This window comes from Phalacrocorax carbo, chromosome 15 (genome assembly GCF_963921805.1).
Source record: "Phalacrocorax carbo chromosome 15, bPhaCar2.1, whole genome shotgun sequence".
NCBI classification, from domain to species: Eukaryota; Metazoa; Chordata; class Aves; order Suliformes; family Phalacrocoracidae; genus Phalacrocorax; species Phalacrocorax carbo.
Window position 1 is genome coordinate 15,445,192 of NC_087527.1, and position 575,146 is coordinate 16,020,337.

At 43.9% G+C, this 575,146-nt stretch overlaps 9 protein-coding genes and 1 non-coding gene across 34 annotated transcripts; 4 read left to right on the forward strand and 6 right to left on the reverse strand.

Annotated features, from left to right (window-relative positions):
- Positions 1-2,613: 2,613 nt before the first annotated feature.
- Positions 2,614-12,506, reverse strand: RANBP1 (RAN binding protein 1). The gene is made up of 6 exons (XM_064466540.1): positions 12,374-12,506; positions 10,445-10,581; positions 8,466-8,623; positions 6,375-6,503; positions 4,370-4,435; positions 2,614-3,402 (listed from the first exon to the last, which is right to left on the reverse strand). The coding sequence occupies exons 1-6, from the start codon at positions 12,386-12,388 to the stop codon at positions 3,278-3,280; spliced, it is 630 nt and encodes a 209-aa protein (XP_064322610.1). The 5' UTR covers positions 12,389-12,506; the 3' UTR covers positions 2,614-3,277.
- LOC135315884 (small nucleolar RNA SNORA77) lies at positions 4,150-4,282 on the reverse strand. The gene has a single exon (XR_010375367.1). It is a non-coding gene; the product is annotated as a small nucleolar RNA SNORA77 (small nucleolar RNA).
- A 1-nt stretch (position 12,507) lies between the features above and the next one.
- On the forward strand, positions 12,508-20,561 carry TRMT2A (tRNA methyltransferase 2 homolog A). The gene is made up of 11 exons (XM_064466539.1): positions 12,508-13,586; positions 14,299-14,407; positions 14,903-15,084; positions 15,977-16,091; positions 16,347-16,462; positions 16,976-17,087; positions 18,156-18,278; positions 18,887-18,962; positions 19,472-19,588; positions 19,778-19,874; positions 20,213-20,561. The coding sequence occupies exons 1-11, from the start codon at positions 12,991-12,993 to the stop codon at positions 20,463-20,465; spliced, it is 1,896 nt and encodes a 631-aa protein (XP_064322609.1). The 5' UTR covers positions 12,508-12,990; the 3' UTR covers positions 20,466-20,561.
- Positions 20,562-22,315: 1,754 nt separating this feature from the next.
- DGCR8 (DGCR8 microprocessor complex subunit) lies at positions 22,316-45,693 on the reverse strand. The gene is made up of 14 exons (XM_064466538.1): positions 45,527-45,693; positions 38,978-39,977; positions 38,368-38,530; positions 36,782-36,924; positions 35,775-36,057; positions 33,924-34,121; positions 32,416-32,517; positions 30,404-30,502; positions 29,135-29,217; positions 27,842-27,942; positions 27,326-27,432; positions 26,984-27,111; positions 26,453-26,566; positions 22,316-26,147 (listed from the first exon to the last, which is right to left on the reverse strand). The coding sequence occupies exons 2-14, from the start codon at positions 39,698-39,700 to the stop codon at positions 26,064-26,066; spliced, it is 2,328 nt and encodes a 775-aa protein (XP_064322608.1). The 5' UTR covers positions 39,701-39,977; positions 45,527-45,693; the 3' UTR covers positions 22,316-26,063.
- Positions 45,694-55,831: 10,138 nt separating this feature from the next.
- On the reverse strand, positions 55,832-95,372 carry TANGO2 (transport and golgi organization 2 homolog). Of its 3 annotated transcripts, none has more exons than XM_064466558.1 (9): positions 95,250-95,372; positions 85,667-85,788; positions 77,731-77,819; positions 75,650-75,769; positions 74,656-74,770; positions 65,424-65,494; positions 63,137-63,290; positions 60,480-60,584; positions 55,832-58,637 (listed from the first exon to the last, which is right to left on the reverse strand). In XM_064466558.1, exons 2-9 carry the CDS (start codon positions 85,720-85,722, stop codon positions 58,517-58,519), a joined length of 831 nt encoding a protein of 276 aa, XP_064322628.1. In that variant the 5' UTR covers positions 85,723-85,788; positions 95,250-95,372; the 3' UTR covers positions 55,832-58,516. The 3 variants fall into 3 exon arrangements, with proteins under 3 accessions (XP_064322628.1, XP_064322627.1, XP_064322626.1); XM_064466557.1 differs by lacking the exon at positions 95,250-95,372 and adding an exon at positions 94,646-94,735; XM_064466556.1 differs by lacking the exon at positions 95,250-95,372 and adding an exon at positions 94,652-94,729.
- Positions 95,373-98,277: 2,905 nt separating this feature from the next.
- On the forward strand, positions 98,278-386,707 carry ARVCF (ARVCF delta catenin family member). Of its 14 annotated transcripts, none has more exons than XM_064466541.1 (23): positions 98,278-98,675; positions 99,043-99,101; positions 118,740-118,808; positions 200,421-200,486; positions 209,180-209,281; positions 211,163-211,339; positions 213,844-214,088; positions 287,049-287,207; positions 295,960-296,567; positions 305,525-306,024; positions 314,838-315,021; positions 329,229-329,346; positions 330,629-330,800; positions 337,387-337,458; positions 365,796-365,923; positions 366,866-367,016; positions 369,043-369,235; positions 370,409-370,520; positions 371,105-371,195; positions 372,387-372,440; positions 377,664-377,755; positions 379,863-379,976; positions 381,381-386,707. In XM_064466541.1, exons 7-22 carry the CDS (start codon positions 213,873-213,875, stop codon positions 379,962-379,964), a joined length of 2,952 nt encoding a protein of 983 aa, XP_064322611.1. In that variant the 5' UTR covers positions 98,278-98,675; positions 99,043-99,101; positions 118,740-118,808; positions 200,421-200,486; positions 209,180-209,281; positions 211,163-211,339; positions 213,844-213,872; the 3' UTR covers positions 379,965-379,976; positions 381,381-386,707. The 14 variants fall into 14 exon arrangements, with proteins under 14 accessions (XP_064322611.1, XP_064322613.1, XP_064322618.1 ...); XM_064466543.1 differs by having other exon boundaries at positions 99,047-99,101; XM_064466548.1 differs by lacking the exon at positions 379,863-379,976.
- Positions 386,708-391,538: 4,831 nt separating this feature from the next.
- On the reverse strand, positions 391,539-418,519 carry COMT (catechol-O-methyltransferase). Of its 7 annotated transcripts, none has more exons than XM_064466560.1 (5): positions 418,434-418,519; positions 398,489-398,771; positions 396,467-396,660; positions 394,375-394,506; positions 391,539-391,851 (listed from the first exon to the last, which is right to left on the reverse strand). In XM_064466560.1, the coding sequence occupies exons 2-5, from the start codon at positions 398,769-398,771 to the stop codon at positions 391,672-391,674; spliced, it is 789 nt and encodes a 262-aa protein (XP_064322630.1). In that variant the 5' UTR covers positions 418,434-418,519; the 3' UTR covers positions 391,539-391,671. The 7 variants fall into 7 exon arrangements, with proteins under 7 accessions (XP_064322630.1, XP_064322633.1, XP_064322631.1 ...); XM_064466563.1 differs by having other exon boundaries at positions 418,422-418,507; XM_064466561.1 differs by lacking the exon at positions 418,434-418,519 and adding an exon at positions 417,844-418,078.
- TXNRD2 (thioredoxin reductase 2) lies at positions 417,227-455,208 on the forward strand. Of its 2 annotated transcripts, XM_064466555.1 has the most exons (17): positions 417,234-417,371; positions 418,486-418,551; positions 419,258-419,314; positions 419,939-420,083; positions 420,391-420,465; positions 421,334-421,412; positions 422,434-422,496; positions 423,022-423,092; positions 428,570-428,589; positions 428,970-429,061; positions 431,683-431,857; positions 440,504-440,640; positions 445,984-446,079; positions 446,316-446,408; positions 447,698-447,769; positions 449,677-449,774; positions 452,034-455,208. In XM_064466555.1, the coding sequence occupies exons 1-17, from the start codon at positions 417,305-417,307 to the stop codon at positions 452,155-452,157; spliced, it is 1,530 nt and encodes a 509-aa protein (XP_064322625.1). In that variant the 5' UTR covers positions 417,234-417,304; the 3' UTR covers positions 452,158-455,208. The 2 variants fall into 2 exon arrangements, 1 of the variants encoding a protein (XP_064322625.1); XR_010375327.1 differs by lacking the exons at positions 446,316-446,408; positions 447,698-447,769; positions 449,677-449,774; positions 452,034-455,208 and having other exon boundaries at positions 417,227-417,371; positions 431,683-431,853; positions 445,984-446,074.
- A 21,603-nt stretch (positions 455,209-476,811) lies between these two features.
- Positions 476,812-520,379, forward strand: GNB1L (G protein subunit beta 1 like). Of its 2 annotated transcripts, XM_064466566.1 has the most exons (7): positions 476,812-476,911; positions 503,312-503,438; positions 503,683-503,808; positions 505,773-505,935; positions 509,687-509,785; positions 514,549-514,764; positions 519,656-520,379. In XM_064466566.1, exons 2-7 carry the CDS (start codon positions 503,323-503,325, stop codon positions 519,920-519,922), a joined length of 987 nt encoding a protein of 328 aa, XP_064322636.1. In that variant the 5' UTR covers positions 476,812-476,911; positions 503,312-503,322; the 3' UTR covers positions 519,923-520,379. The 2 variants fall into 2 exon arrangements, with proteins under 2 accessions (XP_064322636.1, XP_064322637.1); XM_064466567.1 differs by lacking the exon at positions 514,549-514,764.
- Positions 520,380-529,471: 9,092 nt separating this feature from the next.
- Positions 529,472-542,796, reverse strand: TBX1 (T-box transcription factor 1). Of its 2 annotated transcripts, none has more exons than XM_064466570.1 (8): positions 542,565-542,796; positions 541,003-541,411; positions 537,680-537,781; positions 536,301-536,472; positions 535,890-536,045; positions 534,496-534,563; positions 534,167-534,267; positions 529,472-533,420 (listed from the first exon to the last, which is right to left on the reverse strand). In XM_064466570.1, the coding sequence occupies exons 1-8, from the start codon at positions 542,755-542,757 to the stop codon at positions 532,984-532,986; spliced, it is 1,638 nt and encodes a 545-aa protein (XP_064322640.1). In that variant the 5' UTR covers positions 542,758-542,796; the 3' UTR covers positions 529,472-532,983. The 2 variants fall into 2 exon arrangements, with proteins under 2 accessions (XP_064322640.1, XP_064322639.1); XM_064466569.1 differs by having other exon boundaries at positions 541,003-541,462.
- Positions 542,797-575,146: the final 32,350 nt, after the last annotated feature.

Below are 575,146 nucleotides of genomic sequence, written 5' to 3' on the forward strand. Positions count from 1 at the left end.
GATGGTCATCAAAATTTAACTATTTCTAAGGGAAATTCATTATTCAGGTGTTCTCAGACACTCATCCATCCAGCTTTATGCGCACAAAACCATTAGTACCAATAAAGGCTGGGTTATTAAGCCTGGCAATATATAGCATCTTTCTCCACTTGAAGCAAACAGAATTTGCACAAATTGCAGACTTTAAGCACCTGACAGTGCTTTACTAATCCTATCGTAGTTTCCATTTTTACGAAAAATGGATTAAAACCTCTTAAGAATCTTCACTTGTACCTTCTGTAAAATTCAGCCATATTCTCAGTAATGCTGCTATTGAGGTTAGAAGTGCTCAGAGACTTTATTCTCTAGCCAGCTGCATTAACAAAACTATATTCCCCATTATTTTAGTCTACATTTAAACATGCTAGGAGTCACCTTGCCTCACAGGGAGTAAGAGGGAAAGCAGCCACTCTTCAAGTGCAGGTGTCAAAATAGCCTAGAATCCAATGCGTCACTAGAATCCCAGAGACAAATTAAGGCTCAACACACCCCTATAAAGTGCAGAAATTAAAGATTCGGTGAATTTCTGTACCGTGTCTGAACAATGACTTAGCAAAGTTTCTGCGTGATTCATTTTTACAACGACACAATACCCTCAAACAGGTTCAGACATCGAAATCACACTGAGGTTATTGCCATTTCAGAACCAAGCGTGAGGCAGCTGATGTATTTTAGTAGTTGCCTGCAAATTCAGGAACTGTTGCACTACAAGCCTACCTTTTTGTCAAAGGACTATTATAACTTTTGAGCCAAGTTATTATTTCAGGACTCCCTATTGCCTGACAAGACAGGTCACGTTCTGTCATCTCAATAATCCCGTTAACAGTGAAGACGGTGAAACTGGGCAGGGGGGACAAGACGACACTACATCGGCTAAAACTAACAGACTCAGTATACAGTGAGCTACAAAATCATTTCAAGGACATCTCTTGGTACATCTATGCTACGTATAGGAAAGTTTATTAGAATGACTTACACAAAAAAAGCGCCTTATTTCACGGAGATCAATTTTTAAAATACTTACTGCTTTTTCATTTGTAGAACAGCACACCTATGGCTTCTAAAGCGACTGGAACACTGACTAACCATGCTTTAGTTTAGAAGACTAAGACATTCTTCAGCCAATTACTATCCAGAGAAATTCTTCTACTTAGTGGTCCCTCATAACTTGGCTCTTTAAGATTGCAGACTTGCATTAAGGATGGTTGTAATCCATGAACTGTAAACATGGATCAGTTAACCTAAACAGGAATGGAAATGTCTTGAAATCATTTAAGCGTGCATGAATAAGGGGAGTAAGAGAGGGTAATAAAATTAAGCAGGAGTCGTCAATATCTAAGACCAAGACAAATTCAGTCATTCAAGTGTCTCCTCCCCTCTTCCGTACAACGTTTGACAGTGAAATCAAACTCACCCATTTAGCTGCCTTCATCACTTTGCCCCTGCAGGCTAAAAAGGCATTCCCAGTAAGAGTTCTTTCAATAAAAAGCAAATCCTTTAAATGAAAATTTAAATTTATTTTGAAATTTTTATACGTCATTTCTATCAATTTAGACACACTGTTTGACATTATCAGATCAGAGAATTTACAGTGACTTATGGTTAAAGATTTGGCTTTTACATTCAAATGTTAAGTACGTCAGAATAGCTTTGTCTCATTATTTCCAAACCAGAAACACTAAAGAGCATTTTATTTTGCCTTTCAACCATCTTTGTTAATTAACAGACTTTGATATTGGCTGTACTTGAAGAGGAACATGCACAACACCGAAGAAATTACTTTGAATGAAGTGAGTACCTTAATTACAGTTCCAGATTTAAGACTAGTTCATTGTAGCATCAAAAGGCAGTGCTAAGTAGAAAGACAAGATTTTTTTTTAAAAATATATTTTCCTCAGGTAGACTGCAGAGCCTGACCTACTTGGAAAGCCTCTTTACGAAGACAAAAAGGTCTTGCTATCCAGCGTTAGAATCACACAGTCTTAGAAGTTTAGCAAGTTTTGTCCAGTTTTCATAATTATTTTGGAAACAGTATTACAGGATTCCATTGCTATCCTAACACTGCCCTTTTATGAGTGGTTAACAATGAAATTCATCTATCAGACTTAAAAATTGTGTTGATTTTATTGCTTACTATAGCTTATTCTCCTACTCTCTAGCACTAACTTGAAACCAGATAAACAGAAGACTTGCAGGGAAGAGATCAGATCAGTTTGCCCATTCCGGTAAGGGGAGCACCCCTCAAGCACAAACATCATCATTTACTGTTCCGATGTGAATGTCAGACCGCCACTCTCCAAGGGGGACAGCCTCCCACCACGCATCTCAAAAGTTCAGAACCCCTCCAATTGGCAAGAACAATGCAAGCTCCAAAACCCTGGAAAAAAGCTTATGAATTTTAGAGTACAGCTTTTATGATATGCTGACAGGGGGAATCTCACAGTGAGGTACTCAAAGAGTTAAGATTCCTTTGCATACACCCTTAGTATAACAGGCTGCTGCTGCCTTCTGTCAGCAAGCAGTGCATCATGGAAGATCTGGGGCCACAGCACGACTTTGTGCTAGAGTCAAGCATTTGCAACATTAACAAATTTGGGGGGCGGGGGGGAGGTTTTTTAACAGCAAAATACTTCAAGTCTCACATAATGCATTTTCTCCCCCACCTTTATTTTCACTGGCTGATGGAACATCATTACCAGTGTGCCAGGAATGCTCTCTCCCCCGATTCCAGAAGTCTGCTGCATTTCAAGAGTCACAGGCACACTCCCTGCTCAGGAACACGCAGCAGAACAAGCATGAAAGGTCTGTTCTATCGGTTTTAGAAGCCATATAATAAATATGTATGTAATCTTAGCCTTCCCTGTTGGTAAAGTCTGTTACCCTAGTTAATCCACAGGTTTGATGATATGTATCTCAACACCCAATGAAACACATGTATTCATAAGCCTTTAAAGTATAGAGAAAACTCAGTTCTGTCCTCTGATGCTGTTTTCAAGTTTGCTTTATTCACTCTTTTGGATGACTATAAATAAGTGTTTCCACTATGGAAAAGAAAGTTAGCACAGTACATTTTCATGACTGGGGAATGAATTTTCTGAAGACATCTTCAAAAGGGCAAAAGCTTAGAAAAAACAACCTGAACGTTTAATTCAGTTCCTTATAAAGTCCCTTGTAAAAAAAGAAAAAAAAAGAAAAAGAAAGAAAAAAGTAAAGGAAAAACTGCAAGGCCCAGGATGATTTATTGCTTTTCTTCAGTTTTTTCCTTGGTCTCTTTCTTCTCAGATTCTTTGCTCTCTTCCTTTACAGAAAGCTCTTCTAGTTTTTCAGCAACTTTATCAGCACTATCATTTTTGTCTGTGCCTGCTAAGAGATTGATTGGGAAAAAAGTTACATACAGGCAGTAACAGATTTTCCTGTTACAGGGGAAAGAGCGGAGAAGTGGGGGGTGAGGGAGGTGGGGAGAGACAGCTGGTATATAGAACAACAAAAGTAAGGGAATTCTCCACTGAGTGCTGCAGTGATTCATTCCACTCCTTTTCCTTTGGTAATTACCCCAGATGTCAGAATTCAAGAAATACCCCTCGGGTGTTTTAATCACCAAACGAGGGCCTAGTCATAGTGACTGAAACACATGTAACATTTGGTCAGCTTCGCTACTACCAGTAACAGACTCCAGGCAGCATCCAGTCAAGTGCCTCAAGTCCCTAGCTTCTTGCCTACCTTAAAAAAAAAATCCACAAAAATCAAGTTCCCCAGTTTGAAACTGGAGAATAAGAAGTTTTGAAGACTGAAAAATTCTGATCTAAATATACTGAAGAGCACTGACTGCAGCCACTAGTAATCTATAATTTAGAAAGATAGAACTGTTTTACATGTCGAGATATCTTGTCACACAGGCAACTCCTCAAGGCTGTGCCTTAATCTACCGACTAGAAAGACCTGTGAAGAAACCTACAACTTCATACACATTAACAACCATAAAAATTAAGTATTCTACTGGCATGATTATATATTTGTGAAGCTTGGGAAGGGGAACTGGAAGGACGCAGTGCTCACAGTTTGTTTGTGTACTATAAACCAGAAATGCTTCCTTAGCAGCCTTTCTAAAAAAGCAATGTCCCAACAGCAGTTGTAACAGCCTTCTACAAGGAAGAAGGCAATTGTCATTCCTGGGAACTATTACTCTCGCAGACAGAAAAAGCACCTGAACTGAAGACTGCAGTTCAGTACAGAGTGAGTCTGCTAAAACACAGCCATACTCCAGGGGGCTATAACCGCTCAAACAGCTAGAAAAAGTGGCATGGTGCTACACTTAGACTTTTAACCTTACCTTTCTTTGCTCTCTTGTCTACTTCATTCCTGCATTCTTCAAATTTTGCCTTGAATTTCTGTGCATCTATTTCAGTAAAGACAGAATATTTTTTTCATTAGTTTTATCTCCTTGCAACACCGAATACTTCCAACCTTGAGGAAAGATACCTGAGAAGTTCTGTGTAAACAAAACCTGTAGGCACTCATGAAGTAATCCAATTTAAAATCATACAAGATGCTATTCAAAATTCTTGAATCACATTTTTGTGCAGAAGTAGTTTATTTTCTTTAGCAAGTCTATTAAAGCAGCTTATTTTGCAAAATACTTAAAACATAACGCCAGAGAAAACTGCTTGGTAGTTACTGCGACTCCCCGCTGTCCCTAGCCTACAGGAACATGTCAGAGACTGCTGATAGGACTATCTGTGTGCAAAAGACTCAAGATTAGCTTGAACTACTATCCTGTCAGCTACATTATACCCTAAAAGACTTCCATGTCCTTACCGTAACTTAGGGTTCTTAGCATCAAGAATGGAAGATAAAGCCTGTTGCATTAGTACAGCATTCAGGTTCAATAGCCAAAGGCCTGGACTCAAGCTATTCCTCACTCCAACAGCTAAGGAAGTGTAGCCTCCATTATGTTCTGGTCTAAGCCACCACTTGATTTAACAGTCATTCCAAGCAGGGGATCAAGTTGCAGTAATGTTTTGACACAAGTAAAACAAGCAACATGACACAAAAGCGGATCAGGCAAGGTACCTTCCAACACCACAACTATAGAGGAGGTAAGCTGGTATGCCAGCTTGCTCTGACCACAGGAGGTCACTGTTGCCCCACAGGAATTCAGAAGCCACTATGAAACTAGTCCAGGAAGTATTTGTATTGATTCCTTTTCAAGCATCTCAAAAAGAAAAGACACTTGAAGGGCATATTATGTCTGTTCACCTGTCATCTGCTTAGTCAGTACTGCAAAGGGGGAACAGGCAAAGAGGACTGCTCCCTCAAGACAAAACACTCCAGATGAACAACCTCCACCAGAAAGAGGGAAAGGCTTTTCAAAGATGAGCAAATAGTTACCAAAAGCCTTTAATTTCATATTTGATTAAGGAAGAAGCACTGAGCAGGTGGATCAGAAAGATCTATTTGGCTAAACAATATAATGTTGGAGACTTGAGGGAAAGGAAGCAAGCAAGATATACTAAGTTCTTCCCAGACTTAGGCATATCCATCTAGTTTTAAAATATGCAGCCACTTTATGAGCCATCCAGCACGTCAGGAGAAGAGGTGGCTAACAAGCTAAATTTGTATGGCAAACAGTAAAGCAGGAAATGCAACAATATTTTTCCTTTCGTTTTGCTGCTTTTTTCAAGGAAAAAACCCACTTCTTGGGTTCAGTCCTAAGCAGCTAGGAAAGCCATGCTGCCATCCAGCCCTACAAGCTGATCCATACGTAATTACAGACCTACCTTCTGCTCAGGTGGCCAAGGTAGTCACTCCAGAAAACCCACCACCTAGTATGATAGTTGGGTTTCACTAGCACTTTTCACTGAGCATTCCATTTAATCAAAACAAAGATACCAAAACAAGGCAACAACCAAATAAAACCAGATTTTCTGCAAATGCAGGTGGACCAGAAGTCGCAGGTCAGTATTTCCTTGCTTCTAATGCAGAAATGTGATCTTAACTACCATTGAGCACCTGAGATAAATGAAAACAAGCTGTGTGTATTAATCTCACCGCACAGCATTACTGCTTTTAGTTTTATTCTAAGTGGCATTACACTTGCATGAAACAGCTTAAGTTTAAAAAAGTGCCTCAGGGAGAAAGCTCTATAATTACACTGTTTGTCAACACATACAGTTAAATGATTAACTGACTTTCTCTCAGTTAAAGCAGTAATTAGCTGACACACCATGCAGTGGTAAGATATAGCATATCTACAACAGCGGTTTACAGTAGCCTTTAGCAACGTAGTGTAACATAACAGTATACAATCAACTTAAGTTCAGTGCCAGTCCACTCACTTTCTGCATTTAAAAATCGGATTGCCAGAAGTTCAGGCTTGGGGCTTTCATCTGCAAAGTCAGCATGTGTGTTCCAGACCCATGCCCTGTCGCTCCCAGCGTTAGGCTTCAGCTCCATTAAGGGTGTGACTGAAAAGAAAGCATTAAAAGATGTACACAGCACAATAGTAAATGTTTTCCACACCAGCCTCCACAAATCTTATTGACAACTGACTGCAATGGTTATGTAAAGCACTTTACACAGAATTACTTTTGGATAAATAGAAGACAATTGGTGCCCACATATATTTTTCCTTACATCCTCAAATAAGATGATGTAAGACCATTACTGTACACAAGAATGCTAAATTCCCTATTGTTACAGAACTGAGAGTTTAATTCAACTCTTGTTTAAAACGGATGACTGATACTAAGAGAGATGCAGTCACTAAGCACAGCTCGGAAGAACAGTCAGTTTAGGAGGAGAAGGCATCCAGACAAACAGCATCCATTCTTCTTTTGCAGATTGAAAATACAGCAAAAAGTTTTTATAAAAAAAGCTTTATTCCTACAATTAGTCATCAAACCAGGTTAATTTCCCTCCCATCAGTTTAAAGCTCTGCTACAAGATATTACAAATCCTGCAGTGCTGCAGGATGGGCACAGCATATTTTCAGTCCATTTGTTCTCTCCCAGTAAATTGAGCCCTTTCTCTCCAAGACCCTGTCATTACTTCACCTCACTGACTTAAGAAGTTGGAATGTTTTCTCACACTACTCAGACTTTTTACATTACACACACAAAGTTTAAGCAGGTTTTTTTTTCCTCCTGGACCCCTGGGTCCTTTGTTTAGTTTGGGAGAAGTCTGTAGAGTCTACTCAGTTTCTTGCATTTTTAAAATTTAGACATCAAATTACATTTTGCTTTGTTTAATGTTTTGCAAAAATGAAGCATCCTTTTGTCTGCCTGTGAGTCAGCATAAATTCAATGAAGAAATTAAACAGTTCTTCCAGAAAAAAACCTTTTGAGATGAACACTAGATTTATCAATTCTGTTTTGCATATGGACATTTATTTTCCTAGACAAAAGGTTTACTAGCTGGTGGCTACACTGGTTTCATATTTTCCATTCTAGTTACTAAACAGGAGCACCTGTGTCCTCTGAGTAGTCTGGCTTGCTGAAGAGATCTACCCAAAGAAAACAGACAGGATTGCTTCTGACTTCAGATTTGTATTAAGCTACTTCAAACAAGTTATTTCAAGTTACCTAAATGTAGTTCATCTCCACAAAATATTACATACTCTTCAAGTAAAAACCTGAGTACTACCCAAGCAAGCAACAAAGTACTACCAAATTAGTCTACTTGTTGCTAGTTACCTTGACTTTCATGTCTGTCTTGCCCTTTCATGTTTATTTTTATTCAAAGATCAAAGAAGCAAACCTCTCCTGCTCCATCAGCTCTCAATACACATTCTTTTTGAATGAGTGAGCTGAATATACCACGTTCATTTCAGTTTATTTCACAGGCAGAGAAAGGCAGCCAGAGATTAGTTTAGCGCCCCAGCGTCTGTTTTCTGATGGTTAAGCAATTGCTTCTACTGATTCCAACATTTAGCTCAAAGCAGTAAATTACTACATGATTGCTTATTTCTCATTCTTTTATGAAAACATGCCAGCATACATCGATTTCTTACACTAAACAGTACTAACGCCTATGTTTTCTATGCTCTATTAATCATTAAAAACACACACACACACACAGGGAGCCATTTCCATCCCAGCTAAATTGTGAAGTGTCTTTAAACACTATCAGTTTGAAGAAAAAAAGAAACCAATCAACTTTAAGGCTCAGCCTTGCAGGCAATCACCAAAACCAACCACGGCTTCTTTCCATCAATAAAAATACGGACTCATTGTTTTTGATGCCTGTAGCCTTGTGTGCAGAGCAAGAGACAGCTATATTTACAGTCTAATATCAATGTGATGCCTGTTTAAAGACATACAGCAATTCTCTACCTGCTACTAAAAAGCCACTGAGCTCTTAATCTACAATGTAGAATTCTACAAGCTTATTTTTTAAAAACAAAAGAAGTACAGCAATGTATAACATACTGTAATGGTTTGCACAGATTTTTAGGGTTTTATCCCTTCTCATGAGGAGGCGAATTGTTCCCTTCTCCTTGTGTTTCAGCAGTTTTACATCACCAGTTCCTCGCTCTTTCCATTCTGGAAGGTCATTCTCAGATGCAAATCGGAATAGCTTCGCTCGCCTTGAAGAAGAGAGAATTTAAGTAGTTAGCCTCGTGTAGAAACACTTACCGAAACAGCCCACTCGACTGAACAGTAGAGTTATTTTTTTAAAAAGCCATACACCAGAAAACAATTCCTGTTGTAGGGTTCTCTGTACTGCTTCAGCATACAAATTTAGAAACAATATAACAAATTCAAATTTAATAAACTACTAGGAATTATGTAATAGCTATACCAAAATTCAACAAGTTCCAGACACAATTTTGGGGGACGATAAACATTTGGTGTAGGCAACCCTCTAAACTATGGTTGCTAATTAACAGGTTTTGCTATAGCTGGAGTTTTTATATGTATTACAAATAAAACTGCTACATCTAACCAGCGGTATTTATTAATTCAATAAATTGAGCAGCTTGAGGCCAAGTAGAGACTCTTACACAATTCCAAGGCCAGTTTTCATCAACTGTTAACAAAGTGCCTCACCCTCTGGAGTCACTCATTTCCTTTTAACTCCAGAAACCCAGTTGTTGCTATTCTTAAATCAGGACTAAAGGAAGCTTAGCGCTGCACTGCAGTGCAACATACCTGCTTCAGAGCATCACTGTTTCACTTTCCAAGATGCCAGGAAACGGGAGTAGCTTGGGACATTAGTCAAAACTGACCCAAGAGACAGTCTGAGCTCTGCTAGTGCAGAGTTTAGGTCACTGCCATAGGAAAGGAAGCACTTGCTCACACTATAGGATATACATGAAAATCTACTTTTCTATAAAAGAGCAAGGGACAGGGACTTGTAGTAAGCCAGGTCCTTCAAGAGAAGGCATCAGATGTTGGAGCAAGCTATTCTTAACAGATGCCGATTCAGACAAACTACGTTCCACTGCAATTCCTTCCTTCCAAGTCCCAGCTGCCTTTCCATAGGTCATTCCCCTACGCTTAGCTATCGGAACAACCAGCATTCAGAAAAGGACTCCTTTCCTCCTTCACCCCTTTGCAGACATAAAAATGAGCCTACAGAGCACTGGAACGTAAGCTATTATTTCCCCCCTCCTTTTTAAATTAAAAGGAAACCCTTCTTTCCATCTGATTCTACACATCACAGCGCAGAGAGGCCCAACAGTCAGATCTCACCATGCTACTTGTCAGAAACCCCATCGCTTTAGTTTTTACCAGAATCGGTATTAGAATTCAACTCTCTCTTCCAGATGAACACCACCCTTCCACAATTAAGTAAATCCTATTTAAATCCTATTTAAAGCAAACACATCACAGATCAAATTCAAAACACTTCTCAAGCCTTTTGCCTACATGTTTTTCAGCCAGGTCACATATCTTAAGCAAGCTCTCCTGATCTGACAATAAGCCCAATCTAAGGATAAAACTATGTTTAAGACAACAGAAAGGTACTGCCACAAATGCCCCTATATTGTACTGTATCTATTGCTTTTATTGTTTCAGTCTATCCTATGTCACCCTTTACAACTGGGGATGCACAGCAGCAACAATATATTCATCTCATTTCCCCTCCGCCCAAGATACTTGTTTAATATGGTGATCACACAATTTCAAACCTCTAACTATTAGCCAAGTTAGTGGTTGGGTTTTTTTTTTTAGGCTAAACAATACTAAGCCAGATTTGTAATATCAGCTTCCTTCTGTTGTTCCAGACTTCAGAGTTTCTTGGGGCATTATTATCACCCATCCTCCAACTCACAATAAATACCAACCAACTTAGCTTACCACTTCATCCACAGGATTCCTAACAAGTTATCTAGCTTTTTATAAATATGTTCAAGTTTAAACCTAATAAACATTTAGATATCATACAGAAATATTCTACTTACATCTTAAACAGTTCTTCCTCATCCTCTTCCAGAGTTTTTATTTCTTGCTCAGGAAGGGAAACTATGGGCTCGAACTGAGGATCGTGGTTAGAATCATCTGCATTTTCAGTGGAAGTATCATGCTCCTCATGTGTTTCCTGGGGGGGGGGGGGGAAGTAAAACACACATAACTTGCTGTCTACTTAAAAATCTGAAGTACTCATATCTGTGTTTAGCATGAAAACATTGATGACTATTCTGCAATTAGATCTTAGCAACTGAAATACCCTGTGACAATAATTTTTTTTATAGGTGCAAACAAATAGCTTTAAAGTCAACGCACTGTTATACTAAGGAAAATAAAATTTTAAAAAAAGGTGCTTTTGCCATGTTTTAGTCCTACCACTCCTATTAATTGTGCAGAGGCTTGGCCTTGGAGCAAAAGCTCTTGGTTATGGAAAAAACACCTTCTTCAACTGTTTTTCCTATATGTTTTATGCTACTAAAGCCCTACTATTTTTTTAGTGGCTAATGACCCATCATTAATGGGGAAAAAAAAGAGGAAAACCACACCAAAGGCACCCCCCACCCCAGCCTAAGGGACACATTACATCGCAAAGTTCGCTCTTCTAGTCTTACATATGAGGATTGCCCACAAACAAAGGTAGTTTTGAAGCGCAGATGCAACACTCAGTAAATAATTTTAGGTTTTTTACTTTAAGACTCTTTGGAGGACTTTAGGTTATGGGCATAAGGCCAAAATATCACTTCCCGTTTCGTTTTTTAGGAATTTGCCATAGCATTCATTAAGCTTAAGAACTGTTTTTAGTATGTGACTAGTAAGTGGTAACTTCATACATATACACTGCTAACAAGTATTCAGTAGGGAAGCCTGGAAGGGAGATTCATCTGGAAGTTTCATGAGGCCACAAGCAGCTATCTCGGGTCAAGGGAAGCGATTTGGGTGTGGGTGGGTTGTTGTTTGGATAACAGAGAAAGGAAAAACCGCCTGTACACGGAAGACGCTTAAGTCTTATTTTTACTTTACAGGTGAAAAAGTCCGCTCCTGCAGGCTCTGTTTAGGATATCCTTTACCGAGCAGGTACGCACCACGTGGGCGTAAAGCAACGGGGATGGAGCAGTCTATTTTTACTAAATAGTAACAAAAAACCCAAGAAAAAAGGTCAAGGAGGAATTAGGCAAGAATGTTGCAAAATAAATTCTGGTTATGTTAACAACATCGCACCGGCTGTCGCTAGTTTTTACGTCCCCAGTGTTCCGGTACGTCAGAAAAAAAGAGGGAGAAAGCCGTTAAATCACATCTGTTTTCGAGAAACAGGAAAAAGAAACATCGGCCGAAGTTTTACCCCTCGGCTCCTCCGGCAGCGCGCCCCGCGCCGGGCCGCCCCGCCGGAGAGCGCGTCCCGCTATCACGACAAGGTCCCGCCCGGCCGCGACACGGAGCACGTGGGGCCGCTCCTCCCGCCGGCCGCGGCACGAGGCGCTCGGCCGGGCGGGGGGAAGGAGGAGGAAGGAAGGAAGGGAGCGGGCAGAGGGATCAACCGGGTCGCGGGCGAGACTGCGGTGCCCGCGGGGGACTCCGGCCGCCTCCGGCCCGGGCAGGGAGGGCGCAGGCCGGGGCGGAGCGCCTCGCCCCCCCCGCGCCCGGCTCCAAGGGACGGGCCGCGGGGCACACGCGTGCCCCAGTCGCCTCAAACTGCCGGGCGGCCCCGGCCCCAGCCCCGGCCGCCCCCGGCCCCACCGCACCGCGCGGGGAGGGGACGAGAGGAGAGGATGGAGGCGGCGCTGCCGCCTGCTGCCCTCCGGCCAGGCCCCGGGCCCGTCCCTCCCGGCCTCCGGCCTCGCTTGGCCCCGGCTCCCCGCCCGCCCGAGCCCCTCGGTCCCGCAGACCGCCCGCCGCCCCACTCCGTCCCGCCGCGCTCCCCGCACCTTGGTGTCCGCCATAGGGCCGGGCTTGCTCCGCTCCGCTCGCCGCCGCCCGCTTCCTGCCGCGCGCCCCCGCCCCGCCCGCCTTTACCTCATTCCCGCAGCCCGCGCCGCCGCAAGGCACGATGGGAAACGCCCCCCTTCCCTCAGCCCGGTGTTCCCGCCACCTCTGGCGAGGACCTGCCGCTGGGACAGCGCTGGCCGCCGCAACCCCGCACCCGGTCCCGGTCCCGGTCCCGGTCCCGATCGCCTCCCCGGGCGCGCGCTTCCCCCGTAGGAGCTTTTTTAAAATTATTATTATAATTTTTAATTCCCCCCTTTCCGCTGCGCTTCCCATCAGCCCCCGCGGCATGGCGGCCACCCTGCGTCCCGACCCAAGATGGCGGCCGCCTGCGTGAGGGGGGCGATCGTTAAGTCACTGTTTTTATTTTTAAGTGACGCGGCCGACCCCGCGCGCAAGGAGCGGTAACGGTGAGGGGCAGACGTTTTTAGAAAAAAAACCCCAAACATCGTGTTTCCTCACACATCTTTTCTCAACGGCCCGTGGGTGACGCCACAGCCCCGCCCAGCGGCCTGAGGAAGCGCGAGGTGTGCGGGGAGCGCGCGGGGCCGGCGGCAGCATGGAGGGGGGCGGCGATCGCTGCAGCCCCCAGCGCCCCGCGGCCGCAGCGGGGGGCGAAGCGGAGAGCGGGGCCGGCGGAGGCGGGGGCGACCCCGCGGGGAGCCCCGCAGCCAGCGCCGACGTGTACGGGTACACGAAGGGAGACCTCTTCACCTCCGAGATCTATAAAGTAGAAATACAAAACCTTCCCAAATACATCGGTTTTAACGATGTGAAAAAGTTCCTTGCCAAATACGGGCTCAGCCCTCATAAGATAAAACTTTTTGGGAAGCAGACGTTCGCATTCGTAACCTTCAAGAGCGAGGAGGAGAGGGACAAGGCCATGAGAGTCCTCCACGGGGTGCTGTGGAAGAGCCGGCACCTGAGCGTCAGGCTTGCCAAGCCGAAAGCTGACCCGATTGCAAAGAAAAGGAAAAAAGAAGAGGAGACGGAGCAGGGAGAGGTGAAGCGGCCGGCTCCCTCCAAAGCCAGCGGAGAGGAGCCTCTCAGCAAGCAAATAGCGGATGTCGTGACCCCACTGTGGAACGTGCCCTACGAAGAGCAGCTGGCCAAAAAGAAGCAGGAATGTGAACAAGTACTGCAGAAGCTGACAAAGTAATTCCTCTTTGTAAAGCTACTGTAATGTTTACAAGACTTGAACTCAGGTTGGGATGTAGCTAAATTTGCTCAAATCGCTCTCTCTAAAAGTAAGTTAGAGGTAGGTCAAAACCCAAATCCCCCGACAAAGTAAATAAAAGATAATCTGCGATGGTAGGACTTAAAAACTGTTCTGGCTGACAAAACTTGCCACGCTGTTCTCAGCCAGCCTTGCAAGACGGCTAAATGAAAGGGCATGGTTTTAAGGTGTGTCGTTCCATAGGCCTGAGCAGGATGTTTGTGCCCTGAAAGTTCAAAAAAGTTGACACGCTCCAACAGTGTCAGAGGTGTCAGCCTGGAGAGATGGTAAATTGCTATTAGGATTTTAGCTTTAAAAATCCCCTCAAATCTTATGCCTGCTCTTTGTAGATTAAAGTATCGCTTCTGTCTCTTGCCTTACTCTCTTATGTAGATAAAATTGGCATTCTTTCCATGCATGGGTATGTTGCTACATTGCGCACATACCTTTATAACTGTGTTTAGCTCTTGTTTTTTCAGGTTACAGCTCTTTAAACTTGGAGGGGGTTTGCCAGTTAAAAAATTCTTCTGGAACAAATATTCTTCATCTGATAATTTTTTATGCCCTGTTAAAAAAAAAAAGTCTTGTACAACTGTTAACCTAATTTTTCTTAAATGTGCACTTTACAATTTTTGTTTCTGATTTGGACAGGGAAATAGGAAATACCAACAGAGCTTTATTACCATGGTTGTTCCTGCAGAAGCAGAAGTACAATAAATTGTGTTGCCCAGTAGAGGGAGTGAAAGCATCACCGTTACAGGTAATGTACTCCTGGGTAACATATGGAATGGGGTTCAGGAGCTTGGGGTTAAATTAGTTATTTAGTCTTAAGAGACAGTGGGCAAGCTGAGCGTTTGACCTCTGCTTGTAATGAATGATGAGTTTTAGACATTGTTGCCTTTCATGTAAATACTGTGTGGAAATATTTACGGGAAGCGGAAGAATAGTTACAATTAACTGGATGCTCTAGCTTTAAAATGAATATGCTGCCCCTACACGCTTGCCTTGTAGGCTAAGACAAACGTTCTTCAACAGAGGCAATATTTTGCTCTTGAAATAATATGACTTACTAATTCTTTTTCATTATTGCCACTAGTTCTCATACATTAGAATTTATGAATATCTGCCGTATGGGCTAAGTGTCCCCTGTCCATTTGCAAGTACATTTAACCATGTGAGGGTTGTTTCAGGAGAAACTTGGCATGTGCAAATAAGTGCTATGTAAATATCTTACATAACTTTATTTTAAATCTAGACTGAATATCGCAACAAATGTGAGTTCTTGATTGGGATTGGTGTAAATCAAGAAGACAAAACTGTGGGTTGTCGTCTTGGCAAATATAAGGGTGGTACATGTGCTGTAGTGGAGCCATTTGATACTATTCACATTCCTGCTATTGCCAAAAAAGTAGTAAAAGCTTTCCAAGACTACATAAGGTGAGCATAAGTAAAATGAGTTATCCGTAAAGGTTTTGATGTCTTACTAAAAAACATTTATAAAATAAAATATTGTTAAAAGCTTAGTGTTTGTTCTGAGCTTTAAGACCTAAGGTATACCAGTCTCGTTCTTCGGCGGTTCTTTGACGTTGACATCCTGTGCCCGACCACTGGGTGTTTCCCCCTTGCTCTTGCTCAGCTGCTCTGAGCCGGAGGGCCAGATACCCGCCAAACACGGCTTTCCTGCGAGCAGTGACACGTGTAAGTGTTCAGGAAAGGGGTCTGTTATTGGAGAACTTCTTCCACTAACTGTAAAGAAATACCCAGAAAAAGGCTTTTTAGAAGAAGAATTTGAATACCAAAGGTCAATTGCTTCCTTGGACAAAGAGAAGAACCATCCTACCACACCAAGGAATGAAACAGAAGTTGTAGATTCAAGCAACAGTACTTTTTAGAATAAGGAACGGTTTCTTTAAAAAGGAATTAAATCCTCAAAAATGGAAACCTCAGAAGAATCATGAAGGTGGAAAGTTTGACCTTGATCTGAAACACAGAAGTCAGTGAAGGCATTATAAAAAGTTGTGTCATTCTGTGAACATGCTGAGAAGATGTCTGTATCCTGTCTATAATTTCACATGGGTTAAAATGAGTAAGAAGATTGCGAGGAGTAGGGACAGATTATTTTGCACCAGGAGATAGGATCTCTTCGTCAGCCTCTCTTTTTTCTTAATTAAGATGTGCAAGTCATCTTGACAAATCAATGTAGCTTCTGTTTGTACTTCACATTTTTCATCCCTTTGCATGATGAATTGCTTTTGTTTCAATAAACTATTGAATGTTGTGCAAAAAAACATAGTTCTTGTTTAAGTAACTGAGCTTCTAAAAATTGCAGGTCGACTCCTTACTCGGTTTACAGCCCAGAAACCTACGAAGGTCACTGGAAGCAGCTCACAGTCCGTACCAGCAGGAGTGGCCACATTATGGCAATCGTTTATTTTAACCCTCAGGTATTTAAATTGATACGTAACGTGCAGCTCAGACACACAGCTTTAAAACGACATCAATTTGATTTTACAACTAGTGCATGCAAAAGAGAACTAGAATAATTCCTTGATGCAGTTTACCTTGCATGGCTTCTTTTTAGACTAGTCCAATACTTGCAAATGAACAAGTAATGAATACACTTACAGAAGGCATACACTGAATCATATCTTGAAGTCACTAAGATGATTATTCTCCCTTCTATCAAATGAAACCTTTAGAAATTAAGTAAAGAAGAGCTAGCTGACCTGAAAGCCTCTCTGGCAGAACACTTCACAGAAGGGGCGGGAAGGAGCAGTGGCGTTACTTCGCTGTACTTCGTGGAGGAAGGACAAAGGTGAGGGAGCTGACTTCGCTCTTGAGCGCTTTGGTGGCGGCTGGGGTTTTGGTCTTTGCAAGAGAAAAGCAGGTAGCACATCCACACCGTTATTTTGTCTATTTCATAAAAGCAGCAGCAGTGCTACTGATTTACTGAACAGTTATTTACCTTTTTCATAAGGGACTGTAGTAGGTGGATATTTATTATTATCAACAAGTAACTTCTACCTCCTTTCTTCCCTATGTTATGTGATTTTTTTTAAATCTCCCCATCCTCTTGCACAGAGCATAAGGCTCACACTAACATAATCTAGAGACAGCGTAGGTCGTACTGGTTACGTCGGTGGGACGACTGTACACCGTAACAAAAAATGGCCAAGAAGATAGTCTCTGAAAGGAGGTGATGAATGTTGGCCCACTGTAAATTACTGCTGAGGTTTTCATGATGACAGCAGCTTTGGTAAAAATTGTAACCAACATATCTGTCTTCTTTTTTTCCCCCTCTGTTTTGTCTCCCCATGCCTTGCCCCAGGAAATCTCCCAGTCTAGAGGACTTGCCTTTGGAGCATGTGGCTGGCGATAAGTACATATACGAAGAACTTCTTGGCCTAAAATTTAGAATTTCTCCTCATGCGTTTTTTCAAGTAAGGATGATACCAAGTTGCAAATTTAACTGGATTTGCATTAATGTCCTTAAGCTTGGCTAAGGCTGTGTAACAAGATACTACATACCTAGAGACTGAATCTTTTATACATTTGGTGTGATTAAATACCTCAGAGTATTGTATTCGGCCATAAAAACAGTGAATGAGCGTAAACTTGATGGGGGTGTGTTGAAGACAAATTCTTTTTCTTTTCACTAGTTCAGTATCAGTCCCCTCCTCTTGAACGGCAGCTTTTGTGTACACACAACATACAGCACGTCCTTCAGGAGCCTTTGTAGTACTAATTTTTCTTTGTTTTTCTGGAATTTATTTCTTCCCTTCCAACGCTTTAAAGCCACAGCAGGTGGCCTGTGTCTGTGAAATGGAAAGTACTGAAATAGGAAGAAACATATTATCACTTGGCATCGTAAATATGTTGAAGCTAAATTTTCTATTATTTGCCATAGATTATAGGCTCATTTTTTTCCCCCCACATAGTCACATAGTGTGCTTTGCTTGCTCTTTTAGACAAAGTACGCACTTGCTCCAAAGCGCTGGTTTAGAAAGCTTGTTACACGCTACTTTCTTAACCGTAATGTGTAATGACAGCATTTACTTCAAAGCAGGATTGCAAGCAAGGTTAAAATAAAGCTTGCCGAGCGAATTGTCATGGCTATGTTCTCCTGATTGATAGTCTTTACTACTTCCACTTCAAGGAGGGGAAGTATTTGTGAAGGCCGGACTTTACTTTGTTGCTAGCGCTTTCTTATTTTGTTTGTCGTCTCCTCTGGCTTCCAAACTTACCTCCTAGGTACCGTAGGACAAGTCATGTTTTCACTAGGCCATGGGTAACAAAGCATTGCTTCTCAGAGAGAACCAAGTGGGGCTTCCGCAGTGGAACGGTGATCTCTAGTGCGTGCTGGCCTAGGTCAGCTCTACGTGATTCCAACTTGCATGTGAAGTTGACTCGTTTCTTGGAAACCAGAAGAAACCATGCCTTCCTGAGACTCATTAAAACACATGTACTGTTTATGGGGGAGGAGACTGACTTGGCTCGTCGTTTCACAGGTGAACACCCAAGCTGCAGAAGTGCTGTACACTGCCATCAGGGAGTGGGCGCAGCTGAGCCACGAGAGCACCGTGCTTGACATCTGCTGCGGCACGGGAACTATTGGGATTTCGCTGGCGAAGGTGAGTAATGTCTCTTCCTTGATATCATCTACTCTTAACGGATGCAGGCCTTTAGTAGTGCTTACAATGAATGAAAATACTTGATGTACTTGAAACGAAACGCATTATGTCTTCATTTTTTTCAATTAATTTCTAATTAAACTGGCTGCAGCTGTTTTATCAAATAATGAAACCTCACCCTTGCGTCGAGCAGCCTGAATTATTTTGAAACTAACTCAGTCAAAAGAGGCAGCGGTTCCGTAGGACAACCAAAATTCACTACAATCCATCCTCTTAACTAATGGATAACCAACGTTTCCTTGCATCATTTTTAGAGCTGAGTTTGCTAGACCACGTAAGGAAGTCTGGCCCCCAAAAAGAGACAGCTGCCAGCATAACTGGGGTCTGGCACGCACGGGTGGGACACAGGGTCTCCGCCCCACCGCTGCGGTCCACAGAGCCCCTCTTTATTTGCGCAGGTCCCTTCTCAGCCCTTTCTGTGGCTGTGAGGCGGTAACACCCTGCAGGTACCGCCAGGTTCCCACCTAGCCAGCAACTGCTGATGCTGCGGGTGACAGCTAAACTATGTTCACACAGCACAGACGGATCTTTTCCCCTTGATTCTATAGGAAGTAAAGAAAGTGATTGGGATTGAACTCTGCCAAGAAGCCGTGCAGGACGCCAAAGTGAACGCCCAGATTAACGGTCAGTTAAGCTGAAGCGCCAAGACCTTTGTGAGGCAGCGCAGTGGCTGCATAGCTTGTTTCTCTCTATGTTATCTAAAGCAGCTTGGAACTACATGGTGTTGGGAGCGATCTTGCCCATTTTAAACATTTAATCTGTCTTGAAAACAAATACTGCATTAATCTGTGAGATCAGCTTTCCTGTTGGCTAACAGCTAGCTGCTTTTTTTCCTCCAAAAAGAAAACATTTTAGTGTAAAAGTGAGATGAAGCTACAGCAACCTCATAAATAAAGCAGAGAGTAGTTATTTTTGGTGGGGTTTTGCTGTAGTTCAGATAATAGAAGATGCTCAAGTTACTGTCGTTTAAGTGATTTGAAGTACCAGCGATTGTTGAAATTACACTGATTCCAGGGTAGACTAAACAACTTGTAGTTTCTAAGGCATCAGAACTTCATAGCCAATTTGAGCGCACTGAAAGATGCTTTGGCAAGATAAGCGCTCTGCTGACATCTTTTCCTTTTTTTTAATAGAACTGAATAATGTTGAGTTTCATTGTGGGAAGGCCGAAGATGTTGTTCCCTCCCTAATTAACATATTAGCTCCTCAGAACCTGATTACTATCGTAGATCCGCCACGAGCAGGGCTGCGTAAGTTTACCTTTTCTTTTTAAGTGTTCTCCTAAGCTGGTGTTTTGTGGTGAGCCTAAGAGAACACGGGTGGAATGAATTAAGCGGGAGGCTTCAGGTATAGCTTGAAGCTGCTGGGTATTGCAGCAGTTCTGTTCGTGCCGGCACACACAGAACTGGCAAGCAGCTGTCTTGGTTTTGATTGTCTAGATTCCAAGGTAATTCTTGCCATTAGAAGAGCTGAACATCTGAAGAAGCTTATCTACGTGTCCTGCAATCCCAGAGCTGCAATGAATAACTTTGTGGAGTGAGTATTTCTTGCGTTAAGGTGACTAAGGCAATGCGGTACAGAGAAAAACACCTGTTTCTTGGGGGCGGGGAACACAGGCGTGGGATTTTTATTTTCAAGCCACGTGCGCTGAGGTTTGCCTGTCGCCAGAGAGAGCTGACGGCTGCGCAGCAGCCGGCTCGGACCTGTGTTACCCAACAGGCAAGAGATAATGGAAAGACTAGGGGTAGTGAATAACCCTATTGTGGAATTGAGGCGCGGAGACGAAAAACCTTTCTTAGAAGAGTAGTGGTGACGAATGGTACTGTGAAGAGTTAACGCGGCTCTCCCTCTCTTTCTTTCCATCTCCCGTTTAGCCTCTGCCGGGCACCTTCTAACAGAGTCAAAGGAGCTGCTTTCCGCCCTGTTAAAGCGATGGCTGTGGATCTCTTCCCTCAGACCAGGCACTGTGAGTTACTGATATTCTTTGAGAGGGTTGACTACGCAAACGGGAGTTCGGCTGAAGCGGCGCCTGATGCCGCTCGAGTCACCACGGCGGAACATGGGGATGGCGCTGCCCCATCGACCATCGATGGGAGCGAGGCAGCCGCACCCCAGGAATCACCTTAACGCCAGGAGATGCGCTCCAGAAATTACTGTCCTTGTTAACTGCTTCGGTAACGTTGTTTCTGTAACATCCAGGTAATAAATATCTGCACAAGAGGAGGTGCAAGGCTTCCCAGTTACTCTGTCACACTAATTTGAGTTAAATTTCATTATGTACCATTAGGCTTAAATCCTGCTTTCCTTCTCCTGCCCTCGGGAAATTTAGGTGAGCAAAGCAATACATGTGGCAGTCTCACTCTTCAAACAGTTCAAACATGGCTTTAAACAAAGCGTTCCACAACGATGTTCAGCTACAACTGTTGCCTCCTGGGCTGGTGTGTACGGCAGTGCCATCCCTCCCGCTGCGAGCACACCACGCCGCACCGGGTGGGTTTGAAAGCAGCTCATCCGGAGCGCGCAGCAAGGGGGGCCCTGCGGAGCGATGGAAGGCTGGATCCCATTCCCAACGCAGGTCATCTGTTGTGGAGCTGTCGCTGTCCGTGCTGACTTCTGTCAGCTCTGCCAGCCGGGCACAGCAGTGCCCCGTCGTTCAGGCGAGCTAGTAAAGATTTAGCAATCTTAAACCTTCAGCAAGTCTCTTGCTTGCTAAATCTTCACCAAACTGGGAGTTCATCACTTCCTAACAGAAATGCTACACTGTTGACAGCTGAAATCAGGTTTATTCCGAGGCTGTAGCATCACTGGCAATTCCACAAGGGCCCACTCGGATCATCTACATCGTACCAGTAAAGCCGAGATGCCGTCGCTCCAGCCAAACCCTCGCCAGAGGGAACTCACAGCCAGAAATGAACTATGCAGACACCAGTCGGGGCCATCCCTCTCAGCTGGAACAAGTAAGAAATCTTTCATTTTTGGTAACGAGGCTCATTTTCCCCTCAGACCGCTGGTGCGCCTGCTCCGTGGTCACCTTCAGCCAAGTACCGCCCATGCCACAGCGGTCTCTAGAAGTTCCGTAGCCCCAGCTGAGGCTTTTTGATCCCATAGCTGTTTTAGAAAGGCTAACGTCAGCCTCAGGGCAAATACATGTATGGATGGGCGACGTCCAGTTCAGCCGTGACTGAAGAATGGGGGAGGCAGCAGGAATGTTACCTTGGCTTACCCCGCATTCAAGGCTCTCTCTGAAGTACTTCTGGACAGCGTTTCTGCTGTGCCTCAGCCCTAGGCTCAAAGGGATGGTGCTGCGGGTCCCTTCCCAGCGGCTTTACTGGGAGCCCCTGTACTTCACGCAAACCCTTAACGCGGGGAGCATGTGCTGTGGGCACCCACGGCACGGTAACAAACACCCGAGGCCCAGCGCCTTCAGCCGTGCAAAGACAAACCCAGTCGAGACCCCAAGCCCTGCATGAGCCATGCCCCGGGCAGGATCCGTGCTCCCCTACAGGCGCTCAGCACCTCGCATGGATTTAAGCCTGTGATCCACGCTACGGAGCGGACAGCAGTGCTGACTGGTAGAAGGAACAACTGCTTAAAATCTCAAGTTCTCATGTACATTTACTCCGGGCGGAACAAACCACCTGCTACTAGAGCACAGGCGCTTGCTGCTGCCCCTGTCCCCTCGGGCGAGTGGGTGGGTGACGAGAGGCACCAAAGGCAGCAGCTTCGGGCTGCATCGTTTCCAGCAGTGGGGACATTTAAGTAAAAATACAAATTCCAATTCAAGAAAAAGTTTTAATTCCTTTTCATTCCAAACAAAGTAGGACCACGTAAACGTTCCTTACCAAAAAGCGATGAAAGAAGCACTTCCGTAACGAGTGAGCCTCGACTAATTATTTAAAAATACCGACAGGAAGCAGGGAATCAAAGTTCCCTTTTCCGAATGTGCTTAAGGCATCGTAACACCGACCACACTGGAGCATTTTATAATATCAAACTTTATTGCTCAAAACTAATCGTCTGAAAAATACACATGTAGTACTCAAAGACCAAACACATAGGATTATATGATTGTGCAGAAAAGAAGCAAGCAGAGGCTCAGTGAGAACGAGGCTTTATAGTTGTACCAATTTAGCACTGGCATCAAGCAGCTGCACCCAGCACGATCCATCCCGCAAGCACCACCTCCCCGCGGGCAGTACGAGTGAGCCCTGCTTCGCTTCTTTGCTTTCCTCACTCAGCTCCGCATCGGAATAGTGTAACCAACCGCTTTATTTGGTGAACGACAGCGTGGCTTCTCGCGCTTCGCAGCCCTTCCGCAGGAGGGGCGGGGCCTCTCGCTGCCTGAGTTTTACTCCAGAACCAAAGTACAGCCTACAGAATTAATAAGATGCTCACGATGCTTTTAAATACTTGGATGTTACAAATATTTCTGCATCAAGCCTAACAGCATCGCAGGAAAGTGGAAGTTTACGCACGACAGTTAAGTTTATGCATAATAGTCTTTCCAGACCCCGGGGTACCCAACCACTTCATCAGTTCCGTTTAATAAATACATAAGAAAAAGCTGGATGACTGGTGTGTAATAGGTAGCATCTGACTATTCACTGGAAGTCACAGTAAGTTTTCCGTCAGTACCATGAAGATTTGAACGCACACTAATTTAATCCTGAAAGCCAAGATACCACACTTTTGTCGAGAAGCACGTAATATGCAAAGCACAAACTGTCTAATTCCCAAAGGATGGAACAGCTCTTAAAAATACACCCCATCCCTGTAAAAATGCCCATCCTCCTCTGGATACGGAAGGGGTAAATAACACACACCAGTGACAAAAGCAGCAGTTGTTTCAGGCATTCGTACGACCAAGATCTAAACCTTTACAGCCGATTACCTAGAAAACACACACGAGTTACACGACAAGTTCAGGATACATCTCGAGTCACACTGTAAGTGTTCATGCAGAAGCCGAGGTTAATGCAATGATCTATCCTCTATCACAGCAGCTCGTGCTTATGTGCAAATGCAAGACTGTTACACTCCAAACAATAGTAAACATTAAAACACAAGAATACTTCACAATGACAGAAACAGCAGTTCAGTTGTTTGTTCCAGCAGTTATTGCGCTATTTCCTGGACATCTCTCCAGTTAAAGGCTGCAGCAAGGTCGAATACCATCTTTTTGTTTGTTTTTGTTTAGAATGCATAATATACGTTCTAGGCTTTGGTTCACAATGAAATCTCTGGGTGTTTCGGTTAAGGGCAATGGTCACCTTGGGATTCTGATCGTGGCAGACTGAGGTAATACAGCAATCCTCTCAAAAATAACGGGAACAAATTGGTAAGCGAGGCATCTGTGGATGTTCTGCAGGTGACCTGCAAATGCATCGACATTCTGATTCCAGAAAAATAAAGCCATCTACACGGGTGATTTGTCTCTTACGGTGCCATCCGAGTACAGATTTTTTCTGAAAACACAAAGCTGAAGTAAAACCTACCGAAGAGAGTCATACATTTAGGCATAGAAGGTAGAAGCCCTGTCGTTAGGAAAATGGAACAGAAAACCAATGAAGGAGAGAGACAAACAGTTACCACTGCTCGTCACTGCCGCACCAGTACTGGATACCCTTCAGAAGATGGAGATTTATTAAAGCTATACAAAAAAAAGCAGAGGCAGCGTTTCTTGTTTTTCTTTTTTAGATAGGCCACTTCTTTAAATAATAGTTTCTGTATAGTCTTCCAACTACCCGTATCCCATCATAACAGGATTACAACTCTGGAACTGAAAAGCTAAATATAATTATTTAAAAAAATGGGCGAATTCCTGTTTGCAGAGACCTCTGAGCATATCACCTGAACCCAGACACAGGTGAGACTCCGAGGCTGCTCCGGTTTAACCTCAAACATCAGATGCAACGTGTTAAGAGACCGCTAGTTTGAGCCATCAATTAAAATCTGCATATTTCCAAGATAACAGGTGCTATTCAAAGGAGGTCATACGATACCAATGCCAAGGTTGTTAAAATCCAGTAGGCACAAAACTCATCATCCTGCAGCACGCCCCGAGCGATGTGAAAAATAACCCAACCAAGAGCCCGGGGAAGAAAATGAAGCGAATGTCCCGAAGCCCCCGCGGGCTGGCCGGGCCCGCGCCGGGAGCCGCAGCGCCGACGCCCTCCCTCCTCCGGAGCAGGGCTGTAACGCCCAGCGGCGCGGTGCAGGGCGGCACGGCTGCCCACCCAAGCCCCGCCATGCCTTGGCTTGCACTCTCATCTTTGGGAACAAACCAGAGAAGCACCGGCTGCACGAGAGCACTCGCTGCCATCGGCTGGTGAGGACTAAAACCCACGAAGCAGTGCTTCCGCTCGCTACAGCCAGCGCTGCTTCCTCTGTGCTTAATTTAATAAAGCCTCAGATGACACAGCGAGTACTGCCTGTTTGCTACGCTTGTGTTCTAGAAGAGTTGCATATTGGTGATTTTCTCGTTTATCAGTATAACCTGTGACGGTCTCATTCTACTCATTATTTCATATTCGAAATCTACATTCTAGTTTTCATCGCAGAAGTTACACTTTTTCTTTAAAAACTAAAAATGTAATTAAAAAAGTAGAAACAAAAAACTTCCTACAAAACCCAAAACTGCTGCAGTTATTTCAGATTTCTCAGGGTTGTGTTGGTTTTTTTTTTTCCAATTCTTTGCTTTTATGGTGGAAGTTAATTAAGACTCAATTGATCAAGTCAGATGTATTCTGACTCCAAACCAGCGAGGAATTGTTTTATTGCTGGGAGAAGGGAGTGGAAGATCTTTAAACACCCCATTGGCAAAATATTTTCAGACTGTCGACCACCATCAGCTGCGTTTTGGGTCCGAGCTTTGAAAACAGCCTGTCAAATTACCGTCTTCATTTTAATCAAACAAATAGGGCCGTATTTTCCCCTTTCAACTGATCTGTAAACTAACATTGGCTCCTTTCAATTCAAATAAACCCCGATAATTCTGGATATCCGGCCTGTTGCTCTTAACACTACAGCTCTACTTGTTCTTTTCAAGTAATACGAAGGCCCGCATGCTGCGATCTCGGGTAACCAGGCCTGGCAGGAGACAAAAACCAAAGAGAACAGAAGGAGCAGCGTTACTGGCCTCATCCTATGGCGTTAGGAACATTGCTCATCACTGCCGTGTACGTGTCACCACAGTGGCTTCTCAGTGCATATTGTTATGTGCTGAAATGCAACAAAACTTTTCACAAAAATAGTTTGAGGCATGTTCATACAAGAGGACGTACATATATTTCTTTTACATATACATATATATGAGTGTGTGTATATATATATAATATCAGCTTCAACCTGTACATAGATATTCTGAATTTCATCCTTGAAACACATCCATTTCAAAGCACATGGATGGCTTTCCAGGAAAAAGTGCTTGACTGGGTTTATCCTGTGTGAACATGCCCGCCCTCTGTGCCTTTGCCCAGGCAGATCTTTATGATCAATCCTTTAAACGTACGTATCTCGGAGGTATTAAAAAAAAAAAAAAACATACCGAAAAAGAAAGTAGGAAAAAAGTAATATTGCCCTGATGATGCAAAAAGAACAATGCATAACTGAAGCAGCTTGGATTTTAAAAGTTATCTTGCATTCTGCAGCAAACAATTTTAAAATAGTTGTTGAAAATCTCGTTCCTCCGTTTGTGTTATTGCTCCCCGCTCGGACACGCTCTCGTTACACATCGACGGTACACAGAGGCTCGCTACCAGGTTGAGCCGATTCCACTATGGTCATCTTGGGCTTCTTTCGTGTTTCCTCCTAAAAGAGCATGAAACAACCCCCACACACACAGAGTCACAAAGAGAACAGGATGATAAAACACCGCTTTGAAGCTTTGAACCATTTCAGCTGAATTTATGTGTCAGTCTGCGTGAGAGACTTGTGTGTTCTCGTGGTAAAAATCCATTTACCAAAGTAGGTAAAATTAAGTTATACACCCGTTTACAAGAGAGGATGAAAACCCCTCCAGAAGTAGCACCACCCCCCACCCCCGAAAGTACCAGGTGTGCTGAAATGCTCACGGCGCCCTGCCTGCTCCTGAACGCACAAGCGCAGCTACTCACTCGCTCTTGGGCCAGTTTTTTCATTTCTTCCTGTAACTTGTTCAGGATGTGCAGATTTGGCTTGTTCTTTTTGGCATACTGCTGAAGCTCTATCACGCTCTTGTCGGAGGTTTCCTGTTCAACAGAACCACGTGCAACAACAGGTGAGCCTTTTTGATGGGGGGAAAAAATTTAAAATCCGTGGTGCGTAAGTTTAATCTGTGATAGTTGCACTTCCTTCAGCAGTAACGTGTATTTACATGAGTTGGTTAAATATTAAATAGCTTATACAATTTTTGGCCCAGAAGAGGGGAGATTAGCAGAATTATTATTGTCTTGCGTTCTGGCAACAGCAAGGTACGAGAATCAGTTCAGAAGAATCGCGAATTGCTCATCACATGCACGCTGCCTGTACCCCGACGGGGAACGCCACTGCCGTGCCGAAACAGGTGCCGTTAAAGCTTTGTTGGAACTGAATTAAAACCCCCAGAAAAAGGCAAAAGCAAAAAGACAATCACCAGGTTGGCCACAATCAAACAAAACCGTGTTCACCTGTTTAACCATCTTGCTGCTCTCTCTACCATACATTCGCAGGAGAGAGCCCCAATTTTTCACGTGCGGATGCAGTAGCTGCAGGATTTTCTGAGAAGCTAATTGTTTCCCCACTCTCTTATTTTTGCCTGTAAAAATAATCACGAACACGCGTCAGGACTGGCACAGTACGCAATGAGGCGAACACCAACATTTACTGGCGTTGTTCAAGATGGCGAGAGCAGAGGGGGCAGAACGAGCACGTAACGAGCCAGTCGGCTCAACGAGCACCTACGGAATGGACAGAACGAGACCAGGGGAAGGGAAGACATTCTCGGGGGTCACGCTAAGGACGGTACTTACACCAGCCGCGCACCGTGTGCTTGCCGCAGGTCATGACGTATTCGCTCTTCTGGTTTTTACCAGGAATCACTTCAAACTTTATGGATGTATCACCCATTCCGTGGTTTCTTAGGCACAAACAAAGCCAGTATCACATACCAAGTAAAACTACAAACAGCTGAAGCGGTTGCGGTTATCTTTGACAGTCATTACAACCGAATTAGACGCATTAATAATAAATTTTAAGACGTTAATTAAAGAAACCTTTTTCAGATCAGTAACTTGGCAGGCCTGTGTAAAGGAGAGTATTTATACGCCCCACAACTAAACCCCAATCTCAGGAGACAGGAGGCATGAACCGCAACCACGGATCACAGGAAGACACGGCATTAACCAGCTGAGCCCCCGGCCCGCCTCCCCCGCCACAGCAGCGCGGCGAGCTCAGCCAGCCCCCACACGCCCGCGGTTCTGACGGGCACCAGCAGCCGAGCGAACGGCCCGCCCTGGCCCGCACAGCTCCTTCTTCCGCAGCCTCACCTTTTAAGGCACTCATGGAGAATCTGATATGGAGACAAGAGTCCAGCTTTACTGGTGAGTTCATATACCCGTGAGTCCTCAATACTGATATGGTTAAAATACTACAAAGGAATTGAAAAGGATTATGGAGCTTTTGCACAAGTAAGACCTTAATACTCTTCCTAACCCTTGTTTCTGCTTTGCAAACGTCCACAAATTGTGTTACTCTGCACTTAATACTTTAAAAAGTAATTTTAAATCCATAATTGAGGCGTTTACCAACATCACTAAGGCTGCCACACCTCATCATTTATTTGCAGACAGAAATGTAAATAATTCCTTCAACTCCAATTTTACATTATATAAGAGGGACATAAAAATGATAAGTCTTATAAATTCTTTATCATCCTTTCTTATTAGGAAAAGGTTATTTTGTTTTAACTAATTATTAAATTCTACTTACCAAAATGCTGTGGTTTCATAAAAGAAAGCGTAACAGCTATTGGAACTTTTTGTGGTTTATTTTAAAACAATGGAAAAAATTCTCTGCATTTTCTTCACGACCATTTCGATAGCGTAGGGCGTACGATACAGTGGTAAGTTAAAGCGAGTGTACAAACAACTCGTTCTGTGTATTACACCTTTTCACATGAAAGCGTTCCCTTCCGGCTGATCACCAGCCTTCCCTTTACCCGCCGCTGATGGTCTGTCACATCCCGAATCGGAAGCGAACACACCACTGATGAACTGGCTGTTTATTTCCAATACCTGAAAATACGTGGAGAGTACCCGCTCTCCACTTAAAGCAAGTTTTCCTGTCATTTTTCTCACATGTCACTGCCTGAAGGCTGGAATTTTAGCTGCCTGCTGTGGCAGTAAGTAGCTTCAGTTGCCAAGTGAAAATGTCCCAGTAGCCTGGGCACTTCTAGTTCTTACTTGGTCTTCTAAGACGCTCACACAGAACCAGACAGCAGCTGGCTCTGAGCTTTCCAAGGCACCGACCAGAGGACTCTGGAGGCCCGGGCAGCCCAGGCAGCCCAGTGTCTTGGAGCATTTCAGGTCTTCAGTAAGTGACCTGATGTTTCAACAGGGGACTAGTGCCCTGCAACGCGGCACTTTCTGATCAGTTCCAACAGGAAAAAAAAGAAAAAGAGAGTATTTTCATTGCCATAGATCTTGCTCTAAATGAAGAACTTCACACTTCCCTCTGAGAAAACAGTGTTATGAATTTTCATTAATATTTCTGACATTGAAGGTGTAATGGTTTTAAAAATAGACTCCAATGATAAGAGCCAGCAAGCAAGAGTTCAGTACCTCAAGTTCTTCACTGTCTTTGGGCTTCTCCTCAGAGGTCTGTTTAACAAAGTCAGGAATAAGGATTTCCAGTGTAGCTCGAGCTGCGGAAAACAAACATCTTGATTACATTTATTTTAAACAACGGTTGTAAAGAAGAACAGCAGAATGAAGCACTCTTTAAGCAGGACTCACACCTCCCCTAGAAGGTGTTAGATGACTACTTTACAGGTAAGATATGCATCTTTTCTAAGTATATTCACTTGTACTTTTTAAGGGGGGGTGGGAAGGTCTACTTGTTCAACCTGATAATGAAAGTCTCACAACAACTAAGAAGAAACTGCTTTTTGCAAATGCCTACGAAAGGAAAAAAAAAATACAACCAAGTCTCATTTCAGAGGTGATGTAGAGCCCTTAGGACCTAAAATTAGAGAGTTGTTACCAGCCGTCAGCTGTTACAGGCGAACCCTAGCACTGTGTCACTGGGGCCCTCAGAACCCCAGCATTAGGCAAATTCTGAGTCTGCCTTTTGCAGAAATTTTCACAGCAAAATACCTTTTTTCCATACACAAACAATTCTGGGCTGGCTTTTGGTGATTTAGCTACGCTGACATATTTCACAAGGACAGAAAGTACTGTAGGCTCATTATAAATCTTTACATTTTGAGAAGCTATTTCTTCTTGATTCTTGTGCTAAAGACATTGAAATCTGGAGACCAGTAAGAAGTTCTAATACGTCAAATACGTTCTCATCTAGATCTTAATTACATCTTTATTACAGACTTACACAATTAGAACTATTTAACAAAGATGAGTACTTGGAGATCAATAATCACATAGTTCAGGGCAATTGTTTTGTTACCAGAAAGAGAACCAAAACAACCAAAAGCCTGAGGGTTGTTGTTTTTTTTTTTAAAGAAAGGCAAAGATTTACAGCTTGCTAAACCCAAACACCAGGTGATCCTACAGCATAAATATAAACCCCCCCACCACGTTCTTATTGGTCTGATCATGCGAAGCAGACGCCCTCACAGCTACTCAGTGTAGGTCAGTCCTTTACACATATGTTGTCATCTGAAGGTTCTTCACAGTCTTCTATCCCAGGATGTTGCTGAACATTGTCAGAAAAGTCTCTGCAACAGTATTCATCACTTTTACCAAAAAGACACAAGTGTGTCTTCTTTGACTATAACGTTTCCTATTTACTATTGCAAATATGTCACCTTCAAAGCAGAAAAGACGACAGATAAAACAATTCAGCACTTTTTATGAAAAAAGAGAAAATGTTACCAGCTTTATTCTTGGCAAGTTTTTTGCTGCTGGCAGTTCCTGCCCCGTAAGTCACTCCATCAATAATCACTGAGGCTCCAAAAGGTTCACTTGGGTTCTCTGGTAATTGAGGAGGAAAGACAAAGAAAGCTTTTCAGAACTCCTGATGTAAAATACTCATCACGAACATGAAATACCACCACGATGAAGATTTTTCTTCTTCGTTTCAGCTTCAAGAGGGAGGGAAATTGTTTACTCGTCAACAAGACTGAAGACTGCTTGCTCCAGCGTATGAAACACCACGGGAGTCTTCCATTAACAGAGACTCACCACCACGTCCTGCATTCTTCCAACTGAACAACTTCTACATTGTACGAGATCATCTGTAATCTGCCAGAATTCAGGTGTTAACTCCAAAGCTTCTGCATCACTAACACAGTGTAAAAAACAGAGCTACATGTTCTGATATTAAAAATTCAGTGACGTTATGTAATGCACACATAGGAATAACATAATTCTGAGTAATTACGGATTCTACACTAAACTAAGATGCCTGACTTGTAAATTCCTTGCACACCGACTGCAGGACTTAATGCTTTCAAGCTTGCTGCTGAAAACAGCGTAACTTCTTCCTTTTAGATAAGGTACCCCATAAAAACACCAGCAAAAGCAAAAATGCCAGGAACACACGCTACACCCTTTGTAAAGCAATCTCAAGCACAGCTAGATAGGGCAACCTGGCTGGAATTTATGGGGGGGAAAAAAAAAATCCAATGTTATTTTGATTCCAGGTATATTTGCCATACACGCAGCATTTTTAGATTCTTGGTCAAGCATCAAGTGCGTGCCCCCACAATACTGATCTCAAATAAAATTATCCCCCAGTTCTTGTTTGCTGAGCACCAGCGTCACTCATGCAGTCTCAGCACAGCCCAAGTCAGGAGCTACCAAACCACCTTTCTCACCACTGACACAGAATAGAATTAAAAGCCATTTAACAACACAAACAGGTATCCATCTGGCACGTCTCATAAATCGCACGCTAATCATGGAACAACAGGCTCTCAGTGACTAAGTTACTTCTAGTCCAGCAGAATGATGCTTCTATTTCTATTCTTCTAATACTATGAGCGAACCCAGCCAACATATACACCAAATCAATTCCTAGCAACCGCACATGAGCTTTTTGCAGTCTGCACCTAACTAGTAATTTCTCTGCTCCTATTAATTAAAATTTATCAGTGACTTTGGAGAATAGTCACACAAGACAAAGAGGCTACGCAGCCATCTCTGGTTCCATTTCAATTTTTAACGTCAATTGATACATACACAATTCTCTTCGGATGACCAGATTTAAATATGAACCTCCACGACATAAGAAAAACATACAATAACCTGAACAGTTAAATTATTTTAAAACTCTACATACCTAAAAAACCTACTGTATTTCTGATTAATTGGAAGAAAAGCAGAACAGACCAAACCCACAAAAATTTCTCAAATTATTGCAGCCTTAGAGCAGGTACATGTGTCTCTGCAGAAATATTTCAAAATCTTAACAGCTTTATAATTGAAGGTGTACGTATTTCTCTTCAGAAACTCTTTGGGTTTAGTATTTAACTCCCCCCTCTGCATTCTGATGATTCACTAAAACAACGCACGCCTTACAACTGGATTTTCTGGACATCAGTGACAAGAAAATTAAGCAAATATTAATTGTTCCATCAGCAAAACTGCAACTGCCCGTATTTCACTGATGTGTCCTTTTAGATGCGAGTTATTCAAATCCATTTTCACTTTAGGGTTAGTTTCCCATACTTTTATTTTAAATATAAAAACTGCTCTTACCCTCAAAAGCCATGTTTAATACACAATAAACGTTTCTTAGCTAGAATTTGGAATTTGACTCACAACAGACATTCAAGACATCCCCTAGGAAAACTGTCCATCGTTTGACTTTTTTTTAGATATCCAAGCATGAGATAAGCCCTTCAAAAAGCACGTGGTCGATAAAAAAGACTTAACAGACTTACCACATTCAAAGAAATTGTAAACAGGGCGAACCTTCAGGACTCGTTGCATATATTCATGCAGTATGCAAACTTCAGACTTCCCATTGGGATTAATGACAAATTCTACAAAAGAAGAGAGAGGGAGGGGAAGACAGCCAAGTAGTTCCAGGCTTTCAAAGACAATTTCTACTACAAATAAATAAATAAGTTAGAAGCTACAAGGGGAAAGTGCCTGCACAAATTAAATGCAATGCTGCTGAATCAGACATGGGTATTTGTGACCTCAAAGTCCATTTTCTCTGAAAAAGTATTGAGAAGTAAATCTGAGAAATTTCTATCAACAACTGGAAGTGCACTGAATAAAATAAGCTAAGTAAAATATTCTGTGTTCAATGTTTGCAGTCGCATGGTCTCCAGACCTCTACACACAGCATTTTTGGCAACTAATGTCAGTTAGAAATCCTAATTTCTTCCTAAACACGTAGTGAATCTCCCTTCTAACAACAGACACACAAATGTCAAATCCACACGCCAGAATCCCTCTGGCTTTTTTCCCCGTGAAATCCTGTTCAGCAAGCCACAGATGAGGTCACTGTCCCTTTGCCCTGAACATGCTCTTTTTATTGGAAAGTCCTTGTCTTTTATCCCCTGCAACAGTATTGTGAGGCAAGAGCACAACCCCTGCCTCAGCAGGCACTATGGCAGCGTGGGAGAGAAAGTTAAGATTTAGAGAGAGTGCAAGTCAAGTCCTTAATTTACATGGTTTCAATGTGGCTTTAAACCTAGAATTTAAGGTAAAGTGTATTAACTAAAAATTCAGCTGCACCTCGCAGGGAATGGTCCATATGCAACTCATAGCTTAGTAATTCTGCTAATATAATTATAATAAATAATCCTGCTAAAGAGAAGAAACCCAGAAACATGACAACGTATAAAACAAGAACAAAACCCAAACCACAGGTCTATGGATATCTTAAACGTCAGACTGCAGTTAAACCTACTGCTATGGCTGCACAGCCAAGACAGGCCCAGCTTCTCACCAGACACGCATTCCACTCCTCACACCACAGGCCACAGCTGCACACACTGTTCTTTCTTAACTTTTTCCATCAGACTGCTTTAAAATTACTAAAATTATATTTTTATTTGTAGGTTTGAATCCAGATCAATCTGGCATTTGTAACCAGTTGCTAGTTTGGGACCAATTAGAACTGAGAAGGCAGCAGCACTGAGTGACTAACTAGGCAGGAGGGTTTTCAGTTATCAAACAGAAACCAGTAGCCAAAGGCAGGAACCGGTTGCTGGGACTGCAAGCTTAAATGAAAATCCTTTCATTTAGGAATTATTCTTTTCAACAGGAAGTATATTTTAACAGTATTTTTCCTTTACTATGTAATGCGATGGATCCAAGAACACAGAATTCCAGAACAAGAAGAAAAAGGACTTATTACAGGACTTCTTTTTGGTCAAGCTTAGAACTGTAATCAGTCTTTGATACAGAATAGTTGAACCGCAGCAAACACACTAACCTTTCTTTGTAGGTGCATCTTGCACAGACAAGGTAATGAGCTTCTGATTGGCAGGCAAAATAGGCCGCTCGGATTCTGCCTGCTTCCGCTTCATTTCACGATTGAATTGCCGTCTCTCAGCCCAGGTTCTGAATTTTTTTACGGTAACTTGTTCAAAGTCAAAACGCTTTTCAAGATAGCGTCTAAAATCTTCCAGATCTAAGAAACACAAGCAAGTTACTCTCTCTACTTTACCACTAAGCAAGCATTAAGGGTCACTATTTCCAGTGTTTTAAACGTTATAATTATTTTTCAGACTAGGAGGAAAAGCAGTGGCTTTAGTTCACATGCTCAGGGTTAAGATGCTATTTTATACTAACAGAGCTAGTTACAAGTTCTCCTGTTACGGGGTAATATGCAAAGCATTTGCGCAAACTGGAAAACAAAGCAAAGAAAGAACATTTTATTCTGTCACTTGAAGATGATTTTTACTACGCCCTAACCAGCATAACACCCAACACGATTTCTAACAAAACACAAGTAATTGTTCTACTTAATCACCTATTCACCATCTCATTACCTGAAGCAAGGCAGACAGTCAGGAACAGTAGTTACACTGTTAGCCTCGGTTCCCTGAAGCCAAAATCGACTATTGCTGCCTGTTTATTAACCAGTGTACCATGAAACGCTATATAACGATGCTCTGTGAGCTCCACGGATATCTGTTGGCCTCTAAACAGAACGTAACGCACTCATGTTCACATACAGAGTACTAAAAGGCCGCCCCCCTTGAAGTACAGATGCTTCTCCTTTATAGGATATTTCTGCAGATATAATCAGCAAAAATAAAGAGTGGCATCCCAAGATGTAAACAAACAAAAGCAAGCTGCTGGCATTGTTTCCTTCCACAAGGAATTCCAAATGCAAGTCACGCTTATACTTGATCACTTAGTATTTTTTTCAGTAATACAGAACAGATCCTATTTAAAGAGAGAGACAGACAGGTGAACTTCACGTAGAAAATAAGTGCTTACTGGTTTTAGTTTTGCTGCTAAATACCGATTTTTTTTTCTTAATATCTTTTGGCATGGCTTTCAGACTGAACAGGACACGCGTAATGACAAGTTTTCTGTGTGAACACTACAAAGACACGTGGTAGCCTACAACCTGTATCAGTATTCTGAGCAGCAGTAATCTACATGGACCATACCCTCAGGTATGTAGCTGCAGTAAGCGGCACACAAGCTTTCCGAGTTCCTCTAAGTCTGGCAGCGATTTTGCCATGACCTCCTTCAGGCAGCTTTTTGTACAAGAGCTATCAGACTTGCATAAATACAGTGCATAGGCATGAGTGTAATTACATTTGCATAACTTATGCTGCTAGACTTGTGTGAATCAGCAAATCTAGTTTAACTGCACCATTTAGCTTAGGAGATCATACTGAAAATAGATATAATTCAGCCAATACAGAGACTGCATAGAAAAGCCTGTTCAAAGAAGTCACACAAATGCACGTGGCAACAGCAATTTGTATGTAGACATTGACTTAATTGACTCTTAAACTGAGAGAAAGTCTACAGGACCAAACTTACAAAATTTTGGCATATTTGTGTGTAAAACCTTTGCGTGTGGACTCTGAAGTCTTCAGCAAAAACCTCCACTGCGTGTTTCTCTTCCTGTTAAAATCAATTTCTAATACTAGATCTATTTCTCCAGATCTCTGCATACAAAGAACCATGCAGAAATATAACTGACCACCTCATTTCAGGCAAGAGGTTATTCAGTTGCCAAGCCTACACCAATAAAGCACGTGTGCCTCAAATGCCATTACCCCAACTCCAGCCGAGAAAAGACTCCGCTTTCCATACGTACCTACGGATTCATCTTTACATACTTCAACTTTGGCCTTAACTTGTCCTAAGGCTCCTTGTGCTGCATCTCCCCCTGAGGGGTCTTTATCATCTAAAGGCCCAGAATCAGCAGCAGTGGAATCTGGTTCTTCTGTTTGGCAGTCCAGTTCTGAAGATTTATCTAGGTGCTTTACAGGTGATACTTCCCCATTTGGGGTTATGTCATTGTTTTGTTCCCTTTCCTCATTTTCCTTCATTTTTTTGTAATGCAAGCAGGGAATGCTACTAAGGGGAGGATCATGTTTCTGCAAATATAAAATAATACAGAAGGTTTCAGTACCTTAAGGTCACCAAAAGCAAAACTCAAAAAAAAAAAAAGATGTAATGAAGATGGAAGTTACTTTTAGTTAGTCTAGGCTCAAGCATTTCTTTGGTCAGCAATCTTATTCTACGTGTGTACGTCCTCTGCTGTGGTACCTTGGCACTGTGTTAACACTGATACTAACCTTCAAAGCGTGTTTGCTGTTTTAGATCCCAATTATATTCTGTTCAATTACATGCAAATACTACGTGCTTCCACAAAAATCCATTGAGCTCTCCTGGGGTTTAAGCCCATGACATTAAATCCAATTTCTGCAGATCCTTGGGGTCATGAATGTCACACGCTGACTTCTGTAAATGTGGACCTTAAGCCACAGCTTAGGCTAGTTTATAGATACAAATAAATGATCTAAATATATTTCACAGTGGAATAAACCCAACATTTTGTAGCCATATGCTAGAACAAAAGAGGCACCGAACAAGAGCATCTCCTTCACTTTATCTGCCCAAACTCATTGCAAAAATGGAAAAACAAAACACCGTAAGAAAAATCATATCGAATTTTCAGAAACAGAGGAATTTGTTTTTCAAGTACCTTAATTCTAACACTGGAAATAAACCTGCTAAAGTAGAGAAATATTGAACTGTTTGCAGTAACATGCCTAATTTTAAATCTCAGCATGTATTTAAGTAATTGACAGCTCTCACCCTTATGCTTCCTGTTCCCAAGAAGTACGGCCTAGACCAGGTAACAACTCTAGATTCTCTGTGCAGATATACAGGAATGCCCGAGTTATGGAATGTCATGATCCATCCATCTGGCAGAGGTTCTGTAGGAGGGCGGCCACGACCTTTAAAGCAAAGAATCACTTTAAACTTGGACAGACTACTTAGAAGAACAGAAAAAGAATCAAGGTTTTTATTTTAATTGCTTTTTCTCTCTCAAAGGATAAAATGACATTGAAACAAGACTAAAAGAAGTTTTGTAGAAAGATTTGGTTTTGCTTTAGTAAAAAGGCTTCTAACCTGCATTAAATCCTGCAAAATCAGATACCATTATGTTTTCAACTGAAAAGCAATAGTAGCGCTAATTTTTATACAGACCGATTTGTTCATTTCACCAGTGAATCTTCTCTTTAGTCTTCTTTAAGTACTTACCACAAGCACCACTATATTTAATGGAAAAATCATACTTGCTTTTGAAACAATCGAGTTTTCTATTAAAATTTTCTATTAGAAGTTTTTGCACTTGACACTGAGGGATATATATGCATATTTGCATTGAGACACTCCTAGACCCACAGACCCAAAAAGCCAGCAGTGAGTTAGGCTGTAAACTAAGGCCTTCCTATTCTATTTTCAATACAAACCAGGATCAAGTATACAAGCCTTTATACTTAAATATCTTAGCCATCAAGAATACTACTTCTTCCAGAAAACAAGACTGAAATTCCAAGTACCATAAGCCAGTATGAGGAATGACACAGCAAAAGAAACAATATTGCAGTAAAATGTTTGTGCTCACACTCAAGTTAATATTACATGGCCTCACTCCCTTCCATTCCAGAAACCACATAACGGTCTCACTCCTCTCTGCATGAGAAGTCAAGAGACCAGACTCAGCAATCCTATGTTAGTATAAAATTTTGAATGGAAAAACTGTTTGATTTCTTATTTCAGAATACAGTGAAGCTGTAAAATACTCCTCTAGAGCAGGTTCAGGTTCAAATTTTAATTCAAATTTTGACTGTTTTCAGTGACATTCTTCTGGACTGGTTCACCTTCTCAGCTCTTCTTTATTAGTAGCTTGTAACATGATGAAACCTGGTAAATGTAAGCCACTGACTTCCCTAATGATTTTTTTTACCTAGTATTGCATGCATAACGACTTCACACAGAGCAACTTCAACAACAGAAGTTATGGAACTAAAGGAGGAAGAAGTTCTCAATGACCACGAACAGTCTTCAGGAGTTTCACAGTATTGGAGACAAAAGAACAGATCATCCTCATTCACCTCCCCACCACTGAGGTACCATTCTTTGTGATTTCTCACAAGTCCAGATGCTAAAACACATTCTCTTTACATACAACAGATTAAGAACAAAAGCACTCCCCAAAAAATCAACTTCACCGTTCAGGAACATGAAAAGTCATATCCTATAGGCTTCAAACAACACAATTCTGTAACATATTAACTATTTCAGAAGTGCTATCCTAAACTGTGCGTCCTAATATACTTTTGTTCTACAGACATAAGCCACACACAAAAGATATTTTATGAACATTAACTTACTTTTAAGTACAGTTTTTATTTTGGTCATCATTGGCTGCACACTTGTTTCTCCATCAGACTGGTGATCACTTTCACCACCATATTTCTCATTTTCTAGTCTCCTTGTTTTTGGTGCTCGAAGACCCTCTTCCAGCAGAGCATCCACATCATTATCAAAGTCATCCTGAAAGAGACTTCATCAGACACCATGCTTCTGGGCCCACTACCCTCCCTTTCCCCTCGCAAAGAAAAAGCATACATTTTCTCTATGTACTTCCATACAGAGAGAAACTAGAAATTTCCAGTGATCCCAGTAAAAAGACTGAAAAATAAGAGAGTAAGTTTTCATGAGTGAGAACTGGTATTTTTCATCATAAAATGGGCTGCAATTGTATAAGAAGCCTTTTAAATGTTATTCTTAAACTAGACTAGAGAAGCTGCCACACAGCTAAGGAGTTTGACCAATATAATTTCAAAAGTTTTCAGCCAAAGTTCTGTCCCTGAAAATTCTGCATTTTTGGCTCAAGTACTGCACATTTGTAGAAGATGCTGTTTCAGCGAGCGTCTTTCCATACTTTTTTCTAGCCACCTGGAAACCTCTTACCCACCAAAAGCCTGTGGATTTACTTACCTCATATGAGTAATTCAAGGTTTCTTCATCCACTTTATCTCTTTGAACGATTGCTTTAGATGTGAACCCTCCTCCTTCTTCATCTATTTCCATCAAATTGTCGGTAAAATCTTCCAGCTCATCCAGAACTGCATATTCCACTCTCTTTTCCTGATCAATATCATTTTCATCATCCTTCTTGTCATCATTTTCACCCCCTATTCCTACAGCTTTACCATTACTACCACCGAAAGGACAAACATGCAAATCCCCATTGACATTATTAATACCAAAATCTGTATCTGCCTTATAATCCTGCTCAACTCCAGTGTACAGAACTTTCCTATCTTTGCTTTTGCAGCTTTCTGTAAAGCTAACACTAATCTTTACATCTTTAAGTAACTTAAGATCTGGGGTGAACTTTCGAACTGAAGGTGCATGACGAGCAGTTCTTGGGCTTTGGTCACTATTGTTAGGGTCTATTATAAGACGACTTTTGTAGCAGGCAGATCCCTTTGTGAGAAGCTGTGTTCTGCAGATACTGTGCGTGTCCCCAGCAGGGGTATCTGACTGTCCATCACCACCAGAGCCAACGTCCATTACCTCTGCGTCACTGGACGTTTGCAGGGGAGGTGGTGGAGGCTGTTCGTTAGGCGGCAGAGGTGGGGGACAAGTATGATTCTCCACATTCATTTCTCTTGCAGGTTCTTTAGGGAGGGGTGGTACATTTTCATATCTCTCCATTTTTGAAACTACTGTTTTTAAAAAAACAATGCTTTAATAAATGTTTATATCTATATTCCTAACATGCATAAGTCCATCAAGATTGGTTTATCATGTTCTATTCAATATGCAACACTGATGATTCAGTTAAGCTGACTACATTGTTCTTTTCATTAATGTAGACAGCTTTCAGAATCACTGTCTCAATTATTGGAAATCACAATGCATTCAGCTTAAGTAGCTGAAGACTAAGACTGCATCTTCATTGGACAAGCAGGTCTCCCTTTCTTCTTTCAACCTACAAGAAGAAGAAAAAAAAAAACAAACAAAAAACTTTGTCACAGAAGAAAATACGGAAGGAGCATCCCAAGAAAAAATGGCACTCCTTCCAGCACAAATTTCAAGTAGAAAAGTGACATTTTTATGGTGACAAAAGCAGGGTCTCTTAATACCCTTTTGAATGAGACTGAAATGAGATTGTTTTTACTGCCTGATCTGTACACCAGCACAAGGATTTGCTAACATGTAGCTCCCCAGATAATTTCTCAACTATCTCTGCTTGGTTAGCAGGCAGGGCATTAAGCACAGCTTTTGTAGGGACCAGACTAAAAACTGGGCATTTGGGGGGGGGATTCTCCCATTATTGAAAGTATGCTGGTATTCAAGCCATACTTACCCACACCGCAGAAGGGATAATTAGCTTACAGTTAAAGACAATCTGCAAAACCATCGAAATTTGAACAACTACGGTCTTCAAAGACACGTAGCTTTTTGAAAGGTGAAGTTTTTGGATGTTTTTGAAATCTCACTGGAAGCTTTAACAGGATATCTTATAATGTACTGAAAACACACAAAACAACTCTTCAGATAATCAGATACTAGATATTTGATCTTATATTCTGTACTATTACAGGACTATATAGCTGTTACATATGAGGAGTCCAGGTCTAGATACACAGCTTTAAAGCTTAAAATAATTCTGGAAGGCATTTAGAAGCCAGTGTTTTAGGTAATTTAACCTGGCAAAAATATTCAATATTGCCCTATGACATTTTACAGCGGGCCAGAGGTGTGCATGTATTTCGGGTTGGTTGGTTTGTTTTTGCATTAAGTGGGTTCTTTCTGCCATGTCTGTGATGGCTCCTTCAATTATACTTTTGCCATCTGTGCAGGACTATAAGCACCTGGGGAAAGGAAGCATAATTTCTTACCTGCTATTTTGGTTTCTCCAAGTCCCTCCATGCCACCCCAAACTGGACTTAAATCTTCCTACCAGCTAGAAATAAAGCAGTGTTACTCTGCCTAAGACAGCCAGCTGGCTGAATCTTCTCTGTTCAAAGTATTACCAGGTAGGAGAGAAAGCCTACCCAAGTGTTCTAGACAGATAAGCTCCGAGTCCTTAGCACTGCTGTGTAACATTTGAAGGCAACAGGGCAGAACATCTGGGTTGTCATGAGGGACTTAGAGAAGCCAATGTAATTCTCTAATGTATCTCTACGTCAGCCCAGACAGAGCAAACCAACAGCAATATCCAAACGCCAACAGGGGCAAGGCAGGAAGCTGGGAATCTGGAGTTATAATGGGATAAATTAAAATTCAACAGCATACAGAAGCTACCTACCTGGAAGCTGGAAGAAAGCAAAATATACAACAGAGCAAACTCTTATTTTAGTGATTTGGCAATGAAGAAAGGTTTGCTGGGGCAGCAGAATAGTTCATACTTTGTGGTGGGGTTGTTTTGTTTTGGGTTTGTTTATTATACTCAAAACTGGCACATTCCATACACTGAGCTTGACATGCATTGTAGAACTACTAAGGAAAAATACTCCATTTTGATAAAACCTCTAAAATAATCCCATCTTCTCCAATACAAACCTTCCAGAATGAAAAACAGCCCATTCACTAGTAAGACAAGCAGTTCTATATATTTAAATCCACTCTATCCTACAAGATGATCATACAATCACCCGAGCAGTGACCAATTCTTTCTTCTTTCAACAGGTTCTAAATCACCTAATGTTATACATAACAACTCTAGAAATATATTTGTCTAATAACCTTTCCCCTTCCTCACCTTCAGATTAAAAGAAGGAAAAAGTGAATGACAAATTATTATGTTCTTCACAATAAATCATTAGTGTCTTTGTTGTTAATTCTGAACAAAAGAATCAAGAGTCACAATACAAGTTCAGTAACTCTTGGAAACTAAATGACTAAGGAATCTGATTTTTCCACCACAGAGCCTTTAGAAGCCTCTTTAAAAGAGCAAACAAGTAATTGACACAGAAGCGAATACTGAATTGGTATTCTAGAACTTGAAAGAGCTCTACCTTCCCATGTGATCAAGCAGCTACCTGGTCCAACTAGAAAGACTATTCCTGACAAGTCATAAGAAATGGATCGTCAATGTAGTTTCCACATCCCCGATACACGTCCGGCTCCTACGCTAAAGAGTGTTTTAACAACACCAATGTCAAAACACAAGAAATTAATCTTTACCTGCCTAGCTTTGGCAGTTCACCGATACCACACCTCTGCTCTCTATAGAAAAGATGTCTTGTTATTATATTCAAGCACTATTAACAATTAAATTCTTGTTAGCCTTGAAATAATGAATAGCGTACCAAATCACTGCCAGGGATTGTCAATAATCAGTACACATACTGTGGCCAGAAACAGTACTAGACTACAATGAGTTTAAACTAGCTTTTGCATTTCTAGCCATAAACCTGCCACATCCCTAGGGTGAGATAACAAAGCCTGGCAACTCTACAGTTACAGCGGGCTACAATACCTTACTGTCATTTACAAAAAGCCAGGCAGAAGTAGAGTAACACAGGTCAGGTCCAATTCCCATCTACTTTCTTGCCTACTGATGTTATAATATGCCCTTTCTATCAAGAGCTGAAAAAAACACCCCCCACCACAAAACCAGTAAGGATTTTCCCTTAGATATCAGGTATTTTAAAAGAAAGACACATGGGATGAACCTAAAAGGATAAGTTAGATGAACCTGTAGGTTAAAAATGGCCAAACAGCCCTTAGACCAAGGGAACCCAACAACCACATATAAAAACAGGCTTAGCGTACCACCTTATGATATGTTAGAATACAACAGCAGGTAGTCTGCCTGTTGTCATCCTTAATTAACTTGCCCTGAAAGAACAGATTTTATTCTCCAGGGATCCACCAAGTACCATCAACAGTTTCCATAAGGACTCCTTAATAAGACATGGAATACCACTGACAGCCACAACAGCCAGTACAAAACGCTGAAGGAACTCTGGATGAATGCTGGAAATACAAATGCACAGCTCATGTTCTGCAGGTCACCAGTGCATGGAAGTTTCACATTTTTATTTGCTTGCTCTTATTTTGAAAAAGTTTCGTGCCACAGAGTAAACTCAAAGAAACGGATACATGGTGGACATATACATATAATGTAGCAAACTGCCTGGGTCCCAACACAGGCGATGTCTCGGCTTCGTTGTCTTATACACATGTTCTTTAAGGGCAGGGAAAAAAAAAATCAAACTGTTTCTTTATTTAGTAAGTACCACTGCCTATTCCTGTAATCAGAACAGATAGATTGGAGGGGGGGAAGTACACAGAGAAAAGCAGAACTCTTTTCAAGGAAGGAGAAGAACAGAATCTTAAAATTTGTAACCAGCGCTTCCCAAACACAAAGATGAACTCCCTTCACTGTATTGCGTGTTGGCAGTCTCAAAAGTGAGTTCAATAAAGAACGGATTTTCTTCATGAATACCTGTAGCTGCAGTCAGTGACAAGGAACAGCATACTGCAGGTTGCCTCTTCCAAAATCACTTTTAAAAAGCAACTGGATTCCTTGCCAGAAACTGCTTACTTCACGTTCAGTGGACCCCAAAAGGACAAGCAGCTCAAACTCTCCTCATTTGCTATCCAAATACAAAACCTTCCTCATCCTCCCGCTCCAAATGGCAGCTCTGCAGAGCAGAATTTATGAGGCACTGATCATGCTTAAAGATCCACTCAGCTTTAATCCTTATCAAAGTAATTATTTGCTTAAAATCATTTACCTTCTTTTTATTATAACTATACTTGTTGTATCTTTTTGATACATACAGTCCTAAAAATACGTTAATATCAACTACTAAAACACTCCCCAAAACAAGGAGACTGCATTTATTTTGTTTAAACCAGAACCGGAAGTCTCAAAAGAAAAATACTCTGCAAGCAAACTACTAAGCAGAGGAACTCGTTTCTCTCCCCATTATCAGCTTTAGAACAAAAAGATTCCGAAGGAAACAACCACTTTGTACAAGTCACCAAGGCAGCCTACGAAAAGGCAGTCAGGGCCCAACCATAACATCATCAGCGGCAAATACAGACAAGGCCGAACAACTACTCTAGTTCATAGACTTCATCCCATTTCTAACAGGCAGAGCACATCGTTTTGGAAAGGCACCCTCAGAAATGGCAAAGTAATTGCTGCATTTAGAGCTTGTCCAGTTTTCTGGCAGGGTTTAGATGGTTTCAATTAATTGTGTAAAACAGAAAACCATTTTTTAAAAAAATCTGCAAATCAGAGCCTAGGAAGAAGAAAAAAAAATATTCTTACTTTTCTCACCACAAATAGCTTCTTACTTATAAAGAAAAAGAACAATCATAGGGAAAAAAAAAATCCCCCTCATTCTCTAAAAAAGCAGAATAATCCTGATAATCAAAAGGAGCTGTACAAAATAACTAGTGACCTAACACCTCATCCAGGACTAAAAATATGAACCATTAAGTTTATTTACCTCAAGAGAAGGAAGAAAAGGTACACTTAAAAAGGAAAAAGTAAAGCTCTAACCCCAATGTCTGCAACTCAACCCAGCCTGTGAGGGGGTGATGCCTGGGGGTCGGGGGCCCCCCCTCCCGGCGGGCAAACTGGCTTCATGGATAAACCTGAAGCCTAAGGAAAAGAGATGCCAGAGAGATTTTTATTTTTCCAGGCAAAAAAGGTGAAGAAAGTTCGGAGAAAAAAAGCCTTTTGGAGGCTGGACGAGACGTAACTGTATGTCACTATTAATAGAAGGAATGGGCGAAGAAGAACCCCGAGTTGGGGACAGACACACCACCTTCTCTTCGCCACCCCAGCGTAGCAGACCCCAAAAAACGCGGACGGGCGCCCGCACACGTGCTGGCGAAGGGCTGCCTTTCCCTCCAAGCTTCGCGGGGGAGGAGAGACGCGTTCTCCCCCCGGTACAAACGGGCGTGGCCGGCGGAGACCCTCCCGCCCACCCGCCGCTACCTGAAGGCACACAGCGGTACCGCCAGGCGCGGCGCAGGAGCTCGTCCCGGGGGTGATGCTGACCATCGCCCCACGGCCACGGAGGCGAGCGGGAGGGCAGGGAGGCACGGCCGTTTGCCATCTACCGCCCTAAATGCGACCCCACGGCGGGAGCGACTGGGGTGGTGGCGGGCAGAAAACACCCTTCTCACCCCCCACCCCACCCCCCAAAAAAAAACCCCAACCACGCTAAACAAGTCAAAACACCAGCTCTGAGGAGAGGGCGCTCCGGGGGCGGGGGAAGCGCCGCGCGGCAAGGCCCGCCGGGCACGGCAGCCCCATGCCCGCTCGAGCGACGCGAGGCCGGTGCGTTCGCCTCCGCCACTCGGGGAAAGGCTCCGGGGGGTTCGCCGCCCGCGAGGAGCCCGCCCGGGGCCGGCGGTGAGGAGGAGCCGGGCGCGGTGAGGAGGAGCGGGCCGGGCGGGCGCCGCGGCCTGTGGGGACTGAGGGGTTACTGCCCGCGCGGCGGCGATTGGGCCACAGAGGCCCACTCGCGCACGCCCTCCCCGTCGCCCCGCGGCGCCAGCACCCACCTGAGCCATCCCCGGTGTGCCTGCCGCACCTCCGCGAGTGGGTGTGGGGGCGGGCGTGGGGCGGGGGGGACAGGGCGAGCTCGGCCGCCTCACGGAAACCATCCCCCACTCCGTACCGCTGCCGCCATCTTTAAACGCCTGCTCCGAGCCGCTCCAGTCTCCGCAGGCGGGACTCCCCCCTCGCCAAGCCAATTGCCTTCCCAGCCTCCGCTGTCTCACATTTGAAATCGCGGTAACTATTGGTGGACTCCCTGACATGTTAACTCGTTCTGCCAATAGAGACGCGCCCTCACAGCACCAGGCCAATGAGAGGGAGGCGGGGGCGGGACCGAGGCGGCGGGAGGGCGCGGCTGGCCGTGACGGGGATCGCTCCGGTAGAGGGCGGGCAGGTCCTTTGTCTGGCGGGTGCGGGGGGCCGGACGGACCGACCGACCGACGCCGGGGCGCTCACAGCCTCGCTGCCCTCGTGCTGTCGTCCCAGGGCAGCCCAGCCGATGCAGGAATGCTTGGAAGTGAGTTGCGGTGCCGACGGGCGTCGTCAAGAGGCGGCAGCCAAGGGGAGAGGGGCGGGCGGCGCGGCTGAGGCGAGGTGCGGGGCGGCAGCGAGAACTCGCGCCTCCCTCAGTCCGGTGTAACGGCCCGAGAGCGGTTAATCTGCGGGTCCAGCTGAGGCTGAAGGCTTTTTGTCCTTGCCTTGCAGCTGCTCTTATTTTAAATTAGAGTAAATAAAGCTTAGAGGGAGTTAACGCCTTCTACCAGACCTGATAAGAAAAAGCACACAGCTTTCCCGCCCCGTACAACGAGCTAGCTGAAGAAAAGGTGCCACTTTTTCCTGCAAACACTATTTCTCTAAGCAGTACAACTACAGCATTACCCCTTCAAAACGGATTAACTTAAAAAGGATAAACCGAACTAGGTCCACATTTCATGCCGTGTGTACCAAGCAGTTCACAGAATAAGCCCCAAAGCTGAGTGGAGTGTTTAGGAACTGGGTCTAAATAATGATAGAAAACATCTTCCACAACTTAAGTAAAATTACTTCCAAAGGAGTTAATGAACATTTGTTAGTCTAATTTACCCTGATACTAAACAATTTGTTTTTCCTCAAGACACAACTACAGCACCTTTTACCGATACAGTTAAATTATAAGGTTTCCTCTTTTTGTCCTCCACTATCGTACAGGCTTGAAATCAACATCAGACACAAAATTTTATATGTTAGTGGTGTGATCACCAACAGTATAATAGCATTTAACTGATTTTTTTTTTGTCTGCTTCCATATGCAATTTCAGGACACGAGACTCTGGTATTTCACTCCTCTCATATCTTTCATAACAGTATTTGGGCACCTCAAAGACAACAGTCACATTTTATAATATTTTAAAATAACATTTTGAAGACCTCTGTTAGGTCTCTCATCTTTGTGTCTGGCTGGCTGGACGAACACATCTAATGATAGGGTGGTGATTTATATGGACATGATGTCATGGCACTGTATCAACACATAATCATAAGGTTACTGAAACTGGTTCCAATCTTGGCAAGCTGCCCTCAATACCTGAAAGCAGTTTCTAATTTTTAATTCCTCATAACAGCCTTCTGCACTCAAGCCATTACTTTAGAGTGGATTTAAAATTATGACTGCTTTTATTAATTTTAAAACAAACCACTTCAGAATGCATATTTAATATCCATGGTTTGCAAAACAGCCATTTATATCATGCTTCAACCTTCAAAGCTGAGGAAAAAAAACTTAAGTACAGAATTTGAGTTGATGTTGGCAGTTGCTGTAAAGTAGCTGTGTCACGTCACCTCACCTCATAAATTGCCGACATTGTGAGAGATTGTCCCTTTCAAAGGATGTATGAAAATGCAAGTATCATGACTCATTTGCATCCAATTTATGTGACTGTGTAACTGAAGTATTGCCCTGAGTACTGCACACTGCAGAAAATAGGGTTTTTTATATATATGTAAAAAACATTTCAGTTAGGATCAGAAGTGGGAGAAACACAGATTTTTGTGTAGAGCTGGAAGAATTAAAATGCCTGTAGTGCTTTGAACGTGAAAAAAATAACCAGGATGTCAGTTTTTCTGTTGTGCATCTGTTTTCAGAGAATCATAATACTGTGACTTGAAGCAACAGTACAACAGTTGGTTCTGAGACACTGACACTACGGGGACATACACTTCTAGTTTTTCGTAAGCAAAAGAAAAACAATCCAGGAGCAAAAAATGGTTTCATCAAAACAGTATTCAAATAACAGTTAAATTTGTAACCCAGAAGGAAAATTAAATGTGGTCTGCTATGTCTGACATGCTGCAAATTCACCTCAAAATGTTGATCACCCGGACGTCTGACAGAAGACTTGCCAAATGTGCATAAAGGCCTTATCTCCCATCCAGCACCCAAAGCAAAAGTGTGCAGGTCCACCTGCATAGTGCCTTTGGGATTTACAGTAGTATCATGAGACATCTTTATCATCAGCAAAAAATCAGTTCCTCGTGACAAGGAGACTCTCATCAACAAGGCAGAGGAAGGCTGGACAGAAGCAACTGCTGTCAACACAAAATACAGAAAGCAAGCCTGTAAGGAAAACAACTAGGAGCTTCTTAAGCAAGTTAGCAGGCTGCATTCATCAGGATGGAAATTAGGTGGAGCCAGTGTCTTTTTCATGTTCTTAGTTACAGTATCAGTAACTGCAGCAGCACATACCGTGCTGTTCCGACAGTGAAATCTACTGGAAGACAAATTTTGCTTAGCCCGCGATACTTTTATTTCAGGAAAATAAGTTGTTTTGCAAAGAAGGTATTTTACTTTCTGAAGATGTGAAATATATTAAAAAAAAAATCTTTCTAAAGACATTTTAAACACTAATCATCAAGGCATAAAATAGATTTCAGTATGGAAGATATTTGCGTGTACTTTACAATATGTATGATTGACCTGATGGAAATGATAATGACCAGATTAATGAAGCTGAGTCACTCTAGCTGCAGCCTACAGCATGCCGGTTTGCACTCAACGATCTGGAACTATGGCGGGGGGGGGGGAGGGAAGGGAAGACTTCCTTAGTAATGTTATTAAAACAGGCAAATTTTTAATCTAAATGCTATTCAGGGGATGGTTTGTACACCATGTTCACATTTCAGCCAGCTTGGACAGCGAGGGGGAGGCACGCTGGTTCCAGACTAGACAGATCCCTGCAGCTCTGCACAGCCCAACCTCTGAACTTCAGCAGGCAAATGCTTCTGTGCAGGCTGTTTGCCGGGTCCTGGATCATCCTGCACCACAGCAGATGCAACCAAGCCTTCCGCACTTCCCAGTAGCGCTCCAAAAAGAGCTCTGTAAATTGGGAGTCTGAGAAAACCTTCAACCATGGGAAAAATCAAGCAAAACTAAATTAAAATATAATAAAAAACCCAAATAAATTAATGGGAAAATTATTTTTGTAGGAGTAAGGAGCAGTGCAAATTGTTTAAGGTTTACTAAATGTAGCTGTATTAAGGACAATTCATATTACATCATTATCCCACAGGATTCTTTCCATTGAGTTCAGTGAGGTTTCTCTCATGCCCCAAAGATGAATCTGAGAACAATTTGTCATGTGGAGGCATCTAAACTAACAAAGATGACTTATCTCTAGTTTGGACCTGGTCTGAATACAGTCTGTACCGAATCAAGTGTCCAGCCCCCTAAGGAAACATAACGCAGACTTTACTAAAAACCCTCAGAAGGTTCATGACATCCAATTTCAGGCATCTAATTTAGCTTGCAATAAAATAAGAAGCAGATTCTTAAGCATTCAGAGAGGCAATTAAGCCTCCCCATCGATTACGTTAAGAGAATTCAGATTCCTCATGTAGATACCCACATTACACACTTAAAGAAGGTGGCATCAGTAGGGCTGGGATTTTCTCAAAAGCTGAGATACACGGTCTTATTTGCCAGAGAACAATAAATCCATTAAAGCTTTAAATGAAGACAGCAGGTGTCATATGGCAAAACGGGCACTGCCACTGCACATTGACTACGGCAGAATTAGGGGGGTGAGAAAGAAAAGCAAACGGGTATCTGCCTGCATTGTATATTTTTGTCTCACTTTTTGCTGAAAACTGCTGTCTTCAACCTACCCCCCGTCAGCCATCACCTGACAGCCATGGAACGATGTCAAAGGGACCCCAGGAGCGAGCTCAGATCAGTCCTCTACTGTCAAAAGAGGTTGCTGATTGCTACACAAGATAATCAAAGGAGACACGTTCTTTGATGCTAGGGAATTACTCGTCTTGCACCTTAGCATCCATGCAGGCGAACTACACTCCTGTCTACAGAAGCACCTCAAACTCCTGATTTTTCTGTTGGCGAAACTTCGGCCAATTGGTTACTCCTCTCAGGTTCCAGATTGCTGTTAGCATTTCGTCCGATGAAGCAGGCATTTTTCTAAAGCCAGTATTACTTAAAGTGGGATACGACAACTAAGAGGTCAAGTAACAGCTCCTCCCTGTTAAAGCCCACAAGTCATTTGCTGTTCCAGGTTTTCTTCCCACCTAAATTACTCTATCATTATATTCCAACATTTTATATACAGAATGTTCTTGTGGGAAACGCACCTGGGCACAACACTGGAGATCTGAATTCCTGCCTGCTACGTACTTTGCGTGATCGTGCCAAGTCACTCCAACAATCAAACCCACTACCACGGTGGAGGAAGATTTACAAGGTTACAGCTGCAGTTTAACTGTGGGACACGTGCAGTGGCAAGGCTCTTTTCCTGCTCATCTGTCCTGGAATATGCATACTGGTCTGTGAGTTCTAACCCGCAGCAGGACAGCACTTGCTCCGCATTCAATAATCTGCCTCTGACCAGTTTGGTTTAATTTTTTTTAAAAGATATTCCAAATTTGGATAAAAAAGATGCAGATTTTTAAGTAACTAAGTGACCTTCACATTAGAAACATGACTACACGTGTCACTCCTAAGTGACATGTTCTGCAGTTGCCAACTGCAGCTGCGTTGGTGCTGTCGTACAGTGACCGAGGCTGCCCTTGCTTCTTCTTGATACATAGAACACGCTTGTTCCTAGGGCTGAAAATCCTGCATTCTTAAATACACTCAATTTATCTATGGGAGCATTAGAGAAAAAATTAAATAGCACCCATGTCGCACAGAATACCAGTCTTCATGCTTTGCTTTCCAAAGGCCCTTCCATCCAGGTAGTTCACAGCACTCTTCCAGAAGAGATATTTATTTGCTATTTGTAAAGATAAACTTAAGAATAAAAGAAAACAAAACCCTGAGCCAGCCTTGCAGCCGCTTTCACATCACACCTCTCTACCGCATGCTACTGTTCTGTTGTTAAAAGAACCGTGCAAGTCAACCTTGGCTGCTTTGCAAGAGCCACAGCAGTACTCCAGTGACAACTGCTACTTCAGATGTGCGGGCTTCTCCTGAGCATCCCCAGCCAGCGACTTCTGCCAATTGACAGCTCTGCTTGTGAGTCATTGTACAGCACGACATTTTAAATTCAAACCCATGACAACACCACGTATTTCATCGTTCCACAGGACTGCTGTGAACTACAGCTAAGAAACTGTTGCCGCAATTCCTTAGCTTGGTCTACTGTGTATGTGTATCTATATACACACATACACACACACACACTGTTGGTGACAGACATGAATCAGGAGCATAATCTTTGGCTGCCAAAAATCCAGGTGTAGTTGCACTTAAATGAGCAAAACCATAAATGTCAGTACCCTTGTTTTCCCCAGAGGCAAAATAAGTTATGCTTCTGAAAGAACAATTGTGCTGGTACGGCTGTTCTTTATGTAACTGCCATTCTGGGTTTGCTTTGCCAGGCTAAACACACACATATCATACCAAGACAATACTCAGACCTGACTGGCACGATATACTGCTACAGGAAATAGGAAAATTTGCAACTGCCATATTGCAAGGCTACCGATACACCACACATCTATCACATGCTACATCTATAAGTAAAGCAGACCAAAGTAAGCAGATTTATGCAGCACAACAATTGGTGCCAAGTACTTAATCTCCATGCTATGTGCATTTCAGACAGCGTTGCTTCAGGCTAAACCTATAACCCGTTGGAGTCCACTGAGCGTGTTCCTGAAGCACATCTCACAGCTCTGTTCCATCTGAAAACAGTCTAGTCCCTGCCATCTGAGGTTGCCAAAGCAGGGACTGTCAGAAACATCAGGTAAGGGCACTACTCATCAAACTAAGGTACTAACGTAGACCCATTTAGAACTGAAAGGACAATTAATTCCTTTCTAAATGCCAGCCATTCGAGGGAGACATGACTAACATGAGATAAATGCATTTGACTGAGACCTTGGCTCTGTGGTTATTTCCAATAGCTATTCACAGCAGAGCTCCTACAGGGAGAGGAACAACAAAAAACCAGGTTTCTCATTCACCTTTTTCTTGGAAGAGCACATTCTTTTAGCGATAGGCAGAAGCCTCGATTACTGAATGCCAATTATAATGTTGTACCACAAGGAGACACTACTGTCTCCACATATTCTCCACATTATTATTTAATCTATCTTAATTAATGTCTGAAAAGTGATGTGGTTTCCTCCACCGAACAGAAGCAATCAATGTGTTTACACAACCTGGTGCGGCACCAGCCGAGGCTGGCTCTGCGCCTGGAGAGGCCAGCATGTCAGATGAGATAGCCATGGCAAACACTTGCCCCGTCACCAGAGGCAAGCCTGTAAAGCACCCTGCTGCACTGAAGACACCGTTGTTCCACAGAGGCAAGCTCATAAAATAAGGTTTCATAAAACCAGCTCAGTTCCAGAACATTTTACTGAGAATATTTAAGCATAGAATGGTTATCAAGAATGTTCCAAGTCACATTAATTCAGACCAGGTTAAATAAGGACTAAATATGCTTCTGAGTGCTCACGCAAGGGCCAGCTTATACATTTAAGTTCCTTCTGAAGTTATTATTACAGAATCATAATTGCAGGGACCAAGCATACACAGTAGAGTAGCATCATTACAGTCTGTATTAATTTTCATAGATAAAAATGTATTCTGCATAAATTATTTTCATAATAACTATTTCTATGCTATTCAAAATAATTTAGAGATGTTCAAATCCCACACCTGTGTAACAACCGTAGCTTCAGTGGAAGCTTTATAATCTGTGTGCAGGGTGGTTGTTCTAGTTGGGGGTTTGGTGGGGGGTTTTAGGTGGGTTTTTTTTGATCAATAGAACATCATCACTGAACGTTGTTTCCAGCTCAAACTCTTCAGGAGAGCAATCAGGGCTTCACGTGCATTTTTATGTTTTGGGGGGTGGGTGGGAAATCAAGGTTTTGTCTGTTGGACAAATGTTTAATAATGCAAATACTACAGTTTTAATAAGAAATGTGATCATTCAAGCTGATATTTAGTAGAGACACAGAGAAAGATAAACCACAGAATGAGATGGAAATGAAAGGCATGCTGAAAAAGGTGCCATTTTAGCAAAGATATTCAGAACATAGATATTTTGTTTCACTCACCTGTTAAACCTAGCGCCTCCACTGAAGTCACTGTCAAGTGTTCTCCAACTTTGCAGTCTTCCTTGCTGGTTATCTTACCTTTGCGTCATAACCACTTTTAAAGACATACACGCTCTAGCAATATGTTACAGAACCCTCTATGTAGGGTGACCTTTTTGGCATGGCTGAATTCAAGTTATATTAGAACAGATATCCCATTCTGATGATGAATCTGAATTCTCCACCAAATTACGTTTAAATATATTTTTAGATATGTAAATATATATTTTTATATACAATTTCTAAATCTTTAACTTATTTATAGCTCTATATAGAAAACAGTAGCTTAATCAGGCCACACAACTCCTTTATTCCAATGTTTGGAATATAGGTCTCAATGGAGCACTAGTAAAAATTCTTAACGTAGCCTGGACATCTTAAAGCTACACTGTCCATCTTTGTCTACCTGTGAAAGAGCCTCTCCTTTTCATTCAAGCTTTTGCAGATAATCTTCAGAACATCTTTCAATGTAACAGATTTTCTTCATTGTATTTATTCTCTGCTAAATTTAGTATGGCCTTCTCCTCCACTTCCCCAACTTCTGGTTGGTTTCTGGTTTGTATTTGTTTTTCTCTGTTTATCTTTCTAGTACAAAGACACAAAAATTTAATGTGAATCAGCAGAGAAATCGCTTTTCTCATTTGTGTTGCATATGACTTATAGATCGTAATTTGCCCACCCTGCTTAATATAAAAGTTTACATTATCATTTTTCTCCCTCATCTATGATCCTAAGTTCAGCCCTCATGTCTTCTGTTTCAAAAGATACGGTAAATTTGCGTACTTCAATCTGATACTGCTTTTTCATTCCATTTCTAAGTTCTCAATACAGAATGTTCCAGACAGTTACTTTATATATTCGTTTTATGTATTCAACATTTCCTTCACTCTGTTCACCTTAACTTACGTCTCACAGCATGAGTCATACTGATGGGTTATGCAATTCTCAGTTTGTTCTATTGCCTTTCCAGGTGATTACAATACAGGTTCTATTTTCACCAAGTCAAGACCATTTCCTAAATCCTCAGTAGCTCTCAACAAGACTTCTCTGCAGAAAATGAATCAGATGAAGAACATCAGCAATGCTCTATTACATGAATCTGAATGATATAGGACTAATTCCTAGTAGCTAATAGTCCACCTAAATAGGGATGCTTGCTAAGCTATAAATGTGCATTATTTAAGCTCTTCAAGCTGAATTTGAAATATAAGATGCTTTAATTAGTGCCTTATTACTGCTTAGTATTTCATCAATTCTTTTTTAAATTACTATTTCCTTATGACAATATGAAAACAGTATTCCAAGTCTTCTCAATATTCTGTTTTAATACTTAGTCCAGTGTATTTCATTAGTAACAATAAACATCAGTTAAGCATTGAGCCTACTGAGGAACTCCAAAGGCCTAATTTGTTCCCTGGTCTGGTAAGAGTGTGTTTAATTAAAGCTCCTGATAACAGGGAGATGAGACAATTGCATCTCCCCTGCAATGCCCAGGTATGGCAGAACATTAAGATAGTCTCGACCTAGTGTATCAAGACAGTCGCAGGTCTGCCCAAGATCCAGGGGTTTTCCACAGTGAACCTGGATTCTCGCCCTTCAGTAGCATTTTGCGAGGCTCCGGCTTTTCACTAAGGAAGCATTGGCTTTGCTCTTCACATCATCTGTGCTGCATCTCTGCTGTGATTATTTCCATTTTCTGGGGGAAACCTGAGCCCCTCAAAGTACTTTTCACATATTTATCAGCACGCGAATTTTCAACGTCCCTGGTAATTAGTAACTTCTCTTGCCACAAACATCTGATGCAGCCACCCAATTTCAAGACCAGTAATCCACATCAAATTTATCTTGTTGCACAGACAAGAATCGGCAGTGACAACTTCAGAGGCTTGGAATTAAAGCTTTTCTGTCTGCAGATTTTAGGAAATCCTGTAGGTTTAGTTTGCCACCTTAACAATGGCAATACCAGTTGCTTGTCTTCAGAAAAGTGACTGCTTGAAAAGGTCACCGCTTGTAAAGCAAAAGCTAGCTCTGAGATGGCTCCACCATTTCATAAGCAAGAATGTGCCAGTTGTTCTTTTAAGGCTTGCCTGGCACATTCTGGTATTAAGATTTGAAGGATCAACTCCAGTCAGCAAGGCAGAAAGCAGCTTCCAAGCACCCCGAGGTCATGGCAGGAAGGGAGATGCTCAAGACACTGTTTCAGACATTCAGTGTTTGAGAACCTTAGTGTTTTCTACCTGATCTTGCTGTGCTGGGAGTGGAATCCAGCCAGGCTAGTAACAAGAGGACATTTGCTTTTGGGATGGAGGTGGTGGGCATGTACTGGTTGTCACAAGTTGGTGGGTATTTCAGAGAATTGATTACTGTGACACTTGGTCTGGGAATATTCCAGTCAATACAGTCTGTTTACTACTGAAAAACAAAGCAAAATGCCCCAAATCTGGATTATGAGCTTTAAAGAAATATTTTCTGATTTCTTACCCGAATAAGACAAGTATAATCGTGTAACAGCACAGAATTTAAAAACCCTCCACACACAACAAAATCCACAGAAAAATGCAGCGCTTCGAAAGGAATTAAGTACCAGAAATTACTTAAAGCCCCTCCATTTCTAATACCTCATGAAAGATTTTACTTCATCTTGTCACACGAAGTTACAGACAAATTAACATAAAAATATGTGCAAAAATGCACAATCTATCAATGTTGACAAAGACGGGTCACCAGATTGACTTTATTCTGATTCTAGCTTTGAACACATGTAAACAACAATAATGAAACAATTTTAAGCAAAAAATATAATTAAGTTTTTACATATATTTTAAAATATCTTCCACTATCATTGTGATAGGAAAAGAGGCAGGAAACAAGTCTCTTGAAAATCTATGACTTGGAAAGGATGTTATATATAAGCAAACTTAGTAAAATGCCATACAATAGTTCGCTATATGTCCTTTTTTCCTTTACAACTGATATTTAAAACCCCCTTTCATGTCTAAAAGTACTTTTATAAAAAATAAAACTTAGCTAAATTTAACTACAGTTTACTTTTTCCAGTGGGCTCATTACAAATATAATTAGCACACAGTAAATTATGCACTTCATGAATACCTGATCACTGCTATGGAGATGCAGCACCATTTGCTGATATCTGCACTGCAGTCCTGATCCTGTTTCCACTGAAGGCTCCTTCAAAAGGAGCTAAAAAACCTCACTTTAATAACTATTCTGACATAATAAACAACCCCAACATTAGTGGTTTTGGTTCTTTACTGTTTAATTGTCGAAAAAGCAAACCCTAGATTTAGAATTTTGATTCAAGCAAAGCAAAATACATTATAATCTGTTTTTATATCTAAGCTCTGACTTGCTTTTCTTTTGCCTATACATAAAAAGTAAGTAAGTTTTCATTATTACAGAACTACTATAAGAACTATGGTTTATAAATGCTTTTAGCAAGAAATGGCATGCAAGCATTTTGCTTGCCTTTTAGGAAACGCCTTCAGAGATAATGTCTTGTTCAAATATACTCTGGCAATTTTATTCTTAAGGTACAAAAACATTCAATACACAAACTCTCAGGAAGAGCAAGCCATTGAAGCAGAGTTTTGTTTTTGAATACGCACATGTCAAATTCACATTTAAGACAGCTATGGCTATTTCTTTGCATCTAAAAATAACAATAACATTTGTGTCCAAATATACGGTTTAAACAGCCATCAAAAAATAAAAGAGGGCTATGCATCTCCTACAGCTCAGAAAGGCAGGCTCTGGGTTCGAAACCACATACAACCTGACACCCGCGTATCGATCGTCTCACCACCAAGGTGGTCAAAAAGCCACTCAGTACTGACCCAACAACCCATGACAGTCATGCAAGCAGCCCTGGTATCCAGCAGCTATTCAACTATGCAAATACACAAGAGACATCTGACTAAATGCTGCTTTAGCATGTCCTGGAATGGCCTTTCACAGCACTTGGCCTCAACCCTGAGTCCAATTTACCGCTTCATCCCTTAGGGGCAGACACAAACACACACACGCTAGCGAGAATGCTCCAACACCCAAGCTTGGGTACAGAAGAGCAGTTGCGCATCTTGAGTAGTATCAAAAAATCCTGCCATTTTATAATAATTATTAATCAGGCTTGTAAAAAATACATTGAGCACATATATAGAAAAGATAGCAGTGATCCATTTCTAACTTAATATTCAGCATTCAAAATAAGTCAAAACAACACCAGTAGCAGCAAAATAACTGAGGGTTTTACAATGTCTTGGTATTAGCTAGAATCTTCTAGCACCTACACTGGCACTGAATAATTGAAAGAAGCATGCATTTAAATAGCTTTTTAACTCACAGATGTTAGAGCGTACGAAGTGCATCTTAATACCCAACTTTTTCAGCAATATAAAGGCTGCAATAATGTAACCTTAAAACAAATAGCTATTTTTACTGAAAATCTATGAGCAGTCACTCCAGGTTTTGACATATTATCTCAGTAAAGAAGTGAAGCTGAAACTGCACGTGTATAAAACGACCGATACATGTAAGCTTCATATTCAGCTTCTGTTTGCAAACAGATACTTATTCCTCACCGCCTGCTGGGGAAGAAAGAAAACCAGTATTGCTAATTAGACTATCAGGAAACAAGTTGTCACAACACAACTTTATTCCGGTCAAAGATGAGCAAGTCTGCTCCCACGAGTTTTTTCAGTTTCTACTGAGTAAAGCTGAACATAGACCGAACTTAATTTCCTATCTACTTTCAAATCAAGTTTAGAAATAAGATATATTGCTGTACAATCTGTAGGAAAACAACTGTAGAGGATTGCCCCTGCTCTGCCCTCCCCAGGCAGAGCACTGCACCACGGCACTGCTGGAAAGCTGAAGTGTTACTAAAGCAGTTAATACGACATTCATTTAATGCATGTTGGCATCAGCTATACAATCTTAAAAGCATATGTTGAAGGGAAGGCAAAGTGTGGTAAAACCTTCACGCAGAACAGTAAAAGCAGCAAATGTTTCCCCTCCTCTGAACTGAAAACACGTTTAAGAGTCTACTTAAAACATCTTTTTCTTTCAAAAAAAAAACCAAACCACCCCAAAAAAACCCACACCCACAAAAGAGCAATGACTTTGTCTTGGGCAAAGATGGCCTTGCCCTGGAGACAGGGTGATATTTAAAAATTTATTTCTCATTATAAGTCGCTAATGTAAAAACAGTTTCTTCTTTTGGTTTTATCCAAAGGATTTGTGAGCCTGATAGGGTATGCTACCAGTTTATTTAAGCTTTTGCTTTCCTTGCTATTTTTAGCTTGTTGAGGCTGGCACAAAAGATTTACTGGAGCTTAATGGCTTGTTGTCTCATTGCTTTTATTACAAACCATTCAAATGGAAAGTTGTTAAGTGTGCAGTTGGAATTCATAGGTGCTTGTTTTCCACTGGTTGACATTTGCATTGATCATGTTGCGCTCTGTGAAAGTAACCCGTCCTTCTGAATCAATGAGGATGACCGTGTTAGTCCTGAAACAACATAAGGGTAGAATGTTAAGCCTTGTCTCTGTTATGCGAATCTGCGGGGTCCCATCCCTCATCCCCAAAGGTTCTAGCTCATTTTTCTTGAGCACATCATCACCACACTAGCAGGGCAGAAATTGTCCTGGGAAGTTCACAGGGGCATTTTCAGTCCCTTCTTCCGTCACTCTGCTGCTCCAATTCCCTGCCGCGCTCAGCGGCTGACAAAGCTGCTCACTTACAAGTGTATGGTAAAAGGTTAAACTGTTTTTAGTGCCAAGTGTTCCATTCAGAAATGGCATAAAACCAGGTTTTCTCTTCTTCACAGCCTACCCGCACCCTGATGGGTTATTTGTATCACTAGTACTTTCTCATTCTTTCCTTTCAAATCAATTGTCCATTAAGATTTAAACATCATTAATTATTATCATAGGACACTGATACATGATCACAGGAAAACTTTTCTCTCTCTAGGAACCTTCCAGAGAAGAAGTTTGTTTTCATGAAAAGCCGATTCCATTCATGCATCCATGCCAGTCTGTCACGTGCAAGCTGTCATCTTGCCATGGACACTGCAGTACCCTGCCAGAGGGAGATGACTGACAGAAGGAGGAGTTACCCACCATCCTGATGGGGAAGGCCACCACAAGTCATTTCACAGTCGTTCACCCATATAAAAATGTGCTTAATTTCCTCAGAAGAATATAGTGAGGCCTAATTAACAACCTATTCCCTAAGCCATGTGGCTAAGGGAAAGATGAGTGTGAGCATACAATTATAGTAGCAAGAAAGACTTGAAATATAGCGTTAATCCACACTGGTAAGAGGTCAGTATTTCTACTGAGTTATCCCTGTTTCCTTTGAAACAGCTGAACTACAGCCTATGAAGCCAAGGAAGATGCTTCTTCACCATTTTATTTCTTCATTATCCCATATCTAAAACATTATTTGAATACATTTTATAGAGATACTCGGTTTTTGCAGTGCTTGCTTTCTCAGAGTACCAACTTAAATTCCTCACAGAAGTGAGTGCTCCCTGCTTTACCAGTTTACATCTCTACAGTGGAAACGCTGTGGCTGCCTAGGCCAGAGGCCAATCTGACAAAAGAGTTGCAGTCTTTTAGAGTAGGAGTTCCCCACCAGCAGCAACCGGGTTCACCTAAAATTTTGTCCCATCGAGGATTAAACACAAGGTGCACTGCATTATTCTGTTCTTCTGGCATTTTTGGTAGAACAGGGTGAGCAGAAGTTGAGAGCGTCTCAGTAAAAACAGCAGCATCAGTTAGGGCAATGAGTGCATCAGTTAGGGGAGAAGTGGAAATACCTGTTCTTTTGAACAAGAGTAATAGGTGTTTAACGTACACAAATGGCAGCTACATATTACAACGACAGGCCTAAAGAAACCTTAGTCAGCTATGCAGATGAAACTATTCTTGCTTTTGGAAGAGAAATGTGTTCTGCAGTTCCTCACATATAGAAGATAATTGTGTTTTTCTGCTAAAAACATGATTTCAAAGCTTTTCATGTTTTGGCAAGATCAGAATTAGAGGTGGTCAGATGTGCTGCTTCAATGGGGAACCATGAGAACTGCATTAGCTCCGTTTTGTCCAAGACAAGATATGGCACACTCCCCACCAAAGACAAACTATAACGTGTGCTCAAAATGCTCATCAGTAGTGAATCTAAACCACCAGAAAACTGAGCAAGGAAATGCTTTACTGAATTATACTTGATTAATATCTGAACAAATTTAAAGCAGTCACTATAGAGTTAAAAATTACGGCAGCCCAGTTTTGATTTGAGATATGCTTTGATCCAGTACACGTCTACTTCTGACTAGGGATGTTTTACCTTGTTCCATAGCCTGGGCAGCGAACACATACAGCTGCATACTTGTTCAATATAGGGCGTATATAATCCTTCCCTTGGTCTTCAATCGCAGGGTCTGGTAATTGACTGAAAAAAAGTAGTAAAGTATAACAATATATTAATTCTCGAATATTAACACATTCATCCCTCCTGAACCATGCTGCATTGACTGAGTGGTTGATAAACAGCAATCACTTTTCAAAAAGTACAAAGAAGTGTTAATTTTGTTCAAAACTAAAGCATGAGGATAAAACAGCTTGTAAGCTCTTTCCCATAGAGATTTTTTCAAGGTCTTGAACTTCTGTCTCACTTTAAGAATTTTTTTCATATTTTGACACATCTTTTGCTTTGTCTTCTTTGTCTTTCTGGTTGTCAGTTTCAACTAAAACATTAATGATTGAGTAATTTGAGGCACATCACACAAACCAGCATTTCTCCAGTTGGACTCCAGGAGGTTTTGTGTCAAAGACAGACCTCTCTGCTTCCTTCGATCTTGTTTGGAATACCTGGACAAGATCTAGGACAATCCTTAAAATTTGTGAAGATGCAGCAGAGAACAAGGTAAGCTTGTGCTCAAATGTTTTGACATGTATTCCTATCAAAGACTGAAAGGTATCCAGAAACATAATTTTATTATAAAGCATGTCAAGCTTCATTTACTGTAACTAAACAAGTACCAGCATCACAAAGAAGGGATGCTAGGGTCACAAAGGTTACTACATCCCTGGCTTTCCATTCATGTACCAGAACATAGTTGCAAATGCTAGCCATCAAATACAGCTTCCTATTTCAGTAATTAAAGATTCCAATGTTATTTACTGAAGTCCAATTTAACTATTATTATAGCAGGTTTTTCTATTTCATTTTTAAGCTTCTTCCATCTTCAAGAAACAATCCCATTTCTGCCTCCTAGCACAGACCCAGTTGCACCTATAGAACAACAATAATTCAGCTGCCTATCAGCTGTACAGTGAATGCTGGGGAAGAGGGCAGAACAGACTGATCAATTCAACCCCATTTTCAGAGCTCATTTTGATCTGTAGAGGAGACAATGCAACTTGTTAGATGTACAGGTCATTTACAGCATAACTGGGATAATTTTCTTTGTTGTTGTGGCAGAGAAGAGGACCTGTGGATGTTTCAGGGAGAATAGAGCAACTAAGCTCTTCTCAATCCTGCAGTGGGCACACGGCTGGAGCGTGCCACGAGGTAACAGAGAAGGCACACAGCAGGCACTTCAGCCCGTCGGAGCTGTCAGCTTCTCTCTCATACTCCACCCCCAACCGTCGTACCCACTTACCTCCTGTAACACGCACACAGAGATCATAAAGTAATATGCAGTAAGATATTTTAAGGAGGTTCAAAGCTAGTGCATACCCATGTGTTCATATTCATTATAGAAAGATAGTTTCATCTTGAAGGGTGCTTTGGAAGGATTACAGTCTTGGTTTTAAATATTGCTTTTTGTAAGTAAATATTACCATTTTATAGTCAGAAGATTTCAGATGAGATCATACTGAGTTACTGAACATTAAGGGAAGATCATTTAGACTGCATTGTATCTTATACCTTTGTCTTTTTACTAGTAAAAGGTAAAGTATAACAATTTTTTGAGAAATCACTTGATGTCAGATAAAAAAAGTAATTAAGAGGGCTTAGCAGACTTCCCAATTACTACTCATTGCTCAGATGTCCGAGTTCTTATGTAAAGATTTATTTTGAACCATTGAAAAATGCCATAAACATGAACGTTGGCATTAAGAGTGCCTGGTAACATTAGGAAACTGGACCTATACACCAGAAATAGCTTTGCTTCAACGCAACATCACCCCCTAGACAGGTAGAAGTCAGGCTAAACATGAACGTTACTGGACAGTGAGCAATAATACAAATTTAGACCACAGCAGCTCCCTTATCCTTCTCTGTGTCTGGACATTTAAATGGTTTCAATTTCCTTTACTTCTAAACTTCTAGCCTACAGGCTCAGGTACACTGTGCAGCCAGCAGGGAGTGCCGGAACCTTACTTAGATACTCAAACTCATCTCTCGGGAACTTCCTTGGCCAGAGGCCTGCAGCTGAACTGCAAGTACTCCCTTATCTCCTTCCCCCATTTAGCCTAAAAGAATTAAATTACACTTTTGAGGAAGGCATCTGGCTCTACTGCAAAAATAGCTTTTCCACCCTCTGTATCTACGCTGGGTAGCAATACAGAATAGCTAGCAGCTACTGACACAAACCTGTGCGTGTAAATAAGTGCCTACTCTGCGTGCAGTAAGAAACCCAACCTTGCCCTACAGTGAGCCTCCACAAAGCTTACAGCAACTTCCATACCCCTTGTCTGGCACTCATCGCCCTTACTAAGAGAAGTGCCATCTTTAAAAGAAAAGGACACAGAGAAATCAGAGTACAGTCTATGAGCACTAAGACTGTGGTAATAATGTCTGTGCTTAAAAATGTCTGCTGCTTAAAAATCAGTATTGTTGAAGGTCAGTCTCTGGAGAGGAGGAACACTACTTTTGCCTTTTGTTACCCAGCTTTAGTTAATATAAGGCAAAAGTCTTTCTGTCAAAATTGTTTCTACATGCAATTTTAAATTGGTCATATCGCATTTTGAAGAAACCGGCTATCATGTTCTTACGGCTCTTCATTATTCATCACTGTAAGAAGCTCCTGCACCAAGTCTTCTTTGGTAAGGTCTTGACTTCTCTTGACCACTTCTGTGAAAAGCTGCTTCCCATATTGAAGTTTCTTCCATGGTGTATCCAACAAAGAATTACTCAATCCATATATTCCTGCACATAAAAAACCCCAAACAACTTATTAAGCTCTGGAGCAAAGAAAATGAATTTATGTACTATGCAAAAAATAACTTCATTATCATCTTATCCCACATGGTCTGAGGGACAGAAACAAATATATCAGCAAACTCATCACGAATCTCTTACGACAATTTGCTAATTCATCCTATTGCCAGCATCCATTTTGCTTCAAAAATCAGGGTGGTGAGTAAACTCTGAAAGATGTATATCATGTGATAAAGTAAGCACAACACCCCTTCAGACAGTAAGAGTCTCCTAGGTGTGTAACTGACAATAAAACCACCTCACCATTTCTCAACAACTCCTCTGGACCACTGCTTTTGCCTGATTTATTAGGGGGAAAAACACCCACAAAACCAACACACAACCACCTGCCCACCCCGCCCAAAACACCCACTTCAGAGCATCATAGCTTTAAGTTTACCAAAATTAGCTGAATTTGAGATTTTGAGCACTGTTATTAACACATTGTACACTGTGGTGTGAAATACCAAAACGTTTTTCTTTCTTCCAGAACACAACGGTAATAGAAACATTAGGGCATTACATAACCTAAGTATCAGGATTCCGAGTTATTTTGTGCTGAGTTTATTTCTGTAAAGCAACTTTAATCCTTCAAGCTTTACGTGTCATGAAATTAATGAGGTTATGTAGTATCTGTTATATTTAAAGGGCATATCAAGTCTTCACAGACCAGTCCCTGTGGCCCACTGCCAGTTGCAGAGTACCTACGTATTTTAAAATAAATGTTCAGGAAGGGGGGCAGGGGAAAAATTAAATTTAATTGGAAAGGATATTTAGTCATTTGCAGTTGTCATTACAAATTGTATTAAAATTTGTGAAATCTAAGTGATTCCTGAGCTAATCTTCACCAGTAGGTATGCTATAAAACACATTCCTAAACAGGCAGGCATCTTACACTAGGCTGTGCTTAAACACTCCTCTGTGCTAACGTACAGTACTTTGTTTCATGGTTTTACTCTAATCCATTTTTGCAGCAGTTTTAACCTCTGGTTTGCTGAATTATGAAAAAGGTACAAAAGAACTGTATCATTTTTGCAGTCCCGTCCTTTCCAGTTGAGTTGTATTAGTCATAACTTATTTGTGCCTCTGATTTTACTCTTGAAAACACAGCAAAGCAACATTTGATGACAAGTAGGAGTGTTCTCTTTAGAGGTACCAAATACTTCTCACCACAATCCAAAAGAATAAGCAAAAGATTACCAAAACTTGGCTCTCCCTAAAGGCAGCCACGTACATAGAAAAGGAATTTGTTGTTGAAACGTGGGGACCAGAACTACCTTTGCTACAGTCTGCAGATACCCAAAATTTGTGATTCAGTTTTTCATTACAAGCAGCCAAATTTTTAATAGAAATATTAAAAAAATTAAAACCGGTTTTGTGCTTGCAGCTGTAAAAAATCTAACAGCTGTTTCCAAGAATTTACACTGTAATTGCTGCAGTAACAATTTGCCTACTGGCAGCAACATTTTGACCATTAACCTAAGCGGGCAAAATAAGAGCCACTGTCATTAAGTGTTATCAACCAGCTACACTGCTCAGAGCCTGCTATGTGTCCTCTTCCCTTTAGACTGGCTTTTTGGTGACGAATTCTGGAGTAGTGCTCTTTGCAGCTGCCTATGTTTTAAATATTTTAAATCAATCCCCCTGATACAACAGATAAAAGCGGTGTTTTTTGGGGTTGCTTTTTTTTTTTAAAGCCAACTCCATCCCTAGGGGAGCACAGTCACACTGTGCCCTTGCCACTGCTGGGTAAGGAGATTTTGGGTCCAGTCCACAAACCTTTGAAAACCCCATTCCTCAAGACAGACTCCTCCCCTTCAGTCATAGTTATCTAAGGAGCATCCCACTAACTGCAGTGCAGGTGGGTACACTGACACAGATAGAAGCTTTTAACAAACTATTGATTCTTTACTGAAGTTTATTAGTGAATACTTGAATTTAAGGATGTTTTTTTAAAAGAATCCAATAAAAAAGTTAGCGAAGACAATGCTTAAACAGCTAAATTGCTGGAGAAATACAGCTGATTCTGACTCCTTTAAAATAACAAAGAGTAATATTTAGACCTTTCTGAAGAAAACCTACCAGGACTTAGGAAAACAGGTTCTGGCTCTCCTTTGTTTCCATAGTAGCAAATTACATCTCCTTTGGTGGTACTGAAAAATATAAATAAGAATTTCTCCTTGAAAAGCCATCAGCTTCTATATTTGATTACGCTCTAATTTCATGCAATCTTCAGGCACAGCAAGATGTTTCTCCCACTGTTACTACTCTGATACCACAGCCCAGAGATTAAGTGATGAGTTCTATTACTCTCCTTCTCTCAGAATACTCTCTCAGCTGTGCCACTGTCAAATAGCATCATTATAATTTTTCAATGTAACTGTAATAAAATTCAGTAAAACCCCAGAACTCCTGCATGGAAAGTAGCCAGGCTTAATGACAAAAATCTGTATGGTTTTGAATAAGTGCAGACTTAGTTACCTGGGTGAAGGGGGCACATTAAAACAAAAGGACAGTCCATCACAGCAAGTAACATTTTCCCGTCACCTCTTTTGAATCACTCTAAAGAGGCAGACTGCTGTGGGCCATTTCACCCGGCAGAAGTAAATTTTTAGGCCCCCTTAGGGCAATGTCATAGAGCATAGCCGGGTCCTTTAAGTGACAGATACGCATTTTCAGGCTGTTTTCAGATAATTGGAGTTACTGTTTGTAAGCTCTCTACCGGTAGGCACTGGCTTCAGCGCTCGCTCTCATGCGCGGTTTAGCAGGAGGGATCTCATAATGTTCAAAGGCATCTTCCAACATTTCAAGTAACTCTCACTTAGCAGATCAGCGTATCCAAACAGCATAGATTTTTAAGGAGTTGTACTAATCGTGACAACACAAACACCAAATCAACTGGTAAGAGAGAACCCAAACAAGTCATCAGTATGCCTTTGTGTCTCGTGGGGAACGGATCGCTATTAGATGCCTCACTCTCAACATCCCTCAATCCCATCAGCTGACACGAGACTGATTCCTCAGATTGCTACCAGTTGGTGGGGTTTGTCTGGGTTTTGGTTTTTGTTTGTTTTTTGATTTGCCAGAACACAGCCATGAGATCATGTAAGTCTGTATTTCACTCCAGTGATTCACCTGGTATTATTCCAGTTACCAACAAATACATTTCGACTAGTTCAGCTTTTAATTTGTCCCCCAAGCTCTAGCTCCTTAGACAGCAGGCAGACTTTTTGAATTGAAAAAAAACCTGAACAAACTAACAAACCTACTCAAAAACCAAACAAACACAAAGCCCAAACACACAGAAAACCTGCAGTGAAGACTGAATCTGGATTGAGGAGCATAAACCATAAATACAGTAGAGAAGCCATTTCCAGCTCCTCATTTTTTCTCAAGATAAAGAGACATATCTGTGCCTTGATGCAAATCAGAGTATACAAAACACAATCTCATTAATGATGTACGGAAAGTTAAATTGCTCTGCATAAGTTAGCATCCGCTACTCAAACCTTAATAACAAGCAAAACAGTCTTGATTTAGCTGTTTATATTATTCTTAAAAAGCCATTCTGAAAGACATTCTATAGCATCATTTCCAAGACAGCCAAATGAAGAGGGAAGTATTAACTTATTAATTATACAAGTCAGAAGAGGCAAGAGGAGGAATATAAAAAGAAACAAAGAGCTACATGAAGAAAAAATAAAACTGCCTTTCCTCCTCTGTGCACTTCTCTTCCTCCTCCCAAACCCATAAGACTTCTCTGATGACTTACAGAAAGATCTCCAAGTTTTTCAGCAAATTTAGGAGACAGCAATTATAATGGGTGGTTTTTGTGGATTGTTGATTTTATTGTTAAATCTTATACACAGCTCAGTTATTCAACGTACAATTTATCTACTGTTAAAGTGGCATTTTCTGAACTTTCCTCTAGTGGCTTAGACATTTTCCTTATCTTTGTTTTACTTTTCAACATGAAGATCCTTGTTCAAATTTACCTTATGCTGATCTCAAGACTCCTTAGGGACCTCCCCAACTCTCCACAGCCAAGTGCCCACATCAGAACCATGACAATGAGCACGGCTTTAGTTCCAGCAGGGCACTGGATGTCGATCACTCCTTTCTGGTTCCGGCCCTAATTCTAGTGCACCAAAGATTTTTGCTAGTCTCTGCTGGGCTTCTCATGTGAGTGAATTAGCTGTGACTCCATAAAAATATTCTTATCCATCAATTTTAAAAAAAGTATGTTAGCGAAAAGACCATTTCCTTCTTTACCCCATTTGAAGTATTTGCATCGGGAATACCTAGAATACAAAAGCAGCAGAAACAAAGTAGTGACACAAGATATGACTAGAATTTTCCTTCCTTAATTTCTTGAGTTGCAAATTTCTGTTCCACTAGCACAGATTAACTTGTATACTTGACCCATTTACGGAATCTCAAGAGTTGCATTTTCTCAGAGACAAAAGGGGTTTTTAAATTACTATTTTTTAACATGCTAAGGCAGAGGAAAAAATAGCTTTTACAATGAATATGAGAAAGGGCTGCTGAAAAGTACACATGGAAGAAAAAAAATTTATTAGCAACAACCCGAACTTCCCTTCTATTTTTTGAGACTCCATCAGGTACAAACAAGTTCCAAATTAAAAGTTACACATGGCAGGAGGGAGAAGTTTTTTCCTGAGCAGGTAAACACAGCAATCAAGACAAGAGCTGTTTTCAATGGACACGTTTTCTTTGTTGAATAAGCTTAAGTATTAGAAATAAATTATTGCTAGAGTGGGAAAAATCTCTAGTGAAATATTCACCTATTGTACTGGTTCAGCAATTTTTTTCCAGTATACATGTCTGCAGAATAGTTGTGAGGAAAAATGAGCAAAAGGTATATTTCCTGAAACTATGTTTACAGTCATGCCATATACAATGAGGAGAGTCTGACTCTTTTTCCTATTACTAGCTCCTTCATTTAAATTACCAAGATATTTGGCTTTTCAGCTAGATGGACACTATTACAAGTTTTCTAAAATTTCAAGTAGAAGACTCACATACGTTCTTCCCTTAATGGGATTCTGCCAGGTCTTCAGAGAGACAGGAAAAACTTGAGATAGCCAGAGAAGTTGAGCCATACTTTGTTTGGCTGCAAACACGACGCTATATATTCAAGACGCCTGGGACCTTACAGGAGTGAAGACTGAATGGCGTTCAAAGGCTCAACGGACCTCCTGTGAGGAGATCTGGGTGTACGAGTTCAGTTCTCACAAAACTGAAACCTCTGAAAACAGGATGATGTTAATCATCTTGCTCAAAGCATGTCATGGCCCTTTCAAAGCCTTACATAAACAAAGTCTAAACCCAGGCCAAAAACTGACTGGAAGTTATACTTAACTTTCTCAAGTCCTTGTTTATTAATGTTTGGGTAGGACCAGCTGGGCATTTTAGCAACATCAGGGCTTTCCTCTCCGCCCCAGCATTCTTTATGTTATCTTTATGGCCAGGTAATGGTTAGCATGAAGTGATGCTAACATGCATGATGCACGACTGTCCCAACTGGGTTAGGCACCTTCCTACCAGGCTGGTTCTGATCGGAACATTTAGAGTTGGCACACAGTCAGTACTAATACTAGAAAGAATCCCTTGGCAGCTAAAAAGGGAGAGCGTTGAGCTGAGCCATCATTAATAGACCAGTCTGACTTCTTGGTCCCAGTCACATGCTGGGGTACAAGAAGTCATACGCTCCTGAGAGTGCGCTGGCACACCGCATCTTCCATGAACAGGGGCACAGAAAAAGCCACGTGTGAGTAAAGTATTTGAGGTCACCTGAAGTTGCTGAATTAGTGTGTTTCATGGAGGGAACTATTTATACTCTATCTCAAAAGCAAGAAGTAGTACTTTTAAAAATATAATCAATAAATAAAATCCAGTTGGAATGAATACCATACAGACAGTGACTAAGCACAGGGAGAACAAACAAGCCAAAGTTAAAAAACAAGAAAAAAAGTTGGCTGCTAATGGCCTATTTTGACATTAACAGTTGGGTCATTAAAAAAGTAAAACGACACTAGCAATTATAAATATACAACATACATTTTATGTATTAAGCAAACACAGCAAAATCATTAAGGTCATTATAGGATTTTTTCAGTTAAGACACCAGTGATTACACAAACTATTTTATTGGTGCATTAAATACTCTTCAAATTGTCAAACCTGTATCTGCTGTAGGAGGTCTATGAAGAGAAAAGATCAGAGCAATTGTTATCACCTGAGGTCTCAAAAGACAGTTTTAGATGGAAAGGTAGACAAATGGCCCAAGCAAACCCTTGAACACAGCTGTAAGACAAGTCCTGTCACGAGACCACGCGCTGAGTAAGGAGGCACTACTGACTTCCTTCAGCAATGGCTTTTTATGTGAGAGAATATCATCATCTAGCATCTGTTCTGAGATTCTCGTGATTGAGAAGTTCAGTAACAAGACCCCCTGGAGTTTAACAAAAAGATGGGGAATACAAACAAACTGCAGGGTCACCAATCCAGGACATCTGTACCTTGTTTCTACATTCCACGTTCCCCCAGATGGGTGTTTTTATTACACTCACCTGCAGTGCAACACTGCTGCTGCTGCCTTCTGTCAAAAGACGACTGAAGCCTTCCAAGAGGCTTCTGAAATGGGGATACTTCCGAAGTCTAGTCCAGTGCGCCTGTCGGCTACTCTTTCTTTTATCATTGGCTCTGCCTATTCCCTTCCTACTGTTTACAGATACTCAGTACTGAACATAAAGGCAGAAGCCAAGAGGAAAAAAAAAAATCATTGTAAGCTTGATCACAGCAATAGCCTCAAAATCCTGGCCTGGACTCAGATTCTCTTCCTTCCCAGCTTTACAAGTATAGACACCAATTTCACTGGAGAAGTAATAAAGGCATAACTGAAGTGATAACAATAGGACCCAGTAGACTTTTTTTTTTAAATCCCAGCCATAGCTGGCAGCAGAAAGAGAAGTAAAACTACATAAAAATTATGCTCTTCGATACATCATTCTGTCAAACAATGTAAGCAATATATAATAAATAATCTAGGAAATAGTCTAGGCAGCATAAATCTCAGTAGTAATGGATGCTGCATAGCAACATGAAAGCTATGCAGAGTTTGCTAGAATTACTTCTTAATGCTCATGAAATATACTCAATGTCCTTCTGCACCTCTACCCTGCTTCAACTTCAAGGCGGCTCCAAGTCCTGTTCAACAAAAATATAAACAGAGTGAACAGGAAAAAAGGAATAAGGCTGTAACGCTCCACAAGCTGTGGTTGTCACCAAGCGATCGCTCCCCTGGGCACTGAGCTCTAATCTTCTAACAGGGTAAATATTTTACAAACAAGGACATTGGATTGTTTCATGAGTGATGTGTGCATGTATTTTCGCACAAGAAGAGATGAAACTGGCAGCTTGAAACACTGAAGAGTAGTTTCAGCTGACTACTATGGTTCACAGATTAACTTTTTTTTTCTTAAATGTTTATAAGCTAATCAGAAAACTCTGTTCTAAAGCCAAAAACAGCCCAGACAAACAAAAAACAAACTCAAAACCCCACCACACAACAAACTACCAACTATAAAGCCCAAACATTTTTGTACATATACCACCTACCACCAAATGAAGGGGTGAAAAGAACATTGCAGGATACTCACAGCATGCAAAGTCTGCTTTAAAGCCCTACTCTGGTTTTACTGTCAGTGTCTAAACATTTCTTTGGTGTTGCCCTCATTTTTTGAGCCAGGCAGAAGCTGACACCGGCCAGAAGAGAGAAAATCAAAAAGGTTTTTCAGGAGCTTTTTTTCCTTCTCTTGAGATTGGACTGTCCATCTCATTACACTTGCAAAGGACTGAGGATCTATGCAGAAATATTTCAAAGATGGTAGCACAAAACGTGCTAGAGAAGTACTGGGACACCTCATTTTCATGAGGAAGCCACAAGGAGCGAGACAGATGTAGTCTGCAGAAGGTGGGACTGACAGACAATGCACGAGAAGAAACGTAAGTGAGCTTACAGAGCAGTCATGACAACTCGCCATCTACATTCTTCCCACACCAGCAGTCTGACCCTGTCTCACTTTTCACTGGAAAGGCTCCCAGGGCTCATCTCGGAGAGCAATCAAATCCCTCTCACACAGCCTTGCCTTGATACCCATACCGACCGAGACAGCCCGGGTTTCTAAAACCTGGTCACGCCATTTAGGTGTTTTAATCTTACAAGGCCCTGCGCTACCAGCGGTTCAGTTAACTCTTCTCCCAAACAACCCTGCTTCAGTTTGTTTTTTTTTACCTCATCAATGATGTTGCTACATAGCTAACCAACTGTAGACTTCCATATTAAAAAATATATGAAAAAAAGAAAAAAATATATGCACTCATATTTTATATAACATATATAAAAACACTTTTAAACATATACTTAATATTTTGCATTTGTATATCTATATCAGCAGAAATGCTGTCCCAATATCAACAAAAGCAGCTCACTTCATATCACCACAAAGGGAGAAAGAAGGAAAACTGCTCTGAATCTTAGAGACCAGTCCAGCTTCCAATAACCTTGTTCCTCTCTAATCAGACCGACTGATAGTCAGAACTGGAGGAGTAACAACACTGCCTTCTTTGAAGCTAATTTTGCAGCAACACAACACTCCAGAGTCACACTGTTTGCCATATGCCATACATTCAACATAAAACCACATTTAGCATAATCGGTTAAGTATTCATGACACTCGTACTCAGCAGGTACAGAAAGATGATAAACTGAAGGGATCAGAGAAAAGTACTACTAAGTAGTTTTTCCAACACAATATTCTTACCAAAAAAATGAACAGAGTTTAAATTGACATCAGGAGATGCCACAGAGCAAACAGATTAAACTGAAAGTGTCAAAACCCATGCATGTTTAAAATAAGAGTCACACAAAGCTGTGGAAATAAACAATGATTTTACAACCCGTATGGTGGTTTCCAGCTCTCCTCCTCACATCATTGCACCTGTATCATCTAGCGTACTGTCATCATAATAATACAGAGAAGAGATAAAAATTTATTTTCCTGAAATGCGTACCTGAAGACTCAAGCATTGTACATCTCTAAATGTGCTGCTTACAGTCAGCAATACCCTGTGCTCAGATACACCCCTCCCCAACGGTGCTTCATTTGCACTTTCAATTGGAGTTTCCTCTCCGTCTCACACCACTTTAACAGAGCCAATCACTATTTGTTACAGAAGAACATGTGAAGAACCATCTTCAATCTTTTTTTTGAACAGTAACGTGGCCTAACAAAATAGCATCAGCTGCAGTAGCATTTTCTATCTACAAAGAAAAGTAGCTTCCATTTATATACTGCATTTCTCTTGGGAGTACTTCTAATTTCCTAAAATGACAAGTTTACATATCTTCTAGAAATTGCTCTGCATCATTAGCTTGCCAAGAATTTCATTTCATCAGAGCATCCACGGCTAAGGACACATCAAAATGGAGAAGTTAATAAACACATACAGCTTTCAGAGCAATACTCAGCAAGGAATTACGACCTGCGTCACCACAGGAAGACTTCAATTGCACGTACAATTCCCTGTCAGCCTAGCATGGAGGAATAAAGAAGCAGAACCAACATTAGAATGATTGCTTTAACAAATAAGGTCAGTCGAACCTACTTTAATACCATTATACTAACAGCCATTATGACTGTTCTAGTTACCTAAATTAGCAAAGAGAAACTCAAACATACTTACTGCTTGCCAGGTCACACCTTGAACATCATATTTGCTTGAAAACATAATAAGACTATTTCTTCTGTTACACTTTCAGTTACAGATAGCCTTCTACGTTGCGTAAGCTAGCCAGGCAGCAACACGCAGCAGAGAGCACAAGAAGCCACATCCTCTGACTATGGTAAAAATGAATTTAAGCAACAGAAAAATTTTGGGAAGTCTCTGGTGGGATAACAAACTTGGTAAAGTAGAGAGTAAAAATAACAGAAAAGCAGCAAACCCTGTAATTGCCTAACCTGCTTCTGGATTAAGCTTCTAGAGACATAACCTATATGCTTATTTCTAAGCAGGCACACCAAAGCAGAAATACATTCCTAGGATCTTCACAGGTAGCACGTGTCTGCCTTTTGTGTTCATCCTTTTAGACTTCAGTCACCTCTATTAGTTGAATTTCACTTTCCTACCATATCATAGCAAATTTAAAAATGAAAACTAATAGCCTGGCAGGATTTGCAATAAAGGCCTTTCTTAAAAGAAAAAAGACAAAACACTTGCAGGAAACTGGGAGAGCAGGGAAGAAATGACTGATATGGCTGAACCGCGAGCTGAAGGGGGTCTACTACAGAAAGTGAAAAACAAACAAGGCCGATTAGTGATAGGGTACTAGAAATTGTTTTCACTGAGAACAGTAAATGTACCTTCTGCTTTAGATATATATGGTTTCCCAGAAGCACGCAGAAAAGCTGAGCAGAAGATGACAACCTGATGGCGCAGGGCCTAGTAAGATTAATGCTTCTGCAGAAGGCGTGCCAAAGCAGTAGTGTGCTCTTGGCTGTTTACACCTGCTTATGGCCATGACGTACGCATCTGAGCGCTGACACGTAGCCTAGAGACGACCTAACCCTGGATTTCTGTTCTTCTGAATCAGGCGTAGCACACAGGCAGACCACCGTGTATACTTGTGTGCACACACGTGTGCGCAGTGGAAAGGGCTGCGCCAACCACATCGTCTATAATCAAGTACCCAAGGTCCTTCCCTCAGCTGCAGAAACTTGAAGCAGCTACAGTCTTTGTTACACGCTGATTTTTTTTTTCCCCACATTCAGCAAAGATTAATGATACATTCACTGTGACAGGCATAACAGTCTGAAAGCTTTCAGTTGTTCTAATTCTGCCACAGCATGCCACCTCTCAGAGGAAAAAAAAAAAAATCATTTCTGAGAAATTACGGAGCCAAGGTTTTGTTTTCTCCAAAACACGAGCCACGTAGCCTTCAGGGTAAAGACTGACTATGGCCTATTAGGGAAAGAGGCGCAAGAAGTTTTGTGGGAAGCAATGATTAGAACACAAGACAGCCCTCCAGTGTTTGAAAGATGAAAAAGTAACAAAGGAAATTATGACTAGAGTAACATTAGGACCTTACATGCCAATTAGCAAAAGAGAAGAGCTCTACCTTTAGCTTGTGACAGGCTTCTGTATAGTTACACTTCTGTGCTAAGAAGTACACGTACATCACTGCTGTCATCTTTCTCTTTGACATTTGAACTGTCATGTTTTGTAGACTTACTTCAAGTCAGCTGCTAATAAATTAAATCCATTGTAAAGATGTCCTTCTACTGAAACTTTCTTCAAGTAAGAGTAGCTGTCCAGATCTGCAGTCAGGAAGTTTGTTACAAGAGCACCTAAGAAAGAGAAGTACATAGAGCAGCTTGTATGTGTGAACTCACTATTCTGACAGGCTTGGTAAAACAAACATAAGACACAAGACTCCTCTTACGAACAGGGTATAACAGTGGAAAAAAAAAAAAAGAAAAAGCTCTTCATCAAAATTTCTACAGAACTCATATTTACTATTATATACTGGATGTGCCTTTCCTCTCCTCCCACCTTGCCAAACTCTTTGTCTTGCTTCACTTCCCTGACGTACGACCCTAAAATCAATTAGAAATCACACGGTTCATTTGCTTCTCTGTACAACATGTTTTGCCATTACAGTATGACATGAAGGTTACACACAGACCTATTTTCACTTTAAAACCCCCCAAACCCCACAGATACCCTTTTCTGAAAGAGTGTTTTTCCCCTATTATTTCTGCTCCTCTGATTTATCAGTGGGTGGGGAGAAGGGACTACAATAATCCTTTAGATTAACCTCCACCATAATCCAAGTTGCACTATTTCCCTAAGGTTTGAACAAGAACATACACATTTTAAAAAGTCCACTGTAATCTAAATCTAGCTCAGTGCTTGTCTAGTTGTTCTGGCTGTTAATTAGAATTACTGTCAAGAGAAGACAGTTGGTGCTGCATTTCTTATCCGAATGTAACTGCAGGCTCTAGGCACTACATCTTGTTCTACTTCTGCCTGCTTGATTAGAATATCGTTATCCAAGTCAAGTTCCCCACACAGATACTCTGTCAGTTCACAAATTCTGTTTATAGCACAAACCATTTTATTTGTCCATAAAGTGGTTATAAAAAAAATTAATAAAATAATCATCCCAGTAAAACAGTGATACCAGGGCTTGTTTGTCCACTTTTTCTACTTCTATTCCTTCATACCTCTTCCTTTTGCATTTTTATCAATCTTTGGCTGCATATAGTTTGTCAGGGCTGCCATCTTGCCTTTCTTACTGATTCCCAGCCATGTCCCACCTTCTTTTCCTTCCTCCATATCCAGACCTAATAGAATAAGTAAGAGTTAGGCAATTACATTAATTTTTACAAAATTGCAAGCTTAAATCAGAATTTCTTAATGCAAATGCTGATGCATTTATCCAACTGCTGGATAAAATGCAGTAGGTACAAGACTGTCTTTCTGGACAAGTGAGGTAAGCCACTTAAGTTACCCACCCTCCAATTCTGCACTATCAAATATCTTCCAAGCTACAGCAGTAACAGATGAGAGATGATGAGAAAATTCAATGTAAAAGCAAAATTATAAGCTTTGCCTGTATGCTAAAATACATAAAATGTCAAGTAGTCTCAGAATGCTTGTTAGCAAAAAGGCAAATCTATGAAGATTAACGTTATTTGCAAGTTTAGATTTACAAGTAACCAGAAAAATTCAGCGTAAGCTATGTAGCTGATAAAAATCTTGAACTCTGGTGACAGTAATTTACATTGAGGAGGGGGACCCACAAAAATGAAGCCCACAACCAAACCTCTTGAAAGAGAGTACAAGTTTAAAAAACCCAGCAAAAACGAACCAAACAAAAAAACCACGACCTATTTGTAATGAGCTCATATTAACCAGCAAGCATTTAATGGAAAAACAAAAAACAAGTTCAGTATAACAAGTATACTGTTAGAAACTTCTAATTCTGAATCGCGTCATAAGGTAACTTTCATTAGAAGATCAAAAGAACAGGTTTTGGATCCTTATTCAGAAACCCCTTTCTTCAGTATCCAAACCTTCAATATCAAGTTTAGCCGTACCCCATCTTTACACAATACTTCTGCTGCTGTTCTCTACCTTAGCTGAAAGGCACACAGAAGAAAAACATACAGCGGCGTTGACGTGTGCTCAGTGATTAATGTACAGCAATTCCCGTTTTCCAAAATGGCTGCAAGTGCGGAATATTTTTTCATTTTTAAGCCACACAAGAATAGATTTGATTTATTTTGGTTCAGTGTGCTGCTTTCATTTGGAACAACATTATTAAGTCAAAGGCATACGCTCACGGGGTGTCCACGCACACACCCCCCTGGATGAAGGATATACTGGTTTCTTATGCCAAGTACCAACAGAGCTGACAAGGGTATAAAGACAAAAATTCAGGGCCCTTCAGTTTTCAGGATAATTGTTTGTTTGTTTGTTTTAAACTGCTACATAGCAGAGGAAGCAGCATCCAGAATGTCTGGCACAAAACACCCGTCAGCCAGAACTTCAGAAGCAAGGGAGCTGCAGTGCAGTGGGAGTCATTTATCCTCACAGGCCTCCCTGCCAATGACAATAACACACGGCATCAACAAAGAGTATTTGTGAAGTCAAAATCTTGCATTTAAACAATGCTTTGTCTTCCAGAGCTTCATTTCTGTTTGAGAGAAGGCAGAGGTATTGATTTTACTTAAAAATGACTACAGATAGATTCCCTACAAAAGACAACCAGACAGCTGAGTGACTGTACAGGCAGTTTAGTAAAATGTAGACACGAAAGCTAATAAACCGATGGATCAATAACTAAAATTATTCTGTAGCCTATAAATTATTAGCTGGTAAGAAATGAGAAAGTTTTCACCTTCTTGAGGCTTGGTTTAATGATTTTAAGTCGCTTTTACAAACACTGAGTCTGTGGAATAACTAATTCCACCTATTTGAAGAAGTATTTCAGTGTATCTGACAAAGCTAAATTAATAGTTTGTGATGGACAAGTTAATCTGATATATTTCCATTGCACTGCTTGGTCTGAAATCAGTGTAAGAACATCAAACTGGGAAGAAAACTCCACAAGATATTAAACCACAAATAAAATAGCACAATTCATCTTTCAAGCTTACAACATGCTTCCCCCAGAAGCACAGAGAAGCAGCATATTTCTTATTAGAAATGCAACACCACCACCCCAATAACAAAAAAAATCCAGGCCACAATTCCCTTACACGCCGTATGAACACCACTCGAAACAGCAAGACATACATACCGCTAAGGATCTCATTGCTGCTGTCCCAGAAATCCGCCGATTTGGATGGCCTGTGGTAAAACTCATCTCTATTAGCTGCTAGAATAAGCCTGTAGAAGACAAGAGGGAAAAGATACTATTAATTTCCAACAGGAACTTCACGGTACAGGCAGGAATCCTTGCCACAGCATTAGCTCATTTTAAGCATGAAACTGTTTTCCCATCTCACCTTTATCACTCAGTATAATGGTCAAATGACACCTGACAGCAGCCTCTCTGTCTTGAGACATTCAGCAAGTCTACCTTGCTGTGTGAATGAGGCAGCTATTATTGTCAATGAATAGTACTTACAACACAACAGATTGAATTAAGATGGCTTAAGCAATCTTAAGATTCCTCAGCATGCGAGGTTACGGCTTAATTAAAGAAAATTTAAAGGTAACCCACAGATTTATAAGTAACATCCAAAAAATCTGAAGCATGAGACTATGTTCTTACTGGATCATTACTTAGGATCATGTAGTTACAGTACTTTTTTAAATCTAAATTTGACACCTAAACCTCTACTTATGTGGTTCAAAGATACAAGTCAGAAGCTTTTGTCTGTAACTGGAAGAGAGAGAAATCTGTGATAGCCTCAAAGGTCCAGCCCCACTGAAATTCCTTTGAAGAAACAACAGCATGCTCAAGGAAGCACAGAAGTAAAGGGAAAAGGCATGTGTTTTTGTAACAGTCAAGAGGTAAAGTGGTGGGGCTTTTGCTCTCTGTTTTTTGTTGTTTTGTGGGTTTTTTTGCACGTGTAGTTGCTTGCATAATCTGAGTTCTACCAGAACAGTAGGACAAAATAGTTGAATCCTTAATGAGAGTCAGCCCTTACAGCAGAGAAACTACAAGCAGCCCTGGAGGATACACAATCAGGAGGGAGGAAGAAGTTATGAAGAATAATATGCAATTGAAAACTGCTGCTGGATGAAACCCATTATTTATATTTAGAAATAAACACAGCACCCCACAAGACCAAGTGCTGTCCTGACAAAAAGCATACTGCAGCTCTTCACATGCCATCTAAAATGTGATGATTTTAGAAAACAAACAGATATTAAATAACACCATACATTATTTGGAAACAGCAGTGACAGAAAACTGCTAGCTCTGCCTGGTTCCCTCTGCTCTGTACTTCGATAGTTATCATAACGGCACTGAAGATGAAAGACCAAGTTCAACACAATATTTCAGAAGCAGCGGACATGCAAGATAAGACAGTTTTTCCTCAGAAGTTCCAGGCTTGGTCGCAGTGCAGACCAGTCAAATTCAACCATAACACCAGTTCAAGCCAGTCAGGCTGTGAACATAAAGTAGGTGAGGCTGAAAGAGTCAGTGCAGCCAGAGGCCTTCAGAGGAATTTAGAACAGTCTCAGTTTTTGGACTTTGAAAAGCAAAAACTGTTTCTCTGTCCATTGCATCCAGCAGAAGTTATTAAACAAAGCAACTTGTTTGCTGTACAACCTTACCGGGCACACGAATACCTCACGGAATGCATGCCGCAGTCGTCTGTCAGCAGGGCTGGCGCCAGAGCACGAGAAAGAGAAGTCTAGGCTAATCCCAGGTTGGAAGCGACCTCAGGGATCATCTAGTCCAACCTTTCTGGGAAGAGCCCAGCCTAGACAAGACAGCCCAGCACCCTGTCCAGCCAAATCTTGAAGGTGTCCAACGTGGCCGAGCCAACCCCTTCCCTGGGGAGATTATTCCAACAGTGACTGTCCTCACTGTGAAAAATTTCCCTCTGGTGTCCAATCGGAATCTCCCCAAGGGCAACTTGTGTCCATCCCCCTTGTCCTCTCCATGGGACTCCGTGTAAAAAGGGAGTCTTCATCTTCTTTGTAGCTGCCCCTTAAGTCCTGGTACATGGAGACGAGATCCCCTCTGAGCCTCCTTTTCTCAAGGCTGAACAAACCCAGCTCTCTGAGCCCATCCTCATTTGGCAGCTTCCCAGTCCTGTGACCATCTTGGTGGCCCTTCTCTGGATCCCTTCCAGCCTGACTGTGCACATCCACTTCTTGAAAGCGAGAAAGTTAACATTTTCTGTTATTCAAAAGCAATGGAAGACAGCATCTGAAACTAAATTTAATGACTTATTGCAACATCAAATAGATGCAGGGTATCTATAAATAAAAGCTAGAATTAGAAGTGTTACTGGGTTTCTATGCTGAGAATCAGCATTCAGACACTGCTATATTCAAACCTGGAGATGAGCTTTCATTTGATGCTGCTCTTCCACCAGTCTTATTTCAATCATTATGTTGGAATTTAAAGACAATGTTTTTCATGGGTAGAACACACCCACCTGAAGAGCGGGTAGTGGATTTGGCAGATCCAAGTAAAGAGCAGAAGACAACTGTAGCCCTCGGCAAGCGATATGCCGGAGGCTCAGGGCACCAGGTGCCCGCAGACACGCTTGCGCACAACTCCACCGCACCCTGCCGTGATCCAGTGGCCAGAGCTTCCAAAGTCCTGCTCATTATTGCCCGTAACATGACTTGCCTTTATTTCAGCTTCGAGACTGTGAGTCTTCCCCATTCTTTCCAACTCTGTTGGTTAATACTTAATTTTAATGAAATGCCATCTTTCAGAAACCTGCAGGTTTTCTTAACCAGTTTCCTATAACTTCAGTATCTCCCGCACCTCGAGTTCCTCCTACCAGCTGCATATCAATTACATTTACACAGCAGAAGCCACGTCTGCTACTGTAAACTGAAGCCAGACCATACAATTTTCATTCCAATTTTTAAGCCACAACACAATAATCAATTCCAATGAAATCTCATTATTTTTCTCAGCATTCAAATGTACTGACATTTTCTGCAGGTTTCTGAATCCTTTCTGGAAATTCGTCCCTTCATTAACACAATGTTAAATGTCTTACAAGATGATCACGAGGTGCCAGTTGTGCATTAGAAATGCTACAGATAAAGAATTATAATTAGCTATAGAGAAAATAAAAATGGCTAACACTTCAATGGCCTCCTTTCTGTAAGGAAGATGCTTAGTATTTTGCCCAACAAAGATAGCATCTGCTGGAAAGCACAGCGTATGTGCATTTTTAATCCTTCCAATGCCAAATAATCATAATATTGTTCCTTTCAGACTTGCATTATTTCTCTTCTTCCAGCTGATTCCAGTCTTTGATCTATAGGCTTTCAGCTGGTTTAACAGATTTCTGTCATCTTGCTTGAATATCCTCCATTTACAGCACGCATCCTCTTCTTACAGGTTTTTATTTAAATAAAAATCTCCACTGTTAAAAAATGGTTTGGCTGAAGTGCATTTCTCACTTCCTGAAGCTCCAATTATATTTTGCTTTCAGTAGTTCTTGACACAAAACCACTGTTTGTTTATAGGATCTAAATACTGAAAATAAGCAAAGACTTTCTGGTGTGATTGAATATTCCCCAACTCAAGTTTAATACCCAGACTCCTAAATTTAGCGCAAGGCTAGTACACAGGATCACTATAATCAAAACATCTTCATTTTGTCTTTTATGAAACATAATCATACCAAAGGGAGCAATATTAAGTGACCCTCATCTTCTAATAAATTGCAAAAAGCCTATTCAGCTATTTTTATGGCTGAAATAATTCAACTGTATTAGGATTTATGCATTAAGATTTATTTTAATGTTGAGACTGAGATGAAAACATGAGAAATCATTCCATTACAGCAATTTCCTGCGATGTAATTCAGTTCCATAAAAAAGGACTCTCTGATTACAGCTTTGAAGCTTGAAACATGTATTTATTTGTAAAGACACACACAGTATAGTTCAGAAAGATGTAAAGGCAGCACGTTACCTCTGACAATAAGAGCAGACTACAGGAAAGCGTTTCTTACCATGCACTAAACTCTGCTACAAATAGGCCTGTACAGAGAACACAGAGGAAAGAGGGTAGAAGAGCAAGTTGCAAGGGAACAGGAAGGCAGAGATTCATTAGTATATCAAAGGTGAATGTAAGCTTTTTGCTTCATTAGGTGCTCATGAGGAGAACTGGCCAACGTCCTCCTCTAGAAACCAAAGTCTACCTGGATGGAAAATTCTCTAAAGTGTTACGGGAGGGCATGTTTCAGTCTGAGAAAGTTTATTGGCCGCAAGAAAACAGCCAATGACCTGCAGTTTGTCTTTTCAACTTTTAATGCCTATTTTAGACCTTTCTTTTAGTTAGAGATGCAAAGTTGAGGATAGCAAGGAAAGTAATAGTAGGTGCCCGTTTTAATGTGGCCAGCCACATTAGTATGCCTGCAGGTACAGGAATCCCCTTTCGGTTGGGAAAATTGTTTCAAGACCTCACCATGAAACAAACAGAGCTATAGCAGAGCATAACACGTGAGTACTCAGGAAAAGTTACGCTTAGCATGAGACTAGTGGAGGTCTAACTTGGTCTAATGGCCATAACACTGTTCAGAGAATTAGGAGGGTACCATTCCCAACTGATACTCAGACCTATGTCCTTCAGAAAGCTGAGGCAAAGGTGAAAAGACCTTAGCAACAATTTAAGAAGAAAAAACTTCAACATTCTTCCAAATAAAGACAAGCAAAAAGATTTATTTATGGTGTGTTCAGGAAAAAAGGGGACTAAATTATGCATCTGATGTTAAAATCAGACACCAAGAACACTATGGCCTGGCACTTATCATCGAAACAGATGGCTCAGAGTAATTTATCTCAGAGGTATAGAGCAAGACATCACTTAAAAGGTACTGAGAAAGTTAAATATAATTAAATATTCCTGAGTTTAGGCCAAAAGATCCCAAAAGTGTTTCCCTGTTTTGACAGCAACAGCAAGTTGTTTTCTGCTATAAATCAGTAATTTCAATCTTGATGCAATTTTTTGTTGCAAGCAAACTGCTCTAAGTTTTACTTTTAAACATCCATCATGACAGAAAGTTCACTTGGCAAACAACTACAGTTTACATCCAAACTATTTTTCCAAGGGGCATCAAATTGATGAATCTGTCTTTTGCTAACTAGAAACACAAAGAAAGTCAGACCAAATAAATGGATATTGTGGTGGGTTGACCCTGGCTGGACACCAGGTGCCCACCAAAGCCACTCCATCACTCCCGTCCTCGGCTGGACAGGAGAGAGAAAAAAATACAACAAAAGGCTTGTGGGTTGAGGTAAAGACAGGGAGAGATCACTCACCAGTTACCATCATGGGCAAAACAGACTTGACTTGGGGAAATTAGTTTAATTTATTACCAGTCAAATCAGAGTAAGGTAATAAGAAAATAAAAACCAAGTCTTAAACACCTTCCCCCCACCCCTCCCTTCCTCCCAGGCTCAGCTTCACTCCCAATGTTCTCTCCCTCCTCCCCACCAGCAGCGCAGAGGGACGGGGAACGGGGGTTGGGGTCAGTCCATCGCACATTGTCTCTGCTGCTCCTTCCTCCTCGGGGGAGGACTCCTCACACCCTTCCCCTGCTCCAGCGTGGGGTCCCTCCCACAGGAGACAGTCCTCCATGAACTTCTCCAACATGGGTCCTTCCCACAGGCTGCAGTTCTTCACAAACTGCTCCAGCGTGGGTCCCTTCCCTGGGGTGCGGCCCCTCAGGAACAGGCTGCTCCAGCGTGGGTCCCTTCCCCGGGGTGCGGCCCCTCAGGAACAGGCTGCTCCAGCGTGGGTCCCTTCCCCGGGGTGCGGCCCCTCAGGAACAGGCTGCTCCAGCGTGGGTCCCTTCCCCAGGGTGCAGCCCCTCAGGAACAGGCTGCTCCAGCGTGGGTCCCCCGCAGGGTCACAAGTCCTGCCAGCAAACCTGCTCCAGCACGGGCCCCTCTCTCCACGGGTCCAGAGGTCCTGGCAGGAGCCTGCTCCGGCACAGGCTTCCCATGGGGTCACAGCCTCCTTTGGGCATCCACCTGCTCTGGTGTGGGGTCATCCCTGGGCTGCAGGTGGACATCTGCTCCACTGTTAACCTCCCCTCCAGGGGCTGCAGGGGGACAGCCTGCCTCACCAAGGGGTACAGGGGAATCTCTGCTCAAGCACCTGGATCACCTCCTCCTCCTTCTTCACCAACCTTGGTGTCGACAGGGCTGTTCCTCTCTCCTATTCTCGCTCCTCTCTCCAACTGCAGTTGCATGGGTTTTGTTCCCCTTCTTAAACATGCTATCCCAGAGGTTCTACCACCCATCATCGCTGATGGGCTCATCCTTGGCCAGTGGTGGGTCCATCTTGGAGCCAGCTGGCATTGGATCTATTGGACATAGGGGAAGCTTCCAGCAGCTTCTCACAGAAGCCACCCCTGTAGTGCCCCTGCTACCAAAACCTTGCCATGCAGACCCAGTATAGATATATTAATTCAACACTAGTCACATCATAAACAAACCCCCTCTTTAGGCAGATTCCAGATGCAGAAGGGAATGCACCCTCTAGACAAGTCAAGTTTCGGTTCCCATTTCCTATTTTTCTATAGAAACATATAGAGAGAATCTGCTTCTCAGTACAAAATGGCAGAAAAACAAGTCAATGCAAGGCACAGTGTTTTACAGAGCATGCTGACTGACAGTCTGTGGGTGAACACCAATACTTGTACCCCAAAGTAATATGGAATCTATACAGTATGTATAAATACAGAAAGCAATAGAACTCCACAGTCGTCTTTCTGGCCTGAAGTGCTCTTTCCATTACATACTGAGTGTACTCAAAGATACTGATGTCGGATATGAACTTTTAACACTAAGGGCGGTAAAGAGAAGAAGTTATTGTAGGAAGTTCAGTGTTTGGGAAGCTCACCGTAGGACATCAACACTTCCAGTAAAACTTACATAGAAGCATGGAGGCTTGTTTTGTCTTAAACTTTTGGCTGAAGATCTAATAGTCATGTGTATGAGTTTATTACCTAAAATGTTCATTTTAATTACATAAAATTTTAACATTATCATTGGTTAATAAACCAATGATAATGTTATTTTAATTGCAAGCAGATTTCGGAGAGGGGGAAGACTAGGACACATACTAGAAGCTCCTTATTCTCCAGTTCACAGCGCTACTTGCTTTACACTGATACAGGAGTATAATCAGCTTGAAAGCAGTGAGATTTGATTTCCAGCATTTTCTGAAACAGCAACTGAGGATCTTTTACGTACACTGTGTCCCAACAGCAAGCTGATAGGCATGAATAACCTTAACCTCATCTATCTGCATTTTAAGAAGCAACTGCGCCTATTCACAAGGTAGCCAGTTCCGTCAAACGCAGCGGAAGAGCGAGCGGCGGCAGCCATGCTGTAACAGGGAACGGAGCGGTGAACTACACGGTGAACAAGAAGGTACCCTCCTTGGGAGGAAACAGGACAAGGCAGCAAGGCAAAGTTAACCAGAAGCTGCCTACGCGGTTAAGTTTCAGTATTAGTGCCTTTGGGATTCATAGCATTTTACTCTCTTGGCTTACAGCACTGGACCAGCACACACTAACAGAGGAGAAATAAATACTCAGAGAGGTAAATAACCGCAATACTTCCGCTCTGCTGCCTGCCCATTACTTTCCAGGCCAAATTCAAATTGCTGGTTTCAAACAGTTCTACTACTCTGCTGGAAGAAACTACATATTTTCCTGACCCTCATTGCTACAAACATGATTCCCCTTAGCTTAAGTGGTAAAGTAGAAGGCAGGACCTTCAAACTCTGGATTATAATATTTAAAGGATTTATCCTACACCAGGTGATAGACCACCAGCAAAAAGTCCATGATTACAGAGCCCAAGTCTTCTGACATAGTCTAAAAACAAAAGGTTCTCAAAAGGTTACAGTAACTCCTCCAAAGGGGAAAGTCAAGAAGGTAAACATTACAAAAGCACAACTGAACACCTAATATGAACTCGAGTTTCTAATTCAAACATTGACTACAAAAAGAAATTGTACAAAAAACCTACAGAAACAAGTCTGTTTTAACTGGAACCATCTTTACCTGTATGCATTTTTTGAAACTGGTCGGGGGTCAAATTTGAATAGAAGGATGCACATCGAAGAATTGATGTTTAAATCTTGCTTCTTCCACAAAGGCTCAGTGCAAGGTCATCCTGTAAGAGCCTACAAAGTAAATAAAGATTATCTATTATACTGCAAATTATAAAGAGATAACCTTGCTTCTATGCTGAAGCTTACAGATTGCAATGTTCTCACTAACCACACTCAATAAACAAATAAAACAGGACTTCCAAAATAGATTTGTTTCCATGAATGCTTTACTACCAAAATTGCTATAGTGGCTGTTTCAAAGTTATGCTTGGTTAATTCATATTTTTAGGAAAGATACAAGCATCAGATAAATACTGACAAAGTCTAGAATGCTAGCGGTACACGAAAGAGACTATGAAGTCATTTTCTGCTCTTTACCAATAAAGTACCACTACTCCCCCCATATCTTAAGGCAAAATGCTTCTGTTAGAATAAAGGGGAAAATAAGACTCAAACTGTTGCAGAAGCTGGAAAAAGCCCAATCAAAGACTCTCTCAAACCTGTAGATAAAGCATACTTTACACCAAGCTATTAAAGTGCAGGGGAAAGTATTGTTTATCATTAGGAAAAACATAACGTACCAACAAAAATACGCTGGGCAAGAGCATACATTTTGCTGAAGTTTCCAGCACTTGTGCTATGTTTAAAATTCTGGTCGTGCCCAGATGGCATGACGAATGTGCTTTCATTTCACAGCCACGTAACAGCTTTCAAATATTTTGTGTTGCCCCAATTAAAATTTTTCTGATAATAAAACTGCAGCCTGATCCTTACTTCTTGTGGCTGCTAAAACCATTATCGCACACAACCAACCACACACAGCCATGTTTTACTGCCTCTGAGAGTTTCTTCCATGCGTAAGATTAAGGTAGGCGAAGAGGGGAAGGGGACAGGCAGGATTCAACACCACAACTCTAAGACCACCTGAGCAACCCAGTGACAGAAGTAGGATTTTTAACCATACTTCCAGTTACGTAAAAAGTGTCTCTCCTGCTCTTTAATTTCCACATCATTTACCTTAACAGATATCAGAAAATGGATACTCTTGACTACATTTCGTATTACCAGAAGTGGTGCTAGCAGTGCAGCATTTATACAGATTTCATCAATTAGCAGCTTGCCAGTAGCTGCTGGCTCCTCAAGTCACAGTTCAGCACCACAACTAGCTTGCTGTGCCATGACAGCGACAGCAAGTTCAGCCTTGCAATCTCGTATTTTGCAGAGACTCTTCTGCTGAGGGAAATGAAATAACTCAAAAAGAGGTGCAACGCTGCCAACACGCTTGCCAAGGGAAGATGAAAATTAGTACAAGAGTGTGTGTGTGTATATATACCTCTATCTCAAAGTATTCTAAATTCTGTTCTGTAACAAAAGGAATTTCCCTCCCAAGATGACTTCATACTCTACCAGCTAAGAGCAGCCATAGCTCAGCTCTCCAAACTATTGTCTGTTTAACAGGTTACACAGTAAGGCATCAGAGAAAACAGAAGTAAATCACATTGTAGGCTTTCTTTGCCTCTAACAAGTCAATGCCAAAGTAACTGCTTTAGATAGTAATCATAAATTGAAGATGCAGACTTGAATTTTGGATTACTGATTTACTAGCCAGCTACTAAAAAAGATCCCTATCCAGCTTTGTTTAGAAAATCTCATCAGTCTTAAGAAGGTGTTCTCACCCTTCTCGGACTCCTATTGCTGAATTTTAAGTGGACTGCAATTATCCTGGGCTTGAACAACCAAACTACCAGTTCTGGAAGACTTAGATCTTCTACATACAGATCTTGTTAGCTTTTCCTAAAACTCAGGATCTTGTATCCCAGCTGCTGTATGTTGCTAAGCATCAATAACACTGACATCTTCACACCTTCCACTCCAACTCTTAAAAAGAGATGGAAGCAAACCAAAATTACAGTCACGGTTCAAATCACAGAGCAGATTTCCTAGAGCAACACACAGCTTATGAACTAGAGCACAGTGCCATTTCCAGATAACATAATTAAAACATAACACAACTCTAGGTACTTCTGAAACCTTTTATACTTACTTTTTACTTTAAATTTGTGATGCTGTCCAGATAGCTAGGCAGTACCTACACACCATACCCTCCCTCAGTTTCTTTATTCAGGCTACCATTTCTTCTACCAGAAGGTATTTTAACTGCAGAGCTTCCAAATTCAAGTTATCTCCTCTGGAACATTTCATCATTCTTTATTCTGCACCAGCTACTTTTCTTTTAACACTGTCTTGTCTCGGTCCAGAATCTTCCTGCCTTGCTTTATGCCCTTCTCTTGCCTCCCAACATACTCTGCCTCTAGATACTCGCTTTCTCATTGGACATTTATTTTTCTGTCCCTAGGAGAAAATGGAAGACGCGTTTCCTCACAACTCGGGCTCTTCAGCATGTTTATTGTGCAGCCAGAACAAAGTCATGAAGATTATTCACTTCTACTCGTTCTACAGCCCCCCCCAAACAGGTCCCTACCATACCCTCAGCAACCCGACCAGCCTAGCAGGTGAACTACACATTGGCTAACTGCAGGAACTTGGGGTATCATCAAGTCTGGCACATTTTTCCCGTTAGAAGACTGGGATCCCTAATAATCCTCTCAAGGACGCACAACCCTATATAACATAAGCCTCCAGGAAGGTTGGGGTAAATAAGAGTTACCCCTCTTTCCCTAACAGTGCAAATCTCACAGTGGTTATTGTTTATGTAACTTCATGCACAGGCTACACAGAAACCAAACAGGAGTTGTTCCCCCTCCCCAAACTGAACCTTTTTGCTGAAGTCATTACCAATGAGACACTCAAATTAGGAGAAATGAGACCTTTCAACCCCGGCTCCCAGCATTACCGTTAGAACATTGCAATAAATGCCAAACTAAGAACGAAGGTTTATTTTAGCTGACTGATTGTCGCTCATCTGTTCCTCAAGCAATCTCCTCAGACAGCTCCACAAGCAAATGGAAACGGCACTCTGCCCTTGACAACAGCTTGACTGAACACAAAATTGGGAGCAGGAGGAATGTCAACGAACAACAACTGTGCTGCACCAGGCTCAACGCTGGGCAAGACGTTGTCCTTCCTGTTCCAAGTCCTGCAGACAACTGCTCCCCCACCTCCTCGAGTTGCAGGCCATGTTTATAAGCCACACTGTAAAGATGCAAATAAGTTGCTGCACCAAAAAGGAAAAGCAATGACCCTTCTGTTTGTCCTGGTGATAGCATTTTAAAGAGGCACTCTTTCATATTAATCACATTTTTACCATGTAAACTCTAACACACCTTATCGAATCTGCCTCTGCTAGTTGTATTTCTACCAAAAAAGCAAGTTCACCGCATGCCAGTGATTTCAATTATGCAGATGTCAATTTTACAGTTCAAATCTTTGTTTTATCTTATCTTTCCTTTTCTCCCCAATCTGCAGCCTACAGGGGAAGTAAACTTGTCTCTGAATGCGAAAGCCACCAGAGCCAACCATTACACAGCGACTCCTGTGACACATTGATGATGCCAAAAGAGTCTTAAATAGCAAAAGAAGCAGCAGCACAAGACTGATCCTAATCGTGGCTCTGAGAATTCATGTTGCAGTGTCCTCCTTAGAAGCCCACAAAATAAAAATTGGACAGATTATATTTGTTAAAATAAGAGACAATCTCAAAGAGCTTTCTTTAAGAAACATACCAAAAAGCTATATTAAAAAAACAAATCTAGTTGAAGTGATTTCTTGCCTGTTTGTTGAGCAACTTGCTATAAAAATAAGACAGTGACAGTTCAGCTAAACAAGCAGTTCCACTGTAATTACAATTTTGCATGCCCTTTGGCAGGTAAAGGGCTACAGCTTCTACTTCAAGGATACATATTACTGGCTGCTGATCAGAAATGAACCTGTGTCCATAAAAGGCATTAACAGAGTGGTTCATGGGCAAGCCATTCACTGGTCCCTACTTCACATAGGCAAATAGGATAGCTTCACTCTTTTCATCTTTCCTCAGTGTGGGCATCAAGGTTGACATTTATCAATATTAAGCCACAGCAGGCTACTTCAGAAACAACACTTCTAGGTCAGAAGAGATGTCCTTCCAACCTACAGTTGGGAGGCACCCATTTACAGCATTGGCACGAATATGGTAGGTAATCCTTAAAACTTGGGTTCGGTTTATGGTTGGTTTTTTTTTTTTTGTGACAAAGTGCAAAGAAGTGCACTTGGTGAAAGCAGGGACATAAAATACAATTTTAATGGGGAACTGCCATTGACTACTCTTGCTGACTATGGATATATGGATCCCAGTACCCATTAGGTGTCCTGCCAGATAATTAAATGGATTACTCAATAAAAAACTGTTGACAATTAATCACTCATAAGACTACTATTTTAATAAACAGGTTTCAGGCTCCATTAGCTGATTTATTGAATTCCCTTCAAATAATCAACGCAGTCCAACTGTTTGTGCAAATGTACTGGTTGACATAAAGCTTACGCAAAAAATGCCAGTCAGAAAACAGCAGCAGAATAAGTTTGGAACGCTTGCCACAGTTCTCTAGAGGGACTAATATTTTCAACACTTTGATGCCTTTCTAGAATCCCTTTTCACTATTATTTGGTACTACTGATTCGACAGCAGTATCATTTTGTCAGCCCATCAACTCTGCTTGATGTTATTACAGTTCCTTAAGTTACATTTGTGCTTTTTAGTAACTCCAAATATCAAAACAGTATTATTTATCTTGGGCTCCACCTGCCGGCCTTGAAACAAGCATAAGAGTTTATAGGTCCTACATAAACAGTCCAACTTTTTTTATTATTCAGGCAGAAGTGTGTAAGCCAGCTAAAACAGAGCCGCCCCTTAAAATAGCAGTGATACTTAACTGGCAAAGGAGGCAACCAATGTATTTTGGTACCTTCTTTGATCAAAGCTGGCATTGCATTCGCAACACCTGTTGTGCTTTATACCCTGGCTGGATTAGCCAGTGAGCCTTACAACATGTTTTTACTTAAGAATTTTAAGTCAGACTCAAATTTGGATATTCTGAAATTCAAGACAATTAACAAACTTTAAGAGGAAAAATACTGAAGAATGGCTGTCAGACATGGCAGGCACATAAGCATTTAATAAAAAAATTCATACAGGTGTCATTCTTTCAAGCTCATATTCACATAAGAGAGGGTGCTGCAGCTCTGGGGGTGAGACAAGCATATTGCGCAGAGCTGCCGTTACAAAGCCGATGTGCTCAACTCAGCCTTCTCGTCATTCAGCTACAGGCTCCCACAGATCAAGGGGAGGAGAAGATGAAAAAGATTAGGTCAGCACTGGCTTCCACACTTGCAACTTGATCTTACAGCAAGTCCAAAGCTTGATCAGAAACTGACTTTCTAGCTCCACTTCAGCAGAAAATATGTCTTCCGAACTATCCTTAGAGAGACAGGAGGTGGCTTCGTTAAAAACAAAGTTCAACTGAAAAAAGGCTAAGTTGTGTCACAACACACGCCTTCTGGCTCTCTTTTCTGAAGACAATACAAGCTGCAATATGCGTACTGTGCAACGTGCCAAGGCCTGCAGAATGGGGGGGAGGAAACCTTACTATAAGGTGGAGACAGTGAAGACGTTCTCTGGATAATGAGCTTTTATAAAATCTGGTCTGATTATTCCTAGTCAATAAAACAACAGTTATCAAGGATGAAATGATGGCAATGATCTCCTATTTCTATAATATGTTTCTAGTTTGCTGTCTAGCTTATGCCTAATACACACAAACCAGCTTGACAAGAATTACAAACATCCTGTAATTAAGCATTCTGCTCCAAATGGCACTGCTGATTTGGAAATGACATTAAAGTAACATTCTTATTCTGCACTACTGTACTCTGTTAGACAGTACAGAGTGTTGTTTTGCTCGTTTTAACGACCTGTTAAAAGCCTGAGTGGATACACGCCAGCATAAGGTAGCGTTTAGAGGGACTATCAAGAGACCAAAACATGATAGATTGTGTATGTTCTTTTCATAGGGTTCCACCATCATTTGGTTGATTAGAAGCAATCAGTTCACAATTTGGCAGAAAACCATTTTACCCTTAAGGACTCCCAGCAGCAGCCTTTGAAAAATGGAGCCATTTGTTATGTATTTTGTTTTTGCAAATGAAGCATCATAAATAACACCTGTCAGTTACCGCAGCGATCTCAATTGCTTCTCAACAGATCCAAAGCTGCTGTTTAGGTGCAGTTTAAGAGACAGCAAAAGACCATTAGTCACTCGATTCTGAGAGTTTTATGTACCACAACAATAACTCGTGGTCAGCAGAGTCTAGAACTATTTTACTGCTTCCCTTGAATTTGTCCAAAGGAAGCTGAGCACTACGCTCCTCAAATGGCCATAAAAGAATAAAATTGGATGCCTTTTCTTTCAGTAGTGGAATGAGATCTTTTTTATACTTTAGAACTTTAGAATCATGGAAAATAAGAGATGCTTGATTAGTTTTTAGAAGTAATCTGCTTTTCTTTTCCCCCCACAGAAAAGTGTCTCACAGCTGCATTTTTAAGAGCATTTTACTGATTTGCTTTTGCACTTCCCTTGTGCAGCACATGCTCCTGTGTAATGATATTAATCATTAAAGACGAAGATGAGAGGCAATACATGGATCCATAATCTGATGCCTTTCAGGTTGCTCTGTATAAAGACTATTTGTAGCTAACCGAGGGTTTGTAACCTTACCAAGGTGAAGGGTCAGCCTTCATTGCAAGAGACAGCAATGCAAAGTAGAACACTTAGGAAAACACAGGAAGTCACATGCGAGGTGCATGCCATTCCCTAGTTTTATAAGCTAACTTTATTTTCAGCTCCCAAGTTTCTCTGTCTGGCATCTTGCTAGATTAAGTCCACTGTACAGCTCCCAGGAGAAATAAACGCCAGTAAACATCAACTTTCAGCACACCATGTTTTAAAAACATTTGCAAGAGGTGGAATAAGACAGCCTTTCCCCGCGTTTCTTAAGAGTGCTAGCAATTGTCCTCCTCTGCCACAGTTTTACAGATCCAGAGTCTTGTGCTAGACTTCCTCCTTTTAGGCAGACTGTTGTTTTTAGCTTTCTCAATACTTTGGCTTTCTTCAGTGAGGAAGCAGCTAAGAAGCCTTTTTTGGGGGCAAGAAAATCCATTTTCCATCTCTCTTTCATAGACAGTCTACATTACAAGTAGTTGGAGAAAATGCTTGCTAGAAAAATCTTATATACATGCTCTGTTCTTATGTTCTTCCCTAGAGATGTTCCTCCAGACCCTCCCAGAGAAAGAATACCAGTCTATGTAGCCCTGCAACCTGACCCAGTATGTCTGGTTTATGCTCTTAAGCTTAACTTCCTGTGATGGAAGAGCTACAACCACCACTTTGTGTGTTTTCATTCCCACCCTTCCTACCTCACCTACAGTAACTCTGAGCTTACTGCCTAGCCTGAACAAAACTTAGGGAGGGTATGGGGTGACAGACACCCTATGGACTTGGGGGGAAGAAGGGACCAAGAAAAACCACAAACACACAGAAGTTAAGGAGATGAAAGAAGTCCTGCAAATATGCTTACTTAAATAAAAACCACATTCATTTCTTTCAAGACAGCAAATACAAAATGAACATTGCAACACAAGAACTTCAACCAAAGCTTATTGCTTTGAGTTCAAGTAATCCTTCCAGGAGGCATAAGGCAAGGACAACAGGATTTTGTTAGTTCTGCTGTTAACAAACTTATTTAACTGTAATTTTACCATGGTCTTTAAAAAAGCATGCCCATGTGAGGATTTAGCTGCTGACTGTCAGCAATCAGCAGGTTCACTCGGAATTGCTCTCGCAAGAGCAACACCAGTGTCTAGGCGTGCCCGCTTTCCTGCGGGTATGTTATACAGCTGGGTGTCTCCACTTTGAAGAATGTAGCTGCTGGGATGGTAGACATCTTATTACTGAGTCCGGAACAAGCTTAAGTAGTTACAAGAGGGATGTATAATTGCACCCAAGCATTGCCAAACACACCAAAACAGTTACAAACACCAGCCCACCCTTTAGCGACTTTATTTAAAATATTAACTATGTATTTATAGTGAAAATGGATAGCAAATTGGCTTCACTTAGAGCTGAGGTACTCGAGTCTCTGTATAGCCAGGATCAAGCAAGTCAAACTGATGGTAAGTAGTATGGGAAACCTGAAAACAACTCAACTATAACAAATTGTTATTGAATTTAACTGAAAGAAAGTCAAGTTTCTGCTACATATTTTGAGTTTTATAGCCAGCACAACACACGGCAGAGAGCGAGCTGCTAATGAGGTGTGCCTCAGGGGAGCCCGTGCCCTCTTGGCCTCATAGGAAACCTCTCAACCCCCCCCCCCCCCCCCAGTGTCTTCAATGCTTACAAACTGAAACACCAAGAGTTTTCAGCGAGCATTTCTGGACACGCAGCCACAAAAGGCTCACCGTACCTTAAAAGGGTCACTTCACCGAACTCCTCCAAGCCACCCCAGTAGCAGCAGGCCCCCACCGGCGCGACAGTCAGTCGCCACCACGTAGCCAAAGAAAGCAAGCGCCGGCCCAACGCCTCACCCCGCTCCAGGGGCGGCTGCTGCCGCGCAGGGGCGGGACGAGGGGCTTCCCGCGCTCCCCTCGGGAAGCGGCCCGCGCCCGTCGAGAGAGGCCGCGGGACCCTCCCCCCCGCGCCAGGCAGCCCCGCACCCGCGGCTTCCCACGCGTGGCGGGTGAGGCGGCTCAGGGCTGCTTCCGAGCCTGCCCCCCCCACACCCGCCCAAGCGCGAACCAGGCGGGGCGCCGGCCCGAGGCGGCTCCGCCAGCGCCCCGCGGGAAAAGGGGCCCTACCACCCCACCAGCCCCTGAGGGACGCGGCTCCCACGGTGAGGGGCAGGAAAGGCCCCACGAAACACAACCCGAGCGGACGACACTCACCCAACACCCGCCACCAGCGCATCCCCATCGGCCGCCTTCCGGGAGCGCAGCCAGTTCAAAACAAGGCCCTCCCCTATTGGCTCCGGGCGCCCTGCCCCGCCCCCCCCGCGGGCGATTGGGGGACAGATGCCCCGCCTCTTCTCCTCAAGCTGTCATTGGCTGGCTCGTACACAGGTGCCCGGTGGGCGTCGCCCCGAGGGGAGCCCTTGAGGGGTCCCCTTGGGAGGGGTCCCCTGAGGAGAGCCGGGAAGGGACCCAAGGCCTCCTGCTCCCCTACCAGCCCAAGGCCCGCTGCCACTGTGAGGAGGACCTGGGCCTTGGGCAATTCAAGGGGAGGCAGTACTGGGTGCTACTGGCACTTCACCTTCCACACAGCCCTCTATCCACCTCCGCCACAGTGGACTGAAGTCGTCTCTGGTAGTGTACAGTATGTGGGCTGCCACTTGGCTGCCTCTGTTTCCAGTATATTTTGTTTCAGGGTATGAAATAATAACATCAAAGGCCTTATCTGAGCTTCAAAGGGCTCATACCTCTGAGGACCGATACACCCAAGACTGGGTTGTGGACAATCTTCGCCATTTTGGATGTAGCTACTTACCCATTTCTAGAGTAGGGTCACTGTGGGACGCGTGCTGGCGTGACTACCTTCGGCAGGCCCCAAGGTCATTGAGCCCTGAGCCTGCAATGGTGGGAATTCAGGGCAGGGCAGCTTTCCTGAGGACTGAGGAAAACACAGGTAACAAAGTCAGATTTGCTTTCCGTTATTAAGCGCAGCATGATCAGAACTGCTAATTAAACGTTCAGTAGTTTTTACTTAGATCTGCAGATAGAGGCTGGGATTGGATCTGTGCCACCTTTTTGTCCTTTGAAACTTGTCCTTTCAGTACAAGTTAGTACTGAAATACTAACTTGTGGGTTCTTCAAACAAGACCTCAAACTTTATTTCTGTCTTTTTTTCAGAGGTGGCAATAGAGGGTTTCCGTGGAGCCTGTAAATTAGAAATGTTTTATGGTGACGCTTCTAAGGAAAGACCCAAAAAGCCTCGACTGCTCTTCTGGGTTCTAATGCTGATAAACACAGAACACACAAGGTAGGGAACACTAATGAAAAGAACTCCCAGGGGTGTGTGAGTGTGTAACATGGCTTGCAAGGCAAAACCTTTCGCCCTGTATGTGGAAGACCTGAAGTCAATCGTCAGCTTTACCACTGGTCTGTCAGATGACACTGAGCAAGTTCATCTCAGTATCTTTCCTTCTCTGTCGTCCACAGTGGGATGATAGCATTGACCTTTGCACGGTCTTCTGAGATCTACTGATGAAAATTGCGGGGTGAGTACATTATCATCATTATTTGTGCCATTGCTTTTGAAACATGGTAATAGATTATAGTTATTACCTGCATATATCAGCCTCGATACATATAAAGCTAAAATATATTTATGTTTTCAGGTACAGGGTTATTATTTAAAACCGTTATCTGATGAATAAGGGGAGAAATTATACAAATCTCTTCACCTCCATTACGTTAAACTTGGTGAAATGCCAGCACATTAAATGTAATTTATTGTTCTTTGCTGTCATTCTGTTTCTCAAAGTACAGACTCATCACTGTGACCAACGATTATTTAGCTTCTATGCTTGATACCTATTAAAATCTTCAGATGGAAGGTCTGCATACCTTCAGTAGGAGTTACCTCTGTAGGAAGAAGAAAATGACAGCTGTCCCTAGGCTTAAAACTTCATGGTGTTAGTTTTTACCAATTTTTTTTCATTATTTTTAACACATACAGGAAAGTAGAATTAACTTCGGCCTCATTTAAAAACGCTTTTTAGGCGGCTTCACAAAACCAGCACGCTGCAAGGATTTGTGAACACAGGGTTTGGTGGCTGTTCAGACTCTGCCTTCTATTTCTGGTATCTACTTCTGGTGTTCTGCCTAAACCAGCTCAGCTATTGCTGAGCTTTTGGACCTTTTGGTCTGTCCTTTTTGGACCTTTTGGACCCTGTCCTAGGGGGTCTGTGCAGAGCTCCCGTTGCTTGTTGAACTCAAGTAGGTTGATCCCAAGTAGGCAATGATTCCGTACCCACTTTCAGCATCTTTAGTGAAGAGAGCGGTACTGGCTAGCCGCGCAGAACCTCGACTGGAGAACGCTAAAAAACAAGCAGCAGCTTAGGGAAAAGCTTGTAGAATTGTCCCAAGTCAGTCTCAAAAACAAAAAGAGAAATAGTCCTGGCATTTGTTTCAAAACTTTGTTCCAGGTGCCGGAATGCATGCTGTATGGAATGTTAAAGCGCACCTTAAATGGATTAAGTATCTTTTCCCTGAGAGCTCTCATACAGTATTTGCTAAAGAGAAGATGTTGGTGACCCAGGCAGTTTTTAGAGATCAGTTCGTACTCTGGTCCTGTTCAATGTCTCTACACGATGTAACATCTTTCCTAGTAAAATCTGTACATGAGTGGATAATTCACGTGACTGATTAGTTACGGAATCATCTGATGTGCCCAATTAAGTCATCCCAGCCCATAAAGCACACCTTTAATGCCAGAAAACGCGAGCAAACACATCTGGAAAGGAAGAATGCAGGGATGGGGACCAGCTTGGCAAGAAGTACTTCAGAAAAGAATTTAGCTGTTGCTATATATAAATGTTTCAACATGACCTCTCAGGGTAATACCGGACTAATGTAATCCTTTAATGTAAAATATACAGACTATAAAGGGGGGAGAGGGGAGTGATAAGGCCTTTGTCCATGGCTCGCGTAGCACCGCAACACCGTGCCTTGTCTGGCATCCACGGCTAGGGAGGAGGGGGAAACCATGAGAAATACTTCAAAGGAGGAACAGAGAAGCAACGAAGGGGGTAGATGGCGAGGCATAAAATGGGGGGTTTGGGAAGCTGTTCAGCTTATCGACGAGAAGGCCAAGGGGTGACTCGGCCACTGCGCGCAGACGCTGCAAAGGGTGAAAAGGTCAAGTTGGACAAACGCACAGGGACGGCCTGCCCGCGTCACCTGGCTGCACCGCACCGCACCGGCCGGGTCTGTCAGGGCCCGCACTGCGGACACCGGCCGGGCCCCGCATCCCCCCCGCCGGCGGCTGCCAAAGCGCCGCTTAGTCTCCCCAAGGACGGAGAACCTCGGACTCTCTGCAGAGGTTCTCTGCTGCAGGCCGGGCCGTGCGCTTTCCGTACACACCCACCGAGGCGGCCGCTGCTCCCCGCTGCTCCCGCCGGCGGCACACGGCCGCTGCGGCCCGGTGCGCTGCGCTGCCCGCCGCTCCCTGCCCTCCCGCCGCCCTCCGAGGGGGCGGGCCGTCCCGCTCGGACGGACAGTCCCGCCGGCCAATGTCACGCGAAGCGACCGACCAGTGAGAGGAACCGGACGAAAAAACACCAATGAGACTTTGGTTGCTGGGCGAGAGCGCAGAGGAATTACCCAATAGGAAAATTCGCGGCGCGGGAGCGGCGCGCCGGTTTGTGTGGCGGCCGCAGACGGGCAGCGCGAGGCGGGGGTCGGCGGCTGGAGAGGGGGTCGGCTGCCCCCCCCCCCCGGCCCGCCGGCCGCTGAGGAGGGGCGGCGGAGGAGGAGGAAGGTGCCTCCTTCCTGCCGCTAGTACTTCCCCCCCCCCCCCCCCCCCCAGGTGTGAATGTTGAGGAACGATAACGCCCCCCTTAAAAAAAAAAGAGTTGGGAAGACGGTAGCAGCGCGGGCTGCCCGGGGAATGGCCTCCCCTCTCCCGCCGGGCCTCCTCTGAGGGGCGCCGGGCCGCGGGGGCGGCTTCGCGGGCCGTCGTTGGTTTTGGGTTGTTTTTTTTTTTGTTGTTTGTAAATGTAGTTTTTGGAAGGGCACAAATTTTTCGGCGTTGGACCTTTGGGGTTGTGGTTTGTTTTCTTTTTTTCCCCGGAGCGGCCTTGGGGGCCGGCGGGCGCGGGGAGCCGGAGGCCTGCTGGCGGCGGGTCCGTGTGCGGGGCAGGGCGCCTCCCCCCGCGCTGCAAAACCGCAGCCCAAAGTCAGAGTAGAAAAGGTAAATGCGAGAAAAGGGTTAATGATCGCTTCCCCCGACCCCCCCCCTCCCCCCCCCCCCCCAGCGTTGGATAAAGATGGTCTTGGATACCCTTTGTAAATAGGAATGTGGAGGTGGGAGGGGAGGATCGGCCCGGTGCGCCGCGCTGCGCGGGCTCGGGGGGCGGGGGGGGCCGGGTGCCCCCCCGGGGGGGGGCGGGCTGGCGGGGGCGGGGGGCGGCAGCTCCGGGAGCCCGGGCGGGAGAGGGGGGCGGCGGGGCGGGCGCTGGTGTGCTGCCCGCCGGCTGCCCAAACGTTTAGTGACGAGTTCGGGGTTTTTTCCTCTTTTTTTTTCCTCTTTTTTTCCCGGTGCCCCCGCCCCCTGGAAGCCAGCAGCAGCCAGGCACACAGGCGGCGGACGGAGAAACCGGAGCAGGCGGAGGAGATGGTGAGCGGATCGTCGGGTTGCGGGGAATGAATGAGGTTGCCGGGCTCTTTTCTGCGAGGGGTGCTGGCAGGGTGCAGTGCGTTCGGGATGATTTTGCATCACGGTTGCAGACTCGGCTTCTTTGTTCGCTAAAGATTGCCGTTTACGGTTTAACGGCGTTCGTCAGTTTATTGTGAGATACGCAACGAGTTGATGTATGCGAATGGCTAAAATTACATACGCAGGGCGCACACACGAGCAGCCCCTAAACAAACCGACGCTGTATTAATCCTGCGATATGATGGGCAGCTCTTGTCATGGAGGGAAGTCACTGCTCAGGTTATTTGTGGCGTGCGTAGGAGATGAGTCTCTTTGTAGCAAAAATCAAACAAAACTAACCTATTTCTTCACAAGCGTGAAATCCATTAGACTTAAAAGCCAAAGTTAGTTTTTTTTTCTTTTCGTTTTCCCTGCAGCATTCCTGTACATGATTAAAATCTAACGTTTGCAAAACTTGATCAACTCTTTAAAATGTTCAGGTCTAGTATGAAAACAGTAAAGGCAGTCTTTCTCCCTTTCTCCCCCCCCCCACCCCATGTAGGCACTTGTTTGTGTATGTGCAAGGGGAAATTCTTATAACGTGTACTTTGCTTCTTACAGTGTACTCTTGTGCCTTAGGTAGGTCACAATGCAAAATGTGATTCTTAGCATGCTAAAAAACCCAAAAACCCAAAGCAGGTTTTTTTAGATCGAGTGAACACCTGTTTTTTTATACTAATACCTTAAGAACTAGATACAAGTTTGTGTGTGTGGGAAACAAACCTGCTGTTTTCTGTTAATGGGAATGCTTTATGGTAAAAATCATGATTCTAAATGACAGAATATTGACATTGGCTGATTGTATCTTCCTGTGGATGAAGTGCTGCAGTCTGTGATAGGTACATGAGCCCTTTAAGCTTCCATAAATTTAAACATATTTTGTTTACAAAATTGTGCAGAGCTGCGTGGTGCAGTAGTAAGATGTGAAATTGTTGTGGCTTTAGAAGTGTTGCAAGGGTACTGCAAAAGAAAAAAATTGCAGCTTCATATTAAATCTGCTGGGGGGGAAATATTTGTTATGATGAAGTAATACAGGATGTGATGGTGGCTATAAAGTAGCTGAAAGGGCTGAATAGTTCAGAGCTTCTACAGAAAAAAATGAGTTGTGAACTATGCCGTGATGTTCATCATGCAAAATATTTGGATGGATGGCCGTTAAATTTATTTTAAGCAACATCTCTGTAAATGCTTGTCTGAAATATTTAAATTATATGCTCCATTAGGCAAATGGGTTTATCTCCCATTGCTTGGCTAAAGGAATGTATTAGGAGGGCAAGGTTTAGAAGAACAATACAGTTTGACTGCATAGTTTCACTGCATAGTTTATCCTCGTGTATTGTTCCGAGATGCATAGAATGTATTTGACACTGGTGATCTTTACAAAGTTGACATTGCTGATTTTATTTTTGTGCCACTGTCGCTGTCAACATAAATCAGTGAATTTCAATTAATATAACCATAGATTATATCTGCTATTTAGAATGGATGAAAAATAGTTCCCTTCTTTGATTTTCATCTATTCATTCAAAATCTCTGCAATGGATTTCAGTCTCAGCAATTCTTTAGTGCTGGAAGAACTGGTAGGAGTTACAAATAGAGAGAGATTCCCATTGTACTGAGTTAGGACGCTGCACTAGAAATGGCAAAATTCCTGCCTTTTGCTTATACTTAAAATTTTGTACAAACTGCCGTTTAGAGCGGATATCTTATCCTGAAGACCATCTGCATGCATGTTACAGTTACATAAAACTAAGCTTCTGTATTTGATTTTATGTAATGCAACACGTTATTTCTGCAGTGCTTTCGGTGGATCTTGGCAAGTGGTCGGAATTGATACGCTGTGAGGAAAACCTGTTAGAGTTCTTGTGCTACCAGGTTTATCATTTGTTGCTGTTAATATTTCATTGTGTGCGTATAAATCATTGACGTGAACATTGTAAACAAATGCTGTGGCAGCTAAGTGTGAGATTACATTTAGCTCATGTCTTTACAGTTTAACCAGAGTATGACAGCATCTTGTCCAGTGTGAGTGCATTCTATTCCTAATAGCCGTCATAGTAATCTTCAAAGCTGAAAGGTTAGGTCAATTTTTTTTTACTTTATTGCTGTCTCCGCAGGAGAAGGAGGAAAAAGGCCAACTCTAGGGTTACACCAATATGGACAGGGAAAGGATTTATCAGGTGTGTTGCATGCAGTTACCTTATTCAGACTAAATGTGAGTCGCCTGGAAATCAGCATTGAGATTAAAATCCACACCTTTTTAGAAAAGTGTTCTTTCCATAATGCAAAACATTGAGAGTACATGTGTAACTTGGCAAACATATTTTATGCAGAAAAGGCCATTAGCAGTATCATGGGTTTAAGCATTAAAATGAGAACAAGGAGATCTTGAATTATTCTCTTAAATTCCAGGTAGGATGTGGTCTACATGTGTGCTGAAGCAAGAAGGTGAGCCGCCTAGCTGACTCCCTAGGTGAGCCACCTATCTTGACATCTGAAAAAGGTAGCGACCGTCATATGTAATGAAGTGTTTCTTATTTCCCCCAGCTAACTTGTGTAAAACAAAGCCAGACCCAAAAAGCTGTGGTGCAAGTTTTATTTGCTTGTTTGTCCCTTTCATTCCTTCCCTTGCATTTCAGAGGTGATCCAAAACGAGCTGTAAAGCTGCTTCTCATTTTGTATGCTGAGGTTCTAGAGCTCTAGGTCTTCTGCATTAGCTTAGGTTGCATTCATTTTAAGTAGTATTTAAGGCAAATAACTATTTCTAGTGAATCTAATTCTTTTTATGTGTCTGCTTTTCTGTAATGTTGTAGGAACAGGCAGCTCAATTTAGTAATATCCAATCTTTTGAAAGGCTGGCAGTCGACCGTCTAGCAGTCACGTTTTCAAGAAGTAGCATTTTTGGTGCGTGGTGTGTAAATGGCTAATCATTTCATAGTAAGTGGATGGCATCTATTATTCATCATTAATTTATACACGCTACATCAAACAAAATATCATTTTAGAGCCCTGATGAGGCTCATTGATTGACGCTGTGTTTCAGGATAGTTTGACATTCTGACCCACCAAAATACATGCCTTTCTTGGAACCTGAGTTAATCTTGGGGGTAGAAAAACAGTGCAAGAGACTAAGTCGGAATATATATATCTGGGTGACATTTTTCAATATCTTAATCTCTTGTAGAGAACACTTCAATTTAGTTAATGAAGCTCATATGTAGTCACTATTCATTCCTACAAAGAACACGACTGAATATATTTTCTTACAATAGTTGTCATTACTGGGAGCATACCACTATTGAAAAAATGGCCTCTTTCTGGAAATAATGAATCTTAAGAGTAAGGCACCATTATACCCCTGAAATGACAGGCTTTATTGACTTTTTTTTTTAACTGATTACCAAATTTTGTGAAAGTTGATAACATATTTATGCCCTCATATTTTGGTATGTAGTTAAAGTTTTCTTGTCCAGTCTAGAAAAAAATTGATAGAAATGTCACTGGTTCCAAGTAAGAGCAAGTTGTAATCCTCTGTAATCAGCTGATATTAATTATCATGAGGCAAGTTGAGTGATTTTTGAATGTAGAGTATATTTAGAAGGAGTAAAATATTATTATTTAGCTCACAGGTTCCAGGCCGAGTAGCCCAAGAAGGTGATTTTCATCCAACACTTGTCTAACGGTGATAATGCTGGTGGCAGTATTACAGTATACTAAGATCCATTAAGAACACACGGGCCGGGTTGTGCTTCTCTGCTTCACTCTCCGGTTTATGTTGCCATGGGAAGACCTGTCTGTTTCTGAACTATGTGCAGTTTGCTTTCTCTCTACAGATATGATGGCTTTCTTGGACAGCTTAGGATCTTTGCTCCATAAGGTCCTTGACTGCAGTGTCAAAACCTTCTCTGCATGCCTCAGTTGATGTTGTTTATAATTATGGTTTTCCTGCATCTCAGGGCATATGTGTTTTGATTCAGAAGCGGCAACAGGGTTTCCATGAGCTACTGTGCGGTTACGTGCCAGTGCACCACTAATCTATTAGCTTGTGATTTGTAGGTCAGGGAGAAATTGAGATATTTTGCTATCTAAGCAGTATCATCTCTTTGCTGCTTCAGTGCTTACATGACATCTCAAGTTGGCTGAAGATTAAAAGGACACTGTCAAGGTATCTTTCAGAATTTCAGTTTTATTATTTATTTTGTTTGCCTTATTATTGCTGTCATAAGCTGTTGGAAGCTTGAAGTCTAGTGCCTTGCCAACAGGCCTTTGTCCTCCAGAACAGTTACTGTTTAGCTGCTTATGGTTTATTTAAGAGTTGTGAAGCATTTACTGTCTTCTGAAATACATTACTGAAGAGTTATAACTTAAACATTGCAAGCGAGAGGGAAGAAATGAGTAAATCAGTTTGGGGCCAGTCCTGACATTGTGTAGTTATGGCAAACTCAAATTATTTCTTCTTTTCCTTATTTCTTTCAGAATTTAATAATTTGGGCATGTAGAACTAGGCATCGGCTCTTCCTTTGCACAGTCATCCTTGAGAGTGGGCTTGCCAGGGGATTGACATCAAGACCTGCATTCTTAGTTGGATATATTATGAATTACCTAACGAAGTAATCCCTGTAAGAATTCTGACAGGTGCAGTGGTATTGACTGACTTTGAGGTGTTGAGCAGTAGCTTAATTTGGAGTACTGGCCAGAAAAAAAAAAAATTCTTTACAGGATCTGGGCCTTGTATCACACATGCCTTTTTTTGCTTTCTAAGCTTAGTTTTTTCCCCCCTCATATTTCTGCTACCGTAAGAGGAATATCGTGGGGGTTTTGTACAGAAAAATGCTACATTAACTTGTTGCAGTAAGAAAGTATTTTCTTAATTGATCTACATATGTTGCAACGTAAAGTTAGAGGAACTAGAGCTACTGTTTCCAGTAACTTAATTGCCTGGTCTTCAGCTGCTCTGGCTGTGTAATTTCTACCCATAAGTTAGAGGAATATCAGCACAATTCCTCCATGGGACCTTTTCATTACAGTAAACATTCTCTATTTAATTTGGGTTATGTGGTGACAAAATTTTAAGTAAGTGCTATTCAGAACAGTGATGGAAGCGATTGCGCAGACTTTTTCTGAATTGTCCCTATGGCTAAGGAACTGTATTGCCACGTTTAACTAATCAACAGTGTCCATGTCTGCTGGTTTCACAGCTTGATGAATACTGAGTGTATGTAGTGCTATTGGGTAGACTTATTTTTGCAGGTTTTAAAGGGAAAAATAATAATCTTTTTGACAGTTTGCGGAGTACAAAGGTTGCAGAGATTCCCCAGAGGAAAGTGAATGCAGAGTGACTTCAAGTGTGGTTCATAAAGTGCGGACTACCGTGGGGAAGGAGAATCTGAGATGCGACGTTTAAGTTGGGGCAGTTACAATAACTTCAGGCGTGTCAATTAGATGCCTGAGTAAAGAAGGGCAGCCACTCCATGCTGCAAATAAAAACAGTGGATAGAGATAGACAGGCTTCTCCAGAAGTTGTTTTAGTCTGAGTCTGAATCAGGTGGCACTTTAAAGGAGCTTCTCTCTCCGCTGAGTAGTGAATATGGATAGTATGTGGAGATTAGCTTCCTAAATTAAACGTGTATGTCAGGTGCTGAAAGTGAGACAGCATGGATATTATTCTTGCTATGTATACATCAAAACTTTGTGAAACTTTCATGTGGTGGATATTATAACCGCTCATTGATGGGTTGAATTTTCTTTAGACAACTGTTCATACACATCGCCTCTGAGGTTAATTGTACAAGGTTGAAGGAAACAAAATAATTTTGGTCATTTTGTGCAGTTGTCAGAACTTTGAAAGAATTCTGTTGATGGTTGGTTGAGTTTCTTGTGACGCGTATTGACGTAACATCACTCACAGTCTGGTAGAATCCATAAACTTGGTACTGCAAGAGTTTGTGTTTCTGTTTTGCTGTTCCTGGGAAAGAGAAGGAAGCCTTAGACAAGACTGCCTGTGGAGAGAAGGGTGGGCATGAGCATGACTTATGGTGTTATACTGGGGCTTGTCAAGGAGAATGCCTCTGGTATCAACAGGAGATGCATAGGAAATGCAATTAAAATGCCTCATAAAAAGTGTTCCTTTAAAACAGTGTGGGTTTTCTTTCTTTTTTTTTTTCCATAAGGAAATGCAAGTTTTATTAAATGTTGCAGTGCTTCTCTAGAATGTGTACAGAACACTAATTATCAGTGTAAAAATTTTTGACAATATTCTTCTGTTTCCTTTGAGATATAATCCTAATATTTTGTTAATCCTTTACAATGGGTTAAAATGGTGTAAAGATCAGATTGCTGGAGGTAGGAAGTCTTTTGTGTCTCATGCCTGCATCTGCTTCTCTGTTTTGATAGGCCTGGGACAATGAGTGTTCTTGTTTTGCTGTGTCTGCTCTGAAGTATTTAAAAGAAAAATGCTTATATATGCTAATGTTGATGAAGGGTTTCATACAATTGTGATAACATTATCTGTACTTTTCAATACTTCACAAATCTTTAGCTTGTGGTTACTATTCTGCTGTTGTACATTTCTAAATCAAAACTTGACAGCAATGAACTCCATTTTAAAAAGGGAAATAATCTAACATTCCATCTACAATTCTTAATATGGTGCAAGGAAGCTTCAGTCATGTTGATCAGTAAAATGACAATAACCATCCATAAAACTTCACTTCAGTTTTGCATATCAGTAAGTGCGTGCCGATAATGGTCCCAAGGTATTAAAGCATAGTTTTATTGTATGCAGTAGCTATAAATTTAAAAGAGTTTTCCAGTATGTTTAAGGCATAATCTCTTCTGCCTGAATAAATATCACACTTGCCTTTATTTTATCAATGTAATGTCAAGTGAAGCCTCAAACATGAATCCTAACTTAAACTGGCAGTGTTCCGCTTCTTTGTGCCACAGGCTGGGTCATGCCATGCTGGTATAACTTCACACATTTTTAGACTGGTTCTTCTTTAATTCAGTGTGACAATACAAATAGTGAGTTATTGACGGCAGCTAAAGTGGGATCATTACGACTGTAATCAATAACACACCTGCATAGAATAACAACTACTACTGGGGACATATTTGGTATTGATTCAGGAATTTATGCTGTCTCCACTACACCCAGACTGCTACTTCCATAATTTATGTAATAAAGCCTCTTCTTTAGAGAAGCTGTTACTAAGTTAAATACCAAGAAATGATGACATATCAAGATGTAAATTGCAAATTGAAGATTTTACTACAAGCAGAAATAGCACTTGCTAAATTCCTGTGGGTTCTGGTTCAGGACCAAGGCACTTCCTTACTGCAGGCTGAAAGATAATGGAAGTAAAGGACCGTGTTCCCTCTCCTGAGGCAGTATTTTAGAGGTGGAGGGTAAGACACTCTTTTAATGTGATGTAGTGATGGAAGTTTATTGAATGGTATAATCCATACGTTTGAAACCTCGGTAGAATTTCTTCGTTGGTAACAGTAGCCTTTGTTCCACTTCTGTCCTTAAACTGGAACGTAATCCCGATACATCTTTATGTCTCTCTCTCTATTAGAGGAACATGTTCTAAAAGATTGATATTACCCTCTTTTTAATTTCGAAGCCTAAAGTCAGTAGAATTGAACAGAAAGTACAGATTATGACCAGGAATTTGGGAGTATCAGTGTTCCTTGAAAGTAATACCTAGCTTCCTGGAGATACACGTTTATTTCCTTAGTTGCTACCTCTCTGTTTTGTTGATCAGATGATTAGCCTTGAGTCCAGTGGAAAATTACTATCTATTTATACTGAATAGAATAAAATCTCTCAGTGATCTTTAAGCATGATAAGAAAACTTGAAAAATACATCACAAATAATCTTGGTGTGTGAAGCCTCTATGAAGCTTCAAATTCAGCTGTTCCTACAGATTAATGTAAACTTTATTAATTCTTGATTTGAATGTCAAACAGAAAACTCAGATTTGCAAGTACTGCACGCACTAGCTTCCCAGATATACGGTCTTCTCTTCCTGATGGTGTTACCGTCTCTGTATCCAAATATACCTGCAATTTGTCAACAGGAATAATCTCAGTGTAGGCCAGAGAAGACATGCATATTTAAGATTTACTGTTCTTCAGGTTATTAAATTAAATCCTAGCTCTTGGTTAACTTTTGGATCATATTTGTTGCCTGTCTTGGTTTAACACCGCTAAACAGAAACATTATCTGCTGTGGGAACAATTACAGTACAAAAGGACTGGTTTGTGCTTCAGATGTTCAAGACTCAGTACTAAGAAGCTCAGCATCAGGACTGTTAAGCGAAACCCTTCCATACCTAGCTTGAACTAAATCTAATCAAATTCAAGTAGGATATTATGTTATTTTTCGTATAATGGTATATGCCATGTTGTTTTGTTGCTTAACGCTGAGATAAAACTCCCAAAGTATGACAGATAAGAATCCAGACAGAACAGTGTTCCCCAGACACTTTTTGTAGGATGCTATTCATGAGTAACCCACTAGTTCTTGAGAATGTGTCTTGTGCCGATATTTTGCCCTATACAAAATGAGGGCATTTTCTTGGAAGAATATTGGCTTCGTTATCTCTTTCGGTAATGCTCGGTGATGGCGTGTTCCTGCAGGTGATAAACATTCTTCAGCTCTTGCAGACTACTTACTGCATTGGCAGTGAGGTTTCTGAGTCTCAACCAATGCTCATCTATCTGTTCAAGGAAGGAACCACCTCATGTCATTCATGACACCACAAGACACTTCTCACTGTTTGAAGCAGAGAAGCAGTATGGTAGCTCTGAATTTCAGGAACTTTAGTTTTTAAAGGACTGAAGAGCTGATCTTAAACAGAACTGAAGCTTGTATTCGTTGAGCTCTCCAGGAAGATCTAATGTAAGTTGTCTAGGGACATGCAGCCTGAGAACAAAAACCTTGTTTTCTATTGTAAGCAGTGGTTTTTAAATGGAAAATTAACATAAACTCTAAATATTATTAACTGTATAAAGGTTAATCTCTTCACTATGCTAGGCAAATATTTGCATTTAGATGATCAGGAGATAATACAGGATTCTGTTTTCCAAGGGGTTTTTCCTTCCCGACTGTTTGAATGCACCTTACTCTCTTCCCAAGGTGAAATTTGGAATTTATTTTTTTTTCTGAACAGTTATCATTGTACTTTTCCTAAGCCTTACTGAGAGGACGGAAGAGGAATTTCTTGAGCTGTTGGACCTTCTGCTAACAAGTAGCAAAGGTCTGATGAGGTTTGCAGCCTGGCTTGCTCAGATGTCCTTTGAAGAAAGATTAGTGGTGGTTGAATCCTGAAAAAAAGGAATATGTGAGAACCTCTGTGTGATATTTATAAATAAGTTGATGCCTTGGCTGAGACTTCAGTGATCCCTTAGGAATTTAGGCCCAAATTTTTAAAGGGATTTAGGCATGCAGTTCTTGGAAATGAAATACAATGGAATTTAACGTGTTGTTACTGAAACCAAGGGAATTAGGTCTAGGGATCCTTCTGAAGGTTTGGATCACAAGTATAAACTTCCCTTGACTTGTTTCTTTTAGGTCTATGCGGTTGTTTTGGCTTCATTTTCAAATAAAGATGGATTAATTTGGTAAGATGTATTGAGAAGTATGTTTAAAGAATTAAATAATTGCAATTTTTTTTAAAATGCACTTGAAGATCAATTTGAGAAGAATGTCTATTTCCTCAGACTGCCAACCTAAGAGGAGCTTTCAAGATAAAACTTTTTTTAACTTTAGGGGATTTTGGATGTGCAAATATAAATGTATATTTGTATACACTTGTGATATCTCATTAGTTACTGAGAATTGTGGGATTTGGAAGACTTGAGTTCATACAGTAAACACAAGAATTCCTTTTTCACCATGCCTGTTTCAAGTGGCACACAGGCATTTAGTACATTCCCAAACCTGAATAAAAAAAAGTTCAGAGGTAGGTACAACCGTGAAGAGTTTCAAAATACAAACTTTCCACTTATACCATTGTAAACTGTGTAATCAAATCCAATCTCCAGTTGAGATTGTATAATCCAGAGAATATTGAGCATCCACACTTGCCTCAGGCTGTCTAGTGCACTATATTGCCCACAATTAAGCAGATGAATGCACAAATAAGGATAGGCATCCTTCCAAACAGTTCTATCTATATTTAGCAAATTCTTCTCACTTCCCTCTCTGTAGGAGGGTAGTGATGTTGGTAACCTTAATATTGGCCAGCAGAACTGAGAGTATCTTAAACCCTGTCCTACAAGATCCTTTACCATATTACTTTGACCTTGTATTGTCTCCCTTTCTTTTGGATTTAATCTTTCTATGTCCTAAATGAGAAATTTGCTTCACGTTCTCTATCTGAATATAGAAATAAGTGAAAGTGAGTTCTCTGCCACAAAGGAATAGGAAGAACTTGAACATTTCACAAATTACATGTTCTGAAATTTATGAAAGATATAACTAAGTTGGGGGGGGTGTGATACGAAGATACCTCATTTTTGTGGAAACCAAAGCTATAGATTCTGTAACTTTTTGCCTCATTTTATGTATCAATATGTGAAGGACTACAATGCCTCTTGTTTAAATGCGGCAAGCTTCCTATAAAACATTACCTTTAGAAAATACTGGATTCACAGTTTGTCTGGTTTTCTTAAATGATATTTGCATTTTCATTTCTTCAACATTATCCAAATATGTATTAAAGTTGATGCTGTAGCTGGCAGGCTTGACGGATGCAGTGTAATTCATAGTATAATCTGCATGTTTTTCCTAAATAAATAACGAACTTCAATTTCAGAAAACAGGAGTAACTGTTTAATCTCATACTTGCTACATGGAGGTGGTGTGTTTCAGTAGGGAGACCCTGTAATTGTTAGTTTTGGAAAGTAACTGGTGTGAATTGTCTTTTTTCCTCCTCACTTTTTTTAATTGGGGAAGAGAAGTATTCCAAACTCCCATCCACTTGAGGCCAGAGCAAGACTAGACACAGGCTTTCATTAAATTAATTTCTTTCCGTCTGTGTTTTGTCAGGAAACAAGTTGTTTAACATAAATTTGTAGAGAGTAATCTTTAGTTGTTGAACTGACTGCATTGTTCAGCAAGTGTCAAAATAAGATGCAAAAGCTTATGTTGCACTGAGTCTTAAAGTAGAACGCTGAGAGGAAAAGCTTTGGAACTAGAAAACAAGTCAAAGCAAGTTAGATCATAAAGACCTGTAAGATCATCTGGTCCATCTTTTGCAAGATTTCTCCATATAGCATACAAAATCTTTGCTTCAAACTGCAGTGTTGTGTAGTAATTCAAGGAGAAGACCTTGAATTTCCTTCCAGTTCCCCTTCTGCTAATTTTAGATTAAGTTGTTTCACTTGCCTCTTTGCTGTTTTTACTTCCAAGTACCCCATTTCAAGATGTAAGTGTTTAAGGGCAGTGCTTCTGGGACATCAGATTACGATGAGCTGTATAATACTCATTTTGGTAATATAATACTCACCAGAGCATATGTCATGTTTCCCGTGTCAGCTGCTCCTCCGAACCTTGCAGGTCTGGGACAGTAGTCTGAGTTTAGCACTTCCTTCCCTGTCTTATACTTAAGGAAAACACTATTTCCTTTTCTTTCAAATATGAATTTGTACAGATACCATAACTTTCATCTGCATACCTACAGCTAAGTGTCTGGCTTTGATATTTTTAGGAGAATAAAGTAATATAGTAGTTTACGACTAAAAGAATATTCTCCAAGCTGCCAGCATGTTACATCCTTCCCTTGTCATTGCAGAAACCCGGGCTGTGGAGTAAGCAAATGATTTCACACTGGAAGTTCCACTGAAGTTTAGCTCTGTGGGCTTTCCTTTGAGTCTGGACAGCTCTCCTGTTCTTCTGCCTTTTAAGAGTCTTCGACATAGTGTCAGCTTCCCAAAACCTTAACATTCTGATGGTGAAAAATTTCTCCATACTTAATCTTATTTATTTGGATTTTTTTTTTTTTTTTTAGCCTGTTGGTAGTGGCTTGGTTTTGTGCTTTGGTGGCTCCTCTCTTTCTCTTTTTTTCTCTCCAAGAATTACATATTTAGTATATTAGGTGAGGACAGTTCTACCTCCTTTCAGCCTTTGTTTTGCTGGGCTAAATAATCCAAACGCTTAGTCTCTGCTCATGAAATGGCTAGTCCATTCCCAGGTAGTTTCAGTAGTTCATATTTATGCTGAATCAATCTTTCTCCAATATGGACACCTGGAATATCACACTGAATTCCAGCTGCGGTGCTGGGGTTGTCACATACACTGGTATTAGCAATTCCTGCCTCTTGCTGAAAGTAGTTCACTGTTAGATCTCAGTATTACGTGGTCCTTCCCCACATACAGCTCTCCCTGGTCTTATGTAGTTGACTAATACTTTTTTTAACTTCTCTCCTGAAGAAATCCAGGCTAGGTCTACAGTTCCTAAGCTTACTGCAAATCTATGCATCTTATAAAAGAAACTTATTTTGTTCTCGGATCTAATCTAACATAGGGTGTTTTGTTTCTTTTTCCATCAGACTTGATGAAAGGGCTTGTATAAAGAACCAGGTACTAGAGATTAAACAATAGTTTAGATAAATAGGGAATATCCTAACTAACACTCAAATGAAATAGCTAAGCTTTATCTGCTCCTTTTCTCAGTACTGTGACATTTCTTTCTCACTGTCGTCAGTTTGAGAGAGGATTCTGGTAACACTAACCATTTCAGGACCCTACATCTAGAAAAGGAGGAGGGATTTATGTGAACTAAGAGACTACACAGGGAGTGTTAGAGAAGGCTGGCGTGCTAGCCAGGGAACAGGGAGACTGTGATTGTTTCCTCCATCAGGAGATGGGCATTAGTTGGACTGAGAACTGCAACAATTGGCAATAGACCTTTTAAGCATAAATAAAACTGTGTAGGGTTTTTTATTGGTTTTATCTTCTGTGCTACAGGATTGCTACCTGTGTGATAATGAATAAGTACTGCTGCATTTCAAAAGTGCTGGGTTTTACTCTACTGAACAAACTGGTTACTGGTCCCTGTGATGAAAGTACTTACAGGTGCCAAACGCAAATGTGTCTGTTGGGGTAACGCCGTTGGGAAAAGGAGGCTGTGGGCTAGGCTCTAGTTTGTCATGGCACCACAAAAGAAGGGAAAGACTAATAAGAATTACAGAATAAACACAATTATTTCCTGTGAAAAGAGGTTGATGTGTAGGGGGAAGCAGCTGGTCTCACAAAGGAAAGAGTGTTTTTAAAAAATGTATTTGTTTGGGTTTTTTAAGCAGTAAACCAACATGTTTTGGTATTGTAAAAGCTTCAGAAACAGTAATACAAGCGTATCTGTTAAAGCACACAGCTATTTTTTTGGAAGTAGACAAACTTTGGAGAAGTGATCTATAGGAAGAGTCCTGATATTCGGACTTTGGTTAAATTCAAAAGATAAGTGATGTAGAGATCTCGGAAGCTTTACTGTCTGCATACTCTCATTTCTCAATTGAGAAAACGAGAATTTCACATAGTGTCTGATTTAAATGAGCTTTCTACTGTCTGTAGATCTATCAAGTACATCTGCATGTACCCATGAGACTGCTATACAGAGACTATAATTATCTTGTTTACCATTTTGAGATTGATGTGAATGGAATCAATACCAGTTACTTTGCTTTTCATTACTGAAGGCATCTGAAATGTTGACCAACCGTATTTTACTTGTGTCAAACCGATCGCAAAGCCCTTATACACACACCGTTTGACCTTCTAGGACATTCTTCACAGAACTGGCAGGCTTAGCATGTCACTTTTTTCTCACTTGAAGAAATTAAATCTAATTAGGAGGATCCTACTAATATAATGTAGATACAGATTACAGGTGCATGCAGTGTGTGGAGAGTCCAGAATGAAAATAGCTGTAATGAAGGAGGAGGGGGGTGGAAGACCCTGAAATAGGCTGGCTTATTTTAGAGTACAAGATTGATAATTTAGTGACTTTAGTAGCTGTACAGATATAAAATATTTACAGCAAGTTGGAGAATTCTAATGGGGAAAAGAAATCTCTCAAGGCATTTTCTGCCAGAGAATATAAAATGAGAAAGGAATTATGCACAAATATAACAGTTACACAGTTTTAGTGATTAACTGCCTGATATTCACTTCTCTCTTCTTCACACAGGTGTCGTTGGACTGAATACACCTGAATTATTTCTGTGTTTTAAGAGGAGAATCACGAACACAATTGACTTCTCCTTGAGAAACCTTTGACATTTCACTGCCTGTTAGCATTGTCTTTCTTACAGCAAATGTCACTTGAGACTTTTGTAATACAGAACCAAAAAAATATGCTGTGCATTCTTGTCATTTCACATGAGATCAAGTGACTGATTTCTGATAGGAATCTCAATAGTATTGAGTTTATACCAGTTTCTCCCAGTTCCACCTCAGATTAACTGCTTGTGTGTATTTTTGGAGGCAAGGAAGGTTAACAGCAGATTCTTGTGAGAAACTAATTATTTAAAGTATATTTGACGCTATGAAATTGAGAGAAACTTACCGGGGGTGTACAATAACAAGACAAAACCCAACTGGTTTAAAGGAGGTGTAATATCCTGGAGTAAAAAATGTACGCCTCTTTCGTATGTCCTTGTGTGACTAGGGAATTTAGAGCAGTCGTTGGAAGATGAAGGAATCTAGCTCTCTGCATTATTGGACCCAGAGGCCATACTGTGTCATTACTAATGCATGCAGGCATGTTCAATAAATTTCATGGTTATACATCTCATTGTCATTTTCAGAGCTCATTGATTTAAGCAGCTCCCACTGATCAGGAATACTACAGCAGGCAGCACAGCCTAATATGCTAGTAGGTACAAAGTGAAGAAGTTTTATTTTGATCAAAAACTGAGGAAAAAATATACTGTAAGGGTGAACTGAACAGTGGAGCAAATCGCCTATAGAGGTTAGGCAGATTACATTCCTGGAGACTTTCAAAACCTGACTGGAAAAGATCCTGAGCAACTTGCCCATAATTGGCCCCGCTTTGAGCAGCGGAGTTATACTAGATGGTCTCCAGCAATCCTTTCCAACCTCAACCGTTCTGTGATTCTGTGAAAATAAAATGGTTAATAATTGAATAGCCTTCAAATTTTTCTGCCTTCTACATGCAGAAGTAAAGTTGTAAGGATCCTGATGATGCAAAGGGGTTCAGAAAGGAGTTTCAGGGATGCAAAATAATCTCCTTTTAGGTTTCTCACTAGGGAGCATAACCCATACTGATGGGTCTCCCAGCACGGGCAAGGGGTGCCAAGGGAGAGCTGGATGGACAGAGCTGGGATGTGGCTGCGGTCTAAGGGCACTGTTAGCAGCTGCATTTATGAAACTCCAGTTTGTTCGGTTTTTAACCAACTTAAGTGTTCATTTAAATGGATACAACTAAGGTCAAACTTCTGCCTTTTAGTGAAATAAAGAATTTGTAAAAGTTTATTTAAATTTAAAGGCTTCCACTGTCACTTCATACAGCTGGCTTCAAAGCATATGGAATATAATTTTCTAATGAGTTTTGGCTTTGCCAGTAGATACAGATTTCTTCCATTATCTTGCTTGTTTCTATTTTTCTATTTTGTACTTTGAGTAATATTTGCAATTACTTTTCTACAATGCCAGGTTAGTAACAGCAGCAGGAAGCCATAGTTAGCTCAGCCAGAACATTATGGCCTCTGGAGTTCTTGTTGCTGCGTTCAGAGTAGAAATAACTACCTGCTTATCTCTGTGGTATTCTGATTCCCTTCTTCCTCTCATCCCCTTGTCTTGTTCAGTATTGCTTTATTGGTTAGACTTAAGACAGATGGTAGGAATAGGAAATCCAAGTTGATTGTAACAGATATTGTCTGACATTGGTGTGTCTGTAACTAGGAAGATGAAAACAATGGGCAGTAAATATTTAGGACAAGCTGAAAGAAGTTGCTAAAATAATTCATAATTGTCTTGCCTGTTAAGCTAGATAAACAAAGCAAAAACGATTTCCTTTTGTTTATGGATATTTTTGAAGAGCCTCTGAATTGCTGCAATGGCATATTGAGCTGTATTCCTGCTCAGTGGTCACAGCTTTTTTGTTGACATATTTAATGTTACCTGTAACTTTGGTCAGTGTCGTCCTCCTGTTGAGAATGTGATACTGTGGCCCAGTCATGGGACCGGGGATCTGGGCTTGGTTTTCACCTCCACAACTGGTCTGCCTTAAAGTACATTGACAACATACTTGTAATAGCAAAATAAAGGTGCTTAGCCTTTGTTTAAAATCCTGTCTCTGTGGAACTAGGTTACCTAATGAGCATGTTTTACTCATCTCATGGGGACAAAGCCTGAGCTGTTCAATCTGTGACAGCAAAACAAAACAATTTTTGAACCAAGTCATCATTTTCAGCATCAGTAGAAGGTCATGCCCTTGTCAGTCAGCGTTGGTTCAACATAAGGTTCTGGTCAGAATTGGCTGCATTATGCTTAGGGCTGCTCTTTAAGAGACCTTCACCCTTTACTATGTTTGGAACTGCTAATATGGTGGGTCTTTTGAATATTTATAAGAGACTTATTAAGATAGTCACTGCAGTTATTCAGAGTATGTACTCATTAGTTCTTGGCAACTGCTCTGGCAGAAAGAAGTTTGTTCAAGCTCATGATAGACCACTAGATTAAGTGCTCTTTTTCCATCATTTCTTCTGTCCTTAGTGGTGTGTGTTAAGCCATGATGCTTGCTTGGCAAGTTCAAAATACAGCTCCACTTGTACTGTTTGTGTAGTGTCAATGTTGGCTTGGCTCCTGAGAAATTCAGACCTACTGAGACCCGGAGTTTGGCAGACCAAACTTTTTAAACAAAGTTGTAAGTGAAGACTGGAAACCTTGTTCTCTTGCTTTGCTGCTTGACTTACCTAGTGTTTGGCTCAGCTGTACTGTACGAGGATATCCAAAATCACATTACATCCACACCCCCTGCAATTTTGAGAGTATGTTATCGCAAAAAGTTAGAGATCTGTTTTAACAGCAGGTGGTTGTTCTCGCCAAGGATTGCACTAATGTGATCTTTGTACAGTGCATTTATACGCTTGAATTTCTCTTCCCATGAGCATCTTCAGATGCTGAATAGTGATTAGTTTTTAATCAAGTGAAAATTACCAGAATGTGCAACATGCTTCTTGAGCTATGCTGCCTAACAAAGAGAGAGAGTTATAACATACAGAAATGTGTGTTATAGATAATTCTGATTTTTTTCCTGAAATCTTCCTAGGTGCTACAGGCACGTATAGGTAGCAGAGTACCCAGATTTGTAGCTCAAGTGACATGATTTATATTGGAAACATGAATTAAAGCTGCTCAATGTGACATTCAGCTTTTGTTTTTCGTCATCAGTGAGATTCTTAATGGTGATTTATTTATTTTAAATAGGCCATGATTTTCCACTTTTTTCAGAGTGGAAGCTTTTAAAATGGCTCATGCAGAATTGCTGTACTTGTTTAAAAAAACAATTTTAGAAGGGTCAGTTTGGGGTTTGTTGCAATGTTTTAGAACTTAATCAAGCTACTAGTGGCATTTTAAAATCTGGATTATTACCCCTCTGATGTCTGTTAAATATTATTTCTGATTGATTTCACTGTTTTCATTTCTTTTTGGTTAGGGGAAATTGTGTGTTCATTTTATTTTTTGGAAAAAAAAAATTAATAGGGCAAGCGATGGCAGGATTTTGCTTCTGACCTCTGGATTGAATTGCTCAGCAGGCGAAGTCTGAATTACTAACAAAACCGAAACTTTTGAGGAAAATTCTTGCCTGAGGTTGGATTTGTACTGATTCAACATATTTCTTATGATTCTACCATCTCCCTGAGTGCTGCTTCTGGAACAGCGTGACCCTTTTAATGAAATTTTATTTTGTGACAAACTGAATTTCCGCGTACGTGCTCTACTTGCTGGTATGTGTCATGTTTGTGGTGAGGTTTCTCCTTTGTTCTGCAGTACTTAAAAGCATTTATTTATCAGAGTTGAAGATAAATAAAGCATCCTGTTTACTAATTAGATAAACTTTCCTCAAGCATCATTCTAGAGTCAGTGGAATTACTGTATTAAGACATAGTGTTGCCTTATATCTTGTAAATTATGAAATGAAACATAAAATTCACTGTAGAAAATTATATGGTTTTTGTAAGGCAGCCAAATGCTGACTGGCTTACAAGAATTGGGAGAGGAGGGGAACCAAAGTCTTCCTTCATAAAAGCAGTCTGCAGATAGCTTTGTTGGTATTTTTTAGATCTCTCTTAAAAAAGAAAAGAATCTTTTTCTGAGATCGAGAGCTATTTTCTTCCTGTTGAGTGCACATACGTCTGTTGTGGGTCTGAGTCTTAGTAATTTTTTGCTGTGTTGGTAGGTTCTGGTTGGGCCCTGTGTGCGAGCACTCTTCAGGACTGTAAAAACAAACAAAAAATCAAACCAAAAAACCCAAAACAAGCCCCAAAACAAACCCCAGTTATTTGTGATACCAATCACTTACATCCCTGCCATTAGGGGATGCCCTATGTGTCAGTGTAGCTGCCCTACAAATCCAGTCCAGCCAGCGGTGCTTTGGCATGGCAGTGGTACAGCTACACTTGGCTGCGTATGTATTCCTCTGCATCTTGCCCAATGTGTAGTGATAATCAAGAATTCTATGGTACTACCATTCAAGTATCTTGCTTCCTTTTTTACCTTTAGAAATTCTGTAGAAGAATCAGGGATCTAAAGTCTCTATATTTTAAGGTCAGAGTAAAATTTATCCTCTTCTCTCTTCTAAATCCAGTGCTGCTAGCGCTCCCAGTGCTCTGCGTTAGCTGAAGGTGCGATTCCCAACTTGCAGTGTATGTATGGAATCAGATGTGTTTCTAGCTTGGAAACAAAGGCAGGTAAAACAGTTGGAAAATTATGATTTTTGGAGTTAAAATAAACACAAATAGCGCTTGATAGAGACTTGGCAAAGTGTAGCCCAAGCCAGTGTTTGTGTTCCCTGGGAGTTAACGCTTTGTGTTATTGCTAACTTCACTTGAAAAATTCTCCAGTTTCCTTGTAACTTCAAGTATGTGTGTTTTCCATGGAAAGTATTCTTGTATGTTGGAAGTGTAGGTCATTGAAATCCAGCGTATGATATAGAAAGAATAGATTTAAGTAAAAAGATAATAAGGAGAAACACCTTGACTGTTTTGCATCTTGTTACTGTACACTTAAACAAATGATTTTTGGATGTTGTGATCCAGAGATTCAGGAGAAGCTTGTCTGCATACCAGAGCATTCAAACCAGATCGGAAATTTCTACCATGGAGTTTGGTTTCAGGAATTAGGAACTCTAGAGGCTGATGAAAGCCTTGACTTAGCTGTTTTGAACTAGGGATGGCAGCACAGTGTTGGCAAGTGTTTGGGTGTGAAGCTGAATATAGTGTTGTGCCTGTCCTCAACCCAACGAGTCCTTGAGTCACATCAGTTACAGTCTCTGTTTAAAGTTTAATCTGTCTCTTATGTTTTTCAGGGATATCCATAACTTTGGTTTGTGCTTTATGACCAAGGAAAGGGGCCTAACAACTCACCTGAAAGGGTGGTAAGACTTGTCAAAATTTCCTTACATATATTTTTAGTTCTCTTATTAACTACACATGTTCGTGTCTATGAAACCTAGAAGGCAAAGTTGTTACTAATTTAATCCTTCTTGCTATTTGGTGTTCCAGACAGTGTCACAATTGCCATTCTTTAGCCAACAATGAAATGATAAAAGACTAAATTAATTTTGCAGTAATAGTTTTTAGTGGCCCTTTTCTCAAACAGTAGGACTATTGAACTGAGTATGGCTAAAATACACAAGAGTTCGAATTAGTCTGCTTGGAATAGCAAACCACCATATAAAACCAAATATCTGTTGTAATCAAAATGTGGAATAATTAACTGTGTGTAATGTAACTAATAATAAAGCTTCCAAAACTTTAAATTTACCTTTTCAAAATGATGTGTTCTGCTGCTGTCCTGCTTTTAGATGAGAGGTGAACTGGCCTCCCACCTTCTAACTGCCTGCTCTCAGCCACTCTGTTTTGTGCTCAGTGGTATCATCAGACACCGTCTGAGGCTGTTGTCTGAGCTCTCTGTGCCGGAGACTGTGGCACATGAATGTAACACAGGTGTAAATTCAGTGGCTGTCTACGTGTGTGATGGGATGCATGGCTGTGGCATTCGGCCCCTCTACTAACTCACCGATTTCAAGTGAAGGGCCCTTGGCAGAGCAGTATGGTCGGCGTAGTCAAAGACCAAGCAATTTATTGATCTGTATGACTTCCGATGACTTGGGAAGTCGTTCCTGAGATAACTAGCCAGGCAGAAGTTCCGTCACACAACGAAAAGCCATCTACGTTGGGATAAAGGAACATAATTTAAAGGAGTTGGTCTTTTAAATTACTAAAACCAGAAGACAGCTGTACTTGCTAAATGAATAAAATTGATATAATAATTCAAACTTTTAAAAGCCTTAGTTTTCTAATTTAATTTCTTTTAATAGTCTCTTTCTAACTTTGTTTCAGAGAAAGTAGAATTTTGGGTGAAAGATGGGAATACAGTTTACATAGTACAAGCAAAACCGAAAGTTACTGCTTCTTAATATCCTAAACAATATAGAAGAGAGGAGATCTCTTAGGAGAGTTTTCACTGTAACAGTTATCCTGAGGTGAAATTTCTAGTATTTAGAGCAAGGGAAAATAATTGTAGGGGTGAAAGGCAATAAAATTACAGAAACTAGAAGGAGTTATCTCTTACCACACTTTTTCAAAATTAGGAAAAAGTTAGGAGGCAATCAAATGAGGTGCTGTTTGTGGATATATGAGCTGCCTATTATTCCACAGCATATTTGTGAAGTAAAGTAACACACAACTTTGAAATGTTCCTGCTCCTTCTACGCTGAAGAAACAGCAGAATTGTGCTATCATTACCAAAGATATTTTTTACAAAGCTCATGAGTAAAACTGATTTGCTTGCTTCAGAAGTGAGGTATGCTCTGTACTCATTTTAAAGAGTATGTCACCCTTAATCAGGAGTGCCATACGTTTTCAGAGTGGTGGTGCTTTCAATTTATTGCTTGTCAGCCCTGAAGAATGCTGGTGAGTTCCTTTACAAGTACAGCTCATTGGCTGAGACTGCTCACTTATAAAACCTCATTTTAGGTTTATTTTGATTGGTTATTGGTTTGTGGCTTTTAATGATAAAATAGAATTGCATTTTTTTGCAATAGACATCTTGGTGGAAAATCTGAAAAGCTGGAGCCGTTTGGAAGAGCTCTTACTCCCACTGAGGTCAGCAGTAGAATTGCTGTGGCTTTCAGTGGGAGTAACGTTGCACTGCCTGAATGTGAAGACTTTTCCTCTCCTTTCAGAAAACGCTTATGAATATTCTGCTATAGCTAGGGTTATGTGAAACGGGCTATTGTACTACTTGATTATGAAGAAAGGTGTTTCCGAAGAAGGAGAAAGAAGTTTTAACCATTTCTGTTATGTCAGCATAGATTTTTTTTTTTCTAATACCTACAGCTCTGAAAATCATTGCACCATAGAAATTGTTTATCTAAAATTATTTTGCTTACATCATCCAGTGTGTTTTATCACACTGTATGCAGGAGTAGATCTGAACAGAGTGCTTTCTCAAGAGGCAAGAAGGAGAATTACAGGATGAATACTTATTGGAGAAATAGTAGACATGGCTTAAAATCTACAGTCACGGATATTACAGGTCACCTAAGCAAGGAATCCAGATTAGAGAGAAAGCATGCAATTTTGTGAATAGCTGTTAAGTTTTCAAAACTGTTTATTAGTTCTCAATTCTTAATAAAAGCTTAATAGAGTATTATTAGTGGCATTTTCATGGATGTCATTTAAGAAAAAATGAACAACTTTTTTTTCCTAAGATGACCATTTCGAAAAGTGAGATCCTGTATTTGCCAAGCAATAACTTTCATCAAGAATTTATTTTCACCCTCTAGGAAGATGCTATTACAAGTGAATTTGGCATAAAAGCTTCTAGCTGGTGGTTGCCCAGAAATGATTTATGAAACATTAAAAATAACTGCCTTTTCAGAAACGAATGCTAAATAGATATTTCCAGAACTGATTTAAATGGTCAGTTTTGATTGTAATGTGTGAAGTGGAGCTGACTTAATTTGGAGCATATTCCAGGCCAGGTTTCAGACCTGAGCCATCCAGAATGTGTGGTTTTTATCTGTTATAAAAATTCTTTTCCTTGTAGTTAATATTTTTTCCCCAATTCATTGCTCACAGATTAGTGTCTGCTTATTTTGGGTTTCTACCATCTTTTCTGGAACAATCAAGAATGATGAATTAATGTTGTTTAATTGATGGATTGCTATAGATTAATCAAACTCCCACTTAATGCGCTTGATATTTCTTGCAAGTAAGCTATTTTTTAAAAAATTGTCTGTAGTTAGGCTTATTGTAAAATTGTCTCGGGCATGCCAGATTCTTTGTCACACCCGGAAAGCGCCAGATATGACCCAAATACTCAAATGACCCAAAGATAATAGCATTTTGGTTTATAAACATTTGCAGCATAAACAAGTCTGAGCTAAGTAATTGTAGAAAGGAATTTCCCCTTCATGTAGTGTATATTATATGTATATAGACATTAATTAGTGATTTTTTTATACATCGCTCTTGGAGATTAATTTCCATCTGGTTTATCTGACACCAAGTTTGTCTTGAAATTGAACTTTAGAATTGTCTCTGCGTGACATTAGTTTATGGTAGCCTGACAACTTACTCCATGTTGTATGTCTGAGAATTTACCTCTGCGTGATTATCCTTAGTTAATGATCATACAAGCCTTCCAGAATTGCTGATGGTCCTAATTTTGCCTTCGTTGATATCCACACAATTCTAATGCCTTTGGTGGTGTTGAATGGATTAAAAAAGGAATGTTGGATTCTGACGTACAATATGCATGGATTTAATTTCTTTGTATTTCTGATGGCCTCATTCGGAATCACTTTATAATTCCTAGTTAAAACAGGTTACTTGTTTGAAAGCGTGGGGAATTTGCCTTGGTGCTGTTTATGACCTGGCATGGTTCATTGATGATCCTGTGGTCCAGGCAGCTGAGGAATCGAGCTCCTTCTGTTAGCCTGGATGAGGCCTGCGTTGCAAGCCTCTGTGATGTCTGAAGTTGCTGCCCTACACACCTAGGTCTCCTCCTAACGATGGTGACAGCAGCAAGAGCAAGCCTGGTGCTCCGCAGTAATGCGCAACAAGCAGCAGGCTGTGCCTGTTTTGTTTCCTCCATCTCACCATGCGGGTACTGACTCACTAACAGAACATAGGTTGTATTACTGCACATAATATTTGGTGGTTTGATCAGGTAATTCACTTTGGAGAGCATCAGAACCACTGGAATACTGATTTAGTAGGGTGTAGTTAATCGTTTTCATGACGTGGCACATACGACCTGCTTATTAGCAAAATGTCTTGCAGATGTACTTATCTGTCTGAAGCAGAATTTCATTGAATTGCCTGGATAAGGTTGGCCTTAAGTGGATCTTCACGTAGCTGAAGTCTGCACAATACTTCATTATGTGCCTTCTTGCTTTCTACTTCATGGCTCAGAGAAAACTTGCTTCTTCTAAAATGCATTAGTATTCAAAATTGGTACGCTTTTCTGTTAAAAAACAAAACAACAACCAAACAAAAAAACCAGCACAAACCAACCCAAAATACTAATAATCCATAGACAGTACGTGCATGTGGAAACAGGCTGATGTACGCCTATCAGAGTCGTACATCCTTGCACACGTTAGTATTGAAAACAAACATGTAACTGCTGATCCTCAAGACAAACTGTGAGAGTTTCCATTCTGGTTATTCCTACAGTGTAACTCCTCTGTGGTATCTTTGCTGGCGTGTTCCCTGGAGCTGTACTGAATTGCCCCATGTGGATCCAATTGGGAGATTAAAAGTTTAGGATTTAACGTGTACTTCCATAGCAAGAGTCACAGTTGGCCTTCTTAGTATTCATTCAGTGTTCTTGGAGACATCTCTGGCGATACTGGAGTAATATTGGCATGGTCTATTAAAACTACAGTGAATAAAACTTTAAGACCCAATCTCTTGATTTACATTTCTTACAGCAACATCTAAAAGAATCGGCAAGGCATAAATGTTAGACAAATTTTCTCCTTTTATTTAGATCCGTTAAAGCCCCTTCCAAGCAGATAAAGGAAACGTAGATGACGAAAAGAATTAAACAAGAAATGTAAAGCATTATCTTGGAATACCTTACAATACCTGCTCCTTAGCATGCTCCCCTCAGAAACATATCCTCTTCAATTAACTTTAAATTGGAGAACTGATCCAGATGCGATTGAAATGCAGCCATTTCAGCTGCTGCACCCTGCCATGGTGACTGTTTTTGATTGTTTCTTTCTTCAGGTGTTAAAAAGTGTACTTTATAAAAGAGGACAGGCAATTTTATTTGGCTTTAGCTACTTTCTTGATTTCTTGTAATTCCAGTATTATGCTGCCATTGTAAACTTCAAATTATGCTTTAGAAAAAGCTTTATGGTAAGCACTGATTAAACATTGCTTTCTGTTTTTCCTTAAAGCTATATCTGGTTTATAAATCAGTGCTGTTGGCTTCAACAGGGATGTTCATGGAGCAAGTCTGACTTGCCAACTTTGCAGCAGAGACTTCTCAAAAATTGCCAATAAGAATTTTGCTAGGCTATTTTTTCCTTGTACAACTTAAAGGGTCTTCCCATTAAAAACCTGATGACTTCATTAAATTTTGAAATAGGCTCTTGCAATACCTACGTAGCAATGTCAAGAGCATTAAACTTTAATAAAACAGTCACCATTGCAATATAGATTTAAAGCTGAATTTTCTCCCCATCTGGAGGGTTACACTTGAACAACTGCAGAGGTGCATTGTCCCAGGAGAGTCCTGGCAGGGACTGTTTCCCTGAAACAGCGCCTTCAGAAACAGAAGGGAAGCATGCCCTGGTGTGTCTCGGAAGCTCAAAGCATCACTTGTTCCTCCTCTCCTTCCTGACTGGAATTCCAGTAATTGTTGCAGCTTTAGCATCGCCCACATCAGTAGAAAGGGTGACTTTTGTTTCTTGCAACTGCTACCTACCATTGCAAAAGTGGACCTCGGGCGTTTTTGATTGGAGATATGAGGGCAGATTTACCTCATTAAAATGTTCATTAGCATATTCTTCCATTGGCACTATCTTCAGCATGTTCCTTCCTCTAAATAAACTGAACCCTATTGTACAGTAATCCTCTTGCTTTCCTGAAGTGTTGCTTCTCCTGAAGAGAGCTGTAGAGAATGAGAACTGATAGTTACCTCAGTGAGCTGCGTGACAGGAGGTTGAATTCAGAATGCTGTAATGGATCGTAGCACTTCTCATTTTGAGAATTTCTTCTCTTGGCACTAAGCATTTGTGAAAATATCTGCTGGTATTTTCTCAGGTTTTACTATATACATGTATGGGATGTTATTTTGGCACAAAGAAGTAACACTTTATTTGGTGACAAAGATAACATTTTCAGCGTTCTTGGAGGAAGTTTGGATTTGGTTTGGTAGTTGCATGTCACTCTCTGGGTATTTATAGACACAGGGGGCCGCACAAAGGCTAGATGCTTTCCAGCATGTGTTAATGCAATAGTATATCCTTCAAGAAGTTGTTTTTTTTTAATGGAGCTGAGTTTGGAAATATGTTCGAAAACAGCCTTGTCGCACATGTCATCAAGGTCAGAAGGCAAAGAAAGCAGAGACTTCAACATTTTGACTAAGGTTTTGTGAAAGGAGTGTAGAATGTTAGTGTTTGCTAACTGGTAAACTAGTCTCTTCATGCCTCTTGAACAGTCCTGCAGTGGAGATGACTCAGTTTCTCCTGTTCCATAAATGTTTAGCTCACACTGCTGTTCGGGACTTGAATGTTGAACTCACAGGGAATACACTTGATAAACGCACTGATGATGAATCTGAAGTGTTAAAAGTGGAATCAGATGAAAGCCTGGAGTGCGCAGTGTGGAAGAATCCCCAGGTGAGGTTGGGGGTGTGGTGTCTGTGCTTGGAAATACTCATTGATGTAAGGGAGAACAGAGATTAATTCACACTCTCTGTTTATAGACAATGGAGGCTTTTTTGACGTAGCTGTAGTGCTTTGGAAAGGGCCCCTTCCAGCTGTAGTATTGACTTTATTGTGCTTTGCTACAATCAGGTCCGAAGAAACGAGAACAGTTGGTTTTATGTTACAGCGGTTCGGTGGTATGTGGTGAATACCAGCTCATTCCTCTGAGTCCTGGCTTACAACACCTTTTACCTTCAAAGAAACATCAACTGAGAAATACTTATTTTGCTGAGTGTTGGACCTGATTAACACCATCATAACACGTTTCTGTGTTTAGTAATTTAAGTTTGTTACTCAGTTTTGGGAAACTGCCATGTGTCTTGGTAGCCTCAGTTGTTCATAAAAAAACCCCAAACCATCAGTTAGACTAATACTAGGGCCCCAGATCTGCAGGTATACAGCCTTATCAAAAGCAGACTTTCTGTAATAATCTTAGAGCCAGTGGCGTTGTACGATAAATGCTGCTTTGTGTTCATTTTATAACCAAGAAAAACTCCACTGATTTATTGGATTTATTCCAGGCTTAAACCACTGTAAAAGCATACTACTGCTGTGTAAACACTTTCTGCCAGCAGGTGGAAATATATATACAACTCATCCATTGACTTATTCCTGTCTTTGGCTGGCTGATGTCTCTTCCCAATCACTGAAGCTCAAAGCCGCATCCAACCTGGCCCTGAGCGCTTCCAGGGATGGGGCATCCACAGCTGCTCTGGGCAGGCTGTGCCAGCACCCCACCACCCTCGGAGTGAAGAATTTCTTCCGTATATCTAATCTAAATCTACCTTTGTTTGGTTTAAAGCCATCACCCCGGTCCTATCACTACACACCCTGTAAAAAGTCCCTTGCCAGCATTCTTTAGGCCCCTTTCAGGTGCCGGAAGGCTGCTATAATATCTCCCCAGAGCCTTCTCTTCTCCAGGCTGAACAACCCCAACTCTCTCAGCCTGTCCTCATAGGAGAGGTGCTCCAGCCCTCAGATCATTTTCACGGTCTCCTCTGGACTCGTTCCAACAGGTCCATGCCCTTACTTTGGGGGCTCCAGAGCTGGATGCAGCACCGCAGGGGGGTCTCACCAGAGTGGAGTAGAGCAGGAGAGTCACCTCCTTTGACCTGCTGGCCACGCTGCTTTTGGCTATTATTTATTGTGGTACAATGGAAAGTCAGGTTTCCAGGTCCAAGAGAGAGTTGTGGGATTATCAGCTTGACAAGGCACTAGGTGAGATACCTGGGATCCACTTCTTAACTACTAGAAACTCAGTTGGTCCCTGCGGAAGACACTAAGTCAAGAGCAGGAGAAGGCATCTTTGGGGCATTGATACTTGATGTTCAGGTGAAGGTAGACTCTAGAAAGGAATTTGGAAGACTATTCTTCCAAATAGGTCTGGATGGTGGTGGAAGCAAGGGATGGAACAGTACAGGTCTGGGCTTACACAAGGGCTAGAAAAGTTGTTTTATAAAGACCGGTGACACATGTAATACTTATGCCATTCAGTTTGTATTAAAGCTATTTTGAAAGAAGCTAAATACAGAAAACATTGGATTTTGATGCTGACATGCTGCATTTATTTATTGTCTTTAATCCCAGCAGATACCGATGTGAATTCTCAAATTTGGGGGAGCTTGCTAGTAGATGTGTCATGTTAGGCAGCTTTCAGGCTGAGCACTTTACTGACTCTGCTCAGCAGGGTGCATAATTTCTCAGGGATGGAAGGAAAGAGTTAGGTACAAACTAGAGACTGGGGGGGTGGGGTGGAGTCTTCACTCACAACGGAATTCGGCAAGCAGACACGCATGTGCCGTGGAGTTGTTTGCAATCACTAATGGGTAATCGACCACCTTACAGCTCAGCTTAATAAGAAAGCTCTTGCCTTCCTCCTTTGCTGTATAACAGGCTAGAGGAGAGGAGGGCGCTGGGCATCCATCACCTACTGCGTCACCCGGTGCCTTTGGTGTGTGACGTTGGATCACGCCCTGCTTAGCTTGTGAGAGCACACAGCTCACAGTACAACGCGGTCACCTCTTTATTTTTCCTTTTTCTGTTTCCTGCTTGGTAAATATTATAGTAAATAGTATAAATATTATTTGCCTGAAAGAAACACAGAATTATTTCTCTGTACACTTCTGATGGAGAGATACGAAGATTCCTTCATACCCCAATTAAATAGGCAAAGGTTATCTAGCCTTTTTGAGAAACTCATTCAAAAAGAAAGGAATAAGAATATTTTCTCTCATTTTTCTGAATAATAATATGCACAGATTACACTTTGTACCTTGGTCCAAAATCCAATCAATTCTTTGCATATAATCAGTTTGATGGATATAATGTAATTCCTTGGCATTTTGGAGAAGACAGCGCTGGAAACCAGTGTGTGTGGATTTTTGTGTTGGTTTTTTTTTTTTTTAAAGCAAGTTATGTAATGAATTAGAAGCCCATCCTCAGTCAGAAACACTTGATCAAATGTGAAATAAATAACTGGGCTGTATTAAAGTCTGTGGCTAAAATAGTAAATTTCCATACGATTCATCCAAAACTGTAGGTGTAAAATACAGCAGAAAAATTTTTATCTTGGTCCACTGAGGTTAAGCTAATTGGAAGAAGGGCAGTGCAGGGGAGAGTGGCATTTTGTTTTGTCCTATTGTGACTACAGGGTTTTTCAGAATAGCTTGAGTTTGTAAAAAGGCAAATTTTGCTGGAAGGCATAAATGCGGGATTGTGTTTGTCAGTTTATAATAGGAGTGGAATTTCATTAGCACTACTATTCATTTGTGTTGTGGGAGGAAGAGTAAAATAGATTCTCATTGACTTAAAATGTCACTGTCAATTCTAGCTGCTGGAATTCTCTGCAGTTTGTTGGCTGCGTATATGAGAGAAAATAGGACTATGGGTCAGCGCTGTTCTCTTTAATTAGGATCCTTGGGGGCTTGTGTGGGCTTATACGTTTGGGTTTTTTTGTCGCCGTAGTTGTGTAACATTGTGCTTTTGTCTTGCCTTGTAACACGCAGGCGCTCTTCGCTTTCTGAGAGTGCTTCGTTTTTATTTCTGTAATGCAAACTGCCCTCTCAATTGCAAAAGCATAATTTGTTGTGCCTATACTTCATACCATTCTCTCCCTGATCTCTTGTAAAGTCCTTGACATTTCTTCTCTTGGACTATCCAACATAATGTTTATATGATTTTCTCGTCCAACTGCTGACTGTCCTTTTTACAGTGTTTCTCTCAAACTTCTGTTTATTCTCATCTTCTCAGAGCCGTACAATAAATCTGTGTATCCATTTTCTCTCTTGACATTCATTCCATCTTCTCCATCTTTCTAAGCTTTGTTCCTTGTCACAAATTTCAGTGTATTCCTTATGGGGCATCACTGAAATCACACGCTGCGTGTTGGCGGAAAGATGTACGTGGTTAGTTTTTGCTTTGGCTTAAACAGAAGAATTGCCACCTCTGCCAGTATTTTTTAGAAATAGTTGGTAAAGTTTATTGAAAAATACTGTCCTCCCTGCTCGAAGTGGAAGATGATATTCATCATGGAATTTTCTGCTAGTACTTATGAACAGCCTTCGAGTTATGACTGCTGTGAGGTTCTGTATTAGCGTGCAGTGAAGTTATTTTAAAACAAAGCAAACTAAATCAGAAATACCTGTTGTTAATCTCACATTCAGAAATAGCACATTAGCCGAAAATCACATTGGCCTCTTGTGACTTTCTGCCCCGTAACTTGTGAAGATAAAGTATCCTTCTCCTGCTGTCATCTTCTGTATCTTAAAAAAGAAAATTACATAAGGCAGGCCTTTCATTTATAGGCGACCAGTCTTCCCATCAAACTTCATCTGTAATAGCTGCAATTTTTGTTTCCTGATTGTTTTTAAACTTGGGCATAAATGTTTAAATTACTTCTTCCAATAACCCCAGAGGAAAATATATGACCTGGCTTGTTCTCTGTTGTTTTTAAAGCTGGCATTCATCATTGATATTCATCACAAGTATTGAAGGTCTCAGCTTTACACGTCTTTGGGGAGAAATGAAGTGTCCCTTAAAACACTTGGACGCTAGTTCCTCCTTGATTCAGAAAGAGTTTCATGTGTTTAAAGTAGCAGTTATTATTGGTAGCGTGTTAGACAGGAGCTTTTATTTCTTTAATTCCAATACAGCATCCGTTAGACATAAACAATTAAAAATACAAGTACTGTTAATCCCTTAAGACTGTTTTATAGTAGGTAACGTCTAGCACTCCCTATTTTAAATATGGCTTTAGTTGAACTATTGCTTCTCAAAATATTTCCACTTATCTCTGAAGTCATAATTATGGCATTCATCGTATTTGAATGTAATTGCTGCACTTTGCATTCTGCTCGAGTCATGGGACTTAAGCAATAGCTGAAATGAATTCCTTCCTTTTCTTGCCTACTGGAACCTGCGTTTCAGACGCCATCTCCTTTGGTTTTTATCAGTTAATGTCATGTTTCTCATGAGGTTGCCTCATAGGTGTAGACTTTCTCTAAAACGGAAAGAGACGTTTACAAAATAATAAACGAATACCATGTATGTGGTTATGAGGCTTACCCTTACCAGGTCTCCAGAATCTCTGTGCACAGCAACTGCAGCAGCTGCATGTTAATCCTATTGTAGACAAATTCTCCTAAATTATTCCACCTCTTTAAGAAATTAAAAATCTGCGAAAGGAGAACAGTACTATTTCTACATAACACGACGTAATTGATACTTGTGAAGTGCTTGAGATGCTTTGCTTTACAGAACGTGTTGCTGGGTAGTCACAAACATTTATTCTCCTGGATGCAATATTGGTGAGTAGAACAGACCAGTAATAAATGCATGCATCTCTAACATGTCCTAAAAGGATTAAAATTCGCACAGATGAAATTGGAATGTTTAGAGACCTGCGCGCCTGATAGATGAAGACCTTACGAGGAATTTTCGAAAGCTGGGTAAGTGCAGTAAACTACAGAGGCATTAGCATGGTCACTGTGTACCGCCAGTCACACTGAAACTGGAACGAAGCTTTGGAGTGATGTAGGACTATATAACAGTATTACTCTGTGTGCCTTTTTGAATGTGTGACCTCTTGATGGGGAAGAGTTGCACATCTGCTCTCTGCACGAGTAGATAGCCTCGATTTAGAATTGATTAGAAAAGAGTTGCTAAGCCCAGTCCTTCTCTGTCACAACCATGATGCTTCATATATTTCAATGTGTCAAGCTTCCTCCAAAAAAATAATTAGTGTTTGTGTTTTGTCCCTCTCTGATTTGGAGGTGCTTTCTGGATGTTATTCCTCTGACAGGTAGAATCGCCCTGATTTCCGCCAAAACTAATAGCAGAAATAGCTCTTCTTTTCAAAACAATTGACTAATGACTCTTAAATAAGAACATTGATGAGAACTTTAATGGAACCTGATGATGCTTGACCTTGTTGTCCCTGCCGCCTTTCTCTTTTCCTCGTCTCTGTTGAAGAGAAATTGAGTTTTGGGAGAACTTGCTCACAGTAGCCCCTCTCTTGCTCCGTCCCCATGTGACCTGCAGTGTTGAGAACACACCTTTGCTGGTGAGCCACCTCTCTGCTTTGCTCTGCAGGTGACACCCTTGCTGCACACACTGAAGAGAAGAACGTGCAAATCCAAGGCGGTGCAGCAGAGGATGGGGCCTGAGATATTTGTGGAGCACTAGCAGCTCCCCACACTAGCTAGCCCAAGGAGGAGCCAGGCTCAGCACATGCTGAGCACAAACCACTTTGAGACTATCTTCACATTTTCCTCTCCTTTATCAGTCTTTTTACTGGGGTGCTCTGAAGTTTCTTAGTCCTTGGGAATTAATTCCATCTGCAGCCTTGCTACTGAGCAATTGTAGTAATACCAGAGTCCAATTTAGCAGTATTTCTTGAAGAGCTTGGGTCCTTGACTGATTTGTAGAGGACAAATGAAAAGAGCAATTGCAAATGGGTTTCTGTGCTGTTAGAGCTCTGAACAGCCTTTCCTCTTGGCTGTGTGTCAGATTATACCTCAAGGGGGAACGGGTGGGCTATGAACCTTAAAAAGATTTAAATACTTAAGTGCAGGGTCAAGTATTCATATCAGTGGGTGTCTTAACAAACTGGTCTCAGAGTGCTCAGCAATAATTTTCTGTAATACTTTGAGTTAGCACTGAGAGTGGTAATTGAGTAGCAAGTGTTTTGAGTTCTTACATTTCTTCATCAGCTTTCCCTACAATTTACTTAGATGATAATTTCACTACAGAACCTCAGTTTTGGATTAACTTTATAAAGCATAGTGACAGGTGGTTGTGGTGTGGGGAGAACTTGTGTCTAGAATAGCAACACCTACACAAGGAACCGGTAAGCCAGAGAACGAACCAAGCCAGGAGAGGAAGAGGTTGTTACTGTTCTGGATTGTTAACGTCTCTCCTTGAGAAGGTCTTTTTAGCATACAACTTCTCTCCCCCTGTGGACTCTTTGTTTCCACCACTGTTCAGCTATTTTAATGCATAACGCTAATAGAGGGGAAGGGAATTACTGGCTTGTGGACCCTACCCTGCAGGGCCTTGAGGCTGTGCAGCCTCTCTTCCCGTACAAATACGTAGACTTCACCTCTGCTGGACCCGACGGCTTCAAAATACTGCAGCATTTGCTGTTCTCCTGAATGACAGCCCCATAACTCTTTATAAAAGCTTTTTCTTCATGCCTCTCAGGTGTGCAGGAAGTGGTAGGCTTAAATTGACTTTGACAAGAAGCTGTAATAGATGGCTACAAGAAGGCTGTCATCTGCTAGTACAGAGCAGTGGTTTGCAGATGCGCAGTTCATACCCCGATCCTTTGCTTCACCTGCTGGTTCAGTGGCCCTGCTTCAGTTCAGTCTACCACAGAAGCATGTTTGCATTGCTGTTTACAGTTGGTTTTCCCATCTCCAGAATATCTATCTGAGCAAAATGTTACAATAATAAAGGATTCATATGTTGCCGTGGGAATCTGTGCCTTGGACTTAGTAAGTAGTAGGACTATGGCTGATTTATGACTCGGTGTGGGGATAGCTGCCCAGTCTCTTCATTTTTCTAATATTTCACATATCAAAAGGAGATATTGCCCACTATTAAAGAAGTGGGCTTATCAGAGAGAAAAGATAATTACAAATCAACATGAACATTCTTCTTTGAGGATAGCTAGTTGCGAGCAATTGGGAGGAACAGCAGAATGGAAAAATTTGAGAAGTTAGTGCCAGTACCTCTGACCTCCTGTTTGAGCATCAAGCCTGTCTTGTATAATAAAAATATTTATAAATTGCTGCACTGTTAAACTCTTACAGAATTTTATCATGCATAAATTGGGAAACAGAGCCAGCAAAGGGACTTGGCAGAGTGATGAATGGGTGACAGGGTGCAAGACTGAAACTGTGGTTTATTCAGTGGATTGTGAGGTCAAGAAGAAAAACTGCTGGGAAGGGCTGGCCGTTGAAGGAGAATGAAACAGAACCCAGGAGCTAAAGAACCCAATAATCTGAGAATTTATCAAGCCATGTTGTCACTCGTCTTTTTGGTGGATACAACTCCAGCCACTAGCTGGAGTTGTATATTTTCAGTTGACTATTAGTTGAATATTTTTAGTCTTTTTCTCCCAGCTGCAGTTGCACCACTGTCACCAGCTACTTCCAGTGTCACAGCCCTAATCCTCCTAAATCTCATTAATTTATTCCGTAGATTTTTAAGCAACATGTAAGAGGAGGGTTTTTTTGGTGTCCCACCCCCAAATATTCTGGAGAGAATGTGATCGAGCAATCCAAAATCATAATCTTGATCTAGGGCCTAGCTAGAAGTTAATGAATCTGTTCAGTTGGTTGTTCCTGCTCAAAAGACTGTTAGAGGCTGGTAACTCACTGAACTGCCATTTAATTCTGTTGGTCATGCAGATATTCCTCAGCAGAATGCTGTTAATGCGACTTAATTCCAAACAGATGAGTCAAGTTAAGGCCACTAGGTTGCAATTGCTCTTTGTAGTATTTTCACAGGATTTGTTCGTGCAGGTGCATTTTATATCCTCAAACACCCTAGAGCAAAACAAATTGAAACAAGGCTAGAATAGAACTGTTTTGGACCAATGAATGAAATCTGATTTCCACTTGTTTTCTCTTCCTTTCATAAGTTTATTGTAAGGTCTTCATGTATTTAATTTAAAATTGGCAGATAGATTGTTTAAAGATATGTGGTTGTACTTTGAAATGCATGTTTTTCTGTCTTTTATGTGTTCTCTGTGTCTTGCATCTGTAAGGATTTCTGCCAAAAAACATTGAAAAGGAAATTAGAGGCACTCAAGATAATCATTACAAAGAGAAGAATTCCCTTAACGGGTAGCAAATGAGAGAATATATCCTGATTAGTTTTACAATAGCAGTGGCCTTTAGTTTTCTTCTGGTGCCTTGTGCGTTATTTTCTTAAATAGGTAGTGTAAAGGACTTCTGTGTTTGGGGAAACTGCAGCCCTTCTTTTTCATGCAGAAATCACAAGAGATTCACTTTTGCAAGCCCCTGTGTCTTGACATACCCTTGATATTGTAACCTTGTAATGCTGTCATTTGATTAAAAACAACAACAAAAAAATCAAAGGCGAGCAGTATTAAATAAAGAAGTAGAAACTATTTGGTTGTGATTCTGTACAAAGGACATGTGTGACTGTGCCTGCAGTATTGCTTTTGGTCTAATTTGTGTGTTGCAGACTAACAGTACGTATTTGCTTTTGGCCACCAATGTTGCCGAAGGCCTCTTCAGAGTGTGAAGGAGGTGGGTTGGCAGTAGACTCCTCCTTCTTTTCACTAGCACGTTTCACAGTAGTGTATTTTTTGGGGAACGGCCTATTGCTACCCAAGCTTGCCGTAATCATCCGATGAGCCCGTAGGTTAGGAACAGGTGAGTGAAGAGCCCTGGATCCACAGCAGTCCTTCAGTAGACAGCATGCTGCTCGCAGGCCACTCGGACACTCCTGCTCTCTGGGATCGCTTTGCACGCGGCCTGGCGTGCTGGGAAAGCTAGCTATGCTGTAAAAAAAGGCTTTTCTCAGGCCAGCCTTTGTCCTTGCAGCTATCCAGCAACACAGCACGTATCTTAGCCTGCTAAATTTGCCTACGTGTGGAGCCGAAGCGTTACAGGCTTGTTTGGTGCATCTGTCCTCACTGGTTGAACTAAGGTGCTTCGCCGTACAGGGAGTGTTTTGATTTTTATGCTAGAGCAAATGTAATTTGAGGGGGATATTAAAGGTTGTTTGCACTGATAATACCTTATGCTCAGAATAACATAAATGTCTGTTCTGCAAATACTTGCAAGCGCAGCCTGCACACAAAGCAAAATGCAAGAGGAGCACGATGGTGGTTTTGTGAATCATTCGAGATCTTACCTTTAAGTTAAGGAGCTGTTTGTTCTATTACAAAATTTCTATCTTTGAAAATCTGTCAGAATTTTTTCCGATAGTAATAACCTGATACTTGTCTTCTAAACTGTCAATAACATTTCTTTTAAGGAAGCACATTTTCACTAGATATTTATTTTATATGGTTATTTTATGGATATAGATAATATATATATGAAAAATTTATTATGATAGTACATGAATCAGAAATGGCTTTGCCATAACTCTGGGTGGAATTTAAGTAGCTGTAAGAACCAATCTTTGGGTTTGCAAAATAAGCAGAATTTGCTTTGCGATTTGAAGCAATAAATATGAAATCCCATGCAATTTTTAGACACTTTTCAGAGCAGGAGACCGTCTTAACATGGAATAGGACCGTGCTTAGAATAGTCAGTAACAGCACCTTTTGGAAATGCTACAGAGATGGCATTGCTTGTTTCAGCGTATCACAGCTGGCTCACCAAGTAGCATATTTTCTCTTCAGTGCTTTCCCTGATGTTATGTCCTCCCTGATACGGTCGAATCAATCCCGAAAAGTAGAGTACTCATGCTGAGAAGCTTAGCACGCACAGGAAAGGAGGTCAGTTGCAACACTGGTGGTGTTTATCCATTAGTTGAATTGACGTTCTGTAGTGGCGGTGCTGCACTGTGATCGGCCCAAACGATGCAATGAAGATACTTTATTCCTTTAGTGTCTGTTACTTTGTGCTTTCTGTATACGGGATTTTTATGGAAATCAGAGGACGTGCAGGATCGTGCATGTGACTTGAAACATGAAGTACATGATGTCTTATACAGGGCTCTGGGATGGAAGCAAATTATATACCTTCCTGAGAATAAAAGGGTCAGTAACATGATGTTTAATGTGTTTTCCTAAGAAAGCACTTACGTATTTTAATCCTGAAGTCTCTGAGACATATGCATTACACATGTCACTTCTGTATACATTGATCTGCTTTTCTCTGGAACTGGCAAATTAGACTTGCTTTGGTCCAAAGCCAAATAACGTATGAGGCAATTTCATGCCTTGTGAATTAGCGAAGAGAATGTTTGGTACGTAAAACTTGCCTTGAGTTTGCTGGCTCCCCTCCCATTTCCTTTAATCCCTTTGGGAATCTAGGTTTGAACTATCTTCCAGAGGCCCAACAATTTCTGAAGGCTGGGTGACCATTCTAGTGGAATGGAAGGAACTTCAGCTATGATGTCCCTTTCCCTTACACTTGTCCCTTTCTGGATTGCCGTCGTCTTTTTGCTGATCCTAGACAGCAGGTACACGAGATCGCAAAATGTGCTTTGATCTCAGTGGTTAACCTGTCTCAGAACTCGCTGTCTAACCTTAGGATCAGAGGATGCTCAAGGCAATCATTTGAATTTTTTTTCTCTATCTCTGCAATAAATTTATGAAAGAAAGATATCACCATCTGTTTTCTTACTAAAGTGTTGTTTCTCTTTTGTTTGTACAGTCTGCTAAGTTAAAGTTAGTTACGGGGCAGGACGGATGGTTTTCTGCTACAACAGCCAGCTGAGGAAGACAGACAAACAAGTGCACCTTCCATATAATGACAATGATGGAATAGAATATGCCTCAGACAAATTCTGGTCAAATGTGAGCTTTTATAATAACTTTTGGGCTGGATTTTGTTGGACGCAAGTCCAATGAATTACCTGAGTTTATTGTGAGATATAAAGGGGAGATTTTTCAGAGCACTGAAGGTGCCTATTAAACTGACCTTAGAGGCTTTTCTTGTCTTTTTTTTTTTTTTTTTAAGGGTCTGACACCTGCCCTTGTATTTGTATCATTTGACTTTGCCAAGGTCTGAAATAGCATTTATTTTAAATGGGAGGAGATCTGCAAAGATGTACTGAAAACGTAATTTGTGAATCTCTTTGGAGTTCTTTGGGACATAAGTATAAATACAGAAAATCTGTTAGCGCATTTTAAATATACCTTTGATTTTAATTCTTAAGTATTTTTATTTAAATGTAATTTTTTAGTTTTAATAGACAGAAATCATTCACGTTAATTTTCAGTGTCACTCGTAGGTTAATATTTTTTCCCTCTTTCCAGATAGTTGTTACAAAACAAACTGAATGTATTGATCATGTCTTAAGAAGTGAAGGTCCAGATTTTTCTCGATTTACACAGAATGCTGTGTGGAAACACAATAAAAGATATAGGCATTGTTTATTTGAAAGAACTACAAACTTCATTAAAATGCTTACCATCTAGAAGTGTTTGTATAGTGGTTTTTGCTTTTCCCCCATGTGAGATGATTTGTGTAATCCTTATTACTGATATGCTGTAGAAAGTTTAATAATAGCAGTTTTATTAATGCATAAATCTCTGTTATGGCAACATAAATCTCATATGACAAACATGAGATAAAATCATATTAATTGTGTCCTCCTACTGACTTCAGCTGAGTCACGTCCGGATTCTGACCAAATTAAATATGAAGAAATGCAAAGAGGCTGCTTGTCAGTTATGTCTGTATAGACAAAACTAAAATAGCTTAAAATATAGGGTAAATGTGCTAACGCTTCCTGGGGAGCAGACAGCTGTGTAGCTATTGATGAGTTTGACTCTATGATTACGAAGTCCTCAACCACACTTGCCATGTAACTAGCTTTAATGTAGAAATAAAAGAATCTAGTACAATATTAACCATAGTAATTGAGATTAACATGTTGTAGCAGGGAATCCTGGCAGGATGACCTGGAAGACGGGGGGAAAAAACCAACATTTGTTCTGGTAGCATAAACTCATCAAGACAGATCTGGATCCCCTCTCAGCGTAGGTTCCTGTCTACAGGGGATGCCTTCACTCTTCTCCAGTGATGCCAGTGGCAGCCGCTGGATCAGTTGGTTCATTTCTGACTGCAGTCGCTTACCCATGCTGCACTATAATGAGCTTATTTTCCATAGTGATTGTATGTAGGTGGAGGCAGTGTAGAGAGGGGGAAATAGGAAAAAAAAAAACCAAAAACAAAAAAACCCAGGAAGGATTATAAAGAAAGCAAGGGAGGTGATTTAAAATCCTTCATGTGGAAAGAGAGGCTTAGAGATGGCTCTTTTTCCTCACTTTTTGCATGGATACTTTTCTTAATTTTACTAGCATCTCTAATTAACTAGCTCTGTTTCAATGGCCTTCAGTACGTGCACAGGGATTTGCATGAAAGTGAGAAATGTTACTCACGAAGATTAAAATTTGGCTTTGCTTCTGCTCAGTCTGGTTATTTTGTTTTTATTGTAATGATTTAGATTCTGAGGATAATTACCACAGCATCCGATATGGACTACAAGCTCACGGGAGAGCTATTTTTAACCATGGTACTAAAAGTTACAGTAAATTATTAATATATTCAATATCTAATTTGGCAAAACCTGATAGTACTTGCATTAACTGTTCATAAGCTACGTAGTAGACTGTTGAAGGATTCTTTAAAAATTAAGCAGAAGTAGCAATTTATAAAGGAAAACTGAATTTTTTGCTGTCCCGACCACTGCTGTGAGGGTGTAGATAATCAACCTGAGCGTCATGTTTCAGGTTTTTATTCAAGTGTGGAACAGTTTATAGTTTTAACTTCACAGTTGTTACTGCCATCAGAAACAGCCTGTTTGTTTCCATATGCTGTACTGGAAAAAAGGATCAGTATTAATTGCAAATTCTTCATAACTTAATTGTGTTTAATGGGCATGTAATGTAGTACAGAGATTAGATCTCATGGCAGGCAGACTGTGAATGAAATGTGGCTGGGCTGGGATGTGGGACTCGAGGCACCTTAAGAGGAGGATGTGTCAAACGCTTCTGACTCCTAGAGCCAGAGACCGTCAGCGAGCTCCAGCCTGCATCTCGTCTCTTGGTAACACTCAGCTCCTAGTCCGGAGTTCCTGCTGGCACGGTTCACCTTTGAATTTAGATGTGCTAACTCTGACAGTTAAAGTATAATCTGATGTCAAGAGACATAGACTCTTCGTGACCTTGGATGAATCACTTGGTCTTATATCTGGAGATATTATTTGAGTAATAAAGTTATTACCTCAGAAAGTTAGGAGCACAATTTTGGGGTTTTTTAACAAGTCAATTCAGGAGTATGGAGTATATGAGGATTTAGGTACTTTTACAGAGCCCAGCGGGTATCCTAGTCATAAGGTATTCAGCAATCCTTTCCTGAAATATGCTTTCTCTTTCTTCCTTTTAATATTTTTACTCATTTAACAACAAAAATAGATTTAAGAAGTTGTGGGGAAATTCAAAAGTCCCTTGAACAAGTTTGAACAAAGAACTCTTGGGTGTTCGTCTAGACTTGGTGTCTGTCAGCTGCCCGGGCAGCTCTGAGCGCTGTCACCTGCCTGGGCGTCTGTGCAAAGCAGGACGTTTCCAATTACTGTTCTGGTGTTCCAGTTTTATCCTGGTTCCCTCCATAGGAGAATTACTGGAAAGCGCAGCATGTCCTGAAAACCCGAGATCTCAGTTCGTAGCTCTCCCGTTCCTATAGACGCGGACACTTCATCCACAAGTGAAATGCTGGGCGGGAGCGATGCTCAACGTGCAGGGTGTTACTACTACGCGACAATTCAGGGAATGTTTTTGGCAAATAGGAAGATTTCTTTAAAAACAAAATTTCATACGTTCTGAAGCTATTTGCAGAAAAAGTTGAATAGTTTCAGCTAAGGAAAATACTGAGTTTAGATTTACAAACCAGAGAAAATGAGACATCCTTTCCCTTTCCTCCAAAAGCATGCTGGTTAGAGTACTGCCCGGGACGCAGGAAACCTGATTCAGCGCTGTGACTGTAAGTCATACCTCTTCCATCTCAGGCAGGCGCGTACTGCAGGCTTTCCTGGCCCAGGCACTCTGTTTCTTCTGTTGCTGTTGTTCCAAGGTAATTAAAATGTCTCAGCTTGCTTCAAACCTTCTGTTTGAATTAACTGAAGACTAGACTTGAGTGTCAGGATGTTTGAGTTCAGAAGCTCTTGCTCTAAGGTAAGTCTCCTTTGGTGCCTTCACTGGGGAAGGTTCACTTTGAATCCAGGGCTTGATCATGCGGAGGTCAGTGTGCGGCGGATCTAAGCTACCCTAATAGGTAGTGCTGCCGAGAGGGTCTCTCCCACGTCCTTCCCTGCTACTTGTGTCACCGTGAGAGCACAGGCGGGGAGCCACGATGGCTCCTCTCCCCAGTCGGCAGCTGATGCGTTGGCTCAGCTACCTCATGGGGTCACTGCGACGAGGGAAGGTGGAGGCACGCTGAGCTCTTCGAGAAAAGGGAACTCCTTTCTCCTCTCCATTTTGTGAATCTGGCCTTCATTTCACAGCTTTTGTTACAAGACCGAAATGGAATGTGTCATGTCAAAATGAAATTTTGAGAGGGTTTGAGTGAGAGAAGGAGCTATTTCAAATGCAGTTTGATCTGCCAAACCGAGAAATCAATTATTCACACAGCCTGAGTTAGGACATAAAATGAAGTAGTATATTATCTCCAGTTAACTTTCCTCTCTATAGTTCTAAGCAGGATACTTGAGCTTAGACATTGCAGGGGGTGGTGGTGTGTTTTGGTTTTGTTGTCTGTCGGTGGTTTGGGTGGTTTTTTTTGTTTGTGCAGCGGGATTTTTGTTGACTAGCATGTATGGGGAATACACAGTCTGGGCTGGATGAATGCTCTTGACTGCGTGGGGAGAATGGCACCTGAATTCTCAAGGCAACTTACTTCACGTCTGTTCAAGTACGGTGTGAGGCCAAAACCACATAGGCTGAGCTCTGGTGAGGTCGTGGTCCAGGATGTAGCTGCTGCAGAGCAGGCACACATGAGCAGAATGTAAGTACAAATGTGCTTTCAGGTTATTGCCATGGTAAGAAAATAGGTCATTGAGTAGCAAGAAAGGTAAAAATATTGAACTACATATTTCAACAAATGAGGCTTTACTTAGATCTAATCTTAGACTGTTTTCATGTAACGCTGTAAAGTTTTTAATTTTTTAAAAATCTTTTATAATGTCTCTGAAAATAGGCATCATGAATAGGTGATTAATATTAAGACACTATATTCTGCGTGCTTTGACTTGCATGAGGCAATCCCTACCCTAAAGGAATATTTGACCTAAGGGAAAAATAGTGTAGTGATTAGCTGGAGGCAATACACAGCTGTAATGGTCCCTTCTAGCGGATGCAGGGATGCTTTAGCAAATCTCTGCAGTCAGCAAGAGGGTGACAGTGACTGCCTGTCCTCCTGAAGATCCATCTGTATAGAGATGGAATCATCTTCATTGCCTTCATTCAGTTACCCTAGGTCAGCATGTGTCTCAGGCTCTTGCTGCGATTTAGCACTGTGGCTTCGAGCTATTTATAGCAGGATAGGAACTATTCATAGCCAGGCACGACTAGAGAGAGAGATGGGGAGGCAGAAAGGGCATTTGGGCTGGGAGCCTTTTAGGAGGCAGTGGCTTTATGGCTTTTTCCGCTCGGAACTCTCCTGTTTGTAATGAACCTTCATTTCCCTGGTGTCATTTCTGCATCTTGTCTAGGATTTGTCATTCCATCACCAGTCCCTTCTCTTCCCGAATATCTGTGTTCCATTTTTACTTTCCTCTAAGAGTCTTTTCCCTATTCGTTTCACTCCAGCTTCCTCATTAGTCTCTAGCTTTATGCCTATCCCGTGTTCGCTCCCACACGTCATTCTGTGTTTTCTGGTCTAGGGCTTAATTTTTTGACAACACTTTACGTGCCTTGTGCTCTTTATGTGCATTATATTCCTAGTCAGAGGACATGGGGTCGTTTTTGCTTTATTTTAGTTTTCAGAGAAGGGGGGCTTTAGGTGATGGGAAAATACCATACCTTTACAGATGTAACTGGGATGTGTAGCCAAAAAAGAGAATTAGAAAGCTTTCTGTTCTGTTTACTTTATTTTTAGGATTGACTTAAAGATTCCACCAGAAAGATCTCACTTATTCATTAAACCGAGTAGGTGTTCTGAAACCATCTCAAACCTATTTACGGAACTTGATAGAGATTATATCTGATTATAGAATTTCACAGGTTTAATGGAAAAAGCCCACAAATGTGGTCTTACTCTTTCTTAAATTCTAAATAGTTTTTCTATGAGATGTGTTGTTTCCTTTCCCTTTAGTTTTCTCTTACTCTGTATTTTGCTGGTCATCGGAATGTGCCAGCATTCCAAACATTGGAGAGATCTAAAAATTGAATCTAAAGCACTGGAAATGGTCTTCTGTCTTCCTTGTGCTTTATCTATTTACATGAGAAAGACTGGGTTATTGACACTGTATCATATTTATTGTAGGTTCCTGGATCTTGTTGCCATAGTTACAGCTGGTAGTCAGAAAGAGTTTTGCTGGGTTCAAAGTTATGCTAATTGACAGCTTCTTAGGGAGAATAATCCTTGAATTTCAGGGAATAATCATTCTTTCTTGCTCTAAAACTTGAGGAAACTCTTTAGTTTTCAACCACAACAATATCCCTCCCAACCCAATATGATACCAAGGCTGTGTGTACTTAATTTTTCTCAGAGAATGTTTTTGTGCTTGAATGCTTTTTGCTTTTTGATCAATCCTCCTCTTGCTTTTCTCATCTTCCCCCATCTCGGAGAACAGTAGCCCTTTTCTGATGCTAGTATAGATTTTTCTGGCGAAGTGACAGTAATACAATGTCTATCTTGAGTTTCAGGGTCTTGATTTTTGTGGGTAATGCAAGCTATTGTCCAAAGAAAGATAAGCAGGGTTAAGCACGTGGAAAAGGAAAACATTACTGATGCACCATTAATCTTTTACATGTTCTTAAAGTAAATTGGCTTACTCTTACAAAAGAAACAAGCAAACAAAAATGAAACAAACAAAAAAAACCTCACCAGAACTCTAATGTTTGGTCCTGGGCTTTCTCTCGTGTTATTAACACGAAAAGAGAAGCCGGAGTGGTGTAACTGAGCAGAGACTTTGTGCTGAGGATTCATTGTAAGCAGCCCTTGGTAGGTGTCAGTGGGGCCTAATAGGAAAGCTGGGTCTACAAGATTATCACAGATGCATGAGATGGGATAAGCTACAGAGTTTGTTAATTTAGATTGCTTGAAGATATAATCAAGCCGCGTCTACCTTGATATTCCAGCTTGCAGTAGTGTAAACCGATTTGTAGCATGGGAGAGTTTCATCTAGTTTCAAGTAAAGACAAGGTATGCCTCCTGCAGTTTTTGCCACCTTATGTGGGTACCTAAATTCCACTTATAGAAAAGGCTTTATTAGAGCAGACGTTTAGATTTCGTAATGGTAGTGTGTAACCAGTACTCGGGCATTGAACTTCCACCCTGTAGTAGAGTAGGGAGAAGAGGAACGGCTGCTAGTCCAGCTTCCTTGTAATGTCCACTTAATGCTCCATATTCAAGGTGTTTGAAAGTGAGTCTTCTGATGATAAGTGGTCACCCAATTAAAACATCGAACCTCAGGCACTTCAAAGTCACCAGAGTTATCAGAACAACTTCTAGACCTGGATGGACTTTAATTTGTCTCTGTCAATGAATAAGCAATTTAGGGGGAATTACTGCAACTGTTGTGTTAAATACCCCTGATGAAAGTCTGATTTAAGAGCATTTAAACGCTTTCTCTGGACTGGTGATAACTAAAGACTTTGCAGAGGTGGAGTTTTTATTGAGGAGCAACCCAGAGTCTTTTGAACATGCCCCTTAACCAGCCTGCTACAGGCTGCTTAGCTTTGTGAAGGGTTGCTGGCTCGTGGCTAGAACAGCATATGATTTAGTAGTGACTGAGAGTAACTGCAGACTCTTGCTAAGATTCTTGTGCCTCGGAAACTGGGGGTGTTGGTATGGGGAGCTCTCAGAGGCAGAGAGGTGAGTGGGAAGGTTTGAGATGGTGTGTTTAGGGAACGGGGGCTGGGCTTGGATAAGTCTGGCTTGATATCTTTGTAAATATTAGCCAGGATCTCCAGGGGGTGGGGGGAGATGGGAGGGCAGTGCCTGGCTGCACGACACTGGTGTGCGTTCACTTGCCGTGATTTGAGCTGCTCTCCAGGCTTTTTGAGGTTTTGAATTTTCCCTTTAACTCCCGCAGCGTGCATCCACCCTGTCAAGCTTCTGTTCCTAGAGTGCGTTTGTCCGGCCGCCTTGGAGCGTGCCCTGGAGGAACCTGACTGCCCAAGGAGATTACAAATGTTTGGGGGATTCATTTAAAGCTCAGGGACTAGCTAGGAGTATGCAATATAACTTGCTGAAATCAGAGGCATGGTCTAGCGAGTGAGAGAAGTGATTCGGAGCCAGGAGTTCTATCCCTAGCTCTTCTGTTGATTTGCTGCAGCATTGCACATTTCATTATGCTTCAAGAGCCTTTAATGACACTTCTTTTTAAACAGGAGAAAAATATGAAGCAAGATAGCAGTGATGGCTAAATGGCTCCTTGGATAATATTGAAAAGATTTTATGTATTTAGGTTTGTATAATGCTGGCAATCCTTGTCTGTGGAAGTGGTACGTGATAAATATATTTTTATTATAATCCTCTGCTGGAACTTGATTGATCAGCAGCGGTGGTCAGCCTGTTGACATTGACCAGTGTCAAACTGTAGCTGAGTTTGAATTCAAAATACAGTCTCTGTATTCTGTCCTAAAGCTATAGCTCCTTTTTACTATTGTTTAGCAGTAATTGCATGCCTGTCTCCCCTGCTCACTAGCTCTGAAAGGCTGCTTTCCAAAAGTGGATGAATTTTCTTAAATTTAGTACCTTGTGTTATCAATTTAAATTTGTAAGTGGTTTTGGTTTTTTTCCTTGGCAATGACATATAATATATAAATGTATATCGCATTTTCGCCTTAGGTGCTTTCAACTGCTTTCTGTTAGCACTTGTTTGGAAGGCCACTTTTTTCTGCTCTTTCAACGTGCCGTGCTGTCCATTTGCCTCAAGGAGCTTGCCATTTAGGCTCATGGGTAAGAGACAAATTTAGCTACAGGGTGGTGTTAAAATTATCTTGCAGTGCACCAATCTTCCTCTAACTTAACTTGGCTGATAATGCTACATTTAGAGAGACTAGGACAATTAACAGGATCCTCACATCCTGAAATGTAAGACATTTATTTGAATAAGTACAATTTATATTTAGCCACTGAGGTATTGAGAAAAACACACCTCCTATAAGCAGTACAAATTTAAAATTAACATCCAATTGCTTTATTATTTTGCTGTTGTACTCTCTGCCAACTAAAACTTGTGATCAGTTCTCTATTACATGCATTCTGAATTTTCCAGATTTAGTTTAGTCTTTGCCTTTTTTCCCATGGGTACTCCAGTGCTTAGTTTTGTTTGCACATTTACATAAAAATAAACTCTGAAGGCCTTGAGAAAGGACTATGCTGAGAATGTCATGTTCCTGAACGCCTGCTTCTTAGGCCTTTTACTACTGTCGTATTAAAATTGCAGAGAAATTTGCCTATAGTATCGTTTTAATTATGTCACAGAAGCCTGGTCTTTCTCCTCCTTTTTTGAACATGGTATTACTCAATGACTTGGAAGTCTTTTGCCAGAGTAGACTTGTCTTTTTTTAAAGTAGTTTTTTTTTAAAGATTTTTCCACTGCTGTGAAGCTGTCTGCAGTTAAGCAGATCGTAGAATTAAATCATGTTTAAATCGTAAGACCACTGACTATGTTAAAGTTGTGGGGATAGGACTGAAGCTTTCCTGAAGTTTATCAGTGTTTGAATTGGGTATTTTAAGTCAATCACGTCTTTTGTTCCTGGGTTGGGCAGCAGCCAAATTGTGCTATATCTATTTCTATTCCTTCAGTGAGTTTCAGGCATTTTCAGCTTTATTTTATGCCTCAGTTGAACATGCTGTATTTTTTGGGTGGGGATAAGGGAAGAGAAGGAAAAAACCAGTCTCTGAATGCTCAGGCATGATACAGTAAGCTCGAGAACATGGCTTATGAAGAATTTTTACTGACGTCTAATAGATGCTCAGTAGCTGCCTGGTTTGAACCCTCCATAGGCAGTAGCTGCTTTGAAAAGGTGGATGCTTGTATATATCACAGTGTCAACACCAGAGACACATATGCTTCCACTGTTGAGACTATAGCCATTAGTGTAACAAGACGTGGAACGTAATTTTGAGAACAGGTTTGACTCTCCCATATGGCAATGCTCAGCTTAATTTCTAGAATTTTAAAATTGTGTATAAATGAGTCTATCAACCTGAAATTAATGTGTTGCTTTTTCCTCTACCTGCTTTATAATTTTCTTTAAGAATGTATAAGTGCGTTTATTATATTTCACGGGAAAGAAAAGCAAATCAAAACATTTTCTCCTATTGAATAAAAAAGTCAGCCTAACGATGTTTGGAAGATAAAGTGTGCGTAACTTACTATCTAGATGTACAGTGTTCTGCTCATAGTCACCTGCTTCAGAAATTGTTCTGTGTGTCTGGCTGGTCCTTTTCTCACCCTGGTGTGAAGGTCGTACTGGCTGCTGGTGGAGGGGACCTGCTGCGGTACTTAAGTTACGGCCTAAGTGTATATTACATGATTTTGATGCATGACGCCATGCTTGTGCAGTAAGTGACAGTGTAATTCATGAGAGCCAATGGGGCAGTGCCTGTGATGTTATTGAAGCTGGCGTGATGGTTATGACTTTGTGCTGTGACATTATTTCCAAAACCAATCTATCTTCCTCTTAAAATATTGCCAGTGTATATTCTTATCCCAGCTGATATTGGCGATCTGGTCGTGCCCTTAAATTGACATTCAAGTTTACATTTTGAGGTCAGAGTATTAGATCCTGAAGAGGGAAGTCATAAGATGCAAAACGATACTGCTAGCTCATGCAGAGTGCAAACCCCTTGCTGGACTCGTTGCACAAGGCTTTGGTACAAGGATGTTTCGTACTAGTAAGTAAGGCTCCCAGAAGGCGAGAGAGCTAGCAGCGCCAAGGATGATCAAAAACATGCCATCGCAAAGTATTCTGTGGTCTATTTATTTTCACAAATGTAATTTAATTTTAGTGATTTATGATTCTTCTTTTATGCTGTAATAATGTATCAAAGTAATGAAGTCTTCAGAATTTGAGACATTTCTACAGCTCAATCATTAAATCTTTGCTGAGAAGTGTGGTAAGCATGCCAGATTATTAGTAGGAATTATTATTCTTGAATGTGGTTAATTGTATGGCTCGGTCATACATTTGTCTGTCTCTGTTTTATACACCTTGTGGACCAAAGGCCAACTCCACTTCTGTTTGTAGTTCTCTGCTACTACATGTAATATGAATTAAAGCACATTCCCACCTTAGGCGGACAAATCAGCTGGGCCCTTTTAAGACAGATGTTGCCAGAGGAAAATGACCACACGTTGTCCTGCTCCAGCTGACATGCAAACCTCTTTCCTGTCTAGGAAATAGATGTGTATGTCCCTGGAGGTCGTCAAAAGACGCATAGATGTGGCATTAGGGACACGGTTTAGTGGTGGACCTGGCAGTGTCAGGTTTACGGTTGGACTTGATGATCTTAAAGGTCTTTCCCAACCTAAATGATTCTATGATTCTATCTAGTTTGTGTGGTTCGTTGCTGCGGAGTCGTAGGGAAGCCTCACGGTACAGCTCCAGTGGTTCATGATGTGTCTGTTGTTACAATTGCTTTTAATATTCATTTAGCAATTTTCTTTTGGAAAAAAATGCACAAGAATTATATGCAACTTTTTGTCAGCTTAGACTTACGTTGGGAATAGCGGAAGCTTAAAGAATGCATGTCTGCTATAAACCTGAGAACTGCATTGCTACCTGTGGTACGTATGACAGCAGGTGACCGCATAACGCAGTGGAAGTGCCACCGAAAGAGACTTGTTCAGTTTGTGTGACAGACACGCACGGGAGGGAGTTAGTCTGTCCTGTTCTAGCAGCTGTGGCTATGCAACTTAAATATAAACCCCAAACCATTTTCCTCAGCAAATCTGGTGTATAATAAATAGATATGTATATATTCTGGAACTTTCTTGTCTGTAAATGTGATATCTTTACGAACATGTGCTTACTTACAGTCTGCACAACCTGCGTCCAAATCCAGCGACATTAAATTAATTGGTGTTTAATGGCCAAGTTCCATTTGGCAAACAGCGGTATGTTTTAGGTGAACAGCATAAAAGGATGGGTGTCTTTGTACTCCTCATTTATGATGTCTTTGCCATGGCGACAGTGTGTGTGTACATACATACAAATATATAACATGTAAAAGTAAATGTAATTGTCTCTCAGCGTTTCAGGAGATTCACAAGTAATTTCATGCTAAGATTTTTTTCCTCTAGAATGTGTTAATCACATGTGAACATGTATATACGAATGTCATAAATGAGATGATCTACGCAGCACATTTAGAAACTAATTTAAATTAGGCATATCAAAAAATAGGGAGTCAGAAAACAGGGAAGTGTGTTTTTAAAAGTTAATGATAATGTGAATATTGAAAAGCAGTATGTATTTCTGAATAAATAGGGATACAAGATGAAAAATGTTCAGCCAGATTTGCAAATGTCAGGTGTGCAGTTATGTGGAAAAAATACGCGTGGTACGTGGCTAATGTGATTGGGATTCAGGGATTTGTTATGTAAGAGAACTTGGGGATTTGTTACGTGATAAATGCTTTGGATGTGCTCACAGCCGCAATGGAGGTGACATTCTTAAATAAGACACATAATTGTACACACGTTGCAGGCTTTTTTGTGTGTGTGTTTCTTTCCCAAACAAAATTGCTAACTATCAATGATGCTAATTAGTATAAAACTTCTTATAAAGACTAACGTCTCATATTCCAGTGTTCAACTCACTTTGGTTAGAAATAGCCATATATGATTTTATGGCAAATAAATGTAATTTACAGTTTAGTCTGTAATTGTATAACTACATATTATGCGTAAACTGAAGGGGTGGGTTTTAAGGAGAAGTTGTTCAGAAATCCCCTGGGCATGGTTTGCCTTTAGTACAAGTACCTGTCCATGATTAATCCCTGACCTGCGCTCACTGGGCCAGGCCTAACCCAAGAACGGCCCCGTCAACCCCCACCCCCCCTAAACTGTCTAATTAGCGCTGGGGCGTTCGCTGTCTCAGGGAGCAAGCGGGGCCTGGGGCTGGTCTTGTGTGTTGCGTTGGAGAGGTAAAGCTACAAATAGGGCCTTGGGTTGCTCTCATCTTAATGGGGTTTAGGATTCTCCGAAAGTTTCTTGGAACAGTAAAGATCAGGGTTTGGCCTCTTACAAAGCCCCCACCCCGCAGTGTCCAAATTCACTGTTAGGGATTCGAATCAATTGCACGTGTCGAACTGTCCCTTGGGTTTTGAAACGGCTCTTATCCAATCAGATATGAGTGTTCGAGTTGTTTTCTGTGAAACTTCGCTGAAATAAAATAAATTCCATTTGGCTTTTCAATAACTATTTAAGGCAGAAAATCCATAATGCTGGAATCCAAAAGCATTTTATCTTGGCTAGGTGACCCGAGTCTTAGTTTATCTGGGCAATTCTTAATTATGTCTAGCCAGGCAGAAATGAGAATTTTCTATTGGTTCTTTGTCTCAAGCAAATAGGGGAATATTGGAAGTACTTATCTACTCCCTGAAAGTCAGTGGAGGTTGGTGTTAATGAGGGAAACGCAGTGCAGGACTGTGACGGAGCCCACTGCAGTTTCCCTTAGGGTATTAATTACTTGCTAGGCAGGACTTGCTCTTGCCCATGGCAAGGTGCTAGGAGCAAAGCCTCAGGGCGTGTTTGCACCAGCAATTAGGCCTTCTCTCCCCTCTCAACACAAACCAAGCCATGCAAATCATTTCACCTTGACAGCATCTCTCTACCATCCGTTCTGGCTGTGCTGGGAAAGTCTACGGGAGCAAGGTGTTGGAAGGGAGCGTGTCCTCCCTGTGTGTTAGTTAGTAGCTGGGAGATGGTACTGTCTCCATGACACTGTTTCTGCTCCTTACTGTCCGAAAGTCCAGCAGGTTATTCTGCACAAGGAACACTGGCCTGGGCCCTGGTGTTGCTGGGAGGCCGTGCTGGTGCGTGCTAGCGGAAGGCCGGGGCCAGCGTGCGGTGCACAGACGCCTGCCTTCGCACGTGGTGCTCGCGTAGTTGTGCTTCATTCGACCGCTCCGGCCCCAGCTCCGGGACTCTGGTTATGCCCAGTGCGGTCAGGACTGGTCAGCTGTGCAAAGCAATCGCTTGGCCGAACGAGCGGGAAGGACGGGGCCTCGGTTGTGTGTCCTAGTCAAGGGAACGAAATCTCTGCTGGAAGTCGCAGTAGCGGCATGAAGGTGTTTTGCCAGAGAAGTCATCCAACCGTATGCTGCAAGAAGTGTTCTGGGAGTAGTTTTCATACCTTGTTAAGATCTAAGAAACAAGTTCTGCTTTCAGACTTGTGCTTGTGCAAGCATGAGAAGTCGTGTGAAAAATTTCAGGTGTGATTTTATAATTCTGTGCCAGTTTACTCAACAGAGATATTGGAAGAGACGCTATCGCAGGAGGGTGCGCGTAGGGTACAGGTGAAGATTTCTGGTTTGACGTTCTTGTGCTCGTGTTTGAATACCCTTTTTCAGCTAAGGATGTGTCTGACCTCAGGCATGTTCTCCGGTTCTGCTGACACCAGGGGGCATTTAGGTGCACAACGAAGCGCCCGCTGAAACTGCACCAGACACCGGATCACCTAATTTCTCAATCTAAAACCGCACATTGCTGTTACTTTGGTGTGTAATATTACATCATAAAATACTTCAATGTTAGACGGAACAAACTTCCTGGTTTCCATTCCAAGTCAGAACATTGGCGCTACTTCGGTTCCTTTTAGCTAGAAAAAAGACAGGATGTGAAGTATTAATTTACTTTATATTTTTATAGGAATGGTGACAGGAAAAGAGAGTTCTGATTTTACCAAAGCACTTGACTTTTCTAGTGCACAGTGGAAAATAGCTATGAGGTACATAGGTTTTAATAATAAAAGTTCAAAAGTTACCCCAACCTTTAACTTAACTAGAATAATCTTTCTGTTACCCATTTTAAGTATACAGTTCCACTTTCTGGAAAGAGGCCGTCAGCCACTGAACAGTGAATGAATTGAAAATAAATTGAAGGTGTTTCTATGCAATGTACCGAACGTACTTGATACAATGTGCTGTTTTGGGGAAATGTAACTGAAAGTATCAATTCCAATTTCCTTTCCAAATAAACTGAGGGATTTCAGGGTAAATAAAACAACTCTGTAAATTGTGTCTCGTTGTTTTGTACTATAGCCGTAATTAGCTGGATGTTTGGGTACTGGGAAGAGGAAAGAACACAATAGTATTACTAGAATAAAAATGTTTGGCATGGTTTCCCTCTTGGCGGGGTGGCCGACAGCCATCACTGAGGCGGAATCGTTACGCGGCGCTGAGGAAGAGCAACGTGTACCGGCGTAGTACTGATGTGCCTGCGGTTTGGCTGGTGCCGGGGGAGCAAGAGCAACGGTGGTAAGGAGCTCCCATCCCCTGCGTTAGAAACTGTTCTCTTACCTGTGTCTGCTGATCCTGGAAGAGTGAATCGGCCACTTCTAACCCGAAAACGCACGGAACGATCTGATAGCAAAATCCACTATGGCACTGCTGCAAGTTGCACGCATTTGTGGGTGGTCAGCCACCGGCTGGTAATAGCAGTGCGGCTTTTCTTGCCAGAAGTGCTTTACCATGTTGAATAACCTTAATTTACATTTCAGATCTTCTGAATTGATGATCGCTCTTGACCAAAAATAAAGATTGTAAATAAAATTAAATTCCTTTATTAGAAGCTAAGTATTCAGCATCTCTATTTAAAGAACATTATGTTTGAGTTTTTCTGATATCTGTGGAACACTGATTCTCCAGTCTCAGATTATTAACCTGAAAGTAAATATCATTGCTCAGATGCGTTGTTTGAGTAGCACTAACGCAGAGTTTTTGGCGCATCCCTCCCTCTCATTCTTTGGTCTGTAACAATAACAGAGTATACCCAGTAACGCGCAGTCACGGTACTCGGCTGCTTGAGCACAGGGACGGTTACCTTTTTTGCAAAAGGCAGCTGACCTTAAATACCTGGCTGCGTTTGACTGAGAGGAAATAGTTGTTAAGAGACAGGTAGACAGTACAGTTGGATTGTCGGAAGCACCCAGGGTACCAGTGAGGCGTGTGATATCCACCTGGCAGTCAAAGTCAGGGCTTTTTCTCCTTAACACTCCCAGCTAGGGTCCTGGAGAGGGCTATACAAGCATAAAATCGTTAGAATTCTCCAGTAACATCTGTGGGTTGTAGACACAACAAGTTTACTCTCTGTGTATTCATAAGTCAGTCTAAATGTGATTGTATCTGGGAAGAGTCCCTCAGCTGCCTTGCTGCAGCTCCGTCTTTTCTGGCACACTTAATGAGTGTGAATTATCTGAGGCAGGACCCAGAAACTCTAGTTGGTTTCCTCAGAAGCATTTCCCACTCCTTAGCAGACACGCTTTACAGCCTATTGTTCTTTCTTCTGTATGACTGTGCTTGAAGTTTCCCAATCTGAAGTGCAGCTTTATACTGGTTAAAAAAAATGAAGTTAAATTTGCTTTATTACAGCTCTTGTTTTAAGTACTCTCTCTTTAGAGAGAATAAACTTGGGATACTACTTTCTTTTTCTTCAGTTTCAGATAGAAATGCTCAAAGGCTGCCCCCCTCTTGCAAGCCCTTCTAAGCTTGCATTTATTAGAGAGTTACAACTGCGATTCTATAACTTCAGAAATACACGTATATTTGCAATACGCAACTTGGGAAGACAGCCTGTTGCCTAGCACGCCATGAAAGCCTCTATCCCTTTTGTCTTTCCATTTCAGTGTTTCATTATATCAGGTGTCTAAAGTAATGCTCTGTGCTTCCAGTGAGCACACTGCTGACTCTTCCAAAGGATTTAATTGAATTCAAAGGAGTACTCGCAGTAGTAAGCTCTGTGCTGAGCTTTTCTTTGTACCCATAAACTCTGAGATCTATGGCATTGGCTCAACATCTTTATCTTCGCTGTAGGATGTAAGCATGTTGCTTTAGCACCACATATTAAGTAATGGCACTACCTTCTGCCTGTGGAGAAGGTTTTATTCGAGATACCGATGTGTTTTACTTCATGTGCCTTCAAGGCAATACCACTGGAACATAAAAGTAAGGAATCACATTAATATTAAAATACCAGCTCTTGATACGACAGTGCGATAGCTTATACATAGTATGGTACTTACAGCGTCTGAAAGACGTTTTAGATGAAAACGAGTTTTGACTTTGTCTACTGCTGACAGATTAAGGCTATTTAAAATGGAGTATTTTTCAGTTTTGTGGCTTTTTTCCAGAATAGTATTAACTCTTAATTTGCCAGAGGGGACTAAAACACGAAAGTTTGTTCTGGTGTGAAGTTTTGGTGTGAGACTTTGACATATCCCTGCTAACACCTGTTAACGTGACGTCGAGGAAACGGTTCACATCTTGTCATGAATATCACGCTGGTCCCCACTGCCAGAGGCGAGATGCTTTAATTTCCCTGGGAGGATGACAGCGCTCTGTTGGAACCCGCCCGTTTACCCATCCATTTAAGCACAGCGGAGAGCCAGCAATTATGTTTAACTGTGTCAGTTTGCAGAAAGATAGTAGGCTTTGGTGAAATCACCTCACTAACTCAGAATTCAAAGTTACTTTCTCAAGGTTTGCTGGCTACTTTACTGTAAACTTCTAAGATTACAGATCATATTCCTGTGATTCAAAAGGGAATTGTTTTTTTTTTCTTCTTTTCTTCAAGACATGTTCAATTCCTTTCATTTACCTGATGACAGCTATGATACATTAGGTCATTTTTGTTCTTGGCTGCTGAGTCAAATCTTGCTTGATGGTTTCAGGCAAGTTACGTAGCTCTACTCAGGTAAGTGACAGCAGAAGGTGGCTAATAATCCTTGCTCCTAGTTTAGCGCTGTATTTATTGATACGACAAAGCTGTTGACATAAAGAAACTGTTCTGCAAATTCAGCTGTTAAGATTTATTTGGTCAGTCATTACAGAGAAGAATTACTTTTACATAGTAATAGTGCATATTCAGTATATTGAAAATACAAGCTCGTACTCTTCTTAAAGAACACCTGTAAAGTCACAAAAATATTTTTTTTGAGGATATGAATTCCTTCCTCTAAGCAACTCAAATGAGAAAGCACTATATGCTAGGTATAAACACTTTCTTTGTCTGTTTTCATATTGTTAAGGAGAGGACTTGATTAAGCCAGATCATACACAGGCTTTTAAACTCTGTTATAGAAGGTTTCATAATAAATCTAGACCCAGACCAGCCTTGTGTAGTTTTACAGGGCCCTGGAATCATTTTCCTGAACAACTAGTTTTCTTAAACTTTCACATTTTGATGGGGACTCATCTGAGAGCCGTGGTTTCTGGCCAGAATCTTGCAAACTGCTTTCTCCTTGTCTATGAAACCAAGGTAAATGATCTGTGAAATAATTTAAAAATGCTTTCAGTAGCATTTAAAATGAAAAGTTTTATGAAGACAGACAGTATTCTGCAAAAGATTGGAGAATTTGCGGTCGGTCTTTTGATCTAAATGTTAAGATTACACTATTTCGGTGGAAAAAATTGTAGTCTGATTAAAATGAAACATACGTTTAACAACATAAACTAATTTATTATGAAGATGCATCTGCTTGGCTAAGAGAGAGGGGCGTAGTGAAGAGGAAGAGAAGACTATGCCAAGTCCTTGCCTGCCGTAAGGAATTGCTGAAGGTACAACCAGCGGCTGACGTTAATTTGCTGAAAATTTAATTGTGTGCGATGTGTCCTTAGCAGAAATACTGTTTAGACATTTGAGTAACTGCTCCGGAGTGCGTTTGCCTATTAGCTTGTGGAGGGAAAAGTGGGCCTTTTTCCTCTCGGCAATGTTTGAACAAAAGAGTTTACGCAGTTGGACTCTCAGCAGGGAGAAACTCAGAGGACTGACATGTTATTTTAGTAACGGCAAGGTCAGCAGCGAGATCTGTGGCGTAGCACAACTGAAAGATTAATATCATACAAATCTATTTTTAAAATAAAGCGTAAATTCGTCTGTCTTTAACTGGCTGTAGACTATGTTAGTAAAGATTGTAAAATTACAGGGCCTGGCATCTGTCTGGTTTCTAACAGGAAGGATCGCACGTTACTGATCAGCAGATTGTTTCGCAGTAAATAGCCTCCTCGTTTAGTTGTGAAGATTCCAATCAGACTAAGTACTCTGTGTGAAAAACACATTAACAACTTAACAGTCCTTGTACTTGGTTGTCTGTGCTCTATATTTAGGAAGAATGGTCTTAAAATTTTCCTAAATACATTGTGTGAAACGTACCTAGGTACGGACAGCCTGTCATTCCTGTACGGCTGTCATGGTCTCTTTGTGAACATGGGGGATCTGCAAAAGAAGCTACATTTTTGCTTATGTAACCGAGATTTTTGTCATAAACCCGTTTACTGTAAAGAAAACAGTAAATTCAAAATTATCAGATCCATGGAAACAGTACATTTACTCTGAAAATTTAAACTTTCTTCCAACAGTACTCTTCCCAAGACCTGCTGATTTAATTTTACAAGTTCATATTTCTTTTTTAAACCTCTATTGATTTATACTTAGTTGGGGCCATATTCTCTGGAAGGTTAATCAGTCTTTCAGGAATTCCAGGTTGGTCTTGTTTTTTCTCCCAGCTGAAAGCGTGTCGCGACCTCAGACTGCGTTTAGACTGAATTAGGCAAACCAGAACTGATTAATGTAGCTATGCGGTATCATTTGGCGGCTCTTCTGGACACTGGTTTTGACATGTGTCCCCACGGTAGCCTGGAGAAGGGCTAAACAGTGAGATGCAGGGTTTACCCAAAGAGGTTTTGAGGAAGAAATCCACGGTCGTTCTCTGGTATTGATTCTCATGCTTTCATAAAGACAACTGTTAAGACACTTGACTTAAGTCAATCTCAGTGTTTCTCTGAACAGAGTTCTAGTGCTCCAAGCTGTCCTTGGTGATGAAGGAAGGTAGTTCCTGGCCTTTGTTCCCATGCCACTGTGACCTTGGCTGCATCGCAGGGGCCGCACTACATTGTTAGACCTAGCAGTGATTAGGGAAAAAAGAGAAAGACGAAAACTCCTTGGTGACACAGAAAAGGTTTGTGGGAAGCTCTGCTCTGAGAGGCATCTGTAAAGGTTCATCAGCCGAGGTGAGTGGAAGGGAAGGACTCTATCCTAGACATCTTCATCCTTCTGCTGTCGGCTACTGCAGCAGTGATATTCCAGCCACGCACCTTCTTGTGAGTATTAAAATAGCAAGTGCATGTTGTTTGTACTTCGGATATGACAGTTTAAACCGTAGCATGGTTTGGTAACTACAGTTGGGCTTGTTAAGTATTACACAGGAGATCAATTAGCTTGTTTCCTCACTCCTGCGCGCCACATGACTGTGCAGCAATTGGGTCTGTGCCTTACACGTTTCTGATGCAACGCAGCTGTCTCCTGACCATTCCTCATGCGCGGCTGGAGGTAACCAGCTAGGCCTGTGTCCTGTCAACACGCTGTGTCTGATTCATGAAGCAATAAAGAGCAGAGGGAGAGGCGGTGTGAATGTGCTGTGGCTGGAGGCAGGCTAACCTGCAAGGTTCTGCCCACACAGACCTGATCCAGTGCCGTTTCCCTGGTGTTTTGGAACTCGACCCCACACGGGCCGTAAAAGCATTCTGACGCCTTGAGTAGGGTGTCAGTTTGTCGTGTTCCTACCCCTTTTTTCCCTGTCCCCCAAACACCATAAACAAAAGAGCTTACTTGAAAGCGGGACCCTGTGTAGCACACCTTTCCGGAGAGAGCCTTCCTCATGGTCCATGCCTGTCCCCATGAGATAACTGATTTTAAAAATTCAGTTTACAGTTCTGCTAGTGTAATTGTCTTTATTTGTTATGTCTCTTTTTCTTAGCCATTGCTGGAGATGAGGTATCATTTGATGCCTTCATTGGATCCTTCGCTGGAGAGAGAATAAGGGACAGGGATCAGTACAGTGAATTCGTCTTTTGCTTAAATTTATACTGAAGAATACAGAGGATGAGTAACTTCGGGGTTATTAAGCCTGGCTTTGTTATTTTTCTTCAGACATGTTTAGTTTTACTTGTTTACAATTAAAGAACCATTTTCTCCAGCTGACAAATTCAACGTGCTCCTAGAAAGAGAGTGTGGTTGGAGTTTGCACCTGCTGCGTCTTCCCCATTCCGTTTTTTTATAAAACCTTCTCCAGTGCTGGGGTCTGAGCGTAGCCGTTTACGAAGTACTGGGAGCTAATAGACTGCATGATAGTCTCTTTTCTTTCTAATAGTTGGTTCTATTTTCTTTTAAACAGTTGATTCTATTTCCCTTTTCCATATTGCTGATTTCTCTTTTATGTATACCAAATATACCAGGGGGGAAAAAAGGCTATTTGAGGGAGGTCAAGAATATATGTACATATTTTTTTCTCATCTGTGTATTAGGGGTATTAAAATCGATCACAAGCATAAGTTCTTGTCATTCTTTGGTTTTTTGACATGGGTAAAAAAAAATCCCAAAGACTTCCTTGCCCAGATTCCCACTTGAGGAAGTATATCTGAGAAAAATCTTTGAATAATAGTTGGAGTGACTGACGTGAAATTAGATCAATTGCAATACTGCTGACATTGATTGAGAGGTGTTAAGTGAAGGATGGAAAAAACACATTTGATCAAGACTGATACGTTTTTCACCAATGCTCCTGAGACTCATATAATTTGTTTCCTGTGAAGCTCCTTACAGAAAACTGAAGAGCCTAATCATGACTTGCCGAAGTCTATAGGAATTCTGGACACAAAGGTCTTTGAAGACTACACAGAGGTCTTTAAAGATCTTTAAAACTTTATAGCTCTGCATCTTCAATTCAGCTGAACCATCACTACAGCCTGAGATGCTGAAACAATTTAGTATTATGGATGCATAGCTTTGTCTTAAAAATCCCCATTCCTCATCCCCCTGGGAAAACTGAAGTGGAAAATAAACTTGTAAATGCTTTGAAATGATTCATGTTTTTAACTGGAAGCCCGCCCACAATTTTCCCAAAGCGCAGGTCACTGAAACCTAATGCTGCTTTTAAAGAGGAGGGAGCTTCAAAGACAGGGTTCGGAATCCGAGTGGGAAATGAAGTTACTTCCTGCATTCACTCAGTGCTGATAAAATTAAATCTGTTGTATTTGACGGGTAGTCGAGAACCTTCAGATACAGTGCTAATGGTTGAAGTCATCCACAAGCAGATTTGTGGCAGGGTTTTCCTGCAGCAGCCAAGGAGGCACATGAGGCTGCTTTATGTAAGTCATGGATAACATGTGCCACCTCCAGCTCCTGAAAAAAATATACCTAATAACCTCTTCTCAATCATATCCCACCTTCTTTATCTTTTGATCTCAGTGTTACTGTCGCATGTAGCAGCAAGTGTAGATTAACCTTGATAATAGAACTGACTCTCTTATTTCTTTGTGCGTTATGAAAATAGGACGGGTTTTGCTGACTGTTGGATGAAAATGCTCAAATACTGCAGTTATCAGCATTATCCACGTCCAACAACTAGCTAATTAAAATTATGATAAGTCTTTCTTGAAGAGGACTTTACCTCTGTATTTGTGGACTTCCTGACATTTGGAAATCCTAAATATGCCTCCTGTTCTCATGTGTGCGCCTCGTCTTCTTTCCCAATACCAATGCTTTGTCAGAGCACGCTGGATTTTCCACGCGTGTGTCGATACGAGCAGTGTAGAGCGAATAAGCAAGCGCCGATGCTGATGGAGATGTTCGATGTGCTATATGTGTGGTTCAGAGTGCGTGGGCCCCTGCTTCTGTTAGGCAAATCATGGGCCAGGCAGCTCCCCGAGAGTTTCGGTACGTGTCTCTGTTAAAGACGTGATGGAGCCGAGCAGGAAAAGGCCTCTTCTGAGAACTGGATTTCTGTCAGAAAAGAGACCGTGTTCACGGCTGGCGCTAGCAGACAGATTACAGCAATAATGCATCCTCGGAAGATAATGGTCCCTTATAAACAATGGGTTTTCTGAACTCTTGCTGACAGAAAGTTATTCAACGTTAAATCCAAACATGTTTGCTTCCACTGGAATCCTGCAAGGGTTGGGACTACTTGTCTGCTAAACCCAGGCTAGTTCCGCAGCTGCGCTGCCGCCAACGGGAACTTTATCGGCACCCTCGGTCCAGATAAATTAATTTTGTGAGTAAAAATCAATGATGACTTTAAAAGGGCCTTTGCCTAATTTATGGTTGGCATTAACCACCAGTTTTACTGTGGCAATTCTGCCAGTCTGCAGTATTAAACGTTTCTTTTGACAGCCGGCTGGAACAGTTGGGTTAAACAGACCTGGGCGTGGAGAGCGGTCGTTGCGAGTAATTGAGCGTAGTTTCCTCCTTGCTGATAAATAGGTTTGCGTCCCTCTCCTAGTGTTTGCCTGGTGTTACAAAACGAGCTGTCCAAATGAACAAGGAACTTTCATGTGATTCTTTAAACTGGATGAAATGAATGAAAGCGTTTAATCAGATGCAAGACGGGATGAGGACTCGCGGACGTAAGTCACGGAGGAGGTATGTGGATTACATTGCAGCAGTGGCTGCAGCACCCCTTCTTTCCTAGCTCTCAGGGATTGAAGTGTGGTGATGTGTGCTGCTTTACTGAACGGAAAACTACACGCTGGAATCCAAACTGCTGAGGAATTAAGCCCGAGCCCCTACCAGTGCAGTGAAATGACCTGGTAAAGTGCTAGTTGCTTCCAGTCTTTGCTTGACTGCTCTTTGCGCTCTGTTTCCGAAGGGGTGCAACAGCCTTCGCTACGTTATTTTGTATTTCCACATTACAGGCTTATACCTCGAGTGTCAAGGATTGAGGGAGTCTAAGTTCATGTGGAAGATAAATGAAGAGCTTTTTAAACTTCTGTTTTTCAAACTAAATACTGCTAATCTTGAGACTCAGAGCGAGAAGTTAAATTTGTGGAGTGAGCTACCTTGCTTCTGTTAAAGGCATGGAAATTTCAGAGTTAAATTTCTGGGTGTTGTGTTGTAAATGTGCTCCATGATGTGCTTCTTCTGGACTTCCATAATGCCAGTGTGAATTATTGCTTGACACATGTAAATCTGTTCCTTTACAGCAACAGAACAGTAGTCTTGGTACTACGTTAAAGCTGAAGGAGAAGCTATTTAGAAAAAATAATTGCTGCCTATTTCCAGTTAGAGAATTTTTAGTTTGAGCCTGAACTGATGTATGCTCTGCTCTCACCTGCAATCAGATGTAAAGAAACAAAGAAATGTTCTTGTTCAGATAAAATTCTACTTTGTGACAGAGAAAATGAGAGATGTGGCGCACAAAAAATGAACCTACCTGCTCTACCAGCGTGGGCGGAGCTGTCTGTGTCACCTGCGCTCACCGAGCGGTGGTTTTTCTTCAGTTACGCTCGCAGTATCTGTAAGCTGTTACAAAGGTAGACGTCGGGAAGGGTTAGCATAATTCAGGAAAAGCTACGTCTGCAGAATCTGTATCGTCCTCGTTCAGGAGCAGAAGCAGAATCACCAGAGTAAGGGAAGAGCCCTTCACAAGAAGCCACTCTTCACACTTTTTAAAAAAAAAAAAAAAAAAAAAAAGAAAAGAAGTGTCTGTTTAGTTTTCCTGAAGCCTGTTTTGCTGCTATGTGAGGTTTTCTGTTAGGCTCAAATTCCAATTTAGCACTGACATTTTTGTTGCTAGTTGGCTTGTTTATAACTCCTTTTTCTTCTGTGAATAAGGCCACAAATTAAACACTGGCTTGCAGATTAATACTTTCTTGTTAATTGACTTGGTCCCTTGCAGTGCAAAATTAATGTCTGTGCCACCTCTTCTGCAGCCTTAACTGTAGCACAGGGAGGTTTTTAAAAAACCATAAATATCCGGACAAACAAACGGGCGCAGCGCTGTTCCCAGAAAGCTCCTGGAGAAGGTCTCTCGGGAGCGGGGTCCCATGACGCGCCCCGCTGCGCAGGAGAGGGGGCCCTTGGGAGGAGGCAGGGTAGCTTTTGTTCTAGGTCATCAAGAGCAGCAGCGCTCCGGAGGGGGTTCCTGGTGAGGCACCGGTAGCTGTTCTCCCTGCGTATTGCACTTAAATAATTCCGAAGTAGTCGCTGTTCGCGTTGTAGAAAGAGGGGTTGATACAAGCCAGGCTGTTCGCGGCGCGGAGGCGCGGCGGAGCGGCTCTGCCCGCTCGTCACCCGTCGGATGGCTGAGGATGCAGCCGTTGCTGGTAGCCTTCCTCTGGGGCTTGGGCGGCTGCTCTGAAGCACCCCTCGGATGGAGGGCAGAGACAGGCTGCCGCCTTTTCCCCTGCGGAAGGGGAATGCCTCAGCAAGGGGCTTCTCCTGGACCCCAGAACGTGGTCCATAAGGGTTCTGGGAACTGCTGGGTTCTGTTTTCATGGCGTAATGCTTCGGGGACTGCGTGATCGCACAGTGTAACAGGGGTACAACCCAGAGAATATTTTAGCGGTACTGACGTGGAATGCTGACTTAAAGAAACATGCGATTTCTGTAACATGATCGTAGTTAATGGTTACAAACCAAAATACATCTAAATATTTGAGGAAATTAGCCTGCAAAACTGGCTGCGAACGAATGAACACATAGCAAATTGTTCTGATGAACAGAAATTACCTTCTGAAGTAATGTGAACTTGGGATGACTTTTTACTCTTTGTGTAATGAGGGGAAAGCGGTTCATTTTACTCTTTAACAGATGCTGCCTTTGAATTGTAACAAGAAGGGGGGAAAACAGATAATGATTTCCAGTGAAGTCTAATTTGTTAAAAGGCACAATTAAGCTTTGAGATAAATGATTTAGCTTTTAAAACACTGAGAGTAAAGGAATTGAACTCGGTTCTCACCCACAGTCGGAGAGGTGCCTGTAGGGTAGCTTTCTGACTTCTGTAAAAGGGAGCATTGTGCATTCGAAAAAATTTGATTTTTATGGTTATGTTCTGTCTCTGAAACTACACATGTGCAGTGACAGCTATTTTGCATCTATTTTAGGGCAGGTTATCTTATTTGATTCTTCTGAGGAGCTAAGCACGTTGCTATAGCTACTGAGCTTGTGGCTCCAGTGAGGTTTTTTCAACAATTTCTAAACGTAATTGGTAAATAAGGCTGGTGTAAGGCCTGGGATGTTCTGGTGTCGACTCCATGTGAAGATTTCTTATTTATTTTTTCTTTAATTTCTTTATATAATTCTAACAGGTACAAGGAAACATGTCTCTACCATTTTCGTGTAAATAGGTAGAGGCAACAAATGAAAAAAAGAATGTGCAGGTTTTCTAAACCAGTGTTTGTTAGAGAAAGCTCTTGTACTCCTCCTGCTCAGCTCGTGGTTGGGTGCGGACTTCTGGTCTCCAGTCGGTGATACCCCGGTGTGAGACGCTGCTGAACGCGGCGGCTGTGCGAAGCGTACGCTGAAACTCCATTCTTGGAAATGATCTTTTCTTTACGGTCTGCTACATCTAAAACAGATGCACTGGTGGAAGAATACTGCTGGCAGTATATTGCAGATATTAGCTACAGGCTTTTAACATGTGCAAAGAGCCCTTTTAAACAAGATTTACCTTGTCCTCGAATTTGTAAAGGCTGCTACCCGTTCTTGAGCCTGCCTACAGCAGTCGATGAACTCTGTGTTCTGTACGGTTGTGGGCCGATTTTTACGCTGTCTTTACTAATATCAGGCAACATTACTGAAAATGTAGTATTGGAGTTGTCGTGAGCGAGCGTGGGTTTTTTCTTTTTTCATGCAAAGTTCGCTAGAGGTCCAAGTCCTGCATGATCCTTATGACAGGGTTGATGGCTGAAAAACTACACGCTGTAGGCGTCCTGGGGTGTGGATGTCGGTGAGGTTCACCTGCCTTAATACAAACCTATTCGATGCAGGCAGGGAAGCGCATATAAGGTGTTAATGGTTTTTTGTCAGGCAGCTGTAATATGGGGTGGAGGGAATACACCCTGTAAAGTAGCGCCATCACTGGAGAGCCAGGATATAAAAGGATGAGCTGGATTTGCCAGGATATTTAGGGATTGAAAGATATAGGCAGGTATCCAGTGGGATTTTTCAAGCCACTGATGTAAATCAGGAGTCTAATGCCCATTGACTTAGAGATGGGGGGCAGCTCTGATGGGTCTTTTGGTAAATCCCAGACCCTGTGTATTTGTATCTTTAGATGCTTTATTACTGTTGCACATCATGAATGCCCGACAAATTCTTGGGTAGCAGTGGTGGATTTCGTGGCTACTTGCGGAACCCGAGTGTCTGGGATGCAGAGCTTCTGAGCCACCTGGACAGGGTAAACCTATTCTTTACACAGGTCTTATTCAGTTAAGATTAGTGTCCCATTTAGGCTGCAATAGCTCATTCTGTTATAGAAAAACTTATTCTGGAGCTCACAACTTTCAGAGAATGATCCATTCACAGACATTGTGATCCTGTTGGGTAATGCTGGGTATTCCAAGAACAGGAAGAAACTGTACTGAAGAGATTATAAGAGAATAACAGTACTGGAGGCTGATACCGCAAACTCCTTTAAAGGTTGACTTAAAGACAGGTTCATAATAACCAAACTGGTGTTACATTTTTAGCGTAATCAATCAAGAAAAAACCCTACTTTGGGAAGATCCCTTGATCATGAAAGCCCGTCCCTCCGAGACAGTCCTTACAAAAGGCCGGGCTGTATCGGTGGATGAGGTCTAGGTGCGGTGGCTCGGGACCTCTGCCTGCAGAGTGCTGGGCGGGATGTAGGACGTGTAAGTTCCGCGCCCTCTATTTCTGTTACTGGAATAGTAACTTCATTTTTAGGGAACTCCCACCAGTTCCGTACACGGGTACACGGATGCGACCTGTTCGGATGCCGTCGCTGGCAGACGGCTCTAAGGGTAAGCAGGGATCATCCCCTTAGGGGTTTGATTACCTGCATATTTCCTTCAATTTTTTGTTGTTGCTTTCCTGCAGGTCCTTCTCTGTTGCAGAGTAGTCTTCATTTCTTCTACTCGTATGATCCAAAATACCTTTTTAGAAAAGAGCTAAGAAATAATTGTGTGTGTAACGCGGGCAGTGAACAAATGAATGCGAATCCTAGTGACCTAAGAGATATTTGGTAAATTGTAATGGTGAAAAGATTTTTTTTTTTCTGGTAAACAGTCACCTTTCTTATTTCAGACTGCAGCGTTTGATTTAAAATTATTTAAAATGCAAAATTTTGAAAGGCTTAGCTCCTAATCTTGGTTTCATGTAAATACCTGGTTCTCAAATAATTTAGTGAAAAATACTATAATTTGAGATTCTCTCATTGGACTGTTTATGTCTATACGGTGTGTAAATGTGTGCACCCAGGTTAAATTCAGTTACATAAATTCCTGTCTCAAAATCTAAAGTATTTCAGTCACTACATTTTAAAGAGATTCAAATTATATTCGTCTGATTAATCCCACCAGTATCTTTAAAGACAATATGGACATTTGCATGCATGCATAATCACTTAAGGTGCTTATCCTGTAATTCACTGAGTCACTGTGACTTATGGTGTGAGAATTCTTGGCTTATAAAAATCCAACTTCTAATGACTACTGTAAAAAAGAATTGTAATTAGAGTTTAATCTGCATATAAAATACAGAATTTTTTAAAACCTTACTTCTGCTTTGTAGCCATCCAGGTGATGTCGAATTTACTGGGGTGCTGCTGGCAGGTTACACTAGCGGCATTGCAGGAAACTAGGGGTTTCCTATAAGCAGGATAAACGGGGACACACAACTTTTTGTTGGCAATATTTGACTAGGGCATTGAGTCAATTTCTGTAATTTTTAACCTTTTTTTCCTTTTTTTTCCTTTAAATCCCTGTAATATATAAAACATGCAGAGCAATCATGGATTTGCAGCTAAGTGTAACCAGCTTTGGGTGCAGCCTGGAAGCTGTGTGACAGCAGGACTGCTCCGTAGCTTAGGGCGGGAAACAAGGATGTTCTTTCCAGTTGGAACTACTGGAGGTGTAACACGCTGGTGAAGCCTGTCTTGTGATTTCTCAGTTGGCTGATCTGACTAGCGAAGAAGGGACTGCTACCAGTTCCAGCGAAAAGAATGACTCATTTGACTCGAGTGAAGCAGCGTTGGGTGCTTTGATGCCAGAGTAAGGTTTGGTGCCCGCTGGCAGTCATTGGGGTTGGCTACCATTGAGTGCGTGACGTAGCTGCTGTGTAATTATCTGTGTTGGGATTTGTTTGTGACGTTAGGCTTGATATATCTTCTGTTTCAAAATCTGCTGTAGGATTGCTGACTAAGATAGCTGGCATTTCAGATGAATTGCTGATTATTGCCTTATCCTTCGCTTGCATTTGGAAGAAGCTATTTCCCAGAATGAGAAGTTACATTTCTAGTACAAGGTAAATTTCTGGCTCTTATTCACCTTATTCATAAGGGAGATGAGAATGATTTCATTCAGCTAATATACTCATTTGAATATAAAAATTGTGCTTACCTGGCTTACCTGTAAATTTTTTTTAAGTGGCTGAATACTGTGGTTAGAAAGTAGATAAGTGGACAGTGGTATATAACGCCCCTCTGTTACTGTGCTAACAGAAACAGTTCCGCAATAAAAATGCACATTGTTATCTTTCCAGTATCTGATTTTTTCCTCTTTCTATATTTTATGCAGAAACGCGTAAAAAGTCCCAGGCTGGTTTTAAACTTACAGTATTGAAATGAGAGGCAGACATGAATTCTGCAAATAATCCTCACGGAGCTACTCTGCAGTAACCCCGATTCTTTTACAGGGCTGGGAAATCCCTTACTCAGCTGTTTTCCTGATACTACCGGTGACAGGTCTGCACAGCGTGAGGCTGGTAGCAGTGCTGGAAACCTAGGGCTTTACTTCATCTCCAGATGGGATAATGCTGCCTGAAGGATTCGCTTGCTGAGATCACTTCAACGGGACAGTGCCTACAATCTTGCTTTTTGGAGGTCACAAGTTGTTTATATTTGGATACTTGGGAATGAAAATATAAGTGTAAGAACACTATCGTTCGCTTCAGTTATCTTACTCCCCATTGTTTTTTAACTCTCAAACTTTCCTTCCATACTATTTTGGACATAATTTTTGAGCAGGATTCTCCATGTGTTGAGACCTTGTTTCCTTGTAGAGTCCCTTGAAACGCATATCCAGATCCCCTTGGGAGGGCCAAGCCTCTGCTTTGTTCTGCTTGTCAGAAGGGCTTGTGCTTTTCCTGCATTTCCAGTAGAGCTTGAAATGAGTTGTATACTGATGTTCAAATGAAACAAGCATGGGACTCAAAATTAACATGGCTTTTATTTGTCGTTTGTTTCGTGCATGGTCATAATCTATAGCATTAGTAGCACACTGCTTGCGCACAGGCTTCTCAAGGCAAGTCTATGTGTTGTTTCTATGGCAAAGCCAGCTGGGTGGCACCGCTTCCTATCTGGAATCTTTGCAGACACGTTTAGCGTGGCACTGAGCCTTGCTAGCGCAGCTTCCTGAGTGCAGCTGAACCCAGGCTTTAGTGGGGATTCGTAGTCGGCTGTACGGCTTCCAGGTGGCTTGAGCACGGGCAGAGGCTGCCCACCAGAAAACAGCCCTGATGTGAGTGTAGCGGGAATGCAGGGGCTTCGTGTACGTCTCTGTGTTCTTTAGAATTGCTTTTTATTAATTTCTCGGTGGTGAATGTAGACGTGGGTTTTACGAGAAGAAAATATTTGCAAGAAGGTAAAATTTGGAGCTTTTGATCAGAATTTGCTGCCAATGTCTTTTTAAAAATGGAATGAAATACAAGTCCCTGCTTTTTTATTGCTGGAATCAACCTATAGTCGACTCCTTCCTTCACTCTTCCTGATAGCACACATACAACTGTTGTCAGCCTCTGCCGTCAGAAGTGCCAGATCCTACTTGCGGGTCAGCGGAGTATTACGCCAATGCTTTAATGTCGCAGAATGTACCCTAGAAATGGAACTGAAATTCTGCACATTGCCCTGGTGCCTCGGTGGTACGACATAATGGATGAGAGAGGTTATGTGTATGGCAGTTACGTGTGTTAGTGCTTGCATGGATGGGATGGTTGCACGTGGTGACTGGCAATAAGTGTATCGTACTTTGAAGGGATTGTCCGCCGGAGAGTTGTAGGGGTTCTACAGGCATACTTTTTGGGATTGAAGATCTAGAACTCAGGGGAAATTCAAGTGGATCTATTGAAAAATGGAGGGGGTTTTACAGGAATAACATAGTGCCTGTGAATCTGTGGTCTTTATTTTCTACTTTTGGCCCTAATTCTCTTCAAATACCTAGTGATTCACTGCTACTGATTGCAGGGTCCTTCCTGTGTGCACAGCCACCATCTCTGCGTTTCAGGTAAAATATATTTTCTGAAAGTCACACATGAAAACGAGTGATTTCACAGCATTAAGTGTAAGCAGAACAGTGACCATTATATTGACTACAGATTGAGTTTAATAGGTAGTGGTTTATTATTTAATTGGTATGTCACCTGCTGCCAGGGAAATCTCGTACTTCATCTGGCCACAGCAGAGTTTCGGTGACCCTTATTGATTTTTTTTTCCCTTTCTTTTTTTCCCCCCTTCCTCTAACTCAAGGTCTTGTTACAGTAAAAGCTGATACGTGACAAAGAAAATTATAGCAATAGATGCTTCTGGGACTCGCTTACCAAGCACATAATTGTTTCTATGCCTCTTTGAAATAGTTGCCTATCTCCAGCTCTAATGATACACCAGAGGAACAAATCAAAACCTGGTCAGCTCAGTTACCAGAGTTTTTCTCTTAATCAAAAGAATATATTCTTTCTGCAGAGCCAGTTGCTAGCTCCAAGAAAAGCTGGGAAGTTCTGCCTGTCCCTCAGAAGCATTTCCCTGCAGGCATGGTGTTGATGGATGTATGAAGGGAGTACCATCTGCCTTAGGGATGGTGGAGGGAGCTGCGTAACACAGGGCTCCCAAGGGGTTACAAAGCTGTAGGACATTTAGAAGTGTTGAGAGAGGAAGGAAGGGCAGAGTGAGTCTCTTCTCCGGAGAAGCAGGCTATTGAAGCAAGATGTGGATGAAGGTTGTCTTGTGTTTTTCGTATCATCTCAGTACATCCCGGCTGTTGCCTCATAGGATTTTTACCAGGCTCTCTTCTTCCTGTCGCCCTAAGTCATTAGTGCCTTATGATAGAGCATCCTTTATAGCCTCTGCAGGCTTAGCTGTAATTTAGATCCCCGTACCAATTCACTAATTGGCTGCCTCCATCTACTGTCATTTACAGACTCTGTGGGTGCCCTTGCCTTTCCTCCTTCATGAGTTTCATGATTCTGCAGTCTTAAAGACAAATGGTTTGAAGGGCTCTAACATGAATGCCTCGGCTTAGGAATGCCACACGTTTTCTTGATGAATTTTCTCTTGCATAGGGTATAGAACTGGTCTTTTTGACTGGGTCTGCTGTCCATTCAGATCTCACGGGATCTCTGTCGGTCTTCATTGCTTTCCTCTGCGGTAGTTTAAAGAGGAATTTTATCTCCATTTGATATACTGCTATTTCACCTGCCCTAGAGTATCTGAGGCTTGAGGTGCCTCTCAGTTGAGCCGAATTACCTGAGAACATGACTTTATTCAGATTGTAAGAAAATGTGATTTTAATAGAAAATTAAATAAGACAAAAAGATGCTGTAGCTAATGTACAGTCAAGCACAAACGCTGTGGAATAACTAACATTGTTAGTGCTAGTAATTGTATCTGTATTGTGGTATAATACCAACCCTAGAATCATAGAATTGTTTAGGTTGGAAAACATCTTTAAGATCATTAAGTCCAATCATTAGCCTACCACTACAAAGCCCACCACTAAACCATGTCCCTAAATGCCACATCTACATGCCTTTTAAATACCTCCAGCGATGGTGACTCCACCACTTCCCCGGGCAGCCTGGTCCAGTGCTTGAGAACCCGCTCAGTGAAGAAATTTTCCCTAATACCCAATACAAGCCTCCCCTGGCGCAGCTTGAGGCCGTTTCCTCTCGTCCTGTCCCTGGTGACCTGGGAGCAGAGACCAGCCCCCCCCCCTCACTCCAGCCCCTCTCAGGCAGCTGCAGAGAGCGAGAAGGGCTCCCCTCAGCCCCCCCTTCTCCAGGCTAAACCCCCCCAGCCCCCCCAGCCGCCCCCCAGCACACTTGTGCTCCAGACCCTGCCCCAGCCCCGCTGCCCTTCTCTGGACACGCTCCAGCCCCTCAAGGCCCTTCTTGTCCCGAGGGGCCCAAACCTGAGCCCAGCACTCGAGGTGGGGCCTCCCCAGGGCCGAGCACAGGGGCCCCATCCCTGCCCGGCTCCTGCTGGCCACACCAGTGCTGACACAAGCCCGGGGGCTGGTGGCCTCCTTGGCCACCCGGGCACTGCTGGCTCATGCCCAGCCGGCTGTCAGCCAGCACCCCCAGGGCCTTCTCCGCCGGGCACTTCCCAGCCCCTCTGCCCCAGGCCTGGGGCGCTGCCTGGTGTTGGTGTGACCCAAGGGCAGGACCCGGCACTGGGCCTTGTTAAACCTCATACCAGATTTGCTAATACTGGACTGTGTGCATTACCTACTGGTTGAGAGGTCGTAAGCTATAATTCCCCCTGTTTGTGTAGGTCTGAAATGGACAAGTGGAAATGGAAGTGATTGTTTTTAGGACCCTTAAATATGCTTATTTGAAAGCATGAAGTCACGACAAGGGTGACTGAAGATTGTGAAATAGTGTAGCATTCAGGGGGACGTGCTGCAGCGAGGTACTGTTAGAACAGCTTCCTCCATCACTTTAGTATCGGCTGTCCCCATGAAAGTGCTAGGAATTGATACTGGAGCTTAATAAATGAGAATTGTGCATGTGGGTAGGTATATCTATTGCATGAAGACTTATAGCCAAATAAAACAGAGCACGATATATGCTCAGCCTTCACCTTTCACTGGTAAGTGAAATCAACAGCAAGAACTAACATTTTTATTTTACATCAGAGTTAAGGGTAATGTTTAATTCATGTTCAGATCCTTCAACCTTTAAATTTTCTTGTTTCATTACGATACTTCTAAAACAGACTTAATAAAAACCTAAATTCCCATGATTAGCCCTTCAGAGATGTCACAGTGTATCCCAGCTGCAGAGGAAGTTCTGCATAGCATTAATTATGCCCTGAAAATACAAAGAAAGCACTTGACGTTTTCCCAGATCCATATTGTGGTGTTTTACTGTTGTTTGGGGGGTTTTGTCATTATCTTTTTTTGATTCAAAAACTGCAGTTTGAAAACTTGTTCCAGAACTTACCGTAGGTGTGTAGGATTTTGCCTACTCATAGACAATGTCCAAAAATGGGTCATTTACTGTCCCTGAAGATGGTTTAGGGCTGTATCTGAAGGACTGTAACTAAACAGGACTAATGAGATCATTGGCAACTACTTCCTGCGCTTCCTTTCCCGGAGAGAACACAAACAGTAACATTCTGGTTGTCCACTGACTGCATGATTATTAAATCACTAAATCAAACGCGATGTTGGAACATGACCAGTCACAGTATGGTCAGAAGGCTACGTGATTGCGTGGTACGCGCAGGAGCAAACGGTGTTTGGGGTCTGGTGCGTACGCAGAGCTTTGGCACCACCGTGGCTTGCTAGCTTCTTTACTCTTAAGTTTCAGGACAGTGGAAAGTGCCATATTTTAAAAAATCACTAGGTGCAGTAGAAATCAAAGTAAATTTGGTTTCTAACTAGTTTTACACAGTTGAGCTAGACCTCTGAGATTGGTATTCGCATTTTATAAATAAGAGAACTAAGGTACAGAAATAAAAATGAAGCTGTAAGGGCAATCAGTATCAGTGCCAGTGATCAAAAAACTCACATCATCTGAAACGAAGTCCATCCTTCTGCAGTTCAGAGGAATTGAGCTGCCAGAAGCTACACTAGATTTTTTCTGTGTAGCCTGGAATACTTACAGAAGCGGCAGCAGGATGGAACTTTTACATTTATTTTTAAATTTTGTTTCTTGTGTCACAACAGATGGAACAATTATAAGTAATGAATGAAGAAAGTTGTTCTCTTTGGTGTTTTGTAACGAATAAAGAACAAAATGTTTCAAAGAAATAAGAGGGAGCCTGTTAACAATTCTCGGCTCTTCCTCAGGCTCAGGCTTGCTCGCATTTGCCACGTTAAGTCCTGTTCCAAGCAAATAAACAACCCCTAAGTGAGAGCCAGAGATTAACTACATTCTCCTGTGGAGTTTTTAAAGCAGCGACGGTCTTTCATGGGAGCAATTTGTCCGAGAAGTTGGCAGCATACTCTTTGTCTCAGTGATGTAGATCCTGGCGGGTCCAGAGAGAAAGAGGATCCTTTGTTGCCTCTATTAATGCTAGAATTATTTTGAACAGACATCTCCCATCTCTCTGTTGGTCTTGATCTCCATCCCTTGTAGCTACACGCAGTAGTAACCATGAGGGTATTGTGCTGTGGCCAGCACGGAGCAGCATTCGCTCTGGGTGGAATTTCCATACAGAAACCTGATAAACGGATGGCAGTGGAAGTTGAGCTAAAATGTGTTATTTGTGCACGGTAATTGCAAAAATACTTTGCAAATACGTACTGTGCTTTGAGACTTGCAAACAGATTTCATTCAAGTTAATTACATATTGGCATATCAGTTAAAAGGTATCAGGAAAAGCTCCTCCTGCGTGGTGTGTTGTATTAACCACCGTACGCTGCTGTTGCGGTAAGGTAAGCTAATCTGGAATGATCAGCTCGGACTTTATGCAGCCTCGGCATGGAATTAACAATGCTGAAACCGCCTGTTATCTCATTGTGCCTTTACATACCTGGCTTTAAAATACAGCTTCACAACAGCAGAAGTTGTATATTGAAAAGCAGGGGGAGCTCTTTCTGTCCTTTACATTTAAAGAGGACAGTATTTGTGGTAGTTCTGAATGAAAATGTTCACAACCTCCCGATAAAACTGTGACGAGTAGGGGGTACTAGCTCTTTTCCATGAAGGTATATAGCTTAGAGATCATCCCACAATTAATAACTCTTGGCTTTGTAGGTGGGTAGGAACATGGAATGATGTCAAGATAAGCCAACCAGGCTTTAAGAGTGCTTTAGCATGTTCCTGTGCTCCGAATCTGCTGGTCAGTAGTAAAAGGAAGTGGTTTTTGCAAGGCAGATCAATAGGGTGAAGCAGCACATCTGATCTGGGGATGGAGACTGTATGTGTGAATGCATGCTGGGGTGGGAGGGGTGGAGTAAAAGAAGTTACACCAGGTTTTTTACACCAAAGTCTGTCTTCATGTTAGTAGTCACACTAAAACCTCTAAGCCAAAACCCACTGAAGGGATGAGGGGCCGTAATTTCCATTGACTTCAAAGGAATTGCTAATGCCCAATTTCTGTCAGCATCTGACCTCCTGCAAATTCAGAGGAATAACGCCTAAAGGTGTGGGTCCTTTTTGAAGGCTTTGGAAACCAGAGTGTGTTTTGTCTTAGAATCACTGAATAATTTATGCTGGAAGGGACTTTTGGAGGTCATCTGGTCCAGCCCCTGCTCAAAGGAGTGTCTTTAAACCTTTTATGACACCTTTGTAAGACTGGGCATATGTGAGTAGTTTGGAGCTTTGTTAGGTTTGACTTGGTCATAAACCATAAACCGTCACCCTTTTAGCTTGAGTTAAACAGTGAGAAAAAACCCCACCTTCAAATCCTGAGCGCTGACACTCTCCATGGCTGTCATACAGCGCTGAGTGAAATAGGTTTAGTCCTGAAATGCGACACTAGTAGTTGGTGTGATAGTTACTGCGGACGTGAGCTGTGCTTCTTCCCATCGCAGGCTGGCCAGGCAGGGGATCGTGGCCTTTGGGAACAGACTTCCCAGTGCAAAGGTTTCAGATCACACAAATGCACCAAAAGATGAATAGTGAGTAAAATCACTGCAAACTGGTATCCAAAAACAATTAGCTAAAAAGTATTATAAATGTTGAATAGGCCAGGTTTTTTTACTTTTAATTGAAAAATCGTTATGTTAGGGTCATTAGAAGCAACATGTGAAAGTGTGAGAAGTAGAATCACTCTAAAAATAAAGTAAAAGTTAACTTGAATAATGATGGATGGAGATGCTAGTTACATTTAAAAGCAAGAATTGAGATCAGGTGCTATTAAAGCTGATCCATGCAGAATGCCTGGAGCAAGGTGAAATCTGCAGTGTGAAGATTACTGTAGATCTACTTTATGCAGAACACCTGTCTGCATTTGCAGTTGTACCTGCTGCAACAGTTAAAGTGGCCTCTATTTCTAATCACATCGTTAGTATGTTTGATGGAAGATGTGCACAGTAGTCATTTCTGCTGCGTAGGATAGAAGGAGTTGAAGTTTACTAGCTGGGCAGAAGTTTTCTGAAAGCTGTAAATTCTAATGTTTAATTGTGCAGAACTTTGAGGCAACTGTGGTGTTTTGCTGGTGGAGATACAGTAAATCCATTGTGACCTTATGGTTATATGAAATTTACAATGGCAAATGTTGGACAGCTATGACTCCATATTTGCCTGATATCAAGAGTATAAATAGTTCAAAGCATATCAAAGGTGGGGTCCAAATTCTTTTCATACCATTTGGGGCAGCTGGATGAACAAAGGAGGGGAACTTACCTGCAGTTTTACTGGCCTTGCAGCATAACTTTCAGATGCTGGCCAAGGATACTCTGGTAGCTAGCAAAGACGCTTGGTTGGCTGGAGCTTTTCCTGGGTTAAACACACCTTCACTGAGTAATTCCTGTCTTATGTTTTCCTCATTGGTCAGGGTTTATCTGACCCGGCTAACGGGGAGGTCCCAGCTGATGGGAGTTAGCAACAGTGATGCCCAGCCACAAGAAGGGCTGGGAGGAGGGACCAGCGAACTCCAGGCCTGTCAGCTTGAAGCTGGGGCAGGGTCTGGAGCACAAGTGTGCTGGGGGGCGGCTGAGGGGGCTGGGGGGGTTTAGCCTGGAGAAGGGGGGGCTGAGGGGAGCCCTTCTCGCTCTCTGCAGCTGCCTGAGAGGGGCTGGAGTGAGGGGGGGGCTGGTCTCTGCTCCCAAGGCACCAGTGACAGGACGAGAGGGAACGGCCTCAAGCTGCGTCAGGGGAGACTTGTATTGGGTATTAGGGAAAATTTCTTCACTGAGCGGGTTCTCAAGCACTGGACCAGGCTGCCCGGAGAAGTGGTGGAGTCACCATCGCTGGAGGTATTTAAAAGGCATGTAGATGTGGCATTTAGGGACATGGTTTAGTGGTGGGCTTTGTAGTGGTAGGTTAATGGTTGGACTTAATGATCTTAAAGGTGATTTCCAACCTAAATGATTCTATGATTCTAACGTGTTTTCACATGCTACAGTTTTTGGCTCTCTGGCCAAGTGAAAGCATGCAAGCTGTTGCATGCAAGTTGCTATGCTAAATCTGGCATTCTTTTAAGTGTATAGAATATTTGGGTCTGCATCTCATGTAGCGAACCATTTTATAGTGAAGAAAAGAATATAGATAGAATGCTTAATACTGATTCCCAAATCTGAAATATTGAAGAAACATCTTATTTATGAAAGATAACTTCCTCTGTCAGCTGCGTAGTCACCCTGTTCACTCAGTGAGTCACCAAAAGCACTAGTCACCTTTCCCTTTTGCCGTAGTAGGGAGATTAGATTAGAAACGGTGTTTGACTGGAAAAAGCAGTGCTCACAAACCTGCAAAGCAGGATGCGTGCCTTCTTGTAGGATGCGTTCCTCCTTATAGTCTATGGCCAACCCGATACCTTAAACACACAATTTCAGTTTTCGGAAGATGTTCTGGTCTGCATTCGTAGTCCCCGAGGTGCTTAACTTAGGCATTTGATTGCCCTTGGCCTCTTAGGTGCAGAGGGGCAGCCACCTCTCCCAGGGCACTCGTAACTTCTGCAAATGTAGAAAAGGAAACTAATGGCACTTTTAGATGATTATCTTTGCTGAGCGTTACTGTCACTTCGTTGTTCATAGGCGCAGGTCAGATTGATGGTCCTGTATCCGCTCGTTCAGGTTCTGTAACTGATGGATAATGAATGCATCTGTCTCCTCTAAACTGGCACGCCAGGATGAGACTGTGAGCGGCTAAATAACTGGAGTCAAGAATAAGCGCTTAGCCCTTGCTTGGGTAATCAAACTCACAGGCTCAATAGGAGGCATGCTACAGAAATAGCAGGAAAGAGAATCTGAAAAGATGTGGGATGATTTCTTCAGCATAAATGTGGTTTCATGTCACTTTATTTCCATGACTCACTATATCTAATATAAACAATAAAATTCAGAAGCGGACTGGCTTTCTGAGGGTGGAATCAAATATGAATAAATTTAACAGGGATTTAAGCTGCAGAGAGCTCTAGTGGAACTTTTTTGGGTTACGTCTGACACTTATCCTGTCATTACTGGCTCAAAAATAAATGTTTCAGCCTTTTTATTCAGCAATGCTAGCAAAAAAGAAAAAAAAAAAAAAAACAAAACACCAAGGTCATTTTAACCCTCTGTCCCACTGTACGTAGTTCTTATGTGATTGCTCACGTAAGCAAAGCACCTTTTGGAACAAATAATAAATGTAAACTATATCCCCAGGTAGGGGTAGTAACAGAGCAGGAGAGAGAATGGAGGAGTGAGCAGTAAAAAGCCGGGGTAAGCAGCTTTATTGTAAAAGTACAATCAAGTCATGTTTACCACCGTCGCAGTGCTTTATCCTCTCATCTTTCACGCGGCCTACTAAAGCTGAGGAGTTTTGCATTAGGCACATCAACTTGCTCATGTGGTGACTACGTTGTGACAGTGTCTGGAGGCCTCAGCTGGGACTAAGACCATACTGTGCTTGGCACAGTGCAAATGAGGAAAATTAAGTCAGTCCTTTCCCAAGAAAGTCACTAGAGAAAATTCTAGCGGTGATGACAGTTGTGGTTAGGTCTCTGTGGATGCATATTAAACTGAAAAAAGTCAGCTCCTGTTATAAAGAATATGAAGTACAAAATATTCCTATTTCTGTTTTGCAGCTGCCTTTATCTGTAGCCACGTACGAGAGAAGACGGCAGAGCGATCTGCTGCAGCATATCCACACACAGGGCGTGCTTGGTTTATGTCTTGCATATTGATAGTGATTGGACTTGGATTTGTTTTTATTGATCTATTTTATTCTGTGAAGGTGTATTTTGTAGGTTTATCTGACCGGGATGGAAGGGCGGGGCCCAGCTGTGGTTTTTCTTGTTTCTCTCATCTCCTCAGCATTTGGTGGGAGAGGGCTTTGCAACTGGAGCGGTTTCTGACTGCAGGACTCTGTCATGCCAGGCTTTTTTTTAATAAGCAATTCCTCTTTACATTCTGCTCTGAAATCCCACTGGGTGCCTGCTCAGCAGTGCTTTAACTTCTGAATATTGAAACCAGCAGGTACGGTAAGGATGGAATATTTTTAACAGCAAGAGGAGGCACTGGGTATCGTGTATAATATCTGGCGCTCTATGCGTTGCGCTGGAGAGAAAAGCTGTTTGAGAGTCTTTTAGGGCACAGCTGTTTATGGGGAAGTGGCCAGGACTCCCAGGGTACGCGAAAGCTCTAAAACAGGGCAGTGCTGCCAGGGGCTGGAAAACAGGAAACGCAAAGGTCTCGCCGGATTGGTAACTCTGCTTTTTAAGACAAGATGGATCTAATTCCAAATGAAAAACTTTGCTTGGCAAGGGTTGTAAGGGTGTAAGATGAGAGACGTTTATCCAAAGGTATACATGTATGGGTGAAGCGTCGTCGTCTAGTGCCTGGCCACTGTGCGACGCGGGGATCGTTACGGTAAATGCTCATCCTTTTAGATTAAGTTGCTGGCCGCGATACGCTCAGACTTTGTTGTGTTCAAAGGTTTTTGTAGCAAAGTGTGACTTTCAGCGGAAAAAGAAAAATGCAGTAGAAACTGCACGAGCATATAAAATAGGTTTGTGTAGGTCAGGGAGGCAGAAAGATGGGTGATTCTGGGCTAAAATACGATCGCTTCTTGTCGAGTCCCTGAATTAATGCTTTACTGGCAAGCAGGCTTGCGTGCATGTGTAGGGGCGTTTGGGAAAGGAGTGAAATAGGTCACAGCCCAGAAATCGGATTCTTGAGCAAGGTGTTTTTCTTTTTCTTGGATGAGAGAAATAGCTGAGTAGCAACTTTTCTGTGAAGTCGAAAGAGGCCACCTTTGGCATAAGGTCTCTATGGGGAACAGTACAGAACGTGGTAGAGAAAATAACGGGAATGTTTTTTAAGGGGTCTGTTTCTTTTTCTTAGGAGGGCCGTTGAAATAGAAAACCTCCCCGAGCATAGCAAAAAGCAAATTCAACCTAGTTACGTTACTGATACTCTTCTTGTGAAATGCCTTTCTCAGTTGTCTAACAAACAGGAGGAGAAATGCTAATTCCGCCAGTAAGATTGTTTCCTTGCTATGCTTCATTTCTTTGCATGTTTAATTCACTCTGAACTTTAAAATAGCTTTCTGGTGTTTGTCTTGGTGGCCTCGTGTTGCTTTATTTCCTTTTGAATTGATTTGCAAGCTTTCACTGGCTTCCTTTTTGCATGAAGGTCTGTGGGGATAAGGGGATTGTGTCTCTTCTCTCTGTCCTCTGCTGCCTTGCTTCCTCTCCTTCCTCTCCAAAGCATGTTTCATGCAACATTGAGCTCATCAGCTGGCTTTTTAATACTCCAAATGGAGGAGTTCTGTAATGGGAGTTGGGAAGCAATACTGTAATACAGTTGGCCTCTATGACTAATCAGTTAGATAAAGAATTCAGGCTGCAGAATAGCAGAGCCTTCATGCTTGATTGATGATAACAGCAGCCAACTGACTTACTGCCCTTACTGCTAGCATCCCCCACACTATTAGAGAGGATTTCCAGCACAGTACAATAGATTTGTCCTAGTAAGCATAATGCTGGGGTTTGTAGCGCATGACATCAAAAACAAAAGAAAAGCAGGTCAAAATGGATGATTCCCTGAATATACTTAGAAAAGCAGGAGTGGAAGAGCCTGGAACTAATGCTTGCTCGTCCCCTACCTGCGTACTTCCTACCAAAAGAAGTGGATTAGTCTCTGTACTCAGCACCGTGTAAAGAGTGTCTCTTATTCCTAATGACCTTTACCATGGAGCTTGTTTTTCTTTGGCAAATCTCCCAGACCATAGGCAGGGCTGATTTCTTTGGCTAGTAGAAGTTATTCTCTTTGAGTCAGGACTTATAGAACTGGCATTATACATGAGCATAGAATATATGGAGTGAAATAAAATATCTTTTATGGAACCCATAAGAAAGGAGAAAAAGATACATTTATATTAAACAAGCGTTATCTTAATTTCTTTTGTATTACAAGCTGTAAGTAGCTCGCAGAAATTCTCTTTAGCTGTGGGTTTGGGGTTTTTTGTGTGTCTAGTGATGTAAATTTACTGTACTATCCACAAAGCTGTGAATCATAGTGTTATATTGAAGATGCAAAGACGGGTTGAGGTGGGAGAACTTTCTGTTGCAAAGAGAAAGATGGAGATTTTCCTGGATGAAATCAAAATCTGTTTATGAATCTCGGGAGGGTGGTTCCACTCTCCTGTTTTATAGGAGAGTAAGGAGCCAAGAATATAAGTTTCTAACCCATACACATAGTAATACATTTTATGGACCCCGTGAACTTACCAGGTGTCGGGTGGTAGCAGATTGATTGCATCCGTGCCATTGCAGAAACTTGGATGTGTATCTTTTTTCTTTTTAAACATCATTGTGAATGCCATTCTTATTATACCTACTAAAGCATAAGCAAAAGCACCTAAAATAATATCTATCAGTTGGATACTTGATTTAGATTGATGTAGATGCTGCTTAGAGCAGAACTCCACTGAGTGCGTACGCTAATATTTAAGAATTTCTGTAATCAGGCTTCAGCTGATGGACCGAGAGATGTACTCTGGTTTATTATCTGTACAAAGAAATTGCCTAAACTGTAAATAGCTGGTTGTGCTTTCTGTCCAGAATGTGAGCTTTCTGTTTGACTTGGTCCCTGAGAAAGAAGTATTAAGCTACAATAGTGATTTTGATTTGAAGTTAAATGCTGAAAATTCATTGTGAAGTTGTTAACAGCAGGGAGCTTCTTTTGAGAAGAACTAAATTAGAAGCTTTCAAATCTTTTAGTACTGACAGACTAAATGACCTCAGAAAATGATTCAGTTTCTGTTCTATCCCTGATTCATCAATAGTTGTTTTCCTTTCTGGGTCCATTATTCATAACAAAAAGATTTCAGTATAAAAGAGAACTTTACCTTTTACAATTAGCCTTCTCTTCCTGCTTGCTTCACTCCCTGTTGCCACAATCTAAGCCACAGAAATACAATTACAGTATTGAATGACTGGAATTTATGAGACAATTTAGTTTTGGGAAGTGAATTTGTTGTTTGTGATGTAGGGGCCCGTCTGAGCGGCTGCAGCCTGTATATCGGTGGCAGGAATGACAGACAACCCTTCCCAAGCGACTTTGCTAATGGGAGGATTGCCAGCTGTGCCGCACTGCGTGCTGCCTGACAATGGTTACTCCTTCTTAACAGTTTATCTCTTGATCTACATGCCACCTCAACTTATATCACCGAAATGAAAACCGGGCACTGTGCGTGAACCTGCTGCTGAATCTAACAACCATTTTGATGCTGTCATAAAACTGCAGATTCTTGTGTAGCTTAAAATATACCAGATTGCATCTCTTAAGCTGTTATGTTAATGCTCGGTATTTATGTATGTGCATTACCTAAAAGATGCAAAGTTCTCAAATGGAAAATAAAGAGTCTACAATATCTAATCTGAAATGCATCTGCAGCATCTATTTATAAGCGAGGTTTGAACTGATGAACTTGCCTTATGCTGTGCCTCCCAAACAGATGCCAGAGATAGTCAGTTAGTCCAGTTATAGAGATATCATAAATCTGGTACAGCTTGAGATGCTGTATAATCAGTGTTTGCCTAAGTCAGCAGTACTCAGCGGCGTGGCATGGTGGGGAAAATCCTAGGTTTAATGCCTGGATGGAGAAAGGGATGTTCTGGATATATGGCCACTATGAAGATGGAATTTTAAGCCATTTTGTCCAACAAAGGCAATTACACAATCTACTTAATACTGAATTTTTTACATATTTCAGGCTAGGCATGCCTTATAGACAGCCCTTAATGGCAAATTAATTTTACTTTAGTCTTTTGTGATTGACTTGGTCTCCTGGGGCTATAAATCAAAACAATTGATGTTTAGCTTGTTTCAAGTTCAATCGCGCCCAAGCCTTTGGCTCTGATGAGCATTTTAGGTGTAGAGCTCTGCACCAGTGGGGAGCAGGTGAGGCAAGAAATATTTTGTCATTTTCATTTTCCCTCGGGGAAAATAATCTGGGGAAGGGACTGTAATCCTCCAGTGACTTGTTGGTGAAATGGATGGTGGTACAGAACCCGAAAACAGTCCGGAAGAAGAAATCTCCTCTAACCAAACTGTTACTGGGTTAGTTCTGGTGCTCTATGGAGAGTAAAGAGAGGGGAGAAGGGACACAGAACACGAATTGTGCTGGTGGGGAAAAAGCAGTAACGCTTCAAAAACGCATAATGAAGCATTATTGTGTGTTAACAGTGGTACTTGTAATGTGTTGAGTGAACAGTGTTCCGGCATCTGCCAGGAACCTGTTCTCGTCCTGCTGCTCTCAGAGCGACGTGTCCCTTTGCAGGAGTGGATTAATTTCCCATTGATGTTTACTTGCTGTAATTTCATACGGGGAAATGTACAAACATGGGCAATGTCCTTGGGAAAATGCGGAAGGGATGCCAGAGCGGGGCAATAAGAGGGACTGTAGCACGCTTGAGGTTGTATAAGATCTATTAAGGAACTGTGATAGGTAGAAATCATGCCTGTTTACAGTTCCTGCAGCTGAAGGAAGAAAATATAGTCTTAAAATACTGCCGAGCAGTTCAACCAATAAATAGATACATTTTTCTGTTATACTTACAACGTGGGTTTCGTATTTTGCCCATTCCCCTTGAACTTCTACTTGTAGAGATCTTTAAAAGTCTTTGCTTGGATCTCTTTGCTTTAATCTTCAGAGAAATCTTAGAAACCTCAAAGCCGCTCCTCTGTGGTTAGCCTGGACACAGGTTGTTCTGCTGATGTCTGTCTTACTGACTCAAGCAAAGGTCTGGGTATTAAGACTTCGTTATCAGATTAGAGTGGACTTGCTCCATTTTTGGCACTGAAAAGCATTTTATCCAGCAGTATGATCAGAAGGAGACACAAACGCATCTGTCCTTTGTCTGAGGACTTTCATTCCTTTAGTTCTTCTAGGAGGAGTCTTCATATTATTGCCTCAAAGTCCAGTGTTTCAGAAGCCAGTTTGATCTCTTTGCCTTAGATGTTTTGTAGCAGTGACGGGACATTTACTTTTTATATCAGGTAGCGCTCATTTACCTGTATCAATTTCTCTTTTCTTAGCATCTGCCTATTTCCATTCCGTAACCGCAACCTATTTTTAATATTCAGAGTTCAAGCAGGTCTGGATGTGGTGAGGTACGGGAGCTGTAAGATTCATGCGTCATATGTAATTCGTTAATGACTCAAAACTTGCCTTTCCAAATACATTTTTAGTTTTTACTCAGTGTTAGTATTTCTGTAAACATTCTTTTGGAAAAATTGTTTGCCTGAATACTTAAGGAAGTGGAAATAGCATGAAAACTACTCAGAACAATTAAATTCCCTAAATAAAGAGTCCCATAAAATATGTTGAGGCAGTTGCTCTAAACCTGCTGTAATTATGAGGTTAAAAAGCACAGTACAAGTTCTGCTGACCTTGTAAGCCCGTTTCTCAGAGGAGAGCAAAATCAAAGCACCTCTACCCAGATTTACTGAGCTGCTCGGTGGAACTTACTACAAGGCACTAATCGATTAAGCCTGTGCTGTTTAATATTAAACAGCATCCCTTCTGTCTTAACCTGCTTTCGCTTTTCTGGCTGCTCATGAGTGGCAGAAGTTTATACAGAAAGAGAATAGCATGAATTTTATAGAGGCAGTCCTTCAGTAGAGCTAGATGGATACTGAATTAAATAATAGAAAATCTTACTTTGCTGCTTCAGCAGGGTGGGGGATGGGGATATGAACCCTACGGAATAAAGCCCATCATTAACTAAAAATATTTAAAACCAGCACACGGTTTTATATTCTGTTGTTTTTCCTGTGTCTTGATCCTCTAATGGACATTTTGACGTCTAAGGCGAGTATCTCCCAGCTGTCCCGTGATTTTGCCGTATGTACTCTAAGGCCAGACCTATTCAAAAATGCCCGTTCTTTGGAGCTTACGTATTCAGTGTATTTTCTACAGCATTAAGAACAGTTCATCGTACGTGGATATTTAATAGAAAAGTAATAATAAAAATCCTCTAGTGATGTGCATTGACGTTACTAGCAGAGGGCCTAGTGGTGCACCCAGGCAGGCACCAGCCAGCCTAGAACGTTGCGTGGATCTGCCGGGAGAGGGCACGTGTTACCCAGGGCAGGCCAGGGCTGCCACTGCTGGCCTGCCCAGCTCCAGAACCGGAGTGCTTTCAGGCACTAGCCCAAGGACAGGCTTGACCTTTTTCCAGTGTCCAAGGTAGGTTGCTTGCTCTTACGGGCTGGTGTTCCTCATGGCAGCTTGCCCAAAAATCATTAAGTGACCGCCATAAAAGAGAAGCCTTAAGATTTCCACCTCAATATGAGAAAAACCCCTTCCCTGTGCGGGTGCCAGAGCAGGGGCACGGGCTGCCCAGAGAGGCTGTGGGGTCCCTTCCCTGGAGACATTCACCCCCCGCCTGGACGCGGCCCTGTGCCCCTGCTCTGGGGGTGCCTGCTCCAGCAGGGGTGGGACAGGGTGAGCTCCAGAGGGCCCTGCCAGCCCCCACCAGTCTGGGATTCTGTGATTAGCTGCAAGAGTTTTCAATCTTGATCCTACTCCATCTTAACAGGGTTCCTGGCAGATCTAATTTCGTTTGTGTTGTGTGGGGTTAATAGCTTGATGGGTACAGGGATATTAATAAATAATTCTTAATTATAAGGTGTCTCAAATTTCTAAAAGGGGAGATAATATCACCTTGTGACAATATTGTGCATAACACAGCTAGCCTACCGGATGACAAGGGATAAAATAATAATTTGCACAGTCAGATGTTTTGAAGCCACAGAGGTAGCTAACAAGATTTGAACATCATTGATTCATCCGTGAGCAGAACCAGAGCACGGGCAGCGAGATCAGCAAAATAACCTGCTGGTGGGTCAATTAAATCTCTCTAGTAAACAATCCAAACAAGGGAAATTCTGCTTTAGGCTTTTGCTGCCTGTTCCTGTAGCAGTAGCTTATTCACTACTAGACAATTCTAGTGGTTAAACAGTATTTGGGCTTTTTTGTATCTTCAAAGTACTGTCTATCAAACAAGATTTTGCAAGGACTGTTGCATTAAATTTCTGAATTATCCCAATTTTAGAGAGTCAGAATAAACAGCTAGCCGGGCAAAACTGGAACAGAATTTCATAGTTTTCAAACATCTACGTGCTGGGACCACTGTATCTTGGATGCTGCCTAAGACAGACATATTTTACATGTGTTGAAAACCAGGTGATTTAGCACACAGAAATCATGATGTGATTTTTTAAATTTTTAATCTCCCGTCAGTTGTTTTGTTTTTAAAAATAGGTTTGAAGATTCCAAATCATTATTGAATGCCCCAAAAAGTGCTGGGGGGGGTGGTCGTGATGGTGTTGGGTCATTTTGTAGCACCTCTGATGCCTAGTCACGGACCGGTACGGCATTTGGGTCTTAGAGACAGGGGTGTATAACTGACCGCGTAACAGTTCGAAGTTACCATGAAGGCCAGGAGTTGAGATCCAAACTTAATTAAGCTGACACAGATTAAACTTGGTTCTTCTGTATTTACAGAAGCAGAAGGACTCAGTTCAATATAGAGACATATTACAGAGGAGTGCCTTAGATTAGTTTTGTCCGCAGTGAAGCATGCAGCAGTCAGGGATACGTTTAGAACCCTGTTTCTGTTGCTTTATGAAAGTCTCAGGTGATGCTGGAGATTGCAGTGCTCCAATTTCTTTCTTGTCCTGGAGAACATCCAGAACATGTTATCAGAAGTTGGTTGCAGGCAAAAAAGACAGCTTTAGAAGACCCATCTGAAGTGCAAAACACTGTACAGACTAGGACTGGTTTAGCTTGTGAAAAATAAATAAAAATAAAAAGTGGTTTTAGATTACATCACATTAAAGCGTAGGACCATATGGCTTAGCTCTGTTTAGCTTACTAAAAATACAGTATACTCCAAAATGTGCCTCCAGTTTCCCTTCGAAAACTCTGCCTCTCAGGTTGTCATGGGAGCTTATGACAGACCACTGAGAAGGAGATTAAGGAGGAAAGAAAAGAGGGAGCTCTGGGCTCAGCGTAGTTGTGGTGGAATGGAGGAAGGGTAAACGCGAAGTCACTTTGCCAGTTTCTCCGTCAGAAAGCTGGTACAATGCAGGAGAGGAAATACGCAGAACCCTCATACCGCCTGGACCGAAGTGCTCAGAAGCATCCCCCAAGTTTGTAATTTGCGATCCGTTGTGGAGCGAATAATTCCCCGCCTTTCCTTGCGGGATCTTGCAGTGAAGACCTCTCCGTTGCGTTCGGGGACCCGACGGCAAAGCGCTGCATTGCACCGCGTTGCAAGGAGTTCACGGGACTGCCCCCGTGCAGTTCTGCAGTATCTGGGCTGTGCTATAGATGCTTCTGCTGTAGTAGCACATCTAGGTTCGTTATCCAGGGGAGCAGCCTACATTCCTGAGAAAGTACTCCTGTGAGTTTGTCTCTGTTTGCGCATTTCCTTGGCACCAGCCCTTGGCCACTGTTAGAGAGTAGGAGTCCGGAGTACTGGAATAGCTGAAATATTTAAGGCCAGTCTTATACTTCAATAGACTTGCACTGAGGTTGAATTTGTTCCAGCTTCTACATATTTTTAGCTATTGTAGCATGAAATTTCACACCCCTAGTCTGTGGCTTCAGGGCGGTAGCGCTCGTGGCCAGTTTACCGAGCTCCGTAGGACTAGTGGCGTGAGTACAGGGTGCAGTTCTGCACCCGTTCTTTTCTCATTATTTAATAAAACATGTTAACTGCCATAGCTTTGCTTTTCAAGTAAATTTCGACACATTTACAAATTTCAAGTGCAAAGGGGGATAGTTTGCTGTGTAACGAGAATGGTCATGAGTCCCCGCAGTCCTGGGCAGTACGTGTATTCATCAAGGGCTGCTGGTGGTGAGCGATTCTGAGTAAATTGGTATAAGAAACTGAAGGGAAAACACAGCACTTACAATGACATTTTTAGCTTTGTTCATGCGTTTTTGGATAAAGAGAGTGTTTCTAGTGATCTGGTTTCTTTCTCAATTGGACTCGGAAGAGCAGATTTACATAGAGAAGGAATAACGTGAAGTTTATGCAATTTTACCATAGATGTAAAAACTTAGTCGAGGTATGGCAGGGGAATGAAATGTCAGGGTTATGACTGGGTAACTCATGTTATTAGCTATGATTCAAGATGAACACTGTACCCACTTCACCTCATTTGATTTAGCTGCGTCCTCCTTAATGCATAAAATGATCAGATAGTCACTTGGGGACATTTTTCTCTAAATCATGAAAAAGTATTCATCTACCCCCTAAAATTAGTTAAATTATTTCCATTTAGCTGTGATTTTAAGAAGTCCCACAGTTTCAGATACAGCTTAACAGTTTTGGTTGCTTTTATTTTATCCGACATTCCACTTCCGTAACCGAGAGGGTTACTGTGCCTGGTCCCACCTTTAGTAACGACCGCCTTGGGTATGTCTGTGGGTGGCTGCTCATCACTGCTCTGGGTTCCACCAAACCCTCCGTGTACGTTGGACATGGACGCACACACACAAAAAGGGTCATTTTTATTTGCGACTTACTGTAAAATAGTCTTATAACATGAAGTGCTGGTGGTATATCAGAAGAGGGGAAATACTGTGGCTGACTTAACTACGAAGAGCGACACACCAGGTTATTCTTCATACTTCCGCTCTATGGTGAGTTTTAGTATTGCTTCAGTGTGCTTTCGAGATAGAAAGGAAACTGCTCTGTCACTTTTTTTAAAAAAAAAAACAAAACAGCCAAACCTCAGACCAAAAAAGCCTGCAGGAATGCTTCAGGCAAACAAACCCCAACAAACCAACCCCACAACCCAACCTACGCCTGTTTCCGTACCCGATAAAGTACTTGATCTCGTCGTACGCTGCTGTGTTACGTCGTTCCAATAAACACGATCCTGCATCCTTTTCTTCCATTCCCAGTTCTCCAGATTTAGCCTGGATAGTTTCTGCAGTCTACTTCTTTTGTAGCCAATTAAGGGTGTCTAATTTTACAGCAGAATGAGCTGATGTGATCTTTTTCATTTCTGTGATATGAAAAATCATTGGAGTTGGTGTATAAATGAAAAAGAATATTATCTACATGGAAGTGAAATAGCCGAGTTAGATGCGTAGAAACTGCATGAAAAAACTGTCCCTCTTCTAAAATTCCGTAAGATTTCAGCAGTACCGTTGTAATATGAAGCATACTCAATAATATGTATGTTTATCTGCCATGGTTACGCTCCAAGTGAGGAAGGGAAGACCTTCGGGTTCAGCGTCGTCGTTCAGCAGCGCGTGCAGCCGGCGTAGCTACTGCTTCAGTCTCTTGGCGCTCACGTGCGTGGGAACTACTGCTAGTGAGGACTAGAGTTAGGAAATCTTCACGGGGCTCTGGAAATGACTTCAAGGATGTTTGCATGCACCGATTTGTGTGTGCAGGAAATCATAAACATGTGTGGAAATATGTACCGTTATCTACGGGTTTGAATTTTAATGGCATTTTGTGGGTTCCCTTTTGAGCTCTGCCGTTCTCGGGAGTCAGTGTGGTGGTCAGAGAACAGGAATATGGACATGGAAGTAAAGAAATTATTTCTAATCCCAGGTTTTGCTGTGTGTTTTACCTTGGATACATTACAGTGTGTCTCCAGTGGCAATTACTGGCGATAAGTTTACTTCCCTTGGAAAATACGTTGAAGTCTCAAGTTGAAAAAGCTCTATAAATGGGAAATATTTGCATTATGGTGTTAATGGTGGTATTTCAGTAAGTTCTTACTCATGAACGGAATCATAAAAATTTCTTCTGCTTTTTGTATATCCAGCGTGCTTGTTTTTTCAACACCAGACAGTATTTTGAGTTTTCTTAGGGATTTGAAACTTCAGAGTTGACTTTGCTGACAGCAGCCTGTGCAGGTGGTGAAGAGGACGGTGACAAAGAATTCGGTGGGTCAATTTTCGTCCAAAGTTGTCAGTTCGGAACGTTGAAAGGTGTCAGATCGCTTTACTTGGTCTTTCTGCTTCTGGCATAACTGACTGATAGATTTCAGAAAAAGGTTAAAAGGGGTTAATATATGTCATGTTTTCAGTTCAGTAAGGCTGGAGTCTGGAGATGCTGTTTGCCGCTGTACACAGCTGTATCTGTAACACAGATTTCTTCTTTTCCTCAGCATTTTGGGAGAGGGGTGGATGCCACCCTTTTAACATCTACGAATAAATGTTACTGCACGTTCTTCAGATTTCTCCTCTGTCTTTCACGAGTATGGACTTAGGTGCAGCTGAGAAATGAAGGCGTAAAAAGAAATACTAGAATTCTGTGCTTGTGGTGTCTCCATTGTACTCAGATTACACATGCATATAAATTAATATATTTAATTATATATACTCGTTACTACAGGCAGCTCCTGAAACTGAGCTCACAGTCATGAGTTAGTCTAAATATTTGCATGGTGATGCCGTTACAGATATTAAGGACCAAGCATCCTCCTGACATATGTGCTCTGAATTACTTTGAAAAGCGTCAATAACTGCAACCTGTTAAACAAGTGCGCTTTTGATAGCAGACAGCTGCTTGTACAGGTCTGTCTTTCGGGGCTAAAACATTTGTTTAGGAATTGGAGGTTCCTGTGGCGTTGCAGGACACGCACTCTGTGCAATCCCTGTGTGGCAAGGAACGTGCCTGCTTTTTCCAACGTGCCGCATGATAAATGCATATAAATAAGGAACACGGCTTTTTTAATTTCAGTTGCTGGCTCGTATGTGCTCATCAGTTTCTAAACAGTATGTGCTCCTCCTGTAATTTATTGACAATATAAATGAAAAAATGGATAACCTGATCAAAGCACGGATAGCAGAACAGGAGACATAACCTGTGTACATAGATTTGGAAGGAGAAGGGTCGGAGTTCAGGGCAGTAATTCAAGTGCTGAAGGACCTAGAAAAAAGAAAGAACGTAGGAAGGTCTGGGAAGGCCTGTAAGGAAGCTTATAGGCTTCCTCTAAGTTTTCTATGTTACCTGGTTTTCTGTATTGCTTTAGATGAGTTGGTCCTAACTCCTCAGCAGTCAGTGGGGGCTTTAGGTACCTAAAGAACTTGGTGAAGGTGGGTCTGAGTTTCTCTTTGTTTCCTCTCCCGGTCTGCAGAGCAATGCCAGTAGCACTGCCCTGCCTCAGAGGCAACACGCGTCCTGCCGTCAGGGTAGCCATGATTACAGATCACAAGGCAGATCTGGGAGGATGGCAGCCAAGTGAGTGGGTTTCTTGATTTGGAAAAGCAATTATGACCTCACTATTGTGACTGCTTTGAAAATCACCTGTCAAAGGCGTAGGGATATCACATTAATTGCTGTTAGAAGAATCACAATACTTACTTGTCAAAGCAGTATATTAAGCCTGATATGCCTTGCTTATGCCTTAAATTCTCAATTGACCCAATTAACCTAATTAGTCATGTTTGAGGGTGGACAAAAACGTGGGAGTCCTACAGAATTTAAGTATACCCTGTAACATCCTGCTGGCTTAAATACAATCACAATAATGCATGTTTTCTACAAAGAATTTAAGTATCAAATCCATTGAAAGCCTTGGCAGAGCGCTGTGTCCAGCAGCACGGCCGCTACTGTGATTCTGTTCAGCTTAATATATGCAAACCAGACACTTTCAGTAAATTGCAGCAATAAAACTTTTGTTCCAGCAGCCAAGTTAATCATTTGAGTCTTCACTGGAATGCCTGTGTGTTTCCATGACAATTGGATGGGTTTGTGATTGACACACATACAATTAAAATCTGCCCTTCACAACCGTAAATTGCAGAGACCTGAGGAGAGCTCGGTCATATTTTTAAACAACTTTTCATGACAAGAATGTTAGATTGTGACTTCCACCAGAAAAGGTATTACGATTTGTAGGTCTTAACACCAGTGAACACACCAGAGTAATATTAAGATTTATTGTGGCCTTAGCCTTAGATTTTGATCCCACCGAAATGCGAACTCTTATTCTCTTCCTGATTTAAACCTCCGTGGGTTTGGTGATTTCTTTAACTAATATCTAGAGTGAAACTCTCTAGTTCTGGGACAAGCTGATTTCCCAGTGCCTTCACACAGAGCTGTGCGTGGTTAACGGTTGGAGGGGCTATTAGGTTTTATAATAATAAGGTTATGCATATACCAACTCTAAGAAAATACATGCTGTAGCATTACCAAAATTTACAAAAATTTATGGACACTTCTGTGCAAAATTAGATTTTTATAATAACATAAAATTCATTTTATGTTATTAAAACTCTGGTACTATTAATCAAAGTATGTTAATAGCAGGGTTTCAGTAGAGAGTCTATTTGCTTCTGTGCTTTCTTTTAGTGTCTGGGTGGCCTCTGCTCATACGGAAGAGTCCATCTCCCTTTCTAAGGCACCAAAAAACCTAAGACTTAGATGAGGCCTAGAGGGAATAACAGCTTGTTTTATTTTTATTGGGGGGATGTATTAGCATTATATGGGCAGGTTAATATATAGAAGCTTTTCAATTTTTTTTCAGCCTACTCGGGGCGTTTGCATTTTTTTGACATCCAGTAAAATATTATTTGTTCATTCATTACAATTCTAGCGAGTCGCAGACAAGTATATTTTGATGCAATTTTTCAGGGCTGATGTGGTGTCACTATATCTGATACTATATTGATAGGATCCATTTAATTTCTGTATGTTTTTTTTTTTTGAGATCTGAGAAGCACCTACAGCCTCTGACACTGTTGTGACTGGAAATCAAAATATCTTGCTGGTTTCCAAGGTACTTGTATGAAATATATTTTCTTCTAATAAATAACTAGTCAAGCTGAGGTTTTTCTGAGACCAGTATTTTTGGCCTCATCAATCCTTTGCTGCATTTTTGATGCCACAGAAACCAGACACTTCACTGAATCATTCAGGAGGAATAGTATAATGAGAGAGGAGAAAACTAGCACCGGAACGTGCGTGGTCTGCCACAGCCTTCGGATGATGAGGCTGGAGGCTCATGCTGCTTGCATGGAACGGCATGCGTTCAGACCGAGAGAGCAGATGTGCAGCCATATTCTGTCTCTTAAATCTAAAGATTATAAATATTTAAGATGCAAATAGGATTGGTGTGATGGAGTTATCGCTTCTGTGTTTTTGACAGTTAGGCCTGTTGGTCAGTTCTGTCGCTCTCGGCGCTTGTTAAGAGGACACTGTCCAGGCGGGCAGAACTAAAATTAGATCCGCCAGCTTTTTTACTGCTCTGTGGGTTCCCATGTCGCCTGACCCCCCGTTCTGCCTGCTCCAGTGCTGTGAACTTGAACTGTAATGAGGTGTGTGCTTTGAGAAAAGGGCTCTGTAAGGCATGGTGTCTGGGTTACATCTGAGACCGAGAGATCAAGCGTGCAGCGCGGTGTACCCGAATGCCACACCACCGCTCGTTCCTCTGACCTCTGCTGTTCTCATTTTATTTCTCTCTCTTCCGGGAGCAGAAGGAGAGAGGTTAGGGGATACTGAAAAACCGATTCAACAGGCGTATCTAACACGTACTTATATAAATTTTAAAAGCAGTGTGGTTCCACACTTCCTAATCTTACCAGGAATGTCTGTTAATCCTACTGTCAACATGAAAAGCAGGAACTATCGCGTGGTGCAAATGTATGTGAATTGTTTACCTGTTTATTTCTCTTCTTCTAATTACCTGTTCCCTTTCCTGACCGAGCGGTAGCTCTGTAGGACAGATTCGGTGTGGGCTTTCTTCACTGTTAACCTTATTTTCCCTTGTTCTTTCTCCTTGCTTTTCCTCCGCCGAGCCACAACGCAAGTTCTCTGCAGTCACTAAATCAGGTTTCAAAAATAGGAATCGGTCCGTTGCTACTTCATACCTTCTAATATTCCTCCGGGCGAGTTATCGCAGCAGCCGCAAGACGCGCGCGCTGAGAGGGATAAATACAATGATTCAGGCGTACTGACAGTTCTCTGGTTTTAGCTCCAAATGCACTTTGGCACACGCTTCGTTGCCAGTTCACGCCTGGCACTGCTGCTTCTGTTTACGGTGGAAACGTGGGTCTCTGGAGCGCCTTTCCTTGCCAGTGTTTCTGTGTTCTTCCCACTCACAAATTTATTTGGTGTCAGCATGTTTCACTGCTGGGCTGTCTAGCATGTGCTGAACTCCTCCATACTATCCCTCTGTATTTACTTGGTTAATTTGGCCTTTCAGAGACATCTTTGGTCTCTTGTTTGTGTCGCCACTAGTAACAAAATGCAATATTTGGGACTCTGTGAGGTCGAGCTGTCACCGAACTGGATTAACTAGTTTACTGTAATTGCCAAATTTGCAGTGATCTGAGTGTGCAGGTTTTAAAAAACAGGCAACTATTGAAATAAATCTCCTTTTTTTTTTTTCTTTTGCTTTTGTTTTAATACTGGCTTGTTGCACTGTCAGAATCCGAATACGCTTTCTTGTTCAGATTTTCTCTAGCGCATCCTCCCCAATATTTCTTAGGAAAAGCAACAAGAAGTTGCTTGAAATTAGCAAGATGTCAGCGTTTTAGAAATATGATTTAGTTTCAACTCCATTTGCCTTAAAGATAAATATAAAACCACGTGGGTCTAAGAAATCGTTTCAACGTCTTTACAGTAGGATTGTAATAACTTTTCTACGTCAGAAGAGCTACAGCAGTACATGAAATAAATGCCAGCACATCTGAAATAGTCTGACTACTCATGCCCTTTGATCTCCTGACCACTTGTGTGTAGTTCGCTAGTCTGGGGACGCTCCGTAGCTTTAGCTCCATAGACATGCATCAGCTTGATCCGTTTGCTGGAAGACTGTGCACCTCCGACCGTCCACGAGAGCGCTGTGGAATCCGCAGGTTTGCTGTGGGACTTCCAGCTGTTTCAAGGTAGCTTTCTGTGTTCTTGTTCAAAAATTAAAATAAATCCTGCTTCATGTAAATAACTCCAAGAGTGGGAGATGTGACCGAGGCCTCGTTCGGTCGTCTGCCTTGCCTGCGGACGAGAGGAAGGCATCACTCACGTTAAGGATTAGCTTTAAGATTCCGGAGATTGGCTCCTCAGTCATGGCTGTGACCTTCAGCAAACTGTCACCCTCTGTGTGATCTCTCCCGTCTTGCCTGTACTTTGCATTCCTCTCTTCTACCTTTGTCAGCGTGTAATGGTGGCCTGCGTATCTGTGGTAGAGGGCTTTACGCCAGTTACAGCTGCCGTTGTGGTAGCGACTATTTTAAGTGTTGTAGCTGTCAGCACAGGCGAGCCAGGCTGCTCAGTGCGAATCCAGATTTATGGAGAAAACAGAGTTCTTGAGTACAATTTTATTCACAAAATGTTGGTAGTTGTTACGCTTCCTTTCAGGCTGGTTTTCTTCTTCCGTTTGGGCACGGCGAGCGTGCTCGGAAAGAACTGGCCATCTTTCAAGTACCTGTTTTTGGTGAGAAATTTCCTAGCTTGACGAAATATCGGGGAGCTGCCTTTTGTTCAGAGCTGGGGCCCCGTCAGTTCAGTTGCCAGGCCAGCAGATGTTAGCCGCTGGCAGGCAGCGCCGCAGAGCTGCCGTGCCGGGGCGATGCCGGGTGAGCACAGAGCCGCGCGAGGACGCTGGCTGCAGAGCGCTTCTGGTACTGAAGGCGTCGTGAAACCCTCGCGGCGGCGTGCTCGTTCCTGGCAGCTGATCTGTGTTGTGTGGGTACAGTAAGATATTAACTGCAAACTGCAGTTTCCTTTTTGAATTCAAATTGTCAACAAAAACTTTTATTTATTTATTATTATTTACTTCTAAAAATTCCAGCTTGCTTTGGGAAGTGTGTGCTGAAGGAGTTATTTAAAGACGCTCTTCACTTTATAATTTGACTGTACAGTAAATTAGTTTAAAACCCAGTAGGGTAGCCATGACACTCGTGTATTAAAGTTCCCTTATTTTTTTCAGGCAAGACCTTTCTCCTCTTCATCAAAACATTTTCAAATAAGGGCCAAATGGGAGAGCTTAATTTCTCGGTTCTTCTCATCTACTATTTCAATTAAATATGACAGTGAATTGCAGAGGTCGCCTCAAGAAATTAAAATACAAACCCTTGGCTCAATTCACAGCTGGAGCCTGCTGTATTTTGTGTCTTGCAGTCAGTTGCACTCGGCTGTTCCCCCACAAATTAAACCATTTGCTTCTCTGCCTTACTTCTGAGATTGCTCCTTTCTTATTTTCTCTCCTGGCCTCCTTCAGTGTCTTCTGTCCTTCTGCTCTGTTAAGGCTGGAGCCTGCTGGTCCCCTGCGCGGGGGCGGTAACCCCGAGTGGGGAAATCAAGCTCGGAAGCCATTTCTCACCCTCCGGGCTGTAAATTGGACTTCTCGATGGGTTAGGAAGCTGTGTAACGCTGAAGTTAAGTCTTCAATAAGTAAAGATCCTTTGGCTTTTCATGATATTTATGGTTGGGGGTGGCTGCACTGAACATTCATATTTTTAAAATCACTTTAGTGGTATTTATATCACTTGGAAATGTTAAAAATAAATTTAATCATGTAAAGTCACTGTATAATATAGTCTTTAATGAACAGGAATATGATTACTAGTAACTAGAAACTGCTGTTTTATTTAGCAAATAGCTCTTGTGCAAAGCACATTTTTCAAATGTAAAATAATTCTTACACAAAATCAAGTTTATTAGTTTAATGTTAAGCTTACATTTGGAGTTGAACAAGTTGGTGTATAATGTAATGTTAGGGGGGAAAAACATGTAAGCTGTAAGAAAAGAAAATAAACCTATACGCAGATCTTATATGATGTTAAATTGATCTTACTGATTGACTCTCTGTCTCAAAATCTGTATTAAGTGCAACATTCTTCAGCAAATGTATTTGAAAGAGGAATGACACTTTTCTGCCAGTCCTCGCAAAGGGAAAATGTTGCTCTGGGAGTGGTTACTGAAATTTGTATATGGTGGGTAATTCGAGTGGGTGATTCAACCCAGATTGAAAAAAAAAAAAAATCTGGAATTTTATTTACAAACATGAACCTAAAGCTTTATCCTCAGCGTAACTCTGTCACCGGCACTTGCCATCCTTCTCGCGTTGTCCGTAACTGCTTGGTTTGCCGGACGCCCTGCTCGCCCCACCGGCGCGCCGAGGGCCGGTGCCTCTCGTCCTGGCCTAGCAGGGCTGAGCGGGCGCGTGCGAACCCCGCGGTAACTCAGCTGACCCCAGCGGCTCCCGCAGCGCCCTTCGGAGCCGCGCAGCGAAGGTCCCGAGGGTCTGCTTTTGGGGCAGTCGCGCACTCACGCACGCACAACTGCTAGGAACGCGGAACAAAAGCATCGTAAGAGGTTCTTGGCGTTAGTCAGTAACTTCAGTGCTGCTGTCTGGGGTTTTTCAGCAGCAGGTACCGGCCTAACTGTGCGGTTCCGATCCAGGCTGAGCAGTCCTGGAAGCGATTACAGAACCGGGTCTGGCTTGCTTTGCGAGGGGGATCTCTCCGCTGGAGAGCAGCTGCAACCAGTGTTTCCCACAATCACTGTGTACTTTACTGGCACTAGTGTTGTATTGTCACTAAAACCAGGGTTTCATTTTTTCCTTCTTCTTTTTTCAGGATTAAATTTCATTATATGTTTTTGGAAGATCATCTTTGCTTCCCATTTAAAATGAATAAATTTATCCTGTTTCTGTAAAACGTATGTGGTGACTTTGGTTACCCCATGAAAAAGTATCATGTTTGATCGGGATATCCCCAATATACTGGAAAACAAAATTAGGTAATTAATCAGCTGAATTAAATGAAACTCCCTATTAGCATACAATAACAAAATTCCTTCTCAAAATTGGCATAAGAGGTGACCAAGTGCTGTGTTTTAATTTAATTGGGTGAGATGAAGTCTTATGCATATTAGGCTGTAAAATTTTAAATTACATTTTTTATAAAAGATGTTCAGCTACTGTTTTATTGCTACATAAATTCTTGAAACAATATTTCAATAACGAGGCAAAGCCTTGCTATGACATACACGTGCGATGCATATGTGCACCTGTGTGGTGTTAGATTCTGCGTATACCTGCTTGTTTTTCCATTCCAAAACGCCCGTGTTTGTAATGAGAAATATTAGGAAAATAGCACTAGCAGCTGTCAGCAGGCTCTTGGTGGGAAGGTTATTATGCTTTGACTTTGAAGAGTTAGGAATGTATAATTCATGGCCACTCGGTGGATTTTGCAAACCTCCCCGTTGTGTACAGTTGCTAGTCTGTATGACATGATGGAAAACAAATCTTGGAAATACTGTCATTTAGGTTTGTGGCAATCAAGAAACTGGAGTTTTAATGCAACTTCTCTGTTTGATGTTTAGGAGAAAATCCTAGTCTTCTGTTAAAAACACTAAACTGTCTGGGCTTCTTATAAATATTAATTTCCCAAACGCACAAAAGTCTGTGACATTTCCTTCGGTAGAAAGGATTATCTTTAATTTTACTTGCTTGTATCATGGAACATTGAAGTGAATCACTGTACATTGGCTTTTGCAGTTCTGTATTTCATAAAATCTCTTTTAATACGCCATGTCTTTATCAACGCCCGAACCCCGTCGAGGAGAGAGGTGCATCTAGTTTGCCAAAGTTAGTTCAGCCGTTGTTTCCGTAGTCAATGATTTACATCACTGTTAGCGTGTAATGACTTGAGCAACATTTTATAGGCTGTTGTACATTTTCAGTCCTGACATTTTAAAAAGCCACAGTTCTTATCTATGACACGTCTGTGTGCTGATGCATGGGCTCTTTACCACTTTCGTAATATTTATATAAAATTTATTGGCAGTAACCGCCATTACCCAGAGCATCTATGTCGAAAGGCCTGTGGATCCACCCATGTCGACGGAGCCGTTCAGGGGGGTTTTGTAACTCTCTGGGCGTTTTGCCACTGCCTCTGTCCAAACTGTGTCCGCGTTTGGATCAGCCGGTTTGGTTAATGGTTGCTTGCTTGATGTCAACATGCTGATTTACATTGTAATTAAGAATGAGTGGGAGTTTATAAGGGAACTCAAAGCTCATAAGTAATGCAAAAATAATGCCGTTTTAAATAAATTTCTAAAGATAATTGAGTGTAAATATTAGAATATCAAACAGCTTGAGCCTGCCTCTTTTGATGGAAGGCCTTATAATGAGCGTAGAGATGCTGTTAAGTGTGTTGTGTGGTAGCTGTGTTTGTATCGCATCTTTAAGTGGAGAGACCTCGCTTCCCATGACTGTTTCATATGTTTTCATGCACATTGTGACAGCATATATACCCGTACACCGCACTGTAAAATGTAGATACCTCGTGTTTGCCGTCTGATATCCTACATAAAAGCAGAGCTCATGTCAGGCAGAATATCCTACAGTTCTCTGTGAAATAAAATAGTGGTTTAGCAAATAAGGATATATGGGAGAAGGAGCTCAGAGGGAAAAATTCCTTCTCCTCACCTCCTTGTCTCTTGGTTAAGGGAAGTAAATCACAGCAGATGCGAAACACAGCTCCAAGAATACTATTCAGCTCTGCCTGTACTTGTGGTGATTTATCTGTGGCAAAGCCTCTGCCGAGGAAAACATACAATTGCAGGGTATGAGCTTCTTGCAATCAATATGGACAAAACACGGACAGACAAACTGAACTCGGGACGAAGGGAGGTCTTTTCCATTGGCGTAGCTCTTGTTAACTGGAGTTGTGCTCTCTGCGATACACTGCTGTAAGCGAGAGACACGTTAGTCCATTAAGGCTGATTTTGGGTTTTAAGAGTGCAGCGAGGGCTGTAGCTATGAATCTGCAGGTAATTTTTCCTGTTATCAAATAAATTACATCATCCAAATTCTTTATTAGTTATTTTAGTGCCAGAAATGCCAGAGAGAAGCTCATTTGAGTGACAAAAGGAGCCAAAGATACAGGCTTCCCCGCTCGTGCCCTTGGCAAGGTTTCCCAATACGTCCTTATAGTGGTGCCGCAGCTGCACTGAAAAGTGGTCTGCTTGTCTGTCCACACTATTATAGTGTCTCTCTCACTTATTTCGGCCTTTACTACTTGCCTCACGCTTGGCAGCTTTAATTGCACCTATTTCTGTGCGCGGGCGAGGAACCCGCTGGGTGCCGCAGACGCGTTTCGTTGGAGGGCTCGTGGAACGCTGCCTCCACGTCGCTAACAAGCAGGCCAGCGCGGCGTGAACCGAAGGCCAAGCGAGTCCGCTGAAGTCAGTGGATTCACCCGTGCTTTACCTACCCGAAGACTGCTTCTCACACAGCTGACCGCGCAGTGATCATTTTCAGGAACCGAGCGCGTGGTCAGAAGCTTTTTGAGTAAGAGACCAAGAAGATACGACGAGCGGATCGCCGGCACAGCCCAGGCTTCGAGGACGATGCGAAATAAGACGTTAGGAAAAACTCACGGTGGGACAGTTCGCTACGGTTCCTTCCATTGGGCGGCTTGTGTGAAAGTAGCGATCTGCCACCGCGGCATTTGCTTGCGATGCTGCGGCAGCAAAATTTGTCCCTAAGCTTTCCTGTAGTCCAAGAAGCTACTCACATTCTCACCACATTAGAAAGACATTTTAATAACTACTTATGTTCACTGGAGTAGGGAAAGAACGAGGTGGTGGTTGGGATGCGATTGTGGAACTTGCTGAATGGCAAGAAATTGTTTGCTCGTCGCTGCTTTACTTTCACATGCATTTTGCTGTGTCAGTGTCTTGATGTTCTGTTAAGTTCCTTATTCTGAAAATACTTTTCCTAATTAGTTGTTATAGCTCGGGATTAATTGTCTAATTTCATTTTTTAAGTCATTCGGCGAGCGAACGTAAAACTGCTCAGACTCCGTAACAGTGTGACTGGGGTAATTAGTTACAAGTGAGAGATAACAAGCAATTTGAAGAGGCATTACAGGTTTTTCTCCACCTTTCTCATCTGAGAGCTGTAAGATACTTGATTAAAATCACCAATAAAAGTATGTCATTGGAATGAAGCAGCATTTTAGCGATGAAGTACAGGTGTTTTATTAAATGCCACGTGGTCCAAGCCGGTGGGTTTTTCCCCGCTCCCCCGCAGTACAGCTCAGGAATGGAAGTGGGCAGCGCAGGGGTTGGAAGGGAGAGCGCGATACAGCCGTGAGCCTCGGGGAAGCTGCGGGCTTCCCGGGACTTTGGGCTCAAGCTCTCAGCTGGCATCAGCCGATAAAGACCGACGCGTGGTTTCCCAGGGTCAGTTCGGCTGCACGCGTGTGAGCGTGATGAGACCGGCACGGTCCGTCGGCGTTAGCGGATCCTGCCGTTGGCCGTAACCCAGGCAGCACGTTAGGAGCTGTCACTCACAAGCCTCAGCGGCATAGTGCCCGTCTTGGAAGGGAGGTGGCCCATGTGGGCTTGACTTGCTGTCACAGCTCCTGCTGGCCCACCTCTTTGTTTTATCCACAGTGTGGATAAATGCGTTTTTACCATCTATTATATACAATTACCATGTATTGGCGATGCAGCCTCCTCCAGACTTGCCTTGATCTTCTATTCTTATCTTATTGCCAAACTTTCTGGCTGCAAAAGGTATTGAATGTTTTAACAAAAAATTCTGCTTAAAGAATAAAATGAAACAATTAGATTTTTATTGAAAAGACAACTACTTTTTTCTTGATAATCAATGCTAAATTTCAGCCTATACAAATGTGATTATCACTAGAAGACCAGTCATGGCTTGGATGTTTCTATTCTGAAGTACCTTGTGATATATATATATATATTTTTAATGAGATCTTGTGAAGTAGGAAAACACAATTTCTTCCCAGATTATGTGATAAAAAAAGGTTAAATAGCCCATGGCCGTACATGAAGGGTGTAGTGGACCTGGGTCTTACCCAGGTTGTCCCAAGACAAGACAAATGCCTTAGGCTGCTTGTCTTCTTGTCTCTGAATCAACTAAAAGAAAAAATACAGGTGGAAAAGGAGGAAGGAAAAATCAAGCTAGATACTTTTTCAGTAGTTTTTGTCTGCTCCAGGTGACGCTAAACATAAATCGTGAATTATTTCTGACTTAAAAATGGAGAATATTTTAATAAAATACATAAAATTAGCCTACTTAGAGGAGGTAGTCATATTCTGTTATGAGACAAAAGCTAAAAGAAATTAGGCTTCAAAGAAACCCTCGGCTTCCATCAGAGACATATAATTTTGTTTTAGCACCTGTTTGGCTACACAGAGTCTGAAGGGTTGAAGTGGTTTCCTTATGGACCACTGCCTTGCGGTACCGCCGAGCCAAAGGAGGAGCGGAGGCGAAGGGTCTCATGATGAAGCCGTGTCGCAGGCTGGAAGTGGAAGGGTCGTGGCGTGTCTGTTTTATGGGTAAACCTTAGCCCAAGCGGAACTAAGCAAGGGTGATCTGCAGGAATCATCTACTCAAAATGTTCTTGGTCTCAGAAGCTGAGAAGACGACTGGGAATCCACGACAAAGCATCCTGCTTGTTACCTGCATGGGAAATTTCTAGGATAAGAAATGCTGTAATGGGAATACTGCCTGAAGCTCTGACAAAAAATGAGATGTTGAAAAATGCTGGTTTCTTGCTGGTGAATTTCAAAAGGGGATGTCTGTCTGCCCCAGTTTCTCTTATTTCCTGCTGCTATAAGAAAAAATGTCAAACGATATGAGGTGTATTTATGTAGCCACAGTTGACATTTTTAGAGTCACTAGATGGTATTTAGACCTGGATGACTGAAAATACTATGGTGTATGCTTACGAAGGAAACAGTTTTGGCTTTTAAATCTATGAATCAATGGGGAATTAAACACATATTGGATTAAATTCTAAGTTTGGAAATGTTTGATGCAGGCACATATGGGTGGCGCTGGGACAGAAGTCAAGAGGACTGGAATAGCTAGTTAGCCAAACGAGCTCTTCCGACGGAGTTTGCTTTCCGTACTCCAGTTCTATGGGATTTTCTCGGGGTTTCAGGGGATGGTGGAATAGACGTTGGAGTTAACACCAGTGTGACTCAGGAAGGGGGGGGGAACCAAGGGGAGATAAAACTAATCTATTTCCAACGTGTAAATGTTATCAATTATTTAAAGATAATCCCCTCTTCCTACTTCTCCTCCATGGAATAAAAATGTCTTTTTTGTTATGTTTCTCTGACAGAGTTATCATCGAACCAAGGGCAAATTTCTGTATTAAAGCCGCTACAAGAAAGGAACACTAGAAAAGGTATTGTGTTTCTGCAGTTGCTCACCAAGTCTCTCAACTATTTTGCTGCTTTGTCATTATGTATGCTCTTAAATCATTGTCCTTTATTTTTTAAATTATCTTTGCACCTCTCGGAAATTCATTAGTTTGGATGCTATCGAAGGCATGCTAGAACTTGTTTTAAAGTAGTGGTAGAACGGTTATGGGGCAGAAGGAAGGAAATATCCATGATACATCTTAAAACTGTGGAACTAGGACAGGAACCTCTGTAGTTGTATATTGTGGTGAGAGCTGAGGCACTGGCGAGGGTAAAACTCGGGTGCTAGCTGAGGGCAACGGGGATGAGAGTTTTCTCTTTTGTGACTTCACACCATCTCTGATCCGTGTCTCCCTTCGCCTTCGGCCACGGAAATGCTCGTTTAGTTGCACTCCACCCCTGACAGAGCAGGGAACGCCTCTTACTGCGTGACTTCTTTCTACGGCCACATTTACAGCAGGTGGACTCTAAGCATTTGTTTCCTGTCCTGTTCTCAGCTTGTGCCCCTGCTTGCCTAAGGCTTTTCGGTACCTGAGCAAGCTAGAGTAAAGCCTATGGTTACCTCTGGCATCCCACCTCTTTCTGCAGTAAGGCTCAGACTCGTAAGACATGCCTTCCTCTCTCCATTCCCTCCCTGCCAACTATATCTTAGCCCTTCTTGAGATAAAAGGCCAGTCCTCTGGTTGCTTAAAGGATGACCACAAGCATTTTCAGCTCTTGTAAATTCACCTCAATACTTCGGCGTGTCTGTTTTGAATCTGGGGGCTTGGCGGTGAATGTGGGATTAAATATTAAAGTACTCTGCTGCCTGCTTTCCTCAAATGTTACTCCCCTCTATGTACTGCTTTATTTTTCTCAATGTGGGTGATCATAATTTTAGCCAAGCATTCTTCGAAAATAATCCTCCAAATAACAAGTATCATGTTACCGATTTTTATAGGTTTTTCCATTTTCGTGTCATTATTTTTAGATTAAACACTGTCCTTAATATTAACTCCAAACTGAAGGTGTATATAGCCCATTGCAAGTCTCAAAGCTGTAGGAAGGATTCTGAGCAGAATTTACACTGTATTTACTGTCTGAATTGTTTGCCGCTTACCTCTGTTACTTATATAGTCTTAATGGAATGAGTTAGAAGTGTTTGTTATAGCTGGAACACATCGCTATTTATACAGTGCAAGATTTTTATTTTGATACAATAGAGGGAATTTGTTTTAAACATTTGAAGTGGCTACACAGTTCGAGCAAAATTATTATTTTCCCCACTCATTACAGTTATTGGGAGAATGGTTATTAAAAAGGGGTGTTTGAATAGCAAGTTGGTTCTTGGAGCAGATCTTCAGTGATCTGGAAGAAATATTTCTGCTTCCAAATACTGTAATCGGCACTAGCGATAGGTGCATTCCTGGAAAGAAGTATTATTGATGGGCGATACAAGCTACAAAAAGCATTAAGATTTAGTCAGAGATACAGAAGTAGGATAGCCTTGGAAGGGTTGGGGTCAGGGTCTAACCGTGGCTGTCTGGAAGAAAATGATCTGTCGAGGGACCCCCTAAACCTACTACTTTCCCCAGTTCCCATTGATTTTCAGATCAGGGTCAACCTCGGCACAGAAGACGTAGTTCAAATGTGGTAGTTGTCCAGTTGAAATGGAGGCTTATGATAAGGTCAATTCAGAACAGGTTTTATAGGCAGGAAAGGAGGGCTAGGGAAACGGGGGAATCCCTGGGGGTTCCGCGTGGGTGTTGGCCGGTCGCGCGGCTGTGGTGGCCTCCGCCACCCTCTCGGCTGTGCACAGCAGAAGGGAGACACCGCATCCCGGGGCTGTGCTGGCTGCCGTAGGGTTGCTGACGGATAGCAAGCTGTTTGACCGTGTCTTCAGAGCCACTAATGGAAGAAACTTGCACAAAAACTTCCCTAACTGATACGAGAAACAGTCAAATTATTCTAGCTGAAGTTCTCCTAAAAGAGAAATTCAGCCCGAAGGAAAGATCTACCAGGGAAAGCTTCAGCCCAAATGTTTAAATTTTGATAGAGCTACAAGCCAATGAATAAAAAGCTCTTGTAATAACGGCATGAGTCTTAGTTGTGAAAATTGCTATTTGCAGTGGTGTAATAAAAATAATTTTTGATAAATGTATGAATGTATCACTTCACAGACTAAGCACAGCACTGCATTTCTGCTTCATGCAAGCGAAGATCTAAATGGCTGAAGAACACTTGAGTCGGGGCTGATCAAGGGGGTTATTGTGGCGTCTTGATTTACCCAACGATATGCACGAGGCGTGTCCTGAACATTACTCTCTGAAGGCTATTTGGACGGTCAGTGTAACCCCAAAGAAGCCAATATGCGTGGCTAAGAGAAAAGAGAATGCTTCTGGGCAATAAAGATTTCTGCTTGGAAGACGCAGCAATGTGTTGCAGCTGAAAACAGCGCCGTTACAGGGGCAGTTCCCGGGGCGCTGTTTCTGCCCCTCAAACAGGCAGCAGCGCTCTGGAGCCAGGGCGGGTTTGCCGTGTGTAACAAAGGCTGTTCGTTGAGAGACGTTACGTGCCAAAATCCATCATACGGAATGATGAGTCTCTCCGAGAATGTCATTAAATTGTATCTGGTGTTCCTGCCTTTATATGTTTATGCATGAACCGGATGATTATTCAAGACATCAGATGAGTTAAATACTTTTATTTTGCTCAGGTATTATTTATTAGTTCTCAAATGCATGTTTGCCTTGTAACACTAAAAAGCCGCGGTGTTAATCAGCACAAGCTTGGATTGCATCCTAAACTTACAAGGGTAAAAGGAACTTGGATTGCATTTTAAATTTACAGGTGCTGAAACAGGGAAGGGTCTATCGCGGCCACCCCTGAACCTGCACATGCCATTGCAGAAAGCAGATCTACAGTTTTGGTCTAATGGAGTAGGCTTACTTAGTGCCTCAGGCTTCTAAATTTAGCCTGGTGAAAAAAATACTTGATTTAGAATGAGACAGATGTTACTGGAGAGAATTAGAGCTAGCGGGCCTCATTCTGTTTCGTCTCTTTTTGTATTGCTTTAATCTGCTCGTCATTGATGCTGTTCCTGGTTTAAAGGACTGTAAGGTCAAAATCTGGTTGTTCTTGGTGAGAGAGGTTGCAATATGGGAGAGTAATGCGGTAGGATTGGTTGGTAAGCAGCTAATAAAATTCATTTGGTTTAGTTGCTTCAAGAATTTAACATGAATATTGACATTTTCCTGTTTATACCACAGTTTTCAGTTCCCTGATGGAGCAGTAGAGCAGCCACACAACCCGCTAATGTGCCTGTGAGAGTTAAAAACAGGAAAGGGGTTTTTCTTCTGCTTTTTCACCTGAAAGCAGTAAGAAAACCACAGGGAAGGTGCTTGCTCTGAGCACTTCAGAACGGTGATTTTTTTTTTTTCTTTTTTTTTCCTAGCAATGCCGATTTGTTTATTGGTGTAAAATGCTCTGGGAGATATTGAGTATTTAATTCAGATGGGTTAAAAGATCTATTGCCTTTTGATGCATTTATTTGCATTGATCTTAAAAGTCATAATTGGAAATACCCTCATAAACCCCAAGATGGGAGCCCTGGAACTAAAAAACATTTGTTATTATCCAGGAATGTAGCTACGCAGCTTTATTAGCCTTTCTTCTACTGTAATCTACGGATCTCATTTAGCTGCATGCAGCCCTGTTCTTCGGAAGCACAAAAGGAAGGAAATCTCTCAATAGCCTGAAATCAAATTATCTCTTTGTGTTAATCCACATGTAAAACACCCGAGCCCACTTCTTTAAAGGAAAATAGTTTTACTGATAAGCAAAGCTAGACTGTGTGCTTTGGATACAAGAATTAAGTGGTTGGTTTTTTTTTTTTGTCTGCAGAGTACTATTTATAGCATCGATTAACTCCTCACGGTTGGGATAAGTCACTTGACACATCTGTTGCTGAGCTTGAACACTCGCTGCTCTGTGGGGCCACAGTTGGATTTTTTTCCCCTCTCCTCTCAAACCGTGTAGCGAAGTGACCGCTTGCTGACTGGCGGCTGCCGGCCGCCGCGCTTGGAGCCGACGAAGCAGGCTGTTGGGCTGCCCGGCTGCGGAGCTGGCCTGATCTTTGCTGCTTGCCATTTCGTTATTTATTTTGTCTGCTAGAAGATAGCACAATAATATATTTTATGAAAGGATGATTATGACCATCTGCGGGGTTTTCCAGCCTTGCTGTAATATTTCAGTTATTCCATTTTGCCAATGAGAAACTGGTCTCTGGCCCTGGAAATTGCTGCCTACCCGCTGACTCTCGTTCCTTCGCATTTTGTGAAATGGAGCTTTAATGCTTGTAAATGTACGGCTCTTCTCAGCCGTACGTCCCCACATACAGACCGTTTCAGACTGCGTTCCTGTCAGTAGCTTCTCTCGTAAAATTGAAGCCCTTTTACCAAGACTCAAATCTAGAAGGCAAGAAAAATGAGGGTACTTGGGTACTGTTTAGTGAAATCTTCTAAGTGTTATGTGGAAGTAATTGCATAAGGTTATAACAGTTTGTTCTTGCGATTGGCTTATGTATGGCCAAATTGGATTGTATATTAATGAAGCCAAGCTTTAAAATACTAGGAGAAGAACTAGGGAGTGAAGTTATGAACTATGCTGCTTTTTGATCTTTACCTTTTTCTCTTTCTCATTGAGATAGCTGTTTCCCAAGAATAGACGTTGATTTTTGGTGGCTCTGCTTGCAAGGAAGCCTCTACAGTGAGGAGGTATTTCTGTTGAAAATGAGGCGAGACCCAGTCCATCGGTACAGCCCTAGGCAGGCAACAATGTGTTGATCATTAATTTAATGCCCGATACTACCTAGCATTCACCTAAGCTGCACTGCTTGGGTTTTTTTCTAGCTGCTTGGAAGACATTATTCTGGTAAAGTGGTTATAGTGGAATTCTCTACCTGATAGAAGTTTGCACAGATCGTCTGTTTCTGCTCGCAGCGGAAGCCCAGTGGCTGGAGCCTCTATTGATGTTGGTGAGAACCAGATTGGGGTCAGAGGAAGTGGTGAAGCTTGGTACATACAGCTTCTGCTAAAAGCAGCTATGAAAAACCTGAATATACATGAATCAGAAAGGGACCACAAAGTGCAATCCATTTTTAAGTAGAACTCCTTATTGATTTCAGTGGGGGAGACCTTTGAAAAATCAATGATGTGCAGCAGCTTTAGGATGCAACGACATGTGTTCTAGGGTGTTAAAGTGATTGGCCTGTGAACTAATCCAGCTGGTGGCAGTCGTGTTTGGAAAGTTCCAAGGCAGAAGAAAAGGTGTTGGAGGTTTGAGAAGCAGCAAATTTACTGCTCATATTTGAAAAGAGATAGCAAAGTATGATCTTTATTCTAGCATTGACTTCCAAGTTGCATTTTATTTCTATGGAAGCACAAAAAAATATAAAGAAAACTATAAAAGTTTCTTGGGATCTGTAAACATAGGCCTGTTCATTATAACGGACCGTGTTACGCAAATGGAGTTGCTGAAATCTTCAAAATACTCTCAAAATTTTCAAAATACTCAAAATTTTTCCATGAGATTTGGGCACACCGTTCAGCTCCGCTGGCTGCTTCAGACTTGGCTTCTTGGTATGGGGGGGAGAGGAGTGCTGTCCCCAAAAGCTACCCAGCTAACGTAGGTAAATAGAAATTACGTTGTGCAAAACAGTGATTCTCCTTATATAAGAATGAACTATTAATGATGCTAATATTTTCATGGCTGAGTTGACAGAATTAATGCTTTGAGGTAGAACAAGGGCAAGGGATTTTGACTGTCACATTCAGATTCAGGAGATGTGTACTAAAGGCAGAATTCAGCCATCTCTACGTTGTTCAGTCTTTTGATATTTACAGGAGTTTTAAAAAAAACTATTCCGCCTCGGCACTCGTCTGAAAACATACGGGGAGTGTTTGTTTACACAGAGAATTTACAGCGCACCGTGTGAATTTATAGACTATCGCATACCCCATTAAGCCTTAGCGTGGACGCTTGGTAGGTGTCAGGTAACGCGGTGCCACTTTGCTCTGCTGTTTTATGATTAATTAACGCAAACACTGGTCTTCGAAGGCAGCGTGGTGTAACGAGGGCTCTGTGGCAGAAGACTTCAGCTTACTCAGTGTAGACAAGTTCTGAGGGCCTGGAGAGCAAGAGCGCTGCTTCAGAAAGGTGCTGTTACGCTATTCTGGTCTATAAATGACAAGTTTCAAGGAGAAATGGAAATTTTTTACATTGTATAAAACTAATTATGGGCTAAACTAAAGATTTACTTTAAAAATTGCCCTTTTAAAAATATTTCAATTTGAAGTTTAATGCATTAATGCATTATTTACGCTATTATATGCATGGAGTTGTTATAAAGGTGTTCTGTAACGCTCTAACTTATTTTCCTTTCCGTTTGGGAGTACAGTATAGCAATTGAAATGTACCTTAGTAGGGAAATAGAGCTACAGTATAATTAAAGTGATGTAGGCACACTGTATCACCGAGCCTGAAAATTTTGGCAGGAAAACCACGAAAAATTCCTAGCAGCGAAGTGCGGAAGTGAGGAGTCGTTACCGAAGGGAAGCTGTAGGAAGACGACCGGTGCCATTTAAACATGCACTGATTAATCCACGGGGGAGATTGTATTAGATATAAGAAAATTGTATGCTCTTTTTTACTGAGACCCGTATTTTTGTGAGTTAATACAATATGATTTCAGTGCTTTTAATTAAGAGGTTAATTAGAGTATTAATTTTTAGTGGCCTGGGAACCACTTTGGCAAGGCCAGAGATGCTACGGTGCTGCTGACCAGAGCCACGCCACCAGTGAGCGAAGCGCTGGAACTGTCTCGCGCGTACAGCCATGGTTGTGTGGCTGGATTCTCTTGTTGCTGTTGCCAAACCCAGATCCTAGTGTGATAGTCTGTAAATTTGTTTATTTCTACAAAATTATTCCTGCTGCGTGATTGGATGAAATTTCCTACTGATGTAAAACCTCCAATATTACACATGGACATTTGTTCTGCGATGATAGAGCTGGTGAGCTGCGGTGTTCGTTGCTTTGTCCTTAAGAGCCAAAGCTGCTCCTCAAGGAGTTTTCCCGTTAGCATTTCCTCTGCCCTTGTTCCTTGCCTAGTTTAAGCCTTGTTTCACAGACTGCTTCTGTCCAAAGGAACAAAAAAAAAACCCTAACCAGCTTTTTTTTTTTTCCTTTTGACACCGACACAGTATGTTTGTCTGTGCCGATGAGAGAACTATATTGAAATAGCTTTCTTTGTGAATTCCTCATTGCTATTCATTGGTGGAGATCGACACGTAAGGGTCAGATTAGAACTCAGTCAACCAGAGCAGCAACGAGAGGAGCCAGGCTCAAGATAGATTGTGCCATAAGGTCTGAGAAGCAGTTTATTTGGAATTTGTACATGTAATATATATATTTTTTTATTTTACTTTCCAAAGTGTTGCTCTTTCATCTGTAGAAACCAAATTATGCTTAATTTATTCTCTCTGGTCATTTACTCGAGAGCTCATCTTTGTCCCACTCTGCCTCCTGACTTTCATCTCTGGGCATATCTTTGCACAGTTTTGTTATATCTAGTAAGTTCTGAGCATAGAATCTACTTTTGTTAGTTTAAGAAAAACTAGTTTTTTGGCATGATGGTTCCATGCCCTTTGAGATTGGATCCACGCAAAGAAAGGATCGTATTTCTGGTAATTTGGCTGAAACACAAGACATTGTGTTTATGCTGGCTCCAGGCAGGCAGACAGTACCCGGTCAAGCATAAAACTGCTGGGGCAAAATTGCTCTCTGAAAATGTTCTAAAACATTTGAACCAGCAAAGTGAGTTTGTACTGGCTCTGCGTTTCATGCCATGTGGTTGCAGCATTTCTGATGTGGTAGTAGCTCAAAACTGGCCATGCTGCTTCACAGAACCGTGCCTTCGCAAATGGATGCTGTTCTGTACATTCTCCAGCAAAAACAGGAACTAAATTTGCAGTCGCTGACCCAGAGGAGTTTTGGTGCTCAATGTTTGAAGACAAAACAGATCAGAAATTTACAGAGCTACACTATTTTGGGACCTGATATCCCAAACCCTACTTTCGCTTGGGTTTCATATAGGATTAGGTTACAGACAAGTAGAACAAACAAAGAGGCTGTAAGCTATTGTGCAGCGTGCATCTTTTAGAAATGAATGTACCCTCTCTAACAGGTATCTGTGGAACGACCTTGAGCAATCTGGGGGCTCGTACATCAAAAATGGGGTCTAAAGTTCTGTGCCTAAAGAATTAGTCTCATTTCTGAGAGCGTCACATTAGGTTTCTGTGTTTTAAAATCTTTGGCTACAACATCTGGTTGTGTAACATTCAAAATCCCCATTCCAGTCCAGAGTTTTCCCTGACGTAGGACATTAACAGTAAGTCTGACAAGAACATACAAGTATTGAAACTGATGACAAATCAGATTAACCAGGTTGGGTTTGTTTTTTTTTTTCCTTTGGAGTCTCAGGGTTGGCTTCTCTGAATATTGTTTTTTTTTCCTCCAAGTTAGGAGGAAAACAGTATAATGAATAATTTATACAACATAGGAGAACCTGGGAGATGACAGTGTGCAGAAGAGGCTGTAATACCTTATTAACTAACTCTGTCTTCTCTCTCCTCTCTCGTAGCTGGTTCTGCTTGAGGCTGCCCTCCTGCTTTCTCTATACTTACCTAGTCTTAGTGGGTGATGTCCCAGCGGCTCTAACGGCCAGACCCCAGTAATTCACTCGGTGTGTATCGCTTGGTTTTCTCTGCATGCTTTCTGCTGTTGCATGGGGGATAACAGTCATTTTATGCTACTCATCTCTTGTGGCACTTCGGGATGAAAATATAATTAGCATGCATTACTCTTCAGTTCCACAGATCATTTAGGCTCCATTTTTGCTTTTATTCTGATGGTTTTCTTCCCTGTAGAAGCACATAGCTACTGTTTCCATGCATGCCTACAGGCCTTCATGTTCGCTCCAACTGCCACTGATTTGCTGTATGTACGAGCTTCTTGTTGCTCACCATAGTACCATCTCTTGTCAGCAGGACCTAGTGCACTTGAGTCGGGCTGGGAGAGAGCAGGAGTGGGACAGCTATGCTCGGTATTCAGGCTATCGGGCCCGAGAAATCTCCTGTGTGCCCCAAGAGCCGCTCCCCCTCCCGCTGAGAGATGCCTCTGCGATGTTCTGTAGCTGACTGGTGGACACTGCTCTCCTCAAAGGCAGCTCACCCAAGTACCCGATTGCCTCAGGCAGGCAGAATACTTCGAAAGCTGCAGGGGATTTCAGGTTCTCCAGGACTGTTAGGATTTAGATGCCCAAATCTCATAGAACTTGACTCCGCCCCGTAATCTCAAGGGCTCTTTAAAAACTCTTGATGATCAGCTACATCCTATATTAGCGAAATTAGTGTGCAGAGTTGACTCACTTTTTTTTGCCGAGTGCCAGGTGACCCTGGGCGTGTCAACGTTTCCAAGAGCTTTTGGACTCGGGCATTAGCTGGGGTATCGGTAGTGCATAGGACCCCCTTTCTGGGGGGTGATCATCACCCCTGCTGAGCACTTCAGCTGCAGGGACTTACAGGAGGCCATTTGATGCATTAGTTCGCCATAGGAACAATCAGAACAGATCCCTTACTTTGCTCTACCTCTAATGCAACACTAATATATTTAGAGTCACGTAGGCAGGAGACAGATTTGCCGCTGTCAGCGTAGCCTTTGACACTCTGTAGGCAAGTGTTTGCTGGGCTTAGAAGTGCAGCCTAAGGAATAATCTTTACCTGGCTGCTATAGGTGTAATATTTTCATTTATTTATACCCTTTTCAATGTGCACTTTAATTTATTTACAGATGGTAGCAAATTGCAAGTGGCAGCCTGAGTAACTAACTCATGAGTCAGAACTTCTATTTTTCTCCTCTAGTCTAGACTGCTGATAATGTAAATTGTTGAAACCCTGGGTGAATAATTGGGACTGCAATCAACAGCAAGCAAGCATTTATCTGCTAATAAAATATTTGAAATGCAGAAGTCTGTCTTTGTCCAACAGTTCTTAAAAGGCAGTTATTGGTCCTGCTGTTTCTGCCTTGCAATTAGGATTGTTATGGTCACTAATTGTAGATCTGAAAAATTATACAGTTTATTTTCTGCCTGTGTTTTTCTTTGCACAGGGAAAAGCAGCACAATATTTATGGTTGTAAGGAGGTTAACATTGTGTTTTCTGCATGGAGATCTCTGTAGCTCTCTAGAGATTTGCACCATTTATAGAACCCAAATTTTCTAGGTTCTCTCATGTGTGGCATCGAGGGCTTATAGCTCATTAAGGATTTTCTGAATGGGATCTTTGTCACATTCTCAGAATGTGACTTGAAAGTTTTATACCAGCTCAGTCATCAACTGTGGCTTTTATTATTAAAGCTGTTACTGCTTCGGAATCTGCATTAGAGGAGGTGCTTCTCGATTTTTCCATGCTGCTGGTAACGCTTTTTCTTAGAACAGAAACTTACATTATATATTCTAAAGGGAACCTGTGGTTTGGTTTTTTAAAAAAATTTAGTTACTGTATTTACATCTTGTCATCTTCTTCCTACATCCCTACCTGATTCACTTTTTGAAATTACTCCATAGAAGCATCCAGCCTCTTGGGCCCCCCAAAAGAGAACAGCTGTGTCGTATCACAGTCGCACGTGAGAAAGCTGTTTTAGCTGCAGACAACGAATCGCCTGAAAGATGGATCCCTGCAGGGAGTGACGGAGGAACTCGTGTTCCTGCTTGCAGCACTTCTAAGGAGCCTGTCTCCGTTCAGTAAGCCCTGACCCGTCCGGACTCTTTTCTTTCTTGGGCCTGAAGCATCCCCTCATCTGAGGTGTACTGGGATCTGTGTGTCAGTCAGGCTGCTCCTCTGCGCTAGCATAAGGGCACCGATAATGAGTAACCAGGTAGCTCTCCTTAAGAATATATAGTTAGAAATGCCCCGCCCCCACCCCAGCCCCCACGTGCGCTTTTCCCAAAATACGAGTAGTGCCCCAGTCTGTGAAGTCCCACTTCTTTCACACTCCATCGAAGGAGTCTGTGAGCGTGTCTACGCTTCTGGGAGGAAAGACAACAAACAGAGCTGCCTCCATCTGTGCAAAGCAGGGAAGCACAAAAGCAGAGACGTGCAAGTTGGCTGCACATGAGCCAGCTCAGGGCCGGAAAGTCTGGCTGAGTTTACTGTAGCTGCGCCAGGGCTAAATCACGCTGCGATGTAGCAGGTGAGTCACGCAGTCCTGTCCTGTGCCGTACAGACTTCCCGTGAGTCGCGCTATCCTTTTGGATGGTTGTGATTCTCCTTTGCGGAAACCAATGTACTCTCTGAAGGTTTTATAGACTTTTAATAATCTAGCAAAGCAAGCTTCAGCGTGGGAGGTCTCTGAAGGTGACAGCTTGGTCTATATTTGACTAGTCTGTGACATCTGGAAAACCCTTTGGTGGTTTTTGGTTTTCTTTCCGAATCTCGATAGAAGTTAAATCAATGCATAAATGAGAAAAGTCACTTCTGCTTACTGGTGTGAAAATATGAAAGGCTCAAGTCATAGTTATATGTAAACACTATGAGAATAATACACGGTACTCCTTACGCTCTTTCCAATGTGATTCCGTATCGCCCTGATTCCTTTCAGCAGCAGCTCCCTAGGAGTTAGCAGTGAACCCCAGAGTTACTGGCAGGTCATCTCCCATGAAATCAAGGGGTATGTCATTGGTTTGGGGTCTGTTACTTCCATCCCAGTGTCTTTTTGGGCCTGTTGGGTGACTTCAACCACATATGACAAAAGAGGGGAGACCTCGGGCCTACTTACGCGCTTCCAGCAAGCTGTGGGAAGACATGCAGCTTAACATCTACTAATCCCTTTTTGGGGAACATAACAATACATGACCACGTAATCATTAGCTACCGAAGAGTCAGCACAGGAGAGAGCCCTGATAAATGTACCAGTCATGGGAGACACATCAGTCGAGAGTGGAGCATCGTCTGAAGGCACGGAGCGGTGAAATGCAAAGCTTCGGGAAACCAGGGTCTGGTACTATCGGTGCTCATGGGAATCCTTGTTGATAGGTGGAAAACAAAGCATCTGTGGCAGCAGGAGGGATCACTCTGGATTCGCACATCAAGGGACAGTTTCTAGGGACTTAACTCTCAGCATAGAATATGAGCTGTTCTTGAAGTACAGGGGCTGGAGAAAATTCTGCCTCCACCCTGCTCCCAGAGGTGCTCTAAGCAGGTTGGTAGTAAACTGTAGTGGACTGGTTACTTGTTTAGCTTCAGTAAAAGGGTTCTGTTGAAGCCACCATTTAAGTTTATATTGTGTTGCTGATTTTATACTCTTATGACAACATTTAATATGAGGCTCACATTATAGATCTGTGGAACCCGTGGCGAGTTTTGCTGCATGCCCCATACAGACAGAGATAGGGTTTTAAATGGAATACTTCATCACTCTGCTAGAGAAGACGTAGGACAGAAGATATATTCTGTCTAGCTGGGGTTTTTCTTTTTCCTGCGCTGAGGGACAAGCAGTCCTGTGTGTTTTCCATGGAATATGTTTGATTTTGGCTTTTTCATTTGCATTATTAGCGAACAGCTGCATGAAGGGCTGTTTCATCGGCTACCATGCTGAAATCATCAAGCACATTTCAACTGCAATTGCGCTGTCTGCATTTGAAAATATTTTCCATATTACAGTGTACTCCTATAATTTAAAAATGAAAACTGTTTTCAGCAACTGCTAAATTGGGGGGTGGGGGGAGGTGTTCCATTCACTTGGAAAAAGTGGACACAACTGTTTCCTTGTACCATGAAGTTTCTGTCTTTAAAAATATTAAACTTCTCATGCTGTTAAAGACAAAAATTCCAGGTGTCTATAGTGAAAAAGATTGTGTTCCTTATTCCCTCCAAAGCCGTATCTTTTTTTTATATATTTCTTTTAAGTACATTATTATTTGCACAGTGAAATTAGCTTTGCAAGAGGGATGAAAACCCTTGTCAGAGCAATTTTAGCAAAAAGATCAAAAGAATTAAATACAAATTCTCTCCAAGGTGAGCATGTGGGTTTTTTTCTTTTTTGAGCAGGGAAGCCTTGGATTAATTACTTTTAGTTTAAAATCAAATCAGTGGATGGAAAGGAAGTCTTTTCAAAGAGCACTGCAGTTTGCTTCTTAGAGTGAACGGTATTTTAGTGGGGTGACTAACAATGTGCCTTTTTATTTTTAACCTCTGACCTGTGCCCTCCCCACCCCTTTACCTAACCCTGTCCGTTTGCCCTGGTCAGTTAACAGGCAGGAGCATTTGAAAGCAATCATGGATGACTATGATATCAGGTCTGCTGCCAGCATTTTAGCATCTGTTAAAGAGCAAGAAGCTCGCTTCGAGCGGCTTACCCGTGCACTTGAGGAAGAGCGGCGCAATGTCTCCTTGCAACTCGAGCGTGCCAATCAGCCGGCAGACCGAATGAGCGTTTGCAACATTGGCCATGGCCAGCCCCTGGCAACCGCCTGGCAGCAGCTTGTACTGCAGGTAACAGCCTGCTCGTTTTACCTGTTGCTAGAGTTCACCTGTGCCAGAATTTCCCATTCCAGAAAGTCGGGTGCATCTTCTTTGTCAGCATTTCATTCCGTAGCTTGTTTTCTGATACCCTGGCATTGGTATGCTTCATCGATTCATTTGGTAGCTCAGGCTTCCAAGCCTGGGCTTAGAAGTTGCTCTTAATTCCTCTTAGCTCATGGGATACTTTTAAAAATGTATGCATCCTTGAGTATTAAAGCCTAAAGAGAGAGCTTCACGCCCTCCTCTGAATCTATGCCCTCGCTGGAAGTACGGTGATGTGCTGATGCTTGCAAAAGAAGGCTGAATCATAATCTCCATAGCAAACGAAATTTCCATTAGAAATAGTTGGGCTGTGAATAGAGGGAACAGCATGAAAAGCGAGGATTTCCCTCCTGCAAAGTCTTATTGTTTGTGTGGGGAGGACTTCATCATTTGTTTCTCGAGGTTATTGAATTGATAGACTTTATTTTAATGATGCAAACTGGCTTTGTGGTAGCCGTAGATTTCCAAATATCGCTTTGCTTGATATGTGTTATTTAACTGTTTAAATGTGCAACGATAAAGTACTTACATCTCGAAATTACTTACGCTCGCGAATCACTCTGACGTGCAAGGTAAGTCATGCAGAAGAAGGTCTGGTTCCTAAGGAAATACTGCTCAATTCAGAGAGAAACTCCAGGCCATGGCGATTCAAAGAGTTGTTTCCCAATTATACCAGCCTGTTTTACAATTATACTTGCACGGAGCTGTATTCAGGCAGACTTCACGTTAGCTGAGGTTAGCACAGCTTTTCTGTTAGCAGCTGCCACGTTTCTGTACGTGTAGACGCTTGAATATGGGACTTGATGTGAAAGGAGCAGCCTGCGCTGGTTAGGCTAAAAGCCTGCCGGCGGCCGGGAGGAGCTGCGGGCTGCCTCCTCCGGAGCAGCAGCTGGGCTGGGGAGGGGGGAGATGTGCTTACAGATTATTATTTTTACTGTGAGAGGAAAAGGGCAAGTTCACCTCTACTTTTTCAGAATGACTTTGTGCAAAGTGCCTGATTAATAGCTCCAGAATGAAAGTCCTTATCCACAAAACTGATGAAGCATGAGTTTTCTGCAGTGTTACGGCTTAAGGTCTAACCCCTTTCAAGAAAACTTAATAAGAGAGTTTAAGTTACCGGGGTCTACGTGACTCTTCTGGAGAAACGGCCCGTCAGCGACCCCAGACTGAATCTGTGTACACTCAGCTAGTTGCCACTGGGCGAGGGGAGCTTGAGTTCGTAAATAATTAGTGTTGAGGGTTTTAGAGTAGCTTGTATATGAAATAGAATGGTTGAATAGCTAAATATGCACAGTTAAGAATTAATGTAAGGTTATTTGTATGAATTTTCATTAAATGTACTGAGGGCCAAATTCCTCCCTGACTTACTCGAACTAATTAAATAGTGTTTAAATGAAGGATGAAAGCTGTATATTCAGTCTCATACAGAATATATAATGATTTCATCTTTACTGTTACATATTGCGTTTCATCGTGAGGAGTACCCCAAGCAGAAGGCAGCCTATACTCTGCTGTCTGTTAAGGGCTGCTCACGCACCGTAGTGAAATGCAGCTGTCTTTCGGTGAGGACTGACTGATTCCTGCTTATCTCCGTGTCCAACCTTTCGTTGTAAGTAATATTACAAAATAACTCGCGTAGTAGCTTTTCCATTTGGAAGTTGCGTAGGTGATTATACAGAATCCAGTTACTGAGTAGCATTTGGGCCAAAAATGAGAGTTAACTCCATTTTATGAGAGCGCCAAAGAATCTCTAATGATCTCCGCAACCAGGCGTCAGTTTTCCATGGTGTTGGATTGTCGGAGTGGAATCTGTCAAGGGGATTTGCTAGGGCAGTGTATAGCCAGGGCTTTGGTAACAGGGTCTCTCAGTACTTTTTTGTAATATATGCTCCTGAACGTATTCCCTTCATAGAAAAGAAAATTAAGCTTTTTTTTTTTTAAGTTTAGAAAAGGAAAAGTAGTATGTAGACAACGTGCCAGGAGTGTAGCAGTTTTCTGAGGTCCTCAAAAGACAAAATCAAGGTCTTATGCAAATATTGATTCTAATTAATTAATTCTGGATTTTTTTTGCTGGTCACTCTTCCTATTTTTTTTTTTTAAATACCACCTCTAAACTCGTTCCGTAACAACAGCTCCTTGGCCTAGGCAGCCCATTTAGCCACCTCCTTCGCGTCACCTACTGGTGAGTCCTGCCTGTCCGGTGTGGATTTAGAACACTCGAGCGGAGCAGGCGGGCTGTGGTGCGCTCGTTGGCGTCTGCTGGGAGCGTGTACGGCGTCGAGCCTGCTGGCCCCTGACGAGGAACGTCAGAGCTGCGAGCGAGGTCAGGGACGTGCTGTAATTGCCCAAACACGTGTGCATAGACTTCTTAATTCTACATCAAGACCGCGTGGGGTATTTCTCTGGAAAGTATCTTACAGTTGGTTTTAATGGGAGAAGTTGGTTACGCGGATAATGGAAACAAATCATTAACGGTTTGTACAGATATTAATTAGAAATAGCTGAGATTATTCTTCAGTGGGGATTTTTGCCAGAGGAGGGGTGTCTGGGAGATACGGTCCTCACAATAAGAGGTCCTAAATGTTGCGGAAACGTCTCTCATTAATGTCAGCGAGAGTCTTTTATTGAGGTATTGGCCAAAGTGTCCGCGTTTTCGTAGCTCGTTGTAGAAGGCAGCGCCTGCCGCCCTTCGGGCTGCGCGGAGGATTCGCAGCCAGCCCTCCCGCGGGAGGCACTAATGGGCTCCTGCCGTGCGGGCAGCCAGCTTGGGCCAGCGCAGGGCCAGAGCGCTGCCTGTGGCTAGTGCCGTCGGCCGAGGGGCGCGTGTAACCTCTGCCCTGTGCGGCTTCCCCAGGCTCAAAGGCTGGCTTCGGTTAGAGGTTGTTGCCGAGCCTACAGCCGGTGACGGGAATTAGGGTGCTTCAGCTCTAGAACTTCTGGGAGACGTGCAGCGTTATACAGGCGCTACTGCAGATTTTGAAGTGGTCAAATAAAGTGCTCTTCCAGACTAAGAGCCCTCTGGACAGAAAGTCATTAGTTACTCAGTGAAAACCCTCGCGTTACTCTGAAAAATGTAACATCTAATGACATTTTAATTATAGAGGTTTTATCTGGTTAATAAAAATCTCCTAAAAATCCTCCCAGTTTCTAAGGTCGTTCTTGACTCTGTTCCCTACTCTGGCTTTGAGCGGTGGGAGCCACATGGCTGCCCGCTGCTATTTGTTTCTGAAAGTGAAAATCTGGTGGTACTGAAAAGAGCAGAGCCATTTGTTAATGTGTATGTGTTTGCTTCTCTAATTTTTGCAGTAAAGGATGCAAAAAAAAATACTTTTTGGTGGCTGTAGTATCCCAGGCTGTGGGAGTCTCGGCAGTCTTTGCCTTTTTATCAGTTTACCAATGCAGGCGTAGTCCGATAAGCTGCGAAGTCGCTGGTGAGTGGCACCTACACGTGTCTCCTACGCGTTAAAGTATCTGGTTGATAATGGTTTTTACGAGCTTGCTAAATCTTAATACCCTTCAAGCCTGAGATATTTAGTTTAATCTACCTGGTTCTGTTTCACTTCTTCCCAAATCAGCCTTCTGGTGCTCGTCACAGCGGAGCTGAGGTTGGCCAGGGAGAAGGTACGAGAGCGCGTGGGTAGGGTACGTGCCCTGGTGGGCTGCAGTATCAGCACTGGGGAGCTAACCATTCAGAGCATCGCGCTTCAATAATAAGGAATATTCTCTCTCTCTTTTTTTTTTAACTTTTCTTGGAACATCAGACACGTGAAACTTATTAAACTCAAGGCTATATCCTCAGCTGGTTTAAATTGGGATGGCTCTGTGGGTTTGAGAGAAGCTCTGTCAGGTCCGATCAGCTGGGGAGCCGACCAGCAATGTTTGCGTTCAAAGATTGTTTCCCCGTCGGTACACACTGACAATTTCCATGCCTGCTAGTGTTTCATAACCAAAATAAAGTACAGCGTTCAATAAACCTCTTTTGCCAACAAATACACTGTAATGATACTTTGACTTCAGTGATTTTGCAGGGACCTGTAGGGATTTGAGAGGGGTTCCTGTTACAAAAAAAGGTAAGTTTTATCCCCCTTCTTACAGGCAGGAAAGCTGTGGGAATTGCCAAGCCTCACATGGTAGAAATAACAGAAACCAGCCCCTTGCGTGCTGGAGCAGAGGCTTACTTATCACATTGACTCTTACACCTGGAAGGAGTAACGTAAGGCGATCTGAGAAGTCTCTGCCTTGACAAAATCATCCAGAAATTAAAAATGTATTTCATGTGACCATTATTTCCATTCTTTTAGATTCCCTGTGGTGGGTTGGTTGGGGTGGTTTTATGTTTGTTCTTTTAGGTACGTCATCTGGTACGGCTGGCTAAGGCGGTACTGGAAAAGATTAAACCCAAAATGGAGGTTGTGTGTGTGCAGAAACGTCAGTAGGGAGAGATATTCCCATGGGCTTTTTAGAAAACCTATTACTAAAAAAGCCTTTCAGCATAAATTCATTCCGGTGTACATTTTCTTTTCTCAGAATTATATTTTTGTTTAAAACCTAGTGGCATTAAATCAGTAGTCGTGGGCAAGTTCTGTAGGATCCCGCTGTACTTGTGGAATGCTTTTGCGCACGGAACAGGAGTTCCCATGAGAAGGACGCTCCGCTACCGTCCTGCTGCCACCGCCAAGGAGTAAACGGCGACTGACCGACGGCCGTAGGGTTTGTGGGGAGCTTTCTAGAGGTCTGACACTCAACCACAGGTTCCAGGAGACCTAGGACTGCCACTCTTGAGTTAAGTCAGTTCTAGTGACTAGTTTCTTCCCCTAAAAGGAGGGATAAAATAGCTTCGTTTTCAAAAGCAAAAGACAAGTTTTGGATCCTGCTTTGACTTTAAACTTCAGTCCGGCCAGCTTCACTGAGAAACTTGTGACTCAGGCAGCAGCTTCAAAGGTCTCATCCTGTCAGTCTGTTGAGCTTTTTCATACCATGTAAGAATTGGGCGTCCTGAGATTCTTAATGGTAAAGTCTGCAAGTGCATTGTATGGGCCGAAATGTCTAATAATCAAACCAAGCTGGATCAGTGTGAAGTGATAGCGATGAATATAGCTTAATATTTATGTAGCTATTAGACCTAGTAATATACGTTACTATACAAGCTTCTCACTTGTCACCTGTAGAGCCAGCCCTGGGCGTGATGGTGCAATTGCAGGAGTTAACATGGCATGAATATGGCGTTGGAGGCAGAACTGAGCTTGTTTGTGCCTTCTGTAAAACCGTGCACAATAATTTGATCCCTTAGACGTGACGGAGACAGACTTCTCTGAAACAGGGCTTGTGGTTACGCCGTTTGTAAAGGCTTATTAATGATTCACTGGAGCCTGCTCTGCAGTCATTTTGTGCCAGCGTAACTATTTCACTACAGCTTTGGATTGTTTTTCTCTCTCTGTTGTTGTTTAAACTGAAAGAATATAATTATTGTGAGGCCAGGTGTGGTGAGTGAGACTGTTACAAATACGTCTTGTGTAAGTCCTGTTAGTGGGCTGTTCCCCGTCATAGATTGTTGTCCTGAAAGCGGTGGAGTTAGAGCAAAAGCTTCTGAACTAAGGAAATACACACAGCAATAAATTGATTAAGTACAAATCAGGAAAAACCAACTCAAATAATTTAAGTGGTGAGGTTTTTGAGTCAGTCTTTTTTTATTGCTACTGTGATTATTCATTTGTTAATGGGTACGGTAATAAACGCAGGCTCAAAAATCTCTGCCATGTTTAATCACCGTCCTGCCTCTGTAACTGGTGAGAGCTTTTTTCATATGTTCCTCCAGGTCTGATGTATGTTTGACCATGCTTTTTCATAAATTTATATAGATTTGTTGCATAAATTGGTAACACAGTTGTGGTGCAGGTGTTCCCTAACTTTGTGTTTAACCAAGGTATTAAGAAAACAGGGTAGAAGGGAAAGCAGAGAGGTAAGTGGGAATTGAGAAACTTAAAAAGAAATCACATACTGATTTTTTTTTTTTCTATTAACCACCTCAGCAACAGCGACCCACAAACCCCCTCCCATCAAATAATACCCTAAAAGGCCACCTTGAAATGTCAGTAATCAACCAAGTTAATAAAATTCAGTTTTTCTTCACTTTGCAAATATAATTGTAACTGTTCAAGGAAAACCAGCTTATGGAAAAAAAACTACAGTGTTTTCATAGTTGCAATTTGGATCACTTGTATTTCAGCTCATGTTCCAAAGACATAACACCTGTTTAAAAACTAACAAAAGCATTTTCCTTTTGTAAAATCTTTTAGGCAGGTATTTGGGTTTAGGTTTTTTTAGGCAGGTATTTTGTAGCCAGTGTTTTTCCATCTTTATGTTAAGCTGAGGTACCTGTGACTTCTGCCAAAAATGACATTTTGTGGATTGAGGGTCAGTTCCAAGTACGAGGCGAACCCTAACGCACACAAGAACACAGGGCGAGAATTTAAACAAATGCAAGAAGATCAGCTCAAACTGCTTTTCTAAGAAAATACCGCCAAGGTAACCTTTCCCAGTTAGTTTGGGCAACAGTAACTCTTCTGTGTTTCATTACTTTCGTTGAAGATTCTCTGCTCCACACTGACACAGTGCAGGCTGTTAGAACATAGAGACTGTCGCCAGTGCTTTGATAGCAGGAACATGGTGCGTTAATATTGCATTTATGTTTGAACATACGCGGAGAAGCTGCAAAAATGGGTTCTGAGCTGCGCTGAGTCATCGGCTTACCTTCTCTCCTCTCCATCTCATAAAGAATGCAGTTCCGTCTTTGCCTGGGAAGTTTCATGTAATTAGTTCTAGGCTGTAGGGCCTCTTGGCTTCCCTTGTTATATTTGTGCTACATTAAGGGACTGACAGCGTGGAAAAGGACATTCGGGGTTTTTTTGCCATGTAGGTAAGGTCAGGTACAGACAACAGTGCTGCCGGTTCATGGCAGCTCCCCGGTGTTACAGCACGGCGACCTGTTGGAATGCCAAACCCCCAGGACAAAAACCCTCGGTAGTTAACCTGTGCACGTTCTACTTCTGCTAGTATTGGGCGGATTGCAAAATGTTCAAAGAATTTGTAGGGATTGTACTAATTCCTTTACAAACTCAGCTGAAACCATAGAAATGCAAGTTCTGATCGCGGGGTGCGGTATGGTTCGCTGTCAGCCGTATCGTGCCTGTTGTCCAGGCAGCTGCTGGTGCCCCGGCTCCCAGCTCCCCTGGCTCTGTAATTCGGCTCCGCTGTTCTTTTGGCCCCCGGGTCACGGCGCAGTTGCACATGCACTAGCTATGCCATCAGCCTGATCCTGTAGATTCAGGAGGTATGAGTAGTCTTACTGTATTTCTAGGAACGACCTGGGTCGGGTTTCAGCTTCTGCGTAGCTGCAACTATGCAAAGGTTCTGGGGGGGAGGGAAGGGGGAGATTTGGGAATATGATTCCCATGGGAAGAGTGAGTTCTTAGATCAGAGTTCAGCGTGAGCTGAGAGGTATTTGCAGTACCTGGGAATCCCAGCACAGTTAGGAACTGGACCAGAAGCCGTTACTCAGCTGCTTTTCAGGGAGACGTTTTCCCTGTGCGTGAGGTGTGATCCCGTCCCTGGCTTCTGCTGCGCCGGAGATGGTACTCGTTCAGTTGCGGTCGGAGGCTGGAGCTGTTGACGCCTTTTTTATGGACGTTGTCCCATCTCTGTGAAAGCGTCGGCTCCTGGTTTACAGTGAGAGTCAGGATCTTGTGCTGATAGCTCAGCACGCGCAAGCTGGACGCGAGGAGCTGACGTTTCTCAGGGCCGAGGTACCGCAGGTCGCTTAAGCCGGCGTTGCTAAGCCAGGCTGCACCTCACAGGAATTCAGCCGGAGCAGCAGCTCTCTTGGAAACACTGCAGGTGTTTCAAATAGAGACTTTGCACAGTGACAGTATGGCATGTCGCACCGCTGTGAGCTCAAGGAGCTCCTGCTGGTTGCCTTTCTGCTGGGATTACCCAGATTCCAAAAGAAATCCTAGAACCTCTTCCTGTAGAGCAGGAGGAATGTGATAGCGCAGGGCTCACGGAAAGAGAGTTTCTGCAACAGGCGCCGTGGTGGATGTCCCGAGAGCCCCTGAAAGATGGGCTCGAGCAGCATTCCTCGGCAAACTGACATTTCCTGGTTCTTCCATGCCTTGTTACAGCTTCTGCCCCGTGATTATTCTGCAGTCTTCATTTAAGGCCTTGGGTGCTAAAAACATTGATGCTGATATTCTTGTTCACTTTTGTATCCGTTTCGGCAACAACTGAGAAGATTTGACCAGCTTCAACGGAAGCTCTGAAGCGCTTTCCAGAAGGGATTTATTTGATAAGGGCACCACCTAAACCCCACCTGCTAGAGCTATTTGGGGCTCGGATCTGCCGGCCTAAACCAGAATCCACTCAAAAATCGGATGCGTTATCTAAGAAGTGTTCGTGCAAACCTTTGTCAGCAAATGTAGGTTAACAAGTACGTCCCAAAGGATTCATTAAAAAATGGGAACCCACCAACTGAGGAACTGACCCTCTGTCTGGTAAGGAGAGAATGATTTGATTCTTTCCAACACGACGACTTATTTTTTCAAAATTTAATTACATACCACTTTGTAGCTTTACACGCGCAGGTTGAAAATATATCTTTTTGCTCAAAGACGCGTGCCTTTGCAGAAATCTCGCTTTTCTCTCTGTCATCGACTGCCTCACTTCCACGTCTCACACTTCATCTCCTCAGTGTGCTCTGCAGCTTTGCACGGAAGCTGCTGGGTTCCAAAGTGCCATCTAATGTTTGTCAGCAGGACGGCAACTGGTTTATGCTAATGATCGTAATAGAGCAAAGCAATGGCCACATTTACCCCAAGCATCTCAGAAATATTTCTGCAGTTTCATTCGCCTTGAAAAGTCTCGACTTCTTTTGTTTTGTGTGAATTTTTATTGAACGAGGTTTTGGAGGCAACTGAAAGACAAGAATTTTCTTACTTTGTTTGCCAAGGCTTGTGAAAGGGTAATTTCCCACAAGTGCTAACCTTTCTGGCCTGGAACTGTGCCAGGTTTAAATTAAAATTGTTTAATTTGAATGACAAATTCACAGTTTCATAATAATTTTCCATGATCTTACGTTGCTTTACTAATAGAACTATGTTTTCTTTTAGAAGTACGTGTAAGAGAAAGACATGAAAAATAAATTCTGCTTGCTGTGTGTGCCGTATTATGTAAACGGGCATCTAGGTAGCTCTTTGTGCGACGCCTGAGCGGTGCAAGATCACTAAGTATAACTGTAAGTAATTATTAAAAATGTCTTAAAACAGAAACATTCAAATATAAACATTAAAACATTAAAGAGTAATATCAGGTTTAACAGGATTTAAAAAAAAACAAACCTAAAACCAACTTTCGAGTCCCACTTACCACCTTTGCTTCTTGATAATTATCATGAAAACACGTTACATTTTAAAGTTGCGATTGATTTTTCATGTTCTGCTGCCTGTTTATTTCTCAGCTCAGTCAGCGGAACACGGTTAATGCTACCAGCTTTTTAAGATTTTTAATTCCAGTTCCCAAGCGTACTACTGTACTAGTTCTGCTGGGACGTTCAGGAAGAAAGATTTTAAGCCTTCACAAAACCTTTTTGCACTGTATCTCTCAATTTTACGGAAAGATTTTGCGACTAATACAGGCCTCGATCGGTACGCGCACAAGCGCGGCAGACCTTTATCCCTCCAAGGCGTTGCACAGGAGTCGGTCGGTCTTCGTAAGCCTCCGCCCTCGCAGACCCACATGTAGCCCCAAGAATGGTTTGCAGAAACTTTAAAACCAACAAGCAGGCAAACAGGCCCTTCCCTCTGCCCCTCCGCCCTGGAGTTTTGGACCTGAAGGGTTCAACCGGGCTTTTAAAACCAAACATTTTCTACAGTTCCGTTTCAGCTGCCTCCAGTATCTCTAAGCTCTTGTGAACTAATGCCGAACGAGCCCAAAATGAGCGCTGGGTTATGATGACATTGATAAATGACCGAGCCTTTTGCTAGTTTAGGCCATCTCGTTAATGGTTCAAATTATGCTCTCGCTCGCTTCGTCACAAACGTGCAGTAATTCACTGAAGTCATCGGTGCGACTGGGAACAGAATGGCCAAAGATGGCCATGGGCAGCCTGAGGCTGCGTGCCAGCTGTAACTAAAGCCTTTGATTTAAATAAATGTCAGAGTCTACCCTTTAGATATATATTTAAAAAAAAAAAAAAGCCCAAAACAAAACCCAAACCCCAAACTGCTTCCCCTTTTAAGCTACCAAATTACCAGCTGAAGAGAATATTTTTAACCATAGTTGTGGTGACTGGGCAACGCTATAAAATACTGTCAGAGTTCATTTGAGGGACTTTATCTAAAATACATCTTTAGCTGCTGGCAGAGCGGCAATTACAGACTACTGTAGTGAAAGCCTGAAAAAAGCTATAGTCACCGTGTTTCTAACCCATCTCGATGAGCTCTTTTCCCTTTTTGCAGTCTTATTTTCATATGTAAGTATTTCAAATAAAAGAAACTTGCTCTGGAATAAAACTTCGTGCGCAGAGACCGTAATCCTCTCTTCAGGAGAAAATCCAAAACACCTTCAGGTTTGGGTTTGAGGAGGATGGTAATTACCGTAAAAACGGGTTGGTCGTACCGACGGCTGTCAGTCCAGCGTGCAATGGCAGACGGCATTTTTGCCCTCGGGATGCGAGAATGACGTGTTAAGCTGGTGTCTTCTGAGCGAGTGCTTGTAACGTGCAGCTTGAAATAGAGCACAAATCACCTGGAAAATCCAAAACCCGAACCAAAATCTGAGAAATGAAACACGGTTGATACTGGATCCGTCTTTCCTGCATTTGAGTGTCTCTGTTTTCCTTTCCAATAACTACAGCATGAAATTATGGTCTCGGTGCCAACCTTAAATTCAATTTGTTTTCCTTGTTGCTGTCATTCTGTCATAAACGTAATGCTAATTTTTTTTCTTAAACTGGAGGACATCTTTCTATTTTTATCCCTGTACACTGCAGCTCATTCTTATCTAAATGAAGCTGCTGGGCAGAAACACAGGTCATTCATTCAAGTGCGACCTGTATGCCGCGACGTGTAGCTTCCCCCATCCTTTACTGGTAGCGTAAGCGGTGCTGTCACCCAGTGGGCCTTGTTGTCTTCTGACGGCTTGGGTGGAACGGAGCTGACTGACTTCAGATGCAGCAAGATGGAAGCCCTGTCAGTACACAGATGGAAATCCCCTCAACTTACTGAAGCGCTTGATCGTACCCCTCTCCAGAGAGTGTCTGCATCCCCTTTGCCACATCGTGCTTCAGCCTTGTGATCCTGGATTCTTAAAAGAGGATGGCACGTAAAACCATCCTCCGTGTACGTACAGCTGCTCTCCAGTTGAGGCAAACTGGCTTTGCCTCCGTTTCTAACCGTGCGGTGTCAAAGCAAAAAGACTGTCAAACAGCGTTGATGGAAATGTTAGAAGTACCCCGGTGGATTTGCCCTGCGAGAGCCATGCAGCCATTCTGGAGCAAGTACGGGTGCTTCGAAAGGGCTCGTGGAAGTTCTCAAAGATATTTAAAAATGATGGAAAGGCATTTTGGAGAGATAATGTTCTATCTCCATTTGTCTGTATTAAAATCTTTACAGTAGGGCACGCTGACGCACGTCCTGTTCCCTTCTTCAGTTCTCTCACTTACCTGGTTTATTTGCTGCATGAAATCCGGAGAACGACAATAAAATACCCTCGGCGTGGAAGCGCCTATCTGAATACGGGCCACCTGATTCCGAGAGCCGCCACGGGTGAGCGTGGTGCTTTTGCCTCTATGGTTAGCTGGGATTCTTGATTCATCTTGTGCCTTCTTGCTCTGTTGGGTTTATGGAAGTTACATATCACTGAAGCCATATGTTATGTTTCCAGGCAGAGCTGTAAACCATTTCGTTTTTACTGCCTCTGAGAGCAGATCAATCTATAGCGCAGCACTAGCGATGGAGAATTTCTTAAGGATAATGGCAGAAAATAAAAAGAGAGAGCTTGGCCCAGATACTATACTACTGCATCTTCCAGAGAATTAAATCCCTTCCTATTTATAAATTTTTAATTTCTCAGAAAGAATAAAGGTTTTCACCCTACTTTTGCAGCAGGGAACAACGTGACAGATTAAGAAATTAAGGTTCATTTAAAAAAATAAAGGGGGGGGGGTGTGTGCGCGATGTAGTCAGCAGTCTCATACTAATGGATAGAGTGTTTGTTGCCAGAATGTGCAAGTCCAGTATAACCTTAGGGATCTAATCCATAACTCTTATTTAGGTAATTAGTTCTTTTACTTCAGCATTGCCAAATCCCAGCGTTCAGAATTATATGAGCTGGTAAAATATTGCCGGTGGCTAAGAAATAAAGGGACCCGAGATGTATTTTGCCTTTTGTTTGGTTTTTATTAATTTAATCTTTGGTTTTGAGTCAAAACATTTTGAACATTTCCTTCACAACCAGAAGGCCTACAAGCCTCTATTACATTTTTGAAAGGAAAATTATGTTTTTAAATAACAACCTGACCCCAGAAGGTGGGACTTCAACACTCAGCAGCGCTGCTCCTGCACGGCCTGCACAAATACCTGTGGGTTTACATGAGAGCCTTCTCACGGCAGCGCGAGCTGGCAAGTCTGCCCAGGACGGTTTTCGGTTCCGTCGTCTCGCATGCGGGAGTAGCTGCTTGAGCGCCCTGTGGATATAGACTTCATAATGTTTTTCCCTTTGACGGTGTGTAAAGGCCTGGCACACGTCCATGCGCATGCCTAACTCGAACGGCACTTCTCTGTGCCAGCACGGCCTCTACAAAAGCGGAGCTATTTTTGTTTGTTAACTGAAAGGAGGCTGGACAAGGAGAAGGGGGGAGAGCGCCGTACGAAAGTACAGCAGACTCATACAAAATGCGTGCCTCTTGCTTCGCTTTGGCCTCTAAGTATTTTATTAAGGGCCACTACCAGTTGCCTCTAAATTATTCCACTGTGGATAGACTCGGAGCATATTTTTTCCCTCCAGTGGAGAGAAAAACCTCGTGGAACATCTACCATTGCCCTTGTCAACCTTTACGGCATTTATTTTCAAACAAACTAGGGTCAGAGCTGGGTGAGGTAGTTCTGCCCTGTGCTCTGCTCCTAAAATACAAAGTCTTCGCCCTAATACTCGGCTGGAACTCTGACGTTGGCAGTATAACAGTGGGGCCAAAATTAGGATTAAATAGGTCTGAGACATTCCTTCTGGTCTTAAATGGCAGCATGGGAGATGCCACCTTGTCACATTGATCTGGTAGGCTTGATATTAACTAACATGCTAATGCGATGACAGTGGCGGCGTGTTTTAGAATTTTCAGGGAACCTGAGGCTGGGTCAAAAAGATACTTTTGTGCAAAGGCGCCTGTTCTGATAACGAAAGACTAATCTGTTGTAACGTACCTTCCTTTCTGCTTTGTCACTCCTCTCGCTGTCTCCGACGGTCCCCGTTGTCCGGGGACAGCCCCTCATTTGATGCCAGTAGCTTTCGGGCCCCAGCTACCGTCGTTCAGCCGCCAGCTGTTCCAGCGGTGGACTTAGTTTTGGTTTGCTGCAGGAACCAAGCGTGGCCGATGAGACAGAGCCATCACCCTTGGCTGGTGGCGGCAAGCCGCGCTGGTTGTTCAGCGCTGGGGGAAGGACTTTGCTGGCTGCTCCCCGACCTGGTTAACTGCTTCCATCTGAAGGGCAAGGCTGCAGGTCCAGGGCTGGGTAAGCTCGTCCTCCTGCCCCGTGGGGGTCCAGTGGGGGGAAAGGCTTCAGGTTTAGTTAAGGTTGCTTTACACCTGCCTGCCTGGGTTTCTTTCTGACAAGACCTGATGTCTCAATATATTTATTTATGCATACCCCTTCTGCAATTTCTCAGGGAAGGCAAGAGAAATTGCAAGGGAATTAAAGGGAAGGGTAAGGATGGAATAAGAAGCATTTGAGGCTCTCCTCCTTCCTGAGGTTTTCATGGAGGTAGGCTGCCTGGGTGCTTGTTCAAAGACCAAGTATCAAAAGCCAGGTACTTCTAATTTACTGCCAACAAACAGACATGAAAACCACGCTGTATCATGCTGTGAAGTCCCAGGTTTTGTTGCAGAATTTGGTGGATGGAAGGTATAGCACATGTGGCATTCATTTTGGTAATGAGTAATTTATCAAGGCAATCTTTTAATGGGTGTGGGCCAGGGCTGTGGGCAGGTGAATGGTTTTAAAGCACGAGGCCAGGTGTACTTCGAGCTACAAGCCTTGCTGCACGTGTGTGCGATGGAAAAGGGAGGGGACTGTGGTGGGCGATGGGCTTTCCCTGGTGTCGGGGCGCGGGGGGGAGCATCGGCCCCGAAGCGAAGCGCCAAAAGTAAGTGAGCGAGAGCCTCTCCTCCGTGTGCTCCCTGGTTAGAGCCGCCGCCGGCACCCGCGTCGCTTCGGGGCACCCCACTTTTGTCTCTGTAATCCAGCGGGGCGGGGAACCGCGGGGGTCCCGGGGCTCGGCGCCCTCCCCGGCCGGCCGTGGCGGGGATGGGGACCGCGGGGGTCCCGGGGCTCGGCGGCGCCGGGGCCTGGGGCCGGGCGGGGCGGGCAGCGGCTGCTCCCCCCGGCCGCTCCGCTTGCGGCCGCCCCTCAGTTCCGCCCCCCCCCCCCCGGGGCCGGAGCCTCCGGCGCACCATGGGGGGGGGGTTGGGGGGTGGAGAGAGCCCCGTGAGGGGGACGCGTCCCCGCGGGAGCCGCCGGCGGTGCGCGCTCCCCCGTCGGAGCGGCGTTGCGCGGCGGCGCGTCCGTCCGTCCGTCGGTCCCTGGATGGGCTCTGTCCGCGGGGCGGCTGCGCAGGGGCCGCCCGCCGGCCGGGGCGCAGCGGGAGCGGGGCCGGCCGAGCGGGGCGGCTGCCGGCGCGGGAGGCCGGGCGCGGCGCGGGCGTGCCGGGGGTGTTCCCCGCCGGGGCCGGCGCCGCGCATCGATGCCTGCGGAGCTCGGACAGGTCAGTGCGGAACTTGCGCCGTTGCTCCGCGTGCGCGGCCGCCCCGGGGCGGGCGGGAGGGAGGGAGGGAGCGGCGGCGCCGCGCTTGCCGGCGCCCTCAGCCTGGAGCCGAGAACCGAGAGCGAAAGCTGCGCCGCGCTGCCCAGCGCAGCCGGCGAGAGAGGTTTTGCTTTTGTCCCTGCCGTGTCGACTGGCGAAACGGCCGAAAAAGCAAGCTATTGTTTCCTTTGACCTTCTCCTCCTGCTCAGTACACCCAGGGAACTCTCTGACAAGAACGATTAGAAATAGCGCTTTTAAAGAAGAAAGCTTGGCTATTGTTTGCTTTTGTTAAATGTTTGCTTTTCCCATACGGCGTTCCCCTGCTTTCTCTCTGGTTTTGTTGTTGAAGGTACCTGGGAAATAACTTCAGTTTTTCACTCTAAATGTTATCTTAAACAAAAAGCCCTCTTGGCTGTCGTCTTAATGATCATAATGGGCTTACCCCTCTGTGCGAAAAGATCTCGGATGTTATTCTTTACCTTGGCGTGTCATTGGGCATGGCAGAGTGAAGCTGTTGCAGGCTAGATTTAAATAAACAGAGATCATGTAGGCTCCTGAAATTTATAGGTGCTTACCTTGTTCACCTCCTCCATCTACCTTGCGAGCCTCCGGAAACCCTGTAAATTCAGGTGGCAGCAGGGTAGAGCTGCTCCTCAAACCGGGGTGAGGTGTTGCCTCTTAACCCTCCCTTTTCTTCTCTGCCTGTATAATATAAACCAGAGTATTTTACGATAAGAAAACATGACGATAACACACCGCTGATAATGCATCTACGAATTTGTTTAGGCTCAGTGCACCGGCGTTGTTAGAGGGCTTCAGTTTGGTTTAATCCTGCTGCGTTCAACTCGTCCCTCTCGGTAACGGAAGCCTGAATCATCTCTCAGTGCAAATAGGAGGCTGGTTGTCTTGGGGGGGGAAGCAGCAATCTCAGCCGGCCCTGGAGCGGTCACTTCTTTGTCCGTGGGCAGCCCCTGCCATCGCTGCCCGGCCTGCTGGAGGTGACCAAGCCCTGGGTTTGGGTGGGGGCTCGCTCCTGTGCCGCGCTGCCTGGGGGCTTCTTGGGGAGGAAGGGGTTTTATTTGTGTGTGTCGTCCTGCTCGAGCTGCCTGACCCGGAGTTGCTGTACCTGCCAAACTATGGGCACTGGGCTGTTGATTTTTAGATGGATAGATACAGGTAGCAGCTCTCTGGGGTTTTGGGTGGGTGGTTTTTTTAGTACACGAAGAAAAAACCTGGAGGTAGGGAGCGGAATGCTAACTGGGAAAAAAGGTGTGTTTAATGTCTTTTGATCTGTGCAGTAGAGCTGTGTTCTTGTCTTTGGGTTTTCTGTTTTGATAGGAGGAAAAGCTTGAGTGAGAGTGGAAGATTACAGTTAATCGTTTCAGCTCATGCATTTCAGTTAACTTGTAAATTCTTCTTCCATATCAAAACAAAAAAATCTCATGGTTTTAATTTTCATGCTGCCTCTCATAGCTGAGGATCAGAGATATGCTATTTTATCTTTTCTGATGGAGCTAGGGGTTCTTGATTCATCCTGGGGTCTTTTTGTCACCAACTGATCAGTCTGATACCGCAGCAGCGTATTAGAGAATGCTTCACTTAATGAAAGGCAGGAGTTTTAAGCCATGAATTGTCACAGAAATTTATTGTACAGTTACAGGGCTTCTGGAAAGAAATCTTTTAGCTTTAATGATCACAATTAAGTAAAACTAAGCCAAATGGATAAATGTCACCGAGGTGAATGGCAAGTCTCCACCATCCATGCAGACAAAACCGGGAGAGTTACTGGAAGGGATCTCTGCCACATTAACCTCACGTGTTCAGAGTCTCCTCACGTGAAAGTCTGAGTCAAGACAGTTATGAAATCATAATTAAAAGAACCAAGAGTAGCTTCTAACTAACCTTTTGGCTTCTGCTGGGAATAGTCAGGCTTCCTGAAGTTCTGGGCCACAAAAGCAGCATTGTACCTGGGAGCACCGGTAGAAGAAACAAACGCTGAAAAACTATTCTTGCGGCCACGAGCGTGCCGGGCGGGTGTCACCTCCTCGGCATCCTCCCTCGGCCGTTCCCCTTCCCGCTGACGAGGGTGAAGGCACCTGAAGTTTGCGCTGAGCATCTGCAGGCTGACGTTCTGCGGCGGGCTGTGTGTAAGTGTAGAGTTTGTGAAATGCAAAAGGATCTGGAAGTCTGGAACTGCTCAAATATACCTGGTCGCTATACGACACTTTGATCTGCATCTGAAACCTTACGTGCTGGCTTGCCTCAGGGCCACGAAGTTGTGAAGGGGAGAGGAGTCACCTCAGGTGACTTTTGCCAAAAATCCTGCAGTTCTGTGTTACTCGTGCTTCAGAAAGGACTTTGCTAACACTCCTCATTCGGGCAGCGAACTCGGGAAGGCTGCCCTTGCTCAGCACCTTGTCCCTGAAGCGTTTTGCTGGAGGATGATGCTGATGTGAGTGAGTATGAAATCTTAGATCTGGCAGGATGAAAAAGTGGTTAATTCATTAGTGACATACCTGGTGTGGGGCTGTACCAGCAACGGAAATCTCGTGGAAGAAGTGTTCATGGAGGTGCAGCATGCAAAAGCATCGTGATTTTGCAAGCATTTGGGCAAGTTGTGCTAGAAGAACTAAGCAAGAAGGGAGCTGATTTTCTGACATGGCACTCTATGGATTCTCCCATGGATTCTCCCATACAACGGGCTGCCCGGTGTGGGTGTAGGCCTGAAACAGCTCCAATGTGCTCTGCTACCTTGGAGTGAAGAGACGCAGCAGTCCGCAATGTTCACTCCTCCCCACTGCCCAGAGTAAACCCTTTGCCAGCAGCTGTGACCTCTGTAGCAGGGCTCGTCGAAGAGAATGTGTTTCATGGCTCGGTAACTGAGGCGTTGAACTACGTGCTGGAGCAACGGAGTGGAGGCACGCCTTCCCTCCTGCTCGCTCTGCCACGGAGGCAGCAATTCCCGGCAGGAGGGTGGACATTGTAGCTCTTTAGTTTCTGCCTAACTTGAGTGTGGAACGTGGGAACTGGGGTGTGGGGACATGCCTTAACCTCTTGGTACTGGGGCTTGCACGGTGGGGTCCTTCACCGTGACCGGGGTGCTCCAGAGCCGCAGCAGGACGCGGCACGTAGGCTGTGAGAACCAAGTGCTTTGTTGCTGAAAAAGCTCTTGCAAGAATTGTGTTCTTCTAAAAGCGCTGAGGAGTGCTGTTGGAGCTGTTGGGGTGTGAGGGTTTATAATGTCCGACTGGTGTGTCTGCCTGTGTGAATGCAGCTCTGTGGCAGCGACACACATACCGAGCAAAGCATTCCCGAGGCCGTGTTGCTTAACCACCTGTCCCGAAGGTCGTGAGGGGAGCTGGCGTACAGGGAGAATCGGGCTGCCTGCATTTTTTGCTTAAGTTACACTGCAGTTACTAAAAATAAAAGGGTTTTTTTTAAAAAAAAAAAACAAAACCACAAACTATGTACACTCAATATCTTTCATATTGTAGAAATAATCATTGCAGAAGATCAAAACAGGGGGGTGGCGGGGAAGCATGTTAAACAGTTGCATTTGAAACGCCACGGGCTGGATGTTTCTAACAAGGCTGCTTTCAAGCAGGTGTTCCCAAACACTCTTCTCCAAGGAGTTCACTCCTGCCACTGAATGAAGGTTTTGATACCGACTTCAGTAGGAGTGGAGTCAGGGCTACTGGCTGAAAACAGTTGTGACATCTATAAAATGTCTCAGTTTTGGGTGTTAAATAATAAAGCATTTCTCTGAATATAAGGGTTTTGGCATGTTCTCAGTATGTCTTTGTCTGTTCCTCAGTTGCTCGAAGTTAATTCCCTCTGTGATAGCAAAATTGTGGAACTACATGCAGGGAGCCTTCTAAAAAGCTCCTGTTTCATTTGGAGTATGCCATAAAGGTGTCGGGAACGTACCAGAACATGATTTCATTGACTGCTTCTTCCCACCCCAAAACTTCTGAAATGCCAATGATAATTTAAGGAGGTGTTACTCCCTCCCCTCGCCCAAGATCCCCCGCCAAGACACAGAATTAATACTTCTAGGATAACATGGACTTAATTAAGGGAACTAAAGTTTCAGCTGCCACCGCTGCTTGCTCTCCTTTCTGGAAATACCTGTGGGTATGGCTGTGTGAGGTGGGAGCTTCAGTCCCCCGGGGTTAAGAAGATCCTATCCTCCTCTGCTGCTGGTTTCCCAAATTATGCAACTGGTGGCTGTCTCGGTTATGCAAACACAGGTTTTCAGGACCATTCTGTGGACAAGACCAGTGAACTGATGGAGCTTAAAAACTGAAGCAAACCCTCCATGCTTTATAACAAGAGGGGTGGCCTCTTGAACCAGATGGTTTGAGGCCCTGGGAAGAGCTGTACCTTCGCCCCAGGGAGAGACGGGGAGGAGAAGTGGCTCTGTATTGAGTAGGCTAGTGGGAGAAAGAGAAGAGCAAGGAACAAGCAAAAGCGTGTGCATGGGATCTCATGGAACTGGTCTTGCTGGTGAAACAAGGAGACAATACAGGGGTTTCCCATCTGGAATGACTTAGCCTGGGAGCTCTGTAGACATTTGGCTTGTCAGACCTTCCCAAGGACAGAGTGGAGCATTAAAAAGGCCCCGTTCTTCACGTTTTTAAAAACTACTGTTGTTTTAGTAGCATCTTGTATGTGACTGATGTTGCCCAGCAAAGCTTCGCTGTGCCCGGCAATGACTTGTGCAAAAATAGCAGAAAGAGTTAAGGATGCGTATGGGAGTTGATAGTGGAGGAGAATTTCCTGCTGTATAACTCTGCCTTCTGAGGCGCTTTTGTTAATAGCAGTCTTCCTCGTAATTTCATATTAGCCTCTGTATTTTTCATAGTGTTGCACAGACTTGTTTATACTGCAGGAGGTAAGAGAAGGAAACTAATATTGCGGTAGCTTTAATAGTCGTAAGGGTTAGGGTGGCAGAGGTGGTGCTTAGTTTATGTTCTAAGGTTTTGTTTCTATTGAGAAATGGAACACAGGATTTTGTTAGTAGGTTTTCTTTGGGCTTGTTTTTCCTTTTAAGGATGAGGGGCACCTGATGATTCCTCTCTGTGTCCCAACCATGGCTAAAGAGCAAGGGGAGAGATTTAAGAGTGAAAGGAGTCCCTGAAATAAATCCTGAGACTAGAGAGCGTATTTCAAATTCTTGGATAAATGGAAAGCCAAAACTCAAACTTTGATAGTTTTACGTTTCACAGCGCCCTTTATCTCGTGTATCTCATTAAATTGGAGCCAGGCTTTGGGGTTTTTTGGTTTATTCATTTGTCTGCATGCCTAAGCAGTGAGTAAGTGTAACTGTACCTGAGAGAAGCTTGATGAGCTCGCAGAGGCTAAAATCTTGCTTTCTCTGGGAATTGTAATCTTCTGTACCTACAAATGGGTGGGCAAGATCTCCCCAGGCTTACTGACGGGTGGTGATTCCACGGGCTCAGTACTCCCTGTGTACTGCCGTAATGTGAAAATTCATGGCTTTCAGTGGTGTTCTCGGCCTCTTTGAGCCAAGCCCACACCTGCTTACAGCAGGAAATTGAAATGCCTGAGTTTTCCCTTTTGTCTGATCCCACGCATCTATCCTTAGCATCGCAACGCTTCGCTTTGGTGTTCAAAAAATAAAGTGAACCCTGTTCTAAGTAAATGTGGAGAACTTTTGAGCTTGGGAATTTCTGCCTCCACAAGCTAAACCACTTGGCACAGCTCTGAACTTTTATTTTTAGTAAAACTTTCACAGCCAGGCTATTGTAATGTTCAGAGAAAGAGATCTTCCTGAAGGCCTGAAATGAAACCAGAATGCGAGGGCTTATTTTTGTACCATAGAGAATGTATTTTTGTGTGTGTATATATGTATGAATACATATATATGGGGGAGACGACAAGATGATTTAATTTAAGCAGCATTACCCTGGGTGTGTGTAGTGTAACACCGATCGGAATCATCCGGAACGTTCAGAAGACTCTTCAACTTAGACTTGTAACTCTTTAAAGAGCTGATAAAAGAGATGCAGCACCATTTCTGTATGGATGGTAGAGCCCTGAGATGTAACAGTTCCTGTGTGTGATCAGGATTCTTCTGCTGTTTGAATTGTAAACTCTTTCAAATTATTTTAGCATGTTTTGCATTTGAAGCTATTTGCATCCCTCCCTTTTGATGATGGGTTTCTCAGGCGAATTCAGCGTTACGGGAATAAAGGCCCTTTTGCCTCCGGGCATGGCAGCATGTGGGCCTGAGCTGGCTGGTTTTGTGATGCATTTAACAAAGATGTAAACCAGTGTTTATACTAGGATGTTACGTAGAGATGAGAGCTTTCCAAATCTGAATGATCTGGAGTTTAATACAGGCTATTGAAAGTATGTTAAATTCCAAGTAGCTGTGGAGAAAGGTTTGATAAGGAAACCAGTATGTAGGATTGTATGTTGCGCTTGACACAGCACTACCTCACAGCAATGCAAACCAAGTTATTTTGTTTTGAATAGACAAAATGACTCATTTGTAAAACAGATTATGCAGGTGGCTGGATTTCTCTATCAACATCCTCCTGAACCCTTGTTAATCCCTGGTAAACCAGACCCTAATTCTTTAAACTGAAACGGTGGCTAGGAGCTCTCCCGTGGCACCACTGTCTCATATTGGCATGAATCTGGTAGAGCAACTCTCTGGTTCTCCCAAGTACCCCATTTACTCCCGGTCACCTTGCTGACTTCTGTTAGTCTTTTGTCCTCCTTAAACCTTCTTCCTAATGGTAGCAATGGTGACCAGAATAATTCCTCTATTGTTCACATACATTAAATTAGGAGGAATGTATTACCATTTAAACTTAATCCAGCAGATGTTTTATGTTACTGACCTTGATGACATTGGTTATCAGCTCATCTGTAAAGCCAGCAATATGTTTTAGGAGACTGGTGTTGCCCAGCTGGGCTGTCTTGGGCATTTTTCTGCCATTTTAACTCCCTAATGAATCCCAGATATGGTTTTCACTAGCTTGAGTGTGATTCTTTATAGATCATTTTTTATGATGCTCTAATGAGGGAACAGATATAAATACTCTTTTCCTGGGTTGTAAAAGATTTCAGCTTAAATGCCAGATGCTGTGAAAGTGAAGAGTGACTTTGAACATGGTAGTTTTTATTTATAAAGTATGTGTTGGTGCTGCTTACTATTGTAAAATCTAGCTCTCGCTGCTTTCACAGCATCTGGCCAAGAGATGTCCCCTTGAACTCCTGGCTGGCTGGCCAAGCCCAGAGAGTTGTGGGGAAGGGAGCTAAATCCAGCTGGCTACCAGTCACGAGCGGGGCTCCCCAGGGCTCAGTGTTGGGGCCAGCTCTGTTTAATGTCTTTATCAATGACCTGGACAAGGGGATCAAGTGCACCTTCAGGAAGTTTGCAGGTGACACCAAGTTGGGTGGGAGTGTTGATCTGCCTGAGGGCAGGAAGGCTCTGCAGAGGGACCTGGGCAGGCTGGATCCATGGGCCGAGGGCAGTTGTGTGAGGTTTAACAAGGCCCAGTGCCGGGTCCTGCCCTTGGGTCACACCAACCCCAGGCAGCGCCCCAGGCCTGGGGCAGAGGGGCTGGGAAGTGCCCGGCGGAGAAGGCCCTGGGGGTGCTGGCTGACAGCCGGCTGGGCATGAGCCAGCAGTGCCCGGGTGGCCAAGGAGGCCACCAGCCCCCGGGCTTGTGTCAGCACTGGTGTGGCCAGCAGGGGCCGGGCAGGGATGGGGCCCCTGTGCTGGGCCCTGGGGAGGCCCCACCTCGAGTGCTGGGCTCAGGTTTGGGCCCCTCGGGACAAGAAGGGCCTTGAGGGGCTGGAGCGTGTCCAGAGAAGGGCAGCGGGGCTGGGGCAGGGTCTGGAGCACAAGTGTGCTGGGGGGCGGCTGGGGGGGCTGGGGGGGTTTAGCCTGGAGAAGCAGAGGCTGAGGGGAGCCCTTCTCGCTCTCTGCAGCTGCCTGAGAGGGGCTGGAGTGAGGGGGGGTCGGTCTCTGCTCCCAAGGCACCAGGGACAGGACGAGAGGGAACGGCCTCAAGCTGTGCCAGGGGAGGCTTGTATTGGGTATTAGGGAAAATTTCTTCACCAAAAGTGTTGTCAAGCACTGGACCAGGCTGCCTGGAGAAGTGGTGGAGTCGCCCTCCGTGGAGGTATTTAAAAGGCATGTAGATGGGGACATGGTTTAGTGGTGGGCTTTGTAGTGGTAGGCTAATGGTTGGACTTAATGATCTTAAAGGCCTCTTCCAACCTAAACGATTCTGTGATTCATATCATATGAGAGTTACGTGATTTTTTTTTTTTTTTTGGATGCTCATGAAAGAGGTGATTGGACTTCATGGGTGAGAGGTTACCCTCTGGGTGTTCTCCCTTGTTGCTGATTTGGGTAAAGGAAGCGAGCAGGTGAAAGCCTCTCCTAAAGCAGCAGTTTACCACCCTGTTACTGACCAGTGTGAGATTGTAACCTTCCTGCCTTACTGGGGAATCAGAATGGCAATACTTAAAATGTTCCCAAAACTTAAAAATTCAGGATATGCATAATGCCTTGGTTTACACGTGTTGAAACCTACGTTGCCATGCTGAGGGCTTCAAAAACGCTTTGCGTAGTTTATCTGCTGTTACAGATGAAGCCTGTGGCTGGTTCACAAATGGGAGGGGAACCAAAGTTCTGCCCCCCTCCCCAGGAAGGCAGGCAGCAAGCTCGGGCGACGGGAGCGGCCTCCAGCTAACGCTGGTGGCTGGGTGAAGTTAAGCACACAGTTTTCTGCATGAAATTTCAATGAGTCACTTATGAGGAAAGTCTGTCCTTGCTTTCTAGCACTGGCAGGCGAGCTGGTAGATATTTAATAAAATATATGGAAACTTTAAGCCTCTAGTTGTGGCATTAATTCACTTCTGCAGGAGGATTGTGTCCTAGCAATGAGTGTGTTGGAACCTGGCGCCGTGCCTCCCGTCTTCCCCCCCGCCGTGTTATTTAATCTGCTGATTGTACTTTCTGGTTCTTCACTGGCTCTTCGTCCTCCTCTTTGCCCAAAAGGAATAGACTATGGAGTGTTTACAAGAGTATTAAAAAATTGTATTTCCCACATTAGCATATGTAAATGTGAGTAAATGTATGCTAGACGAGGAATGTTTTGCATTTCTCTGTAGCAATTTCATCTCATCTGGGTCATCCTTTCTTTCTACCATGACATGCTGCTTTATTACTTGAGGTTAGAATGCATCTTGGTCACGGCGACACATTCATCTTGTATTTTATGATGCGATCTTATCACATCCCATTTCTTTTCTCTTTCCTATTCAGCTTTTCATTTGTCAGTGACAGTCATGACACCAGCTAGTGGCATAGTAATACTAGGGCTATGTATTAGTGCGTACCCTTGGCAATTTTTAAGGGTAATACTTTGCTTCTAAGGTACAATATTCTTTTTAGGAGGTTATTTCTGGAGGGAAGAGCCATTTGTAATTACATCAACACCAGCAGCCATCAATCATTTTAGATGTAAGAGCAAAAAAGGTTTTCTTGGATAACACTCAGTAAATACGAAGCAAACGGAAGGTGACACTATACCCTTCTCTCTTGGCTGCAACAGCACGAGGAGGTGCAAAGAAGTGGTAATTCATTATTTGTGTAAGAGTGACAGACCTTTGTATTTGCAGTTGCAGCCTCTGTATTTTAACATACGAAAATAAGTATTTTCCATGAACTTTATGAGAATGTGAAGTGAGAGGGAGAATGTTTGGTTCCATTGTTGAAAATGTTATGGCCTTTTTTAGTATGTTGGATTTAAAAATGTATTCTTTCCTACCATTTCTTCAAGGGCCAAATCTTCAAAGAGAAAACTGCTGCTATCTAGGCAACCAAAATGAGGGGCAGACTTTGAAACCTTTCCAGTATACACCGGCTCCAGATATGATCAGAGATCAGTTAGTGCTGCATCAAACCACTGAGCAGTTGTGAAAATCTGGCTGCTGGTTTTGGTGTGTAAATAGGAACCGAAACGTCTGCCTGCGAGTAGCTGTAAATCTAGTGTCACACACTGTTAATCCAGTAAGTCTTTCTGCTTCGTGGTTTTTGAGACTCCAGTCAAAACCATCGTTGTGTGTCAGTTACATGGGATCAGTTTATTTTTCTTTTTCTTTCTTTCCCAAAGCTGACGCTTTAAAATTTCAGCTTAACAGTGCCAACGCAAACTTCGATACTCATATAAAATGTAATTTTCTTCCTTCGCTGCCTCTACCGAGAGGCATAACAAACATTGTGTAACACCCGTCCCAAGCCTGGCTGGATTCCAGAGACTTTCCAGAAAGAGAGACATTAGTAAAATCAGCGTCTGCCGTGTACATCAAGATAGTAAAGGAAGAGTCGCGTCCACAGCAGCCGAAGGGCTGTGTGTGCTTGTATAAATGCACTGCAAATGTGTGGGTGTGTTTCATGAATTGTTGCTCTTTGAATTTTCTTGCGTTCAGAGAAACTTGGCCAAGGTACCTTATGTGGATGCTGTTTTGGCAACTGGAGTCACAAAAATATTTAGGAAGGCTGTTGGGTTCTTCCCCCATGCTCTTATCCATCCTTCCTGTATTTAAAATTCCCTTAAGTGTGTTCTTCTAAAAAAATCCACAGTTTTCTTTTAAAGGGGCAGGGAGAATCGGCTTTCTCCTGGGTGTAAATTATAGATAAAGGCTTTTTAAAGATGCCCTTAAATTTCAAGGTGATGATGGAAACACAGCACTTAAACTGCGTTGGTTTTTAATGTTTCCTGTGGATTACAAAGACTATATTTTTGGGTGGCTAACAAATTGGGAGAAGGTACTTTTCCTCCTTCTTAAAATTCCACTCTGTGTTCTCCTGAGGAAAAACATCAAGGCGGCTTTGTCTGGCACTTCACGTGGTGTAGCTCGAGCAGAAGTACGGTTTTGTGCTTCTGCTGCGTTGTGTTTCCCGTGACGGTGGCGGGGGTGCTACCCGAATGCCCCTCGGATCGCGTAGGCTCCTGGCTTCATCCAGAACGGACACGGGCCGTGAATTTTGCTGTGAAGCGTGGCTGGGATCGGACTGCCCGTGGGGTTAGCGTGTGGGAGGTGATGCGAGGGGAGGAAGCCTGCCTTCTCCATCAAACGAAATAAAGTAAACATTGGCCCTGGCAACTGCTGAGGACAGATTTCTCAAAATCGTCACGCAGTTTGACGAGGCGAGCGGGGTGCTTCAGCCTGTTGTTACCATGGCACTTCTCAGGGGATTTTTTACTGGTCCCTGAAATTCTAGATTCAGTTCTGGTAGCACTCAGCGATTTAGAGCTGGCTTTCCAGCAGAACTCTTGTCTCGTTAATTCTGGTAGAAGTACTCTCACAGCCTCCGCGCTGGGCGTCGGGCAGGTCTCTGTATCTCTTTGGGTTTAGTCGAGAACTGAAGGAAAGGGAAGACTGTCATCAGCTGATCACTTGCGTCGGAAATGAAAGAGTTAAGGGCGGAAATCTGATTGCACAGCTGGAATCTCAATTTGAACTTGTGATCTCTTGAGAGAAAATGCCATTCAGCACCGTTGCACAGAGTTATTTCATTCTTAATTTTAATTGACGTGTCCCAGAATGCAACCTTCTCTTCCGAATCCTTACAGACGCCTCCGTACTGTGAGTCGGTGTGTCTCGGTGCGGCGATCTCTGTTTTAAATTCAGGTCACCCATAAATTCCCTTTTGGTACCAGCATCCCTTCTGCCTACCTCATTCACTCAATAGGCTTATGAAATTTGAATGAATCTTTTCCTAAGTAAGATGTTGGTCACCTGCTGGGATTTCAGCTTAATGACCAGACCCTGCTCCTTTGTTCCTCTTTCTCTCCCCGCCTCTTTCCTGCGCTCCCCCACCCCATGGGTGCCTGTTGAACAGGTAGGAGTGATGCTTTCGTGGAACCGTTAGCCCCTTGCCTTGGGGACAGGGGTATCCTCTGCAACTTCATAACAGAAAAGTAATTACTTTATTTTTGTAAAAACGGTATCAATGTTTCAACTTCATGGGGGGGGAAGCTTAAGCAGAATAACTTGTTCTGGTGTAACATCAGTTTTTCATTCCTCTTCTGGGTTTAATGCAAATCCAGTTCTTTATAAACCCAGCAGGAGCGGCAAAACTGTGCAGCTCCATCCTGTAGTAGTTGTGAGGAGTAGAGATATCTGTCTGAAATATTCTTTAATATTTTTTATCTCCAACATTGATTGCATTTTCCAAACTGTAGTATTGTCCAGTATTGGGATTATCCCAGAATGTAATTAACTTTCTAACAGCTTTTGTCTCTGCCTTGTATCGGATGGGCATCAGTTTGAAGAAGCACTTTGCGAATGGCAAAGAGCCTAAATGCATCCGCTAGTCACAAATATAGCGGAAAACTTCTGCTTCAGAATATCAACTAGTGTTTTAATTTGTTTTTAATCTGTAGATGAGCAGATGAGGAAAACTGCGGGCAAATCTGGAACGTTGAAAGTTTCAGTGCAGTGTAGACTTTGGCTGCCACTCCAGCTTATAATGGCTCGGGTTAATGTTACAGGTCTAAATGCCTTAAAAATCTAAATTTCCAGAGCAGAATTTGTTTCTAGCTACATTTTTCTATTTTCTGTTATTTGTTGTCTGTGTCTTCATAGCAGTTTAGCTGGTAGAGTATTTTGCTAGCATAAAGGTGTAGTAGCTGTGATTTTTGGAGAACATCCTTCTTTACCTCTCGGATTTTTGCACATCATCAACTCTGTCACAAAAACCATCTAGTGTTTGGATGGCGATGATGATGATGGTCAGACTTACTGCGCTGTCAAGAATGTTCCTGTTTACGAAGGGTCACCCTCCGACTTAATAATTGAAGCCCTCTCAAGGCTTTGCCTTTTTAGATAATACCCGCTGTTCACCTTTTCCAGAAAAATTGATCAGTGCTAACATAGGCAGACTAAGCAGGAAAAGGGCATGATATGGTACACTTGTAATTAAGTGTTTATTTTTTCTCTCTGAGCATAAATAGGATGTGCTGTGTTTTAACGTGGGAAGTAAGTGGGTTTGTGGTGTTGTTACTCCTTTACCAAAGCTGAAGTAAGCCGTTGTGTGTGAGTTCCCCTTCCTAGGAAGCCTCTTCGCGGAGAGCTCCTGGCTTAGCGCAAAACCCCAGTAGCCTGTTTTATGGCTGTGGTCTGATAAGATTTGTATGCCCCGAGAAAAAAGGAGACAAAGCTCCCTGTTTTTATCTTCGCAGCTGATGGGTCAGCCGCAGTGTAGGACTGGTGCTGCGTCCCAGGTGATGGCTGGAACTGAGAGCATGGTGCGCGGCCACTTTTCTTGCTACTGCTTGTGAAATGCTTGTCCCTAGGCTGACATTAATTCCATAAACTCGCAACTGGAGCCTGTAACCTCCATCACATCTTTCCGTGAATCATGATCTGTCACCTGGAGCATTTCCTGGATGCAGCCTTTCCGCTGCTGTCTGGGAGCAAGCAAGTGACTGTCACTTCAGGTGTGCTGTATGAGGTCCCGTAGAACTTGCTTTTGCCTGATTTCAGTCTGTGTAGTGTAATAGCAAGGCATGCAAATAATGGTCATCTCTGACCGGCTGCTTCTTATTAGAAATTATCACTGTTGGCTTAGGTCTTCTGCGGTTTCCTGGTCCAGAGTTTGGAGCAGGAAGGGAGCCTGCCTAGGCTTTGTCCCTGGGTCGTTTATTGAGTAGCTCCTGTGATCTGACAGTGTGGGATTCGGAAGAGGAGAAACTAAATTTAGTTGTTACCTGGTCATCTTTTAGTATTCCTCTTTGTTTTGAAAAATGTGTCTTTGTGTGAATTTTAAGCAGGTGAATTAAAAATACGGTAATTTAGGGTGTCCATGCTCTTGCAGAGGTGACTGACTGCTGGGGCAGGGGCTTGCTCGGTTTTGTCCAGCTTCAGCGCGGAACAGCCTGCTGAAGTGGCAGACTGGAGGTACGCATGAGAGCCTTGTTCTCGGCAGAATCGTTCCTCCTGTGTGTTCCCTCAAAACCACAAAGGTTTCAGACTCTATTGGTGTGTACACGTGGCTGTTTCTGAATTAGATGTGTGAAATATTACACACTTCACAGGGGCTGTACTATAAAAAATTTGGAATGTGTCCCTGCGTACATGGTTTGTTTTTTCTTAAACTTTCTTTCTTTCTTTCCTCCCTCCCCCACGGATGCCCATATGCTGAAGGTCTGGGGAGGGGGGGAACCCCATTGTTTATGTGCAGCCTATTGTTCAAAGTGCATATTATCAATGGTCACATGCTTTGCTTAAATATTTTATAAGATCAGCATATAGTATGCTAGCCCTGCCGCCTTTCTGTTGTCTGTGCATTCCCACTTATACCTAGTTAGTAATCCAGACAGGCTTGAAATCCGCGTTTAGCAGATGATTTCAGACATGCTTTGTTCTGGAAGTTCCCCTTCCTTGTGCTCAGCTGACAAGAGCGTTCAGTAGGAAGAAACTCCCCGCCACCACCACATGCTGACTGTACAATGCTGGAGTAATCCTGTAGCTGTACGGAAGGGTGTCTCCTGCCCCCTCAGACCTCCGGCATGAGGCAGAAGACATGCACGTTCATGCCGGTAGGATGAAGTATGATGGCAGGTTTGAGGCAGTGCTTCAGCGTGGGTCCTGCTGCGCTGGGTGAGTCCGTCCTGCGAAAGGCAAGTCTGCGCAGCAGTCGGCGTACGGTACAACTAGGCTCCAACACCCAACAAAACAATCTGAGAGAAACGTGGTAAGGAACTAGACAGAGGACCTGAGCTTTGGTTGCACTTGCTGTCCGAGTCCAGCAGCGAGCCATTGGCACCTCTGTAACGCCACGGAGAGGGGGGTGCTGCGCCGTACGGGGGAGCTTTGTTCCCTTTGCTCTGCGCAGGGATGGAGAAGTGGCTCCGGTGCTGTTCACCTCCCTGTGAAGCCAGTGGTTTCTATTCCGCTAAGTGGTTTTAATACAGCTGCTGTTCTTAGCAAAGGGATTTTGGCAGGTGCAGAACTTGAACAGCTCTCTTGCTCGGCTCCTCGGAGGTCAGAGTGCTGCCGCTTCTAGGATCAGGCCACAGAGCTGGAGAATAAAGAAGTGCCAAGAAAAGCTAAGGAGCTGTCGGAATGAATCTTTTCCTGGCTCTGGGTGGAGACAGGTCTACGTGCTTTCTTCTGTCCGCTCCCGAGTGTAACAGAGTGCAGGTGCTTCAGATCTGACACAGAGAAAGAACAACTTGATCTCTCTGCAGAGGGTGTGCTCTACGCTTTTCTCCTGACGTTTCCAATCAGGTATTACAGAAATTTACAGGAGCTTTGTCACTAAACATGACAGAAATCGGTCTGGACCATCTGCGGGCTCAGCAGACGTTAAGACTCCTGAGGACAGGCCCAAGTGGCTGAAGGTGTGAGCAGTAGTGGTTATCCCAGGGTTTTGTTTTATTGGTTGTTTTGTTTTGGTTTTTTGTTGTTTCATTTTTATTTGGGCCAGTGAGGAGCTGCTTCTTGTTATGTTAGGGTCATTACCCTGAGGACAAGTGAAAGCAGCTTATTGTTCAGCTTCAAGCTCCGGATTTTCACTGTCCAGAGACATTGGTTTCTGCCTTCTGCCCATCCCGGCAGATTCAATGGAATGGATTTTTGATTCTTTGCTTAGGCAAAGTTCTTTTAGGAGCATCATTATCTCTAAAGGCAATTTAATTTGCAGGAAATGATTTCAGCTTCTTGCAGTGTGTGCATCATGAAAATTTGAGTAGATAATTAATCTGAGGAACTGGAAATTAATTGGGAGGGAAATTGTTGCTTTAAAGATGTGCTAAATAATCACTATTTTACTATATTTAGCTGTTTATTGAGGTAATATAAGATGTAGAGAAGAGAAATCTCTATAGACTGATACTCCTTATTTTGGAGGGACAATACAATTCAAACAGCCAAATATTTCTTCCTTTCCCTCATCTGGCTTTTGTAACTGCAGACAGTCAGCTGTCAGCTCCCAGGAAGGTTTGGGAGCTACTGGATGCCTGGCTTCTTGTAATATGCTTTTGAAAATTCCAGCTTGCTTTCTGCTTCTCCGGAGCTGGAAGTCATCCGCGTGAGTACATAAGTACTTCATAGCACCGAGGCCTGGAGGCTCTGCCGCTCCCCAGATGCGGTGACGATGTCCGAGCGTCCGTGGGAGTAGCGTGACCCGCCGGGAGAGTCAGCTCTGCCTCCTGTGGGTTGGCCTGGGAGAGCGAACGGATCGGTGGCAGCCGCACGGTGTCTCTGGGCTCGCTCTTAAGGGGTGAAATAGAACGATGAAGTATGTGAGGAAGAGTTTCTTCAGTTTTCTTCTGGGTTTGCAGTAGATACCCAGTGGTAACTACCACCATTTGGTACGCTTTGAAATCGCTACTGAGTGCAACAGGGGATGCCAGAGGCACGCTGGGGACGTGGTAATGCTGTTCAGGGTGTTTTGAGGAATGCAAGGCTTTGAGGAAATTCCTTTTGCTTGATGTCGCATTATCGTTACGCTCCAAAAGGCCTTGTAGGTGGCTTAAATGCTGCAAACTGTCAGCCTAGATCCAGGCTCTGTGTCGCCTTCAGGGCTTTTTGCTTTGGAGGCCACAGAGTTGCTACCAAAATAAGAGCAGGAGACTGTTAAGAGGAGGGTGTTGAAGGCACAGCAAGTTATTTTAGCTGGTGCTGAATTGAACTTTCAGCCGTCTGGTGATAAGGGTGTCGCTCCTGAATTAGTCTTTCCTTGATAGAGAAGTTTAATTGAAGTGTGGTGAATGAAGGTTGTGTGCAATGTATCAGTTGCACTTTGGTGTCTGACAATAGCGAGGATCAATTTAGTGAGAAGCGCGCTGGAGCATACTATGGCTGCTGATGTAGAATCTCATCGAGGATCTCTTTTCTCATGAAGTGGCTGTGAATGTCAACATATAATAATATGGGGTGATACGTCAGTACCATGGAAACAGCCTGCTAGGAATTATATGGAATTAATTCTAGAAGATGATGATGTAGAGGTTAAACAAGCACAGGCGTGTGACAGAGGGCAGGTATTTGTTACAGTATTAAGAATATGTCGCAGATGTGAAGAACGTACATGAGAACATGCCTCTTGACCGACAGTTGGGACCATGTGATTAAAGGGGTGCGAGTTAAGGGGGTTGATTTGCAGGGTGGGAACTCAGAAACCTGTGCTCTACGCCAGGCCAGACGGGGGGAGAGTGGTCAGGGTTTATAATGCTGATGGATGAAGAGCTGGATTTGAAAGAGCTGTTAAAAAGAGAGGTTGTGGAGCGTATGCTTGCATGCTTTGGCTGCTTTAAAGCAACCGTGTTAGCAGGATCGCAGCAGTCTGAAGGTGTGCAGAGACACCTTTGCTGGGCATCTGATACAGCCGGGGAGGGTGGAGATGAGAAAGGATGGGCAGGCTTTAAGGACATCTCCACTTTTCTGGTCAACTGCTAAAGGTAACTTTGAAAGATCCGTTTGCTGTTTCACCCAAGGGAATGAATTCTGGAGGTTGTCAATACTTTGTTATTAAGATCAAGGCAAGCGTGTTACAGTCCCTGGATGCTGTGCTCTGCAACGACAAAATAAGGGAATGTAACTTTGGGGTTATCCAAGGGAAAATCTCAGTACTTCGGGTGTTTGAGAAATCTAACTTTCAGGCCATACCTGGAGGTTTATAGGAAGGTTAGGGATATGCTTTAAACAGTGTGGAACCGGTATTCAAGTGAATTTGTTTTAATCTGTATCACCATAGATTATGGCACGCTCACTTATTTGGACAGACTTCTTGTGGATTGAGTAGATACCTGGAACACAAACTGTTCTAAAGTGTTCCAGTCTTACTTCGATATCTATATTTGCCTGTCTGATGAGCAGAAGGAAACTCGTGCTCGTTTGTCGCAGTAAGAAAGCAGCGCTGACTGAAGTCTGTTTGTTTAGCCCCGAGTAAAGATGATAATTACTATGCATGCATTTATAGCTGCTGCAGATTTGAATGTGGGGGAGGCAATTCAGGAAAGGCTTTGAGGTTGGGTTTTGTTTTGTTTTTCTTTTTTTCCTGTTGGCTTGCTTTAGGTGGGGAGTGTCTAGAGAGGAACTGGAATGCAGATTTGTAATTTCAAAAACACTAGGATATATTTTGGTGGCTAAAACAGAACAACAGAATCACCAAATGGCTGAGGTTGGAAAGGGACCTCTGGAGGTCACCAGGGCCAGCCCCCTGCTCAGGCAGGGCCACCTAGAGCCGGCTGCCCAGGACCATGTCCGGATGGGTTTTGAATATCACCGAGGGTGGAGAAAGTGTCTGCTAATGTTCAGAGAGACCCTCCTGTGTTCCAGTTCGTGCCCGTTGCTTCTTGTCCCATCACTGGGCACTGCTAGGAAGAGCCTGGCTCCGTTGCCCCTGCACCCTCCCTTGGTCGTTCCCCCTCAGGTGCAGGGCTTCACGCTTCCCCTTGTTGAACTGAAAGGGAAACCTGAAGTGAAACCTGTTGGAGTGAAAATGCTTTGGCATATTTTCAGATATTGTTTTTAAACAATAACCTTTGGCCTGAAACATTGGAAAACAATGCTGTCAGCATGCTAAAATACTGAAAATTTCCAGGCACAGCCCATTAAAAGAAAAAAGTTAAAAATCTGGTGTGCACCCCTTAAGCTCAGATGACGCTGTTAAAACCAACCTGCCAATTTGGAAGGACGCACATTTACTTCGCACAGGTTGGAGCAAACGGAATACTGATTTTGACAATATTTGGCTTGTTTCCAGAAGCCCTCTGTTCAAGCGACCAGCTCAAAGGAGAAGGGTTGCAGGGCATCTCCCCTTTAGCTTGTAGGAGATGTTATAGTTCCCTGCTGCCTGTTGCCTTTTCAAGGAGATTGCTTACGGTTGCTGCCTGACTGTTTTTTGTTCATGGAAATGTAACGTAAATAAATTGATGGTGAAATGTGGTAGGGTTTTTGTTCGGTAGTTCTCTTGACGCAGTTACAAGGACCTTCCAGAGAAACTACAAACAACCTTACTTTTAGTGCATCCGCTTTGAGAATCGTAAAAAGACCTTCATTTCTGCACTTTGGAACTTCTCCAGTCAGAGAGAAGGACCAAAAATCTGGCCAGTATGTATAAAAAGAATTGTGGGTGGGGCTCGGATCACTGAGCTCGGGGCCTCTGAATGACCGGCAGGTGTTTTGTGTCTGTCAGGAAGCCTCGAGGGGCCTCCTAGTTACCAGAAAGGAACAAGCACCTCCAAGGGCTACTTCGCCTCTCCCCGGAGGCCCCGCGCACCCCGAAGGCTCGCCGTTGCTGGAAGGGGCACGCCTGGCTGTGCCGCTGAGCTGCTCATCTCGTGCAGCCCCACGAGGCAAAATAGCCCTGGTGCTACTTCTTGGTTTTCCTTCCCTGCATGGTACGAACGGGGAGAGAACGAGACTAATTCGGGGGCGTGTGAAACCTCTAACTGTAGGTGTGCGGGAGAGCAGCAAGGTAGGAAGACTAAATTACTAAATTGGAAAAACTGCAAGAGATATGTTAGTTATAATTTTCTTGTAGGACATAGAAATCTCTTTCTAGTCCAGCAGAACAAGAAACAGATGCTTTGAACGCTTTGGACTTCAGGGAAGAGGGGTGAAATGTAGACATCCTCCTCATATTTCACTTCCTTTCATCTAGAGGGCAAATAAAATAAAACTGCATACTTGATAAGGTTTATGCTTCACTCTTGATTAGTAAGTTTAATCATTGAGTGACTTCTGTGAAGGTGGATGTCATCCGTGCCTTAGTCTAATGTGGAATTTTTATTTTCCTTGAATAGGGATAACCAGCAGGTGTCCATGTCAGGAATCCCTCCCTCCCCAATTAAAATTGAATGTTTTACAGGCTCTTCTAGAGAATGATAAAAAGAATGTTAAATCTGGATTCACTTCTACCAAAGGAGACGGGAGAACAGCGTTGTGAGGTGTAGTCGGAAGCGAAGAGAGAAGATTCAAGCTAAATCCTACTTCTATTTGTAGTGATGGTAAGAATTAAGAGGAGATGAGTATTGAGTTTTCAGCTCTGAAGTTGCGTTACTGACATTAGGAGTTTGATTTAAATCCACGAGAGTGATGATTTAAGGCCAAATGCTGTTTTCTTTTGTTCTCGTTCAATGACTGTATCCTCGTCATCGGCTAAAACATTGCGTTGCCCCTGTCTGGTAGGATATCTGTTAGACTTCTTGAGCGAGAAGAGGATGGTTGTTGTTTTCATCAAAAAGTTGACAAGTCACATTTTTCATGGCATCTTTAATGGGTTTGGGCATCCATCACGTTGAGCCTGTTTGGTCCTTGCCAGGCCGCTCCGTGGCCCATCTCCTCAAGGCGTTACGGGTTCTCGCTGAAGTGTGGGGCCTGTCGGGCCAGCGTGGGCCCTTTAGCCGTGGGGTCAGGCTGAGTTCAGGCTGGCAGCCCTTAACTCTGAAGGATCGATCTTCCTTTCCGTTCAGAAATGTCTCAATTAAGTTAACTAAAGCTGAAATTGGATCAGAATTGCTGTAAGCTTACAGAGGCAGGATGCAGCTCGCTTGTCATTAGTACTTCTTTTTATTTAGAGATTACTGTGGAAGGGAATAGCAGCAGGGTCTTTTGAGATACCCTGGAATTGTGATAAAGGTAAAATACAAGGGTTCGGGAGCAGCAGGAACATGGAAGACATCTCCACTGTAGCGGGTGCACTGTCTGCGCTAGCTGCGTAGCTTAATAACTAGAAGTAGTCGTCTTTTCCTTTGCCTGCCTCTTGCAAAGTGCCACTCTGTGCTCTTCCCAGAATAGGCGTGTTTGCGAGCCTCGGGACCCAGAGCAATGACTTGCTGAGCGCCCTAGAGAAGGCTGAGCGTATTCGCGCACCGTTACGTTGCCGTACGTGATCTGTGTCGGATGCAAATTTTGTGTGTGGTTGGGACGCCCTCTTCTGAGTTACCTATTTCTGCATTTTTGTGCTGTGGATTTTGTTGAAGATGAGGCCTCAGTTAATGGTAACGTCTGCTCTAGCAGGTCCAAGCGTGGGAGGTGAAGGCAGTTGTATCAGAAGGACATAAAGTGAGTTCTTAGGATGAACTTTTATCCAATAAAAAATGGTTGGAGTGATAAAGGAGCCTCGAAGACAGGTTTAAAAAGTTTTTGTGGGTAAGAGAGCTAAATCGATTGCACGATGTCTTGAAAAACTTCACTGTTCTGTTTCAGAAAGTGATACATTTAGTTATAACTATTGCAAACTTCCAAAACTGACTATTGTCAATTGGAGAATGCAGTGCTTGGGGGGGGGGTGGGGGGAGAGGGGGGAGTTTTGGCAGAGGGAGTTGTTGTACAGTAATTGAAGGACAAACATTTGGTGGTTCAGCAGTGTGGTTGAGTACATGCCAGCTTTTAATTGTGGTATGTAGATCCCGCTGATGTTTCCAGAGGCATTTGGAATGGCAGCAAACTAGTTAGCCAAGTGTAGGAGGATCATTGCAGGGGAAATGCTCCCTCTGAAAGTTCCAGACTTTAAGGGAACGGAAGGGATTTTTTTGTCTTCCTTTAAATGTGACAGATGCTGATCAAGTGGAGAAAGTGAAAACTTCTTTGTGCTTGTTCCTGGAATTGATGTGAGATTTCCGTTCCAGTGGTTTTGAATAATTCTGACTCCACACTTCTCATCTGCTATGAAGAGGATGTAGCGTGATGTTGATGTAACAGTGAGGTACCTTAACGGCACCGTGGCTTTTGGAATGTGGTCACTGGCATTGTTACTGCCTTTATTTTTCTTTCTTGCACTTGGAAGGTCTACAAAGAACATTCAGAACCTCTTGTGCCATAAGGCTCCCTGGTTTTATTTATTTTTCTAGAGAAAGAATCTGACAAAAGGATCCTGGGCTGCCTGATTTGTTCTCCCTCTCTCCACCTTCCGTGTTGTGTGGCTTGTTTTGATTAGATTGAAAAAAATAGTAAAAAAATTGACCCATACTTAAGGGTATAGCGCTCCTCTTTCTGCTGAGAGGCAGTACAAGCTCTGAGAGCCCTTCGTCAGGCTGAAGAAGGGTTTGGTACTGGCTCTTGTTTTGGGGAACCCTGCCCTGGGGTGTTACTTACAGAAAACTCTGTTAGCACAGCTGCGGAGAAATAATTTGGCACCCTGTGTGTGTGACTATAAGTAAAGATCAGGAAAAAGTCACTCTCTGAAGTTTGGGATCAGTTAACCAAAAATTGCGCTCTCTTGCCCAGTGAGCGATGTGATTTTTCAAGACTCTTATGTACAAAATCTGAGATGTTACAAGTATGAAGTCTTCAGAATTGAATCCTAGATAACACTCTATAATTCTTAGATAACATAAAGTAGCTGGATAAAGAGAGGAGGTATATTTAGACATCCTGTAATGTCTTGCCCCGTTCAGGGGTCTACACCAGAGGAGGTGTGCCCCATTTGCTCCCCCTTCTTGTTACCTCTAAGGTACCCTGGTATTTGCTTCTGCTGGAACCTCTTCAGCTGGGCACGCTCCTCACGGAGCAGAGGAAAAGGAGCTATAGGAGTTTCTTGTTCTTTATAACGATTAATTTCTGTCCCCTCCCCTGTAGGGAGGCAGCGGACAGTCCTTGGGCAGGTTAAATGTCTCTGAACATTTTGGCAAAGTTAAAAATACCTGCTCTATGTGGGCTTAGATGAAAGCAGGCGCTGTGCCAGGCAGCATGCATGGCTCTGGGGCTGAAGGTTGGACCTTCAGCTGTATCTGTGTTGCCAGCAACAGTGGTGCTTCCAGATGCTCATCCCTGTGTATTCATTAGGCGGTAAGAGGCATGGCAAGTGAAGCATATGTAGTAAACGCTGTCCACAAAGTACAGCGTAAGAAGTTTTTGCACATACGTAGGACATCTGACCTGTTTCTGCTGGATAGTAAAAAAGAGTTAAATTTGTAGACAAATGTGTGATGCTTCTGTGCAGCAAGGCCTCCTACCTGCTCTCCCCAAGTCATCTCTCCCTGGCAGATGAAAAAAAAGAGAAATCCTCTACTCATGCTCTCCCAGCCACTAGATTTCCCTTGGTCCCCTCAGAATTCTGTCTTTCAGCCGCTCCTTATTCTGTTCTTTTCCCAGACGTCTGCTTCTTCCCCGGGTTGCCCTTGTACAAGCGGGGTCTCAGACCTTGCTTGTGAGCGTGGCTGTGTCTTTGGCCAGCCTCATCTGGTTGCTGTTCCTGCCTTTCCCCATCCTTCTTCCTGGGCATAAGAAGGCCCCATGTTTCCTCACTGGAGTAAGGAGAGGGTGAATCTCATATACGGCTACCAATTGCATTGGGAATCATCAAAAAGCCTGGAGGTGTAGTGGGGAGTAGGGAAAGAGGATACACTCAAAAGCTGGGAGTTAGGCTGGCCTTAAAAGGGGCTTTCACAGTCCCCCCCCAGCAGGGCAGCAGGCAGCACACTGTCTTGTGTGAAACTCTTTAGAGCAAACCTTCTTTGTAAGCTGCTGTTTTATCACCTGAATGCTGCTGTAAAACTTAGGAGCCCGCTCTCATGAGAGGGTCCTGTACAGTGTTTTAAAGTACCTTCTTGGAGGCGGTGTCAGGCGGCTGTCCTGGCTGCTGCTGGGTAGGTTTTTTGGTTGAAAGGTCTCATTTGAATACGACAGCACCTCTGTCCTCCCCATTTTTCTAGTTTATGTGGTAGTATGCGTACGTTGGAGCGCTGATGCACGTGGCTTTGTTAGCGCAATAGATGTAGCCGTGTTAGATCCCCTGGCAGCTTGGAGTCCTTGGTTGCCTGAAAGGTACAGTTTGAAAGAACAGGCAGAAGTGGGAGTGCTGAGGACATCATCAGGACACAAGCTGACCCTGCGAGCAGATCCTGACGGTTCCTCTGGGGCTGTCAGGGAACTTTTGCAGGCTTCCTCTGTTCCCGGGCTGCCGTGAGGCACCTTATCCCTGCAGCAGCTGCATCCCTTGTCAGGGTCTTTTGTGGGTCTCGGCCTTCTTCCTCTGACCGCCAGGAGAAAATGTGAGCGCCTACGGCTTCTTGAGGGAACTGGTCAGCAGAGAGGGGATTGGCAGGGAGGTTACTCATCTGGAGCAGACTCCTGACCCGATGCTCTTCGTCACTAAAAACCCGTTAGCAGCCCCTTATGAAAGAGGATAATCTGCGGGTGCTGCAAGGTGTGATTCATGCAAGACCTCTTTTTGGGGGGGGCTGTCTCAAGGCTGTGCGATGGAGTGATGTTTCTGAAAGTCTGAAGTAGTTACCTGAATAGAAAGTCTATAAAGCTTCTTAAGTTGCATTAAACTTACTGATTGATGCATCTGAAGCTTGCATTGCTCTTCTCTATGTACCTGGTGTCCCAAAAAGTGAAGGTAAAAAAAAATGGGTGTAAGTTTAGGCAGCATTTGGTGTCTGAACTGCTCACTGCTGAATTTGCACTACGTCCTATTGTCCTGCTCAGCGGTGCCCCGAGAGTGGCCACACCAGGGAGGGAGTCATTACCTGCAAATCTCTTCTAAGAGTTGATTTGCCAAGTGGAAGGGTTGCCCTTAAAAAAAGTGGGGGAGGAGAGAGAAATGCTTACCAAATGCCCTCTGCATGTTGCAAACTGAAGGCAACATTGACTTTTATAAGCCCCTTTTCTGTCTGTTGCATAACTTCTGGCATTTTGTCTGTGTTGGGGCGGGGAGGGCAAAAATAACCGGAAAAGAAGGTGGCTTTAATGAATAATTTCCTCCCAGTGATAATATTCTAGATGAATTCAAAGATGTGTCCTCAATATTGAATTTTGGGTCTGTATAATGTACGTTATTGATTGTTTGAAACGGGTTGGTTGGGGTGACGTTCTCTGGGAAATGGCATGTCAGCTTAATACGTATTCTAATGCTCTTGGCTAGGGCTGAATGGAAGTTACTCGAGTGAGAATTTCCCAATGACACTAGAGGCTGAAAACCGGCATTGTGCAATATGTGTGGTTACAATGAAGCAGCTTTACTGGAATACAACAAAAAGACTATGTTCTTAGTTTAAAAAAAAGGGGGGGAAAAAGGCAGATTGGATTGTTTTACATAGGTGGTTCAGAAACTTGAACTTGTTTTACATAAAGGCTATTAAAGTATCCTTTTGAAATCACTGTAATGAGTAATTCTTACGCTGCATTAATGGCTATCCCAATGAGCACGTGCAAACTAAACCCACATTTTTAAAATTCCTGCATCAATCCTATTTCTGCAGAAATGAGAAAGTCTGTGCATTCCAGCAAATCGAGGCTTCGTCTGTACAAAAGATAAATGGCTGGCAAAGAAAAAGCTAGGAAGAACTTTTAATAAGATAAAGACACAGGAAGAAATAACAAAAATATTTCAGGAATAGGATCTTGCCTGTTTCGCAATAAAAACCATGTACGGCATAACAGGAAGCAGCAAATCGCGTTCCCGAGGCAAGGCGGCAGTTGGGGTGGAGTGTTTTGGTTCAAGACAAAAACTGAAAGAAATGGGAATTCTTCATGGGAGGTAAATTCAGTGAGTATAAACTATCACTTCTCCGTCTAACCTGGGGGCAAAGAGAGGTGATTCGATAACTAGTCTCTGGTCCGTGGCAGGCCTAGCAGGTTCTGGGGTCCAGGTCTGGGCCCCTGTTAATTGTCTCTGACTTTTAGTTTTGCTGGCTTTTACCATTTTTACATGTTCTTGAGAAATATTTGCTTCCTTCATTGACTTTTAGATATCGTTCTCTGGCATTATGGTTATTTGCAGTCATAAAATAACTCAGATATTTAGTTTAAGACTAAAGACGTCAAGTCATGGTTCCCAGAATGACTGGATGACTTTAAAAGGAAACTGGGAAGCTTTCTCATTTAAGATTATCAGGTATTTAGAAAACGCATCATTCTTTTGTCACATCATTTCTATATGCCTATGGTTTCTATAGGTTAAAAAAAAAAAGAAAAAAATGAAAACGACAAATAAGCCACCCAGAACCAGACAACCCTCACACCCCAACCACAGACTTGTAGTTGAGCAGTAGCCTTTGCATTTCTGGAGTGAACTTTTGTCCTGGCTGCTCTGCAGAGAACCCTGAGAAGAAAACCAGGCCAGAGAAGGTAAGCAACAAGCATCTGAGCTTTGTCGTCTTTGGGCAGGCTTTGCTATTGCCTTACGTGCGCGCTCCGCTCGGGGCAGTGTCAGTATTTCTAGTTAGCTGCAGCATTTACGCCTCTTTAGGATCACTTTGAGCAGATCCGGGGCGGTGATGTTGAGAACTGGGACAAGTCTGGAAGGATCTTTGTGTATAATAGTTTCTCACAGATGCTGAGAAGGGAAACATTAAATTTTTATAAAGGTCCAAAGTGCTTATTAGCTGTCAGTGCTGCAGTCTGGTTTTAATCTTTATATTTGAGAATTAGTAGGTATGTGGAGTTCTGTAATTTGCTGGGGTCAAAATGCTCTGATTGTGTCTTGATAGACTATGTGCCTCTACATTTCTTGTAATCTTTAAAGAGAAAAGAAGCCACAAATAACTCAAGTTTTATTTTGAAGTATACGTACGTGGTTTACAAGGGACCTGCGCTTTAGAAGCAGCAGTAAAATACGTCATAAGGGAGTAAATTATTGACAAGTTTTGGGGTTTGTTCAGGGGCTTGGTTTTGTACTTTTTTCTTCTTTTTTTTAGCGTAGTGAAGAATGGTGTGGTTTTGGCTTCAGTGAGTTGCTGCCAGGCCCTTCATGTTCCTAATTATATTAATTTTTTTAATGCGTGGCTTAATTTGGTTTTGTCTTGACATGCTGACTGATTCCTGTGTTTCCCTGCAGCCAGCTCTGATTACTGAGTAGGCACAAACGATAGCAGGATCCCCTGCTGTCAACAGGCTTGCTTGTGGCAAGCTGCGTTTTTCTGGAGCAAATGCCTCCTCTTCGCCAGGTCAGGAAGAGTTTTGCAAGAGCTGTTCTGCTGCTTCATGACCAACCACTTCTCCTGCTGAAATCTGGAAACTAGCCACTGATCACACGAGCATCACACAGCGTTTTCACTAATTAAATGCCATTGGGAGACACTATGAGGCTGAGTCCTGGGATTAGTGATCCGTCAGAAACCTTGTATTCGGGGACAAGTTACGAGCCTGATAGTGTGGTATTTGTCTCAGACTGCCTTTGTTCTTCTCCCTCTCCAGGTACAGTCACCCTGGTTTGGGCTGGCTAAAGAGTGCTGCATTTTCTAGGCTCCAAAGGACTGTCCTAAAACAGCTTTTCACCCCACTGGACTGCAGGAGAAGTTCTTGTGACAGTTCTCTTAGAGACGGGAAACCTCCAAGGGAAAAGTACGCATTTATTGCCAAACACATGGAAACACGTGGTTGGCATCCCTAAGGCTGAAGCCATGTGTCCCGTTTTGTTGGAGCAGTGGAAGGGTTATCACCCTTGTGCTAGGATTAGAGAGGCAAGGCTGTCTTCGTTCCTCTAGCTTTACAGCTGAGCTGCACACCTCCAGTCCATGGCGGTGCCTACATGGTACGGCCTTCCTTAGCAGAAGGCTTACAGAAATCCTTCCTCCCTCCCTGCTTCTGAGACTTCTCATAAATGGATAGGACCCACTTCTGTTAAATTCTTTAACTTTTAAACATGTTTTTATTCCCCCTTGCCTTCTGTCTGTCTTCTTCCCCCGGAGGTGGCCCAAGTGTGTTAGAAACAACGTAGTCAACTGGAGCTCACTGAATAATTCAACTGTTGCCTGAAGTGATAGGAAAAAGAGGACGACCCATTTAATAAATCAACCAGAGCTAAAAGCTCTGCGGTTTGTAAAAATGTTCATCTGCCCTCCCTTTGAACTACCCAACTTCTCTTCTGAATGTGCTTTTTTTTCCCCCTCTCCATTGGATTTTCCCTGCTGTGGAAGGGTGCCTGACCTACCTGCAGGTTATTCTTGCAAGTTGTTTCTGTTAAGCAGATCTTTTTCAGAGGATGCTGGGGGTGTTGCTTGAGCAACATAGGCCCCTGTGACCCATCCTCTCCATCCACGCAGTGTTCCTGGCTAGCTGTCCTCTCTCGTGCTGGCTGCGTAGTGTTCCCTGCTCAGGGCTTCTGAGGCGTTCGCCAGTCAAAGCCGCTGCTGCAGCAGGGGCTTCCCAAGAGCTGCCAGTGTTGCATCTGGGCTCCCTTGACCATTTTTCACCCAAGAAATAATGATATTTTGGGGGCTACTGAAGTATGCCTTCTGAAGCAATGAGAAGTGACCTTTTCATATATGCTTTTGCTTTTCTTTAAATAAGTAAGAATTCTCTAAGTGCTCTTTATTTCTTATTTGTGCATTGTGCCTCTGTTATCTAAAATGGATCTAAATGCAAAATACTGTCTTTGAGGGGCACTACAGAGAAATATGACTGTCTAGGGAAGTTCATAAACCTCTTGCTAAAGACATTCTTCTGTCTGTAGTCTGTGTTAGACTTTTACTTAATCCCTTTGGACAGGCGCTTGCCAGTACATCAGCGTGTTACTGTATAAATTGCTTTTTCATTGTTGCTGTAATTGTAAAATAATCCCTCTATTATACCCACCCAATGATCACTGCATTATCTTTCTGCTGAGCTGCAACATTTCTTGGTGCCTGGTGGTGTCCTGCCTGTTGAAATGAGAGGTATTTATTGAATTGGCTTTTCAGATGCGGCTCAGTTGAAAAACTGGCATAGTGATCAGCTGGAGCGCCTTGCTACATGCCCTGAAACATCAGTGTCTCCCCTGCAGTTTATTGCTGCCTTTTTTTTTTTCTTTTCTTTTAAATGGCTCTTCAATCTGTGTATCTGGGCTCATGCTTAACCATGTTAAGTTCCCGAGCTTTGTGTTTCAAAGGCTGCTGGGGATGGGTGTGTGAACACTGCTGTGTATAAATAAATGATTCTAGGTTTAAAATCAAGGTCTGGGGGGAAGCGATCCATTTGCTTCTCTTGTCTGTTTTGGCTGGAGAGCTGAATTAGCAGCTAAAATGTGTGCTGTGGTGTGTTAAACAGCATTGACTAGGAGGCTGCAAAGATAATCCTCTGGGGACAGGCTGTTGAGGTTGGCGCCTTTCCGCGCTGAGCCCGGAGCAGGCTTTGCTGTTCGGCTGTCAGTGCTGAGGGTGGTGGCTTCTTCAATAAAATTTTGTACCCTTTGAGGCATCCCAAACCTCTTCCTTAATCAAGAGATAGAGTACAAGAAAACACCATGCTTGATCATTTTCAAGAGCTTTTGGTTATTTTTGGTTTGTGCTGTGATTTTTGTGTTTGTTGAAATGGTTGGATTGCTTTCTCTCTAGCTGTAAGGCAAAAAGCTTCCCATTGCAACATGAGGCTTCTTCCCCAGCCCCTTCTCGCAAGTGTATTCAAAAGTAAATAAAAAAAAAAAAGCCACTGGGTGTTCTGCTTTGTTTCTCTTGAAACACAGTCAAATCCAGACGACTTTCTCCACACTTAAGCTAGAGAGACTGAACAGCATGTCTGGATCTTCTTGTACCCGCATCTTCTCTCGAGGCTGGGATCTGCATGTGTGTGCTCTGTCGGCAACCTGGGCATTCAGAAACGTCCCAAATCCAGAAGAGAAGTTGACTGAAGTTTGGATAGTTCAAAAAGCACAAAGAAATTGACAAAACACCTCATGTCTCTTGATACACTTTCTGCACTTGAGCCTTGAGAGAACTTAAGTTTCTGTTTTTGAAGCTCTTCTCTAGAACCACCAGAGTTAAAAGGAATTCAGGCGAGCGCTCAGCTCCCTGAAGAGGTGCGAGTAACTCTTCCATGGCAGCTAGTGGTGTGGTCCCTGGCCACCGTCGCAGAGTCACAGTGGGAAGGTTGCGAGCATCCTGGCTGTGTGATGGGGAGGACTGGGGAAAGGGTGAATCGTGCCATTCATGCTTTACAGACTCTTCTTGGCTTAAACCACCCCTACCTCCCTGGTAAACTAATATCTCCCACCTCACCCCCAAACAAAACACTGGACTTTGTTCAAAATGGGAGGTAATAAATAAGGCAGAGTCAAACTGCCATAGGAAGGACACGAAATATTAGGGGTTCAGGGTGCGTCACCTCCTGTAAGTCAAGTTTCCACTGGCCACGTTGGGCTGTAGAAGGAAAGGACAGGTAGGTAGCCTTGAAGTGCTCAATCTCATGTCTACCATCAGGGATGGTTCCTGTTTAAGAAACTCCCTTAGAGGAAATAGGGTTAATTTGGAGGTGTTCAGGAGTGTATTTTCAGACCAGAGGTCTGAAAAGTAAGCCTGCGAATTTCTACAGATCAGCTTTAATTTTGTTTTCCTCACTTGCTGTACCAACAGCAAGATATGTTATCAAATGTACGACCGGGCCAAGTCAATAAATTCTAAATGCATCCTAAATTATTTTCTGTCTGCCCATTTTTATGAGGCTATTGAAAGGCTCACTCGATGCGCATTCAGATGAGCAGGGGAAATTAAACTGTTTCCCCTTTCCTTCCTCTTCCCTCTCCATGACAGACTGAGATGCTTTGGCTTGAAATTACAAAATGTCCTTTAAAGGTCTCTGAAGTAGACAACACAATGTCTTAAATGTCCTTTTGCAAAATAGTATCTAAATGCTTTTTTTTATTCAGAAACTGAAAAACATTTTTCCTGCCCACCTTGAAGTCTTACTCTACTACTGAGAGACTGTCCTTGTCCTGATGGAAAGTACTTCGTGTTACTATAGGACAGAACATCCAGGGTGTAGGATTTTCGCACTGTATCACCTTGATGTAACTAGGTTAAGGTAGCTGTCCTCTGTACAATTTTTGCATTGCCATGTGGAGGAACCTGGCCCCTACGGGGTGAAGAGCATCAAAAGGTCATTGTGTTTTAGCGGGTGGCTTGCTGTTGGATGTGTTGGTTGAAGCACAAGCTGTCCTTACGCTGCTGGGTGCCAGCCACACATTTGCTTGTGCATCCAAGTCACTATAGGTTGCTGTTGTGGAAGCTGGCTTTAAAACACTTTGTTCTGTCTTTTCGCACCTCCTTAGACCATGGTTGCCCTCTTCAGTGCTTTCCTGTGCAGAGGAGATGGAATCCCTCATGTTAAAGTTTCTTTGTTTATTACAAGCAGAATAACGTTTTTGTACTGTAAAGGATTGTATTCCTTCCAGACGCGCATCTGCCAACACTGGTGGGAGAAATACTGGGTGCTTTTGAAAATGATGCCCAATAAACTAGAAAGAAATATTTTAAGCTTGAACACAATGAAGCCAGTAGAACGAGGGCTACCTAGTGACTTATTTCATCTGCGTCAAATTAGCATCAAATGAAGGACTTTTTATGGGCATCATTCAACCGCTACGTAAAGGACTTACTTGCAAAACCACCCTTTTGACCAACAAAATGTCTTTGCTGTAGCCAACTGGTACTGGCCTGTAGTCCGTCAGGCTGACTGCCCTGCTGGACTGGGCCTTCCCGCAGCACAGGGGAATCTTTGGGGAGGTTTCTGTCTGCAACCCCTGACACCCTTCAAACGCAGAAACGTTTTGTTTCAAAGCTTGGGAGAGATCTTCCTGCTGAGGTGGCGGAGTGATGCGGATGGCTCAGTTGGAGAACAGTTGCTCGGGTTTTGCGGGAGGAGGACGACGATGTTGTTAGGCCAGCAGCTCCCTGGCTGCCTGCCTCGCAGCCTGCCAGCAGATCCTGCTGCCCGAGCCAGCCTCACCAGCGCGGCAGACGGCGAGACCAGTGCCGGGGTGAGCTGCGTAGTAACAAGGAGTGATTACTGGTAGTGAACCACGTCTATTCATTGGTTAACACAGAAATCAGTAGCAAGAAAAAATGGCTTCCCCCGGAAGGGTCACTGTGAAGTAAAGGCAGGTGCGAGCTGGTGAGCTACAAAAAACTAGAAGAGACTTTATAAAAGAAGTGTGTACATGCATGTACAACAGATGGTCAAACTTGGTTGTACAACTAGAAAACCTACAGAGCGATAATGTGTTTTCCAACTGTTTGTCTTAGAAGGTTCGTATTCACGTGACTGAGAGAATTCTCTGGGCTTCGTACTTGTTACCGCAGCCACACTTTTCTTCATATCCTTGTGAAGAAATAGCAGGGTTTGAGATTTGACCTATGGATGTCTGTAGAGCTGGCTTCAGTTTGGAGCCTAGCGAACTTCTCTATTTTTCTGAGAAACAGATTTTTAAAAAGCACGTGGATGATCTGCAAGGGGAGAAAATACTTGAGAAGTTCACATGAGTGCTGAGTTTGAACTGCAGGACTTTGATGGAAAAGGCTTCTCTCAGTATGTAGGAACAAGAAATGTGGGACAGGGAGTGTTTCTGAAATAACGTGATCTGCCTTTGTAGATGTGGAGTTTTCAGTTGCTTGCCAACTAAAAGGTAAGAACTCCTCTAAGCTGGGTTGTTGCCTCCTTTGTTGTTTGCCTTCGTTGTTAGGCCATATTAAAGAATCTGAGAGATGATTGTGTTGATATTTCCCAGGAGGAAAGAAGCTGCTATTAATAGAGCAACTTCTGGCAAAAATTGAGGTTAGGCTTTGTGGATTTGGAGCTGAGACTCTACAAATAACCTGAACTTGAACACTTACAGGCCATAAAGCTTCTGCTAAAGAAGCTGTATCTGCTTGTCTCTATAGATAGATGCCATTGGGTTAGCTGCTGTACATCCCTGCTCCCCAGGCTCTCCGTTGTGCCGCTGGTGGAGTCAGGCGTCCCGCTTCAGCATCCTGTCCCCTCCACCTTTCTTAAAATAAGCAATCCCTGGAACACAGTGCGAGGTAGACCCAGGTATGCTAAGAATGGCTGTGACGGACGGTAGGTTGTAGGACTAAGAAGTGAGGTGGTTTATTGAGATGGTTTATTTTGGCCCAGTTCCTTGGATTGAAGGGGGCTAGTAATAAAAACTCTGAGGCAGAGCTCCTGTGAATTGTATTTGATGGCTGTGAAAGGGGAGGAGGAAATGGCTCATGCTGATGTATTAGTCAAAGAGCTGGCTTTTCAGAGTTACTAATGGGAGGCTGAGTGCTTCAGTCACGTACCAAAGGAGATGGATGTTGGGCATCAGATGCTAAGGTAGGATGGGCAATAAAGCAGCAGAGAGAGAACGTTGTTTGAAAGTATTGGAGGAGATTAGAACTGCCATGCTATAGAAACGGTAGCTGATACTGGGAATTTAAGAAAATTGACTAGATACTGAGGACAGCGTGTGCTTTTGGCATGGGGGACACTTAGGAAAAGCTTAGCAAAAACATCTGAATTGCAGCTAAATGGAAGGAAAAGAAGTATGAGGGGCAGAGGGCAAGGTGAGGAAAGGCTTCGGGGCAGTAGCTAGGCGTGTCATGCCAGTGAACTTCAGAGCACTGTAGAGTGTTTTGCTTTGGATGTTTCGCTGTTTAATGCTGGTGTGTTCTCATTGCTGCAGGAGGGAAGTGCTGGCAGTCTTCATGGGAGTTCGGCAGTTTTAAGTCCCGTGTAGTTCATCCTTCACATTGGAGTCCAACAACATTTTGCATTTTAGCAGGAGCCTAAAGTGATATGCAACATCTGCGTACAGCATTGCTGAAATTCCTGATAAATGAGTTCCAGAGGCAAACTTCCATTTGTGGGACATTTCACAAAATCTGCCACGCAAAAAGAATGAGCTTTATCAGCCTAGCTCATCAGCAGCCTGAGAAGTAAAAGTTCTTTAACTGGAGACTTACTTGCTGTTGCTGACAACTAACATGTCACATAAGCTCAGCTCAACATGTCACATGAGCTCAGCACAACCGGAGGCACTGAAATACTGGGAGATAATCTGTTACTAGTCTGTGCCTCAGTTCCCTCTTCTATGAAATAAGTAGCCTTTAAAAGGAATGCTGGTTTTGAACTTCTCAGGGTGTAGTGAAGGTGATGATTGTGCACTGTAGAATACTAGTGGAAAGTGGTGAATTAGTTCAAGTTACACAATAGGAGTGAAAAGAGGGCCTTTTGTTTGCTTGGGACATCTCCTGCAGTATTGGCGAGCTGTTGCTGTCCCTACTTTGTACAAGGTCACTTGTGTCAATACCATCCAGATGTGTATCCTCAGGGTTTGTCTAAACATGGTTTTCACTGCGTGGTGTTAATAGCTCTTACGCTGGCTCCCAGCGGGGTCCCACCCTTGTGCTTTCACCTCCGTGTTTATCCACTTTTGCTACCCTCCCTCTGCTTTCTAATTTTTTTTTCTCTATTCAGTTGTCTCGTTTCAAAATTTTGGGGGTATAAATCTTGCGCCCTTTCTTCCTGTGGGAGAGAAACATAAAAACAACAAAGGAGGGAGTGGAAAGCCTATTACAGGGAAACAGTGGATAGGAACGGACCTGGGAGTTTCTGTTCCTGGGACTCTTTCTAGCAGCAGAGAATCAGCATAAATTTTGGAATAGGTAAAACAGAAGAGTGCAGGGTTAACCGTACTGGGAAGTCATCTCACGTTAAGATACCTGTGATATTCAGTCAATTTGATATGAGTGGCGAGGAGCGGGAAGCTCGTGGCTCTGTTCATGTCCACTGCTGGGTGTAACACGAAGGGCAGTCTGTGCATGGGCACGCTCGGGTCTTGCAGCAGAGGAGGCTCATGTGCCTGCTCTGAGATGGCATTGGACTGCGCTGATCTGGGTTGTGCTGGCAAGTACTGGGTGATTTTTTAAATTAAGCTCAGAAGAAGGTTATGAAAGGTTTTTCCTCTTTGCTGGTGGGTGAAGAAGGGACACTGGGCATGTGCAAACGTGGAAGGATGAAACCAAACACATCCTCTTGAAAATGTGGAACGTGATAGTGTCATTGCTCAAGGCATTTAGCACTGAAGTCAGGGTAGGAGAGAGCTGCTTCGAGCCAGCATGGCCATAATCCAATCAAAACTTCATTTTTGCCTGATTGTGTTGGCCTGAGCAAGTCAAATGTTACCCAATTTTCTGACCCAGTTCTGCTTTGTGCCTCCAGGACAAACTCTGTTATATGCTTCTGTCTTTTCAAATGTGTGTTTTTGAATGTGTGTGTGGGGTTCCTGAACAATTTCAGAGGCAGGGGAGAGTAGTATAACACTCAAGGAAAAAAAAAATCTTCCAGTTGTGTTTTGCTCCTGATGGCTTTCTCCTCGCTGAAGCAATGCGTTTCTTTGCTTGTACTGTCACGATGCCATGGATTTAGCAGAGCTGTGCCTTAGACATGCCAGTATAGGTGATGGCTAAATGAGGCTTCCTGGTGAAAGGTGTCCTGCATCACTAAGCTTTCCACTCAGGCTGGGCTTTTCATTTTGGGGTAGCTGCTGTGGCGTTGGCCTGAGCTGGACTGTTTGAGATTGCTAGGAGATCTTTTAAATGAGGTGTTAAGAAATAAAAATCCCATGAATTTGTGAAAAATTAGTTTTTGGAAAGGTAAGAATGGTGCCTGGGGATCATAGAATCGTGCAGGTTGGAAAAGACCCTTAAGATCATCAAGTCCAACCGCTAACCCATCACTGCCAAGCCCACCACTGCACCATGTCCCCAAGCACCACGTCTACCCTTCTTTTAAATACCTCCAGGGATGGAGACTCCACCACCTCCCTGGGCAGCCTGTTCAGGAGCGGGTCAAAAGGGAAGAGCGCGACTCTGGCCGCTGCCGCAGCGTTCAGCATGCGGCTGCCCGCCTGCAAGATGGGGACTGACCGCGTCTTTTTCTTAGTTTTGTGAAGTGGCTGAGAATCTATAGCTCAGCTGTGATGGAGCAGTAATCCAAAGATGCCCCTTGTCACTGTGGTTTATTTGTCCTGGCTTACAACATTCAGTTGAGAAATTCCTCTTCCTTCCAACGTTTTCCTCACCTGATACTTAACTGCATTGGCTGCATGAGCCAGTCTTGGCTTCTGACTTAAATGAAGCCACATTCATTTAACAGAGTTATGCTGTAGATGATTTTTCCTCTCGGTGCTAAATCTGGGACACTAGTCAAGTAGGTTCTGCTGGATGAAACATATGTGAAGTCCTTCACTGCAGGGTCAAAGGTCTGCACAGAATTGTGTGTGTGCATAAGAGCTTTTTTTTTAATAACACAGCTGCTCTAAATAATGTGCCTACACAGCAATTGGGAGGCAAAAATTTACAGACCAAGATAGCTGGCTTTTGTTTAGTATTTTTATTTGGCATTTGGTGTGCTGGGTAATTTCTCCCTGGCTGTCCTAACAATATTTGGCCAGATTTAAGTCTTTTCACGCTCTCACACCCAAATTACTGTAATTTCTCAGAAGAGCATATTGTTTTATATAAAGCTTGCATATATTGTGGCTATATTACAATACCAGGTTTTGCCTCCTGCATAAATCTTCAGGTTAACATCCCTGGTGCCTGCTGGAAGTAACGATCTGCACCATTTCAGGTGCTCAGTAAATAGTCAAGAGTAAACTGGTTGGCAATTCCTCTGCTATTGCTAAATGGAAAAGCAGTTTCACTGCTTTTTAATGCTTTAATTCATTATTAGCTTAAGCTTTTTTTTTTCCAGAAATGGTGAGATTGGTGTTAGTAACGGCTATGATCGCAGTCCCAAGGGTAAATATTCACCCCCTGTCAGAGGACAAGCGACTCTGTGGCCAAAGCCTGCTATGTGAGGAAGGACAATTAAAAGGAGTTATTTAAATAAACAGTTTGCATTGAAGGCTTTGACTCCCCACCCCTGCTGGCCGCTGTTTGGAAATATTTGAGGAAAACACCACTCCCTCGGTAGGAACCCAAGCATGGCTGGGGCTTTGTTTTCATTTGCTCCTGTTGTGTTTTGCCACTTGGAGTGAAGCCGTGGGCTTGCCCACCAAGTGAAAGGTTCGCCCGTTTTCCTTTTTCGCCGAGGCTCCGGCTGTTGCTCCCTGCCTGAAGATGAGATCACTGCTAATGCCACCTTCAGTTGCCACCTCCAAGAGAGGTGCAAGTGCCCCGATTTGAGGCACGCTTAGTCATATGTTAAAATTGCTAAATAAAAGTGTCGTTATCTTCTGAGCTACGTAAATGCCAAACTAAGTGACTCACACGCAACTTCTGAAAATACTTTCTTGGTTTTCTTAAATGTCAAGAAAATCTCAGGCTCTTTGATACAGTGGTAGAGATCATCAATGCATCAGATGTTGATATACGACTTACTGCCTCATTAGATTGTCTATAACACAATTTTCCAGGTACTGTTAAAGCACATGTAGAAGACAGTCTACATTTTTGCATTCTCTGAGGTGCTGTTTCTTTTCCCTCAAGTAGTGTTTAGGCCTGAGCCATCAGTCACTAGAATGCTCGTGGATTCTTCTTGTGACCCCTGGTCAGCTGTAGGACTCATACCTCACGCCTGGGGACGCATCCTAGACTGGAGATCTGTCGTGCTGGGACTTCTGGCAGCGTTCGGATGTTTTTCCCTGATCAGTGTATGTCAGCTTAACTGAACCCAATAGTCTCTTTCGATGTTGTGCGGCTTTTGCGATTCTTACTCAGTACTGATAATTTAACAGGACTTCCAAGCTGTTTGCTTTAGCTTCTATTCTTTCACGCGCACCACGTGTAGCCCACTGCCTCTCCCAGTGAAAAAGAATAGCAGCAGCATAAACCCCGACCTCAGTTCTGCATGTTTTCTCTTTATCTGTCGTGATACGGCATGCCATCTGCGCAAGGCTCATGTATTTTGTGAGAAAATGGAAGGGGATTCAGATTACTGCAAAAGCTGACCAAGTTTCTGATGCTTTAAGGTATGTCATAGGTGTGATCTCTTCCCCTCTTCTTTTCTTTTTCTTTTTTTTAAAAGAACGAAGGGAAAAAGACTCGGGAAGCTGACTGTGACTGCACAGACCGGTACTGGGAGTAGGTGCTGCTGTACGTACTCTACGTGTTGGGTTTCTTTTTAAGGTGTTACCAGAGAGACAAAATGCAGCTGTTATGGGAAGCCTGTCTTGGGAGAACGTGGTTAGTAAACCCCTCGCTGTGAATTGTTCTTCAGCAATGTTAAATCCGATCAATCAAGGCAATTTTATTTCCCTTTCTTCTGCCGCATGCTATATGTGCGTGTTCCTCTGGCCTTCCCTTACGAGAACAGCTCAACCACTTGTACTTCTCATTCCCTAGTCTTCCAGCTATTTCCTGCAAAGCCTTACCTCCCACTGTTCCCAGAACATTTGAGATCTGTGGCGGTGACTGGATGGGGAAAAAACCCCAGTTTTGTTATTTGTCATTGTGGATTGCTCCATCAGGAGGCGAATTTCAGGCAGGAAACAAAGCACCTAAGCACATTCCATAATGCTGCTGCTCAACACACACACACACCCCCCTTATAGTTTGATGTTTTGTGTGTTCTAGATATGAAATTCTCAAATATTTTCCCATATATTCTCCTGAATTCCTGTTGCAAGCCTTCTCACAGGATTTTTTCCTTAGTGTATTTGGACAGGCATGTTAGGGTGGCTGTGCTGGCCTGTGCAGTCTATTCCAGTGTGAATTTTATACATTACAGTTGTCCTTGCATGGTTTCTTGTTGTTATTAAAAGCGGCTTCACTCCAGAGCAATTGCTCTGCTTTACCAGTGGTTTAATTTTATTTCAGAAGAGCATTGTTTTTCCTGCAGGACAGAGTATTTGCATCAGGAGTTACTCTGAGAAGCTGTAGCTGTTTCTTTCCTGCAGTCAGCCCCCAGGTAATGTTCAACTACAAAAGACATCAAGAACTCATCTGACAACCTGTACTGTGAAAGCAAAAGTTGGAGTCAGAAACTTCTTGAGAGTTTTTGGTATATTTATATCTTGCAAGAAGTCACTAGCGCTTTTTGTCTGGGGAGATCTTTGTAGGAAGTTCCTTTTAACTCTGTCTTGAGAAAGCTGAACAATATTTTCCTTTTTCAAAGTAGGAGACTGATAGGTGAGGTAAATCTAAATCATATGGCTTGGTTCCGCTGACTGCGCAGACAATGGATTTATAGGGAAATGAAAACGTAGCTGTGGCTTTTTCCCTTTTCACCAATCCCTAATTGGTGTTTCCCCGCTCCCTTTGTCAGATGCTTTCGTGTTTCGGCAGCTGAGGTGCATGGGCTTCTCGCGGCCTGCTCGAGCGAGCTCCTCTGAAATGCCTTGAGAGCCAGAGCTGTCTGTAAGGGCTGAACCGGCGCCGAACGGAGCGAGCGTGCGTTGCTTCTGTAGTCGGTCGCCTTCGGGCTGCATTTAGCCGTTCCCCAGAGCTGCACTGCAGCCGAGAAAGGAGGAAGATGACATCTTTCAAAGGGCTGGGCGGGGAGTCGCGGTGAACGTAACCTTTCACCACCGAGTGAGTCGTCTCCGCACGCAGAGCCTCCTCCAGCATGGACCTCATGTAAGTCCTCGCTCGCTCCTCGGTGTCGGTGCTCCTGGGGTGAAGCTGGCAATACAGATCGCATCTTCACATCTCTTCACCTAGTCTGATTTATATAAAACCTGGTTAAAATAATGTTTGCAAATTAATCCACTATGTAATGGTTGTCTCGTATGACAGAGGAGAAGATTTGATCTGGCATGCATTTTGTGTACTTGAAATAATTTCTCCTAATCCATGGGTTTTGATTAAAACGTTTGACTCTCCGGCTAGTGTGCAGAGACTGAAAAATACAGCAGTTTTTTAATATCTCTAGCTGGATTCTACATTATGTTTCTGGGTTGTTTTTTTTCTTGAAAGAAAGCAATGAAGAAACAGAGGAAAGCCCTAGAGCTGTCTATATTTGATTTGCTTGGAAATTAATCATTAATGTCTTCCAGGTGGACAGCAAATGTGTTATGAAGTCTTCTATATCTGCATGCAGGGTAGTGAACCAAAACAAAGTGAAGTGCATGGAAAAGATCCTCTTAAGCCTGAATCCTGGAAGAGCAAATAGGTGCCCCGAGGAACAGCTCGGTCTGTACGCAGGGGGGTTACTGAGGTTGTATTGACGCGATATTGTGGGTACTGTGGTTACGGCTTCTTTGTGTGAGCTTCTGCTGTATCAGAGTGGCTGGAAACTGAACATATTTATCATTTTGGTTGTCGTATGATTTTACTAGTATCTAGAAGAGAAATGCCTCCTCCTAAATGAAATGTCAAAGGATTTAATCATTGGATGGGCAGATATTCTGAATTAAAGAGGAGCGGTTCATAGCTTTAAGACAGATTTGCCATCTCTCAGAAAGACGAAGTGCTGCACCTAGGTCCATGTGGCACGTTGCAAGTCTTTCAGAAACAACTCTCCCAGACAGGAGGAGTCTTCCCACCTTTTTAATTTGCTGCATTCCTAACCGTGGCATTGTGCACTAATGTTATATACAGATCACTTCAGAAGTCTTGCTTGTCATATGCCCGGTATAACATGAAGATACGTTTGCCAGACAGGTAGTGTAGATCCTGCCAACTCATTTGCAGCCTGCTTCGCAGCAAATGTTCTCTGAAGGTAGCTTCAATTTTTACTCTACTTGTTATGTTCTTGTAAAGAAATTATTATTAGCAAGGCCTCTGAATTAGGAATGTGATTTTAAGCCTCTCTACGGCCCCTTCTGTTTCTCACCAGCACAAGCTGGTGGCACCTTTGCCTGTAGAAAGCGAGTTTCGAACACATTGCAGCCACACCTGTGTATATTGATAAATGTTTTTGTGGTGTGCTTTAACCGTTTCCTGCAGCAGAATTGTCTTGTTGAAGCTCTACAGCTAGGCTGTTCTCAGCTTTATGGTGGGGAGGCCTTAAGTGTGATATTGCAGCTGCACCCCAGACCTTTCTGACGTTGCGAGAGCAGTTTCTGTCTAAACAATAGTGAAAGGTCTGGTCCTTGGGCCCGTTCGGCTTGCAGTAGGCAGCCTCTTGCTGTACTGGTAGCACGGTAGTAAAACCTTGGAACACAGTATTTTAATTTAGCTGGGTCAGAGCTTTTCTGCTGCAGATGTCGACTTTAGACTCTTTCTGAAGGGGAGCCGGGACAGCTAGCCCTGTCTGCGTCACGGATGCTGATGCTGCCGTCTGAGCTCACCACTGGGTGTGGTAATTATAGTTGTTGGCGTTCAAGTTTCCGAATCGGACTAAGTGGGTATGCGTACGTGAGGGAATGCTGAAATTGGAGACCTGGACTAAATAAACATCAAAGGCCTCTGAATCTGCAAGAGGGCGTGCTGTAATGGCTGCCTGTCCCCCCCGAACCCGACAAAGGGTTTTGTTGGCCTGTGCGTGGTGCAGGTGCGTCCAGGGGGGTCGGGAGAGGTGGTGTCGCAGTGGAGGAGGAACGTCTTGGTGAGCGCTTTGTCCCCGTGGCTGAGAACGCACAGCCTGTGCCAGCGCGCGTTTGCAAGAGGATGGCTGTGGGACTGGTGTCCCCCCTCTGCTGCTACAGCCGGAGCTCACACGCGCAGGCTGGAGAAGGATGATGGCCATACCAGGAACGACCGGAGCCGTGGGCCCTGCCAGCTGACACCGCCGTGCGATGAATAAAGCCTCTCGATGAGTTGGATGGCACTGGAACGATGGTGGCACTGTACAGACTTGTGCCAGGTGTAGCCAGAATCCAGAAATGCCTCCCCTGCGCTGGTGAAAGGGAGTCAGAGGAGAGGATACAGTGGATGTAAAGATTAGTTTGGTAGGAACGGCACGAGCTACGGGAAATAGATCGGTGTAAGAGGTGTGATGGCAAGTGGGTGAAAGGAGCACCAGGGTTACTGCAGGTGATGGGCCAGTAGATGAGCCGATGGCCTCAGAGCAATACCTTCCTTCTCTTTTTCTGCTGTATGCCATGCTTGTGTCTGAAGCAAGAGCATGCGTTGGCTTTTTTTTAAGGATTATGGATTGGAGATTTTAAATGGGTTTTCCATAAGTTCTGCACAGGCACACGCTTTGAATTTGGTGAAAATAAAAACATAAGTTTGTTGGTTTTTTGATTGACTGGAGTGTCCTGATGAGCTTCCGAGGTAGTCACCACACCTTTCAGTAACATTGATAGTGCTGCAGTGTTAGAAGCACAGCAGAGCATATGGGGAACCAATTAATTCAGTAGATATTAATTAATAAACGCTGTTCCTCCGGGGAAAACCTTTTAGCACATCCGCTGTTTGGCCCAAGATTGCATGCATGCATGAATGGATAGTGAACATGCTTTCCCGAATTGTCACTTGCTGTTTCTCTCGATAGGCTGGGGGCTGCCTCCTCTCTGCTGCTGCCAGGCTTTTAGGAAAGCAGACTGCAGTTAATGCTTAAGCTGTCTCAGCCACCAGCGTTCTCGCATACAACTGATGTCAACACATGCCGGTTTTCACCGCTGCCCTGTGGGCTGCGTGGCTGAGTCCGGCCAGCTCCCGGCACTCTGCGGCCTCTTTGTCCTGAGACGCGCGCTTCGGCGGCGGCGCGCATGCGGAATTATCAGCTCTGAAAATAGCTATCTTATGTATCGAAGCATATACATACGCTTACAAAAAAGACCTGCTGCATGAATGGGTAGTGTGTTGTCAGTGCCGTCCGCTTGATATGGAACAGCTTTGTTTGCATCTCTCTGTGGTACTGCACTGACTCGAGGGTGGTAGGCTGCGCAGCTAATAGGCACTGCACGGCAAGTCAGCTGAATTACAAGCCTCCGCTTAATTTATCTTCTTTTAGAAAAAAAGTCCTCTGGTCTGTCAACATCAAGATCATATAGCGCCGAGAGAGAGAACAGTAAACTAATACTTGGAGTGTGGTGATCGATGGTGGAGATCTTAAAATCTCTCCGCCTGGTCCTGACAGTTCTCTTGTGAAGCTTTTTTAATAGTAACAAGATATAAATGGTTTACAAAAGCTATCTGCTACTGACCATAAGAACTTGCTTGACTGCTCAAACTGCAAAATGCTGCTTAATGCTATAAGCAATGGATTTTGGTGATGGTTTCTTCTGCTGTGGTGTTGCTGCAGGTGCGAAGGTGATGTTCTTGAAGCAATTCGCTCAGTGATTTGTTCTGAGAGGCTTTTTTAACTGTGTAAAATTCGATTAGACTCATTATGTGGACTTGTATTGATATTTGCTTACTTCCTGCTGAGTACAAAGACAGAAACCTATTACTGGAATGCAAATACCCTATGATGGAACATTGCCTTCATTGCAAAATACGGCAGTGCTTCCGAACTGGCAGTGGGCGGAGGTGTGACCTTACTGGTTAGAGGCTTGAACCAGAAATGCTTCAGGTAGCCTCCCTTTATGGTTTCTCAGGTTCTTCTCATTACATGAAATACTCTCCATTAAAAAAAGGTCTTATTTCTTGTGGTATGCATGTGCTGTATGTGAAAAAGAGGAGAAATTTCTTCATGAATGTCTGCAAAGAATACAGAGGCTTATCTGATGATCTCGCCTCCTCTTGGAGGAGTTAGGGGTGTAAAAGGCATTTATGATAACAAAGCAGTTTTATCAATTACATCTTTTAAAAAGCATTAGAATTTCCAAAAGATTTGAAATTTAAGTAGCCTATTTGAACTTCATGGAAGAAACAGTGAAATTCCTTTTTGGTGCTTGTTCACTCTGTATTTATTTGGCTTTGCTGCCAGCTTTTCTTTGGGGGTTTTCAAAACGTCATTAGTACGGGACAACTTGACCTTCTCTTGCGGATAATGTTAATGGCGAATCGGACTGCCAGTCACTTACAGTACAGACAGAATGAACGGAGGCAGGAGGGCTGGGCACAAATACTGCGTGGGGAGGTGTGTTTCCCAGGAGTAGCCTTGTTCTGTGCCTTGCCCGTCGCACCTTCGGAAGCTGTGCTGCTGCGATGCGATCGCGGCTGCTCACGAGGAAGCGGCGAGCTGCGAGTTTAAACATCTCAGCTGCTAAAGGGCAGCAGGTATCTGGGTTAGAGAGGACTTCAGCAGCTTGTCAAAAAGTTTGAGATTTTTAAAATTAATTAGTTGAGAATAAACCATCTTTTATTAATGTTTGAATATCTGTGGTCATGTATAAATTAGCATGATAGAACAGCTGCCACATGCCCTGTTTCTTTTTCTCAAGGAAAAACTCTCTGAATACACCTATAAATAGTGAATAGTAAATAAATAAGAAATCATTTGGTTATTTCAGAACATGATTCAATGCTCTAAGCAGCGCTGTGCTGTATTCAGTCACTTCTGGGTTGTTTATGTGCTTTTCGCTTTTTAATGAAGGACCCTGCTTTTCATTAGTACAATTTATATTTGATGCCTTCATAGTCAAATATCGCCTATCAAAATGTCACCAGCTTTTTTCAGACACATGCATAACCTCTTCTACTTAGTACTTGCAGCCAATATCCTTAGCAGGGAAAATTATTAATCCCTGATGAGTGCAACTGAAATGATACATGAAGTCAGCAGAAATCCTTCTACCCAGTGAGCTGGCAGGGCATGGTTATAAGCCAGCAAACTGCGGTGCTTTGCAAAATATTATGGATCCAAAAGCACAATGAATTATGTCTACAAGGTTTACAAAGCTAGGATTAAGAATAGCTGTAACATTTACTGCTGAGGGTATACAGGCACGTTATCCAGTGTATTTTCTGGGTTTCCAAACACATTGAAAATGTATACTAAGGGCCTGTTACAATATGTTGGTAGGCTTTTGTTAAGTGAATTATACGGTTATCTGTAGGTTTCCTTTAATTTTCTAAACGGGGGCTGTACTCAGCTTAAACTTCTTGGCAAGAATGTTTTTCTGTTTGTTTTTTTTTCCCGTGATCAGAGTTGCTGATGATTCCTTATTCAGAAGTTGATTTAATTTCTGCATGTGTGAACCGGTAAATGATGGGAAGCTGTAAATACTGACGGGTTTGGTCACCGTTGACAGGGATAATTGAATTAAGTGTAGAATCAGGATAGTTTCCCGCCTGTGGCGTGTGAATTGTTCTCCAGTTGACAGAACTTGCCGTTCGGGATGGGTATCTTCCACCCGAAGAGCTGGGCTGTTGCGTTTGCTCTTCCTGACGTGCTAACCGTCATCCTGTGTAAGCGAGATTTATTCATTTGGCCCTGTCCCCGTGGTGTTCTTGCACTTCCCGTATTCGTGGCTCCGGGCAGCGCTCCCCCCCGATCCTGAGCTCGCGGGTGAGATGCTGCGAGCCAGCCTGCCGGGAGGCTGAACGTGGCGTGGCTGGCGCGTGAGCTTCTGCTGTGGGAGACGGGCCGTGACACGCCGGGGCTGCGCTCACCGGGAGCGTCTCGGAAAGACCCTTTCTCTCCCTTCCTCGGTGAACTGCTCACAGACCGCTTCGGAACAGCTCGGGCACAGTCGGTTCATCGTGAACGTGAATAGAAGTATCACTAAGTCCCAAGCAAGGCATCGTACTGTTGCTTGTGAGCGTTCGCTTGTGTGGAATCGGATGCTGGGCTTGTGCTCAGGTTTCTTGTGTTTCATAATCTCTTCCCTGTCAGTAAGCGTCAGTACAAGATGCACACCTAAGGAGAGCTCAGCAACAAAAACATAGTCTAGGCAAACCACATGAAAAGCCAAAGAATAACACCGCGTTGTTTGGAAAGCCTTAAAAAAGCATCTTAATATTCTGCTGTGTGTGGAGAGAGTGACTATGCGTCAAAAGATTTACACAGTGAACTAAAGCAGCGTTAACATGATGAAATTAAAAACTGAAATACTTCTCTTGTGTCCCTCCCCTCCCCTTTTCCTACCACTTTTCTCATGTGAAAGCCGCTGATCTGGCGTTCACATGACACTCATTCCATTTATGGGTTCTATCTTGTCCCATTTTCCCTGTTCTCCCCCACCCCTTTCCCTGCCATGCTTTAACGTTTTGTTATTGCCCTCCCTGGGCAGACTTGTGCATTTTGTAATGCTTTTCTCTGCCCATCTCTTCTTGGTGTGCTTCTGGCTCCCCATGTTGCTTTCGCATCTCCTTTCTGCCGGACTTACTCTCTTCCGTGCTTATGTTTTATCTGTTGACAACTACCGCACTCCCTGGCCTAACAAGTCGAGCTGTGGAATATTACGGAGTTCTGTCCGACTGTCCTTGAGGATGTCTTCCTTTGTTCAGGGTATAATGATGGGTCAGTCCAGATCAGCAAACCTGACTCATGGGATCAGCAGCACCTTTTTAGAGATATTTTTGTGCTGCTGGGGACTCTGGGTGTTAAAAGGCACCGTTCTCCTCTCAGAAGCAGGGTAACCCCAAAAGCTGAAAACTGAAGGAGAAGGAACCCCGCTAGCGTGTATTTCTGAGGAGGTTCCCAGCGCTGTGCTCGGGGTGAGTCCCGGAGGCGGCAGCAGTGTTTACGGCGGGGTGTTCGGCGCTGGCGGCGGGCTCGCTGCTGCTAAATCTGTACTGATTGAATCTGTCCAACTGTTTAATGAAGGTGGGTGGGATGGCTGGATGTTTGTTCTGTGGCTCTTTGTGAAGAGCTGGAAGAAAAATAAAAGGACTTTATTTGAACTCTGAGAAAGACAGCTGTGTGTATAGATGGTACAAGGACTGCTGATGCTTTACCAGAGAACTTTGTTCCTCTAATGCACTTATGGGAGTTTCACACTAAGACTCTGTTTATTTTTGCCAAAATTTTAGTAGTGGAGGTGGGGCTCATAGAAGCGGTTCCTTTTATATAAAGGAGAGGAGGCAAGGCTGGGTACCTGGATGCCGCATATTCCGCCAGAACAGATGAAAATGGCATATCCTGTACAAGCCTAAATAACAAAGGGAGACGAACACAGGAGGCTGGTTTGCCTGGAAGCGAGGTAGCCGCTGCTGCCAGCATGTGCGTAGGGAATTGGGCACTTTGAAGAGTTCTGGCCGGGATATGAGCAAGCTGGCTAGAAGTTTACTAACACACCGTATCCTATTTACAGCCTCAGCTTGGCAGGGCTTCTCTGGAAAAATTAAAGATTCCCTTTCCTGGCATAAAATGACAACAAGGAGTGGGAGTGAAACGCAGGTGTCCTATCCCTGGGTTGAAACAGCAACCTTGCAGCTTGCCTTGCCAGCTGTAGGGAAGTGCAGCATTCAGAGCATGAATCCAGTTTTCTGACTGATGCTCGTTAATAGCAAGTCCTTAATTTCATCCTGCATGATCTCTTGTTGTCGTCTGTGCGTGTTTAATTGAGAAATGGCCTCTGTAAAGCCCTCTGAGAACCTGTTTGAAAGTGACTGAGATTGCTGGCTCTAGGGCCACGTCTTGTCTTAATCTTAATCATATTTGAATTCTGTTGTGAAGTGCCAAACAAAAGCACATCAGCAATAGTAAAAAAGATACTATGTAAATAATTGGGTGGTTGGCAAATGCGATTGGGTTTTACAATTCAAATGCTTTCATCTGGCCGTACTGACACACGGTGCCAATAGGATTGGTCACAGAAAGATGCACATTTCCAGCAAGCACGTGGAACGCCTAGCCAGAGCCGATGTAAGATGAAAAAAAATCCAAACACATTTAATGAAGAAATTGAGAGTTATTTTACTTTACTAGTGAAGATATTTACCTCTGGGCAAGTGACTTCCACCTTAGTTTAAATGACTTCTCCTTCCTGAGATTCAAGCTCATCGAGCAGTAATAGTAGTCCTTGCTAAATGGCCTGACTGTTGACATTCACCATTCTTATTACACACCGAAAGGACCCAGTGGTTTCCCATGAATTTTCTAGGTGACAGCGCCTGAATAAGTGGCCCTCATCTCTTCTTTTTCCCCCACTTTCCTTCAGTCCCTGGTTCCTACTCTTAGGCAGCCATCTCAGTTACGCTGGCACAACGGGTCATGGGAGCTGTGCTGTAGATAGCAGAGGTTGGGGGATGGCACAGATGGTCATTCCTTGGTGGTTTTTCAGTTGACCCAATGCTCTGGTTTGCAGCTCGGCCTTGCTCAAAGCACCCCTGGCCCAGGTGAGAAGGGGAGTCTAGTTCAACCTTCATCTCTGAGACTGAAGGGTTCTCTATCAACTTTCCATTACACCTTTAGGCACTTGGACTGTAACCAAATCGCCCCTTGACCTTCTCTTTGAGGTGAAAAACTTGGACCTTAGGGCAGGACAGGAGACCTTTCTGCTCCTTCTCCTCTTAGCTGTGCTCTGAGCCCACTGGAGTGTATCCGCGTCCTTCCCTGGCTGTGGGTAGGAGAGCTGACAGGCTGTCCCAGTAGTGACCATGCGGGTGCCAAATAGAGATGATGAAATGTTCTTACTCAGTATTTTCCCTAATATCCAAGTGCTCTCTTTCATCTTTTTTCCCCTTCTCTTTCTACTGTTTATTTCTGGTTTAACGCTGGCTTAGCAAGTCTACCTGCTGTCTTTCTAGTCTGTGTGAGGTCTGTCCGTATACAAGCAGCAGTTGTAAGCTCAGGCTTATGAAATACACAGAGAATGTGTGAAATAAATGGACTCCTGGGGGGGTGAAAAAAAGCCATTGCTGAACTTTCTTGGGCAGTTGAAATAACACAGTAACTGCATCGCACTTGGGAAGATTGTCTTTCTGTTGGATTCCCTTCCCTCTAGAAGATTTACAGCAGATGGAGCGACCTCTGGCTTTGTTGGCTTGTTTGTGTCTTTTGGTGTTCAAATGGACTTGTAGCCGTCCAGAGACCTCCTGCACAGCTTCTTTCCCGCTGTCACATTTTTCCTTGCTGGGGCTACATAATATTGAGAGCCAGGCCTCTGTTTGAGGCTGTTCACACGTTTCCCGCTATGTTTTGTTTAGACAGTGGCTTTTGGTGTGGGGTTGGGAGGGAAGGGGGTGAGATGCAGAGGGAAGAATTCGAATGTGTTTTAACGTGGGTAATCTCTTGGGGAGCTGTCTGGACTGAAGCAGTCCCGCTGTCTTGGTGCCAGGCAAACCTGCTTTGGTACTTAATAGTGGGAGACATTGGCAAGCACATTCCTCGTGAGACGGGTGATTAGATTTATCGTCAATCACTTTGTATTCCCTAGAATAAGAAATAATTTATTTAAGAAACGGCTTTCTTGGAATGCAGGCTTAAAAATTCATCAACAATCCATTTGTTCTGCCTCCCTCAAGATTACAAAAGCTTTTTTTCTCTTTTTCCTTTTTTTTTTTTTCTTTTTGTGTTGTGGCAGTGTGTTTTGCCACAAGAAGCATTTTTGTTGTGCAGTTTAGATCTACAGGCAAGATTGTGGGTGGGTGAGGAGATTAGTTAAATTTAACACTACGGCTGCTAGGACGCCCAAATACTGTTCCAGTCTTGGTCGTAATTCAAAGAACGCAGAGATGGTTTACATCTGTCTGGAAGTTAAAAAGTAATTCTCTAAGGTAGTTTCGTCAGTGCAAGTAGGCGTGCGTGTGTTAGCCTAGAACTGAGAGGCTGGGTCTGGCAGATTTTGGTTTAACGCAGTAGTGCTGTGTTTCAGTGGCCAGGGTAGAGTCTAGGACACACAGACTGCGTCAAGAAACTTGCTGCTACTCTGCCAAACCAACAGTTCTTTATCTTGCTTTAGATGAAGGACCTAGCTTGTACTTCTGACGCCTATGTGCATGTGAGCTTGTGGACTTGATATCTAGTAATACATGCATCGGTTTAATTTATGACCCAAACTCTGTGAGGCCAGGAAGAAAAGGAAGCTGAGTGTCTGTCTTGCAGGAGGAAATGTACAAACGAGTCATCCCGCACCACCTTTAATGGCAGCAGGTGGAGATGAAGGAAGCAGCTCGCTGGAAAATTGTAACCCATGATGTAACCTCATGCCACTAAAAACCTCCCCTAATTTAGCCTTGGTTAGCTCATCTGAAAGACTCCAGAGCGGAAGCAAGTCGGATCTGTTCTGGGTTTGGTCAAAGATTAGGCAAGCAGATTTGCATTGTGTTTGTCTTTGGGAGGTAGTTTGGCAAATCAGTGAACTCTCTGTAGAAGTCTTGGTGAGAAACAGTCGTTTCCTGCTCATTCAGCATGGTTTCCTAGTGGGCAAGCTTTCCAGATAAACACTAGCCGTGCTGTTGACAGCTAAGACAAACAGGGCTAGCCCTAACGCTGTATGTGGCAGGTGTGCTTTCTTTTTTCTGCCTTTATCATTTTCATATGAAAAATAATGGCTTACGCTTCTGTTTTTACTGCTTGATCTTGCTGAACCACTGGGGGAGAAAAAGGGCTTGTGACTAAGGGACGGAATGATGAAGGGTGATAGCCTCGTCCAGTTCTGGGTTCTGCCACAGGCTTCTTACATCGGGGCTCTGAGGCCTGGACTCATTCCCCAGCTTTAATGTTTTCTTGAAGTGTTTGATGTCGTCTCTCTGCAGAATCGGTGGCAAAAGCTGGATGTGTCCGAGGAGGTGATTTAGTCTGCGCAAGATCTGACCTGTTCTCTGAAGCTCCTATTCTTTTTGACTAAAGAGAAAGAATTAAGTTATTGTGCATTTAGATATCTCACTAAGCTGCCTGAAGATAGGTGCTGTGAATTTGAACCTGTTAAGCATCCATTTCCCTACCTGGAAGATGTGTGTCCTCGCTCTTCCCTCCTGGGAGCGGTTTCGGTCAGCAGGCTGCTCTCTCCCGTGGCAGCTGCATTGCCCTTTTGCAGTACAAAAGCTACTGGCGATTGCCTTGTTCTGGAAATCAGTGGGCATGTGTGATGTGCTGAGCGTTACCCTCGGTGTGGTGGGACTGATTAACACCTAAGCTTTAAGTACATATTATCGCATCTGTTGGAGTTGACTGAGATGTAATGTCTTGACGATCTTTGCTTAACACCCAGTCAATCTGAAAAGCAGGGCAAGGCGATACAGAGCCCTGAGACGTCTTACTTGTCAAAGTGACAAATTGCCCTTTCTGATTCAAAGGACCAGCTTGCATGGCAGAGCTAAGTAGCTACTGGAGAAAGGGGAGGAGAGCATGGGAAAAATACCCTATTTGTTTAGGCCTTCCCCTGTATTTTTTGTTGTTTGTTGCTCTGAGTTGAAGCTCTTTGTTTTCCATCGTCTGAAACAACTTAGCAGCAGGTTGAGAGGAGCAAAGCCTCTGGGATTCTGCCTCTCCCACTTCTTGCTCTTATAAACTGTTTACAATCTCCTTCGGTTTTCTAGCTTTCTATGGAAAAGTTCAGTGGGTCAGCTTTCCCTTTAGCTTCATCCATCATTCCAGTCAATTAGAAATAGTTGAGGGCCAATTGCCCGGTCTTCCATTAACTGAGACACTTCAGATTGTTTAAAATAGCATAAAAGCCCTCTTTGTTGACCGTTGGGCAAGCACTGTACATTCCCTCTTGATGGGCAGTTACCGCGTGGCTGAACAGAACCCCAGTGTGTCTTGCGGTACTTGAGGGATGAATATTACTACTACAGGCCTTGTCTGGGTTTTGATTCCTTCTCCTTCACCCCTGCCTCTTGCTTTCCCTGAAAGGTGTGATGCCTTCAGATGGTGAATGACCATGGCTGCTTGCGAAAAAAGCTGCTTTTTGTGGCTTTTCAAAACTTCTGTAGTTGAGGGGGTTTCTCAGTTGCTGAAATGTTCCTTTTTAACCTTGGTGCTTTGAAAGCTCTTGGCGTTATTTGTTAGTCACTTGTCGTGTGTGTTTCTGAAGGACAAAGGAAGTGTGTAAGTGTTCAGGAAACAGTCGGGGCATTGTGGTGTGCGGCTGAGTTCATTCTGGTACCCCGTGCCAGGACAGCCTGCTTTCATTTAGGGCTAACATTTTCCTTATGTTCTCAACTGGCCAGCCTTAGGGTAGAGCTTGTGCAAGAGCTCTGACAGCTTGGAGCTTGTCATAGGTTGATGTGTTTGGGTTCATACTGAAGTGAGCTGAATCCATTGTATATATGCATACATATATATATTTATAGATATAAAAAACACATTTTGTTTCACATGACATTTAACCAGAGAAGTAGGCTTACTAAGTGGAGATCAGTTTATCTGTGGCAAAGCAGATATTTATGTATCCTCATCTTAAAATCATCGTCCATCTTGCAAACTCTTTGCGTGTTACTCGCTGCCTAGGTTTCAGTACGGGCTAGTCCGCGTGCTTTTCATTGTTCCAGTGCCATTTTGCCTCAATAACGTGTCATCCTTGCAGCAGTGTTTCCCCTGAGAGTGAGGAGTCTGGGTAGGTGTGACTGAGCCCCTGTGCTTGGTGCTGACGACCTGGACCTCGCCGCGGTTTTCTGAACCGGAGGAGTGCAGCGTGTGGCAGTCCTCGAACACGAGGCCTCCGTGTTCTTCTAGGAGGTGCCCTGCCTCGCGGTAGTGCCGCTGCTGCTCTGTGTGAGGGATTACCTGTTTCTCTGTTCCTGAAGCACGGTCTAAAAAGCGTAAGCCAGCCGCCTCCCAGGCGGCGCAGGCTCGCGGAGTCGCAGGCTCAGCGGTGTGTGTGCTGGTTAGATTGAACTCCGGCTGCCGCACTGCTGAGGTGCACAAAAAGCTCTCCAGACAGATCCGGGGCAGAAGCACAGCAGGGACCTCCAGGCTGTGGGGAAAGAGCGAGCTCTGACGGGGCAGGAGGATGTGATAGTAATCGGATTTGCGCGTCTTCAGCTGCTGGGGAGCTGGATCTTCTGTTGGAGAAGGATCTGCCTCAAATACACCAAGTTCAACAAACTCCACCAGTGACCGTCCTCTGCGATGTCCCATTGGGATACCAATCACGCAAACCTCGAGAGACTTGTTGGATCGATGCGTCCCTGCAGACGTGCCTTTTTTGTCTTCCTTTCTCTGCCACGTCTTCCGCAAATAACAAGCTTGCGGACGTGACCGCGCTGGAAGCGCAGACCTAAGCTGGAAGGAGACCGTGGGGCAGAATGTCAGCATGAGACTCGGCTCTGACAAAACCGATGTTTGCCTGCTTTGCACTTACAAATAATCTCATGCTTCGCAGAGATTGAAGCTTTAACAAGTAATTTAAATAAAGATTAGTAGGAGGAGAGAGAATCCCCATTTAATTCAATTAGCATTGTTGTCCAATACCATTAATTATGCCCAGACTTGTAATGTGTTTCACAGGAGTTGATACACTTGAGCTTTGTCTGTGCTGGGGTTGACTGAGGACAAGTATGTCCACTGGTGTAGAATCCAGCCTTTGTGCTTTGCAAAAACCTTCCAGTTTGGTATCTGACAGTAGCCTGGAGAAAGCAGTAGCCTGAATAGCCTGCACTGCAGTCTGCTGAACAAAGGGTATCTCTGGGAGAACGATGATTCGATGTACGTGTGTTCGGTGTTTTTGAAGAGGGACTGGTTTAGTGGAAGTAATAATCTCCTGCAATTTTATATTATTTCCAGACTGGTTTAAATTGTTTCATATGCAGGGAATAAAGAACTTTGTTTACTGTTTTAAAGTAGGATGTCTATTCCTCCTGGGGGAGGTTATTCTTTTATTAAAAAAGATATAAAATAACTGCTTGGATGGAAATATAACTCTAGGAGTTGAAATGGGGATGATTATAGAAGCTATAGTATTCTAATGCAAAACAAGCCCTAGGAGATATGTGCCCTAAATGGTAAATCACTCTGTTTTTTAACAAAACAAGAATTACTGTTATTTTATGATTCTTGCTTATTTTACAAGGTCTTTAGCTGTTTCATCTGCACTTAACTTTTACAAGCTGGGGATAAATTGATTGTTGTTTTGCTTTTTAAAGCTTGGCTTTTATAAAGCACACTGGCGATGCAAGCACAGATCACCAGGATAGGATTAATTTGGTATTCAAAAAAGCAGGGAGAAAAGACATGACTACTGGCCCCCTATGCAATAACTGGATTGGAAGCTGTTCTCTTAACTTGGTGTGTTTTGTAGTCTTCTTGGAAGGAGCCAAAGATGATCATTTGAAAGGGATGTTACGGGTAATGCTTAGCAGTTGGGGGGGGGGGGGTGTCACCTTGGGGTGTGTGTGTTTATTGCAAGACAACTGCCGCTGCCAGTTTAGAGGGGCTGTGGGATCCCTCAGGGTGGCCCTGACCAGCTTCACGTGGGGCTTCTGCCCAGAGACCTGGGAGCTCTATTTAAGCTCAGCCTGGAGCCCTCAGTCCATGCTTGGGCTATGCTGGAGGAGTACTGGTCTCCAGCTGAGCTACAGCCGTGCCTGTGCCTGGCCCCAGACCCTGACCTGCAGGCTAACCCCAGCCTGACCTCAGACCTGCCTTGTCACCGTGGACCTACCTAGTTCTCGCTGGACCTGATCCTAACCCTGACCTGCAGATTTGCTCCCCAGGTTCACCTTGAGCCTCCCTCATCACCGTGATACTGCCTCTTGGTCGGACCTGGCTGCTGTCTCGGGTCTGCCCTGCTCGCCTTGCTTGGGTGCTGTGGAATTGGGCCTCAGCCAGCGAGGCCCCTGCCCCGCCATCAAAGGATCCCCCTCGGCGCCCGGCCCTCAGGGGGGTGCTGGCCCGTGGTGCTCCCTGTGACGTGATGTCTGTAGTTTGGTGGCTTCCAGAGCGGGGGTCCCGGGAGGAGGGGGCAGCCAACCTGCAGGAACCGTCAAGGATCCTGACAGTCTCCTGCTGAAGAGGAGTGGAAAGAAGCTCCCTTTAGATTTGGTCTTGCCAGATGCTCAGCTGATGACAGTGTTTGCTGGAGGCATGGCAGATCCCTCTTGTGCTAGGGACCACCCTCTTGTCTGACAGTAGGGGAAGGACCACAGCATTGTGGGCAATGTGATAGGAAAAGAGGAATTATCTGGTTGCTTTGCCTTTGAAAGCCCCCAGCAAGGTAAATGAATGAGCGTGTGTTGTTCTAAACTGGAATTACCTACCTCTAGCAGGCAGGGAGCAACTGGCAGGGTTATTCGTTAGGGGTGTCATGTTCCAGCTCTGTCTGGCAACTTGTGCTTTACTTTGGCAGGTAAGCCTAATTATTCAAATGTTTGGGATCAGAGATGCTGAGATGCGTTTAGCAAAAGAGCATCCTAAATACCGACTTGGAGGCTGAGCACGGAGGAAGGTGGTTGAAAGGGGTAATGTGTCCCAGTTTCTGCAATTTGTGATGACCTAAAATCCTTAATGATGGAAGATAAAAACAGATAACAAAATGCTGCATCTTTTCTACATTAATGTTAGCTTGTGAGAACTCCGGGTTAGCGATGTGGAGAAAGTACTGGCTTTGGAGATCAAAGAACCACCTCCTTAAACTAATTCAGGGAGTAAGCTGGATGATACGCTGTCCTCTTAGCTCACTGCATTCCTCGGTAGCTCACATCATAAGAAGGAAGACATAAGAAGATGCAGTCTGGTTAGTTATCTGTGTTGGGATATCTACCTTGAACTTCGCAAGCTTCTATTCTTTCTGATGCTTAGGACAGTCTCTTGCTAACAATAGTCTTCTCTTGCAGGAGTGTAGATCTGTGCCATATCTCCCTGAATCTTCATTTTAGAAGCAGCCAGAGGATAAAAACTAGCACAGTGCTCATTTAAAATCAATATGCTCTAGTTTGCAATTTGCTCATGTTTAAGCGCCCAGCTTTAAAGGTTTCCTTTGCCCACAGGCAGTCTGAATACAAAGGGAGACTTTATTTTTTTCATAAAGAAAAAGTTTTGCAAAAGCCCAAAGAGCAAAATATTTCTTTCCACCTTCCATCTCCTCAGGTTTATTATCTCAAAGCAGAGTTTGCCTCTGAAGAATCTACAGGGGAACGAAGAGACGTAAATTCATGCAGTCACATCAAGAAGCAGCTAGAAATGGTGGATGAGACGTGTGTGTGTACATACGTGGGTGAGAGCAGTGAGAAGGTCCCAGTTCGTTCGAAACAAACACAGTTTTGGCATTTGATGCCTTAGAGATGACAAGGTGTAATGGAGAAAAATCTCTACGTGTAACTGGTTTCTCTGCTGTTGGCAAGGCTGGGGTTGCGTGAAGACAAATAGAAGTCGTGAGTCTTTACTGTATTGCAGTATTGTGTAAATTCTTCTGTTTAGAGAGAAGCTTTATTGTGGGGTGGGGAAAAGCGAGTTGCAGTTAGAATATAGTATCTTCAAGAAAAATATGAAGGGATTAATATATTTGTCCCAGGAGCTAGTTTTCCTTCTGAAGCTGTGGCAGAAGACACGGTCTGACATCTGAACCCTACCATAAAGGATTCCGTGTGTATCATAAGTTATTGGCTGTAATGATTAAGTACTGCAGACTGGAAGGGGTGATTTTTTGGTTTGTTTTTTTTTTTTTTTCTTTAGGATTTCAGAAGTCTTATTCTCATTGATTGATTCTGTAGCCTCAGTTATTCTGTGGTTTCGACAGAAGTGGAAGTAGTGCCTGCTTACACCACCTCTGGCGGCCCAGCACGTGCTGTCTCTGAAGGCTGTCCGGGCTGCATTTTGGCTGACCTGATTGCCTGAGGCTCGCTGCCACGGCCTTGGTCAGCAGTAGCCCTTACCTGACAATGAAAGCGGCTTCGGTGCTGAAGTCCGAGTTCCAGGATGTCAGAACACAGCTGTAAATAAAGGAAACCGAACAGGGGCATCTCAGCTCGTTTCAAAGGAAATTATAGATCACGGCAGGATTAAATGGCCCGCTTCACTGTAGAACTGAACGAGACGCGAGTACCCTGCTCCTGCTCGGCGGCGCGAGGTCGCTGGGGACGATACCGGCCTTCAGGCCTTGCGCAAGGCACGGCACAGCAAAAAACACAACTAGATCCGTCGCTGGGATCTAATGCCGTTTTTCTAAACAAAATGTTACAAAATAAAATGTTGGTAGTTCCCTGGTGAGGAAGCTGCTCACAGGCGGAGAATTTTTAAACCTTTGTGTAATTAGACTCAGCACCTGCACGGCAACAGTTTCATCCCGATCATTTTGTTTCCCTGTGATGTGGAAAGGCATACTGAGTTTGCCCACAGTGTTGTCTTTAGGGAAAGTGTGTTCACTTTGCAATTTTGGGCTCTGTGTCATTCCTTTCCTTTTTTTTTGTATGGTGGGGGGGGAAAAAATGTGTCTCTGTGTGTATATTTGTGTGTGTGTATATCTATTCCTTAATAAGGACATTCTTCGTGTGCCTGTCTGACAGGATGTGCAAATAGAAGCCCTGCTTTGGCTTTGAGGCCGGAGCAGCCGATACCTTCAGGGCTTATAATGAAATGAACAGCCCGTCATTTCATTTTACATAGTTGAGGGTTCATAATGCTGGGGAAAAGTCTTATTTCTCAGTATGTAAGCTGGTCCTTTATTGGCCACTTGCTGTGAAACTTCTGAGATGCATCCATCTACCAAAGGGGAGCTGCTCTGATTTCCGTGCCGAGACACGCAGTTGCGTAAGAACAAGGAAAGTTCAGACATCCGTGCTGGCGAGAAGCAGAAGCGTTCTCTTTGGGCAGCATCCCTGCAAGGACTGGCCTTTGATGTACTTTCTTTCTGTTTAGTGTTTCTTTATGTTGTCTGTCTGTTATAAATTTGAAATAAGCTCATAGCCAGTTAGCTCTTACGGCCTTAGCGAAGGGTCGATGTCAGAAGGGTAGCGTTTCCCCTATTTCAGATATTAATCTCCAGCTATCCATTTTTTTAAATTATCATTGCTCTGGACAGTTTGAGAAAGGTGTCAGTTTAATAGTAGGTCTTGATGTTTAATAAAGCCTTCTGTAGTCTGCAGCTGAGTGTATTGTATCAAATGGAAATAAACTTTTAATGGTGTGTAAGATGAACTGCTCTGAAAGCCAATGGCCCTGTTCGCTGTGGAACTGGATGAATGTTTTTACAGACAAAAATTCCACTCCTCCTACGCTGGGCATTGAAGAGGAAGCTTAAAGTGGGTTTAAATATAAGGTAGCAGTCTGTTAGTCTGTAGTAGGTTGCCTATAAATATGAAGTCCTTGATAGATGCTTCACATGATTTCCATTTACTAGGCTGAGCCCAGTCATTCCAGCACAGTTGCAGCATGCTTTTTTGAGACAGTAAATACTTCCTTCTCTGAATCTCTGCTTGCAAGTTGTTGGGTAAAATGTGTTTTTCAGTCGAGAAAGCTGAAATCAATAGAACAGTTATACCATGATGACAGAAGTGGAAAGTTAACTATTTTTTTACCTGCTTCTTTAGGAACAAAGCCCCAGTAACCAGACATCAATAGCAATGATGCAAGAGCCTCAAGAAATGGTGGAAGAGACAGTTACTGTGGAGGAAGACCCAGGCACTCCCACTTCCCATGTGTCCATTGTCACTTCTGAAGATGGAACCACGAGGAGAACTGAAACCAAGGTGAGAGGTTAATAACCGATGAGGAAAATGGCAAAATACTGCCAAATCCCAAAATAACAGTAACAGGCAGCAGCGTGAGCAATGACAGTCGTGCTGTTGTGGTCCTCAGCGAGTCTTGGTTTCGCCTCTGGTTTGTTCCCGTCGGCTGTGCCGATACAGCTGTTCTCGGAGCTGTGAACTGAAGGGTAGAAATTGTCCAGGTTAACCAAACAACAACACTAGAAGCCCTTCCCAGACTGTTTATTCTTTCAAGATTCTCTATTTTACCAAAACAGTTCACAGCATTGCCCTGCAAACATACGCGGTGATCAAGAACTAGATGAGTTGGTAGGGCTTGGAGTAACTTGCTTCTGTGGCTGAGGAAAAGGTGCTTGGAAATATGTCTTCGAATTAGTTACAATCGGTAATAACAATATGCAACGATGAATTTGTCCTTCAGAACAAGAAACATCCTGTTTAAATAACACCATGGCATTTAAATTCTGCAGCAAGCTCGCGAAGGGAGTTTTACTCCTGATGCACGGGGAAAGCTGGGTGTTCTCAAGTGACACGTACCTCAGGTTCTGCTGGGTTGCAGGTGTTGCATACGTTCTGATTCTCCTGATGGCTTTTTGTTCCCTTGCGTAGGGTGATTTTGCAGTCTCCGCTGAGAAGGGGCCGTGTGTTCGTGGCTGCCTCGCATGCTTTCAGGCACCGCTGGAACACTAACACACCTTGGCATTTGGGTCTTGAAGCCGACCTGACATCTTGGTTAGGTTTGGTCTTGGGAAAGATTTAAGCTTGATTCCCTTTTTATAAACTTCTGAACAGCACTGATTAGGAAAAAGACTGTCCGACTGCTTTCTGTGTTAAAAGGAGTTGAACAGAGGTCACGGCATAAATCAGTGTTTATTTTTCCTGGTGTTCCAGGATTGCAGTCCTCTAAGACACCCATTCAGGACGTCAGATCCTCAGGGTGGCGTAAATGAACGTTTATTTCCTGAGGTCAGTGGGCCTGCACGCATTGCTACAAACTGAGTATCTGGTTTAATGTTGGAAGATAAAAATAACTGGCCTGTTTTCTCGTTGTTGGAAGGAGGTCTTAAAATAAAAACAAAAGGTCCTAAAATAAAAACAAAACAGACAAAATGCCACAAATTTTATTAGCTCTTCAAATAATCTAATGTATTTAATCTGTGAATATTTGAAAGAAATTCTATTTTCTTTCTAGTGGCAGCACCAACAACTTACAGGAAGGAAGTGATAAAATTACAGTGGTGATGGGCACCTTTTTGTATGCACTAATAGTGCATAGCTTCAGGAGGCTGTAAGTGCAGCTACGCGAGGGGACAAAATGGTAGCTACGACTGTAAAAATAGAGGCGAGGCCACGCAGTGGTCCCTGGATAACGGGACCACACGGAATGAAATAGTTTGTCTGAAACAGTCACGCCACTGATAAAGCTGCGTGGTTGTCATAGTGGAAAATGTTCACATAATTTCACTGACTTCAGCTCACAAACTGTCTGGAGGTGTTTCCTACTTATTTCACTGCTAAAAAGACCAACCCTTAAAAAAAATGAATCAAAAAAGATTGTAAAAATTCAGTTGTTGAGAAAAGAGATTCTGAAATGTTAAAACCCAGACGGGGCTGGCCTAGCGGTGTCAGAAGAGGTGCTGTGACTTTGCTGAGGTTATTGTCCATGAAATGGTTTTGTTTTGACTTTTCCTTGCTGTGATAATACGGCATAGATTTAACAGCTCAGATATGAATCTGAGGTCAGAATTTTTTCACCCTTTTTTTTTTTTTAATCACATTGGTCTTCAACTTGCTTTTTGTTTTGATAAAGATTGTGAAAATGAAAACTCTCGTCACTGGGGTTTTGTAGCATCAGTTAAGTGTCCTGGAGTTAATTGGCATTGACCTACTATCACTTCTAATAGGTATCATCATAGTGCTTTTAAAGGTCATATTATTATATGTGAGAGCCTTACAGAGAAAATTAAGTCTCTGGTAGCTCTGTGCAGTGGCAAAATTCTGACCTTGCTGCTCAGAAGAGGTTGGTGACGGAAAGCATTTCCCTGGGATGGGAGATGCAAACCCGTGCCTGCTGGGCCTGCAGTGTGCAGGAGCAGGGTCTTTGAGCCCAGAGACTGCTGTTCTGTGTCTCTGCCTGTTCCCGCCCAGATTTAAAAAAAGGAAAAGAAAAAAATGCTGAAAAACCCCCAGCTAACCAGAACCCCTCATGAATCTGGCCTTGCTTTTCTAGCATGCAGGTCCTTCTTATCCTTGTAAAGGAGTAGCATTTCCTGCGGTGGGAATCCTCACGGCTTTTTTCCATAATATCTAATGTGTTACTTAAGAGCGATGTTTAAAGTTGAGATGGTCACACCGTGTTCGTTAAATGTTACAGGGATTAGTTTAGGCTTAGCTTTTTTTTTTACTTTGAGTTATCTGTTAAGTCAGGGCAGTTAGCTTAACGTACAAATACAGATTTTTATGCTCTGCATTGCTGTGCTTGCTCCAGGCTTCTTTGAGGGAGGGCTTAGAACCTATTTTTGTTGCCTCTGTAACAAAAATGGCTCTTCTGGACAGTGCCAGTCTCAGTCGCCAGCGCATTTGACTCGCGAAGGAAGCGGCAGCACAAGATGCTTCCTCTGACAGAGTAAATAACACAGGTCATGTTTTTTTAAGAGCCAGAGAGACCACGGGGGTTTTCCAAATGTGTGCTTTCGTTGCTGGATAGCTTACGTGGGGATTAGTCACCTTAATTCCATTTAGTATGTAGTTTTGGATCTTTAAAAGGTAATTGTCTTTTTAGTTTTGCTGAATTGTGTAATCTCCAGTTTGCTGGAGAGAGATGCCTCTGACATTCCTCCTCTTGAACTGAAGCCTAGCAAAAGCTGTAAATGGGAATGCTCCTGTATGCTGCTGTTCCTTTATTCCCCACCCCACCCCGTTGTTTCAGAACTGTAATTTATTCCCTTCAATAGTGTATTAAGTAAACAACCTTAATCCAAGTTTAGCTATGCTTTTCCCCACGTCTTTGAAGACCCTGTTAGCAGTGAAGCAGCAAGAAGGCATAATAGAATTTAATATTTGACGTATTTTAAATAGAGAACATTTGCCTTTTCAAAATGAGATATCTCTGAGTAATTTTCCCCCAACTGTTATTCTCTTAGTACTATACTGGCTGAGTCCCTACATAACACTCACTGCACAAAAGATGTAGCAGATAATTCTTCATTTCAACTTCATGATCTCTCTGGAAGCCAAATGCCTATCATGCTAAAACAGTGAAAGTCACCTTGGGGAGGAGACTGCCGCGTCTTGCCTGTCGGCTGGAGCGCTGCCGTGTGTTGAAGGGAGCCTGGCTGTAAGTAGCTCGAGAGAACCCAGTAAAGCAAATCAGATGCGCGTGTGCTTGTGTTAATGTTGGCTTTTTTCCTTTCTTCACACACTTTTTATTTTTATCTTTGAAACGCTAAAAGATTGGAGAGATTTAGGTCACTTTTATTCATTGAAAACGGTGTGTTATGACAACAGACTGTGAAATCAACCTGTATACAAAGTTGTTTCACTTCCAGTCCATCCACTTGCCTCGTGCTTTCTAACACCCGGCAAGGGCGGGTCTTTCCCAACAGGGATTAACTGCTGCTCCCCCTGCTAGCGCCAGCGATGGGAAAGTGCTCGTGGCTGAACCTCTTCGGCCGTGGCGGTGCCAGGTACCCTCAGACGCAGTTGTATGAAACCTTGTAGAAGATTCGAGGGCATTAGGTAGTAGGACAGGAATGGATTTCAGCCGTAGTTGAGGGCCCTTTGAAAATGTGAAACGTTAGGCTTAAAATTGAAGGGGAGAAATTTGAGCTGTTGTTTTGAAAACCTACAGGGCAAGTTCTTACGCAGCGTTTAACAGAAAGGTAATAGCTTCAGCCTGCTTGGGCTGATTAATTTTTACAGTCCATAGTTCAAAAATAAGCTCTCAGAAATGTCAGAATGCTTTTATCCTCCCGCATTCCTTCTCATCTGCTTTTGTTTTATGACATAGTTTCAACAAAGTTTTTAGCCCTGTCAGCTTTTATAATGTGCTTAATTTATCAAAAAAAGAAAAGGGAAAACAAAACCAACCTCAGAAACAAAATGGAAGGCAAAATTATAGGTACTGGTTAGGATGACTGTGTTTGACCGTGATAGCCCACCTCACCTGGAATCTCAGTAGAGTCTTGCCTCCTCTGGTGCCCAGACACTGTGCACTGTGAGGGACCCACGCGCACCATCCGCATGTGCAGCCGGTGCCTCCGGTTGCTGGATATTTTCATGCTGCTTCTCCCATCCTTCAAGACAAATAGGATGAAAGGCAGAAGAATAGAGAAGCTGCTTCAAATGGATTAATATTTCTTCTCTGTTCTGTTACAAATGTATTTCCAGAAACAGAATTAGTGGAAACATCATCGTGGGGCCTGTAGCAATTATTTTGTTAAATAATTCTCCTGTTTTGGGGGGGAGAACAACGGTACGGTCAGTAAACCTGACGTAGCTATATTCTGGGGTGGCGGGAGCGGCAATGAAAGCCGTCTCATAGGATTTTGGTTCCACAGGGTTTGAATAAGTTGGTATATTGGAATTTTTTCTTTTTTTACTGAGGTTGAAACCTTAATATAGTTTACAGGAAATAAAAAATTGCAAATATATTTTAAGCATACTCAGACATCCTCTTCGTAGCAGAGTGATCTGAAGCTTTTCTCTGGTACTCTATGAGATTGTAGTGCTGAAACAATTAAGCACCTTTGATTTGTAATCAGGCTAAAAAACTCTTTGAACGGGTCTTCTTTAGAGGTGGAAAGCAAACAGAGGAAGTCAAATTACACTTTCTCAAAGTAACTTGTACCTCTAAATTTTTCATTAGAGCATATCTGTAGTCAGGAGTTCATGCTAATGAATCTTTTTCAAGAGTGGGTGCATCCAGAGGATCAGGTGGCTTCAGATAAGAGTCCGCTGGGACTCCGGCTCGAGCAGCTTCGTTCTCCCTGGCTAATGCATCAGTATTAAGGAAACCACAGAAATGTTGGGAGAGAAGACTACTGTGCAGTCAGCTGCTCTAGACTGCCTGCGTTCTTTTAAAAAATATAAAGGAAATATTCCCTTGAGCTGGATGTCCTGAAATAAAGATGTTTGGCTTGTTGGGGATTTTTTTTTCTTTTTTTGCTTGGAAACCTAATAAATGGACCCTCCTCTGTGCGCTGGCTAATTGCTTCCAAAAAGCTTCTCTTTATTGTCCTGTAGGCATCAAAGTCTGTTTATCACATGATAAATCTTCTATCTCAGTGCCTCCCCCGACAAATGAGGCATGAGTGCAAATACTCCCTCTCTCTCAAAATATAAAAAGACTCGGTTTGATTGCCCCACCGTAACACCTTTAGCATTATTGAATGCTTTTATGCGATGAGAAATGTGTACTTTAATGCTTGAGTGAAATGTTCCTTTTTATGTGTCTGACAAGGGGGTTTTGATTGTCCCGATTCTTTCCAGTCGTTAACAGGGCAGCGTTCAGAAGATGATAGAGGGGAAGCTGTGCTGACATTGTAAACTTGTTCTTACATGTGCTGGCTGGCGAAGTGTGTCTTTGAGTAGCCACAGCCATTGAAAACTTGTCCGTGCTGGGCTCAAAGACAGGAAATAGCGCAAATTGGGGAAAAACTGCAAATGAATCTCTTCCATTCTGTGTTGGTTATATAGATATAAAAAAAAAATTAACTACTCTGTACAATACCAGAGCATGGTGAAAAACTCATTCATTGTAACTGGTAGGTCACAAATTGTCTAGGAATTGATTTTCAAAGCATTCTGAAGTTCTGCTTTGTCTGTTTTGCATACATGTACTGAGCGCTTGTTTACAGCTGTCCTTGCCGTAACATCCCTGCGATGTGCTACCTCCTCCTGTTTGACAGTAACGGCGATTCTTGAAAAAACCCTAAACTAAACAGTCAAAACCGAGCAAGAACTGGCAGTGGCAACGCTGGGTGAAGACAGCGCAGCAACGCTGCTGCTGCAAAGCCTTTGCCCAAGGGTCCTGCAGGCCAAAGCTGGTTCCTTCTTTCGCACCATCGCTGCAGCCAGGCATGGTTTATTCGCTATCTTCCATTGTCTGATCTTGGCAATTTTATGCAACTGACACGGGACAAACTGCGCGTGCGTGGCAACATATATCTTAAATGTAATTCCGAGTTTCTCTTTTCAAAATACCTGGCTCCTGTTGAATCGTGCTGAAAGAAAGGGCTTTGCGCGGTTAGGCAAGCGCTCTGCCTGGCACCTAGAAAGCTGCCTCTCTGTCCTTCCTGGGCAAAAGTACCAACTTCTGATTCATCAGACTGGAAACGCTACCTTCCTTCCTGCTATTCCCGGCACTGGTTCCCAAATCCAAGCAGGCGAAGGCGCAGCGCTCTGCATCCAGCTTAGTCATTGCTGTGCAAAACTCGCGTATTTCAGGCCTGAGAAACATTGCTTTTCCTGCTCTTACAAGATCAGTTATGAACATACTACTTTGAATAAAACTTTTGTTTCAGACTTCAGCAGGAGAAAACTGCGCTCTCTTGCCCCGTGCGTATTACAAAGAGCCACTGTGAGCTGCGCCAGCCCTTTTTCTTCTCTAAAAGCTGTCTGGCTGTAGCAGTGCCGTGCCAGCAGTGCTGCTGGTGACTGCGTGCAAAGCAGTATTGTGCGCAGGCAGTAAGCGAAAACCGCTGGTGGGTTCCAGGTCATGAAATAAACGTTTAGCTCCTCGTTTCTTTTAGTTACTAAAATGTGTGCTTTTAAAAAAAGGAGGGAAAAAGGAGACTTGGAGGTATGGAAGCTAGCATCTTTCCTGATGTTTATTTGCTAAAGAAATCCCTTTGGGTTGAAGAGGAAAATTCTTTCAGCTCTGGCCCAAATTGGATATTAAGGTCATGTTGGTACCTGGCTACGCTTTGTTCAGTGTCGTGATGCTGCTTAATTTTGCTGCTGGTGGAGAGCCATTTGTGATGCTTTTGGTCTTGCAGGATTTCATTACTTCATTAGGCTGAAGTATCATTTGCTCACAGATGTCTCTAGGAAAAGAAATGCTGTTTGGGTGAATTTTTTCTGTTTGGGGTTTCTATGTGAAAACATCTGGTGAGAGGATTTGTCTGGAGCCGCTTCAAGAGATGTACTCTTAATTATTTTCTTTTAGAAGCAGCTTGGCTAATCTGGTGCCAATCTAAATGTTTAAATCAGAGGCTATAGGTCAAAATATCTGTTTGGACTTCAGAGCCACTGAGTGATCAGGGATACGTGTTATAGTTACTGTTTCTCTTGAGGTACACGTTTCATTCTGCAGCTTACATGAAGAAAAGTGACATTTACTGATGCTTATTTACTTCTGTAATACTTCAGAAACCCAAAACATCTCTTCACAATTTCATTTTGTGTTCCCCCCCACCTCCCCGTGTGTAATGCTCTCTGGTGGATTCATTCCCCCTCTCATCTTTGGGGGTGTGTTGTTTCGTTGCTTGGTTGTGATTTTTTTACAAAGGGCTGAAAATCAGCATTTACTAGGGTTAGGGTAACTTTTTATAGGTTAAAGTAACTTTATTAGGGTTGGGGTGAGGATAGACTGGCTTCTCCAGGACTTTGTATTCCCCCACCCCGCCCCGGCAAACCAGCTTGTGCTGGTCCCTCTGGAAGACAGTACGGAAGCTGATGGACCCCAGATACCAAGCGAAACAGAAGGTCCTTTGCTAGTTTGGGAATAGTAGTGGCTTTTGTCCGGCACTGCCTTACACAGATTACCAGACCTTTCCCATGAAGGCAGAATGTTCTTGGAAACTCTTGAGGAGTCTTTGTTCTTACCCTTTAGCAAGAAACCCTGAACACAAGTGCCCTCTGGACACTTACCATTTCCAGTTTTTGCCAGTTATGTGCGATAGTCTGATTCTATCTGTGTTGAAATGAGATGTGATTTATAGGAGGAAAAGATAAAGATGTACTTGTGTGCAGATTTTTCTTCAATGTTTTAAACAAGCTTGCCTAGCCCAGCATGTTTAGGGTAGTTGCAGCTGCAGAAGCAGCATTAGTATTCCTTATCCCCAACTGTCGTCACCAAAACAATGGAACGACACCAACTACCTGTTGGGGTTATATGGGGATGGTTGCATGTGAGCGTATCTTAAAAGAGAAAGTAGTTGTGCTGTCTAAAAGCTGGAAGCTCAGAACTTTTCTGTTTGAGGTCATGATTTCCTAAATATTGCTGCCAAATTCAAGCTCCATCCCGTTACACAGTAGTGCAGATCAGGCACGAGTATATAGCTATTTCTGGCAAACTGGAGAATGTGGTGTGGTATTTATGCTGACAGTGGGAGGACAGGCTGTGGCGCCTCGATGTCGTACAGTCTGCTCTAGGAAAAATGCCCCCGAAAACATCTTGGGCAAATTTGAACTGGTGTAATGATTTTGCACTGCTTCCACGCACTGTCACACGGCTGCGGTGTTTTTGATTCAGTAGTGAGAGCCCCAGAGTGCACTTGACTCTGGCTCTATGACCTGTCTTTTCAGCTTTTTATAGAAATATTTTCCCACTATTAAATCTTCAACCTAATAGGTGAACTCATGAGTACACCAGAGCTTCCATTCAACAGGCACATCACTGCAGTTTGCTTTGTGCTGCTCCTTCCCGGTTTACCGTCCTAGCTCCCTGTACGTCTCATCACGTTGTGCAGCAAGGAGAAAATTAACGTATTTATTCCCTACTTCTTCACAGGTTACCAAAATGGTCAAAACGGTCACCACCAGAACAGTGCGCCAGGTGCCCCTTGGGCCTGATGGCCTGCCATCAATGGACGGCTCGTCTCCCATGGGCAGCTACACGGATTCCATAGACAGAAGGTACATGAAGAACGGGGAGCGGTACATTACACCGCAAGCATCTTCCACGTTAACCAGATCTTACAACAGCTACAATGATTCTTACCCTGAAAGCCACGAAGGCCAGTATCGCCCTTATATCGGTCATGATGGTTATGGAGATCTATCTGATAACTATGGCAGCTTGTCTCGTGGTGTCAACTACCGTCCTCGCTATGCCTACGTGCCAGGAAACAGTTACAGGCCAGATGACGGTAGCTTCACTTTGCCAAGCAGAAGGGATAACTACGGTCCCGTTGCCCAGCCTCAGGTGCCAGTAGGTAGCAACGTTGACTTGAACCGCTCCCAGCCAGAACGCTTCCAGCCAGAGCCCTATGGACTAGAAGACGATAACCGCAGCCTTGGAGTAGATGATGAAGGATATGAACTGGATCCTGATTACTCCACTGTGAACCGGAGGACAGCTGCAGGTGTGCCAGAGAGGGGACGACCTCACAAAGGAAGGTAAAACCCATTTGTGCTTTACAGTGCCGCTTTGCTTTGTTGAACATGTACATTTTAACTCTTAATGGTGAGGTAAGCTCTGGAATTTCTTGATGGAAAACCAGGAAGAACCCATCATTTCATTAGCCCACAAACGACTGCAAAATGCCCATGAAATACGGAAGGGAGTGAGGGTAGCGCGCAAGAACCCTTTCGCTCTGTTCCTGGGCTGCATAGTTCAGGCTGCATTTAGAAAGAGGTGATCTTGTAGAAGAGGGCTAAGTTACTTTTCCTCCTATTCCTAAAAAAGAGTTGTGACTACACTGTGTTGTCCCAGAGCCATCCCACACTAGCAAGGTGAAAAGGGGCCTTGCAATCTGCGAGACTTCTCACAGGCCTGGTTATGTGCATGTCCGCCAAACAGGTGTTCGGAACCGCTGGTCGGGCTTGCGGACGAGCTGATACCTGGTGGTGAAGGGGTGCCTTGTTACAGAAAAGCTGTCTTGTCAGCTATTTGACAGCCTTGGCTCCTGACCCTGTGCTAGCCGCACGCCCTCAGCTGCATGACCAGGTTGTGCTGAACCACACTGAAGTGCTTCAACATTTTGTAGGACCAGATCATTATTCTGTCCTGTGCTTGTATAAAGGGGAGATAAGAGCATCTGCGTTGCACATCCTGTAACTAAAGTGGCCAGTCACAAATTACTTCTGCTTCAGTCTCCTTTCCAAGGAATATTCTGGTTTATGCCATCTTTTCTGGTGTTAGTTGTTTATGCTGGGCTCGCAGCTATCAGCTGTTGTACTTGGAGGGGGGGAAAAAAGCCAAGCAAGCTTGGGAAGAGTGTCTTCTGAGTACGCACCTGAAAAACTTCTATACCTTGTTTTCCAAGCAGTGTACAAACTTCGGCGTGTGCCGGCATATCCTCATGATTCACGTTTTGATACGTTTTTAGTTCTCATTGTTTTTCTTTTAATTTAGAGTAGTTTCCAGAGCTGTAAAGAGCGTCGGGAACCCACCTGCTTCTGTGTGTGTAGATGGTCTTTAGACTTCATACTTCTGAGCAAAGACTTCACTTCCCCAGCAGAACTTGTGGGTGGGATTTGGGTAGGCCTTTTCGCGCTCTTGTCTTGGAGTGCTCTGGCGGGGAGATGTTACGTCATTCATGGTTTCGTTCATACTTTCATAGCTCTATCTTCCTTCATGTTTCTGGAAGTTCTTTTTAAAGCTAAATGGAATCAAGCACCTAAAAATTGTCATCTATAGTCTACAAAAAAGAGAGAGAAAGCGTATCAAGGTATATCTCCCAGAACCCCCTTTAAGTCCCTTGTGACATCTTTGGTCTCGCAAGCTTACCAGCTAATGGAACCACATCAAGGTTTGATGATGCTAAATGGAATTTCAGACTGGCGGGGGCTGGAAGGGACCTCAGGAGACCATCCCATCCCATCCCACCCCTGCTGGAGCAGGCACCCCCAGAGCAGGGGCACAGGGCCGCGTCCAGGCGGGGGGTGAATGTCTCCAGGGAAGGGACCCCACAGCCTCCCTGGGCAGCCTGTGCCCCTGCTCTGGCACCCGCACAGGGAAGGGGTTTGTCCTCATGTTCAGGTGGAGCTTCCCGTGTTCCAGCTTGTGCCCGGTGCCCCTTGGCCTGGCGTTGGGCACCACTGAAAAGAGTCTGGCACCTCCTGACACCCACCCTTGAGGTATTTATAAGCATTGATAAGGTCCCCCCCAGTCTTGTGGCAAAATACTGATCAACCTATGAGGCTTTAGTTGGTGCTCCCCTGCATCTAAGCAACTTTACAGTTCTTGTTAAAAACAGCCACACAGCAGTGCTTTTGAATTTTGAAAAATGTTAATAAAACGGTACGCATGATGAATAACTGTGTTCTTAGAACCTACCCGTTTGCATTTTTTAAGTTTTTTTTGTTTGTTTTTTAAACATTCCTTTGATTTATTGTTCATTGCAGTTTAGATAGGACCAATTCACGATTTTTGTTTCACATTTCTTTTGTTGTATGTTTTTTTTCCATATTTAATATGATCAAGAGGCTTTGACAAGTAATTAGCCTGACTGTGGCAGCAAACGTTAGCTAGTGAGAACGTAAGAAGATTGTATGAGGGCCTCTTTATAAGTAGTTACTTTTTGACATTTCAAAGAAATACTTGAACAATTCAATAAACCTGCCTTTCAGATGTGCTGCTGATCTGCGAGAAACTAAAGACTACAAATAGTGCTTTGTACTAGACGAGGGTAATTACTACTTGATTATTCCTCTCTAGGTTTTCTAAAATAAGTTATTCCCTGTGAAAAGGATTAAATGAATGTGATAAATTGATGGCCCTTTTGATTTCAGAAAGGTTCTGTGTGAGGAGTAGGACTAACAGCAACGCTGTTAGAAGCTTTTCTGCACCACACCGACTTTCAGCTTGGGCGCCTTCCTCGGGTCACGGACGGAATTCTGTCGGCGAACTCGCTGCGAAACTTGCGTTACTCCCTCATTTCCTTCCCGATAAGTGCTGCCCTCGTTCGTTAATAGTTTAAAGGCAGAGTGAGGATCCTTGCCGTCGGTTCCTAGTTTTGATGCTGTTCTGTCTGAGAGCACTGAAGGGAGGTTTCTCAGCCGATCTCGCCCCGGTGTGATAAGGAGGCAACCCATCTGTGTCTGGAGGGGATCCTCGTGGGGGGGATTACAAGTGCAGGTGGTTCTGTCCGTCCCTTGCCTGCTCCATTTGACCGCGGAGATGAATATCTGTTGTGCTTTCCTTCTGTCATCACCAGCCTCGTTTTAAGCTACTTATATTTCATTTTAAATTGGGGAAAAATGTGCCTCCTCACAAACGCCTACAAATCCAGATAAGTGCCCAAAGGCAAATATCCCCTCTGTGGGCTCTTCGGTGCTTGTGGATGCATTTGTTTCTTGTTGTCTTTTATGTTGAGTCTCTGCTGTAAGATATGTTATTTTCTGCAGGAAGAATACCTGGCATTTAATGTTCTTTTCCTCAGCATGTGCTCTGGTTTGGTTTAGGTCAGATTGCATAATAAATGGGGGTGAGACAAAGGCATTTGGAGTGTGTAATACTGATTTAATAGTATTCAAATTTACTTGTGAAGGTATTTACACATCTTTAATTGGTGTTATGCCCTTTTTTTCTTCATTTGGTAGGTTGCCTTTATTAAATTAGGAGCCTTTTTTATTATAGTCTTTAAAAATATATAGTCTTATGGTGTTGCTAGGTGTTTTGTATGCAGTCCTTTTTGAAAGAGAAGCAGGAAGTACTGAATGTTTTTCATTCACAGAAAACATCACTGCTATTATCTCAATATTTTTTTAATCATTGATTTGAAGTTAACATAAGTGAGCAGGAAAAAAATGGCAAGTTGTAATGATACTTTTTTTTTTTTTAATATAATCTGTTCAATTTCTTATTTCTTGCCTTTGTGGTCATTTCTTTCCAGAGTGGGTCACTACAGTTTGCTCTCCCACTAGCATCCATGGGACTTCTTTTTCCCTGAAAACTCTGGAGCAGCTATTGCCAGTCTTACCTTTCCAGACTAGACAGGGTATGATTTTTTTAAAAGTTGACTAAATCAACAACAAAACAGTTTTCTGCTGTTAAATTTTCTGCGGCAGAAGCCTGATCTAAGAGGCTGAGACTGTTCGGTGGCCAACTTCATGGTCCGAATTATTATTACCAGGAAAGAAGCCAGATTTTAGATTAAATAACTGTAACGCTAGGTCTCTTTTGCTTCTGTGCAAGAAAGTGCGAGAACAGTGGTAGCACATATCTCTTAGTCACATTGTACTTCTGGCGTCTTTTTTCAGTCTAGAACGTAAAGCTCGTATTTGTAGATCCCCACTCAGTCGGCGCTTCTGGCCTCACCTCAGCCGCTCCACGCGCGGCCTCGCCGCCGCACCCCTGCAGGCGTCCCGAGGCTCGGAGGTGTCTGTCGCTGTAGATCGGCCGCCCCCAGGTGTAACACCAGGCGGTGGGCAGCTTTGGGATGCTGTCTGCCTCGGGGCAGGAGTGTACGGACATGCCCGGGCGGCAAAATACAGCAAAAAATGAAGTGGGTTTGGAAAAGATGAGTTGTTTTCTGAGGCTCCTTCTTAGAGAGAATTTGATCTCAGTTTGTTGATCTTCCAGTAGCAGAGCACTGACGTACGGCTGAGTTTTATGTGGCAGGTGGCAACCTGAGTCAGCTCACCCGTTAGCAGCTTTTAGGTGGCTCCAGTCAAGGGGATTTTGGCGCTTTAACCGTACGGCCCATACCTCAGACTTGTCTCAGCGCAGGATTCAGTCCTGTTTTGAGTCCTCTTGTGCATCCCCCTATTAGGGAGCAGAGGCTGGCAAAAGTAGAACCTCATTGTGCTTTTGATTTCTTCTTCAGCCTTTGGCACAAAGTTCCCTGCTGAAATCCCAAGCCTTTCTGGTCTTTTCCCAGGCAGGCACCAGCTGCAAACTGTGAAGGTAACACTTGTAAAAATGGAGGATTAAACGTGTAAGTCCTTCACCTGTTTACTCAAATGCGCCTATGCTGAGGCCACAAGGAAGATGATAAATCCACAAGCTCTCTCCCAGTTCTTATCTATGCTAGAATGTGTTTTGATCAATTCCCTGAGACAGGTGATTAGTGAGACCCACGGCATCCTGAAAACTCAGCTGCCTCGCTACAAACAGATGGAAGTCAAGATGCTTGTAGTCAGCGGCTCTGGCGTACTACCAGATCTCTTCAGCCCTGAGAGTACAGAGCTCTTGGCCTCCTGAGCACAGATGACTGTATCTGCTGAAGGTCTCGTTAGTCCTCCTTCTGTGTCGAGTGGCTTTGGCTCTCCGACGTAGCTGCTCCGCTGGCGTGGAAGTGAAGAATCACGTTTGGCCCCACCAGTCCGCTTGGAAAGATGATTTCTTTACTCTCCCTGTGTGTAAATGTGTTTCTGACTTTACTCCTTTGTCTTCAGCATGTTTAACTCCCCGACAGTTGCTTTTGAGTTCTTCACTCTTTGCCTAGTCTGCGCTTCTCTGGCCCGCAAGCCCCTGTTGAAGGAGGGGAGACGGGACTTGGCCGTGGCCGGACCCTCCTCACCCGCACAGAGCGCGGGGATCTCTGCCGGCCGAGGCAGTCCGAGGCCTGCGGCAGTTCGGCATTACGCTGCCTCGTCAGTTACTTTATTTTGCTCCTTAGCAGATGATCTGTTTTGGTAAGCTGCTTCCTTTTAATGCTGTTAGGCAATGACAGAGCTTATATTTAGAGCTTCCTGTGTAAAATATTTCAGGATTCTTTTTCTGTGGGTTGTTTGGGTTTGTGTTTTGGTTTTGCTTGGTTGGTTTTTTAAATTTTTTTAAACCTTTACCAGACGTGATCGCTGTATTTAGTCACCTGAATGTGAATTGGTGTGATGCTTGCCTTCACTGAGGTTTTTTGTACAGCTCTTAAGTTCACACCAGGATCTCAGAGCTTCTAGATAATTATTGGGGGTCCTGAAGGGTCGAGCGTTCAGGCGTTATCTTTGCTGCCAGGTAAAGTCATTGGGTTTTGTTACCGGGGCATTAACCAGTGGCTCTTGGCACCGTTTCATCCCACAGAGGTACACGGGGTCTGACCTGCGCGGACGTGTTTCAGCAGTAGTGCTTCTTGTGTTCATCCTTTGTCTGCAGATATTTGAGAGGCGCTGTCTTGGTGCACTAAAATGGCCGTGTTAGGCATGCAATCCTGTTTTTTCACTGAGGAGATGGTCCAGCAGAATCGGGTTGAGATTGGCAGGAGCAGAGCTGTGAACGGTTTGTGTAAGAACGGGACTGTATGAAAATGCCAACAGTTGTGAGAAGTCACTTACGGGTCGGGGTCTGTTCCCTTGAGGATGCTTTGCTTCTGCTGCGGGGATGGGGCCAGCAGTACGTGCCCTGCTCATCGCTTCACCGCGGAGCCGTAGCTGGGGGGTTCCAAGCAATGCTGCCCTCCCCACCGCCACCTGCCCGATTCATCCGAAAGCCTCCGCCGCTCTCCGTACCCACTGCGCTCGGGAACGCGGCCTCTGCCTTGCAGCACGGAACACGCAGCGTCTTCCCGTACCCTGCTCTGCCCCAGCTCTGTGGCCTGGGGATTTCGTCGGAGAGGGATCATCAAAGGCAAGGATCATCAAAGCCTATCGGTTGTCTTTGGCGCATCAGCAGCTTTGTCTCGGAACAGCGGAAGAAAAAACGCTTTTTGTAAAAAACCCAACTTTGTTAGAACAAGTAGCAAGTTGGGATGTGATCTTCTCTTTTTTTTCTTAATGAGTGATTCTTTACTTCAGGTATTCACATGCAAATTTAATAACTAGCAGTTGGCAACTAAAAAAAAAAATTAGGATTGTTGGTACAAGAGTTACGTGGTGCTCTCTCTGGTCATGACGGTATTGCAATTAAGTCCTAACTCTGAATTTTATTTTGGGCAAAAGTAATGAAAGCAGGGAGCTTTGGGTGGCACCGGGGAGAGGATACAGCATGAGGAAGACGGGCCCGTCCGTGTGCTTCTGTTTGGAAGGCTTTGTGGAAATAATGCAAACAAACTGCGTCCCAAGACAATCATTATCTTTGTGTATCTGCATGGATGAGGGGGCGAGAGAAACTTGATCGTGCAGGTGTAACTGAGGTGGGCGCCGCCGCCTTGGGCAGCCCGCGGGACCGAGGCGTGCTGAATTGCGAGTTACCCACTCAAGCAAGCAACAGCTGCGCAGGGGGCAGTTATTAAAGTTAATCTGCTGCTACTTCTCTCGTATGCACTCAACAAGAATTTAACATGAGGATGAATTTGAGAAATGAGGTTTTGTTGAAGCTTTGATGTTGTAAAAACAGAGTTTTGTTTGAGGAGGAGTTAAGGGGGTTTGTTATTACTTGTATATGCACAAAAGTAAATCTTTTCCATGTTGTTACTTTCTTCTTGGAATGATGGAAACAGCTTTGTTCTGTGGCAGGAAGTGCAACGGCCGTCCAGGCATTGTAAATTACTGCGTAGAGCAAGTACTGAATTATACATACGTAAATAACTGCATCGATAAAAGGATTTCTTCAGATTCATTCGGAGTTTTGGATACTGGCCCGTTTTTATCCTTTCGGTTTGTTGTTTAGAACGGCAATTAAAGCAACTTAAAGTCAGTAGAGGAACTTTTAATGTTAAAACCGTTAATTGTACCGGACTAAGTTCAGCCGCCACCTCCGGTTGCTCTTCTCTCCAGAGTCTAGTTTAATTAGCAGTCCCTTTAGGATAACAGCAAGCTCCATTTTCTTTGAGTTCTGGTGGTCTGTGCTTCCTGCAGCATGACATCAGAAATTGTTCGGTAACATCAGTCAGTGCTTCAAACGAAAGTTTTTCGAGAATCATTTTACAGCAATTAAAACTACTTGCTTGACTGATGTAACTACAATACTGAGCTAGTGGCTAATCCGTCTGGGGAAAAACAGTACAGCAAAAAGCTGCTGCGGTTTTTAAAAAGTGTGTATATATGTGTGAGTGTGTATATATATAAAAGAAATCAGTTTATATTAACATCTACTAAGAGTAGTATTAGAGGGGAGGGAGGATGAAGAAGGAATGTCTTCTAGACTTGTGCTTTAGAACTGTGGGATTAATTGGAATTTTGCTGCAGCTCCCCAGTGGGTCGCCTGAGCTCTTCGTGCTTCGCAGCCAGGGTAGGGCTGGTGCGAGCCTCTGGGGCAAAGCCTGAGAGAGGGTAGATGGCAAAGCCAGGGGCGTTTGTGGCAGTTCGTAACCGTTAGGTGCGAGTCACCTTGTTGCCCTGTGGGCTTATTCACGTATAAAATAGAAGAGGGTGAAAGGTGGCGCTCTGAATAAGGGATATGAAGTACATCAGTGAATCTCAGACACGCATCCTGAAGTTGTAAATGCCTTTCCTTACAAACCCCTTGTAATGTTCTGTCTTTAGCAGGTGGTTGTAGGAACTGGTTGGGGTGAAGGTTAGAGATTATAGTTGCGGCGGTGGGTGTTAAAAAACAAGAAATATTTGTCAAATACCAATTTGTTTGGGGTTTTGGTTGGAGTTTTTTGTTTCTAGGAATATGGCATTTGTAGTGTGAGAATGAACTGTGTTAAAATATTTTCAACTGTGTTGATTTAATTCTGCCCTGTGCGAGAACTAGGACAGTAATATCTAAATCGGTGCACGAGCCGGTGGTGACTGACTGCGCTCCAGTCACACACAGGGAATTATGGCCCAGCGAGATGGACGCCGTTCATTGTAATGCTGTAAATGATCTTAAGAGTGTCTAACACCCCGCTTAGTTGATGATCTGGGAAGGAAAGCTCAGGGTACAGGACTTGTTTTGGATGTCCAGCAAATTACTCTGGTGTTAAGAGTTGGACCCGGGTCTCTCGGCTGTCAGCCTCCTACCGAACGATTCTGTACAGTGGGCATTTATTACATGCTTGGGTTCAGGACGTAGGCTTTCCCTCATCTTTGACGTTGCTCTCTATATCGATGAGTTCAGCGTACTTGTGCGAGCACCGGCGCGGAAGCGTAGCGGAACTACCAGACTTGCAGAGAAGTGTCTGCGGTCTCTGCCCAGGCCCTGAGCGCCCTTAATTAGAGTCTTGGGTTGTTGCAGAAGTAGTGGCATTAACGAAGCTCAGTGTTCCCTACTAAATAAAATCCAGCTCTATCATAATTGTTTTGCTGAGTGACCAAAAAGAAAGCAATCTGTTCGATGACTTGCAGTTCCTGTCAGCGTTTCGTTGCTAGCCAAATACTGCACTGTAGTCCCATCACTGCCGAGTACTCAGCTGTGGTTAATTTTCGAGTTACTACAAATAAATTATTTGAAAGTGTAAATATGCTGCCCCTAATGATGTTTGTGATATTAAAAGGTTTGCTCATAGCTGAAATATCCGTACTGACTCAGACGTACAGGGCGTTTAATGTGCTTTTTCTTTTTTTTCTCCCCCCCTTTCTTTCTCTTGGGACTGCTGCTTCTACAGGGGCTACGATGACCCCATCGAGACAGAGATGGTTGAAGAGAGGATACCTTACCTTCACGGTGGCTACGCAGCACCGCTGGCACAGCCGGAGAGAGGAAGCATGGCTAGTATTGACCGTCTGGGGAAGCGCTCCCCCTCTATTGACAGCATTCGTAAAGACCCCAGGTGGAGGGACCCTGACCTCCCTGAAGTGATTGCCATGCTCAGCCACCCCATTGATCCAGTCAAGTCGAACGCCGCAGCCTACTTGCAGCACCTGTGCTACGAGAATGATAAAATCAAAAAGGACGTGAGGCACCTTAAAGGGATCCCTATCTTGGTGGGCCTACTTGACCATCCAAAGCCGGAGGTCCATCGGAAAGCCTGTGGGGCGCTCAGGAACATCTCCTATGGGAAGGATAATGAAAACAAGGTGGCTATAAAGAACTGTGATGGGATCCCCGCATTGATCAGGCTATTGCGAAAAACAAATGACATGGAAGTCAGAGAGCTAATTACAGGTCAGTGTCTGTAGTTTCTTTAATGAATTATTCTTTAAAAGAGTCCTTTCAGCTTCAGGATCAAGGATTTCTGGAGATCAGAGCATTGAAGGAGAATTTAGATCACCAGCTGCAGCCGTTTCTTTAGCTTTAGTGGTGTGAGAGAGCCCAAGGCAAGCGTGCCCTTCAGGAGGGAATGGAGATCGTCTGTGTATGTAGCACACTGGGGTTTCCCTGGCTGCTGAGAGATGGATGATGCTTCTTGGATCTAGCATGTGACTGCACGTGGTTGAGTTACTGAAGCTTAAATGAGTTATAGCAACTTCATTGACAGGTAATTTGTAGCGCACTTACCCTCAGCGTCTTATAATCATGAGGTAAGATATGCTAATCTAAAACTTTCCTTGTTAATCTCTTTACAAAACAACCCTGCTGCCATGTCCCCACTACTTCATATTGACAGAACAGTCGGGCTCCTCAGGAACACTTCCAGCCCCCGGTCCTGGGGATTCTCAAGCTGTATATAAAGTTGCAGCACTTCTGGGCTGGAAAACTTGGATTTTAAGGAGTGTAGAGCCTGCTGTTGAGATGCTCGGTGCACGGAGTTTGCTTGTTGCAATAATCGGAAAAGGGAGAATTACATTTTGAAGTTACTGAGTTCATGCACGCTTTGCAGGGAGTTTCAATCACTTATAACTCCGTTATTCAACCTGTTTTTTATTTGAACTTAGTCTTGGACATCGTCCAAAAAGAGTAATAAAGTATGTGCCAACTTTCAAAGTTCAGCCATTAAGTGAAAAGGGTGGAAAAGTATGTCAGCTCTTAAACTAAGGAGAAATATATTGTTCTTCAGTCTCCCATAACTCATGAGGGGTGAAATGGATTTCCCTTTCTCATCTCAGAAGCAGCAGGGGATGTTTGGATGGAGACCAAGACAGTTGCAATGAATTTCAGTGCCAGAACAGAATTTTTCAGAAGGTTTTGTGAGTGAAAAAATGGGTCCAGGGCTGAAACTCTTTAGCTACCTTATCAGTGTTGGATCCTCCAGGCAGACCCTATTGCAAACATGGATTAAGCCATTAGAGGTAAACATCATAATTCTGTAATCGCCTCAAAAAATATAGCAGCTCTCCAAGTTTTTACTGGTAATCATAATTCTCCGAGACGAACGGTGGCCTTTGGTGTTCCAAGTGTTCTTCCCCAGCCATTATAGGATATTGAGCAAACTAGGTCTAAATATACAGTATAGAAACCAGCAGGGATATTTTCCCCGTCCTTTTCCAGTGAGCTGGTAAAGGAGAGCTGCCTCTTTTGTCAGAGAACCTCTAAGTAGCATGTGTTGGTTGTGCTTTGCTGTCTCTGCTTTGTCTCTTAATGTGGAAACTCTGTAGGTAGTACTTACACGCCATTTGCTGCACTCATTTAGTATGATGCCTGACTTAAATCTATCTTCTTTTTTTTTTAAATAAAGAATATCTGTTTATCTACTGTTCTAGTTTACTCCAAACTAATTTCTGGAGTGCTGAGAAGGAATAAATTTATTTCTTTAGATTCAAGAAAGGCGAAGCCAGTCTATAATTTACACTGAAGGAATATCATTATAATGCTAAGTGGTAATCAGTCACTTTTGAGATGGCAAAAACAAACTGGATGTTTTCCCTCTAAATGGCGATTGCTTTGATTTCCAGTTGATTAATTAGTTTTACAGTTCAAATGCATTTTATTTGACAGTAGCTCCTGCTAATTAAATGTAGCATTTTTATTCCGCTTTGGGTTTTGATATTTAAAGCTCTCTCTTTTCCCTTACTGAGAAACACCAGGAACACTGAGGGTATTAACCTAAACAGATGTCCAGCAACAGATGATGTGGAACCAGGAATAATTTCATTCCACTTCTAAAATGATATCACCGGATCTGGTGTGAGGCATTCAAGCATCGGTATAGAAGAGTATTCCAGCAATGCCTCTGTGGCCGGCGCTGGTGTACTCGCAGTCAGCGTTCAAAGCCTCGGCTGGTAATGTGGAATTGTCCATTCGAAAAACGAGCTCCGAAAGTCAGCAGAGAGAAACAGGAGCCGACTTGACGTGTGGAGGGAGCATTCAGCCACGGCTGCTACAGAAGGGCTGTGTTTTGCAGCCTCAAAAATTCCGATCACAATTCTGATGTTCTTGTGGTAGAAATCTTGGCTTCCTACCTGGGTTGTTTTCCCTAGTGATAAACCAGAGGCTACCTTTGCCATGAAAGTTTTTCATTCTGCCTGGAGTGAAGTCTCTGGGGACTTCAGCAATGCAAAAAAAGGAAAAAGGGGGGGAAGAGAAGAGACACCGGAGTACAGGGTTTGCGTGTTTATTTCTTTTAACAGGCTGCAAAGTCAAGTTTGGTATGACACATCAACTTTTTTCTGGTTTAGTATTTCTTTAACTCGATACTGGCTGCTTTTCGTAAGCTGAATAGTAATCATCAGCTGGTCATCCCAGATGGGGCCGAATGGTGAAATAATCCTGCTTTCCAAAGTGATTTAAGTAATTTAAAGAAATTCAAATAATTCAGATGTCCTCATTCAAGAGCACTTCCAGTTTTGAAGCTTTGCTTCTCTGGGTGTGGGGCGCTGCCTGCCTGCAGGACGGGGGTGCGTGGGAGCATGCAATAAGACGCATAATTTGCAGCTGGAGATGGTGCTTTCTGGCAAATGAGAGCATCGTTCTCATCTAATTTGAGAGTCAGTCCTTGGCTTTAGTACAGCTCCGTGGCCTCTCATTAGCTTGGTGATCTGATGCAGCGGCCACAGCTGTGCAGAACAGTGTGAATCAGGCCGGCCAGCTGGGTCTGGTCGCTGGGTTAATGGAGTGGGGAAGCAGCCATGCCAATATGTTTAAAACGCATAAGAGGTAGGTGCAGCGGCAGGGGAGCACGAGGGAGGAGTCGGGTGCGCGACGCTCGGCGGGTCGGAAGCGTGGTCACTTGGCTGCTTCACAGGATGTGTGTTTTGGAGAACGCAAGTTAGACAAACGTACTGACGTGCAATTTCGGAAGCAGGCTGAGTACACTGATGCTGCGCTACTGCCAGATTAAGCGAGCCTGTAGCTTTTTCCTTCCAGATAGCACTGGTTTTAGCAGAGTTTGAAAACCACCTCTGGGTTAATGCCGTGTCTGTTTTACCAGACGTTCTTGGTATATCTGCAGATGGCACTAAAACATGATGTCCCTCAAGGTAGGACAGATACATGAGGCATGTAAAAATACCTTCAGAACTCAAGATACAATCATAAAATACTACAGATCTCGCTTTTCTTTCTTTCCACCGTGTGGAGTTACAAAATGTCTCCCACCTACTGCACCAAGACAAGCTTGCTTTAACTGTTAGTGTGTCCATCAGTAAATCATGAGTAGAGCTGTGATGAGAAATATTCCACAAAATTCTTCCTTGCATCCCTTTCTAGGCTTGGAACTGTCCTACTGAACTTTCAGTGGATCATTTTCTTGAGAAATGGAGAGAAATGAGGATTAAGCTGATACAGAATTTACTCTGTTCTGATTGGGAAAGCTGCAAAAGTTTTATCTTCAGTGATAAGTTTTTTGTTTTTGTAGAGCAAATGTTCCCATCAGATATGCAAGACCAAAATTCTATTAAATTCTTTGAAAAGCGATCAGAAGTTGGTAGCTTTAATGAATAATTTTGTTCTTTGTGAGAACATCGAAAGTAATTTTGTTGTTTAACGACACTGCACTCATTTTAAGTGGTGCAGAATGTGATTTTCCTGATGCTGTGTGTTGCCAGGCTGGCTTTAATTGAAAAATGATTGACCTTCAAAATGCTCTGCAGAGGAAATATTTTGATCTAATGCCATAATAGAAACTTGCAGATTGATCAGCCTGCTCAGAATTCACACCTTCTGGGCATTTACGTACGCTAAGGTCCTGTCAGCTGAGCAGCCAGTAACTTCTCTTTGAAGGGCCATGCTGTCTTGAACCTCCTGGTTACAGGTGAGCTCACTCCTTCCATTTTCGGTAGGAAGCTGGTCAGAAGGTCTCTCTTCACGGTGTTTTCTGTAACACGGTAGTTCATGCTGAGGTTCCAAACTTGACTGCTACTTAACGTGAAGGAGCGCAGCTCCAATCTTCAGGACTCAGACTGATCCGTAGAGGGCCAACATGCATCAAGTCCTTGGTGAACGTAATGCAGAGCGCTTTATTTTCCCAAACGCTAAATGACTGCGTACGGGCCATAGAGAATTAAACAGCTGCTTCATCAAATTTCTTGGTGACGTTGATGTTCGCAAGTAAGCAAGCGCGGCAGGAAAAGATTTCCCTTGCATTTCCGAAGATAATAGCATGTATGTATTCTGCCATAATTTCTTTAGAAATCGTACCACAGCTCCAAGGAGGTGACATCTTGGAAATTTTGGCTGTGGCCGTAATTGCTTTTAATATTATGTAAATCATATAGCTGTGTTTATAGCTTACAGTAATTTTTAATATATTCTTACAATAATCAGTACTTCTGAAATAAAGACTTGTAGCTGTTGTCCGTGCTTAACATGCTGAAAGAGTAGAGGTAATGGTTGTAGTTAGAAATATGTATTACAAATAGTATGTATGAATAAAATAAAGATTGATCATGATTGTGATCACCACCTGGAATCACAGAATCATTAAGGTTGGAAAAGACCTCTAGGATCGTCAAGTCCAACCCCCAACCCAACTCTGCCATGTCTCCTAAACCATGCCCTGAAGAGCCACACCTACACGTTGTTCGGACACCCCCAGGGATGGTGACTCCCCCACCTCTCGGGCAGCCCGTGCCAGTGCCTGGAAATTCATGCGCTGTGGTCAAAGAGGCCAATACTTGTAGTGAAAGCACGTGGAAAATGGAGATAACTTCATTTCCCTTATGCTGCTGCGTTAGTGACTTGATTTCTCTTGAGTGCTATTCATTTGAATTTATTAAACTTAGAGTTTTAAAAACAGTGTTTCCAGCCTGTTAGATCATTAGTGTGTTATGCTAATAGAGGCAGGGAATGATTTTTAAAGATGGATGTCAAATTTAGAGGGATTTAATTTTTTTTTCCCCTCAGATTTTTCTCTCACGCTGCTAAAACCTACAGTCTGATCTGAATTTGTTCACTTTTTTTTTTTAAAGTTCCTTGTGGCTACCACTGTCAGTGTCTTTTCCATGGAATTTAATTTCTCAAGAGCTGAAAGGATGCTGCGATTTAGACCTCTTTGTTTCATAATTTTGAAAAAGAAAAATATATTGTTGCTGTTTATTTTCTGTACCTCTTCTTGTGGAATATTTTCCCAATGAAGTCAGCCTCAAACCTGAGTTTTTTCTCTGCCTTTGGAACCACAAGATTCCCTCTGCGTTGTTTACCTTGGGTTACCCTTCTGTTAAGTGGTGCACATTTTCCTTTGCTGAATGCTGTTCAACAGAGGGATTCTTTTGGTTTTCCTCATGCAACTGTCAAGGAGAATATTATAAATTTAAGTGCTTTGACATTTTTTTAATAATTTGAAGAGTTTTGAGCTATTTTTTTTTTATAGTAAGTGTCTTGTATTCTTCACAGTTTGGTGTTTTCTGTGAACCATTTGAGAGATGGGAGGCAGACGAGCAACTGAAAGGCTTGCAAACTGCTGGGTTTTATCTTCAAAGAGGATGGAGGAAAGGCGTTCTGTTTAACGCCCGTCCCCGTTGTCTGGCAGCCGCTCAGCGAGATTGGTGGTCAAAACGTGTCTGCCCTAAATGGTTAATTGCACGAGTCGCGTTCAGCCTCTTAATAAAACTTCTGGATGAAGATGTGCAAGAGATCCTTTTGTAGGGGCAGGTGGCTCTGTCGGCCTGGATGGGGCTATTGGCGTCGGCGAAGCCGACTCGGGAGTGGCGGATCGGCAGGTTTGTGCTGGTTTCAGGGTTGCGATCCAGTTAGAGCACTACTGAATCCCAGTTGCGTGTAGCCTCTTGAAATAACTACTGGTGAACGAGAGGAGGGAGTTTGGAGCTGACTTTGTTTTACACGTTGGGGTTGAAGGTATTGAAACCCAGACGCAAATTGCTAAGCTTTAAGACAAGCAAAAGATTTGAGCACTGGAAAACTTTTGTACAATCCTGTAATATTAGAGCTCTCGGAAATTTTCTAGGTATTTTTGGCTTTTTAAATATAGGTCTGCCTGATTCTTCTTAAGCAGTGAAATTTGCCTTTGTAGTTTCACACTACAGATAACGCATCGTGTCACTCCTCCAGGAAAGAGGAAAGGCAGAATCTCACTTCAGGTGCAAAAGTAGTATGTGCATTTAAGGAAAGAGCTCTCAAATATATATGAAGGGCAAACAGATTTTAAATCTTAGCTCTTCCACACACAGGTGATTTTAAATCTCCACATTGTTTCCAGTTGCAATATTTTGCAGCTTCAAAAGAACAGAAAGGCAGGGTCCTTACGAACGCCACCCTAGGGTCCTCAGCTGACACCACCTTTTCCTAATATTGGTTTTGACCACTGCATATACCGAGTGCTCCATTTATGTCCCTGTGAGGGAACCCTGACATAACCCTCCAGAACCAGGGTATTCTGCACACCCTGTTCCCTGTTTGAATCTAGGTTTGCTCCAGCAATTATTATCCTGCCTAATTGCCTGAGATTTATCCATCTAGTCTCAGTGCTGGACATTCTGATTTTGCATTTGAATTTTGAAGTACTGAGTCAGCAATGCATTTAGGGATTTAATTGTAATTATTATTTTTATATCAGTGAGTCTGATGTGCTTAAGGAATTGGTGTACAATAACTAACTAAAGCCTGTCTAGTGAAGTATTTAAAATTAATCGGGTAGCTTATATGTCAGTTTTTAGTCTTACAAATATTGACTCGCGTTTGTTTCTTGTATGATGTATATTTTTGAGCCAACTTGTTATGAAAAGTAAAGGCTTGCTTCCACAACAAAATGGGGCCAATTAGCATTTTCTGCTTGGTTTGGGGTTTTTCCTTATTGTCCATTGTGTTTGGTGTTTTGCAATGACAAAGGGTGATTTATTGTAACGGGGGCAAAGAGAAGATTAATCTCTCTTTCATCTATACAGTCTCATTTGAAACTGAAAAAGTGGGTTATGAAAATCTCATACAGTGTGTTGGCTATGAATGGCAAGGGAATTAGGCCAAAAAAGCAATATTCTTGCATGGTTTTAGAAAAAGACTGAAAGAAACATGGTGTTCATTCTGTTGTCTTCCTCGGAGTTTCTTTATTAGTTATATGGTCTCCTAAGTCTGAACAGACACCTGGATTTTGTCAAGATCACTTCGACTAGGAGACACCACAGCGTTTGACTTGCGCGGCTCTGCTAATCATCCGCCTCTGAGGTTATCGTGTAAGTGCCAGTCACTGCTCAAATGGAGATAATTCCCCTCCCGACCTGGCACCCGCCGTGACCCTATATGGATAATACTCCGATATTAAAGTAGGACGTTTGGCATTTGGCACTTCCATCTTGTAGCAGTGAAAGCCTGCGTGTGAAGGAGAGTTCCCACGAGGTAGCTGCCTTGGCTCCTTGGAGGTGGGGCTGGTGGCCCTGCCGGTGCTCCGGCACGTCGGACCGTCGCACAGCTGCAGGCTTCCTCGCTGCTACGTGCCTTTGGTTGACTGACAAGGGTCTGGCGAGTCCGTGTGTGTGTTAGACTGTGAGACAAAACTACTACATCCAAAACCTTTTTCCGGTCTTTTTTAAAGCTTGAAAATTGTAGGTTTCAACGCTCGGAGTGGTTGAAAGGCACTGAAACAAAAGGTTGCACCTCTGTTGTTCTTTGTGTTTTGCTTTAGACACGCACACCGAGAGGTGAGTACCTACAGTTTGCACTGTAGTGTGCACAAATTCACGGTGGTTGTAGGACGGGGAGCCTCAGGTTAATATTGAACCCGCTTAGGAAAGACTTCCTGCGTGTTCTGGGGAATCTACCTTTCCCGTTTGGTGTCTCTGAAATCTTGGTAGTCTTCACACTTTGCTGTGGATATCGGAAGCGTGCATCTGACTCCCTCCGAGCGTCATTACTGATAGCTCTCAAACTTTACCAGGCTGGGCCAACGCAGAAATTACCTCTGGAGTGAATGTCCTGTTTTAGCCCTAACCTAATGAGCAATAACTATCAGGACAGTGATACGGGTTGGCTGGGAGGTTGTATCACTTATCTAAGACCGTATTATTTTACAGTTGTAAGGCTGTTCTTCTGTTACATTGTTTTGATGTTTGACTTTTGTCTACTTTGGCACATAAATGAGGTAAAATGGAAAGACGGAGGAGGTTTGGGTCTCAGCTTCTTCAAGGAAGCATATGCTTGTGCTACTGAGTGATCTGAACACAGATACTGCCTGTGAAGGTAAATAACAGAGAGGAGTCCTGAATGAAATACTGTCTTGTGCAGAGGATAAGCATAAGATCAATGTTCCTTCATAAATTCATCCCTGTTTTTAAGACTTTCTCAATATACTTGTCTGCTGCACTGGATGAATTTTTACTTTTTGAGGCACAGCTAGACTTAGAAGTGTTACAAAATTTGTACATAGCAGAAAAATCCTATTAATCTCCAATAGCACATCACGTTTATGTATTCTGTTGTAGGACTTGATGACTTCAACAATATCTGTGCCTTGGTAAAAGGGCTTCCATGCTTTTGGAAATGCTTCTGTTGCAGTGACTGTGGAATTTTCCCTAAGCTGTGTGTTAGTCTGGCATCTCATCAAGTGGTTTCGCCTTTTTGTTTAGTTTTATGATTTAACCTTTTAGTGATTCTCTGTAAATCTAGTGATTCTATTTAAACTTGTTATTTAATACTCAGTGTTTCTCCTGCAGGCACCCTGTGGAACTTGTCCTCTTATGAGCCCCTGAAGATGGTCATCATCAACCATGGTCTGCAGACACTTACCAATGAGGTGATTATACCCCATTCTGGTTGGGAGAGCGAGCCGAATGAGGACTCTAAGCCTCGGGATGCTGAGTGGACAACTGTCTTCAAGAACACTTCTGGTTGCTTACGGTAAGGTGGAACTGTGGAGTATTAATCTGTCCACCACATCCTGTGTTTAGGGTTTTGTTAAAATTATTTTGGTTTGAAATAAGGTATCGTTTATCTTTCATTTTTTACAGAGATATCCGCCTTTCAGTGGCCACAATAGCAATGCTTGGAGGTATTTGTCTGCCACGGACTCTCTTGTTGCAGGGCTTGTCAACGTAGGTCTGCCCACTGGGGTCAGTGTGAAGAGTAGGTCATTTTTCCAGGTTAGGGGGAGTGGCTCTATATAGGGAGGTGTATAAGACAATGGAGAGTGGCCCAGGTAAGATTAACTGCCCAGCTAAGCCCCCCAAAAAAAGCATTTTGCAATGCAAACTCTACCATATGTTCCGAGAATCACACTTAAACTTGTCAGTTGTGGTGTGATCAGTGGGCTGTTTCTACAGACTTTAAGTGCTTTCTCTGCTTCCCTTGATGGTGCTGGTTTTATGTATTTGAAAAGTGTGTTTTCAAACAACTCCCTTCATGGAGTTACACTGAGCGTGAAGCATCGACCCAGTTTTAACTATGAACACTTTAGTGGACACACTCCTATTTTAGGCTAAAGTGACTGAGGACCTATGGGAAATTAGTTAAGAACCGAAACTACCTACCATTTAGGAACTCTTTCTGTATTCCTTGCCGAAGGAGCCCTTTCTGGCTAGAGATTGTCTTTGCAGTCCTGAGGGCACCCTGAGAGCAGGACAGGGCATGCTGGAACCTTGGGTCAGGAGTCCTAACGCAGTCGGAAAAGCCTGAAGAACCAACGTTCCCTAAACAGTGTCTTTCATTTTGCTTTGCTTTGCGATGAAGTAGTGGAGGTGCCCTGTTAGATTCTTGAGCTTTATGAAGTCAATTAGTTTCAACAAAACTAATAAAGATTTGGCATTGTACCTTCTGTTGCTCTGAAGTATGCTTCTGTCAGAGTTCTACTGATTAATGCATCTTGAGAACTTGCTTCATTTCTGTTTCTTGGGCTTGTGGGCTCTAAATTGCAATAACTATTCCCCTGAGTAAGTTCACAAATGAAGAAAGTAATGAAAAGTGTTCTGAAAGGGCTCATTACTGAAATTATTTGCAGTCCCACTGGAAACTAAGGTCCTTTAAGTAGGCTCCAGACATCATCAGTTTTTACTTACTAGTGTCTCATTTTCTAATGGTGTTCTGCAAGAGGAAATTAGTCATGGTGGGGGATAAAGGGATTATCTGAATGAATATGAGGTTCTCCAGTAAGTGTAGACAATAAATTGATCATTAGTAGACTAACCTAATCCACATCATAAATTTTTATTAGTATGTGCAGTGCCCTGATCCTCTTGAACTTCTACATTCCAGGATAGCTTGGGGGCTTTTATTTGTTTGTTAGTCTGTTTGGGTGGGGTTTGGGGTTTTTTTGGGGCTGGGTTGTGGTTTTTTGGGGGGTTTTGGGGTTGGGCGTGTTTGGGGGGGTTTTGTTTTGCTTTTTGAATTTCAGAGCAAGGTACTGGTTTTACGGGACATGCAAAAGCTTGTGGCACTTTGGACATTTCATATTCTCAAAGGCTAATGAAGAGGGATGTGGAGCATAGCAGTACTGATTTGTTAGTTAGAGAATTTCACCTTCTGGTGATTTGAAGTGGTCCTGATGCAGTTCAAGAGCATCAGGACAGCAGCCAGTGAATGGTGACGGCTTCTGTTATTGAAGAGGGGAAAAATGCATTTCAGTCCTTTCATCTGTAGTCTCTGCTGTCATAGTTGTGTGGGACCATGTGCTTCCTTGTGGAAAACTTGAAGCTTCAGTCAGATGTGGGGCAAGCTGATATCATGCTCAAAAGTGGCTGCTTAAGGTAAATGGAGATGTGACGGCAGGTTAGCAGGGAAGGGTAATCTGAAGAAGGCAGTTTGGCCGTGTCTCTCTGCCGTGCCGTGGAGAGAGCAGCCTCTTGCACTGGAAGGGGGAGAACTGTCTTGCTGGCTCCTTGCTTCCTGCAGCGAGGTAAAGTGAGTCCAGGACAACAAAGGTGCAGGAGTAGGTGAGACCTGAGCTGGCTTTCAGTTGATGGTACTTCTTGTTACAGTGTCAGCGATATTACATACCTTTTGTAGAGCACTTCCACATTTAGGGGTAAAAATGGACATATCAAACATAATTATTGTTACTACTGTTGGAAACAATTTTGCATTGATTTGTTGAAGTCCTTTGCAGCCTATCCTTAAAAGCACCAGCAAGATAGGATAGTTAACACCAGCAGAGAATAAATTGTTGCAGCCATCTGTCTGACAGACTCAGTGTTTAAAAACCCCTTTGCCTACTCTTCTCATGTTGACACAGGAGCTGGTCCTGGAAATCAAATTTTCCATGAACGGAGCTTATTGGCGGACTGCAAACTGTTTACTAATTTGATACTTAATTGGGAGGTTAGTCCTCCTGACGGTGTGCCAGCCTCCGTCGTCCCCTTTGGAAGCGAGCCACAGGGGTGCGCTGGGTCGTCTTCCGAAACGACTGAGAGACTCTTTGAACTTCTGAGGTATAGGTGTCCTTGCAGTTAGATATCCACGCGGAAGATGGGCGTTACGCATGCAGGAGGGCATTCATTTCAGTATCGTTTTTTTCAGTTAATGAAGTTTATCAACAGACACGGGCGAGTTTGTTTCAAACTCGGTGATTCACAGCATGATCTGTCAGTTAATTATTTGTGCTTTTATTTTTTTAACACTGCTTTCTGATCTTTACTTTGTTCTTAATCTATGTCTCTTTTAATAACGTGGAGCCTTGGAAACACTTGCTTCAAAATAATTGAAAAGAAGTAATTAAAAAAAAACCCAACCAACACTTTCTTGCCTTTACCTCTTAAAATCCCCGATACATCTCATTTTCCTTTCCAGTCCTATCCTCTGCAATACTTCCCCCCACCCGTAATTCGTTAGTCTCTCTCCCCCCTCACTTGGGGAGGTGAGGTGCCGGTGGACGTCCAGGTCTGAGTAGGGCAGGGTGAATTGCACCCTAAGTGGTCAGTTTGGACCGCTTGTGCCAAAGGGTGGAGGGACGTCTGGTATTAGCACAGACAACACAGTGCTGCAGGTACAGGCGGGGCAGAGGGATGCTTTAGCAGAGGGTCAGGAATTGGGGCCAGGATCTTAGCAGACACTTGTACCCACACCAGAGCTGCTTTACTTGGGAATTACCTGTGCAAGACCATGCTCCATGCATTCTTCATCCTCTTACCCAAAGCTACGGTGGCTTACTGGCTTTGCATTTACTGGCCCTCATTTCTGCCCACTTTCTAAAGTAACCAAAATCCATGTGTGCTGCTTGACGTTGACTTTAGTCTGTATGGCCAAGGGACTTGTGCTGAGGAATGGATCTGTCTGAGCTGCTATTTGAGAAACCCCATGTGTGATACCGAGTGATGTTGGACCTGATCCTTTACAAGCTGGAAATCGGAGAAACTGTGCAAAGTTTGTTATCAAGAATGGCATTCAAATACTACCTCTTCTGCTCTAAGTTAAATAACTCTGGGATTACCTGTGATACTTAATGATGTCCATACCAAGCTACCATAGCTAACTGATAACGTATTATTCATAGCCAGTAAGAATCAAGGGAAGAAAAGGCAAGGTTAAGGTGTATGTTGACTTTGGAGCCCAGCCTTTATTTTAAGGGCTCCCTCAAAGTCAAGCCTTCTCCCATGACTGTGGCCACTGTAGGCATCCTTTGAATCCTGATATTCGGAACATGAGGAGTGGGTTCTGTATGCCATCCACTCTCTACTTGGCTTGCCAAAAAACTTCCTTCAAATAAATGTTTTGGGAATCCTGTATTCCCCTTTGCAAAATAAAGACTTGGCAGCACAGCCGATTTGCAGACTATGATCCAGTAATGACATCTATTGCATGCTTTTTCTGTGTTCTTTACCAAGAATGACTGAAGTTTTCAGAACCTAGTGCAGGTGATGATAATTTTGTCTCCATTCTCATCCTGAGATCAGGAAAAAGATGCATTCTCTTCCATTGCTGTGCTTTGTTTACTGTGGCAGACCAAACATGATAAATGGATCTGCAATGTCTGTAATAATTTTACTGCTTAAAATGGCCACAAGCCTTGTGACAGACACTACCTTGGGTGTAATTTTGTAAAATAAAGGTATTCTAATATTCTGTGAGCCTATTGAGAGAAATAGGTATGGTGGAAATCTGGAAAGGAACAGTAAAAAACAAAGCAAAGACTGAATTATTGAAATGAAGTGGGGTTTTGGTTACGGAAAAGTAGGACTGGGGAAGAAGTAAGGACTACATTTGCTAGGATAATCATTAAATATGCACAGATATTCTTTTATTTCATTTAGAGTACAAGTTTCATGTCTTCATATTGTATTTTATTCTTTTAGGTATGTGAAGAATGTCTCTTCTGGTTACTGTCTGTCTGTCTTTAAACCCCTAAACCCCTACTGGGATTTGCAATCCAGAGCATTCAGTTTTAAATTAGGTTCTCCTCCAGTTTAAATAATGTAATGATATGGTGCATGTTAACAAGGCCTTTTTGTGATCCTTCCTACAACTTTGACCAAGACATCAAGGTCCCTGGGGAGAAGAGTGCAGGTTGAGTTGCTGCGGGACCGATGGAGCTAGGGCTAGCTCACAGGTGCCCAGGCAGCGCCAGAGCCCTTCCCTCTGTCTCCAGGTCCCTCTCAAGGTGCTTCTCTGCTTTAGAGAAGTGCCACGTCTGTGGGTCGGAGAGCGCTGCTGCCGTCGCATCGTCATCTTTGTTCTCAGTGTAGGCATCCACCATGGTTCCTAGTTCTCTGGAAGCAGCAAGGATTTTAATGGTTTAAAAATGAAATTCATTCTGGGCTTAATTGATGTTTTCTGCCTAATTACTTTTAATTCTCCCTTGGATTTTTTCACTTCTAAGAGGACAGAGTAGAACTTAGTTCCTAAATTGCCAACTTTCTAGCCTGATTCCTGTGCTAAGCTGACCTGCTGTCAACAAATGTTAAATGAATTAATTTGCATAGCAAACAGATGCAAAGTGCTCCCTTTTCCAGGGTGCCATCTGTAGTTGCAGCATTTCTTGTCAATTCTCCAAGTACGCAGAAATTCACATTCACAAATAGCCTCAGGGTTCAGAGACCTGGCCGTGGGTGTACGAACACAAACAAACTGCACCCACTTGACTTTCACTAAAAACGTGCGTTCTTGAGATCAAAATTGCATATAACTGCTTGTCCAGCATCAGCTCCTGAGGCGAGAGGGGACAACCTGGTGGCTAGAGCTGTGACTCTTGGGAAGTGTGGATTTAATTGCTGTTCTGCTACTATTCTGGCATTATTACGGGCAACATTAGATCACAAAAAGGTGTAAACCATTTATTTTTAATGGCCCTGTCTCCTGGTTTTGGTGAGATTCAGGCTCCTAAGTGAAGGAGTGGTCTGGCCTTCGGTCACTGATCTTCACTTTCCTGTCTTAGACGTGGGATTGGCACCTCTGTCCTTACCTTCCCCTCAAGCTGGTAAATACCAGTAGCTTGAGGATTGTGAGGTGCTTGGTTCTAGTGCCAACAACTGGGAATAAGCTCTTCCTGGAGGTATAAATTAAGTTCATGGAATCTGAACTGAAGAGTTATGCTAAGTGTGAGATAGGATGTTTGAAGACATGAGATAAGGACTTGGTGGATTCAGAGCCGAAAACATACTCCACCAGGATGAGAACTGATGGATAAGTGTCTGCAGGCTCCTGGTACTTTCATGTACACCACAGGAAAGAGGACGGCAGGAGCTTGGTGCTAAATCATTAATACTTAGGATGTGCCAAATAGGGGGTTTATATGAGAATGTTTTAAGCCCTTTTCTGAGGAGGACAGAGAGCATTAAGGCACATGCGTGTGTAGCTTGTCCTGCAGGTGTAACTTGGGGTGCTTCAGTCACATGTAACACTGCTTAATGGTAACGAACTCTCTCCTCGCGACCGATGTCTTTATGTACTTGTGACTCTACATACGCAGGGGTGCGTGCATCTGCGAGGCACATGGAGGTAAGGGAGGTTTGTCAAACAGAATCTGGTCTTATTTTGGCAGGAAAGTTCGCTCTCTGCACCTTGGAAATGACTGTATGAGTGTTCTGGTGACACTGGTGTGTCCATTTATTTCCCACCTCTGCATGCTGAATTTGAGGAAAGGAATAAGGGCTGTGAAAGCCAGGTGCTTATGCCCTCCTTTCTTATTAATGATTAACGCATGGCTTTTCTCTAAAGAAAAGTGCTTGGGAATTAGAGCTTTCAAATTACCTTCAAGTTCTATCTGTCTTTAAACCCTGCAGGCATAATAGCATGTGGTGACAGTCCCATAATATTTGTCCTACCTGCACTCTCATATACTTGAGGCAGCCTTCATCTCCAAGCAGCTGAAGTAAGACGGCATTTAAGTGCAAATCTTTGACCTGGAAGCACCGTCTAGTGAAGAGCAGGGTGCAGGAGGTGAAGCTCAGGGGATGCTGCTACAGTGCTGCCAGCCGAGCTGCCCTTGGTGTCAGGGGATCTTTGCTTACCGAAGCATGGCAGGACAGACAAGACGCAAAAATGGGAGCTTTCAGCTGCTGGCTTTCATTTTCTCTTTTATCAGCAGCAAATCAGTTACTGAGCTTGACAAATCTAGCGTTAGTCCAGAGCCCTCCTTGTGGCAGCTACATTTGTCCCCTGCTCCAAAAAGGATTCTTTGATAAAGTCATTTGGTTGACTTTTCCTCTCAGTCTGCGTGCTCCCCTTTTGTATGCTTTTGTAGGGCAGTTGTTTAACCAAGGAGGCCTGGGCAGGACTCGGTACGACGCTTAGCACGTCCCTGTCCCACGCAGAGGAGGTGAGGGCAGCTGCTGCCGTGTCTCTGCCCACGCGTGCCGTTTGCATGCTGGGTTCGGCCTTTGGGAGACTGCTGCTAACGATACTGTCGGTGTGTAGTTGTGCAACAGGTACTTCTGAGCTGGACTTCCAGCAAAGGAATAGTTTTAGAAAGAGATAAAAACCGAACAGACATTTGTCTGTGAATCTTGGCTTTGGAGGCAGCAAGCAGCACAGAAGAGGGAGAGGCTTATCTGCCCAACCCAGGCTGGAAAAAAACCAACTCAAATTAAAAATCCACACAATAGAGAGGAGTGAGTGAAGGCAGTTTTTTAATTAGCTCACTGATACTATGCAGGATCACAGCATATGGCTGTCCTGGGGCTTATATGATGAGCAGAGCGTTTAATTCGTGCTGGTAAGGAGCTGTTAGGGTTCCTCCTGACAGTTCCTGATGTTTAGCTTGTAATATAAATAAATTATGCATAGATTTTAGCAGCAGAGACATAACCTAGTTACATGCAGCCTTAATGCTTTACAATCAAATCTGAAGTATAAATTTAAGGTGCGCACTCACTTATTGCCTTCTGTCATTCCTTAGGAATGAATCTAGGTCCCTTCTCCCTTGGCTGTCAGTGAAGGGAATCGACAAAACATCTGTCGCGGTGGTGGGATGAAGAGCAAAGCTGAACCTAAGCTCGCCACAGTGACTGTAATGGACATAGTTTGCTTTGGAAGGCATGTGAGCTGTGATACTTTTTTAGATAAATACCACCTCATTTTTGTATTTCTGAGATTCTTTTCACGTTGCAGCAAGCGTGTGTGATAAAGCGAGCAAAGCCCCTTAGCCTTTCCTCCAAGCAGAGACTGGAATAATTTGGGAGCTGGGTAGCTGCTGGGCATCGTGGAATTCTTATGTAGTGCGTTTCTGCATCGTTTTGCATTACAGGAGAGCAACCGAAGGCCCTCCAAGTAGGTCACGCAGGAGGTAACCAGTCAGCATTTTACTGAAAAGGCATTACATGTTGTTTTGGATGTAGAAAGCCACAAGTAACAGAGGATGGACTCGACATCTGTACCTTGTTAAACTGTACTGGTGGCTGTTGAGCCCCTGCTTATTGCAGGGAGCTCTTACAGGCAGTGCTGGCGTGAATACGAGACACGTGACGGCGTGCTGTGTGGATCTCTTGCTCAATGCCAGTGTTGCTGGAGCACAGGCTAAGCTTGGGGAGTCCTTTTTCAGGGGTGGCTTTTGGTATGGCCTCTTGAGCGTTTGGCCAGGTAAACAAAACCGACCCCTTTATTCAAACAGCTGGAAGGGGTTTTCCTTCCAGTCAGCTGGGGCTGCTCCGCTGCTCCTCTCGGATCTAGCTGGCGCGTGGATGCGTAAGCGGAGCACGAGTCTCCAGTGGGATGATCTGCCTGGATCTGGTACCCCTTTTCTCAGTGGAGCCGCGGCTCCCCACCCAATGTCACCAGCAGTAGAGCTCCCCCGTCTTTCTGTTCATTTCATTTGGAGTTCGACTTCCATGTTCTTTACCATGTTCCCTGCTTGATTTCCGACTCAGCTGTCTGTTACCAAACTCCACCGCGTCGCAGGGGGCTCTTCGACCGCTGCTGCCTGGATCTGGCTATCTTGGCAGCACAGCAGCTTCTTTCTTTTTCTCTATTATTTTCAGAACAATGAATTAAACCAATTAAACTTTCTAGTGTTTCATGTGAACTGAAGGATGGAATTAATTCTATTTCTGCATGAAACAACAGAATGATTTTTTTTAAATGCTGTATATTCCTCCTTTGGGACATTCAGTACCTAGAAGTACGCTTGGAAATAGAGTACATTTACTGCAACTATTATTTATCCATCTCCTTTTGGCTGACATCCAAATAAAAAAAATGCTTAATAGTAAAGCAAAGTGTGGCTGCGGAAGGATGTTTTTATAGCAAGGGTTCTGACCATTGGGGTCAGGTGGGTAGAACAACTAACTTCCCACTCGGGAAGCGCCGCTCGCTCAACCCACCAGGAACCACAGTTGTTTGATGATCACAGGCACCCTTACCTTCCTCAACAGTGCTGAGACAGACTATACAGGAGCCAATGTTACTTTTTAGCCTGGCAATACAAAAATAGCTGTTAGAAGGTTGTTTACAATAGTAAAAAGTAGGATTTTTTTGGGCAATGTGAGACCCTGCAGTGTGCGCGAAGAGGCTGTGTGAAAGGAGCTCATCGCTGCCTCAGCTTCGGCTCTCGTCCACGCTTCTTCCCGAGAAAGGCGGAAATGTTACGAGGAAGGTATCTTAAAAATTTCCAGTCAGCTTTCTATTTATCTAAAAAGCAAAATCCCCAACCTGTTGTCTTCGTTCCCAGCTGGGTCTCTAAACAAAGTGGTGTTCTACACCCGCTGAACTGAAGCGGGACGGTGAGTGTTCAGTAATAGTCTAACCTCTGGCCTTCAGCTTCGTCTGCAGCGCTGTGGGATAACAACTGATGGCGCGTTGCAGCCAGGTGGCAGACACAGCGATGCTCTTGGAAGTACTGGTTTTAATGTTCAGAGAAAAAAAAATGTGTCTCTTTGATGCTTGTATTTTCAAGTTTCTCTTTATCGTTAAAAAAACCCCAACAACAAAAGCTCTCCGCATCTCCACTCTCTCTCGGATTGTTAGGGAGAGCACAGCGGGGGCATTGCTGCATGATTTGCATTGAAATAGTGCAAATTAAGAGCCATGCATTTAATTACTTCTAAATCTTTTCTCTTGAGGATAATTTTGGTGTGTGGCACAGATAGTAGTAACAGCTCACCTATCCTAGAGGTGATGAATACCAACTCTGTTCTGCAGATGCAAATGTTACATTCAGACTTGCATATTATTAAGAAGAATATTTGGTGATAATGATAAGCTTGTCTAAAGCGTGAACAGATTTCTCAGCACATTCCCCGCCATTTTCTGAAGTCTTTAATACCAACAGGCTGGATTCCTGGCCTGATGTGTTTCTACGCTGGTAGGTGTTTACTTTTATTTAACATTTACTTAGTGCTCCTCTGTTTTGTTTTCTCAGGGAAAGCATATATTTGAACATCCTTACAAATCCTCCCTCACTAGTCCTGTCTTAGTCTGGGCTCCCAAGAATTTGAGGGAGAATCCAGGTCACTTTTTCCAGCTAAAGGCTAGAGATTTAAACTCTCTGGAATGAGATTTATTCTATACTGTTTTATATAAAATCAGTCTTATAGTTGGTTTCCTTCCTATGTATTTTGAGCAACGTGGACAGCAATTCCATGCCTTGCTGCTAGAGTTGCTCTTTTGGGTGTTACGTATGGTTACGGTAAGCACACTCTGAAGCTTTCTGTTACCCTTTGCAGTGTGATGTGAGAAAGATACTATTGTTGTTTTTAAAATATGTTTTTCATTTCATGGACTCTTGGAAAAGTATTGAAAAGCAGGGAAAGTCAGGGGAAGCTGGAAAGGCCTCTTTGGGGGTGAAGAGTCAAGGCAAGGGAAGCAGAGCGTACATAACACCAGAGATGACCGGCAGGTATCATTTGTCACTGTTTTGTATAAAAGCGGTTTGGGTGGTTCCTCCTCCCCATTCCCACTCATCTGAACAGGCAGCAACTTTATTCTCATTTATAACGGGTCTTTGCCAATTGTCAGTGCCTCAAAAGCCCTGCAGAGTTCCTGTTTCAAGTTGTTCAAACTTAAAAAGTATCTTTGACTTCATCTGTAGAGGTTCTTGATACTAAACTGCCTGAGCAAGCAAGTCACTGAGATAATGTGCTTAATTCCAAAATCTTGGGGCCATTCCAGTTGTTGCGTGGCAGCCTGGCTCCTAAGTGACAGAGTTAACAAGCACCCCAGCTAGGGTTCTGCCTGCCTTTTCTCTTCAGGGTCATGTATCAAACACTCCATCCGCTGAAGAATTAATTTTCCTCTGATACAAAACGATGCTTGTCTAATGTGTAGGAAAGTTCAGTGAAAAGCAAATCTCTCTATCCAAGTCTGGATGCCATACGTTGCATATCTACCTTTTGCACGAGTTCAGGAAGTCTCTGCCCTGGGCGAGGCTTTCCATTCCTTTTGCGGAGTGTCGCCCTACGTCGGATGGCCACGCGTCCCCCCTTAACATCTGCTGGAATCTGTCACCCGTTTGTTGATTTTCATCACTCTTGAAAGAAGGGTGGTTAGAAACTTTGCTTTTGAAAGTTTCCTTTGGAATGTGATTTAGTTACGTCTTTGTTTCCATAACGTGTAATAGATCTGTAAGATGCATCAAGAACAATTCCAGCACAGGAGGGAAATTGGAAGAGATTTTTCCTGACTCCAGTCCATGGAGCGCAGTATCACGTTGGCTCTTTCATTGCAGTTTGTCCTTTTTAATGACCAATACCAGGCTCTAGCTCTCTTGTCCGAGCAATCCCTTTTGTCTCCATGCTACAGTCCCTCCTGAAGACCCAAGATAAGAATTTGATGACTACCAGGCAATGTTTTTCAAAGAGGGAGATAGTATAGAGTTTTAACACCCCAAGGCAGAAATGCAACCTGGCGTTTTCCTGGGTTGCAGGAGCTTTTGAAGGTTGCTCTGGATCGCGGAACCACCTCTGGGAGCGCTTCTGGGATTGCCAGATGAGACCTTACTCAAAGCATACTGTCTTCATTTTCACCAGGCCCGCCTCCCCCTAGCGCTTAGGGATGTTGTCCGTACTTGCGCGTGTGTCCGAAATGCAGCCGTTCCCATGGGAATGGGGGGATCCTCGCTGCCTTTTGCGGTGTTGGAGCAGCAGAAGGAGCAGACTGTGAAGCAGGTGCTGATGTCCCTGGGCTTAGCCTTTCTGAGATCCGTGTTGCCTAGGCTTGTGTGGAGAAGAATGTGAGCCGAGCTCTCCAGTAGGTCTGGGTTATAGTTACAGGCAAGGAAATGGGTTTTGTTGTTCCATGTTCGATAAGTCCCAGGGGCTGCAGGAATCTCATTACCCGAGGAGGGAGGACTAGCAGAATCCCAGGAGTGCTGGCTATTTATAGCGGAGATGTTTCTGCATGAGATGCTCCTAAGGATGCGTTTTCTGGTCTGTTAGTTACAACATTAAAACTGCAAAGTTTGATGCCTGGATAACTTATTCATAGCATTAGTTAGCTATTAATTCCTGCAGAGTTTTCATGCTTATTTACGTGTGACATACGTGGGATTTTTTCTTAAGGCATTCATTTTCAGTAAATTTTTCTGTAGTTGAAGATACAGCAAGCGATATCAGCAAGCCACACTCTTCCTGATGCATTTTTATAGTATCTTTTTCAATTATAACCATATCAATGTCTACCTTAATATTAATCCTAATAGAGATCAAGAAATAAGAAAGCAGGATACAAACCACTGTGATGCTGTTGATAAAGCAGGAAAATAAATATGCTGCAAGTGGGGTAGCACAAATGGACCACAGAAAAATCTCTTATGGGCTTTGGGGCAAGAAAGGTGTGAAGGACTTTTTTTTTCAAAATTTGATTTTTTTTTTTAAAGTCTGCAAGTTTTCCTTATGTCTTTTACCTCTCTTTCTAATGTGTAATGAGTGAATAAGAAATGTGATACACAGCTCCAGATAAGATAATTTTTAGTGTGTTTCTGTCACCTTCAAGCTTAATAAGTAATGCTCTGCTTTAATAGCTGTGCTTGGAGGTGGAGCTGCTATGCTTTATTGCTATAACTCCTGAAAGGTATCACAGAGAATTTGAATTCTGATTTCAGTTTCATAAAGACTTTACATTAAAACTCAAATTTGGGCTTTCGATACAAAAGTATTAGCACAACTGGAGGTCGAAAAACATCACGTAGAATTCTCTCTCCCATATATCCTGTGGAATCATATTTAATATCCGCTTCACCTGCCTTGCTGAGCCATTGCTAGAGGTGAGGCTGTGTGCTAGGATTTGGGGAAAGGATTCATTTATCTGCATTTCATTTTGCTCTTAATTGAAAGTTAATGTGCAGTGACAGCAACCAACTCACCATTAAGCATCTTCAGATTTTGAGGGGTCTCTGAGAAAATGCGTTTTTTTCCTAGTCACTCAATTAACGTAGCAGCCTGCCCGGGCGATGGGCGGACATGGGAGGGGACCACGATTGGTTTGTTAATTACTGGGAGATTGGCCGTCCCTCTAGTTAGTTAAAAAGAAAAATTGGCTGCACGGTCCTGAGAGCAGAAGGAGATGGTTGTGTCCCGAGCTCTTGAGAGCTAACCTTACACAGCTTTGTGGAATTCAAAGACCCTGAAAGCTGAAAGGTTGGCTGTGGTGGTGTCAAAATGAGTGCATTTCAGCTTTGAGAAAACTTTCCGTGTAGGTTTTACCAGTGAGTGCTATTAAGAATAATTTTGTCACTTCACCCCACCCCCCACAAAAAAAGAAAGGGGGGAAAGAGAGAAGCATTTGGACCATTGACTTGAATTGTATTTATTTACTGGGAAATGGCAGGTTGATGCTTATGCGGGGCTGGGCCTTCAGCGCACGCTCGCTGCCAGGTGAGGCAAAGTTCATAGCTCCCCTCTAACAGCTCCTGCACTCATTGATGTGGGCGGCTTTAACAGCTCCGAGCAGCCTTTCGCTGCTCTGCCTCGCATCTTCTACCTGTGCCCTTCTCTTGTTCAATGTTTTGAGAAATTTGAAGCCATATAAACTTAGTGACTGTCATCTTTTACTTTCTAAATGTGACTGATGCAGGCTTTGTGCTGAGTCCGCTGTACTCGCTGTGAAAGGTGGGCTCTAAATGTCAAAACATGGGATTTAAACTGGGTGGCAGCAACTTCCAGTCACGAAGCTGGGGATACAGAACGGATTTGGAGAACCTTTGAGCAGTCCAGGAGACAGCGGTTGTACATGGTGACTCCCATCTGACTTCTCTGGAGCAGATGGGGGCCAAAGAAAGTTATACGGAATGATTAAATAAAACATAGCTTATTGTACACCTGGTTTTAATCTTTTTAATTTTTCAGTTTCTGCTCGGCAGTATTCATGGCCACAGTCTTGTGATTTTGCCTGTTTTTCTTAAGGTGGTGAAAGTATTTTTCAGATTAAATGTTCTGGCTTTGAATAAGTTTGTGTATTGTTTGCTCCGAATAATCCTGTCCAGTCTAAGGAATATCACTGGACTCGCCAGCAACTCAGAAAAGTGTGTTTGTAGGCACCTCTGAGTGTGCTCCCCTTTCGTTCAGACTCAGGGAGTTGCAGACATGCATTGCCCATATTTTACTGAGATTTAATAGTTCTGTCAGACTACTTTGCCTCCAAACTGTTCTTCCAAGGTAATGAGTTCTTAAAAATTGTAGTATAAATCGACACGCCTTCAACATAACGGTGAAGGTCAGAGGGCTAAATTTTCTTTAAACCTCTCCTGTTAGGAATGTCAGTTCGGATGGAGCAGAAGCACGCAGAAGACTGAGAGAGTGTGACGGCTTGGTGGACGCCCTCCTTCATGCTCTACAGTCTGCAGTTGGCAAGAAGGATACGGACAATAAGGTGAACTTGAGTATTAAAACTTCATGGATCTTTCCCTTGGTTCAGGCTGAAGCGTTGCACAGGGATCTGACTTGCGTTTGCTAGTGTCAGGGGATTATGCTTGCCTCAGAAAATACAGTAATTACCTTCCTCTCGTCCCTGTCACGATATCCACGGTACTGCTGATGGGGTGCCAGCATGATGCTGCTGTGTTACCTTGTGGGGCGGAGGAGGTGAGCAAAGGCAAGCGGTTGTGATGGGTGGGGAGAGTAGGCCTTTATTATTGCCAGTGACATTATTACTGTTGTTCTGCATTACTTAACTGACGTTTGTAAGTGCAGTCTCCAAATCAGAACCGAGTCCCATTGTATTGTGCCTTGCGCAACACCAACAACGGAGTCGCTCCCCGTTTTGACGGCTTTATTGAGCACCGTCTCTAAAGACTGTAGTTCTTGGACATTAAGATATGTCTTCAGACCTGCAGCACTTCCACTGTGGCTTTTTCTTTAGGTGCAGATTTTGATTAATCTGATTTTATCGTACTTTCATACCGTGGCGCTTAAAAGCATATTTATATGCATAAAGAATATCATAAGTTTAACCTGTTTGAAAAAGAGCGAGCATACTATTGCTTTATAACACCAATAAGGCTTGTAAAGCATTGCTTTTTTTATTCTCTTTGAGTCCCACCATGTGATGGACTGTACAAGGGAATTATAAAGCCTTGTCACTTAATCAGATAATTTTGGAAGTGGATTTTGTAACCACCTGGTGGTTTCCGTTGCAACCTACAGAGCATTGCTCTTGTCAGAGCCTGATGCGCTACGGATTAGCTGTTACTACAGGACGACGTGTGTTCTCGTTGAAATCCTCACAAGGCCTAGGTTTTGACCCACAGAAAATTTAATAAAATGGGCCCCTTGGGGATCATAGAAGTTGGAAGAACGAGACAGAAGCTTGTATTAAAATAAGATCCTTATATGATCATTTTCCACTATGTGTTTCATCTTTTGGTGAATTGTATTCTTTATGTAAGATCAGGCGGTATTTTTGATTAGAGAGTTTTCATTTTGAATGGGTACTATTTATGAAGCGCTTCACTTCTGGAAGAATAAAATTGGCTTTGGAACAAGAACGAACCTTAATTTAAGGGGTCTTGAGTAAACCTTCCTTGAAAGCTGCGTTCTTCTCCTGGGGCAGGTGGCCTTTTTTTTTTTAAGTTCCCCAAAGCCTCCACTGTATAAGGTAATGGTTTGCAAATAAGAGGGTGCAGTACTTAATATAACATAAATTTCTGTGACAGTCTGTGGAGAACTGTGTGTGCATCATGCGGAACCTTTCCTATCACGTCCACAAAGAGGTCCCCGGAGCTGATAAGTACCAAGAACTAGACGCCAGTCAGACTGCAAGCACGGGAGGCTCTCAGAAGAAGAAGAAAGACGATGCTGGTTGTTTTGGTGGGAAAAAAGCTAAAGGTATGTTTTGCAGACAGCTCAGAACCAGAAATGGATTTGGGGGTAGATTTTGCTCTCTTGCAAGCACATTCATCTCGCTGGTTTAGAACGATGCGGTTTGTGGAGGTGCGTGTTTGTGGTGTCGTGGCATGTGTTCGTCTCCCTCGTTGCATCGCTACTAGGTATTTGGGAATTTTTCCCGTGATTGCTATAGTTTTGTCTTTAAATACAAGCGGTGCATGCTGGCAGGTGACACTGCTGTTGGACAAAGGTGGATGTGCTCTGCCTCCCCTCCGCGTTGCTGTGTTCTTGCATCTGTCAAATCCATGCTTGGCTGTATAGCATGTGTCACGGCCTCTGGAAGCCAGGCCAGCATGCGCTCATCCCCGTGCACGGCAGTCCTGGCTGTACGTCTTCCATGCCTCCAGTCTCTCACATTTGAAAACAGACTAGAAGTCTACCCTCCCACTCACAACCAAAACATACAACCTCCCAATTCTGTCACTCAGTAATTTAAATTGCAAACATGATTTTGTAGCTTTTAATTGTCAGTCACTTTTAGACCTGTTCTCTCCTCTGGGATGTGAGCGTTGCAAATGAGTTTCATTACAAGAGAGGATTAATAGTCTCAGTAACCTCCCTTCCATCTTTCCTTTAGGAAGAGACACTCAAATTATATCTTTCTTTGTTGTTTTAGAGAAACGACTATTCTAGACTGAATTCAGAGATAATTAACTGCAGTTTCTGTCTAGGGTCCATTCTCCTCATTTGTTTTTACTCACATCCTGGCTTACTATTTATAACCAGGTCTAAGGCAGGTTTTGGTCCTGAAGAGCCAATACAGAATTGTTTGAACTTGAGGGACTGTGTGCCGCATGTTACTCTTCCTTTGATCAGACCTGTACGTGTTATTAAAATGAGATGAGTTAGGGAAGTCATCACAGTGCGAATTTGCTTTTGCAGACAAGTCTGTCATCAACTAGATCTAAACTGTGTTTAAAAATAAATAAATAAATTTGATGGGAATCTTTTAATACCTGGGGGAAAAACTGAAGGAAGAATTTCACCTGCCTGGCCGGGCTGTTCTCACAGTGGATGACTGAAACCTCAGTGTGATATTCCTTGGAAACCTTGAACGTGTGCCAACTCGAGCCTGTTCCCTGCCACTTGCAGCCCCTGTTGATTTGCTGCTTGAGAGCAACACCGTCGGTGAAAACATTTTTAGACATAAAAGCCATGAGCGCGCACTGTGGGAGGAGGGGAGCGGGCTGACGGAGAGCTGTCTTCCTCCTCCTCCTCATGACAGTGAAAAGAGAGCGCTCTCAGGTGGCTGTCCTGTGTCAAGTGCCCCCTTCCTCTGGGGCTGACCTATATATACCTTCTGTGTCTCTGCGCCCCGGGAGCTTCTGTTAATCAGCCAAAGCTTCTGATCAGGTCTTTTTGGACAAATTGGTCTCAAAATCCTCCGACACTGAGGATGAACCCGCAGATAGCAGCGAGCAATGCAGCCCCTCGGTGGCGGCTTGGGTTTGGCTCTGTGTGTTCAGCAGGAGATGACAATTTCCGATTATATTTTAATGGGGCGTTTCCGCCCCTTCGCAGCGCTCTTTTTCAAGTGTGCTGTTCTCTAGAGGGAAATCAGCTGGTAATAATGCTGAGCTCACAGCTGGTAGTATGTAGAGCAGAAGGATAGAGGGGGACAGGCAACTGTTGTGTTTAAAAAACAAGTAAATAAAAATAAAAATCTATTAATAAATGTGCTTTTAAAGTCAAAAAGAGAAACTTCCTTTTCGCACTGTTAAATTTATGTGAATACCTGGTTGAACCTGCCTTGGTTTTCTCAGTCTAGGCCTTTAAAACAGATCAGTTCTCTCCCCCCTCCCCCCCCCCACTTAATCTTGCAGCGTTCCCATGTTTATTTTATTTCATGGTCATTGATCATAGCATTTCAAACACCTCTGCAAAGGGCTAGTCACCCTTCTGTCCCCTCAATTCGTGAACACCTTTTCATTTGATGACAAGAGGAAGGAAAAAAAAAAAAGCCGTGCAGATAAACACTGGTCTTTTCAGCAGGAGCAAAGGGAGAAAGTGGAGTATCTTGGTTTGGTTTGGTTTTTTAACTGGGGAAAGTTCTGTAGTATTCTTGTAATACTCAGGTTCTGAACCTGTTCTGTGAAATTCTGCCTCTCTGTGACTGTTCCTTTGTATTTTCTTCCTTCCTGTAAATTTTTGTTTTTCTTTTGCTGCTTTTCTGGTAATTAGAGGAGTGGTTCAATCAAGGTGAGTCTTTGCAATACTTTCTTTTCATCATTGCCATTATACGCTTTGTTCAGCTTTTACATGCAAGGCTAAGAGCTGAGATCGAGGTCCCGTTCATTCACCTTCTCCTCTGCTCCCCCCTGCATCCCTCCCGTTCATTTCAGTGGGCATGGAAATCCGCTCGTTGAGTGAGCGTTTTCAGTTTGGTCTTCCCACACTGAGAACAGAGAAGAGAAGGCTTTAGTCATTCCTGGTGTAAGTGCAGTAAGAGAGTGGGTTTGTAACTGCCCTGATAACCCCACGGGAGAGGGAACACCTGAGCGCGCAGGTCGCGTCCCCAGTGCCGGCGTACCAAAGTACAGCTTTGCCAGCTGGTCTGGGTAGCCGTGGCTGTGAAGACTCAGCAGCTGGGATGTGTGTTCTCAGGGATCCTCGGTGTTTCGTCTGCTTGGGCATGCACGCCTGGGCTGCTGCATCTTTATTGCTGGCACTCAGACTAGCTAGATGAAGCCACCCCCGCACACGCCTCGAGGGACGCGCCTTTAGTTTCTCTTCCAGCACAATAAGTAAAATAGCAATTGGCGTACACAAGGCTGAGGCTAAATTTTGCCCCCCTTGCTTCTCAGCTGGGAGGCTGTTAGGCTGTGAGTGCCCTGGAGACTGCCACGGTGTTCCTGAGACTGACGGGGGGTAAAGGCAGGGTGGCTGTCAGCTGGTGACGCTTGCTTCAGATCAGTGGGTTCTGGAGGGCTGGTTGGGGGGGCAACACCCCGGATTGCTCCACCCAACAAACAGTGCTCGTTCAGACTAGGACTGGTGAGCCTGTGGAAGATGAGTGTGTTGGCAAGACAGAGCTCAGCCCTTGCTTTGCGTCACTCTGCTGCAGTCTGGTTCACCAGGTGTATTAACAAGCACAGTATTGACTGTTGGGGGGCTGGGGAGGGGGCGTGTTACAAAGAATCTCTACCTTCAACTCTTCTTTTTTTTAACCAACAAGAAAGCGTTTGGGAATTAATCCTTCCCCAAAAGTGGTCGAGCTGAATAGCTGTTTGGATTATCTGGTAAAGCAGAACGACATTTGAGGAAGATCAACAACAACATTAGTGGTTAATAACGCTGGGTCACACTTCAAAGTCCGTACTGAGTTTCTGACAGATTGAAAATGCCGAAGGTCATGTTTTGGTTGTTTCTTACATAATGGAAGGGGGGGAGGGAAAAAATTTTAATCCCACTGTTTCAGAGACTGTAAATCGCATCTTGCACAAGCAAACCTCATGTCAGGCAGCTCTCCCGCACCAGGGTGCTGTGCCAGTTCCTGCAGCCAGGTCTCATAAAACAGACCTGTCAGCAGGCATGTTCAGAGCTGTCTGTCTCTTGGCAAAGTCTGGGGCTATGCTTCTGATCCAGCAGCATTGTCTTTTCTCTGGCATACCTCAGGCTGCAGGACTCGGAGAGCAGGGAGATGCATAGAAGGGTAGAAATTGAAATGTACAAAAAACAGGATCTTAACCCTCTCTTCCGCCGCTCGCGTTGTCGTGGCAGCGTCCCTGTGACTAGCACTACTGACAGGCTTGAGTGACGGCCGTGCCAGAGCTGCAGAAGCTGGCAGTCGGCTGGTTTTTCTCATGATATCGGTCAGGCCAGGGCTGGCTGAGAGGGTTGTAATTGGTAGGCTCTTGAACTATTGCTGAATTTGGGCACCTTTTTAGAAACTCCAATATTTGTGGGTCCTGTGAAAATCAAGTGGGGAAAAATACCAGCCAGGCCACAGATTGAAACCTTTGCCTTCGAGATGGATTCTTTTTGGAGTCTTCTGACAGCTTGGTCACCTTCTCTCTACAGGAAAACCCTAGAAAATGTAGGTACCTTGGGTATTTCTGAACCTGACCCTTGCTCGATTTGATTAAGCAAGTAATTTGTAGAGTTGAAATCCCTTTGGTCAGAGCTCTGCGTTCTGAATTGCTTCCATTCGTAAACAGCTGGCAGCTTGTGGTTTGAACAGCCATGGTTTTGCCTGCGAGGTGGGTTAGTCTCTTGGAGGGCTGAGGCACAAACTACCAAAGGCTTCATAGAAGATGGCCAGTATTTGCAGTCTGGCCCAGAAATTGAGCTACAGCGACTGAAGATCACAGAGCACAGGTGGAGTGTGCTGTCTTAATGAAAGGTGGTTTAGTAAATGAGCAGCTGCTTCTGCATTGCTTGTGAGCTCAAAAGATGTAGCAGCCAACACTGCTGTCCTGGACAATCTCCTTAAAAAGTTGTGCACAAATACATAGCGCTTACTGAACAGTGCACTAGAAAGAAGCTGGCTCTTTCTGTGCCGGCTCAGTTCTGCAGGGCTAATGGAAGTACCAAACCCCAACCTTTAAATTATAGAGAACTTCTGAAATGAGTAGTTGTGTTGAATAAGGTCTGGCTCTCCAAGTAAGCGTTCTGGGGTTTGAACTACCTAATGCCAGTGACATGAAATTCGGGGTCATGTGAAAAAACAGTTTGTCCTACTTGTAGATAAGATGGAGTCACATCTATTGGTCTGCCTTAAGTCTGTAATCTTTCCTAAACACTGACTTCCTTCCTTCAGTGCTTGTTTTTCCCCCCTCCTCCCTCTGCCCTGCTTTTTCCTGTCAATGCTCTATGGTCAGCAAGGGTTTGCAGCCAGTAACTGGGTTCAGCAGCCGCTGTGAAATGTGGTGTGCTTTGGTGATACACAGTGTCTTTTCTTTCTGGTATTTGGTTCCCCACGCAGCGTCTTAGAGCAAAAACTTGATGTTGGGCTGCAAAGCGCAGCTAATTCCTGTCCCTTCCTTTAGAAAAGATACCTTTCAAAGGAGTGGCATGGTACCCGGCTGCATGACCTTTTGGCAGCTTGGACGGGCTTTTTCATACTCTGTGTAATTAAGCAAATTAATTCAGACGAACAGAATTTCTAGGTGCGCGTTTGGTTTTGCGCAGTGGTTAAGGTTGGCTGGCGTTTTGCGTCGGCGTTTCAAAACAAGAGCACGTGATATTTCCAAAGAAAAGGAAGGGATGGAATACTATCTTGATGGTCTTTTTTTGCCTCTTGACATTATTTCTAAATATTCATATTGGTACTTAAAAGCTCTATTTCTTCTCCAGATTGTACTGCATACGTTTATCCTTTGTCAAAAGGAAGGTAGCGTGGCCCACTGAACTCATTGCGCAGAAGCCGTGCCGGCTCCCTGCTGCAACAGGGCAGGGGTTGGCCCTTCCCGTTTCAGGACAGGTTCCCACTCAAGAGTTCGACTAATCTCCACGTTATGTTTTCAGGGACCATTTTCCTGTTTGCTTTTAAGCATTGTGACTGGTGGAGCTTTCAGCCTGTAAACCTCCATTAGTAGCCTGGTAGAGTCCCAGTTCAGAAGCCGCCTCTGGCAGCTTAAATTGTGGTGTTGTGATTCCATCCCATCACACCTGCCTCCCCTGCTCTTAAGGGAGAGCGGCTAAATAACTTGATTTTCCCCCTCAAAATAATGAGGGAAAGCTAAATTGTACCCTGCTGTCCTCAGAAGCCATGCAGATTCCTGCACTTCAAAATCTCTCTGCTGTTAGGACTTCTCTGACGGCAAGGTGCCTGCTTCTCCCGCAGTGCCTCGCCGTGGGGGCAGAGGAGGGGCTGAAAATGAACCCTTCCCTCCCCAGCTGGTCACATAACCTTGAATTCCCAACCTAACTACACCTAAAGTCCAGGTTTTGTTCTGCTTTCTGTAAAGGATCGTATAAATTAAAGCACATATAATGGTTTCAAACTGTCTCTTAGCAAACATATGGAATTGTTCCCATTAGTTTCTAATAAATAGTTGAAATGGAACTTTATTGCTTGAAGGGCAATTCAAGGTTAAGTTGTTGTCTGTACAATATATTAAATCTAGGCCTTCCTGCCTGATAGTGGCAGTGAGAATAGAGGCTGCAAAGCAAGCCTGTTATATACTGCTCTGCTGCTCAGTTTCTGCTTCAGCTAAGCTTCAGATCAAAATTCCTCTGTGAAAATAACAAGTAAATGCTGGGCTTCTGAGGGAGGGGTGTAGCTTCGCCAAGACGGGAAATGGCACGATTTTCGTAAGACCCACCGAAATGCTGGTGCTAAGCATGTTTGCGGATCAACCCGAAAGCAGTGGGGATTTTTGTCCCTAAGTTGCTTGTGCTAAAACCACAGCTATGCAGCTGGATTGCAAGTCAGATACGTACAAATGTGGGTGGTAGTCTGTGATTTATATTCTGAGTCTATAGCTTCTCTCATCTTGTAGATGCACATGCCAGTAACTTACCTGTCAGTATGCTGACAGTCTTTTCCATCTGTTGTCTTATTTATTTTTTTTTTTTTGCACAGGAAAGAAGAATGGAGATTTGGACAGGAATTTTGATACACTTGACTTGCCTAAGCGGTCCGAAGCAGCAAAAGGTAATGCTAATGCGTTTGCTTTTGGAAATAACAAGTAGCCTGGGAGCGGGAGGCTCTTGAAGGAACTTGAGAAGTGAGCATATAATAGAAAATAAAAGAAATAATAGATGTGTCAGTGCTTGTTGTTATCTAGTATTCAATACTGGATATAACCAGCTTTTATATGAAGCTGCTAAATGGGTGGAATCTTGTAGACGCCCATCTGATTTGGTGTTAGGTGGGGGTAACCCCACAGGGGTGAGTGCCTGCTCTCTTCCTTTACAACCCAATTGCAAATTGCCTGCACTGGACGTGAGTGTAAGGAGTTATGAGAGGCATTAGGGGAGGGTACTTATCTCTGACCTTTTCCCTTCCCTGGCATCTCTGTGTTCCGACGAACTGGAGAGTGAGGGCAGGGAATGAGTGAGTTTGGTTTTTTTTTTGTCTTTACTGATAGTCTTCTCCTGAATACAGCATTTCTTCCCGTCTGTAGTGAGTAGCACTTGTAGTTCTCCAAAAGAGGGAGGTTCACAGAAAAATTCTGCATTGTGCAGAAGAATTCTGCCCAATTCTTCTACATTGTGCATTGCATTTCAGCTCTGGGAGAGGTGAAGTCTTTCAACAGTGACCTGCCTTCCCTTCCTGCATGCACGTGCTCTTTTTAATTGGAGCTTAAGAGATTTTTGGGATCTCATCAGATTTCTATAGCATTGGACCATGTTTTGAGACTTGCACAGGCTTTCATTTGAAGTGTGTGCAATGTCGTTGCAAAGATTCAGCCATTGTCATGGCAACTGCTGCGGTGCCACCCTGACAGCCTGGCCTTGCAGGAAAAGCTCTCCCAAAGCACCCTCACCTTTACGATCTGTGAATGCCCAGAACTGCCTGAGCATTCTTCAGAAGGAAAATCTTAAACTCTTCCCGCATCGCTTATACAATTTCAGAGAGCATAAAGAGACAGCGTGGCTCAGTGGAGAGATCCTTGGACTTGAGATACCTGAATTGTTACTTTAGTGACCTTAAGTGAATCAACTCGTTTGTGCTTCAGTTTCCTTGCTGTAAACTGAGGGCAGCAACAAAGGCCGTATATAACATCCTTACAATGTACTGATAGTAATGGTGTAGTAATTACGCCTGTGAAGTGCTGCACTCTCACTTCAATTCATGGGCAGCGAAGCTCTGACTGATGATACGCAAACTAATCCGAATTCGTAGATGGATCTAATCTATCGGACGCCCTTTACAGTGGGTACCATTTCTAGGCTAATGTCTAAACACTGATTTTCATTTGGTGCATTATTCCACAAGATACTAATACACCTCTTAGAAGGTGCTTAGAAGGAAACCTCTCCTAACCAGCCTTCCCTTTAATGCCATCAGTTCAGGCCTGGACGTTGGTTCCATTGCAGAGCAAGGAGACTTGTTAAGGATGCTAAAAAAGAAAGGAACACAAAATATAGCAAGGGCTTTGGCTCTTTCATTCCTTTCCAAATGTGATTGGAACGTGGGTGCCGCTAAAGGGAAAAGATGGACATCAAGGATAGTGGCAAAGAAATGGATCTTGCATAACTTTCTTTACAATAAGACAAAAATCTTTCATGCGGCGCTGCCAAAGGCAGAAGTGTTGCGGCATATCTGATGGGAGACGTGTCTGTGTCTCTGAGCTCACACAGCTTGTTATCGTACTCAGTTGCTAGAAATCACACACAGAGAAGGTTTTGCTTGAGAATTTCAAGATGCCCCCATTTAATCTGAGCAGAATAGATTTTAGTCTGGCGTGGTGGGCTGACCCTGGCTGGATGGCAGGTGCCCATCAAAGCTGGTGGGCACCTCTCCCCTCCTCAGCTGGCCGGGGGAGACAAAATACAGTGAGGGGCTTGTGGGTGGAGATAAGGACAGGGAGAGATCGCTGTCATGGGCAAAGCAGGCTTGACTTGGGAAAAATTAATTTCATTTATTACCAATCAGATCACAGTAGGATAATGAGAAATAACAAACAAATCTTAAAACACCTTCCCCCCACCCCTCCCTTCCTCCCAGGCTCAGCTTCACTCCCAATGTTCTCTCCCTCCTCCCCACCAGCAGCGCAGGGGGACGGGGAACGGGGGTTGGGGTCAGTCCATCGCACATTGTCTCTGCCGCTCCTTCCTCCTCGGGGGAGGACTCCTCACACCCTTCCCCTGCTCCAGCGTGGGGTCCCTCCCACAGGAGACAGTCCTCCATGAACTTCTCCAACATGGGTCCTTCCCACAGGCTGCAGTTCTTCACAAACTGCTCCAGCGTGGGTCCCTTCCCCGGGGTGCGGCCCCTCAGGAACAGGCTGCTCCAGCGTGGGTCCCTTCCCCGGGGTGCGGCCCCTCAGGAACAGGCTGCTCCAGCGTGGGTCCCTTCCCCGGGGTGCAGCCCCTCAGGAACAGGCTGCTCCAGCGTGGGTCCCTTCCCCAGGGTGCAGCCCCTCAGGAACAGGCTGCTCCAGCGTGGGTCCCCCGCAGGGTCACAAGTCCTGCCAGCAAACCTGCTCCAGCACGGGCCCCTCTCTCTACGGGTCCAGAGGTCCTGGCAGGAGCCTGCTCTGGCACGGGCTTCCCATGGGGTCACAGCCTCCTTTGGGCATCCACCTGCTCTGGTGTGGGGTCATCCCTGGGCTGCAGGTGGACATCTGCTCCACTGTTAACCTCCCCTCCAGGGGCTGCAGGGGGACAGCCTGCCTCACCATGGTCTTCACCGTGGGCTGCAGGGGAATCTGCACTCTGACACCTGGAGCACCTCCTCCTCCTCCTTCACCAACCTTGGTGTCTACAGTTGTCTCCAACTTTCCCCCGCCTCACCCATTAGGCCAGGGGTCGACAAGACCTTGGGAGGGGGCACAGCCAGGACAGCTGACCCCAAGTGCCATTCCATACCGTATGACATCAGCTCAGCGGTGAAAGGTAGAGAAGAAGGACGGGGAGGCATCTGTTGGTAAGATGTTTGTATTCCGGAGCAACCGTTACGCATACCGAAGCCCTACTTCCCAGGAAGTGGCTGGGCATCACCTGCTGATGGGATGTAGGAAATAAATCTCTTGTTTTCCTTTGCTTCCACACACAGCCTTTGCTTTTGCTTTATTAAACTGCTGTTATCTTGACCCACAAGGGCTTTTTCCATATTATTTTGTCCCCCCATCCAGCTGAGGGGGGGAATGATAGAGCAGCTTGGTGGGCACCTGGTGTCCAGCCAGGGTCAACCCTCCACACCTGACTACGTATCTCATACGAGATTAGGTCAAAAGAGTAATCCTACAGCATTTTGAAAGAAGCCCTTTGACATAGAAAAAGGCATGAGAAACTCTTCATGTGCTAAGAGTAAAAATATAATTGAGGCACATTTTTGTTCACTTTACTAGTAGCTTCCTGCTAAGCATCTAGTTTACATGAGAGCTCCTGGATATTAAAGGTTCTAACAAGACTGCTAGAACTTTGTATTGTTCGGTAAGGTAAGACAACTAAAAATGTAGTTTTAGAACCCGTAAAAGCTCTGGTCAGATCTATGCCATAGAGTGTAATTGGCTCTGATGAGATCAGCTCTCAGCTGAAGCAGAACCTCGTTACTAAGATCGAAAAATCATGCAAGTTTTAATGATCAAAAGCACTCAGTTTGACTGACACAAAGAAGTGCTATTTCAAAAATCAACAATTACAGATTAGTCGCTTTCATGTATTATTAAAGCCATATTGAAGCGAGTTTTCAGCTGGAATCTCTGTGGGCAAATGAAACTGCACTAATAAGATTTGTTCGTGCAATGCAGCAAACGAACACTGGTAGTTCACGGATACGGGGATGCAGTGGTGTTAAGTTTCTTATAGTCACCGTTCGTGGGCCTGATCTGGTAGATCTAAAGGTGAGGTTTCAAGAACTTGATGTCAAGATTTCCTTATAAAACATTCTTAGGTATGATCACTGAGCTTAACCGACAGTGTGCTTCTGATCGCTTGAAAAACTGCGAACAAGAAGCACTGAACTAGTTCAGACCTATTTTCTATCATTCTGGAAACTTACTTTGGTTTCTGAATTACTTTAATTGCCGGAATCTCTGCCCGTCCTGTAGCCAAACATCATAAAACCAGAACTTCCCTAGTTTTCAGTGGGGATGGGTACAGGTTAGTGTCTGTGTGCGAGGCAGGGGTTTTCTCGGTCTTTCTTCAAGACAGCTTAGGAACACGTTCATATCCTGAGCAGCCCAAAGGGTCTCGTGAGTTATTATCTAGTTTAAATGCTAGTAATTTTTTTTTTTCCTGGGATTTGTTTGCTCTGGACAGGAATGAATGAACACGATTCCTTTTCTTTCAAAATCATGAACTAGCGTCTCCTTTTCTTCTCATTGCTCTTGGTTTTTTAATGGAAATCAGATTTTGCTGCAGCACAGCATTTGAGCAGCCCTGAAACCATTTCTAAGCCTTTAATAATTTTATATGCTAGGCATTCTGGCAGGGGAAAGCTTCCAGTTCAGGGTTGTTATCTGTGGTAAACTGGATAATGTCAGACGGGAGAACTTGCAGAGCTTTCAGAAGCTGTCTCATCTGATATTAAAAAATAAATGTATGTGTTCTGGCAATGTCCAGAGCGCTGCTGTCCTCACGATGAAAGACTGGGGAAGAGAAGCTTCTTGCTTCCTCCTTGTTGAAAGGAGAATATTTTTCTCTGACAGCTGGAGAGAGAGGACATATTTTTGGGGTAGTGATGAGAGCTTGCATAGAGCAATATGCGAAGGGGACAGAACTGCCAAATTATGAATGCTGTCCTCGGGACCTTGCTAAATTTAGTACTTTCAAAAATTCCTGCTTTGGGGGGGGGGCGGAGGGAAGTCTTGCTGAAATCCCTTCCCCGATATAAAGTAGGTCACTGATAGTGGTGTTGGCCGCCTCTGCAGCGTGTTCTCCTCTGCGCTACCACAGCGCCAGCGCGGATTTCTCCTGTGCGCACAGTAAATACACAGCATAGTGCGGTTCCTTTGCGTGCAGAGTCCTGATTTCTGAGGATTTCTGAGGAGGAATAGTGACAGGAGGCCCATGCATGGGAGGGAAGATCGGGATTACTCATATCTGCAGAGGAAAGCGGTGTCTCCACTGGCAGACTGTGCGATAAGGTTTTCTGGAAGGAATTAGCATTGATATGTGTCAGTCCTCTGAAGATGTTATAAAGGTTGTACCATTTAATCCTCCTGATGTGAAGGTGTTGGATTGTCCGCCTCTGTTCATCAGTGCTGGAACACAGGAGGAGAAAGTCCAGAAGAGCAAACCAGCTTCCTATATGGAATCAGCAGGTTATTCCTAATTAAATCCAGGTCTCTGTGCTGTTCAGCTAAGCAGATCTCCTGGCTTTTTGTTTATGTGCACATGCATCCAATGGCGTAAGAGTGGAAGCTCTAAGGTGCTTTGGGTGCTGAGGTTCAGCTGTGGTTTCAGTTTTTCTCATTAGGGAGTTCAAAGTTTTCAGCCATAAGGAGACAAGCGCAGGTATGCTTCAGCCTGGTGGGTGAGGAAACTCATTCTCTCCTTTAAATCAGTTATTAAAGTGGTTATTGATTAATCCTTTTCCATTTTGATTATTTAAGCTCGCTTCCATTTTAACGGGGCCGTAAGTTTAGGAGAGAGTTGAGCAGAAATACTGAACTAGAGCTAAAGCTGCTTGTAGTTGAACAAATCTATTTCGTTGCAGCAGGGACCTCCCAGAAAAGCTGAATTTATCTGAAAGCTCAGCTTTGTGCGTACACTTAACCCTGGTCAGGAGCCTGTGTAGGTAGGGAATGAGATTTTGGGTGAACTTGTCAGCGGGTGAATTTCTTCTGTCTCCATTATCTGAAATCCTCAGTTGCTTTCCATGTAGCCTGATGCTGATGATAGATTTTCTATTCCAGAAGGTGAGTGTTTAAACTCACTTATAAATCTTTCTGTTACTGCTCGAGGAAATTAGACTTCCTGGCACTGTCAGGGTAATGACTTTAACTTAGTAGATTACAAAAATGTGGGCAATTTGTCTTCAGCTAAAGGTAACGTGTAGTGGGGGGAGAGAGAAACTTCACTGAAGCTTTACCCTGACTTTAGGTTTGTAATTAAGATTAGGTGCTGTTCTCATTTCACTGCTGTTTTAATTTGCTTTCTTTAAATCTTTACAAGTTGACTCAAGCACTCACCTGCCCTTTCCAGCTCCCTTCCATCATTAATTTTGATTGTCGTATTGTAAATAAGTGAGTAGAGCCGATTGATTAATGGTACCATCCGCACCCCTCCTGTGCCTGCTAGTGGAAACTGAGGGACTGGGAAGAACTCCTCTGTGAGAGCACGTAACTTGTTCTTGTGTTAACATCTTCTAAATATTCCATGCGCGTTGTTGAGAATTCCTATCAGAATTATTAAATATCTCTTACTGCTGTTGCTTTACTAAGTGGAGTGATCATTTTGGTCCCGTGTGTTTTTTCCCAATTTACAAAGCAGTGAAAGATTTCTCATCTGTCTTCCAATGCTTTGAGTCAGAGAAAAATTATTACCTTGAATAAGGAAATTCCCATATGGAGCCTGCCCTTGCCAGACTTTCTCTAGCCTGGTACCTCTCGGCTCTCATTCTTTTTCCTAACTTCTGTGAGGAATTTGGAGCAGGCACCTGTAGATTTTTCCGTTCTTGCGCACACGCTCTTTCCATAGCTGACTGCTAATTGTTCTGGAATACTCTGCTTTTATTATCATAGCCTTCAGTTCTCATGTTGAGCCACTTGTTTGTTCAAAGCTGAGTTGAAACACAGCAGTTTGCTTCCTGCCCTGCCGAGCTGTGCTCTGCAGGTGGGAACTCTTATCTGTGATCTTTTTGGATCTGTTAAATTTCGTTATGTAGGACATAAATTGGAAGTTCAGGGCTGAAACTGAAAGGTTTGAAACATTGTATGGGCAGATGCAGCTGGAATGTGAATTGGAGGTCCAGGGAGTCCTCTTACATCCTTTGTCTTGTTTCTGTCCTAACAAACCTTCTTCCAATGAAAAGAATGATTCTGAAATAGCTTCTTGTTGTTCTTAACATGACAGCTCAAGCAATGTGAACCAATACCAAGTGTATTATAGAACAACTATTATTTTCACTACACGTAGCCTGTTCTAAGCCTTTAAGAGCTGTAGCCTATATCAGCACACTGACACCTGTGTTTTAATGATGTGTGCGTTTCTTGCATGAGTCTGTTACGGAGAGGGTTTAATGGTTACTCAGTGTGGATTTTAAACGGACTGCAAAGTTCTATCACCAATAGTTAGCTTGATAAAACTACCTTAAACTGGAAAATCGTTCCAGTAGGAGTGGCGTTGTTTTTACAGAGGTTTCTTTGCAGACTGTGCAGACAACACAAGTCCTCTGTGAACGCTAGATGGGGCGAGCAGTGGTGGGTGGTGGTAGCTCAGCTCCAGAGGTGACAAGGCATTTCTCCTTGACTCCTGTCTCAGACCTAGTCCCAGTACATACTCCAAGGTACCTAAAAGGAAACTTACGGTAGGGTTGTACGTGATTAGAAATGTTTTGTATTTCTTGCTGGAGAGGTTTTATGTAGGCCAACAAGGCAGGAGGAGGAATGAGTAACGGGTCTATTCCGCCTTTCAAGGACAGCTAACTTTGAAACCTGTTGAATAAACGCCGCTTCATTGTCGTGATGTTCCCTGTCACTGGCTGTTCTCAGTTCTTGCTGCCTGTTGCCAGGATCAGTCAGTTCTTTATGGTAGATTTGTCTCATACCCGTGCAGAGCTGCTGGACGTTGTTGCTAAAGCAGTCCCAGTAGTTAGTGATCGTGCTGGGTTTGGCTGGGGTAAGTTAATTTTCTCCACAGCAGCTAGGTTGGGGCTGTAGTTTGGATTTGTGCTGGAAACAGCACTGATACCCCAGGGGTGTTTTTGTCCCTGCCGAGCAGGGCTTGCACAGAGCCAAGGCCTTTGCTGCCCCTCACCCCACCCCACCAGCGAGGGGCTGGGGGGCACGAGGGGCTGGGAGGGGACATGGCCGGGACAATGACCCCGACTGACCCCAGGGCTGTCCCACACTGTACGGTGCCATGCTCAGCGTATAGAGCTGGGGGAGGAGGAGGAGGAAGGGAGGAACATTCGGGGTGATGGCATTTGTGTCCCAAGTCACCGTTAGGCGTGATGGAGCCCTGCTGTCCTGGGCACGGCTGAACCTGCCTGCCCATGGGAAGGAGTGAAGGAATTCCTTGTTTTGCTTTGCTTGTGTGCACGGCTTTTGTTTTCCCTGTTAAACTGTCTTTATCTCAACCCACAGGTTTCACCTTCCCCTCCTCCCCGATTCTCTCCCCCATCCCACTGCGGGGGAGTGAGCAAGCGGCTGGGTGGTGTTTAGCTGCCTGCTGGGTTAAACCACAACAGTGATTCACGCTCTTCCTTGTGATGAGCTCACCTTGCTGCACAGATGTTGCATAAAATAAATCATTAGCACAATTCTTAAGGGTTGTTCCTTCCTTGTTGCTTTCGTGCCGGTAGTAGGCCTTGAACAGCTTGGCCTTTGGAGGATGTTGTCTATGGAACAACCTCTGTTTCCTTCTACATAATTCAGTGGCATAAGTTTTAAAAAAACCAAAACAACACCCACCTATTTTTGACAGGTATTGAACTAGCCGAGGAGTTAAAGCAGCAGATTTTCCGCAGGTAGCGTGTTTTACCCACAGGTGCCTGAGGTGAGAGATTGTCATGCAATGCACTCAACAGCAGCAACCAAAATCTTTTGGCCTCTTATCTTGGTGCATGCTGCTGCAACAGGACTTTGCCAAACACGAAACGGGCACGGTTGTGCTTTTGTATTGCATTGTATTGCTAGAATCTGGGTTTAATATAACGCATTGCTCTGCTGCATAGGAGTCAGCAAACTTTTGCAGAGGGAGATAAGTTATATCACTGAACACCCTGGAGTGTCCAAGGTTCTCTTATGGTCTGCTTGGGTTTTATGTTACTAGTCATTTGATAGGACAAGGGGAAACAGCCTCAAGTTGTGCCGGGGGAGGTTTAGATTGGATTTTAGGAAAAATTTCTTCTTGGAAAGGGTTGTCAAGCACTGGCACAGGCTGCTCAGGGAAGTGGTTGGGTCACCATCCCTAGAGGTATTTAAAAGTTGTGCAGATGTGGTACCTGGGGTCATGGTTTAGTGGTGGGCTTGGCAGTGCTAGGTTAATGGTTGGGCTCAATGATCTTAAAGGTGTTTTCCAACCTAAATGATTCTGATTTGTAGACCAAATGTGGGGGTTTTTTCAAATGCTATATCCTTTTAGCCCTCTCTTGACACACAGGTGACTTAAGTGATGTTTGTAGCTCAGGAGTTAGCTAGTTATAGCAGTGTTTGTCAACCACTGGATGCTTCCCTTTTTTTAATGCACTGACATATGCGTGCATTGTCTTAGGATCAGCGCTGCCTTGAGGGTGGAAGATGCACGTCTTCCTTATCTGTAGTTTTAGTGTCATTGTTGGTGGGTGTGATCATTTGCATTCATGTAGGCATTTAATATTGTATATTTGTAGTAGTTATTGAATATTCAAATATTGATAAGGATGCACAGCTCAACCGTGCTTTTCTCCAGTGTGTGTGACCTTCTGATTTCTGCCGCTAATTCTTTTCACTAATTAATACAATTCCATCCTACAACATTCTCACTTTAGAGACTGTGAGGAAACAAATATTTTTCTGGAACAAATAGTGATGATATGACTGAAACCCTACACAGTGTCTGTGTACAGTAACGCTGCCGAGACTCTCACAGCCCTGCTGCGTGGGGTTTAGTTATTCCACCAAATCATGTGAGAGGAATTTGAGCCCTTACAGGACCAACTCTTACACTGGTGTTATCTGTCTGCTCAGGAACGTGAGGAATAGTTTTGGCTTTATGTTCTGGTAGTTGCTACCATGTTTGTCAAATCATTGCTCTCCCTTCTGAGAATGCCTTGACGTTGCAGCTCTGAGCCGTGCTTCCACGATCCCTTGCTGCGTCCGTGGGGACGTCCAGGCAAGAACCGTGTTTACAGGCTGAGACAGGCTAGACTCCTGGTAGAGGTAAAACGGCATCTGTGGAACAGAGAGCTCTTGCAGCTGTAGTAAGGGGAAGCACAATGTTTGTGTGACTGGACTGTCCTATCAATTGCCCAGCTAAGGGAGATTTACTTTCGCGTCAGGAAGATTTGAGTTGGGGACTTGAAGAGTTCTGCTACATGAGGGGACATGTAACCACTGTGAGCTGCAGAAATTTTGCCTGAGAAGGTTATATGCCTCTAACACCTCCCCACCCCCAATATGGACACTTCATAGTGCGAATGTCTTTTCCAGTTTTAGGTTACGTAGCTTTGAAGTTTAAGCTGAGGGAGCAGTGGAGAACAGCTGCTGGGCGGGGAGGCAGGAGGAGCGATTGTAGTGAAATGGGAATTTCGTTCAGCTCTGTATTTATCCAGGGCTGGGAATGTGAAGCTCTTCATGAAGTCATAAGGTGGTTGTTCTTGTCCACAACTTCTTGGCTGTGCTAGAATTTGTTTGCCTGTAGGGCTCCTCCTTTTCCCTTTGTTTTCTACCTCTATCTTAACAGCTAGAGGTCACTTGCAAGAGGAGTTAGGATGACAGCTTGCTTTCTGAATTGTTTCAAACTCTTCCTTCTGAATGAGAAAAATCTGACTCACCTCTAAGGTACTTTGGTTATCGTGGAAATAGTGACTGAACATCCACAACTATTTCTCTTCATCTTTTCTTGCATTCTCCTCAGTGTGTGGAGGGGAAAATCTGGCAGTTGAGGCAAGATTCTCCCTCTCCACCTTTAGGTCCCATCACCTGTGGCTCTCATGGGACTGTAAAATAGCTGCAGTAGTCAGCTTCCAGCTCCTTCTTGCCTGAGGCTGACACCCAAGAATATAGATCTATTATAATAACTAGCAGTATTTTCAAAAGACAAGAATCCTAGTGGTAAATTCCCTTTCCAGCTTGATGTGAATTTGTGGCCAAGTTATAAATGCACAGAAAATTAGACTTATGCATGTGGTTATAACGTCTTAAACTAGAACAGCCTATATATACTTGCATAATAAAGTAGCCTATGAAAAACTAAACAGCAGGAACTCCACTCAAGCACATGGTAATTACAGCAGCTACCAAGGAGATGGAGCAATCTGGAGCTTCAGCAAAAGACAGAGCTGGAAGAAAGTGAGTCTCATTTTCACATTCCAGCGCTGCTACTGACTTGCTGAGTGGCCTTAGGCAAGGTAATTGCATTCAGATGCCAGGGCTGTAGCGAACTCATGAAGTGTCTGCTACTTCCACCGCCTTCACTAGAGTAATCGCTGGTATTTTCGTTGCTGCTGTGATAGCCAGTGTAGATGGAGTACACTCGATATGTTTGTAAAAACAGCAATGTTCTGCCAAACTATTGTCTGTCACAGCAATTGCTAGTACCGCAGTGACGGAAAAATTAAATTAAAGGTGGATAGTAGTGGCTTGCCCCAGTGGGATGTTGTGTGGATGGACTGAGGAGTTCATGCTGCAGAGAGTATTTTGAAAATATGTGAATTGTTTTGTATTCTTGCTACGTGTATTACAATTCCTGTGTATTTTTATGGAGAAGTTCAACTGTATTATATATGATGCTCTGTATAGATAGGAATATCAGAAACCGATACATAACTCGAGACTTTAGCAGGTTTTATGGCACAGCTACAACACTTACTTCAGTTCTAGCAACGTGTGCTCTCTTGCAATGCAGGATCGTAACCCTTCAACCACTGGCTGGATTTTCATGTCCTTTATTACCATTTCTGATGATAAAATAGTTAATGTTGGAGAGTGATGGTTGTCAGTCATATTTTTTTTCTTTTCACAGCCTTCCCTGTACTCTTTGTGCTGGCTGAGAATGGTTAATACTCTCTTCCCCCACCCTTTGGTTTGAGTATGTTTTTGTATGTCTCATTTAGCATTTCTATTCTACAAGCAATTCTAATTGTTACTCTAAAATAGAATGCCTGTTTTTACAGAGTATAGCTCATTATACACACACTGCTCAAGGACTGTTTATAAAACGAGAATGTGCCAAGAAAGTCTGCCAGGAATAAAAGCAGGAGTCGGTGGGGAGGTGCTTATCCCACATAACTGTAACTGCTTTAGTCTTGGGACTTAGTCACTGCAGTGAAAAACTCCATCCATCCATCCATCCATCCATCCATCCATCCATCCATCCATCCATCCATCCATCCATCCATCCATCCATCCATCCATCCATCCCTGCTCCGTTATGTCAGATCCCTGCCATGCCACTGACGCAGTTTCAGATAAGAAACAACAATGAAAGCTCAGAAACTTTTCCCCCCTTTAGCATAAGCATAAAAAAAGAGACAATACTTCGAAAAGGGGTGTGAATCCGAAAGCTGTCCTGAGTGCGTAGCCAGCATTGTCGTGAAGCACAAGGAAGGGAACTCGGGGAACTCAGGTTCTGTCAGAATTTGAGAGATGAAATTTCAATGTCAAAATCAATTACAAAAACCGTGTTGCACAAAGGTAGGGTTGTCTCTGGTGTCCATCAAAAGTACCGCAGCGGAGCTCTGCTGACAAAGCTACTTGACAAGTTAAGAGAACAGCAGAAAGTTTCAGAACAGCTGAGGCAGAAAAACGGTGTACTGTTGATTTAAATCCCTTGCCAGGTTTCCAGAAATAGTGTGTGCATAAGTAAAGGACGTAGTTATATGAAGGCTGTGCCTTTAGGAGTAATGGCAATGTGGATAGCTTTCTCAGAGGCCTACGTGACTCAGATGCTTTCAAAACTCAACACTAGACAGGCATCTCTCGAATCTTACTTAGAGCGTCTGTCTGGGATGCTCTGGCTGTCCTGTCTGGTATTCTTTTGCCCACAAAAACGCAGGCTAATGCCCCGTAATTAAGCATTGGAACAGGTTCCCCAGAGAGGTTTTGAAGGGTTTTCTGTCATTGGAGGGTTTCAAGACCTGACTGGACAAAGCCATAAATAACTTGCTCTAAACTGAGCCTTGAGCCTGCCTTGAGCAGGAGGCTGGCCCGAGTGACCTCCCACACTCTCTGTCAACCTTGTTGTAATCAGTTAACAAGAGAGTCACACAGAACAAAGCAAAAAAAAAAAGTCTGTCTGCAAAAAAAACCAGCACCTTCTTTTTTAGGGACAAGCTTTTTACAAAACAACTTCATCCGTGACAGCTAGCTAGGCGACGCGGATGGGAGGAAGAATGAGAGAGCCTGTTTGCCCATGGCACCTGGGAAAGGAGAAAATAGGCAAAATGCATCTTAATTGTTGGATCTCAGGTTGATTGACTGATTTACTGTCCCCCTCAAGGCATGGCTTTTTTAAGAGAGAGATGTATTTTTACTTAGAATACGTAGCTTCTCAGGTGTCAGCACAGTAAACCGTGGAGTCCTCACAGCACTGCATTAATCAGTCTTTGAGGGTGTGCTTGTAACAGCTAATGATGGGGGACAGAAAGAGGAATAAAAAATAAATAGTTGTGTGATTCTGAACTAATTGCAAGGTGCGGTACTAGGGATCAGGCAAGGAAGCCTTCCTTATAACGCAGCCAAGCCAGGGCAGGTACGTGCAGTAAGGTGTCTAGCGTTTTCCCCACTTTCGCTTGAATGGTGTTTATTAGAGTTAATGGAGAGCTTTAATCATGGACTTAATCTGAAAATTAAAATAAACTGGAATGTCAAATAACCTGTGCATTCTAAATTGCAGAAGTCACTGGTGCTCGTTAGTCAGACTGAAGCTGCAGTTGTGTTTTGCAGAAAGGCAAATAAAGAGAATCAAAAAATGAAGACTTCTGTTTTCTCAGCATTAATTTCTGGTGCGTTTACCTACACAGCTGCTGCAGTCCTATTATCTGACTCATTACTTTGTAAACCACTTTGAGATATCTTGAATGTGAAAGCTGCTATATAAAGCTGTATTTATTTCTATAACCCTGAGTGCTCTGCACAGGCTTAAAAGCTCCCCCCTTCTCTAACATGACAGGGGAATGATATGACTTAATGTGCCATATACCTCGAACTGTGGATGGAAGAAAAATGACCTTGAACGGAGAGGCAGGCATTTTACATTGTAAAGCAGACGCTTAAATTTACCTGTCAGCTGGAGGGGGGCGGGAATCCTACCTCTGCATGGTTTAGAAAGCAACGTCAATCCAACTGCTCGCGGCTCTGAACCCACCGAGAGCTTGATTGCTGACCCAGGCATTTTCAGGTGATCAGTGTGAGTGTTCATCAGTATGTGGTAGAAAGGAGAGCATTTTTATTTCGGCCTCTCAGACTATTAGTTTCAGCCCTGAACTTTCTGTGTCTCGGTCATAGGGAAAACTGGAAATCTGTAATAGCCTGAAAAGTTATGTGTCTGTTTAGGAGTAGACCATAGTTCAGGCTTATCTGGAAGGAGAATATGCGAAGAGCAGTCCTTCTACCCCGTGTCCAGTTCGGTTATGTTCTGCATGCCTTGCAGGCTCCTTGCTTTACTGAATATATTGTTTCTTTTGTAGGAGATGTCTAGAGCAACTTCAAATTCTTTTTTTTTTACCAGTAGCCTCAGTAAAGTGTAAGTACCTGACACACTCTGACAGTCTGCTTGGGCAGGCCAGGTCTAGATAGTCAAGGCAGAAGCAGAGCGGGAGGGGTGAGGGGGACATGGACTGCTGAAGTGGGTTGTGCAGTTACGCGGCATTTCGGTGGCAGAGCTGGCAATAGAGATGAGGTTTCCTGATTTCCTAAAGCAATATCTTTCTTGCTGGCTCACGCTAACAAACCAGGTAGCAAAGCCACTCCATTTGGAAATGTCAGTTCTTCTTGTCCCTCTCATACAAAGCCAGGAAGAATATTTAATGAGTTTTGTTTTGAGACCTCTAAAATCGCAACCAGCAAAATCTATGAATGAGCATGTAACGGCATCTTGTCCTGCTGAGAGCTTAAAGATGATGAGCAAGAAAAGCATCTCCAAAGACTCATTCAAAACGTGAGGGGACGAGAATAAGATCAAAAGAAAGGATCTGCCTTAACTGGGGAGTCCCCAGTGACCTTTAAACGCTTAGGAAATTGGAAGCCTGCATTCCTTGCAGCTGCAGGTTTCCCGCTCCCCTTTGGGGGATACTCTGCAGGTTGAGTCGTAACACGTGCTGGCGATCACCGCGTGGCGCAAAGGGCACCTGGCAGATGTGTAAGGAGAGATGAGAAGTGCCGAGGACGGCTGAGGTGTTAGTTGCACTGCAGCGTGTTTGGGATTTCTCAGGGAGTGAGGGAGTGCGGTGTGAGGAGCATGAGACCTAATCCCATTTATTCAAGTTCCGAGCGCCGCTTCCAGGCGAGTACTTCCCTTCACGTCAGCGCTAGTGCCTAAAATTTAAGCCTTGGTAAAGGCACATGTGACTTAGATTTGGGCAAGCTTTCGTGTAATAGTTAAATCCTAACAAGCAGGTCCTTTCCAAATCCTACATACCTGCCTGCTGAAAGCAATGCTGAGCTTAAACCCACTGAAATCAAATTGTATTGGCAGTTTTCTGTGTGGCTGGATCCCAGCTTCCCTGAAACAGTTAAAATTTGGTGCTGCTCCCCTCTTTGCAGTCTGGAGGCCTGCAGACTCAGATGGCCCATGAGAAGCCGTCAGGGCATTCGTACCACTGCCTTGCATATATGAATGATTAGAAATGGATATAGGTTGTAACATGATGGAAATTTCGATGCTCTTGAGGAGGTCTCTCACCTTATTTACACTTATACTGGCCTTTTCAGAGTTTTCTATAGGCATGTACAACCTGCACAGTAAATGTCAGCTTCTGCTTAGAATCTTTACATGGGTAGTTTGAAGCTCAGTTTTTAATTGCATAATATTACCATAAGAAGGCTGTGTTGAAATTGAAAACCATCCTAAACAAAGTGGCTGTTGGGTTAGGGATCTTTTCGCTATTTTACCGGCGATGAAGTGGTTTCAAAGAAGCTGTCAAGAGTTGCTTTGAGATAGCGTCTGCTGTGGCTTGGTTGTAAAATTTCTCATATGACATCCTGGTGGTTTGTGAATGCGGGCCGTGCCTGTCGGGTGGGAAAGATGGGGCCAGGCTGCAGTTGGATGCTGTGTAATGTTCCCCTGTTGCCTCTTGAAAGATGTCCCTCTCCTTCCTCTATTCATTTCAGCTACATATCTCATTCATTGCTACAAGCTGGGGCCCCAGTTGCTTTTCTTTTTTTTTTTTTTTCTTCAAACTTGCAAATAGATTTATTTGTGGTTGTAAAATGCCTGTGTGTTTGGATAGCTCTGTTTCAGAGAGCTACTTCTCTCCAGATCAGGTTGACTTATTTCATATTTTGGTCCAAATTTAAGTTTTATAGCAAGACCTGTGTTTCCAGGAAACTTATAATTCTATGGGCAAAGCTGGTTTTGTGTCAGTTCTGCCTGTGATTATCAGGTATTCAGTCAGCGCATCAAACAGCAGACACGTTTACATTTAATGGAAACTTCCCTGTTTTTTCTGAAAAGCTGCAGAGAATGGCTGGCAGGAGGGAGGAGAGTACCCCTTCGCTCCATGCCTTCAATGGGTTACGTCCCAGTGCACCCCGACTCAAATGGGGGAGGAGCAGCATCTTCTCTTGCCTCTCACCATCAGTAGCCCCCGCCTGGATACAGTGCTTTGAGGATGGGTGGAAAATCTCCGTTCTTGAAGGCATTAAGGTTTCTAGCTTTAAGTACCCAAATACTGAACCTTGAAAACCGGGGCTGTGAGGTCCATTCTTCATTAGAGCAGTTGAGGAAAACCTCCTGCTCATGCTGCTTCCACTCTGGCCTGACATTGATTTGACATTGAAAACATCAAATTCTTTTTCTTGGATGCTTGGGAGATACATGAATTGCCTGACAGCAGCCTAGTGACTGTAATTGAGACAGATTAGAGGCACTGGGCTGCCTTTGGGTGTGTGTGGCAGCTTCTGTGAAACGGAGGGAGGAATCGAAACACACTTTTGACTTTGGAAGCTGTAGCAGGAACTAATTAGCAATTTCAGGACACACACAGGGTTGGAGGAAGTGTTTGGGTTGGCGTATAATAAATTATTTAATAATGTGAGGTAGTCTTTCCATATGGCACTTGCTTATAAAGGCAGGATTGCAGGGCTCTGCCTGTAATGAATAGGACAGGCTTCCAATATCAGTCCTGGGGATCAGGAATCACTGGCCTTTCACTTCTCCAGGCTGAGGCTGGACCTGCTAGCTTCTTCTCAGCTTGGATTCTGGTAACCTTTCCAAAAAAAGGTTGGTTGTTTCTGTCCAAATGTTTCCTTCCTGCTGGGAAGTATTTTGAAGCGTTTGATGTTTTGGTGAGGGTAGATCCACTGAGGAATAAACAGATTTATTCTTCCTTCTTATTTGAGGAATTCAGGCTGTGGAGTTCTGCTGCCCTTCGCCGCCTTAAGAGCAGATGGGCCTCTAGCGAGCAACTGAATCGATGTGAATAACCAAATACCTGTGTAATGGTTAGGACCATTTATGAGACTTTAGGTAAAAATCATTATGAGAAGTGGAAGTACAAGCAGACTTGGTGAACCATGAGTAACCCAGCAAGAAGCTTTCAGATTGGCTCGCGAGCGTAGCTCAGTGTGTGTAAGCTCTGAAAGATTTTGGGTTTTTTCTTGAAGTTGTTTTTCCCTTGGCACTGAAAATGAAGCTCAGACAGGCCGCGAAGGGGAGAACCTGACAGGTGCCAGTCCGAGTGGAAATACCGTCCGCCGATCCTGGGCTGTCGCGGCTCGAAGCAGCGCCCGTTGCTGATACAACCAAACGCTTCTCAGGAGCATGCGGGCTTTCAAACCGGAGCAGAAAGTCCCTCGGGAGCAGGACAGTGTTTTGAAACAGAGTCAGTGGAAACCCCCGTAGTCCCATACCTGACAAAGCAATCCCATTTCTGTAAATTCCCGAGCGACGGAGGATTTGGTTTTGCCTTGCTGGCTAAGATTCAGTGCCGGCACCCCGGTGCCTAAAGGCAGAGGAGGGCTGATCCCACAAGGGTGCTGTGGGTGCCCCACGCCTCGACTCACCACAGGCCTGGTGGAGAGAAGTAGCACCCACGGAGGTCTGGAGGAGGCAAGGAGGTGGCCCCTCGCTGCCTTCGCCCCCTCCCCGACGGCAGCCAGGCTGCCCCGGTGGCCGGCTCTGCCTCCCCTTAGCTGCCGGCCCCGCGGCACCATCTCGCGGGTGGGGAAGCGCAGGGCTCTCCAGTCCGACAGCTGGTTCCTGCCTGATGCTGGATCTCACGGCTTTGCGCTGTGTAGCACCACGGCCTCTCTCCCACTCCACAGCCCCATCTGAGCTTTCATTTACTGGCCTACTATGTCCCATTTAAGTCATACAGCAGGGGAAGGCCCTTAGTGGGACCATACCCAGCTTCATGATCTAGTGCATTTCATACAGCCTCTCTTGGAGATAGGAAAGAAGATACTTAAGAGGTCTGCAGAGGTGAGAAAGAGTTTTCTGAGCGTTTTCCACCTTTCTTGCATAGCTCAGTACTTAATGTCTGAGGGTGTGTGGATATTTTGGCTAAACACCATGTAGCGTTTTTTTATTTTGCCTTGCAGCTGACTTCTGTACTGTTTCCTCCCCTTTTTTGTGTTTCCCTACTTGCTGGGGTTGTCTGATAGTAAGTTTATAAAGCTGTTGAACACCTAAACAGTTCTGAGTAACATCAGAATCTTTTTAATAAAATAAATTTACTTAAGTGGCATCTGGAGCCAAAGACTAATGCGTGATTCCTTTTGCAGTAAGCTTTTCTCTGCAGACAGGTTTCTACTACTGAGCTGGGAGGAAGCTAAAAGCTCGTTAGCTTCCTGAAGTCAAAGCAGCTGATTGGCATCTGGAACCGCAAAGCTGAGTTTTACAGGGGCTTGAGGCCAAAAAAGGGCGATTTGGAACACATGAGCCTTAGTTAAACACACACAAAAGACCAGAGGAAAGAAAATGGTTAGGTCCAGGCAGCCACAATTTGAAGGAAGGAGTCCCTTAACAGTGCTGTTGATTTTCAGTGATGACTCTAGTTCTGAGACATTTTTGTGTTATGAGGCTCTTGGACTTGTTGATAAGCCACTAACAGCAACACAGTGTGTTTTATTACTGGACATAGCTGTGGTGTGATTTATTTTATGGGCTTTCCTTCAGGAAATCACTCAGTATCTCTCTTTAATAAACACATTTTATACAGTAAGCTCAAACCTTCTGGTGGTTGGGCTGGACAACTGGGCATCTGTACTAGCAACAGCAGTGAAGAGAGCCTCTTCGATTTCAGGTCTGTTCAGCTGCACCATGTGGCAGCTCTGATCAGAGAAGCAGTAGCATGCTTTACTGAGCTGTGCGTGGGTTCTGTGAGGAAAACGCTCTTACTTGGCTTGGGTTTTTTCAGCTTAAGGAAAAGCCCCTGAAAGCACACGTTCTGGCCGTGCATACATGAATGTACGGTTATAAAAACACATTTGTTGATATAATGTGAAAAGTAATAATTTTCCTCAAGTTCCCAATCCTCATTGGCCTTGCCAGCTGACTCTCTGTTCCTTTTGTTCCTTTGGGAAAGCTTAGCTAAATGGAAAAGGCTTGCAATATGCTTCAAAAAGCAGTGAATTCGAGCCCTACCAAGGCAGAGAGTAAGCAAGTTCCAGCCTAGAGATTCCTCCATTTAAAAGCTTTCCCCGTTACAAAGAGGGGCCCATTTTCACACCGGCTTGTATCAAATCAGGCTTTCTGTACTGTCACCACATCACTGTGTCTTTCCAGCACTGGAAGCGCTATGGATTTGGGTTATTGTGGCATTCCCACATTTTCTTGGCTTGTGCTTGCAGCTCTGAGGACAGCGAGATGGCACCTCCCTGAGCGTCTGCATTTTCTACTGGTGTAACTGGCCCAAACGCTGGAAGCCAGACGAGCTGGACAGGCCGGGCAATGTTCGTACTTGTAGCGAGGATCGTGCAGTCCTTGCAATTGCTATCTGTGCCTGCAAAGGAGGGGTTGACAAAATCGAGCTGTTCGGTGCCGCGTACACGGAGAGACCCCTTAGGGCGTGTGACTGATCACCAAGCACCACCATCTGAGTCCTTTCAGGGAGGAGAAAGGAAACAAGTCAGATGTAATTCTGGACCCTCTCCGAGATGGGAACGGATGTGTCAGAAGCACCCATGGTCAATACTAGCAGCAGCAGCACTGAGATCTAAAAGAAGCAGCATGGGCATTTGACCTTGTCCACTGTTGTTCTATTCCTGTTATGTAGCAGACAGCATCTGGAAATTCAGATTTTCCCTCCCAGGGAAACATACCATGATCGATGACACGCTTGGTATTGATCTTGTATGCACGGGCCAAATGGCTGTCTGTTTAAGAAGTCCCCGGTGCAATGCACATCATCACTGTGCCCGGTGTCCTTTTGGTAGCAGCTATTAGATTAGAAGGATGTGTCGAACCTGAAAGCCTCAGGAAGAAGCTTCCCTGGAGGCAGCAAGCAAGATTGCTCGCATCTAGGAGCATTTGCATTGCTGCTCTCCTAGCATATTGATCCACGGTCAGTGAAGTCACCAGCCTGATAAACCTAATCTGTCTTTTGTCTTAAAATACTGTAGTGGTTGAGACAAGAGTGAACAACAACCAGTAAGACTGCTGCAGATGCAGAATGTCTCCAGGCGAGAGTGTTCACCCCTAGCTTAGAGGCTCAGGTGTGCCTGCGCTAGCAGGAACGCAGCACCCTTGCACGGCTAGCGATGTCACGCTGCGAAACCCTGCCGAGCTGGCAGACCTTTGGTGCAAACTAGCTTCCTATTCACTCGCGTACGTGAGCCAGAATTTTGAACCAAGTCCCGTGTTGAGGTTTTGCAGTGGTGATGCAGGGCCCGGGGTGTGTTCGGGGGCTTGCAAACACCAGGCTAAGCTGGGTGTGGGAATAGGCGAGCCTGTAATTCTAAACAGATTGTGTTTGATATGTAGCGCACAAAGCAGAGACTCCAGTGTGTGCTCTGTGTGTGTCAGGGAGGGAGAGAACATTATTTAAGGTTTGATTTTTAGATACAAATTGCATTTCAAAACAGACTTGCTTTTGGAATAACATGATTATTCTGTTCCCTTTTAAAAAAAAAATGCATTCGGGTATCACTGTGAAGTAAATAAAAATAACTTTGGGTGGGAGAAACTCACCAGAGAGCAAGCATTAACATTTCGTGGACTGTACTTAAAGTTTCCAAGATCAGCTGCAAGTCTTCGGGGACTGGGGTAAAGGAAGGTATTTACATGAACCATCCATTTTAATCATTCAGCCAAAGGGCTTAACAGTAACTTCGGGTCCAGGGCATTGTTGCTTGTAAAAATGGTGTTTCTGAAAAACAAACAAAAACCACTGCCAAAGGTGACCTACGAATGCCAAGATGGGCTGCAGTTCACCCACGTGCTTCCTTGCCCCTTCAGTGGAGACCTTCAGCAACTCTCCCTTCTCTCCATCAGCCTGGCTGCCAGGTATTTCCTGCTCTTCAGCAACGGGCCTACGGGGACAGCACGTTCCCCTTTTGAACTAGTAGCTTGGGTAGTGCTCTAGTTATCTGCAGCAACATTCAGATCCTTATTAAGTATTGGTCCTCCAGAGCCTTCGCTGCTGATTAGTGAACAGAGGAGAGAAGGTTGTTAACAGAACATCTCCAGTTGCCAAGAGACTTAGCTGCCTATGCTTGAAAAAAGCCTTTGTTACTGGGCAGCGTGTCAAACGCTGTTGGGAGAGACGCTGCTTGCAGGGCCTTTGGAAAGGGAAAGCCGTGTTAGCTTTAAGATGTCTGCTCACAGAAAACAGAAGTGCTGGAACTCACACAAGGTCAAAACAGGTTGTGTTTAATTGAGCTATCTCTTTGTTCAGTTGCATATTCTTTGGATATGAAGTGCGATATAACCATCCCCTTTCAAAGCACACTCTGTAAGTTTGACAGCTTGTGGAGCTTGGGAAATGTAAAGAATAATAGAAATAGTAGAAGACAGTTTACTTTCCCAGACACCCTCATTTCTCCTGCACTGCCTTGCCCTCCCGTTTCCTTTCCTTGCTGCCTCTGTCCTCCCTGCGATCCGCCTAGCTCCTTGTGTTGTTTTTTTGCATACCTCCCCGCTTGGTAGTGCTGGTAACATTCCTGTTACGTCCTTGGGGAGGGGGGTTGCTTGCTGCCCCTTTTAACTAGCGTGCCCTTGTTCCTCCGGTGTGGGAGGACGCGGTAGACTGGGAAGAGTTTACGTAATTTTAGAACCTGTGTGTGACTTAGTAATGAGTTGGAAAGGTCACACATTATGGTGTTCATTTTCTAAATAGAAAAACTCTTCTTAAACATTCCCTCAAGCCTGATTTGAGTCTCATGTGTCCCGTATTATTCTGGTGGTTCTTTTCAACACTATTCAAAGGCTGTTCTCTCTGTCTTCAGAGCTCCTGCTCAGGGGTGGATGCTGCATTCTTGATTGAATCTCTGCAGTAGGAGTAATACCTGTCCTGACTTGTACTGTACCACGAAGCGAAAGCTGTAGGGACTGTTCAGAACTTTCCACCTATTATTTCTTCTTCACTCGTTGCTATGCCTCTGTTGTATGACACTCAGTATTCTACATGTATCTGCATCGAGCTGCCTTCTCCATCGATTATGCCAAGCATTTGGCTCAGTTGGAGCTGGCTGCGTTCTTGCTACTGTTAAGCCTTTCAATTAGAAGAATCTTGCAAGTTTATGTTGGCATTCAAGCTGCTTTGTGCACCGGGTGCTCAAGTACTGCATACAGATGGAATCGAGCTGATGGGTCGTTTTTTTAAGGGTCTGATTACTGTTTTTATAAAAGTTACCAGCTGCCTCCCCCCGCCTTCAGTGGGGTTTTTCACGTAGTCTATTATAAAACCACACTGCGGGCTGAGGCGTTGTGGAAGGGCAGGCTTGAGCTGCTGGACTGATTTGCTGCTTACATGTTCTGCAAACACTGCCGTAGCAAGGAATTCTGAACTCTGTTTACAACTGTTTATCTTGCAGACAATGAACTACACAGGCTGTAATGAAGTTACCAGCCTGTTGTCGGCAGAGGGCAGGAGTCCAAGATCTGTGGAGCTTTTCTTTCTTGCAGAATCAAATTGTTCGTTTCTTTTGCTTACGTGATTCTTTCCCCTTTTTTCCCTTTTTTTTCCCCCTTTCTTTATTCTAGCTCATAGCTTCCTAGTTGCTTAGGGAGCTGCTTTCTTATTCTACAAAGCCTGATAGTATATGACCTTGCAGAGAAGTTGCGGTTTGGGCTCCTCTCGCTCCATCTGCCGGTAGCTGTCACATCTTGAGCTGGGAATTGGCCGGCACAGCAGATGGCCGCCTGAGCGAGTGGAGTGGCTCAGTACGGGCACATCAGCCCTTGCGCTACCCATTCCTGGTCAGCACACCCTCGGGGTGGTCCTGGAGGCCCCCTCTTGGCTTAGTTGCATCCCAGAAAGAGTCCAGGCAGTGCTGCCACTTCTCTGCGTTGGGAACCAAAGCACAGTAAGTGGGAAGTTCACTTTGAAACTGGTCCAAATCAAAGCACTAATGTAAACGTCCCTCTGGACCCTGCCAGAATGAGTAGCTATCAGAGTTTGGTTTAGGGATTCTTTTTTTTTTCCCCTAGGGCTAGGGTTGTTTTTTTTTTATTTCCTACAGTGTTACCAGTGTCCATCCAGCTTCATATGAAATTGGCTCTCTTTATAAACAGCAACCCAGAGTTTTTGTAGGGATAGAAAATGAAGCAGCACATTTCTGCTACAGCAGTAGGAGAACTGTCAACTGACTGGTATCCACGTGTGTATAATTTCCCGTGCCTGTAGGGGTAGGATAAATCCTAAATGGGATGGGTGGTGCAGATTTGGCAACCTTGCTCCAAAGAGAGTTGTCTGAATTTGGGATTAAGCTGGCATATCAGAGATAGGCACCTGGTGCGATATTTTATGTTATTGCCAGAATGTAGCTAAGTACAGGCAGAGGATCAGCATTGCTAAGATGAAAGCAAATAGGTTTGTGGAGGAGCTAATCCAGGAACTGGTGCATCATTGTCAGCACAGGGACTGAGGGTTGAACGGCTCGAGATGGCTAATCACCCCCAGTTCATTCCTCAGGTGTTTTCTGTTCAGGATTGAAATTGCTGGCTGTGCTGTCACTGTTCTGTGAGCAAATAAAGGATAATCCACTTGGCACCTCCTGGTAGCCTGAACCCCACACAGAATGACTCCGTTTGCCAGTTTTGAGCAACTCTGCTGCAAAGAAGTTCATCTTCCTTTTTTTCAGACAGATGAGACTACAGCACGTTAGTGAAGAGGAGTCTAATGTGGAAGATCTTCCTCTGTGTACATGTTCCTGCCATTAGCTGGGGGGAAGCTTAGGTGCTGTAAAACGTCTGACACTCACAATGACATCAGTGGCCGAGGCATTTTCCATTTCTCTGAAAGCTAATATCGTGAACTTGTTTACTTTGCTTTCTGCAATGAAAAAAAGCAATAAATGGCTTATCCTCATGGTTTACCAGGAGGAAACAGTGGAGATTGCAACTCAGCACAAATCCGTAACCGATGGAAAAGTCTCGTTCATTCTGGGAGAAATCATCTTTTTAAGGGCAGTGCTGAATCTGGGCTATAATTAAAACAGCTTTATAAAGAAAAGGAAACACAGTGGATGTTTCTCTCGTTTGATGTATTACATATCACTGATGACCCTCTTTTCTCATATCCATTTAAAAAATGGATATAAGCAATTAGCCATATATTGCACAAAAGTAGCATTACCTGAAAAAATAATTAAGATGATCCTGAAATTAAGGAAATCAGTTTTGAAGAGAAGCAGGTGCTTAATGGAGGTGAGACCAGCTGTGCTTCCCAGGAACGTGCTTGAAGCGCTTCGTGGAAAAGTGTGCAAGGCCTCCACACAACACTGGAAGGAAATTCATAATAATTCAGACAAATTGCATCCTATAAATAGCAGAGCTGGATTCATTAGGACAGGAGGCAGATGGAGAAAATATAAAACTTGTTTGTTTCTTTTTAAGGGACTGTAATGCTTATGAAAAGTGTCAGCTCGCTGTCAATGAGGGAAAAACCCTCTGGTGCAGCAGAAACTTTCTGGCTCCCGGGCTCTCATCTCTGCTAATGAGCAGCCATCCATTAGGGGCGTTCATAACACTTCGTTCTAGCAGCTCCTGCCTGCCTCTGGCGTAGCCAGGCTGACACAGGAGTGCTGCAGTGCTGGAAGGATGCAGCGTTTGAGGGGAGGGGGGAAGAGGGGAGGGAGTTCGGCGTGTGGTGCGTAGCACTTGCTAACTCTGTTTAAAACAGGTGCTAATGGGGCAGAGGCATAAAGGTAGTGGGGAAGTGGGGGTGTGTGGAGTGAGGTGAGAATCGTCCGCCAAACTGGCTAAGGGGTTGTGCCCCAAAGCAGAAAAGCACTGGTAATTGGTAGAGGAAATGCTGTGAATTATTGAAGAGAGAAGGTGAAGGCATTTTTGGGATGCTCTTACATTAGTAAGTAGGAAAAAGGAGAGGCTTTCGTGCACGAAGAGAAGGAATGGCAGAAAGCGCGGGGGGCGCGTGACTGGAAGGCGGCTCTGTCGGCAGCGGGGAGCAGAGGTGAGAGGGCGGTCGCATCTTTGTGTTCATACGCAGAGAGGTGCTGCCACAAAGGAAGGCTGTCCAGCCAAAAGGAACGTGCAGACCAACAGACAGGGCACGTTACGGACTGCGCTTAACTAACAGGAGGGGGTGGACGTGTGGGGCTGTTTCCAAGTATGCCAAAATTATAACTAGGCAGCTTAAACCAAAGCCGCCAAAGACTGGCTGAACCATTGCATGCTGTTCGACCACAGGCAAGTCTGAGCTCTCATACAGAAGCGGTAAATGTTCTGTATGAATATTATCTGTTAATGAACCCGCCTTCGTCTCTTTTGCTGATCTGATTTACATTTCAGCAAAGCTTCTGTGTAAGATAACAGCGTCAAAATTCCAGTAAGCTATCCGAAGAGGTTTTTTTAAGTATTGGCGTTCAGGAAAGGAATACTACACGCTTATCAGGCAGCAGTGGTTTTTCTTGAGGAGTTCTTAGATTGGCAATTCACCTTGTGAAGTTGCAGAGGAAAAAAGTGATATGAAGGTCATATTGGAGTCAGATAATCACAAGCTTATTGGAGGAATGGAGAAAAGCTATACAACTGCTCATGCTTCATATATTAAGTAACTACAGTTTTTCTCAGCATTCAATATAGAGGGCAATGATCCCAGCGCAAGGAGAGGACACTGGAAAAGAGAAAAGTAAGTGGTATGGATTGGCAGGACGCCGCTGGGGACTGCCACCTCTGCGGCTTGCACGTACCTGTAGGGTGTCATGTAGCAAGCGAGTGGTGGCATTGAAACCAGTCGCAGGCGTGGGGCGGGTTAACTACCCAGTCGTTCAGGGGAACGCGAGCGTGCTGCGATGCGTGTGAGCCGCTGAGCAGGGGAGGATGAGCCAGCACCTGGGAGCTCAGGGATCCTCCTGCATAGATCAGTTTTTTGGTACAGAGCTAAGAAACCCTCGGCTGAAGAAGTGTGTTTTCTTGCTTTTAGTGGGATAAGTAAGCCCTGTATATCCAGGCAGTTAATATGGCCAGCGTTTATGGGTAGTCTTATACAAGGTTTAAAGTACTGAGTACTGGGATCCTGACTCATGTAGTCCCGCAGCAATAACTAGTAGGAAAAATATGGGGAAAGTTAGATTTGAAATGTAAGGCTTTAATTTCAGAAAGCCTCTAGCAACAGAGAATTTTTAAAAGAAAAAAATTGATAGGATACCCACTTGATAAGATAGGCATTGTTCAGTTTTCTTGCTTCTAGTTTTGATCTGAGATGTCTGAAATATGATAATCTGTGATATGTGCTGAAAAATATGTATATGAGAGATGGGTGATTTTGAAGAGAAAGTACTGAAAAGAGGGAGTGATTTATTTGTACGTTTCCTGTCTCGCTAGTGGAAAACTTGCTTTGAATTATGCTACACTTCTAGGACAGCATCTTGTTATGTGAAAAACATTCTTTTCATGTGTACAAATAATAAAAAAAAAATTATTCTGCTCAAAACAAGCTTCAAGCTTCCTCTTTGTCCAAGCTCATTCACACCTTTGTGCTTTCTTTCATGTCATGTTTTTCCAAAAATCCTTTCCTAGGTAAGGAACTTTACCTGCTGAACTTTATTGCAAAGGCCCCAAAAGCCACCAATCCAGAAATATCTCCCAGCTACAGTGTCTGCAGATGAGTCTATGTTGACCGTAGGTTGCTTGTGCCTTCCCGCACTCACCAAAACACTTCAGGGGGTTTAGGTTTTTGGTCATGTAATCTGAACAGCACCATGATCTTTGAGATTGTGTTTGTCTGGCAAGTCCTTTAACTGGGTGCTCATAATCTTCCCTCATCGATGCAGCTTGAAGAAAGGTAGGTAAAATGGCTTCCAAATATGCAACAACTTGGAACGATGAAGTTTTTGCCTAAGATCCCCTCTTTAATATGGGTAGATGGATAAATCCTAATCCTTTGGATGAGGAAGTCAATGGATGCTACTGTCACTTACTCAGCTTCGCAGAAGGAGATCTGTGGTTGAGCTGGGAATAGCTCTCATTCCTGTCGTGCTCAAACTGGAAAGCTGATCCAGTGACTCCGGGGATATTTCATAAACGTGCGTGTCTGTCGCGGTCTCCCAGTGCGGTACGATGCTGGTGGTGTTTCTTTACCTAATATTTGAGCCAGAGTCAGCATGTCTCCCTGCCCTGGGGATGTCTCCCTCCATCCCTGCGATGGGGGATTCTGGTCACCTGGACATCTTGCACCTTGTGTCACCTAGGTGTGAGGCGGCTGATAGCATTGCAGCGTGCTCTCTTCAGCCCTCTTGTTTGTGTCTGTAAAGCTACTGAGATAGGTTTGAATGGAAACAGGAGTGCGAGGTGAATTTGCCGCTCCCTCTAGAGATGCAAAGTAAGAATTGTTGCAGGCAAAAATTGTCTCTTGTCGCCTTGTTATTACTCACGTACGCGCAGCCTGCTGGGCAGTATGTAACGTAGCACAGATTGCAGAAACAATTGTCAACCTGAAGACAAGCAAAGGAACCTTCAGCCCGGGTGAGGGTCCTGTGCGTGAGTTCCCGTGTGGGTCATTTTCAACAGCTGTAGATAAAATGTCCTGGATGTGGCAGAAGCCCTTCTTTCCTTGGTGTTGCTTTCTCTTGGCTGTTCGCATCTGTGATTAAATAAAGGTATGTATGTGTTTATTCATACGTTGCCTTCTCTGCTTCTCTTGCTTCTGTTCTCCTCTTGCCCCACCTGCAGGCTTTGAATTACTGTACCAGCCAGATGTGGTCCGCCTGTACCTCTCCATCCTCACCGAAAGTCAAAACTTCAACACTCTGGAAGCTGCAGCAGGGGCTTTGCAGAATCTCAGTGCTGGCAACTGGACGGTGAGCGCAGTCTCCTCTTTAGTCTCTTCTGTTTCCTTTCTGTAAGTAAAGAACAGCGCTGTGTCCCATTACAAGAGCACTGTTACTTCGAGCATTTACATCTCCTTTAAAAAGGAAGGAGGTGGGAACTCCAAAGAAATCATTTCCATCTTATTTGCCCACTTAAGATGTTTTGCATCTTCTGGACGGATGGTGTTTATGTAGTGGAAGTGTCACTGAGCATATGACAGTTCAACCGTAAGTTTTACTGCTCAGACCACTTAACCCTGGCTTTGTCCATTCAGAAAAGCCTGTTGTTAGGTGACTAAGTGTCCTGAATACTTAATTCGTTGGATTGTCAGGTTGCTTAGGAAACTGCACTCCAAAGTGTCCTCGGTATCCTCTGTGAAGCATCCCCAGCGCTAATCAGGCAGTTCTCTCAAAGGTATGCCTGATCACTTCTAGAACCGCACGGCAAAGTGGGACTGAGCAGCAGCCTGAGGACCAGCAGGGTGGTGTTTCACAGCTGTCTTCAATACAGTTTATTTTAAAATCAGTCGTGAAACAGAATAAAAGCATGAAATTAGAGGTGGGGCAAGATAACAGATGTTTTGGATGCTTTACTCTTCTCTCCAAATGAGCTCTTTTTTCCTAATCCAGAGGGATGTGTTTTCACACTGCGGTGTGTACGGAGCAGATGCTGGCGGATGATGCTCCTTCCTTCCTATGCCTGTCCGCTTTCCCCAGCAGCGTGCTAAGCTGTAGGATAAACTCCTACATTCTTTCTTTCTTGGCACTTGATGAACTTGAATGATGGGTTAAGCACAGACAACCTAACTAGTCTTTGCAGGGGAAAAAAACTGAATTACAGCACTGGAAAAAAATGCCAGGGGAAAGGAAAGGGCGGGTATATGAACTCACACTACTTTGTGTTGTTTCTTTTCCCTTGTGTGTTCTGATCAGTGGTCCACGTACATCCGTGCAACAGTGCGGAAGGAGAGAGGCTTACCAGTGCTTGTGGAGCTGCTCCAGTCCGACTCTGACAAGGTTGTGAGGGCTGTGTCAATTGCCCTGAGAAACCTTTCCATGGATCGTCGCAATAAAGATCTTATAGGTATCTTCTGAACTTTTCTAATCGGGCTGGGATCTTGGATACCCTTGAGAGACCTCACATTTTCTGTCACTTGTGCTGAGGATTCATTTTGTATGCAGTTCCCATCCGCGCCAAGATTACTGTGTAGCCACCGAGTAGAGGGCTGTCATCTCAGAATGTATATCCAGCCTATTCAAACAAGCCGTGGTTTGAGAGAAATCTCTAATTCAGGAGTAAAAACAGATGTAGATTTTTGCAGAAGAGGGGAGTGTGCTCTGCTGGGAAGGCCCTGGGGGTGCTGGGGTGCAGCGGGGTGACCCTGAGCCAGCACCGGGCCCTTGGGGCCAAGGGGGCCAGCGGTGTCCTGGGGGGCATGGAAAGGAGCGTGGCCAGCAGGGCGAGGGAGGTTCTCCTCCCCCTCTGCTCTGCCCCAGTGAGGCCACTCTGGGGGGCTGCGTCCAGTTCTGGGCTCCCCAGTTTAAGAAGGACAGGGAACTGCTGGAGAGAGTCCAGTGAGGAGCAATGAAGATGCTCAGGGGACTGGAGCATCTCCCTTGTGAGGAAAGGCTGAGAGACCTGGGCTTGTTCAGCCTGGAGAAGAGAAGGGGGGATCTCATCAATGCTTATAAGTATCTGAAGGGCGGGTGTCAGGGGGATGGGGCCGGGCACTTTTCAGTGGTGCCCAACGCCAGGCCAAGGGGCCACGGGCACAAGCTGGAACACGGGAAGTTCCCCCTGAACACGAGGACAAACCCCTTCCCTGTGCGGGTGCCAGAGCAGGGGCACAGGCTGCCCAGAGAGGCTGTGGGGTCCCTTCCCTGGAGACATTCACCCCCCGCCTGGACGCGGCCCTGTGCCCCTGCTCTGGGGGTGCCTGCTCCAGCAGGGGTGGGACGGGGTGAGCTCCAGAGGGCCCTGCCAGCCCCTACCATTCTATGATTCTGTGTGTATGTGTGCAGAGGATTGGGTGATTTAAGAGGTTTCTTGTCTCATCCTTTGCTCTGGCTGACATGGCACTTGTGCTCCTAGTTGCTACAGAGACATTGCTCCTTAGCCCTGCTACTTAGAGTGGGGGTCTTGCCCTTGGCATGCTGAGCTAACCTGGGGAAGCGCAGTGGGCTCTAAAGTTGTCCCTTTTTTCTCGCTTCCTCCTTCCCTTCTCATCCTTTTGAGTGGTAGTTGCTTGTAGAAGCCGGACACCGAACAGCTTACTCTCCTTCAGGTTAGTTCTTCAGCAGTGCTCGCTAGCTCCTGTCCACGGGGGTAAATAAGCGTTCACCTGCCCATAAGCAGGAATCTGAATGCTTCTGCTGTGAGTTGAGTTTTCCTCTGGGTGCCTCTATATGTAACTGAGGTATTTGTTTAAACTATAACCTTGTGAGGCCAGGAAATATTGGTCACGTGTTTAGGGCCCTCATCCAAGTTGACACTAACAAATAGCGAGGAGGGATTCTGCCTTAATACATCAAAGCCTTTTCTTAATAGTTCAGAGGTTGTAGCTAGGCAAACAGTACAGACGGACACCTGGGAGCGATAAACTCCGGACTCCTTGTTTTTTCTCCAGTACCATACACTGAGAAGGCTAACTGCACCCAGGAGGAAACACTCTTACCTTTGCTGGGGAAGGTTAATAAATGCATGGCTGCACACCTTGCCCCAGAAGGCCTATTACAAGGCTAAGTTGAGTAAGCCACGTGCGTGTATTAGCATGAATATGTGGCATTAGCAGCAGCTACCGGATGCTTTTTGCCTCAGGCATCGCGAAGTATGATAGATGCTGGCTGTAAAATTCTCAGTAAAGATTGTTTGGGGTTTTTTTCCCCCTCAATACCTTTTAGCGTTCATGACGAAGGAGTTTGTCTGAGGTATCCACTCTCAATCACCTTGAAATAATAAATAATAAATGCAGTTAGGTTACAGTCTTGAGGTTCAAAACGTGCATTATGAAGTTTTTTGACCTGGCAAACACCCTTGAGTTTTATCATTCATGATGGGAAGCTGAAATGATTATTAGGGCTGACTAATGGTACCTCTTCCCCTTATCTAGGTAGTTATGCCATGGGTGAGCTGGTTAGAAATTTGCCCAGCAGGCAGCAGAGATCTGCAAAGAACCTGGAAGAGGATACAGTGGTTGCGGTGTTGAATACCATCCATGAAATCATTACTGACAGCTCGGAAAATGCAAGGTCTCTGATCCAGACACAGGGCATTCAGAAGCTGGTAGCTATCAGCAAGTCAGGGTAAGTGACTGTTGAAAGCAAAATATGTAAGAACTCACTGCAAACATGGAAATGCTGCTATGAACAGCAGCTTTTGCTTTGTGAAAGTATTCGATCGTCCTAACCGTTCAGAGCAATTAATAGATACGCAGTAAAACGTCAGCACCTTTAATAGGCTTACTTGATTTTAAAAAAAGTTAATTGAGCAGTCACTTCAGTCGTGTTAAGGCACGCTCTCTCCTTGTCAGGTACATCTTAGCGCCATGTATGGATTTAGCAGCCGTCATTTGGAGTGAAACCATGATCTTTATTTGTAGCATGGGAGGCCTTTTCCCTGTGGCAGCAGTCCATTCCTGGAATGCCGGTGATGAAATCTGCTTCTTTTAAGTAAAACGGTTGATGATGTGCAGTAATCGTCTGGCCGAAGGGCTGGTGGTGGTCATGTGAAGTGACAGATTTCCACTCTGCGGTTCGGTTGAAAACTGTGTTCTGCCTGCTTTGGGGAAAAGTTTGTTTCATGTAGCTCAGCCAGTTAGACATTACAGGTGTGTTTTCAGCAAACTTTTGGGGGAGTAGCTGAAGGCTTTGAGGGGTTGCATTGGTATCAGATGGGAGAGCCAACCAAGAATCTAGCACTGCATTATTTTATAGAGGGTGCTTGGGTACTGACTTAGTAAGGAATGGATAAAATGTCATTTTCTTTTTAAAAATAGCTTATTTTTTGCTGACCCGAATGGCTTGGTAAGGTATTCTAAACCATGAAGCAACTTCACTGAATTATAAGGAATATATGTAAGCTGGGGTGAAGGTTTGAAAAGTGGCTTAGAATTTGTTTTGTTGGGGTTTCTTTCTAAATAAATCCAGGTGGGATGGAATCCATCTGGTTTTTGTTAATGACAGCTACAAGACAAAGGGTCATCCTGGCCTCAGTGCTTGCCCAGCAATACACGTGAAAACCCCAAAACCTGCACAATTTACAGCTTTTGTTTGGATTTTTTTTTTTGTCAGCGAACACCAATAGATATGAAGATGTCACTGCATGATTTCACATATATTCTATAGCTTACAGGTTCAAAGAACAGCTGTATGGAGTACTAGGTTGTACCGTGGATATTGTTTTGGTGCAGAGAGGTCAACATACGAATAGTCTTATATTGTTTGATACTTAAGCTCTAATTTTGTCTTGCAAATCAGCCAGTCTCCCAGAGAAACAAAAGCAGCCTCTCACGTTCTTCAGATGATCTGGAGCTATAAAGAACTACGGAATGCTCTGCAGAAGGATGGGTGGAACAAATCACACTTCCAGGTAAAGATGCTGGGTCTTAGATTTAGTTGCGGAAGACGTCCCAACTTAGTCTGATATTAGAGTCCGGCACATTGTGGGCTGTGCTTCTGTCCTTCCCGGATAGAGAACGACGTATTGTAATCTGCTCAGTGACAGCAGCGTGCGTGTACTCGCTGCCTGTGTTTTTCGGTGGTCTGTGAAATGTGTCTTTTTAGGTTTTGGAAGTATGCCACCTTGTATAGGCCAAATGCTCGTGCTTCGCTGGAGGAAGAATTAGCATGTCTTTTCTTAGTTGTCTCTCATTTGAAACATGCCATCTAGCAGCGCAGGGCAGCCACCTGTTCTTGATGTGCAGCCTCCTCATCTTTCCTTGTGAAAGGGTTTTGCTCCTTTCACAGACCAACAATGCTGCCGTTGAGGTAACAGGAAAAACATTCCACCAACAAATCTGTATGAAAATGAAAAATACCCCAGTGCCACGTTGTCAGCAGGAGGGGGGGCGTAGCAGCATTCCATAATCTCTCTCCATACGGTTGCTTTGTTTAGTTTTCTTGTTCAATTTCCCTGAGTAGCAATTTCATATTTATGTGGTTTTTCTCTTGTAGTCTGTTTCTGCAGCTCCAAAGGGTTCCAAAGGTACTGCTGGCAGGTCTGGCTATGATGACAGCACTTTGCCTCTGGTGGATAAAAGCCAAGGTCAGTTCTCTTTATCACTTTTTCTATTGTGCTTTGCTTGCTTGTTTTGGGGATTTGACACATCTGTGTTATGGCATGAGCAGGTGAAAACACATTATTTGTGTGGTGGCTTTTTACCCCACAGTTCCAAAAAGGTCAGTCCTGTTAGCTGGATGTGGACAGCATTCCTTCCCTTGTGACATGGACGTTACTGATGATGTGTTCGCAGCTTGTATGCAACATCAGCAGTTAAACCTCCGTGGGAGAGTTTGGGACAGGCATGCGCTGGAACTTCGGAAGAGGAGAACAGCCCTGCTTGACAGTGTTATCTATTAATAAATCTAGCCGTCAGCCAGGCAGTGGCCTTGGCCTTACCCTTACTCAGTACCGGAGTCTTCTCCTTTCTAAATAAATGTGCCTCTTTTGGCAGTGGTTCTTCCTCTGCTGTGCAGTTTTTTCACTGGAGGTGGTTTATCCAAACACTAGCTAAGCCTGTCTGTGCGTTTTTGAGGCCTGGTGCAGCCCCAGCTCTACTTCCACTATGACTGCGCTGCCTCTGAATCTGGTTCTAGTTTCTAAGGCTCAGATGTCAAAATTTCCTTTCAGAAATCTTTAGTCTCCTGCTGCAGAGTTTGCCACGTTGCACTTTACCTGGCTTAACTGCCGAGTACTGCAGAAAAGACAGCCCCACGCTGCCCTGCCTGTGACCGAACCTGGCAGATGATGCAGGCAGAGGATGACTTGGGTCAGTTTGCTGATCTGACAATAAACGTCTTGATTTCTCTGTGGGTTAGCTTTCTGTTGGCTCAGCAGGCTGCTAGATTGGATTGTGTGCCACGCGAAGCTGCACCCTTACTTATTTTCGTTCTCTTCTATTCAGGAGAGACCAGAGGGAAGCTTGTAATAGCGGTAGGTAGTCCAAAGCAGGGCTGCGGTTGCTGTTATCACTTGGAGAGAGGGAGTTCTATATTACAGTGCCAAAGCAGAAACTACAAGGCTTACGTGTGCTCTCTGGAGAGCTCAAATCAACCTCGCCTTTCTGAATGGATAACAGTTGAATAGTTTGGGTTTTGTTTGGTTTGGGTTTTTTTTAACAATAGTCTCTGCATTCAGCACTTCATGGACCTCTCTGATCCTGTGACTAATATAAAAATACCAGGTGTTGAGAAAAGCCAATGTAACTCAAGACATTTCAATGTTTTTGCTTTATAGATAATGAGAAGGCTGGGAGTCCTGATATGATACCTATGGATGAACTTGGCCCAGGTAAATTCAGTCGCAGATCAAACCCTCTGTCTGGTCCAATAGAGCACGCTGTCACTCACGGCAAAGTTCAGCTATTTCTCTAGGTGATATTCTTTCAGATGGATAAAGCTGACATTTAAAAACGGAACGTTACCGTAAAAAAGATTGGTTGTTGTCTTTTATTTTTTCTTTTAAATACATGTAGAATGTACACACCAATTTCTCCACTACTTTAAGCATATAATAGAGATATAGTGACCTAGCTTTCATGCTAGTCTCTGGCCCTGGAGGCAGCTGCATTCCCTATTACAGATCTGGAAGTCTGGGGATTCCGTAGGGAAAAGAGAGTTGAAAATGTAGTTCAATGTAACACTTGTGCTTAAATCCATTCTGCCTTTGTTTTCTGTGGGTAACACCAAAATAAGTTAGTGTGTGTGATATTCCTGGCTCCACCTTTCATCTACCTGCATCCAGCTGAGCCTGGCTTTTCCTGTAGACTGGGAAGAGCCACCTACTGTCAATGAAGTGTTTTGAGATCGAAAAGCTTTGTAGTTTAAGACTTGTAGAGGGTTTTCTTTACTGAGGTAGATAAAGGGTGCTGTGTGGTCTCTTGGGAATTTGCTTTCCTTCTTCCAGTTGACGTTATTTTTATTTAAATATCTTTATTAATGCCTCCAAATCAAACAGTTTGATATACTGCTATTTGTGACTATAGCTGAAAAAATAGCCAGTTAGAACCGAGCTGAAAGCCAGGCCTGTTCAGAAGTTAAAATAACAGGTATATATTACCTTTTGTATTCTTAGAAAAATGAGATGCTTCCTGCCATGAATCAACTGTCCCTGTGCATTTTGCCTAAGGGAACACTGAAACATTTGTTCTGACAGTGGAAGAAAATCCCTTCAGAGAAGGCTGCCTGGCAGGATGGCTGTGTGCTAGCAGGTGCTGCAGTGTGGGCAGTGCTGATTGTTTATAGTCGCAATATTAATTGTTGCCTTATGCTTTCAGGAGTCACCGGTACAGCTCTGGGTACAAAATGAGATGCAAATTAACAGCATATGTACAACATCAGGCAGATCCTCTGCGCCGTTCTGTTCTCTGATCTTTTCATCACTATTAGAAGATGAAATCTGTCAAGTTTTCGTGACCCCAGGTCTTGAGTGCTTTTTAACTCCAGTATGCCTAAACTTCGTGCTGTTTCAGAGGTCAGATGAGAGGGACTAAACGAATTTATCCAGTTTAGTATCCTTAATTCCAAGGAACTGGAATAACAAGTTAGTGCTTCATCTCTTCCCTTCAGGCTCTTTCAGATGTCATGGTTTTTGTCTTACAGGCATGCTTACGTGAGAAGCTGCTCTACACTATGTTTTCTGATTTTAACTTCATTGTGGACTGTTGTATTCCAGAGTTTTTGTTCTTTTTCCACTCTGGAGTGAATTGGCAGATACAGGCCTCCGGGAGAGAGTGACCTTGCTTGTGTCTGCAAAGAAAATGCGTGACAGAGTACCAGAGAAAGTTGTTAGGCATCCCAGCTTATCTTTTTATTCCTTTTTAATGCAGAAAGTCCTGTACTCTGGTTTCAGTTGTGTGTTTTTCCCTTGCCTTCCTCTCTTTCTGACTTCACTTGCCCTAAGATTCTACCTTATATTCACTGTGTTCTAGAGAATTCTCATCTGCCTCCAGCTTTTTGTTGTTCATTTCGTTTCATCTAGAGGCTTCCAGGCTGCACGATTATCTTTCTGGTGTACCGCTTCGGTACTGAGCGGTAATTGCCTCGAACACGTTACAGTGTCAGCGCAGAATTCAGTGGATTTCCGTGCCCCACCCGTGTCAGAGGTACCCGTCCATTCAGCCAGGTCCTTCCAGCCGCGAGTGTTCATCCTGCTCCCCTGCAGTGTACGTGACCGCTCGATGCAGAACACCCCCGCCTGTCCGCCACTCGCCTACCGCCTCTTTTCATCAGGGCTCAGCTGTCTTGGTGCCTGGGCCTTTACTGTTAACCCACGTTGACTCTTTTTCAGGACTCCAAAAAGAAAACTGCTATTGTGTCTCAGCTTGTTTGCTAACGCTGTGCGGGTCATCCTTCTCTGTAAAGGAAATGACTTCAGTCTCAGCGTGGCTAGGGAGGCAGAGAGGTACGTTCCCCATCAGCTGGCTGTTCTAGACCAGTGGGATTCCTGTTGTCTGGAGCAACGGGAGGGCCTGGGTAGGGCGTGGGTGTCCTGGGAGATGGCAGAAAACATGTATTATGCGCTACATGGGATGCACTAGACAGCCCAGTGCAGAGATAGCTCAGGTCTGTCAGACTCCATCAGCTCCAGACAAGTGGCTCTGCACCGAGGAAGCTGAAGATCATCCATGCTTATTGTCACAGGGTGCCTGAGGGTGGCTGTGACCCTGAGCTGTCTGCAGAGGCAGCAGAACTGTGATCTCGAGGCTGGGTGCCGAATTTGTGAGTTCTCTAAAACTGGATCTGTGCCTCAGTTAACCTCCAGACAGGCAGACAAAAGCATCTGGGAGCTGAGAATTGTTCAGACCAGAGACACAGAGTTCAGGTGCCCCTGTCCTACGTACCCATATTCAGGCATAACTTCTCCTTTCTCTTCCTCCTCCTTTTTGATGGGTCCAGAGGTTTGGTGAGTCGAGAGCTGTGGGAGGGCACGGATGGACTGACACTCAGCAGGCATTTGGTCCTGTAATTTGTGATGACATCAAAATGGGGCTGCAGAGTGAATGGCAGATGGTCAGTGAAGCAATGCAGGAGACAAGCAGAAAGTTGAGAAAGAGGAATAAACAAGCCAAGAATGGGACATGCCTCTATTGACCAGCATGACTTTTGTCGATACATTGAATTGTATTAACTCAGAATAATGCACTTCTACCATGGAGCAGTAAGCTCTGTAGCGGTCTCCTTTATGCCACAGGAACAGAGGTAATTCTGATCACTTCTCAGAATTAATCTGAAACCTGGGAGAAGCAGTGCTTCCTAATTCCTTAGGAGAGTTGTGGTCCTTGGAGCACTGAGGTATTACTTCTCTGATGCAGCCTTCTTCAAGATATTTCTCATTTTATTAGGTCAAATAATGAACTTCCTATCTCTGCTGCTGCTGCTTATCTTGACAGACTCATAGCACAGCGTGTGGTTTTTAGAAACACATAATCCATTAGCGCTGCCGTGCGCGGCACCGTCGGCACGCGGACCACACAGCAGCGGGCTGACGGTAGGACCTGCAAAATGTGTTGGGACTTAGATATGAAGAACAAAGTTCCTGACCGTTATTTGTTAGATTTCTGCCACTGTGCAAACGCTTGATCTTCCTGTTGCTGCTGTCCTGGATAAGCATGGTTTAAAAAAAAATTTTTGGTAGTATTAAAGATCTATTGTGCTTTTAATTTCTTGTGATTGCAGTCCTTACTTCTGACCCCGCTCCCTGGGAAGCATCCCAGCTGCTGTACTTCACTTCGTAGCTCTTGCTTTCTGGGGGTGGGTTAAAGGTTTCCTTTGTATCGTGGCAATTCATTTAAAAAGTGTTTGTGGGTTGCCCGTGATGATGGCACTGCAGAAATGCAGAGTGATCCATACATCATTGGGAGTATAATTAATATTAGACTGTAAAAAGCTACTGATCAGTTATTGGGCTTTTTATTTTTTTTCTTTTTTTTTTGAGTCAGCATGTTTCCATCATTTGAATATATACCTGCGTGAACTATGTACTCCTAAACAAATGAGGAATCTTGAGGTTAGGATACGACTTGCTAGCAGTATTCATGCCTGTCATTTGAAAGAGAAGTACTGATCACGCGTTCCCCACAAATGCTGGCTGGGTAGCTGGATGCAGCTGGGAGGCTTTAGGGTTTTTTTCTTTTCTGTTTGAAAGGAGTAGCCAAGAATGTTAGGCATCTAACATGTAAGTAAAGCTCTGTGTAGCAATGATTTTCATGCTTTAATATCTGTGTACTACATGTATAACTCCAAAATTCCTTAGTTACTTCTAGGCGTCGCGGTTAAATGATCTGTTACTATCCATGGTGTCGTAAACATGCTGCTTCAGGTGCTTGTTGCAGCTCTGTGTGCGCTTTCATTTGTAAGATGCATCAGAAAACTACGGCTCTTGTAAAACATAAGCTGGCTGTGGCCAGCGTAAACATGATTTAGGCCCTGCTCTGCGACCTGTTTGGTACCTGTCGCTCCAGCCGCCTGCTTTTTGTCATGTGGGCAAACAGTGCCTCTGTATGCCACGGGAACCCCACGAAAAGCATGACTTACTGTTTCTTAATGACCTGTTGCAGGCAAGTAATAAACCAAGAGGGGAGCATTTTGGTAGTTTATGTAAAACCTTTTTGTGGTATTCTAAGAACCCAGTTTGTCAGGGTGTGAAAACAGTGATCCCTCAATTACACGAGGGAAAACAAAAGCCTCCAGGGAGCTATAAATTTGAGTGTCGTTTACTCCAGATTACAGCGCTGTCAAAGCAGAGCAGGAGAGGATCTATTTGTCACTCATAATGAGGGAAATCTGATGCATCAGGAAAATAAATTAAGATTTGCTTTGGCTGACAATGATTCAAAGCAAAGGTTCTGAAACAATTAGAGCCATTTCTTTATAAAACCCTCTCACGCTTTTCTTCCTCGTGTTCCTCACGCTTTCATATTGTTTCTCAGTTGTCAGGAGAAAAAGCACCAACAGGTGCTACTTTCTATTGAAAGGCAGTCCGAGCGCAGCAGGGTTTGCACCAGGATCTCTTCCAACTCGACAGGCCCTTTTTCTCAGTGCTCTGAAAAGGGACTCTTCCAAATTATTGTCATGTCCTGCTAGTAGTCGGGCTCAGGAGGAGTGGGAACATGCTGCAGAGCATTCAGAGAGTGAACACAGCCAATTAATCAGGCCGCTAAGCAAGGAACACAAGATTTGGGCTGAATTTGGAGCTCACTAGCCACAGGGCGCAAGATGACAACTTGCTGCTTTCCCTGGGCACACTAAAAACTGCAGCAGGCTGGGATGAAAACAGCGCTGCCTGCTAATGAGTGCCAGCATCTGGCAGCAATAGAAAATGAGGGCTTTTCTGTTTTGGTTTAAGCTGGTAAAAATGAAATTTCAGAGCTGGAATGCATGTGAAAAGCTGCCAGCACCTTTGGGTTGCAATGGCTTATTTTCCTGTTTCTTTGCTGAAGGATTCTGCTCGCACCAGCTCTGGTTTTGCTCTTATTTGTGCTTCATGCCTGACTGTCGTGTCATTTCTCCGCAGATGGGTACTCCACCATCGATCACCGGGACAAGGAGCGCAAATACAAGACCAGTGATAATACAGGGGATGCCTCAGAGAAAGAACCTTTGAAAGTGAGCTTCCTCTTACTGCCGAATGCTAGTTAGTGCCTTTAAAAGAAAGGAAGCCTGGTGTCCTCAGCAAGAAATACTGGGTAGTTACTCGCCAGGGGGCTGTAAAGGGCTTTTTTTGTTGTTGTTGGGTCTTGCTGCTGCTGCTGTTTCTGTTGGGTTTGGGGCGGGGGGGGGGGGGGGGGGGGGGGCTGGGTTTGTTTTGGGTTTTTTTGTTCTTTTAGGTAAAGGCACCATTTCCAGTGCAGGAGCAAACGCAGGCAATCACTGTACAGTGGATGAGGTTGTACAAACAGAAAGTGTCTGTCCTGTCACCCTCGTCCAGGCAGCATTCCCAGCCCTAAAGCGTGCAAGCGTGCTCAGACTTTGTGCTGAGAACAGTCGCTTCAGGCTGTCGCACTGCGTTACTGTTTTCCGCCTGAGAAGTAGGTGTGAGCCTGTGTGTCCGGGGGCAGCAGTCTGGCGAACGGTATTCGTTTCCCCCCCTCGCATCCACAGTCCTGACAGTGGACCATGGGCGTGGGCCAAGGAGATGGAGGGAGACACCTGCATCGTTATGTGTGTGCCTTCTAAAAACAAATTTAGACAACTTTGTAATTAAAAAACCAATCTTACTTCACAAAGCTCTTTGTATTGTGGGCTGTGTGCAAATGTGGCTTAGTAGGCTCTGTGTAATTCCTGCTGCATTGCTACGCCTTTTCAGCAGACCTTTTTAGAAGCTGCTTCATGCTGTGGATGTCAGTCCTCCCTGGCCTCAAACCAAGCTTGTGCTTTTCCTCTGGGGGAAGTACTTTTGAGGAGGAAGAGGAGGATTCAGTGAAACAAGAGTCAGTGGTGGGAAACAGTATTGTTAGTCGGGAGAAGGCCAACCTTAATAACCTTCAGCACGTTGCTGATAATATCAGAAAATCCAGGTGATTCCAGGTGAAACAATTAAACTTCAGTCAGTTGAAAAGCAAACCCACCCTTACTGAACAAGGGAAATAAAAATGTGATTTGGAGAAAAAATATTTCCATAGAGCATGAATTAGGAAGATGTCCTGCTGCATCAGTCTGCCCGTATTAACTCGCCTGGGCGTGCACTTACTGCTGCGTCCTGCCTTTCCATGAGGGTATGCCCGGGAGAAGGGCTTCAGTCCAGCCGGGCATTTTTCAAGCACAGATCACTCTCTCCAATTTGCCAGCTGTGGGTATGGGAGCACCCTGTTGAAGGCTGCCCAGTTGGACTTTTGGGTAGAGGTGGTTGTGCTCCCTCATTTATTTTTGGAACTGATAAAACTGAGCTGATAAGTCGTGCAGCGTGTGCCCCTGCTCCAACGTGGTAAGAGATGGCCCTGCCTGAACCAGTGTCAGTGAAATAAACCTTCTAGTTCCCTCACCACAGTGCTAATGTTTTGCAAGGATGCAGTGGGAATGGATGCATGAAGTGACATAAGAATGTTGGTCAACAGGAGCTTGACAATGTCTTTCTAAGGAGATAGGCTTAGGCAGGAAAACTAACACACACCTGTTATTTTTGCCACTCAAAATTCATAAAAGTTGTCTGATACAACCCTCAAAATCACATCAAGCAGCCTAAACTCCAGTGTAAGTCTGAAGTGAAGCACAGCCCAGAGTTCAGTGAGTAGCTGCTTTGCTTTCGTGAGAAAAAGAGAAAGAACGTCTCACTTTGGCAGTGGGGCTCCCACAGGGTCTCCCCCGGCGGCCTGTGCTGCCTCTTGGTTTTAAGGACAGAGGGTGACCCCAGTTCAGCCTGTTGTACACACCCGAGGTATGCGCTGCCGTGCCCTCAGCTGGGCAGAGCTGAGTAGCGGCTTCTCGTCCTTCTCCCTGTGCTGTGAAACAGAAATATATCTGTGGGGTCTTCTGGCTTGGGGACCGTTTGATAACCATGGCTCCGAGGCTCAAGAGTGGCTGGGAAGGGAATGATGGCAGGGAAGCCCAGCCTTTTGGCTGTTGCAGATGCTTTTGTCAGTATTGCGCTTTTGCTACTCTTTGTTTCTTTCTCTACCACTAATTTTCCCTTGAGCTCCTTTAAGCTGATTTGTTTGGTGGTTTTGTTTGATTAATCCGCTCTGTTTTGCCTTTAACTCCTCACCCTGTGCTGCAGAATGACACAAATAGGAAAAACATTAACAGGAGTAACAGGGCTTCGGTGAATCTGGTGGATGCCCGTGACATTAAACCCCAGCCTGTTGACTCCTGGGTCTAATTTGCATGCATGGTAGGTCCTTTTAATGGTAATTAAATGGTGCTAGTGATTAACTTGTCTCGTGCATGATCTGTATCACTGTGGAATCTCTTCGAGGCTAACTGCTAACTGGGCCCTTTCAGACAAATGAAAATGCATTTGAAGAAAAAGTGGTGTTTGTATTATTCAGTGACTCTTTAATGAAATGCAATCAAACACCACCGCTTGATTAAAAAATAACCTGTCAAATAACCAGGCAGAAAATTAATATTGTGAATGATGGGTTGTCAGCTGGAATGTGCAAGATTTCTGCTGTCAGGTCATAGGAATGAATTTGAATAGTGTGTTCCTGCTTCCAACCATTTTTTCCCCTCCATGCTCATTATAAGGATTAGCCTGAGACTTAAGGAAAAGCATATCCTTGACTACTTATGGATGTCCCCCGAGGTTCCCCCGAATTACACAGCACTGCCCACCTGCAGGAAAGCTGCTGGCTGTACACAAGTTACTTTGCAAGGAGAGATGATTTTGGTTAAACAATAAGCATTGACCCACAACTCCCACTTCTCAATTCCCCCCCCCCCCTTGCTAAAGAAAGGTGCCTTTTTGCTGCTTTCTGGTTCTGTGCCTTTGCCACGTGCCAAGTTCCTCAGTAATGTCACTGGCCTTTCTTCACTCCTGCCACTGCTAATCTGTCGCCTGCTGTCTGGCTAGGCGGCCCTCTACCCCGTTACACCTCCTGGCACTCTGTCAGATGCGATGCTATGTTTGGAACAGCAGGTTTTGTGCCCCGGCTATGACAAAAGGAAAACCTTAGTGACTGTAGCGAAGGCACTGGGCAGCTTTCCCATCAGAGTGGACAATGGGCCTTTAAAGGCCCAAATTCTGAAACATGGAGATCATCCACCCCCGTAAATTATGTGGAAATCACTTGCATTAGTTGGGAGAGAAAACTCCGGTATGGTTTTGGATTCCCCCCTGCCCCTTTCATCTTCTAAAAGGCTAGTATAGGTGCTAAGTGTTTACAGATTGTTTGTGTTCCTGGGTCGGAAGCACCTGCCCAGAGCAGTCTTTCAGCATTGCCAGGCTCTCTTATGTAGCCACGGAGCAGACCCTGGCACCGTTGGCTTCCCACGGCTGGTCAGCGCTGCGTGGTCAGCCTTGTTGGCTTAGCCGAAGGGCAGAGATAAATGTGTGTGTGTGTAGTGCCTGGACGCTTCGCTCCTGCACCCTGCCTCTGAGCAGTGAAGGCTTGCAGGTGGGGTACAGGCTTTGAAACATGAACTCTGTGCTCCTTTTCTCCCAGTCATACCCTTCAAGGAACCCATATACCAGGGGTAGGTTGGCATTCCCAGTCACTGTCCTACCACTGGGTGATGGACGTCACCATAGTCACGTCACCTGCTGGTATTAATCAGTTTTGACTTTATTTCGCAGGGCTAGAGTCCAACCACGTTTTTTTTAATTGAGGGGGAGAAGCAAACATCGAATCGACACAGAGGATCTCATCAGTCACCACTGCCATTCAGATTTGGAGGGCGCTGCATCACTGACCAGGCTGCAGATTCTAGGAGGATGTGGGGAGAAAACACAGCTGACTGCCATTGCCGACCCCGGAGCACCATGCCTTACCGCGAGACGATTGGCTTTTCAACTCGGTTACATTCCCACCAGAAATAGCCGCCACCTCCCCCTCCCTCCCACTCCTGCAAGAAGAGAGAATCCAGGCTTCCATCTAGCTGGCTGCGTTCTTAGGCGACTCTTACGTGTGGATGGTGCCAAGTAGGAGAACTGAAGGTCATGCGGCAGCAAAGACGGCAGCTTCACAAGCGAAAGAGAAACTGCAGAATATTTGAAATAATATCGTAGGTGTAGCCATGAAGATAATAGCACTTTTCTGGTTTGAGGCTCGTTGTTTTGTTCTTTGTTTTGGGGGATTTCTTTTGAACTGTGAATCTAACATTTTTAATGGCGTTTTGAAAAATGTTTAGGTTTTCCTTATTATTTCCACAGAAAGTGCAGGAATGTTGAGTTGGTTTATTAGATTTCTGTGAAAGGAGAAAATGCAGAACAAAAACTATTAAAGGCTGGTCAAATGAACTGGAGGGTGGATGACAAAATTGATGCAAGCTGTATAATCTGCTTTTAGAGTAAGCTATATCAATCACAGTGCTATATTATCATTATAATCTGGTGTACAATACTTCTGCCTTTTGAATTCTGTAATGGCTCTGTTTTTATTTCCACATATAGAAAAGCAGTTTATCGAAGGTTTCAGTGTCCCTGGTTCAGAAATCTATGCTGAGAAATGGAGTTGGCTGGCTTTTATTTCCTTGTTCTCAAAGATCGCAATAAGGAGCTTTTACATTTTAAATGTACCAGTGCCGCGTTGATGATTAACAATTTGTTTTTCCATAGCTGTTAACACGTTGGAAGAAAATAAGAGCTTTTTCGTAGGATGTCTTATTTTAAACACGCTATAAATTTTAGATGGGTCTGTCACTTATATTTGATGGCAAATTTATCACTGTTGGGTCCACGTTTGCTTTGGGCTATAGATCCTGAAGAAGAATGCCACAAAGGGAACTGGTTTGGCATTTTTAAAGTCATCATCGTGATTTCTGTGTTCCTTTGGATTTGTTTTGAGCTTACATACTTCATTTGGTGTGAAAATCACCCGTGTGCAACGGTTCTCCTCTGAGATGCCAAGGCCTGCTTTGTGTAAGGGGGAATTTTTACCTTTCGAGATGTACCCTGCATATATGGTACCCGGTAATGCCATGAACGACATGACTTCAGATCACTGATTTTCTCCAGGCATTGGTCAAGGGAGGGCAGCAGATGAGAATAGGAAGCAAATGTCGCGCTAGTAGCATCGGAGGACTTTTGCTGATTTTATTTCGTTGCCACTGTTCTTTGATTGCCACGTTTAGTTTTAAACAAGCTCCTAAAAAACGGTGTGACTGGAAAGCACATTTTTGAATCTAGCAAACATCAGTTGCGGTTTTCAGTGCCTGCCGTTTCCTTTGTAATTAAAAAGGGGAAATATCCAACGACCTCGCCTCCCCCGAAATATTACTGTAATAGTAAACATCAAAAAGTTTTATAAAAAAAAAATTAAAAGTTTAAAAAAAAAGGCAAGTACCGAGAGCTTTGTATCTTCTTGAGTATATTAAAAATTTGACATGAATACATATATATAAATAAAAAAAAATCTATATATCTATATATATATATTGCTGTGCAGAGGATAGGTTAACAAAACCATGTAAAGTAGTTTGCAGGAGAGGGAAGCATTTGTTGATTCAGGGAAAAAGACTGATGCCAGAAGCTGTCAGTGATTTGGATGATACAGGTGCTCCTTCACACCCTCCCTTTTTTCACCCTCATCTTCCACGTACGTTGCAGTGGTTGCTTCTGGATCCTGGGGAAGGTGAAGTTGCTCAGAGCAAATTGAGGTAGCAAAGCTTTGGTTTTTCACCTGCATGAGAGTCCTGTTGGGCCAAAGACGCTCAGCGGATCAAGGGAAGCAAAGAGATACATCTGTGATTATCTGCGTTTGTGTCGGGGCAGTGTCTCTCTGTGTGTAGACATGAAGTGTGGCAATGAAACCAGATACATAGTCTGACTGTATATTATATCAATGGTGCTCTTTTCATACTTGTTCTGCCAATACGCGGAGACCCTTTTAACCAAGCTACACAGAAGAGTTTTATATCACTTTTGGTTATGTACTTGGTGTATTCTTTTTGTATATGAAGGATTTTTTTAAAAACGTTCAGTAATTAGCAATGGAACCTGCTTTGTAGCTGATTAGAACAGTGTAAGAGAAGGGCCGTGCTATCAGTCTGTCCCTGATCTACTTCAAAACATATATTTACCAAAGGAGTCTGAGCAAAAGTTCACTTAAAATAAAGACCTGACTGTTGAAAGGAGTCTCTGCTAAGACTTTGTGATTTAGTTATTGTACAGATATTTCAAAGCCAGCAAGAGGTGAACAGAGAAAACTGCAGGAAGGGAGAAGCGAAGTGGCATGGGGCCAGTGATGTCCGTGACCTCCTATCCCAGATATCCCGTGGCTCTTCGTGGGGCGCTACAGGGACACTCAAAATCTGGGTCGGGATCTACTTTGGCCTCTGTCATTAGTGGGCGAAAACCACCGAGGAGTACTTGAGAAGCAAATTCAGACCCTATCCCACTTCCCCCAAAATCCTTTTCGTATTCGCACTGCGCCCTGTGATAAGCAAACCTCCCTGTCAGGTTAGATGGCATCGGCTACCCAGGTATACTGGTATGGTATATATACCAGGTATATGCCCAGCAAACTGTTTTCCTGGGGGTAAGTGTTTGTGCCGGCCGGTGTAGTTGTCAGCTGGCAACGTCGTTTGTTGCTGTAGAAAAGCAAGGGATGTGTATCAAGAGGTCAAGTACCAAGTCCATGGGCCCAGAGTTCCCCTGGGAATCACACGTCTCACCCCTGCCCTTCCCATGCCTTACGATAACGACGCATTCCCAAGTATGTAGCAATAACCCATCATTTACATTACTGTGGTTTTTTTCTTCTCACCAAACTGTCGTTTGGATATTGAGGAAGGAAAATGGATTGGGGGGCGAGTTGCATGCGAGGCCATCACCTTGCATTACCAGCCCACCAGCTGAAGTCCAAAGCGCGGTACTTTGAACCAGGTCTGGTGATGTTATTTCCCTTTCATCTATGGCCACAAGCTCTGTGGTGGGATGTGCGCCCCACCTGCCCTTACCTCTCCCCTTGTTGGCACAAGTGTGACTGGCTGGTTGAGCTGTTCGGGGTTGTGGGTGGATGAACCCGTAATTGTTGTATTTTGGTAGCAGGGACTGTATGTAAAGAAGGGGAAGAGGCAGTGTGTGTGACTAGAGCTGCAGTAGGGTCTAGAGTCTCCTGCTAAAAGGTAGGCAGTGCTTTGTAGGGCTCAGGTATGTGACCTCCTCTTTTCCTGTTGGCTCCACTGTGAAAACTGGAGGGAATCTGCCTGCAAAGAGCTGAGGTAGAAGAGATTTCTACCTGCAGCAATTCTAGTGGGAGGGATGGTTGTGGAAGGGAAGCGATGGTGTTGCAAGACTCCTGCTAAAGAGAAGGAGGAAATGTGATGGCCCAGCGAGGACTGAGATGACACAGGGGAGAGGGAGGCTTCTGATGGCATGTAATTACTGCAGAACTTTCTTCGCAGGGAGGTGGCTTGCACATCTCGCCACCATCTTCACTAAGTTGTGGAGGTTTAAAAAAAAAAAAAACAAAAACAAACCCCCAAGCCACTGTGTGTCCAGACTTCCCTGGAGAAGCACCAGGTTTGGTTGTTGAGTGTGAGCTTGTGCTTACAGGCTCCCAGGTTGGTCTGTCTGTGGAATCCCAGGAGGAGAGCGGAAAGGCAAGGCTTTAGGACACTCTGTTTCTGTCTTGGAGTTAAGTGGTAATTTAGCCATAAGTGTAACTTGACAACTCAAGATGTGTTGCCAGCTTGAAATGCTCCCCAGGGAACAGCTTGGGCAGCCGTGGGTCCTGGTCGTCAGTGTCTCCTGGGCAAAGCACCTGCCTAGCCTAGTTCTACGTTTGTGCGCTCAGACATGCCGATTCTGGATGTGTCCGTATCAGGAAAGCACATCTTGTCTCTTTTGCCAAGACATCACAGAAGGGACTGGCCTGGGGACTCGGAACTGACCTGCTGGAAGCGACGCATCAGGAAAGCAGGGCGTTTGTTACTGCAGATCAGTAAGTTCTTGGCAGCCTCAGGAGTCATGTTCAGCAATGCTTTCTCGTGTGCAAGGCTTGTGCTCAGCAAAGCAGGTTTCGCTCCTAGAACAGTTCCGTGAGACTGAAGGTGGTGAGTTACCTTCTGTTACTTGCCTTAAAGCTGAGCGTATAGGCTCAGCTACCTGTGAGAGAGGTGCGCATTAAACCCTTCAAGTAAGCAAAGCTTCAGAAGCCAAATGGGCACATGAGGGTGGTTGTAGGTTGTAGCCTCTTCTGCTGTCCGACTGCCCGCTCGGTGAAACCTACAGCGCGCCAACAACTTCAGCCAGCATTTCTGTGCTGGTGGGGTGGAGTCGTGCTCTCACAGTTTTTGAAGGTGTTTATATAGGCATAGTTTCTTGCAAAATTTCTTCATTTTGATGCCCCTAAAACCTGGTGTTTCCTTATCTTTGACAGAGAAATTTTCTGAGTTATTGGTACAGTAACTAATCTAGTGCATTTAAGGGGAAGGTATCATGAACCTTTTTTTTCTGTCTTAAGTTTTACATCAGGGTAGGATGTTCTGAAGTCCGAGGTGAGGAGGAAGGTAATGCAGATACTACAAGGCCTGCCAATCTGGTTCTTACTGTTCAGAAAAACAAAACAACTAGACTAAGAAGCTTACTGGTAATTAGTAGCTAATGTGTTTGTAACTATCATGTGCCTTAAAATTTTCATGGTAGAAGAATAAAAAAAAAAAATCAACAATGTGTTTTCTGTAATACTGCTCAACATTCTCTCTGTAGTTTAGACTGGTGGGATTTTGCATTGTATTTACACTGTACTATAAACTGAAACACTTACGGTTTGATTTTACAAGTATGGAGAGGAAAAAAAAGGTGGATTATGCTTTTCATAGAACAAATGTTACCGTGACAGAATGTATTATTACTATTATAGGATCTTTCCATAATGCAGACAAGTAGAATGCTTGTTAGAAACCAGGTATGTAGGATAACAATTTGGTGTGTTTTCAATAAACCATGCCTGGAAAGAATACATGTGCCATTGGTTATCTTTTTGTTATGTCAGGTATCTCAAATATTCTTTGGCTTTGCAACAGCAGCTTTCTGTGGCAGGGGATTGTTCGACCCTAGCTGAGGTCAGCGCTCTGCGCGTTAGTGAGAGGTCAGTGGTAATGAGGGCAACTGGAATATCCTTTAAACTCGTATAGCTGAAAATTATTGATTCATTGCCATATGCCGGAGTTGTAGCACGAAGTCCTGTATGGACCCTGGGCTGCGGACCATGGGGTTTTTTCCTTTTTAACAAATGAGCATATTTCTGTGGGAAAGACGTTGCATCGCTTCAGAGGGACATTTGGGACCACAAGCCTGACTTGCTGATGGCTTTTCCATTTGGGAAGTTATTAACCTTTCCCAATTTAGCAATAAAATCCATGTAACTTTACAAAGATTTCTCTTTTCTAAAATGTGTGCAAGTATTCCCATAAATGTGTATAAGAAAATCTTTAAGTTCTTCATAGTGAAATATGAGGTTTGGTTGAGATGAGAAATGTTATTTTGGGGATGTGCCAAATAATTTACATTTGTTGCTGTGGGGGGGGAGAAAAATCCCAATACTGAAAAGTCAACCATGTGTTTCAAGTAACAGGCAGTTACCGACAGATCTTACTTCCCTTGAGGACTGCCTCTCCCTGGCACGTTCATCTGTGTTGATGCGACCAGCAGGGAGACTGGTGCGCCTGAACATGTCGTGCGTACCGCCATGCCTTCGTGGAGCATGACAAAACTCGGTAATCTTGATGTGAGTGTTCTCTAAGGTCTTAGAGCAGAGATCAGGTCCTCTGTGAGCGAAAGGTTGATGAATCATTGACAGTAAGGACATTTGCCGTATGCCAACGCCTGCCTGTACCATTCACAGCACTGTAAGGTTCCATTTACTTGTAAATGCTTGCAAACATCACTTGGAAGGTCATCTTCAGCTTGCTTTCCCCCATTTCAGGGAATGCATCCCCTGGAGTTTGTAGACTCTTCTCCAGATTCTGTTCTTGCAGCTGGAGGATCTGGTTTCATGAGTGCTGTGGCAAGATGCGGGCTCCTGGGATAGGTACTATCGGTGTTCCGCTGCAATGAGAAGCCTGATTTTTCCTTTGCGGATGCACTAATATGGCCATGAATAGTAGATGCTGTAGGTAAGGTACTGGCTAAAACAAGGATGATGTTTCCACACCTGACCTTTTATAGCTGTCAAGGTGATTTCATTTGCAGCTTATCACAGGTTGAGCAAATGGAAGCAGCAAGTCCTGCAGGAGACAGGTTAACCTCGTCACAACGGGCAAGAAATATCACAGCCCTCATCTGTTTCAGGTTTCAGCAGTGTCTTGGGGGGAATATTATGTCCTCGTTGGTCTCTTCCCCAGCGTCTTACTGTGACGGTCTCTGTGCAACTGAAGCACAGCAATGGCAGAATCACGTTCTGGTGGGAGACGACAAAGGGGGTTTTTTACGATGGAAGTTTGTTTTATAATGGGACCATTAACTGAGCTGTAGAGACAGAGGCAAAGACTAAAACTCTCTTACTATGTGCACAGCCATCACAGCTAGCTGTTATTCGTAAGATACCTTACAATTGATTCCTAACTGACTGCTCAGCCAAATAAGCATGTGTCGCTGCCCTGATGGTGTCACCTTTGGTGGGGCAGTTGGGATTTCAGGGTGTCACTCTTGCTGCTCCCGTGGGGGTTCTGTGTGTTCTCTTCACTGCATCTAATGCTTGACTCTACTCAAAATTTTTCAGGCCATTGCTTTTCACTTCCCCATACTGGTGGGAGGCAGCGCCAGCTCCTGTACAAACGCGTGATGGCTGCTGTTTGCTCTGATCATCTCTGCTGTAAGGATTGCTACGTGCGTGCTGTTGTGCTCAATTTGGTATTAAATTAGGAAGCAAAAGGGACTAGTGCTGGGTTTGACTTCCTCATAAATCATCCTCCTCTCTTGTACACCCATTTAAAGAATTGGTTCAGTATTTTGAAAGACAACATTATGTCCCTTTGAGGTAAGAGACTTTCACGTGTTGCCTGAATCGCTACAACAACCTAGAGAGTAGCTGTCATTTGGAGAATAGATCTCAGCTACCAGTATTTGGTGGGATCGGCCCTTTGCGACATGAGTTGTGAGGATTTGCTGGAAGTTGTGTGTTGTTTTCGGGGAGTTTTTCCACTGGGAGCTTTCTATCAGCGTACACTCCCGGCAGTCTTTAAACACATGCTGCCAGATGTACAGTTCCATACCTGTTTTGTGCAAGAATAGGTTGTGTCTTCTGTTTCCAGTAGGCTGACGTTGCCGCAACACTCAGTAGGTTTTTAGAATATATTTGAATTAGAAGACCCATTGTCTACTTTTTGCTTCTCCCAGAATTCAAAGCACGTCTTTATTTTGACAAGTAACTCTTCTCCCTGGGAGATGTGACATTTATGTGTCAGTGACTCCAGATCGTATTTGCTCAACTGACCAAGGGCCTTTTTTCTAATTGTCAGTCATGCAAGCTGAGTCGGGCTTTTTCCTTTTCATCCCTTGCCACTAATAATTAAGAGCATTTCAGAAGTGTGGTCAAGTGGAAACATTTTTCCTGCATATGGGATTCTGTAAATAATCTGATGATACATGCTTTGTGTTTATTTTTACTGTTTGTTTACTGTGTGGGAGAACCTTTCTAATGAATTAAAATACCTTTTTCTTTTAATACTAAAAGGTGGCTGTTATATTTGCACGTTACACATGCATTATTCACTAATGCATCTTTTGAAATATCCACACTAGCTCTACAGGTTCCCTCCTTCCCTAATTTTCCTGACAGTCTCTCAGATGGTAATTTTGGCCATTAACGAGCAGTAGGAATGTATTTTTCTGATCCTCTCCTGTAAAATCCAGAACAGTCTACCTGTTGATTCTTAGGCATCCTTCAGCATGTATCTGAGACTTTGGTTTGTTTTTCAGTATGTGTTAAGTGCCCTGCTACAGCAGGAGTGTCTATTTAGGTGCCAAGGTGCTTAAAGCTAGAAACAAAAGAGGATTCCTTGGAGTCCTGGCCTTAGATGTACAGCAAAAATTTCTGGTCAACTGTATGTACCCAGATTTTCCAGTGTGCTCTAGAAACCCGTGTGTGCCAGTAAACAGGCTTGAAGATTATTTTCTTTTACAAATTTTGAAAAAAATTGTTCAGAATCACCTGAAGGACTTTGGCCCAGTGACTTTGAGCTGGGCCTGAATACCAAAAGGACGTGCTGCTAAGCAAGCTTACAGACTAAACCATTGACTTAGAGTGAGAGATGGAAGTGTTAGAACCCAGGGCTGGCTCCCGTGCAGGACAGGACAGAACAACAGAGTCACAAGGGGCTGCTTCTGCATAATCTAATCCAGCATGGTAAATCTTGTGTCTTTCTCACTGTGACAGAGTTTAAATTGTTAAACAAACTCTGATAATGTTGCCTTCCTGTATCCCTGTGAAATGCAGACATTACAAACTGGCTGGTTCACCATGGTTGGTCCATTTCTAAACTGACTCAGTCACCTTAACCCATTCTAGTTTTCTTTTATACTGTGGGGCAATTCTCTGCTGTGTTCATTATTGGTGTCCTGTAGGTGGATTTTCCTGTAGCACCCAGGCCAGGGTAGATACCACTTCTTTAAGGTGGGCTGTAAAAGGAAGAAGCTGATAACAGATCTGAAAGAATCCATAATGGGAAGGATGAGAATGGTTATCCCTGATTTTCACTCTGATTTTCAGCTGTTGGATCTTTCTGTGGTTGTTCCAAGCCTGGACATCGCAAGTGCAGTGCAGAATTCATGGGAAACAAAGGAAGTCACGTACCTGCTCTATTGTTTTTTAGTTTTTATTTATAAATGCGACCATTGCCTCATTATATAATCACATCAGGATATGCCAGGAAATGCCAGCGGATTTGTGCATTGTTCAGGTGAGTTAGAGATGTCAGATTTGGCTTTGTATCTGCTCAGTGACAACCCTCACTTTTCCCATAGTGTTAACAACCCTGAGGTTAACCAGGGCGTGCGGGACCCACCTGGTAAAATCCATTCTCCCTGGTCTTTATTTTTATACAGCGTCTTAAACTTACGCAGCGCTTCAGAGTAAGCAGCTCTCCCTCCCCCTAAAAAGCACACACGATGTATATACCGTATAATGAAAGGGATAAGTAAATAGGAGGGGATAAACAGCATTTTCTCAAGGTCTCTAATACTATGTAGTTTTGGTGTTCTTTTGGAAAGAGCCTGCTCATTTTGTTATCTGTCTGTTACTGTGTTTATTTTAATCTATTTACTACTTCACTTTTCCCTGTCTCTGCATGGGCAGGTTAATAACTTTTTCTTCTGCAAAATTCTGTTTCATTTTCTCATCACTGCATGGGTCAGTCTTCTTTCAATGCATGCCCTTTTCTCTAGCATAGAGATGATTAACTTCTGCAGTAACTATGCAAAAATGTATCCGATATCACGATAGGAGCCTTCACTGCATTAAGTGGCATGCTAGTAATTCAGTGAAAGCAGGGCCCCTGAAACGGTCTTTTCTTGCAACGCGTGTGCTTTTTCCCACTCTTGATAACAATTAATCAGTTTAGCTTGGGGACACAAGTCTTCAGAAGTTGTAGCGGCTTTCTCCACCCCAGCTGAAGCCCAAACTATGGTTGTTAGGGTTTGAGCTCAAAATGACAGACAGTGTTGCTCGATGATGTGTTGGTAAAGGCAATGTGCATCACCTTGGGTTTGCTGAATTATGTATAACAATAGAATAGACCTTTGAGCAGTTACCCTACTTACTCCCAGTCTTGGCTTCCACCTGGTCTGAAATGATCTCCACTAGCACTTGCTTTAATTACAGGCTCCAAAATACAAAACCCCCAAAATTTAAAGCATGGACAAGTTAACCTGTGCAGTTGCATTTACATTGTTTGAAACAAAGGTTGAGCATTAATGGCTCTCTTTATCCCAAAAACACCGCCTTTTCCATAGCATCCTCCACTTTCATGTATTCCAGATGAGATGGGTAGTTAGTGCATTGGAAACGGGGGTTGTTGCGGATATACTTAAGGAATTCTGGAGCTCCTGGGAAGATGATATTGTCAGCCAGAAGAACTGAGCCCTTCCTCAGCAAATTGCATTCCTAGAAAGAAGAGAAATTGCTTCATGGTGGCTGTTAAGCAGACATTGGCTTGAATGTAATGTGCTTTCATGTTAACCAAGTCATACGCAAGTGCCTGCATCCAAAAACCCATCGCACTACAGGTTCGGAGGGAAGAAAAGACATGGGAAAAACTGATTCTCTGATCCTTTGTGGTCCTGTTCAATATGCAGACTTCTGTTAAAACAATCAATAGAACATTAGAGATGCTGTTGACATGTTGGGTCATTCAGGTTCTGAAATGGCAAATCAAGTGCAGTGGAGGTGTGCAGTTCACTGCTCAGATTGTTTCCAACTATGTCTACATGATCAGTAAGATGGTTTTGTTTTGGCTGTCATGCCTGATATTTGAAAACTTTTTTAATATCACATTAAAATGTTGTAGTAGCTCTTAAGGTCACCTGAGAGACTGGCATGTACCAGTCTGCTTTGGCTAGTCTCAGTCAAACTCCAAAGCCACTAAATGAATAAAGAGATTTTCTGCACCTGTTTTCCTTTCATCTTGTACAACCTTCTGCCACTTTGTTCAGGAGCTGGGCATGAGCAGGATTTGTGCACAATGAAGATCACTGACAAATTTCCACAAGGCTCAGTTAACTTGCAATATTCACTTCAAGTGCAATGTTCATCCTCAGTAAACCTAAAAACCTAATTTTTACTTGTATTTTTGTCTAGTAGAAGTGGCTTATCTGAGCTTACCAGCTTTTTTAAAGCAGTCTGTGGTTAATCAGGCTGGTTGTTATCCTGTGTTTACAGGCAGCAGTTGCAGCCAAAACATGGGGTGTGTTTTATTGCTCCCAGTATATTAGAGAAGTCCTGTTGATGAGTGCTGCGGAGGCTGTTTAGCTTACTGCTCTTGCCTCTGGTGAATGAACACCGGTCAGCACAGAAGAACCAATTTTAGAGACATGGCAAATATCCTCTGGTCTGTTGCGTGGCTTATAGAAGCCTACAAGTGACAATGTGCTCTATTTTCCACTTGTCATCAGGATTTCAGATGCTTTTTGTGTCAGGCTTCTCTAGAAGTTCATGAAAAGGAATGCTGTCTGGGCCACTTTCGATATATATTTCATCTGAATATTTTATATTCATATTTCCTATTCACTATTCATATTGCAATACATGCCAAAATTGAAAGTTAGGAGGTTTGTAGCATCTGAGAGACTTTGGGGATCTTTTCTACATCTTTCTCCTCTTAATTTCATGAGGGTTTTTTTTTACACAACTTTGTGTCACAGTTGCATCAGGCTGACCACTAGGATGGAACTAAACCACTTGTTTATTTTGGCTGTGTTGTGAAGGTTAACCTCTGATAACAATGCGCCTGCTCTGCCCAGTGGAAAGAGCTCAGTCATCCTTACATAGCCAGTTTAAAAGAAAACATTCTCTGATTACAAAATACTGTAAGGAAGGAACATTTTCTTCAGCTACTGCAGTGTAAATTCAATACTGGCTGCTCATAACCCCACACAAATTTCCTTTTCAAACACCTGTCTGGAGGACAGGGCTGAAATTAAAGAACAGGGAGCCCGGGTGAGAAAATAATGTTGTAGTCCTCAAGCAGGGGTCAGGAAGTGTAGTTGGCAGCTTCTCAATGTAAGAGGCAGCCTCAGAAAAAGGGGATTTATTTGTGAAGAAACTAATAGAAAAATGGCACTCCCATCCAAATAGTCAGGCAGTTGTAGAAGCTAGGAGAGTATCTGTATGTGCTGTGTTGATAGATACAGACGTTGTGAATCTCTGTGATTTAACACTTGAAAATAGCTTCCTGTCCAGAATTCCTTTAGTAGTTACCTCACCTATCATTGCCTACTGCTGTTACAGCAAACTTGTAATGCTAACAGTAATGGTTAAGGCGGGTTGGGAAGAAATGAGCATAATTTTTCCACATTCAGGGCCAGAGATAGAGTTGGACAGCACTTCCCTAGCAAGTGCCTGACTGAGGCAGTCTGCACTCCTCCAAAGGTTGCTTTGCAGCAGATTAATTAGGTGGCAAAAAGACTCCCAGAAGGATGATACCCAGCTGTGCTAGCCAAAGAGTATTTCATCAAGAGTCTCTGCTGGCACCACAGACCCAGGCAAAAAAATGAGTACTGATGAAATTAGAGAGGTGGAGCTGGGATATGCAGGCCCTAAGTCTCACCTGCTCCCAGCACCAGGTGGTTTTTGGGTCAAGTGTTCCAGTTAGTGACTGTGCAGACACTCCTTCTAGGGAGCCTAAGACCCAGGCCATGCAATCCTCCAGCTGGGATTTCTAGTTGTTTCCATTTTTCAGGAAACAAGATGGTCCAGCAGTATTTGCCAAGTCCTGAGCTACATAGTGTCAGCAGTTGTCCCTGACAAAAGTTTTGGATCCTGTTCCCCAAATCCTCTTTTCTTGTAAGGTTGCTATTTTGGCTGCCATTCTTCGTTTTACAGAGGATGAGGTCCTTCATAAAGAATATAGGCCTCCCTGACATCAAGGCATTTGCTACTTTACTTTTAAGATGAATTGTGCAAACTGACCTGAAGCAGGATGGTGTCTGGTGCGTATCTGTCTTTCCAGTGGTCCAGGAAGACAAAATCCAGAGTATCCACTTCATGTTTTTTCTTCAGCTGGGGGATAATTTCCTCTGAAGGGCCTTCTAGGAGTTTTACCTGAAATGCAAAAATCCATCTGGTGAATTGTGAACCATCGAGAAAAAGCACACGCTTCTAGCTCGTTTTTAAATTGTGGTCAGACATCAGCGATCCCATTTATAGCTCAGTATTGCCTCAGCTGAATTATTTCATAGAGTTAGATCAAGTGTACTTTTTCTTTTTGACAACAATCAATTCAGTTATGTTCCGAAATACAGGTTTGGGTGGTTTAGCTTGTTTGGTTTTTTTAATAATAGCAGAAAAAGGGACCTGTTTTTTCTGTTGGATAATGTGATTCTTTACTGGAAACATGGGAATCTCCTGTTGAAAACAGTACTTTTAATTACCTTTTTAGTTACATCTCAGTTGAATCTTGTAGTCCAAGGGAAGCAAAAAATTTAGTGAAAATTTTACAGTTTAGAATAAAGCTGGAAGCTACAGTACGTAAAACTGATATGGCCAGTAGAGGGAGGAGGCAGGACAGAAGCTATGACATCTTCCTCTCAGGTTTATTGGCATAAGTACTGTTAAACTGAAAGAAGCTGCTGCACATGGATTTGTTAAGCAAGCGCCATATACTGTGAGCGCAGGAAAAAGTGGTAAGGAAATCTGGCTGGTTTATGACTCAGCTGATCATGAGATTAAATCAGATGGGGAAAATGCAATTTTAGATGTCACTAATAATTCAGGTTCTCTTAAAGAAATTAAGAAACATATTAGAAGATCTCACGGTGGGATTTTTTTTCCTCTAGTTGTATCATCTACGTTGAAGTGAGTTGTCTGGTTGAGTAGATGGGCGCTTCTCAGGCATGAATCCCCTGGCCTGCTGTAGGTGTCTGGCTTGGGCTGAGACGATTATAGACTGGAAATACCTGCATCTCAACTAACTGTACAGAGAGTCGAGGCACCTCAGATGGCACAAAATTTAGGTATATATATTGTGACCAACTAGATTTGGGTAAGTACATCTCATCTGAAGTCCATTGCACATAATGCAACTGCTTCTTGTGAGCTTTTGTAACAAATCGGACTGTGGTTCAGTTTCGTGTTGTACTCAGCCTTGACACTGACTTGAACTTTTTGGTTTATATAGAGAAAACCAATATTCTAGTCTAGCTTTTGGGAGGTAACATAGTCTCAGCTGGACTGTAACTAGTCATGGAGCTAGTTAAACTAATAAGGATTGTGGGTGCAAGAAAAAGAAAAAAGAATACAAAATATCTATTAATAAATGTCGATGGAAATCAAAGAAAGGCTTCTGACTATCAGGAGGAGGAATCTGTGGGGCAGTCTTGCAGTTCAATAACAGCAGTAAATCTAACCAGTTTTGCAATAGCTATTACTAATTTTATGAACAGGGCTGTGTGTGCTGATGTCCTGTGACTACAGTAATTGAAATAACTGACTCTAGGGCCTCCCTCCAGGCCTGTATTATTCTTACAGTCACTATGGGTTTTGAAAACAGCTCTTAGCAAATGGCCTCTCTACTGTACTAACCAGTGAATAGTGAAGAGGCCAAACTGGAAGATGAAGTCTAAATGCTTTCCAAATGTTAAGGAGATATGGATGTATATGATTGTTTCTAGTCTTGCACCTGCAAATCTTCATCCTGACACACACAGCAAGGAACTTTGAAGAACAGCCCTGGTTGTTTTGGTCACACTAACACATCTTGACAAGCCTCAAACTCTACCGACTCTCAGCTGGGTCTGCATTGTACTTGGACTGATGCTAACAAGTTTATCTCACTTGCAGTATACACAAAAGAGCAGAGGACCTTGGTCCGCTGCATGGACACTGGTAGCTTTTCCCTGCTATCGAGCCTGAGGGTTAAACTCTGCATGTTCCCACTTAGGGTGTCATATTTGCTTGACAACTGAAAAACAAATTTAAACCTATTATTGTTGTTTCTATGGATAAGGTCCCATTCTCTCCATGTATTGCTTTCTCATACCAACCAGAGACAAATGGTATTTACCTTATCTCGTACTCCTGCAAACTCAATCACCTGTTTAGCTATAGCAGCAAATTCTGGGTTGAACTCCACAGTGAGAAGCTGAGCTCCAGCCTTCAGTAGCCGAGCAATCCTAACTGATGAGTAGCCACAGTATGTTCCCAGCTCCAGTGCAACTGACGGATTGGCCTCTTCCACTGTCTTGTCTAGAATCAAACCTGAATAAAATGGGAAGAGGTTAACTTTTGACAAAATCAAACCAGTTCACATACAGAAGAGCAAGTTAGTGACAAGAAACTTACAAAGTCCATGTACTCAGTTGCTTGGGACATTTAAAAATTAAGGGTTGATGTCAAATTATATACTGTTTCCTTTGCAAACTGGCTTATCTGTGATCAAGTTGATCATGGACATTCCAATTTTCACAATGCAAACTTTCAACTAAAAAAAAAATCTTAGTTTCACAATATAAACATTTCTGAGTAAGGAAGTGCTTGAATTAGCTAATATTTATAGCATTACAAGCGAAAAATGTAGTGGATTTTTCCCAATAACTTATTGCAGAAACTGGCCATGTTTGTGAAATATGTAACCCCTGAATTTCGAGTGCTCATATTTGTTGCAAATGTAGCATGCAGTAGTCTGATACAAAATTTCTCATGCTAAATACTTGTTTTTAAAGGGAAAAAGAGAAGTCTAGTTATAAAATTGCAACATATTTGGACTCACTAGATGAATTTGTGGAATGGAAAATGTTAGTCAATTGTTAACAACAAAAAAAGAGTCCCCAAAAGAAGTGACAGTACTATATTCAGTCCTTCTGAAGGAAAGGATTTGTTTGTGAGAAATCTGTCTCCTCTTACATATATGGCTAGAAGCTAGAAAACTAATCTGAAAAAGTATTTGAAGGGATTTTACGCTGAGCCATGGAATTTTTCAAGGTACTTATACATTTCCTTACATGATATTTTCCTGACTGTCACTTTTTTATGAATAGTGTGGTGATGATGCATGCTTCTTGAGACCACATGCTCGCTCTCAAAATCTTAGGAACTAGAGATGTGTTAACTTTGATGGTTCTTATCTAAGGAAAGGTCATCTTGTCAGAGCAAAACTAGAGCAAAATTTTTAAGAATATAATCCCAAATGATCAAAGTTTAGTGCTTTAAGAATTCCTACTCAGCCACCATCTACTGTTCTGTTGCCCTGAGCGCCCCAGCCTGGTATGCAGAGGAGCTAGTTTCACGAAATGTACCCGTGACAGAGAAGCATTTTTATTACAGTGCTTACAGTTGTATTTCATTAGCTATATCAATCCCAGACTAAGCAAATTTCCCCTGAAATTTCCCGGCGAGAGGTACTTTTCTGTCTAATCCATAAGGGAACATGTTACCATTTTGCCATTACAGGTTTTTGAAAAGACTGGCACTTTCCTGCAGCTAAAAAAATATTTTGTCCATGTATTTTCCTTCAGGAGGCAAGAACAAGATTATTTACCTACTAAGTAGCAACAATGTCTGATAGCTACTTTTGTGTATTACATGGGTAGGATTTCTCCCCCCAACAGTAATGTATAACTTATGCTTGCATATATATATTCATAATATATATTAAAATATCAAAATTAATACATAAATTCATATAGTTTAAAATATTTTATTTTTCAATTTACTATCTTTTGGTTAAGGATCTGGAAGTATTTAACATCATGAATTATGCCTTAAGGCCACCCTGTACAAGAACCAAGGCATAACGCAGCCCTAGTTTTTCCCATAAATGGCCACCCTCGCTTACACGCTTGCAGCATACAGAACATACAAACCCAGATTTGGTCCTGTGACTTCCTGAATTACTCCCCAGACACCCTTCCTCAAACACATCTGCACCAGCATGCATTACTGTTTACAGAACTACTCTGCTGACCACAAGGCTCTTGTGGATTTTGGTTTTTTGCAGCAGATGGAAGTTACCATGTGAATAAATAAGATGTCCTCTACTATTCTAGTCTGGAAGGATCTTTCAAGTGCTGATCCCTGCTGCAATTACCTTTCTCATCGCCCACATTCATGGCCCACTCTTTCTGGGAGCAGTACTTATCTATAGCGTCCAGCACACTACAGGGGTCTCCTCGGACTGCATTCTGCAGCACGAAATTTAAAATCCTCTGTTCTTTGCTCTGATTCATGATGAAATTGGTTATTTTCTCCCGGATTATTTCATTCCAGATAAGGGCAGCAGTGCCGTTTTTCCTGATGAGCACCACAAAGAGCAGGAAAACGAAAAGCAGGACGAAGACAATGAACAAAAGGACTGAAGAGCTCTCCAGCATCTGGAAGGAAAGAGAAAAACAGCCCAGGGTTAAGGTGGCACAGGAGAGAGCTATTCTTTTTGTAAATATTAAGCTGAATAATGCACAACCAACCATACTGAACAGGACCACATAGAGTTTAATTATGATATTGTCCAGAGTAGCTGAAAATGACGCTCTGTCACTTGGTAACGGAAGTCTGTGGCACTCCCTTTAGAAGCCAATTTTACAGGCAGTCAACAAGTAGCTTTATTTAATGCTCTGGTCCCTTCCCCCACACAGCTGCTCAGTCCTGGCTCCAAGCATGCCACTGCACAAGGAGCCTCTCGGCATCAAAGCTGTTCTAACCATTTTTCAAAGGATTTAAAATCTTAAATTAGTGCCTGCATGTGATCCCACTCTTGTAATTTTTGAGCACTGGGAAACTTCTAAACTGGCCTTGGTAAGCAAATAGGGACCGTCTCACTCGTCAGTTTTGAGCACAGTATCAGCAGAAACTGGGCACTGTTAGGTAACATTCTGTTTTGAATCAGTCTGCAGGTCCTAAGTTACTACCTTGCATATAGCCCTCTTTGCTAGCACCTGCCCTTCTTACATGCTCTGCAGAGAAGCTGAGCTTGATGTTTCAGCAGGGCTCGACCTGCCTCCTTGCTTTCAGAGCCTGCAGCAGAGGTACCCAGGTAGAAGGGTTTACAGAAGATAGTAACCTTTTTCCTGCTTATAAAACCTTTGACACAAGCCATGAATCTGACACTTTTGAGAACAAAAGATACATTTCCTTTTTTAAAGTAGGGGTATTTTCTCACTGGCTATAAAAACATAAAACTGAATCCCTGAATCAGAGAAGAGCCCAGGCTCATGAAATTGACGAGAGGTGACAAAAGGGCACCTTGTGCTTCTCTGATGGGCCGGCTCAAATTCTCTAATGGGATTGTGCCCACTTCCCCCGAAATTCAGTGTTTTAGCTGCAGGTGCCTATGTTTGTGTGGCACGGGTGGTGCGTGTTTCTGTTTGAGAGTTTAGGGCATCTGAACATAAATCTCAGCAGATGGGATGCATGTCACCCTGTGCAGCTCAAGCAATAAATCCCATCAAAGCCATTTATTCTGATGGATTTCAGACAAGGAAGGTGCGCTTACTTCCATGCAGGAGTCGCAGCACAAAAGATCTGATAAAGACAGGGCTCTTAAAATTAAAGAATTGAGAGGGTGCCAGACTAAGGGTTGTGATTTGCCTGAGGATTCTCTGCATGTGAAGCTCCTGTCATACAAGCCAAAACACATCTCATTTCTGATGATGCAGCTTATAACACCTCCACTTCTCCACCTCTGCTTCCCACAAGTGGGGGCTGACAGTTGCATACTGGGAGGAGATCACAGGTTGGCGTGTGCTCCAGTTAGTATTGGGATGAATGAAAGCCAAGTTCATTTGTTCTTTTAGTATAATTAGGCATTTTGTGCACAGGTCTAAAGGATTCAGAACCAATTTCTTGACCTCAGCAGGATGGCTTGAGTTGCACTGTTATTTAAACTGTTATTTTTAAAGAGCATGATACTCAACTCATTCTAGTCTCCGATCCTTTTTATTAAGTCTCTTTCTCTTCCAGCTTGCTAAAAATGCTGAACAGCTTCCACCTGCACTTGATTAGTGTTCCGCCTAGCTGGAGTTCAGCAAAACCATTGTTCCAGCAGGAGCTACAACATCGTCAAAAATTTTGTCCAAGCTGCCCAAGAGCAGAGATAAAGGGGCTATGTGATTAGCCAAATATTCCCCCAGAGCTCTTCCTACCTGTTCTTACTTCCCTTTTTTGTTTGTTTCTCCCAAAATTGTCCCAGGGAAATCCTAAAATTTTTTGGGTGGTCAGCCCTCCCCTCTGTAGTGGGACTTGGCACATACGCATTACACATGAGAAAAATCTATCCCACTGCTTTACATTTTGAGTCGTCATGCAGAACACATTTTGAGTTCAGAAGATGACTGAGTTTCCATGGAGATATGCTCAACCTACAGTACAGCCCATGTTTGTTCACCCATCTACTTATCTTAGTTGCACAGCAAGTATGATTTGTTTGGAGCAGTTAAGAGTCTATTTCTCTTGCTTTAAAGTAGTCACCAATGTTCATGCTTGCCTTTAATGCACTCCTTGCAAAGTCTGACCTAATACATTTCCTTTCAGGGCTTGCCAGCATCATTAGCACATGAAAATCTTGCTTCTTGTGCTTTCTGAATTTTGTTTCCTAGCTAATAAGAACCTGCTTCTTTGGCTCACTGGGATCACGAAGGCCTAGATGTCAATTTTTCTTCTTCCTTTCTAAGCACTAGTAGTTCTACTGATCAGTCCCAATTGTCATGCGCCTTCCAGATGGGACGTCTGCTCTTTCTAGTTGTTCTGTATGAAGATGTTCCACATTATCTGTCCACTAAGAACTTGGATTGGGCTATGAAGATATCATTGTTTTCACAGAAAAATATCTCTCCAGCTGCACTTGGCTTGTCTTCACTTGGCTTTCACCGCTTAGTTGGTTGTATGGTCATTGTTGATGGATTTGGATTACTGACATAGTTGAGAAATAATTATTCTGAACTGCAATGAATGGTTAGAGCCCGGAAACCATTTACTGATGCTAGCAGGTATCCAACCTTCCTGCCTCTGGACAAGGGAAACCACATGAGCCCTGTGTACCAGTGACTCACTTGGTGGCAGTCCAACCAAGTTTAGGTCCCTCTAGAACTGAAGACTTGGCATTCAGAATTATTTCAGACTACTGACAGACATAATCCTCCGGTTACAATGGGTACATTGGCACCCTCTGAGCACAACTTGCCACAGGCTGTTGCTTTGGCACTACAAGATTCTGCCAGCATGTTTGGGGCTGCCCATCAAAGATCTGTCAGACAGCGAGAATGGATGATAGCTGCAGGATAAACTAGGTGGTGTATTTTTTGAGGAACAGCTTTCCTCTTTTATTGCTTAGTATAGTTATGAGACCATTTGGTGAGATTTCTCAGAACAGGGAGAGCTAGCATCTGTAGGCTAACTCAGCCCCACTCCCTGTCCTGCAGGAATGCTGAGGCTTCTTTTTTGGACAGGGAACAGACTGTGAAAACTTCTTTTAATACCTTAACAAAAAGGACCTGCTTGACAGTAAAATCCTGCCCTTCCATTTTCACATTGCTTCCCGGGCACGGAAGGGTTTGTCAGCAAACCAGATTTCCATTGTCTTATTTTCCCACGCTGCTACAGGCTCTATACACCAAAATTACAAGACTTCACATGCTCAGAAGCCCATGTATTAAAGAACGACAGCTTCTTCATTGTCTGCAGCCTGTGAAATGCTATTTCTTAATGTGTCTCTGTTAGCCGGAGCAGAGAAAAATCACTCAACTTGGATTAGACCTGCTGATTTTTAGTAACTTCAGCTGATCTCAAGCAAACAAATGCTTCACCCTCATCCTTACTTGAACAGCAGTATCCTTTTAAATAGTTTGTTGGCTTAAAAGATTGCACTCTGTGCAGAGAAAGACACCTTGTTTGAGATGTACATGCCCTACCTTTTCAAAGGCATAGCTTGTATTTAGCCTGCTGCCACCAACGGCAGCTACTGTAGTGTGACATGCTGATGCTGAGATGCAGACGCAACTAGCTTGGCAAAAAAGTGTAAAGTAGGATGTGCTTCTGAACTATGCAGATAGCAATAGCCTTCCATACCTTCTAGCCAGTCCTTATGCAAAAGCATGAGCAGGCTGACAGCCCTTTAGCTTATCTGGGAGGGCAACAACCTAGCTCTGCTGGGCCACCTGGGAAACAAATTTTGGACCTTCAGCTATGAAATTTTATTGCTTCAAGTTTACCCAAGAATCGCGTCTGAAGGCAAAATACTGACCTGTATTTCTCTTCCTGTCTCTTTGGATCTAGACTGGTGAGTGGCTCTTAGCATTGGTTTGTTTACACATTTTGTGTAACATACAGGTCAAGAAGACCAAAAAAAAAAGCTATAACTAAGCTCAAATGTGGGTGATTTGGGAGTGGTCTTAGGTCTAAACCTTAAGCAAGGAAGCAATTCAGCTTAGCCATTCCTATAAGGTGCTCAGAGGGATCCATTTCGTACAGTGCCTCAGTTAGATCTTTGCACTTCTGAGTCCCACGTGAATTCTGCCATATGTAACAGCAGAGCCCACCTGCCTCCACAGATCCTCAGAGGTGCTCACAGGTAGCAACAACCTATATAGTACATGCTGCTTTTTTCCATTCCTAGACAAGTTCACTTGGTTTTGCTCTATCAAGGAATGTTTTCAACTATGCGGGGTTTTTAAATCATTACTGCTGTATATCACCCCAGCACATTCATAAACTACCTGTATGGGTTGTTCTTAGCAGAGCTCCTTTAGGAGGCAATCATCCTGAAAAAACACTTTCCAGAGAAGGTAACTTTTGAAAGGAGCAAGCCAGACTTGTTTCTTTTCTCCCCACCCCCGCCCCCCTCTTTTTTTAAACACAGTTTCTTTTTCCAAGTTTGTATCTCTTTCCAATTTCTGTCTTCTTAGATGTGAAAAGAAATTTAGGGAGAGCAGTAGACTATAAAAGCAGCCTGCCAAGAGCAAGAGGCATTGGTGATGGTCATGCACCCAGAGGGGGAAAAAAATCTGTACCAAAATAGGTGATTGCCTTCATATTCTTGGCTGGAAAATATTTGATATGAAAATTAAGTGCATAATTCGACCAATTTAAAACTACCACTACCTAAGAGACAGTCATGTTATGACAGGTTTAGAAAATGCAACTGTAATTTTAGCTTTAAAGTGGATTCATGAGATTCATTAAAATGCAATAAAACTGAACTTGCACATAGTCAAGTTTCCCATAACCACTTATTACAAGGCAGTCACTCTTATTATTTAATGCTTGTGCTGAGGTTCCAAATACACAGGTTAGCACTGCAACCTCTTCTGTGCATTAGGAACACCATGATAAAGTGATCCTTCTCTTTCAAAGCTAAAATTCGAAGTGGAATATAGTAGGCAAAATGAAAAATTGAGCAAGGGAATAAACAGAAAACTGGAGGGATAATATTATGGAAAGGAAGGAATAACACACATCACTAAATCTGGTTTTGAGAAGACAAAGTTTAAAAGAAAACATATTAAAATTTCATGCCCAAATCTGCTAAACTACTGATGAGTCTTCCTAAAGCACTGGGTTGTTTTCTTACACATCTAATCTTACGCATTTTGGCAGGTTTCATAAGACCAAATCATAACTCAATAATGCAGTTTTCCCCTGATGCAAACCATAATCAAACAATCAGCATTCAAATGGGAGTACCTCTGTTTCAGCTTACAGGGATTTAAAGACACTCTTGAAGAGTGAAGCAAACACAAATTGTGGGAACCTGCTGCCCCAACTTACCTGCCCTTGAAGATGAGACACCTAAGTCATTCCAATGGTTATAAAAGAAGCCTCAGGAGTCTGGCTCAGACTTAGGAATCTATTATTATGGCAGTAGTTGTTAAGTTATGGGACTCACTACCCCCTTACCATGGGGTATGAAAACATGGTCTCCAGTTTTTCTAAAAACATAAAAATGCCCATGTGATGGAGCACAAAACAATACATCGTGTTCTTTATTCTTGTTCAGGTGACTCCAGCCATTTCACCAGAGGTTACAAGAAGGGCCTTTCACTAATGCTATTTACGAATCCTTCTGGTAAATTTTTCCAGGTATGTTAAAAAATAATTGGTCTTAGAATTCCCTGAAGTGAAAAAAATAAGGATTTGAACAATTGGTTACATCAGTTTTTAAGGTAACTCTGAGTAATGAGAGGAATTAAAATTGAGGTTTTTCTCAGTGTTTCATAAAAACCGTAAGAAGTTTTTATAACACTGTTAAAGGAAAGTGTATGGAGGTTTGATCTAAACTACTGATTGCTGCTGTTTCTCTCTCAGCTTCCAGACAATCTCCCTCTGCTAAAAACTGATATTTACTGAGAAGAAAAAAATAAACATGTTGAAAGTACGCACCTTTAAATGCTATGAGTTTTAATAAGGACATATGCCTTAGTGAGTTTCACACTCAGTGGATTTAAAAAGTATCAAAGTTATTTAACTGTTCATTACATTATGAGTAATTAACAAGACCTCATTTCTTACAGATGCAAAAATAAGAGCTGGCAGGTATTAAAATACTTGGGAGGTTGAAAACTGTTGGATAGAGCATTTTTCTAATAAAAGATGAATCCTTATAAGCCTAATTACAGAACCTCTCATTACAATTTTAGCTTGGATAAACTGATATTGCTTTGCTTTGTACTGAAAAATGAAGTCCTAAACATAATCACAAAAAATCTCTTCTACAAAGTCCATTAGCCTGGTGTTCTCCAGGTATGGAATGAGAGTAAACTTTGTGACTCTGAGTTAGGGGACATAGATTTAAGTCTCATTTTGGCGATATTTTTCTGATCTGATCTTGGGTGAGCAAGCTGTCTCACCTACATCTCTGTTGCCACAAGAGTAAGTTAAAGTTACTGCTACTTCTCTAACTTTCTTTAACTTTCAAGGTGTTGTAAGCTGAATTAACCTTTTGTTAGAAAAGTCCCTGCTATGGATATATGGATAACACCCGAGGAAAGGCAAAGTGATTTTATCTGCATTAACTAAAGAGATCAATTTTGGGATACCAAATGCCCATGTGATGTTGTTATTCCTGAGTTTATGAACAACAGGGAAAATGTGGAGACAAACAGTGCTTCACACACTTTCCTTAAGTGATTTCAGCCTGCTGACAAATGAGGCCTTCGAGGAAAGATAATGTTACATCCAATCTCGCCATAATTTTTCATGCATTTAATCTAACTGCCAAGTACTAGTTGGTTGTCTGAGAGTTTATTACAAGTCTCCAAGCATCCAGACAGTACTTTAGCATTCTGATGCTAAAGGGTTTAGAATCTAATTTAGACTTTATTAGCTCGCATAACCTGGTGAAAGGGGAGTGCTTGGTAAATTTATACGATTCAACCTTTTCTCACAAAAGAATCTCTCCATTGGTCTGATGGTATTGAGGATAATAAAAATGGTCTACAATAGTAGAGCGCCTGGGGACAGCAGGACCTAACTCCCTGCAGACACTGCCGCGAAGCCTGCAGAGAGAAGAATGTTACAGTGCAAACAATTTTCTAGAGTTTTTTTACAAAGGCCATACAAACTAACAGATTAAACCCTCCCATACACATGTATGTGTGTGAAGGAGGTAGGTGTGCCCCATTTTTAGAAAAGGATTAAAAGGTTTAAGTTCAAACTCTTTAAAAGCTTCTGCTGAAATTCTGCCTTTAAGTATCTCCCACACTAAAGTACGCAGAGGGTTTGTAGATTAGTAAGGATATATTAGCTGTTTAAGAAGCACTGCAAAAACAGTGCAGAAGAGTCAGCACGTTTCTACATGTGTTTTAACAATGTCTGTTGCTCTGCACTAGGCCAGAGGTTTGTGCTGTGCTACGACCAGTTCCTGACTCTTTGTCTGACACTAGCTGGAACGAGGCAAGCTCTGTTTTGTGGCGTTTTGCTTTTCTTGATCTTTTCCCAGAGCAAGAAAGGCAGAGAATTTTGGTCAGAAAGTGTAAACTAACTTCTGCCAAACATAGCGTATCCTGTTGCTGTAGGTAACTCAATTCAACAGCTTCATGTTTTAGTACTTTTTTAAAGGTTAAAAAATATATCTTTTTACCTCCTATTCTCTCATTATTGTTTATGTATTTTCAAATGAGTGCAACACAGTGAAGAATAATCAGGATACTGCCAATGTGAATAGCTTGTATTTCAATGGAAAGTTTGTCTGGCGTTTGACATTCAGATTTTCCACTGACATCATGAAAACAAGCTGAGCAGACTTTATATAATTTTTTCACTAAGTATTTCTTGCATGAAATCTAAATTTCCTTCTTCCTAGTTTTCTTCAGATTACTACAATTTAGCTTCACTACCATGACTATAAAAATTCAGACTTCTATAAATCCAAAGTTGTGAATATTTTTTTCCCCTAGCATTTTGTAATTTCTTTTTCCCTCTTCCTGTGCTGAAAGGCAACAGATATAGGTTTCTTCTTACTGAATGAAAGGAAAAGGAAAGTGCTTATTGCCTACTAGGAAGCCCGATCAACTAAGCTTCAAAAGGGTGTTTAAATCCGTTCTCCCCAGATAGATTTCAATTAGGATAATTGCTACCCACTTAAAACTCCCTTCACAGTAGCCACTGTCTAGGTGGTATTCGGTGCTATCACCCAAAGGTAAAGGTTTATATAATGGTTATGTGCCCTGTAAAGAAGAGCGGAGTTTAGAATAAACTGGTCACACACAGAGGCCTCATCTCCATTTGACAAGCAGGTCCGTGTGGATCTGTAGCATTCTGATCCAGACTGGCCTGGTGAACACACTGCATGATGAAAGCCAGAGTTTGGGGTCAGAAAATTCTTCAGGCATAAGAAATGGACTTTGCCAGGCCTTGAGTAAAGACAGCTTTCCAGGAATAAGATCCTTTCAGGCACTCCTAGGAAGCATTTGTTTCTGATAGTCCTTATTCCCACTCCAGAACGCTAGGTGCATTTGTACTGATGTTTGAGGCCCGTGGTTGGCATAGCTCAGCTGATTAGTACAAATCTCACCTGGGAGGCAGCAGACTGCTACAAGTAGAAAGTACTCTGCCCTGTCAGCACACTATGAGCTGCTCTGTAAAGTTTTCTCAGCTGAGATTTTCCTGTTCCCCAGGGGAGTAAACAAGCTTCTCTTGAATGATTTTGCCCCAAATGGAGGTAGGGAGAAAGGGCTGGAAGAGGAAAGACCAAAATGGCTAGTGGTCCTCAGCATAATCACCTGTGACAGACCTATTTCACATTCTCTCTTTATATCACAAAGATCAAGGGCTGAATCCTCAATGTCCCAAATCCCCACTGCATGCTCCTGCCCTGCTTCCAATGCTACCAGCTAATCTAGTGCAAATCTGTCTGTCTCCCAGCACAGGCTTCTGCTCTCCACAAGCTGCTCTTCAGGCCAGAGGGAGTACATGACTGAAACTTGGTAGTGAGGACACCCACTGAGGGATCTGGAAGCGTAGGAAGGAAATTGCTGCTGAAATGTTGGCTTACTTCTATGGAAATGAACAGCTCTAACAGGCCAGGCAAGGTGGGATCCACCACAGCACAGCAGGTAACCAGAGCACTGCGTGGGAAGAGGCAGCCTAACTGAGACAGAGCAGGGCATGAGACCTTGGTCTCAAATCCTGAGTGAATGCCCTCCCCAGAAAAGTAGCAGGTGTGGGTATAGAGTGTTTCTTACTCTAGCTAGAATTTGCTTTGTAAGAAATCTCTCCTGAGAGAGTTTTAGCAAAACTGGTATGGATGGCCTCACACATTAAGATCTGGTTTCAACGACTGCTGCCAAAATTATGTTTTTTCAGAAAATTCCCAGTCAGTTCTAATTCCAGTGATCCTGAAGGAATGCTGAAAGACAACAGTGTGGGACTGGCAGAGATAAACCTGATGCCAGCTGCAGGCTGCTAATAAATATTGCTAAGCTTGACTGACAAATACATCATTTGCGGTGCTAATGTGGTTAAACTCTTTTTCCACTAATGCAAACTAAGCCTGTAAATCAGCAAATTTTTCTTTTGCATTTAAATACTGCAGTGCTGTGCAAATGCATGAGATTCTGAACCTGAGGGCTTTGTTAGAGGAGTCCATGGCTGAGTAAGCAGAAAAAAGTAAGCTTAAGTGCAGAGATAAAGTAAAGGGTTTTTATAGACACCAGCGGTATGACATGTGGTTGGCAGTATTGGTAAATATGAGTTCGATTTTAAAGGACAGAATGTAAAGAATGCCTGTAAAGGGCATCAGAAAGATACTCCATAAGCAGCAACAGGGCTAGCAAGCAAAAGTACTAGCTTTTTGTCTGTTCTTCACAGACATTTTGCTGTAGCAGAACTCCCTCTTGAGAATTAAAACCCCTGTAAAATACAGCTCCAGGAACACATTTATAAAAGCAGCTATTCAGACAAATATGACTGAACTGAAGCTTGACAAGCTTGACTTGCATTCAGCTTTTTCCTGAATACAAATGAGTACCAAATTCCAGCATACTTATAGCCACAAATTACATTTTCAATTTAGTTGGGGTTATCTCATCTCACTTCTTTCAACCAGCACAGTTTTAATACAGTACAAATGCCTCACACACAAATACGTCCTATTTTTCCTCTGTGAAAGCTGTTGCTGCCCACGGACTGACTTCCTGACAATGAGTACCAGGCAGACTGTGGAAAACACCGCCTCTTTCATATTCACCACTGTTTAAAATAGTGACATTATCCAAGATAACAAAACATGTCAAGTCTGAGAAATAAGAAAATATAAATATGTACCTTTCTCAGTACGGCAGAAGCTGTTCCCTCCAATCTTTTCCTGTGCTGCTCTGGTGTGGATTTTATAGAATAAGAGTCCAAGAGCCTGCAGTATTCAGTCACATTCGATCACACTGCACGAATAGCTTATCAGTTCTGTTACACAGACTCTAAAAGGAGCGGTGTCCTTTTCCCCAACTCCTCCTTTCACAGATTTCTGCATTCCTTAAAGGTGCTCAGTGCTCTAATAACCTTAGAGAAAGCTATTCATCTGTCCCCTAATGACAGTGTTCTTGTTACTTAGTTACAGCACAGTGAATGCTGACGAAGTCAGGTATGAGCCAAATCTGTGCTCTGTGTAAATGCACTGTGTTCAATCAAGCAACTCCAGGAATGAATTTGGCCCAAGGGATTTAGTTCTTTTTTCAGCTCAGACATGGCATGCTACAGCCAGTGCAGCAGTTGTAGAAACAAGACCCAGGCATGTGAGTCAAATATAGAGCGCTGCTGGAGGGAGGAGAGGTACGTATAGCAAATTGCTTAACAACAACTACAGAAGGAAGTGCAATCAATACATCATAAATAGTACATTTGAATTTCTACAGCTTCTAGTTGGAAAAATATTCTGCTACAAACAACTCTAAGATAAAAGAAGAGGCTTATTCTAATAAACCTTGTTCTCAGCTTGACTGTCTATATTGTTTCTTTTGAGGTGGAAACAATATAATCAAGCTGCAATTAAATTGTACCATAAAAGGAAATAACAAGAAAAACCCCAAACCAAACACAATGTTGTAGTAGTTCTCTTTTGCACTCCCGCTACAAAACTCAGAGCTAGTTAGCAAGTGTTTGAAGTTCCAGCCTTGAAACTTTTTAAAGATTCGAAGAAAGGGTTTGTATCAAATGTGGCAGGAACAGGAGCTGAAGAGCTGAAAACAGGCTTTGTCACATGAGGGGGAGGTGCTTGAAAGAATTAGGGACTACCCGAGAGTATGACAAATGGAGAATAAAAAATTTTAAGTGGATGAATTGAATAAAGAATTGTGGGAAAAAGAGGCAGGTGAAGATCAAAGTGTTTTAGCAATTCTAAACAAAACAGGACTAAGACCCTGCAATATAGCACAGTGTCCAATGCCGACAGAGAATAACTTCGAAGTATCCCTTCCATGTATAACAGAGCTTTAGCTCAAAAAATATTTTCTTATTATCCAGACATCAGAGAGAACAAAGAGCGAAACAAGCAATACTGCACTCCAGCTTCACTGACAGGAATTTCCTGACTGGTCGAGAGCTGGTTGTGAAACCATGACAGGCTGTGTCTGCACAATCCCTGATGCCACCCACAGTTAAAATTAACTCATAATTTCTTTTACTGCTGGGCTGTGGAGAAAAGAGCTTAAAACAGTGAAACTTATTCTATGCACTGACCTGGTTCTGTAAGCATACAGCTATTCTTTGGAGACGTCCTTACAATTAACTATAGCTAGTTGTGAACTAGTGGGTGGTATTAGCACAGCTTCTGCTCAGCAGCGTGAATTAGCGGCTAGTCTTACCACACTGAGCAGTGTCCCATGACAACACTTCTAAAGGACTTCTAACGTTGAGCTGAATCATATTCTTCAGGCTACAAGCATGGGAGGAGCAAACTTGCTTCTGCCTGCCCACAGCAGTTTACTTGTATGATAAATAAAGGCTATGCCTGCAAAGTAACCCTTTCCGTTGTCAGATATTTCATTGCATAAGTAAAAACGGTGAATGGCAACAACTGCAAACTAGATAAAGCCAGAGGTTCAGTTAGTTAAACCACCCCAACTGTGTGACAATGTCCATAAGTTGCTTCCAAGTTAACAGAAAGTTGAAATCTTGCAATACGTTATTATGGGATCATTTTTTCACCAAGAGAAGTTTCTTTGGTAGGCCATTAGACGTTGTCTTACACCTTTCTTTAATTTACCTTTTTGCCCAAGACAGGGTCTATATAGGCATGGATGTTTTTGTAAGTTTTTACTAACATAATAACAATGCTACAGACTCCGGAGTGCATAAATTTATACACTATTCACATTATTTATCCTTGTCTAGATAGTAAAAATTTACCCTGATATTAATACAGCCAGGTTAGAGAACTGTGGAGAGCTATAAATGTATTGGCGTAATACAATTTTTGTGTAGGGACAAGATCTTAAAAGAGGGATTTGGTGTTGCAGAATGTCAGGATACTGCATTCACAGGACTCATCTACGGGAAGATGTAGGCCCAGGATGTCTTAACTTGGGAGCAACATCACACAAATGGCAACAGGTCACAGTAACTGGCTAGTTCAGACTGGCTCGCTCTGACAGTAGAATTAAGCTCAGATCTGTCTGCACAAACTTGAGTAGACTTGCTCATGTACAGAGCTCCCAGTCTCAAATGGAGGCTCTACAGCTGCAATCACATGATGCAGCGTGGCAGTGCTATCCCCACTTGCTGTGCACAGCACAGAGCTAAAGCTTTCCCAGTAAATCCATGCCTGGCATAACAACAAAAGACATTCCCCTCTTCTAATAATCCTGGCCAAAGCCTGGTTTTTAAAAGCCTAAACAAAGGGAGACAGGAGAGCTAGCACATTATCATAAACCCCACAGATCATGTGAAACATATGAGTGGAAGAAAATTCTTTTCAGCTTGCATTTTCAGAATAGCAGGAGGGATTTTCTTTTATGTGAATTTGCTCTTTTCAACAGTCAAATTCATTTCTCTTGCTGGGAAACACCCAAAAGAGGAATTCTGGGGAAAGAAGCAACACTCGTGTATGAATTGGGAAACTGCCTGGAGATATCTAAAACAGGAAACATCTAAAAGAGAAGGAAGATGGCCAGCAAAGTTGTAGTCTAAAATTTAACAGATTATACGAGCAGTTAAACTATTTTGTGTTTACTATGCATCTTAAAAGGTTATCATGTAGACTGAAAAAACTCCCTGCTTTCAAAGAGTTTATAACTCCTCATGAAGACATTGAAGCTCAGTTAAATCTACCATATTTCTGTCTTTTCTCCCTTCACTTTTTTGGTAATATATGTTGAAGTATTTGAATCAAGTCAAGAACCTCTGTTACTTGAAGCTTCATCTGTTTCGGCTGGGTTTTTTCCCTCACTTGCAATCAATTAGTTGTTTAGGACAAACTATGAACAAAAGATTCTGTGTTAAGGAAGGAATGAATAAAATGACACAGATTAAAATCTGAATGAGTCCTACTCTCAGACAAATTTCTGAAAATCAAAAAAAAAAGGCAAACAAAGGGAGAAATAACAACAAAGCTGAAATGTTAAACCATTTTTGTTGGTTCATTAAACTATGCACAAACATTTCCAGTAGAGGAAACGCTGTTAGCTGAAGGGTGTATTCTTTGTAACAAGGTGTTCGTTTGGGGCATTTAGCAAATATTACAATGGTTGGTTTTCTTTTAGAGTTACATTTTTAAATAGCATTTAAATTATGACCTGATTTAGAGTAATTCTGTGATGTGTGTACTTCTCTTAGCTTTCTCAGTGTAGTCTTTTTAGATACATTTACAGACCCTACATAAAAAATTATCAGCTAATGGGATATACTTGTCCCATCTTAAGAAAATGTTGAAACCTTTGTAGACTTCACAGGGAAACCTGATCACCACCTTGATCTCATAAACCAAAATTAGTCATTTTCTTCCTTTATCAGTTTGACTTTTAGCTCTCCTAAAGTTTGATCCATCAAAGCTCATAAAAGCAGATAGCAAAAATGTAGAAAGATACAGCAGAGCTGGATTGTAAGCAAACAGCCACAGATTCCTTTGTGCCAATGCAAAGCAATACCCAACAAAAAGTAATGTTGGAAAATTCTTGCTAAACAGATCAGTTAAGAAGCCTCAAATAAAAGTGGTAAAAATACTTTGTTTACCCAGGATCTGTCTTTGAACAAGGGTCCTCACTTGTCAGCATAACCCCCATGTTAGGCTACTACTCATATACTTAGCAATTTGAATCATGAGAAGGTTTTACCTTGCTCTGAAAAAAGTCTATGGACTGGTAACCACCCCTCCCCTGCTACCATTTATTCTGTCCTTTTTGCTGCTCTGGGATATGGTTCTCTCAATTGCCAGGGACTACGTTGCTGTTTCTACTTTTATATTCACCATTCGGCATCCCCTTCTTCTGTGCTTTTTCTTTCCCTCCCCCCCCACCCTTTAGTGCTAAGGACACTATGCTACACACTAGCAGAGGAACAACAAGAAAAAAAGAGTACAATCAAGCGCAAGAGAGATGGTAAGAAACCAAAAAGTCCTACCTCATGCAGAGACCTCTTAGTTCATCCAGTGATACAGTGTACTGACAGGCCTGTAAATTATTTATTAGGTCATACTACAAAATGCAACCTCTGATATAACCTGTTTCCCACTCCACCCACTAATAAAGAAACAATGTGATGACTTCCAAAGATGGTATCTACCTGACACCTCTCCTTTTCCCTACCCTGCCAGGCACTAATCTGGGAACATAGGACATAAGGTAAACCATGCCAGAAAAACAGGAAAGACAAAATTTTTTGCTTGAAAAGCCAAAATTTCTAAAATGTTAGGTAGGAGAGGTGTTTGGCCGTGGTTGCCTTCATGAGGAAGAATTTAAGTAAGCCATTGATAAAAGTAACGAAAGGTATTTCATAGGAAGGGAAAAAGTACAAAATCCCAAGCGGTCCTTACAATAAATGCAAAAGGAGAAAGTCTGCCTGTTAACAGAACCAATTCATGCCTTACAAAACCCCTGTTTTAGTTAAATGGATATTTATACGTTTCTGAAATATATTACAGGGGTGTTTCCTTTGCCCTTTTAATACCACACTGTTTACAGTACATTGAATAAACGCCTCCCCCTGGAAATAAACCAAACCACATCTAATGTATTAAGTTAATTTATGACTTTAAATATGACCAGCTACAACTGACAACATTCTGTGGAAATATGATATTAAGTCTGACAGCTATCCTGTAAGAAGTTTTTCTTTAATCCCAAGTTTTGGAAAAATATGCTTTCACTGCAGAAACACAATGCTTCAAGTAAATGATTCCTGCTACTAGAATGTATTTGCTCCTAAACAACTTAATGCTTGCTTTCTTAAAGGAATGAAGATATTTACTATATACATGTAAAAAAAAGTATATCACTGATTATTCTGATCAGCTTAATGCTAACCACAAAAAAGTTAGGGAGTAGAAAACTATAGGAGATGAACCAAAGGCAGGTTAGAAAGCGCACCTGATAACCAGAAACTGTCTCTGGTCCCTGAGAAAGGTTTTTGAAGTGTAGCACAGACCACCTGCTCAGTGCTGACTGTAGCAAATACTCCTCTTATGGATGTCGTGACCATAGGCAAAACCTGCTCCTCATTGCTGATCTTTGCCTCTATTGGTCACAATGATCAAACTTGTGAGAATGTGCAAGGGCGCGCAGAGTGGCATTACACAGACTTTGTACGTTCTTCTGAAGATGGCAGGCCTGATGGGAAAGCCTTAGCCTGCGCAACTGCAGAGCACTTCATCATCAGCTGTGAGATACAGCCAGAGGGCTGGTGACACCCCAGCGTCACACGGTCTGCCAGTGGCACAGCCGCAGCCATTGATAGTTGTGGTTCCCAGATAACTTAAGAAGGATGCCAAGCAAAAGCAACTGACTTGCTTTCAAGCTAGAAAAGAGAGGGGGTGTGCTGATGTTTTTAGGAACACACGAACATCTAAAAGAAGCTACAATCTCACCACTGCTGCGTAGGCTGCGGTTCAGTTAGACTGTGAACTCTGAAGTAATGAAAGCAATCAGTAATGCTAATGTATGATGTGGCTGTAACAATGGGCACATGGCCAAGATCCTATCCTTAAAAGAATTTAGAAGCTTTATTCCAAATTCATCACCAATCCTTTCCTAGATTGCCACTGTAGGGTCTGTTTCATGTTTTCTAACAACATGTTTGCTACGTTTAAGGCCATTCCTTATTAGTAAAATACCATAATGTGGCAGGAACATTTTTTCACATAAACTTGTTTTGTGTTTGGGGAGATTTAATTCTACCCTTGATCCTATGCGTCTGAACTAAATGCTGTCTGAAAAGCATACGCTCCGCTCAACACTGCCTGGCTCAATGCAAAACAGTGGCTAAAATGAATAGGTAGAAGAGCTTTGCATGCATGGACCTGAAGAGCATAAAAGATTAGTATCTGAATATGCTTGAGGTTTCTTTCAGTCAAAGGCCTCCCAGTCTGTTCTAGTCATGTCTTTCTACTGCTGCTGCAGCAGGTAAGAGTGTTTCTAGTGATTTATTGATTAGTGCTGCAGGAGGCAACGGAGAGGGGTTTTGCCTTTTTTTTTTTTTTTAATAACAGGAAGATACTGGACAAGTCATCAATTTACTAAAGTGATAACAATTCCTGTTTCATGTATTTTCAAACATTAATGGAATGAAAAAAAATTAATCAGATCTACACTGGAGGTGATGTTAGTTCTACAAAACTTTGAGTATTTTAATTTCCTGCCATTTCTCCTCAACTATGGACTGCATGAGCGACAGTTTCTGAAACAAAACGACCGGATGCTGCCCCCTTGTGAGCCAGGCCCTTGCTTCGGAGACAGCTGAACCATGAGTGCCTAAAACTCTCTGTCGCCAGCTCCTTCTCCCCAAGAAAAAGCGTCTGACTCTTTGTCCCAAGCTCTGATTTGGCTATGGTGGTATTTGTCACATATGACTCACTACATACAGCAGCTGGCAGGGTCACTACTGTGTTTCAGTAAAGGCCAACAGAGAGCACGTCTGAATGAGGAAGACCTTGTTCCCTGTGGTATTGTTTTGATCAATGCCTAATTTGAGGCCTTTTACCCTTAGGCTGCCAGAATACATTACAAGCACTAATAACTCTCACAACTCCCATCCGAAGTAGGTCAGCAGCATCACCCTTGTTTAATCAACAGCCAGCAATGGGGCACAAGGACAGAAAATGCTGAAGGCTGTGAGGCGTCGGAGGTGCTCCGACAGGTCGTCCTGTGCAGATACCCGTACCACCACTGCTAAGCCATGTGTCAGAGCTGTTTGTGCGGCTCCAGTTCACTGACCTGTGTAGCATGGGCCCTGCCCCGCCATTTCGGTTGAATCATAGAATCATTAAGGCTGAAAAAGACCTCTGGGATCATCAAGTCCAACTGTCAGACCAACTACCCCTGGCCTCCTAAACCATGTCCCAAAGTGCCATATCTACACGGTTTTTTGAACACCCCCAGGGATGGTGACTCCACCACTTCCCCGGGCAGCCTGTACCAGGGCCTGACCACTCTTGCAGTGAAGACATTTTCCCTCATATCCAATATAAACCTCTCTAATGCAACTTGAGGCCGTTCCCTCTCGTTCTATCGCTTGTTACTTAGGAGAAGAGACCAGCCCCCCCCCTCACTCCAGCCCCTCTCAGGCAGCTGCAGAGAGCGAGAAGGGCTCCCCTCAGCCTCTTCTCCAGGCTAAACCCCCCCAGCTGCTCCCCATCAGACCTGCTCTCCAGACCCTGCCCCAGCTCCGCTGAGGAAGCCCTCTTCTCTCAGACCCCAGTCCCTAGCACCTGCTCTCAACGCTGACTATATCTTAGCCACATGAACCCAAAACATCACGTGCTGCCTGTAATACCTCGTGGAAGGGAGCAGCTTTGTTCAGACCACCGTCTCAGAGGTTTTTAACTTTCTGTCTGCGTGCTCTACCTGAGGAAGGGGCTGTGACAGCCCACCTCTCGCTGTACAAAGGGACGTGCAGTCTCAGAGGGGGAAAAACTGAATATCGTTAAAGTTCTGGGCAGTCGGCTTGTTCTTTCCCAAAACGCCTTCCCTCAACGCTTTTTTGCAGCAGCATCTCGGGGGGAGCCAGTCAAGCAAGGCAAACGCGCTTCTGTAACACCATAGTCCGTGCCCGCCTTCTGAACAGGCCTTCTGCGGCGGCCTGGCGGCGGTGCGGGCGCTCCCCCCGGGCGGGAAGCGGCCGCCCCGCGCAGCCCGGCCCCGCGCCCCCCGCCGCCCGCCGCCCTCACAGCGCCCCGCCGCCCGTCCGTCCTCACCCGCCCGCCGCCGCCGCTCAGGCGCTGCTCGGGCAGCCCGCGGGGGCCCTGGCTAGGCGCGGAGGCCCCGCGCCGCGCAGCATGGCGGCGCTGTGGCGGAGGCGGGAGCGGCTCCCGGGGCTGCGCCGTGCCGTGCGAGCCCTCTCAGGTACGGGCGGCCCGCCGGCCTCGGGCCTGGCAGGGGCTGCGCCTCCGCCTCCCCCTGACGCCGAGAGCACCTGGGGAGGGTCCCCCGAGCCCTTCCCGCCCTCCGCACGGCGGTGAGAGCTGTGCGGGCGCCTTCCCGAAGCCATCGCTGTGGGGACCGGAGACCACCACGCCCGCCCCCGCCCCGGAGGCGCCTCTCTCCTTCCTCGGCGGCCCAGGCGGGGAGGGCGGCGGGCTGCCTCCATCCCCAGCGGCTTTCGGAGCCACCTCCGCCCCGGTGCCTCCCTCGGAGCCCGTCCCTCGGCCCCTTGAGAAGCGGGCGAGGCTTCCCGCCCCCCTGCGGTGGGGCTTTCCGGAGAGGCACCGGCAGCCCGAGAGGCGGCCAAACCTTTTCTCTAGGCTTAACTCCAGCGGCCGGGGGTATCAGCCTTTGCAGTCTGACTGCCCGCTCTGAGCCGCCAAGAGTCCCTCACGGCTGTGGTGGCACAGCTAGTGCGGGGATGCTGCAGGCCCCGGCGGTGCTTCCCGAGCCGCTGGCAGCTCTCCGAAAGCTGGGCTTGCCCTGGTGCCCTCGCTAAGAAAGGCTTTAGCGCTCGCCTGCGGCCTCTGCCACCTCAGAGCTGCTCCGGGAGGCCGGTCTGGTCTGTGGGGAAGCTGAGGTGGCAGGAGGGACCGGCTTCCCTCCGGCCGCCGCACACACCCCTGCAAGGCCTAAGCTTTGCGAGACCCATAAGGTGACCCCGCGGAGAAACCTGTGGGTGGAACTCGCTGCTGTAACTCAGAGACAGAAGACCTATACTGGATCCCACTTGCAAGTGTCTAATGCGGCAGAAGGAGCTTCCTGGGACCTTGTCTAAGAATCTAATCTGTTTCCTCACTTCTTTTGAATTGCTTTATTTTCTGCGGTTCATTCCTGAAACCAGACTAGGTAGTTTAATGATTTTTGGAGAATGCTTTGGGACACTGAAAAAACACAGTTCTCTAGTAAAGTAAAGAAAACCCGAATCAGCAATAATAAATTGTAAAAAATAGCATACTTTTTTATATTTACATTCTTACATACCTCTCCCACCTTTCTTGCCTGTTTCCCTTCTTTTTTCACGTCCTCTTCACAGGAAAGAATGAGTATGATCTTCTGGTAATTGGTGGAGGGTCTGGAGGCCTTGCTTGTGCAAAAGAAGGTTTGTATGTGTAAACTACAAGAGTTTTGTTTTAGCTTAAGTAGTGTTTATGGACACCAAGAGAAGTGTTACTGATAATGGCAAAGCATTTTAAGAAACATAGTATACTTCAGTCCCTGCATGTTAATTATTAACTCAGCTCCATACAGTTAATCTGCAGATCAGTTCATACCCTCAGGTGGGGTGAGCTTGCTTAACTTCCCTGTTGCCCTTTTAAAAAAAAAATTCTTCTTTTCTCATGGGATAATCTAATAAGTTTTTATTTCACTGTTATTGAAAAATACTCTTAGGTGCTTCCATAGATACTCTATTTTTTAAATTATACTGTTTCTTCTTTATGTGCTAAAACAACAGTCCCTTTAGACTGTTTCCAAGAACTGTTTAACTGCTGTAGAGAACCTTGCCCGTTTGTAACTCACAGTGTAACACAGTCTACAACCTGCAAGGTTCTTAAACGTCTCATTTGGGGTCAGATTGCATTTTAGGGTCAGTGGAAGATGGAGGCTCTAGTCTGGGTTATTAAGTGCCTTCTGGAGAATCTGCTGACTACATAGGCAGCCTGGGTCCCTAGTCTGGCATCTTGAGTTAGTATAAACTCTCAGCTGTCATCTCCTGTGCCTTTACTCTGTACCTGTGCTACTAAAAATGTTTAGGTTTGTGTGTTTCTCCTTCCTCTGAATACCTTGTCTTGCTTTTTTGCTTAAAGCTGCTCAGTTTGGAAGGAAAGTGGCCGTTTTGGATTATGTGGAACCGTCTCCACAAGGTATGGAGGAGAAATACTAGGGTAATATTTAGACGTGTGTATAAAACAGTTGCCTAGGTGAGCAGATTGCGTGGCTTTGGCCATTTGGCTGCGTGCTTTGCTCGTAGTTAAAGTCCTTAAGCCCAGCTCGCTGCACTGCTCATTCAGTGATATCCCAGCTCTGCCCACTTCCCCTGCATGTTAAGGTTATTAGCAGTGTTTGATGCTACCGTTTGTAGTAGACTTAGTACTTAAATATGAGAGAGTATTGTCACTGTCAAAATGTCACTTACAATTTCTAAAAAATCATGGCTCACATCATGTTGAGGCTTTTCATGTACAATATGTAAAATAGGATCTGCACATGCAAATAAGCAAATGTGAATGTGTAGTAACTGGATCTTCAGAGTGCTAAGAAACATCTTGAGATGGTTTGAATTTTAGAAGAAAAATACATAGAGATGGTTCTTATTAAACAAACATAAGCAGAGTTAGAAACTGATCTGTAGGAGAAACTGTGTGTTGTTTCAGAACTTTTTAACTAATTGCATAGGCAACCTAGTTCTCTCAGTAATCCAGTTGCATTAAGTTACACTAACCTGATGCACTAACTTTTCTTCTTTCTTCTTTTTTTTTTTTTCCAAGGAACCAAATGGGGACTTGGTGGAACTTGTGTGAATGTTGGCTGCATTCCTAAAAAGCTTATGCATCAAGCAGCCCTTTTAGGGAGTGCAGTTAAAGATGCCCAACACTATGGCTGGAATATAGCCCAACCTGTTCATCATACCTGGTAAAGATTATTGCCCGTATCCGCTCCTGTGTAATACAAATGTGTAACGACTTTTCCCAGTTGGTATTTATTTAGGGGCAGTTAGGGAATTGAATTTTGCATGAAGTTTTTTAGACTGCTCCTTGTTTAAAACACAAAACTGTATTTACTGGTAGGTATTATGTTGATTTGGACTTGGTAATTTACTTATTATAATAAAAAGTACTGTAGAACATTCCTTATTTCTAGCAATTGCCTGTACCTTTGAGTTGCATAATCTGAATTTGTAATGTGATGATCTCATGTTCAGTTTCTTGTTTTGTGGTAGGTCTGTGATGGCACAAGCTGTTCAGAATTATGTGAAATCCTTGAACTGGGGACACAGAGTGCAACTACAAGACAAGTAAATAAGTCTTTCAAGTTCATCTTTCTTCCTATAGTCAAGGAGCTCTTCTCCTTGTAGAATTGCTGAATTGCCTTTGCATTTTCTCATTAGAGCTCATATTTTGAGTCTGTAGGTCCTTTCTGCTCATGACTGTAAATGCTCTTGCTGATGTAAGTGATCCCCTGCCCCCCCCCCCCCCCCCCCCCCCTTTTCTTTTTTCTGGGAAATAGCGGTTGAAAGTGACTCTGTGTGAAAGCTTTCTGGCAGTGTAGTGATCAGGGAATGCTCTCTTTAATCTGGAGAGGTTTTGCATTAATACAAAGTAGTCAGGGTTTCTCAAGATAATTTCAAGCATGTCCACCAAAATTTATATGCCATACAAGTCCATATATAACACTGTACTAGAGCAGCTGATTTTTTTTGCTTTCATTACAGAAATGGTTCCAAGTTTTTCAGCATGCAGTTCCTTTTATAGAGAAATTATATTAATAGATAATCTAACAGGTGCTAGTCTTGCGACTCCTGCTGAATCACTTCTGTATGCTCTCAAACGAGCATTGCATTAGTTATGTTATAGAGAGTAATAGTAATGCTATGGCTAGTGGAAAATGTGTCATTTGAAGAGGTCAATAACCTGATCCCAAAGCATGTTACAAGGTTAGATACTCTGCTGTATAGAGGAGTTAACTGACACAAGAATTAAGTGACTGAAATTATGTGACAGAGCTGCAAACAAGCCTATGTTATGAGACGCTTTCTTCCTTTTACTTTTCTGTGCCTGTTTGCTATCTTTTTTAGGCCTTCAGACATGGAAAAAGTAGCTGATGGTATTTCATTCCTGTTCTTCATTAAGCGTACATTAATGTTGCTGTTTTCTTCCAAACAGGAAGGTGAAATATTTCAACATGAAAGGGAGTTTTTCAGATCTGCATACAATCCGTGGTTTAGCAAAAGCAGGTAAAGAGGTGAGCTGCTGTGCTGATTTCTGCAGTATCATTCACTTCAAATATTTCAGGTCTCCATGTCTTGGTTTTCAGGTCAACTGGGAACTAGACTGTACTTCTGCAATTGGCTTTAGGTATTCAGTGTTGTTTTGGTGAGAGAGATTTGCATTTTCAACGTAGAGAAGTTGTTTATGAATGTGACTGTTGCCTATCGAGTCCGTAGCCTCTGACCTGTCAGTTAGGTGCCATTACATTTTCTTTGCAGATGGAAGTGCTGAGAGAAAAGATTGTTTTGTTTTGTTTGTCAGAGTCATACTGCTTTGATAGATGCTTACAGAGATGTAAAGAGGACCAGCTTCTTATTGCTCTGGGCCTTAGATCAGTCTGAGATGTTTTCCTCCTCAGATGAATTGTAAGGGTGCTTCGCTTTCTAATACAAAATTGTGTGGGGGAGGCAATTACACTGAGTGCACGGCTTCAAGCAACTGGGTCATGTAATAGAATGGTGGCCATTTCAGCATGTTTAATAAGAGACTGAACACGCATTTTTTACACCTTTCTGAGGATCATTACATAATGTTACTGGTTAATATTGGCTTGAGAGAGCAAAAGTTCTTGGGGGTAGATGCCTAGCATTTTCTAAAAACATCCCACTTCTGAGGTAGCTTTGCTCCAGGCCTTAGAGGCTCAACTCACTTGCTGTGATCCCTTTGTGTTTTGTCCTAAGCAAAAATTGATTTTAAAAAGCTGCCATTTGTGCACAGCAGTTGCTTCTGAGTAGTCACCAGACCTTGTCTAGTATAGCAACGATTGTAAGCTTAATATTCAAACAAAAACTGATAGAGAATGTGTAGGAGAAACTCCCGCATGTATTAGTTTATCTCCATCCTTTTTTTAAATGCATTGCTGATTATTATGTCATATAAATAGCAGATGGTAGTGCCAGATTTCTCATTTACCAGTCATTTGTACATAGATAAAATCTGAAGACAGGTGAAAGGATTTCAAATGCTTGATTTTGATTTTGTATTTTTGTTTGTAGACTATTGTTACGGCAGAAAATATTGTCATTGCTACTGGAGGAAGACCAAAATACCCCACGCATGTAAGTTACGCTTGTCATCTGACAACCCCAATGGCTTTACTGGGTTTGTTGCAGATAATAACAAACATTTGGAGGATAAAGAATGTAAATATAAAGTAACACGTGAGAGATTTTTGTACTTATGTTGTGTGAAAAATTATCTTTTATATAAAGCACAGGCTTTTTAGAAAAATATTTCCACAGAAATTAATTTTCATCAATTTAGTATGTTGATGTTGCTTAGAACTGTAGGATAATTCAGGTTGGAAGGGATCTCTAGAGGTCATCTAGTTCAACCTCCTGCTCCAGGAGATTGATGTCACCTATTCAGTCAGCTGTGAGGTCAGATCACATTGCTCAGGGCTTTTTGCAGTCAGGTTTTTAAAATCTCCAAAGTAGGAGACTCAATAACATACCTGGGGAACTCCAGATACATTCCCCTTGGTCTGCTGGCTGTACTTCGGCTAATACAGCCCAAGCTGCTGTAGCTTTCTTTGCTGCCAGAACTTGCATTGTAGATTCAAGCTCTTACCTGTGTGCTCACAGATTGCAGGTGCACTGGAGTATGGAATCACAAGTGATGATCTATTCTGGTTAAAAGAATCTCCTGGAAAAACGTAAGTTACCTTACCATGGCTTTAATGGATGCTGCCATTCATACCCTTTCTTTATGGCAAGGTGAATAATGTTCAAGACTGCCTTTTATGCACCAATTTTTCTGTCCTTCTGTTTTCCTTCTGGGAATTTGGTCTGGTATGTGGCAGCATCACACTACCAGTCCTCATTAGTGTATATAATAGATTCCCGCCCCCCCACCATCCCCCATGAAATTCCATTCTAAAATGAAATTAAATATGAATTTTCATCGTCTTGGGTTGACTGGTTTGCTGTAGCAATTATACACAGAAGTCACAAGAGGGCGGTATAAACTTAAACAAGGGCTGTACTGCTCTTGTTCTTCGCTGTGGGTATATGTGAAATTGCTCTTCAATTAGGAAAGAAACTCCAACATAATTTTAGGTTCTCTTAAGTGGTGGAAGTTCTGATAACAAAAGAAAATATGATGAGACAATTTGGGGGGGGGGGGGGGGGGGTTGCCTTTTCTTATGCTTTGGGAGCTATTGTTTAACTGAAATACTAAAAAATGGTTTTTAATGGAAATACTGAAATGCCAGAGCCTTTGTTTTTTTAACAGCACATAGCACAGTAAGGTTCTGAGTCAACATTGCTCTACAGAACAATTTCCTGCTACAAATAATTGTGATAGGAAGTGCACATTTGCTAGCATGGAAGTCAGATAATACTATTTTTTTTCTTTTCTCTATTCAGCGCTTCTAGAAGCAGCAAAGTGTATATATAACAAAAAGACTTGAAACTATAATACTGGTGTTTTGAAAGAAAACAGCTGCCATTCATGGCTGTGACTTTCTAATACATAAAATGCACTGTGTTAAGCTAAACATCAAACAGATAAACAAGACTCCTCGGTACAGTTTAAAAAGGAAAGTAAACTTGCTGTTGTTTCTAGTATATCAGTCACCTCTTCAATTTTGAGAGAATGATTTATGCGAGGAAATGGTGTTTAAAAAAAAAAACCAACAAAACAAAACCAACAAAAACCCCAACCCCCCCCAAAACGAAACGTAAGATTTATCCAGTAAGATTTTTCTGTGAAAATGTGGCTTTTGTCCAGTTGCTGCTAATGCAAGTTGTAACAGTGTAATGTGGGAGTCTAGTGTTTATATGTTGCATTCCTGAGATTTAGTAAAAATAAGCCTGCAGGGGCTACAGTAGCATTTCTGTGCTTTATCAGGCTGTGTCGTAGCACATGAAGGAGGGAGTTGTTAAAGGTTTGTTTCTGTCGGATTTGTTTCTACTATAAATATTCCCAAGGTTCAGTTTAACACCTTTTGTTTTTAGTCTGAGCTGTGCTGTACTTATTCTTTCTTTTCTTCCTCTCCAAATGTGCGTAGCTACAAATTACATGCCTGGAGGTTATAGAACTGTTAGTCCTGGAGTTATTCATATTAAAAAAAAAAAAAAGCAAACCGTTAACCATCTTAAAAGTCCCTTAGATATACAAACATTGCGAAGAAATTCTCGCTACTGAGATGAAGGATTTTGGCAGAGTGAGTTAGAAAAGATGCCTTGAAATATGTTCAGAATGAGTGAGAGATTGAGCAGGTGTGAAGGAGGTTAGGTTCTGCTTTCTTAACTTTTCTATTAGACACTGACAATGCCCAGGAACCCTCTACTTTGTAGAAGAAATCATGAATAATGTGCTGCTGATACTAAGAATTAGTGCCAGCTGGCATCTATTTTTCATCTAATGAAAAAGATGAGCAGACATATGCCCAAATTAAAGATATTCTCATTCTATTTCCTGTGAATCTCCCGTAGGTGTTTCTTTATGGGCAGCATGTGGCTTTTCGCAGCACTTCCTGGCAGCTACATGCTAAAAGAGGGGGTGATCATCCATTCACAGATGAATCAGATGCCCTAATGCTGGAAGAAATTATTTCCCACTGTGTTAAATTGTTTATCAAACATAAAACCCAGACTAGCAGATTTTAATCTCTTTACCTCAACCTGTACAACTCTGTACACCTTCAGAAGTTGTATGTTTTTGTTATAGGATAGATAGATGATATCTAGGGTCTTTTGTGAGAAAGCATGTGTCGTACCGGCTCTGCAATCCCCAGAGCTCACCGAGCAGCAGCCCCCACGTCTGCACTTGGAAGTTTAAAAGAATCTCCATTAGATCAGGCAGATGGTGCAGATCGGTGTAGGGTAAGGTATAGGCCATAAGCTAGTGTTGGACCTACTGTTTTGCTCTGCTCTCTTAGCATCGGATAGTCCATAAGTTCAACTGTTGGACTTGTTTCTTTCTTGCAGCATGGTGGAAGAATAACTTTCCCAGGGACATGTTGCTGGTCAGTGTCAGGGCCAAAAAGACAAGCCAAATTTGCTGTCTGCAGAGCTCCAGGATGCCTCTAACATTTGTTTTTAGTCGCCACACGTTTGCTTATAACATATTTAATTTTCTAAGGTTCTTCATGTCCTTCTATGGAACACATTTCTGTCTTTGTAAGCATGTGTACCAATAGTTTTTCTGGTAACAGGGTGGAGGGAGGATCATCACTTTGTGAATTTTAGTTAAAATTGATGAATGATACATCCTTATAAAGAGACTGCAATGCATGCGCCACGTTGTCTTAGCCTTCACTTTGTATGTGGTTTTCCATGGATTTAAGGGTTTATTTTGTGAAGGACTGTCCTAGTGTGTACTAGTGTATACTACTTTGGCCAGGAATGAAGCAAAATGTAGAATATGAAACAGCATAGCGTGTGCAGGCCATGATATTGGATTGATATTTCAAATGTGTTCCTTCCTGGCATCTGACTACTTTGAATTTTTACCTGTTTGGAGCATGTTTTGTCAAAAGAGTTTTGCTTTGTTGCTTAGAGTTTTTGAATTAATGGAGGCACAGCTGCTGAGGGAAAAGAACTTTACTTAATGGATCATTTCCATGCAATGCCTTCTCTCTGCTGGCATTGTCATTTGTGTTGCTAAAACTTACCTTCCTCAAAACAGTCCAACGAGGTTGGATGTGGGTAAAAGCCTATGATAAGCTTCTGTGACTTACGCTTGTGACACTTATGCTTCCTTGCTTATCCTCCTAACTTTAAATAACCTATTCAAACGCTGTGATTATGTGAGTTTGTATTTTAAATTCTTAAAGTAAACGTCTAAAATTTCTAGCTTTCCAAAATGCAGTTAGCAAACTATTTCTTCCACACCCTAAAATCCAAAGTTATTTTTTAAGTTTTTGAATACAGCAGTATGAGAGAGACCTGCTTTAAAAAAATGCCCAAAATAAACAGAAAAAACATGCCAAATATGCAGGTGGGTTCTGAGTGTTGTGGTTCTGTGGTGGTGTGTTTTGATTAAAAGTTCTTTATAAAGCATGGGGGTGAAAGTTCTGTGTAAAACAGGTATTTCCGTAGATGAAAACCATAGTCAGAAAGAGCCTACTGTTCTCATCGTAACTAGAAATTTTGATCCATAATGGTGCGCTTTTTTTTTCCTAATTCAAAAACTTGACAAAAGACTTTGTCATAAGTGGAAATATTATGTGGAATGCATCTCGGAACTGTGGGATTGTTAACAAGTGTGCATAACGTGTGAACAGCGAAGGAGTGAGAGCACAGCCTGGCCAGCAGCTGAGGGCCGCTGGCCGGCTGGTGGGACCCCCTTTTGCCTCCAGAGCAGGGACTGAGCGCTGTGCCCTGTGTGCACCCAGCAGGCGTGGGGAGCCAAGGATAGGGTCAGGGAGAGGACTGCTGCAGCGTGCAGGGCATCTGGGGACAGGCGTGGAAATGGCTGTGCGGGAGAGCTGACACACCTTGTAAATTAAAAGTGGCAATGGACAACTTTAGTGATATTCTTGGTTGAAAGGGTGTGAAATATAGGGAGAGATGGGAGCTGGAGTTTTGCATAAGACCTAAAATGGATGTATTTGGTAAATACTAGTCTATGTAGATCTATTAAACTGAATTTTTATAACTGAATACACGAAGTTTTAAAGACAGGAAGGGCAAATGTTTGGCATTTGGGTAAATAAGATGATGAAAAAGCAGATGATTGTAAATCAAAATGAAATTTAGCAATTAATAAAACCGTACATTGGGAACTGTAATCTACTTGATAGGAAGATGATGAAATTCAAACATGCTTAGCTTCTGATTGTTTTCTTAAAAATACTTAAAAATATACATTTAGTAATTCAGATACCTCTAGAAACTGAGAGACGTACTTAAGTTCCCACAAGGCTGCTGCATGTCTGTGTTTCTCTGCTGCTCGCTGTCCCAGAGGCCGTGGTGCCGAGAGCCCTGTGAAGATGAGGCGTCAGTAGCAATAGGCACGGGGGGAAAAGCCTGCAGTGTCCGCTCCACGTTTCCGTGGAGGTACATCATAGAACACAACTGAAACATCTGTGATGCCTCTGAACCTCACTAGTTTCTTGGAGTTTTTCATGTCTTTCTTCACTTTCTTTCAGAGTATCTGTTTAAATGTCTCATTGCAATATAAAAATAATTCCTTATGTCTTATAAGTCCAGTCTTTTTTTTATTCTGTTAAATAAGCCCACATGTTATAGTGTTGTCTTTGTTGGAGTTGGCCAGCCACGCTCTTTCGTCCCATCTAACAGCAACAGATCCACTCCTCAAACCTGTAATTTTGTAAATATACGTACATACGTATGTATGTATACATACATATAGAGAGTGTGTGTGTGCCTAATTGTTATATAAATATATATATTACTTATATATTCTATTCTGTTATTAGATTGTATATAACATACAAAATATGTAATTAATAGATATTATATAATAAGATATAATGTAATATATACTGATGTACATATTTACATACTACAATATAATACATTATATAGTATACATAACATACTGATATTAAGTACTAATAATTAATAATTATTTGTATAGTGTATAATGGTTATTGTATTTCTGTAATTATATATAATATATAATATAATGTAATACATATTTTATATGTATATTTTCAGTGTAACATCATTGGTGATTGTACCTTTCAATTCCATTTCAATCTCTTCCTCTGGCTTCTTATGAATAATTTTTTCAGGAACTAGAATAAAAAGACAAAGGTTTTTGAGGTATAGTTGCTAAATATGGCAATCAACGCTTTAGGTGGTAAAACCATCCAATCTCTCTTGTAAATGTACAGAAATTCACACATACGTACACATAAATGCATGCCAAACAATTCAAAGACTTGATAAATTTTGAGAAGAGTAATAAATGCTTCCAAACTTGTTTGCAATGTACACTTTTCTAAGATCTATATAATATAAAATATTACATATTTATAGATAATAAATATACTAATGTATAACATCTGTGTGTGTATATATGTTGTATATGTCTGTGTATATAACATATATATATATAACAAATACAGATACTACTTTATAAAATTATTTTTTGGTTGTGCAGAAGTCTGCACAAGCTCATTCCACTGCTTTATTCTTTTTTTTATTTATTTAACAGGTTGGTTGTTGGAGCCAGCTGTATCCTTTGAAAAACCTGGGATGACATGTGATTATAAGCAGCCTAGCTGTCTTTCCTAGGAAAGCTCCATGTTCAGAACTCTTTGCTCATGCCCTCTGGTTGAGTCGGTAATAGAATAGGAAGAGTTTTCTTTGCAGTAGCATTGTAGGGATTAAGGTCAGCTGAGGGTAAATTCTCAGGGTCTTAAAAACAGTGGTATCTATGAAGAAAATATTCTAAGGCTTTGGAGTTTTATTCTAGGCAACAAAAGCAAGCTAAAGATGTTGTCTGTGTGAGGAGAACTTGGCATCTCTAGGTAAAAAGCCCACTTGTATACTACACTTTTATATTGCACTTATGTGAAATTATTGTTTATATTTCCTTACTGATGCCTCACCAGATGTTTCACTTGAGTGTGCTGGATTTCTAACAGGCATTGGGTTGGACACTACAGTCATGATGAGAAGTATCCCGCTTCGTGGGTTTGATCAGGTGAGTACGGAGTATCTTACATCTCCTTATATGTCAAATAGATTAAAAAGTATATTTGATTATTTTTGTCTCCTAAAGAAAAAGTGTCGTTGGCTTCTCCAAACATTTCCTAGTACATGCTTTCTGAAGAGAAACTAAATAAGTACTAGCTTATTTGTCTATTATTATACTATTATTATTATATATAAATATAATAATATTATTATATATTACTCTGTTATACTATTAATAGGCTAGTCGTATCCTGTTGTATCTTTTGATACCGTACTCAGAAAAGTGAATATTTTTTTTTCTCCTCCGTCTTAATTGAAAACAAGATTGAAAAGGTTGGGAAGCAAGGGAGGGATTTATACCACTGCTGAAAACATTAGACAATCACTTTAAAATAATCCTGAATTTCTAGGAGTTACAGATAATGATTTTTAAAATAAATTATTGGACTTAACATGAAGTAGTTCAATGTGGAGTTCATTATGATGAATATAAATAAATCACTAAGCTGAAAGTTTGTAATGACATAGGAACTGGAAATCTTGACCTTACCACTTCCAAAACAGTGGCGGTTATAACTAGGCAAAAAAAAAAAAAAGTGATTTCAGTGAAACTATCAACCCGAAGCTGGAAAAAATTAAAACCAACAACTTTCAGGCAGGGAAGTTTAAAGAAAACAAAATGTGTTTCAAAATTGGGAAAGATTTTGAGGATTTTTATTTAAAAGTATAAGTGGTTGTGACTGTGCTGACAAAATAGAAAACAGTTTTGGCCAGAAACCCATTCCTGTATAAAGAGAACAAAAGCAATTAGAAATAACAATGAGAAAAGACAACAGCAACAAAGGTTTTATGTAGGATCTGTGTCAAAAAGTATAACTGCTTAAAGAAGCAACAGAAGGTAGTGTAGCAGGTTTAGGTTAAAAATGAGTTACTGGCTCCAGTAAAGGTGTTACTTGGATGTGCGTTTGTAGCCTCTGTTCTGCAAGTTAGATGATCTCTTTGATGGCCTGATAGTCCTTCTGTCCCTAGGTCTGTAGGGAGAGTATGCTAAAGGTGACTGTGAGCCTTTGGTCCCTGCAAGATTTGATGCTCATACTAACTTGAAGGAAAAGTTTCTGTGGTGTTCTTAGAACAGTGAGTGTTCTGGGTTTTCACTCACATGCATGGTGAACTTTTTCTTTGATGTTTCCAATAATTTTTTTCACAGGCAAATAACTTTGGAAAATGTCAGCCTTAAGAAAGAAGCCTGTGTCACGTTAATCACTTGAATATAGTGTTTTCAGAATGGGAACGAATGTATGTTAACATAATTATTCCTGGTACCACAAATTGGGATTTTCTTAAAAATGTGTAATTGCAAGAGGCCAAAACATTTATAGGCCAAAGTTGATGAGAGTGATGGAACTATGGGCTTTTTTTTAAGAACTTTTTTGCACACACAGTGTGTAAGAAAATTATTTCCACATGTAACAGCACAGTTTTTCAGGAGGCAGTATTGCTGAGAGAAGCAGCAGTAACAAGTACCACTGGAGGCAGTCATAGCTCTGGTCGCATGCCAGCCACTCCCACTTCCCTTAGAACTAGTGATATGTGAACCAGAGTTTGCAAAACATTGTATAAGAACGTGGCTTGGGATTTGCACTCATCGTTGAAGAAATCTACACCTGTAAAGGCATAAGACCTCCTGAGCAAGCAGGGGATAGTGTTAAGAGTGTGTGTGTACGGCACCTCATAAAACACGGTAGGGCTTTCTCTGAGAACTTGATCCTTTGTAGGCAGGAAGAGCACGATGGACATTTCAAAATTAAGAAAGTATTAATAGAGATTAAATAATTATGTTCAGTCCATAGCTACATTGAGTCTTGATGTAACTGGTTAGTGAGCCATCATGTTTCTGGAGAGAGAACCCTGCTGTTGCCTTCATATTAGTTAATATCAATATCAAAAACAAAGTTTTGTGAGCCAAGAGCTTGCATGTAGTCGTTCAGTGTGAGCGGCTTTGTGATAATATCCTTTCAGTAATAAACATATTCTTTGACAAAGTGCAACCAGAATTACTGCAATCGAGAGCAATGACATCTTTGGATAAACCTGTCAGTGCAACGCTTTACTGCTTGACTGTGGTGTGGCACTATTTCAAACAGGCTCTTAGGACAAAAGCATTATTTCCTTTTTGTAGTAGAACTTTACAGGAAACCTTAGTGATTCATAGTCATTACAGAGAAATGACAGGTGTCAGGACAAAGGGAAATATTTTTCTTCCTTAACTTTATGAAAAGCTGCCAGAAAATGGTAATTATGGTAATGTTAAATTGAATATGCTCTAGATGCTATTTTTGTATAAGTATCAAATTATTTAAGAGCAACTGTTTTATTCCTATACCATTTTACTTTTTTGAAAATGATTTGAATGTTCACATGTAGACTCCACTTGGAATGGAGTTGCAGGTCATAGTGGCTTAATAAATTATCATGTGTTGACAATGCATAGTACCCAACTGACAAAGAATGCTTGAAACACACACTGTATTTACTGGATTTTCATGAAGACAGCTGAAGGGGGGTGTGTGTTACATTAAAAAGGTCATATATCTAAGAATAAACAAATTTTTTTCCCCTACACAACAGCAAATGGCATCTTTAGTAACTGAGCACATGGAATCTTACGGCACAAAATTTTTGAAGAGATGTTTCCCAACCAAAGTTGAAAAATTGGAGAGCAACAGATTGCAAGTCACCTGGAAAAATACTGATCTGGGCACAGAAGAAACCGATTCCTTTGACACAGTGATGTGGGCAGTAGGTAAACTTGATTGTCTTAGCATTTATTTGCAATGCTTTCCATTCTGAAAATGAAGTCCCCTCATCATGTTGTAAGGGGCCAAATAGCCTCCTTGTTGGTTTTTTTAATATTAAATATTTAGTGACTTAGACATTGACAGTTTTTTAATTCTTTTCTTGCATGCCTGACTTCTTCACTTACAGTCATGAAAGTTACAGTGAACAGAAGAAATCCGTGGTAACTACGTTTGCATGAGCTGCAATAAATGGGAGCCCATTTAGTCTTCCTCACATTTACTAGAGGGCAAGAGCATCAATTCCAGCAGCCTCTGTGGTGCAGATAGTATTCTCTAAGTCCATACTCTTGACTTACTCATTAAGCTATGCACTGCAAGTTCCTATTTATCCTGTTCAAGAGGGTACCATTTCTTCTAGGAGTTTTTCTGAACCGTGCTGCTCAAGTTTACTGTGGCCATCATCTACTTCAGAGAAAGAGAAATAATTGTCCCTAAAAATCTGAGCTAATCCAGGGAACCTTGGAACTTCAGAGATTTTTTTAAATCTGTTTTGGAACTTTCACGTATCTCTCACCCCTTGAACTGATGTACGATGCCTAAGCCAGAGTAAATCAGTTTAAAAGAATTTTGTGACAAATGGCTATGAGCATAATCACCAGAAATGTCAATTAAATCTGGGTTTTGCTTCCTTTGAGTCCAACGCTACTTCTTGTAGGGATTAGTGCACTAAATGATGTATGGTACAAGGCTCCAGCCCACAGGAACGAAAATACTCTTTCTGCGTTGCCTCCCCCAGCTGCTCGTTTGTTGCTGGTATGAGTTGGCCCTCCGTTGCTATATTGGTTCAGAGGGACTGCATGCCCACCAGAATAGGAGACTTCTTGTCTTCTGTGCTTATAAAGCTTTGTGAATATCTGGAATTCTAGATAAATAATGGATGGCTAAAGGTAGTAGCGATATTTGGCAAGCAGATGCTATCTGGTGAGCAAAGTAAATAGGCTTAAACTTACTGGCCAATAAATCTGTTTCGATGCAGAGGAACGATCAGTTTTACTAGCAGCTTTAGCTATTCCTTTAACTACTTCATTTTTATACTGTCTTTTTATCGGACATTGCTGTTCTAGAGTAGTGGGGAAGCATTACTCTTTCGTTTGTTGATAACAGATAAAGTTAAATTATTGTGGTCGTAGAATAGATCCATCACAGGAAACAGGAACAGATCATGTACAGCATTTTGTATTTTGCCCAGTGGACTAAATCTGTGGTCCTCTTGTTCCTTTCCCCTGGTTAAGTCAGCTTTATATCTTCCTAATACCCCAGAGAGCAGGCTGTGTGTTGTGACAAACATTTGCTTTCGCTTACTGAGATTACCTTAGATTCTCTTAAAAGTGCAGTGGGCTTTTATAAATTGTGGAAACAGCCTATAATAATGGATTATGCTCACCAGAACCGATCAAAGACACTAGTGCTTGCCAAGAGCAAAAAAGGTCATGCTAGCTGGAGATGTGGCAATCCCGAAAACTGTAGAATAATATCCATGAGGTGAGACTTTCCAAAAAGCGGGTTTCTAAATGCCATATTTGATTTGTCTCAAGCTTTCTGGCAAAAGTGCACTGAGGTGGAGTCACACCTGTGACATGTCATGTCAATTTTTACTTTTGTCAAAGATAGAAAAAGAGCTATTAATTTGGTGTAATAAGAAAAAAATCTTTGGTTTAGTGTTAATTAGAATGGAATATGGGTGCATGATATACAGTTGCAACTCAGTTGTAACATGACTCCACTCACTATTTTGATACAGAGGAACTACATGTATTACAGTTTTTGTCACAGTTTTGAGTTACAATCCCTGTTCAGAAACTGCAGAATGAACAGTTTGAGGTTTGAGGGGGTTTTGTGTTGACTTTTTTTTTGTTGTTGGTGTTCAAATTGGCACTCCACCCTTAAGGATTAAACACATTAACAGTTAAAGCTGGCTAATTGATGTGCAGTCACTATGATTCATTGTTTTGCTCTGTATCAACACACCCACACCAGGTGTCTCAGATAATAGGCTGGGAAACTTGGTAGTGTTGAGGATTTCCTGTCTGCAGATGTGCCAGTTACAATACTGATTGAAGAAAGTCAGCCTGTAGAGTTAGTTAAAAAGCAGCTACTATTGTTAACTAATTGTAGCCTGAACTATAGTAAATATTTCCTTGATTTTTGTAAGCACATGGTGGAATTTTAGTAGGATTTTATGAATAAAGTTGAAAGTATTTACTGACAGTGGGACGCAGTTCGAGTTTGGTGAGCTACAGTATTATCTCTTAATATAGGCCCTTTGAAAAAAATTTACATTGTGGTTTTATGAAGGGTTTTGTTTATCTTTTGGAGTGTGCAATTTTCTGCTTGTATGGATAAGCCAATAAAAGCAGGCACAATGTTCTCTTTGCTTTTCTAGCAGCTTTTTTGAACCAGTCAAAATATTTGAGGCCAAAAAAAAAATCATTTTGATACTTTTTTATGTAATTTAGAGGTTTCAATCCAAAGCTTTTGTAGGTAACTGTTATGGGCCCATGTTACCTTGCTGAGCGACTATACTCTTACATTCCAGATCAGTGAAACAGCTCTTTCTTGACCGTTATTTGGTTCTGCCTGCCTAGTCCTGTAACATCCTTCTGTCTTTTACTAGTGCTCTGGCTTCTGCTTTTGTGAGATTTCTCCTGAAATTATAAGCTTTTGAGATTTTTTTTTTCCATTCAATATGGAACCAATAAACTTTTAATATTATGTAGTATTCCCCCTGCCCTTAAGGACACAAAAAGAAATTTTATAGTTAGGTGCCTAATATACCTGAGCTACAAAGCAGCAGTGAGTGCACGTACAGATTGAACATAGGGCCTTCGTCCAGAGACAAGGGTAGAGACTGACACCTTTATAAGCAAATGCAACTGCTGAGCTGCAGGGCAAAGTTGCAGGAGATCAGGCTTTGTAGACTGGGTTTGCTTCAGCTATTGAAGGACTGAAACTTGTGCGTTGCATGCTGCGGTTGCAGCCCAGCTGATATGTAAAAGGAATTATCGAGCAGTATTTCCATTTGAATTTGCAATAGATGGTGAAAGATCGCTGCTGTAACTGGAATCTGATTATTCACAAAGTCCTTAAAAAGATACTGAGTTACTGCATACCTAATGGGGTCTTACTGTGTAGAGGAGCAACACTGAATTGATGATCAAACTAAGCAGGTGTTTACAAAATATCCTGGAATTAGTTTGACAGAGAAAGTGAGGTAGTGTGCTAGTAAACTATTAAGAGAAAGCGCAGTGACCAGCAGCAGATTTCAAGTTTAGCTCTACAAAGAGTTTTCTCCCTGCTGAGAGCAGTGGAACAACCATTCTCAAGTGCCTTTGCATTCATAAGCTTAGAGGAAAGCCACTCTGTCTTTGAAATAATATCATCTTTGCTATAAAAAGGTAGTATAACTGTAGCTCATTGTAAAGCTGGACAGGTATTAGGTGTTGCACATCATGTGCCACCAAGCATATTGTCCTTTGTGTCAGACTGGATGCTTGGCAGATTTATTTTGTAGTGCAGTAAAATAAGATCCTCACTGTTCAATATCAAGAAAGGGTTAAGTACATAACTTTTTTTTTTTAATAGTAGTTTTCAAGTCTTACAACCAAATCAGTTCGGATTAACTAAGAAAACATAAATTTTGTTTGGAGATTTTCTTTGAAAAGTCCCATATGGTAAAATACTGCTGTGATCTCCTGTGAGCATATCTTTGCCAGTCCCTATAGAAAAGGGGATGGGCTTTAGATCCGTCTCTGCAAACAAAATCTTGCCATCCAGTTTTTAACCTTTGAACTATTCAGTGAAAAATAATGCGCCTTGGTTGATCTCAGTAAACTATTAGTGCTAATGTGATGTGGTTTGCTGAGGCTCTGGGTCTTTGTTCTGAACATCCCCTGTCTCTTTCTTGTGATTTTTAATCCATTACTGTCTTGGTAAGATGTGGTTTCTGCAGTCCTAATGAAAATTGTCATTCCCATCAGTCAGTGCTTTTAGGGTTTTTTCCCCAATATCTAGTTTTAATGACACTCAGTCAGACTTTATTCAACAAGGCTATTTTTAATGTGCTAGTAATTAGTTTGCATTGAAAGAAGCCTGGATGGTACTTCTTCCTTCATTTAACCCACCCATAAATTTTGAATGTAACTCTTATTTTATGCTACTTATTTTGTCAACATTTTGTAAGTACAAAAAGCGCTTCTTCATGTAGAGGAAAAGTTAGATGCTAGGCTATGCCTCCAGTCTGCATGTGAGCGAACGTTTTGGATTCAGAACCACAAGGTGCTCTTTGAGTTGATAGGCGATGGCTAGCCTTTACCTAAGTGCTGGTATAAATAAATTAAAAAATGGTGGAAAATGCTCCAAAGTAATTTCATGAAACCAGTATAATTACTGCGACACTTTCTACAGAATACAGGTTCTCTTCACCCATAAGTGTCTAGGAGATTGAAGGCAGTGACCTCGCTTGGGAATGGTAGCTGAGTACTGGTTTTGGAGGCTGCAGAGCCATTCTTTAAGGGTGAACGAATCGTTTGCTTAAAGCATGCTTAGTGTGGGAGAATTAATGTAAAGGTGAACTGTAGCTTTCTTCTCAGAAAATGTTTCCAGCCTACTTTACTTTGTACAGGACCTTGAGAACAAAACAAATAGAATTGTTAGAAGTCTGTCCCGTGCTGTAGGGTTTTCATCCGGTTGTGTGTCGCTTGGAGTTCCTTATTTTCGTTGTTGTTGTTTGAGTAGCACCAAAGGGACATGTCTCCAGACACAAGTAACTTCAGGTGTGCAGCGGATGGTGATGCCCAGGTGTTTACTGATTGCACCATGGCTTCCACAAGCTTTCTGCAGGGATGGCTCCTCTGCGTAATAAGCATTACTGGTCAATGCTACAAGAAATAGTACAGCTTAGCAGTCTTGGCAAAGAACTAGTTACTGTTCTAGCACTGACTGAGGGTCAGGTTTTTTTCAAATTGTGGCAGGCATTCTGAAAGTTTATCAGTAATTTATGAAATGTTCAGAAACAGCCTTGTAAAACTGATGCATGCCGCTATCGAAGTGGTAAGGGTTCTGAACGTTTTTTACCTTAGTTAATCCTAGGGTAGTCGGTGTTTTCTTGTCATCTGACCATTAGTTACACTGAATTCATCATTATCAGCTGGCTATGTTTTAGTGAACACCTTGTGGGTTTTGGGAAGGGATTTGAAGGAAGAAATGGTAGTGGTCTTGAAACTGATTTGGGGAGTGTGTCAGGTGCCCAGAACAAGATGAGAGAGAGTACCAAGCCTGGGAAGACAAATGAGATATTGATTAAGGCCAAACTGGGGTCAGACTGGTTAAAGTTATGAAGTGATGTGTCAAAATGCCAATGTATAGGGAAGAAGTGGAGAAGACTATTGGGCTTAAGTTTTATGCCAGAAGAGCCATCCTGTCACCCTGCAGTATCCTCACAGTGGCCATCTGCAGTATCATGCCTGATAATAAAATGCTCTGTTGGCTCTAGTTTGGATTTTTCAAATGCTGGGGGGCAGACAGACATTCCAGCTCCTGTGATTAAGAAACTGCAGAAGACCCATTATAAAATTCTGCTGTCAGCTACACCTTTATCACCCTGGGAAATCTTACTGTATGCAAGAGTATGCTGTCACTCATTTACTGCTGCTACTTACTTGACTATGCCTATTTCTCTGGTTTCTTCTCAGTTCAGCTGCTTCAGTCTCTCCTGTTGAAAGTCACAGCAGCATGGCATTGCCTTCACGTTACTCTCTGTGCAAGTGTGATCACCAGAGCCCCTCAGCGGATGACAGAGCAGAAATGCCACCTCACATTATAGCCAGCCCAGCACGCATGCAAGATGGGTGCTTTAGCCAGGCTCTCGTCACTCCCTGTAGCTAAGCTGCTGGCAGCCCCCTTAGGAAACCCTGTTGCTAGATTTCACAAAAACAGATCAAAAAGCTGTTTTCCTTTAAAGTTAAAAGTGAATGGGAGCAGGCCCTGAAAGCAGGTATCTGTGTGGTATTCACAGCTGAGTGGTTATTGTATGGGTCTGTTATGATTATGATGTGGTATTAAAAGTGCAGGAGGCAGGGAACCTTTTTAAGGGTCAGATTTGAATTGGCGCCTTTCTTATAGATGTCTAATATATCTTTTTTTTAATAAAAGCTAAATCTAGTGTTGTGTCTTACACAATCATACGCTCCTTGTTCTGTGGCAGTTTCAGGGCAGTGGACACCTTCAAACTAAAAGCACATGTGCTGACTTTAGGAGCAGGGGGGCGGGGGGAGCATCTCTGTGTTGCGTGCCTGGTAGGATTTGGTATGGTTTTGTATTGCCCTCAGGATCTTAGAAATAAGCTGTAAACTCATGCTTTCTTGAAGCTGTAAATGTAAAAAACTTAGGAGTTACGGGTATGAAACTAATGTCCTTCTAATCCGATACTACTGAGAAATGGTGAGAACCGGTTCTATAATACAAGTAAGTGAATGTTGGGGAATACCAGAATTTCCTGAATTTGACACTAAAACTTACCAAGACACATTGAATAACCATGAACGTGAGCTACTAAATTTGAGGTGAAGCAAGATCAGTGAGTGTAATTCTGGCTTATGGAGGTGAGCCAGCATGGGGCTAAAGCCCAATAAAGCTTCAGTTCAGTATTTTAAAGTTTTGGTTTTGCTTTCAGAAATAATATTTAGGCAGTAAAGTGAAGAGAGAAATTTCACTATGAGTAGCAACACATTTTTTGTAACTCTTAGCTATTAATACCAAGCTGTACACATGTTAAAATAGACTGGAATCAAAAGGTTAAGTGTTAACCTGCAGATTTGATAAACTCAGCTGTTGTTGTCACAGGTCTTTAAATGACTCTATTGACAGCTTTTCTTTTTTTCCTCTTGTAGTGCCTGCCATTGCGTGCTAAGCCTTCCCTTGGCTCTGCCTGGCAGGAAAAAGGAGAAACTAGAAAACCCCATTAGTTGTCCATTTGCAGAATATCCAGGCTTTACTCTCAATACACAAAGAAATACAACGGTAGGAAGTTGTTTCACATCCGAGCCAAGATAAGGTCCTGGAGGTTTATTATTTTTGTTGCCTGATAGCATCAGGACTGGGGAGCAGGGGGCAGAGAAGGAACAGCAGATCAACATCCCATGGGGACAACAGAAGGGAAGACAGACAGATAGCCAAGTGCCGACAGCTTCAGTCAGTACTCCCAGAGGAAGTGTTGGTTTCACCAGATGAAATTAATACACAGAAGTCTTTACAGAGGCATTCAGATGTGACATTGTTTGGGGGGCCTGGCTATATGGCAGATGTATAAAGCAGTGAATCATATGTTTACATATAATTAGGTCTGTATTGACAAGCCAGGTTTTCCTTTTGTTTAATAATTTCCTACATTAACATCAAAGAGCTTGTTTTTATAATGAAAGCACATTTCCAATTTTGTTTTGTTTTGCTATAGCTCTGTATTAACATCAAATACAAAATCATGACTCTCACAAAGGAGACCTATATATGTAGATATATCCATAGTCATTTATACCTTCTAAAAACGGATGCAATGTTACAAAATTTCCTGCATTTGGATACATTCAGGTAGTCTTTTCTATGTGATCCTGTGTGTTCCTACAAATGCTGGGAGTGCTTGATAATTTTACTATGCTTATTAACCTTCAAATACATTTGAAAAACTGGATAGGATTGAAGATTCCAATTTCTGGGTCAGGAATTCCTTTGTTAGATTCTTTATAGAAGGCTCAGTGTAAAGTTCTCAAGACTTTGGTGGTCTAAGTGGTAACTCTATGCAGAAAACACTACAAAAATATATATATTTTTACAGATGAGATAATTTAAAACCATTGGAAGAAGAAGCTGTAATAAAATCTAGGCTTGGTATAATTTGCCTCATTTGTTCTTAAATCCATTTAAAATAGTTTCTAAACTCTAGGAATAGTGTTTCTAAACTTTGCAGAAATAGCTTAAATACAGAGTTTGAGCTAAAAAACTCAGCATTAAGGACTTGAGAGCAAAGTTGGTAAACTTTTGCATTCAAGCTGAGGGAACTAAGAAAGCTTTAAGGTAAGTGTATCAGATACCAAGAAAAGAGAAATTGAGGAATGTTTAACATTGAACAGCATCATTAATTTTTACTCACAAGTGTATGTAACAGGCTGTTTGTTAGCACTGAGTGCCATTCAGTTAATGTTTATTGGAAATTTTCAGTGTAGAAGTTGCTTAGTTATTGTACGTATATTCGTGTGACATTAGGAAACTGAATTTAGAATGTGCAATAAATAGTAAACCATGTGGGTTTTGCACTTTTTGCAGTGGATGTTGTCCTGCACATTTTTCAAGGATAACTTTCTCTGAAGTAGTCTGAGCAAAGGCAGTAGTAACAGAGCTCCTCTCACAAAGAAATTCATATCCATTTTTCCACCCTTACAGCTTTTTCAGTGTGAGATAAGTTTTTATCATGTTTCTACTTGGGCTATCAAATAGTACAAAGTTCTTGGAAGCCTACAGTAGAGGGTGCCAGCTTTTTAGGTTGACGCTGCTGAAGTTTTCCAATAGTTTTTACTTTAATTTCTTTTTTTTTCCTTAAGGCCGAGCCCCTGACACCAAAACTCTCAATCTGGAGGCAGTTGGAGTGAAAACTAATCCTGAAACTGGAAAGATCATTGTTGATGCCAGTGAAGCTACTTCTGTTCCTCACATTTATGCAATTGGAGACATAACAGAGGTACCGAGTATTTTACAATAACAGGAAGCCAACTTTGTTCCTGACTAATAACGAGTCCCCAGATGTCGTCATGCTCTAGCATATATCTTAGTGTTTTGCTCTTTCCCATTTTACAGAGCTGAGGTGTTTATGCCAGCCACCTGGGTCAGCAATTTCCTTCACATGGATCTTGTGAAGTATCTCAGCATTCGAGATTACTACTGATGTTTATCAGGGAATGCAGCATTGGTCAGAGGCTAATAATAATGTCTTTATCACTTCAATTATCTTTCTAGTAATGTTTTTATCACTTCAGACACATGACTTCATACTGCCTCTGACTGCTGAGTGAAAGCAGTTCCTACCTCTGGGGTTGAATACACTTACTGGGAATGACCCTGACAAGTTCTGTAATTCCAGTTGAGTATTTTGGGGTTTCATTGAGTCTCGTCACAAGGCTGCGCTCTGACACAGAAGTATCCTCCTCTAGAATAAGAAGTAATTGCTGCAAATACTAAATGCATTTGACTTCTGTTCATGATTCGTGAATGGTTATGCCAAGTAAACATGAGGTGTGTTTTGTGCTTTGTTTTTGGTTGGTTTTATTTTTCCCATAAAGGAGGGGATGTTGTAACTTAAGCAAAATAATTTACTTACTAGAGATGCAAAAACAGAATTCTGTGGCCTTAATCTAGTGCTATTTATAATCTACAGTTACCTATGACAAGAATGTCTTGTCCTGATCAAAGTGCACTCAAATACTTTCAATCCCTCAATTTTCAGTTTACAGAAGAGCTCAGAGTATCTACTATAAGTTGGGCATCTTTGAATATGTTGTCTTTGTTAAAAAAAGAAAGTCTGAATTCTGAACTGTACAGTGACAGGAGGGTATTTTCATCACCTGCCTGCTGTTATTGAAAAATTTGGGCAATATACAGAATATAGAGGCTGGGCATTGCAAGAATTCCCTCACCTGTTGTTGAACTTAATGGAATTGAGCACGTGCCTTCCTACCAAGATGGTTTTTGATATAGTGAAGGCATCTGTTTTAAAAGTCTGGTAAATCTAAATACTGTAGCAATATCCGAAGACCATATATAGTATAATTTGAGAGACCTTTAAAAAATTTCTCATTCTGCCATGTTTAAAATCTTTTGAAGGTCTCAAATGTATAAACTCTACAGGTGCTTTGAGATTTTGAAGAGATGTAACAGGTTTCATAAAGTCTTGGGAACAGCCCTGCAAATTTCTGACTGGACACTGGAACTGCCAGAGACTCTTAAATCTCCTAAGTCTGCTGACCATTCCTGACCTCTTCCCCTCTATGCAGACATGTGTTTCTTCCTGTCTGTCTCCATCTTCATGCAAATTACTTGCCATTTCCTTTTACACTGTGTTAAAACGTCCCTGCTCAGCTATTTCTCCTTTCTCTTCCTACTCTCCACACCTCCTCTGCCCTGCCCAGTCACTCAGAGCTTTGGGATTATGTACAGTTCCTCTCCTTTCTTCTCACTTCACATACAGGTTCCCTCTGTACTTGGCACTTCTTGCTCTGGGATATTTCCTGAAGTCCTCTTTCTGCTCACAATGACCTCCTACACGTGCTTGTCCCTGATGTATGCCTTGGTTGGGCCTCCTGCTCTCCAAACTTTTAATTTCATCCAAGAAGCAGTTGTTAGAGGCAGTGCTGGCAAGGTCTTAGATTCTGTTGCACTTTTTGCTGCCAATCTGCAGTGTTATTTTGGGCAAGTCATTTCCTTTTGGGTGCTTTTCGTCTTCTGCCCTTTGAGGATTTCGTTAAGTAAGAAATATAAAGTTAGAGGCAGGATGCTCTCCTCTTTCCTACTCTCGATCTAAAAAATCAGGTCTTCATTTATTTGTCATTTTCATTTTGTAGTTAAAACTTGGATTTCCTTTTCCTGCTTTTGTCCTTATTAGTGCAGATTTTTGAACCTGAGTTGTTCAACAGGCACTTCTAAATATAAGTGTTAAAACCAGCAACACAAGCTTTATACTGTGTCCAGCGTACAGTTGGGGAAAAACTGAAGAGTTAAATCAGTGCTTTGTAGAAACATTCTCTTAAGTTTATATCTGCATATGGCCTCAATATAGGGAACTAAAGAAATCACAGTATAGTACTCATGCATTTATAGATTTTAAAGATAGAAGTAATTATTGCCATTATCTTACCTGACTCCAGTACAGTGTGAGCCACTTGCTTACAGTAAATTTCCACTTGCTAAGCAATAAAGTTTGTTTATTTGAATACTTAAATTAATTTTGCCTTTATTTGAACCAGAATTAATTTAGATAATAAATTTCATTGGCATGGGAACTAGCAGTGAAAGAAAGTTCTGTGCTGGTGCATATCTCAAAGAACACACACAGAAGAATCAAGTGCATCCTGCTAAGCACCACAAAGCTGTAGAGCTCGGGGTGTGATACTTCCTGGGTGAGACCTACCAAAACAGCACAGGAAGAGGACTTTTGTTTCCTGTGAACGAGCATCAATGATCCCTGATATTGCTTATAAGAATAAGATTTTTTTTTTTCCTCCAATGTTCCTGCCTAGGATTTCTCTTTGCTCTGCTCTCTCCCTGTCAGAGTCTCTTTGCTACTGTAAAATGCTATTTCTCATACCTTTGCAAGTAGTTCTCAAGCCCTCCTCTTCCCTCCTTTACCACACCAAACTGAATAGACACTAAATTGCTACAAAATAGCAAGAACTCCTTTTTTTTGTTTTAATTCAGTGCCCTGGCTAGAAGGGGAGTGAGAGAGGAGAAAGGCAAGTTTCCTGATACGCTCAGAATGGCTGTTTTCATTTGGGAGTCATACCCAGCTGGCACAAATGGGGAACTATGTGTGCATGGGTGTCTTGTTGCACCCTTGTATGGCAAATGGAATCCTAATGTTATCCAAGCTGTTCATTTAGAGAAAAGGGGGGAAAAAAATCCTTCTAGAGGTCAGTCAGTTGGTCTACTCTCAAAAAAGGTTTTTCAAGCTTTGGCAAAATATTATTTCAATGGCAGGTGAAATTGCGTTTAGGCATTTTCATCTCCTGTAATCAGAATGTGGAAGATCATCCTCAGTTTTAGTTGGGTTTTTTTTTTCAGTGCTCATATAAACTCTGTGTTCAAATTCTTCCTCCAGTAGTATTCTTGTTGAAAAGCATGGCACACACTATAAAGTTCTCTCAGAAGGAGGTTTATCATATGGTCATGCCACTGTACATCTGTCATATTTCAAAGGGTCTTATAACAAAGATGTGTAGAGAAGGTGGAATGTACAGTATGTTGCTTTGAATAGAAGTAAGACCAAAAAGAGTTGTGTTAGAACAAATACACATTACTTCAAAGCTTTTTAAAATCTCTTAGGAGCCATCTCGTTTAAATGAATAATACATTGGAGGATTCTTATGAACAATTCATATCCATAATAAGCAGCAGACTAGTTCTACACATGACTCCAAAGTGAATGTTCATTTCAAATATTTACCAAGGAAGGTCTTTAAGTCATTGTTTATGAGAAATTGGGCTTTATCTGCGTGGATGTTTTAGTAATTAGTTGGGTTTTATGGAATGCATTGCAGTGCTTTCACAATTTTATCTCTCGTTCCAATCTCCTATTCATTTCTGGAATGCCAAAACAACATCTGTATTTCCTGCTACAGAAATGATTGGCAGCCATGTTTCAGGCAAATGTGTATAAGAAAAAACAAATGGCAATTTTCATCTGGTAAATGACATTTACAGACTTGAAAGTCAAAATGCTGGAGCTGAAAAACCGTGACTTGATGGATCTTAGCGGGGGAAAAAAGGGATAGACTTGCAGTTTTGTTATTTGTCATGAGCTGTGGGGAAAAACAGACTAGTCTTCATTAACAATTACAATTGTAGTTTCTCTTATCGGGTTAGACACAATCTTGTTTCACTTTGGTTTTTTGCAATGGAAGTTTTAACTTAAGTGGTTATTGGTACAGAGGAAAGCATAAATGCATATTAAAATGCAGATAATGGATATGGTATGTGTACTGAAGTAAATGGTAGCTAATACCATGTACAGAATCTATCTAGCAACATACAGAAAAGATAAACTAGGAAGGAGTGGATTCCAGTAAACGCTAAAAAAAAATTTAGGGTAATGAAAAAAAAGTTTGAAAAACTTGAATGTGTATGGTGGGGAATCCTTACTTTATTTTCCGCTGAAGGCTGTTTTTGAGGGCTTACTGGATGACTGCCTCCAAGTGGGGCTTTGCAGGAGTGTGACAAGTGTTGTATCTATGTAAGACCTGTATGAATCAAAACTTCACGCATTCTGTAAAGCATTCCATCTTGTCCCACAAAGGTGTTTTTCAGTTACAGCTTTCTTATGTCTCCGCATCATTCCTTCTAGAGTTGTGACCTCTTTCTTCATCTCAGAGAAGTATCTTGATGATATGCCTTGGGTTAACTCTTAAATAATATTTTTTTACTGGATTTATTAAGTTTGTTAGCTCTTATTAACTTACATGCACTGTTCTTCCTTGGACTTAAAAAAAAATTCCTTTGAAAAGGCCTTACTCCAGTTTCAAAAACTTCCAGCTTCCTTAAAACTAGCACTGGAGTTCTGACGCTCCAGTGGTATTGTGCCAGCACTCAAAATTAGGGTTCTGGCACGCTGCATAGTCCTATTTGGATATAAAAAGTAGCCAGAACTCATGGCTTGAACCGGAGCGTGTCCTGGTCATATCCTGCTATCATTCCATTTCTCACTTGCAGGAAGTTAACATTTGCCAAGAGCAATAACTTTCAAGCCCCTCTCTAATACCAAAGCCTGAGACTAGGACCAACTCAACCTATAGTTCACAGTGCTAGCGAAATGGTGTTCCACTCCTCCAACCAAGGACCAACATAGGAAGTCAGTAATAGTGCCTACAAATAGCTAAATTTTTTGCCTGTGTTCTGTAAAAATGTGAGAGACAGCTCTTTTTAAAAGGTCTGATGTTTTAAAAACACTGTTGCTTTATAGTAGGCTATTTCTGCTTTAAAAAGACCGTCTGAAACATTTCTTGATAACTTACTATGGAAAGAAAAGGGGAAGTGAATGGTTGGCATGTGAATATCATCTGCTTTTCAAGAGGTGACATGATAAGATATAAAGTTTTGACACATTCATGGCATTTGTTCCCCCCCATTAAGACAGATATTAAACTCAGAGGCTTAAAAGCATGTTTGGGCAGAAATTATTACTGCCTTCTCTATTTGAAGCCCTGGCTACTAGGCTGGAATTCCAGAGATTTGGCCTTCCTCTGACCATTGTCCCAGGAGGAAGCCTTGGATGCTACTTCTCTCTTAGTTAAAACAAAGCTTTGTGCTCTCTTCTTAGGGCCGTCCTGAATTAACACCCACAGCAATAGCTGCAGGAAAACTGCTGGCTCAGCGTCTTTTTGGCCAGTCTTCAGAATTGATGGACTATGACAATGTGAGTTCTTATTTCTTTTTACAATAATAAAAAACAAATCTCATGCCTTTTTTTTTTTCCCCTTAAGAATTTTTAAAGGAATTACATTTTGTCATCTGGAATCCAGCTTTGACAGTAGCCAAAGTGGACATGTATGACAGAGCTACATTCCTCAGTCATGCAAAGTTTCCCCTACGTCTGCTGTGCAGCTGCTTCATGTGGTTCAATGGTAACTCTTTCTATTTCCTCACAAGCAGGTACCTACTACAGTTTTCACTCCCTTGGAGTACGGCTGTGTTGGACTGTCGGAAGAAGCAGCTGTGCAGTGTTATGGTTCAGATAATATTGAGGTATGAAAATATTTTTAATTTTATGGTTGGTGTCAGAGTTGCACTGTGGAAAGACAGAATTTTCACTCTTGTATCAGGCAAAATTTTGGGCCCCCAAAGTACTGTGTTAGGGAATTGATGTCTTCAGCAAAGCTCAGGACTTTAAGGAGTATTGCAGCAGGTCACAGTGGAAACTGTAACCTAGTGGGCTTAAAATTATTGACAGGGTGTAACAGCTTTAAACTAGCTGCCACTTTAGTAAATTATATTGTGCAGCATCGTTAAATAACATTTATGTGCCTTTTAATTGTCAGAATTGCTGGTCAGGTTCTTCAGTCTAAATTTTTGGGATGTCCCCAGAAATATTTACACAAGCTGCTTAAGTGTCTTTGTAGCTGAAATGTCTAGATACCATATGGCACTGCATACTGAGGAAGAAATCTGTTATGGCATATATTCACACCCAGCCCTCTGATATGAGGAATGAGATTAAGGTACTCATGATGAAGAAATTCACCATCACTATATAATAAGACAAAATTCAAACAAGTCACCCTTGAAAAGATAAATTGTGTTCCCTTTATTCACTCATCAAGACGACTGTCAGCATGACTCGGTAAGCTATGGAAATACAAAATGCAATACTTCATGTCCAGTCAGTTATTAGTGTTGTCTTTTATGATTCTGAAATACAGTTTATACTTCAAAAATCTGTCCCAGAACTCTTCTCTAGGTTTCTGGATACTAGTGCCATCTAGAACGATAAAAATTACCATAAAACAATTGTTCGCATCTGATTAAGGCGGACAATGTGTGTGTGTGTGATAAGATGCTGGTGTTATGTATGTATTGGAGAGCAAGTTCAGCTGATGGATTTAGCTTGGAGGCCCAGGCAAAATGATTAATGACAAAATACGCATTTTCTATTCAGAATACAAAAAATACAGTTTGGGTTGTCTTGTGGTATGCGTTATTATAGATATGGAAAGCTTCTTGTATTATATTATTTTCAGTAATCAAGGTATTGAACTTTTGGGAGAAGCTTAAAGGAACAAAACTAACATTTTTAATTTGAGGCACTGGTTTGAGTAACGTGATTATTTATGATGTTTTTCAGTTTTGTTTTTAATCTAATGGTTCTCTCAGGTTTGTGTTAAACTTATTGTGCTTTCCATATTTTTCTTCAAAATAATGATAATTTTTTTCTACAACATTATAAGTATGTAGTAACAGCAGTCATTGTAATACTAAATAGCAGTTTTGACATAATAGTACTCTTTAACACAAAATGTTATTGCTTTCCCTACCAGGTATACCATGCGTATTATAAACCACTAGAGTTTACAGTGGCTGAAAGAGATGCAACTCAATGCTATATGAAAGTGAGTGTTGTGAGCTTCTAACTTGCTTTTAATTTAAGAGATATGGTACAGCCAGTTTTAAGGAGGACTGTTTGGCAAAAAAACCTCTCAAGACGGATGAGATATTTTCTTGGTGACAGCCTGTTTCTCTAGCGTAACTTCAAATGTTTAATATTCGTTACCTATCCCATTGCATCTTGAAATAGCTTTACAGATACTAGCGTTTTTCAGAGCTGACATCCTGCTGATTGATATCGTATTTGAACTGCTCTGAAGGCCCTAAGAAATATTCCAAATTCTATAAAGATTAATCTCTGCTTCCCCCAGCAAAGTTCTTAACTAGTTATATGTAATATTTGAGTTGCTATCTCTTGGGGAAGGTATGCTACCTTCAGAAAAATTAAGCATAAGGCTTACAAAACTAGATTGACTGTTCAGTCTTACTCATGAAAACAAAAACCTCCTGGTTTAGACCGAAGTGTTGGACTTGAAATGAGGCTTCTCCCAGAGCAATCCAGCTGTTTGTGTTGAAAAGGTTTTTGATGCACTTGCCCGTAGTCGAGAATCTTAGAGAAGGTGAAGTGCAGTGTTGGTATAATATATAATTGTTTTCTTTCTTTTCACCTCAATATCAGGGAACAATCTTTTTTGAATAAATATAGTAACTTCTGAAGGTTGTTCAGAATTATAATAATAATAATATATACTATTATTATATATTATACTATACTATATATTATACTATTATAATATATATAATAATAACAACAAATTATGTTGTTATTGTTGTGTAATACATCAGATGTAAGGAATATCAATTGTTAATTGTTGCGGCCAATTTTATTAATTGTATTTTGTCACATCTGATTTGTGTAAGTGCCTTAGTAGCTTGCTTTAACTGTCCCAAGCATGAGTGCAACTAAGGTGATGCTACTTCTTTCTAGCTATTCCCTTTAAATTATGTCAATGACAGTAAATATTTGGCTGTGAAGTAGTGATAAGATAATAGTTGTTGGATGATATTGAATATAGTCCTTACTAAATTCCCAAAACACATTGAACTTGAGATTTTTCAAACTCTATTGCAAGAGAGTTTTTTCTTTGAAACTCCTCTATTTGATGTACCACATCAGACTTGCCACTGTTCCTGGGATTCCTAATGAAAGAATCCAAGCCTTTGCTGAATAGCAGAACCTATTAGATTAGTGATGATTTAATGCTTGATGGGACGACACAGGGAGAGACTGACTTTCTTTTCATAATTACAAAGATGGTGTCCTTAAAGGAACTAAAACATTTTCATTAAGTTCTCTAATAAAAATTAAGTGTGCAGTGACTCAGGCCCTCCCAGATACTTTTGAACTCACCCTCATCTTTGGCTGCTTCCAAAGCTTGACTCTTTTTTAGGTTATGTGGCTGATGTGGTAAATGTATCTCACCAAACACGTTGCTGTGAGTGTTTACTGACTGAATCACAAAGGCACAAAATACCCTATCGTTGGTAGTGGTCATCTTTGGAAATACAGCTGATAAGCTGCTGAGAACAGCTGCACAGGCTTGGAGAATTGCTAACGTGGCCATTCAGTGTCAGAATAAGGCTACTCTGGTTACTAGTCTACAGAAGGTATTTTGAGGATTTCATACAAATGACAAACAAAGTATTCAATTTACAACAAATTTTCATTGTCACTGGCTCCCTGAAGTCTGAAAGAAATACACTAATAAAGCTTCAATTCAGGAAAGTGCTTAAGGACAAGCATAAGACCTATTGAAGTCAGTAAGACTTAAGCAAGTGCGTAAGTTCTTGGCACACTGGGAATAAACAGCTGGACTAGGATCTCGAGGCACTTCAGTTTCATTTAGTTCAACTTCGTGCCTTATCTTTAAATGTTCTAAGAAAAGATCTCTATGTAATGTATTGTTTTCAGATGGTGTGCTTACAAGAGAGAGAGCAACGAATACTTGGCCTTCATTTCATTGGACCAAATGCAGGCGAAGTTATTCAAGGATTTGCTCTTGGAATCAAGTAAGTACAAAAGAATGTCTCTAGCTTCTAAAGCCTGCTTTTAAAGTTATTGTAAGATTATAAAAGATAGCTGCCTAGTTTTGGCAAAGCTATAAAGAATCCATCTTTTTTGTTACTTTTCTGTAGTATTGCACATATTTTCACTGAAAATCTGCAGTTCTTCATTATGATGTACTGGATTTAGTTACTGTAGTACTGGATATAGTTAAGGAACAACTGAGGAAAATATATCGTTGGTTTGATATAGTTAAAGCAAAGAATAAAATTGTGCATTAACTTATAAATGCTAGTTTTCTCAGATTCTTTTGCGTTCTATGTACAGGATAGGAGATCACCATATAGTTTTGCAACTCACTACTTTAAAATGATATTTGTGCTTCTCATAAAAACCTTTCTTTTCACCTGCCAAGCATTTCCTTTCCTAATCTCATCTTTAAAGTGCACAGCCATTGCTACTCAAAAGCTCAGCAAGGACATGCATGAATTTTTATATTTTTTGGGATATAAGCTAACCATAAGATGATTAGGTAAGAAAGAAACCTCTGTAGGATGATGGGAGAGGGGAGGTACTTCTCTCTGGAGGTATCTGATAATTACAGTAACAAACTTACCCAAGTATGTGAACCTTTGTGAAATGATCTTGTTTAAGATTTTGCTTGGATATTAATATAGCATTCCTCCCTCTGAAGGAGTAAGGAATGATTCTGGATCCTCTCTGGTTAAATGGAGAATTCCTACTATGCCTCTTGTGTGCTACAATTATTTCTTATTTGTTTTTTCATTTCCCTTCTTATTGCTGATACATATCTTCAGAAATGTTGATTCATATGTTTACATTACTAAATTATAGACTTTTAACTCCTCTTTGAAGCAAGTGGGCTGGGACACAAGAAATCACCCCCAATTGTGGTGTTAGTTCATTTTCCTAAATATCATCACCATTTTATTGCAATTTTAGTCTTACAGTTATGAGTGACTAGCACAAATGAAAAGCAGAAAGGATTAAGAAGGCAGGGCCGCGAGTATCATGTGAAGAGTATCTTGGAAATCACTGATTGCAGTGTACCCTCAGTACACATTTTCAACATGTGTTTGTAGTCCGTTAATTGCCAGTGGTATAGATTCTAGAACTACGGTTTTTTAGGATGTAATTGTTTTGAAGTTTTATCCAAAATAACCAGTGAAAAGGAAGCACATGAAACTGGAGTGCTTTTCTGCCTTGCCTGAGGGAAATTAAAACTTCAGCCACAGTAAGAGGTTTTCAGCAGGTCAGATTCTTGTATTGGTTTCTATTGTATTTCACAAATCTAGAGCTTTCAATGAGGAACACCCGCTGTAAGAGCTGCTGGTCTCCTTTGTCAAAAATTAGGTCTTACTTCAGCCTCTCTAAAGGATGATTTTCCATCTTCCTTCCCCACTTAGCACTCCACTAACATCTGTGCTCAGCAATGATTTTTTGCTTGTCAGTGCTGTTTTGGATGTAGGTGGGGACACCGGAAGACATCTATGGCACTCTTCCCTGTATTTTGTAGAGGGAGAGAACATTGTTCCGTAGAGAGCTTGAAACAATTCTTAAATTTAGGGCCATTTCAGCTATTCTTACAGCATGACATGCCAGGAATAGCAACTCAAAGGAAAGCCATCAAGTCTAAGAATATTATTGGACAAGTAAAGGAATTAAGCAAGTGGGGGTTTAGCTCAAGGGGTTTTTGGTGGTTTCTTGTTTTGGTTTGGTTTGGGTTTTTTCGAATGAGAGACTTCTTCCTTCTCCTTATAACATTGGTAATTTCAGTGTAAGCACCAGACTTTAAGATCATGGAAGAATATTCTGGTATTACCTCCTTCAGCAGATTCTTGCCAGCAGTCCTAATTAAGATTTTCTTCCTCTCTGTGATGTGTGTGTTTTTCCATCTGGAGTCAGAGTTAGTGAAACACACATGTATGTACAAGAAAAGCTGAAGGCTGCAGTTTTCTCATATGTTCTTGCCATAGGCCCAGTTGTGACTTGGGGTAAATTGCTTAATTCTCTCTGTCTCAACTCATGGCAATTCTTCCATACCTAACAGTGTTGTGAAGTTGGGCGTTTAAATGTTGTGTAAGTGCCTGAGAAATAATAGGCGGCATTGTTTGAAGAATAAATGCAGCAACTGTACCTGGTAAGATGGACAAGAGCAGAATTACTTTGATGTTTTAGGACATTCTAGCTGCTCCAGGTGAATAGTATTTGACTTTGGATTTGTTGGTTTTTTTTTTTTATAGATGTGGTGCTACGTATCCTCAACTAATGAAGACAATTGGCATTCACCCTACCTGTGCTGAAGAAATTACCAAGTTGCACATTACAAAGCGTTCTGGCTTGGACGCAACAGTCACAGGCTGCTGAGGTTAAATACCATCCCTGGAAAGAAGGAAAAAAAGCACAAAATATATTTGTAAAGAAAAGGGGCATTTAGAGTTGAGACAGCTTTAACGGTTCGAGTTCAGGAATCTTTTTCGTTCTCTGTGTAGACTGCTTTTTCTCACAGCCTGACAAAGAAACAGTCCTCACACCATCGCAGTTCTAAAACCAATGCAGTCCTGCTGTAATAAATCTCTCTGAGTGCCTATTACTCTCTCTTGCTGGGAGCTAGGGAATGATCAGGTTTATATACATAAATATAACTGAAACCAGTGACCTCTGAGACTATCTACAAATTAACCAGCTGTCATTTGAGTTTCTCTGTTGGCATGACTGACTGCCAACAGAAGGGACTCACATAATGCTTGTACAGGTACTAGGAATCAGACAGGGCCTCCCTTAGAATTTTGATGATGATGCTTTCTCCTAAGTACTTGGATAGCTCGTTACTGATCCTAATCATGAACACCAAGACTCTGTGCTCACTAGTAGAAACAAGTTCCCAGAGTGTGTAACAATGGGTAAGCAGTCATCTTTGGTTTTTCTTCTTTAAAATGTAATACATACGGGAATTTAATAGAATATCACTTATCCCTGAAGCTGTGCTGCTACTGGAAGAATCCCAGTGGATTAATCAGTGGCAGCCTGGTCATAACATTATGGTGATGGCTGAGAATGAATTTGCTCAGAGGTGCTAAAGAGAGAGTTGAATTTTATGGTGACTTCTTTGCCTACTCTTGAAATTTCTAATTCAATTCCGTTCAAATTGAATTGGCACATCTCACAAATTATTCCTTGAACACCGTATATTAACCAACACTAACAAGCAGAATCAAGCCCACTAATAATCCAACTCATGCAGCATTTTCTGTTTAATTGAATGTGGAAATCTGGCTGATGCAGTGGTATATTTTGTTCATTTGTTTTTAATATTTTCTCCCTGATGAGCTGGATACTATATCTGAATGGATTTAGGTCTGGCTTTAATAAAACATGTTACTGAAGGGAATGATGTTAAACAGTGATCTGGAAAAGAAATGGTTCTGCTCAGAACTAAGATAGAAAATTATCTGCGAACTTTGGGGGGGTTTTGGAGTACTGGCCCGAGTAAGTAAGCATTCATCTGTTGCAAATGTCTGCTTATTTTCCTGCTATCCAGAAGGGGGAGATGCTGGCTAATTTGTGGCAATAAAGGAACAGATCTGGTAATGAAGCTTCTTCTGCAGAAGCCTGTTAAATAGGTAGCCTGACAAAGGCAAACACAAAACAAACTGCACTGAATTTCAATCCAAGTTGCAGTTGCCAACAGTTTGTATGCATAGTCACGTAGAGTCTTGCACCCTTTAGAGTAGAAGAGTGCATGTAGGAAAAGAGATCAGCTTGAGGTGACACAAAATGTATCCTTTTTGTAGTTAATTTATATCAGTCTTTTTATGTGTAGAATTTGGTATTTTCACAGCTGCCCTTTTGCTTGTTGCACGGTTTGGAAGAATAGTCTGATGATCATGTGTATCTTTACTATTTTTCCATTGCTATTTCAGTGCTGCAGCATGCAACAGAGACAAACGGTTGGTTTGTTTCAAGCGTGAAATCTTTTTTACCATGAGAATTGTACCTGTCAAGGAAAATATTAGACAAAAAGTGACCAGACCTTCCTTCTAAAGTATGATGTAATAGTATTTATCACACTCTCATTGATACTAGTATAATCCATGTTCAAAGATTTGTTGTGACTTAAACAACAAGAAATCTCAAATGTTTTCTTTACAAAGTTTCCTGATTTTTGGTCCATATTTCTGGTCCATAAAAGAGGGAGGAGTGATACAGTTTAACTGCAAGTGGCATTCCCTATCAGATCTGCTGATGCTATTTTTCATCTATAAAGTCATCCATAAGCTTGTAGTTGAAAAGAAGTACTTTGAGTGGAAGTGTAGTTGAAACAGTGCCTGAATATTGCAACTGCCTTTAGAAGAAATGATGAAAGCTTCGCATATAAATGTGTGCATACCTGCACATTCAGAAGTTCCTGTTTCCTTTAATAAAGGTTTTATGAGTATGATACAACCAAAAACCCTACTAGATTTTTCCTGGCTGTTTGCAGGAAAAAAAAAAAAAGTTCCTAGTAAATTGGGGTTTTTTTAAATGTTACTTAATATTTCATAACACTGACATACTGAGCATTTGCATCTACAGAGATTTTGCTGTGAGAAACATCCCACCTCTGACTAAACTGTGCTGTGTATAAATGCAAGGTTTTTTTCCCTAGTGATTACCTGTTACAGTTCCTTTTGTACCCACACATGAGCACAGTTGCGTTTAGCCATGTGAAAGTTGCTTCTCTTCTCTGTCCTACCAACGCATCCAGCAGACCGAGTTGTCCGCCCCTACAGACAAATCAACGGCAAGATGAGTTAATTTCATTCATCCTAAAGTTCAGAGTAATGATTTGGGACAACAAGTAAAGAGATCTTAAGGAAGTGTGTCCTCAGTGTATATGGGGTGTGAAACTAAGGCATGTCATCGTTCTCAGAAGTAATAGCACTCTCTTGGTTTTAGAATTGCTGAGTGGACTGCGTGAAAATTGATCCTGTACCTTGAACAGCAGCCTCGTTCTGTTCCTCATTTAGCGGAAGATGTTGTTGCCCCCCATGAAGTAAAGCTAAAGATACATTTGCACCTACATAACCCTAACGTCAGAATCAACAGCAAGACAGAATAATGACAATTACTGTGATTGTGCTTTTTTTCCTGAAGGATTTGCCAGGGATGGTCCTTAAGAATTGTTTTTAAAAGCCTGACTAATGTCAGTTGAAGTGACTGATGTATGCTGCAAATTACTGATTATATGTGAAAATGTAAAAAATAAAAAATATAAATTTAGTCAGGCTTCTTCTCTGGATGCCAGCTGATGAGGGCTTGTTTGTCAAACCACACCATGGTGCAAACAAGTCTGAGCGCTGCTGGGTCCCTCATATCTACGATCCCAATATTTATTGTGTTGTGAATTAATAAAGAAATTTTTTTTCTAGTAAAGATTTTATTGTGTTTGTTTAATTTCGTACTTGTGCTTACAAAAGCGTTCTTTTTTGATCTTAATGCTGTTTCTCTTGGTTGACGTATGTGTTAAGGAAACAAGGAAGTAGACAGACTCAGACCTTTTAATAAGGAAATGTTGATACCTCTCTGTCTCTGATGTGTAAACTGAATAGCCATAACTGGATGGCCACCTTATTTTAAATTTAAATTAAGAGAACCTCTAGACTTGGTAAGGGTGGTTGCGTATAGTCTCCTGTTTATTCCAGCTAATAAAGCCCAACGTGCATTTTCACCGTCCATGTGTGTTGACATGCTCCTTGAAGACTCGTCAAGAGGAAGCTCCCTAGAAATACGGTGCAGTCCGAGTATTATACAGGGCTAAACTATTCTGCGTTAGCTCTTACTTTGGGTTTTAAAGTAGAACATGTAGTGGAGAAAAATGCATTGTAACAAAGCCAGTTAGTAGGTACGGGTACTGCTAGGATAAAATGTAGGAAAATTTATTAGGAAATGACTAGCAGAATATATTTGAAAACTCTGAGAAACTTCTCTGTCAGAAAAGAAAGGGACTCTGTTGTTCAAATTTATCTCAATTTCTTTTATTCCTTTAAATGCACTTGCTTTGAGAAGTTCCCATTAAGTCACGTGTTGCTGAAGCTGAAACGGGCTAGTTTATTATTACCTCAGTAGTTGCCCTGGTTTTGATGCTGAGAAGCAATATTGACTATTGTATGTAAAGGCATTTTTACCTCTGCATTTTTAATCTGTTTTAAATTCCTGAAATGTTTCATTGCAGGTTCTGACTGATTAGGATAGCTAGGAAGAGTGGCTAAAAAAGGAAATAAGGTAAGCATGATTCTTGATGTTTTTTTCTCCTTATTTTCATATACTACCTAATCCTGAAGCAAATAAGAATAACAGACAAGCATATCGACAATAACCTTTGTAAATTAGGAATTGAATGTACTGCGTTATTTATATTATACCTAATGATAGCTTGCTCTCAGTGCTAAGGTTTTGAATTGTTTTGCCTTCTCCCGTTTTGCACGCGCTGTATGTCATTATACCGCCTGGAAAATGTTTCTGCACTTTAGATTATTCCAGACCAGGATCTGGAAAATATATTTCAGTACAGCAGATATATCTTTTTCTGCTAGCACAGTTATTCTGATAAAAACATAGATGCCATAGCGCAACATATTTCTAACCAAAACAGTTGCACATTTTACAGACTTTTGAGTTTGAAGGCTTCAGAGGCTCGTGCCTATCCAACAAAGTAGGCAATTTTGTGCCTGTGTAAATTGCCATTTGTCTAAATCCTGGTGAAATCAATGTATTCAAAGTTGATGTTAGCCATTCATTTCAGTGGGATGCAAGCATGTGTCTTAAGTGCTTTGTTAAAGGGGAATCAATATACGCATAAGTCAAAATGTCTTTCATTATTCCAGTTGGGGAACAGACTGCAATTATGATTCAAAACATAAAAGGTACAATAGACATGTATGATTAGGCAATGAAATATGCCTTTAATAAGCATAGTGCAGACAGTTTGTTTTGCAATAAGTAAACTTGTATAAAAATCATTGACTTTTTCATTCTTTCAGCTCTGTGTGCTCTCTTTTAAGAGAGGTTTTTTAGTTTTATGCACAAAGTTTTCCTGATGTTCTTCCAGCAGAAAGCTGGGTTTGCATGCATTTATTCTAGTGCCAAAGTTGAATTTTGCTGGGAAAAAACGAAACAGCAGAGCAGACCTTTTTGTTCCCAGGGCAGCACGCAACAGATACGGTGTAATTACTCTAACTGATTTTTTAAAAATGGAGTATTTCTGTCCACTACTTGTCAAATTGCTAATTATGTTTCTGTTGTGGCACTCAAAGTCAATATTGTCAGCTCGTCTTCATTCTAATCCTCTACACCGAGTTTTGATGGGCCAGGTGAAATATCCCCTTCAGCACCTTCCTGCAATTCTTGTCAATCATCTTGCCATGAAAAACATGCGTATTACAAAGGCTTTGGCAACACTGCATCTGATTTCAGTCTTTAATCTTATATGCACCTTAAGAAAACACCATCCCAACTACCGACGTTCTGTTCGGGACATGAATGGGATCATATTTGCTGTGGGAAACAAAAGAAAGTGGTCTAATTTTGATGGATATAATGGAACTCTTTGGCCATTGCAGTATAAAGGCTTAGTATTAAGGCACTGATCTAGGAAGAAAACAATTATGATGCAGAAATGAAGCAGAATATCTCGTGTGAGTAAGTAAGAAAATGCATATTTATACATCATGTAACTGTAAAATACCTCATCTTGAGCACTGTTGGAGCTAGGACAGTGTTTGTAACCCCAAGACTTTCTTTGCCAGGAGTGCTGTTCACTGGAGTCCATTTCTAAGCATGGAACTGTGTGTGCCATTTTATTGTTGTTGTTTCTTATAGACAAGATCTGGCACATCTCAGATCTTCTGGTCCAACAATGGAAAATTAACATCATCCCTAAGAAGCTGGAATATAAACTAATAAGGCAAGTTTCCAGAATCTGATTGCATCAGTCAGAAAGATATAGTATGAAGAGAAAAGTGGATATTCCCTGGGGGGGTAGTGTGAAATGGAGACCAGTCTTGTTTGAACAAGGTGCTTTGCATTGTTCGCTAGGTAGAGGTATTGGGAGTTGCAGCCTGTCAGAACCAGCGTCTGCAAGGAGGGGGTGGGGGGAAATTTTTTTCAGGTAGAAGTCTCAGCAGTTTGTGGTAGAGTATGTCCAATATACTAATATAATAATTTAAGGAAACCTTTCATACTGCATGAAAGATGAACTGTAAAGATGCTCACCCACTCTGTGCCTCTTCCCACATTTTCCTTTGGATCATATGAAAACCAGAAAGACTGTTTGGTTTTTATCATCCTTCTTCCCTTTACCTCAAAGCAACATGGGAATCAGGCTTGTTCTTCCTTGTTTTGGCAGAAAAACGAACAGCAAGATCCCTCTTAAATCTTTCACAAGGAGACTTCTTTTTCCCAGTGCTGTGTGAGGAGTTAGAATTAGGTGGTAACATAAACAAGTACTCTAGATACCTGTTCAGCCTTTGTCTATTAGAATATTATGTAAAGTAAAATACTAAGGGAAAGAAAACAGTGAAAAAAGATGGCTGTTAGGTTTTAAACAAAAATCAAGAAAATAAGTTCCCTTCTTTGCAGGCTCCCTGCGAGACAAGGCCCAAATATATTATGCCATTGCGTGCTCCTAACAAAAAAGTCAGAACTGAGAGCTTGTTTTATTTTTGTCTCCTCCTAACGTGTGAATGAACTGTAATGCAGCCAACCAATATTCCAGTCACACTGTGTCAGAGCAACAGGTTACGTAGCAGCTTTTAGCTGTATGCAGGAGGTTGAGCTGTTGTACGTGACACCTTAGTTCGTAACACAATTAGTGATGCACAGCAATCATTGTTCAGCAGGGACAAAGGTTGAGCTTTGGCATTTTTATGTAATCTTGATAATCTTCCTTTTTGTCTCTCTGTCAAAGGATCCAGAGGAAGTGCATTAATTTTCAACTTCACACGAAGGCAAGTTATACAAACACAGCTGAAAACATCAGGAAACCCAGGCATTTTCCTTAGAGAAATGGAGTCAACTAACGGTTGCTGGCAAGAGACTCCTGAATAATTGGGAAGATGTTAGGCACAGTAGTTCAGGCAGTGGGGTGTTCTTCATACTCTGGTAGCGCTGTGCAGTTTGGCTAGCTTAGATGGATGATTCCCGTAATGTAGAAAGCAGAGATTATTAACCATATAACAGGAAGCAATTTAAAGAATACAGCCTTCTTTGGAGACTTAAGAAACAGCTCTCAGATTGTCAAAGGACTTTTTTCCTCTCTCTCCTCTCCTCTCTCATCTCTCCTCTTCTATTTTGACTCATTTAATTTACACCAGACTGAGATCTAATTAAATCATGACAGCACTTTTGATTTTTGCCTCTAATTCTCATTGAGTTTATTTCTTAGACATATTTCAAACACAGGAAAAATAAGGAGAATTCTCTTGACACTTCAGACTTTGCTTGCATTGATTTCTGGCCTTGTTCATTCTACATACAACCAGGATACCTTGAAGTTTTAGGTCAGGACTTTGGTTCTTGTCCTTAATTAGGGATTTAATTGCATTCTTCTTTGCTCTTCAAATTTTTCTTGTTCCACTTTTCTGTTAGATGCTCATTCTATTTTACTTAGTTACGTGTAGCCCTTAGTTACTTTTATTTAAGTGTTAGTAAGTGAATTCCCTTTGGATGGGGTAAGAGTCTAATGCATTCTTAGGAGACCATTTCAGGCTTTTCTGCTTGCATTTTCCTTTAACCCCCTTGTACTTTCCAAGTCTGGAATTGCCACAGCTCCAGAGGCAGCAGTTCTAAGTCCTGTCCTTAGCTGTGGTATAGTCCCTGTTGAAGAGTAAGAAACCAACCATTTGTGAGTGTTTACAGTTGGACCTTCTGAAGGGCATCATCTTTCCTTAATGACAAAACGTATCAGATTCACAAGCTGTGGCAAAGTGGAACATCCAGTTAAGTCTGCTTGTGAAATGCAAGGCTGCCTTCTCTGTCACTGTGGTGACTGAGAGCTCTACGGTCTTGCATTTTTTGTATTGAGTAGCCAATTCTCAAAGTGCAGAAAGCCACCCTGGAGTGATGAGATTGTCCATGTGTGGGGCTTAAGCACCCTTGTGAGGCCAACACATTGTCTTATGCTCTAGTTCTGGAAGTCCTAATATTTCCCGAGTTCACAAGTTGGGTGAACGTTTGCTTTAAGCTATTGAGTTGATGCCTAAGAACAGCAGAGGGGGGTGCTCACTTGGATCTACATTATTGATTGAAGCACTCTCCCTCACTGTACTTCAGTGAAGTGTAGCCAAGAACAACAAGATAAGAATTAATATAAGTGACAAGGGAGTTTCTCAGACTGTGCCGGTGCACATTAGCCTGGCTGAAGAGAAAAAGAAGCTGATACTTGAGTCATTTGAGTTGCGAAGGGTCTGGTCAGTCCTTGAAGGGGAAGCACATGAATGGCCCAGTTGTCATCGCATTTTATTTTTCCTCCAACTTTGACTAATGGTGCATTTCCTCTGGCCTCCCACGGGCCGTCCGTGGCTGACTTGCTTTGTCACTCTTCACGTCTAGTCGCTGCCTTTACTGTCCACCCTGTTCCCATGGCAGGAACCCGGTGTCCTCTAAAAAAACGCACAGGCACAAACCATCTGTCATTCTTCCCACTCCTCTTTCAAGCGACCACTTCCCATATTGTGTGGCCTTGCAGGCTGAAAGCAGTCTGCCTCCCCCCGCATGCCTGGAGTACATGCCAACTCTCTCCCCGCTTGATAAGGGACCTCCTGACATTCTGCCTGTAAAAATACTAATGGGCATCTCCCTGTTGATAACCAGCTCTGCCTTTTTATTGTGTTCATGGGGTGATAAGTTGTCTGGATCAACAAGGAATTGTCCCTTTGGCCACTTTGCAGCCGAAGTTATTAAGGTCAAATTAGGTGTGAGTTGTGAAATTAGTCATTGCAACCACAAATAATTTGTAGCGTGCTATGGACAAAGGAGAAAAAGAAGCTGGAGAATAGAAGGGGAAATCACTGTGGGCACAAAGAACCAAAGTGAACAGGAACGAGGGAGGAGAGCATGGCTGGCAGTGCTGTACAGGATATTGAGCTAGGCCGTAGGCTGTGCTGGATGTGCTCTCCTGCACCTGTGGACTGGGAAGTCATAGAACAAAGTAGTTCTTTAATGTCACTTGAGAGTTCTATTAACCTATGCCCAAGGTGTCTTAGGGAGAGGAAGATACCTGACTTTGCACCAGCAATAGTGCTTTTATGCATATGTTAGTTGATGGTATTCCTTGCACATATCTAGATGTGGCCCCACCAGAAGCATACTCATGGGGCTTGTCACAGGTGCCTTAGGAAAATCTGCAGCTATGGCCATTGATGCAGACCAAGCTGTGCCTAAGATACATCTGTCAAGGGGGCAACACTGATAGTGTAGTTAGATATACTTTTATATAGGTTAAAGTATATTAAGAACACTTATTTTTTTACATTTAGTAAAAAAATGGGAGGAATTTTATTTCTTTTTTTGAAGTACTGGCTTGTGGAAGATGTCACAATCTGAATTGCTAATCTGAATTACATGGATCTAGTCTCTGCTGGAAATGAAGTCCAACAGATCTAAATTATAGCTGGAATTTCTAAGCTAAAAATCCAGGCATCCTTCTGAGGCAGCGCTTGATAATACACATATGACCTACATCTAGGAATGATGTTCTTTGAATCATGCCTTTTCCTACAGCATAGCTTAGATTTACTGCTTGGGGACACGGCTTCTTGGGTCAGTTGTTGCCAGGGCCGCACTCACAGCAGTATTTAAGAGAGCTGATTAGAAGAAAGCGATGTAGATAAACCTTCAGTTTATGTACATAAACAGTGTAACTGGCATGACCGTGTTTTTTTCCAGAACCATTAACCAAGTTTGGGAGGAGGAAGATGTAACTCAGAGGTCAAACCTATGAAAGCAAAGCCTCATTGACACACCAAGAGCTCTGTGTGAATTTGGTTCTAACCTCAGCAGCTGGGGAGCTGTGAGGGAAGGATGGGAAGGGAAGGAAGTGCCACACCCACTGAAAAGCTTCCATTTTGTTTTCTGGGGTGAGAAACCTGACTTTTGAGCCTAAAATACAAAGCTGAAGGTGTGCTGGATTTGCTTGGAAATGCTGCAAAGCTAGTCTCATTTCCTCTGACTGTTGCGAGGTTGGCCTTTTTCCATGGCTAAGCCCCAGTTCTTAGCTGGCCAGGATGAAGTGGCAGGAGAAATTCACTCTCTCTTTCATCTTATAGCGTATCTAGGAAGGCAAGAACCAAGACTTTGAACCATTAATTCCTAAGTCTGTGGCTTGAGTTGCTGCACTAGAAACTGCGTTTTAAGGGTTTTGTCTTCTCTTACCAAAGCTAATTGTTAATTGCATCTTCTTTTCTCTAGCCACTGCCACAAGGAATGACTGCCTTCTGCGCTGATGACAGATCTGCCCCCGTTACCAGACACTGCTCTTTTGCCATCTCAGTTTCATAACAATTGCCTCTGCCTGGAAGCCAGTGGAGCAGCCGTGTTGGGCAAAGCAGTGCTCCGAGGAGAATGATGGATGACGGAGTGATTCCCTTTGACATGGCTGGGGCACTGAGGTTGTGCTAATTTTTTTATCCCCTCCCTGTATTCCCCCTTTCCCTGCTCTGAATTCGTAAAACAAATTGTGACATTGCTGTATGAACAACGCACACAGATGATGCTACGGTAACTTGAAAAAACATGTTTTATGGCACTGCTATGCGTCACTTTTGTCAAAAGTGTCAGGAAAGAGATAATTGCTACAGGTGGCAGAGGCTGCCAGATGACCACCAGAGGGTACACAGGGAATAAATTTGACTGCCCCTGCCAAATTTCTAGTGTTTACGCCAGCGGTACTGCTTCCTTTTCTCTCACTACTGTCAGATATGTCATTTTGCTACAGCGTGCATACTGGCCTCCCTCCTGTGCTCAGGGAAGAAGCAGGTCTGGCACATACCGTGCTGAGGGTCTGTTGGGCCCTAGGGGATGGGTTTGCAGTAACGCAGTTATACTGGCACAAACCTCTGGAGATGATGTACCAGCACAAAGCAAAGTTTGTCTGGAAGGAGTACAGATGTCCTCATGGAGATGGGTTCTCAGGACCCGATCTCAGCTGTATTGTGAATCAGCTTTGTACTCACGTACTTCCCTGAAATATTCTCTAATAGTTGATTTGAACAGTCTTTAGCAGAGATCATATTTCTAGTTTGGGATTCCCTTTATACTTCTTTCATTAATAGAGGGATTCTCCGCAATCAGAGACCAGCACTGCAGAACAGCTGGATCCATTTTGGCTTGACAAGAGGCATGGGCATTTTTTTATACATATATTTATGGCTCTTGTGAACATTCAGAATGCTTTTTATAAATATTAAAAATAATCAAGGGTTCTGGAAAGAATTCATACTGCATTGCCATCATCTGCAGGAGTTCTTCCATCTTCCTCTAGAATATGTATTACTAGCTGACACTGTGAACTAACTGGTCCAGTCTGGGAATTTCTAGCTACAGCTAGAGGAAAAGGGAGGCTGCGAAGGGAATTGGTATCTCTTGATCATCAGAGAGAGCAAATATAATACAGGCGGCAGCCTGGCTGCCCCTGGAGCAAGTCAGAAGCAAGAAGCTTGCAAGCAGGCACCTCAGAAGGCTCCCCAGAGTTTTGCTCTGCCTGCTGCACCCGCTGTGGTTACTTGGTAGCTTACTTGCCCTGCTTGTCTTGAGGTAGCTAGAGTTGAAGCATATGTTTTCCATTTAGAGCTTGGAGGATGCCCAGGTCCGACTTGGCATGCTGTCTGCACTGGGCATCAGCAGTACAGATGTGGAAACCACAAACCCGATTAATATGAGCCTAGAGTAAAAACCAAATAAGCTTATAAATAAAACCAGACTTGCAGATTATTTGTTTCCATATTAGTCTATAATAGACCCTACTCAATATGTTTGTTTTATTTGGTTTGGTGACCAACATAGGTATTTATATTTCCAATAAAAAATTAAATCAGAATACAACAGACGAAGTAAGCTTAAATTATTTGTGCAAAAGATGATTGCAACTGTCTGAAGCATGTAATTCCTTACATGAAATGTTAGCCTGCTTTGAACAGAGATGTGACAAACTGCTCAGTATTTAATTTACCATTCCATCATAGCTCCAAATCCTACATTTATATATTAAAATTGACTCCTAAATGCACTCTAATCCTCAGCGAACAATCCAGAGGTGTTGGATGGCTTGGTAGGTCTAATTCTTGGTGTAAGCACCGTCTGTGTGATCTTGGGTGAGTCACTAAGTCTTAGCTTAAAGTGGTGACTATCTTTGTTCCCCTGCCAGTCTCCTGCTGAGCTCTGGGCATGCTTGAGGACCTCCAGTTTTCCTTTCCAGTGCAACTTCAGCTGCTGTGGTGCAGGTAATGAAACCATCCAGAGAAGAGAGTTCTGAAGAACCAGCCGAGAAGATTCTTCAACAGTGCTGACAGACGTTTTACTCAGTGGAGAAGATCTCTTTCTGGGAACTGCTGGCCCTTTATCCAAGGTGAGATTGCCTTAATTCAGCTCCATTTAAGCACAGCTGTACCAGAAAAATCTATGGTTTGGCAGCAGCAGGGCATCTAGTTTATTTTGCCTGTACTACGACACCAAGGATGGGACACCTGCACAAAGCCTGACATGTCTTTGAAGTGAGATTTGTGGTACCAAGGCCTTGTACACATCTGCGGTAAGTAGTATCTACAAGTGATCAACTAGGCCTACCTAGTTTTCAGACCATACCAAGGTATTGTAACTGGAATTGTGTTCCTTTCCCCTAGACCTCCTAAATAGACAACAGAGGGAAATAAGCACTTCCACATGCTGGTTTGGATCTCACATAGGCTGTCAAGGGAGCATGCAGCTCTTGCATCCCAGTGGGATGGACCTGAGCCTTGGATAAGTATTTGCAGTGACTTTTTTTGTGCTAGTGGGGCTCTAAGGCAAATGAATAAACAAACAGTGCTCTCTTCCCATCTTCACCTTGCAAAAGCATAGGGGAAAGGCTCTCACACCCTTTGTTAGGATGTCAATGCCAGAGGAAAGATACCAGCAGTTATTCCATTCAATGGTCCAGTTTTTCTTTCCGATTGTTTCTCTGGGTTTCTTTTTTATTACACACACACCCCTTCAGCTGGTTGAGCGATGGCCTGTTCTTATGAAACAAGTTTTCAGCTTCACAATGGTCCTGACTTCTCATTGTTTGAAAGGCAAGAGGGTCACTCAAAGTAAACTCTCTCAAGCTAGATAGTGTTTTTCCACATGGAAATGTTGGAGGGCCACTCTGTGCTGTCAGCCCAGAAAGGCCAGAAGATGCCTTCAGACTCCCCAGGTGCCTCCGTGTTTGTTTTCTAATGTTATTGCACATACAATATCATTAATACTATGTCCAAAGCTTGTCTTTTTAAACAGAGTCAAAACATCTAACCTATTAGTCAGCCACAGGGAAAAAGGAAAGGATTAAGTCAACACTGTATGGAATTAACCCTTTCCATTGCCCAGAGAAGAAATCAAAGATGATACAACCTCCTTAAATTGGAGAAGGTACTTGATTGTTTTCTTTCACAAAGTAGTGGAAATAATTCCTCTTACTTTGGCACTTGAATATAAAATGCAACAGCCTGTGTCTTGCAGGAATCGGAAAATACTGACTTACAAGACAGCGTTCTCTTTCCCATGGTACATGAAGGGCAGGAAATTTCCCTCCCACCCACCTTTTTCTTTTTTTGAATCTCCATTTCCCTGTGGGCTGCCTCAGGTACTGGGCTAGGCTTGGCATGTAGACACAATTAGAAATATAGGCGAGACGGCATGGAGCAAAGTGTCCAAGTGCTGAGTGAGTACCCAATGGGCCGTAGCAAAATGCACAACCAAGTCAAAGAAAAATGGAAAATATTTCATAAAATTCATCTTTGCATCCCTTTTTCCTCTCTTGATATATGGCCCCTTATTCACAGCTGCCCAAGCCCCAGCCCGCGTGTAAATATGTCAGTGCACCAATGAGACGGAACATGGTCACAGAAACGCCGGCGGCTGTTCCCAGATAAAACGCTGAGCTGGAGCCGAGGCGTTTATTGTAAATAAAGATCAAGGCAAAGCAGCAACATTTCTGTTCGACTTAAGCCTGCCAAGGTTGCTAGTCCCGCGTCTTTCACGACTACCATATGTCCACATGGATTTCCCCTTCCAGAAAGTGACATGTTACTCTTCTGACAGCTCTGTAGCCATTGCGAGTTCCTCGATACTTTCCATGTGTTGCTTTACAATAACCTGGAAACGCTGGTGGCAGATGGAGCAATGGATGCATGTGTGGGCATGAAGGGGAGAGGTAGGCTTCCAACTGTTCAGCTCCGATACTGCTGTACCGTAACGGGAACTTTGCAGGGCCTGGGACATGTTAATGCTTTTTTTGGTTCTGCTCAGTAGAGGGCACTGGATCCTATAAAGAGGAATTGATACCGTGAAGCACAAAGGGCCTGATAGCTTTAGCAGATGGACTAATATTTTTTCCTCTGGATACTGGTGGTGTAGAAGAGAAGTCTGAGGCTCTGTCTGCTGCATGCCAATTGACCGAGAGACAACCATGGCATGTGTTAGCAGGTGATAAACTCATGTCTTTTACATATATTTTTTATTTTAATTAAAGTGGTAGCTACAAAAATCAGTCATCTGGAAATCAGGTTGGCTGAAGTACTGGCTATCTGGCATCCTTCTGAATAGCAGCATCAGCCAGCTGATGCCCCTGGGGGAGGGAGATGCAAGCACCTACAAACCAGAGCCTGAACAGCCAGGCTGGGGTGGAAACTGGTTGAATTGTGCAGGCTTGTTCCTGCAGCCCACAGGGAGCTGAGGGGCCCACAGGTCTGAGGGGAGGCAGCCGAATCGGGGAGTTTAGCCCTCTTTGTAGCCCTTGATCCGAAGTCCCCACAATTTCACTACAAAGTTATAATTTTTTCCAACGAGTTCGTATTGTTCTCAGCAATACCCACAAGCAACGCACTGATGATCCGCTCCACTCTCCGTCTCTTGTCACTGAGGTCCCTTTGCTGTGTGCAGGGGTTTGCATTTTCCTCACTCATGGCTCAGATGAGCTGTTAGCCAAAGAGACTAACAAAAAAAATATTAGGAATGTGTTTTTTTCAGATTATTGGTTTTTTTAAGTTTAGGTGGATCTTGTGCATGTATGTTGTAACATAATTCTTTTAATAATAGAAGTTTTAATGCTAATAAAGAACATATATTAAAAAAACTTCCTAAGCCTTCATCTGGCACTAGTCTAATAAGTTGAAGATTTGGCACAATTTACTCATACAATTCAAGAATAAGAGCTGAAATTATTCATTCTCCACACTGACAGGTACTGACCTAAATTCTAGAGCTGACCTAGGGTGCTTCATTTTAGATGATAGCTCCAAATGCAAGAAAATTGAATACTACTGCAATATATGCTTTAGCTCTGCTGAAGAAAACTGCAATGCTGTTTCCCAAAGAGCAGCTAGCTAGTTATTGAGGGGTTTATACTTCTATAGCAACACATCTCACCACACCCCAGCAATTGCCAGACCCAAGCTAGAGGTTAAACGTGCCGGAAAATGTGGCAGTAGCTTCCAGCATTTGCTGATTCCTGAGCTTAGTGGGACTCCGGCCGGCCTGCCTTGCACAGTGGCAAGGCAAGGCTCCGAACTGGGAGAAAGGAGCAGCTTTTCCTTCACACACCCTCGTTCTCACAAGTCTGAGCTCCTGCCTTTGCCTTGGCAATGCAACATATGGTTCAAGAGCTGCCCGTGCGGCACAGGTGGCTGGCCCTCGGCCTGCTGTGCCGCTGCTCCAATGTACATCAGATAGAGGCCGTGATTGCTAAGGGTTGTGGGTTTGGTTTTTTTTATTAAATAGGTCAGCAGGTCCTGACAGCTGGCAGCCATCTCCAATCCGGGAGCTGTGTGATGAAAGGCCATATTAAGGCAGGCTCCAGTGTATCTTTTTATCTGCTCTGCTTGGTACGGCATGTTCCAGGTGGGGACTGGCAGGATGCTAGTGCTAAACCCTGCCCTACTGCCGTTCCCTAGTGACAGCAGCGGCATCCTGGCTCCTCGTCCCGTGTTCGGATCCCAGCTCCCTCTGACTGCCCTGGAAACTCTTGCTCCCATTGCAGTTCTTTGATATGTGGAGACTTCATGACTTGGCATCCTCATTATTCTGGGAAGGGAGATCAATCCCTTTCACAAACAGATGTGCTCTTGAAGTGGTTCCTATAGTCTGTGTTAGGCTAAACCAGGTCTGCATTTTGTAACCAACTTCACCTTCCACTGCAGAAGTCTGATACTGTGCCTTCATTTCTGGTACCATAAATCATTATTTCTTAACGCCACTCAGCAGAGAAGTAGATAGATGATAAACTTGGCCATAAGTTGGTTCAGTAGCAATTTCCCTTAGCAGTTTTAAATAGTGATTATTTTTTTTTTTTTTAACAGTTCCTTGACAGGTTAATGGGGTACATGGACAGAAGGCTTCTGCTTTATCCCCTGGAGCCCTGACAACCTGAGGTGTTCCCTGGCTCAGCTCCTAGACGTGAGAGGGAGGAATAACTTGCACTTCTCCCCAGTGATTTCCTGATGCTTAGCGGTGGAGAACAGACACGAATCACTCCAGAAGGTACTGTGAGTGCTCCCAGGTGTCTGATCTGCCAAGCAGGGTTGGTAGCATCAGCTCCCATAAGATTGCCCTCTCTCAGAGGCCTGACATCAAACTGTGTAGGATTTTGTTAGAAGCTGACTGAAAACGTGGTGCTGTTATTATCTGACACTGGCTGAAACAAAAGCCAAATGTTGATGAATGTCTGATCCTAAAAGTAAACAGTTTGATTTTTTTTTCTTTTTTTCTTTGCAAGTCAGGGGCCCTCTAGGGTTTTATCTGATTTTGGCAATCTCCTGCACATTTTGGGGCCTGGAGCATGGTTTTAATTGTTACATCACAAAAGTTGCCAAATAGTGTTGAATGCTCCTTAAAAACTCTCTCAATTTTATGGAACTTCTCAACGGCTTGACTAATACAATAATTACTGGAACTCGGCTATGTTGCCTAGTGGCAAATGGAATTTTTTCATAATGATGCTGTCTGTCGTTAATAGCAGGATTTGTTCTTTCTCTCAGCGGGAGAGAGGCCAGAAAGCCATGGTATCTGTCTTTTTTAATGACAGCCAACAGCAAACGGATAAAATAATCAATTATATCTACAGATAGGTAGATAAAGTATAATTTATCATGTCAAAAACAAAAATGTTTTTAATTGGGCTGTTAATCATTTTGTAATTTTAGCTAAAGAGATGGGGGCTCTACTTTGTGCGCAGACATCACTAATATTTCATACAACATTAGCTGATCTTATTATAGCTTTAATAATAGTGTTTACTACTAACTGCCAAAATATAAAATGCCACTTCTGCTCTCATTAGCCAAAGCCTTTGCAGTTATAAGGGGATGCCCTTCCCTTTTATTTTTCTCCTTCTAGAAAGAGCCAGGAAAAAAAAGGGGGGGGATTCAGCTGACTAATCAGCTGTAGCAGTTTCTAGAATATGCTGATATTTCTGTTTGATTAGGAGCACCCATACTAGTTACCTGCAACTTGTTACTGAAGTGATGATTTATTTTATTTTATTTCTTTTACAGCAAAGCATATAAGCAGATTAGTATAATGCAGCAAAGATTGGAAGTTGGGAGTTTTGATTTCTAGCCACACCTGTGTTGTCTTGTGGGAAGCTGGGCAGATCATTTCATCCCTCCTAACTTGTTCTCCTTGTCTGTAATGTAGGTATTAGATAGCTGCCTCATCAGGTGGATGTGGAGTGTGTAAGTGTTGTAAGATTCCTGAAAATTTGGTATAAAGATGGAAAACATCTGGAAATATATCTGCAATAGCAACCTCTCTGCTAGCTCTTTGAAGAAGAAAATGGGAAGTTTATGGCTGGACCTAAATCTTCCCCATATTATAACTGAAAATGTCCTCATGATGCTGCCTGATTTCAGGATCAGTGAGGAATCATCTAGCAGAAAAATCTCACAGCACTGGGATACTTTGGCTGTCTACTCTTTGGTTCCTACTGATACCATGAGCAGATGCCCTGTGTGGGACCAGAGCTCTATTTTACGTATAAATTCTACATTAAAAATAATGCCAGACATGCTAGGAAAAGAAACGTGACTCTCGAGCACCCCTTTGCCTCAAATACACTGGAATTACTTCCCTGCTTTAGAAGTGTTTTGCAGAGGAAAATTAATCTCCATTCCTCTTAACTTGGTTTCCCTCTGAAAAGCTCTACCTGCCTAAATGAAGAGCTGGCCTCTTCACGTTGTTTGGCAAGGGCAGATTTCGCTTTCAGTGTTACGGTGGGTGTTTCTGGCTATGGGTTTAATTTTATGTCCATAGCATCTCCCAGTGATGCATGTAACAGAGAGGGGCAGGGCTGCCCTTCCTGTAACTGAATCTTCCCTGGGAGTGGGGCAAATTTAGTGGATTGAGTGGGTTTTTTACAGGTCTAATGGCAGGATTGAAGCTGTATTCATACTGGGAAACAGGGAGGAGAGGCTCTGGGGCTGGCTTGCCCAAGCATAAATAAATTGGAGGTGCACAAACATTCAAAAAATTCCCAGAGAGTCACGTTGCACAACTTAATGGGCCTGGTGCCTTCACCTGTGCCAATTTTATGTGACTCTTAACTCTGGTATTAAATAAAAACGAGACTTGCTCTAATGACATCAACAGCCTGCGGTGAAGAAAATATGCTGCTACTTTGATACAGATCCCCTTTTAAGGAGGACAGAGTAGACAGCCAAGGCTCGTTTTCCCATCTGTTAGGTGAATGTTACGTTTCCCTGCTCAGAAGCATGCTTTCAACAACACTCCTCCGCTTTCAGCGTTACACTAGATGATTTTTAATAAGAATACGGTTATCTGCTGCCCCTGGTTCTGCCACCTTGATTTTACTCTCCTTCTCCTTTACATGAAAGGATGGAAAAGGGGACATGAGTTGGCTGGGGGAGGGGAGCAAATAGCATGGGGAGGGCATTAAATGAACCAGCTGTTACGTGTGAAGTATCTGCTTTCTAATTGCTTCTGTTGGAATTCAGGGGAAAAAGGCACTGGCTACACTTAATTAATAAGGCAGGACTCACATAAACTCCAGCTGTGAGCGCAGGACCGGTCTTTAAAGGATAAGCTCAGGAGGTGGGGCAGAGAGTTTGATTTCCTTGCACTAAATCCTATCACATGCTGCTGGTAGTGTGTGTGTCCACTTAAGCCTTTTGGTTGGTCTGTCTGAACCAGACATGAGGTATCTGTTGCTGTCCACGTGCCCCACCCTAAGAAAAATGATCTGTCCTCAGAAATCAAAGGTGTGAGGCTGTGTTTCAACCTAGGGTGAAACCACTGCATTTTCACTCGAGTTTGGAAGCCCTAAAAAGTGGGGATGTTTGGATCAAAGGTTTTCATTCAGACTTAACAAAAGCATGGGCTTTTGCAGCTGGACGGACTTCACCCCTTGGCCCTCTTTTCTGCCTAGTTCCAGAGGGTTTGCATTTGGCGTCCTGTCAGCATGGCTCTCTCATCTGGGCTCTGCCTTCAGGAGCTATGCTGCAAGGGGAGCACTGGTGGGGTGTTTGTGCAGCTGATGCCTCCAGACCATGTCCAAAGGCCATTTTCCAATGATCCGTCTGAGGAGAACAATGCCCAGTTCATTTATCTTTTTTTTTTTTTCCCCAGAAGGGCTCAAAAGGATCATCAGGAATTTCCCTGAGTTATAGACAACGCCCCTAAAACCCATATGAAGAAGTGAATGCCGCAGTGTTCCCCCGTTTGGTCCTGCTCCAGGTCTCACTGCGGTAAGATGTTCCCCACCACCAGTGCAAGGTTTTCCTAGTCAGAGCACAGCACTATTGGGGTCTGGGCTGAGGCCAAAGTCATCTTCCACTTCCCATGGGATAGCATCTCTGGACTTCAAAGCTTGTTGTTTAAGTGTATTATGCTCTAGGAAACAGTGGAATCAGGAAGAAAAAAGTGGAGGGGATGTTCCCATGTAGTTGAGAGCCTGTTTTTCCTCACTGGCTGTGGAGGGAAATGAGCTTCCTGCTTAAGGTGAGGTGTCATTTGCTGGATGGAAACCTTTGTGTTGGCAGCTGGCCCGCTCCTTTGGGTGCCACCGCTCAGGGCAGGTCTCTGCCACTGTGTTCGCTCTTCCTCCCAGGCCCTCTCCTTTCCTGGCGCCATGCTCCTGCCTTGCATCAGTCCCGATGCGCCTCAGATGAGTGCTGGGGTCAGCGCAAGGGAGGGGATGTGGCCATGTGGCTGCGAATGGGTTGGGAAAGGAGGAGCACTCATTTTGGAACGGAGAGCCCAGCTGTTCATTCTCACTGCACCCTTCGTCCCCAGGCTGGAGCTGAGCAAGTCTCTGTTTGGTGTTGTCATGGCCCTTTTCCCCCCCTCTCTCTGCTTGGGATCACCCACCACCTTCCATGAGCTCTGAACATGCAAGAACCCTTTGGATTTCTGGTCAGAGCCCTTTGTTGTTTTGAAAGGTACAATAATCCAAGTCTCAAGCATCTGGGAGGATTTTGGTGTTTCACTGTGCCTGATTTCAGTGACAGCTAGGCCTGGTATGGGACTAAGCACACAGATGCATCAATAGCCCCAGTCCCTTGCGGTAGCTGCATGGAGCAGGACTTCCCACCCAGAGAGAAAAACAATTCTCGGGTGTTACAGCATGTTTCCAAGCAAGCAAGGTGGGGCTTCACTTTGCAAAGCTCTATAAACAGCAGCTCTTTGTCTCCTCCGTTTCTCTTCACCCTGAACGTGTTGCTATTTTCAAAGGTTGGTTTCAAAGTGCTGATTCACAGCCACCAGCCCTATTGTTTTGTCTGAGGAGATTAGGGCTGAGAATGTTGTGGTTTTGTAGTGAAAAGACTCCATTGGAAAGAGCAGCATATTTGACATGAGACTGTTATTTATGCTCAAATAACCATCTCATTTAAGGATGAGGAGTCTTTTTTTTTTTTCTTCTTCTCAAGTTTAGATCAATCATGTATGAAGGCAAACTCCCACTCAGCCTCCCTTGGTCCCTAATATTTTAATTTCATTCTTCTGCTCATTATTTTATGATTTTGTCCTTGACCGGAACATTTCTCTCTTGTTCTTCCTTACATGCACCATTAAGGAGGGAAAGAACTTACATTTAAAGCTCAAGCCTTGTGTAGCTCTTAAGCCATAAATAATATTTATGCAGATTCTAAGATTATTAAATCCTTCTAGTTAGCCTCCCTCTTGCTTTTACAGCTCATCTAATTAGAGGGGACATATTCTTTTGAAATGTCTCTTAACTATTTCTGTTTCGCTTTTGCAAGCAGACCTGAGAAGATAGGATCTGGCTGTATGCACTGCTGATTGGAAGGCTTGCCACAGTAACGCAAAAAAGCGTGCCTGCAAGAGCACTCACTGTTGCACAGAAGAAACCTCCAGAGAAGCCCTGGAATTCTGTGACGTAGTCAACTTTCTAAATACAGGTGAAATTGAAACAACCAAAATTAAAATCTGTCTATCTGGGGAGAGAGGTGCATTCAAAAAAACATTTTCTGGAGAGGGCTGACAGGTACATAATCAGTGAAGGGAATGCTTTGGTTTTGGACAGCCATAGGAACTAACCCTTTGGCTCTGTGCATCGCCTCCCCATAACTCCATATCCGGCTCCTTCTGATACTGGGGCCGGGCATCAGAGCACCGGGCCCTGAAGCTCAGCTTTTCCTTACAAATGCAGCCAAATCAGCCACAGCAGTTTGCAGAGACCCTGAGACTATAGTGCTGAGCTGCTCTTCATTCCACTTGATGGAATCTGCTCACCTCAGACAGCACCTGAGGGGCACAGCCAGTTAGTCAGGCCTTGCCAGGATTACAAACTATGGAGCTGAGCATGTGGAGGAAAAATATCCCTACTAGAGACAAAGCCTCACCGTAGACAGCCTACACAACAGTACTATCTCCTTCAATTAGTCCATGGTCATCAACGAGGCAAATGTCTCTGCCTCCAGAGCCAGACAGGGTGGTGTTTTAATAATAGGCATAAATCTATTGTGCTTTTCTCCTCGTGACCTAGCATATTCTGTCAGGGCAACACATACCCCAGAGAAAGGAGTAGAATTTATGTGTACAATAAAACAATAGAGCTTCAGTGACATCAGCTGTTTGACAAACGTTAATATACATTTGCTATAAAACAGGCAGCAATTACCAGAACGTGATACCCAAATAAAAATCCATGATCCATTTGCACGACAGATCTTCAATTTACCCTCATTCATGTGAAAGAGACACATAAAAATGATATCCATGCTTAAAATCACTTAGAAGCAGTCTGAGAGACCCCACAGTTGCAAGTGATACTGCAGTACTTAGCTAATACTCATGTTTCGATGGCTTTGCCTTCATGATTCTTCCAGTGGTTCCTTTATGTTTTCTGGTATTTTGCCAAACACCTGTGAATCAGTGCACAACAAATATTCCTGCCATTTAATTTAGCCTTGCACAGAAAGGCTATATTAGGCCTGATGCAGACCTAATCCCAAACCTCTAAAGAGGTTTAAGGCACTCTGGTTTCACCTAATCCCGAAACCTAAACCAGAACCACTGAAAACCTCCATAACACCAAAGGAATGGGCAAATAAAGGGTTTCCACTATGAAATTATTAAAAGGACACAGTGTATCTTTTGGCTTTGAGACCTAAAGCTTTACCTAAGGAGCTTGGACCGTCCACAATAAAAGTGTTTATTTTGAAGATAGGAGGTTGAAAGGTTGAAAGGTTTATTTGACTAGAGGGCTGATTTCACCCCTCCCGCCCAAAAAAAGGAGAGGGTTGATCCCCTAGAGGAGTGAAAATGGGAAAAGGGATGAACAAGTAACAAGGCAGGGGCGGCCCAGCAAAGCAGCCAAAGAAGCCCAGGTTTCTCTCTAAGCCTCAGCCATGGCTCTCTGTGAGAAAGAGCAACAGCACAGCCCCTGGTGCCCAACTGGTCCCTGGTGTTCCTCGCAGCAAACGCGTAAGGAAAGAGTTATCAGTGATGATACAATAAATTCATTGCTGCTGTTCAAAATGGAGAACCTGCTCTTTTGAGACCTTACTGATGGGAGACAACATGTAAAAATGTGCACTGCAATGGAATTTTCAATTACCAATTGCATCCAACCGTAATAAATTTGATCTTGCATTAATTCATGTTAAATTAATTTGATTCTGTCATTCCTGAATTCTGGTAACCACCTTATCCTGCCATATAACTCATTATCTTTGTGTTGTGAAAGGGGTATTTCATTTTTCAAGGCAACCGTTGGGAATATTAACTGTACCATATTCTAATAAACATTTAGCTCCTAACAAATTAAAGACCTGAAAGTGTACTGCACATGTGGTTTCATTATGCATAGCATTTTATAGCAATGATCTGCTGCTCTAAATCTCTTAATTCAAGTAATTTCAGCAAAACACATAGGGAAATATGGGGCTATATTTGTGCATTATACAATACTGAAGGTATTTATCTGCGCTTAGGACATTCCTAATACTGAAAGGCATAGCCTCCTCAGTGTGCTGCATTATTTCACAACACCTGAATGCCATTTAAGAGCTCTTTACAGCAAGGATTTAGGAATCAGTGTTCCTACTGATGAGAGGTTTGATATAATTTGAGTAAAAAAGCAAGCCCCAGATTTAGCTTCGCCAACTCTCAATAAAATCTCAATGCCTTTGTTTGCATCAACAGAAGAGGAACAGAATAGCACTTATTGAACAGCACTGTGGTACTCTAGGTGTAATTCAGCTTTGAAAGACTTTTTGGCTCCATCAACAAAAATGGCAGGAAAACTGAAAGGCATTAGTCTTACAAGGTCCCAGTCTTTCTAGCTGGAATTATAGCAGTATAGCCTTGTGAAAAGCTACATAAATGTCAAGGTTTTTATCTCCTAGCCAGGCGACACAAGCAAATGATGGTTTATTTGCTTTCCTTGAGCAAGTCTTGGTGTAGCTGGAGAGCAACAGGGGACGCTTAAGAGGGGAGACCATGCCCTTCTGCAGTGCTGTCATGTGTATGCACCTGCACCGAGCTCGCCATTGCCTGCCTGAGGAGGGTGGGTGGGTATGTTCCCATCCCACATAGCGTTTTCGGTTTAGTAGCAACAATACATACTGGGTTCTTACACTGCTGCCTGATTTAGTCCAATTGTGACACCCAGCCATTAACTTCCATTTGGAACTACTTCAGGAGGCAACTCTCTTCTCGAAAGAGGCTCTCCTGCAAGACAGCATCCGGAAAACAAAGTGTGGCTATGTTGCACTGAACGACTTGGGCCTGTTTATCCCAGAACAAATCCAGGTTGACAGCGGCTGCCACGGGAGGCAAATGAATTCGGGGTGACGGTAACGCCGTGCTCCACAGAGCTTCTGGCAAGGGAACGCTGTGCAAGCGGAGAGCAGGAGAGCAGACACCGCTGCCAGGCCCGCGCCCGCAGACCCAACTCCACAACGACAGCGTGGCGAGTCACCTCGGTCGCGAACCGACTCGGTGCACGCTCGATGGCGCTAACAGGCAATAACGGCAGTAACGGCGCCCCGGCCGAGGCCTCCCCAGCCGGTTCAAGAGCCCCGCTACCCGCCCGCCCGCCAGCTGCTGTCCTTCGCGCGTCCCTGGCACGGCGCAGCGACAGGCCCCGGGCCCGGCCTGGCCCTGCCTCCGCTGACGGCGGGGCCCCCCCGGGCTGCCCCGGACCCCGCAGGCCTCCCGCGCCGGCCGGCTGCCCCGCGGCCGCCGAGGGCCCACGGCCGAGGGCCCAGCGCATGCGCCCGCCTGCGCCCCCGTGCGCGACGCCGCGGGCATCGCGCTGTGCTCGGCGCTCTTCTGCCTCTGCCTGCTTCCCGGAAGGCAGCCTTAGGTGGAGCAGAGGAGCGCCGAGTCATCGCTGTGACGCTTCCTCCCCCGCCAGGCGGAGCGGCGCCCGGTGAGCGGCGATAGGGCGGGACGGGCGGGGCAGTCCCGCATCCCGCCGCCGCGGGGGAGTCGCGGGGAGGCGGCCGGGGGCGAGGGCGGAGCTGGGGTTGGGGTGACGGGACGGCACGCGGCGGCTGCCGGCGCTGCGCTGCCTCTGAGGCCGCGGGTCCGGGGGAGAGTGCGTCTGCGCGGAGGCGTCGCCATGGCAACGGCGGGGCGGCTCGGGCTGCCGCGTGCGGGGCGCGCGCCGGCGGGACCGTTATACCCTGCCCACCTCGCGCCTCCTCTCACGGGCGGCGGCGGCGGCCGGGGTCGACCCAAGTACCCCCGGGCCTTTCATGGGCATCCCGGCCTCTCTTCACCTCTCCCGGGCCCTTTCCTCCCCCGGGCACCTCGGCCTTGCCTCACATCCCCCGGGTCCTCTCCTCCCCTGGGCCTTCCTCGGGTGCGCCCGGGCCTCCCCTGGGCCCTCTCTTCCCCCGGGTACCCCAGCCTCGCCTCTCTTTCTCTGGGCCTCCCCCGGGCTTCCCCCGGGCCCTCTCCTCCCGCCGGCACTCCTGGGCATCCCGGCCTCGCCTCTTCTCCCCTGGGTACCCTCCCCAGGGCTCACCCACCAGAGTCTGCCCCGGCCAGAGGAGCGAGCGGGGCCTGCCAGACGCCCAGGAGGGGACGGACGCCTGAGCGAGATGTGCCGCTTGTGGCTGATGTGAGGCTTCTGTTAGATAAAAGTCGTATTTTGGTTAGAGTCTGTGTCTGCTTAACTGCAGCTGAGCTGCTCTGAAGCAGTTTGCCTGGAGAGTCTATGTGCAAGCTGTCTTCTAGAAGCTGTAACACTAATGCCTTGTGCTTTGCGTTCAGAATGCACTCGATCAAATATGCAATAGTAGTGATCCATAAATACCAAACCTAGTTGCAACGGAGCTTACAATTCCAGTGTGTTGGTTTTACAACTCTTTCATAACAATACCAGCACTTTTTTCCTAGGACCAAGAGAAATGAGAGGTTTTTAAGGTATTTAAAAGTAAGTGACAGTGAACAAGCTTATGTAAACACTGCAGAAACAGGTGAGGCTGGGAAATGCATCTACTGAATTTCACACCCAGTTCTGTCTATGGAAAGCAAAGCCTTGGGTGGGTTGGTGCTTGCCCTGTGCCTTCCCCCTGCTGTTTGCAGCTCTCTAACGGCAGTCCAGTCCTCAGGAAGGCTTGTGGATGAGTAGTATTTTAATACCCTTCAGCTGAAAGAATTTGTGGAAGTAAAGCATAATGTTGTTAATAATACACATAATATAGTAATATGAAAAAATAATATTGTATTTATCAACTGGATAGAGCTCTGACCAACCTGGTCTGGTCTCGCAGATGACCCTGCTTTGAACTGGAGATCAGACTGCAGACCTCCCAAGGTCCCTTCCTCCCGGAGTGATTCTGTGACTGTATAATTAATACACTGTAATTTCATAATTCAAACTTCTACTCAGATTTAGCCTTCAGGAATCTAAAAAACTAGCCTTGCTTCAATAGATTGGCTTGAACTCCTAGGGCTTTACTCTGATTGCTATCAGAAAATGAAGCAAATCTTGCCTAAATGGATTTTTCAGATTGATTCGTTGAAGGAGAATGGAAAAGATCAACACCGCTCATTTCTCTTCCCATAGTGCAGAACGTGGGCGTGCTGCTCCTTGCTCTGGGTGCAGTAGCACCGGTGGTTGCGGGTACCCAGGTTTCCTTGCCTTTGCTCCCTCTACTGGCAGTCTGATTCTGCAGCGAGGTATTGCACGGTTGGCAAGTGTGTGAGAATTAGTCCACACTATAGGTATTTTCAGCATGGGTGCCTTGTTTGCTGCATAGCATTTGATGGACCTAGCTGGCATTCTGAACGCAATCGTGCAGTGTTTGGATGGCATTGCGTACTGATACCTGACATTTGGACTCTTTTACTGGATATTTTGCTTCTTAACCAGTGCTGGTTGTTTAAGAAAATGCCTAATACAACTCCTTGATATGCCACCTTACAGTAGAAAATAATCTAAGGTCCAGATTCAGTAGCTTCATTTTGAAATGAACAAGGTAAAAAACAGACATGGTTTGTGCTCTGCAAAAAATAGAGGGTGTGAGAGATGGAAATCTGTGTGTAACTTTTACTCTTTCTCTGGCAATCTTTTTGAAGAGCAGCTCTCCATGTTTTTTAGCACAGTCTCTTTGTGACCTATCATTCTTCCAAAGCTTCTTCCACCAACCCCCAATTTTAGTAGCATTTCTGTGAGGCTTTTAGAGAGGTCTCCATGACTGGGGAGTGTTTCATTAATAATGTCCTGTCTGCATAAGTTATATGGAGTATAGAGGACATTTTATTTATTTTTAACTAAATTACTACATTTTAAAGAAACTACTGGAATAACTTCTTGGTCTTTAATGATTCCTAATAACATTTTTATTGATTTACAGGTAAACTAGTTTTTTCTTGTCGTAAAAATATCCTGTGATCAGGAAATCTAACACTGTTTGTTCTGACTCAGATGTGTCATTATCAGTTATAAAGATTTTGCAGATGGAAATTATGTTGGTGCATGTGTGGGGTAGAAGTCAGTTTCTGACATCAGATAAATAGTCTGGTTTTGGTTAATTGGTGTAAAGACTTATTTTTAAGCATTAGAATTACAATATTAGAAATATAAGAAACTAGGGAGCAGCTCTGTTGACTAAGTACGTTATGCGTTTCCTGACCCTGCTGACCATTTTAGAATACTGTGAGTTTCTTTCTGCAAAGAAACGCTAAACTGCTGACCCGTGTATGTTCTTACGTTCTAAAGAGACAAATTTTTTGGCTGTTTATCACATAGTACATCAGGCTATATTACATTTTGTGTTTGCCTACCTTTTATTTTTAATTTGAGTGCTATTTCTCTGCAAGCTCAGCCGTAACAACATACTATCTCATTGGAACAGTAAGAACTGTAAACCAGTCGTCGCTAATTAGCTTATATGGGAGAGTTAGTGCTGAAGATTCAGGTTTTCCAAAATGAAATTCTATGAAGCACTGTCTTTGTCAGGGAAAACAGCTACTATGACTACTCTTCTGTAATAAATAGTTTTGTTGTAGCTATGTTGGATTATATATGTATGTCAGTGAGATTTCTCAGATCAAGAAGACAAATTCAGTTATGATAAAACAAAGGTTGAACTTTCCTTTTTGGATGCCTCTTCTGAGTTGTAATGGTGATACATTACTGCTGTACAAACTTGAAACCTCAGCACAGGATTACATGTTTGCGTGTATGTCTTCATACAGAAAAAAGGTAAGTTTAGTAGCAGTAATAGTGTTTTGATCCCAAAAATATCTGTGTGGATAGATTTATGCTTTCTTTGTAAGAATGCAGCGTGACTGCACTAGAATATACTTGGTAGTACAAATGAAGGGTTTCAAATTAGTAATAGCTTGAAAACTACTTTAGCTACTGGGTTTTTTTTCCCAAATTATTGGTCTCTGTGGAGCAGTAAAAGTGATCACAAAGCAACGAGAAAGAAATAATTCCACAAAAAAACCTGCACAATATTTGCCCAAGCAAACCAGCTTGCTTCTGAGCTCTGTGCTAGCACGGTTGTACAATAAAAAGTGGGGTTTTTTCTGTTCATAAGCAATAGAAATAATTTCACAACTGTAATGAATGCACTTCTGTGGTACGTTTTAATTATATGCAGCTAATGATGGCATAGCTTGTCATTTCAAAAGTTGTTTCAATGCCATTTATGACTTGGTGTAAATGCTCATATTGTCACAGGTTTATTTGAAAGAACTGGAACTTTGAGAGATGTCAGGTTTGCTGTGGTGAGAGAAGTGACTCATTAAACAATAGGGGCCAGTCACCAAGAGTAGATCGTAGAGCACATTTAGGCTACAGATATTAGAGTCAACAGATTTACTGAAAAAAAGAGGTATTACTGGATGTTGTTTAAAAAGGCATATATTAGCCTTGAAAGTTTCCAGGCCACTAAACTGGAGAATCCAGGCTATGTCATGATTCAGAAGCATTTAAACTATCAATCAGTCTCTTCTGCATCGCAAAAGTGAAAGTTATAGGGGAAACCACCTTGTCTATAAATGGATTTACCAGCACAGGTCCTTAGAATTGTAATATCGTTCTGCAAGCAAATTTGGAGTCTTAGGAGCAAAAAACCTTTTAGTCAGCAAATTTTTTCTTTCATGATTTATTTTTTAAAGGTCAGAAGGTGACTGCTAGAGTGAAAAAATAGTAATTTGTACAGGAAAACCTTCCCAGATGAGATGCAACCTTGCCCAAAACTTCTGTGCGTACAGCCTAAGTTTCCCAGAGCTGCTGGGTGACTGTTGGGTGTAAGGTAAAGCTGAGCAAGGAAGAAACAAAGACTAATGTTTTGCCTTTTTTTTTTTTTAATTATTCCATAATTTTCAGTAGAAGCTATATTTCTTTGATTTAGGGGAGGGAAGGATTCTGCTTTAAAACATACTCTTAGGGGAGACTTTTCGTGCTTAGACAGCTGGAGCAGCTGTATATTCCCCACTGAAATGAAAATGCTACAATTCAAGATTTAGAAAGGTAAAAGTGTGACCAGAGCATTAAATAGAAGGACCATATGATACCAAAATTAAGCTCTGTGTTTATTATAAAGAAAATCCTAGTTGTAGAAGGGGAAAAAAATGAACTTGTTCCACCACTTTCTTTTTTCCTCAGGAGAAAACACAGAATATATCCTAGGTAATAAATCTGTTTTATGGCTCACATGAGAAAGGGTGGAGAAACTCCCATTATTTTCTTCCCAGAAATTGAAATGCACATGAGCTAACATGGGAGACACTGGGATTTTCATCCAACAAATGCACAGCTGGCTTCTGCTTTTATTATTTTTCTAAGCCTAAGAATTTTTCATTTGATTAGCTGGTGGCTGACAAAACTATCCCTTGCCCAGTGTTTTGTATTACTGTATTTGTTGTTAGCAGAGTAGGTGTGATGCAAAAAAGATATTGTAATACATACCCAGAAGCATAGCTCAACTTGTTCAGTTGATGAGAAATTTCTACTTGCCTCTCCTTAAAATGCAAGTTTCTATCATCAGGCTTTGAGTTTGAATATCAAGAGAGTAAATTCTTGAGACCTAGAAAGAATTGTGTAAGCACTTGAGGATTTTGTTTTTTTGTTGTTACATTCGGATTGTAGAATCGCATCTCTATTCGATTGTAGAATCGATGCTCTATGCACATAAATAGTTGGGAATCAGTTGGCAGTCTACAGTGCCAATTTTGCCATGAGAAAGTGGTGAGACTATTTGAGGGGAAAAAGTCCTAGTTAGAGTTAGGAGGTGGGAGAAGTAGAGCTGCAAACAAGATATATCAAGGATTTTAAGTGTACACAGGGTGAGCTGTGGAGAAGACCTGTGGACACACTTAATGTGAAAAAAACCCACAGATCCAACTAAAACAATGAAACCAAGTGCTAAAGTGAGCAGAGACATAAATGTGGGAGGATGGGAGCCATCTAGGACTGAGGCTGCTCAGAGCCGTCCCTGTGCAGACCTCTGTAAAGCCATGGAGTCTCAATTTGCAATCAAGGCGGGGAATGGCCTATCACAAAACTTCTTGTGCCTTCTGCGGAATAAAACATACTCAGGAGCCCAATATCCTGGTCTGGTTTGAATTGACCATTAACAGCAGGGAGAAAGCAGACTGGTTTCATCTGTAGTGAGTCTCCTGGTGTTTGAAGTACTAAGCTGTGTTGCCATCTTTGTTGTCCTGGGCAAAGCAATGCTAACACCTTCGCCAAGTAAGCAGCAGAGGAAGAAGAATGCAGTTTTATCCCAGATTGGTAGGTCTGCGTTGCCCAAGTGTTCAGTGTGTTTCTAATTGTTATTTTCAAAAAATTCCAAAACAAGGTGATGTGTTCTGGAGGCAGGAGAGAATGCAGGCTATCTGCTTCCACTTGAGTGTTGTGTGATGTCTTCTCTGGTTTTAATTTGTAGCCATTTATAAATCATAGACGGTCAAAACCATGTAAGAAATTTTTAAGTGAAATGACCTTGAAGGTGCAGGTTAATTACAAAGCCAAACCTGTACCTAATTTGAGGTCAGTTTTCTGTCTTTTTATACCATGGCTGGCTGGGGAAGGAATGATTTTGTGACGATTAGTAGAACCTATGTACTGTGTATCTGTGTTCTGACCTGGCTCCATTGCACTCATTAAATAGTTTTTGACGAATTTGAGCTCTGCAACCAGAAGGTTATGACTTTGCTAAATGCCATGACATTTTCATGGATAAGGAAAATTACCTTAATGATAAAATAGGAGACCGCTGAAGTGGCAGTAGATCATCACGGGAGCTCTCTTTTGGTTGGATCTCTCTTAGAGACTTTGTCTGCTAGGGATCAGAATACTTGGTGTGTGAGACTGTCACTTGGGTCATGGAAGCGTGTGAGCCTGTATCTGCGACGGCTGGTTCCAACTGCGTGTTGCCCAGTGCAGAGGCCCATGGCAGTGGTCTCTCCAGCAGAGGCACAGTCAGTGCAGCCAACTTCACCATCAGCCTCTTTTTTTCCTCAGTCTGCCTTGTTAGAGTTTGCATCTTTGGCCTGCCAGTATTTACCTGTTTGCTCTAATAAATTTTCTCTTCTGTGATGGGCCTGTTTGACCTTTTGGAGCTGTACTTTGAATCCTTGCACCTGTGTTAGACCCTTTGATCCTTTTGTCCCGATATATGACATGATGCCACGTTGGTTCCCAGCTGGGTGAACATGTTACTGTGTGACTGGAAGGGATGTGCTCCTGGCATGCAGCTGGGGACTCTGCTGCTTAGCAAAGGCCCTTGGAGCAGAAGTGGCTTGCTGTGGTGGCGCACGCTTTTCCGGCAGCGCAGCACCATGGCCTTTCTTTTGCACTCTGATCCCTTGTCCCAGGTGCAGAGGGGTCTCCCAGCTTGCAGAGAGGGAGAGCCATAGTGCTGTGCCACATAAACAGGTGACGCACAGTCTTAACTGCAGAGAGGTCTCCAGCCTGGTACTGTTATACAGCATTTATGCTCTTTGTGTGAGATTCGCCAGGTCTGCTGTTGGTAATAGTTTGACTGTGTTGAACAAGACTCTCAAATTTGAGAGGAATTGGGAATGTGTGAAACATTCAGGACCTTTTTAATTGTTCCTTCCCGCCCACCCCAGCTGTGTGTTTAGCCCCTTCCCACCTTTCACTCCAACAATTGAGGGTGTTGGTTACTTCCTCCTGTGTTCGTGTCAGAAAAGCTTTTTATAGTCCGTTTTTCCAGTCGACATATGTACTTCCTCCATTGCAGCTTAACGCATCATCCTTCCTACTCCCTCCCAACCACTGAAGCTAATGGAAAGTCTTCAGGGTATTTTATTTGTAATAAGAATGGAGCTGTGGGGTTGGTCATTATTCCTGCTTCAAAATGTGTCCTTCGACAAGCTGTGTTTTGTCCTTGGTAAAGAAGCAGCATGTAAGGAAGCAAGTAATAATCAGGCGTATTTAGTTTACAGGACATTTAGTTTGAACTGGACATTTCCAGCTCAGCTTTTGTTTGGCTGAAAATCTATGTAGAAAACCGAAAGTTTGTCAGAAATGTGAACGGAAGCGGCTACATTCTGGTTTTTGACAAAAAAAAAAAATCTTAATAGAATGCCAAAAGTAAATTAATGACTTCTTCATTGTCATCCATCCCAACTTCTGCAAGGAGCACAGATGAGGCGAAGGCAGTCTAGGAGCTCCACATCCACCCATTATTTTGCCCTGGACAGATGAGTCTGGCACACTGACAGCACCTGAGCCTTGCGGATCTGGAGCTGTGCTGGAGGCCTTTCCTTTAAGCAACATCGGTTACACCGAGAAGGAAGGAAGGTGGCACGGCCACTTCCCTTCATTGCCTGACGGAGGTATCCCTGTTCAGGACAGCATGCATTGCATCCTGCTTAAGGAGAGCACAGCATATGGCTTACCATGGCTTCACTCCTGCTTGCTGGATGTTTTTATCACCATTTGTCCAGGACTCTTATTTAGCCCCAAAATAGAATTAGTAATATTTAATATCACAGTCTTTTTCCCCACTCTGTGACAGATAGCTTATTGAGAATATCTCATGGGAATACCCTTTATTTCCTACATTTTGGATGATATTTCTCAATAAAGGTTATGTTTTGGAACTAATTTTCTAATTAAAATTATTTTTTTAATCTTGCAAGGTTTTCCAACACTGATGAACACAGCCCCGGTCCTTCAGTGGAATGGCATGTGCAGACACGGCCACTGTGGGCTAACTAGCTCGCTGCTTCAGATCTTTAATATTTTCAGTCTCTGTCTCAGTCTTTGTTTATCCCAAGTGACTAGTTTTAAAGTGATATGGTAACTCTAATCCAGTCTGGGCAGGAATTCACTCTTCCCATATACTACCTCCACTGTAAGCTTGCAGCAAAAAAGTGGATCTGAGGGACGCGGAGCTTAATTGTGACACTGGGCCTGAGAATCCTTGTGCCTTAAATCTCCTGTCTCACCATGGGACGTCTAAGGTCCTGACAGGTCATTTTTAGCTCTTTTTGTATTCTGTGATTACTCTGTGAAAATAACATTTTAAAGGCACCTGCTTATTTTATTACTCCAGTGCTAAATAATTGAAATCAGCACTTAGCATTTAATTATAGTTATTTTATACCATAAATATTGTGTAGTGCCTGATGATGTAATTGGGCATCTTTATAATAACCCCCTATTTTTTAAAATAAGGGGGAAATCTCTGAAATTCATGCCTTCATGCTCATGCCCATTAAATGTGGTTATCATTATCTAGTGACGACATATGTTCTTCCTAACTAGGATTCTCTTCTCTTTCATGCTGATACTATCTCCATGCTAGATTATTCCTGTCCCTACTAGCACCTTGGGGCAGGAGTGGGAAGTAAATGTGTCCCATATGGCCACTTCAGGCAGCAGTTTTGGGTGTGGGGAGATGGGAGAGGAGAGGCAATGAGGTGGAGAGACAAGGTGGTCTTCATGCCTGGTCCTTCCCACACTGTCACAGGAGGGGGGCAAGCAGAGGGGGAGCTGGGCCATGACTTTTTGTACTGTCGAGCTTGTTAGGAGTAACGTGGGAGTACACTGCATTTGGGACGGGGTGAGCTTATTTGCTCTACCAAGCGAGGGGAAGGGAGCCAGGGAGGAACTGTGACTCTGAGTCACCCGTTCCTCCTGGAGCGCCTCCTGGGGTGGTGCCGCTACATGCAGCCCAATACAAGACTGAGCCTGAAGGCTTGAACTAGCTGATTGCAAATATTTTACAGAAGTCTTATTTTCTGGTAATTACTTTAATATGATTCAGTGTTTTCTCTTTTGTCTGATCTTGTTGATGAGCCTTCATGCCTGATCCTTCCCCCACTGTCGTGGGTGCAGGGCAAGCATTCCCATACCATTGGTGCCATTCCTGCTGTGTTTCACCTCTTGGTTTTGGGGGCTGTGAGTAGGTGCATTTTGAAGGGTTGTTGCTGTTTAGTAGAATGGACCAAGAGCATGTCCTTGCAGAAGAATGGCTGATCCTGGACCTGTTCTTTTGAAGGCTTTGCAACTAAGCTGATTCAGACAGTGGAGGTAGAGCAGTTTGCAGAACTGGGGTCTGGCTACTGTTTGCCAGTTCACATTCCTGGTGATTCCTGAAATCAGAGCTCCAGTGGAAACCTGCAACTTCTCTTCTGCGGCAAGTGTTATGTATGAACTGAGTCCAAAGCACCCAGTGTTCAACAGATATATGAAGAATGGCTAGGATTTAGGTTCTAGTGTGTCACCAACAGTATTTACTAGACACTAATAATAACAGTGAACAGACCCATTCCATTCATAGATCTCTAGAGTTTTAAAAATCCAGCAGAACCAGCAAAGTACCTAAAGCCCAGCCACTGAAATCCAGCCAAGTTTTGTAAAGATTACAATGGTAGCTTCAATTAAATATGAATTGTGCACTTTAAATGAACAATTTATTTAAAAGGAGTTATTTTGCCAAACCCTAAATGTACCAATAAATAAACCAAAAGAATCTTACATTTATAAGGTTTAGAAAAAACCTTTCAGATATTTTTAATGCTTTTGTTTAACCATGTGATTCATATTTAATCCTAGTTAGGCCTAAGTCATACATACGTATCTTTACAGCAGGCTATATGCGTCTCATAAGCAACTGACTGGTCTGTGTTATTGCATTTGTTCAACACGGGTGGGGGGAGAGAGGTGTAGAGTACAACTCTCTTGCATAATCTTTTGCATATAGTAGGAAAAAAATCTGTCTCACATTATACCTGCAAGAAATACATGGGTGCTCGTAATTCATATTATCCCATAAAATTTAGAAGAGCATTCAGAGACTGCAAATGAAGGTAATTTATGTATAAAACCTCATCCATGAAGAATTTATTGCCACAGTAGGTATAATATACTTTGGCACAGACTTCTTCCCTGAAACTAGTACTTGCAGACTTGAAAAAGGAACATACCAAAGACCTTGCAGGTTAAACTATAATCTGGTTTTATACAAAACACATTATTATTAAGACTTTTGTGTTCGAGAGAGCTAAAGCCAGTTGCTAAGTTATTGTTCCATGGCTATTGCAGATGTGTGTGAATATCTTCACTATGTAAGTAGTCTCTTTAAAATCAGCGTGAGTTAGTGGTGCCACCTTTGCGTCATTACTGATGTATGTAAGTATTTTGGACCTTAATGGGAACTGAGGAAACTGCAGAAGTCCATTTATATAAAACATTCTAATGTGTAGTGTCTAAAAATGAATATTCTGCTTTGCAGAGGTCGTTCACTAGCAATTTCTTGAAATCCACATCTCATTTCCTCCTGCAAAGACTGCCCTGGGAACATGGGGCCTTCCTCTCTGCATTTGGGCAAAACTGCCAGATAAAGTCTATGGGATCCATCCATTTCATTGGCATTTTGAGACAGAGGCATTTCTGTGTGACCACAGGGAGATACGGCTTCTGTGTCCCAGTGAGTTCTTCTTGCTGGTAGACTTGGGCACATGGTGGCAGAAGCGAGGCCAAGGCAGAGCTATGGTTACACCACAGCGATGTTGTGCATAGCCTCGGGGGGATTTCAGCACTGTCTCCTCAGTGCTTGGGTGGCTCGTGCAGCTGGAACAAAGATATATTTCCTTTTGTTCCTTCTGCTGGGGTCTGATTTCTTTTTTCTTTTGAGATTACATTGTGCACATATGCTTTTATAATTATTGCCTCTTTTTGACCCAAACACTTTTACTTCCATGAAAGTTAATGACATGAAGTGAAAATCAAGGGGGAAAGGCAACCCATTGCTACTCCAACATTTCTGCATAGTACAAAGTAACCTTAAAATAGGGAAGGATCTGACTTACTGTAAAATATGCCACTTAAATGCAAGTAGCCGGGAATGGGGAGAAACAGCTGCTAGCACGATGTATTAGAGGGATTTTGACCCAAGTCAGCAAGAGAATTTTCAGGGCTTATTGCTGTAAAAATGAACCAAAGCTCTCAAGCTTGATGTAGAGTGGCTAGAATTTAAAATTCTTCCCCTAAAGATACGCAGTGGCGTAGGGAAGCAGTGTGCTAGGCTTGGATGGACAGAGAACATTATCAGTTCCTCTGGGATTTTAACCAGTAATTTCAGGAAGTCTAGGTGTTTCAGGAAGTGCTATGAAAATATTATGCTATTTCTTCCGGATGTAGATCCTTGGACGGTACACTTACACTTAGCCTTTTCTCTGTTGGCTTGCCCTGCAGCAGAAATCCTAAACTACTGAGAGCAAAGATAACTTCCTTTGCCAGGTGTATTAGCTGGAATTATATCTGTTGCAGAAAGAAGTAACTCCTTTCTTGAAAGTGACGTGTGATTTTTGAGGCTAGTGAAGATTTATGTTGTCAAGGATGTTGTTTTGCTACTAAGGAAAGCCTCAGGGGGCTCATATCTGAAGTACTATGTTCGGTTCTCTGCTTTTCCACATGGATTCAGTGGAGTTAGAGATGTGCAGAAAATGGCAATTGAAATGATTGGGGGAAATGGAACAACTGTCATATGAGGAGACTGAACAAGCTGGTACTCTAGTTGAGAGAAAGACAGTTATTTATCACTGAGATTTACAAAATCATGAAAGTGATGAAAAAACTGAATGTGGAACCATCGCCCTCCAAATCTTGCAGTGCAAGAACTAGAGGGCACTCAGCGAAGCTAGTAGGAGATCAGGTATAAAACAAATAAAAGAAAATACTCCATCATTTTCTGAAACTTCAAATAGTGAATTTCTTGCCAGAGGAGGTAGTGAAAGCAGCGGTATCAGCAGGTTCAAAGGGGATTAAACAATTTCATAGGCAACAGGACTACAAATGAACAGTGAAAATATGTGCCTTGTAACATCGTTAATACAACAATTGTGCATGGAGGAGTATGGGGCAGAATGGACTGCAAAAGCAGCCAGGCTTCTGTCTTTTCCCTAAATAGCATCTCTAAATATCATTCTGCTGTTGGAAACAGGATACTAGCCTAGATGGACCAGTTGTCTGACCCTGCAGGGCATTTTTTTCTGCAGTACTAGAACCATACGATGTTTTCCTTCGAAAGGTTCTTACTGTTAGTACGCTGAATCGTCATAATCAGGAAAAAATTGGTAGCAAGTGTGTTAATACTGCATTCTCGATACCTGAAATATGAATGTATTTTGAAGTCTGATCCATTGATAGCCAAATGCCTGCCTGTTACTGTGCATATTACTAACATGGCATTTATTTGGAAAATGTACAACTTGGAAAATGAATTTTAAGTTTGGTGTTTATTTTTCTTGGCAGTGAGTTTTAATTATCTCTGAAGTGAAAAACCATCCAGGTGCAGTGAAGCTGTATGGTGCCATGAGTACTCTAGCAGGAAGGTATGCAGGACAAGTATGCAGGAAGCTGAATCAGAGTAGTTTCTTTATGCTCCAATACTGCATGCTACTGAGAAGCCTTTGGGCTAGTTCCAAGTAGGCCAAGTTGAGAGAATGAGGCAGAAGAGGGACTTTGGGCCGGCCACATCCACAGGTCAGGGGCCCAGACCTTGGGCTGTGGTCCCTGTTCCAGACACTGGGCTTTCGTGGCATCCCTGCAGGTGGGGGCACCCTCCCCGTGCACCCTGGTCAGTGCCTGCCCAACTCCTGCTCACTCAGTCGCACTCTAAATATTAGGCTACTGCTTCTTGTATAGTAGCTAGCTCTTTTATTATTTATATCTTTTTAAAAATTTCTTTAGCTATTGTTTGTTATTGACATCTGTAGCATTTAGAGAAGACCTGCGGGGGTGGGGTAGAAAAATCAGTAATTCACTTTAATATAGGACACAGAAAAGGTCTTTATTTTTTGCAAAGAAAAAAATTGTCTTTTTTATGCTTTATTTTTTGAAACATGAAGCATATTGACAAAACCATTCTCTGTTTTAGTTTGGGGACATGGGATTTGTTCATATGGAGGCTTTTGCACATTTGCGTAGCTCTTCTGCTCTGGGCACACACTTTTGGTAGATACCGACAGAAGCCATAAACTGTACCAGCGCAGCTCAGGTTGGTTCGTGTGTCTGAGGAAACTGGTAGCGCTCTGCTCTTGATGGGAAATCCAGTGTCAACAAATCCGCACTATTGGTCTCAGATGTGCTATTGGGAAACGTGTGTGGCTTTTAATCAAAAGAAATTGAGTGTTTGGTTCTTAGGAGTATCTTTTTTTCTCTTGTTTCAGTTAAATAAATGTTAACACAAATGAAGAGCTTAAAACTGTCAGACTAAAGCCACAGACAATTGAGCTTTGGTTCTGTGAGAGTTTTGATGTCATCGTCCTTCTTGTTTTCCAGTGTTCTGGGGAAGTACTTCAGCTATAGAGCAAAAACAAGCAAAAGAAGCCTTTTAAATCTTCTTCACACTTAAATACATTTATGCATATTTTTAGTTACTATTTACTTCTTGCAAATTTATCTCGATCTGAAAAATGTTTCAGATGTATTCCTTTCTTAACAAAGATTTGACCCACATCTTTATAGACACAGTTTCACTATTTTTTCTATCAGCATTTAGTTCAAAGGAGCACTTCTAAGCATGCAGGCAAAAACCCAGTTCTATTGTATAAGAGAGAGATGTGTGTTTTATATCACGGGAGTTTAGAGAACAATGCAAAGGTCAATTGTGTTGCTTGCTCTCCTGTCACATGATGTGGGTGTGTGTATGAATGCATCCCTGGAATTCCACTGTGGGATCTGCATCTTTGAAGCTGATGCTAAAATTACTGCCGAGGCTCTTCCAAAGGCGGATACTGATAGAAGATTCAATGAAATCGAAGGTCGCCAGTCTGGTAGGCGTTGAAAGATACCTGGCTATGATACTATTTCTGATTTAATAATGCGAATGGGAGGCTAGCCCTTTGTAATAATTAGGACTAATTACTGAAGAGGTGTTGACAGACGGGCTAAGAGGAAACAAACTGCCTTTATCCAGTGGCTTAGAGTCAGATTACTAGTCTTGTGTTATCTGTTTCTCAGAAAGTAGAAGCTTCAATCATTCACTAAGTCTTCAAAGGGGAAAGGGATCCTAACAATATACAGGATTTGGGATGAAGCTATGAAATACGTCTTTGACTCAAAATGGCTAAATTAATCTCCTTTCCGTAAATTATCATACTTTTAAAGTTTGAGTTACAGATGGAGAATCTGATTGTAGTACTGAAAAATATGTGAAATCAATATTGATGACTGCCCTGTCATTATTTGTTGTCACTGCTTCTGCTCATGGATTAGCCTAAACTCAGTTCCTTGTTGTTAATTATATTAAGACGAATTCTTTGATTCCCTCTTACGCCATGCTTGCTATCCACCTGAAATGGAGGCAAGAGGAAAGATTTGGTACTCTCGTGTTCGGTGTCTGTTTGATGAAGATGTCATATATGCTCAAAAAGCAGGAAATACATCTGCCAAACTCAATTATCCATTAGTTACCTTCTTAGGAGACAAGATCATGCGTATTTTAGGAAGAAAACAAATTATAATTGCATTTACTGAGAAATTACTCATTGAAGTAGGATTTCCTTAAAGAGTATTTCTTCTCTCCTTTTGGGTGTAGTGTCCATCCAGCACATCTGCATGTGACTGTCCCATATGAATGGAGTTAGCAAAGCCATTCAGGGGTTAATGCTTTCTCACTAGGATGAGCACTCGGTGTGACTTACTTTGGGCAAATGATTTAAAAGTCTAGCAACCCTCCATCTTCTCAAATGACTGCTTTTGAGTGCGTTTCTTCCCACCCTCCACCATACATAGGTCCTGTTTTTCTGAGAAGCACGAGATAAATATGGTTGCATTCAATGGCATTTATAAGAAGAGGTAGCTTTCAATTATTTATTTACTTTTAACAAAAGAGGCCTTTTAATTAGTCTTTAAATATTTATAACAGTTTTATTGTACTGTAAAATCGGTTATACTTTGATCTAGATTTTCTGGGTTGAGATAATAGGGTTGGTAAAAGTTTCCTAATGAATTTGGTCAGAACATGACATAATCTGATTATCTGATGAAAGATTGACACTTCAGTTCCTGCCAGCATAAAAGTGCGGTACAATAGGGGGCTGTTAAGCACACATTCAAAGGCTGGGAGTTCAAGTTCAGGTACTGTAGAATTGTTCGAAGTTTCAAATTAAAGTGGTGAAACAGTTTTGCATTTTTTGCTACATTTTTGGTCAGGAGTAGTTTATAGTGGATAAGAGGAGTGAAGCTTGAAGTTGCATGTATAAAGTCTGTAACTCTCTTCTGTAACTTTGGGTTTGTTTCTCTGCATTTGCTAAATAGTGGTTAGGGTCACTCTTTCAAACATGGAGAAACTAACGGATCAGAACATTGCAGGCGTTGGAAACTACTAGAAACTGGGAATTAGGCATCATCAGCATTTGAGCACTGTTAAATGCAGGACCAGTTTTTTATTAACATCCCTTATGTTTTAACAATTTAACTGTTCAACATACAATTACTCTTATCTCAGAGCCTTGGAGATGAGCATATTTAACTAATGCATCCTACGTGCTTATGCAAAATGGATAGAGACTTATGTGATCAAACTGGCATGAAAGAACAATTGTGGGTTTGTACCTGAAGTGTAAGCTTAGACTAAACTGTTAATATATTTTTTTTAAATTTGATATTTAGGTAATATTTGCTTAGTAAATGTCATTCCTGTTTGTACTGGAATTATAGTGAGCCTTATTAGAACTCTTGGACTAATCTGCTCTCCAATAACTTGGCTTATCCAAATACGCTGTATTGGATGGGCATCTGAATAGACAAATGACACATACAATAAAGCTTGAATTTTGGGGGATGTTTCGTAGCGTAAAAATACTTTGTAATCTGTAACTTTGATCTATTTAAAAGTGATATGCATAACACTAAGTCTTCCCTTTTTTTAAACACTGAGGGGTCTTGGAGGAAGTAAATATTTGTACCAAATGGTACGGTCTTTATTGAAACACAGTTGCATCTGACCTTGAGAGTTCACTTAAATAAGGATTTAAAGTTTTAGCCTAATGAATTGATGCAGGTTAAGGTACTGTCCACACTGCTTTGTTTCTTAAAATACTACATGGCACGCGAGTCTCACTGGCTGTGGGAAGGGACTGGAGTCGGTGTGCGGGGTCCTAACCCCATTTTCGCGACTGTGCCGCCTTGGGAGGTCACTTACTGCCCCTGCCTCAGTTTCTCCATCGACAAAGAATGACCCATAATAATGCTGGTCTCAGAGATGTGCTGTACTTTACACAGAAGCAGGAACCTTCTAAAGAGAAAATGCTCTATGAAATACTGATCTAATGAATAAATCCCGCAAAGCCTTCCTCGTCTGAGCAGTCTCACCGACACCATCCAGCAGTTTGGACTGGTGTAGATCAGATCTAGCATTTGGAATTCGAAACACAAGCCAGACACAAATAGGAATTACCTTTGCTTATTTAATATTCTTTCCATGTTCACGTCAACTTGTCCCATTTGCTATTTGCAATTTTAAAGTATATTTTTTAGCTGTTATGAAACAAACATTGAGAATATAAATGTGGGAGGTAGGAAACAGGTACAATATTCCGAGATAAATGTATCTTCTGCTCTGGCAATGCTGGTGAGGTACTTAGCCTGTTCAGTTAAGTGAAGAATCTTTTTTCCTCTTTTAATGAATAGGTATTTTGTGAATGTATTTTGTACTTGTCTTTTTAATTCTATGAAATGTAAACTGCATGATTAAAGTAAAAGGAAGTACTTTGGAAAACACTGTCAGAGCTCAACTTGCAGTGCTTTTTAATTTAATTGCCTACCTCTGCAAGGCATCTCGCTCTTGGTAAGGCGTTTGCAATAGGGGGTTATTTCATAAGCAGAAGAAAGCACACAGTCAGGAACACGAGCCGGAGTTTTAAAAGTACATGAAAAGTAGATTGCCGCTTTGTGTCTTCATTAGCGTCACTACTCAGTATCTCCTCCCACCAAATGTGAATTTCAGGGATGTTCATACTCAGAGAAAGTTGAGGACTCCTGCCTGTGACCAAAAGTCATTTTTACTTCAAGTGTGGCCAAAGCAAACTAAAATACAACACTGCTAATTCCATGTGTAATAAAATAGTTCTTTTACCAGAGTTTAATCCAAATATTTATAGGGTAAGAAAAGAATTTATATACTTTTGCTTCAATTGAATCTAAGGTAATGACACAAAATTAAAATGCAGTGTCTTGTAAAAAGTACTGAGGTAATGAAATGAATGTAATTTTAAGGTGAGTATGAAAATGGGGTTTGGTGTCTTTCTCCCTTATTGTCGACCGTATCAGGCCAGATCCTGAGCAGAGCTCAATGACAACAGAAACAGCTCCGTTTCTGGCAGCTCTGGACATGGTCCTGTACATCAGGAATCAGCTGATAAGGCATTGTGCGATGCATTTTGGAAGTTAAAGTTAATTTCCTATAGGTTATATTTTTATTATGCAATATCATGTTGCATATATATTTCCTTAATACTAAAAGCTCTTAAGTTATATTTCACGCTTTGAAGAAAAAAGTATAGAAGACAAAATGTCATCTGATTTGTACTGTGTTTCATGTTCCTATGCCCTGTGGGAGGAAAAGAAAAGTAATAGAACAGACAAATAAATAAGCGTGGTGTTGAAACTGGCATGACAGTTTCTGCTCTTGCGCAACGGAACTGCAATCAATTTATTGTCTTCATTGGTCAAATGCCAGAAAAACAGTATAATATTATACAAGAGTAGATTAATTAAAGTGTAATTAGAAAGGAATAAATTAAATAATCATAAAAGTTTGTCATGGGAAAAATATGTGTTTAGAATTAATTAGTTTTCAAATAAAGTGATATTTTAATTGCTGAGTTACAGAATCCTTAATTGCAGACATATAATTCTGGCCCAAATAACTTCAATTGCTGTAACAACTTGATATATTTCTTCTCTGTCAATTCTTTTTAATAGTTTGTTACTAAACAAGATTATTGCAGGAAACGTCTGCTAAAATGTCTGGAAGATGTTTAATTAAGCCCATGCTATCTGAGGACATTATTAGCTCTCAGAACCAAAAGATTTGTAACTGATGCTCACTATGCAGCACCCCTAATTAAGGAGGATGGGCAGACAGAGTCCCGTGGCTCACAGATTGTGCACGTGGCTGAACTAGAGGCTACTCAAAACAATCTTTTGATGGTCCTTCGCTTATCAGTTTTCTGCTAGATTACAATGATTTATCAAGCGTACACACTTAAATTCATTTTGGGTCTAATGATATGGTATAGAGAGACAGTTGGCTAAATACTTCTTTTCTCTTATATTGTGCATTTTCATATTCTTCCATTTCTAAGGTGATTCAGCATTTGTTGTCTTTTTTTAATTAATTTTGTGGAGCGTGTGTTGCAGAGCTGAACTACTATGGGCTTTTATGCCTGTTTTATTTCTCTAAACAAGGCTGCCTGTGGTTACATCATTGCCCTTTTCCAAGCAGCTAATGGTTTCAGAAAGTGAAGCAGATGGGTGCCTTTTCCCTCATCTGCAAAATGAACCTGTTTATGAAACACTAGAATTTCATCTGTTTCAGCTGTATTTCATGCTGTATTTTAGAGTCCCTTATTAAAAGCTAGTGCAACGATATGTGAGGCAGGGGCTTTCATGTTTTCAGACGCTGTATTTTTGGCATAAACGTATCCATGATATTTGGCTGTCTCCAAAATGTTTACTTCAGTAAGATTTGCAATGCCCAAAATGTTTAACTGTGTTGAAAAAGGTCAGCCAGCTGATAGCTGAAGGCGAATATGTCAGAATGAAAGACTGAAAAAAAATTATCAGTCCGACACAGTGGGAGTATTAGAATGATTAATGTTTATGTTAATTTATGGATTTTACATATTGATTAATAGCTTTTTGTTTCAGTGACCAAAATGTGTAAGTGGCAATGAGATCCATATGCTAACTTCAGTGTCTTTCAAATATTTAAAATCATTCTTAGTTTTGTTCCCATGCTGAATATATGTTTTCATACCAGAAATAATTATTGTACAGTGACTTTTTAAAAAATTGCAGATAGAAGTATTTGAAAGTGAACCTCAAGACACAAGCCTGGGTTTCAGTATTCCTGAAGGTTACACACTTGACATTTCCATACATTTTTCTTGCAAACTTCATTACTTAAAATCGTAACATATTGTGGGTTAGCCTCATTCAGTAAGGGGATACCTAGAGACAAAAAAGGTGCTAACACTGTGAGGAGCCATTATCCGGGTGGAAATCATTAAAAATATGTTGCATCGCGTGATGGTTATTAGTCATTTTCTTTTCTGCTCCCATAAGATTTTTTGGCCTGTCACCAACTGCTGATAAGCAATTTTGTTTGCTATCTGTCCATTGACTATCACAATTGAAATGTGGAAACTTCCATCGTTCATTGCCTAAATGTCAGGAGAGAAGGTAATTTTGGGGACCTTCTGAGAGAGGATGAATTCCACCTTCCCTTAAAGTCAATGGAAAGGGAGGTTCTCAGCACTTCTCCGAGCAAGGCTTCTGAAGTGTTTTTCTGAGCAGACAGTCACTGTTAGTCATTAGAAATGATTTGGTCACTGTTTCGAATGAAAGCTCTGACAGCATTTAGTGTTCCCAGCCTATTAAAGGAAGGGCTCTTGTCAGCTGTAATGTTGGCTGTGTGGCAACAGGTTTATGATATCGGTTAATAGAGGATCGTATGGCTAGGTCATCTAAATCATCTTTGACATTGACGGGTCTCTAACTAGCAGGTTTTGCAAGCAAGAGAATTCTATCTAGAAACCTATCTGCAGTACCTAGGCCTTGTATTCTGCAGTGCAGGCACAGCGCGCTAATGAACGCTCCCAGTCCACCCTGGCGATTTTTTCGGCTTTTTTTTTTTAATTACTTTTCTAGGTTTTGAAGTCACATATGACAAATGTACATCACTGTGCTTAATCTCTACTTTGCTAGTCATAGGTAGGTAGTAATACGAAAAGCAACCAACTTAAGAGAAATAATTTGATTATCCTTACTTCTGAAAAGTAAGAGTGCTTTATTAGTACATTTTACTGGTTAAATCAGAAATTTCTACTAATTCAAATTTCTGCTTTAAATCAATCTCTTGATTTAAAGATTTCTGCTGATTTCTAATTTCCACTTGTAATAAATTATTTTTTAAATTCACTTTAAAGAAATCCTGGAAGTATAATACAGTTTATATCCTAATTTAGCACCAAAGGTATCAAAGGGAGCTTTAAGCTGAAAGCAGCGCTGTTACTTGACTGACAAGTGAATTTTCACATATTCTGGGGCTCTGACCTTTGCAGCTATTTGCGTAGCGCTCCCGCATCTCTCGATCTGGGCAGGCAGTTGTTATACAAGCGTCTACTGATTTTACTTTTACTAGTGCATGTTTCTGTCCTTGTGTTCAACACACGTATCTTGCGTTTCGGGAGACTGGGGTAGGAATGTGAAAGGCAGGCTGCCTGGCTTCTAATTTTGGATTCTAATTTTTGGCTGATTCATTCTTCCCCAAGTGTTTTGTGCACGTTAGCTTGTTACAGGACACAAAAAGGTGTTTCTTTGTACTGTCAGTTATTTGTCACCTCACGTGCCAAGGGATTTCTTCAGGTGACTGTCTCACAGCATCCCCTTATATTGCTGACTTCCCTGTTTCAGTGCATTCTGTCACTTTTTGATTTGTACATACAAAATGAAAAGCCGGGCCTAAAAATTTGTCACAACACGTCTGAAGAATTATTTGTTTACCAAACCATATACCTGCTTTCAGACCTCTTGCAGTCAATAACCTATAAAAATCCCCTTTTGCAGTCAGATGAGGTGAACTTTAACTCATTCAACTTGTGCAGATTTGTCTGGCAGCTCCTTTAATTATATGTGGAAGTGCTATTCATTAAGTGGGGCTTCGTAGCCCTAAACTCTTCTCCACTTCCTAGAAGTGCCAGCTAACCAGGCAGCATTTTGTGTCAACCAGGGATGTCTAAGATGTTTCCGAGTCCCGCTGCGTTCTGGCATAGTTCAGTGAGGTGCATCAGGTGCTGTTGGGACCCTCCTGACCTGCCTTTGCTACTCCAGTAACTCACGTGCCAGCAAGGCGATAGCTGGCTGCACAAGGAAGGGCCAGGGTGTTTGTAGGCAGCCCTGCTCTAAGGGTGTTTCTTGGGCGGAGGGTAGTTCATAGCTTCACTGGTACAACACCCAGTCGACTGCAGTGGGCTGCTGGCTGGAAGCATGGGAACGCTGTGTTTGGAAAGCTCAGACTGCTGGATTTTAACGCTGGAGACAGTGAATGTAATGCAATAAAGTAAATTGTTCACCTTGCACTATTAATCTGAGGGAGTCTTTTATTTCCACCAACTTCCTCTGCAGTTACAGCTAGCGACCCACTTTGAAAACACCCTCACACACTCGAGCTACGCTGTACAACGTGGCAGTGTCACAAGGCTCTTGAGCAAGTGCAGGTAGGCACAGAAGGGCAGGCTGAAAAAGGGCTTTTGTATGAATGAAAAAGAAACAGCCTGGAAAGGGGGAAGAGCAATTTGTTGCCATCTTTCTCAACTCCTTCTTTGCTCTGATTTTTCTTTTGGGAGGGTGGCACCTGGTAGACTAGGAATTTTCAAAAAATAACAGGATTTCATATATCTGTTTGTGCACACACCTGGATGTGTTGAATATTTTGCAGTAGTAATTATGTCTGCACACCTGCTGGTTTCAGTCTCAAATCAGTTTGCCAGACATGCCTAGAGAGATTTATTTCTCCTATACCTGAAAAAGCTCTTTTACCACTGAGTTTTTAGCACTCTAAATAAACCTAAAGGAAAAAAGGAGAGGATTTTTTTTTTGTCTTTGCTCAAGCCATTGGTATCTCAAACTGAATCATGGAGTTTGTAGGGGGAGGAGAGTGTTTGGATGATATTTTAATAGCAATTTGTTTTTGCTTCAATGTGTGATAGAAATACAAGTGACAGGAGTGGGAACAGGAGAGTTGCTGAATTCTGCTGGAATTTTTCCTGTGGGAATCTGTTGATGTTTTTAATTCTCTGAGAGATTTTTCTAAGGTAATCCTTTTGACATTTACATATTTTAAATGACTCTCATTAAATAAAAGCTTAACTTTTTCATATCAAATGCTGAAGTGATGATACTGGCATACCACGGCATAGAAATTCAAATGGTTTGAAGATTATTCTAATTGCAACCTAAACAAAGGAAGTTCCGTGAGGGATATTAATAGTGGATTGTTCTTTAAAATAAGGTAATTTTGAAGGAAATTGTTCTGGCATTTAATAGAAGCACTTTTTTTTAGACAAAACCCTTTTTAGTACCTAATGTGTGGTGCGCGTAGCCGTTTGCTAATTGAAACACTAATCTGGGCAGCTGTGGTTTCCACTCCTCATTCAATGGAGCAAATACAATCTGTGCAGGAGCCCAAGGGTTTGCAACGCACCTTGTGAAAATGCTTTCAGTTGTCTGTGTCGTATCGAGTGTAGCTCAGCCCCTGAAGGAGGATGCTGTTACCAGCACAGGGAAGGCTGGAACAAATAAAAAGCGGAATATCTTTTAAAAAACAAGAGTGTGATGATGAGGAGTTGCATCTCTTACAGGTGATATACCCTCTTGCAAACGAACAATGCCATAAGCAAAGTGATACATATCTTTTAACATCCTTTCACAGGAGGCAGGAGTCGTAGCATGAGGATATCGCCCAGAAAAACATACTGTCTAGCCCTGAGATGCTTTTAAATGAACTTTTTTCTGAAGGTTGCGCTTTGCTTGTTCAAGCCCTTGAGCCAGATTTTGCTCTTAGACCAGGCTAAATACTAAGCAAATTCATTTAATTAAATTTGCTGCAGATATCCCCAGTTAACAAGAATAGATTGGTCTCCCTGGGGCTAGATGGAGTTAACACGAAAATAAATGTTGTGCTAATTAGAGAACTCATTTTCAGACACCTCGGGTGAAAAGTCCTAGAGATTTAGGATTGAAAATTTATTTGAAAATGAGTCTTAGGCTTCTAAATCACTTAGGCACTTTTGAAAAACTTACCCAGGGGCTTTAACCATTGCAGAGTCATCACATTTAGTGTGTTTGTAGCTGTCTGCTTAGCAAAGCGTGGTACAACCATTATCTATTAGTGTACCACGATGTATTTATTTCATTATCCCTGTAAATCAAGTAGGGATATTGAGCTGCTGAGCTGCCTGGTGAGTAGAAGGCAGGCTAAATGTCATTTTTTTGAGGATGCTTATGTGTCACCAGGAACAGATGGATGCTTGCTTGGAGTTTTCAAGGCACCAGTGCACCAAATTTCCATCTATTTGCAACCTTGTGGGACTTCCTGTTGATTTAGGTACCTAAGAACTTTTAATTAAATCTTGGTCTTAAGTGACTTGTCCAAGCTCATGGATGAAGAGAACAGCACAGATGTGATTTTATAGTTCGGCACTTGCTGGAAATAAAATGAGAGGCTTAATACTGTCACGCTGCCATTCATCTGTTGAGTCGCGATAGGAAGTAATAAGGAGTCATCTTGTATGCCCAGTAAAAAATGACATAGGTTTAATCTTAAGCCGAATTTCCAGATTCACGTATCTGATTAGCAAAAAAGCAAGCAAAGAACCAGGCTCCAAGGAGCAAAAAGTCACTTCGTTTGCTTACAGCTTGAAAGTATGCTTTCAGTTGTTGGGCTTTTTTTTCCTGTAGCCAGTCAGGACTTTTCTGAAATATTGTCCTTGTAAAGACATGCATTAGTAGCGTCTGTTTCATGCCAGGTAAAACCCTTCCCACAGCCACGCACACACTTGCTGTCTGTCAGCAAAAACTCCTGTGTCAGTAATTAGAAAAATGCTATTAAAAACCTGCCTTGTAATCCCAGATAGCCTCTGGGTTGGCTCGGTTCTATTTTGTCTCCATTGCTCAGTGCAGTAACCCAGGATCGTTCCACTGCGAAGTGGGACCCCGTGCCCCTGGCGAGCCGCCTAGCTAGGATTTTATTTACATGGTTCTATAAAGTGTCATTTTGACAAAACCCTTGGTCTAGCAGGTTTATAACACAGGTGAAGCATGCTGCAGACGGGCACTTGGGAGCTGGATCTCACCATGGGGGCAAACCTGAACATCCTGTAATCATCTGAAAACTTACTCCAGCCTGTCATGAGTCTGGATCATCAGACAACATCATAAAACAGATGAGTCAGGGCACTAAAACATGGAGGGTATCCGCTGAGCTCATTATTTTCATACCTAATTACACAGTGCTATTGAGGGAGAACTGCACATTATGCTGAAGAATCCTGTTTCATCGCTAGTCCTAAAAGATATTTGTGTTTAATTAGGACCTATAGATACCTGGTGATTACTGATCTCTGCACTCAAGGCAGACCTGCAAATGACATGCAATAGCATGTGCATCCATTAAACACAATTCAAAAGCTGATACTGAGGTGAGATGACAATTAAAAGTTGAGCTGTTTTAATCTACCATGAGCTCGTAGCTGTCGCACTCTGTTCTAATTCTCTGCAATTCCTCTGCTGCGAACCAGCAGGCAGAGAAACACCTGTTGATCTTCCCTTACTGAATTTAGAAAACTTCTTGTTTAATCCGGTCTAATATACACATGAAGGGGAAGGAGTGGTGAGAGTTGGCATCTGTAGTGGCAAAAGCTGTCCTTTATGAGGTCAGGTCAAATAGGAAGAATTGGAAACACAAGCGTGGCTAGTAATGCCACAGATACAGCAGTAAAAACTTCCCATGGCGAAAGTGTCCCTTGTGACGTGTGTTACAAGGCATTTTCCAATGAACTGTGGTTGTACTTACAGTCAAAGAAGCTGCTGCTTTTTCGTCCCAGCACAGGTCAGGAGGGTCATTTGCAGCAAGTCAGAACACAGAAAAGTCATCCTTGTCCTTTGGTGCTTGTGCACAACCGCCTGCACAGGTGTTCACGTGGAAGAAAATGCTTGGTGAAGGCACCAGATCAGTAAGAACATGCCTGACCAGATCACCCAGACTTCCCCTGCAAGTTCGTAACGCATCGTCCTCCAGGTTTTCTGTGTCTGACAGGGCAACGTGCTTCCCCACAAACTCACCCTGTCCTTTGCTGGCTCGGACCACGTCTGAACCAATGACATAAAGCTGAAGGCACCCGTCTCCCTTTATCGATTCTTTGGGGCATACAACCCCCAGCATAAAACACTTAACACAGCAGTCACTGAGTTAGTGTGAAATACCGCAGTTCTTTTTTCAAGTAACCATGCTTGGAACCAAAAATACAAACACTTGGGGAGTAATGGGCTTCTTGTGTAAAAACGATCATAACTCTAATCTCATCTGAAATTCACCCCAGTTGATATGTTCACTGCAGTGCTTTTTTGTAAACAGTTGTGAGTGGAAAGCACAGAAATAGTGTTTTCATGGGGAGGAAGGGGAAAGACTTGCCAAGGGGCTGAGCGGAATGATAACCTGCTTGCCCGCTGAAATGATGGGTATCCAGTTTCTTGCATTTCATAGCTCTTCCTTTCTACAGCAGCGATAACAGCGGAGCAGTTTTGTATTTACAAGTGTGCAAGAGGTGCGTACACATGGTCAGCTCAGCACCTACCTTGCTTAAAAAGGAATGCAGGAAAAAGCAGATCTGGCACCTGCTAGATCTGTCAGTCGATGTTACAAGGAACTACTTTACACTGAGCTGTGTGGCAAATAGAAATAACACCCAAGAGTGATAATTCGAAGAGGAAAGTGACTGGGAAGAGCACATGTCCTGCTCAGAGTCTATTTAAAGTTCTAATTTCACCTTGGGCTGCTTTGCCCTCTGTGATACCTATGTCTTCTCACTCCCCCAGGTCATTGCTCGATGGCTTTGCCGCCTCCAGACCCACAGTTCGTTCTCAGAGGTACTGGTGCTGCAGTCCATGCGCTGCATTTTTCCTGTGGTGGCCAAGAGCCTGACATCCCCGTTCTTTTCTCTGGGTAAGTAAACCAGGGTTTCTGCCCAAGTTGAGCATCATATGGATGTTTCCTTTTAAAACAAAGTGTATTATTTAGATAAATTGTGTCTGGGGAAAACAACAAAATACATGATTGGTGAGTGATGGGCGTGCTATCTTCATATGTACAGCTTCAGTTCTGACAAAAAAAAAAAAGGAAAAGTGTCAGACTGTCTTATCAGACTGTTCGCAGTGATCACACCCAAAGCCTCTGTTCTTACTGCCAGGTCGGAGAATGGGTATGTCCACGTCTGGAACCTGAAAACACACAGAGTGGACACAGTGCTGGATGGCCACGGAAAGAAATCCATCTGCTGTGTGGAGACCATGGGCGGTAAAACCAGGCTCCTCAGGTTAGCAAAGCAGGCAAAAACCAGGGAAACAGATCTTGTTTCTGTGATGTACAAAAAAGGGAATCTCTTATTTCTGGAGTCACTGAAAGTCTCTCCAACACATACAGAAATGAACAGAAGTACAAAAATACAGAAAAACTGTAGAACAAAAGGTGGAAAAAAATGATATGATTAATTTCTTTGTGACATATATGTGATGACATCACAACTTGAGATCCATAGTGTCTTTATTACTGCATTGAGATCAGGTGAGGTCTTTGGGTAAAGGAAATACACTGGGATTTGAAGTTGACACATGCTTCACAACCGGTTCTCAGAGGAGATCAAAACTGATACAAAGAGTTTATAAATAGAGGGGAGGGAGAAAAGGTAGGGAAGGAAGAGATGAATCAGAGGTGGAGAATGGAAGACTGACATGAGCAAGAAGGCTGAGCTGCACGCCTTTGCTTTGTTGCAAAATATCTTCTGTTCTTGCTTAGCAAGGGAAGGTCGGGAAGATTTGTGTACTTTGGATTAGACAGGTGATCCAGAGTAGATGCCAAAGTGTCTGTATGACTAGGAGGTGTTCCGACATGTTTATCTAGAGAAGACATCTCTTATATTATACAGTGGAACTCATTAGCATTTATATTTGTTATCTACTTAAGTACAATTATCAACACTCTCCCCCATAAAATCATATTGAATGAGCATTGTTTGTATAATTATAGAGTTTTTCCATACCTCTATTTTTGCTGCATATTTATAACAGTTCACATGGCCGTGCAATTTTAGGACGGCAGTTACCTGTATTTTTTGCTTCTCTGTTCTAAAGCTCAATCACAGCGATTTCTCGCAGTGCCATGTTGTTTGTATGTCAGTGCTCTAAATGTTTTGATGGTTTGTCACTCAGCTGAACAGCAGATGGGGGTTTCTGTACTGGTGTTGAAGAAGTCCCAACAGTCTGTAGATTTGCATCTACCTCTGGTTTGGTTTCATAATGCCATCAGGTGACACTGCTAATTAAAATAAGAAATGGATAAGGGATGGTTGATGTCTCCTTGTCCCAGGAGATAACATGAAGACACACATCCTGTGCTGCTCATTTGTGGATTGGAAGCTGCTCCACAGTCCCAGAGCCAGTGCGGTCACGAAACTAGGTAGCAATTGATGCCGCGCCCTTTGTCGGGCCGCCTTGGTCGTACTGTCTGGGACCAACACACAGACTTCCCTGCGGGACGGAGAGGCGTGCAGAGGCGCCTGCGTGAGCTGCACTAGTGCTTCGGCGACACAGCCGCTGGTTCTCTGGTTCTGGATGTTTTAAGCACAGTGTTTCATTGTCCAATTCCTGCCACCCCCTGCGCTGCCCGTCCCTCTCCTGTTGTGTCGTAACAGGCTTTGTGCCCTCCCTGTGGCTGTGGGAAGTTGACCACTGAGTAACTGTAGCTTGTTATTTATCATCAATCTTTGTTGTCTTGCTATTTGTCTTTCAGCTGTCAACACGCCTGACATTTCTAGTTCATTGCTAGGGTGAGAGAGTATTAAATGTGTTACTCTCTGGATAACTTTGTTTCCTTTTAAATTAGATCTAAACAATGGTAAAATATAAGGATTTTTTTATTACGAAAGTGTTCAAATACTCTTGAGACTTCACAAATACATATGCACATGTAAGTGGCATCACCACATTTGATCACACCTAACTGTGGCTGCTGTGTGTCTGACTGACGCTCAGGTCCTCCCTCCCGCCAGTGACTCCCGGACCCACTGCCCAGCTGTGCAGTCAGCAGGAGGGTGGTGGTCTGGGCAATGCCGAGCTCCCGCACGTTCCATGAAATACCCAATTAATGCCCCCAGAAGCTGGTCTGAGCTCATTGCTTTACTGCATGCTAAAGACCCAACTTTGAGTTGAGACCCCCGGAACCTGCAGGAGGCCAGGCTTCCTCAGACCTGCTGCTCAGGGGTGACTCGTTTTGCTGTCACAGTCAGGGCCGCGACCAGAGGATCTGCTTGTGGGATTTGGCAGAGGGACGGACTTCAGTGACGGACTGTGTCTTCACGGAGAATGTGGGATTCTGCAGGTGCTCTCTGCTGGAGGTGGCAGCAGGACGCTGGCTAATGGCCATGGCAGCCAAAGCCCTGGAGGAGGTAGGAAGCGGCTTTTTCTGGTGCTTGGGAGATGGCTTTTGGTTTTGAAATGAGATAGTTCAGAAGGGGGAACATCACTGCTCTCAAATTCTCTGCTCAGGAGAGGGCAGCGGGAGGAACCTTTGGGGGCTCTAATCACTACTTTTACCTGCCAGAAAGACGGCTGAATTCTATAACTCATGCTCTAATAACAAGGATACCACCCCAAGATTTGTCTGACGTTTAAGTGTTTGCAGCTGCTGCTGGTCTTTCATGTGCGGGAGTTTTGAAAACTCCTCTGGTGCTGCTGAATACTGTTAAAGGGGAACGAGAGTCCTTCTGGGGAACTAATGGTCAGAAAGTCTGTCATCGGACGGAGGTACTCATCTTCCGTCTGAAGCTGAAAGTCGCGTTTGGTGAGAGAGGGGAGGTGCAGGTGATTTGTAATGCGATATGTGGTCTTTCACCCCGGGCTAATTCCTTAACTGGTACTTTGGCTGGAAATAGCTGAATTGCTGTTAGCGGCCAGGGGTTTGCTCAGCGTGAGATAATTGTAGGGTCCGTTTCAGATCCTACGTGGTAAGGCCACGTCGAATGCCCATTATCCCAGCAGTCACTGACTGACAGCTGTGTTGGCAGGATCCGCTTCTGCTTTGTAGAAATCGTATCTTTGTTTTCTTTGAAGGACTGTTTGAGGACCTCACGCAACAATAAATTATGTCAAATACTTGACATCAAAATACCAAAAATATGAAAGAAGGTAGTGGCATAAATATGATAAGAAATGTTGTAGTCAGCTGCAAGTTGTTCACAAGCATAAGAGGTCACAGGCTTTTCTGGACTGTAGGATGCATCTCATGAAGCTGAAAGCTGGGTACTTTATATGTGAAGTAGTGAGTGGGAATGGTGCCTGTACTGCAAGAAAACGTGAACTTTGTATTATTCAGAAGTTAAGCACATATTTAAGTACTGTTGGCTCACAACCAGAATGTTCAGCCTTTCACAGAACAGAGGAACCCTGTAGACATGCCACTGTACCAGGAACTACAACCATTCCGAGTCCCCTACATTGTTCTGATCAAAGAACTCCCTCCATTTTAAGCAGCGCTCAATAATATTTCAGTTAAACAAAACTGGTGAGTGCATTCTTGTGTCAGCCTGAGTAGAGTGTTCGTGTCGGGCAAAGAGCACACGCGCATTCTGGTGATGAAGAATTAAATAATTATTCGATCCAAAGAGAAGGCGTTTACCCCAATGGCTCTTATGGCCTCTCTCTGTTTTATTTTCATTTGTTTGCCTGAGCCCTGGAAACTGATGATTTGCTGTCTCCTGAGGTAAGAGAGTTCCACTTGTGTGTGAACCTTTACACTAGAACTGCGTCAGGCTTCAATAAATTCACATAAGCTCCCAAAATATATAGCGCTTCCAAATAGGCAGCACTGTGTGAGACACAGTGCATTTGCAGCTTATGATTAAAATTAAGACTTAATAAGTGTTTATGCTTGGCTGGTGCCCAAAAAACGAGTAATTTTGTCTTAAAGCAGGTTCAGTCCATAAATAATGAGATCTGAACAGGCATTTATTTGTTCATGATTGCATTTAAATCACCAATTATGAGTTACACGCACTTTTCTTGCCAATTTGCCAGAAACATGTTAAAAGCTTTATTAATGTGAAAAAGAAAAAGGGTGTGTTTCCTTGTGGCCAGTTTTAGCCACCCAGGAACACTATTAACCTCAGGCAAAGGCAAATCTTTCTCCTATTAAGCAAAACCAATATAAACACAGAACTTCAAGTTTTAGGTTACAGTTGTCAAAATATGTGAAATAGTATTTATTTCTAAGGCTCAGTTGCCTCTAATGCAGGCAGGCTCTGGAACTGTCAGTCTGGCAGAGGCAGCTCACGCCTGCCTGCCTTCTGCAAAAAGCTTTTCTCACCTCTCTGTTTTCCTTTGTCCTTTGCAAGCCCAACTGTAGCCCTTGTGCCAGGTGTCCGTTCTTAATCAAGGTAAAGCAAAGGAGTTTGTCTCGGTTTTTTTCTCTCTTAACCTGCAGAAGCGCCTTTATCACAGCGCACTTATCCTTCCCTGTTGCGTACAAGTCGCAGTTTCAGTCCTGTCTAGGAGGCAATGCCCTTTGGGCGAGCCAGTGATGAAAGACACAAGAAGAGAACAGGTCGTTTTCATATTTATAGCCGATTTCCTGCAATAGCTGACGTGGTCATTACGCTCATAGCAAGAGAGTTGCCAAGAGAAAAGCATCTTCAGTTGAGAGTGCAGCTCCAAAGAACCACAGTGCCCAGGTGATCAGACTTTGGTCCGTTCATAGGTTTGTTCCACCTATTGGATGGCTCTTTGCTGAAGTCTCCGTTCCTCAAATCCGGAGAACGGTTTCCTGCCCCATTGCTAAGTGGCTTTAGCAAGCGTTCTGTATATTGTTTAGTACGTTGTTGACTTGCAGCCCTTAGAGCGCAGCTGGCTTTTGGCAGGGGAGCTGACAGCCTCTAGAAATAGGAAGATGTTCTGGCAAGCTTTGAACTAAAGGTATGGGATTGGAAAGCCGTCGCAGCTGCCGTGGCCTTGATGGATGGCTCCCGGAGGAGCCATATTTGTGTAATACCTCATCTCAGATGCTTAAGGAAATTCACATGACTGGGGCTGTCCAGCAGCACTGCTGGGCTTTTGCACGTTCTGAAATAGCCTGGAATGGCTGGTCGTGCTGGATTTATCAAATGTTGAAGTCCTTCATTTTTACGAGGTAACGCAGGCCATTGTTTATTTAATTAAAATAAAAGATCACCTTAGTGATTAAGTATGCATTTGAGAAACAGCCGTGTTCCCGGCAGCAAGTTTTTGATCCCTAAGAACTTTGATTTCTCCATAGTTCCAGGCTCGAGAATCAGCCCAGAGCGAGGCACTGTGTCAGTCAAGAGACTCAAAACCTTCCACTGCCAGACTGCAAAGGCAGACTCCCCTGATCTTGCCTGCCATCATCCTGAGGGGAAAATGAGCTACTTCCTTGGCAGAGGAAAGACTTGCCCCATGCTAAAAAAAAAATAAAATAAATCAGATCCATAATCATTACCATCCGTGCAAGCAGCGGTGGAAGCTGCTGTGGAGACAGAGAGCAGGTGTTTAATGCAATATTGTCTGACCCTGCTTTGACGAGGGTCAGGCAATATTGTGTTATAAATACCTGCGTGCCATCGCCGCTCCAGCCTCCGTTAGCAGGTAGGTCTGGGTTTACGTTTTGTTAGTGCAGTCACCCAGTAAATAAAATACCCACCTTGGATATACAGATATAGGCTGTATTTCCACGCAAGCTCTGTGTTACCCTGACAGAGCAGAGACGACAACACAAATGTGCACAAGTGAATATAACAAAAAAATAATAGCAACAGAGATGTGAAAAAGGGCAAGGGAGAGGAAGCAGGGAAGTGTTTTCAGATGAAGCAGTCTGCAGTATTATCTAGTGTGTGCACAGTATCATCAGCTGTATGGGAGGAAGACTATAATACAGATTAAGCAGAAGAGTGGAGGAAGAGGATGTGTTCGTTCTAGCAGCTTTGTCTGGTCTTTCCTAAAACAATGCATGCATTTAGATAGCTGTAGATTCCCCTACAGCTCCAACTTAACGTGCATTCCTCAGTTTCCTCCAGACAGTTTTTACTGGAAGAGCTTATAGTAGCCTTAATCACCTTAAAAGACTTGTGTTTTTAACAGCAGAATTTCGACCTGGAGCCTGACCAAATACTCTTGTTTTCCTGATGTCAGGTTCAGGTTTTGGAGCTGCCATCCAAGACGTCAGTCTGTACCTTGAAGCCAGCGGTGGGTGCCAAGCTGGGCATGCCCATGTGTCTGAAGTTATGGCAGGTAAGGCAAGAGCGCCTGCTAATTGTGAAATGTTTTCCCTGTGATTCATTTTATATGAAGCACATGAATCTTTCTTCACTTGGATTTTGATTTATTATCAAACCAATCAAGTAATTATACTATTAAAGGGGGGAAAGATTTGTGAACATCCTTAATGTAACTTTCAGAGCTTTCCAAGCTTTAATGGAAGATTTGCAAATGCTCAGGGAAAGCTTTGTATCCTTAGGATAGGTACGGGTTTTCCATCAATCTAGAGGAAAAGGAGTGACTAACCAAAGCCAGTTGTTTGATATGGTTTCTCGCTGCATTAGGAATGATGAGAAATGATTGGGTTACTTAAAAACAGTGATTTTAATGGCAGGTTACCTTTGTTTCAGTGCCCTCAGGACAAGGAAGCACTCTATGAACATTTCTATTCCAGGCATACAATAGGAATAGAATATTTTGGGTTGTGTTGACTTTGGACAAAAAGGTAAATAAAAGCAGCTAATGCAAACCCCCACACTGGCAGAGCATTCAGCCAGTAGTGCTCATGGGGTGCCACCAGCGAGAGACAAGGAATACAGGACGGGGGCAGCAGAGGGAGAAGGGCATTAGGTCATTGGCTCTTAATCTGCACAGAATCAGTGGCAAAGCTGATTCCCGGTTTAACTCCCTGACCACATACGGTGACAGGTCTGCAGTGCCAGCCGGGCTTGTGTCACACATGCTGCTCCTGCAGGTTCATCTGAACATCTGTCTTGGTTTCAGCTGAAAAATTATGAAGGAGCTGTGAAGGTGAGGCCTCAGTGCCTTCACTCAAGGTCCTGAATGACTGAAGTCCAGAAGAATTAAGTTGCTGACTTCAGGCAAAAGTAGGAGAGGCCACACTGCGAGTCTCATGGTGTAATTAAAAACTAGAAAAAAGATTAGGAGGAAAATTAAATAGACTGATGAGGCTTTTATTAAGGAGAAGGTTTCTTCTAAAAATGAAATCAGTATTCAGTATGCAGTGAAATGAATGGGGCTTTCTGTCTCCTGGACATATTTTAATAAGATGAAGATAACTGAGGAAATGTTCAGTGTTGAAAATTTTGTTGCCTGTATAAAAAGTCCCCTGTCTTGCCATATTTTCTACATGCATTAATATTGCTATTCCTCTAGGAAGCAGAGCAGGTGCAGAGTCTTAATTTTATGTAGTTTTTAATTTTGTTGCCAGTGGGGATAAAGCAGAGGACTGGGAACAGGGAGAAGTAAATTATTCCATGCAAATTCTGGCTTTGGGAAGTCACTGCAACTTCCTAGTCTGCAACAGGCAAGGACAGATAATCCCTGACAGCCTCACAGCTGTGTTTGCTCTTTTACAAACGGTGCAACTCGGTTTAAAGTTAAAGCAAGGGGGAGGAGGGTACCCTTAAGGGTGAATAATTATATGTGGTGTACCGAAGTGATGTTCTGCATTCTGTTTTGTGGTTTCGCTGGAAGTGGCTTGCTGAGTAACCCTGTAACCATACAAGCAGAAGAACACGAGCTAACCCAGCTGCACCCCTTCCTGAACAGAAGCCGTCCAGGATCTCTTTGTACGGTGCTGTATTGGGCAATACGGGCATACCCGGGAGATGAGCACTCCCAGCCCATCACTTATGGGCAACCTGTTGCCTAAGAGACTATTTGGTGTTGCTTATGGCACAGTAAATTAACAAGTTGAAACAGAAGCTGACACGGAAAGAGCCACGTACTGGCCTGAAGGAAGTATGCTCAGGGTTGTTGTCCAGCAGGAGTTTGGGGGCTGCAGCCATCACATTTTTCTGCACGCCAATAAAAAACGATCCAGGTGTCAGGGAAACAGCGCACCTTACCAGCAGCAGCGCCAGTCAGAAACTTTACTGCAGAGCAGGAGGAAACTGAGGCTTAGGTTAGGCTTGCAGATTAAGCCTCAGTGGCTTCTCCTAAGCAGTTAAACAGCTGGCAGCTGCTTATTTTGTTGGTTTGAAACTCTTTTTTCCCCCTCATTTTACTAGGTCTGTCCTTAAATGTATTCATTCTTTCAATGGGGTTTTTTTTCCTGTGAAGGTTCATGCTCCTAAATACCTTGTCCCTTCAGCTTCACACCTTCCTGCTGTTACTAACTGGGTGGGGTAGGATTTGCAGGCGTAAGGAGAGTCTTCCCTTAAAGTTTTTGCACTCCTTGGGGAAGGCATCATGTTGCGTAATGGTGCAAACAAAATAATTCAACAGGAATAATACATGTAGAAACTGGAAATGCAGCGTTATTACTTTATATAAACTATAGCAATTATTTCTGTTGAGTTGATAGCAGATCACCTTTTCTTCCTTCCTTGACAGTTATCCAAATGCAACAATAAAATGTTCTCCTTAGGAAGAACAATGACTTCCAATTTAATTTTTCCACTGAAACAGAACATGAATAGTGAAGACTTTTCACCAGAAGTGTCCGTTATTAGGAACTGAAATAAATAGGTGGTTGCGAACCACTGCTTGGTGAGTCCAGGCATCAGGCTGAGCTGCCCTGCTCTTTCCATTGCCCCTGTTTAAGTTCAAGCATACGTGCTCACTGAAATTTCACACTTCATATGGTTAGGGAAGGTCAGGACGAAGAGCTGTGGGAGACCTTCATTTCACAAAAAACAATACTTTGTTTTTAAAATAGACCAGTCTTAGACCTCACCTGCAAAGTACTGTTTTTCAAAGCTAAGCCAAGATACCCACAGCATAAAAACCCCCAAAGGTTTTGCTTGGTGCTTCCCGTGGTGCTGAGCACTCACCCCTCTCTCTGTTCCTGCGGAGGGTTATCAGCACTGATGAAAAGCTGGCCATCCCGCTTTGAGCACGGCAGAGGAGCCGACCCGGCCATCAGAGCTGCACCCTCTTAGACCCCCAGGGCTCTGGAGGAGTCCCGTGCTCAGAGAAGAGTCATAAAAAGAAGCAGGGGGGTGTGTGTGTGTGTGTGTGTATGCCCAAACTGGGGGCTTTTTTTAAACTTAATTGAAGTACCTGTTAAGTACTTTGGGATGCTTTGAAGGTTGTTTTACCCTTTATTAAATATAAATAAAATCTGGAATGTTTGTTTCACGAAGATTTTTTTTAACTTTTCCCTTGGTATTAAAACCCAGGTACTCTTCATCCAAAATACCTCATGAGTTAACATGAATTCACGTATACTTGGCATAAATTCATTGCTCTGATGTTATTGTAGCAAATAAAAAATTTGACAGAAAATCATGCACAGTTCTGGGCATTGAGACACCTTCTTTGTGGGCCTTTCTAGCCAGAGCATGCTCGCTACCTTTCCAAAAGAAAAGGGATCTTAAAGCAAGGAATAAGGCTGCTGCATGATCCCAGGTGTGAGTAGACCTGTTCAGAAAGACGAGGTTGGGGATTTCCCCTTGGTTTCCTTCTTTTAAGGCACGACTTTCTTCCCTGCTCAGTGAGATCCATTCCTCATTTATATACTTCTTTAGGCTGAATAAATCTGAGAAAGAGCATGAGGCTTTTACTCAGCAGCCTGATTACCTAGACCACCCATCTCTTGTTTGTTTAACTCCCCCTAGAACAAATAACAACCGGTGGGAGAATAGTCTGGCCCGTTAACAGAGGCAGTGAGCCTTTGGCCACTGCGGGTCTGTATTGTCATACTGACAGCCAGCGAGTTTGAAGAACTTCATTCAACAATGTGATGCCAGTAAAAATTAATTCTTTATAAATGCCCTTTACCTTTATTTTGAACTGAACACCAAGCAAACGAACCCTGTAGGATCTGACTGTGTTGGGAAAGAGCTGAATAAGCTATTGGATACATTTCTGAGGGTGAGATGTCCCTGCATGAGGTGGTCGTAATCCCAATGCCTGTTTTGGTGTTTCTTCTCCTGTTAAAGAAATAACTGGCATTAACAGATGCCTGTTTTTCAGTTGCATTTCATTAGGGGTTTGCATCTTCACTCGCATAACCAGTTACTGCTCACGGGGTCATTAGTCTTTTGGCTGGAGCAATGATGAATATTTTCCTTAAGTGTGACATGTAATCCAGTAATGTTCCCTTCTTTGAGTTATTTCAGAGGCTTAAATAAATTAGGTGTCTGCCCAAGGTGCCATGCCCTTTGGCCTGTGACATCATTAATCAAAATAGCTTTCAATTGGTTACAGTGGGACTCGGGCGCCCGTTAACCCCTTGGTGACTCACCCAGAGATTCCTGAGGAGGGGCTCAGTGTTTACCTTCAAGCACCACGGTGCACTTGGGTAAACGATCCTGCTGTGTAACCCTACACTTGGCAATGTGGCGCTGGAATCTTTAAGCGTGGCACTTCTTTCAGTGGCCCTACGGGTTCGTATGGCTTGGCAGTACTCAGCTGCTCCGAGTCATTTTTTCAAGGCGTGCAAGAAAGTTCAGGCCATGAAGTTAAGCTTATGAGAACTTCAGGCAGCCTTTTTTTGGGTGTGGTAGGGGGCAATAGTTTGGCTTTTCAGAGAGAAAATTTCTGTGTATGTGTGTATATGTTACATATATATTTTATATATACATAAAACCTAGACTTTCATTTGTAGATATAAAAACCATACGTGCGTGTCAGCAGTTACCTAGTAACGCTTTCTCTAAGTGGATGGACTATCAAGGTTTGACATTCGGACTTCTAACCTCTTCACTTCTGTGCCAGTCGGCATTTTCATTTATCTTCTTGGTGCGTGGACTGAAGCCTGCCTGGGGATGATAAGTTTCCTAACAGACTATTTACTTCTCAAACAATTTTACTTTTCCCTCGATCAGCTCAGCTGTGGTTCACAACCTCTGCTTCTGGCTGGCTATGAAGATGGATCAGTGGTCCTTTGGAATTTGTCAACAGGAAAAGCGTTGAGCCAACTCGCTTGCCACCAGGAGCCAGTGATGAGTCTTGACTTTGACTCGGAGAAGGCCAAGGGGATCTCGGGCTCATCTGAAAAGGTGCTTAGCATCTGGAGCCTCAATGAGCAACAGAACCTCCAGGTCAGGATCATTGGCCCTCTAGTGTCATTTATCCCACTTTGCACTAACAGTTTGATAGACTAAAAAAATATTTAGTCATGAAGAGGAGTTGTTGCAGATCTCTAGCTAATTAATCACAGACTGGTTAGAATGTCTGTGCTATGTGACCAGACTTAGCAAAAGATGGTGAGGATTTAAAAAAACAAAAAAGAAAAAAAAAAACCTCTCTCACATGTTTCTGGTTTTACCAAAGTTGCAGCAGGCACACAAGCCTAGCATTACTCAAGCCATTGCCTCTGTATCTTCATTTATCACGTTAGTAGTATCCAGCTCTCGGAATGTCCTAAACATTATAAATGAGTTATAAAAATGAGAAACAAAGGATTGCTTTTCCAAAGGTTCTGCTTGAATGGATGGAGCTTGCTTTCCACTGTGTGAAAGACAGAAATACTCCATGAAATAGCTGACAAGCAAAAAGCGTAGGAGCAGCCCAGCTAGCACCAAGAGGGCCTGAGGTTTAGGCAACCAGCTTTCTTTGGCACCTTTGGAGCCCTAGCCAGAGACAGGGAAAATATGTTGCCTGGGTATGTCAGTCTGTGCCTGAGCCACGCACACCTGCCGTGGCTGCTTTAGAAAGGGGTCTCACACTCACCAGATCAGGCTGTGCTAGAGAATGGCAATAAATATTGCTCAGTCCAGACGACTTTAGCAAGCGTTCCAACAGTGCCAAGGGGTTAAGTAGGTTTTAACTAGGTGTGGAAATGAAGTGCATAAATAAAGGCTCATGAAAATTAAAATGGGCCATGCGTAGCCTCTCCGCTGCCGAGTGCTTTAACCTTTTCTAAAGCGGCAGTTGTCCCCTGCACACACAGTGGCGAGGACCTGAGGCAGCCGCTGGTGCCCCCATGGCATCCTTGAGAGAGAGTGGCGGGATACACCAGTTCAAGGAAGAACAATGACCGCTCTCGGAGCTTGTAGCTTTTGTGGGGATTTTTCAGGTAGTGTGGCAAGTTAATGCTGATTTCTGAATGGTGCTACAGGAAGAAAAGCAAGTGGTTGGACAGCCAACCATGACTCGTCATGTGGGGGACACTGCGAAGGAGGCATCGCTGCAGGCCTCGCGTCCCTGGAGTGGCAGGCACCAAGGGCGCAGGGCATGTAGCGTCAGGGCATCCGACAGAGGAAGCGTAGCGGGCACTGCTCACCGAGGAGACCACCTGAACGTCAATAAGCAGTACAGCATGGAGTACGAGAGGCACTCTAGACTCTGAAGAAGTAGCAAAGGTGTTCTAAGCCAACGTGAAAAGAAGAGTTTTAACGCTTCTGATACGCGGTTGTCATGGTTTGGGTTGGTTTGGGGGTTCCCCCCCCCGTCACATTTGCCCTCCCGCTGCCCCAGCCCTTCTGTCACTCTTGGCACACGTCTGCGCCTGGTGTTCTTAGCTCAGGGAAGCAGAAGGAAGGTAAGCAGACAAGTCCCAGTAAGAAACTTGGTATTGAGAATAGTTTTCTAAGGCCAAGGTGTCAGAAATCTGACATCATGACAGGCTTCTTAAAGCTTCAAATACGCTGGTGTTGGAGAGGAAGCTGTTCCTACATATTAATTATAGCATGGCTTTTTCCTAAATTCAAAGAAAATATTGTTCTCCACAGCACATTTTGGTTATGAGTTAACCGTAATGCAGGGGTACAGGTATGACTCATGGGGAAAGTAAACAGTTGTTCACCTGCAATATTCCAGGTATTGTTTTCCACAGGGTATTCACATTCCCAGGAGATGTAGGATTAGTTACATCCTCAGCACATTGCACTGAGAGATAGTAGCTTTTCTCAGAAGAAATTTAAATACCAGGTATTATAAACTGTAAGTAATGTTTCTGTGCTTCACACGTAGTGTGAATGCCCTAATAAAATGCATCTTTCATACAAGCACTAGAGATTGTCAGGGACGTAGATTAAGTTTTTTTCCACTATTGCATTAATAATATAAACCAGATGGGGATTTTTTTTCCCTGACATTCCAGGTACCTGAGGTAATGGTAGACATTGGAAAGCCACTCAGTGGCACATTATTTTTATTCTACAAGGGTTTAATAAGTAAACGTGGTGCACAGCTATCTGCCGTTGGAGAAATAATGACGCAATGATGGTACTTCAGCTCTGTTTTAAGTGGCAATGTTCCAGTGTGTCAATGAATAGATGATGAAGGTAACTTCATAGTTTATTGCTATGGGGAAAGTTTGGGGTATTGTCTTCTACAAGAAAGTTGCTGAAATCATCACTGTCAGCAAATGATTGGATTGGTTATGAGCCTTCTGATTTGGACGAGATAATGTAATCATGTGATGATGTTTGTGGTAGAATGTAGGAGGTAAACAGCTTCTGCAGGTGAATAAACAAAGCAGAACTAAGAAAACTGATAACCACAGCAGCTCCTTTATATATGACAAGGGAAAAAAAAATCCATAAGGTGTAGTGTAAGTAAGCACACAAGTTTTGTTGCTGAGGCTTCTCCCTCGAACGCTGAAGCGAAGAATGCCGCTACCTTGGCTATTTTTCTAATAAGAATAGGGCTTAAAGACATGATTTGGGTGTAGGAGAGGGAAATAAATAAAAAAAATAATAAATCATAGCGTGTGTTAAGGAAGGAAGGAGAGGTGGATATCTGTTGGCTTCAGTGTGTCAGAATTTCGTAATGCATCTGCCAGTAGATGCAAGTGTCCTTGGTCATGACTGGCTGAAAGCAGCTCACCTGTTTTTACCTTTGTTTTCATAATTACAAGCCAGTTTTCTCGTTAGGAAATGATGTTGGTATGCATTTGACTACAGTAGATGCCCGTAAGTGGCTGGATGGCACAAATCCTGGCACAAGGATTTCACCTGGCTGCATTTACCTTGAGCAAATTGTTCTACCTTGTTTTGTTTTTCTCTCTCACCTCTTGTATTTGCAGATCGTGCACAAATGCCCACTGTTTCCTCATGTTCCATAGCCAAAAGGCATCACCATTATAGGCTTCATTTTCAAGTTGTAGCTTGCTGATGACATGCAGTTTCTCCCAGTCATCCTGATTTTGCTGTATGGATCTTGCCCACATAATTGACAGTAATGATGGGAAGCACCACACCCGGGATTGGTTATAGCCATTAGCTAATAATCTCGGTTCCACAGTAAGGCCCATCTCACATTTGCCAGGCTCTGATGTAAGTAATAAATCCTTCCCTTGCCAGTACCCAAATGCCAACAAAAACCCCACTGAAGCCCTGCTACGTTAGCGTAACTGGGGAGTTCGGAAGAACAGAGGCACTGGCAAAAAACACGGGTTTTACAGTAGCAGCCCCACAACCTCCTACTGTTCATCGGGCTCGTGCAGAACTTGCTGTCCTCTGTTCTGAGCAGCTGCAGACACATTTGTCAGGTCCTGATTAAAAGAGGATCGCATGGATCATGCAGGAAGTACGCCAAGTTTCATTTAGCTTTTTTTCTCATCAAGTTGCACATCTCTTGGTGTTTAAGTAGCTGGGCAGTTGTGATACAGCTGAAAAATAAGTGCTTATAGCTTTGCGCCTGTAAGATTCCAGGATGTGTTCAACTGCATCTAAAACCAACTTTGACCAGCATTTCTGGTGTTTGTTTTCTACATCCAATATTATAGTTAAAATTATCTGCAATAAATATATACTTTCTAACCCTATACCATCTACATATCATGGAATGCCCTTCGAGGTGGAAAGCTACTCAGATGTGATATGCTTTTTAATCCCTTCCTGCCTCAGAAAAACAGCAAACACCACACAGCGCATTAAAACACGTACCGAATTATATTAAGCCTTGGTACAAGATAGTCACACGGTCAGTCTCAAGTAGATGGTGGCATTAATGACATAATTTCCAGTTGTGCTTTTAAATAGCAGCCCTTCAAGGGCAGCATGTGCTGAAATGGTGTTTTGCACATTGTGACAAAAGCAAGGCTACTTCACCATACACATGTGCGCGCGCGCACACACTCTGGTGCATCCACTGCCTGGGGTTCAGCGGCAGACTGCTGACTAACACCAGGTACCTGAGGTGAGAAGAGCAAAGGCGTATTGTATTGAGCTTTTCCTCTGGGCTTCAGGGGAACCTCATGTCATGAAGTGAAAATGGTTCTTTCCAAGGGCTGAGTCCTGTGCAGCCCCAGTGCCTCTTGAAGGAAGCTAAATGCCTTCCAATTTAATTGCACCCCAGTAGTCTCCAAACAGCAGCAAAAGGCTTCCAAGACTGAAATCAATAACTTGTTCGTAATCCCCTTCTTGGAATTTGGTGTAAATAAAAGTCTCTTGGGAAGGCGTACTAGAAATACAGATTTCCTGACACTGTAACCTAATTCCTGGAAGCATTCCTTTCTCAAGACTGTGGTAAATGCTACCACAGCTTATTGGGGTTTTTGTGAGGGGCCACAGTAGTAGAAATAAGTAGCAGGTAGTTTAAACAGCAGCTCAGAATCTCAGCATGGGAATATTGCAGAAGTGGAGGAAATAGCTGGCCATAGCTCTGAACGTTGCAGCTCATGCAAGAATAGCTGGAAGAAAAGCGCAAAGCTGGGCGGTCTGGTTTGCAAAACCTTGACTCAGAGCTTCACTTGTGACAGAATATAAAGAACTTTAAATGCAGTAGAAACTAAAAACATACAAGGGATCTTTTTATTTTTACAGAATGGTGCTGGAGAGAGGCAGGCTCAAGTTAAGGGCTTTTCCACCTCTGTCTGTAATTGTTCTCCCTACGGCATCATCCACCCACCGCGTGGTGGAAAGCTCCATGCCACCTGTGTGACACCAGGGCATACGGGTGGGCGCTGCACCTTCTAAAATCCCCAAAGGTTCCTTTTTCTTCTGTTTTAAACAATCAGAGCTCATCTATAACTTTCTCACACAGGTTTACAAAACACACCACCTTGTCAACGCCGGCATATCTGATATCGCCATCCGTCCGGACAAGAAGATTTTAGCAACAGGAGGGTGGGATCATCGCATCAGGATCTTCGGCTGGAAAAAGCTGAAGCCCTTAGCAGTGCTGGACTACCACGCAGCAACTGTCCATTGTGTGGCCTTCTCAGATCACAGAAGCCCCAGGGAGGGGCTGCTGGCAGCTGGCTCAAAAGATCACCGCATCAGTATCTGGTCAATATATACTGAGACATGACATGTTCTGCACAGTCGTGGACTAGGAAAACAGGATGGGTGAAGCAAGCCTTTACACTGCAGGGCAAACCTGGATGTAGGGAAGTAGCAGAACGTATTTCCAGGCTGAAGTGAGAGGCCGAGGTCAATTTTTATGCTGCTTGTAAAAGCTGCAAGTTTTGTTTTCCAGCGAGGGAAGTGGATTTTTAAAATTCGTAAAGAGCAGAGCAAGGCCACTCACTGATGAAGACACAGCGCAAGTGACTTTGAGTTCTGCTACAGGTTTCGCAACAGCTTTTCTTTGGCAGGTTGCTTAAATAACCCGTGCCAATAGCTTCTTCTGTGAGAAAGGACTGGAATCCCTCCGACTGCACTGGGGGCAGAATACGTCTGTAAGTCATTTATGTATCCACAAAGCTGAATCAGTGTAAAATATCACTCGCTCGAAAATTTATACCCAGTAAACACCTCCAGTGGTTCTCATTGTCAGTTACTTTTTCTTCCCCCCAACTGAAAGGCTATCAGGACAACCTTGATTTGTTCACACTTCTGTCAGCTTCTAACTTAAACCAACAGCCAGGAATGTGACTAGGGACGGCCTTTGGCATTTATGAATTTCATTATGTCTCCTGTCACCTCAAGCCTCACAATTAATCACAAGAAAGGGGAAAAATCTTCCCCTGCACTGCAAAGCTATGTAAAGCCTTTTACAGAGCCAGTGCTAAATCCGTTCTATAGACTGACTAGCTGAAGGATTTAAACTCAGCAATCCAATTAGCGCCCTTCTCCTTGGAGAGTTAGGGGAAAGTTTCAGCATGGCAAGCCTGGGATTCAGCTACACAACTCCCATTAACATTTAGGGGAACTGCATGGATAAATCCTTATCCACACAGTGCGAATGGCTCCATTAACTTGTCATCTCTACAGTCATGGAAGCTGAAATCCATTCATGAAGGGTTTTTTGTTTGTTTGTTTGAATGCTGAAGTGGCATTTGCATTCTTTTAAAGCATATTAGACATACAACAGTCACAAAATGGCCGGTTCAACTGTCCCACCAAAGCAATTAGCGAGGGCCAGTTTGTAAAAAAGGAGGTGGCCAGGAAACTAGAACTCCACTTTACAAACTGAAGGGGGTTTGTGTCCAGGCTGTGCACTGTTTCTACTTTATTGGAAATAGTTGTTGCTGCCTCTGTACAGAGCTGGACATCAAAGAAAACGTCACCAGAATTGTAGTGAACAGTAACATCAAAATACTTTAGAAATTAGTTCAGGGAAAACACACAAGCAAATTAAGGTCTGGGTCTGCTATCCAGCTGTGCTTTACAGGCAGTGAATACTGTTGGACTAAAAGCCTTAAGCACCAAGCAGTGTTCTCTCCACTAAATCCCAGAAACAGCATACTGTTGCCAGGCTTTTCTAAATAAAACTTGGCCTTACACATTTTGGAGCGTGATGACACTTTAAATAATGCATTTCTTTTTTATTATTTCTTTATTATTCGGTAGCTGCATGGAGGCTCGCATTGCAATTGAACGTTAAAGCCTCATTTTGAGTCATCCCAAGTCAAGGGGAGGTGCTGGTGTTCAGTACATCTACCAGACAGGATTGCGCAGATGGCAAGTGCTGCATCTCCACCCATCACCCACCTCGCACGCAGAGGAGGAGCTACCTACGCCGTACAAGAGGCTCCAGGCAGCAGCCTTACGGCATGAGACAGGCTCTTTCTCCATAAACCTGCTGCTGGAAGAAACCTTTATTTTTTTTCTTCTTCCCCTTTCTTAAAGTAGGTCAGACACAACACAGCTAACTGGACAAACAAACAAATAAATATGGAAGGCATTGTCATGCACGGGCCGCGGACCCGCCACAGGGTGTTTGCAAAGAGCGTTCCTGCCGACTGTCCTGCCTCGTATTACACCGCAGAGGAAGCCTGTCGGGCGGCCTTGAGATTGGCGTCTGCCGTTTGAGTAGTGCTCTGCAAACAGAACTTAGTGAAAGTAAGTCTGCTGTGCAAGAACAATTTCACAGTCAATTTCTAAAAGGACATAACCCAGTGGCGACACGCCGGGGTTTTAGTCTCCTCTCCACTTAGATTATAAATAAGTTTAATTTTAAATTAGATAAATCTCCATCTGCTCAGGAGTGTGCCCTCTCTTGTGCTTTAACCTGTGTAATCCCTGCACCTTTCTAATGAACAGCCTTGAAGTGAGAGCTGATGAAGGCCCATGCCCTAAAACACTGTCCAGCTGGTGGCTGGACGGTCCTGGAAGGTGAAAGAAAAAAAAAAAAACAAACATCACTCCACCAGCTCCACACCTCCTGAAGCGCAGGTGTCCTGTGTCAAAAATGAGCACTTCATCCCCCTCCAACCCAAGGTGGAGGGTTAGCGGCACAACTGCTACTGTCATTTCGCATGGATCAAGGCCAGGAACACCTTCCTGGGACTCCCGGTACAACTGGCATGGGGCTGCTCAGAGCGGACCCCGACGTGCTTTCAGACTATCTGAAAAACTTAGCGTCTGAGTAAAATTTAAGTTTCAACAGCTTATCACTCAAAAATAAAAACCCAAAACCAACCCCAACCCTGAAGACACATAGTCAGTCCCTGAAGTCCAGCTGAAAAGGCAGCCACCAGCAAGGCTGGATTAATGTCTTTATAAGAGTGCTATTAGATCAGAGCCTGACCGTTACGCACCTTTGAGTATATTATTTCCTCTGAAAAATGCCATTTACTGCCAGCGTCAGTATCTAAAGTAATTATGGAGACTCATAAGGGATGTTTAGATTTACTAACAGGTCTTTTGGAAGATACTCTAAAGACTACTGTGTGCCTTCACATCTAACGTACTGCCCTTTGCTGGGGGTTAAATATTTATGTTTGTCTGAGTAGGTAGTTTTAAAAATAAACTTGCATGCAAGCAGAAACTGAAAATGAGGCCATGAACTGCATCTGTAACCTCACTAGCAGACAGGCACAGAGGTAAAGACTTTCATCAGCTTCAAGAGGAAGGACACATGGTGCAGACCTGCTTGCAAAAACAGACCCACCCTACGCTTCTTGACTTCCTGGTCCCAAAGCACCAGCCTTGTGATACTTGTGCACATTATGACAATTACTTCATGACCACTTTATGTCACTACTGATTTTATTTAAACACTCAGTAAAGAGAATTTTTTTTTTTTAACATTACAGTTGCCTTGAAATGAGCAGCCAGACTACATTAGTTTGATTTAGAGTTGAGCGTAAATGCCAGTTAGAAAGTGAATTAAAGTCTTCTAGAAGTGTATTTGCTTAAGGAACTGACCTGGACTGTCCCAAAGTGGAATGATTTCCAGCAGGAAGGATAGTCTATATTGCTATGGACTGTAAAATACAGTTATCTGCATCTGGGAAATTAACAATTCTTTCATCCAAAAAAAAATTAAAGCTCTTTGCAATTGTAACATGAGCACAGTTATCAATTGAGATTTCAGCTGACTTGCTAGCAGGAAGGTTGTGAGTGAAGAGCCACCTTAAGCTGCTGGAGTTAGCTCTGGAATCTCACCTGCCAGAAAGGCACAGGGCTAGCCTGTACCTGGCCTAAAGGATTCAGGAGTGAAGGTGATGACAGCTAAATTATTACAAAAGGCTTCCTCCCAAGAATCATCGTCTCTGGCACTGTGAGAGGGAAGAACGCAACCAGCGTCCGTAAACTAATAGAAATAAATCCCAAACACTAGCATTTGTGCAGCAATTACATGGAATATTTATCACCACTGGAATGAATGGTGATCTCTGACCTTCTAACATTTTTTGCAAATGGATCCATTAGTTCCAACCCCCTCCTCTTATCAGTACATGAGCCATAAAGTATTGCAGTCCTAGGCGTAGATCAGCAAGGAAAGGGGAGATTAATTGTATTTGTAGTAATGAGTGAAAAAGGAAGTAGGCTGAAGGCCTGCAGTGAGACAGTTGTTAAATTTAGCCCTATACAATCGTGTTAGTAAGCAAATAAATTACTCTGTGCCGCTTGACTTGGACTGTTGCAAAGGTTTGAGTTTTAAAGAGCAGATTTTTATAGTTAAGTCAATACCGGCTTCTGGACCGCTACGGTTTTTAGCATATTTAAGATGCATCTACAAAGCCAACTTACAAATTAATAAATCTTTCCTTTAATTCAGTCTGCCAAGAACAAAGATAGAACACTGACTCCTGCAGGAGCCATGTTAGTGATGTAAACCAAAGGACTGGGGATTAAACAAGGATTACCGAGCGCTAAATCAATGTGTTTCCTTTTCTGGCTGTGTGTCTGTGGTGTGAAAGTATGGATCATTACATAAAACACGGCACATGACTCCCTGGATTAATACTAGACAATGTTGCAGCAATGCTGAGACACCAAGTTTGATGTTTAAGCATGACCAGTGCGCTCTCAAGAAGGTGGTGGCAATGGCTAAGGAAGAAAGCACAGCTCTCCTGTTGTTTGTAGTATTCTGAAATTCCAGTCTGGGTCGCTCTACTAATTTTTCTAAGTAAACCTGGCCATATTGAATCCATGCCCTCCTCTTCTGGGCATGCTGGAGGTTTCCTTTGTAATGTGAAGAAAACTATCCAGAATTAAGATCAGAATGGATTTTTTTTTTTTTAGCAATTCATTTAAGGATCTCACAGTATGAAATTAAATGCAAAAACCTGCATGTCTGTACTACCAGACACAGCAAACAGAAATATAACTTTTTTAATAGACTTCAGTTGAAGCATACCAGTTGTTTTGGGTTTTGGGATTCCTTGACTTACCACAGACTCTCACCCCCTTGGTCAAGACAAGACCAAGGCCAGCGGTCGGGCTGGGCAGTCACACAGCCTTTCTTGTGCACAGTTTTATTTACCACCACCCCTTATAAAAAACCATGAAATAAACAGGTCTGTTTGGCTTGAGCCATCTGCTCCCATACGCTTTTTTTTAAAGCTATCAGCTCATTTAATCAGCCTATTAAGAATTTTGTTCCAGAGTAGTCACACACACACACCCCCACACGCACCCCGAATATATTTAGCAGTGATACACACCCCCAAATACATTTAGTGCTCATATCTGAGGAGGTGAATTTTGTTTCAGCTATTAGTGGTTTATTCCCCTCCAATACAATCCATCCCAAGAACTTCAACACTACAATGTATTATTAAACCACATAGTTGGGACCATGGCAACATCATCTCTCAGTTGTGAATGTTTTGCTCATCTGATTAATGCTATGAACTCTATCTGCATGTTCTAGCAGCATTACTGTGTGCCGCTTTATTCTGACTTATCAAAAAGGAATTTGATTTGCACTTCAGTATTTTAAGAGGAGGGGAAAGGGGGGTGAGGGGGGCAAATCAAAAGCAAGAAGCAACCTGCTCCTGTAAATTAGGTGATACAAAGATTCTAGACAGCGTGAAGGGGCCTTGAAGCAAACCACCTCCAGCAAGGTGCCAGAGTGCTTATGGACAGGGATGGCATGGAGGAAGAGTGCCTAAAGCAAGCACACGGTGACAGGGCTGTCTTCTAGAACTTGCACGCCAGCCCATTTGAGTTTCAGCAGTGTTTGCTTCTACCTCCCCACTGTCCTTTTTCAAAGGTGTTGGAACTCTAGGAAATCTGGTAAACCGCAGCCGAGAGCTCTAACTAAGCCAGTGCTCACCCAGAGGAGCACGTATTTATTTCCCTACGATGAACAGTCGTAATGCCAAATGTTACAGCGCCACTGGAGATAGCAGCCGTCTCGAAGCAGCCATGTGCGCTGCAGAAGAACCATCCCAGAGCAGCACTAGCTCCTTTCAGGAGAGTGACATGGCAGAGAAAAAAATATTAATTCTAACAATTGTCTACTACACTCTGAAGTTCTAATAAAAAAAAAAAAGCTGTTATATTAGATTGAGATTACAGTGGGATGCCATTTTGTCCTAATTTTTTTTCACAGTATATGTAAATTAGGGCAGCAAAAAACTACAGCAATCCTTTGGGACTTTCTGGACAGCAATGATCTCTCTTTCCTACCAACTGCAGGGCTAATTGATCCTGATTATGTCCAGAGGTCAGGGAATCTAGGGAGGACGTTAAAATGCTGAGCCATTATTCTGCTCCACAGCTCTGGCATCTCATGGGTGCCAAGGTACATTTTCCAGGAACCCCTGGCACTGCTTCCTATATACATGGTCTGACATAGGTAGGAGGCAAGTGGTGCTTTGGGCCTACATAATATCTTTAAAGATGGCAGAGAATGTGGACATGGCATTTGTCTTGATGGTAATTTTAAAAACTGCCAATGTGAAATCTCAGTGATTCACAGATACATTGTCTGCGTTCACAGAAAACATCTAAGCTGCCTTTAACATCATACGTACGGTAAGCACTATCTTTGCAGATTTTTTTACCTCAGGTATTTTGATGGCATGCAGACTTGGCATCACGCTAAACAGAGACATTGGGTCTTTTATAGTTTTTATCTCTTGAGCTCATCTGGTTTGAAGTTGACAACAAGCAGAAAAGGGAATAGAATGAAAGACTCACTTCATGTTTGCTGAAATAAAAGAAATGAGTAAGGCAGCGCTCAAATAAAATCAGCTGGGGAAGAGAGAGGGCTGCTGCACTCCCTCACCACCCCTCCTCTGCCCTTTAAGGGGACGGGAATGGGACGGTTTTGCCTGCGACCGCTGCGCTCTTCCTGTGAGCTCTGACTGCCCACCATCGGATCTCACACCAGCCAAGAGGCAGCTGAAGCAGGCAGGCTGGAGCACTGGGGAAGGAGACCCGCCTGCCCCCCAGAACGAGGGACAATGGGACCACTAAGCAAGCAGGGTGAAAAAGCAAACACAAACGCAGAGCCCTTGTCCATCAGCCAAGCTAAGGCCATTGAAAGACCAACAGTGCGAACACCTCACACGAAGGTGCCTCGATAAGTGTTACCTGTTGTTTATTCTAGTTTTAATTTCCTTTTGCAATTTACAGATGCAGCCCAAGGACTTCAGGCTGAGTACCTGGGCACTCGCACTGTTACCCCTACTACAGGCAGGTACAGAGCATGCCGATAGCACCCCAAGTGTCCTGCCCTGCCCACTGGAACAGGCAGTGGCTGAGTTACCAGAACCAGCTTCAGTGAGAGCGTATTTGGTTGCAGGAAAACATACCCTTTCCTTCTCCATCTACCAATGACCCCTAAGAGCTGTTCATACAGGAATGACAAACTTCTGTAACTAGAACTCAGGCTAGAACAGACACAGAAGGGCACTTGCTCTCTCAGCGAGGCGCGCCGTACGAAATGTTCACCCTCTAACAGAGGTGATGAGAGGCTGTCCCTTATCAGCTGCAGGATCACTCTGGGAGCATAAGATGGAAGTTGCTATACAAGTTTGCGCGATTTTACACCATGTAGCAGCTAGCCTTGAAAATGCTCTCTTTCCTCTTATGCTGCTTCGTCTCCTTATAGAATTAAGTCCTACATGTGACTTTTCTGGCTTTTGTTCTTAATCACTTTGTTACTAGTTCAAATTTATAATTTCAGCCTAAATAGAAGTGAGTGATTTATTGTAATTATTTTGTATAGGCTGCGTTTCATAAACTTTTTTTTAAAATCTGGAAAAACATTTAATTTCCCATATGGAAAGAACACATTTATCATACTTTACTCGGATATACTTGGCCGACTATTGCACATATATGCAAAACATATGTGACATATTCAAGGCTGAATTCCATAAAACAGAAATGCTATGAAATGTGATATAATAAATATATTACACAGACATATGCGGCCAATTTATAAAAGTATGGTATCTTTGGTAAATTTATAATAGGTCATTTCTATTAATGGGGGGGGGAATGAGTGTGTTTTTCTGGCACACGCCACACATACAGTACTTCACATAGCCTTCCTGAGGGGAGGTGGGCCTTGGAAAAGCAGACTTGTACATGTGTGTATATAGGGTATATGGGACACGTCCATATTTTTCAAAATTCTTGTAGATCTTCAAAACCCAGCTCTTGCTTTTTTGCATTGATCGTGTGTACAACACACTGGGCAGAAAATGATTAGGAATTACTATTCTTGGAGATTAGCAAACCTCTGCTGTGCTAACTAGATTCCCACAGACAACGGGCATCTCATGCTTTACTAGAGGGCACATTTTATAAGCACACGCTGTGCTCATGGTAACGGCCAGTAATAGACATCTTTGGGTAGGGTCACTTTCACCTAGTTGTGTCAAACACTTGTGTAAATTAAATACCTTACAGATCATCTGACTTGAAATAATTAAAGGAAGAGAAAAAAACTGCATACTTTTAGAAGAAATGTACATACATACACGCATACTAGCCTCTACACTAGTAGGCTGGACTCTTCATAACACCTGCTTATAGCGACGGCTGAATTATTGCTGGCTGCTGATCCCCACGCTCTAACTCACAGCTTGCTGCCCTTCCTTATTTACACCCGTGTCATTCGAAGATCAAACCTTTGCCTTATAAAACAAATCTGCGCTTGCTCTCAGCCTGGGTGCTCGCCAGCTCGGGCGGCGGCGCTTGGGGCTTGGCTTTCGCGCGTGGGCGGCCGGCACGGTGCGATGCCCGGCTCTTCCCTCTGGGGGGAGCCTGCCCTTCGGCCACGGCCCCCGGCGCCCCCCGCACCACCTCGGGGCCACGCCGGCAGGTCGCAGCAGCTTTTTGAGCAACTTGCACGAAGGTGCTACAACTTTCTTCGCAGGTGCTGCTATGTTAGCTCTGCCAGCACTCCTCCGGGCAGCGGGGCTCTGCTTCCGCCCCCCCAAACCTAACCGTGGGTGCCGGACTTGTTTCCGACGGCTACAGGGCTCCCTTCAGGCAGGCTGAACGCTGCGCTGCACAAGCGCACCTGCCTTACTTCTTTCAGACCAGACCAAGCTGCGACTGCCCTTTGGCCAGGGATCTGGGCATCGCAAGCTGAAACCCGCTTGCTGGAGAGAGCGAGGTCAGTTTGGCCCAGAGGACAGCACACCAGCGGGGGTGGCCCCGAGCCATGCAGCCTCACTAGCCATGGCTTCTTGGGGTGCACTAGGAAGCCCCTAGCTCATGAGACACCCGCGCAGTCCTCCAGTTGCCTGGTGGCTGCAAAATGCCTTTTTATGCTTACTGCAGTCCTTGGGTCATTCTCCACACTGCAACCCACTGTTACACAGAATGCGGCATGAAGGAAACGCGAGCGCTCGCTCCCCTGGCAATGGCCGTGTGCATGTGTGCTTGAGACGGACTGAGGAGATGCCAGCGCCCCAGGGTGCCAAGGGGCATCTGCTGGGGACCACCGTCATAGTTCCACCCAAAGCAGTTCTAGGGTCTCCCTGAACAGGAGGGAAGATTAAAAAGAGCACCCATGAAGCGTGCAAACAGTGTGCGCAAACACTGCAAGCACACAGAAGTCTCATCCCCGTGCTCCTGTCCTACGCTGAATTTAGTCAGATCCATTAGCAAGCAAAAAATAGAACCACCACCACCAAAAAGCCATTCCTGAAAACCTGAGCTATCCCCAGTGTGTGGGTAAGTGATCAAGCAAAGGCCTCCTCTGTTTCACCTGTGGGTGCCTAATCTGATATTTATCCACTGAGGTAAGTGATGTGGTTTTCAGACCTTTGGAGCAATCAGGAAATTCAGCCTGTACCTCTGGAAAATGGAGCCACATGGCTAATTTATTCTCTAGCCCTGTTTGGAAGAGACAAAGGGTGCTTGTAACCTCTGTGCTTAGGCCTGTTTCACCAGCAGCTTTTAAATACACAGCATTATGTGTGACTTGAGGCGACCGTAAGTGGAAGTATTGTCTGGAAACGCTGCAGCCTTCTTTCCGAATATGTGCCATGGACCTTGGTGACGGCATGTACTGCGTGAAGTTTAAACACACACATAATCAGATCACACAAAGTCATTTTTCAAATGAAACTGCAATACATACAGATAAGGCATGGTCTGTACATGATACACCTCGACTAACTGGCTGACAGGTAACATGAAATTAAAGCATTACAACTTTTTCTGTGATTTACAAAAGGCTTCTGCTCCTCAATGTGCAGTGTTATGGGGTTTTTGTTTGTTTGAAGTGGATTTTCTGTTGTGATAGCAAAATAACACTGCTTGCTTTCCACACCTGGAACACCCCCATCCAGTGAGACAGACATAGACATACAAAGAGGAAACGCTAGTCAAAGCTCCCAGGAAGCTTGATTTAAGGACTAAAACGTGACATGAAATGGACGGCTGACATGCTTAATACCAACATACATAAGCACCTTGCATGCTGATGGCCTAAAAGGAAGGTTAGCAATACGACTTCCATAGCTAAAACTGTAGTTGTGACACAGCTGCATGGCCTCTGCTTCCCATTCAGACACAAGACTCCTGAAGTGGATCTTTGAGCACAGAGGACAGACTAGTGATCCCGAGAGCCCACTGCCCGCAGCCATACGTTGAAGTTCTGTGATTTTTCTCTTCTTCTAACGGAGATAAATTAAAATTCCTATAATCGAGGCAAGGACCTTGAGCCACTTTCTGTGAGAGCACAGTTTAGTCCTGGTGTCTTGGGTCATGCAGTCCTCTCAGCTCTTGTGCAGGAAAGTACGTTCAAAAAGGTGTGTGGCCAGTCTGCGCTGAGAGCCAGCGGCACTTCTTGCAGCACTCCATGTACATTTAAAGAAAAGAGGTGCTTACACATATGAACGGAAGTGAACCGTCTCCATTTCAACCTGGGACCCCAACCCAGCAAGCTGTTGCGTAATGACAGGTCGCTGCGACCATGGGCAGCTCCGGCAACCAGGGAGCAAGGACGGGGGGAGCGATCGCCTCTGGACATCACTATGTGCTCAGACTAAACTGCTCCAGTTTAATATCCCTCCGCGCTTAAGTGACCTTGTTTTGTAGGGGGGGTTTCGATTTCAGAGCAAACTGACAAATACACACAAGTAATCAAACAAGAAATGAAAGAAAGAAGAGGAAAAACATTTATAAATGTCACTGTCCAATGTCTTTTCAATTTAAATGAAATAAGATTATCTACATATATCTACAAATATCTACATGTATCTACACTGTTTGCAGATATGGTTCTTTGGTTGTCCTCACTTTTTTCCTACACTGCAACTATCAAGGAAAAAAAAGTGTTTGCATAATCTTTGAAAGAAACAATAAATATAACAACTTCATTAAACGTTTGACCAAAGCTTTGGCACTAATCAGTTTACAGATACAAATCATACTGAAAACTCCGAAATAACAGCGGCAAAGCAACTGAGCACATCCGAGAGCCATTTCCCACTTACTAATAACAAGCACAAGGCTATTTTACATCAGCCTCTCTGAGAACATTAATTATGATTTAGTCAGACACTAAGAATCTCACAATTCACTGCAAATGTCAAATAAAATACATATTTCTTGCACAAGTCTTTTTCACGGATCCACGTGTATTTTTTTTATAACAGGAAAAAAAATTACATAAAATATTCATGTTAGCCTGCATCCCTTCTTAAACCCTTCCAAAGTGGTTTGGAAGCCCAAAGCCCACTGCCAGAGACGGAATAAACATTGCTATTAACACTGCCACCTGCACAAGGGAAGGATTATGTTTTAAAAGGTTTGTAGTGAAAATGCACAAACATGGATGAATAGAGGACTTAAAAAGAATATAACCCCCTTCTTTTCATAAAGTCACGTGGAAGAATCAGAAAAGTGTTCATAATACTGTATACCGACACAGCTCAGGAGCTGTTCAATACCTTCTCTGAACACAAAGGGACTGCCGTTCGGTGAGCATCTGACAAAAAACACAAGCCAACTATTCAAAACACAGTGCTGGGGAAACTGTGATGAACAGGCCCATCTTTTCAACAATAAAGAAAGCCTACTGAAGGAAGGTATTAAAGGAAAAAAGAGAAAAGTACTTACCAGCTCTAAGAGGGAAGATGCAGCAAGCAGGTAGGTGCAGAATAGGTGCTTTGGGACTACTGCAGTTTGGGTCAGTCAAATGCAAGGGGTAAGGCATTCTGGGGAAAAAAACCCTGAAGTTCCTCTAAAAGGCACCTCTCAACGGGAGAGCGTTGAGCGCTCAGGAAAGGGTGTAGGAGGGCAGCACTGGGAGGCTGCCTGGGAAGAGACCAGTCTGCAAACTATTGCTGAGAATACGCAGCCCGCAGTCTGCAGGTATCCCCCCCACCCCAGGCTGGTTTTCAAACCTTAGCATCCATTGTTGTGAAAACGAGAAGCCGCACACGGCTGTGCTCTTGGCCATGGCTCTCCTCAACAGCTCCGGAAAATGCTGTTGTGGTCAAGTTGCCCCAATGAGCCCCAAAACTCAGGAGCAGGTCAGGGCCGGGGGAGAAGCAGCCAATTAGTTCAGACAGTGAAGATTCAAAGTGTTCCCTTAAACTAAACTCTGCTTCCTTTGACAGTCTCCTCGAAAAACCACCTGAGCCAACTGCGGATGAGGCCAAGAGCGTGGCTTACATCGCCATGTGCAGAACTGTGCCCCACGCCCGGGTCCCGCCGCTGCCGGGGCCTACCGCTGCCGGGGCCCGGGGCCAGCCTCCCTCCCCACTCAGTGCTAACGTTACACCTCCCGCTGGGCCGGGGAACACCCGCGGCACCGCCACGATCGGTGGCCGCACCGAATCTCCCATCGGGGGGCCTGGCGGGCGGGGTGGGGGTGGGAGGGGCGAGTCACCTCACAGCTTTCCGACGGCCCTCGGCGCACACTGGCGGGGTATCCGCAAGCAGGGAGGCGAGGGGATGGGGAGAGGGGAGATAACGACATATGGCTTCATTTATCAAAGTGCAGCTGCGGGTCATGGGGCGGCGGGGAGCGCCCGGCCGGCCCCGGTGCCCCCGGCCCGCCGCCCTCACGGCCCGCCGACGGGTGGGGAGCGGGCCGGGGGGCCCGCCGCTTCCTGCGATTGGGGTCTCCCGTTGTCGATCGGGTCAAGCCAGCCTATCAGCTCGCTCGTAAGGCGGGAAGAGAGGGAAAGGCGGGAAGGGGGGGAGCGCGGCGAGGGCGGCGGCCGCGCAGGTCCCTCGCGCCGTCGGTGGCGGCCGGGCAGCGCCGCCCCGTTACCGCGGCCCGTAGTCGTAGCTGGCGGGGCCGCCGGCTGATGAGTACATGTTGGCGGCCGCCGCCGCGTTCATGTGGTGGTGGTGGTGATGGTGGTGGTGGTGGTGATAGCCGTGCCCGCGGATGGCGGGCAGCGGGTAGGGGGCGGGCCGGCTCTTCGCCCCCAGGTAGTGGTCGTAGGCGGCGGGCGGCGGCGGGTACTTGTAGGGGTGGTGGTGGAGGGGCTCCGAGGCGGCGGGCTCCAGGCGCAGTTCGTGGTGGGGCGGGCTGGGCCGCCCGCCGCCCAGGGGCACCAGCCCGCCGCCGCCGCCGCCGCCGCCGCCCGGCAGCGCGGGGCTCAGGACGCGGGACATGAGCTGCTGGTGCGCGGCCTCGGCCTGCAGCGGCGTGCCGCCCGCCGCCTCCCGCTCGTACTCCCGCCGGCTCTCGGCAGCATCTGCGGGGCACACAGCGTCAGCGCCGGCTCCCGGGCACAACAACCACAACAACAGCAGCAGCGGCGGCGGCGGCGCGAAGGCCGAAGCGAGGCCCGGGAGGGCAGCGGCAGCGGGAACGGGGCCTGTGGGACGGGGCCTGCTGACTGCCGTGAACGGGGCGGCATTGACTGACAAGCCGGTACACGCCTGACATTTTTGCAATTGTGTAACACTAAACAAATACAGACTTCCCTTTATTTTGCAGGCCCGGAGTGTGTTGGAAGAAAGGCCCTCGGTTGTCTTTGCAGTTGTTTGCTCTGCGTAATGGAAAAGGAGGCAATGGGCCGAGGTGCTGCTCGACCTGACTGCGGCTCCCGAGTGGGAGCGGGTCGGCACTGAAGGCGCTGCCGGGACACGCTAAAAGGGCAACGCAACGGGAGCCAGCGGCCCTCGCTCTATCCCTGCCCCAAAACCCCAACTCACTGCTGAAAAGTCGAAAATGGGACACTAAAGGAAAAGGGCGGTGTTTTTAAAGCAGCAACGGTGCTTAAGTACAAAACAGTGAGCAGTTTAGACCCTAGAAAAAATTAATTAGGATACAAAGGTGGCTACTTCTGTTTAAAAGAAAATAGGTGGTAGTGCAAAGCTCGTTAGCAAGGGAGCGGTGCCTGCTGCAGGTGGCTGTGCACCAGTGTGGCAAGCGAGGCCGGCCATGCAGGCCAGCAGGCCCAGGGTGGCAGGCTGGTGCGGCCGGGGGGGCTCTCACCTTTCTCAGTCCCGTTCTGGTGGGCTGGGGAAGAGACTGGATTCCGGGATCTGGCAAAAGCGCTCATGAGAGGAAGGGCCCCTGGCCTGTGATTCCTGGGCCTGGAAGAAGAACAGGAGAAGTGACATGGGTCAATGGTCCAATGGAAGACCACCTGGAGCATCACTACTGTGAGGTGCAACTGGCACACAGGGCCTGACCCAGCATACCCCAAACACCACGCAAGCCTCGTGCAGATGCGAGCTGGGCAGGTGCACGCTAAACTGGGGCTGAGAATGGGTCAGTAGCCATAAAGGTGGTGGGCATAGTCAGTAAAGACGCAGCCTTACCAGTCCTCAGGGTCGCAGTCTCTGAATCCCTTGGCGAAAGGGTTGCTGGCGATCTTCAGCTGCGTGATCTGTGAAGAGAAGCGGAAAACTGTCTCAAAATGGCATACACAGGGCTCCCTGGCCACACAGTGAGCGCATCCCTGGGCAGGCTGTGGGAGTCAGCAGCGCGTGGTGCAACGCAGAGAGCCCAGCAGCCGGTGGGGCCAGGGCGCGCTCTGCCACAGAGCGCAAACACGTGCTTTCCCTCTGTTAGAAAATGCGGGCTTGTACGCTACCTAATACGAGTTCAAGGCAAAGGGAGAGGCAGCCCAAGCTGGCTTCAAGAGCTGTGCAAATGCACTTGTAAGAAAATGCCACATTATATGGGTCACCACTGGAGCAGCTAAAACAAATCACTGGATAAATCATACTTATGTATTTATTTAATTCGCTGAGAGAAGGCAGGACATTTTCTATATTTAAGCAAATCCACGGATAAAGTATGTGATTGTGAGTTTCCGGAATGGGTTGAAAAACAAACTTTAAGCCCCTCGGTGACAGTTCCAGCCTTAGAGGTCAAACTGATAGAAAGCAGGAGAGAAAGGGCAGCTGTCCGGAGCCATCAGGCAAATGCCAGCCGGGGGGGGGCTCCGGAGCCACTTAAAGGCACAGCCTAGCTCCAGCCCGGCCGCAGCATCCCGGGGGACCCCGACTGGGTTTGTTGAGAGCCTCTGTGAAGGGTGGCACCGGGGACAACCCGGCGACCCGCCGAGGGCTGCGGCATCAGCACCGGGCGGGCGGGTCTCTCGGGGCAGCGGTGAAAAGCCCTCGCTATGGAATCGTATTTGTACTCGCGGCTGGGGTTCCTGCTCTTTGCATTACCCTGATGCGTTTTAAAGAAGCAATTGGATTAACTGCAGCCCAGAAATCCGTATCAGATTAGAGGGGCGGCTTGTTTCGTTTCGGGTTTTTTAGCATATACTTGTATTCTAGGGAGGAACTCAGAGCCACGAGCTCAGAGAAATAAAATCGCAGATTTATCCAAACAAATCGTGAGTGACATTTCGCAGCGGGAAGCCTGTAGTTTCCCAGCTAGCCCCGGTCTCGGGTTTACATAGGTAATGAGGTCCCCCCGGGCCGGGGGGAGCGGGCGATGGGGCTGCAGCTCACGGGCTTCTTCGGCGAGCAGCGATGCAGCTCTGCGCGGTGCCCCGGCTATCGGGTTCCCTCCGCTGCCCCGGAATGGGTTTAGCAGATGAGGAGGAGGAGGAGGAGGCGGGAATACCCCCCCACAGCCCGGCCTTCAGGCGGGCGCAGGGGCTGAGCCCGCGCCGGGCGCGCCCGCACCCCTAGTACCCCCGGGGCACCCCGGCCCCCCCCCCGTTCCGTCGCCCCGGGCCCCGCCGCCGCCTCACCCGGTGGTTCTGGTAGGCGGTCACGGCCGTGAAGCGCGTCTCCTCGAAGACGAAGGTTTTGAAGTTCTCCTCCGCGTATTTCTCGCTGTCTTTCCGGGGGTCCACGTAGACCACGTGAAAACGCGGCTGGTATCTGTGCATGGAGTTCAAAATGATCTGAATGATAAAACGAGCAAGGAGACAATAACTGATCCAGGCGGAGCATGGAGAGAGGAGAGCGCGGCCCCGGCCCCGCCGGCTCCCCGGCCCGGGGGCAGGAGCGGGGCGCGGAACCCCGGGAGGGGCGCGGGCAGGGGCGGCCCATGGGAATCACGGCGCGGGGAGTCGTGCGTGAGAGTGTGTGTGTGTGTGTGTGTGTGTGTGTGTGTGTGTGTGTCCCGGTGTGTGACACCTTCCCCCGGGAACACTTACATGCCCGTTGTCGTCCAGCAAATTGTTGGTCAGTTTGAGTTTATCGAAGGAAACGATCTGCTTCATCCACTGCGCGCCTTTGGCTGGGGAGTCCGGGTGGTAGTGCACCCTCCCGGGGGTGGCGGGGTCGGCTTTGCCGGCCACCAGCCAGGAGGAGCTGTGGAAGGCGTACCTGCCGGGAGCGGAGGGCAGCCTCAGCCGCAGCCCGAGGGGTCTCACCGCCCCCGACCCCACGGGAGGGTCCCCCTGGCCCTCGCACTTCCCACGCTAACGAGAGGAGCCAGCTCTGCTCCGCTCTGCTCGGCACAGACCCGCTGCGGAGGATTAACATTTTATCAGGTCGCCGGTGGAGCTGGCGGGAGAGAAATATGCAGGACGGAGGGGATTTATCGCTACCTGCGCAGGTTTGGGAGAGAAGCCACAAAAACTCCCCATTCCTCTGAAAAAAGGGCGAAAGGGAGCCCTCTATACAGTAATTCTCTGGCTTTAAACGAAGAGTGGAAATTTATGTGTAGATTAATAGCAGGTCCGGAGTTTAGCAGTCGCGTTTCATTCTTTCAAAGTACATATTCAACAGTAACATTTAAAACAGAGAAACCAATCTTCTATACACGTGTTTACTTTAAAAGCCAGTGTTTGCACAGGGGGAATTAGACACCATTGGACTCGAGCAGAAACATTACTTTTTAAAGATATACTCAATTGGATGTTATATATCCCACTTCCCTTGACAAGCAAACATTTCTAGGACGCCCTGAGAATTTGGATATCTGTCTAAATATTTATCTATCGGACCCTGCGATTCCTACGCGGGCTGCCTGCTCGGCGTCCTGATCCGAAGCTAAATACATAATGCGCCTTTCACTGTCTTTAAATTAAAGGGTTTGCAAACCAGACCCATCGCGAGTCGCCCGTTTCCAAGGCCTTCCTACGCTGCCGCTGGAAACAAGGGCAGGGTTTTGCGCCGCGGGCGGCCCGTGCCTTTCCAGAGCACAAAACCCGCTCTCTTCGCCCGAGCACCCGGCGGGCTCGGCACGGCACCAGGACGCCCGCGGGCCGGCACCGCCGGGCCACGGGCCCCCGCACTCGCGGGGCACGACGGGGTCCTTGTTCGGGGGAAGCAGCGGGACGGAGAGGGCTTTTCTGGGCAGGACAAAGCGTTGTGCGGAAACCCCCCGCAGCCGCCCCGCTCCCGGCCCCAAACTCCTCGCAACGGTGTGAAACGGAGCCCAGGGCAGCCGCACCCCGCGTCTCCTCCTCGCCCCGCACCGAGGCGTGCCGGGCCCAGGGGCGCATCCCCGAGCCCCGGGAGGGCAGGGGAGGGGGCAGCAGCCCCCCTGCAGCGCCAAGCACTGCGGGGAGGGCCGAGTGCTACTTACCGGTATCGCTTGTCGTCCACGGGGACGAAGTCCATGAGGAGCATGTAGTCAGCCATGGGGTCCATCCCGAATATCTTCACCTGGAAGGTGGGGAACATGCGCCTGGCACAGAGAGGAGAGAGAAAGAGAGCTGAGTTGGGGGGCAGCGGGGAGCCCCGAGGGGCCGACGGCGGGTACCCGTGCCCTCGCCGGCGCTGCGGGTGCCCAGAACCGGGTGCGAGAGCCCTGCAGCCTTCCCGGCCCTTCCCCTCCAGCTGCCCCGATGCCCGCTCGGTTGCGATGTCGGGTCGCCCCGCAGGAACCGCCAGCCGGAACGGGAGGAAAAGGCAGCTGCGGCCGGGCAGTCCCCCGACCCTCTGCGGCATCCCGAAGGACGACGGGGGCAGCGCCGGGCCTCTCCCGCCGGGTCCGTGGCCGCAGACCCGAAATGCGGGATGCAGAGGCCGGCGAGGGGGGACAAGCACCACCGCCGCTTTTGCCATGGGGAGACACAAATGGAAAGGATTTCCTCCCCGCGGCTTCCCCGTCACTCCAGCCGCCCTGAGATGAGGCAGATGCGAGGCATCACCCCCCCCCCCTCCGGACGCACACCGAGCCGGGGGTAGAGCCCCGGGCAGCCCGGGGGACACACACATCTGGAACCTCCTGCGGGCGACGCAAGGGGACCGAGTTCACTCTTCTGCAGCTTCTGACCCCCAAATCCGTGCCCCTTTTAAAGCAGCGGTTACAGCAGCAGCGCTGTTCGTGGGGCCAGCGGAAGACCTCCCGCAGCGGCAAACGCAGCCCCCGGGCTGGCAGGGACCGGGGGCAACGGGGTCTCCCGGCCACCCCCCTCCTGTCCCCGCTTCGTTGCCAGAACCCGGCCGGGCTCCCAGTCCCCGCACCTTTGTGGGGGGAAAGGAGAGCGGGAAGGAGCCAGGGGCTCCGGGACAGGGCAGGCCGGCCCCAGGGCTGTCCCCGCCGCTTCGCGCACACGCCGGGGACCCCAGGCTCACGGAGAGCACGGTGCCTTCCAGGGGCTACGGGGCAAACGCGATCGGGGCTGGGCTACGGGAAGGGGCCCGGGCCCCCGCCTCCGTCCCTCCCTCTGCACCCACCGGCGCCGGGCCCGGCCTGCGGCTCGCGGGCGGGACGCGCGGAGATGCGCCCTCGCGTCGGGGCTCGTTACGGCTTCGGTTTTGCTCGGGAGATATATATTTTGTTTTGGTTTGTTTTTTTTTTTGTTTTCCGAGTAGGAAACCAAGAGAGCGACAGCGGGCGGCATTTCGGGGAAAGGGGTTAGCAGCCGTTGAAAAACCAAACTCCCAACACCCGCAGAAAAACCAACCCGATCGAAGGGGGAGATGGAGGACCCCCCCCGGCTCAGTCTCGGGGCGCACGGGCGGACCTGCTCTGCCTCTTCCCGGGGCTGTTTTGGTTGCGTGCCGCTGCTCCCCGCCGAGGCAGGGCTGCCGGCCCGCGGCGCTGCCAGGGCGACGGGGCAGCGGGGCTCTGGCCCCGCACCTCCTCCCAATGCGGGCCTGGGCTCCGGGCAGCATCGGGAGCGGCGGCTGCGGCTTCCTCTCCGTAACGCTTTAGCAAACTCTAGAGGACGTTTCCAATCGCTCCCTCTGTTATTATTATTTTTTAAAGGTGTTGAAGCCCCCACTAGCTCCAGTTCCGGTGTTTCTTGTTTTAAAACTTAGTTTTAAAACAAACAACCCGCGATGATAAGACCCACCCAGACAAACAGCAGGGCCAGCCCAGAGGCGCTCGGAGAGAACAGGCTTCGAAGCGCCTTCCCGGAGCCTTTTCCTGCGGGTTTTATCCCGTTTTCTCCTGTTATTACCCGCCTGTCTAGAGATTTGTCGGTGTCATAAAATAAACGAAAAGGAGGGGGGAAAGCCCCCGATGCAAACCGAGTCGATTCATTCCCGAGTCCTTGCGGAGCGGGGTATTTGCAATCCTTTCGCTGTCCTGGGACAGCGAAGGAAGCCAGCCCGAAGAGCTTCTGTTTGCAGAGAGCCGCCGCCCGGAGCCCGAGCCACCTTTTCCGCTAAGGAAAGCAGCGCCGAGCCCGGCGGGCGCGGGTTGAGCGGGCCGGCCCCGCGGCAGGCGCCGTCTGCGGGAAATCACGCCCGGGGTCCCGCAGCCCAGCGCCGGCCCCTCCGCCGGCCGCTTCCCACCAGGCACCGCCGTGAATTTTTTAAATTTTAGTAAATTGTTAGTTACAAAAAAAAAAAAAAAAAAGAACCGCAACTGCGTGGTGGTTGGGGTTTTTTTTGGCACCTTCGAGACCCTCGGAGCCGCCGGAGGGAGGGCGGAAGCCACGGCCGCGGTCACCGCTTGCGCTGGGCCCGTTCGGAGCGGAGCCCGACCGCCCGCGCTGCGCCCTCCTCCCCGTGACCGGCGCTCCCTCGGGCGCCGCCGCAGCCTCCCCCGGGCGGGCTGAGCGAGAGAGCACCGGGGGATCTGTTCGTTTGTTTGGATTTCTTTTCTCCCCCCGCTCCGCGCCGGATCGCTTTAAATAAAGGGACGAGACGGGAGCCGGAGCATTGCGCTCGCCTCCCCCCCCGCCCCCCCACCTCGAAGGCAACGTTTGCCCGGGGAAAGCTCCGCCGCGGCCACGGCGCTTCCCGGCGATCGCAATTAAATGTAGTGATTAACAACAGTAACTGGGGCTCTCCCCCACCCCCCCAATTTTTGCTCGTTTCTAACGCGCTCGCATCAGCCGCTTCCTTTGTTCCCTGTCCGGGGACGGTCGGAGCAGGGCCGAGGAGAGCCGGGCTCAGCCGAGCTCGTTAGCGACAGTCGGGAAACGCAGCAGTCCTGGAGGACCGTGCAGAATTAGGGTCCCCGCCGGCAGGAAAAGATCTGCCCGTGCTAAAAATTTATTTAGTTACAGATATGGCACGGGTGGGTTCGTTAGGGCTTTCTGCCCGCCTCGGGAGCTCAGCGTCCCCCGTAAACACGGCCGCACGTCCCGTGCGAGGTAACCGCAAACCGAGGACTCCGGGCGGAGCTCAGTGCCCTGCCCGGCGGGAGCGAAGCGGGGCGGCGGAGCTCACGGCGGGTTCCCCCGGCTGGGCCGGGCCCACCGTCCCCCGCCGCCTCCCGGCCGCAGCAGCCGCGCGTTCAGCTCCGCAGCCCCCGGGCCCTCGGGCCGCCAGAGCTCGCAGATTTCGCCCGGGAGAAACGCAAGGATCGAATGACGGTAACGGCCAGGCCGGGCCGCCCCGCAACTCGCCGTGGCCAGCTTCGATTGTTTTTTCCCTCCGAACGGCGAATTCAGACGTCCCGGGCGGGCTCCCCCGGCCCGGCTAGCCCGGGGGCTCCGCACTGACCTGCCGGCCTTGGTGACGATCATCTCTGTGCCCAGCTGGTTGAACTCGTCCCACAGCGCCTTCATCTCCAGCTGGACGCTCACGTTGGCCACCTTCGGGTTCTTCTTCACCGGCGCCTTGGCCGCGGCGGCAGCCCCCGCCGAGCAGCCCGAGACGGCGGCCGGCCCCGCCGCGGCTCCCCCGGCGCCCTCGGGCGGCTCGGGGCCCGGGGGCGGCGGGTTGGCCCCGGCCGCCGCCGCCCCGCCGAAGGGGTAGCCGTGCTGGGGCTGGGGCGGCGGGTGCGGGTGCTGCTGAGCCGTGCAGGGCTCGTAGTGCGGCGGCTCATGCTGTCCGTACGGGTCCCCCGGGGAGGGGGAGAGGTGGTACCCCCCGGAGGCGTTCAGGCTGCTCAGGCTGTTGGCCGTGAAAGCTGCAACATCGCAAAAATGGGACAGCTGGGTGAGCCAGGGGCTGGAGATAGCTGAAATCATTCCAAAAACAGGCGGTCAGGGCTCCGCTCCGGCTCCCGCTTTCCCCCCCAGCTCCGCGCCGCTCCGCGGGGTGCCCTCCGCCTCCTCCCTGCCCCGCGCCCAGCCCAGCGGGGCGCCTCCCCCTTTCCGCTTTGCTTGGCCCCAGCCCCGCTCCCCCCGGGGCAGGCGGGGAGCTCGCTGCTCCCGCTGCCTGCCTGCCTCGGCTCTTCTTTTTTTTTCCCCCTTTTTTTTTTCCTTCTTTTTTTTTTTTTTTTTCCCTTTGCAAACTCGAGAGATCTGCCAAGAGCCGCGGCGGTGCAGAGCCCGTGCTATCTCTGCAGAAGGCCTCCCTCGCCGCACACGATTTGGGACAAAGCAAACTCCCCACACACCCCCCAAAAAATACCCAAAACCAAAACAGGAGGAGGGGATAACGAAAAGAAAGAAACCGGTTCTTATTTCCGTGTAGCTACGGTGCTGCAGGTAACGTCCCTCGCTCTGGGGCCGCGGCTGACAGGGGCAGATGGATCTGGCTTGGCAATCCCCCCTTCCTTCCATCCCCGGCCGAGAAAGGGGGAACGACGGGGCCCGGAGCAAAGCTCCTGGTCCGCGCCGGAGCGGCGGGACGGCCCCGGCCTTTCAGCCCCGGGCCGAGCGGGCCCCGCGGGGCGTGACAGGCCGCCCCGGGAAACGGACGACTCCTTCGGGTCCCCTCCGGTGCTGAAAGGCTCCTCCGGGTCCCCGGGGTCTCTTGACTTATTTCCACCGCGGCCCCCAGGCCGGAGAGGGGCCGCAGAGGCGGCGGGAGCCGAGCTCCGGCCCGCCGCTGCCCCGGGCACGGCCGGTGCTGCCGGAGGATGCTCCAGCACCTCCGAGGAGAGGCGGCTGCGAGCGGCCGAGCCGTCGGAAGCTGCCACCGGGTCGCGGGCAGAGCTGTGCTCTCCCCGGGAAGGCTGAGGGGGCCCTCTCCGAGCGGCCCCCCGGGCAGGTCGCGCTGTGTGTGCTCCCCCCGTCCCTGCCGCCGGGCCGGTGCGCGTGAAAACACGGCGAGCGTCGGTGGCCGCGGGGTGCCGTCCGTCCCCGCAGCGCTGCGGGGCCGAGCGCGGCGCTCACCTTCCATGTCCCTGGTGACGGTGCTGAAGTGCATCTTCTGCGGGCAGCAGGCGGGGCGGGCGGGCGTGCTGCGGCCGCCTCGGCGCTCCTCCAGCGCTCCCTTCCCTGCTTGCTCGGCGGCGGCGGCGACTGAAATCAGAGAGGCGATACTGAAAGCATTTGCCTTGGGAGACAGAGGGCTGTTTTCGTCCATAGGGGAGACACCAATGCAGGAGCAGCAGCCGCGGCAGCCTCCCACCACGAGCCCCCCCTCCCACCCCCTCACTCCCCTCCTTTCTACCGCACCATCCAGGGAGGTGCGAGCGAGACCCCCCTCCTTCCAGACAGGGGGAGGGAGGCTTTAAAGAAAAAAAAAAAAAAGGCAACAGAAAACAACCCAAACCCTCTGTTCCCCCCTCCACCCCCGCCCGGGAAGGGCGTTGGGGAGCAAGAAACTTCCCCGGGGCCCTTTGCAGCCAGAGCCGAGCACCGCAACGGCCGGATCAAGCCCTGTCAGCGAGAGGGGACCGGGGCGGGGGCGGGTGGGGGGGATAAATAAATAACCCCACGAATTTCTTCCCCGGGGTCTCAGTTTTTCTCCCCCCAACTTCGTTCCCTGCGATTTATTAATTTACTTTCTCTCTTCCCTTCCCCCCAACCGCCACCTCCTGCTCCTGCCCCCCCCCCGTCCCCTCCTTTGCTCCTGCACGTAGGGAAAGTGGCTCCCTTATAGGCGCTTTCCCCCATCCAGTGGTTGGGAGGCGTCACATGGAAGCCGGGGGTGTTTGCCTGCAGAAGCGGCGGCGGCGGCGGCGAAAGCGAAGTGAAACTCCTGCCGAGACGGTGTCAAAGGGCTGGGGAGGCCCTTCCCCGCCTCCCGGGCACGGCGAGCGGCCGGCGGGGAGGGATGGGATGTGCTGCGGGGCGGGCGGAGGGGCCGGCGGTGTCAATCACGGCGCCGGGAGCCAGCCGACGGGAAGGGAAGAGCCGAGCCCAAGCCGAGCCGAGCGCGGCGTCACGCTGCGGATGTCCGGCAGCGGGAGAGGGGGATTGCTCCCTTCCTCCGGCCCGCATCCACCACGGGCTGTGGGCTGGCCCGGCCCGGGCGCGGGGGCTGGCTGGCTGCGGGGCTCGGTGGCCCGGGGGCTCTGTGGTTCGGGGCTCGCAGCCCGAGCCGCCGCAGCAGGCGGGGGCTGGGCACGTCGGGGCGCGCTCCGGGCGCAGGTACCGCCGGAGCGGGATGGGGGACACCCCCCCCAGCCCCGGGCCACCAAACCCCCAAAGCACCCACCGCCGTTCGAGCGTTTCCCTCGCCGAAAAAAAGCGGAGAAAAGGGAAAGGCACCGGCGGGGCGGCAAGCGAGCCCTGCCCGGGCCGGCGGCTGAACCCGCTCTGGCGGAAGCACCTGTCCGGCCCTGGGACAGGCCCGGTTCCCCCCCCCCCGACCCCGGCGAGGGTGAGGCGCTACTCACCGCCCGGCACCGGCCCCTCGGAGCGCCGCGGCGTTCCCCGGGCCCTTCCTCCGCATCGGCGCGGGGCGAGGCGGCGTGCCCGCCCCGCCGGGCCCAGCCCGGCCCGGCCCCGATCCCAGCCCCGGCCCCGGGCCCTCCGGGCGGGTGGGTGCACCGAGGTGGCGGGGGAAATGCCCCGATGGGGCGGGCGGAGCCGTGGGGCGCGCCGGTGGCTACCGCCGCGATGGGGGTTGCATAACCCGAGCGGTGCGCGGAGAGCCGGAGTGAGCAAGCGGGTTATATATAGCTGCCCTGTCTGTAGCCTGCGGGGCTTGATTCTTCTGTTGAAATATTATCTTTGGATGTGGTAAAAATATTTGCAGAGAAAAATCTAGACTACTCTTACATATTTGAGCATATGTTCCTGCAGCTAACGGCATAAGGGCAGAGCGTAACACGAGCGGTGTTTTGTTTCCTCGCTTCTGCTGGCAGCTTGGGTCCCGGCCGGGGCAGGCTCTGCCCCCAGCCCAGGGACACGCCACGGGGAAGAGTGTCCCGGTGCTGCCCCGCGCCGCTCCCCAGGCGGCGATGCAAGGGGAAGGGGAAGGGATTTCCTTAGGGCACTTCGGGCCGCAGCGCCGGGGAGCCGCGGGTGCGAGCTGCGCAGGCCAGCGGGCCCCCGAGGTGTGCCGGCGGCCTCTGCCCCAGCGGGAAGGAAATTAAGAAATTAAGAAAAGCCCCGAATCCAGCGGAGTGGGGGAGCTCGGGGTCGCTGCCCATTCCTTGCCTGCCTGCACCGTTTCCCAGGTTTATCCATTTCTCTCTCCCTGCTCTTCAGGGAAAGCCCCGGCTGGAAGTGGCGGCCCGTCGGGGCTGCAGCCCCGAAGCCCAAGGTTCCCGAGAGGAACCGCCGCCACCCCGCTCCCGTCGCCCGTGCCCGGCCGTACGGGGCTCCCCTACGCGTGAGTGGCGCCGGGCGGGGAGCTGAGACGACAGGAGGGCGAAACCAGCCCCGGCTCCCCCCGCCACGGGGGAAACGGGCAGCGGCAGAGCAAACCCGAAGGAGCGGGTGGCACGGCGCCGTGCTGCAAACGGCGTCATCCCCTCTCCTGCACCCCCAAAGGGGCCCAAACCCAGGCGTCTCGCCCGGCCCCGCGGGACCTTGCCCCGTTCCCCGGAGCGCTGCAAAGCGCATCCAGCCTCGACGAGGCGTTGCTAACCCGGCCTTAGGGACACCGCTCTGCCCCGGCACCGCAGCCGTCCCTGGGCCGGGCCGGGATGGAACGAGCCCGGAGGCTGTCGAAGGGCACCGGGGAGAGGGCGAGGGGGGATTTTCTCTGCTGCCCCCAGCTCACACCTCGCCCGAGCAGGTGGGAGGGGAGGTCGGGGTCGTCCCGCCGCCTCTCTGCCGGGAACGGCTCGGCGCTGCGGAAACACTGACAGGTCGACGGGGAAGAAGGGCAGGAGCTCCCTCCCTCCGCCTCCCCGACCTCCGCGGACACACGTCTGCTTCGCCCCGAAACGCTCGGGCCCCGGCGGTGCAAAAGCCCGTGGCGGCACCGAGGAAAGCAACGCGTTGCAACGACTCTCGCGTCCCCCCCGACGGCAGCCCCCAGCCCCGGCGCGAAGCCCAGGCACGGCCGCCTCCCAGCCTTCCCGCCGCCTTCCCGGGCCCCGGCGGGGCTTCTCCCCGCAGCAGGTATCCGCTGCCCCCTCCTCCCCCGTTTGGGTCCTCCTCCCTGGCGGGGGTATCCCCGCTGGCACCGCTCCCCACGGGCCGGGCCCGGTGCCCCCAGGCGCGGACACCCCCACTCTGCTCCAGCGCCTTTTGCTGCGGATGTGCCCGGGTCCCCAGGCCGGGTCCCACCACGCACACTGAGCACGGGCCGTGCTGCAGGTGCGCCCCGGCCCCGACAGGCTCTGCCCGCATCCCCGGGGCCCGGCCGGGACACGGCCCACCCGTCTTCCCTCCGTCCGCCTTCGCACTCACCCCTCCACCCGCATCTCTCCTCTCGTCCCTCCCGCGATCCCTCTTTTCTGCCCGCTCCCCCGGCCCTTGCCCGGCCCCGCCAGCCCTCCCGCCCCCAACGCCTGCGCCCCGACGGGCCCCCGACGAGCCCGGGCTGCGGAGGGGGGGGAGCGCGCAGACCCCGCGGGGCAGCGGGGGCGGCCCGCACGGCACGGCTCGGCTCAGCACGGCTCCCCGTCGAGCTGCGGGGCTGCAAATCATTACCGGGGGGACAGCGGCGGGAGCCAGGGCTGGGGCCACGCGGGACAGGGGGTGGGTGGGGGACGGCACGGCACTTCGCGTCCCCCTCCGCACACGGTTATTTCTCCGCACGCTCCCCAGGGGAGCAGCCCTGCCGCGGGGGGAGCCCCGCGGCCTCCGCGTGTCCCCGGCCGTGCGCGGCGAGCCACGGGGAAGATCGGTGAGGGAAAGACTAACCGTGCCGGTGCTGCCGGCCAAGCGGGAGTGACTCGCAGAGGGTCAGCTAACGGGAGCCACGGGCATTCGAGGATTCGTTGTAACGGTGGAGATCGGGAGGAAAGTGGGGAGATCTAGGCAGGTGAAAAAAGCCCGCAGTTCCCGCGGGACTCCGGAAAAACGGGGATTTTCTGGCGTTTAATTTGAGACCGTTATCGATTATAATTATTATAATTACAGTCATCCTCGTTATTACTCCAACTACGGCGACTATTAGTATTATTTTGCAACTGACGTTTGAGCTATAGGAACCGAAATTAACGAATCTGTCTAATGAATCAAAAAATCAAACGTGTTAACGAGGTCTTACCGAGAAAGACAGGCAGACAGACAGAAAGTAGGGCAAGACAGACAGAAAGAAATAAAGTAGGACAAGACAGACAGAGAGAAAAATGAAAAAAAAAAAAAGAAAAAGAAAGAAACAGAAAGACAGAAAAAGAAAGGAAGAAAGAAGGGAAAGAGAAGAAAGATTAGACAAAATAGAAAGAAAAAGAAAGAAAAGGATGGAAAGAAAAAGGACAAAGAAATAGAAAGCAAAAAGAAAAAGAGAGGCAGAAAACGACCTCGGAAAGACGGTCAGCCCAAGGAGGACAGACTAACGAAGGGCACGGGAAGGCGAGGCAGCGCGGGGGGCGGCGGGGCTCCGCTGGAGCCTCTCTGCCCGCCCGCCGCCCCGTACCCCGAGCGGCCGGGCCGGGGGCGCTGGCAGCGGGCTCGGCGCCAGCCGCCGTCCCTGCGCAGGGGTCCCGGGCGCTCGTCGGAGCTCACCGCCCCGCTGCCGCTTGCTGCCTTCCCCGGGGCGCCCCGACCCCGCTCGTCCCTGTTGCGCGGCCTCCGGAAGCCCCGCGGCCGCCGGGACGCCCGGGCGGCGACAGCGGGCGGCTCTGCCCCGGCCCGGCCCGGCCGCCCGCTCCGGCCTGGCCCGCCGCGGTGCCGAGCGGGGGTCCGAACCGCCCCGGCCCCTCGCCTCGGCCCGGCCCGGCCGGCGGCAGGTGCGCGGGGCCGCGGAACGCGGCTCGCCCCGGCGGCGGCGGCAGCCGGAGCGGGCACCCGAGGCCGCGCCGGGAGCGGCTCCTGCCCGGGCCGCCGGGTCCGCGGGGTCGTGCCGCGCCGTGCTCCGCCGGTGGGCACGGCTGGGGCTCGGGAAGGAAGGGAGAGGGGAGAGAGAGAGTAGAGGAGACAGGAGGGAGGAGAGGGAGAAGAGAAGAGAAGAGAGAAGAAGAGAAGAGAAGAGAAGAGAAGAGAAGAGAAGAGAAGAGAAGAGAAGAGAAGAGAAGAGAAGAGAAGAGAAGAGAAGAGAAGAGAAGAGAGAGAAGAGAAGAGAAGAGAAGAGAAGAGAAGAGAAGAGAAGAGAAGAGAAGAGAAGAGAAGAGAAGAGAAGAGAGGAAGGGAAGGAAAGGAAAGGAAAGGAAAGGAAAGGAAAGGAAAGGAAAGGAAAGGAAAGGAAAGGAAAGGAAAGGAAAGGAAAGGAAAGGAAAGGAAAGGAAAGGAAAGGAAAGGAAAGGAAAGGAAAGGAAAGGAAAGGAAAGGAAAGGAAAGGAAAGGAAAGGAAAGGAAAGGAAAGGGAAAGGATGAAAGAGAGAGGGAGACAAAGAACAAAAGAGAGCAAAAGAAAGAATGAACAAATGAAAGAAGAACAGAGATAAACACTGTGAGGAAGAAAGCATCCAATAGAAATATTTATTGTTATAGCCAGCACAATCCTCATGAGCAGCCGTTGTTTTCTTGCTAATAGGCAGCAACATGCCTGGGAAAGCAGGGGCTTGCGGGGCTCTGTGGGCTGCCTGACCCTGCAGACTGGCACGGTGAGGAGCCTGTGGCTGTATGTGGGGCTCCGTAGGGCCCAGGGGAGCAGGGCTGAGCTCTTGCACCCCCCATGCTCTCCGCACCCCCCACTGGCTCCCACTTGCCAGACTTGGCTCCACGTTATTTGCCATGGGGATTTCAGGCTGGTTTTATGGGGTCACTTGCCTGCAGATCCCTATGTAGAGATCACGCATGGGGAAATTCTCAGAAATAAAACTGTCAGCCCCTCTCCCCCAGCACACAGCCGGCAGGGTTTCTCCCTTTCCCCACCTTTTTTCCTTTTCCCTTTTTTTATTTTCTTTCCCCTGCCCCCCCACCAACTGCTCATGCTTCTCCAGTGAGGTATCTGTGCTCTCCTGCAGTGCAGCTGCCCTGTGTGGCCCATGATTTGGGGCTGTGAAGTTTTTGGGACCCTCGCCCAGCCCCAGAGTACAGAGCTCCCTTGGGGGCTCCAGGGTGGCCTGGGCAAGGGGACTTAGAAGTTGGGGTCACTGCCTGGGTCTCCCCCAGGAGCCCACCCCAGCTTGTCTGGTTTTGAGCTCACCAGGAGCTGCCTCTAAAACCAGTCACTCTCTGTCACTCCTGTCCTCATTAATGTTCGTTAATGCTGTCAAAAAGCTCTGTACAGGGGTGCTGCTCTGCTGCCTGGGGCTGACACACGTCTGCCGCTTGATATGTACAAGTGAATTTGTTCCCGTCCCCTCCAGCCTGGCCCTCGCCTCACTCCCGCCCCGGCTTCGGCGAAAGCTCTTGCCTGACTGCCTGCAATCCCTGACAGCGCAGGGAAACGGGGCTGCAGCTGCAGGGAAATGCAGCGCTTTTAGTTTGAAAGAAGGATCCCCCCCCACCTAGTACTGAGGTGCCAAAAATGGCTCAGCTGAAGCGTGTTTCCTTATTGCAGCGCAAGTTTGGGGAAGAGCGGTGAGGAGCCCTGCAGAGCGCAGGAGGACACTGCCCCTGCGCTGCATCCGAAGGGAAAGCTGCTGCCTCACTGCTTCTTGCTAGATCCTTTCTGTGGAGTGAGAGTTGTTTTCAAGCCATCCACTTGTAACCGAGTCACTAGAGGGAAGGGGAGGTATTTCTCTGTGACTTGACTGTGGTTGTTGCACCGAAGGTTTGTATTCCCTCAGTCCTGCAGCAGCATCCTCTGCAGACATTTACTTTGGCTAAAGGCAGCCTGGTTCTTGTTTGGATGTGGTCACTGAGGTCTGAACCATGCAGGCGCCGTGCGCCCGTGGAACCACTGTGGCCATGCAGGTTGGCTGTGTGCGGGTTTGCTTCCATGCAGGGGGGCCCAGCTGATGCTACCCTGCACAAGGCTGCAGTTAGGCGGGTACAGTCCTCGCGTGGCAGGGCACTATGGAGCTCAGTCGCTGTCAGGTGACAAGGTGTGCCCCAGAGCTCCCTGCCTGCAGCTGCTGTAGACCGCCCTGTAAGGATTTTTCCCTTGCGAGGACATTTCCCCCTTTCTGCTAGGCCAGTAAATACCCCTGACATCCCTTGTTGTTCCACCTTGTCCCCTGTCACAGCAAAGAACAGATCAACATCACGTGCTCTGGAGCTCATATGTTTTCATGGGGTTTTGGTGTGGCAGATGATGTTATATATTAATTACTAACACAACACAGTATGTTAGCACAAACAAATTAACACAAACAACAAACTGCAGGGCTCAGCATGATAATAGGAGGCTGCACAGTCTACAGGGCTCCCACTGGGATAAATCCTCTCCCTGTATTGCTGGGTATTTCATTGGACACATTGCATACTTAACCCAAGCACCATAAGGAATGGATGCTTCAGCCAACGTCAGCTGCTTCTTCGAATCCAATCCAGCATAAAAACCGACTAACTCCATCCCAGAGATTTTTCTTCTTGCGTCAATGCTGGAGCTGTACCCTCTGGAACGCGTCCATCTGAGAGGCAGCGGGCTCTGCACTGTCACCGAGGGCAGCTCATGCATGTTAAAGTCATATGGGAGAGTGCAGTCTCTGAGAGCTGAGACCAGACCTGAAGATGAGCCCAGGACCCTTCCTGGAGCCACGTTTGTCTGAAGAAAGCAGTGTTGCTCCTGCCAGCCTGCTCCACTCCTTTCTCTTCTTCTCCTGCTCCTTCTCCCTTTACCCACTTGTGGATGTGCCTGTTCTCATGGGATTTTTGTGACCTGTGGGTTCTTTCCAGCTCTGTTTGCTATTTCCTCGTGGTTTGGGGGACACTGTGCCCCTTTTCAGAGTGTTGTGGTGGGGCAGGTGAGGCAGGAGTGGTGGTCCCTTCTGCCTCCCTGTAGACCCACACCAATATTACTGAGAGCACATCCCTCTTCCCAGGCACAAGGAATTTGAGGATTTCAAGCCATTGCTCTGGTTCCTGCTTCCACCACCGCATCAGCCCAGGCAGGTATATTGCTGTGCGCGCTGGGGACAGGCAGATTATCTCTGCTGGAGCTCAAGGCTGCTGGAGCAGGCAGCCACTGTGGTCAGGGCCTGCCAGGGTGGCCAGCCCTGCCCGCAGGTGCAACGTGCTCTGCACCCTGCGTGCTCCTGCCTGCAGAGTCCTGGCCGGAGACCTGGCACCCTTTAACAGGCATCCCATGGAAAGGAAGGGGCAGGGACTCCACCAAACGCTGGGAAGCCCTTTGTAATCCCTGCACAAGCCCTGATAAGTGCAATGGTGTGTTACTAAACTAACTAAGCATAATGAAGCATAATGAAGCACAGCACAGTGGAGTGAGGCTCAGTGCTCCCACTCATGCCTCTGCAATGCCTTGAACAAGCTCAATACACAGTGCGCAGGGTCGCTTGGCACATTTAAATCCCTTTGCTAGTTGCATTCTAATGTCCTTCTGTGCAAGCGACAGTGATGATGTTTAGTCACCTTGGGAAAGCTGTTTGGCATTGAAAGAGATCCAGGGTAATCTTGGCTTAGGCCTTTGTATAATTTATTTATTGTATTTTTAGGTTTTGTTGTATAAAATAACAGTGCACCATTTCTAGCTCTTCTCTGATGACATCTTTGTTAGCTCTTGTTCTTCCTACTCCTTAATTCCATTTCCCCCTCTTTACTTGAAGTGCCAGCCTGGAACAAGTCAGGAATCCATGTTACCATGGATTTTTTACATTTCTTGTGATTCTCTAAGAGAATATTTTTAATGGAAAAGCGTGCTTGAATCTAACCTGTTCTCACACACGTGGCTGATGCATGAGGAATGGCCTCCTTCTTGTCCTACTGGGCTCAGAGACAGGGTTTGGAAAAGAGATGTGAAGGTGTACAGGCAGGCTCCCCAGAGATGAGAAAAAGCACAACTGTTTCCTTCCTCATGGCTTTTGCTAGAGAAAACCTGTCCCTGTTGAAGCCAGTAGCAAGACCCCCATGATCTGAGGAAGGCATATGTGGCAGGGGACCGATAACACACCCCGGGCTCGAGCCATGCTGGCCACTGGCTCTGTGGGGGCCTCAGCTGCCACTAGCCCTGGAAGCGAGGGCAATCCTCCTCCTTTGCCATGCACGGCTCACTGCGGTCTGTGGGTGCTTCCTATGGGCCATGGCCTGAGAAACACCGCCATCCCCACAAATAGCATGAAGTGGCTGGCACTGAGGGGTGGTTCAGTTTCGGGAACTGCCGATGCTCACGCCTTCCTCTGCGGAATTAGCACAAGGACAGATTAAAGAAAGCCAATTTCCTTTCTCATCAAATCAATTCCTTCTGGGGCAAACAAAGCCACGAGCGCAGCGCTCTTGTCCTCCCGTGATCTTGTGGTTTGCTCTGGCTGGAAGAGGCAGCTTTGGAAAACCCGAGCCCATTTCCTGCTCTGCGTGCTGCAGTGTATAATCCTCGCCTCAGCCCTGGAAATGCTTTGATGGATATTATTAGGCCCGGAAAGCATTTGGAGCTCCTTTCTTCCGTACGAGCTGACCAAACTGCTACAGGATGAAAGAGGGGCAAATTGGAAGGGTCTGTGGATGCTGTGGGCAGGCTGCTTCGCTTAGGGAGCCCAAGTTGCACTGCGGCCTGCGAGAGGGACCAAAGCACAGCAGCCGTGGGGTCAGGATCACTGCCAACCCCCAGGGAGGAGGGACATCTCTTTCATACCCTCCTGCCAAGAGGCAGAGCTGTGGTGGGGCACCACCAAACCAGTGCCAGTGAAACCTGACCTCTCCTGGCTGCATCCAGCCCCATGCAAGGCATCTTGGCCTCTTTTTAAATCGACATATCAGGTCCAGCAGGTCTGTCTCCTTCTCCAACGCACCCTCATCAAATCCTAAGAGTGAGGGGAACCAACCTTTTGGCCTTCTCACATCAGCCATTGCCCACCCCAGGTCTGCATGCCCCCGTCCTTGCTCAGCCCTCCGGCCATTGGAAGCAGGAGTCTCTTGCTGCTTTGAATGGAAAGGTGGCTGAAAAGTAAAGCCAAGCAAAACCTTTGCTTTGTGGGGGACTGGAGCTCTGATCGGTGTTTTGCCGCTAACACAGTCAAGAAATGACAGTGCGGAAATCTTGGGGAGTGAACAGCACTTGTGGTTATTGGTGAAATCCCATATTAGTAGAAAGGTCTGGTAAATGGAAGCAGGAGTCGCTCTGACTACAGCATCTGTTGGATGTGGAGAGTGGTTATGACTCTTTCCAAATACAATGCACATGTACTAGGGAAAATGACTGCTACAATAACAGGAATAAATCTTAATAGAGACTTGGGTGATAACAGACACCATAGGGGAGTTATCAAAATGAAAAACATATGGCAGCGTCTCTGCCAGACCTGCATGGAAACCCCTCAGAAGGACTAGCAGACCATGTACCTGAAAATGAAAAAAGAGCAGGGGAGACAGCGACAGGGGAACGGGGTTGAGGGAACAAGATAAACCCTGTCATTGCGCCCTGCTGGGAAGCTAGAGCAACAGGGGTTCAGCATCAGTGTCCTGCTGCCTGTCTCCCTTCTGCACAAGTCTGGGTATGAAAGCAGCCTGGTTTGACAAACCCTTCTCCACTTCTCTCAGCTTTGGCAAGGCAAAAGACTTAAAGTCAGGCTGGACTGGGGCCATCTTTGTGTTCAAACAAGACCCTGACCTGGATTGCTTATTAGCACAAGATCCCATTTTCTCTGCCTTTTGGCAGCAAGCAGGGGCAAGGCTGGCAGAAAAGGAACAGTGGAAGAGCAAATTCAGGGCCCAGGGAAGTTCAGGCACACCCCTGGGCTGTGAGGGCAGGATGGATTTGTTTTCCTGCAGTTATAGGAGCTACAAACTAAGCCCAGACTTCATGGTATGGCAAAGAACAAGCAAACGGGAAGCTCAGCTGGAACTGACAGTTTCTTGGCAGGAAGCAGTGAGAGACAGGACAGAGCGACGTTAAATGAAATCGCACCTTCTCCCAAGCACTTAAATGTCTTCAGCAGAGGAGAAACCACAGATTAGCCAGAGTGCAGAAACCCAGCTTCGCTTTGCTCTCCTTGAGAGCAGCCTGGCGGGTGATGGATAAACACAAGCGCAGCAGATACAGAGCATGTTGGCATGAGATGAAGGTATCATTTGCCCCTTGGGTTTGCAGGAAGGGAGCAGGAGGTGTATAGAGCATCCCCAGGATCCCTGGGGCAAGGGGAGGTTCCAGCCTCTGCTGATCAGACCCCAGATTTTGGGGTCAGGAGCCAGGTATGCCGATGGGTTACCTGGGAGGTTCCCCACCAACCTGGGGACCAGCCATTGCTCCTTGATGCTGTTCAAAGGCTGGTCCCACACCAGAACCCAACTGCACTGACCCCTGCGGTGGTACAATACTGGGGCAGAGCCCAGGGGTAGAGGGGGAGTCTTGAGCAGGGACCGTGACCTCCTCCTTCACTCTCAGAGATGACTGTGCAGGCTACCATCATCCAGTCCTGGGCCAACTTGACAACTGGGGATTAAATAGTGGAAAATTCAAAAGACAGCTGATGAAGGGGCTTATATTAGTCAAGACACTCGGCACGCTAGCGTTAGATGACCTGGGACACCAGCAGTAAATAGAGATGTTGTTATGGTAATGGAAACAAGGCTGGAGGGAGGGAGGACCACAGAGTAGACCCTAAGTGCTTAATGCCTCTAAGTTGTCAGGGACTTTGCCCCTGGCTGTCATTATTTTAACTGCATCCTAAATCTGCAGCCTCTGGTCGGAGCAGGTGTCTGAGGACATGGGATGGATTGACTCTGGTGCCTGCCACAGCCTAGACTGCACTGAAGAGAGGGTTGGACGTGATCTTGGCTACACTGATCATCCACACTGAAATAATCCTGGGTTAATAACCCCTACTGACTTGTTTGCTTACAGTCAAAAACCATCCCCGTCCAGGGGATCAGCAAGGAGGAGCCTGAAGCTTTGAGCTGGCCTATTCCAGAAGCAGAGGGGCAGATCCTGCCCATGCTTCCCCAGGCTGGGACTCACTCATGCCTGTGGCTGCAATAGTCACTGGGACGAGACTCTGTCCCAGAGACAGGCAGGGATTGTCTGACCCCAGGCAGGCTGCAGATGCCTGGTTTTGGCTCAAGCAAATGTGCATCAGGCAAAAGAATTTGGAGATCAAACAGCATCTTTACACCAGCCCCGACCAGAGGGTTTGCTTTATTGTATACTTAGTCACAATAAACTAGCCAATAAAGTAGTAATAGATGGTCACCAAAAATTATTTCAGAGTCAATAAAACAAAAATGGAGTTTAACAAGGAGAAATGAATTGTTAACACTCCTCCTCTTCCCTGTCCCGTAAAACATGTCAGGTTTTACAGGCAACGGGTGAATACACAGCTCCCCTGTGTATTGCGGGACAGGCAGCATGACCATCGCTTCACTGCCTTTTGCTGTGAGCAAGATGACAACCCCAGAACCCCATCGTCAGCACAGCCCCAGTTCCCACTTCTGCTGCTGGGCTCCCCACGGCTGTGGGATGTGGCCCACACCCCATGTTTCCCCTCTGTCGGTGATGGGGAGCACTGTGGTGATGAAGCCTTTCCCTGCCACAGTCACAGTGCTGTCGGGAGCCAGACAGTAAAACGACGGGGCACTGAGCTGAGCTCTCGCACTGAGCAAACAAGCCTTTCTAAAGGTTTAGAGGACCACCTTCATGTGCAGAATGACCCCCCATGTTTAAACCAAACAATCTTGACCTCTCTATGAGTTTTAACCACATAAAAGCTCACCTCTTGGACTCTCCATTAGGTTTTATGATGTGCTTCCATATTTAAATGGACATGACTCACACCAGGGTTTCTGCCGTGCATGTGAAGAAAAGAAAAGATGAATGCCAGATGTTATGTATGAATTACTTCAGGGAAAAAAAGAAGGAGAGAAAAGGAAATTAAATGTTGGGCTGGGCTTTCACAGCTCGCTCTGCTCAGGTGAGCATCAGGGTGGTATTTGAATTTGCTTTAAAAATGCAGCCTCCTCAGCCCACCTGCACTCCTGGCTGCCCTGCAAGCACACAGACCCCCCCAGCTCACCCTCCTTGCAATGGGGGCTTCAATTTTCTGTCAAAAGTCTTCTGGGCAAACCTGGCAACTGTCAGCACCTCCCTGTTTATTTGTGGAGCAGGAGGGTGGAGGAGGGAGAGTGAAGAGAGGGTGGAGGACAGTCCCACTTTGGGGTGACATGTTCCCTCACCCAGAAGACGCTGGGTAAGGCAGGCAGGATGGCCGTGTGACACAGAGGGGCTGAACTGGTGGGACAGTGTGGGTTTGAGGGTGCAGGCTGTAATCACTGCAGCTGGGAAAGCACTGACAAGCTACCAGCCATCCCCACTGGCTTATGGCTGCTTTCATCTGTGCTTCAGTGATGCCGGCAGGTAGGAAAGGCTCAGCAGCAGACCACCTTGCAGCCTTGCTCCTGCCTGTGCTGTTACTCTCCAGAAGGACCATCTGTGCTCCCACAGACCCCCCTGGATGTCATCGCCTCAACCACTCTGCTCTCCGTGGACTCATCTGGCACATAACTCACATTCCCACCCCAAGGGGATGATGGCAGAGCCTCTAGCCAGGCAAGCATGAAATCCCCTGGCTTGTGCCATGGGTTAGTCCTTCCCTGTGCTTGGTGCTGTACACACGCAGAGCATGAAGCACAGCCATGCTCATGCTGAAGTCATGGGCACTGGGTCCTGCTCTCAGAACCAACATGAGAGTGCAGGGGCTGCAGAAACCCTCGGCACACCCATGGTGAAAAAGGGACCATTCCACCCATTGCATCTTTTCCAGCATGGGTGGATACAACCTGAAAAACCTAATGAGCTATTTGCGCTCAGCCCTTCTCAGGAGTCTCCTCCTGGGGGGCCCGATGCTCCATGTGGCCTCTCCTCCCTGCAGCTGGCCAGGGGACCAGCACGGTGACATGAAAGGGGTCCTGCTGCTCCCAACCAAGGAGGGCTGTCCTGCTGCAAACAGATGAGGCTGAAACTCCACACTAAGCATGTGTAAGGACATTAAGCTGTTGGAACTAAAGGATAATTTGAAAAGTATTTTTCTTAATACTGGCATTGGGTTTCCCCAGCTTTGCAGTTGGTAAAGAGAAAAAGAATGTCCTTACTAAGGGAAAGCAAGTGAAAGCTGAACCGGGAAGGAATTAGAGGGTGGTGGATGCTCGGAGCCGGGTCCCCTTGCTTGGCTGCGGGCTCTGATCATGCTTGGGGCAAGAAGAAGGCCTATTCCCAGCCTCCTGAAACGCCCTAGGGGTCACTGGCTTTCCCTCACTGGCAAACTGCAATGTGGCGAGAGGGAACCTATGTGGCCATACACACTCCCCTGTGAGCGAGAGCATCCATGCTGCATCCGGCCTGCACTGAGGGTAGAGCTGCACTCCCGTTGGGGCCCTGGAAACATTCAGGTTAGGCAAAACCTCTGTTTTTCCAGAAGTGATGAATTGAAAGATTTTTCATCTTCATATCACACAGAAAGTCCCCTTGGGTACCTGCTGAGCTCTGCAACTTCTTTATATGGCTGCTGAGTGACCCGGTCATGAACAGAGAGCACAAAACTCTCTGACTTTTATTTCCTTTCACATTTTTAGACCTCTCTCCGTAGCTGGGTAAATCAGTGGAGTCAGTGAGACCAGTAGATCTGCAGTTACAGCAGCTGCAAGTGGCATCTGGTGAGTTATGTTAGTTCTCAGCACTACCCCCATTCCCTGACCCCGCAGGGAGAGCAGCCCTTCCTGATGCTCTGGCGCTGGCGAGTCTCAGCCTGACAGTGCAGCCTCTCTGCTGCCTCTCTGCATTCCCACCTCTACCCCTGCAAAGGTCCTGGGGCTGGAGACCCTGCGCTTGTCTCTGCTTCCACTCCCTGCCCCTGCCACCACAGGCCAGGGCAGCGGGTGGGATGCAGGGCCGAATGCTGCACCCCAGCTCCCAAGTGCAGGAAGCTGATAAGTTGGTGGCTTGGGGAGCTCAGGGAGGCATGGTGCCAGCCGCGGGGCATCAGAAGAGCCCACGTCCCTCATAGAGGAATTCCTGTGCCCTTGCGAAATGCCCATGTGAACGGAGGCAGGAAAAATAGCTGCAATATGGCTTTTTGTGATCGCAGAGAAATTGCGAAAGGAAGGAAAATAAAAAAAGGTTCCGTTTTCCTCTCGCTCCCCTTCCCCACGATGCTGGAGAGGCTCAGGAAGCGCCCAGCCATCAGGAACAATGTGAAAAAAACCCGGTACCATTTTCCCTGGTGAACCTGGCAGGATCCCAAGCAGGGACTGTAACACCCACAGGAGCAGGGCTCCCTTGTGCCCCTCGTGGGGAAATGAGAGCTGGGCTTCCTTCTTTCATTTCCCTCCTCTTCCTTTGCTAAGCCCTGCTGCCATGTTCCCAGCATGACAAGGACGGATCTCTCACCCTGCCTGGGCGTGGTGGGGGCACGTGCAGCAGCAACGGCTGGCAGGGGGTCCCCAATGAGCTCCCCATCTCTGGCCCGAGTAGGAAGCAGTGGCTTGCAGAAGGACACATTAGGTCACTCCACCAGCCTCTAATTTCCTGTCTCATCCCCCAAATGCCTTTGACTGAGCATCAAGGCTGCCCAAAAGCTGTCTCATCCTGAACCACTCATGTCAATGCAGACATTGTGGCTGTGACAATGTGCCGGACATGTCCATGGGACCGTTCAGCAAATTCTGCAAGAGCTGCAACCACAAGAGTGTCTGGGCAAAACTGAATTTACCACAAGCCATGTTCCTCCCCTGCCTGCCCTGCCTGTCTGGCACAGCTCAGAGAAGAGGAAAGGCGGGATATGATTCGTGGGGTCACAGCCCTGGTGCATCCCTCACAGTGGGGTTAGGGGAGGTCTGCGGACAGGCTGGGCCCCGCCTCAACCCCATGTTGGGTATGGGGAGGGCCCAGCACAGTGGGGAGCATCCATGCTCCCAGGCAGCGGGTTGCCAGAAGACACCACGGCTCGGCCTCCTCCAGAGCCTCGGGCATCCCCTGGGCTTCTGTGTAAATGCTATGCTTCCCCAAATAGATGCTTTTCTGGGAATGTCCCATGGCCCCGCAGAGGCTCGGCTGGTTGGCATCAGATGACCAAAGCTGTTGCGTGCTCCCATTGTTCCCCAAGGCAGTTATTAATAGAGCACCGTAATAATAGGGGATATTTATAAAACACCTCTGTGCCCGGGAATCCAGAGCAATCTGCAAACCTGTGCAAGTCCGTTTGTCAGCCCCGAGCCACTCTGGTGATTGCCACAAAGGGAAAATGAACCCTATACCCCACTGAATGGTATGAGAAATGCATGAGCTGGAGGGGCTGCTGCAAAGGTCTGGTGCAAGATGTGAGCACCAGCACTGTCCTCTTGCCAGGGCACAGGGGCAGGAACACCCCAGCCCTGGCACCTCCCTGCCAGCAGAGCGAAACAGGGGTAGAGCGGGGCTCATAAATGCTCTTCCCCTGGTCCCAGCTGCAGCCTGGGTCTTTGGGGAGAGAGACATGCCACTAAAGAAATCAAAGCTGGAATGGTCTGTGGCAGCCTGACCATGCCCAGGCTCTCCTGGACTGCCCACTGGGCCAGGGTGCAGCTGGCGAGGGAGGCTGCACCGATGCCATTGCCTTTCATGCAGGGTTTGGTTAGAAGGACCCATTTGCAGCCCTCCCATGACATCTGGGCCACAGGAACCAGGAGCAAGCTCTGGGGACAGGCTGAGGATCTGTGATTAAATAGAGGAGTTTCACACTTGCAGCAAGCTCTGCAAATCTCACAGGCCCTGTACAGAAGACACCAAAAATGCACACTCTTGCTTGGTTTTATAGATAGAAAAAGTAAAATGAGGCGCAGAATTCAGTTAGAGAAAAGCCAGCCCCCCTGAGCTGCCAGGTAGGTGTCTGGGCACCAGACACAGCCAGGATGGGGACTGGGCAGAGAGGCGCACAGATAGCCTTGCTGTTGGGCTGTTCCACCAGGATCATAAAAACCAAACAAATCCAGTCTTCCCCCAAGCCTCGCTTGAGGAATTAGAGAAATGAGGCCATTTATGTCTTCACACGGGCGGCTGAGCCTGGCAATGACCTTTGGTCACTTTGGAGCAGGGCTGGATTTGAAATGTGAACCAGAGACCAGGAGGTGAAAACCTCCATATCCCATTACAAATCCCCGGGGATGCCCAAGGCTTGTCAAGTCACAGTGCTTTGCTGCTTATTTATTACAATTTGTCTATGATCGTAGCCATCGCCAGGGCTCGTGTTGCCGCTCAAGCAGTGGTCAGCTGCCAAGTGGCCTCTGGGGCCAGCCCGTCTCCCAGGAGGCTGGAGGCTGGGACCCCAGGGCTGGGGTGGCTGAGGCGTCGCTCCTTGCTGCTGGGAAAACACATTGGTCCTTCCCTAGCAGCCAGCAGGAGCATCACGGTGGGTGACACAGTCCCCAAGATGGTGACAGCTGTGAGGAGATTAATTCACCCTCTAAGACAATGAAGTATACAGCCCTGCACAGAAAGGGATCCAGGTAAAATATCCCTGAGCCATATCATAGCAGAATTAATTCTACCTATTGTATATGCAATATTATATACTGACTTATTCACAACCAGACAGCACTTGCTGCTGGATTATTAATGCTCTAAGATAGGAAAATCCTCTGTCTGGCTTGAGTTTGCCCTCTGACATAACTGCAGAAGACCTGCAGTTATTCAGCAAGTGGTTTGACTGACTTTTCTTTTATCCAAAGAGATCTCTAGCCCATCAGGTAACCACAGCTTCATGAGAAAAGCAAGTCAGAGCCAGTGTGCATTTCTTTAAAAAAATATCGTATCTCTCTATAAACAGAAAATTCCCTTTCATCCCTTTTAAGCCTGCTTCACCCCACTCCTCTATAGTAATCATCTTATTTCTGCTTTCGTGGTCTAAGAGGTATCAGATCATTTTGCAGAACAGGGGCTAAGGCAAGTCCCTGGGTGGTCAGGGGCAGTCTCCCCTGAGTGGCTTTGCTGCATCTGCCCTCCAGACAGAAGGGCAGGTTCCCATAGCCAAACAACGGGGTTTGCAAGAAGATGTTTTATAGAAGAAGTTTTAGCACCCCTGTGTGGCATCACTCTGCTATGTGAGAGCTGAGCAGTGCATGGAAAATCTGCCTGAAGCTTCGGGAGTCCGCAGCAGCCCGTGTCTGCTGATGGAAGCGTGAGTATGCTGCGAGGCCGAGCCCAAGCGATTTCCCCATTAACAGCTCAGCCTCCGGGGAAAGCCACAAACCCTCCTCACGGCAGGGGTGGATGCTGCAGGGCTCTCTGAGGGGAAGTTTCTTAGAGGTAGAGCAAGGTGTCTTGAAACAGGAGAGAAAACATTGTGTAGAGAGCATGCAGTGATAAACTCACATAGATCCATGTGTCTGGCTGTGACTTTAAATGCTTTACAGCAGAAATGATGATAATTAAATTGCTTATGATGCGGGACAGCTGATGGAAGTTGCTGAAGGTGTCAAGAGACAGTGAGGCTGCATTGATTTCCACGCCGATGCAGGGGCTCTGCTTGTTATACATGATGGGTTACTTCCCAGCAGGACTGTGGTGATTTAGGAGGTGAAGCCCCATTTTCAAAGGTGAGAAAGTATGTAAGTGCGTGTTCGCTGGGTACCCACAGTTTTGCCATCTGAAGGTATCCAGACATTGGTCAGTGACGGAGAGAGAGAACAAAGACCAGTAAAGATGAATAAATCGGAGCAATACTGGTCCTGACCTCTTGGCTGGTTTATTAGTTTCACTAGGCACTATCTACATTAAATAGGAACCTTGTACATTCCTGGAGACGTGATGCAGGCTGCCAAAATGCTTGCAGTCTCTGGAAAATACGGTCTGAGTCTCACTGACTCTCGGTGGGATTTGTGCAGTTAAGTCAGTTCTGGAAACACCAGCCAAGAAGCGTGTATTTCTTCAGGGTCCAGCTGAAGTGCATTACCTCCAGGTGCAGGTAGAAGTCTGAAAAGCAGCTCCAGCAGCTCAGATGATGGGGGATAACTTGTGTGTTGACAGTGCCAGATCCCATGTCTATTCTCAGCCTTTTGCTACTGGGAAGCTCCTTTCACAGCGAGGCTGTCCTGCTCGGTGCGGCAGCACATCTTCTTAACAGTCCTATTGCTTCTCAGCAGCCCTCCAAGTCCCTGCCACCGCCAGAAAGAACCCAAGGGGGGTGAAAGAGCACTGATTGCCTGCTGCTCCACAGACCAAATATCTTCTGAGGGTTGTTCTTCAGGAATAAAACTACAGAAAGAGAAATAGGGGACTGTAAGAAAGTGCAGCACAGTCTAGTGCTGAATAGTGGAAATTCCCAAGAATGGTGCTCGCTGGTGGCTCTTCATGCACAAAGTTAATCCAATAAAGTGAATTGTCCAGTGCAACCTTTCCAGTACAGCAGCCGATATATGGAATGGGAATAACTTTGGGCTCAGAGAGAGTAAACACAACCTCTGTATCCAATGCTGAATTATTCTGCCTTGGTGCACTATCGGAGTTTGAATTTCTTATTTTCCATTTGCTTTCTTTAGCAGAAGCATATTGTGGCCAACCTGAAATGACAACCTTAGCAAATACACAACAGAAACTTTTAGGTTTCACTGAAACACAAGTTAGTCAAGTATAAATAATGATTATGCTGTTTATGATCCTAAAACTTAGGTTGGCTTCTACCTAAAATTACATATCTGTTCCAAGTGTTTGTTTTTGTTACTTGTGTCAGGAGTAGAGCCCAAAATAGGTAGGACTACATAACAGCTTTGGGAATATCACATTTTCAGCCCAATGGCTGAGTTGTGCTGTAGTGATTTTTGACTCCTTGAAAACACGGACAAAGAATAAATTGGCTAAGTAGAAAAAAATTAAATGTAAAATCTCTTTGAAACAGTCAAAGTATGCAGCCAATGCAAAAATAATCTGCAGAAACTGTTTTTCTTGGTGTTGCTGTGCTGAGAGCACTTCCATTTCAATGCCAGGTTTTAGCGATTTCCACCTTTTTTCATGCTCTGACAAACCTACAAGAGTTTTGCCTGGTCCGAGGTGAAGCGCTGTGCTGTGCCAGAAGAGGCAAGTAGCTCTGAAGGCGAGTGGAGGCAGGAAAACAAGCTCAGTTTTTAGTGCAGCGCTCTCTCTGGTTGCGCACAGAAGGAGATCTTGGCGCAGGACAGCTTTTCTGTACAGTTACCCCAGGCCCAAAGGGTTGTACAAACCTCCCGTTTGGCCTGGCAGCTGAGTCAGCTTTGGGGTCCTTTACTGAAAATCTGCCTCCTTGCAAAATCTTTTGTCCAAGGCACATGGTCGCCACAAAGCGCCTCGGGGTCCCTGCGGCAGCCTGGGCAGCAGCCTGCCTCGCCCAATTTGAGGAGCGAGTGGGGCTTTAGCAGGTGGCCAAACTGATGCTATCAAGTCAAAGTGTCAGATTCGTAGGGGAGCAGCCTGCCCTGGTGAGGGGTGCTGCAGTCGCTGAGAGAGGGTTTTTGGCTCAGTGAGTTTGGCAGGCATCCAGCAGGTATTCACAGTGTCTGGGTGGGGCTGATCTAGACAAATTTGACCTCCAGCATGTAAAGAGCATCAGGGAAGAGCCCTGCTTTTACCGCCATATCCAGTAGAAAAACTTAGTAGTTCTGGGGGGGTGCAGACACTGCCTTGCCCCTGGAGCAACGCACTGTGCCCCTGCAAGCAGGGGTCTGGCGGGGAGGGCATGGCAAAGAGCTGCTCAGCTGATCCCAGCCTCACCTAGAGATCTTTTTAATCAAGGGAAATCCAGGAGACAAATGCCCAAGCAAAAGCAATGGTGGCTGTGACTGAAGAGAAAGAGACTTTGTGGGAGTAATTTGGGGCCCAAACCGAGGGGCCTCGTGCTGATTTTGGGGGGGGTGGCACTGACAGGTCCCATCACAGCCCCCACAGTGCTTCCCCCACAAGCCCCTCCCTGTAGATGATGGGAGAATAGGTACAACATGATTTTCTGTGTATTTCTGAAATTCTTGGTTTAACAACTTCTGCCTTCAACTATCAGGGCACCTTTGGACATGGGACTCTTCATCTCAAGTGCTTGCACTGCCTCCAATGGGCAGGCGAGATGTGCTGGCGAGGGAGGGCTGACACGGAGCCTGGCGGGTGCTCACCACAAACAGAGACATCAGATGCCATCTCAAGGCCAAATTTAAGTGTGGGTAATTACATTTCCCCATTTAAACTGCCGTCCAGTCTCAGCTGGATAAAATGTTCCCTTCCTAGCTGGAAGTGTTGCCGTGTCCTGGGAAACAGCTGCTGTGACAAAGTTAGGGGGCAGCTGCCACACGGAGAGGACTGACGTATTCATGGCACACGGCCGCCAAAGCCCAGGTACGTGGTGGCAGGAGGCAGAGCTGCTGAGGGCTCGCCTGCGTGCTGGGAGCCCCAGGAGCCTTTCTGGGCTTTCATATATCTTGAACCAGTGACCGGCTGGGGAGGGAGAGGTGGGATAGAGAAGGGCTTGAAGCCAAGTGCAAGTGGGATTTGTGAGGCCAGGTAAGGGGCCATCACTGCCCGAATCACTGCCTGCATCAGTGTGCTTGGTTTGGGACAGGGACAGAGGCCTCTGCCCATCTGGGTGACTGCGCTCCTTGCAGAGCATGCTGCCCCAACCACATGAGTTTGATACAGCTAAGTTTGCAAATGAGACCAAGTCAAAGACATCTGAGTCACAGACAAGCTGAGGCAATGACCCAGCTTAGTGAAAGCTGGTGAAAAACAGACTTTGCCCTTTTCCTTCCCTGCAGCCCTGGTGAAGCGCACGGTCTCTCAAGTAGATCTTTATAAACGATCAAAGTGTCTGTGTGGCTTTTCAGAGGGTTTTGCTTCCACTCACAACCCAAGGTCCAGTTTAATAATGTAGCTTGTTAAATAAACAAGTGGATACGCAGAGCCCCAGCACTGTGACGATGGAGAAGATCCGGTGTTCTCTTCCCACTCCAGCGCCAGCTGTTGATGGACATCTGTCTGTAAAACATTGGGCCTTTTATTGTTTTTAATGCAAGAAATGCCTTTTCCTGGAGACCACCACTGAATACTGCTTTGCTAGAAAGGCTCCTTCACAATCCAAACAGAGAGCAAGTGAGCATAGAGGATCCATTACCCAAAAACTCAACAAAATCTTCCTCACCCATGAAAAGTGTATGCACAGCGGAGGACGATCTTGGGGATGGGGCTTGGAGGAAGGGGGAGCTGTTCCTGGTGGGCGGTGTTCTGGGACCCACCAGAGGAAAATACTTCAATTTTTCTATCCGATAACTCTACTGCCTGGCTAACAAAAATAATCCCTTATTAAAGATAACAGGAATCTGGCTTGTATAATGCATTCATAGATTGATGTGCTTCCAGTTTTTGGAGTTTCTATACCTTCAGAGAGACTAAAAGCCACAATATCAGCATGATGGTGGGGGCAAGCTCTCTTGCACACACAGTTTGGGTTCACATTTTTGTGTGCACATTTGAATTGCAAGCTTAAATCTGATCTCAGCCCCCAAAATAGAGTTGTCAGGGTCTTAACCTGCCTGAAGACATGGCCCATTCAGGCTTGCACACGCTGGGGAGTTGAGGGGTGTATGTGTGTAATAACGTCTTTTTACTGAAGGCATGGAGCCACACTATCTTAATTCTCATCCTTTTATTAGACCGGAGATTTGTTTTACTAAGAAAATATGGAAAATGCAAATGCCAGTAATATGTTCCTTTAACTGAGCCAAATTCCACATTCTCATATGCTCTCAGATACCTTCACCAGCAGCATTATTTTGTCTAGTGTGCAAAAAGCACAGCAGGCTCTTAGAGCAAGAAAGCTCGGCAGGGCCACTGCTACTGTCCCCGAGGGGCCTGCCCCAGAGCCCCTTGCTGTGGGACAGAGGCAACCAGAGGGTTACAAAAGCACTGCTCTGCCACAGGTCACCCAGAGTCACCTCAATGCTGGCACGCGTCCCCCGCATCTGTTTTGTGAGGGAAGAGGTGATTTCAGCATGACAGGTAAAATCAGGCGTTCTTACAGATCGGTCCTGGAGGAGACATCGGTGGTGAGATAGATGCTAATTGCTAATGAGAAATGGTCCATCGGAACTGGCAATGGCCCCAGCTCTGAGGTGGTAAATAACCCCAGTGCTTTTTTGGCAGTAAAGCAAAAATCTGTTTTTGTGCAATGGTCAGCAGAGGATAACTCAACCGGAGCAACCTGGGGTATGCAGGGGGGCTCCCAGGGAGAAGGTTAATCCAGGGGTTGTTTTACTGCCTCGCAGGATTTGTGATCCATTTTTGTGCCCGGAAAAGGTTTACTTCAGTATAGGAAAGTTCCACCCTTCTCAGAATAGCTTTGGTTTTCCAAAAACAATTTGTTGTCATCAAAGATGATTTCACCCTTTGCCTCTTTGCGGGTGTAATTGCAGCTGAGTGACATTCTCACGTTATGCAGGGACAAGCGCAGCAGAAATTCCTCCGATTGAGGAGCGCTAAATTGCAGGGTCACCTTGTCAGTGTGGTGAGGAGATCCTCGTTTGGATCCCAATGAAGGCAGGTTTGAGAGGGGCCCCAGCCCATGCGGCCCCTTCCTGGACTCGGCTCTCCCACCCTGTGCAATGGCAGGACCATGAAAGCGCAGAGCCCGGATGTCCATCTCCTGGCTCCTTTCACTCCCGTTTTTCACAGATGAAAGCATGATTTCCTCCTGGTAACACCCAGGAGCTGGCAAGTTTCAGCCTGGAGTGACTTCTTTTTTTTTTTTCCTCTAAAGAGCTGTGATAAAAATAACCCCCGGGAAAAAAAAATCAAGCACTCAAACCCGTGAAGGCCTGACGCAACATTCACTCACAGGAGCACTAGGACCAACAATACCATAATAAAGATCTGAAGTATCACCAAGAAAAATAGGAAGCAGCCAGAGGAAAAAAAAAGGTCACCGCAAGCTGGCTGTAAACACCCTTGCTTTGCACGTATCTTGGCTTTGCCAGTTTGATTGCTAGCAGGCGAGAGTGTGACGCTGCATTTTCGGTGCTACAGGTATTTATTTTACACTCTGGCTCTGAGTCTGAGCCTCCGAATGTAAAAACAATCAGAAGGCTGAAGTGTAAATTCTCCCTGCTGATTTATTTACTGTTGTGTTTTTATAGCACCACATGGCTCTAAGTTTGCACTGGGCCCATTCAACCAAAACCCATGTCATATACTTCCAGAGAAATGAATGACTTTATAAATTCTCTACAATAATAATCCCACGTACAGGAATGCATGCAGAGAACACCCAGACGGGGCTGGAATGTTTTAAGAATATAATATTGTGCTTTTTTGGTCAGGGAAACACATTTCTCTCAGGGATATGTGGTGTGGCCCAGGCTCCAGCCCTGTCTGCCTACCACCTGTAATGAGCCCTTTGGGAGATTTTAGTTCAGGCCACCCAAACTGTGAGCTGGGCAAAGAGACATCAGCACTACGAAGTTAACAGCCTTAATGAAGCCCGGCCCAGAGGAGACTCAAAACATCCACAGTGGGGGAAAAAAAAGGAAAGAAAGAAAAGAAAAGGCTTTGATAGGAAAAACATCTGATCCGTGTTCTCTAATCTTTGCTTTGTTAGTTAAAGCATCTTTAAAGGGCTTAATACCCTTGGAACAGGGACCTCTTTCTCTCACTTCAGAAACGCCAATTAGAAAAGCAGGAAACTGCTTCCAGAAAGGGGAACTCTTTAAGAGAAAATTTAACTTTAGCTCGAGGGATCTGATTGCCTCTTTTTCACAAGCTATTTTTTCCCTCATTGTGTGGCTGAGCAACGGTTTTCTCCAGGGCGAGAAAGCAGCTCCTCATGCCGATCCTGCTGATGGAAAGAGAATGCAGTGGGGCAAGAAGAAGGGAGATTCATGGAATAAAGGGATGAGAAGTCAAGAGGGTTTCTTTTTTAAATACAGCAGTTTTAAATGCACCCTACGGTGTGTCAGCCTGAGGAGCAAGTGTGCTGCACGCTGGGAGGAGGGAGGCTGGGTCCCACCACCCACACTGACCCTGCACCCAGCAACCCAGCCACCGGCCGTGAGCGGGATCGGTGCATGGCCCCTCCAGCCCCAGTAGTGGAGGCAGCGAGGGCTCAGCTGGGCAGAGGTAGTGCTGATGGTCACAGATTACATTGTCTTTGCACTGCTCTGTCCTCTACGGGGACAGAAAACCTGTCTTTCCCCTTCCCCAGTGGTCTCGGTGTTGGCAGCAGCATCCTTTCCCCTTGGCAGGGCTGGCAGAGTTGACGGCCAAGGGGCCACACCTTGGTGCAGCACAGCTTGGCCAGCCAGATTTTGCCATCAGCGGAGCTGGTCGCAGAACTCCTGGTGGCACCCTGGGAACCATGGGCCATGCTTGCCTCTGCCCCAGGGTTTGATGGTGGGAGCACAGACGCCCCACTGTAGCCCGTGGGGTCTCGGCCAGGTAGCAATCACCTGGGCAGTGGTGGCTGCTGCTGCTGTGGGAGTCCCCGCAGCCAGGTTGGACCTCTGGTGGCTGTCCTCCCTGATGGGCATCCTCCCTCAGGGCTGTCCCTGACGCCAGGCCATGTCGCAGCCTTGCTCCAGTCACAGCTGTTACAAATGATAAACCCTCTCATCTCCACAGACCCTGTTAACCCAGAGCCTAGAAGGGAAACATCTGAACAAGCTCCTGGCTCTGTTCATGAAATTCCTGGACATAGTCCATCCTAAGATCTTTTTCTTTCTAACAGAGTATTTTCCTTTGGACCTCAGGGATGTTACAACAGCTGTTTGTAAACAGTTTGCCTCCAAAGTTAGCAGAGGGGTGAGCAAGGGAATTGCATATCAACTTTGTCCTCTTGAACATCTAAAAAGTGTGCAGCTATATTGGCACTGCTATTGCAGATTTAGGAAGTCAGCCGAAAAGGCCAGTAGCCATCAAGCAGCCGCCCGTGCCTGCCTCTGCCTGTGGACACACAACCAAGTTGGAGCGGGACAGTGAGATGCAGCCCTGTGATGTGCCTGCCTGCCGGAGGCACGTGCTGCCTCTGCTCCAGCTGAAATTTGTCTCAGAGCCTGTGGCCAGGTAGAGACCAGCAGAAGGTGGTTTTCTGGGGAAGGAAGGAGTAAGAGGCTGATAGGAGCGGTTGGAGCCAAGAAGCTGCAGGGTGGGTAAGTGCTGACGAGGCTGAGATGAGCACTTCAGAAAACCTGGTGTCCCTCTGCGAAAGATTTGGGTGGCTGTGGGGTGGCATAAAGCTGGGCTTGAACTCAAGCCCTGACCCCACTCCCCACACTCCTGAGCCCCTCGCAGTATCCAGCCTTGAAAACAAGATACAGACCCTGGGTCCCTCCCTGTCCTCCTTTCCACCATGAGCACCTGCTCAGAGCCAGCTGAGTTTTATACTGAAAAGAGAAAACTTGCAAAAAATGCCCATACACATCCTGTACCATAATGGGGAGAAGGATGAAACCTTGTCATTACTGCATAAAGGATTTCTGGATTTTAGAAAGGTTTTTGCTTTCCTATACAGCCTGAAATGGTCTGGCCCCTGTGAGAGCTCAGTTCCATTGTGTGAAGCTGTTGCAATGGCGATCTCTGGAGACACCTGAGCCAGTGTGAAAGGGGGGCTTTGCGAGACTGTGTGGCCCTGACATGGGACCTCAAATCTAGGAGAGCCAAAGCGTGTCACCCTCAGTAATAGCCACAGGGGCCACAGCACTGGGTGCAACAGGGCTGGGGGCATCTGAAGGCCACCTGTGTTGGCAAAGTTTTTTCTATCTCTTCTTCTCAGGGTGCCCCTGAGATTGCATTACCTGTCATAATTTCTGTGAACAAGTGTATTTTAAGAGACATCTTTAAAACCGAGTCCAGCAACAGGATCCCATTCGTACATCGCCCAGAGTGCATTGGAGTAAATCAAACTGCTGCTTTTTCCAGGGGCAGTATTTACTCCGTCAGGCTTTTCCCTCTGGCGTTGCCTCGGCTGCCCGACTTCTCCTGCTGTTGCAGGCAGCACAGTGCCTCCACATTCCTCCCTGCCGGCCCTGACTGACGTGCACTGTGTGCTGGCACAGCCCTGCCATCCTGACAGGTCCTTGAGTGTTTTTCTGAACGTGATGGATTGGCACGGGCCATCAGCAGAACCAAGAATTTTTCTTTCCATCCTTTGCTGGCAGTCTTTCAGCTGATGTTGGGAGGACGTTATTTGCTTTCTTCTTCAAGTAACACTTTCCCTTGGCGTTAAAAATATCGGCAATGGTGCTGACACTGGCAACAAGTCCAGAGTATTTTTTCCAGCTCCAGTGAAAAGGTGAGTTATGACTCATTGTGCTCAGCCTGATACCAAATAATTCTGGGTGTAGACGTGTGTAAGATGTGAGAGTTTTGCGTGCATCTGCTGGGGCTGCTGCTCGTTTTCTGATGCTATTCAAGGCAGCCCAAACCGAAACACAGAAAGATGAAGTACATGACTTCTGCAGACCTCTGGCATACAATCAGCAGCAGGAACCACCTGAGATGGGGCAGGGGGCTTTGTGGATTACTGCCCTGCTGCCAGGTTTGCGCCAGGCATTTACCATGGAGGGCCACTGCAGTTTTCTCCGGGTTGCTGGATGCTTAGCCAAGGATTGAGCCATGTGGTCCCATGTACAGCCCTAGCCCTGGTGCAGCCCTGGATGCTGAGGCTAAGTTAGGATATAAGCATGTGCAGAGATGCTTATGGATGTCTCAGCCTGATGCAAACTGACCAAAATGAATGTTGCAAATAATTGCTCAATAAGAGAGGAGAAACAGAAGGTGGAACTAGCCCTTGGGCTTTCCCTAGCACGAGGCAGAGGCAGAGAATTATTTTTACTTGCTGCTGACCGTGTCCACCTCCTGCTTTCTCCTCTCCCAGCCAGTGACTCTGCTTGGTACCAGATGCATTCCCTCCACTGCCTGCTGCCACTCAGATGTTGCCTTGCTTTTGCTGCCTGACCTGTCAGACTGAAACAATACAGAACATATTTTACAAGGTAATTCTGCAGTGGGGAGGGAGAATTTGTAATTTTATAGAGCTTGTAAACTGAACTTGTAAAGTCCTTCAAAGCCCACAGCTTGGGCATTTCATCCTACTGATGCTTACGGATAAAGGCCAGCAAGGGCAGAGGTGAAGTGGGCCAGATATATTGCTGAGGTGGCTAGGCACTGGAGCTTACACAGGGAAAGAGTTTGGTTTTGTTTAACCATTAGCTTTACAAAATTAGCCTAGCTTGTCTCCCTTGCAGCTCTTGAGAGTCTCTCAAAACTGGTTATATCCTTGTGTGCGTATGCGAGCATGGAAAGACTCCAAGCCAGTGCAGCTGAGACGCTGAAAGGACCCGAATGAAGTGCTTTTGGTGTGCTCTTCACTGAATATGGCTGCATATGGGGAGGCAACATACACCTCTGGCAAGTTTTGTTTATATGGCTCAGAGGCTGGGGTGAGCACTACTGGACTGCAACACCACAGGAATGTAAGGTACCTGCTGAAGCAGCCCCTGAGAAGGAATAAATAGCCATCTATCGCAAAGCACCAACCATGAACATAATTGAAGGCAAATGATAATAAAGGCGAGTATTGCAGCAGGGCTTCTAATAAAGCCTGCTCTGTGTCCTGAGCCAAGTGCTTTACCTGCCACTGTGGGCTCTGCAAGGTAATTATTCCATGAGCAGCCGGGATGATTGATGGAGATATTCATTAAACACAAACCTGACACTTTGCTCTCTAAGCCCAAATAATCCAACCAGGCTGTCTTTGAATAGGGCACCCTCCCCTCAGCACGTTTTTAATGGGGGGTTTCAAAATAAAACCAACAGTCAAGTACCAGAGCCCAGACCCAATGTGGGGATCCCGGCTTGCTTCTGAGGGCCGAGGGCAGGTGCTCAGGCCGGAGCCAGCTGTGCACACACGGATCCTAAGCAGAGAGTATTAGGCTGTGACAGCTGCAGCTGGCTCTGAAATAAGCACGGAGCATGAAGAGATTATGATAGATTTTGCTTGTATTATGAAACTGATTTTACATCATATATGAGGCAAAAAATGTCTGTCTCTCAAAGGGATGGAAATCCTTTTGTAGGGCCAGAGCCGCCAACAGAGCCAAGCTCAGGGCTGCTGGCAGGCGTCAGGCTAATGGAGCATCTTCTCTGTACAGTGGCTGGTCTGCAGCGTATGGCACAGAAAAAAATCTGTATCTGATAGTCTGACTTTAGTTTGAGGAAGAAATAAACTGTCTTTTATTCTCCTCTCCTCTCCTCTCCTCTCCTCTCCTCTCCTCTCCTCTCCTCTCCTCTCCTCTCCTCTCCTCTCCTCTCCTCTCCTCTCCTCTCCTCTCCTCTCCTCTCCTCTCCTCTCCTCTCCTCTCCTCTCCTCTCCTCTCCTCTCCTCTCCTCTCCTCTCCTCTCCTCTCCTCTCCTCTCCTCTCCTCTCCTTCTTTCTTCTCCGCAGTTTTCAAATTTCTTTGCTATTTTTGACCAAGATGCAGGCTGCTTTGGTCCAGTTGTTTCTGTCTGTAGTAGCAGAAGTAGGGAACAAGGTAGGAAGGGAGGACTCATCTCCTCTCTTCATCATCACTAGCAAGGGACATCATTCCCATCAGGACGATCACATCATGTTTGCTGCAGTTCTAAGATGGGGCTCTAGTGTCAAGGCTCTGGGTTGCTGGCAGGACCTGCCTGTCTGCACCAAGGGTCTCTGCTTTAAGCAGGTTTGGAAAGAAACGGTCTCAGAGCAGAGGGGAGGCTGAAGTGATGGGCTCTCCAGAGCAGCCCAGGGCCCTGTCTGTCACTCCTCCACAAGCGGGGAGGTTTGGCCTGTAGTCAGCAGTTCCTTGTGCCATACAGACGTAAGTGTTAATTCGTAAAGAGATCAATCTTACAGTGCTGGACAATATTAATGGCATAACTACTACCACCTCATTAGTCCTCTAGTACTTGCCCCTCAGGAGAACAGAGTTTAAGAGAATAACAAAATCCGACTTTTAAAAAATACTAACTTTTTTACTAGTATGTCTGCAGCTATTAAAATGTCAAAGTTGCTAGTAAAGGGCTTCTATTACTGGTAGGAGGCTGTACAGCTGGTTGTGAATATTTTATATGTATATTGAACTATGTGATTTGGGAGAAAAAGGGATATTTACTCATTTCTGAAGCAGATCGTTTTTGTGTGACTGAAATAACACCTAATTCCTCTTCAGTTAATACCACAAAACAACATCCACTTCAAAACTGAAGAAAAGCATTATCATATGATTAAAGCACCAGATTATAACTTCAGACCTTCTAAAACCTTGGCTGACATGTCTTAACAAAAGGAAGTTCCCATTTTGGACACCATAAAGTTCCTGCAAAAATGCTGTCAATGTCTGCTACCTTCACCTGAAAGTAGATTTTTTTTTTAAATAACTCTGCTGGGAACTGGCAACAAGCATGTCTTGGGCAGTGACCAGGTCCCAGGACAACTTTAGTAACAGCTCTGTAAGCAGGCTAAGGCTCTCCAGGAGCAGGGGAAAGGCTCATCATGGGCACTTGGGAAAGGAAACTGTGGTCTCAGTGGAGAAAATAGGCAGGTTTGTCTAAGGATGGATGGCGCACCAGCAGCAAGTCACACAAGTGGGAAGTGGGGATAGAAAATGATGACTTAAACATGTGACCCAGAGGAACATGTCAAGTTGAGATACTCTGATGGGCCATAGGAAGTTTATCTGAATCCTTAGAAAGCTTTAAGGGGGTTTGTCTTTCCAGATGATCCATCAGGCAACCCTGCTGCGAGAGCAAGGACTGTGCCACAGGCAGCTGGCCCCAGTGCAGCCCTTCAACTGCTCCGTGTATTCTTGCCCTGCCCAGGGCTCCTGCTGCTGCAATACAGCTGAGTGTGGCTGAAAAGAACAGTGCTGCAAGTCCCTGCCATCAAACTACTGGAAAAAACCAAGTAGGGTAAGAGGGCTGGAAATTAAGAGCTTGTAAATTCCCTGCTAGATACGGGCAGGCATTTGTGGCCTTGCCTGTCACCTGAAAGATGCTGCTTGGACCACCTCTGGCCAGGACTGTGGCAACAATCTTTTCATTTGCTCCTAAAATGATGTGGATATGAAGGACCAGCTTTCTCTGTGACCATCTTCATTGTCCACAGACAAAAAAACCTGTTGGTTTTGCCCATGACCAGCAAGTAGGGCTCCCTTCTGCAAGCCTTATCCAGAGCACAGCAACCCCCAAAAGTCTAAGCAGCCCTTCAGATAATTCAAATGGAAAACCTGCAGTTTACACAAAGGTAGCCTCTGGGTTGGGAATTTAGAGTGATCTGAGCCACAGATTGCTGAGCAATAGGGGTATTTCTGGTGTGAGCTTGCCCTGCTGTTCCCCAGGCATTTGCCACTGCTGGGGGCAAGAGGTGGGCTTTGGTGAGCTGTGGTTGGACCCAGTGCTGTCTCCCTGCACCTTGCCAAGGCCCTGACTAGCAAGGGCAGTGGGTGGGAACCAGGGTTTCCAGGCCACTTTGCAGGGCAAATACTCCCAAAGCTCAATGTTTTTACTTGCTCTTGACTCTCTTTCAAAGCCAGTGAAAGGCTTGTGGTTCCCAGGTCGCATCCGACCCCTCTGGGATGGTTCCTCTCTTCCTGCATAAACCAGGTGTCGGCTGCGGTGCCTGGGGAAATCTGCTTGGGGAAGCAGGATGCATCATGGCTTCAGGCTCCCCTCATGGCACTATTTAGTCACTGGGGTTATGGGAAATAGCCTGAGCTATCCAGGAACTGACAGTGGGACCCCATCCTGTTATCATGCTCTATCATGGCCCATCAGGAAATGACATAAATACCCTCATTACTCTCTATTTTATTTTTCACTATTGTGAAGCATCTTTTTTGTTTTGTTTCTGCTGGCAGCAGGTGACCAATCTCAGTGCCCTGGATCCCCACATCCTGCTGGGCAAGGGCTGCCTCTGTCCCTCTGAGAATCAGGCAAAGGATGTGCCTGTTTGCCAGTGTTTTTTCTTGCCGCCCCAGTGATGTTGCCTGGGTCAGGAAATAAACCTATTTGGAAAGTGGCAGGAAGGCTGGCTTTTATTAAGCTGCCTGTGTTCAAAGTGCACAGCAAGATGGGCACTGTGCGTCAGCCAGGACGAGCGCTCTGACAATATAAGTTCACACAAGTCTGGCTGTTGTGATGCAGCACGACTCCAGGTTGCTGACTCCTAGCAGTTGACCCCTTCCCTCTTGGAAACCTGCAACTGCCTGGAGTGACCTTTACTGCAATATTTTTAATTTAACTTTTGCATTTCGCATCCTGCCTATCCTGAGAGGCGAAGCTCCCTTTCTTTCCATCTTTGGAAATATATTAAATATTACTGCAAGTTGATTGCCCTCTGAGAGCTATGCACCAAACTGCTAGCCAGGTGAGAACCAGCCTGCCCAGTGAATACAGGAAAGACATTCACCAGCTTGGTGCC

Excerpts from the sequence above, each read along its gene's own strand:
- RANBP1 (XM_064466540.1), bottom strand. Across the intron at positions 8,624-10,444 it reads GAGGAAGAACTGTTTAAGAT|GCGAGCGAAGCTATTCCGAT; the intron begins GTAAGTAGAATA and ends CTCTTCTTCAAG. Across the intron at positions 4,436-6,374 it reads CCGATTTTTAAATGCAGAAA|ATGCACAGAAATTCAAGGCA; the intron begins GTGAGTGGACTG and ends TTACTGAAATAG.
- TRMT2A (XM_064466539.1), top strand. The coding sequence starts at position 12,991 with ATGGAGGGGGGCGGCGATCGCTGCAGCCCCCAGCGCCCCGCGGCCGCA. Across the intron at positions 16,092-16,346 it reads TCGTTTATTTTAACCCTCAG|AAATTAAGTAAAGAAGAGCT; the intron begins GTATTTAAATTG and ends TGAAACCTTTAG. Across the intron at positions 19,875-20,212 it reads GCAATGAATAACTTTGTGGA|CCTCTGCCGGGCACCTTCTA; the intron begins GTGAGTATTTCT and ends TCTCCCGTTTAG.
- DGCR8 (XM_064466538.1), bottom strand. The coding sequence starts at position 39,700 with ATGGAGAGATATGAAAATGTACCACCCCTCCCTAAAGAACCTGCAAGA. Across the intron at positions 30,503-32,415 it reads TTACAATTTCTTTGAATGTG|AGAACCCAAGTGAACCTTTT; the intron begins GTAAGTCTGTTA and ends CTCAATTACCAG. Across the intron at positions 26,567-26,983 it reads GCAGCAAGATGGTTAAACAG|GAAACCTCCGACAAGAGCGT; the intron begins GTGAACACGGTT and ends TCTGTTGAACAG.
- TANGO2 (XM_064466558.1), bottom strand. The coding sequence starts at position 85,722 with ATGTGCATCCTTCTATTCAAATTTGACCCCCGACCAGTTTCAAAAAAT. Across the intron at positions 63,291-65,423 it reads ACCTGTTTTCCTAAGTCCTG|GAATATATGGATTGAGTAAT; the intron begins GTAGGTTTTCTT and ends TTTTATGTGCAG. Across the intron at positions 60,585-63,136 it reads GTGATGAATAATGAAGAGCC|TCAATTACCAGACCCTGCGA; the intron begins GTAAGAACATGA and ends ACTTTTTTTCAG.
- ARVCF (XM_064466541.1), top strand. The coding sequence starts at position 213,873 with ATGGATGACTATGATATCAGGTCTGCTGCCAGCATTTTAGCATCTGTT. Across the intron at positions 306,025-314,837 it reads AGTCAGAGAGCTAATTACAG|GCACCCTGTGGAACTTGTCC; the intron begins GTCAGTGTCTGT and ends TTTCTCCTGCAG. Across the intron at positions 367,017-369,042 it reads TCGCAATAAAGATCTTATAG|GTAGTTATGCCATGGGTGAG; the intron begins GTATCTTCTGAA and ends CCCCTTATCTAG.
- COMT (XM_064466560.1), bottom strand. The coding sequence starts at position 398,771 with ATGCTGGAGAGCTCTTCAGTCCTTTTGTTCATTGTCTTCGTCCTGCTT. Across the intron at positions 394,507-396,466 it reads TTGCAGGAGTACGAGATAAG|GTAAAACTCCTAGAAGGCCC; the intron begins GTAAATACCATT and ends TTTGCATTTCAG. Across the intron at positions 391,852-394,374 it reads CAGACACCATCCTGCTTCAG|GAATGCAATTTGCTGAGGAA; the intron begins GTCAGTTTGCAC and ends TCTTCTTTCTAG.
- TXNRD2 (XM_064466555.1), top strand. The coding sequence starts at position 417,305 with ATGGCGGCGCTGTGGCGGAGGCGGGAGCGGCTCCCGGGGCTGCGCCGT. Across the intron at positions 420,084-420,390 it reads CAACCTGTTCATCATACCTG|GTCTGTGATGGCACAAGCTG; the intron begins GTAAAGATTATT and ends GTTTTGTGGTAG. Across the intron at positions 422,497-423,021 it reads GACCAAAATACCCCACGCAT|ATTGCAGGTGCACTGGAGTA; the intron begins GTAAGTTACGCT and ends GTGTGCTCACAG.
- GNB1L (XM_064466566.1), top strand. The coding sequence starts at position 503,323 with ATGGCTTTGCCGCCTCCAGACCCACAGTTCGTTCTCAGAGGTACTGGT. Across the intron at positions 503,439-503,682 it reads ATCCCCGTTCTTTTCTCTGG|GTCGGAGAATGGGTATGTCC; the intron begins GTAAGTAAACCA and ends TCTTACTGCCAG. Across the intron at positions 505,936-509,686 it reads CAGCCAAAGCCCTGGAGGAG|GTTCAGGTTTTGGAGCTGCC; the intron begins GTAGGAAGCGGC and ends TCCTGATGTCAG.
- TBX1 (XM_064466569.1), bottom strand. The coding sequence starts at position 542,757 with ATGGACGAAAACAGCCCTCTGTCTCCCAAGGCAAATGCTTTCAGTATC. Across the intron at positions 534,268-534,495 it reads GACTGCGACCCTGAGGACTG|GCCCAGGAATCACAGGCCAG; the intron begins GTAAGGCTGCGT and ends TTCTTCTTCCAG. Across the intron at positions 533,421-534,166 it reads CCAGAACGGGACTGAGAAAG|ATGCTGCCGAGAGCCGGCGG; the intron begins GTGAGAGCCCCC and ends TGTGCCCCGCAG.